The following is a 576,716-nucleotide window of genomic DNA, read 5'->3' on the forward strand; positions in this document are numbered from 1 at the left end:
CGTGCAAAGAACGCATAACAACCTATCCCAGGGACTGAAGCATTCAGTAAACCAGACCAACCAATCGAATGACTATATGTGTGAGCATGGAATATTTAGCTAAGGCAGAAAGACTATACGAAGCATCTGAAAATGTTTACACACAGTTGACTGTCACTTGTAAACAGCTTAGGTTCTTAAATGTTACGTAGTGTTATGTTGATGATGCTTATGCTCAGATGAACATAAATACGACCACATCATTACCCCACCTCCCATGTTTAAACATCCGTGAGGATGTTGTTATGGAGTGTAAGGAATTACATACTACGAGTTTAGAGTTTAGTAAATTCCTTTCAGGAGTTCTGTAGTTGTGATACTCGTGCTTTCTGTCGTCATACGTTATGGAGTTATGTTAGAGTGGATTCGGTTAAGTTAGGTTAGGTAAAGTAAGGTAAGGTTAGGTTAGCTTAGTCTACCTTAGCTTAGTCTAGCTTAGCTTAGTCTAGCTTAGCTTAGTCTAGCTTAGCTTAGTCTAGCTTAGCTTAGCGCATGCGCACTGGAATTTTATACTATTGGCGTCACCTCCAATCCACTTCACGACTTCAGACATTGACCGACAAATTAGGGGATACCCGAAATGACATCTGAAGTAGAAATAGATGGATGTGGCATACAGCACACACAGAATGAGAAATGCATACAGTCGAAAACTTGAAGGACTTCGGTGAGCTAAGCATAAATGGTGTGATAATATTAAAATGGACGTTAACGAAACAGTGTAATTTATGTGGTTTGGATTCATCTGACTCAGGGTAGAGACCAGTGGCGGGATCTTATGAACACGATAATGAAGTTCACCTTTCCATAAAGGTCGGTTTTATTGTTGAGGTTAGTGACTTCCATCTTCTCAAGATCGATATTGCTCCATTGAGTTACTTGAAGTGTCGTATCGATGCTGAATTCATGATACACGCAGTAAAATATGTTGACCTGGATCCGTCCAGTGCTGATACTGACATACATCGGACACCGCAGGATTCGAATATGGCGTCGTGCTGATAGGAAACCGTGCAGATGATCCTGATTCATGGCGACGGAGGACTCCCGGCGCTAATTCAACAGACATGTTTCGGTTAATTACTCCAGCGTCACTATCTCATCTCAATTAAATAATTCTGTGGAATAGTTTCGTAACAGAATTTCAGTTACATCTTGATATGACGTAAATAATTTGTTTATATTTAATATGCAATTGAAACTATTAGGGCCTATGGAAATGTTTAGATTATTTATATGTTTGTTGCCAGGTCGTCATGCGCCCAAAATTATAAATGTTTTAATTGATGCTATCAATCGGAAAATATATGCAATTAATTACCAATAAGTAGTAAAAGAATAATTATTCGATTAATATATTGTCCTAACGTCTCCTTCTCTTATGTATGTGATACAGGCGAATTCTCTCAAATATCCGCGTATTCTTTACGTAGTGTTTCCCACACTGTGTTCGCGAAACCATGGGCTTCCGGGAGATGACATTGGTTCTACAAGAAAAGTTTAATGACTTTTGTTTAAAAACAGAAATACATTTAAGGCCTCTTCTGCTTTCCTCTACGCCGTCAGTGCACTGAATTTTATGTGAAATTCTTGTACTGGTAATATTCTGAGTTCAATTAGTTTGGAAATATTAACATGCAAATAAAATTGAATGAATAATCGTATTAATTTCGTTGTTATTGTCATCTGAATTTTCTGGTGCATATAATGTCTTCAACCAACATTAACGATGCAGCTGTATAAGAGCGCTTTAATCCATGCGAGATAAGATCCATTCTTCATTAGTTGAACAAATCCTGGCTCATCACGCCATTCGGTAATTTCGTTATCTTGCATACATGTCGTAAACATATTTCCTGTATCTTGGTAATCCCTTTCCACATTTCCCTGACTTTGACATTGGCGGAAATTACCGTGAACAGTTTAAGTTCAGACATGCACCACAGGATTTACAAAATCCCTTCCGTTTTCAGATTGTAGTACAGAATGTGTTGGTAGCCGCATGCAGGACAGAATCAAAGTCTGTCGTTTTTAGCTGAGAAAATTCAATTATTTTATTTTACGAAATTAACACGTCATGCAATATCGTGAGTCAGTAATCAGGTATTTTGTCCTGCCAGTTTTAGAAATAATTACTTACTGAATATCTATATAGAATTATTAGTCTTGAGAGGACGATCCAATTTCCTAAACATTACGCATACCAGTGATACCTCAGATGCTGAACATTAAGAAACAAATTAGTTGTAGTTGTAATCGGATTGCTCTGCTGCATGTAACAGACGCCAAGTTTAATAAAAATTATTCGGATCCATCCCTCATTTACAAATGTTCTCGGCACCTTTCCGTCACACACAGTATTCCTCCACTACAAAGAATGAGCAAGCAACAGGCAGTTTACAGTGAAGTCCATAAATGCAAAATGCAGATTAATTCACTGAAAATGCAAGTGGTGCCTAAAGTTATCTCAAGGCTTTAAAGAGTTGAATAAAACTGAAATAAAATATAAATTTTTAGTTAGTAGACGGGAATGTGTAAGATTAATACTTAGAGAAGATGCTCACTGTTGAAACCACCACCTGCATGAATGACAATCCTCAAGTCAGTTCCGGCCGATTGTCCAACCAACCTTTGCCTGTGTAACAGGACTTGGGCTGCCTGTTCACGCAGCTTTATACGTTGTGGAGTTAGCTCCGTTCATTCAAATGCATTTGGCAGTACGCAGGAATTCAAAATTAACATTTGGATGAAAAGTGAAGAACCACACAACAAATAAGCCCTAATAACACTTTGTGCGTCTTCCTATATCACTCTATACTTTTAAGCATACTGATCGATGTGGCAGAATTTTTATGTCGATACTTCGAACTGGGGATGAAGTATTTTGTCAGTTGCTGCCTGAGTGGTCTCGCTTTTGGGATAGCCTCATGATGTCGCCATCTTTTCTATATGAGAGGGCCATGCATCACCGTCTTTATCTGGTTTCAACGCCCCATTCATCACTGCACTCACCGCTGCTGTCATTCGTCTTCATTGATCACAAGTAACTGAAAGAAGTTAGATCATCATGAATGATCGAGTCCTCTCAGGATCCATTTAAAAAAATTGTATAGGAATATATAACACAGTACCTATAAAGTGGGATGCGTAGGTGAATTTTTGTTATTGTGTTTAGAAAATCTGGCGCATTAAGGCTGTTGCAAAATGAAAAATTCGCGGAACTTCGAGATTTATGAGCCAAAAGTCGCACTGTGGTAGTAGAATGGTGAAGTTAAGGAGAGGTCACGATGGGTTCGGCATGTAGCTAGGGTGGGGGAGACTATAAGTGGATATAAGTAGAATGTTGGCGAGGACACCTCTTAGGAAACATTCACCTGAAAGACTCGTAAGAAATAACAGGTAGCCTGCCATTAAGATAGATGTTACTTAGAGAGTTCGCAATAATATCCAGATTGGGCTTTAATAATAATGGTCCTGAAATATTTGGTTCTGCTATAACATTTAGTTAAGATGCATGTTACTATTTCTTGTATTTGACTAAAAATACTGTGGCAGAATTTCAGTGCTAATCTTCTGGGCGCCCAATCGAATGCTATAGCATTTGGTTAGGTCTGATCCCATATCGGAAACACTTATTCGTCTTTTGTTAATTCTTCTTCACCCTTATGAGTTGAGCAACGTAGATCCTATGCTGGCCTCAAAGTTTGCTCCCAACTTCTCCTTCGAATTCAGCTCACTTTTCGTCCTGTAGGTTTATAATTATGCTATTGTTGGCCGCCTGTCTTCGCCCATTTCAAATACATAATTTTCTTTACGTTACTGTACCTACGTAGTAACGCTTTAAACAATATTGTCGATATTAACTTCTTCATATGTTTCATCATTATTATTTTTTGTTAAACCACGTATGTTCGGGCGTATCACAAAAAAGGTCCTTATTTCTACTGTTGCTGTCAGTTTATGTATTTTTCAAGACTCCCAACCATATTTTACCATCGATTTTGCTGCTCAAATAATATTTTATAAGCTACTTTGAGCGTAATTTTACCGGAGTATTCCATTCTAATTAAAAATATTTTGTATTAGTTCATATTTATGTCAGACCAAGAATGGAAACCCACATCGAACTGTAATAGCTCACAGGCAGAAAATACCTTATAACGATTTTCTTCTTGTGACGTGGAGTGTTAAGTCACTGTGCTTTTCAAAGTGTATTGCTAAACATTTAACTACACAGTAGTATGGGGAGTCATCATCGTGTTCTGTTTCCTCGAAAAATTTATATTTCTGTTCTGCTACTGAGTAGGCTGCTTTGATGTAAGACAATAAACACATTGACAAACGGAATATTTTTTCTGCTGTGTTTACCCATTTCATAGTATTGTATACAAAGTGTAGGCTCTTAAGATATTGCTTTCTGTTCGAAAGTTTTTCGTCGATCAACATTTCAGAGAATTGTTAATTAAGAACGCGAAGTTAAGGGACTTATATTAAATACTCAGAAAGTTGCTAACTGTTCATCTGGTTATTTAATAAATCGTTCTGACTTTGATGTGAATTATCCTATAAATACGTGGGTCGCTCATTAAATAATGCCCCACATTTTTTCTTCAGAATATATTTATTCAAGATGGCTGAAATTTAGTGACAATATAAATTAATGTTTCCTTTACACATACTATTTTTCTACATAGTCCCCATCAACTTGTACGGTTTTACGCCAGCGTGGAACAAGTGCACGTAGCCATGTCCTCACTGCTTGAATCACGCTCTCGTCATCTTCAAACCCTGTTCCGCGGATAGCATCTTTAAGTGGACCAAAGAGATGGAAATCGGAGGGTGCCAGATCTGGACTGCAGGTTCGATGGGGCAGCACCGTCCAACACAATTTGGTGATTTCTTCCCGGGTTCTCAGACTTGTGTGAGGGCGTGCTTTGTCGTGCAGGAGCAAAATTTCTGCTGGATGCTTGTGAGGACAAACTCGTCGGAAACGCTTCTTGAGGGTTTTCAGAGACCTGATGTATGCGTCTGAATTGATGGTCGCACCTCTTGGCATCACATCCACAAGAATAACCCCATCACCGTCCCAAAAGACAGTCATCATGACATTTCCGGCGGAGGGAGTTGTCTTGAATTTCTTCTTTCTCGGTGATTGAGGATGATGCCACTCCATTGACTGCCTTTTTGTCTCCGGCTCAAAGTGGTGTATCCAGGTTTCGTCACCTGTGATGATCCCTCAGCGTCAAAACGCTCCAACAATTCGGAAGAAATTGTTTTCCTTTGAAACATGTGGTCTGCTGTGAGACTTCGTGGAACCCATCTTCGCACACCTTCGAATATCCGAGAGCCCGGATAATTGCAATCACACTTCCATTGCTGACTGAAAGCTCTTGGGCCAATTGTCGAGTTGTGATGCGCCGATCCTCACGAATAATGGCATCCGCGCGGTTCAACATGTCTGGAGTGGTGGCTGTGGCAGGACGTCCAGAGCGCGGCAGATCATGGAGCACGGTTTCTTCACTTCCTGAAGCTTTAACTCTCTTAGCCCAGCGACCAACGGTGCTCCTATCGACTGCACAGCTTCCATAAACAGCATACAAACGTTTATGAACGTTCACCATAGTTTCTTTTTCCGCAAAAAAGTATTCAATTACAGCTCATTGTTTGTAACGAGAGTCATTCACAGACGCCAATTTAACAGGTCACTACAGCTCCGCCATCTGTTGGAATAATTTGAAACTCCGTACACGAACGCGGGGAACATCAAATTTCAAGCATGTAAAAGTACACTTTCCTATCTTCGTTATTGGCTGAGAAAAAACATGTTGGAAATTATTTAATGAGCGACCCTCGTACATAGAGAACTGTATGGATCTGAAGGGCATTGCACGCATCATTTAGAGGTCATGGATATGTGAAGGTCATGTATATGTCGAAATGTATACTCAGTGCCCAAATTGTTTTGGGATAGATTACGTTAGGTTAGGTTAGTTTGGTTTCGGTTAGGTTGGGTTAGGTTGAGTTATTTTGGGTTAGGTTAGGTTAGGTTAGGATACGTTGGTCTAGGTTAGATTTGGTTTGGTTAAGTAGGGCTAACTTACGTTATAATAGGGTGCTTAGTGTTAAGTTAAATTAATTTAGAATAGTTTAGTTTATGTCGAATCAGATCAGTATGTGTTGAATTAGATTTAGTATTTCCGTGTGTAACGTCATGTCAAGTTCACGACAAGATCGGCCCAATAGTTTGAGGGATACGGGTCTTTAAAATTCCCAAGGTTAGGTAGGGTTATGTTACTTTATGTTAGGGTGTTTTGGTTAAGTTAGATTAGTTTAGATTATTTTGTGTCAGATCAGATAAGTGTGTTGGATTAGAATAAGTTACGAACCAGAGTGAGTACTTTAAAATTATCAAGGTCATATATTTTGACGCTTATTTCTGCCAAACCTTTAATACCTGGTTGACTATACTCATGTCAAAATGAGGTCAGGAAATGTACAAGTTTATGTGGAAGTCACGACGAGATCTGCCCAATAGTTTGCCACGTACAGATCTTTAAAATTCTCAAGGTCATATCTCTTCTAGCTTATTTCTGCTAAATCGTAAATCCTTGGTTGAACATACTGATGCTAGAATGAGGTCACGTAAAGGTTAAGTCCATACGGAAGTGACGACAAAATCGGCCCAATAATTTCCCAGGTATTGGTCATTGAAATTCTCAAGGTCATATATTTTCACGCTTATTTCTGCAAAACGGTGAATACCCGGTTGACCATACTCATGTCAAAATGAGGTCAGGTAAGTGAGAAGGTCTTATGTTAGACACAACAGGAACGGCACAATAGTTTCCCAGATGTTGGTCTTTGAAATTTTCAAGGTCAAATATTTCACACTTATTTCTGCCAAACGGTGAAAACTTGGTTGACTGCACTTGTGTTAAAATGAGGTCAGCTAAAAGACAAAGGTGTTATGGTAGTCACTATAGGATCGGCCCAATAATTTCCCAGATATTGGTCATGGAAATTCTAAAGGTCATATTTTACCACTCTTATTTCTGCCAAACCGTAAATACCTGGTTTCCCATCCTCATGTAAAAAAGAGTCCATGTATAGGTCAAGGTCTTAAGGAAGTCACGACAAGATTGGCCCACTAGTTTCCCATATACAGGTCTTTGAAATTCTCAAGGTCATTTGTTATCGTGCTTATATCTGCCAAACGGTAAACAGCTCGTTAACCATACTCATGTCAAAATGAGGCCATGTATAGTTCAAGATAATATGGTAGATACAAGAAGATCGGCCAAAATGTTTGCGAGATACAGATCTTGAAAATTCTCAAGGTCATATATTATCATGCTTATATCTGCTGAACGACAAATTGCTGATTATCCGTACTCATGTCAAATTGATGCACATAGAAAGGTCAAGGTCATATGGTAGTCACAACGAGATCGGTCGAATAGTTTGCGAGATACAGATCTTTCTAATTCTCAAGGTTATATATTTTTACGCTTATTTCCTCCAAACCGTAAATACCCGGTTGACCATACTCATGTTAAAAAGAGGTCAGGGATGGATCAAGGACGTGGCAAGACCACGACAAGATTGCAAAAACTGTTTGAGAATAAGAGTCCTCAAACATTTTCAAGGTCATTCTTATTACAATTTTCTCACACATATACATAGAGAACTGTACGTATCTGAGCGTCATTGCAGACAACATTTAGAAGTCATGGATATGTCAAGGTCATGTATAGGTCGCAATATATAATCAGGGCCCACACTGTGTTGTGATAGATTGTTATGTTGGGTTAGGTTAGGTTAGGTTAGGTTGTTAGGTTAGGTTATGTTCGGTAGTGTCATGTTACTTTATGTTAGGGTGATTTTGGTTAAGTTGGAATGGTTTAGATTAGTTTAGTTTAGGTCATGTGTGATGTGTGTTTTGAATTAGATTAGGTTATGTGCCAGAGAGGTCTTTGAAATTCTCAAGGTCATATGTTCCACGCTAATTTACTGCCAAACGATGAATACCTGGTTAACCATACTCATGTCAGAATGTGGTCAGGTAAAGGAAAAGGACATATGTTAGTCACAACAATATCGGCCCCCTAGTTTCCCATACATTGATAATTGAAATTCTCAAGGTCATATTTTTAACACTTTTTTCTGCCAAAAGATGAATACCTGTTTGACCATACTCGGGTCAAAATGAACCCACGTATAGGTCAAGGTCATACGAAAGTCACGACAAAATCGGCCCACTAATTTCCCAGATACGGGTCTTTAAAATTCTCAAGGTCATATATTATCATGCTTATATTTGTTGAACGACAAATAGCTGATTGTCCATACTCATGTCAAAATGATGCACATATATAAGTCAAGGTCATATGACCAGGACCTTACTGCCTCCATCATCAGCGACGCACGTCCCTTGTAACATGGCTTTCAGCCTGTGTTGACGTATGCATATTTAAAACAATAATATGAGCAACTTTCCCTTGGTAGATAACGCAATTTCATATCCCATCTCTAACCAACTCTCCTCTCACAACCGCTCATTGTACAGTAGTGCCCATCCTCATTTCCTGAGAAAAATATATAGTTGGTGCAATGCTACCTTTATCCCATCAGGGTTCTGTACTCAGCTGAAGGTAACTCGTAATTCCCTAATTATCTTGATACTAATTTCAAAGATCCTGCCTTGCAGACGGTCTTGACATTTCATGTTTCATAAGTCACGTCTGTTTTCCGTCGCTTACGCCGTGCCAAAGATTCCTTCCAAGTCCGATGTCGTATATCACATTTTGTAACATTCTGCTTTTACGGCAAGAACTGGTTAGACCCCACTCAACCTCCAAGCTGGAGGATCATCCCTTGTCTGCTCTCCGCCTCTGCTTATAGAATATATTCGCAGTTACCCTCTATATTTGGAGTCCTCCATCCACAGCCTGAGAACGTGCCTTGATAAAGTGACAAGGGGCCCACCTAACATAGTCTGTAGGATAAGTGAAGTTAATGTATACAAGAGTGATTCGAAGATTATATTACACACTCTTGGCTTTTTTTGCGAGAATAATAATTGCTGTTACGGAAATGAGAGTAGGGCTTCGGAATGAATCAGCACTTCCATTCCAGTGCGATGGAGTGGTTTTAAAACAACAACGCCTCTAGAAATGTCGAAAAATTTTAGGACTTTATAGTTGAATTCAGTACTTGTTAAAAGGTCATGACGGTTACGGATCTGCATTGAATGGACGTCCAATGTACAATGCAAAACATAAAATTACCCGTCAGTTTTGGCACTGCTGGTATTTACCAGTCAATCAACTTTATGATCAAAAATAGATTGAGCTATTAATTTAATTTTTATAATAGAATGTGCGCTTTGTTCTAGAGCGTTTGAATTGCAGAACCACTTATGAGTTGGATTGAGTTGTCATGTTCTTTTAAATAAATATTTGAAACTCTCTCCTTGTTTTATGCCACGGTGTTGGATTGGAAAACGAATTTTTCCCGAATGGAATCTTCATAGACGTGAGAAAACTACATTTGCATTTAAGCCGTTAAGAGCAGATTACATTCACTTTTCAATTCTGACATTGTTTCTTCCCATTTAAACTGTAAGACTTTAAGATTTGTAATGTTTCTGTGTTAGATATAAGGTTTTCACAGCGGTGAAGGTGTCGATGTTGTTCTGGGTTGTGACAACGTCTGGTTACGTAGGTAGATAGCTAACCCTGAAGATGGAGACAGTATGTTTCTCCGAATAGTTAGTGTTTGTCTACGTGGCCGCATGGCGTCACAATGCAGAACAACAATCTCGACATATAATGTTCTAGTTGTATATGGGTGTGAAATTTGATCTGTAACCCCAAGGAACGGACGTAGGTAGAGGAGTTTGGGAAGCTGAGAATTTTTCTGTTATAGGAATAGAAAGTAACAGGGATGTAGTATTATGGAGATGAATAAAGGACGATGAGATGGGCAGGACGTGTTGCAACCGCTGGAGAGATAAAACGCACGTTTTTTAGTAGGGAAACCTGAGGGAACAAACGGTGGTGTAGATGGTGGGATATTAAATGGATGTAATGGAAATATATGAAGGATGTGGACTGAATTTGACACTCAGGATGGAGATCTGCGTCGGGTTCTTATGAGCACAGTTATGAAACACGGGACACCACAAATGGCGGAAAATTCCAGACCAGCTGAGAACCAATCACTTTGTCAAGAATGACTCTGATCCACTAAATTAGTTTCTTAATTATCATTATTTACATTTATATTTCCCTAGTATGACAGTCGTTATAGAATCAGGTTTGTATATAACAGAAATTAAAATAATGTCTCAAGCGTTTTATTTTAATCAGTACATGTCATACAATTGAATATGTCCAATACATATAGGCTATTAGTTGATTACTTACAAAGACTTCAATACAAATATTTTCCTCTTACATAGGGTGACACCTTCATAAAGCACAGAAGTAAGACTAATCTCTACTGAGGTTTTACTGACATAACCACTCATAGTACACAGTTACGCAAAACATTATTCTGAATGCGACATGAATTCTTCTAAAGGTCATTATTTAAATATAAGAAAACATTTTGTTTTCGTGCAATATATTCTTAGTAATCGACATGAAACCAACTGTTAAAAATATAACAATCCATTATTAAATATAAACGTAATACACATTTAATTAAAGGATCCTATTGGTGGAATCAGAACGATGTTTTTTGTTTAGTTTTTATAACGTCCCATACACATTTCATAGCAAACAAACTTGAAAAATACATGTGAACTTGACACCAATCAGAAATTAATCCGGGGCTCAGAAATAAGGTATTCTGATTGGCCAAGTCACATGATTAATGCTATTATATATTAGTCATGTGTACAGGCTTATGAATGTGGTACGTCTTCGTAATGTACAGTACGTTTCAAGCAATTCATATTTTTGTTATTGGATGATCACGAGTCAATGTGCCAAGTTCTTACTTCACTTTAGAAGGCAAGAGATTGTTTACATTTGTTAATTCTAGCAACACTTATACACAAAACAACACAATATCACAATTGAATTGTACCACCCGTATTTCTTTCTTCTATTTACATTTATAAAAATTCAAATGCGTCTGTGACTGCAACAGTTACATTAAATACGGATTACGAGGACGACGTTTTAATTATAGTGAACTCTATGGCATAGTTATGTTTCCAAATACAAATAACAGAGGCACTCATTTGAGCACGAAGTTGTATTACAGCAAATGGAAATTAAAACAGAAGCTTTATACCTCAGTTAATATAACCGTATCTACAAAATGTAGAAGGGACTTTATGAATCCATGTGCAGGCTGTGATTACTGTAGCTGGCACATGGCAAAAGACGAATTAAAAGGTATGTACACGACCAAGCCATGCCACTTTATCTGTTGTGTAATTCAATTACAAGTCCCGGCTCGAGCATAGAGTTTTTATCCCAATTAACGTACTTTCAGCAAGTAATAGGCCTATATATAATATATATTAGCACACATTGTATATTTCCTTCTGAGAGGAACTGTTTAAAATTACGTCTAACAGGACTATTTTTAAATTTTTGTAATATTAATACTGAGACAATATGAATGAGTAAGGTGAAGCTTTTTACGGCGCCTGGAGTTGATTAAAGACTCTCGGGTTACAAGCCGCGTCAGGTGACTGAATGCTGAATAAATCATATCTTTTGCCAACGTATCGAGAGCAGACTTGTTATGCAGCAGCCCTGAGGATGAGAACAGAAATTGGTATCGAAACGTTGGTAGAAGATATGGTTTATTCACCATTCAGCCACCTGACGCGGCTTGTAACCCGAGAGTCTTTCATCAATATGAATGAGCCCTATAATAAGTAGAAAATTTGACGTTTGCATGGCAGTTCATTGCTAATGTGGATCTTGTTTCTGTTTGAATGCACCGTGTAAATATAAGTTACATTGCCGAAATGTTGGTGATTCTTATCGTTTCGATTCCCTTGAAGATGGACACAAAATGGGTATTCGAAACGTGAGAAATGTAGCCTACATGTATATGGTATCATGATCCAGAAACATGATTTGCATGGAGAAATAATTTTCATATATGTATAAATAGCGTGGGCGTTAAATGACACTAGGTACCGTGACTAACATAATCTATCATTTTCCTTCTGTTCTCATCCGCTTCACGATAAAATACGTGTTTTTGCCACCGACAAATTGAAATCAAGCACTTCAAAAGAGATCCAAATAACTCAATAGCGCTCCTACGGCAATGCCAATACGTTACCTATACAACAAATTCCTTTGCACATTCTTCGAGTATCGTGCAGAAAAAAACCCATAAAACTCACCGTTGTGATCTGCGCTTCATATTTATTTCTGACGAAAAATTGACGAATAATTTAATTGAAATAAACTCCACGGGTTGAATCATCATCAACACTGATACTATTTGATCTTATTGCTATAATTTATAAATATGTAAATTACACACTTACGGGTCTTTATTGGTGCAGTATGTATCATTTGAGATGTGATTTGATCGAAAGTTTCACTATTTTTTTGTTTTATCTTAAGCATTATAGATGCAATATCCAACGTTCAAGGTGTCATTTGACTGAAGTTCAGTATCTCTTTTATTATTCTAATTTAAAAACAACGTTTCATACAGTTCAGTTTAACCTTTCATAACATATAGCCACCTGAGGATGATCGGAAGATGACAGATACATGGAACCTGGAGAGGTTAATTTAAGCTATAATTAAGTAAAATAAATCATCATGTAAACGGAATAACACTTATTCTAATCATATTGTGTTACAAGAAGATGAAATATTATTCACCACCTGTAATACTTTCAGGCATTATAACTCAGAAGAACACAATCTAAAATATGAAAGTAATACTTAAAATGTAGGATAGTATCGCACATAATAAACTTAAAATGTATTTTTGGATAAAATAATCAAATATGCATTTTATAATCCATATCGTTTTATAAATGCAATACGAAGTAATAGTAGCTTGTGGAAAATTAATATTTTATAAAATAAACAATATTTTATGAATGACAGCAAATCCCATATATAATGTCGAATAGATATTCATCTGTAAAACTGGCTGAACAACATTCCAGACTTTTCCCTCAGAATTAAAAGATTGGTTCACGTAACGTCTTAATTAAAGTTCTACGCTTCGCTGTACTTTAAAGCTATGACATCAATCACTATAGTACGTTAAAGCGTGGCAGGGGATATTCAGTTTTTCTATGTTCTGTGTTAGGCGCAGGAAGGGGCTAAAATTCCTTCTTAAATATATTTACTTCCATTATGAACAATGCACCACTAAACGAAATTAAACTAGCAATGAAATGTCACACACTTCAGTGAAACAAGGGTATTATTACGGAGTTCATGGATTACCAGCTTTTATTATTAACAACATGCAAGTTACTTTTTCGACAAAAGTCTTAACATTTTTAAAACACATTACTCTCACAAAATATATGCAAGTTTATTAATCTTCGTACTCTTAAACAGTTTAAGTTTTCATTCAAGCTAACTGCAGTTATATTCTTCCATAATATATTCTCATTAAAAATACTTTACATAAAATCCAATTCAGGAATAATTTTTATATTTACAGATATCTTCCGTTTATAAAATCTTTACTGTACAGACATTTATTTGATAGCTGAAGGTACATATTAATACTATCATTACACTAAACGTGGACACAAGCAACAGAGTATGCTGTAAATCGTTATAGAACGCTCAAGCGTTTGTTTGATAAAAGTGTTTTTGTTAACATAACTTAGGTAACCAGAATAATATCAGTACTTCAAGTGTCACGTCAACATTGAAACTGATGGATGAGGTTCTGTGTTTAACATAAGGACTCTTTTTCATTGTATCTGCCGTTACTTTGTTGTATAGTAATAATTGTCTACTTAATGGTGATGTCTTCCTAGCGCTACGCATTCATCAGTAAAACACGAAACATAGATACATACGTCAATGAAATTGACGCCATATTATCAGAAATCTAAAATCTTACCACCGTGAAAGTAGCTGTTTGGTAAAACAACCATTTTTAGCCACTTTCTCAATATGTCAGGATGACTAATACTGAATCACAGTAAAGTAATAGGCGGTTCTAAACTTAAAGCTGAAAAACCTATCTTTATGTTAGTTAGATATGTCAAGTGTGTGAAACAACAGCACGAGCCATACATTGGTTTTAGTGACATATGAAATCTGGTTTGTTGGTTGTAAGCCAGTATTGGTTCCTGGCATAAACTAACAATTTTAACCGAGTACTGTGCAGTTTATTGGATGATAACCAAACGTTCAAACTGTTGGTCTCTCAACCGCAACGTGTTCAGCTTTGTCACAGTAATTACATACAAATATATGCACATATCAAATAAACATTAAGTCGTGTCTTAATCTAATCTAAATTACAGTACAGTTAAGTATATATACAGGCAACAGCATGTTTTGGTGTACTGTTACGTTTTAACTAGCAAGATGATATAAGATAAAAATATCGGTTACCAAAGTATGTAGTTAAAATTACTCTTATTTACATTATGAAAATTTTTATCTTTCTCATGTGTAAGAAATTATAATACAGTTTGGTTTCGCCTTGTAATCTATTTAAAATTAACATATTTTACAGTCACATTTCTTTTTCATAACACACATCCTGGCGTCATCTTTCACAACTACTGAATTATTAATTAAATAGATCGATTTAAAAGAACACAGTGTTTTATGACAGTGTATAATGTAAAACTTAAGAAAATCACATACATCGATGTCATTGTAAGCAATTAAAAAAAACCTCCACCGCACATTTCATTACTCAGTAGCAAAACTTTGTTGTATTCATGAAAACATCTTCCTCCTTTAGACCACAAATACTTCTAGACATGGAAGTTGAATTTGTATTATTTAACTGAATATAACTTTGTTATGGCCGTACAAGCAAATGACAACGTAGTTACTGGAATAGAGACATAGCTGTGAAGAGGTCAAGCACACACTAACAGAAGGTGGTGATACGAAGAGAGTATAGGAACGGGCAAGTAAGCGTATTCCTGCATAATTCATGATGATATTGATGATCATGATCGTCGGTTCAGGTTTCCAAAAATAGACTGTTTGAAATCAAAATTAGTTTTACTGAAGTTTTGATGTGCATAAATGATATAGCCTGTGTTAAGGGTGGCCTTTGTAGCTGTGAATGTGCTGTTTAAGCAAACGCGAACAACCAGTAAGGGCTGATCATCCAGCTTAGGGGTTAGACAAGGAGGCTAACGCTTCTTAAAACATAAAGAAATATCTTACGACATTTGGCTCTCTGGAGCTGTTACGCCACGGATTTAATTTAATTCATGTTACTCAGAGCTACTGACTTCGGCGAACACCGTGCAGTAGCGGGTGACTGTCAACGCGGTAGCGAATCTTTGCATTCTTGCGGGGAAATTTGGTTACTTTAACTGGTGTCAGTTTCTCAAAACCCTGTTCCATGGAGTCAATGATATTATGAGAAAGAGGCTAAATATATACAGACGATGACATCATAATTAGTTATTAGGCCTAATGAAGAGAACCACAACTTCTGCTTGTCCAGCAACTTACAAGGAGCATAAACTTTTTAACGTTAATCATAACGAATACAGTTAACTTCAGAACAACTTTTTAATATGCCATCCTGCCGTGAAGATGAAACGAAAGCAGACTGGTGTATTCATCCTGCAGAGTCTCTGACGGGGTCGTGATGCGTCCATGTAGCTGATTCTGAAACGGAAAAAGAGTAAAATTAATGCCAACCTCAATCAAGATGCACCATAAAAGAGGCGGTTAAATTAATCTCGCACGGAAATAGGAGAAACTGATCGAATGAAGTGGCGGTGAGATTTTACACTACTGTAGATTTTCTGATATTTCGCTCGTTGGCCGAGTTCTTCGTTACGTATAAACTTGAAATAGGCCACAACACCTTTCATGTATAAAATTGAGGTTTTCACAGCGGTGAGTATGAAGATTTCTGTCTTCTGGGTTGTTGTGCCGTCATCAGGGCGATTCTTCGCCCTGATGAGGGAGGCAGCATGACCTCTGAAACGTTGGTAAACATCTACCAGACTACACAGCACAACAATCGAGAAGACAGAAATCTTCAACACCTTTCATGTTATAGGCGGTGATGCCGCCACGTAGCCCTATAGGTCGTTGTAAACGATTCAAAGGAATGCATTACCTTGTACCCAGAAGACAAAGGCAGAAATGTTGGTAACTACCAATAGGACTACACGGTGTAACAACGCAGCGGACTGGGCTGTTCACTTTTTACTGCATTTATTAAAAATTTGTTCACGTGATCAGAATTTTCGCATTCGGTTTATAGAGCGAGTCTACCTAACTGAAATATCAGCTGACGATTTTCGAAATTTTTCGGTCTTCACAGGATTTTGGATTAATATTAAAATATATGAACAAAATAAGGCCCTAATTATCTCTCTTTACTCGTCATCTGTCGTCTTGTTACCTTCTTGGGATTTTTCATGGCGAGTAGTTGTGGATCATCATTACAGGCCTGACGAAATTTGTTCTTACTATCTACGACTCTCCAGAATGTGGCAGCACCAACTCAACAGAGCGCACTCCTACTTCAGAAGCTAATAACCGTTCAACTGATGAAGCTATTTCCGGAATTTTATGAAAGACCAAGGTTCATTGCTGTATTCACAAGATCGGATACTCGGCCCTTCCCTGAGCTAGATGAATATTTCGCTTTAGGCATTATTATATATTTTACACGAGTGTCTTTCGAAAGACTGCCTTTTGAATGCTAAAGTTAGGTTACTCATTAATATAAAAAAATGTCAATACACTTACGAAGTCCACCTGAGGACAGAACTGCACGAAACGCCAGAAAAAGACGTGGAGCGCAGTTGCCTCCATATTGCCACAGGGCTTTGTAGAGTCTGCAATATTCAGTTACTGTGTGCAGCAAAGCCTAATTACATTAGGTAATTTTACTCACTAATCGCCAGCGAATTCACTTCAAGCAAGTAAAAGCACTTAGTGCAATTATACGGCAAGCAAAATCTCCAGATATTTACTGAATCTACTCTCTAGCTAGTAAAGTTAAACTGTTTAAACTTTTATCGTTATTTGTCAGTAAATGTACTCAGAGGCATTAATTTCACTGTGTTTAATTAAGCAGATGAGTGAAATATTTGTGTATTTTTTTAGTGATGGCTAAATGGAAGAGGCAGTACGTTTTAAATTTACCCTCTATTGTGGTGTGTGATAAAAGTGAGTTCTTGAACTACAATTTGAAAGCGACCAAATTTTTCCTTTCGAATTTTTCAAGTCTTGAAGATCTTCCCGAAGAACAGAAGCACAGATTAAAACGCCCTAAGTAGTCCTTGTGGCATTTTAAATTTTAAACACCAGGTTTATAAGAAAATTGCGAGACTAGTGAACTATCCCGATGTAATTAGACAAGCGCAATAATTTGCGACTCGCAGACTCCCGGGAGACGAGAGTTCGCCTGCGAGTAACATGGAAGATCACTTAACGTAATCGAGGCTTAATTTAACAGCGGAGGACAGAATATATTTCTCGTTATTTATTCAGATATCCGTTTTTTGTCAACGTAAAATTAAGCAAATTATCTAATGTTTTAGGATTTCAGACTTTCGCGGCGAGTACAATCAATAAAATCTTCTCGCCTGTGTCAGGCGACTTCCGAGGATCCAGTCACATCATAACCCTGAAGATGGGGACAGAGTTTGTTCCCGAAACGTCGGTTTACTACGGTAACCAGTTAACACGGCTGATTGCCCAAGAAGATTTTATTGATTTATTTAATTTTTTGTTGAAAGCCGGGTGTTTCTTCTTAAAATGCAGAAAACCGCGTTCAGAAGGTTAAAAATGCTGTGGTGCGCGTTGCTGACTGCTGACAAGTACGAATAGGACCAAAAAGGCATGCTTAAACTTCAAAAAGATTCTCTTCGATATCACACATCTTCCGTCTCGTTAATTGTTTTCCTTACTTTTGACCTGTCATCCTCTTGCCTCATTCTCTCACCATATTTCTGTCTCACTCTGCAATATATATTGAACCGGAAGCTTTTTCTAAACAATCGTCGACTCCCACGCGATGCGATGCATCGTAGTCAGTGAACTGTGATAAAGGTTAGTTGGAACATCATATTATAACATGAAGCCAAGTGGAAATGCGATTATGATAACAGAGTTCTGTAGTTACTGAGGTCATGTTACGTTCAGACATTAAACCAACAAAATACACTCGACATTAAGCTTTGGGAGGCATATGAGTGAGGCTGAAATTTAAAGTCTAGAATGGGACCATTAATGAGTATTTGATGCACGAAGCTTACGTTCCTATTAAGTGAGAACTAACTTTGATTCCGGGCGACAAGTTCTCTATACGGAGGCGAAATGAACTGTTAAAAATCGAAGGACCGCAACGCAAAGACGCCTGTGTGTTTTCACAGAAATGAGGTATTATTAGTTTAGTGTCTGCTGTTAACAAGTTCTATCGTGGACCGCCTTCTGGGAATTGACTTCAGCCGAACGAAGGTGCCGCGCTTCAAAGGAATTCATGTCGACTTCACCGCAAGCACAAAATGAAATATTTACTCAGAAATGGAGATTTCAGATTACGTCTGTTAGCCTGCGAGTACAGTTTTAGAACGGGCGATATCAAATAGTTACTTATCTCGGATATTTACTGGGCTTTTAGAGTTAAATATTTGCAGTCTAACTGAGTCGTAAATTAATTTACGGTGCTTTATAAAACAGAAATGAAATGACGTAGCGTCGCATGAGTTGTGAGGATAATTAGTATGGTAAATTGGGGAGAAGTGTGTTTGAATTGAGTAGTATCCTGGCAACGGTAAGAAAAGACTGAAAGAAACCACAAAATTCCTCAGTTAACGTAGTGATTACATTTCTCTTCTTGGAATCGAACGATCTTGTTTACAAGAGCCCGCTATTGGACACTGTCCTGAGCGACATGACTCCAGGAGAAACCTTTACAGTCTGTTTATTTAGAATCATTATCCTCACACGCCAGAGTCTTCTAAGCCAGTGGTATTCAACCATTTTTGTTCGTGTACTCCCATATATAATTTCTCTTCAACTTTGTACCCCCAAAGTTGTTGGTGTATAATTCAAGTTATACATAGTATATAATCTACATCTAAAATAAATTAAATAAATTACATTATTGATTATTCAGTGTTTATCATAAAATAATATATATGTGTATATTAAATTTCACGTACCCCTAAGATGTATTGGCTTATCCCAGGTTGAATACCACTGTTCTAAGCGATTAAGATTTTTGGACACATTCTCTCTAAGTAGGAATTGAGGCTTTCATGGTGGCGAATCAGAAGATGGCTGTCTTGTGGATTGTAGCGGCATACAGTCTGATAAAAGTTTACCGACGTTTCACAGGTCCTTGTTGTCCCCACCATCAGAGCGATGAGTAAAGTAAATGATAAGCTTTACTCATCGCCCTGATGATGGTGTAAGCAAGGATTTCTGAAACGTCGGTAAACTTCTACCAGAATACTTGGCGCTACAACCTAGGAGACGGCTACCTTAAAATTTTGTATACATTTCCTGTATCCCTGTGAGTGCTACATGTTCTGTCCATCTTATCCTGGACTAGATCACCTAATTGTATTTGGAGAATAACAAAAATTATTATGCTTCACGACATGTAGTTTTCTCGAGTATACTGTTAGACTTTCTTATCTTTTGAGATCAAATACTATCTATCTGCACTTTGGGAATTTCCAGACTGGTCTACGTTGAGCCGCAGACCACAGGTTGAAATAATCTGAACTCAGATAAAACGGTTAGTTCAGCTGCTAGGGTTTCCATAGCCGGACTCTCAAAGAAATGGAGAAGACACGGACAGAAAGCAGCTATCAAATAACGTGGCCTAATTACTTTTGTCCAAGCCCCCTGGCTAAGGGCAATCGTTATCCAGCACATGCAGTTCCTGTCACTCAGACGTTTCGAGCAAGTCATGCTCTCTGCTCTCCTGTACTGACTCATTAATGATTATTGCCTACCCGAAGTGACGTGACCGGTTTTACTGAACGTCATCGTAGAGTGATTAAAGCTCTTGTTTCGTACTTGGGAGGTCCTGATTTCGGATCTCGGCCCGCAGATAAATCGTCCCAACCCAGGGTCTTTCGTTGTTTTATATAATCCCTTAAAATAAACGCTGGGACAGAGGTTAAAATATGCAAGGATCGCTCCACATTCTCTAGAGTTCACCATCCACGGAATCATTCTGTGCATTTTTAAATATTCGAAGAACAAATAAATCATTTCTGAAACATTTTTCCATCTATTTTCAGAATCACCTAACTAGTAACACTGTCTGTGTTTGGTGGCAGTGGCATTTTGATTTTCTGTTTATATGTCTACTGTAATTGGAACTTAAATATAATTCAGAGAAAGGACAAATTGTCCCTGCGCTTCTGGGAAGTGAAGTACGGATTTTCTACCCGGTACCAATTGGACAGGTGTTAAGCTGGGCCCTTTAACGGTCGCTGTGGCCAGTCACCTTAAGCCTCGATTACATTTGCCGTCCTACACGTTAATATCCGGCGAATTCACTCCCACTTTAGTTGACTGGTAGTGCGTGATTTCACTTATCTAATTACATCAGACCAATTTACTAGTCTGACACTTTTCTCACAGAATTTCTGAAGTTTTTTTTTTTGAATTACTTCGTTCTAGCGTTTCATTTTTTTTTTTATTGTTCATAAAGAACTTCAACACGTGGGAAAGTCGAATGGAATAAAGTTTATTTCTATCAAGTACTCGTTTTCCTTTACACCCCACAATACGGGATAATATTAAAAATATTTAGAGCCACCGTACGTCACTTACATTTCATTATGCAATCCTTAACGCCGCGAAACAAAAAAAATAAGGCGAGGCAAATATATGAGGACTTCACTTTAGCCACCATTTATTGTTTCATATTCTTTGCAGTTTTTAAGTTGTCTGACATTCAGTTACAAGCACCATTAGTTTATATAGAAGCGTAATATATTTGCCAGTTTTGTTACCAGAATAATCGCAACACGCCTGTCCATTATACTTCGCCTACGTCAGTAGTTTCTTGTTCTTCAAACAAACCTTTTGCAACGGCATCTACTCCTTGTTCTTACGTCAGTACTGTCCGTCACACGGTTCACTTGACCCGCTTTCCTCAATTTATATCTACCTACTGCCTCCATTTCGCCTTCCTTCACACTCTCATTTTAACAGGCTGCAACTTACGCACAAAACGATGGGTCAGCCACATCAATGCATGGAAAGTCATTACAAGTTACGAATGATGTGTGCTCCGTCGTTTTCTTTCAGAGATTTCATGTAGATTAGACTCCTCAGTTTCTAATATTTAATGTATATTCGTCGCGGTAAGTGATTCCAAATACTGCGTTTCGTAAACTGGATCCGTTTCCGTCATGTGGCGGGGGAGATCCTACTCAATTCGGTCTCGTCGATAATTAGTGGGCAACATGCGAGTCCAAGTCAAAATACGATAGAGGTCACTCAGTCAGTTCATCCTATCTGATAAACCATTCCTGCCCACGAAATTCATACCTAAATTACAGGTTATGTATAGGATGTACCAAAAAAAGATGTACACATACATTCAATGAATGTAATAAACTAAACATTTACATAAGGATTGGCAGTTAATTAATTATCGAAACTAATGTAGCTGGTAAAAATGTATACCGTATGCTTTGTGGCGAAGTTTACACCGGTGAGCAACTGATTTACAAGCTAATATTTTGTATTATAATATGCATACATCTTTCTGGGACATTCTGTATTATATAGGCTCTAAAGTAACAATTAATTTACCCCAAAACCGGTAAATCATCCAGCTGTTTCCTCTTTCCAAAATAATGGAGCTAAAGTTTTATTCTCAGCCCTGTTGATATAAGCCTACAGCATTGTTTTGAATATTTATTTCTTTAAAGTGCAACGGATGCGTAAAAATCAAATGTTAGAAATATAAAATTAATTTTTCATTTTCTACCCCACTTGTCATGGACTGGTTGTCTGTTTTTTCCTATTAGGAATTGATTATAAAAGAGTCAGTTTTTTTAGAAATTTAATACAGAGCTCGTTCAGCCGGATATCGACCCATCGGAAGGGTCGAGTGAGAGAGAACCATTTGTTAGACGAAGCGGATATCTCACACGCGTGCCCCTATCGGTAATCGAACCAGTAAACGGTATATTCATGCTCTTGAAAACACCACGTGCCATTTAGACCTTGTGTCCGCTTTGCTACATAATTACGTTTTGCGTATTTTCTCTCAAAAAAATGTTCAGTAAATACCGCATTCCGTAACTAAATGTGAAGAAGTGATCTTTTAAATAGGAAAGCAAATTCCCACAAAGACAGTGACTGATATTCAGTTCAGCTGTCACAAATTAGACGTAGAGATCATGAAAGGCTGTAGTTCGAAAATTCTGGATATTTCTTTGCGAATTAACAGCTGCAGATAGCACATGCTCGTAGTCTAGCATAATCCGGCCTTAGTTCCTTACTGCAGCTGAACTTAGATGTTCACTGAAGGTTTATAATCAGTGAATGAATTTACTGTCCGGAATTTCCCCATGACGTTTATTATATTTAAGGGTCACGAAAGTTATTTAATTTAACCAAAATTATTGCAGTTCAAGGCTTCCAGGTTATGATACTGACTTTGAGAATGCTCCATTTTGTAAAGAAATAGCCTAAATAACAAATGGTCACCTTTAGAATACAATGTGTGAATGCGCATCTGCTTACATCATAAGGACTTAATTACAACTTCGTAACCGACCAATGCTCTTAAGCTGCCTTTTGGAGTGAGCCACATAGTTATTTGTGATATCACAAGCCCTGCCGATAATTGTACCTTCACTTGTTCTCCAACCTACGTTTACAATTAGAGCGGTTTTCGCCCCCCCCCCCTTAACAAACACACACACAAACAAGTGTTCGTCTATTGGCTCGCTGATGAAATCACGTCGAGTGTGTTGTAGTTTCAAGCGACGTAAAATGTGTAAAAAAAGAGGCTTCGCCTGTTGGAGCCTAACAACGGATTCGTGTTGGATATAAGAGAAACGCCATCAGTTCAAAGTTGTTAGAGGCCACAAGTGGAATCTGACGCGCCTCAAAAAATCCTGCCATTAGACATAAGTGAAAATATCAAACCACTCGAAACAAAGAATATTGTTATTTGTTTCCTTACTATAATGTGAAGTACTGAGAAGGTTCCAGAATCAGTGCACATTAAATAGATTTGGAAGATCACATCAGAAACGGTAGATGAAATATTACGTGGTTGAGTTGTGTGTTGATTTAACTCAATTCATTTCAAATCATTTATTAAAGTGTTTGCCAGCAGCGAGGAGCCAATGACAGCAAGCACTGATAATAATGATATGATAATAATTCAATTCAATTCAATTCATTTACTTAAGTGCTTGATAACAGCCAAACACTAAACCAGAGTACAGGATAAAATATAATAAATAATTAAATTCGTTTCAATAATAATAAAAGTAAAACATTACAAATACAAAAACAATCAAACAAATGAAACTAAACATATAAATGTACATATTATTATTAATAATAATAATAATTCAATTCATTTAATGAATAATATTACACAAGTATATACGATACCTAATTAATATAATTCAATTAAATAATACTAAATAAAACATTAAACAATAAACAAACAGAAAAAACTTACAAAATTAAATACCACAAAATAAGATGCAGTAATATCAGTAATAATAATGATGATAAATAAATAAATTTTAAAATAAGAAAAAAACTTATATTTTCGCATCGTATCTATTGGCGCTGTTGGAAACTTGTCCTCCGAAAGGAAAATACTGCAGATTGACTTCTAAGAAATGATTACAAATTCTACTTTGTATTTCAATATACAGGCCACCATATGCAATCTGTAACTTGAGACCCCTTCAGTTTCTAGTGCTCCAATATTCCACTTCCTGACCTGAATCTGACGTTCACTCGTCTACACTGAACTGTCTCACATGAATGAAATTTAGACGGAAATGTGAGATAGTTCAAAAACAAAGATTTTTATTATTATAATTTGAGTAGTTTAAAAAAATACGTTGAAAGGGATATAAATAAGATAGGCGAATGACAAATTATAACTTTGCATGAGCAAGGTGACCTGAGTGGAAGTCAGCAAACTCTGTGAGATTATTGATAAAGTGGTTATGAGCGAAAAATATTATATCTTTATGTTTTTATTCGTGATTGTACGGAAAAACTGTTATTCAAAATTGAGGTTTTACAAGAATAATTGTTAAACAAACGTGCAACTGCTGTAACCTCTTTCAGCGTGTGTTTAATATGCAGTGTAATGTACTATAAAGAATTATATATTTTTATTAATAGTGCAGATTCTTCACACATTTAAAATCACACTTAATTTCGCATATATTACAATGTTAAATTAAGGGCCTTCGGCTTCGATACTTTTTAAGACTTGATTTACTATCGGGTCGGTGGCTCAAATAAACTCCAAGGCTATTCCGTTGTGTTCTACATCAACTATAAACCGACAGCTTGCAGTTGACTAAAATCGTGGTGTTCCGTTTGAACATTTATTACTGACGAAAACTGAAATGGTGTGAAGGTCTTGTAATTTATCTATAATAAAAATAATTACTAGTTTAATTATTTATTGTGTACTTACCACATAAAATATTTAATGTGAAATAAATTTGTTCTGAATCCATTTTATGAAAAAGCGCAGTTTTAACGTGATCTGAACACGCTTTTAACGGAGAAACATGTCTATCTTTTTCGCGTTGAATGTTTCTAAAGTAAATCAACATAATCGAGAATGAGGTGAATGATTATATCACACTGTTGCGCCGACCCTTTCGCTCGCAGTCATAACTGTGGCCAGTATTATTCATGTGACGGGACTTCTGGTCTACCTCTCTGCCTATGTAATACAAACACGTGGCATTTGTATTAGTAACCGACAGTTGAAGCGCTTTCTAGCACACAATAGCTCATCATCACGTAATGGTGGTAAGCTTCCCCACTGTAGCTAAAGCAAATGAATAATTTTACTAAAGGGGATTTGTTTCTCTTATAGTCCCATAAACAATGGTTCAACATGTAAATAGAATTCATGGCGATTCTAATATACAATCGATTTGTCTTGTTTATTGCATAATTAAGGTAAACCTAACTTCGTATTCCCGAGGGATGCGAATAGCGAAATTCGCCAACAAGAACATGGGCTGTTATATACGCACTGTGTTAATGAGTTACGTACCAACTGTTCTGTCTACACAGCTTACACACTTTCACTGTTAACATCACACTTTTCTTTCAGAAAATACTGGGTGAGCAGAGATAAAACAGGAAGGACCGTGAACTTTGAGACAAAATTGCTAGGCGTTGGATACGGAAGACGGTAACGTACCGCTCATGGGTTAAAAGCAGAGAAGCTTCTCCAACCTCGGGAAGGTAGATCCAGGAAATCTGTCTAATAAATTCTCAGACATGTATTGTTGGGAGCTCCGTCGCGGATACGGAAGGAAGTATTCCTCTTTCCTCTGCTTTCCCCAGTCTTCCTTCATACCTAAAGCTGATACCAATTGAAACGAACGGAATACGGAGAGAAGTTTTTCAATAACCAGTTCAGAGGGTTCTGATTATAGGATGTTACAGTTAAATAATTGGGTTTCTGGGCAAGGTTTTGGAAAACTACATGCGTTTCCATCCTCAGGTAAAAAGTTTGGGAGGTATCTATTCAGCTGCGTCTCTTCCAGCAACCTTTCGCACTAGATATTATTTATTTACGACAAACGCATTTCAGCTCGTACTCCATCATCAGTGTCAGTGTTTGCATGATTCGACGCACAAAATACAACACGATTTGTAAAATTGTTCGTGACCAACATTCGTGTGTAAATAGTTTCGTAAAATCAATCATAAAATGTCTTGACAAGAAAACAATATTAAGAACACTTCAGACTAATTTATAAACCGATGGTAATTAAATTAAAATAAGATAAGAATAAAGTCTTACTCCAGAGTGTGGTTGCTGATACTTTCGTATTCACTGGAAGGCGCTCTGGTCCCTTGGAAAATGGCTGTAAGTTAAATTCACGGAATAGAATGATACAAAGTCAGTTCCAACAGCCTAACTGCAATTAATGGATTATTAGGAACCAATTTTTCTTAGGCTCAAGTAAACGAATTGATCCTTTGAGATATTTTTGCGCCGCGTAAGTGATGGACAGGGTTGGCAGTCCAGTGCAGATACCGATCTGGTCAGTTTGCGAAGTGTGTTATCGATTACCGAGAAATAGCAAGCTCGATTTACGCATCAATGTGTTTCGTCGAGTCTGCAGTATTCTTCATAAACTGACTAAAACTATCTCGACGAAGCATAGTATTGTTTGAGAAGCGAAGATTCACTCACCTAGTAAAGAAATTATCCGCAGTTTACAAAACCACTGTCATCTTATCTCAAAAACTGATAACAGGAAGGAAAATTAAAAGCTAACGTCAATTTCACTGTAAGTTTAGACAAAAAAGTACCGGTACTTAGATATAGCTTATTTTTCTACATAATCGCTGTGTCTTTCAGTGGATATAGTTCGTTTTACAGATTCTCTGTATCTATGAAAATTAAGTATTTTCATGTGAGCCATAAGTCACTTTTGCGTAGATTCGTATACTTCATCATCTCAATTTCAAATGCAATGTCATGGATACAGTTTCTTCGGTTATCTTTGATAAGCCGATCGATCGACTCTGTAACTTAAGCAGAGTCAATGATCTCGTGGACGTACATTAGCAACATCCGGGCATCCACCCTCGTTCTTCCCATCCGTGAGTAGGTACGCCATGTATCACACAGGATGTTGCGTTTAAAACGAAACTCTACCTACCACACACGATACCCTCGAACACAATCGCAATATCGAATTCATGAAGCCGTTCCCCATTATTTTGATATTATAATTGATATCAAATTAACTACAACCTTAATTAAAAAGAAATTTATTTGTAAATTACTGTGTGTTCTGTTGTTGTGTCTTATGATGTTCAATAAATATTTACACTTTAAATACCGGCATAATTTAACGAGAACCTTGCCTTAATCTGTGAAGCGCGTTTACAGAAAACAGGCAATTAATTAATCGTTACTTTTATTTGGAACGCGCTATCGTTTTGTAATATAAGTGGAACATTGCATATAATGACTAAATTAGAACAAGGAAAATCTATTTATTTATTCTAGCCGTACTTGGGTTGTATCGAATCTTCCGATGCAAAACTCAAGCTTGCCATAAATCTTCTGTCAGACTGAAGAAGAGTAGCTTGTGATTTAATATTCATAGGAAGGGCATCAGTGTGAGATGAGAAGGGCAGGCAATAGACAAAGCACACGATGCAATTACAAGCAAATGATATCAAGTCACAACCCAATTACGGTTTCCTACTCGCAACCTATGGGATGCTACAGACGAACGACAGGAAGTGACGTTGATGCAGACGACATAATTCTTTCTATACAACTTCCTCACTGAGGGGTCGTAAGGTTTCCAACGGTGCATACATCCATCCTACGTGAGTCACAGGTTTTCTTGACGTCCATAATAGCTGACATGCTGACGGGGTCGCAATTATTCCTTCCCACTCACAAGAATGTTAGAAGTCAAAAGTGTGATCGCGAAAAGGTGTGTGGAAAACCTGAAAGGACTTGCGAGACTTAGGAGCACGTGGGAGGATACTACTGAATGCATGTGGGTTTTTGGGTGAGGACTGGATTCAGCTGGTTCAGAATATTGACCAGTGGGGGCTCCTTTGGGCATGGTAATGCTACCTTCGTGCCCATACACGGCAGTAATTTTTTTTAACAAGCTGAGCGACGTTCACGTTCTTAAGGATCTGCTCCGTTACATTATTTAGACCATTTCTTAATATGACGCGGTATATAAACAAACTGCTATCTTGCAGAAAAAACCTGCGTTAATATAATTTTATTTTAAAATATTCTTCAAGTATTCATGTAGCTGTGTGAATACCCGCCGCCTCTTGAGTCGTACGTCGAATACTGAAGCGACATTCTTTTATTCCAGTTCCTGATGTAGACTCGTCTGTTTCGCGAGCATTCAGCTTAACGCACGTCCCAGTAGATCATTTATTTCCTACCAAAGATATTCCCTCATTTACATTTATGCAGAATACGACTGTGTACTCCAGCTATTGTCTTCCCATTACTAATTGCGATGCCTTTCTGTGCGGAGCAACGACTCCTATTAATAATCTAGAGGCTGGAGGGTTTGAATTTTTGTGAGAAGATTTGCATGTGGCATTCTGGCGAGCCTTCGGAACAGAAATATAATAACCAACAAATAGGCCTACCGTATCACGCAGTAACTATGTTTCAATAATTGACGACGTAGCTAAACTATTTCTATGACCCGGAGTGGCATTTTCTTTTCATGTTTTGTGACTAAAATTTTCTACTGCACTGCCATCTAATTCGCCTTAATTTTACAGACTCAATCAGATATCTTAAAAAATAAAAAGTATTAAGTTTCTCAGTACGGAACATTTTTATTCTTTAGTCGCGTCCCCTCTCCTTGGCCTGAATACCACCCTCAGGACTTCCCTTGAATAATCCTCAGTCTGTGTTTATCCTTTTAGGGACAGAGATGAAGTTCCAATTAAATATAAAATAACAGATAACATTGTAGAGAAACTTTGAAACGATGAAATATTCTGAACAGTATGTTTACAAGCATTTCCGGAATTTAACATTCTTAAATTGCTTTTGATTATAATTTTGACTTTTTTCTATCGTCCCCAATATTTTAACTTCATCACATTTTCGGGAAAAAACAACGTATTTTAAAACTTAGTACTAGTGCATTTTAAATTAATTTAATGATTGGGTTTATTGTGGTTACGAATAATGCATTGTATATATATATTTTCATTAATGTTATAATAAATTATTAAGTGTTTGTCGATACTCCTTCCGATGAGACGGTTGTCTTTAAAGGGAAAGAACATGTTAAACGAAGCTTGTGATAGACAACGTAATACTTTTATTGAGATACCTTCAGGAACAAATGGTGAGAATTATAATTTACATGATTCGATTATGTCTGACTTCACGAGTGTTCGAATGAAAGTTGTGAGTAGAAGATACGTCTGACAAGGGCAGACTCTTGGCAAATTATTTTACATATTTTTTTTTATTTCTCAATTTGTTATGGGCTGGGTCTGTTACAATGGCTGTCAGAACAAAAGCGGCTAGGAAACAACATAAGCGTGTGATGGAATTCTCAATAACACAAGCTTCCAAACTGCGTATTCTGAACCCGAGCGTAAGTGGAGATGGTTGTTTAGAGAGGCATCCTCGAACATAACATTGCAGTGAAATTGGGGATTTAATATCACGAAAATATCTCGTGTATACTGGTGAAATTTTAAAGTTAGTACAATGGAGATACAGCGGCTTGGTTTTCGTGTGATCTTCTTAGGCGTTTACCTCCATTTATTGAAGAGAGGAAGTAAGTAGAGTACGGATAAAACTGCATAATGAGGATATTCAAAATTTGTGCTTCGTATCAGCTACCAATATGGTGATTAAATCAAGGTAGCATGTAACAAGCTTGAGGAGGCAAGGAAAGTGCCTAAAATCTCAGTCGGAAAACCTGGAGGTAAGAGACCGGGTGGGAGACCTAGGCGTGGATCAGACAATGGTATCAAAATGGATCTTAGATTGCGGAGTGTTGATTTGGACTAGATTGAACTGGATCACAAAATGGTCCAGTGACGGGCTGTTGTAAACAAGCCAATGAATCTTCAAGTTACATAAAGGACATGGAATAGCTTGAACAGATGAGCTACTGCCAGCTTCTCAAAACGGATTGCTACGTTCAATTTATAGTTACCTGGTTGGTGTGTAAGCTATGTCTTTAGCAGTCGATTTTCTTTTGTTGACAACGTTCGGAACGAATATTAAAAAAGATAGAATTGTACTATTCAAGAAAGCGACGTTTTGGAACGTAACATTATGGACCAGATGTGTATTACAAAGTCCCATTTATTAAAGTACAGAAATTTTGTTGCTATATAAAGAGTTAAATGGAAGTATGCCCTACAAAAAAGAACAACTTTCAATTTCTTTGGCTAAAAATTTTCAATATATAAGTCGTTGGTAAATTAATTCTATTATTGATATAAAACAACTTCTGTAATTACTTCTTCGTCGTTTGAATGAATTTTCAATTAGCGATTTCATCTTGCTTACAGGTTTATTTTTCTGTGTTTAATTTTGTTGCCGTCAGCAAGGAAGAAAATCTCTGTATAATTGTGTAGTACAGTTCCTTTGCAGTACCGTATTTTTCATGCTAAATGTAAAGATTCGAGGGTTGAAAATACGATTTAAAATATTATTTTGTGAGTTTTGTTTTGCGAGAAATGACTTCATTGAAAGCTACATACTTTCTACTATAATTTGAGGGTTCTAGATCCTAGGACGTAGCACTGTAAGGGCGTTGGTTCTGAATGCCTATTAATGACAATACCTTTACATGAAAATCTAATCAATGCATTCTGAAATTAATTAAAGTAGAAAAAATATACAAAATAGCACGCAGTAAGATACATCTTTTAGGATATTCTGTGATCGAGAAACTTGACACTTCTAAAAATCGACCTATAAATACTCGGAGGAGTGAAAACTTTATTGCAACCTCCACATCAGTAATTATTTATAAATCGGTCCATATATTCTGGTCGCTCAAACGCATTCGTAGGCTACAAATCAATGTTCATAACATTAAATTACTGTCTTCTCCATTCCCTTGCGTCACATACTATTCAATAAGTTTCTTTAACAAAATAAGTCATTACTGGAATGTTCGAACACACTGTAATTGCTTGGTCAGACTTTCATCGTCAAGTTTAATTTCTGTTGTTGCAATTCTAATGTGTCCCTCCGCGTGTTCTTAGTTCCTGATTTAACGCTTTTTATTAAGTTGGACTCTTGCTCACAGCGACAGGTATTACCAAGTATCTATATGATTAACAAATCATGTCTTCTGATATCAGGTAATTACCTTCAGTCATACAAAGTCATACTTTATTGTAACAGACTTACGCGATCCGCACAAAACACATCTGCGGGCCCCCGGTTGAGAACCCCTTTTGTACATTGTCTACGAACGCGGTAATTAAACTTAACACACTTCTGTGCTGTTAGGAATGTTCTGATTCATGAACAGTTCATTTATATATCAAATCTAAAAGTTCTTGACGATGGTGATAAGTCATTTGAATAACAATTTTCTTGGATATTATCCATCGTCTAGTAAATAAAATATAAAAAGTAAAACGACGTTTCGGAGATGAGGCTCTATCTCCGAAACGTCGTTTTACGTTTTATATTTTATTTACTAGACGATGGATAATATCCAAGAAAATCTTTATTCAAATAATTCATTTATAAACTTGGACAAATCAAATTATGCAGAGCTACAATGAGCTCAGTGTACAGTATCTTATTCTTAACGTAGCAAGTAAGCCAAGTCAGAGGTGGCCAGCTCTATGTTGGCGGGAATCTCGGTGTCAACGAAAGGATTTTGAAGTTTCTGCGAAAATTTTAGAATATTCATAAAATTGTAAATGTTTAACTTTTTAATTGTCCGATAATACTTGCGACAAATCCACCTGAGCCAGTTGTTACAGAAGATGCAAAAACACAGTCGTAATCTAATTATTTCAGTTTCGAAATTTTGGGCAGATTCATACTGTGCTGCTACAAATTACGAACTCCTCCTAGTTGCCGGTCATCCAAGAAAAGTTTGGCGGTACCCGAGTAAAGAGACACTAATGTTTGGGAAAATAAATATTAAGTAAAATGATGTCATATAATTCTGTTACCATTCTATCTCGATTGGTTCTTTTCTCTTTAAATGTTTCATATGAGAACTGTGGAGACTGAACTGTAATAAGCCACCTGCCAAAGTAAGATGAAATTCAATATAACGCAGCTTGCTGTCATGGGGAGTAAAGTAAAATGAAATTCATCTCGACAGGGAGAAGCAGCAGTAGTGGCAGGTCTAAATCACATCTCAGAACTCCGCCGCTTTCTTCTGAATCGACCTCTACATGTTCTCTTTAATCTTCTTTTTCACTTTTACAGATAGAAAAAGACACAGACAATATACGAATCCAGAAGAGTTTTAAAAATGCACGACGATTATACGGAACATCGTCGGTGAATATGGGCATGCGATTATTTTTTGTAGCGAAAATGACAGTTTTCTGGGTCTTTGCGTCATTGTGTTGGCGGCAGCAAGCATATCTGAAACGTCGGTAACTTCTACCAGGCTACATGACGCAACAAACCAGAGGACAGCCACATTCAAACTCGTCGCCGTGATAACTTCAAATAAGTTATTTTTGTAGTGTTTTTAACATTTCATAATCTTTTTTGTTTAAATGCAGCTTAAGGCATGTACCGATTTTGGAACTATCTTGGATCTCCTGTGGCCCGGTAGAGTTCAAACTCGCTGTGCATTTTAATGATTCTCCTGAGTCCTTTTCAGTTAAATTGCGCGGCCTTTGACGGTGCAGATCTTACGACACGCATCTCCGCCTAAGGAATATAGGGCCCAACTGAATAGGACAGACAAAACTTTCAGTTTTAGAGGGCATTACCTGAAACGGGCTGTGGCGCGAATATTTTTGCAACGTTTCTTTGGAAACCGATCTTGCTATTAAAATATACTTAACCACCACCTTTATGCCCACATGAAAGCATTTGAAGAGTATGAGTAAATAATTTATTGAAAGACTTGAGGATATTCTATGCGATAATGAGAAATCGTTTCAAAAACGAAAAGCAGGAGAAGTGTTTTACTAAGGTTGTAACTACCTTAATGGATCAGAGTCTTTGTGACGTTCATAACCACTCATCTGGCGAATTAATTACCAGTCTTTCATGTACGCTAAAAGGTTAATTACCTTTCCATACCAGCCCGTCCCAGTACCATTTCTGAAACCAGATTAATTCATTGCACACCATCAAACCTTGGGTTTTCGATTAGTACTGTCCTCACATCCACACACAGCAATTTCCAGTAGTCTTTTCCATTCAGGTCATCTGATTAAAATCTTGTGTGCATTTTCTCATGCCCCCTCTTCGTGGTACGTCTTGTCACCTAATTTATTTGGCGAATATTACGAATTTAACGAAATGCTCTAACCAACGTTTTTGAAATGCTACTCGTAAAAGTAAGAAAAAAAGTCCGTCTCTTAGGCATATTTTTAGAATGTGGAAAGAATTCAGGAAACGCTGGGTTATGCAACACTTTTGTTTTTATGTAGTCAATGCGGTATATATATATATATATATATATATATATATATATATATATATATATATAAACTGGCATTCTCAGATAATCCAAACAAATGTAATATTTCTGCTCTATTCTGTCGAATATTAGTGTGATGTCATTCTCAACATTTTATAGGTTGACTGTGTAAAGCCTATGTGCACCTGTGAATTAATACAAATTACTTACAGGGAAGCGATGACATTGTTTCGTACCTCCACACGGGTTGAAGTTTACAAAACGCGTTAAAAATATGTTTAATAGTAACTTTAATCTTACAGTACAAACTTATATTATGACAGGCTAGGAAAATTAGCATTCTGCCGTTCCCCGTTGAAAAAATAAGTATATTGTCCTCTAGGTGAACAAATAACTTAAAGAAATCATTTAAATATTCCGAAGTTGTTTAATTTTAAGGTAATGAGCCTAATCATTAACTTATCCTCTTCCTGAATACGTTATACACAGGTCGCACATGTGCCATCTGGAGGCCTATTATGGTTGTTTTAGTTTCTGTTCTTATTGTGGTGTCACTTTTTATCTGTTTGCTAACATTACAGCTTTCATTCGTTTAAATAAACCTTGATGAAAAGTCTTGTGCTAAGCAATTATGGTGAGCTCAACGTATTCATTTTCTTCAAACATACTCAACCATAATCTTTTAAATAAAATTTGTAGTCCTTGTGCTATATATCTCTGATTTCTTCAAAAAAATGGACGGTATTTTATCTGAGATGATTTTTATCGGGAGATCCATAATTCTCTTTTATTCGTCTTTTACTTATTTTACAGTACGTCGAGCTAATTTAAACGGCTTTCAGCCCTTGTTCTTCTTGCCTGCGGTGCAAAACAAATCGAAAGCTAGTAATGGCGCAGAAAGTTGAGTGCCACGAACCTGAATACGAGCGATGACGTTATGTAAGGTATAATAAACCAGGTTAAAGATAACATTTACAGATTTTTTTCCCTCTCATGAAGCTTACTAAGGTTTGTCGCGTTGTCCGCCTGGAAAGTAAATTGTTTCGTAAATTATATTGAAACAAGTATCATTTTCCTTCCTTTTCAAGTGTCTATTCTATCCCATTGGCATAATTTGACGGCTACCTTACGTCTACCCATCGAGGATGACAGCAACTGTGTTAATGACTGTGACAACTTTGTGGATTAAATTATGTAAGATAATTTGTTAAGCAACAGATGCCATTTATTTAAAAGGGTTGTGTGTACGTCTAATTTCTAAACAACAACCCAGAAGACAGCCATCTTCAGACTCCGTTTATACCTCGTCTCAAAGCACGGGGCCCTCCGAAATTCAAACCAAGTGCAGTGATGAAGCTTTAAGGTAGAAATAAGTCAGTTCTTGCATGTCTCCATATTCGCCATTTTGAAGAATTCTACTATATCGTGTTCGACAATATAGAAACTTTTTATTTGACACACTGTCGTCAAAGACAAAAACCAAACAGATATTTCTGACGTGAGGATTTCATTCGCCGCACAGCGGTTGGCTGTCATAATGTGGAATGAACTCTGGAGCCTGTAAAGCTACGAGACGATGTTCTGGCTTTAGGCCTTTACGTGGGTTAAGCTGTCCCGAAACAGCATGGTTGGTGTTAATGGTCTACCCGCCACGCCCCCTTCTCACTACGAGAATTAGAATGTGGACTGTGCCAGGGACTGCAAGTCGAGCGATGCTTACAGTTGGTCACTATGTGTCACGGAGGCAGTATGACCTCTGAAACGTTGATAAATATCGACCAGACTACAAAGCGCAACAACCCAAAAGACAGAAATCTTCATACTCATCGCCCTAATGACGGAGGCAGTATGACCTCTGAAACGTTGGTTAACATCGACCAGACTACACAGCGCAACAACCCAGAAGACAGAAATCTTCATACTCACCGCCCTGATGACGGAGGCAGTATGACCTCTGAAACGTTGGTAAACATCGACCAGACTACAAAGCGCAACAAGCCAGAAGACAGAAATCTTCATACTCATCGCCCTGATGACGGAGGCAGTATGACCTCTGAAACGTTGGTAAACATCGACCAGACTACAAAGCGCAACAAGCCAGAAGACAGAAATCTTCATACTCATCGCCCTGATGACGGAGACAGTATGACCTCTGAAACGTTGGTTAACATCGACCAGACTACACAGCGCAACAACCCAGAACACAGAAATCTTCATACTCACCGCCCTGATGACGGAGGCAGTATGACCTCTGAAACGTTGGTTAACATCGACCAGACTACACAGCGCAACAACCCAGAAGACAGAAATCTTCATACTCACCGCCCTGATGACGGAGGCAGTATGACCTCTGAAACGTTGGTTAACATCGACCAGACTACACAGCGCAACAACCCAGAAGACAGAAATCTTCATACTCACCGCCCTGATGACGGAGGCAGTATGACCTCTGAAACGTTGGTTAACATCGACCAGACTACACAGCGCAACAACCCAGAAGACAGAAATCTTCATACTCACCGCCCTGATGACGGAGGCAGTATGACCTCTGAAACGTTGGTTAACATCGACCAGACTACACAGCGCAACAACCCAGAAGACAGAAATCTTCATACTCATCGCCCTGATGACGGAGACAGTATGACCTCTGAAACGTTGGTTAACATCGACCAGACTACACAGCGCAACAACCCAGAAGACAGAAATCTTCATACTCATCGCCCTGATGACGGAGACAGTATGACCTCTGAAACGTTGGTTAACATCGACCAGACTACACAGCGCAACAACCCAGAAGACAGAAATCTTCATACTCATCGCCCTGATGACGGAGACAGTATGACCTCTGAAACGTTGGTTAACATCGACCAGACTACACAGCGCAACAACCCAGAAGACAGAAATCTTCATACTCACCGCCCTGATGACGGAGACAGTATGACCTCTGAAACGTTGGTTAACATCGACCAGACTACACAGCGCAACAACCCAGAAGACAGAAATCTTCATACTCATCGCCCTGATGACGGAGACAGTATGACCTCTGAAACGTTGGTTAACATCGACCAGACTACACAGCGCAACAACCCAGAAGACAGAAATCTTCATACTCACCGCCCTGATGACGGAGACAGTATGACCTCTGAAACGTTGGTTAACATCGACCAGACTACACAGCGCAACAACCCAGAAGACAGAAATCTTCATACTCATCGCCCTGATGACGGAGACAGTATGACCTCTGAAACGTTGGTTAACATCGACCAGACTACACAGCGCAACAACCCAGAAGACAGAAATCTTCATACTCACCGCCCTGATGACGGAGGCAGTATGACCTCTGAAACGTTGGTTAACATCGACCAGACTACACAGCGCAACAACCCAGAAGACAGAAATCTTCATACTCACCGCCCTGATGACGGAGGCAGTATGACCTCTGAAACGTTGGTTAACATCGACCAGACTACACAGCGCAACAACCCAGAAGACAGAAATCTTCATACTCACCGCCCTGATGACGGAGGCAGTATGACCTCTGAAACGTTGGTTAACATCGACCACTCTACACAGCGCAACAACCCAGAAGACAGAAATCTTCATACTCACCGCCCTGATGACGGAGGCAGTATGACCTCTGAAACGTTGGTTAACATCGACCAGACTACACAGCGCAACAACCCAGAAGACAGAAATCTTCATACTCACCGCCCTGATGACGGAGGCAGTATGACCTCTGAAACGTTGGTAAACATCGACCAGACTACAAAGCGCAACAAGCCAGAAGAGAGAAATCTTCATACTCATCGCCCTGATGACGGAGGCAGTATGACCTCTGAAACGTTGGTAAACATCGACCAGACTACAAAGCGCAACAAGCCAGAAGACAGAAATCTTCATACTCATCGCCCTGATGACGGAGACAGTATGACCTCTGAAACGTTGGTTAACATCGACCAGACTACAAAGCGCAACAAGCCAGAAGACAGAAATCTTCATACCCATCGCCCTGATGACGGAGGCAGTATGACCTCTGAAACGTTGGTTAACATCGACCAGACTACAGAGCGCAACAACCCAGAAGACAGAAATCTTCAAACTAAGAATCGCCCTGATGACGGAGGCAGTATGACCTCTGAAACGTTGGTTAACATCGACCAGACTACAAAGCGCAACAAGCCAGAAGACAGAAATCTTCATATTCATCGCCCTGATGACGGAAGCAGTATGACCTCTGAAACGTTGGTTAACATCGACCAGACTACACAGCGCAACAACCCAGAAGACAGAAATCTTCATACTCACCGCCCTGATGACGGAGGCAGTATGACCTCTGAATCGTTGGTAAACATCGACCAGACTACAAAGCGCAACAACCCAGAAGACAGAAATGTTCATACTGTATTTGTTTTACTGGTATTTTTTGACACCTTGTACCGGAGTGGGAGACACGTGCCTGTACTTCCGATTCCTGTTCCAGAACGTAGTCCTCATTCATTAGTTCGTCTTGCTGCCTACTCTGTCGTATTGTTCCTACCCTCGCCGAGCTTACGGCGTTTCTTCGGAATACTTGTTTCTCCATTCAGAGATTTTCTGTCCCCAATTTATTATTTTTGTCTTTTGTTGACGTTTACAAAAACAAATTCTCAGTTTCCTTTGCAGTTCTTTATTTCCATTTGTGTCGTTAAGAGCTGTTCAATACGATTCATCACTTAACAGATATAAGCCAAATATTTGTTAATAGAAAAAGGTCTTTACGCAAGAGTCCAGAGTTTTTATCAACTCTTCACATATTCAAAAATATTTTATCATGTAAAATGTTATGCAATAAATTATACACGTGAGATCTCTCAGTTCGTTCTTTTACTCTTATATTCACGCTTAACATTCTATATCAACTTTCAGCCTTTCCCAGTCCGACTGCGTGACCCGCACATTTAGTAATAGTTATAATCTATGTAATATTACGAAAAATAAAAATAATTTCCGTAACGCTTTGAACTTAATACAGTTTAACAACGTGTTGGTATGTAAAAATGGAATATGCCTCTGAACAGAAACATCCCCACCTGTGGTGTGTAATGTTACAAAAAGGATGCTACACGATAACAGACAAGAGCCACTCTGTTCAGGGGACTGATTGTCGTCTGTGCACTGAGGTACGATAATTTAGGGACAACAGGCTCTTCACTAAGGAGTCGTGTGGAATAGCTTAGCAGCATTCCATCTGACGTCCACACAAGGGGCATTTGACTCAGGCCTGTTGCCTTCCCTAGCGTCTCCTGTGACAGAAGGCTCAGTGGAATGTTCAGTGTTACAGTGTGTTCATTTTGCATGTACGATGTTGTGGAAAGTAACTTGTAAGTTATCTTGAAAGTAGTTCCTGGGCTTCCTTAGAAGTTGTAAATTTACGGGACATTCATGTAGAAACGAAGCCTAAATATGTACATTTTCAATGTTCAATTTAATCTTAATTTTGAAAGTGATGGACTTGTAACTTGTTCCTGACCTATCTTGAGATTTTATATTTTCCATTATAACAGATGGTTTTGTACGTTTAGCAGTTTATATGCATCTGTTAGTATTCTTTTATAATTGTTTTAGAACAATTACAATTTTCCGTTCGCAGTTCGTTCACGTGTTATGTTAGTAAAGCATACGCTTTTAAGATTTATATTCAAATAATATGAGTTCATGTTTCCAGTAAGACATCCCGGATTACGAACTAGAGACTTCAGTTCTTGAGAGCTTACTACAGATGACGTTGCAAGAGAGGTCCACTCTTGAACAAGGTCGTGCGGTATAAACTTGTTTACCGAACAATTGATTAGAGTATTTTTTTGGAGAAATACGATCGTAGGCCACGTATTCAGTATGAAAATTATTCCGGATACTTCCGCCACAAATGGGAGGCAGCTGTGCCCAACGTAGGCGAAAGGGATGCAAAATACTTTAATCTGCCTCTGAAAAAAACAAACTAGGGGTGAAGGGATGGGAAACTCCTTCAGCTATGATGTAAATACGTGAAACGAATTTCTAAGTTGTGATTTCTGCACACACACACACACACACACATATATATATACACACATACAAACGTGCAATAATGTTTATTAAGAAGTAAGAAGCTGTGTTGAACGGAAAAATATTCAAGTCTCTTAGGATTTCTTATGGACAGTTGTACTGTATTAATGAGTTTGTAAGTAAAGTAAAGCTTCCCGCTACATTGCCTATGCAGGCATTTGGGAGGAGCAGAGGTATAATTCCTACTCTTTCTTGACCTCGGCACCAGATGGGGGTGAGTGGTCGGCATCACGCCATTTGTTTCTATATTTTTAATTTTCTTTTAATTTCACGTTTCAGCCGGGAATACTCTTATTACCGTCATTCGCCTATACACAGCGGCCGCCGGGGAGGGGGGGGGGGTTGAGGGTTGAGGTTAGAAGTGGTCCGTCAGGTAGCTCTGTGTGAGCGGTGGTATGAGCAGCCAATCCCCTTTTGTCCTTTTGTTTTCCCACCGACTGACTGTCCCAATGCTGTGTTTGTAACGCGCGCTTTGTCTCGTGTTTTGTGAGGTTAAGGTATAGCAGTGTGTGGTTTTCATCGTTGCATTTGTTAATAAACATCGTTTACATGAGGCGAAGATCTTAAAATTAAGTTAATTCTCTGCAATATGCATGCATGCTTGCATACGTAGTTGAGTGTGTGTTATGGTGAACGTCATGGTTCCGGAAATGTTTTGAATTGTGCGAAGTCGTATTAATGAAGATCTGAGACTCTGGTGTGTGTTGCAAAGTGTAATTAACTGTTTGACTTCATAAATCCGGATTTCTGGAGCCGTAGAGAGAGGTAAGTGATTGATTATGAGGGTATGAGAACAGTGACTTAACCCAATGTAATTTAAGCAAGGGCTGTCCAAATAGCTGCCTGAGAACCACGTTCCTTAATTTTCTATCTTTGTTGTTGGTCTTTTGGTTTGTAATTTCCTGTCAACTTGTAGGTAGAAACCATCGTTTCGGAGGAACGTGCTGCCTCCATCTGAAATGTTATTCCCCACTTATTATTCTTAAAGCAGTGGGCCAGGAATTGGCAAATAATTGGGCCTACAAGAAACGTCTTCGTTACATTTTGTTATCTTGTTAGAGTTAGATTATGGGCGCCATATACCTTAATCGTGTTTTCTTAACTGAGGTTTAGTCTAGTAACAGAGAATACACTACATAGTTTATTCTGTTTGATACTTTCCCAGTATGTCAGCATACTATTTATTGTAATAGGCTTGGCTGATGTATCTCGTGTTAACATGGGCAATGAACAATCTAAATGGCCTACTACTTGCATTTTCATTGGTAGAGCAATCCAACAGTAGTTGCGTTTTGTTGTTCACTGATAAAGTTGAACGCAACTTCCACTTCTCGCATCCCGGGGAGGGATTGCTGTAGAACACGTAAGACGATTTTATTGTTTTGTGGAGCGATACTTGATTCGTATCGGGAGAACCTTGTAGTACTTGGAGCCGAGTGAGTTCAACTTTACCAGTGAAGGCACTGTACATAGATGTAAATGTGATTCAAAATATAAATATATGATTATGTGTTAGTTTGTACGTACAGTTAATAGCGTACGTTATGCCATAAGCATATGCTTTGGTTATTCTTCATGATTTCTTTCCTAGTTTTGTCTTTCTCTGTCTAACCTCTCCATCTTTCATGTTTCTTTTTTTAATCGTAAGGCTTTAACTTTTAGACTGGGGCTTAGTCAAAACTTATTGAGGACAGAAATAAAGAAGCTTGGGGAATACTGTCTTTGAACACGAAGAGAAATTTAAACGCAAGTTTCATCAAATGAAGAAGTCTCCAGTGTTATGTTGCTAGATTTGTACATGTGATCTCGGAATGCATAGGGACTGCAGGAGCAAAGTAAAACTTAGGTTCCATAAACAACTCTCCTGTTAAACAACCAAAATGATTGAAAGCAAAACATTACATTTCAGGCGGCTTTGTTAATTCTAATACAGATTTTCATGGAATAAACGTGTTCCTCCTTAAATACTTTTTATAGTTTGGAGCTGTTAAAAATAATGAATTTCAGTTGTTCGTAACTTATTAACGATGTTAACTCTGTTCTTACTTAAATCTTCTTTTAAAAAAGTTAAATTCCTACAAGCAAAAAATCATACGAGGTTAGTTCGGAGATCTTGGCGATCAGATTACTGGACCACGACGACCGTTTTTCGTAAAGCTGATTCGTAGTTTGGTCAAAAATGTGGAGTCATCTCAAGGTTCTGGAAGGATATACCGCGCCTTGTCTCCAGAAGCACGTACTCAAAAGTGGCAACAAATTCGTCAGGAAATTTAAATAATTATCAGCAAGTAACTGTTGTTCAAACACGAGTAGTCCAAGCAGTTGATCTCGAATCAGACCGCACAAAGAATTATCTAAGAACAGATGTTGAAATGCTCTTTTAAAGATAGCGTGAAGATTGTCATCGGACCATAAGTGGAAATTTGGACGCATCCTAAAACGTCAGTAGCTCTGCAATAGTTGGAAATAAATCGTATCTCGATTTATTGTTCGCTACAAATTGCCTCCCAGATCACCCATTGGCGAATGGCAGACTAGTTGTGAAACACGCAGTGTATAATGATTGGCAGTAACAACATTATTCTCCTTTACCACCACGTCTAATCCGGCCACATAATCTGCTAACAAATGTGTACCGGGCGGCCTTTTCTCGGGAATGAAGTGACCGGAAAGCAAAACTAACCACTCTCTTCCATTTAGTGTCGAGATTAAAATTGCTTGCAGCTACACCTTCTCTCCCTCACATGTCTTTGTGGCGTGATTATTAATTAAGCACAGGAGTAAATTTACGAGTAATTAGAATCACAGGCCTGTGTGAAGTACAGCTTATTCTGCTGTAGGCTATGGACACATATTTCTATGCGTACGGAGCTGGACACTTGTAGCCAGTACAAAGGGGGGTTTAAATACAAGTTCCTCCCATTCTGTGTAACTCTGGTGATTAATTACTATTTATTAGGGGCACAGACGAAACCCTGGACTCGAGCCAGATTAACAAGAGACTGCGTTTCTCGTGAAAGATGGCCGAGCAGTTACTGGAGTCGATTAGTTCATCAATACGCATAATATCCCTGTATAATTCTACACAATGAACTAATCCCACCTTTTATAGGCATATGACTCTTCCTTATCACTGTTGTTTAATTGATGCAAAACGATTTTCGTGATGTCAGCGTGCTTATAAGCCAGTCCTGACTCCGAGAATGTGAAAGACGAGGACCTGCCCTCTTGTACTTAAAAGTGGTTAAAAACGAAATTAAATACACGGAATATTAAGAACATATTAAGGAATGCCTAGTACCATTTAGGTTGTTTATTTATTAACTATGCTGTCAGTAAGTGAGATTACGTACCCTCGAATGATAGGCTGATTAATGAATAATTTATCGGAACGGATGTCGAAGGAAGCGATATTTTCCTAATTTAAGTTCAATCCTTAACATTTTCTTTACTGAATACCAATCCTTCGCGTTCTTTTATATCTTTCACGTCCTACAATCCTTCTTGATATAGGGGAGTCATCTCTCACACGGCTGTTGGCTAGTCACCGTTTCAGAGGTCCTTGCAGCCTCCATAATCAGGGCGATGAGTGATGATGGAGGCAGTAAGGACATTGGTAAACCTCTACCAGACTATGTGACGTTACAACCCAGAAGAGAGACATCTTTGAACTCACATCCGTGAAAACGTCGCATCCTATTTAATTTTTATTCTTTATCGCTGAGGCCTGGTGAAACCGTGAAGTAATAGGGCTGTAATTGCCGGAAGACACAAATTAAAGCAGAGACTTTGAGATCATGATTACAAGATGATCATTTTTCACGAACGACTACAGGCTCTTTCTTGTACACTGTACAGTTCTACTATGAGAGTAAGATGGTAGCACTGCAATCAAGAATGTCACCACGCGTTTGAAGTTTCCAGGTTTAATTTATCGTCTACTACTGCGGAAAGAAGAAACTAAGGTAAACATTATCGACAGACATTGCACAATGCGATTTTAATAAATATTAACTGATTATAGATTTAGTTAAATCGAATTTTTAGTAACTGCAAAATTATTTATAAATGTTAATAACATCAAATAGAAATAACTAGAGGGAATTTATTTAATACCTTCTGAACGGGAGACACGTGCGAATTGCAAACGTCGGAGAAAATAGAATTCACTACGCTTTGTTCTTTTATGGAAAAACCACTTCCGCATAGGCATGTATTTTCTCCTTTGCCGCACGCTTTTACCCTTAAAACATCGTCTAAAGAGGGAAAATACCGTGATCAACGGGGTCACTGGTAGGCCTGTTATTAAGCTAATGAGGCCTCTGAGGCTGCGATAAGCTGGGTCTGTGACTAGGATGTTGGAAACAAACAATGCTGAAATATTTTGGTGTGGAAATTGCGACTTATAAGACCGAGAAAGAGATCGGATGATAAAATTAAGATTGATCATAAGAGATACATCGTGAGAATCGGATTAACATGACACTGGCCCAGTGACGGGCTTTTGTTGAACCTATGTCAGTATTAGGAGTCAAAGAGAAAGGAAAAGGAATGGTGAACAACTGTATGGCCTCTGCCACTCGCTTCCTTGTATTGGGCTACTCAATAATTGCAGCTTCTGTGCAAAGTGAAGTGCTTCGCCATTTCGCCTCTGCTGCAGTGGTCGCTTCATGAGCCTCAGACGCGTGATGCTGGGTTATCGATTTCTGCTACGCTCTGTTGCGAACGAATCCTAAAAGGGTATCATATATCGATTTAAGCATTAAATTAATGGTTTTTACGTTCAGGCATCGTAGTGGAGCGGTTTTGACTCTAATTAAATCATCGAAGTTTTATCCTCAGTTTCAGACGTTTTTTACGATCTACATTGGCAGGTCTTAGGTGCTCATTGCGACTCGAAATAAAGTAGACGCGTTTTGTATTTATTGTCATGACAGTGGCTTAGACTCATGTAATGTAGCGTGGGGAGAATTTGCTGATGGTTTGCTGGCTTATGCTGTTATTTGTTTGTGTAGACAGTTCAGTGGTAATTTTTATACTGAGTAATGAATAAACACGTGATTGACAGTGACTGTCTGAGAAGTTGTAGTGTAATGGAAACAGAAATTTCAATAGATCTAATAGCAATACCAAATTTCTCCCTTGGATTTGTCCAGACCCAGTTTTCTTGTTCTAGAGGTAACCATGATCTGTTCTTCTATATTTTTATTCGTATTGTCCTCTACAGACTTTAAAGTGTCCGTCTTCCAACAATTCCCGAATAACAGTCTTTATCTCTCTTGTTATAATCTTTAGGAAATGATGTAACTGTTTAGGCTACACTTATGTAGCAACTTTATCATGTACGTTCCTCAATTTTATGTTTAAATAGTGGTAGTTTTTGGTTTTCTCTATGTTAAGTTCCATATTGTTATCATCACACCACTGATGTACGGAATTAATATCTGCTTGAAGAGCTTTGCAGTCACCCACAGATTTAATATCACGATATATTTTCAAGTCCTCAGAAAATAAGAGAAATTTAGAATACTTAATTTTGTCACAAAGGTCGTTATTTAATATTTTTATTGGGATAGGTCCCAAGGTAGAGCCTTGTGAAACTCCAGATAACACCGAGTAAAAAGAAGAAGACTGTTCTAAACAAAGGCAGATCTGGATGATAAATGACTTTGGAACCACTTGATATAAGGAGAAGATAGTCCAAAGTATCCCGGGAATGATTAAGTAATTAAGAGACTGTTAGGTGCTTATGGATTGTTCGTCTTATCGAACATAATTCATAGGTGGGAGAATATGAAAATACAGAAATGTCACCAGTAATTAGTTCGGACTCGATATCCTGGAATGTGATGGATGCTCTCACGAATTACCCTAAATCTAATATTTGGATCAGTATAGAAGTTAGCAATGGCTGTTGTGCCTACGAACTGTGTAGAATTTTCGTAGGGTTTACTTACGTTGAATACATCTATAGAAGGAACGTTCCCATTTCTTGGAGGGAAACGTGGAATTTAGAAGAGGAGATGACGGTCCGTCATTAGCATCCTTTGCTCTTTTCACCGCGTATCTCTAATATCGACTGTCTGCTGTTAGAAGAAGCCTGGCGTTATGAAGTCCCCGTCCATATCGCCTCACACTCTGAGAGCTTACTTCTGACATCAAAACAGAAAAGTGTACTAGGGGGCGACGGTGTTCATTTACGGATTCTTTGTTTTACATTATTCAACTTATAATACTGTTATGCACACACAGTTCAGTTCTTATTAGGATAGTTTCCATTCATGAGTATTATAATGAATTGTGTGATCAGATTTCAAATTCTCATGGCGGCTGGTATGGTGATGGCCGTCTTCTAGGATCTTGCGCCGTGTATTTTAATAGTAAGAACCTCTATAACGTCGGCCAGTTTCTACTAGACTACACGGCGCAACAACCCAGAAGGCAGCCATCTTCAAATTAATGTCACTTGTACGATTTCAATTACATAATGTAATTCTGACAGTGCGAGAAAGAATAATTTCTATTGGTAGCCATACTGCTCATAGCTGATGTGCTCCAGTATAGTCCATTTATTTTATTGAGACTTTTGAGTTTACGCTGCGCCGTCAGGTAAAGTTGTGGGTGAGTGCGAATCCGCTTTTGAGCAAAGTAAGAGGATAAAACGGATTTAACGTGCATAAAACATTATTCAAACTAACAGTAAATTATGCTTTCTGTCTCCTGCGATTTAAATCTCGACACCAGAAAGATAGTACGAATATGGGTTCCGGCACAAAAAAAAAACCCAAATTGTCTGAAAGTTTCCAAATAAATCTGTTTTTTAAAACAAAACATTTATGTGATTCTATTCTTTAACAAGCATCGCGTGTATTCTAAAAAATTAAAGTAATTAATCACAACCAAAATTATGTAGGATTTGAGGTTTTAACGGCGGTGAGTCTGAAGATGGCTGTCTTCAGGGTTGTTCCGCCGACCTTGATGCCTCAATCATCAGGGTGAATCGCCCTGATGACGGAGGCAGCAAAGACCTCTGAAACGTCGGTAAACTTCTAGCAGACTACAGGCGCAAGGACTTAGAAGACAACCATCTTCAACCAAAATTACACTTACAAAATTTCGGTACGTTCACTGCTTTGTTCTATGAGAATGAATTCGACCCGCATTATGATTCACCCGACTTTCCCCTATATTTGTGATTTCATTCATGTATATAAGTATTTTTAGTCAGTCTGTAAAGGTCGACTCCCGGTAGGGGCAGAATTTTTCTGTCTCCTCATCCACGTGTTGCCCACTCAGACATTTACTGATATCTATCGGGCACTCTTTCCTCAGGGATTGTACCACCCGGTCCATGTAGCTGGCCATCTTGGTACGGGATTAATGTAAAGATGTATGGAACTTTACCTCCGCGATGTCATACGTTTAATGACGTGCTGCTGAAGTAGAGGGACAGTCACCTCCTATAGCAGTTTCGGAAGTATTAACACGTAAAATATGGACGTACTTTTTAAATATTGTCTAAAATAGAAGTAATTTAAATTAAAGAAAGTGAAACCTATATCTGAACTAGAGTATACTTTTGTTTGGTACAGCTGACTTAAAATTATTTAATTTAAAAAGTATAGAAACTATAATGTACGCGTGTATTCAGTTTAAAAGGTTTACAAGTTTTCTTTTAAACCTGTTTGTAATGTGGCGTTTGAAAGATAAGATTTAATGTTTATATATTGCCTCATAAGAAAACATTGAATTTTGATTTTCCTGAGATGTTTGTTTCAGCTGTAGACGTATATTTATGTGCGCTTCAGTGTCTTCTGGATCACTGAGCCCCTTTGGATGACAGGTTCTTGAAGAGAAAAGTAAAATAACTCGAAAACTGGGGGCGTATTTATAAGTTACGTAAAGCTGAATTGAAACTGACATTATGCATCGTAACTCTTCGCACGTGTTTATATTCCAGTTCATGGCAAAGTCCATTTATACTTTGTGCGTTTGTGTACGAGGGAGATTGTGAGTGTAGAAGTTTAAAATTCCTCATGATGTAATGTTCCCCATCGTCCAGATACTTTCTCGTTCCTAGGATCAGCTATAAATTGTGTTTTTAGACAAATTCTGTTGTGTGATTTCAGAGAAGAAGCTTATTTATTAGGCTGTGTGCATGGACTATGTATACTTAGCTACAAGTTTTGACATATTTTACGTTATCTTCATGTTACAAATAATTTTTGAATTCAATTGTTAAAATGAAAGGATTTTTATCCATTACAAATTGGATATCAAATATTAAGAACATCAGTGTAATATTTTGTAAAATACATAACGATTGATAGTCCGACACATAGAACTCCCGTTGATTATAATGGAAAAACAGAATTCCTAAACCCCAAGAACACTTTTCGTTACAGTATTGTCTACAGCATTTCGTTTAGAAGATATTCGTCAGACTTCATTCATTCCTTCTGTACGAATATATATTCATCTTTGCTAAATAACTCCTAAAGCTCTGCGTTGATTTGCCTTAATCGTGTCGCATGGCGTTTCGAAGCTGTTATTGGGTTCACTTACGTTCTATAGTCGGCTTCGCGACGTTAGGCTTTGCGACGTTCGGCATCGTTTTCTAACATCGTGTACGATTTCACCCCGATGTCCCCCTGCGCTAAATGTGGTATCTTTCGACGTCACGACGACTGACTTTGCGACGCTTCACTTCGGTTTTCAAACGTCGCGTCCGATGTCATTTCAAAGGATATTTCGGCAACATATGGCGTCCGGGCGTCGCAACGACTGGCGTTGGTTTTTCGTCGTCTTTTCCATTGGCGTCCGGAATCTTACTTGTGATAAATGTGACGTCTTCTGAAGGCATGATGATAATGATTGACGTCGCTTCTAAAATAGTGTCCAAGGTAATTCTGAGGTTCATCTGTCCCAAATATAGCATCTTTTCGCTGTCATTGGCGCCGCGGCGCTTTGCGTCAATAAGCGTAAAACGAGAAACGCTTAACATACCCGTGAATTTTTTGAGTGGTACACAATTTGTAGCCTCAGGAGTCATAATAGTGGGGCAAATCAGTGAAACTGCACGCATAACTCAGTAGGCCTGTGCGGCAGCTTTTGCCGTGGCCGTGGATGGGATATTGATGCTATTCATCAAACTGAATTAAAACTGCAGATATGGAAAGACGCGAACAGCGAAGGCGAGTATAATAAGAGTAACGTCTGTGGCATAAAAGTGTATACCCCTGACGATGGATAGACCGAACCGATTTCGAAACATTTCGATTGTAATCATTGTAATGATAATTACATAGTTGCATTTAACAACTGTGTTTACTTTACATGCTACTACCACACCTTATTTGTTTTAACCATTTGATATAAACCTCCAACCTAGATCCGTGTCCCCTAGCCAGCCTCTTTACAAAAACTCTTCACTCTTTGCTTATTTTTCATGGACGTAGACGTTTAGAAGCAAGAAACACGTGTTGCTTAACAAATACCAAGGAAGTCTGTAGGAGCACTTCTCCCGAGAAAAGGCAACATATTGAATTAATGTGGCAAGTGTAATGGATTATGGTGGCATGTTGGCTGAAGTAATTTCATCATACCGTGAATCTCTGAAGACAACGCCTTAATCCAATTCCGCCTTTCCACAAGATAAATCTGAAATTGTATTACATCTGCACAGAATTTAAATGTCCTAAGTAGATGTTTGCTTTGGGATATGAATAAATAAGCGCGAAGTTCTCACTTCTCTGTGCAGTGAAAACGCGGCAAGCTTTGCCAATAGTACTTTCTGTCACCTAGCTAAAGCATGTACACAGTCTGAGTTATAGTTGAACCAATTCAAGTAATGCAATTTAATTTTCAGTGCACGTGGCCGAGAAGTTGATAACAAAACAAAAGTTCGTTAGTTTCAGGTTATCACGACTGTGAGCAAGATGATGACTGTCTTCTGGGTTGTTGCGCCGTGTAGTCTGGTAGACGTTTACCGACGTTTCAGAGGTCCTTGCTACCTCAATTATCATCGCCCTGTTGATGGAGGCGGTAAGCACCTCTGGAACGTCAGAAAATATTTACCTGATAACACGGCCGTCTTCAAAAGTTTGTTGCAATATGTAAATAAGATACTCAGTCAACGCAACAATAAGGCCACTGAAGGCAGTTACCTGCCAAAAGCACCAACATAAAACCGGCCGTCTGTTTCCTGACCCCACCATAAGCGCCGCTGTATTTACGCTTGCATTCCCCGCTACTGGAGTCGCCAATTTCAGAACTGAATTTAAATTTTTTACCGCGTCACACGAACAGCGAACTCTTATAGACAAGCTTGTGGGACCTTGGCTGTTATATCAGGAGTAGATAATGTGTACGTGTGCTTGTACGAGAAACCCTAGATTATTGTGCTGTGAACAAGAGATCGAGTGCAATGTTTCCGTGTGAAATACCTGGAAATCCTTTGCATGATGCGTGCATCTTCATTTCGGACGCTGTTTATTTGAGTTTCCACCCGCTGAGACCTGAATCTCTTTAGTAGTAGACGAGGTCGTGACATCCATGTGGAAGGACGGCTTAGTAGCCTAGGCACGTTGAATGAGAGAAGTGAGAAGACTAAAATGAGGCTGTCCAGACGCTCCGAGTCAGTTCTGCTGCAAGTTTATATCAACCATCTGCATTGGAATGTATATGTGATGTCAGAATTTGTTAGCTGCACGTACTTAAAGGATCGGAGCAAAACCAGAGACTTTGAAGATGACTCTGGAATGTTATTCACCCCAAAGAAACGTTCAGCGTCTTCTTACATAACCTTTTCAAGCCTTATTTTATAACTCTCGTTCTCTTAGTTCGGCAACGTACTTAGACCGAAGAAGATAAAGTTAATCCCCAGTGTAAAATATTACATGATTGAGAACTTCGACATTTTTAAAAACCTTGAAGCCGAAGCTCGTCTACATAAAGCGATTTGTATGCATAAACATATTTATGACCATGTAGATATAGTTTAATGCCATATTCTAATGAGGCGAAATATTGTGGCGTGCCGTCATGTGTCTTTAACAAATTAGGGTGTGCAGGGAAACCCGGAATAAATATTTAAGGGACATTTTAAGTCCTTACAAACGGAACAGAGTTAACAGCTTCATCCTTAATATGTAGATTACTAACGTTGTTGTAAACGAATTGTTTTCAATAGATCTTATTAGTTTGTAACGTAACATACCCAGTCGTGTTTCTGGTTTGGCGAATAAGTTTTTACACTATTGGTTTACTGTTGTAAAAAAGGAACACTCGTAATTGAATATTCCCGAGAAACTTCTAATACAGTGTGAATGTTTTAGACAATCTAATGTTCACCTGCACGGAGGTGTTAAATATTCATAGCTCGGTAAGTTCTTCCTTTAATATTTCAGCGTCTTTTGGATATGAAAAGGAAGGCTTGAGAAACTCCTTTTTTGTAAAGACGCACAAAACTTTGAGTTCTGATTAAGCTTGACAGTTTCCTGTAGGTTTTCTTTGTTCGTTGCATTGAATATAACATTTTGAATGAGAATCTTTTACTTGATTCCACAGTCCAACTTCTCCTTGTCTGCGGAATCAGTCTACACTGCAGGAAGCGTGACAGCTAGAACTCTTACTACTTCGCACTCTTGACACTCAGACAGAAATTCTCGCCAATTTCTGAGGTGTGCTTGTACTAGTACAGTAGGCCTATGTAAAATGCAGCTTCCTCTGCGTCGATGTTACTACAATTTTGTGACAGTCTGTGGTTCTATGAGGGCTTTTATCTTTGTTAATTGGCACAGGAGCTTCGGGAAGGGGGGGGGGGCTAGAGACATGTAATCTTGGTCAGTTTATGGTATTATTTAGCATTCGATTTTACGAATGTATGTAGGTCTTGAAACACCAACATTTAAGTTACGGATCATATTTTCGTTCGATTTAAACCCAGAATTAAAAATAGGTGCATAGGATTTATTTTGTCAGACAGTAAACAGAGCCTGGCTACTGGATGGACGACAAAGGTTCGATTCCCGGCAGAGATATGGGGTTTATCTTGTTACTACGCTCAAATTAGGTGCAGATATTGCACAACCGGGGATTCTTCCATACAGGAGACAGCGGGCGGAGCGCGAAGCTGATGACTCAACTCTCTGTAGCGCTAAGGCAGTCTTATCTTTACCAAAAAATATTTTATATACAAAATCGTTAGATGCTGTAAGTCAGAGTGAAGTATGTCTGTAATAGTACCGATATTCATATTTAATCTTGCACAGAACACAAAATACTGTGTCACTTCCAGCAGCACGCAGCATGTGTGGTTTTTTAAAGTGCAGCATTGGGCCAACTTTAAAAATCTTCAAGTTATTCGTTATTTTCTGATGTTTTATTGACTTAACGGAATATATAGCGTCAAATGGGTGTTTGTCGAATGTGGAGGATAAGTCTATCCACGGAGTGAATGTTTAGTGCCTTAGAAATTTTTATATGCAATCCCTCACAACCCATTAGTCACTTCTGCTGGTATTCTATGGAATTATAGCAGTGCCACAATATACGTATACTGTGCATTAACCGATTAAAGGCCAGAGCTGGTTTTATAGTACAGAGCCTTTGTAAAAACATTGTAATGGAATACAGTCACGTTTAGAAATGAAGTTGAAAAATAAGGCATGGGATAAGAAATAAATAAAGAAAGAAGGAAGGAACTAAACAAAGACTGATGTTTTTTTAGTTAGAATGTATAATGGTCTTGCATAAAAAAATTTAAGGGCATTCAATGTTTGCCATTACCTCAAACTATTTCTGTATGTTTTTGTAACGCACTAAAATCGTGGAACAACAATAGCTTTGGACTCAGAGTTAAAAACCTCGACACAGAAAAGCAGGATGCTATAGCAGAACCAGAAATGTTATCATACTGGGAGTCCTATTGACAATGAGAGAAGTCGAGCATCGAGATGGATGCCGTGGGACTGGAGCTACTCCAGTTTTAATTACATAGGACGATAGCTATTGTGCGTTTCTATGCGAACAAGGCAGCCAGAAAGTAATTTTAAAATCTAGTCCGTTGTGTTTCTGGCTATGGTACGGTCAGCTACTGCTTTCAAATAAAGTTTTAAATAAAACAAAACACAGTAGTGACGCTACTCTAGAAGCAATTACGCAGTCAGTAAAATATACTGGACGTTGGAACTTGTTACTACTCAGACATTATAAAACCTTAGTTGACGTTACGGTAGTGACTCAGTTTACAGCTGACAGTGAATTTATTTTTCTGAACAATTGTTTAGTACGCGCAGTGTCTTGAAGTGGCGGAGTTGGAATGTTGTGTCAGTAAATTCTACTTGCCTCATGAAGTCTCTTTATTTAAAAATTACTCTTATTCAGCGAGACACGTGAATTGTTTAGCATAAGACAGAATCACAGAATACGGAACGGAAATGTGGGGAAGGGGGCGGCAGTGAGCACGTCCGAATACGTCGTCTGCTAGGTCGTTTTCTGTGATGGGTTTACCAAATATTCGTTCGAGCCTGCGGAGATTTTATATAACAACAGTAACCAGTAAATATGCTAAAGAGCTCCCAACCCGTGAAGAAGATTCTGAATCACAATGCAAAAAGGGCTCTTGAAAGAAAAGCGAGAAGGTCCGACTGGGAGGAACTTCTTTGTCTGATAAGCTATGAGTTAGAACTGAACAATGTCCAAACACAGATCGAGAATATGCGGACCGACTGTAAAGCCAGTCCTTTAAAGAGTTGATTCATACGATCTTAAGCTACTATTCACGTCGTCACAAATTTTAGAACGCTGACTTTACTAACGTTCCACAGGGTAATTAATAGTCGTGTCTGTGCTTTTGTATGAATTCGACTGCTGGACATTTACCAACGAAAAGTAAAGAAAAGAAGGCGATAGAAATTAGTTTCCTCAGAGCGGTTGTAGGATACAAAATGACGGATCATAAATGCACTGGAAATATTAGAGAAGCACTGGGAATAACATATATCAACATAGTAATGAAAACTATAACAGGAAATTGCTAAGACGTTTGGAAAGAATGTTTGAAAACCGAATCCTAAAGCCGCATTGTCAATATAAACTACGGGTATCTGTGAGGTGTCAGGGTCGAAATGAACGATTCAAGGGACTGTATTAAACTTTGTAGCACGAACACACCATAGAGTAGTTCGTTGTCGCTGTGGTCACAAGGAGGTGAAGTTGTATGTGTGCAGTATTTTTACTTCCAGTAGTAAACTATACATTTTTTTAACTTGTGTGTCTAAATTTACGTAGACAATTATTTAATATAAGCTACTGAAATGGACATTGCTTACTTCCGATGTTTGTTTCTGCTGTATGGCAATATTCACGAATATAGTATCTTAAAAACACAAATATGGACATTATAAGACTTTTTTGTAGGTGAGAAGTGTCTTCCTGTGATAACTTTCATCTCCTGCAAATTTCTGCAAGTGAAGGATCAAACGCTGAACTGTTGTAGCCAGAATGTTCTTATCAGTGCTGCCAAACATGGCTTCGACTTGTTGCTTGGATGAGTGGTACTGAGTCGAACTCGACTCTTCAAAATTCCTGGGGTTGAGGCTGAGGAATACGTTGACCACGACCAACCACATTGGAAACCGGCTCGATATTTCCCGTGAACCAAAGTGGTCTTAAAGCATGACCAATACCAATTGATGTAATCTGTGAGCAATACGACGTTCGCGGAGTGGGACGTGCACTGTCTTGGTGGAGAAAATTCTCGGCGTATTCTTCCGAACCAATGACGGCTGGGACCGCGGCATTAGAAAGAAGTCGCAGACAGACAGAACTAGTTTTCTGTTCGCTTCCAACGTATGGGCCTAGTAATGGTTCAATGTTCTCACACTGGAAACCTATTTAACCAGAAAAATCTCTATGCATTTATTCTCTCTTTTATATTTAAAGTTTCCTCGTGCGCCTGGCCTCTGAGACCGTGGGTTCGAGTCCCACTAAAGGCATGGATGTTTGTCAGCGTCTTTCTGTGTTTGTATAGTTAGAGGCCTTGCGTCGGGCCGATCACTCATCCAAGGAGTCCTACCATTGTCCAAATAGATCGAAATGAATAAATAAAAACCTCTATACCTACGGGTAAAAAGATGATGAACAGAAAGAAAGAAAGAAAATATTTAAAGTTAGGCTATGCGGCAAGTAATTAAAGCGTCCATGTTTAACAACATGCAATTTATTACCGAATTTCCTATATTTTGTGTTTAATGTTTGTTCTGTGGTAATCATTTTCAATCGGTTATGACGGAAATGTTATGACAATTTTCATGCTTTGATTTAGCCTGCTCTGAAAAGCGAAATGTAGCGCGGCGTGGCGTGCGAGGTCATCAAGATATGACAGCAGCAGTTAAGTATTCAGGACATGGACCACTCGGCCATTTGGTAAATGGGGAAATTATGCATTGAAGCTTCCTATTACAACTGATCCAATCAACCACTTTCACGCTTCGTGAATGCGAACTTTAAATTCTGAGGTATTTGTGAATAGAGGTACATGTATAGTTTATTAGCAATGTATTTCAACACGCTGTATCAGCATAACTGTTTAATGGCCATATACAATCAATTTTAAACAGTACTTAGTACAGTCCACGACTGCAATCTTGAGACTTGCAAGGAATGCAGGAAGTCCGTAGCGTTAAAGGCAGACGCTACCTTTCCTCCTTTCTCCTTCACCCCACCTCCTCACCCCGCAAGTCCCTAGATTACAGTCGTGGACTGTAAGAGATCGCGATACCATTTACCTGTAATGGCATGATAGCTACAACAACCCGAGATTCGAAATAGCTACATTTCGACTATTATACTATTGTTTATTATCTCTATACCAAATAAAAGTAAGATGGAGCCAAACACGATGAGTCTGAGAGAATATGTAACGTGTTGGGGAAGAATAAAACTCCTTAGTATGCTTCAGAGGGAATTGCGGAAAGAAAGAGCCGACGTGGGAAACCTATAGTAGACGGCAGGATAATATTAAAAAGGGGACTAAAATAAACAGGGTGCCGGAAGTTCGGATAGAATTCAAATCACTGAGAGCCCAAGGATTGGATCCAGTGTCTGTAACTTGTGAATGTATCTTCGGATTCCTTAAACGGCGGGGAATGTCTTCACAGCTAAGATACTATCAACTTATCAAAGACTCTCTCTATTGAGTTTCGGTTTAGAGTTTATAGGAAGAAAAACTGTACCGACTGTGGCCTCTAAATAATGTGTTCCTGTTCCGGTAGTCAGTGTGGACTCAGAACATATTAAATCACATCTTCCGGAAGAACTTCTGCTTCATGTATCTTCAAAGTAGCACAGCTGATAGCCTGTATCTGAGATGCTGCCCGGGCGACTCCTGACAAAGACTGACTCCAGTCTTCATATACAGGGACTGAAATTCGTCTGGAGCTAATACGCAAACGAGATGCCTTGATCGTTGCAGTGTGAAAAGGAGAACAGTTCCAAATGAAATACTTTTACGTAGCAGTAACAGTACAGAGGAAGTGCACTGGACTGTCCAGTTCTCTCATGCACTGTAAATGTACTTCTGGTCTTAGAATTGTACAATAAAAGTCACACAGAAATACGATTTATTTATTTTTTTCTTTGTAAGTTCTCTCTCTCGTGCATGGACGACGTGCTAGTGAAGGCTTGATGGTGATATTAATGACGCTACTTTCACCGGACATATTCTGTACGTCAGCTATACCTCAGCAACATAAAGTGGGCTTTTCTTAGTGGGAGAAACAAGGACGATGCAATGTATATTGTACATTCATATTCCACACAGTAAAACTTCCATAAAAAAGGTGATTAACTTGACATAAGTTTCGAGATAATTTATAAATTAAAGGAACTGAATATGGCTGTCTTGTAGGTTGTTGCGCCATATAGTCTAGTGGAAATTTACCGACGTTTCATCGCCCTGATGATGGAGGCAGCAAGGACATTTGAAACGTCGATAATTTCTACCATTCTACACGACGCGACGACCCATACTCGCCGCTGTGAAAACCCGAAACCTTACTTAAATTGATTGATTTTCTCATTCCATAAAACACAGATTTGTTAAAGAAAATGTTCGCACGGTACGCCATATCAACGAAGGCAACTAGGTGATGAACCACCTAAAGAAGGAACTTACATTGCCAGAAGAAATGTAGCAGCAAGTTGATGAATTATGTTCTTTTAATGCACAAGTAATTAGTCAACTTTCATCTTAGAGTTAGATGGCTGTATTCGCTCAATTTTTTCAACAAGTTACCTTGCCATTTATGGAGCACGTGAGTCTATTACCGTGTTCACAACAATCTGCTATTGAACGCTGTCTGATAACTAGGACATGAAAGTTTATTCATAATACTAAATTAGGACATGATGTCATGAATGATGTTGATGCTGCCAGAAATCTGCAGTGGGCTCCACTCCACCTATCTGAGTCCAGTGGTAGGCCAAGTAAATTACAGCAATAAATGCATTTTCTGTAATAAATTAAAATGCAGTAAAAGCCTGTGTTATTAATAATACCGAAACAACATCGCGGGCCAAAGTAAAGTTTTCCGCGGGTTATAGTTTGTCGTCCCATCCCCAGAGCATGAACCAGCTGCTTCCCTAATCAATTTCTCCAACAACGTCTAACGGGCTCCAAAGGCGTCTCAGAGTGTCTGAAGACAGCTCAGTGCAACAAAGGGCTCCTGACAAACACGCTGAAAAGAGAAGGGGGTGGAAGTGTGCTTGTCATGTCTCGGGTCTTATTCTCTTGGCTTGTAGCAATTTATCTTACCTCATCGGAGTGCACCGAGTTCGTAAATATGTTTGCGATTTGACAAAAATATAGTCGGTATACACTGATCTATTTCCAAATATGTTAAGCCAGCAGTTTTGAGTCTTATGTTGTTAATAATATTATTAATAGGCCTAAATCAGTTAAGTCTGAAGATGGCTGCTTTATAGGATGATGCACCGTATAGTCTGGTAGGTACTGACCGACGTTTCAGAGGACATTACTGCCTGATGAGGCTGAAGAATGCAGTAAGCTCCTCTGAAACGTTGTTCACTATCTGTCAGACTACACGACGCAACATTTTAGAAGACAAACATATTCTTACTCGTCGCCATAGGAACCAAAAATCTCATTTGAAGTGTTTCAAATGCCAAGAAAAATAACAACAGACACATTAAAAGGAAGAAAGGTATTAAAATACAGATAATAATCAACAATAAAGTAATAATAATAGTACCCAATTGTGTTGTGTTTCATTCAGCATTTTGTCATGAAAATGTACGGGATATTGGAGGTGAAGCTCCACGTATTCTTGACCGCCGCTCTGTATGGTGGCGAGCGACCAGCTTCACGCTCGTCTTATCCCTTGATAAAATCCTCCCAGCACTCATTTTATGAGTGGATATACGACAGCGCTGTTCTGAATACAGCTGTAGCAAGAGAGAACTTGTCTATCTGCCCGGAATCGAATCCCGGTCGACTAGTTCATCTCATGCAGGAAATGGAATGAAAATCCGTGTTACATTTGAGGAAGTAATGATTCCACCAGACCTGAATCAAGTTCTGTAGCATCTGTCAGTGTTGGTAGTGGATGTATCGGGTGTGAGGAGCTGACATCGTCACCATAGACCAGTGGTATTCAACCTTTTTTGTTCGCGTACCCCCAGATATAATTTATCTTCAACTTTGTACCCCCAAAGTTGTTGGTGTATAATTCAAGTTATATATAGTCTATAATAGCCTCCTCTGCAATGGGTACCGTGGTCCTTTCCCGGGGGTAAAGCCGGCCGGGGCTTGATGCTGACCACTCACCCCCATCTAGTGTCGAGGTCAAGGAAGAGAGGAGCTATACCTCCACTCACCCTAAACGCCTACATGGCGTATAGTGGGACAAATTTTACTTTACTATAATCTACATCTAAAATAAATTAAATAAATTACATTACTGATTATTCAGTCTTTATCATAAAATAACATATATATTTTTTAAATTTTACGTACCCCCTAAGATGTCTTAGCGTACCCCGGGTTGAATACCACTGCCATAGACAGACTTTAATCTGACATTTAAAAATTGAGATGTGAAAAAATTATGAACCAGTGTGTTGTGTTGTTTAGATACCTGGGATATTTTTTGTAAAAAGTGTGATGCCTCTTGAAAACTCAATGGAAGTATTACCATTTGTAATGAATGATATTGTTATTTACCGTGATGATACGCGAGTGACGGTAACTTTTATGGTGCATGCGCACTTGTAAGAAATAGGACGTGCCACTTGCTAGCGTTTGCGCAAGGCGAGCTTACGCGTACACTGGCCTTTATATTGACTACAAAGCAGGAAAATTCGTGCGTACTTTTCTCTACGTCAGCCATATCGCAAAAAACAGCACTGCCGTCGTCTGTGTTGAAGTTTGTGCGATGTTTTTATGGGTGGTTTTACGAGCCCAGCTGCCCTCACTCCTCGTGATTCCCCACCCCACCGCAGAACTTAAACCACTGCGCCAACATAAAACTGGGGGTGTTTCTGTCCTGTGTTTATACCTTCATGAAATGATGGGAGACCAGTTCCTTTTTCTTCTCCTGTTTCCTAACAGTTTATGTCGCCAGTAATTTGTTTCTGAAGTTACGGAAAAAGTATTGAGACCATAATTATACATGGTAATACCCAAGTTGTGGTTTTGAGATAATGCTAAGAGCTCTACTTGTTGGGAAAGTTGAGCTTAATCCTGGTTGAAAGTGCAGATGTAGTTTGCTTTTCGTAACTGCGGCTTTGGTGATGGCGGATTGCTAAGTAGCCTGTAAGTGATTCCACCAACTTCTAGCGCACAGTTTTGAAAGAAGGTCCGTCCTTTCGTAAACAGCTAACATGCACATTCATCGTAACTGTTCACACTGAGTTATATAGCAGTCTTATCATCATTTCAGTCATTTAATTATAAATTATATGTTAATCATAAATACGTCCTTCCATTAATTCTTGTTTCTTTTAATTTCTTCTACAAGTCATACAATTTTTCTATGCCTCATGTCTTCGCATTATTATTTATTTAATTAAGGTACTCAAAGAAACAGAATTCTCCTTTACATTCTACTAGTCGCCCAGCTAGCCACGAAATTCCCCGCCTTAAGGGAACCCAAGGTTCGTTACCGGTGGGTGGATTGTCCGTAATGAAAGCATATGTGTATCGTATTTCACAGTTTTTGTACATCGTATATTCCAATGCTGCAGGAAACAGTCTTTGTACACAGTCCAGGAGCTGTATTCAGAATTTTTGTTGGGGGGGGTGATAAAGCAGTAGTGGTATTCGTTTCGGGGCTGTCATTTTGTAAAATGACAAATGTCTTGAGCGTTGAGCGAGGGTAGTGTACGTCTACGAGCTGAAGTGCCGCACGTGTTAACAAGCACGTATCGCAGAATCGATAGGGCTTCGTCAGCGGTTGCTACCTCGGGGTTAGTCACTCTCGTGTCGATAACCGGGGTCATTCGTCTTACGAGGAAAATAATCAGGGGTTCTCAATTTATTAGGGGATTAAGACATCACGCCATCTTTCTACTCGCATGGAAGTTCTGTTTAAATGTAGTTTTTCGATTCTTCAGAAAAATAACAATTCAAAGGCAGATAATGAACCCGTAGAAAATGTTGCAGGTTTAAAGCAGAATTAAATTCACGAAGAAGTAAAGAGCAGACTAAATCGGAAAATGCTTGGTATTTTTTAATCCACAAACTTGCAGTCTTCTATTTAAATAATTTAACTTGTGAAATTATAATTTCCTTGTTTTGTGTGAGTTAGAATCTGTGTGTAGAGCATTGATCGAAGGTATTTCATAAATGGGGTTGCTGAGGAAAGTATTTTGGCTTTAGGGATAGGAAATAACAATAAAATCTACAAAATTGCTTAAGAGTAATTTACTTACATTTTTCGCATTTATTAAGTGAAAAAGGATCTAGAAAGCGGGGCATGTAGAGCGTATGGAACAGATGGGAAGTGTATCCATGTAATACTTTAGTCGGAAAATCTTGAAGGAAGAAGTCACTTCGGTTTTCCGAGGCGTAGGTAAGAGGGTAATTTTAAAAAAAAACTGATATTGAAAAATACAAGTTTGAAGAAACAATTCATCTTGCTCGGGATTAGAACCAATAGCGGTCTTTTATTTTGTCCATAAGACTGCTTGATTTGACGATGAAACAAGCTATTATACATAAATGTATGGTATGCAGTAGGGTAAAATATTTTGCAAAATTTTCGCTCACCTTTTCTTTTGATGAATGGAAGCTTGGTGAGGGCACAGCTATTATGTTAAATTTCTGTTCAAGCTAACATTTAGCAAATTATTCATTACCAATGTGAATTTTTGTCTCCTCAGATGCTGTGTTTGAAGAAATTTTTTTACAAATTTCCTAGATTCGTGCTGAGGTTGTCCAAGGAAATAACTGAGCAGAGAAATAATTTCATTTGTAAAATTCTTCTTAAGCTCTAGCTTAGCTTTGATTATCTTCAGAATTTGGCGGAGACGTGCAAAGTCAGTGGTTTATTTCAATCTTGTGAAGACCTGCTTTATCAGAATAACAACGTATACCGTATATAAATGATTCTGCATTAATTAAAGGAGCGAGCCATTTACATAAACAGACAAGGATGTTTATTTTACGAGGTTGGACGACGCTATTGTGAAATACTTTTCATTAGCTCAGACCCTCCATTTTCTGTCTCTGTGCGTACAGAAAACGGAAGGCTGTGTGTATCCATGAATCAACTGTTCATTTTATCCCACTGTATTTCTTCATATTTCTAATGCATGTACCTTTAAAAAGTAAACTTAAGTGATAACATTTCAAGAAAGATGAATAAACGGTAAGTTGTCTAGGTATTTGTTTCATGATAATGTCTCCAAAATTAAAATAAGTGTGTATTACATGAATTTCTGTGGGCATAACAGACAGAGTTGTTGGAGACCGGTGCTTTTGGACATCATCGGTGGTGAAGTGTGTGAAAATGGATTTGAAATGTTGCTTTATAAGTTAAGGCCTGCAGACTCTCTCGACCGATCGAGTATTTTCACTTCAAGCGACAGCTACTGTAATTTTTTCTGAAAACTCTCTCATTGTTTATTTAAACCAGACATGGCCTTACGCTAAGTTTCTACGTCGTGTCTTCTCACCACTCGAGTCTATAATGCATAGTGTTTTACACATTCTTTCCGCTGCAGACTTTTTTCAATTCCGTTCCCCCAACACTTCAGACCGACGTCGTGTTTCGGCGCCCTCCCCCCCCCCCCCCCGTCACTTAGAACAACAACAGTGTGTGTATGCGCGTGCGTGCGTGCGCACAGCCGAAGTTAAGCGGAAAGCAAACATTGCAGTCACATTTCACGAAACGGAATAGGGAAAGGGCCTTTAAGTGTTAATTAAAATATGCGAATAAATTTTTCGCAACCCCATTTCTTGTGTGATAATCAGTCTGTATAAACAGCTTCTAGGTCTGCGTAAAAATTACGGAATGAAACGCCTCTACAATTTGGTACGAAGTGTTACTTGACTTTGTACATATGAATGTTAGTTTCCATTTACAAATTTTTACACATTCAGCATAAACGTCACTGCTTCGTTTAATATATTAACATTCTTCATCACTTCCCCTGGCAATTCTAAACTTAACGCTTAATATTAATTTAATTGTTTCAGGACTAGGTTTTCAGCCATTCGGTCTATACGTACTTCTTTCGACTCCATTTCACCACAATAAGAAAATTCGTAGAGTGTCTCCATACTACTAAAACTGGAGGAATATAAAAGAAGTGCTGCATTATGTAACCAGCAGCGGCATGATAATACCTTTGCATTGCGGTTGCTGAGGGGATTTAATAATTCAGTATTTCCGCACGACCTGCCTTCTAGACCGGCATTCGCCACTGTTCATTTCGTTTATGATCCGCCATTCTGTAAATTGCGTCAGGTCAGAGGGAATACATTTATGCCGTCTGTCTTCTCAGTTTTGTATTTGTGTAATAAATATGCAAATAGAGATTCCGCCGTAAAAGTCTCTTGGAAGTCAAGGCGTAGATGAGATTATAACATTAAAATGTATTTGAAGGAAGTAGAGCGTGCAGATTTGGACTCAATTAATACGTTTTAGGGCTGGGTCCCGTGGCGAGCAGTCGTGAACACGTGAACATGGTATTGAACCTTCGGGTACATGACAGGCGAAGAGTGTCTTGAATAGTTGAGAAACTGTTATCTCAGTAACTGGTTTAGAAGTAGGATTTGAGGTTCTCACGGCGGTAAGTAGAAGATAGCTTTGTTTTGGGTTTACATCGTCAGGGTCCTGATAATGGAAGCAACAAGGCCCTCTGAAACGTCGGTAAATTTCTACCAGACTACACGGCGTTACAGTTCAGAAGACAGCCGTCTTCGAAAGTGGTTTACAAATGTCCTGCCTTTTACGGAAACTGGAGGTTCATTACCGTGTTCACTTCACCTCACCACTGGAATCTGTCTTAATACTCTACACCGGATTAAAATTAAGTAATATTTCCATTGATAATGGCTACTGATTTTTATTTGATTCTATGATTCTTCTACACCATGCAATGGATATTACAGAACAAAAATTTATAAGAAGTTTTAGGTTTTCAGGGCAGAGAGGATGTTAACGGATTTTGTCGCCTTGTAGACTCGTAGGTACATGTCAACGTTTCGGAGAAACATATTATTTTCATTTTCTGAGCTGAAGTGGAAATGTGTGTTTACTTTAATTTTCTCTTGAATCTATTACAAATGTAGAATTATGTTATATTTATTTACCTCAGTTGACTTCAGGCCAACGTTCTTATTACTGTATAGTGTTTTTGAACTCTCTTGATGTACATTTTCATTAAGAAGTAGCACTGAGCTCAATTCAAGGCGACCTGTTATACTTCAGTTTCCGATGACACCGATGTGGGCACTGAAATGTCATTTATTATTGGGATCGAGAAAGACGTATGAGACACATTGGCGTTCGCATGACGGCTAGAGGAGCGCAGGGTTACCAGCATCTCGACACGAAAACGCTCTCAGACAGGGTGTCACTCGTAAACTTGCAGGGGAGGCTACCACAGTGACAGTCCCAGGATGCCGGCTGTCGAAACACGATATTGGCTCTGTTAATTTGATACAAGCAGCACTACCAACATATGTCGAAAACAGTTTTTAAAATATTGATTGTTCTAGAAAATGTTTAAATCAATATTCTCTGAGCATATATAGTCTAAATAGGAAATTACTCTCAGAGTCAGATTAAAATTAGAAATGTTTGTCATCGCATTCACAGGTTTTCTTGATCACAGCTGCGGAGTTAAAGAAACCTCCTTCACCAAATCTGGAACCCAAGACACTTTTTCGAGTTTGTGGTCTTTCTTCCTGTAAGACTACCGCCGAAGGAAACAAGTTAGGTTGTGGCCCGTTCTTATATCATTTTTAATTTCCGTGCTAGAGGAACTCCCCTTGCTGGGGATCGAACTGAAGATATTTTTTCCGGAGTTTCGACCTTCCATTGTTCACTTCGTGGTATCAGAGAATAAACTTGCCAAGTTTAGCGAAAATCGTTTTATCCGTTTTCGAGCTCCAAGTGAACATACGTACATGCACACAAGCGCGCGCGCACAAACAATTTACGTTTTATATATGATTGTGTTTCGTTACCAACGGAAAACGTCGCTTCGATTCCGAGAGGTAATGCAGTTAGGCCAGACTCCATAATTGTTTGGCTGTCTTTTTGAGTATTCAAGGCTACAAAGTTAAAAACTCAGAAGTGACTATATATTACCAGGAATGAATTAAATACGTTTCTCTGAGTGGTTTGCTATTTGAAACAAATTACTTGAACACTGAAAGGAAGTTTTAAGTACCGTATCATTCAGATCCAGTATCTACTTCATGCTTGTTCACAAGAGATTGTTCTTCTGTTCTCATTTCTTGGCAAAGGAAGAAGACTGGAAGGACATTATTTATGTCTTTTATTGAAGATCCATTAAAACATTAGGTTGGATAACGTCGGTGGAAACTACATTTAGAACAGAAGTCTGTCTGTGATTCTAGGCTACTTTTCTGTTAACTTTCCAATGAGGGCTATGTTACATGGAGTTATATGGTAAATAATTTTAAAGGAAGCTTATAGCAAGGCAGTTTGATGGCAAAATACAAAAATATTTGTATAACTAATAAAAATATTTCCCAAGAGCTTACTTGATAAACATTTTATTCAGCACGGATGTCAGTGAATGCTTTTAATGAGACTTTAGCGTGAGTGATGTAGTATAGGTGTAATAATTTTGTATCCGAAAATTTTTATGTAATTTATTTACGAAAAGTGCAAGAGGAATGTTAATACAAGAGAAACAGTTTCTTTCACGTAACGAGACACGACAAATTAATTCCTATAAAATATTTTACTCGGTTGGTCTATGTTAGTGAGTACATATTTCAATAAAGTGTTTAAAGAATCTTGTCGCTTGATTAAAAGTAAGTAAATTATGAAACCAACGACAGCACAAACAGGTGTGTGCGTGCGAAGCTTCGGGAGTTTGCTTGTTCTAACTAAAAGCGATAATTTAATTAATTTCTTCAGCAACTGTCTCTTTCGCTGTCGCCTTCTTGAAGGGCTCCTTAATCATAATTGTGCGTGACGTGACTTTGGTGTGAGCAGTAAAGTCGAATGACAGCAATGAACGACCTTTCTGAAAATTTATGCAAGTAAAGAAAGGGAGAGTCTTTGAGAGTCCAGAGTTCATATCTTTTGTGGTACAGAGACTATTAAAACCAGTATGAAAACCTACGAATAAATAAATAGTCAGGAGATGCTATAAAATATAACGAAGAAATTCTCCTACATGGGGTAAAATGTAGACGAAAATAAATATATGAAAGTAACACTAAACCTAGGCCGGTATAAGTCGTTGTAAATGTCATAATAAGTTACGCAGTAAATCGACTTACATACGTTCAGAGTATATTCGTACTACCTTTAATAATGAAAGGGAGATTTATGATTGACTTACAAGGTGAATATATAAATGTAATATACACTTGAAATAAGTATTGTATAGTTTACGTTACGAAGCGGTCAAGATCAGGACATGCGAAATAATCTCGCCGGGTTTGTATGGATTTGAAAAGTGGTTATTTACTTTAAAGGAACAGCATTAGTTACGAATAGCTGTAAATGTGACGAATATGGGGCAGGAGAGAAATGCGTTTCCGGCAGGGAATGCCGGCAAGCAACCCGCTTGGTTTCCGTGGTGTCAAACCTTCGGGATTTGCTACCATTATGGTAGTGTACGAGAAAATAATTCGTATGACAGTTCTAAAACTTAGATAAGAACGTTTAGAATTTATGTTAAATTGCCGGCTGTGTCAGTTTTAGTACATTCTACTAAGACAATGGTTTAACAAGAAAACGAAAAAAATTGTTACTGGATAGCATATTGCTGTAAGTCTGCTGATAACATTTGCCGTCACGTATACCGTTGTTTATAGTGTAGAGGATATGATAATGCTATCGCACATCTAACGGGGCGGTTACAGATGATTAGCAGAAGAAAATGTAAGAACTCTGATAAAAGCCTAGTTCAGTGCGACGTCATTAACCACGAATGCCACTTTAGGTCACTCGTGGTTAAACCCTGGTCTCCGCAGTAAGAAGCTAGCATCTAGCTGTCTGAGCTATTGCATGGCCTACATTATAGAGCTGATCAATCTGAAGAAAGACCTAAACACAGTTGCGACGATAAAATTATATTGATTTTAAAAAGTATATGAGGATATAGACTTGATTCAACTGGCTCAGGAAAAATGCACAATAGTAAAACTTCGAGTTTTATAACCTGATCAGGTATTATCTTCTCAAGAACTCTGCTTTGTTGGTTTAGTTATTCCACGAGTTTATCCGTTCTTGTTAAGCACAGCACGTGCTTCCAGATGGCTGGAATCTGTTCAGAATTTGTCCTGACGCACAATTTGTGTCACTGACCCTTGCAGCATCTCCGTGTTTATTATGAAGTTATATTCACTGTGCACCAGTGTAAGATGATTTTCATGTTCGTCAGAGGCAGACTGTTCGTGTTAACCGTGCTAATCCGAAACAAATAAAATAAAATGACTTCTATCTTATTTCCGTGGTTCTGTGTGTTTTATCAATAATGTCTGGCTACGGATGGCTAAGGGTTGTGTTGTTCTACAGTGCATGTACTATCTCCGAAACACTGATGTAAGAAGATTTTGTATTTTTAGATTTTACAAGTGTTACTTGGACTGACAAGGCTAATATGGTTAAATGAACGATCCAAACTTGATAATCAGGTTTGCTTTAATTAAATACTACCATAAAAATGCCGGTGAAGAATAATAAATTTCATTATGTGATCTCTTATTTTCATGGAAGAGTTCTTGATTATCGGCAGAATAGCCAATTTGTTACTTATATTTGCTATGACGTTATCATTGAAGTATAAAGGTGTGACGTATTCTTGCTTCGTTTAACGGAGGTTCGTTGTCTATTTGTGATTTCAAATTCCCCTGCGTGCTTCTTCCCCCTTTTAGTGTTCGAAGTCCATTTGAGGCGACCTACTTCGGTGAACCCCACTGCTTCGATTACAAGGAACCGGAACTGAGAGACAGGAAGTGACAGAAGGATGGAAGGCGGTGAATAATAAGGTTCTTCGTAATTTCGTCCCCTTCACCAAATAACTGCTTATAACCGCGATAAAATCAACAGGGATGAGTCGGACGGCACAATTAAGCCCAGTTAGCGTAGGGAAGATGATGAATGAATGAATATATCATTCTAGACGGAAAAGCTAAAGGGACCACTTGAAGGACCTAGGCTTAGGTGGAAGGATAATATTAACATTAATGTGAAATAATTGTACGTGAGGATGTAGAATGGATTCACGTGGCTTATGATAGGATTTAGTGGCGGGACTTGTAAACATGGTTAATGAAGACGGGAGTTTTCTTGACCATCTGAACGACTACAAATTTATTTGCTAGTTATTTAATCAATTTAGTCTATCTTGAGTCAAAATATATGTACAGTGTATATAGATTTGTCCGTAAGAAGAAATAATTGTGTTTCATAACTCTATGAAGCAGCAGATTAAACAATATTTCTTTGAATAATAATAAAAACAATGATATAATATTTCTTTTTTAAATTGCAAGTTTGACTTTAATTGTCACTAACATGTGTTTAAATTCATCCACAGTCTAGAGTGGAGGGTTATATTTGCTGTTTCGTAATCTTCCTAAGATTAAATTCATGGCGTTCTAAAATGTGGGTCAAAATGAATTGGTGCCATTAGCATGTAGAAGATCTTTACTTGACCACTTAGGTCTAGTCCCTTTGGAGTACATGACGATTTTATCGGTGGCACATTCTACATCAAGTGAACAAAGCTTCACATTGTTCAGATCCCCTGTGCATTTCAAATGCAGATATAGTGGATAACTAGTCTTATGGAACCCGAGTGTTCATTATCGTGTTCCAGGACTGGAACATATTCCGTGTCTGGTGAATATTCCAAGCGTGCTACATGTCCCGCCAATATTACTGTTATTATTACCCTAATTGTTTTTTCTGAAATAGTAAGACTTCCTACAGGCCCTTCAGTAAATATGTTTCGACATGAGCCAACAGCGACTATAATTGTATTTGCTTTCCATTACTGTAGATTTTTTCGAACCGAGTACACTATTATCGTATTTCAAGATTACTTTAGAAATTTATTAAGTGTTTTAAACAAACATATTTTTATTATCCTCAGATGTATAAGTGTTACATATTAATGAAGCAATTTCCAGGAATATAACCATTAATTGCATGTTTTATTATTATGGTATCAGTGGTAAGAAAAAAAAATTCTTGATAGTATCCGACATAATTCCGGCTCGTTATTTTTTGTAGTCTGCTAGATTGCAAAACGTAGCTTTTTATAGCTTCAAAATAACTTACATTAAAAATAAACTGTTCCTTTCTAACGAAGTACGGAAAACCGTAACCAGTTTTGACATATAATCTTACGTGTAGGCCTGTATATAAATCGGCTAATTTAAAGCATTCTTTCCCTCACACACTTAATTTCGCTTGCAGCGTAAAGCATTTAAAGCATTGAAGCCTAATGTTTACACTGCAGAAACGAGGGGCTGAGGATTGTATCAATTTAGATCAGGTTACGGATAATTATGCAGGAAATCTGTCGAATGAGAGAAGCTTGATTCCAGCCCGTCGATTTCGAAATACCTGACGAGAGGACAGATGTCGGTAGCACACGAGTCACTGCACGCAACGTATTAGCCCTTAATAACTTTGATGTCCAACTATTCGAAAATAGTCACAGAAAAAATAACATACAAAAGTTCAGAAGAAAGATTTTTTGATGTCACTGCACACATTGTTTGTATTGCTACATATTCAGTGACTAAGAAGTTCTAGCTCAATAGCCTTGTAGTAGTATAATACAATTCTGAGTGAATGGACCAACAAGCAAAGGGAATCTGAAATTAAAATCAAACGCAACAGACAAAGCAATTTTACTGAAAAAAAGCCCATTCTGTTGTGAAGCACATAACGAAATGAGAGTCGATAAATTCTTATACTACGCATTGACTCTTTGATCAATTTACTGGAGAGTGCACTGCACTGAAATAGAATTTACGATCATTTCAGTATCATACATAAGATTAATTTTAAAATGTCTTAGTTCTCTGTCTCCTTAAATTGAGCCACGAAAATAATGTCATCAGTAACTAGAACCTTGTTTGTTTCTAATATATTTAACCCTTCGTCATTTTCCACATTGTTTATAAATAATTAGCCCCAGACTCACTTTTCGGCGTAATTATTTTAAAAGATTTCAAGTCGTGTAATCACAAAGCAGATCGCTACATAAAATTCTAACACATAAGTGATTCTTAAGATGGCAGTCTCCTGGGTTGTTGCGTCGTGTAGTCTGGTAGAAGTTTACCGACGTTTCAGAGGTCCTTGTTGCAGTGTGCTTTTACCAGACTACACTGCACAACAACCCAGAAGACAGCAGTCTTCAGACTCACCGCCGTGAAAACCTCAATTCCTATATAAGTGATTATTAATTTCTGTTGCACCAAAGAGGTTGTTGTAGTGGTAATACTGTGCACTTGTAAACGACAGAAGAACGATTGGAGAATATAACATTCTGGGGATTATTATCATGTCACTTGAGTCCCATAGCGGTAGTCTGCAGCTCGCAAGTATTGACCTGTTACAGGCAAGCTGACAACAAGCAGGCGGTTATTGTCAATAATGTTTCCGGGACAACACAAAGGAAACAAAAAGAAGTTGGTATATCGCGGCGGCGACAAGGAGTTCCGTTGTTCGGATGTCATGCAGTCGACTGGAGCCGTCACTCTGGATAGTCAGTGTTAAGGCGTAAGAAAACAAGGTCCTAGCGCATCGCTAACCTCCCACGCGGTATTGATTTATCAAAATATCATTAGTTACTTCATGTCATAACTACAGAAACTTGCATGACGCTCTGTTTGTGCCCAGTTAAGCGGTTAATGTATGTTTGCATTGCGCACATAAGCGTGGCCCCCCCCCTCCGAATTAATCTTAATACGTTCATGAAACATGCCATCCGATTTGTTCAATTTTTGTATTACTGTGGGATATTATTGTCACATTTTCATTTGCCGTGGCATTACACAGAGATATGTCGGTTAATCAGCCAAACGTTACAACTGTCTGTAATTTGCGAGCAGAAACATGAGAATTTGTGTCTTGTCATCGTTATCGCAATTACGAAATAGTGTTAGAAACTGCGTAAAGTCTTCTGAAGTGCTCCACTAACAAAAACACAATAACTAATAGCAATTAAAGCAATTACAAACGTGGAGTATTAGTAACTTCTTAATCACGTCTTGGTTAAATTGGCAACATGATTAAGTAATTTAGTCTGACTTTAGTTTTAAAAGGTCGTGATGATATTAAAGGTTAAAATATATTGGGGAAAAATAAATAAATTTGCAGACCCTGAGATCGTATATGTGACATGTGAATTTCTCAACCGTGATGTTGTTGTGCATTTTTGCAGTAAAGTTATCAGAGAGTCAACGATGTTTCAACTGAATTTATCATAATTCCATGAATCATAACATAATTAATTATTCTGTGCAAAATAACTTTGTGTGTCACATTTGATTTTCATCTTAGAATTCCCCTGCATTTAGCACAACATAAAACACATTCAATATTTATATTACAAATATATCAAAAGAAATTTCTGGGTATTGAGCCAGAATTCCTTAGCCATTGGGCATGTAGCAAGTGGAACTTAATGGGCAATGACGGTGCAAAACAATTCACCTTGGTACTATAAGCTTTGTATGTTCATGCTCTTTTTGTGTCTAGTAGTTGGACGTCAAGGCCACAAAGGGTTAATGCGTTCATAATAGCGAGCGACTCTTTCCTGTACCTTGCACCCTGTTTGTCGAACTCGGACTCCTTCCTCTCTTGCGCTCAGTCGATAGAATTCCTGCACAATGACCCGTGAATAACGTAATCCATATTGATACAACCTTCATCAACACGTGCCTGTCATTCTCTAAGACTCAAGTACGTTGTTTATAGCGCTATTGTCTGTTTGAATTATGCCCGAACAAGCACTGAAAAGGATTAAAATATGTAGAACATAGAGGCGAACTGCGCTGTCTCTGTAGGATTTGAGGTTTTTACGTTAGTGAATCCGAAGTCGGTTTGTCTTCTGGGTTGCAGCTGCTTCCGTCATTAGGGTGATGAGACTCATTGCCCTGATGAACGCAATAAGGACCTCTGGAACATTGAAGTATTGAATCATCCCTAAGGCAAGTTAGTGCTCCATCCAAGTTCACAGTTCCGCGAGACAGTCCACGAACAGCTGTTAGCAGGCTTGTTCCAACGCTGATGAGAGCTTCTTGGGAATTCTTTTGTTCGTAACAGGCCCACACAAGGACAGCGACCACGCAGCTGGGACACGCCGCAGGCTGCTGCATTTCAATACTTCGTAACCCCTGATTGATTGTACGTCAGACTCGTCTCTGTGAGTACGACTGATCAAAGCCTGTGTCATGGCTTTGCTTCGGGTGTGGTCCTGCGTAATAAGATCAACAACCTCTTTCAGAACCTCCTTAATCATCTGTGAATCGGCTTCAGCCATTCAGGCCAACTTCTCACTGATTTTGTATTCCATAATCTCTCTCTCTCTCTCCTCTGTCGGTTCTTTATTTTTTCTATTGTCATTTCCTTCTCAACACAGTTGCTCCGTTCAATTTATTTCTTACATTTTTTTGCAACCCATGTTATCTCGTGTTCTTATCTGTCTGTGTGAGATTTCATACAACACGGGTTAAGTCAATTACTGAGTAAAGCTAACGGATGAACTGAATATTTTAATTTGACATAGCAAAGAATGTTTTCTTAACCATCCGTTTGTTTAATCCCCTATTCTGAATTTAAATTTCATGAAAACGTATGCCTAATTAAGATATGTTCTAGTGACATGTGAGACGAAAGAATAAAACAAAAATAAACTTCTTGGGACAAAATGAGATAGTGCAGAATATTATAATGCTCGGCTGACAAACTCCAAGAAGCAAAGTTAACCTTCAGTCGTTAAGGTGGTCAGATTTTCCCAGCGTTCTGTGGAACCCGAAAGTTTGCCGTATCTACTGCATCCTGTCACCAGACCATAACCTGACCCAGTTGAATTCGGACTGTACCTTCACACGCCCTTTCATTAAAATTCATCTTAATATTATTCTCTATGTGCATTTAGATCTCGCAAGTGATGTCTTCGCTTCAGGATTTATTTTTTTAATGCTTGCTGCTTACATACAGCTACAAGTTACGTAGAAGTTAAAACTACATTCAGAGTTTAATTTGCAATAGAACAAGTACGATCATGTAGACTGATGAAGGGAGCTAAGCAACAGAAAGCTTCGTTGTCGCTGCTTCCTAGCAAACTTCTGTTGAGACTCTGAAGTTGAGTCTTTGCTGTATGTACGCCTTACTTTAACCGATATATCACATTGTGCCCTGATGCAGCCAGACAGTCACCTTGAACAACTACAGCTACTACAATACAAGATTTATTTTTCTAGACTCAAATCTCAGTCTCTTCTTATCTTTTCCCTCCACTCTCATTGTTTCGTTATTGATACGTGTCGCCTTGGGCGTATCTTCGCTTCTGTATCCTGTGATCTTCGACGGGGATTTGTTGACTCGGAAATCATTGCTCCAGGAATAACAGGAATATCCTGGGTTCAACGACCGCATAACTTGCAGGTCCAGGTAGACTTTAGAGTATCACAGTCATATAACTAACTTCTGTTCGGTATCATGAAGCCAAAACGTCGACTCGACATGTCTCCCATGTCTTAGGAGCTTTCTGTAGTCCATTAATATCAATAATAGGCTAAATATGATGATAATTACAACGGACAAATTAACAGTGAGAATATCTCCTCTTCAGATGACAGCAATCCGAATACATTTATGTAGTTCAAATATATGTGCCCTGTGCTACCTTATGTTTAATTTAAAAGTGTGTTTGCCCTTGTCGTATGCGCGCGCGTTTGTGTTTGCTGTTGTGCTGACTTCAGATCTGTATCCCCAGTTTGCCTGCCAATGATCGTTTAGGTTTCCTGCCGTACAAGCGAGCAGAAGTAGTTGCCGGCCGATTACGGCTGACTATCGTGGGGTGAAGGTAAGACGTGTAGGAGTTCAAGACGAAACAGAGATGAAGTATGCATTATGGAGTTTTGACCGTAATGACCAGTTTTAATCGCGTGATAATATAGTGCATTTTTATCGAAGTTCACTAAAATCCATTTGTCTAAACTATCTCATATTTGTCCAAGCTGGCTAAAAACAGTTAAAACCATCATTTTCGCAAGTATTTCAGATGAGTTCGAAAGAAGTATTTGTGCTCTTAAGTAAAACGGTTGTTAACTCCGATCAAGATAAAATTGCAACATTTTGGCAATGTTAAAGTGAAACACTCCAATATTAAATTCAATTAAACTCGGGCTACGTTCTCGAATTAATTCTCAGGTACGGTGAAAGATGACCACGCTCTACGTCATATCAGCGTCGAATGAACTCTCAGTACTTTTCTAACCCTGCTCACTCACTTTTTCTTAAAGACCGCCAGATAAAGTATGATGAAGTAGCCAGTTGCGTTAATCTTCCAGATCAGTAGTTAACTAATCGTTTGTTATGTGCAGTGCAGTCTTTTGGATTGTGATGATCATGAAGATGTAGGACATGTGTTCATCCACCTTCGAGAGTGCACGTTGCAACATGTCAGAAGACAAAAATCCACATTTTCACCGCAGTCAAAATATAAACACTTCAACATTTATTATGTTTTAAAATAAAAATAATTTGCAGAAAGGCGCTGTTCTGAACACTAAATGGGCCGCATTTTTTGTAAATATGAATTGTTTATGATGTGAGTTGTTCGAGTCTTGAAGGAAACAACGTCAGGACGCGATTTAAATCATGAAACGTAAGTTATAATAAAATTCTCGACAGTACAGTGTATGAGGTTTAAAGAAGTCGTTGGGGATTTCAGTGCGTTTATTTCTCATTCATAATATCAGTATGAATGCAGACATTGACAAAACACATCGTATAAAAACTTAATTCCTATACACGGAGAGTATTTTGGTGTAGACTTACAGGGCGTGGGAGTTGTTTCAAACGCAAGAGATTTGTACAAATTTCAATACAAAACAAGGCTTTCCGAGGGGAACTCAGCGCCGATTCGCCTACACTACAGGTTCCCAGTTCTGCAAAGCTATAATTACTTAACAAAAGTTTCAAATTTCCATATTTAAATTTATTTTATGCCATGGGTGATGAGCTTCATATGTCTTTCCAACTAGTAAATGAAGTTCGTATGTTCATGCACTCATAAATTAGACCCGTGTTGGTATATCTTCTGCAATTGCATCAGCTGTAACGAAGTTCTTGTACAATGTAAACAGCCACAGGACACTTTAATACCTTAATTGATACATAAAAGTGAGCGTTTTCCGGGAATACGAAAAGCTGAAAGAATTTAAGGAACACGTCCTGTAGGCCAGCCAATGTCCAGGCATGCCTGTGTTGCGTACCATAGTAACCCGTGCTTAAGTGCACATTAATCACTGTATTCTACAGCGTCAATTGAATAAAATAAAGTAACTGTAATCAAGTCACGTACAGATTCGAATAGAAAGAAAACGTTAGTCTTTCTTAAAGTCGAGGTTTCATGCACCGTATGGGTTGAGTTTTCTACTGTAACCAGCAGTAAGCGTCAAGTTCTTCACGATTACCATACTTTGCGCATTTCAACATCTTCGCATCGATACGAACAGTGAAACATTCAAAGAAGTGAACAAATATAAAAGGGTAAAGAAGAATTGGAACGACTTGCGAGATATGGAAGAAATAGCTCGCTATAAAACTTGGTTCTAAAAGGAATAATACGTATCGTGCAACTTATATTTTTGTCTGCTATTTTGAAACTTCTGAAGACAGGTTGCAGTCATGCGTATTGAGTGCCCGAGCGTTCTGAAGTTATTTAAATCCTAGTTATGGTCTGAAACTAGAACACAAAACACAAAAAGTTAACTGATTCGAGGAGTTAGGGTGTAGTCTGCTATCGTCGATTTTAATACTCAGTGGAGATAGGAACCGTACTTTGGAGGAAAATACCCCCATGTGAATCGTTAAAAAATGGTGAATTATGAAAATATAGAGTAAAGATAGGTAGACAGTCTCGGAAGGCCAGAGGACTTTTATGCAACAACAGTAGGGTTCCTTTCTAAAGACATATCTCAGTAAGAAAAAATGTAGTGTTGGCAGTAAGAAAGCACTTCTAATTGTGGTGACATATACATTTGTTTGAATATAGAAACAACTCCATTAAAATATGAAGAAAGCAAAGTACACCCAGAAACGAAGAAACAGACTTATTTAACAATGACTGATTTTTAAAGCCGAAATCTTATTCCTTAAAACTAAATGAATAATTTACTGTGACTATTAAGATTATAAATTAAATACAAATTTTTATTTTGTGAACCATGGCCTCTTGTTATGGTAAACTAAAATACAATTGTATTTTCTAGGCAAACACATCATGCACATATAAAATAAATACACACAATTACTTTCATACATATTAGGGTTCTATAAACATGCCACTAGAGGCGAGACAATTCTGGGTGAAGAAATAATCAGTCACTGAACATTTGCTGTTGAATAATGTGACGCTTCCTTCTCCAAAATGGGTCTGATTGCATTTGCTTCAATGAATTATTTCGTACTGCTGTGCCATTTCCGTGTCTGAAGTAATGATTGGTTATTAGAGGAAATATGTTTCTGGTGTTATTTTGTGTCATAAAAAGGCAAACTTCTTTAATGCTCGTTAGCTGCTTGGTCTAAATACGTAATCGCGGAGAAAGCTAAGCATTACGGTCGTGTCTTGTCACCAGAACAGAGGAACGATAAAAATAAACAACAAATCCTTCGAAAGTAGGCCAAAGTTGTAATATTCTAAACGCACTAACTATCTAACTAACTGTAAGTAACTCAATAACGCAAAATCCATCTTGACATGCAGGTAGAACCCACAAGTAGTCAAAATTCTTCGCGTTTCATAGAACCTGGGGATTCATTACCATGAACACAAGAGGACAGATCAAAATTTCATTAAAGAGGGAGTTAAGAGCAGATTAAATTCCGGGAATGCTTGCTGATATTTGGTTCAGAATCATGTGTCTTTCCGTCTTCTATCTAAAAGCTTAGGAACTAAAATATACTGTTTAGTGATGTAACAGTCTATTAAGAATCTGTTTTATAACTGTGTGAAATTTGGTCTGTCGTCCTGATGCAAGGTATTTATAAATTAATCCTCTTTTAACAAAGTAAACAAGAGCATATTAAGAGTAGAATAAGCTACTGAAATCAATCGCATGTTAAGTACTAACCAGTCAATTTTTGCTTCCGAAGAAAACAAATATTAAACATATTTACGTTGTAGGATTCGAGGTTTTCACGGCTGTGAGTCCGAAGATGGCTGTCTTCTGGGTTGTAGCGCCGTGTAGTCTGGTAGAAGTTTACCAACGTTTGAGGTCCTTGCTGTCTCCATCATCAGAATCACCCCGATAGGTAGATAGGAACGTTTGGGAGAAACATAATTGTCTCAGTATTCAGCACTTAGCACTGAAGATGGAAAGAGTGGCTCTTCCAAACGCTGGTGTCTACTCATAAGTCCATACGGCGATAAAACTCAGAAGACCGACATGAACATACTTCCCGCTGTGAGAACCTTATTCCTTAAATATTAACATTCTATGCTTTAACTTCCTTGTTTTTTTTAATAAATCAAACATAAAAGGTATATGATACAATTCTGAGGACACCATGTGCGAATAAAATGATGTAACAGGAGGACAAAACCTATATGCAACTATGAAGTTAACGTTTCGTTTTCTGCACTTAATACTGATAAAATGACAAAGTCAAAGAATTTTGATCGATCGGACACAAGGGATGTTTGGGGAAAAGAAAAGCAAATTGTTATTTGTAAACCTGTTGAAAGATGTTTTAAAAGTCAAGATTTATGATGAGAGATTCTTGCTATTTAACGACATTCTAGCAAGAACATACGTTGTGAAATGGTGAATGAGATGTGGATGTTCGTGGACTACGCGGAGGGAATTTTATTAGGGGGGGGGAACTGAGAAAAATCACGAAAATATTATCCCCGGCCAAGATTCGAGACCAGAATCACTAATCAAGGGAGAGAAGTGTGGCGTAATGCTGATGAATAGTTAATGGTACCTGTGATCGTAAGGGCGTTGTGAACTGTTTCTGCTAGCTCAGGGCAAGTCGCAATGGTCGCCACGTCGAACTGTGGAACTCTGGGCTGTATAGGAACAGAGACGGGGAAGGTTCGGACGAAAGCTGAGCGAGCCTGTAGCAGGAAGTTGGCGTTACTAAATTCTTAATTGTATAATCGAGTTGTACTAAACTGGACCCGATTAAAGTACATCATATCCTGAACACATCGCCGACACGCCCTGTTAGCTGCTCGAGGAGGCATGGACGTGAACTATAGTGGGTGCTGAGTGCTTTTAGGCTGTGTTCGAAAATCATTCTCTCTCCCCAGCTGCTTCATTTTTAATGCGGTTTCACAAACTCACTTTAGCGTTATGTTTACGTGCAGAGAAAATGCCTTTGTAGAGCACCGTGTGTGGGACGAGGTACGTCCTTAGCACTTTTTCCTGTTGCTCCATATGACTCCTTATTCTCGGTTAAACAGGGATGTCCACACTGCAGAACGCAAATATCTCTTTGCAGAAAATGAAGCTTTTCAAATTTAATTTTGTGATTCTGACACATACAAATGCTCAGAATGTATGAATAAAATAGAACAAAGAAGGATTTTCGCAAACACATTTGTAGAGAAGTGAAAAAATAATGAAACACGTCAATATTTTATTTACTTTGGGCATACAAAAGGGACATTTTAAAGCACGCAGTTCATGCTGATTATTTTCGTTACTTGTCAATTTTAAAGAAGATTTCTGTCTTCTGGGTTGTTGTGCTGTGTAGTCTGGTCGATGTTTACCAACCACCCACCCAAATGGCGTATTCATCGCCCTGATGATGGAGGCAGTATGACCTCTGAAACGTTGGTTAACATCGACCAGACTACACAGCGCAACAACCCAGAAGACAGAAATCTTCATACTCCCTCAAATCTTACATTGTCAATTTTAGTTTGTTTGCAATACATAAGCTCCCCCCTTAAATTCCACACATGGATCCCGGCATCGGTTATGCTACTCAAATGCGTGCGAGTATGTATATAGGCCTACACATCTATGAAACAGATCATTCACATGCAAGAATCTACGCCCGAAGAAGACCTGTTTAGGCCGAAAAATGTTGTAGACAGCAAAATAAACGCCCTGTAGACGGTTATGTATGTACTTATTATTATATTAAATACACAGCAGGATGCAGTATATGAATTTACGTTTCTCTGATTCGGCTTCAGCAGTAATGGACCAGCGTACTTAGACATAACCGCCTCTCGTAATGGTTTCATCAACGGCCATTACTAAATGCAACTATGTTAGTTGCGAAAGGGATTTTGCGAGACCGAGAAAAAGTATTCTTAGCGATATACTCAAAGGAAATTACACATCATTTCCTCGTAAGTATTCAGTATCTGTATCACAAAGTCGACAAAGGAGAAAATACATTTGTAACATGTAATGATTGATACGAGAGTTGTAATATATTTTCGTACTTAGTGCATTAATTGAAGTACGAACGAAAGTTTAGTCAGAAAACCTAAAACGAATGGACTGTTTACAAATGTAGCTGTAAACAGAAATCGTACTGAATTGAATCTTAAAGAAGTATGGTGTGAATATGTGTGTGCTGGCGTAAGTTACAGCCCAGTTGCAAGCTCATATTAACAGAGTAACAAAACTTTAGAGTTTGTGAAAAATGACGAAATTCGTTGAATGTCAGACCATGAAGTCAAGGTTATAAATATCTCACAGGCACATTTTCGCGCATTTAAACTTTGTTGACTTTTTATATGAGAGTTTGTAATATTGACTAAACCATGCAACTAGTATCTGCACGGTGACTGAATCACACCTCGCCTAGTTCTTACGTTCCAATATGTCGCTTAAAGACGTGGAGAGTAATCAGATTTGAACAGCCGTGCAAATGGACGGACCGTATCACACACTCACGTTTTGTGCTGCTCTGTTATGCTGGGTTCTGTAGTCAAAGTTCGGGTTCACTTGCCAACGTGACAGTTAAGTTACTTGAAGATGCGAGATATGCCATGTCCTTAAATATCTCACAGGTATGAACTCCGTGAATGATAAAAGCGATGCAAGGAACGTGCTATACTCCACTTTTAGCTTGCGTGTAACCTGGAACGTAAAACTGAACTTACCGAAGAGAAACGGCCCTTCGTTTGTTTATACTGAGACACATGTGGTGCTATGTTCACTTATTTATAGGATTAAAGCATCTTTTGTTTTGTTTTCTTTTAAACATCTGATTTCTTGAAAACGTATTTCCTTCAGTACGTGAGTTTTATACTGACTTATCCTCCATTCCAGAATTTCTCAACCTACGGTACGCGACCCAATGTTGAGTGGTACGCGAACTAAGTAAGAAAATCATAAGTTAATATTAACATAAATAAGTTTACCGTGAACGCATTTGGTTAGTGATACATTTAATGTGTTAAATTAGAACTAGTGGTACGGCAGCGAAAAAGGGTGAGAACCCCTGCTCTATTCTGTCCTCATTACCTCATTAAAGTAATGTGGGTTTCACTACTGGTAATATACTTACTTCTATCGTAAATAATACGACGTCAGTATAACTCAGAGGTTCAAAACCTATAATTCCAAAGTCCGCCATTGCACACAATCCTGAGACAGTTCTATCCGTCTCTCAGTCTATAAAAACTCCTTAATACTAACCTTAATGATATTTTTCTATCTCCTAAGTGTACGATTTATTGGAGATTTCAGCACAAAAATCCTGTATCTGTTTCTTTTCACCATCCAAGCTTCATGTCCAGTCAACCGCACCTATATAGAGCCCACTCAACTAACTCTTCTTGGTGATCAATATAATTCACGAATTTTCTCATTTTGTAGTCTACTCTACAGAACTGCTAACTTTATCCTTCGTAGGCCTGCATAATTTCCTGAGCATGATGCTTTCTGACACCTGAAATTTATGGTCAGCTCTTACAAAAGAGATTGATTGGATTCATCTGAGCGAGGATATTTGGTCCTTTGGCGGGCTCTTGTGAACATGAGAACAAACGTTGTGTTTCACAGAAGGAATATTGACAATTGTTTAGTAAATGCCGACTTCTTCTTGTTCTTCTTGTTATTATTATTCCATAAATTCACCTTTTTCAGGGTATTTACTTCTATGTACCCGAGATGCCACGGTGGTCTAGCGGTTAGAACGCTGGCCTTGTAATCCTGGGGTCTCAGGTTCGATTCCCGGCGGTTCCAGAATTTATAACTTGTGTTGGGCAAGGCCGTGGTCTAGGCAACACGGAGTTTTCCTCCGTGGCATTCCAACAATTACTCCATTCACACACAGAAGAAGGCAATGGCAAACCACTTCTGGATCATCTTCCAAGAACGTATATGAACAGGTCCCAGTCCGAGGAAAGGATGGAAGGATCCTGTTCATATGGACCTGTCGTCAGACAGAAAACTAAATAATAATAATAATAATACCCGAGACGAACCTTGCCCCTGAGGTACATAGTGCAAAGCTACTTCTAAAATACATTTTGTTTTAAATGCGTGTTACATGTATTATATACATTTATTGCGAGGTATCACAATATATACTATATATTTTACATGAGCGTCTTTCGAATGATGTATGATGTTCCTAGAATGGCGGTTTTCTGAAGTTCTTTAATGTCGTGTTCGCCCGGGATGTTGGCCAAATATTTCTTGAGTGATTGGAGACGGTTCCAGTTGCTCCTGTAATAATTGGAATTACTTTTGCCTTATTATTATTATTATTATTATTATTACTTTCGGCATTTTCAGGGCTGAAGTGGCGATGCATCAGCCTTGAAGACGGAAACTATTTTTCTGAGACGTAGGCATCTAGGCGCCTAAACCCCGAACGTAATTATTATCCTTACAGCCCCGGAAACCTCAATCTCACATCTCGAAGAGGCACCACGTTTGCTTGTGGTTAACGTCTTGTGATCTTATAGGACAACTACACTACATCGTATGTTTATATTAATAACTTAATTAGAGCAAAACCCCAACAACCGCCTGTGTTTTGACTGCATTTATATAACATAGTCCAGTTCATGAACATGTTTGTTGGTTAGCATCTGTTTGAGAATTGAAGTTCTAAGAGGATAGAGACCATCCGTGAATTACTGTCACACGCTCTTTAGCACGCTGGATTTATGTGGAGGTTAAATACAAAGCTGTTTGTGACGTAATCTGGGCTATTAGGCCTACACCCTGCGTTACGTATCCACATGTCGTCTTAATTAGCGTGTCACATTTCGGCCGAGAAACTTGTTACTTAACTAACACCGTGGTGGCACAGCTCCTAGGTTGATTACCACTGCCGCAGAAACCCGACGTTGGACACAATTCCGAGAGACATTTCTAGCCATCGCCCATCCTCGAAACCTGTACCCTAATATCCGTCTCACTCTTTATTGTAGATCTCATTCTAAAGTGCAGTCTTTTTATGAGATTCCCTTACCGAACTTCTGTAAGCACTTCTGGTCTCTCCAATTGTGTTCACAGGATCAATACGTTGGGCCCTCAAAGATTTCACTATTATAAAAATAGGCCTACCAAGGGTCCTTTATAAGTGACGACATTCTCCGTTATGTGGTATTCTAAATTGTTCATTCCCGCTGTATTTCTTGAATTGAAATGATTTTTGAACACGTTGTTTTTAAACAAATGTAATTTATGATATTTTCTTGGAAGAAACAGGTTCTCACAAAACTAGCACAACTGGCAAAATTATTGTTTCGTATAACCTCCACGTTTTTGAAATTGACGGTATGAAAAATTGTTTCTAGGTAACCTAAATAATAACGAATATTTTCGAATGTGCGTTTGGGAAATGATTATACGAAAGCAAAGGAGACTCGTCTCCTCATTTACGTTTCACATCTCTGTCTGAATGTAGGAAACGAAGCCAGACCACATAATTTTCGCTTAGTTAAGGTCTACTTGCCCACGCTCTGAGTTTAGAATTGTATTTGATTCTAGTAACGAAGTTTAACGACATAGTTCAGAGAGTAAAGCAGCACCTTCATGATAATATCAAAGCTACTGGACAGCTAGATCCAAAGGTTGTGGCTGAATTGGACTTGATTATGTGTCAAGTGACAGCATCAGCTTCCGAAGTTATCTCCTGTAATTTCTGTATGAAATGGACAGATTTTTGAATGGAAGAAAGAAACCACTAACATTACGCATAAATATGTGATGAATATGAAGTCTGAATGCAACGAGAGGACCCTGACCCTCTGTTCCCTGGAATGAAATATGCGTGCGTGATCACAGATCACAATCACTTCATGTGTTGAAACTGAAATGAGTTAGCCAAGGAAGTTTATTCTGGCGACTGTATCTTGTTTGCTTGGAAATTTATCAATGCAAGAAACATCTTTGGACAGCGAAGTATATATTGGAGAATCATATTGAAATTAAAAGTAATATTAATATGCTAAGTGATATAATTTTTGTGTTATACATGTGATTTCTTCATACTTTTTGTTAACGTTAGTGTTTTCGAGAGGAAAATATTCACGATTTTCTAAGAACATTTTATGTTATTTGCCATAATTACTGTAAGTTTTAAATTTAAATTTCAGACCACTATTTTCCTTCTTATCTCATTATTTTATTCGTGCTGTTCATCTTTGCTGATTGTCTGCCATGTTAGAACAGTAGTACAATTTTTTACTGTGATGAATATACTTCATGACCTGTTTTGATATCATTAATCTTTTTGACATCCGTTGGGTACATCCCATTAGGGAAAGCTTTTTCGGTTGGTGGGTCGAATATTCTGTTTGGACAGAAAGAACTCCGAATTTGTTTGTCATAAATCCATCAATGAAATCTGCGAGCGAACGGTGAATTATTTTTGTTGGCGGGAACAGATTTATTAAATAGCGTTTAGATCAGATTGTCCTTTGAAGGGCTAATAGGCAATCCCATCATCTCCGAGGATTGTCTGTATTCTTTAAAGGTAACAAGTGTTTAAAGCAGTGCTTAAACTTCGCAACATCCACTCTCCCGGTGTTGAATACAGGCACTACATTATTAAAAAGTGCATTCTATTGAAGGAAATCGACATTAAAATTAATGTCTTGATATTTTAAGGGTACATTTAGTCGAGCGTGGGTAGCACAATGGCATGGAATGAGGTCCTATCTAAGTAGCTGATGAACACTCATGTGGTAATGAAACTCCATATTTTTATGTAAGCCGAAAATTTATTTTCGTGCTTAAAAGGGTCCACCAATGGATGCTAACAGAGCCAGTTATATTCAGTCGACTGACTCAGACCTGTCATACGTTATTTAGTATTTTCCTCCCATCTACGATTAAGTTTGCGTCCAAGATATCCGATTGGACTACAATATGCATTTATCATCTTCCCCGTACTTACTACGTACACCACCCGGTTTATCTTCATTGATGTGATATATGTTGAAGGAAGTTCTCCATTACACTGTTTTACCCAGCTCCATCAGAAAATTCCCGATCCAAATACGGGCCGTTTGTTTTCCGTTCTAGCTGAGATTTATCACAATTTTTCTTAGTTATTCCGAAGTAATGACAAAAGAGTACCATAAAATAACCTCCTGTTGCTTATTTCCATATCCATCTTCTAGTCGTACTAGCTGAATCGACCGCTAGTAAGGAAATCTCAGAATCTGAAAATTGTTCTAATATATCCGAATGAACTATACGATATTCGATATCTCAGGATGATGTTTGCTTGTGGGATTCCACTAAAATGAAGAGAAAATAACATTTTCTAGCTGTTGCGGTCTTTGTGAAGGAGTTTTTATTTCTTTTTCTCCTTGTGTATATCTGCACAAAGCAAAGCTGCTCATTATTCGTCACTGCTGCGCCCACATAATACACGTTACGTGTAGCGCTTGAATGCGATGACACACACCTGGTTCAAAACAAGTTCATGAAAACATCGAAGGTTCTTGTCACGTTCTTTCTCATCAGATAAAACGCTGATACAGCACTAATAACCGCGAAACTGAAACAACGTAAAATCACCGTTGTTCCAGGTTACATGATACTAGTGTTATAAATTTATCAAAAATGGCTGTTAATAACATGTATTTTGAACCTAGTCTGGCATACCATGCACAAAGATATAACGTCTTCTTTTTGTGTACCTTGGCTTCCGGTATAGTTTTCCTCCATTTTTGTCGGTCTTGAGCCAATGCATGCCAATTTCTTAATCCCGTGATCTTCAAATCTTCTTCATCCTCATCTATCCATCTCTTACGTGGTCTGCCTTTTTTCCTTGTTCCTTAAATTTTAGTTGTCATTATGTTTTTAGGCATTCTTTCGTTATTCATTTTTCAATGTCTATACTATCTCAATCTGAGATTTTTTTAAAATACTACTTTTTTCTTCCCTTCTAATATAACGTCTTCTACCAGATCTAAAAGTTCAAAGGAGGTTCCAACATTAACTCGACTCTGGTTAGGAAATCCATCTCCTGGAGCGTGCGTCTTTTTTGTGTGTTATCTCCTTTCCATGCTTTCGTTGTTTGTGGGTGACCGACACACCCACAGCTTCATAAACATCGTCTCCACTTTTTACGTCTCAAAACACGTGGATTAGTAATTATAAGATATTTTAAGACAAAACTTGTAGACTTGTAACCGAAACATTTTTATTCATAAAATATTACTAGTGTTATACAAGTAATGAGGTAGTCATGGGCGGGGCATGTTGCACGCATGGGCAGACGAATAGTACGTTGATTAAAAAAAACCTAAAGGGAAGCAACCATTTGGAATATTTAGGAATAGGCGGAAGGATAATATCTGATCTAAAATATGAGAGTGACAATGCTTAACAGATATAACTTTTCAGGATAGAGTCCAGTAGCGAGATCGTGTGATTACAGCATTGAATACATGGGTTACCTGAACAGTTTGAATGACCAACCACTTACAGTGATTAACGTTGTTCAAATGTGTTATAAAAAATTATACACAGAGAACGCTATGTCAAACTCATTTGAGAGAACGAGACTGGTCTTTATTTTATTGTCCAGAACAAACTAAATGATTCTGAAGACGTATATTGTAGAGCATTGTGAGTAAAATAAATATATACAGATTTTAAGGAAATCTGCGTGTAGCACATTTGGAATCTCTCAGGAATAAGCGTTCTAAAAATGATAGCTCTTTACAATTCAGGCTGAACAGAATACAGCAAGTATAACGAATTTTCTAGTCTAACATCAGAAGTAACACACTGTAGCATGGGTGGATGCCCTGCGTTTTGCCTGGACTAAGATGGCAGCTGCTGTTTGCACTCAATCCGCATCAGAATCTGTTATCCCGAGAATTTTTCTGCCTCTCCAGTTTTCTCCGATTCCTTGTCTCCATTTTGGAAGTTAGGTGACATTAACCGGACATCTGTAGAGACGTAAGACGTACGAAGTGATCAAAGTCTACCGATGTTCCGTTTCTAAGCAGCTGGTTCACGCATAAAGCGATTACTTTTGGTAACGTAGCCGTAAATATTACAAAAGCTGAGCAACGCCAAATCTTTTGCATGTTCGAGACTTTCTTTTCATCAACATATATTTATTAAAATACTATTATAAAAAATAATTACTCTTATCGTATCAACACAATTTAATTTAAGAAGTGTCCGAATAAATAACGGCTATGTGCGCACTGAAGATGGAGGCAGTATCATTTTCCGAAACAAGAGCATCTGCCGACCAGTCCACATGGCGCCAGAATCCATAAGCACATCATCGAAGAACGGCTACATTCCCTAGTAGTCTGTAAACAATAATGTAACACTTTGGTTATTTCCCGGAAGAAAGTAAACCACAACATTCCTTCTTTGTGTCACGTCAAGCTTCGTAACCGTAGAAGAAGAAGAAGAAGTTAAATTAAAATGTAATTTGAAGTCCTTCACGTGGAATAACAAGCAGGCCGTCGGTTTCTGAGTCTGCAGCTATTTCTGTGCTAGGCCTGGAGTAGCTGAGAGTTCCAGCGTAAACAACTCAGACTGATAATTGAGTTTATTTGGCTGGTCCAGACATACATGTGGCCATGTTACCTTCCAATTAGCAGTGTAATGCCTTTGATCCATTACTATTTACGTTTAAACTAAATCAACAGCTATTAAAACGCAGGAAACCAAGGATTTTAAGTATAGAATCGCGCTATTCGCATTCTCTGAACAGAGGAATGCATTATTCAAAGAGAAGGTTTTAAAGATTTTTGTGTGGCTTTGTTATCAGTTGGCTAAATTTCAGAGACGCGAAACGCAAACTTTAGTTGTGAGACAATACGCGCGGTATAATGGGAGCCCTTATTGACCAGAATTCTTTTAACTTGATCTATTTGACAGCCCCATTTGACAGGTTAATACAATTTCTAACTACAAACATTATAAGGATATAGTCTGGTATCAGCACATATGACAAATATTGTGTTCAGTTTGAGTGTAATACTTTAAAAATTTAACCTATTTGTAGTTTGAATACCTCTGATGATATATTCCTTCAAAATTAAAAGTTCTGTCATGTCCACATCAAAGACGGAATGGTGAGTGAACCGACATATGTGTGTAATTGTGACCACATAATAACACGTAACATAAAGACAAACGGAACAATAGAGCCAAAATTCGCCATGAAGCATTATCTGTTAGGTCGAATTTCATTTGTGGTGCCCACTCTGAGCATTTATCGCAATTTAGTCAAGTAAAGCCCACGGATTTGTGGTCGTTTGTTCCTACACGCGAATCCCCCAGTTCGGTCACAAAATTTATAAACTCAAAATACTGTTTTCTAGTTGTGGGATTAAACGCAGTCGTTTGCATGCTATACGGTCAGTAAAATGTGCTCATGGTTATTTATGGGAACTTATAGGGAACAAATAAAATGTTTGTTGTTATGTATCATGAGAGTTAAATTATTTTTAATCAGTAACGAATCAAAATTACATTTACAAAGAAGATAAGAGCAAACTGGACTCAAGGTTGCTTGTTAGTGTTTTTTCATTCAATTAAACATGTTTTCTGTCCTTTTACTATACCTAAAAACCCGAAGATTAAAACATAAATTATAATTTTGCCTGTTTCTTGATATATTAATTAAATTAAAACTCTTGCCTTACGGAAAGAGCATGGATTGTTGGCGTTTGAGAATCGGATGCTGAGATCAGATGAATCTTAGAGAAAGAGAGAAAATAAGACGAGGGTGGAGAAAATCAGGTAATGAAAGGTTTTATGTAGGATTTGAGGTTTTCACGGCGGTGAGTCCTGATGATGGAGGCACAAGGACGTCTGAAACGTCTGTAAAATTCTACCAAACTACATGGCCCAACAACACAGATTATAGCCATCTTAAAAAGCTTTATGATTTATAGACATCATCAATATCATTAGAATGGTGTATTCAAGGAAGATGAGATGAGCAGGAAATGTAGTACGCATGGTTTATTCCTACATGGAGAATTCTCTTAGCTTTTATCTCGAAAATTTGAAGGAATGTAACTACTTGTAAAACCTTGACATAGAAGCAAAGATAATATTAAAGTTGATCTTAAATAGAATATAAAGTGTACTGGATTCAAATGGTCAGGATAATGTCCAGCTATAAGGAACACTCAGGTTTCATAAATGGCGGGTAGTTTGATCACTAGCCTAGTGACCATCATCTGAAGTAGTACTTGGCGCCATGGAATAAAACGTTAATATCATTTTTATTATAAAACTACTTATTTTGCCATTATGTTGAATACGTTCTGATAATCTCGAACCCTGGTTATTTTCTTACATTTTTTTCTAATTGGGATTGTAGAATGGCCAGACGCATCAAGCAGAAATGCGGTAACATTCATTAGTTCATTTGCCTCTTCCTTCACATCAATTCCACAGTCACACACTCACAATATATCTAAATACGGAAGCTGAGGCTTTTAAACGTAATCATAAATATTATTTATGGTGGAGACCGCTGAGTGTCAGCTGCACTATCCTATGCTGTCCTTATTCCACTTCGCAGAGGAGTAACAAGACGTGGTTCATTATAATTTAACACGACACAGGCCTGCTATATCACGGAATCTTACAGTTTTCCATTTAGGAGATGGCGAAATAAGTAACCAACACGATTACACGTAGCAACGTTCCATACAAGAAATGAAATCTGGGGCGGAGTGGGGAGAACACGAGAGGTAAAAAGAAATTGACGCACAAAAAATAGACCACACAACTTCAAAGAAAACAATCTCTTGGGTACATGATGGCGTGACTTGAGAAAAGGACACAGAACAGCAGGAAAAATCATAAATATTACAAAATGTCTAGTTACGTAAATTTGGTTTCAACCAGACTGATAATAAGTAAGATGAAAATAATTTAATGTATTTTTAATGTAACGCATCACATCATAATTTATTAGAAATTCCCTTAAAGTAACTTCATGAGTAATCGAAATATACAGGCGAAAAGAAACAAACAACAGGACACAAAATGTCTTTTCAGAATGACATATACAAAGACAAACAGGGGCACTAGTTCCGAAATCTGGTTATCATATTTTGACAACTGGTCGCAAGTTATAGGCAGGAGGATTAGTTGAGACTTCTGGCCAAATGCCGCAGCTCGGAAAGCTAATTAGATATCCGGCCACGAAACACTGACAGCAACACTAACTAGTTAGGTTATATGGTGACAGTATATAGGCAGCTCCAGTATCAAAATGTGATCAAGGACACAGCTGGTTTGCTTGTATAATTCCTAACAAATTATCTACTACGTCTCTAATGGAACCAGAAATGTCATTACCGTGTTTACAGCAGCCCGTTACTGTGACCGATATAAATTGAGTCTCTACTCCTACTTGTATCTATTTAAGATCCACTGTAATAATGTCATTAACTTCTACGATTATGCCTTCCGATAGGATTCTTCCATTCAGGTTTCCCTATTAAATGTTCCCCAATGCCTAATTGTAGGCTCGCATGTCATCCTCATTGGCTTCATGATCCTAATATACTTCATTAAAGATCCCAGGAATTAATTGTGATTAATCAGTATTTTTGATGGGTTTCCACAAGAGATTGTGGGGTCTCGTACGTGTCGTAAAAGTGTTCCCTACGTCTCTGAAGGTAATCACTGTTCTAGTTACTGCAGCGGATGTGGTGCTAATGGAACAGAGCCGAAGTCTAACACACAAATGCCGAAAGGCGCAAGGGACGCTGCCCATCCTGTTTATAGTCAATAGCTGTGTTATGGAAAGAAACGCTGCTGTGTGATCAAAGACTGAGTTTGTCTGTGGCAAAATTCGTTGTTTACACACACTAATTAATTCATCACACCCTCTGTGGCTTGATTACACACAGGCATATGATACATATCAATGCTCCTGTTTTACTTGTTACAAAAAAAATGAGATGTGGCTCCCTTGGTTCTTACATACGAATTTTATAAATTATGACATCATGATTATGTTTAGATTTACGTAACCATTCTTACTGGGATTCGAACCCAGGACACTTTTCATTATTTTTTTACCCCGAAAATATTTTTCATGTTTCAAGGCATGACCATGTCAGATTTTATGCAAATTCGCTGTGAATATATTCTCGAGCTACGAGCAAACATATATAGGCCTCTACACATTTTTCCACAACAATAAGAAATTTTTTATTATTATTATTATTGCCTCTACCTTCTCCTACCACTACCACTACCACCACCACAACCTCATGTTCTGTAAGGATCATGACACCATTTGTAACAGCATCCGGAGAGAAATATCAGTTTCAATCGATTACTTCATTTCGTAGAAAGCTTAAATTTGGATGACAACTTAAAGCCCCCGTTTTGTGTTTCAGAGAACTGGACGCGTGGGAGTCTGATTTTCTGATCTGCATCATTCCTTTGTTCAGAAATTCAGGTATGTGTTTGATCCGTTAAACACTGATTATTGGAACAGAAAACGACGACATAATTCCTGATCACCATTTTATGTGTTCTTCTTTGAAGCGGATTAAACTGACACATAATCGTCTTATATATTTTGTCTCTCCTTCTAGACGTTTTACCTTGGTGCATTGCCCAGCCAATTTCAACGCACATCTGCCTGATTACTTTTATGAATCTCGAATCAAATACTTTATAAGTTTTTCAAAAATACCGCTCATCGTAAAAGAATACCTACAGTCGAGTGCCTAAAAGTTTTAAGGTTTGTACATAATTAGGCACATGTAAGCGTTAACATTCTTTAAAACACCCTAGTGTTTATATTTCTTAAACATCCGGTATATACCTCCTGGAAATTTATAACTTATAAGCCAAAGATTTTTTATACAATATGTTCAGAGGAAAAAGCCGTGTTACTCAGCGTGAGACTTGTTATGTCTCTCTGCGTTAGCAATCTGTAATGGAGTCTTTCCCATAAAATTACAGTACAAAATGAAGAAGACGTAAATAAAATATATTTAATCGCATTTTTGTTACTATTAGGTTATAAAATTGTAAGATCCTTAAATTTACTTATTATAACATGTTAGTGGTATATAGATCAACTTCACGAGAACTCGTTGGCAAGAATTTTGGCTGTCATGACTTACAAAAGACAGTGAGCTTGCATGTGTCGCCTCTTCGGGATTCTGAACGGAACAGTTATGTACGTGAGGATAAAACAGCGACAATTATATTAGGATAAGGGTTAGATCAAGGCAGTAGTAACTGTTTAGAAGCTTACTGTGATTTCCTGTAACCACTTTCACATCACATTGCTGAGGAAACTGTCTTAAATAAGGCAGGCATGTCTATTGAGTGCGACTGTAACAGTATTAGCGTCACTCGCTTTGCATTCTCGTTAGTCTGTGTGATTTGAGAACTAAAGAAAGTGTTTCTCAAAGCTAAGGAAGATAAATTAATTAAACGTTATAAAATACAATCCTTTGAATAAGAAGTATAATTTAAAAGTAAATTAGAATAACGTGCTGTTGCATTTAGATTTTCGAATCATGCCAGCCTGCATAAACACGAACTATTAGTTTTGAAGATTCTGTATGCCCTACGAATTTAGAAGGGCGGCATTCAGTTCAGATTTGTTTCAATATTTTAATATCTTCATCTGATAATAGAATCTTGAAACAGAACGCAATTGGAACTCTCTCACGCTAAAACAGAATCAGTCTGAATAAGAAAATTGTTGATATTTTACGTATTTGTCAATTAGCTTGTGCGCTGTCTAATATTAAGTATGTGACTTACCCGTATTTTGGAGGAATCCTCCTTTAGGGTGTAACACATTCCTCCTCGACATTAGGCGGTCAATGCATTGTTAATTAATTTATAAACATGCCTGTTATAAGCTAACGGTAGTTAATTTTAATCAAGTAAAATGTCAGTTAATAAGCGAGTAGCGTATTTCGGAAGTGTAATCAAAAACTTGACTTTCAGAGCAGGTCTGGCATTAAAATTTAAAATATAGTTTGTAAGAAAATAATCCGATATTTCACGAACACGTGCTCAAAATGTCATAACCCCGATAACGAGCAGATTAACTTGCCGATAACACGTGACTTTCGTTCTGGACGAATCTATTTTGTTCGATTAATCAACCTTTCCCAGGAGACAGTTTTACGTGCTCGAGGCCAGTGTTAGGATTTTATATTCACGTAGGCCGAATACACGAACAACTCTTTCAAAATGTTTCCTCATTAATGTTTATAGTTACAGCATTGTATTCTGAGCTGCTATAACGTCTGTATTCGGCACAGACTTTGTAAATATTAAACAAAGTCAATAATATACAGTTCAGAATGTCGTGTTGAAGCCAGTTTCAAAAAGAACAAAACAACATGAAGCACTCACAATGTGGAGTGGGGTGTGTTTTGAATTTACAAATAAAATAGAACAGCACACTAATGACACAAACAGTTTGTTATTGACAACTAAATTAGTAATTGTAGAACATGTGAACATGTGGACACTGCAGTGTACCCCAGCGGCAGCAGAGAGTTCACATCAATTGCATAATTAAAGTTAAATGAGGTCATGACACGCAGTTCAAACGCTGAAGCATTTATCAGCGACTTACATTCACACAATTCTGCGCAGTAAGTTTCAAAGGTAATTACGACAAAAAGAGTGTAATATCGCACATGAACACCATAAAATGCTTCGTCCTTATTAATAGTACAGAACTTTGTAATGTGCACTGGTTACACTAGAGACGTTTTCTGTTTAGTTCAGAGGTTACTGAAGTGACCGACTCAAACGAAGGCATGGAAGGCAGAGAGAGAGAGGGAGGGATGTACAAATGGCTCCTGCTTCACGATTGAAGTGACTGAATACTTTATACACAAACTCTCTGACGTTTATTGGCTCACGAGAGTACGTGACATTGGATGAGCAGAAACGTCCAAAATTCTGTCGACGTCTTTCGTGTGAGTATGTTAAATTTGTGTCATGTCCCGTGCACCGTTCTACTGGCTTTATTTCAAGCTAATCGGTGAGGTAGAACTCCTATCTGATCTTCGCAAAATGTCAAAATCTTTTGCGTTGATCACAACTGTTGAGAGCCAGTAACCTCAATAAATGTACACGAACATTTGTATGCCTAATTACGATGATAATACACAATGTTAGTTTCGATTAGCGTAAGTCCATTTAGCATACTGACACCAAATTGCCTAGATTAAAAGTTTACAGGCGTTTGTATATAATTATGTGCTTATTACCCTGTTCTCAAACACCGTTATATGTATTTCCTTAAAACAAAAGAAGGATTTCCACTAGTACAAAACAAAGGGTAAATTACTATTATTTATATTTTAATATAAAAACAGTGCGAACAGAACATAAAAATATCGATGATGAAAGATGGGGCTAGTTTAAAGCTATGTGAACGTGTTTGATTATTATAATGCTATAGATCTATGAGTGAGGCTGGTTTTAATGTCCTATTTTCCGACATGCAGTAAACGTTTGACGTATTAATTCAATCACGATGGCTATTGAAACTGGACATTTCAAAACGCATTTGAGTGGCATTCGTTTCGTGGACGCTTTAGTGTACATATTTGGTCATGTTTATTGTTGAAATATATCAGAATTAATTGAAATTCATTCGTGATAGTGTTTACAACAAAGCGAAACGCAGGTTTCCACTTTGTCCCTTGTAATATTGTGGGATTGTGTGTGATACGTCGCTTTTTAATCTACGTGCAATTTCACGTGTCAGATCTCCTCTCATCAAGAGTGTACATGTACCTTAAGCTCCGAAATGTAACCAGCACTACATGAAAATCGATCTTGTGCTCAGGCCTGCTGGTAAGAGATGGGGCTTATGTTTAAAGTTTGACACTGAACGTGTACGTTGTTCGTAAGTCCGTGACCAGAAAAGAAGTCTGTTATCTGGTAAAACACGGAGGAAATGTACAGAGCGAATCGTTTCTTAAAATCATATGTTTCGAATCTCAGTTGTTGGAGATTTTAAGTTGGGCGAGCCGTTACGGCACTAGAATTTTCACATTATCAGCAGTAAAAAGTTCGGCGATGTTGCCGCGTTCACAATACAGCGAAAGGGGTCGTGAAGGCGTCACAAATGCTGCAGGAACCGGGAAAAAAGGCAATGACTAGCAAAGTTTCGTGTCAACGTGGCAACATAGCCGTTACTCTTTGTTACTGAAGACTTAAAGGCTCTAGTGCCGTAACTTTGTGGCCCAGGTAAAAAAATCCCGACACTTGGGATTAGAAATACATGATTTACAACTTTTCCCGCTGTATACAGAGTGTCCCAAGCAGATGCATACACGGTGATGACGTATGTAATGGATATGTATATATCTTTTGGGACACTGTAGTTTTTCAAGTAACAGAGGTCACCTATGGCTGTGGATTTATGGGACAAACCGTATAGTGACATATTTAATTCTCTACGTTTTTCTGCTATTAAGACCTCGTTAAAATATTTCTTGTTTCCTGTACCATTACTCAACAACACATACACTGTCAGTTTATGATATATAATACTTAATAATAATCCTAGTTATTTCGGAAAATCAACAAAATTAATAAAAATTATAAATTACCGACACTTTCGTTAAAATACGTCTTATTGCTTGGCCTCTGAATGTATTCGCACAGAAGTCGTTTACACTCATAAAACGTATTATTTTGTTCATCCCATGTTATAGACTTATCTATAAACCAAGTCAGATCTCGTCTGTGAGGATCATTATTACTCATTGTTCCTTCTGGAAAATGCATTTAGATTGCTACATTAAGATTTTCCTCGGTGTACGTATTTAGTTCCAAGAAAACTCTTTATTTTGAAGTTCCGCGATTTAGTGTTTGTCAGGGATTTAATCTACATTCTTTAGAAATAATCGTCATAAAATTCTTGTTTGCCGATAATAAAGGTTGTCACCTTAACCTCGACGTAACTGTATTTTCCTTATAAAGTAAATTAAATCTTAAAACATCTTAATGGCGATTGAAGTCAGATACCTACCAAACATACCAACAATAAACCGACCACCTGACTCCAGACTCCAAAGTCCAACTAAACGCATAATTTGCCAGAGCCCCACCATAGGCGCCACCATGGCCTCACTTGAATTTCTTGCTACAAGATTCGCCACCGCGAGAAGTTAAAATCAATTTTATGATCGACAATCAGACGTGACGGACATTGGCTATTATATTAGGATAAGATTCTCTGGAAAAGAAATTATGAGCTTCTCATAATCAGTTTTGTCCATTATATCGCGTTGTATTTGGAATATATCACAGATGTTAAGTAAATTACTGAAGTACGATAATGTGTAATTTCAGCGTACACCTTTCAAATAACACTTGGAGAGATCGTGTGCTTTAATCTGACCATGTAATCTTCAGTCTCGTTACCACACAACCCCCTACTCAAGTAATTTGTGCTGCTTTGAAGTTGCTTTCGTCAAAGGAACTTCATACGAAACGTGTTATTTCCTCGTATAAGGTTATGAATTTAGATAGTGGCATTATGTGAGTGTAGGAAGCAAACATGTCTGCAGTCTAGTTTCAAGCAAGTAGAACCACTTAACACACACATTTATGTTTTCTACGTAAGGAAATTTTAAGTAACCATAAAATATGTGAAACAATCTGAAATAAGCAATAATCAACCGAGAGAAGCTAATAATTTCTCTTTCTCAAGAAATACTCTGCCACTTACAAAAGTCTAAGGTTAATTATCATGTTAATAAGACTGCGCGACTAGACCGTATCTTGAGGCAGATGACTCTAGTCTACTGTCCAGTGCCACATTTATTTCAGATCTAATTTAATACTGAAATATCCTTCAGAGGTACATGTCATCATGCTTGATTTTCTTATAATGTCTGATGACTATAAATTTTGAAACTCTCCATTACGTAGTTGTTTCCATCTCCATAACACTACTGTCATAGATCTTCATATTTTATTCAGTACCATTTTTCAAACATTCTCAGTTTACATTCTTTCCGTACGGAGATGCTCCAAGTTCCAAACCCATACAAAAAAACATGTAACAATTAAATTATCTATATTTATTATTAAAATATTTATTAAAAACTTTTGCCGTCAATCACAAATATAATATTGTTAAAAGATTAAAACATCATTTAACGTTTCCTGTCGAGTACTCGATTACATTGGAACTCGATAGGAAACGTTAAATGATGTTTTAATCTTTTAACAATATTATATTTGTGATTGACGGCAAAAGTTTTTAATAAATATTTTAATAATATATAATCACAATATGACGCATTTACAATATCTTATCTATATTTAGTTCTTAGGTTTTTAGATATTAGACTAGAAGGCAAAATATTTTAAGCTGAATGTAATGTTTATTTATAATCGTTACTAAATCTTTTAAATTCACATGGTAAATATTAATTACACACAAATTTTTCGAAATGTCGTAAACTGGAAAATAAGCCATAATATTTGTTATATTCCATTGCAATTTGTTTTGTAATTAGGAAATGGCTGAGAATGCTTTGCACCTGGAGGAGACTTGACACAAATACTGATTCAGTCACTAAGATAATTTTACTCACAAAATGTATTTCATTCTAAGCCTGGGAGGTTTTAATTATATTCTGTAGTAGTACGACATAGACGGTAAATAAATACTACTTGTATGTACGCAAATAAAATATGTTGGTACGAGATGATATCATATTCTGCTTGAATATTTACTATATAATAGAATAAGAATTATAAGGTCACATTTAATGTGAAGATTGCGGTATATCAAAGCTAATTGCTTCAGAAAGTTGTAAAGGTGATAGATAGCGCATGATACGCACGCACCAGTGTTCTCATAAGAAGAAAATAATATCCGAAGGACTGTTATATTCGTTTTTATTTGCAAAAACGTGAACTTGTCGTTTTCCGTTATTATGAATGTTAAAAGACTTCCGTTCATATGAAACGTAAAAGTTTAAATTTGTATGTTTATCCATAAATAAATTGATTTAATGACCTGTGCAATAAATGTAAATTTTGATATTTCTCTTCATGGCAGGAGTATATTTCGGGATCTCTGATGAGCGGAAAGAATCACACTACCACGTTTAATGTACGAAGTACAAAACTATGGTATTTTATAGGCCTATAGAGAAAGTAAAATTTCCTAATAGGGCTATCGGCATGCGAAAAGCAGTGCAACTAACTTTCAACCGTAGATTTCCTCAGGAGGTTTTAACGAAGCGCTCAGAATCACATGGTCTCTAGGCTTACTGACAGCTTGAGACAACTTTATTCGGGTACACGGAAAATACGTAAATGAGAACAATGCAAATGAACTGCGCAGAAACTCTGTTCTTGCTACTGCGCTAACAGCTTCACGGTATCATAAAACAGACGAGACTTCTGGCTGAACTTTTATCATTTCGCAGATTGCGAGATCCTCTGAAAATTACTTGACTGAATCGTTTCCTCTTAATGGGCATTCCCAGTTGAAGCCGAATTTTCTTTCTAAGGAAAAAGTACGTTTAGAGAAAGAATTTACCATTACTTTGACAATCACAAGTTTAAGCATCTACCTTTTATTACGCTGTCAAGACAAGCACACACTTTTTATACTAATCAGATGCGTTTATTTCTTTAACACATAATTATCAGTGTTCCATAATAATATTCGTATTTACCCGCGGCAGTGTGGTATAGCCTAATTAATACGTCTGTTCCAGAGAGACGTCAGGTCACAAGCTAACTATAGGCATACTATACTTGCTCTTGAGAGACAGATGTGAATATTAGTATGGGATACTGCTGGGTCATGTGTTAAATATCGCATTAAGTCTGTATACAAGTTGGGTAATGCGATAACAAAGTGGTATAAAAGTAGGCCGTTAAACTTGTAACAGTCAATTGCAGCTACACGCTATGAGAAATAAGATTAACAGTCTTTTACCATTTTGCTCAGATATGAACACGGACCCCTGCTTAGTTTTCACGCTGTTGCATCCAGAATCTCGAAAATTGGCATTACGTTTTGCTATGGGCCTCCGCATCTAACACTCGCAAAAATTCTCACATTAACTTCGCCATTTATAGCTGTCCGTCTGTCAGCATGTAATGAATCAATAACGGTTGAATGAATTTGCATTGAATTTAATATTTATCAAATTTGTCGATACGCCTCAACATTGGTTAAAATTGGACGTTAATAACAAACATTTCACATGGAAACCCACACGCGTTTCTGCACTCGTGATTGGATGGGGAGTCCCCAGTCAGCTCCGCAGACAGAGTGGCGATCGGCAGCCCACGCAAGATCACTGGCCCCAGGCAACTCTGGCTGGCGCCACTCTGAAATATCAGATTAATAATTATGGCGAACGCACCAGAATTGCCATGCTGTGACCATTTCCGGTTTTTTAAACGTGCGTAGGTTTGCATCATAGTTTATTTTGAAACAAAACGCATGACTCCATATTATAACATGTTAAACGTATGTAATTTCATCACAATATTTTTGATGGTACATCTATAGATGTAGTTATTAAGTCAGTTTTGCCATAAAGACAGAATTATGTCTTAAATAATTTTCACGCAATTAGGGCCTTTGTTACGGTATTCGCTGCTGTCGTGTCCTGTCTTAGCCACATGAACCCAGTTTCTTGCAAAACTATCGCCTTATTCTCCGTCTTTCTATTATCTTCCCATGTACATCTCAATCTCACATTTGATATCTTTAGTTCGACTTTTCGGACAAAAATTTTGTATGTATTTCTCATCACTCGACCTCTAAATGTCGCACCGATTTGATGTTCCATAATTCAGTCAATCTCAAATTCCACTTACAGAAACGTATTTGTAACACATGTTGCTTGTATACGAATTAAATAGATTTATATTTTATGAGCTCTAGTAACCGAGACCATCAGTTTTATAGTTTACCAAGTGGAGCTTTATAAAACGATTTATTAATAATGGAAACGTTAATAGGATATATTTAATGTGGGAAAGCTTTATTAATTTTGAACGCCAACCGTAAAACATATCAAACAATTTAGCATTACTATTAATATTCTAGTGAATCATAATATTTCGAATGTTTGTTAGTGCCTCTACGATATATGAAATCTATACAAGCATAGAAATTTTTCACAAACAATTCTGCATGCGCCTTTTTACAGTGGTTATGTAGTTTCTATGAACTGTTTCACAACCCAGATCTCAGGACAGAGAAAAACAGAAGAACTGAGAAAATGTGAAGTGAGCGAGACTGTACAGTAAAGGCAGTAACATAATTATATCCTCTAGTCTAGGACTAGGAGTCTACCCATCCGTGCTACATATCTCACCCATATTAAGATTTGTTAAATACTATAAACTGTAGAGTCCCTCATTCCGTTCACCCACTGCTTCCTCTCTCTTAGCTCCAACCGAACATTTTCTTCAGACGACACATCAACTACTAATGGTTAACGCTAAAGATGAAAACTTCTGGGATCTTGAGCCGTACAGTCTGACGAAAATTCATCGACATTTCAAAGACGTTTACTGGGTTGCCCTGATGATGGAGGCAGTAAGCACCTCTGAAACGTGGATAAATTTCTGTCAGACTACCCGGCGCAACATCTCAGACGACAGCCATTTTCGTAATCGCCGCTGTGAGAACCTTAAATCTTTACTACTATGGTCTAATAATAATACAAGGATTAGTAATATCCAATTATATTAACGACGTACTGTTAGTAAGGCGTAAAGAGTGTGACACTGTAAAGGTGGTAGTAACTTCTGTAACATGAACAATTCCAAACAGTTGCAATGCGCCATCCTCTTGAATTCAAGGAAAGTAAGCATTGTGTGTTATAGGAGGGCAGTAATGCCGTTATAACTCCTCCGAACGAACCTTCCAGGCTTATAGCTCCCTCACTTCGTTGCTGAACAACTCAAAACCAAATGCTGGAAATAGATCTCCTGAGGAAGTTACAGACACTTAATGGCGAGGAAAATTATTCTCAGATTAAACACTATTTTATCCGATGATTGTACACCACTTGCTAGTTAAATTTCCCGTTTTAATCCGATTTTTCTTAAAATAAGCTGCACTTAATTAAATCAATTACTTGGTTATATGTGGTGTTCTTACGGCGTTGAGTATGACGTTTGATCATCAGGGCTGTGAGTCGTCGCCCTGATGATGGAGACAGCAAGCACCTTTGAAACGCCGGTAAATTTCTCTCACATTGTACGCCGCCACAACCCAGAAGTCGAGTCATCTTCCTTGGAATTAATTATTTGTAATGACAGTAATATGAATTAATAATATTCCAGCAGACCAAATTTCCCGTAATTACTGCCGTGGCGATGAATAGAAATCTGCGTTGTACATTTGTCGAGCAACGAAACGGCGAAGGTCATAGAACTCTACAGAACCGATTATAGCCAACTGGACCAGACACGGAGAAACTAAGAAAATCATGTGGGAAGATTTTATGTGAGAAAACCGTGCATACAATCAAGGCTCTTCTTGCCTGTATTAAAGGCAGCTCTCCTGTTCTCCAGCTGTCCTTCAACTCGTGTTCAGTCAGTTCTGACGTTTGTCGCGTAGATGTCTGGCGAGATATCCGTTCAAAGCTCCTCGGTTATATGAGACTTCGGAGCGCCGTCTTGTTATCTTCTTGTATTATTTTTCGTTTGTCGTCTGAATTCAGTCACACGTCTTTTACACTGAGTTTCAGGTCGTCTGTGATTACACAAAAGAGAGCGTATGGTCGTCGCCCGCTATTTCACTGGTAGTGTAACAGCTCATCAACTCCATTAAGTAGAGACCTTCGTGTGAAGCTACTAGTCGCGTAGCTTATCAAGGAATTTTTCACCATTTATGTAATCCAAATGTTTTTTACGATATTCACAACAGAGGTCACTGAGTCAGATGAATGTAGTTCTGTTTTTAAGATTAATTTCAACATTATATCATCGCCTAGGTCTCCCAAATTCTATTCCCTCAAGGTTTTACGACTAAACTGTTACGTATTTGTCATCTCTTTCACTTATATTAATTGGCTCAGTCTATATCACACGCCTTGATTTAATTACCGTAATAATTTGTCTTGAACAGATGCCTACTAATTATGAAGCTTCTCATTAGCCGGAATCTACATTTTCTGTTTTGGAAACTTCTGAAGGACAGATTCAAGTGAATCACGCGTTATATGCTGTATTGAAGCGAACTGTAGGACACTGAGGAGTTTGATCTGATAAATCCCAACATAAAGCTTGTCATGACATTTATATCACAATAAAGATCTACTTTTATGGATAACATTTTATTATCATACTTTAGGGCCTGTTAAGTGACCCTGACAGAACAGCAGAGAAGTACTTCCATCATTCTCATGTCTACAAGAGCCTTTTTACATGCCTTTCTGTGGCATTATACACACTGTCGCTTACACATTAAATTTCCACCTCGGTTCTATTGTACTAATACGTTCATAAACCAACGACTATTAATTGCATTAGTTGTTCTGTTACATGAGCATATGAGTTTCGGTTCAACAAAATGTGACATTTTGGACTAAAACACCAACAACGGTGTAATAAAGACCAAAACGCGTGTGTTCATACAACAACTAACACGATTACAAGTGATTAAAAGTGGCTGGTGTATGAAAGGATCTGGATTCAGTTGCTGCACATTATAAAATGATACAAATTGTGTTAAAATTCTGCGCAGGATACGAATACGACGAACAGATAAGCAACTGTACGCGTCCAAGTATATATGCTGGGACGTACGAGCCGGAGAAGGGGTTATCTTAACTGTCCAAGCTCACTCCACCTCTTCTTATTCCACAAACATTGTACTCTAGTCCTGTGTGTAGTGCATCGTGTCCGCGGGTAGTACTGCAAGAGTGGACTAATGATTTGTGAAAGAATATGGCGTCGCCTTTTAAATGCATTCCACTAAGAGTGGATGTCTCGTCGCGCGCACACTATAAAAATGAAAAGAGAGGATCGCGGAAAAAATATTAACAAAGTCTGCGAACGCTATCTGGATGGAGCAGAGTCCTCATTGAGAAGCTGACAGTCGATCAGAAAGAATCATTCCAAGAGGCCATCAATGGACCTCACGATTCTGACTTATATTGAATCCAGAGAAAACCCTTATATATTCTGAATATCCACTTTAGAAGGCGTTTTATCATCTCTTTTTACTAAGCTCCATTTTATGTTCATTTACTTGCATAGAGTCTTCCATGTATCGTATAGTCGCTAAGCTTGGTGTAATCTTCGGGTAGACGATATTGACACTTGTGTGTCTTGAATTTCTATCACGTGCAATTAATGCGCTCATTGCTTATGGATTATCCATTTGGGGTCTTTTCATCGAGTTTGAGAACAGAGTAATGGGAAAAATTATTAGACCTAAGAGAGGAAGTTTACCATATACTGCCGATCCCGAACTTATAAATACGACATCCTACCATCAAACACTCTAATATCATAACATTTCTTCCAAGATTAAGCAGAAGTTAAGAGCCACTTCTAATTACTTCATCACAAGATCGCAGAGACATGAATTTTATGAGATCTGTTTCATTGCCATCTTGCAATCAAATTATTGATGACTCTTGTCATTTCTCTATGATGATTCTTTAAAAAGAATGGTTTGTGTATTTCCTATTAGAGCCCTCATAATTTAATTATATAAACAGCACTAAAGCAGTAATATAAGTACTCTCGTAGAATTTTTTGTGTTCATCCTCTACATTTTACGCACATAACTGATATAAATAGCAATGCCGCTTAGAAACAGCCCTACATACCGACGAAATCAGTTAATGTTCAGCATTTATTTTTATGATATGGTTCCATTTTGGGGCTTGCGATACTTTCATTACTAACAGATAATAATAATAATAATATTGCGTTCATAAAACAATTGTAAAAGTCTTTATCTCAAACACTGCTATTCCCATTTATCCGAATACAGATACAATAGGGTATTTCTAGATTCAATGAAAACTTTGTGAGCGTAATAGCTACAAGCTGTGTTCAGCAGGTATTAGTTCCTTATTTAGTGTCGGCTGAATCCATGTTGTTTGGACACGAAATACTATCGAAAAGGAACATCATTATAGACAGGACGCGGTACGAATTTGCATTTTATTTAACCATTACAGCACTTCATTCGTTCATACTCGAAGCAGATGCATTTGATTATTTAGTTTCGTTATTTTACTAGCAATTAATGACGATAATTTAGTTCTCCTATTAATACAAGATAGTTCTGGCGTTTTATTCTCTATAAAACGATTCTACCACTATTACTGCTGCTGCTATTACTACCATCACCACCATTTCGTTTCTGTGGGCTACATATTGATAATACAAGCTGTAGGGTAAAATGTGCAGAAACAGAACGAGAACCTTTAGAATACTGTTCGTGTAGATTTAAAGACACAAAGCGATGCACTGTTACAGTGTGTGCTGAACTCGCATACATTAAGTGGAAATGTCTAATCTTTATTAGACAGTGGTATAGAAGTTATATTTCAGGGGGACAACTTTAGATAAAGGCTACTTATGCCTTTACGTATTACAATTACTTTGTCTCCTACTAATTCCACGAGATGTTCAAGAACATTTTTTTGTATCATCCGTTACCTATTCTGGAATATCCCCCTAGAAATGAAATGTTTCTTTAGTATTTCTTCGGTGTACTGATCTAATTAAATTGCTATAACATTTTTTCGAAATCCCTTTTCACTTTATATAAAAGCAGCGTAAATTATATTTGTGGTGTTTGTTATGATGATGGTACTATTAGCTGTGGCAGTTGTGATGGTGACAGAGGTGGTAGGAGTAACAATAATATAAATTAAAGGAGATCAGTTTTATAAAAAAATTAGTCAGCGGTTCGACTTTTGTAGCAAGTATGAACTAGTACATAAGCCTTACAAAAATCATAAAATCTCTGTTCAGTCCTTTCCAGCCCCACAACTTCGAGGAGCGCATCAGATTGGTAATTAAAATTGTGATTTTTCATGACTGGAGAAATTAATTAGTAAAACAAACAAATAAACAGAGCTCTGTTCTGTTTTATACGCATAGAAAAGATCCGTATAATGTTGTCAGTCATTTGATCTGTAAGTCCATAGATTATGTATTGCTCGACAATTATATTCTGAAACACGAATGCTATTGCTGGTTTATTCGGTATGAATATTCCGTTATCCTATTCGCATATCCCATGGGATCGTTATTGATCCCTCTTGTTCATATTTGTTATGCTAATGAGACAGTTGTTTTGAACGCGTTAGCCCCGTGGCGACTGCTTAGATCCTAGCTTACAAGTTACGATTAATTTTACCTTGCAACGTCAATAAGAATAGAAAGTTAGGTCTGTTTCGAGATAGTAAGAAAATAGATGCACGCCTGCAGAAATTTAATATTAACCTCCTTTTACGCGTCTGTACGCTTTGTTGAAACAGCCTAACTTACATCTTGCGCCACATAAACAACCCGAGAACTATATAAATAGTTACGAACAGAGCAGTAGCTGTTAATTATAAAATTAAGCGTTTTGAGTCTTCACTGCGACGTGTTTCTCTTCATGTTCTATCAACAAGAATGACGAATGGCATTAGGTAAAGTTGGAAACCCATTGTCAATACAGGTGCCAGATACATGTGGTGAGTGATCAGCTGTTGTCGCCAGCTGATTTATCAATCAGAGCCCGTTGGGTGGAAGGTAGAATGGACCTTAGAGACGGTCTGGACGTTGTGGAAACAGACAACCCCTTATCACTGCCAGGAATACGACCCTCATCATTTAACCCGCAGCCAGTACCAGCAATCGCTATTTCGTTAACCACACATCCAGAAAAAAAAAATATTCCCACAGGAGTTAGTTCAGTTTCACAGTTTAACTATAGAATGTAAACTACAAGGTAAGTTAAAATACCAACTTCTCTCAATTTCTGTACAGTAATAGCGTTTACCTTTACCTTTCAACGGTTTCGAATGTCGGACGTTAAGGACACAGCAGATGACAAAACCCGAGTACGCAGAAATTCATTTCCTCGGAGTTGACGCAGGAAACAGAATTATGGATCGTAAACACAATGAAAGCATTGGAAAGGAACTGGGAATGCTACATATCGGCATTAAGATAAAAGTGATGCATCGAAAGAAATGGCTAAAACATTTGTAACGAAGCCCAGAAAAGTAAATCCTCAAAGCTAGGGGAAAATTCTTAGGTGAGACTTCAGTTTGACACAGCGGCAACTACGAAGATAACTGTCTCTTGGGATTTTGCGCTGTGTGGTCAGGTAGAAGTTCACCGACGTTTCAGAGACGCTAGATCTCCCCATCATGAGGGCGATCATCACACTTCAAGCACCTCTAAAACGTCTACCAGACTACACGGCACAGCCGTGAGAACCTGAAATTTCAAATTTAATTAACTTTAGCTCCCATCAATTATTTAACAAAAGGCTATATTCTAATCCGTGGTAAACATCACTATCCGAAAACTTCAATTACTACGCAGTTACGGCTTACGTCTGCTAGTTACTACCGTCGGTGATAAAATCGCCTTACGAATCATCATTTCGCCCAGAACCCGAACCGTCCATGAAGTTTAATGAAGGGAGCTCTAAGTTTATTATGCTGCTCGTGGTGCATAACAACGGCCCCTCCCGTAGGCAGCGTCTACCATGAACTGACACGTGACTGGAATCGATCAAGCATTCAAGTGGACTGCGGAATGTCGTGGTGTCCGCGTTGCTCAAAGTTAGTATCTCAGGCGTGACAGAGGCTGTAAACGATGGCTTCCACTATTTCGAAATGGGTATTTTCGAAGGATTAAATTCTGTTTAGGATTGGCCTTAATACTGGTAACATTCCATGAACAGATAGCGGGGTTAAGGGGTTTAAACGGATGAAGGAATGTTGCGCTTGAAACAACGTTAGTACCAGGTGCGATTTCAAGACCTCACGGCGGCGACTGTGAAGATGATTGGGATGCCTTCAGAGATGTTGCGCCTTGCTGACGCTTCAGATGTCCTGATGATGGAGGCAGCAAGGACCCGTGAAACGTTGGTAAACTTCTACCAGACTACATGACGCTACAACCCAGAAGACAGCTATTTGTTAGTTACCCACTTAAGAGTCTTGGAACGATAACAATTTCACTATCATCAGACGTATTAAATTTGAAATCATTAAACATACTGACAAATTCCTTTGGTCAGTTAATGTTAATTGGTTCATGGGTACTGATTTCGTTGTTACAGATAATGCTATCTCATCGTAATAACATAATACTGTATTTCCTCGATTTTAAGACGCCATAGATCGCAAGACGCATTCTTGATTTAGTAACAGGTTCTCAGGAAAAGAAATACGTATGCTACAATACGAACTGTCAATATTCAAACATAAAAACTGTATTAATACTTTCGAAGTCTTCTTTGTTACTGTCTTTGTGTATGCTGTCTTATTACTAATGCAAAGGACATGATTTTTCTTGTGCCTTGTCATAGAGCATAATTTTTCGACATCGATTCTTAGATGCCACAAAACGTAAGACGCACGAAACCTTTAGAAAATCTGAAATGTGATAAAAGCTCGTCTTAAATTCTAGGAAATACGGTGTGTTCTTTTAAGCGACTGTCGGTCTTTCAAGAAGAACTTTGAGCTTTGGAGTTAATTAGTAACGTTCTGGTAATGAAAATATTAATGTCTCTAAGGGTAATGTAGTTTCAAATTATGTGTTAAGTGGGACAAGCAGTTTCTGTACGAATTAATGCAATCCCGTGACAGTCCCAAGCTTCCGCACACTCGACCAGACAATTTCAGCCATTGTAAATTAAACTTTACACCATTTATGCACTACAGGAATTGTTTTATAATATTTTTTTCTTCACACACACTATTTCTTCCTTGTTCGTAATTATCTCACGCATCTTGACTTCTGAATTGTGCGTCTCAGTCACATTTCTGTTTAAGAATACATTTTCTATGGATAAGTGTTTGACGGTTTCCGTCATCACAACCCCAGCTGCTTTCGTATTGCGTTTACAGACTCTTTTTTTTAACAATCCGAATGTTTGCACAATGTTTGTGTTCATTTTCCTCTGTGAAAAAGTTACAAATTTTACCTCCGACGGTTTGGAATTTTCCATTACTTTTCTCTTCGATCACAAAAGCATTTGTGTTCTCTGTAAGCTTCTTGTTAGTACACTTTAGTAGGAACTGAGCCTAACGTTCTGTTGAAAGTGATAGTAACATTTTGTATTATAAAAAATTATTATCTAGACGTAGAATATTATTCGGTACCTTGTTTGCCGTCCTCTTATAAATTCAGATGAAGAAATGCATGATGTATTTTCGCAACTAAAATAAGAAACAGACCCTGTTATGCACACAAATAGTTTGCAAGAAAAGTTTAGAGAACTCTTCTTAAAAAGGAGATAAAAGATTAAAAACAAACCTGTCTATCTAGTGGCACTGCTAATCTAAAATATCGAAACGCAATCGATATTCATTTCAAACGCGTTCAGAGTGTCTCTTTGCTTCAAGTTTCCCCATCTATAATGTAGACTAGCGCTGTTATGTTTATCATAGTTAGATAAAAGTCAGAAACTTGCTCGTCTTCCTGGGGGGGAAGTTCATTTTCCCCAAGTTCGGAGATCCAGCGACCAAACAGGAATTCAGATTCCTGGCGTCGTGGTTGTCAGATATCGCAGACTTCGGTGTGGTCTGTGTACATTTGAGTAACCGGAAGTGGAATGTAAAGAGTTCGAGTGGAACCTTGTTCAGACCAGTTTCCTCCACCACCAACAGTCGTCGCTGAGGAGACTGGAATGCAAACTCGGGCTGGTTTCCTGTCTGTACCGTATTAATTTTTCTCTCATCCTGGCGGCCTGTGGCAAGTAACGGGATGTTTGCCTGTGCCGATGACTTTGTAGGTACGTTACAAATAAACACATACGACTTTTAAAGAAACTAAGATTTCGAAAAATTAAACATGTAAGCCTAGTGGCACATATTGGCACACTTTCTTGAAAATATAAAGGTATACAAGTTCCTTAAACATAATTAAATATTCTCGTAATGCTGAATTGTTGTGTTTTATTTTTGGTACTGTCTTTCGGCGACAACGCTTTACCAACTTCTTGTCCAACGGAATTTCCTGGATCACTTGTAAGTATGACATCTTTTGTTGGCGTACGATTTCCCTCTGTGGTATAGCGTCCAGGTGTTCAACTGTGCTAAGTGTGCCTTATGTCGGCGTCGGTATTCCAGCGTCTTTTTGAGTGATATATTGAGGTTCTCCTACGTAAAGTATGTTTGGCGGCATCGTGAGTGGCAAAGTGGAACCTTCAAGAAGTCCAGTTAATAATTTTACATGATTCATATTAAAAATCGTGTCGATATAAACTGTAGCTTGGCGATTATATGTATTTACCATTTATTAATGAAGTTGTATGTGGACTCATAACAAATTACTGTTGCGACATTTACATACTAAAATCGGCTGATTTTTATATACCGAAGTTCAGGAGACAACAAGACCTAATATATTGGCAGCGCTGTATGTATATGTTTGCTGCAGGACACGCCAAAGTTTACTAATCCTAGCAGAGGGAACATCCCAACTGAGTTATGTAAAGGTATCGGCAAACAACGTGGCGTGTGGGTGACGTTAAAACTTGAGGAAATTGATTCTACTATCACTCTAAGTGCATCTGACCTCTATAATTGAATAACTAGAACAACAATTTTATGCGCTTTGTTAATAGAACGGTGATTGGAAACACAAACAGGACGTTATCCAGAACTGAAACCTGAGTCGTGCATCAAGTAGCTTGCCCGTACCTATACGTCTTTTGCTAGATTTTCCTTCCCATACAAAGCTTAATTCTAAATCTTCATGACTTAAAGTTTTGTGCTTGGTTCTTCAAGATGATATGAACTTGCACCTCGCCATAGCAGCGTTGGAAGAGATTAATAGATTTTAATTAAGAAATGGAATTCATTGTAGAGTTTCTGCAAGTTATCACGTCAGAAGTGAGTATATTTCTTCTTCTGGCGCGGAATTAATTAAGTTAGTTACGAACTTCTTTAGCATTAGGTTTAAGTACATTTGTTTATGACACAAGTGATGTGACTGTATCATATGTCTTTGCTGTAATTTCACATTTTATATGAATTATAAATCATGTACGCTGTTACACACAACTCAAAAGGAAATACATAAATTCTTGATGACTACTATAGGCCTGAAAATGATTCTGTGGAAACGAAACACATCACCACCAGTGCATTGTAAGGACAATTACGGAAAAGTGCTAACGGAGAACTCATTACATTACGTTCAGTGAGTGATACCCGCCGAAATATTACCGTTTAAGCCGTGAAGACGTGTTTGAACTTGCTTCTGCATGCAGTGTGTTTGTGTAAACAGCCCTTGGTTTCTGCCCGATCAGCGGTGCGCGACATTACACAATTATGACGAACACTGCATGTGAAGTCTGTATGCGTGCCCCGTTAGGGTTTGTGGACACGATGGTGGAGGACAGAGTCCCTATCGCAGGCCGTTTGATGACAATGTGGAGTTTACGGAACCTTAATATCTGCTGCAACGTTCCACATTGCCTCTGAATAGTACGTGACAAGTTCCTGTTGCGTACTGTAAGAATTTGCACACTTTCAAACTTAACCTCATTCCACAGTATTTAAGCGTCTTTTGATGGCAGACAGGCGCAGGCAGCACGGATGGCAGCGATGAGAAGTGCATAAAAGTTTTAAAATGAAAAACCTGACGGAAAGGGACCACTTGCGAGACCAAGGCATAGATTGAAGTAGAACAAGAATGGAAATGTATGCTGTTTAAGCACAACGACGCAGGTCGTGTTGCACTAAAGCGATCCGGGGTCACTGTTGCGGAAAAAGCGACACTGTGTCAGGGCGGCCAAGTGGCTCAGGCGCATCGCCAGGGTCTGATGATGGTGGCAGTATGCACTTCTGAAACGTCGGCCAATTTCTACTCCACTACTCGGCGCAACATCCCAGAAAGCTGTCATTTTGACTGGCTCAGTTACTATCAGCTTCTGAATGACTCTGGTCCGTGTAGTTGATTCAGACGCCCCGTTACATTCTGCTGCTGCAGCTCCACTGAATAAAGTGATCAAAGCTTCCTCAATGCCTTGCACAGTTCATTCAGTCACATCGGAATGTAGATAAGGTAAAGTAAGTTTCAAGGTAATAAATGACGTAATAAAGTTGGAATATACTGCACTGTATGGAGTTTTCCTTGCGTGTTATTCACCTCATTTGTCACAGTGTTTATTTATTGCCGACATATATTAGAATAACCGAAAGACTTCTTCATAACACTATGCATGGAATTTCGCTGATGTATGTAATGTACAGGGAATCTCTCTGAAATAAGCTGAAATCCTTTGATTCAGTTTTATTGGTATTTCGGTTGCTAAACCTGAATGAACATTACAGGTCCTCTTGATGTAAAGCACATTACATTTCAATTTCCTACAAATGAAATTAACTTCGTAGAATTTGAAGTTTTCGCAGCAGTGTGAGCAGACTGTAGAACGAAACAACACAGAAGGTCACCATCACAATAGACTTCATATATCACCGTGTTACAATTTATTTTCTAACAGTAACGTTGCTGTCGTAGTTTTCCTTCTGTGTTGTAACAATATATTTTCTATAACATAAATAAAATAAACGTAGGCCAGTTATTATGCCTGTGTTTCGTAATGTTGCGCATACAAATCTGATTTTACAAAACTATTCACAGCACGTAATCAGAAACACTTTTTCATTTTTGTGCCGCTGAGTACTGACCATATAGAAAAGATATTTCGAAAAAAAACGCCAGATATTTTCATGATATAGAGTTTGGATGTTCAATGCATTCGATCTTTTGTATGTGGTTCCTCACAACCCCTTATAGCTCTTATGCTGATGTTCTTCCAAGCTGTTGATATGGAGAGCCTTAACCGATTGAGCTGTGTGTTTCTTTAATTTGTGAAAGCACTGTGAAAGCAGTGTTCAGAATACTGAATAAAAACCTTGTGTTTCGAAGCAAGAGAGTACAAGGTTGTTGTGTGGGACTCTGTAAAGTCACAGAACATACATTCAATATATATTTGGTTGTGAATAAAATTCGCATATTTTCACTTTATATTTGGTAATGGTTGATTGTAATTGAAGCTAGTTGCTGGATGTTTCTATGTTACTGATATTGGAAGTACTGATACAGTGCATTGTAACAAGGAAATGCAGTTAATGGCGTTGTGATCGGAATGTCTTTTCGACAAAGTGTAGAACAATAATGTTAGAAGTAAGTTAAAGTCGCTGGCTGGATGCCACGCAATCAGCCGACGTCACATAATCACAGTCAACAATGGCAGTGCCTGATTTCGCACGCAAATGCAACTAGTAAAAAAAACAAATCTCTCCGAGGCAAGCAATGAAACAAAAGTCGCTTAAAGCAACTAATAAAAAGTGACGAAATCCTGAATAGGTTGTAAAAATTTTTCACTACAATGAGCAGTCTTGAGAAAATGGATAAAGATTTATGTGAGCTTCAGTTAATGTAGAATTAATAACTGACTCAGTTTGAACTAAAAGTAAAGTTACTAATCAGCTTTACATTTGATTCCTGCACTATATTTACTTAATATCCGTTGTAGGTTTCCGCGATGTCAGGCCTACATGTGGACGGATAGACAGGCTTGATGTCTCCTGCATTAATTTTATGAACTTTATAAACGAGGAATGTATGCACCCTGACAATTACTGATGTTAAATTTCAGAGGGTTTCTGTAGTCAGCTGAAAATGAAAGATGCTGTATATTTCCAGGCATAAAACACGATCAGTGAGTGCATTGAGCAGCCTGCAGAACTATCATAAAGAAAGTCAATGTACCGAACTCTTTGAGAGATATTGGGATCCATTGCGGATGAAGTTGAAATAAGAACTGCGATTTCTATATTCTTTCAAGATACACTGCATTGTACATGTTCGCGAATGACTCTTTTATGGGTCTATGGTTCATAGAGCATGTTACGTCAAGAAGTATAGCGATCTTCAAAAATTGTGGCCTCATGGGGCTAATCAGCCTAGAATAAAACATGTGAGTCCGCATGTACGCCAAATCGTTGTGCAGTTACATTATAGAATTTTCTACGTTACGCGGTTATTATAATATCATATTAGGCGTGTTTATGGTCAGCGGCACGTTAGAACCAGGGATTTTAAAATAATAGTAAAATATAGCCGGTCTAGCGTAAATTAAATTTTCGTAGTAAAATTGTCGAAATTGAATTAAATCTCCAGTAAAATAGTTTGAAACATGAGCTAATTAATTTCATACGAACTTTGCAAATTAAATGCTGAACTTTGATTGAATTTTTTAGCTATCGTAGGTTTTTGAAACAGCCCGTAAGGGGGTGTGAGCTGTGTATAAGCACATGGGCTACAGGGTTTTCTAATAACATTAGCTGAGGAACAGAGTGTCCGTCATTGACCTATACTGGTGGAAGCAATATCTCACCAGCAGAGCACTCCGGGGAAGATGGTGTACGGAACGTCTCCTGGCAACCGCAGCCTGGGAATTTTTAAACAAATTTCCTGTAGGCGTTCGAAGAATAACACTGTGTTTAGTTTCATTTTGATTTGGTTCGTTTCGTTGTCTGTGCATCTAGTGAAGTGGAACAAGACGCCATCGATAACATTTCAGACATTGAAAATTTTTTGTTCTGTTTGAATCTGACGTTAAATGACAGTCTTGTAAATCTTTGAGATCGACAAAAGACAAGGAATTTATTGACTCTCTGAGTAGGATACTGTAACATAAAGTTTGCTAAATTCGTATCTCTAATATGTTTTCATTTTATTTAGGTTTTCTTATCAGAAGTGGCTTTGCTCGAAATCAACAGGTACACTAAACTCTCTTGTCATTACATCTCGGTACTGAGTTTCAGTACCTGGTGTTACGCGTTTCATGGAAAGGATGAAATATGTGATTTCATCTAATTAAACGATAACAGTGTTTAGCTTGTTTAACTAAAATCACCGCAGTGTAACTACATTTTAAGGCCATCGATATAATTGGGATGAATATCGTTACCAACCTATTGATTAAAAAGATCTCATGTATTTTTAGGAACAAGTAATAAAAGAGAGAAAAAACAGACCAGAAGAAAGGAGCAAATAAAGAGCAGAGGAAAATATACCTGCATAATAAAATAAATAGGGAAAGGATACATAAGTTTGATGAATAATGCCAAGTTTTGGATGGAAAACCTGAAAAGAAAAGATCACTTGTAACTCCTAGGCATAGATGGTAGGACAATTTTACATGTAATTAATAAAATGGGAACTGAATTCATTTGGCTCAGTATATGAACCACTGACGCACCCTTGTGAACACCCTTCCATAAAAGCTGGACCTTTTTCAACAACTGTTAGCGTATGGAAAATGGCATGATTCTTGAAGTTACTTTAAAAATGGAAAGAAAACAAAATTAGACAAAATGAGGATCATTTCACTAGAACGAACGGTTTTAATGTATGTAAATTGTTGATCATGTTTAATTTTAAATCAGTATTTAAATGGTTTTTGATTTAGTGATACGTGTAATACTTTAAACTGTTAGTATTTTGAACTAAAAATTATATTATTTTCCAATTCTTCTTTTTGAATTTAGACTAACAAATTTCCTAAATTATAAAGACAGAATAATCATAACTGCAACTCGTTCTTGTTGATCGACACACAACCAAGGCGGAGTACAAACCTGGCAACCCATATGCTTGCAGTGCTTGATGCATGAGGGCGTTGTATAGGCTTAGTGTTGTTCCGAAACAAGTCACGTCTTCGTCACTCAATTTTAAAAACTGGTCCCTGTGTGCTATATCAGCAGCCGAGACATCAGCTGTGCAGCACGCGGCGAAAGGTTAGTTTGCTCAGCGTTTCAGTCAGCGTCGCGTGTCTGTGTTGAAAAGCTGAAGGCAAATGGAGTGGAACACCAGCCTGGAGCCATTATATGAGACGGATTCAGCAGGAAGGACACATCGATCAGACACAGGGAACTGGCATGAGACAGGCGCTAGCCTGTGCATCATCTTTAATGTTTCTTGTCCGCTCTGTCGTCTAATGGCAACAAAATTACTTCATCTGAAGGAGAGACGTTTTATCTTTATTGAGAGTACAGTCAAAACTTGTTACGAGTTTGTGGCGTGGTTTTTGAAACTTGTGCTATTTTGACACGAATTTCGTCTTTATATATGTGACGGAAATTTCCACCCAACGATCTGTTGAAAAAGAGAGCAAAATACAAGATGTTCCAGAATATATGATAGTATATTTCGTCCCCGGTTATGGTACTTGAATGTTTATCACAGTGTTCACAAAAGCTTTAATCGACACCATATTCTGACACATTTCAATGCAGTCTGTGACTGAAGGGTCTACAGAAAAATCGATTTTAACATAAACGTCATATTAACCACCAGTTCCCCAAACGATCTCTTGAGCTTTTCCGACCAAAATGTTTTATACATTTTCCATGTAAGGCCATGCCACACCCGTTCCTTCTCGATTTAATAATCCCAGTAATGTCAGGCAAATAACACAAATTGTGAAGAATCTCGCAGGGTTTTCTCTCCGTACTATGTATTAGGTTCAAATGCCCTCCTTAGCCCGTATTTAACATTGCTCGAAATGAGCTTTATTCCATGGTTCAGTGTAGTGCTGCAATGCATGAACGTCAAAGTGTATCTCTGACTTCAGTTAGGTAATAACACAAATGATGTGTGTAGTTGTAAACAGAGCTTCTCTGGGAACCCAGAATGCAGCCGATCACCCCGCCCATCAGCCTACTTGAAGCATTAGAGCAAATTCACCTTAGTAACTGATACAATAGCTTGTTTCAACTAAGCCGATAACAAACATGGACTAAGCTTCATGTAATAAGGGACTTAACTTGAGTAGTAATGGAATGTCACAAGGCCTGTGTCACCATTCCTAACCGAGGTAAAGACGTACCTACGACGGCTTAGCCACCACGAAAGTTAAGCTATGTACCTCAGGAATCTATTGTATTTTTGTTTTATATAGCGCACTTGTGCAGCCCAAACTTTTGTACGCATCTGCCGACTGGAACCCCATTATATCTACGGCTTTATTTAAAATCGAAATAGTTCAAAAAATGGTTCGACTTCATGTAATAGCGAATTATTGGGGGGCGCAAGTGGTAATAATTATGATGGAATAATAGCTAGACTGAATCTGTAAGATTTGAGGTTTTCACAGCGGTGAGTATGAAGATTTCTGTCTCCTGGGTTGTTGCGCTGTGTAGTTTGGTCGATGTTTACCAACGTTTCTGAGGTCATACTGCCTCCGTCATCAGGGCGATTCTTAGTATGAAGATTTCTGTCATCTGGGTTGTTGCACTGTGTAGTCTGGTCGATGTTTACCAACGTTTCTGGAGTCATACTGCCTCCGTCAACAGAGCGATGAGTATGAAGATTTCTGTCTTCTGGGTTGTTGAGCTGTGTAGTTTGGTCGATGTTTACCAACGTTTCTAAGGTCATACTATCTCTGTCATAGCCCTGATGACGGAGGCAGTATGACCCCTGAAACGTTGGTAAACATCGACCAGACTACACAGCGCAACAACACAGAAGACAGAAATCTTTAGACTGAATCTTTCAACATTTTTTATTCTAGTAGGCGGAATACTGACTCCTTACTCGTAATTGATGTTATTTAAAAACAAAATTGTTGCTCTCTAATTCTGTTGTTAACCTATATCTAGACTACCTAGTAGTCTAGGATAATCAGAAGCGAGTGCACTGGGCAATCTGCAGGAAATTGACATCAACAGAGATTGTTCTTCGCTTACTTACATTTTTCGCTTGTTCAGTTGTTTATTAATTAATAGGTACATTTAAAGTTTATTTGTATGGACTCTTCGATTTTATTTTGCGCATTTTTATCAGCTTTTCTTTGTTGTCTTTGTCTCTTATCTGTATTTTATGAAACTCTATTATTTGTGTTTAATTAGATCTTGTATTCTTTTCAGTGTTAGACTGTAATTGGCTTTCATACTGTTGTCAAGCACATAATAGATTCATTGAAATGAATTTTATTACAAACGAGTTTGATTGATACACACGCAATGTACCCAGTGCTTTGCAGTAATTATTTACAAATCTGCATAGACCTATATGCGGTTCACGTGCATGAAATGCACTGAACCTATTCTGTGTAAAACACAAATACCTTTATTGAAACGTGACATTGACATTTAAAACTTGTTGGATACGGAGCTGGTATCGATAATCAGTAATTTCCAAAGTTAAGTGTAGATGGTCTTTGCCAGCTCAAAGATGTATATTACTGCTTCGAAGATTATTTCGGTCAAGTCCAGTAAAATGCAGAAGCATTAGTACTACACACTGGCGCACTCGATTTTGGGGCGATATTTGTATTACGTATCCTGTTGAGTGTATATTATTATTAAATTTATTCACTATTTTACAGGGTATCTACTCCTATGTACCTGAGGAAAACCTTGCTCCTGAGGTACTTAGTGAATCACCTATTTCCGAAATAAATTTTATTTTTTACTACGTGTTACATGCATTATACAGATTTCGCGTGAGGCATTATATATTTTACATCAGCGTCTTTCGAATGACGTATGATGTTCCTAAAATGGTGAATTTCTGAAGTTCCCTAATGTCGTGATCGCCCGGGATGTTTTTTGAGTTACTTGGAGACAGTTCTAGTTGCTCCTATAATTTTTGGAATTACTTTTGCTTTCACTTTCCACATTCGTTGTATTTCAATGAGAAGGTCCCCGTATTTCAAGATCTCCGATTTCATTTTAATTAAATTTCTATGAGTTTATTATTATTATAGTGATTGTTGTTGTTATCAACTGCGACCATTAGATCACCGCCCGGTTTGTAATTTTTTTTATAAAACGGAAAAACATTAAAAATTAATGGCCTAATAAACGTTGTTTCAAAACCAATCTACGTTTAATATTTCACTTCCATTGATTATTGTCATTTTGTGTCCCTAAGGATGGCGCAGGAATATGTGAGCGCAAACTGAGCGGAGGTCTTGAGTCGATGCGTTAGGTAACTTAAGAATTAAAATTTAAAATCTGCTTGTATTTAACTCAACATATTTAAAATATATGTTAAGCAAAACTATACGCACGCGTCACAGATTCTGAGTAAAAGCACTTGAAGTTGAAGAGGCAATGTTATGTGATTTTTGACAGAGAAAAATTCCAGAGACCAAGTACACACTGTGTAAAAGTAAAGTAAAGTTTGTCCCACTATGCGCCATGTAGGCGTTTGGGGTGAGTGGAGGTATAGCTCCTCTCTTTCTTAACCTCGGCACTAGATGGGGGTGAGTGGTCAGCATCACGCCCCGGCCGGCTTTACCCCCGGGAAAGGACCCCCCCCCAGTAACCATTATAGAGGAGGCTGGCTGGGCCCCAGAGCCGGTCTGGACGCAGAGGCTAGAGGAAAAATCCTCTGCCCCCGTCGGGGATCGAACCCCGGTCGTCCAGCCCGTAGCTAGTCACTATACTGACTGAGCTATCCCGGCTCATAAGTACACACTGTGTAGTGCAGAATAACACAATGTAACACTGGATTAAGTCCTTTGATGTCCCGAAAACGCGGGATTATAAAGAGCCTAAAATGTGCCTGCTGACAATTCGTGTTCCGAGAGCAATTAGATCCGATCTTGTCTCTGTGCTGGGCATTGTTTACAGACGCGTGCAGTGATGGGCTTTAGTCAGAGCTGAGTAATTGTCTGAGCGCTGTAATCTCCTTATCGTATTGAGAGTTCAATGTTCTCGAAATCTGAATCATAGTTCATTGATTCATACAGTTTGGTTCATAGTAAAGTGAACAAATACTAAACAGTACACGCACAGCCATTGAGTTCATTTCTGTCAACACCAAAGCATAATTATAATCTTACTATCTGTAAATATTTCTATCTTAGTACACCAGTTCTAATGAATTAAAGTAACAAAACTTGACACGGAAAAGTAAATTAGCTTCGTGTGTAGCTTATTTCACTTTTGTTTGATGTAACAAATCGGCGATTTTGCATTAAATGTGGCTACGAACCTCTGTGTTTTATAAGGGCAAGTCCAGGTTTATTCGAAGTAACAGGGGTTTAAGAAATCCCTGTGCCTTGGGCTAATTTCACTCATAACTGTCAGAGATGACGGGAAGTTGACGTCAGTGTAGAACCGAAGTAACGGCCTCACGAGGCTTCAGTCCGATGTTCTTCTAAATCCTGATCTGGCAACTGCAGTTTAAAAACTCGATTCAACGCCCTATTTTCATCCACCCCTAACAGTTTCCTGCAAATTGGATATTCCGCAACTTTCTAACGCAATAAATATTTCTGCTGTCCCCGCAGAGACCCAGATTTGATGAAAGCTCGGTAGTGTGGACCACAAAGTGTAACATACATAAATTTCAAGCGATGTTTATGATCGGAATGCGATTACAAAATACAAGCAGCGTTACATTATTACTTCCTTTTGCTTTATACACAAGACTGCGTAATGCAGTTTACATATATGCGCTGGCTGTAGGACACGTCTTTTTTCTCTGTATTCTTTTGCACTGCACTGAAATAATGTAAATTCTTTTTCGTATTCTGCAGGCTGAAGTGTGAGCGAACATATTATAGACCCATGCATTTATCCTAGGAGATAGGCAACCCTCATGACCAGGTCTGTTTTGCGCCTCAGTGCGAACCCACTGTTGGAACCCATTGATACCCAACAATTGGAGCCGAGGTCATTGTTGAAACACAATGTTGCATAACAGTGATGTCGGATCACATTTCCAAGCCACTTAAAACATTGTTGGGGCATATTGTTGTGTGACAAATTACCTCGGGTAACATTAATTGAACAATGGTCTAAGGGCACTATTCAGACACTTGTTAAACTGTAATCTCGGGTGATGTTAGTGTAAGGATGACCAACGTGAAGTGTAGGTGTACTCCAAAGAGTACACCTTTCCAGTCTATTTTTTTTTATTTGCTGGACAATATAACAAGCTCGTACTTAAACTATGTACATAGCTTGGTAGACTAATTTTCTACTGATTCTTGAACAAAGTTCATAGGCGATTAAAGTAATGGCAGGAGACACTAAAGTTTGCAATGACTGTTCACTGCAAGACCAATATTATCACGTAAAATTAAATTCAAGTTTATAAAAGGAAGTGATATGAGATAATCAGTAAATGACTGGTGTTTGATCCGTACGAACATAATTTGCATTCGTTTAGCGGATTGCAGTGTAGACCTCAAGACCAAATTTATTAGAAATCCGTTTATTTAAGTTTAGTGTTTAAAAATGTGGGCGGTCAAGATTGGCGTGTAGGCGGGTCCTCCACGTTGTGCATTTGTACAAATAACTCTGAGTAGGTTAGGAATAGCCCAATCCTCTTCGAAGTTTTATGTGTCGACAGTTTTAGTAAAACTCCTCAATATAAAATTTAGGTCTAATGGAAATCCGTTTGGCAGATGTCGATGTCCAGCTGGGCAGATGGCCAGACTAACATGGCGAAGCTATTTGGCACATTTTACAACTTACTGTTGCGATCCTGCCTAAAAATGATCAGAACGAGAATCCAACTGGCACTGCGAACGAAATTTGTCAACACACAAGACTTTGTCTCCTTTCACTTGAATTATATTGTATTATAAACACATTTATTTATATTTGGATATCGTTTAGTATTTATTGTGCATAGTTTGTTCCACTTAAAGGTAAATTCGCCGGTTAATTAATATTTTTAGCTGTGCATATAATATCCCAATATAATTAACGTGCATTGCTGTCGTTTTGCAAATGGCTTATACTGTATGTTAACAATATAGAGACCTATCTGTATTACCGGTGAATTGTGGTCAATCTTTGATGGAAGGTTCCCTGTAAGTTATCACGCATGGGCTAATATACATAAATACTGTTTTAAGATAACTAATTGTAATGAATTACTTTTCTCTCATTTATTCTTATTATAAACGGATTTATTCCGGCATAGGACTGTATATTTTTTCATTTAAAATACGGAACCTTCTGTAGTTACGTAATTTTAAAGAAGTATCTTTAAATAATAATAATCTTTACATCATATTTAACTTTCCTACAGGCAAATTGTCATTCCTAGAGCTTGGAAATCAGTATTTCACAAAATTAAATTTTGTCGTGTAGAACTTATTAAAACCGCAACTGTTCAACTTTTTATATGTGATCTCTGTTCTCTTTTTCAGGGGCTGTTTAAGTGGTGAGTAGTTGACACTACTTTCATTATGATATAGGTAATTTGTTTTAGTAAGTAGCACCTCAACGTTAAGAAATATGAGAAATTATTGTTCTTTTGATCATATTTTATATTTATTTTAGATCTATTCTTCGGCAAATTGTCATGTTTCTTCCAGTTTATAAAAATCTGATGAAACGTTCCACAGCTTACTCATACTGAGAAAAAATGCGTGCCCTGCTTCTGAATTAATAATTCTTTCGCATTTTACTCATACCGTTGTACATGTGCTCGGCACAGAACTCTTATTTCCATTAAGGAAGACGTACTGCATGATTAGTACTGTTTCCGTGTACTGTAATCCGTATTAATACTAGTGTAAAAGACGATTAGTATCTTGAAAATTAATATATTTTAGAGAGAATGTTTTTAAACCAAACATTTCCAAGTGACGCTTAGTTTGGACGCTTGATTTCAAATTGTATTTTTAATATTTAGTAGTTCCAGACTAAGTACTTTCGACTTCGAGTTTTTTCCTCGTCTTTTAAGTAAAATGTATCGTGGAATAGGATTTTTAGCTTCTCTACGGCTGGGGTCATCTCGTCGAGGTGGAACATTGCCACCAGGACACAGACGCGAGAGCAGTTTATTTTTCGAACTAATATTTTATAAAAATAAAGAGGAGTTTTCCCGAAAAATGCATAAAGAACGGGAGAAAATCCGACATACTGAAAGGAACAACAATGGTTTATAGGATAAAGATTACAATCCGTAACCACGGTGAAATGAAGTAGTATATTATCGGCGAAACCATCAAACCGTCAAACCAGGAAGCTTCTTGTGTTAAAATGGACCACGGCCGCTACATCCTTCCTTGTAAGAACAAAGCAGTTGACAAAGTGTTACTGAAACAACCAACTCCTTCATTGTTTTGAAATGTCTGAGATATCTTCATGACAGAATTGTGAGAGGAACGTCACTTTTATACTTTTAGTGATACAAGTTATGGCCGTAGATATAAAAATATTTTCCAAAGACAGCTTCTTCACGTGGTCCTCACAGCACCTCGCATATCTAATGGATAAACCATTAGCTGCTGCTGCATTGTCAACCGAGTTGATGCGAGTCCGCATATCAACTCACAGACTGTCTGTTAGATGGGTACAGTCCAGAACAATATGTACTGAACCTTGCTGTGTGTTGTGTGCTACTGCTAGGGAGTGAACACGTTCTGGAAACACGGATATCTCAGGAAGCATTGAGGATTTTCAGACACCATCCAGCAGGCAATTATAAAAGCCAAATAAAGAAGTTTGTTTGCATTCTTATATCAAAATTGTTTTAGGCATTTCGTAAATTTTATGCATTAATATGGAAGAGAGTGGACTTTATACGTGATCGTATGCAGCATATAAATTATTTTTCAGACAAACTACAGGTTAAACTCGGCCCAAATTCTTCTGATTTAATAAAATTTGTTACCTCTATTCATAAAGCAATCATCAATTTACGATGTCGCCATGAACATCAGGGTCCAACGGCGTCACTCTGTATGAAACTTTAAAAAATAATTGAGTCTGTGTATGAAACGGAATGTTACTATTCCAGAAACCAATTAACTTGACTGGAATTCTTATCATGAGTCTAATGACGCGCTGCCAGGCGTTCGCTGTAATCCAGCATGAAAAATTGGATGTAATGAACCGTTCCTTCATCCTTCACTACTCAACCCCGTTATCATTTTCTTCTTCCCACTGCACATTCTGTTAGACGAATTTACCCACCAGATTAATTAAAATAATTATTTCACAAAAGGGAAACACGGATACACCCAAAACTAACGTGCATGAGAGAGAAAAGCAAGGGAGCAGACATTGCGTTCCTGTAGGATAACTAATGTAAGACTGAAATTGAAAGACGTCATGAAGTATTGAATTCATTTTCAAGCGCGCGTTGAAAGTTCACCCACAGTCGGGAAGTTAATTATAATATGCATGTGATTTCAGATGTGTTCACCGAACATATTCTGCTCATTTCTGACATCAAACAGAAAACCGATGAATGGTTAGTTATTTTGATTTAGAAGTTCTCAATGTCGATTCGGATCTTTAATTTTGAGTGTTTAATGTCGTTTTTATTCTTATTGAACTTTACTCAAAATTGTAACGATTCGGAGACATTTTATGATTGATAATAGTTATGGCTGATTGATTTATATGCTGTAGTGAATATTCAGAGTTCACGGAGTCTTCGAAAACTGCACGTTATAGCGACAGAAACATTTAATCAGTAGGGATGCAGTAATGTTTTCATTGTACGCGTATTACTTCAGAATTACCCGGAGGAAGAGACTGCAATAATGAAATGGACCTGTACCCTGCACCTGACACTACTGTAGTAATTTTCTCTACGAGGATGAGATTGCTGGGACACATAAAACGCTTGAAGGAGGTGAGAATTGTGGTAAAAAAAGATCAGAAAACCTGAAGGAAATAGTCAGTTCGGAAGATAATATTAAAATTTATCTTACAGAAGTAAGGCGTGTTGATGTAGGCTGGGTTTTTCTGCTTCAAGACAGGGTCCAGTGACATGTTATTTTGAACACAATGAACCCTAGGACCCTATAAAAGAGCGAATTTCTTTAACAGCGTTCGAATATTTTAAATTTCTACATATGAAAATTTATTTTAACTTGACTATTATTAAACCAAACGCTCAGCTACAAATATCATGTCCCATTTCCCATTGTCGGCGAAATCTGAAACATTTTTACACCATAATTTTGACAGTTCATATTCTGTAGTCAGCGAATATAATTTACTTTTCAGGCAATATAAAATCTCATTTTCATTTAACTAGTTTACTGACTTTGTTTCACTATGACACAACTTTATGTTTGATGAATTATTCTCGGGATACCAACCGTGTTAGATGGTAGAACACGTGGATAAATACTGTAACACCATTGCTGTACGGGTTTTATTAAAATATGTAAAGTTAAAATGAAGGTTCTGATAATTTGTCATTAGTTTGGTTACATATTTATCGTTATTTTACATATGATTAAAATCTTTACTTTAAAAGTAAACTCATTCTGCCTATTATTCAAAACTAACGTCATTGTTAGACAATATGTGTGGCTGGATTGCGAGACATGGAGTACAGCAGAACGGAAGCCGATTCAAACAGAAACCACATTGTTCAAATTGCAGTGTCATGTGAGTGACAGATAATTTCCCATTCTCGTGTTTCTCTGTGATAAATCGTAACAAAGCCGAGAGAGGTTTTACTAATTCCATACTAAAGGACAATTTCTACTTCTCTTGCTTAGACAGAAATTGTTAAATCAATAACTTAATAGTGTCTTAGTCAATAAAACGTGTAGCAAAATAAAGTCTTTATAACATGTTCGTCTATTTTTATAATATAATTTATTGCTCAGATTTATGTGACTAATGTGACACTAGATCCCTAGCCAACACAATGCGCCCAACTTAATATCATTGTGCTTATACGAGCTATGTTTCTTGTATTCAGAGATAAATTCATGCAGGTTGTGTTCTTGCTTTGCTGTGAGGTAAATTATGACCCAAAACATTATGGCAATAAAGTGGCCAAAGCACAGGAATGCCATCAGAGAAATAAAAAAGAAACTCATATCCCTCCAGTCCAGATAACAATGATAAATGTGTTTACATGCTATGTAAGTTATAAGTTTTGCAGGAAAGATTGGAATATATAAAACATTTATTTTCTAACCGAGTAAAAGTCTTATTTTGTCCGTTAATTTGTAGACTTCTCCCGTTTGGTTCACACGGTATCTTCTATAATAATTGTAAGATGTATTTATGAAACGTTACCAGTAAGTAGAATCAACCATAACGCACCACCTCTTACCAAACTGAAGTATTTATGCGATCCCTTGTATTCTGTTGTGTAAAATTCCTTCGTCTGTTCATTGTTCTTCGGTTAACGTGGACTTTATAACGCATAAAAGCGATCTGTGCCCATTACTCGTTTGTTGCTTGGCAACTGTTCATGCATAAAATGATTACAGCGTATTTTACGCGACGGAAAATAATTTTAAAAGAGTGTAATATCACATCCTTTCGCATTTCTATAAACGGGATTTCATTATTAAACTAATGATTTTGAATATTTTAGTAGGACTTATTCTGAGAAAATTTCCCGCTATGAAGGGAGATTTCGCTAGTAGGACATATACATATTCATTGGTCGGCATTGGTCGGCCTGCACTCTTTCGGTTGGTTGACATTAAAAACTTTGTAATTTATCTATCCCATATGATAGAAGAAGGCCATTAATACTAGGGATTAAATGTGAGACCACCGTGATTTATGTACAATACTCTCTGAACTACAATTAATCTTCACATTTAGTTTAATAATGTTTGCCGACCGATTCGACCGTTCTATAAACTAATCGGTTAAATTACGCAGAACGTATAGAAATATTTAAGTAGTACCAATATTTATATTTGGTAGTATGACACCTCAGTTCAGAAATTAAATTCCAGGTGTGTATTTTCCTCACGAAGTGTTTGGTTTTGTTATTTAGCAGAGGTGATATCTGGATAGAAGTTTTGCAATGAAACGGCAGAAATATTGATCCAACATACACACAGGCCCACAATATGCAATACCACACAACATCCAAGCTACTACCACGAAAATAAAAACGAGGTAAGGCAGTTCCTATACGCAAGTCGTGACTTAACGCCAGCATAGTCGGGAAATCTATATTGCTTCAAGACACACGGATTACCTGCACGTAAAATGACATTATTATAACTGAAGTACAAATAAGGAGTATGTAATACAGATGAACTATTCATGAATGGCGTAATTGTAAAGCGATACACGCAGGGTCAACACCAAAACAAAACCTGCCAAGTTTTACTGCTATAATATTAAAATTAATAATCTGTAACTACCGTATGAGGAGATTTTAAACAACTTTCTAATACTGCAGTATTATATGAGTAACCTTCTTATCTATGTAATGATATTTATTATTAGAAAATGTGTTAAGAAATATATTAAGATACGTGTTTAAAATTATGTACAAATATTTCCAACAAAGATTTGTTTTAAGTAAACAGAATATTCCTAGTCATTGCTTTCGAAAACTAAATTCTTGCTCTATTAAACCCTTAACTACTTCTGTTTTATTGACTACGTAATTGATTTTTGTGTTCTTTGTTCTTCTTATTCTTCAGCTGTCACATATTAAGCACATTATAATCTGTACTCTTCCGACTCCAATGTTTGTTCTCATGGTTTGAAAAAGACTACATTTAAGGCCTCATTCGCGCTCAATCAGTGATGTTATATGTTATTCGGGTATTTTTGCAACGTTTCACCGCCATATTGTGGTGTAATCTGTATGTAGCAATCTAGAGAATGCAGATTGGAAACTTTTTGTTATTTGATAATTTCCATTCATAACATTTATTTCGATGATACAAGAGACAAAACTTTTCTGGTTAGATTTTGATTTGTTTTTAATGGACTGTGTAGGCAGTCATCAATTTTTATGTCACGCTTCAATTATTATCATGCGCCTAGTGCACATTCTTCTGTCTTTCCACCTCTAATGGAAGAAACATATACGAGTATATTATTATAGCCGTGCAGAAATGAAGGTTTCCACTGCCCACACCGGAATTAAGCTACAGTCATTGTAGCGGACACGAAATTGCGTGCTTCTAGGTAAGAGCAAAATCGTACATCGTACGTCGCAACACGAACAGCGGAGTGAAGACAGCTCAGAATTCGCACTTTAGCGAATCGGGTAGTACGAAACATTCTCTTCCAAAATTTTTTATAGTACTTGGATGTACTAAGCGACTTAAAAATAAGTTATTAAATTTCATTACAACGCTTCTGTGACGTGAAGAGACGTTTCAAAGCACCTGACTGAAATAGCAATACTAAGAGCCAAAATATGTAGACCGGGTTCGCCATCTTGCCGCACCAATGAAAACTCTTGCGGGTCTGAGTGAGATAGACGGAGTTGGTCAATGCTTTCTCCTTACGGTTTCTTATAATTGGGATTGGTTTAAAAATGTGGGAAAATGCTTACGAAATATAAGCCCCGTTAATAATCCTTTTATCGTATAAAGTGGCGTTTTAAACGCTTTCTGGTGTCTGTTTTCGGTACAACTATCTTCCTTGCTTTAACTCACGAAGGTTGCCGTCTCTCGATGTTGACAATCAACATTACAAACATCACGAAACATTGAAATATTTAATTTCGGTTTTCGACCAATTTCTCCTCCCAAATTAATTTTTAGCTAATTATATAAGCTTACCTAAGCACTTAACTCAAATACTGGGAGCAGTTTTAAAATATAAGATATTTTTTTAACCGGGAAAATATGCCTGTGTGAGGTCCACTACTGGTACCGGAAGTTGCTATGAGTTTCATGTTAGTTAAGTGTCTATAGATACGAGCAAACTACAGAAGTTTGCGCATTAGCTTCGTTTACAGTTCTCTTGACTGTCTCGGCTGAAGTCTTGACCACGCCACGTTATTTTTTTTTTCTCAGGTTTAAGTTATGGAGAACAGATTAAGTCGTGTAGTTGAGTCCATTATGTGAGTTTTGTGAACGTTCTGTTTTTGTTTTAAGACTTCGTTTTATTCACATAGTATATATTACATGTTTTATTCAAGTGGTTCGCTGTTTCGGGTCACATGTGTTTTCAATGGCTAGTATAATCGTCATCAAGTTCTAGGAACTGACGTCATCCACGCATCAAACTGTTCGCTGTTATCCTTAGCTAATGAAACCTCGCTTCAAAATTGTAGTGAGCGCGGATGGGGGTGTGAGTGTGCTGGTAAGGGCTTTGTGGGTCATTCCTCCACATCATGTGTCAGGCAGGTTCAAATACGGAACACATATTGGGGCAATCCCGCATGTAGGCCGTGCTCATCTTCTGAAGCGGCTACCTGTCGAGAATATCAATTCTAATTAAGGTTCAGTAGCATATCGTTCCAGAAACCACCAGCTTTTTCTTTATCCTGTTTTCCTGTCACCGTGTAACTCAGGGGTCGTCAACCTTTTTACCTACCGCCCACTTTTGTATCTTTGTTGATGGTAAAATTTCCTTACCGACCACCGGTGCCGCACGTACTGCCCACCACCATGAAAGAGGTACAGCTCGAAGACTAAGTGATGGCCGCTGATAAGCTCCCGCCCTCGTTATGCGCACTAAACTCCTGCCTTTGGCTACGGAGCCCATTCGTTGCTCCCTCGTCCACGAGTATACTTCGAAAAGTGTTCGGTGAATTATTATATTCAAAGTTTAGAGATGGAATTCAAAAGTAAATTGCAAAAGCATATTTTAAAAAGTCAAACTCGCGAAGTTGTTGGAGGAAGAACAAAATTTGTAACAACGGACAAAAATCCCCACCGCCCACCATGAAATCTTGAATCGCCCACTAGTGAGCGGTAGGGACCAGGTTAACGACCCCTGGTGTAACTGGAAGGTCCGTTACTGCCAAGGGATATTTCACCGAGCCAGTTGGATCCAGTGTATCTTACCGTTTTAATGTTATCTATAATCTGTGTTTTAGTCGTTAAGGTTCTATGATTCCCGCACAGGTAGTAATTTGTAGCGTGTACCTCATACGAGCGAGAATGTAAAATGTTGGAATGTCTCTAGAAAGTTCTACAGAGACACGCACAGTTAATGAGTTATGTAGATGTTCGCTCTTGTATCGAAAGTATGACAAATCATCGTTTCTGAAGGTTACTGAAGAGTGTAATACAATCTGGATTGGTGGGTTTTTGGAACTTGTCCGTCGTCTGATGTTATAAAACGAGGTATAGTGAGGGCGGCGGGGTCCTTTAAAATGAGCTAATCCAAATCACTTAAAAATGACTGACATGAGACGAGGAGGGCAGATCCTGACCTCGTAACGTTGTATGTTTGTAACATCAGACGATGGATAAGTTCAAGAACCCAACAAACCAGATGATAATTTAAATAATTTTTTTTTGGATGTTATCCATCGTTTAATAAATAATAAAATTGAACGACGTTTCGGAGATGGGGCTCTATCTCCGTCTTCAGGTACCTACTCTGTTGGGCCCAATCGATAGAACAAATACCTATCTCCGGTCCGGTCTGCTCTTAGACTATCATGACTGACGTTTGTCGTAGTTTTTCTCAGTACCTCCAGGAAAATATCCTTAAATTCATCCACTTCCATAACGTGATTTACTATTACCTTACCATCCCATTCTATATATTTTCATCTACTGACAGCTTTGTTAGATAAGCCATAAACAAATTATATGATTAATAATTTATGTTAATCCTCTTTTGGGGTGCTGACACCTAGTGAGAGTGGTGTGTAATAACTTGTTTAAACTATCATGGCGCTTCATTATTAATGCTCATTAATATTAATACATCACCACCGTCAAAGACTGAAGTCTTTAATAAACTCTAAAGCTTTTTATAATCCACGATTTTTAGCGCTCTGTGCCGTGAAGGCAGACAAGTGGGACAGTGGAAGGCTCTAGAAAGAGGCGGCGATTGGACGGACAACTTCACACGTTCAGACTACATTACCTTCGGTGCGGAACGTATTGAATATAATGCTCTTTGGAGGAACTAAATTTAAGAATACTTTTAACGTCCTTCTCAATCTTAAGTTTCTTCTACAAGTGTGTTATTATTATTATTATTATTATCATTATTATTATTGTTATCGCATCTATTCACCACTTTATGGGGTGTGTACTTCCATGTACCCGAGACAGACCTCGTCCCTAAGGTACATAGGGCAGCAGCTATTTCCGGGATACATATTGTTTTTAGCAAATGCCACATGTATTATATAATTACATTTCATGAAATTATTATTATTATTATTATATTTTGTATGGACATTACTGTTTTCTGTTCGAAATTGCACCAATATGGGAATTTAAGAAAAAAGTATTTAGTTCTTTAAATTTTCATATTGGTGTACGCCCAATTTCATATAACATATTAGCAAATCAGAGCTAGAGTGGTGCAAGTTAAGAACACAGCAATGTTAAGTCGTATCGCCATTCCGTGCAATACAGTCTTTTGAGAGGAAAAATGGTTTAAGTTATAAAAAATTACTTCGACCTATACTTTTTCATCTTTTGGGACAAAGAAAGCTTAATAATACTAATGGCTGATGGTTCGTATTGTTTCATAACAAACTTTGTAATTTGTTTCGACTATTAAACAACGAAGTTAGATCTGCAAGAGCCTTTATGAAGAATTCGTTGCAGTGAAAATACAACTTAAAAGTTGAATTTCTTGGTCGTGATATTTATGGCCTATTATTTCAACAGCTATGATGAGCGCTTTTTGAGTCCAAACAAAATAAATTAAAACTAATTTCGTACCATTTCGAATTCACTTTTTTTTATAGGTGATGAAAGTCGGATAGAGAACTTCACTGAGAATGCATGTGGAATCAAAGACGCAAAAGACGTTTTCCTTCACTCTAATCTCTGATAGGATGCGCGGGGGTTTTGGAGAATAATTGCTAGGGTGTATATGCACAGAGAGTGATAAGACATTTATACCAATCATTATTAGTCGGAAAACCTGATTAGAAGAGACAACTTGAAGATATCTAGGTGTAGATGGGAAGATCACATTAAAATGTATGTTAAAGTAATGTGGTTTGACAATGCGGACTGGATTCATCTGGCTCAGAATAGGGTACAGTGATTGCTTTTTGTGAACAGAATAATGATACTTCCCGTTCCATAAAAGACCGAGAAAACCTTGTCCAGCAAAGTGAGGATTGAGGTTTCTGCTCCAGTGAGTTCACTATGGGTGCAGGTACTGTTATAAACTTGAGAGAAATGGACCTGTATCAGTGAAATGCCCTTGGGTCTGAAAGGACAGAAGATTTTTCTGACGATTGGTTCCAAAGATAAGAAAGAAGGCCTTATTGTCTGTTTTTCTGGGTCAGGGGTCCCTCATAAGGACCATACAACACCAGAAGGCGAGTATGACAAAACTTAAAGGTTGTGGCCATTGTAAGCGACCAGAGACCGTGGGGTGAAGGTCATAGAGTGGACCTGTCCGTCTACCGGAAGTGTGTCAAAAGGCCTGGTGCCAGGAAACACCTGATAAGTGAGAATTGAGGGACCAGAGAAGATACAACTTTATTGAGCGGAAGAGAGATAACTGCAGCCGAGGGCGGGAAAGACAATGAAAGAGCCACGAGCAGAAACAGAGATAAGTCGCAAAGTCACTAACTTCATTGTTCACGGGCTGTGCTGCTTCCACCACGTTCCCAGGCCAAAGTTTACTTCTTTTTTATATACTGAAAAATTCTTTCGTGCTTCTTTTTCTGTTTTCATTTGTCTGTGGTCTAGTTGCTAGGCTATCGTAGTCGGTTTATGTAGCAATTACTTTGTTATGTTACGGCGGTAATAAAAAGTTGTCAACTTTAATAAGAATGGCGTAATAAACAATTACACGGTTTCAATGTTGATCATTTTAAGAAGAGCCCTTGCGAACTTCTGGAGCGTTCATTATTTTTGCGAAAGTTAAGAAGTTATGTTCTTGTTTCCCACTAACTTGTAAAATTTACACTTTATGTCACATTTAAGAATGTTGTCAGATCAGACCTGTGAACAGAAATCTATTACATAGTAAAGAACTTCTTTCTGATTTTTTGTGCTGTTTTTGGAAAATCTGAAAGGGACATCTTACATTACTGTAATATTCCCAAGGCAGTATTCACTGTGTTGAATAAAATGAAACACTTTCCATCAGACATGTTTCTAAGACCGATGCTATAGTCATAAATCATTTATGATGAAGGGCGAAAAAATACATAATGCACGCAGAGTTTGATTCAGATACCTCGGGGGAAGATATGAGAGGATAATATTAAAACGTGTTTACATGTTTATGAACGTTGAAACTGGATTCAACTTCATGCCCTTTTCTGAACATGGTAATGAACTTTTTCAAAAAATGCGATGAATTTATTTGCCAGGGAATGACTGTCAGCTTCTCATGCAGCATCGTGCTCAGTGGAGTCATATTGGTGTGAAAAGGCGGTTGAATCATGATTTAATCAATATACACTTCTTTCTCTTGGTCTGAAGATTGAGACCGGAACTGGTCAGAAGCGGTCTGCCTCCTTGCTTGACTGCTGCATGTTGGTGATGATTCTGGTATGCCTTTTAAGATGACCTATCTTATTGCTTCACAATTCTCTCATACTATTATCTGACTGGTGCAGTTGAAATCGTGCAGAACAAATAACGCGGCATCGGTCGTGTGAAATCCAATAGAACATACCAAGCTTTGTAACCCTGAACTCCGTGGTTCAACAAGTGCTTTCAACATTCGAATTGCAGCCTCAGAGAGATCCTTTTGTGTGGACAATATTTATGAAACCCCTCTGTTTTACTTAGATTTTTCTTTCAAGATGAAATACTGAGAATACAGACTAAAGATTTAGGCATATATTATGCAGCCAGTAATTTGGTGTGCTTAGTAGCTACCATAAAGACACTCAGAATATTATAGTAAATATTCTTTAAAGATACTATTTAAATTTACTTCTTTCTCTGGACAGAATCAGTGTGTGGTACTTTTAAAATATAGTTCCATGTACCCGAGTGACGTCATGCTCAATAGTTATTAAATAATATTCTTAGTAAAAGAAACAACATTTTAAATGCGTAATATATTCGTTTCCCAAATTTGCAATAGTCTGTGCAGACAGATTTAAATCCGTGTTCAAACATTTCCATGAAACTGAGACTGTAGGTTTATTTTACGTGTTAAGCACTCTGAAGGAGCTGTTGAAAGAAAAACCTTTGTCCATTCATTTCAACCAGATGTATAACACTTATCACATGATGTGTTTGTTTCTGCTATTTTCCTCATAGTTACAAAAGGATTTGTGTGGGTGAACTGATGTCAGATTCGCAACGCAACACCCGTTTTCCCGTTGTCTTCACCTCCAGAAGTATTTCTGTGCAGCCTTCACAGAACCCCGTGGGCCAGGGCTTCAAGGCCTGAATCGCCCCGCAATCACAGTTTCGTATCGAATCGCGGAATGCACGATTGTAAACGAGATCGATTTATTCAAGCGAAATTACAATTAATTAAATATGCTACAAGTTAGGTCAACAATTGCGAACAGGTTGATATTATTAAATCACTTTCTTTAAGAATATCAGTCATAGTGAGATATTTACCACTCTTTTTGCTTTGACGTAATCCTTCGGTATCAGATTTAATTTCTGTCGTTGAAATTCTCATGTATCCATACAAGTGTAAACCAGCGAGACTCATCATAAATGGTTTTTGACTTCATGATCTTCATTTAGCTCTGTATTTACTGACAGCACTAATCTTCTGAAGCCAGAAGTTTATTTAAGTTCTCATTCAAAGAAAGCACAATATTAGGAGGACGAGCTGCTTAGTATTGTTTAAGGAAATAATCAATGTTTGTTTTGAGAATCGCGCGAAAACCGTGAACAGGCTTCACACTGTGGGAAAAATCCATAGTTAATTAATGGTAAAGCATTTGGTATATCCCTGTGCTTTAAGGGGTTGACAATATGTCTGCGTGTTTTCTGGTATCCGGCAAGGCAACTATTTTTCATAAATAGGTTTGTGCTGCAGCTGTGGGCGCGAATCTGAAGGCCATGTAGAAACTTCCATTAGTTCAAATTGTAGTCGTTCATCCCATACTAATAAATTACACAAGATGTAATTTCAGTTTTTGCAAGATTTGTACACACACTGCACATTAACAGCAGTTTTCCTAGAATTAATTTGTCGTTATTGGAGGTATGACGTGTTCTGTGTGTTGTGAGTTGACGAATTTATATGTTAAGCTTTCCTGAACACTGACAATATACCTGTTTCAAGAATGATATATAATTTCGAACATTTGCTAGTAGTTTGAATAAATGTTTATTAAAACTAGAATTAAGCTACTGCCGCTTGAATCTTATTGCTTTGCTGTAATTAAATAATTTCAAACCTGCACACTTGTAAGTCTTCTTAAAAATGTGTTATCCATACGTCTTCTGCAGCGAGTCTTGACAAATTGTGCTACCAAACTGAAGTTTATTGGAAACTCCGAAGGAAACAGTCCGTCACCGGAAATAAACTATATACAAAGCAAAAGTCTGAACAGAAGCGGAAATTGTTTTGGTCCCTTGTGTAAGAAGTCAGATATGAGACCGGAAAAAGTCAGCTGCTCATGTTTGGTTTACACATGATCCCTGACGCATGGATGGGACATGAGGAGTGCACCGGGTATTGGTTGGGAAGCCTGAGGGGAAAATACAGCTGGGGAGACCTAGACGTAGATGGGAGGATAATCTCAGGCGGGATCTATGGGAGATAGGAGTTGAAGGCGACTGGATTTTGTTGGCCCAGGACAGGGTCCGGTGGAGGGCTTTGGTTAATTCGGTGATGAACCTTCGGGTTCGGTAAGCCATCTAATTAGTTAGTTAGTTAGTTAATGACCAGAATTGCTAGAAAGAACTTAACAACTCCCATAGTCGCGTACTTTTTCGAACAAGACATTATAAAATAATTGTACACTTCATTAAACAGTTTCTCTTCTATTTTCCTCTGTATTTGAAAATGTTGAGGTGTGACCTTACAATTCCGTATGTTCGCTGTTTTTGTGCGTTAAAAAGACATGTTAAAGTTTTAGGTGTTTTTATGATTCATTTCCTCACCAAGTTCCACATACCTGCGACAGTGAATTCAGTACTTACTGCTATCAAACTGTAAGGCAAATAGGTCTATATATTCCGCGCGGTTGCCATTATGATATTTTACATTCTACAGAAAATGTCGTCTAAGCAGAAGTCGCATATATTTCCATTTTCTATTACCACATAAACATTCAGAACTCAGTATTAGCTGGAAGTACAGTTTCTGTATATTCAGAAGTCTGTATAGACGCCATTCTGGTAATGGCAGGACCTGAAAAAGTGAGAAATTTAAGAGTAGCATCTAATGAGATGATGATAATCCGTTACTTATTTTGATGGGTCTGCGTCTTAAGTAACTTACATAAATTTTAAATAATCAGACTAAAATGATTCTAAATCTTTCGATGGAAAGTTGATGGCTATGAACAATTGTTGGTTTCCCGAAGACTGCTGGCCTACTACAGTTTAAAAATTGCGTAATTAACTCTTAGCTTCAGATCCTCTCGAAGATAATTTTAGCTACAGAACCAGGCAAACACTCTGACCTATATCATATTTCGATATATATATATATATATATATATATATATATATATATATATATATAAAATAGCCAACCCTCGGTAGAGGCATTGCTACTCTTTACGTCTTTTTCAGTGTTTTATTCTATTTACCTCAGGCCTTTTACGTAACATCTTCCCAGTCGAGAAATCCAACTGCGTTGGAGGCTACTGCATTTTTAATATCATACGAAACATCGTGTTCGAGAGCTACAAAGTCAGAAGGACAAAGCTTCAAGTCTGTGACAGAGATCTTCCGCATCCATTTCATAATGCAAATGCTGCTATCCTTTCTGAGAAATCCGCTGTAAAAGGATATTAAAGTGTTAAGTTTCATATGAAGATCAAAATTTATTTCTAAGAAAAGAATGAAATTCTAAAACAAAAATAATTAATGTTTTGCTTTTTTGTTGTTACATTATGAGGCTAGTCGTTTAAGAATTATGATAAAGAGTTTACATATACTCTGTAGAAACTTTTGTAAAAATGCTTTGCTTCAGCTATTTTTAAATACATGACAAGAAATTGGTTTGCCTATTTGCTTTCCGATTTCTCGGGTTCTCTAACTGTATTTTCAGTAGCCCATATTCTCATTGGCAATCAGTAGTAGCCCCTATTTCCTGAGAGAGTCTATTCATTATTTATTTGCTTTCCATTTTGAAGTTTTCCCATAAATGTCAACTTGGTCCCTAGTGGTTCCCGTTGCTTCAGAATAACTCAATGCAGGGGAATGACTGGGAATCACATTTGTTGTTCACATGAGTAATGTTCGACCCATCGGCGAACCAATCACGTAACTTTTATCATGAATTATGGAGGAATTTTTACTCAATTTTAATAAAAGAAGAAACACGGTTTATTGGCGAGGTCGCTGTCTGTAAAATGTTTTTAGACGTCTGTATGTGTTTGAATGAACTAGTTCAGTGAACCTACAGGCCAGAAAAATTATTCAAGTCCATGAGCACTGAAAATTATTTCTACATTTTCTTGTTGCATCTAGTTGCTTTTTTATTTTAAAGTATTTTAATTGCTGGTATTGAGTGTTGCTGTTGACGCATATGATGGTAATGATGTGTGTAAAATTTCGGTAATAGTGATGGTCTTCTGAGTTGTGACGTCGTGTGGACTTGCATTTAGGTACCAGCCTTTCGGAAGAATATAATTAACTGCCTCAATCTTCAGCGCCAAGGACAAAGGCAATATGTTTCTCCAAAACGCTCGTAACCTACTAACGAGTCCACATGGCGTTACAACTCAGAAGACCGCCATCGACATCTTCCCCGTTGTGAGAACCTCAACTGTAATATAAAAGACATTTTATATTCCATTGTCAGTCGCAATGACCGCGCAGTGCAATGTCATTACGGTCTTAGAAAGTTCGAACACTAGGATCGCCGGTTCGATTTCCATTCGAAGCATTTTGTATGAAAAGGTACAATGGCTCTCTGAGGACGAAGTGCTGAGGAGGATATTTGTATCTGAGTGAGGGAAGGTGACAGGAAGTTGAGCTTCATAGGGTATACAGTTTAACAAATATTAAGATAATCGATACCATTTGGTTACTCATGTTCCCCGAACTTGATTCTCTGATTGGTTTTGAAGAGGCGAAATGGTTGCTAAAATACGCGATTGCCATCGCAAACCATGACGAGACGACGAAGACCCGTTTCTGGTATAGTCGTAACCCTATTTGACAACAACTCTGTTACTAATCCAGCATTTTCCTTTGTCATCCAAATTTATTACCGGTTACTGCATATCAATCATTTACTATTTTCCCAAGATATTCGATACAAAAAAACTGGATTTGAAAGAGGGTCTTTAAATCATTTGTGTCAGTATTTCGATCCAGACGCCTGTTCTGTCAACGCAGCGGAGTTCCCTACTTAATTTTTGTCAATGTCATGTGTGTTTGTGCCCACTGTCTAGGCGTAATTACATGATTTGTGTAAACTTCAACAGAGCTAAACTGTTACTTTTTTGTTGTATTTCATCTCCACGTTTTAAAATTCTGGGTGAATCAGCCAATTCCGTTCCACACTACTTATAATGTCAAATCGATGTCGTATTTGTTAAACTTCGCTTCGCTTTCGTCGTGTGCAGCCACTACGTATTCATACGATGCCTTATTATTTTTAGAGTTTACTAAAATTTTATTAATGATACACAGTGCGTGATGAAACAACTCACAATTCTGAGACAGTTTCACAATTCTTGTAAGCAACGGTGAATCTAAGCTAATGTTATGATACTATCTTTTATTAATCCGTATGCTACACTACCTGCAAAGTTGAGCAGCAGAAAATGAATGTTAGCAACGCTCTGTTAAGATGCATGTAACAAGTAATGCTGTGTATTTGCTGGTTGGGACTCGGTTAAATCACGTCTTCACGTCCCGATATCAGCCACATATTTTAGAGTGGAATTTTCGCTCGATCTATTATTACTGTTATTATTATTAACTCCAAAATTTATTAACTTTATTGAGCGGAGCCCTTCTTGAGAAGGTGACAGTCTCTAAACTGGCCAAGGATTTTAACACATTCTTCGGAACCTGTTTACACATTATAATGTTCATAGCAGTTCATAATTTCACACATAATATTTATATCAGTTTTAATATCATCCTCTATTCTAATCCTACACCCCCCAAATGGTCTTTTTCCTTTCTCACTTCTTACCAGAATTGTGTATGCACTCGCCCTTCGCTTCATCGCCTCTTAATGATAAATATAACCATAATTTATGACTGTAAAAAATAAAACGTAATTCGCTGTCTAGGTCGTATATTTAGAATGTAATAGGGCTTGTGTTGACGAAGGACGTAGCACCACACAGGAAAATGGCTTTAATTTTGGAAGTAAGCTTCACGGGTTATAACAGTGGGCTGTTTCGAATATGTATCTTTTCTTTTCGTAAAAGGCGGGGAATTACTTGACCAACTGAGGGACTCAATTTCGGAATAAGAATTCTGTTCCACTGAATCATACATTACGCCATTACTAATACCACATCAAACTTCAATTCATCAAAGTGTATCTGTCATAATCACCGACAGCATGTAATAAATGTGAGAACAAGTAAGTATTAAGCTTTACTTCACATTGTCGGCTATTGTGAATGATTAATTAGGTCAGAGTTCCCTGGGAAACCAGAAGATGCTTCTAATGAATTGCACACCTGGTATTGAATGGTTTTCTAATGCATTTAGTACAATTTTTCAGGACATCCAGTTTGACACACCAAACCCCTCATATAAGACAAAGGATATCGTATTGATGTAGGTTACACATAAGCCATACGCCGATTAGAATAGATTCCTCCTGTTTGTACGTATCCTACGGCAGCTTTTACTGTACATGTTCGTACGGGTGTATACAAGCTTAGATATGGGAAACAGTAGTAGCAGCAGACGTAACAGCATTTATATTGTAATGCTATAGATGCAGACATACATTATGTATGCATGTATGATGTCTATGCAACATTTGCTGTGTAGGATTTGAGGTTTTCACGGCGGTGAGTCTGAAGATGGCTGTCTTCTGGGTTGTTGCGCCGTGTAATGTAGTAAAAGTTTACAGACGTTTCAGGGGTCCTTGCTGCCTCCATCATCAGGGCGATACCTCTGAAACATCGGTAAACTTCTACCAGATTACACGGCGCATCAACCCAGAAGACAGCCATCTTCAACATTTGCTGTATGAGCTAGTTTAGAGAGACGTTCGGCCACTGGACGTTAAGTTAGCGATTTGGTTATATAACGATTAGATAGAACAGACGAGACTGTATACATCTATTTACGTACGTCTATGTGTAAACAGTTCCCTGTAAGAAGTTCAGTATAATGTAAAGAAAATTTGAAGATGTTCCTTTAGGTTGTCCGAATGGCTGAACACTTTATCGTACAAATAGTACCGTTAGTGGTTGCCTGCCTCTCCAACACATTTGCACAAACAACGAGTGCATAATAACATTAAGGCGACCTGCACATGTTTACCTTGAAGCTGTTTTTCATTTGTTCAGTTGTATAAACAACTTACTTGCCTCCTGCAGCATTGTGATAATCGGGGAAAATCGTGGCGAATGTGTGTGAAGCAGACTCGTCCGTATTCTGATGAAGTCACGATTTCTTCGTATTAATTCTAAGTAACTCCAGTGAGACAGGCAATTCCAATAGCAGTCTGTAACATACATGACAGGTTTCTGTCTCCAGAACAAGTGCTAATGCATTCTTTGCATCATAGACTGAGCGCATATGATGGAGACCGTGTATGTCTGTCCGCACGTGTGTATCAACCGATGAACAGCCAGACGGATTTTAATTAAATTTGGTATAAGAATCTCTTATACAATGTTGTAGCGCCGTTTCGATTTCCATGAGGATGGACATATAGACGCAAATTATGGTTTCTTTCTTAAGAAAAGAAATGTGGATCAGCAAAACGTTGCGTTTATTACAAAAATATTTAAAATGAAAGTTGTAATATAATTAATATAACATTTTTTGTAAAAGTTAATGGTTTAGAGAAATGTCGACAGTTATTTTCGAAAAAATAGATAAAAGTCGATTTGAGTATCTCGTAAAAGCTATTTATGCAAGAATTTTCTTATCTAAAGCTGATAATTCTGTTAAATATTACAGTACCGCTTATAAGCCTATAGTTCTTGTCCTCAGGTTCTCGCTGCTGGAGTTTAATGCAACGTCGTCTTTCGGGGATAAGTCGGGGTTATGTCTGATGGAAAGATGTCAAGAGAAATCATGGTTGACACAAGTGTAGTGCTTTCAACTGAGTGCGAAGGGCTGAAATATTGTGTCAGATTGTCATGTCGGAGTCTAACCATTTATCAGCACGAACGAGCAACATTTTAAACTCTTCCAATTGTTGAGTGTTACGGTGAAATGCACTTAAAAGCGTGTTTTATTGGTGGAAACTGCCACAGATAATTTATTGTACGTCCTTTGTCTGTTGCACCCATTATATGTAGCTCGCCTTGTCGTCGATTTGCGAATCGATTGTCGTCTGTATGTTCCAGTATGGAGGCCCAATCCCTAACTTGATTGAAGGAAGTTTTCTTTTATTCGGACTCAAAGGAACGGAAGAACCTGGAACCACTTTCTTCGTAAATAAAATTACAGCTTAATTCTCCAGCCATCTCTTGACACTGACTGGAAGCGATTAAATGGAGCGTTTGTAAGTAAGCGTGCTGTGGATTTCAAAGGTTCCCCAAAGCAACAGATGAAACTTGATCGGAAAATTCTTAGCCCGTGGACTGGGCGCCAGTTTGATGGTGATAATTAATGGGGAGATTGTGCTAGGTCTGTTAAATTTCGCTTGGAAAACACAGAAATTTTATACCTGTCTGAACAGCTTCGGCATGTTAACAATTTTGACCACTGCGGCTTTGCAAATCTTAGAGCAGACACGTATATATATTGCCTTTGTATAATTAAATGTATTCGGAATGTGTACATAGACGGATAAATGCACAGGACTATTAATTAGTTCATACTTCTTGCCAAAATGACCGTATGGGTTACAACATTTCATATTTCCATAGAATATATTAAGTTTGTGAAACTGAATGTATGTATATTTGTCTTATGTTAACACGTATGTGGGAAATACAATTAATCTGAACGAAACGTAAATATGTTCAATCTTTACACGTCTATTTAGTCAGGTTTCTGTCGTATCAAACGTAAGCGAGGTCACAGTTCTCTTTCAGTACACAAGTACTCTGTGTGAACATACTTCAGGTGCAAGGTTAGACAGGATCTTACAGGATTACGGATTGTTGTACTTTGAAGATTTTCCTATAGTGCGGATTTGTTGTGCTTTCAAAAGACGAAGAGGCTCAACACATAAGCGGGAAAGAATTCTAGACTTCGAAGGATTCCAGGGAAAGAAAATGCAAGTTCCTGGAAATATTAAGTCTACATTAGATACCACTATTGAAGTGGCTGCAACACATTGTATATTACAGTTCCAGAGCACGCCAATGGACCCTGTCCTGAAACAATTTAATCCAGTAGCCTACATGTCTTCTTACCGCATTTCTTCAAGATCAGTTTAAACATTGTTCTACCAGCTGTGCTTAGGTCTTCAGTTATACATTCCTTTCGAGTTTTCCGGCAAAAATTTTATACATCTTTCTATTATCTTCTATACATGCTACATGTCATACCCATCTCATTTCCCTTAATTTTCTCATGAGGTTTTCTACAGGTACCTACCACTTTATTCCACCTAGATCCAAATATTCTTCTCAGAATCCTTTTCTAAAAAACTCAATCCATGAAGATGACTGTCTTCTGACATCATCCCCAAACACTTTAACATTGCCACAATTGCAAAAGGTCTATTACATAAGCAGAACTTCGAAGGAGTACATCTGCAAATTGACGTACTCAATTTTGCAACTTTCGATCGATAATGCCACAGTGACCGAAACACGTGTGATACCAGGACCACAGCTGTAATCGATGTTTCATGACCGCGGTGCTGTTTCAGATATTCGAATGAGTGGGTTTCCATATGCAAAGCCTCTGCGGCTGACAAAATTGCCACAAAACGACGGGTAAAATTAATTAAGTGGCCTTGCCACTCAATAACCAACACTGTTGGTCAGTGGTAATTAGGCATCTGTATCCAGATACTAATACGTGATTTTAGTACTTGCTTGTTAATTATAAATTAATACCATGAAATGTTAATGTAGATTGCCATAAATGAAGGCTAATAACATACTGGTATTTTTCCTTCCCTAACCTTTTAGATGTAAAGTTTCTCTTCAATTTCAATATTTATAGCATTTCTACTTTAACTTTTACTTTAATACACATACGCACACACAAAGGAAACGCACATTTCTCAAAGTTTTTGAGAATGGCTTAATTCCAAAAGATTTAGTTACTTACAATCTAAGTCCATAACCCAAGTTCTGAAAATGACATCTGATGAAAAACGTTTAATTAATTGTCTCTAGCAACAATAAAAATGTAAACCTACTGACAGATTTATTGTTCTGGCTGCAACTCTGGAACTTAATCTTAAATAAAGTCGATATAATTGCCTCAGTTAAATCGGGTGAAGGGATGAATGAGGTCGCGATAAAACGGGAAATAATGTAATTAAAACAGAGCATGTTCTGTGTCCTACAAGACAGTTTTGTTGTAGAATCCAATAAAAGATGATTTCGGTAGATCCGGTCTTCAGACTAATCTCAAGTTAATTCCCGCAAGTTACATGACTTATGAAGACAGAAGTAACTAAATGCACAGCGAAGACGATAAATTAACACGAAACTTTAAAGAGGAGACTATAAGGAAAGTAATCATTTACTAGAACTAGGCTTAGATGGAATTATAATGGATTTTAAAGAATCGAAATGTGGCTATGTAGACTAAATTCATCTTATCCAGGTTATGTACTACTGGCTGGCCTTATGAACAATGTAATGTAAGTTAGTGTACCAGGAAAGGTGGAGGAGTTTCTTAGTTATGTGAGTAACTTCCAGTTTCTGAAAGAAGTATTCTGCGCCATCGTAGTAGGTGCGAGTAACTGACTGTGACAATGTGGTAGCAGAACACCAAGGTTTAAAATCGTCAGTATCGAAGTCCGGCACAAATATTCCACACTGAGCCAGTTGCATCCAACTTCTATTTTCACAGTATATGTCCCTAACATCTATCTTAATGTTATCGTCCCAACTCGTCCTCGCTATTCCACGTATCAGTTTTTCAAGGCTTCCTGGATTTCACTGTCCTAGTGCTGCTAGTCGTCCTAATTAAGTCATAAAGTTTCATGTTGTGCGACAGAGTAAATTTATGTATCAGTGTCTTAGAATTGTGACTCACACGTCAAATTGTTTGCTGATACCATTACCAACTGGCAATGATATTGTTTCGTACATTATGATTATGGAGAAAGTCGGAATGGTTAAAATTGACGAGTAATAATTTTGCAACGAAATCCATAATTTCTTTCTGAGAGTAATCGGTGTGGCGTTTTAATAAACTGTATTGGACTTCCTGCTTAATGGAATGGGGGACTAGACCATCTAAAGCAGTGGTTTTCAACCTGGGGTACGCGCACCCCCGGGGTATTATTTTATGATAAACATTGAATAATCAGGGCCAGATTTAGAATTAGCCACAGGAGAACCGGACGTAAGGACATTCGATTTGGTAGATTATATACTATATATAACTTGAATTATACACCAACAACTTTGGGGGTACAAAGTTGAAGAGAAATTATATCTGGGGGTACGCGAACAAAAAAAGTTGAATACCACTGGTCTAAAGCACCTCCGTCCCCATTCAGGACAGCAGAGAAAAGCACAAACACACATTTCCCTGGAATTGTTGTACGTTATCGTGGTAATAGTTCTTTGTGCTTAATCAAGATCCGTGACATGAAGGCGTAAAGGAATTGGAGATCAGTTCCACGCATTCTTAAACTCGCAACTGGGTAAAGAGAGTGGCTACCTTGACGTTCCGGCCGCCTAACCCCAGAAAAGGTGTCAACACTTCTGTCTGTTCAAGACCCTTGATGGGCCCAAAATGCGGTCTGGATTCGGTAGTCAAGAGACAAATATTAAGATATGTTTAGAAATATTAGGGTGAGGATGGCTGTCGCCTAGATAATTGCACAGTATAGTAAGGTAGAAGGTTGCCGACGTTTCAGAGGAACTTGCAGCCTCCATCAACTATTCTACCAGATTAAGAAGGCGATCACGCTGATGATAGAGGCAGCAAGCCCTCCAGGTTCTTTACCGCATTTGCATGTGGAATTTCTTGGCTAACTGAGCCACAGTCAGGTTCTGAATAAGGACTCTGCTGCATGGAGTTAATGTTAATGTTGAAGCTTTACGAAAAGTAGCAAAGCAAATATCGAGGTTTGTATACGCCACTTCCGTTTAAACAGAGCCAGTAGATTACAGTATTTACGAAACGGATTCTGCGTGCATATTTCAATTTGAATGCGAACTCATGTTTCAACTTGTCCAATAATGTGGTTATGTAGAAAATAATGGGGTATGTATGAAATAAATTGCAGTGACCTGTGTATGCCCGCCCGCTGTAAGGACCTCATTTCAATTTATCTGGCATCCGGGTGGCAGTGTGCGAGAGATTTACCACAACACCACACAAAATATTGAAATTTGTTCATTATCGCATATTTCCTTCATAAATGCCATCACACGTTGAAAACGTGATTGAGCATGGGCTTACATCAAGTATGTGTCTCTGCTGTAGTTCTTATTGACTCTTGGAACAGAGTTCCGCTGAGTTGTCCTGTTGTTCACTTCTTGTCCTTTTATGGAACGTCAAGATTCATTACCATCTCACAAGGGCCCGAAACTTGGCCGTTTTCTGAGCCATAGGAATCAAGAGTCCAACGCCGTCCCTAGAGGGCTGTTGGGCCCGGAGGCAAGCAGTCTATGCCCCCTCCCCTTCAAGAATTGTACAAACAAAAAAGGAACAGATAAAGCCGGTGACGTGTAACTTCACTAGAGGGAGTACACATTAAGTGTAGACCTACACCTTTACATAAAAGTTTGTTGTCTTCAATTCTTTAAAGCAGGTTAGAGAAAGAATGTTTAGTGGATCTTCTAGCTGCAACCTGAACTACGAAGGAAGAGCATATACTAAAAATATTTAAAAGATATTATTCTCACACAGGATATCCAGCATAATTAACATTCATCTCTATTCCGATTAAAGTGACGAAAATGTATGCGTGAAATTTGATTAGATTATGGGCACAAAAATTATAGAAATACGACAAAAACGTACTTTTGTCTCTATCGTAAAAGTTTGTGCGGTTAAGCAAATGAAACTCACCACGAAGCAGCACAGGGATTCGGTAAACCTCGTTTGCACTCTGAAGATAAAACTACAAAAATAGCACAAAGTTTCAATATTTTCATTACTTTTTAAAAATACCTGAGCGTTCCATAGCCGTGTTGGCAGGTATTAAAAATTGTTACAAGAAGTTGTGCTTGAAGTAGCAACAATCTACCTCTGCAGGACTATAAATTCCAAAACCGTTCACCGTTATTCTCAGCCGTCTGTCTGGAAGGCTTGTGTTTCGAACGATTGTAAAATGCAGGAAATCGGAACTTCATAACGCTAGAATCCAGAAGTTGTCTGTCTTGAATGTTCGTAAAGACGTTAGCTTCTTCTTATTGGCTGTTACCGTGACAGAGTGGTTTGAATTACCAAACTTAAATTTGTCCCCATTCAGAATTACCTTCAGAATTAAAACTGTTCATTATTTCAAATATTTAATAAGTCTGCTTGACGGAGTCCGCACTTCGCAAGTCAAAACACTGAGAAACGCGCACTTGTGTCATTCCTCGAGTGGGAATCTAACCCACGAACCCACGATCCCAGTGTTCGAGCGGCTCAAGATTCATGAACTCTGTAGGAACCGATTCATATGTTTTGTTTCGGAGAGATACTTAATGCGAATTCCATTTGGATTTATCGGATTTCACGTAGTCGATGTTAAGGATGCTACGGCTGACGGCTTGCAATTCAATTCAGCTGGGTCACGAGTGACACTGATGTCCGCTGCTCGGAACTCAGTGATCGCGCATCAACAAAGTCGCTTGATCCGAAGGAATTTCTGTGCAGGCCATAATTCTATTTAACACTGCTCTTTCAATATATGGATTGAACTGTGAGTATAATTATATAAGTAAAATTAAATAGTACTGATAAAATGCCTCTGAAGCGTAGGGCTGAGAGATTATTTGAAAAACCTGGCTGAAGATGAGGGAATAATATTAAAATATATGTTAAATATATGCCGGGAGGATGTAGCACAGACTGGATTCAAGTGGTTCAGAATAAGATTCAGTGGCGGGCTGTAGTAAACACAACAATGAATATTTAAGTTCTATAAGTTGAGTGTAATATCTTGTCCAACTGAGCGACTGTAAGCTTCTCAAGGACTTTGCACCATAATAATGATTAATTATGATGATAATAATGATGATAGTGTTGTTTGGTCGGAAGCCGTCGGGATTAAAGAGAAGTTGCAGAAAAACCTGAGTTAATAGCTCGTGGATTTTATTCCCTGTTAAATATAAGAGTTTTGTGCAAAATTAAAGAAGTATTAAATGTAACTTATAAGATAGTGCTCCTTTAATTGAAATATATGAACAGTCAAGATGTCAGTCATTTTGATTGTAACGGGTATCAGGATTAAACGCGAATGTGGATTAATTTAGGTACTCAGACTTCCTAGAAGAATTGATATTTAGAATAATTTTAACCTCGTGCCAGACAGTGTCTACATTTAATTTTAGACGTGTGTTTCATTGAAGTTAATGTACTTTGTTTATTTTTGATCTTGGCATCCAAACGCGGAGTTTCCTTGAATAAAATTTATGCAGTTAAAACCAAAACTTAGTCGCCGTCTGAAATATACACAGCGTCAAACAGGTTACCGAGGTAATAGAATTTATAATTATCCTAAGAGGATAAGCTACACATCGGTGGTCGAAGGGAAATTACTTAGTTATACAATGAAGTATTTTAATTTCTTTGCCTTTAGGATGACTATCACAAATCCTGATGACCGAATAAATTACATTTGAAATTTTAACTGCCTTATACCTGTAGGCAAACCGGGCGTTTCCACTGGCGGCTGCGTTGCTTGCTGGCATTCTTTGTCTCTTCTGTTGTTCATCAACAGCGTCATTGGCTTTCATTATCATTAGAATCACCGGTTTTAATTAAAGCTCGTGCGTGACGAGGAACTTCTCTACAATGCCCCAACTTCAGTTTAATATAATTTTGAAACTTGCCCATAAATTGTTCAGTTAGTCCAATAAATAAAACCTGCGAACCTCCACCGAGCGCGGAGCTTCAACTACTAAAATTTTAAGGACCAGATGGCTGTGTTCTAAAATGTAGAGTTGTGTAGCGAGGTAGAATTTTACCAACGTTTTAGTGGCACTTGCTGCCTCCATCATCAGGGATCGTCCTGATGAGTAAGCACCGCTGAAACGCCAGCCGAATTCTACACGACTACATGACACAGTATCCCATAATATCTTCATGCTTACTTCCGTGAGAACCTGAATTCCCACGCGGTTGTTAAAGGAGGGAAATTTATTGACCAGTTGAACGACTATTTGTTTCTCAAGGAGCACTTTGTACAATTGAATTGGTTTTTAGGCCTGTTTGTTATGTCGATACCACACGCCGCACTCTGCGATGGGAGAAAGGCCTTGATCGCAAGTTAGATTTCCGCTACATTATTTATCCTGAATTATTTATTTTAATGAAAATTACTTTGGACCGATCCCCCATACAGGAAGTCTTACTGCACATGTATAACTAGATGTGTTAAGTTAATGTACAGTAGTGGCAACCAATGCAATCGAGTAGACTTTAAAATAATTATCGGAGTCCGAATTTCGAATAGGCCTGCAGTTTGACAAAGAGGAATAAATAATGGGCATGCAGAATGAATTTTAGAAGTACGACGGAATAAACTACTATCTTATACAGACTCCCACGTTAGGCCACTGACGGTACATTAAAAAAACGTTTTCATTTGTGTAGGTATAACTGTAATTAATTTCGTATTTACTTTGGGTAAATAATAGGCTATAAACAGCCTCAAATTGACATGTCGAAACGCGTCACCGATTAACGGAAGTTTGTTCGCTGTTTGTTTAAAGACGCTTATGCAGATCAGGCAGCAATATATAGTGTCAATGTAACACCAAAAGCATAATACGACTCTTGTGTAGATGGCATTTCAACTTCAAGCCTATTGTAAATCTATAGGTCTGCACTCCAACCAACCTTTCATATTAACGTTGCGCTATGGAGAACAAGAATTTGATATGGAAGGAGAGGGAAGTTACTGAGTATCGACTTTTAGTGCAGTGACAGAAAATCAGTTGTTTGATGACCATTTCATTCGGATTGAGAGCAGTTGTCAAGGGAACTGCGTTTTCCAGCATTTGCCATACGCAACAAAAGATTCCCTGTCTTGTTTATACTCGGATCATCCTAGAATAATATTTTTCAAAATGGAATACACTATTAAGTATTGTAAACAGTTCCGAGAAAATATATTTGTATTACCATCACAAATTAATTTTCTGTTTTCTACGCATTTCTTATAAAATGAGTTCGTTAGGCTCGGATTTACATTTTGCTGAATTGTTATCCGTTACTTTAACATTTGCTGAAATGTAATTCTAAAGTAACATTAAACCAATAATAGTAGTACTTTGTGAATAATATTGATCGAAGTGACAATAATACATCAGGTAAGTCTAAGAGAATTCGGAAAAGCTAGAACTCAATGACCTAAATAAATTAATTGTTTATGCTGTGCTATTGGGGGGGATACAGGCCTAAATACAATAAAGAATAACGTATAAAATTTCCTCAGACCAGTAAATCTATTTTTTATTTGTGACTTTTTAACGATGTTTTCAATAGCAGAGACTACATAGAGTCAAACTATGGGCTAATTAATGAATAATTAATTTGATATGGAAGTAACTGGTAGCGGCCTAACACAAGGTACCAGTCCGGTAATTGTCTGGAGGGACTGAGTAAAATCACACAAAAATCTCCGGATAGTTATTCTCCTGTCCGATATTTGAACCAGGAATCTCCCGAATACGAAGCAGGAGTGCTCCCCCCCCCCCCCATTCGGTCATTACGTTGAGGTCAATAAATAAATTTGTCTGGAGGTGGGCGTGTGTGTGTGTGTGTGTGAACATAAAACTAGTAAATACGTGAGCATGCCTTAAAAATCAGCAATGACTGCGACATCATGCAGACCCATGTAAAATATCACCTGATTTCTTTTACATTTAAACTACTTGGAAACAACAGTGAAGAGTAGACTTCAGGTTCATGGTGAGTTATGGCAAAGAAAAAATACTGAAAATGCTTATTATTCAGTTCGTTAACTATTTTCATCACATCGGCTTTCTAAAATGTTGAAGATCAGTGGACTACATGCAAATAAATAAATGAAAAACTGAAAAAATTCTGCCATTTGTCTGTGTGGGTATGAAAATTAGTCTCTTCAAATACTGGAAGGACATAAATTACGAATGTTCGTACGTCTTTTGTAAATCAATTTTTTTATTATTATTTAGTTTTCTGTCTGACGACAGGTCCATATGAACAGGATCCTTCCATCCTTTTCTCGGACTGGAACCTGTTCATATACGTTCTTGGCAGATGATCCAGAAGTGGTTTGCCATTGCCTTCTTCTGTGTGTGAATGGAGTAATTGTTGGGATGCCACGGAGGAAAACTCCGTGTTGCCTAGACCACGGCCTTGCCCAACACAAGTTATAAATTCGGGCACCGCCGGGAATCGAACCCGAGACCCCAGGAAACGTGTTTGAGCAGCCTACATGCACGACAAACACTGTAACACATGGCAGAAATTGGGTTTGCGACTGTCACCCATAGTTAAAAACAGATGCCACTCGTAAATATAGAAGTAATTCCAAAGTATTTTCTTTTACTTTTAAGGCAGGTAGTTAATCATTCGAAAGAGACGTTGTATTGTTTTAAGTTTATGGTACTTGAGCTCAGACCTTGGTTTATGTTAGGTATGTACCAACTTCGATAGACAGAAATTGCGTAACTTTAATTCAGATGAGGACGGCTGAAGCAACGAATTCCAGACATGTGTTCGGTAGCAGATGAATGTTCCTTTATCTTTGACAAGTGATGAAATACCAGCGTCTGGTAATTAATACCACATGGCACGAAGAACAGATACTGCTCTCTTCCAGAACTCTTCAGGGCGATCTCAAGGATCTGCACATGCAACTGGAGAACACTACGGGCATTGTTTGATTACTTACTCCGTCTGTTTTATCTTCTTTACGAATGTTTGTCGGTATAAGAAATAAGGGCATCCCTCTACTTATAAACTGCTTTCATAACTACCTACAAGGAGCAAAATCCGTCAAGAAAAACTAATAGTTACTGAGCTAGTAAAGAAAATTTATTCTTTCATGGTACCCTAAGGTCCATTATCTATACAAGTAAGGATATTTTGTAATCATCGGTAGTGATGAATAGGATTTGTTGACAGAGTGTTCAAACAAATCTCTCCAATGTCTAAAGGCAGCCAGTAAAGAAGAGAAAAGGTTTATGTCGGAAAGACAGGAAAAAAGTAATCTCTGAGGAAATCTTTCCGGAATCTTGCAGCTCTTCACTTCCTAGCTCCTCAGGAGGAGCTCAGTGAAGAGACGTAAGGCGTCTCACCCGGATTAATTGTGTGTCCACTTCGAATCCCTCGACACTACATAGTCTGAGCTACTAAAAACGTCGTTAAACAAACCATAAACAAATAAATAAACTTCAAATACTAGCCACGTCCTGACTAATCTGATTGGCGTTTCCGTGATACAGTTTCAGCAAAATGTCGAATTGTGTCTTTAAATAGGCCACGGTAACTTTTGCCTCTCACTTTTCAATTCATTACGTACAAACACGTTTTAAGATTTTGAGATCACTTTGTTTTTAGGCCATATTTACAAGTTCACTGTGCCTATGTAATAGCTATAAGAATTCGAATTCTCAAATGGAGAACATTTCTAGAGGCGCGTAGTTTAGTCACTGAATTTAACTTGCTCATGAAACATGTTTTCAGATGTTAAACACCTCAGGTTCTCTGTTATGCGACTTATTACACAATGTCCCGGAACCACGTTCATGATATCCTTTGCACTGGACTCTATCGTGAATCCTTCAAATTTAGTCTGCATTCAGAAAACACCTATTTGATTGTATCCTTTAGGTTTTCCGACTAAATTTTTTAAGGAATTTATTATCTCCCCATGCGTACTGCATGTCCCGCCACTATAACCCTCCTTGATTTAATAATCCTTATAATATTTGCGAAGAAAATATATTACGAAGATCGTCATATTTTATATTCCTCTGACTGCTTGTTAACTTTCTCACACTTAGGTCCACGTGACTTCCCCATCACCCAGTTCTGAAACATTTTCGATTTACGTTGTTTTATTGTTTTAAGGTGAGAGACTACGTTTTACGTATCCACACAAATTATTTTTGTTCATTAAATACTTCGGATTTTGTTATGAGATGGGAAGATAAGCAATAGTGAACTGAATATTCACAAGCTTTTTCGTCTTGAGTATAGTCATAATGATGATGACGATAATGCAAATGAAAGGAGAAGATGCACAAAAGTAATAAGTAACGAAAACTCAAGTTTAAATAACAAAGAAGTTTATTTAATGTTGCTTCAAAAATTAAATTGTATGATTACAGGTACTAAAATGCAAATAAAATATTGTCATGTGGAAATGAATATCAACGTAGAGTAATTATGTTGGCTGGTGGGTGTAGAAATGTCTGAATGTCTTGTTTGACATCCTTGTCATTCGGTCACAGCGAGGAAATGTAAAATTCTTTCCTAATAAAATATTCACAGAAATTGAAAAACCTGATTGTGTTCCATCTACTTCGGTTATAACAGCGGATTTTTGTTTGTTTAATTCAGTTTTAAAGACTCTTATTATGGAATACTTTCTATTGGTTTGTAAATGTGACGAGACAGTTGTGAGTCGGGGAAAGAAGGCAAATTCATCCGCAGCTGTGACATACAGAAAAATCAGATCACCTTCCGCCTTACGCATGTGTCAATTCGAAAACGGATAATCCGATTTTAATTGAATTCAATATTGGATATTTTCATGAAAACTGTCGAACCATTTCGATCTACATTTGTATCGGACAATTTTAACGACTGCTATGTGGATTAGCAAAGTAAAGTTTTTCAGCTTATAGCAAGTATATTTGCGAAAAAGTTGCATTAACTGATGTTTTAACTTACTTCGATAAACATGAATAATAAATTGCGTAAATTGATTCTGGATTATTTGGATAAACATTCAGTACAGTATTAATTAATTAAAACTTAACGTTACGATCAAAGATGGCGTCTTTGTGCATTTCAGTTCTATTTTCATCTTCCATTTGGTGACACCTTACGTTTCCCACCATGATAACGAACAAGTGTATTAACTAATTATACAACAGTAGAACACATAATTACCTACCTTAATGCATACTTTGATGAAGGATGTTAAAAGCTTGCTGTTCGCCAGTTGATAATTCATTCTTGCCATAAATGTCACTATTTCATCATCTTCCGGAAGATTAAACGTCTGTAAACTTTGGTCTTGCATCCCGAATAAAGAGCCATAAAATTAGATGCGAATTTTATAAACAGCACAATCAATCATATTCCTCTGTGGAATACACACTTTGTCTTCTGTAAGTAGACACTAGTCGAAAATGCATATATTTCAGTGGTTGAGTAAGAAGAGAGATTTTCAAATACGCGTACACGTCGTTGATCGCTGTTTGATATCCATTAGCCGACAAACCATGTCACTAATGGATAGCTGTTGTTTAATGGAAGTTATATTATAATGAGTACTGTTCACTAACACAATCGATATATAGCCCATTTCTTCTTCTTTGGTTTCGCTGATGTTATCTACGCGTACAAAATTACTTTCTCATCAAGTACATGTCCTCTTATTGTTATTCAGATAATTACTTCAGTCAACTCTTCGTGTAATTACATGATGCCGCAAATGATACTTGAGATTTAGCAAACTCATTCAAGATCCTATGTGAATAGTTTAATTCACGTTAACAGAAATGCAAGGAAAGTTTACTTTATACTACACAGCACAAGTACGAACGCTCTTGGTGTCAATTTGTTTCTTTAACGCAAACAGATGTTTCCGGCGTAACATTGTCACAGAACACCATTAAACGAGTATGTTTGTAGGTTACATTAAGTGGGTAATGTCACAGATATATGAGCACTTTTTTGTCGCAAGTGTTTGAGCACCGTAGTTACTTAAAATGACTGAAGGTACAAAGTTCATTGGTTTCCATTATATGAGCAACGGAAGGTACCAGAATTTTGCACAGCAGTGGGTGTGCAGGTGGAGGAGAAAGGTAAGAAAAGTGTAGACGTCATTGACCTTTGTTAAAAAAGTTGATTTGTTCAATCGTGAGCACCAGGTAATTGTAAGAATGAAATCAGAGGTCACAAGTCACTGTTGGGGAATATGGGTCGAACAACAAACCAACACGAAACTGTACGTCACCGATGATTAGTTTCCATATACACTGCTGGTTTCACAAATTATCTGTGAACACCGTAGTTTCTAGTGTACGTTCATATCACCGACGTCGAAATGGTAGCGATGTTGGTTTCCCTTGTGTCTCACAAGATGTCTCTGTTGCTGCTCCCGTTCACGCGAGTCGTCTTGCTGGCGTTCAGAAGCGCGCTCTTGTTGTCATTTTCACAACACTCGTTGTTGGGTCCACGTCCGTTCGCTTGGGCCTGCTGCAAGGTGGAGGTTCGGTGATACCGGGGGCCGGTCTGAGCATTCGGCGCGCTTCCGCAGTTGATGACTTTCCTGAACGCTTTGCGGAAGTGATCCGAAAGAAAGGCGTACAGAATTGGATTAACGCAGGAATTCATGTATGCCAACACGTGACTCACGATCTGTATCATAACACTTATGTTGGTGATCTCGTACTTGTCGGCACTCTTCAGTACCAGGATCAGCTGTAAACACACAACGTCGCAAGTTTTAAATTAGGCTACGAAATCACGACCACGTAGAGCAGATTTGTCTTCAAAAGCCGACAAAAGCTCAACTGGTCAAGGGATTCCCCGACTTTTACGAAACCCGAAGTTCGTATCATATTCACAAGGTCCGTGGCTGGACTCAGTCTGAATCCTGACACACCAACGCCACTTCTGCAAGGTTCAGATTAATATTATACTATTTTCGCCGAGGTTGCAGGTTTTCCAAGAAAATTTATGTAGTTCGCGTTGCCTAGAGTCCCACATGGTAAACTGCAAATTCGTATCGTACTTTATTTGAACAGGCTTGAATAAGATGTTTACAATGTGATTATATAGCAACGTGTTCCTGAATTCTGCTTCTCTGACAGTCGATTGGAACGCTTTAGCACCATAATAACAAACTATAGCCTTTGTTTACTCTGTCGTACTGCCAGTAATATAAAAACGAGACTGTATATTGAGTGTTTTATCACGCAGCTCACAAACAGCCTCAGCATTCGGTTCTGAGAGACTGTTTGCTATGAATGCAAACAGAGTACGTTGTTCAAGCCCACCACGTTTTTAATATATTTACGGCATGTTTTGGCTGTTAGGAATCTTCATAACCAATAGCCATAGACCAATAGTGGTTTGCTAAACAAGACGTTTCATCTCGTGTAAATTATCCACCCGTTCCATAAACTCCAGCCTACTTTATTTCTTCATTGTTTGTGGAAAGTTGGGCCCAGACCAGTCGTAGTTTTAATCTGGAGTTCCACACCCTGAATTTTCCGCTGACGTTAAAAGTGTGTTGTGGTTAGTGGCACTGAAATACATTACTCCAGGAGCACACTTATTGCGTGTGAACAGAAGAGATTTGTGCGGGCAAAGTTCAATATACAAACCGTCTCGACGGTTGTTTAAAACAATTCTTCTACACGACTGTGAAATACGATCTCTTAATTTGAGGTAAAAGCATCAGTTATAAATGTCCGAAAACAAAGTGTTCAAGAAAGTATGTTAAACTACGAAGCATGAAATAAACCAGTAGTTATAATACTAGTAGAAATGACCCGTTGAAATTCACTCTTTCCTTTCGTACTTTTACATCCTTTAGAGGTACTTCTAAAAACTTCCAAATGGAAGCAGCACTAGCGCCTTTACTGAGAACTTGGGCAGTCATACACAACAAATACAGACTTATAACTATACATTTTATGTATGTGGGTGTATATTCACACCTATATATTACTTCAAAACGAGCAATCCTACTATTTATTCACGCCTAGCGTTGGAATAGTATTCTCTAGATTTCTGCCATTAGCTGGGCTTGTGGCTAGGATTGGATAGAGAAGAAATGCACATCGAATTTTGTTGGGGAAACTTCCTGATAATGACCACTTGGTAGTTCTCACGGCGACAAGTATGAAGATGACTGTCGTCTCGGATGCTGCGCCGTGTACGACGTTGCAGAGGACTTTACCGCCTCCACCGTCAGGATATGAGTGATGATTGAGGCAGCAAGGTCCTCGGAATCGTTGATCAATATCTACCAGACTACACGGCTCTACATCCGAGAAGGCACTCATTTTAATGGTACATGAAAATTACAGTTTACATGTAAGCTTCATTGTTTCTTCAGTTTGGTCGAAGAGTCAGATTAGAAAAAGCTTGTAGAGCTTAAATCACTGTGTGGAACATATTATTGCTTATTTAATTTGTGGCCGTGTATTCGTTACGTAAATGTGCAAAACGCGCAAGTCAGAGTTGCATATCAAACGCGTAAATTTCGCGGGAGCAAGTTTTGTACTGGCAGTTACGAAAACATCGTCACAATAGCCGTCCACAGACCTAATAATCCCCCTCTCCTCACTGTGAACTACTTTTTCAAACCTGCTTTTGCTGGTGTTTGTCACTGCTGACCTTCACCTTCGAAGAGATAACCTGATTCTACTCGTTCTGCCGAGTATTTGCTTTCCGAGGTCGCACCTGTATCGGGAACCAGCAGACGGCAAAAATGGCGACCACGACGACGACCATGCGGGTGACTCTCCTCTTGCCCCTGCGACTTTCTGCCGACACGTGGCCCCCTGGTGCCGCCCCGCGCCACAGTCGCACTAGCAGCCACAGGTACAAGCCACAGATGAGCGCCAGGGGTGTGGCGTACGACGTGGCGAAGAAGATGCTCTGTACTCAGGAAACACACATCTCTCGAGTTGTACTACCAATTAAAAGCTTCGTTTCCGTAGTTTAAAGGCATGCTTGCTGAGTCACTTCGGGGATGTTGCGCCATGTGGTCTGGTTGACGTTTACCGACGTTTCAGAGTTACTTACTGCCTCCATCATCGGGCGATTTCCTAACCACATTGTGCAAAATCCCAGAAGACGGTCATATTACTGAGGTCTATGGGTCAATTTTTCTCATGCATGCATTTTTTATGATGGTCTTTCTTTATAAAGTCTATTTATTTTGATCTGAGCTTCATGTAACATACCAATGAAGTAACATTGCAGTTTCCCGACAAATTGAGTAAAGATTCTATTTCCAAAGTTCAATCGAGATCCACCAAGTAATTTTCCGAGATGAAACACGCGGACCTACACACGCGATATCCCCATCATGCGCTCATTTGCATTCATATTCTACAAACAACGTATACAACACAAGAAATAAGAGTTATCTGGGTCACGTGGTGTTTGAACCCACAATACCAAGGTTCAGACGACCCAAAATCGTGCGGTCATAAATCTAAAAAAAAAAAAATTTTTTGGCTACATTAAGCCGAAATCAGAAATAGACTGGAATAAGTATAATTCTCAAGGCCATTCATTAGGCTAAATTTGAGCGTCATGACGGTTTCTTAAAAATTACATTTGCTTGTTAGAACTTCTTGAACATTATTAGTACAGACAGAGGAGGAGAACACAATTTTATATTCCTCCAACTTCGAATGTTCGCTGCTTGTCTGTGCTCAGCTGTCCCCAGGCTGCATGCACAGCGAACTCCAGGCTGCCTGTATATATTCATCTTTCTCAGAATTATTTCCCTGAAGCTAGATTAATGAGTGAAAATGTTCAGAATTTCTTGTGCTTAGCTTTCAAACTTCAGGGGAAATAAAGACACTCATGTTTTGAAGAAGAAAGTTTTATTGGATGGCAGTGTTCTCGTTTCTGAAGAGAACGTATTGTTTTCAAAGTTCGGGATTAAATTCCGTTGTACTTATTATAATAATGAGACATGATATATATATATATATATATATATATATATATATATATATATATATTAGGACTGTGGTTTCCAGTTCGTTTAACTTCCAAGGTTGTTTACGATATGTTGTAAACAAATTCAGAAATGTCTTGTGCTAATCCATTCGTCAAATTTTGGTTGGTACGGCAGAGATATTTGAATGCTCCGTCCCACGTGCAATCTTTCAATGCGACCTGCTGGCCTATAAGTTTGAGCATCTTGAGACATAGCATCTATTGAAATAATAAACTAAAATAGAATGTTATGACGTACCTGGAATAAGAGTTTGTGGTATCCGTCAGGTCTGTTGATGGGATCAGCCTCCAGGAACACACAGGCGGTGTGCTCAGCGGACGAATACGTGTATGTTACTTCACCGTGACTAAGGTACACTGGTACAGACGCAAGTAGGATCACTACCCACGTCACTACGATGGCGGTTATGGCGTTGCGTTCTGTGCGTATCTGAACAAAAATACGGGGCTTTTTAGCTTTAAATACTCGACAACGAGGCTCGATTCTAACGTCAAAATAGGAAATAGCTGTGAAGCAGCCAGTGGAAAACATTCTTCGAATTTTAGACCTAATATCTTCTGTTCAGCGCACACCTACACTTTTCAGAACAGAGTTCATTCAGTTTATATAAATATGACATTTCCATGCCAAGCGAATTTCTTTTAGTAATTATTGTGACAGCCTATGAAGACAATGATATCTTGTCTCCCCAGGTCAGTATGCGACTGACAAGAAGAAATACTTTTTAATAAAATTTATGCCCGCGGTATGCACATTGACAGACAGCAAACGTAAAACAATGGATCTTTTACTGTTACAGTTTGTGCTCCAAATAATGGCCTCAAATGGTTAATGCATTTTTATTTCTTGATAAACAATCTAACAGAACGCATTATTTCAAAAGTAGGTCTGCATTTTCTGGAACATCGTGAAGCTGAATGTGTACCTTGTGCTTGCCTAAGCACCACTCCATGCAGGCGTATGGTTCACTGGAAATAAACTACGCGCATGCCTGACCTCGTCAGTAAATGGGCTGAGTAGTTACGTTCGTGCCCTGACCGCCTTATCCCGAGAAAAAGATCTCTGTACCCAATGAGTTGGAGGCTGGGTAAACCCCAGAACCGGTCAGGACGTTATGGCAAGGAGAAGCAGCCTGCACGGCCGGGAATCGAACGCCAATATTCCAGCTCATAGCCAAGTCACTGTACTGATGGAACTGAGATCGATATAAATGGGACAACGAAATTAAGATGACCGATTGCACGGTACAACATCCGAGAAGAAAATCATCTTCATATTCACAACTCTGAGATCCTGAAATGTCACCAACTTTGGAAATGTGTGTTCTCCAAAGTACACAAAAGTTAGAGAGGCGTTCTTTGACCGTTTGCGACGGATTTAATAAAATTTTCATGTTTCCACTGACCGATGGCAACACAGGCGATAATTTCACAAGCCGTAGAGGATTCTACACCTCACAAGTTTGAACATTCATCACGATAAAATTACTGATTGTAGAAAATTAAAAAGTGCGTGTTTGGACTAGGTCCCATGACATAACCTTCGGGTTAAATTTAATAAAAATCCGTTGAGAAGGTTTCGATTTGTTATATGACACAAAATGTAGTTCTTAAAAACCACTGACGACAGCACTATTTCGACTGGAAGACGCGATAGACAGATAGAAAATGCCCATAAGGTGTTTTTCACACCAGAATGGTAGAGGACGCCTGAGACATGCGACAGAAATATCTAGAAACAGTTTTAATCTTTGTAAACAGAACACGCAAAGAGCTTAATCTGATGAAGTCCTTGATTGTGTTGAATCGTTACGTTGGAAGCAGCTGTGTAAACTTCTTAGCCTCGATATTGACACACCATAAATTCGTGAATGACACAATTTAGGACGTCACTGTCTGTTCTGAAGGGATTCAAAGCAAGTCACAGGAGATGGAGTACTCACCGACATGGAAGTGATGGGATGAACTACAGCCAAGAATCGATCAAGTGACATAAGAACGAGCGTGTAGACACTAGCGTATGCCGTAACTACGATGAGATATTGCACAATCTTGCACCATATATCTCCGAACGGCCAGAACGGTAACATGTAGTCGGTGGCGGTGAAAGGGACGCAGAAGACGATGAACAGGAGGTCAGCGACGGCCAGGTTGATGATAAGTAGGTTGGTAGTACTCCGCATCTGCTGGTTCGCCGCGACTACCAGCACCACCTGAAACGACAAAACATTAATTAGCCTACACGTATGAGATTTGAGGTTTTCACGGTGGTGATGTTGATCTGGGTTTTGGCACAGTTTTTATCTGAAACTCTGGCATCTGCCGACGAGTCAACACCGCGCCAGTGCTAGAATAACGTCATTAGCTTACTCGTGTTTGATTACAAAATGTTATGAAAACCTTGCAGTCGAACACCCCTACAGAAAACACGTGCCCCGAGATTTTCGTGTTTTTCCTCTGACGTGCACCCCATTTTTGAACCCGTCTTGGCCCCTATGTTGTTCACTCTTCTGATCCAACCATGTATGTTCGTGCCTCCCCTAATGGATATTTGCAAGAGGATACATGCAATAAACTGTGCCATCGTCTTGTTTTGTTTTATTATTTATTTAGTGTTCTGTCTGACGACCGGTCCATATGAACAGGATCCTTCCGTCCTTTTCTCGGACTGGGACCTGTTCATATACGTTCTTGGCAGATGATCCAGAAGTGGTTTGCCATTGCCTTCTTCTGTGTGTGAATGGAGTAATTGTTGGGATGCCACGGAGGAAAACTCCGTGTTGCCTAGACCACGGCCTTGCCCAACACAAGTTATAAATTCGAACCCGAGACCCCAGGATTACAAGGCCAGCGTTCTAACCGCTAGACCACCGTGGCATTTATCGTCTTGTACAATAAAACAATAAACAATATAAGTTTTTCTTTGATGTTAGGATCTCCGTATTTTGGTCACATTGGACCATCTTCAGGCTCTAAGAAATTCTGATCTGAAGCAGGATGTTTCATACAGTGTGTGTAAAGATAATTACAAACATATTAGTGCTTTGTTAAAAGTGAGTGTTTTGCAAGTTGAATCATTAAGTAAGTACCAAAGATCAAAATTGGGTGGTTGGAAATTCTAAAAATAATTACAAATTGAAGGAATGGTCGTCTTATGAATAAGTAGTAGTGTTTTTAAGTGTTGAGGAATTTACATTATGAAAATAGTAATATTGTTGCTGCTTACAGTTTATAAAGGTTAGGTAGGACTCCATATGTTCCTTTCACTTCATCTTCTGTGTTGCTTGTATGAAGCCTAACATGGTCTGTGGCAGTTATTTACTTACGTTTATTACTGTTTTAATACGGTCAAGTATGAAAATAGTACCATATTACATTACTTCGCACTTAACAACACTAATGTGTTATTAATAACAGGAAAGTTCTTTTACTTTTTAAATTTACAACCACCTAACTTTAAACTTTCGTTATTAATGATCCAGATTTTACAGCTCTTACTTACAACAAGGCATTAAAATTTTCTATCTTTATAACACTACATATAAGAAACTGGTTGAGATCACACACGCCTTGGGCCTGACGAATGTGACCGAAAGATGTAGCTCTTTAACATCAAAGATTCTAATAAACTTGTATTGTTTTGTGGTGTTCGACGGTGACGTAATTTATTACATATACCTTCATATGCCTTTCCATCTACCAAAAACCGAAGAGTTAGCATATATAAAAAGACAGAGAAAATTACATAACGAGGACCATCAATGTTTGCATTACAGAGCAGAACACTCTTATGAAGCTGACTGTCGCTAAACTTTTAATAAAAACCACGCTATTTATGTAATTCGATGGTCCATCACCATTTACTGAGCCGCTTCAATGTAGTATGAAACTTCACTCTCTATTTCGATAAGATTAATTTTGATATTATCCTCCCATTTATGCTTGTGTCTTCCAAGTGGTCTGCTTTCATCAGGTTTTCTGGCCAAAATTTTGTACTCTAAATGATAAATGGAAGTATAATGAATTCTTCTCGGGCTACCAGCCAGAGTCAGGTGGCTGAATGGAGAAAACACCAACGTTTCGAGAACCTTTCGCCCTCGTCCTCAGGATACTGAAGCTTCAGATCATACATAAATCCAAGTGCCCGAAATCCGAATAAACTTTATACACATCAGTGCCCGTTTCGGATTTTGTTATTATTGGTGTCGGACCTTCGATATTAATGTGCTGGATGGACGGTCAGTTAGTGAGTTACGGCCTGTAACGATCGATATTCTACACGTGTGCTGTTGCTTACAAAGCGAAAATGCAGCAGTGAAGTTCGTAACAAGTGTGATAACTTTCATGAGAGCTACTAACGCCGTATTTATTAAGCATAGAACTCCAGTTTCTGAAGCATGATGAGTTGCTCTAATTAGATAATCATGTGCGCAGTTTGGTTAGCCAGTATCGGGTATCAATGTGTACGAACTTCGCTTTAAGTCCATTGTTACTTCCGATGATCTGTGTGAGTAATATTTCAAGAACTTCTGAGTTCCTGCTATTCACTAGTAAAATAAATTAATAATCTAACTGTGCCTGTAGCAGACACGCCATCAAAATACACAATAGCCGATGGCGTATAGAAACTGATACAATCCGTTCTCTTCAGATAAATGCATTGCCAACAATATTACCAGAGGGAACCTTAAAATTAACTGTTCTCTCGATTGGTAAGAGGATATTTTTTTTTAGTTCAGGATATTAAAGCCAAACGTCTTAAACCCACGCTAATAAGTCCACATCACAAACATATCCTCTGCAAGAAATTGCGTCCTTTATAATGCGGGTGCAGTTTGAATCCACCAAATATAAGATTCCTGAATTCCTAATAAGGAAGTAAATCTATACGATTTCTACACACTTCATTGTTCTTTATTTATACGCCTTTATCTCGGCCATATTCAAGTATCCCTGGATGTAAATATGCGTAAAGGATCTAATTACATAAGCCTAAATATGTAAGGACCCTCGACAAGCAGAATCCTTCTTGAGAAACTGAAAATCGGTAGCTCATTACTGTGTTTAAAATAGACCGCGGTGCAGTCTATCCGAAGGCCGAGAAATCCAGTCCACAGCCTCATAAGCGGTCTCATATCTTCAGTTTTCCCGACTAAAATCTTATACAAACACTAGCTGGTTCTATGCCACGACAATTTAATTTGCAACTTTATTTTTAAAGCTGTTTTATAAAATACGGTATAAATTTATTTTTTCTGTAATGCAATATTGTTTTAGTTACCGTTCAATTTGCGCGTTCTGTTCTGAAAACAAAACGAATTGAAACTGCTTTTTAACTCATTGTGCTTTCTTTTCAAAACCGTGTTATTTCATTTCATAGATTCTTTGGCTAAACTGTCATTGTTCTATTGAATACGTTCGGTCACTTTCTCTTCTTTTCTGTTCCCCGTGCTTTATCGTTGTCTCATCTCACTCGACGCTGCATAACACCCACAGTCGATACAGCAACGTTAAAACATGAGAACCAGCCGACAAATTTCAGAGCAATCGGATTTTATATTGGCAATATTACTAGTGAAAATTCACATACTAGTACGATCCACGTTTTACATTACGTCTTACGAACTTTCTTAAGTTGAGTCGTTTCTGTGAAAGTCGACAAGTGTCATTTGCAAGATACTTTACGCAGAACGAACAAGAAACAAAAACAAATTCATTCCTCGTTGTTTTGGTTTAGATCTCTGCAATAGAACATTTAATTTCAACCCACCATTATTTTCCTAGTTACATCATGACCTATAGACCGACATAAAAATCACGTGTGTTACGAGGTCACTTTGTACGTACATAATAACGGAATAGTTTCGACATTCGACGATTCTTTTAAGCAAAACATCGTCCCCAAAGCACACAAATCAAACACCACATCGGTATTTAAATGCCTGGCATACATCCTCGCCAAACAGATTTATTTTTAAATTATTGCAGGTTTACTGATTTTGTTCTTTCTTAAACATCTTAACGACTTTGACCTCAACTCCGACAGATTATTCTGTAGTGCTGCGTAACTGCTTTGACAATGAGCGTGTAGAGACTGTGAAATTAGTGACGTAAGCAATAACATGGAAATACTGAGCAAAGCGTAACTTCAACATGATGTTTCAGGACGTGTCTTCAGGGACTGTGAAAGGAAGTTTATGCTGCGACCTGGACAACCATCCTCGGGGACATAACCAATTCTAAACTTTTAAGTACCGAATGTAGCCCCTGGGATTTGTTATGCTTCCTGATGCTGGACTCTCCTTTATTTTATGAACCGTCGCATCCAGAACAACATGTGTTATACATTTTAGTGCAAGTTAATTTATTTCACATTCATCAAGCGTACATACGCTTACTTCGAATGGCTATTCTACCAGATATTCACTTTTAGTTATGGAGGGAATATATAGTTAGTAAAGTATTCGATTCTTCTGTTACCTGTATACTTGGCTATCGATACGTTCGAACATGTACTTTCAGACAGAAGGAAAATATTTTTAGTCCATCAGCTGATCGTGTTTAGACACTTATTAGGTTATGGACCTACACTTCTGTGTATAAAAATAGCGCCTTCTCAACAGCGAACACTTTTAGTGCCGGTAGTGAAGCAGCTAATTTTATCATGAATAAAATCAGAGCATTTATCAAAGTTCAAAAATTTAACATAGATTTCATCTTATACAGCTATGCACCTTGTGCTTTTGCATTAAGTTTTTAGTACTGAACTTCATGTCTTTAGTTAAAAAAAATGAATTGGAAAACGTTTTAAAAACTTATGCTATTTATATAGTTCACTTCAGTTTCGACGGACTGTCCTTGGTGCGTTTCTTCAGAAACTGGTGATGGCTGGTCTGGTCAGGAAATTCCCCGCTTCGTGTACAGCTCGAAATTTCCTACCATGGTCCACTGGACCCAGTACATAAGAAACTGAGTCCAGTCCAAAGCCTCATGTTATTATTTCTCAAAAATCGGTGTTAATATTACAGGCACGTCTCATTCCTGCAGGCTGTGTTATATCGAAAAGTACGTGCCAACGGTGGCGTATCATTTCATTTAAGGAAGTATATTTTATATGGTCACACTTTCTAGTCTCAATCATTATTGTCGTCCCTATGTATTTATTGTTATTTTTGCAATATTAACTCTATTTTTAGTCACCTAAATGTGTACAGGACAAGCAGAGATATGATATCAGAGTTTGGTGATACAAGGAAAGTGTCTGTGGTGAAACGGTAGAAGCCCGGTAAAGTACGATTTGATTGGAAACATACTCGTACCATTAATACTTTCAAGGACTTGACAGAAAGTGAGCATAACGCCCCATTTTCCTTGATGCCCTATGTTAGAATTCTTTTATGCGTAGTGAGATTATTAACGAAAATTGTTACGATCCCCTAAAATGCGAGTACAATTATTGACGATATGATTCGTGTCTTTCATATATTTTAATTAATTTTCAGAGACTTTATAGTGGCATAAAAGAATAAAGGCCATGGTTCTGTGTTTTCGTTTCGGGGCGGAACTAGTTAAAAGAATCTCCCTTTTCTTTTCTTTTCTTTTCTTCCCCTCTGTCTATTTAGAAGTCTTTCAATTACTGAAATGAAAAAGTGTCTATCGTTTACAAGAGAATCCATGCTACTTACAAAAAGTAACTAAACTGATTTTTGTGCCATAGTGGTCTTTATAATTGAAAGCAGGCTGCCTGAAATCGAATAAGGGCATCAATATAAAAACAATCTTCTTCCCTATAGCAGACAGCAGAGTAATTTGTGTGATTTTTTTTAATCGTTTGCCTTTATTCAGGGAATTAAAGAAATGAAAATGGTTGTAGGCTGTTTTGTGGAACTGAAGTTAGGAAGTGCAATTCCCAGCCCATTTCCAAAAGCAGTTCAATCTGTTGTATCGAAGTTCTATTCTTTCAGAAAACGAACAATAAACTAGCAGGAATTCATCATGTATGGCTACCACTAATTCTGCGTATAAAAAGTTTTATTGTAACTAAAACATAATACATAATCTTGTGTTATGCACATGATAATTTTAAATTTACTAAAAATGAACAACATGTCATTAATTTTGAAGATTCTCTGTTCGAGTCTGGGCTTGTTCAGTTCCTTTAAATTCTCATAGTTCTCTCAGTTGCTCTAAGCGAGTGCCAGGAGGGCACCTTGAAGTAGGTCACGACTGAATACTTGCCATAGTAAGCATTTTACCATGCACATCTCATTCGGCTCTAAAGAGCCCCTAGTGTCGTCGAAGTTCAAAATTTTCTGACGACAGTTTTAAGTGCCCTTTTGGACATTGCCAGTCGTCTAAATTATAAAATTATAACTTTCCGAAAGCTGGATTCTGCTTTCGAAATTCAATTTTATAACGTCATATTTTAGACGATGGGAAAGTCAAAAAACAAAAACAAAAAAACAATGCAACATAATGATACAGTGTCGTTATATAATGCACTAACCAAAGAGTATTTTCTATCGCGTCAGGTTAGTTTACGCAAGTAAATGGCTAGTAATTGGCGCACTAGAAATTCAAATGCACACTCTGTTTTCTAATCACCAAAGAGCTTCTTTTGTCGTAGATTGAAGTACGTGTCCGGTCTTAACGAGATTCGTTGCAGTGCGGAGTTAAACTGGGAAACTGGAGGGGTTGTCGCATTGTTCATTTCAGATCCAGACTCTGGAATACCCTTCTCCTTAGGAGATTGACCTATAAGAGACAAGCAGATGGGTTATTATCCTCCAAGTAACGGATTTCTAGTGACGGATTCAAGGAGGAAACCATTTCAGCTTTATTATTGACTTCCTAATTAACATTTTATTGTGGTAGCAGATGTCCATACTGTCTGTGGAGTCTCCTGAGATACGTTCCACTGCTTTATTTATTTAATTCATTGATGTGTTTACCTAGAACTTTTACTTTGTGAAACTGCCCAGTGCCTTTTATTAAGTTCCAAATAGTATTTGTGAATAATACCTGTAATGCAAAAGGAGAGGCTATAGATTCCAAAGAAAATGTATATAGTTTTTAAAATATTGCGATTAATAAGCGATTTAAGTCGAACATCATTAAACGTTTTTGTCATGTAGCTGTTAGTATAGACAACGTCGTGTTGTTAGAAATCTTAATAGTTTAGTTCGTTTAGTCACTAGACTAGAATGTTACGCCAGTGTTATTTGAGTAAGTTATTGGACAAACCTCTCAAGTTACTGTTTGGGCCAAATTAATAGACGGAACTTGTTACTTTGGACTCTCAGCTTGATCTAGAAACCTCAGAGGTCGAGAAGATTGTTCAGCGAATATTCATCTGTTAAGGAACTACTGTCGTGGAGGAATGAGAGGACCGTGCCTTTCTGCAGTTTTCATTAATATTTACATAATTAAGGGTGAACGTGTTCGCAGAATTTCATATTTACTCTTTGAAAGGAAATCTCTTGTCTAATGCCGATAAACGTGGTAAATCAGCACCAAGAAACGCAGCGCCTTGACTAAGAAGGAGAGCACGTACTTAAGTGAGAAGTTGAATGTAAAGAAGACTTACTCCCTGCTTAAGGAAACCGAGTTCAATGTAACGTCTAGGAGCAAGTAGATTCTAAGAACGTTTTCTCCTACCTTCTATGTGGTATATGTGGTACTGTGAGCCCATCGTTAAGACAAAAGTGCTTTTAATGAAACCGAAAAACATCACTGGCGAAAAAATGTTGATATGCATTGTGTAAAACAAATTAAACTACCTAAGACACTGAAAAATGCAACATTTTTGTCAACAGTTCTATTTAAATGTTGGCTGGACTTAATATTGTTGGAGAAATTTATTTAACTTTTAGAAATATTCTTGTTAATAATATTTTCCTACAAGCTGTGTAAATATTGTTGGTTACACAAACTGGCACTAATAGGGAAGTTAGAACAGGGAAATCTGAAAGAGAAACTGTGATAGACACGCCAAACGTGTTAATATATGTACATGTTCACTGGAAATGTAAGATGTATGCACGTACACTTTAACTGGTAATAAAGCTGCTAAAAAGTGATGCTGATAACATTGTTTACTCAGTATCTTGTTACATGAAAATCTGTTCAGTCATTCTAGAGTTGTTAATGAGTATTCACTGATCGACGGACGGACGGAAGGCCAGGCAAAGTGATTTAACAGACGCCCCCCAGGGATGTGAACGCGTCTAAAAATTGGCCGTTCTTAGAAGGAATATGATTCTTTGCACATACTAGCAAAACATGCTTGACTCAGACACTAACCCAACGTAATTGTTTAATCTTCAGTGTTTCAGGGCAGTTTGTAGCTAAATTTTTCTCCGTACTTGTGCGATGACACCCTGTTAAGGTTGGCATATTTGCCGACGTTTCGGAGAACTTTATCGCCTCCAACTTCAGACTCGGGTTCGTCTTCTTATTTTTCTTACGAGTGTACCTATAAATTGACTAGATGAAATATTACTAACAGCTTCGTGCTGTTCACGGTGTCGATACTATTGGTAAATCCTTCCTTTCTTCATTGGGTGTTCGCGCTGTTCAGTGCTATAAATAATGACCTTTTAGCAAGGCAATTGGAATAATAACCACAGTTCGTTATCGACAGTTCAATTATGTATGTCAGTGGTTCACCATTACTGAAGAACAGTTGTATTCTGTGCCAAATGGAAAGAGTGGTTGAGATTCAATGCATATAGCAGGCTTGTACAGAACTTTTGTACCACGAGTAGACATCTTAAACTTTAAACTTCGCTTCGCTGATGGCTTAAAACTTGTTCGTCCTTCAGTCCGCATGTAAGAAGACCCAAACCACATGACCAATTTTTATTAAACTCGGTATGGTCTATCTACAAGATATATTAGCAGGTCTGAGATGAAAAATAAGTCGTCTTTTGGAGATAATCTTCATGGGAGAGCCAGATTATGAATCGTCGCAGTTCACTAGCCGAATTTTGTCTTACTGACATTTGCGACTGTGGTTGACTGTTTTTACTGCCATGGTCATTTGCTAAAGGAAATCATGCCTCACTTCGTAAGTGGTAGAATGTATGGAACATGAAAACGGTGTGCGTAAGATTGTTTTATCGCAAGTAAATAGTGTCATTATTGGCGGATATCTGTCGTCTGCTTTAGCACGTGATCATACAGCAAATTGTCTCAAATTTTACTCTAATGTATAATGGGAAAAACCAATGGAAATGTAACAAGTTGATCTACAAAAGCGAACAAAAAAATCACTGGCATTTGTCGTAATAGGTCGTCTTGTGTTTGAGTACTACGTCGCGGAGAGTAAGTGTCACTCCTGCTTCGTACTAGGGAGATGTATGGTTAAAATCTCGGTCCAGAGACCGGCTACTACGACTAAGATTTTTGTGGATTTCCTCACTTCCTCCAGGTAAATACTGGGATAACAACTTAAAGTAGCCCACGACCTCTTCCTTGCACATAATTTACAGTTCATTATCATTACTTATCGTTATAATTCGACGCTGTATCGTCTGAGCTACTTACAGCATCATTAAATAAATAATAAGTAAATATAAACTATTATATGCCACATTTTACGTTATCGCGACGAGTGTGGGATGTTACAGCATGTAGTCTAGTAGATACGGACGTTTCAGTGGTGTGTACTGCCTCCATCATGCTCGCCCTGGTGATGGTCGAAGCGATCACCTCTGAAACATCAGGTAGTTTCTACCAGACTGCACGACTGAACAAATCAGACTTCTGCCTGCGTTTTGATGAGAGAGCATATCTTAAATAATAAGATTGCACGAGATGCATTTACTTACCAGAGCATTGCCGAAGAGTCCAACGAGGACGATGAGTCCGAAGAGAATAGGAACAACAATGGAGACGACTTTCTGGATCAGCTGAAGAGAATGCGGCTCTGGAAGAGGGTGCAGACCGTAACCGTTCACGCTTTCAGTGATGTTGGAACAGAAGGCGCCGAAGTCACTCAAGTTCCCTGAACTATTTCCACACGCGTGGTATCGGAGACCACCAATTCCAACACCCAGAGGAGGCGGTGAAGTTACTGTTCCCGATATGTCCATTTCGTCGTGCTGTGACATCCGCTTGTTAACACTAGCTCATTCAAAACTCCTTCAAAATAAACTTACTACTTTCACTTACATAATTAAGAGAAAAGATATAAGAAACCAACAAATTGTTATAGGTAAAATATGTGAACTGCGCTATTTTTACATAAACCCCCACTGACACAAATGTAATGTGTCTGTTTAACGTCAGTAAACTGTATACAAAATGAGTACGCCTTCTTTAAGGTTAAGAATAAAAGTTACACACTGTAAAACAACACGAGAGTTATTCAGTTGAACAGTTCCACATCGGTGTGAATAAACTTTGCTGTGGTTTATGAGTTCTCACCCAGTGCGATACACAGTTTGGTTCCTAGGTCTTTGCAGTTATGTTTATGTCACAATTAAAAACTAACAAGTTGCATAAGTAATACGTTTATTTGTTGCAATGTTGTATATGTAAACAGAGTAGACAACTGTGAATAAAGTTAGGTTAATCCTGTAGTTATTAGGACTATAGGCTCCTAAACTATTTATTACCTATTCAGAAAGACACATCACCACCTAATATTACCAATATTATGCTGTCAGAGGGGTCATTAAGTTTAAAATAGAATATCTGGTGCCAAAAGACCCCAGTTTATTTTTGAGACGGATTACAATCGGCAGCCGTGCGAACTAACCACCTTCTAAATAGACTTTTTCCTTGATCTCAGACACACTTCGTCTTTGCTTTTAATAAGTCGAGTCTTTAGAAGGAACTCAGAAAATAATAGTAATTAAAACATCACTCGTCCTTATGTGGTATCCGAAGTCTTCTGTCTCTTGTAGGAATCGCGTGCTTTTTCACTTACTGTCTTGAATAAACTGAACATTCAAGGACAACCACACACGACTTGGAAGACGACGTTATTGTTTGTACAAACATCTGAGAACCGTCTTGATTGTTTTGACCATTTGTCACTTCTAAAATAAATACGTAGCACTTGAAGTTAATGTCCTTTGCACTTGAATGCGCTCGAGCTTTGTGCTTTAGAAGTGTTTCCGCCCAATTAAAGGGAACTTTTCCCTTGCTAATTAAAAATGCATGTTATGCAAGACGCCGTTATACTGCGAACTTAAGTATTTTGAAGAAAATTAAATTCTTTTCAGTGAAATAACTACTGGCACTGTTTGAAGAATAACAGGCTAAAGACAGGAGTCACTATTTTAAAATCTGATGAACTATTACTAAATCTTTGGAAAACTTTCGCATTTCCTAAGTTTCTGAGAAAATAACGATAACTAGTATGATGTAAATTCGTTACAGAATTGAAGATTGTGCAGCGTTCATTTTGTTTAAAATGTTCTGTCTTTAGCGTCTGAGGACTGCAGCAGCTGAACCAACTTCCTCAATCTCACAGCGCCAGTCCATGTGCAAGCGTGACTATGAACAGTGCAGTTACATGCGTTCTTAGAGAGGAACCGTGCCACAAACCACCGAGGAAAGTTCTGCTGTCTCTTTTTCTGTTTCCTTATGTAAAAAGATGAACACTGTTTGAGACGTGAGAACACTACAGGAAACAAAATACTACTCACTTCTCAATGCGTCTGTGAAACAGTCTTTAGTTCATCTCGTATTCATGATGATAACTGTTTTATACATTTTAAACTAATCACTTTTCGACTTTTACAATTTCCTGTACATTTAAATACTTTAAACACTCTTATTATAAATATTTTATACTTGTGAATCCAATCTGTTTTATCGTAACGTGAACGTTATTGTTCACATGCAATTAGCGTTTGCCCTACTATGCCTTGGTCCAGCGACGCTGCTAGAATTATCTGTGGTTTCACTGTTTCTACAAAGTAATATAAAACTAAGCCTCAAGGGACTTCGCTTTGTTCCCACCAAACCACAGTCGCCGTTTTGCAGACAGATCGATGCGGTTTTCAACACTCGGATTTTGAATACCGGCATTGAATGCAGATGGCACCACCACTGCTCCGATTACCCATCATGAAGGCTTAATATGATTCGCATTGTGCACATTTATCTGCAGTGTCCTTTATAACCGCTGACTTTCACTAGATTCCCGCTTACTCTTACGAGCTCTAACACACACCAGTTCCTAAATTTGTATAACGCAATACAAAATTAAATTTCTCTCACAGAAACACAAATTGTTTTCTTTATGAAAGTAATTTCCGGAGAGCGGTAATGTCGTTAAATATGATAATGAAGATTGCACTTTGGTAATGAAATATGGCACGCTTCCTTCTTGGCCTTATGATGCAAATGCAGAACGGGGAGATGCTAATGAGAAGTTTCTCTTCGGTTTATAACGACGTTCTTCTGTATACCAGCACTTTGACTCTGTTTGTTTTATCGTCCTTTCGTCTGAAGACGTAAGAGGCTTACGAGAAAAAACATGCCAATGTGCACTCGTCTTTCGTTCAGAACACATTCAAGCTGGAATCAGATAAGGTACACAGAATCGGTTGTATTGTGTCAGAATCAGATAATAGTCTACGAATTGTGCTCTTTACAATAGGCTACATAAAACATCCCACTGTTTTTTGAGGTCAACATCTGTCACGACTAGGAAACAAAAATTCTGTCATCCAGCAGCAAAACTTTGTATTTGACGCAAGAATGAAACTAAACGAAATTATATTTTATTTGAAGCGAGGAAACAACTTAAAAAATACGCAGGAGCCTGTATATCGTGTCTTTAAATAAATAAATAATATATTGAATATTGCTTCCGAGTTCCACAGCAACTGAAAGAACAATAATAAATAACTGAGTGACGTGTTTTTAATATTCAAACATGTTTGTTAAACGTGATGCATATTTGTTTATTGCTTTTGCAAAGCGTGTGTATGCATTCACGTGTTACAACATTGCTGTTTTGTAACCAGGCAATGTGCAATTATTACATCATATTGTTTTGGCACGGTTTGTCAGAGTGACAATGCTCAATGACCTGTTAGATTGGATTCCGAGGGCGTTTCAAATACAATGAATTTCGCATGTGCCCTTTGGTGTAACCCACAATTCGTTCACTCTCGTTACTGACACAAATATTAAATTCAATGTAAAGACAGAAATACTCTAAATCACATCAATGTGTGTTATTTGCATTATTTTAATTATTATAAAAGTGTGCAGTTTGAGGATCAATTTTGACTTATTCATCACGTGGTTGTGATGAAACAGGAAATTTCTGAAATAAACTATGATTTCTTTCCTGAAACGTATTCTAAAGCGACATGTTGAACAGTTTTGGTAAAAAAGTTTTTAATAAATTTTTAATAACATCATTTTATATATGCGGTTTATGGTGTAAAAAGATGACGATACTTTCCTTCGAAAATAAGTAGAGAATTACTTTTCTCAAATTTTCCACATTTTTTAACGTCTTGACCTCCAATATATTCTCTTCAGCCTGCATAAAATTTAATGTGCGCTTTCAGAATAAGACATTAAGCCACATTTATGATAGAGCGCGGTTAAAAAGTTTATGAAACCAGTATGACTACTACTACTGTTTAGCCCTCAACTTTCTTTGAATGCGATTCCGTAGGACTTGGATATAAAGCTGTATTCTGATAAATACAACATCTCACAACTCTCTCCACAGATCCGTTTCGCTTCACTCTATGCTGTCTTCATATTGACCCAAGAAAAGGAACCAGCTATAACATCAAGTTATAATACCAAAGATTCTACTTACGTCAGGAAATGTCATGTTCGCCTGTCACAATTTAATCGATGTTGAACAGACTCTGATGAAGTAGAACAATGATTAGACTTTCATTGTGTTATATTCGCTGCCTACAAATTATTAACGTAATTTAACTTATCACTGCGCTATTAAATATTCAGTTTTTAATAATAATTTAAAGACGAAATAATGTACCGTATTTATAAACTAAACATTACATCAATACATATTCTATAAGACATGGTGGTTTTTTGCTCTAATTCTGTAATGCTATATTTAAATTAAGCCTTTCCTTAAGATTATCGTATAGAAAATCTCCTGATGGTTTAATACTCTTTCTAGATTGTTCGTATTCTACGCTGAATATGAGGTTGGTATTAACGTCAGATTACGACAAAACTTCCGAAGCAACAATGTTCTTAATCTCAGTTTCAAAACCAGACTGAAAACATCTCACGTAAGAAATTTTCTGAGTTTGTTTCCGCGCTGATTTTCGTCACCTTCCTAACATGCTTTTAGACTGATACCGAAACCGCACTATTCCTACACAAGAGCGACAAACTTCTCGCAGTACGAACCTCGAAAACCTGCAAGCAAAAGTAAGCCGCGAGAGTTCGTCGTCCACTGACTGAGCAAACTCGATGCTCCTGCAGATTACGTCTCGCCGCTAGGACTCGCAGGGTGAAACTGACTTCTGTGTAGCGGGCAGCAGGGTAGAGCAGAGTGGCCCTGCGCGATCGGCCCTCTGTCTCTGTCCTCTGTGGGGGCGTCTCGCACACTGCACAGGTGGCAAATCATTACACACTTTGCCTAATAGATGTCAGTGTTGAAGCACAACACTGTTTGTAATTGTCAACATGCTGAATGAGTGTTAATTGAACCGTTTAACACTTGTTTGTTAGGAGAACTGTGGAACAGAGTTAAGAATGCGTGTAGCTATATCTCCACTAACAGTACGTTTAAATGGCGTTGTGATAAGTTCAGCACCAGGGACAAATTTACCTCAAAAATTAATGAGACATTTGTGTTAGATCTTGTTCTCGTATAGAAAATCTGTGGTCGCTAAAGTGATTAAATATGTGGGAAGGAGTAATAAAACTTAACAAAACCATGATCGCTTCCTTCTTCACACACATACAGTTCATAATGAGAACTTTAATATTATCTTTATTTTCGCAGGCTACTAAGAACTACGAAATGTAAGCCGACTGACAGGGAACAACCCAGTATGTGGAGTGAGTTACGGTAATACGCAAACTTAATTAAAACAACACGCAAGGCCTCACAAATAGCGTGCAGTATTTACATTAGGTGTCGAAACAATAAAACCCCACGCGCATCCAGAACATACAATTAAGGCGAATAGCGAATTGATTCCACGGGATAAAATTAGAGGTGCTGTGCAGAGAAACATAATTTAGCTCGCTGTAAGTTCTACAGGTGTGCTGAATAAAGGTACACACCCTGCAGGTGATTTTGATATTAAACAGAACTGTTCCGGAGATAGATCAGGCACAGGCTGTGACAAAACAAGTGCCGATGGCATCGCAAAAAGTATGAGCTGTTGCTTTTACATCGCAAAATGTGTGATTTGCAGCGTTCGGAATAAAAAATACCAAATCCTTATCCTCAGGTTGTCACGTCTTTCGAGAATAAGCCGTGTTGAGAATTGTCCAGTGTTTAGACAAGCATCTCAGTTGCCATCTTAAGGGTAAAATCTAATTCGCTACATACTGGCATTTAGATACGCCCAACCATTACATAAATATCCTGAAGATGGCAACTACATTGTTATCAGCATTCCTCGAGACTCATCCCCAAAGCCGAAGTTATATGTAAATGGGTAGTTTGGTAGAAGTTTATCGAAGTTTCACAGGTGTTTGCTGCCTCCATTATCATGGCGATAACACATGACCGTATTGAAAGAATCCACTTTGTAGACAGTGGAGGTTGAAAGATAATTTTAAAATGAATCATATTTAATTACATAAAGTTCACTGATGATGGGGGCAGCAAACACTTCTGAAATATCAACAAATTTCCACCAGACTGCACGGCGCAACTATCCAGAAGACAGCCATCTTCATATTCGCCGATGTGAAAAACTGAAGTCTTCCACCGATTTCCTTGTGTGTCGTGTTTTCTTCTAGATTACTGAATAATAATACCCGTCACGCAAACACGCACAGGAAAATGCTAGAAGTTTCTCAGACGAAACCTCCCCCCCCCTCCCGAGTTACGCCGACTAGGTGTCTGACGATAATATCCGTTTTAATAGCGCCAGTGGTTTGGCGTGGCCGTCTGGTGCGTTTCTGTGCCTCGTTAAAATTCAGCCTCGACGGCGGGCAATGCAGTGAGCTTTTCGTTCGACCGTAGTCAACAGGAAGGTACAGACTGACAGAATGTAATGAAATACGTACTTCATTGCGCAGATCTTGAGACTCTAACAGTCACTCAGATGTTTCATTACCGCGTTTGTAAGAGCTGGTTATTGGACTCTGTGCACTTAAATTCAGCTCGCATCATATCCTATTTCTTTAATATCGATTTTAATATTACAAAAACAAGATACGCTTTTATAATCTCATCTTCCGAGCCTGACGTCTCATCCATCTCGATATGGTCACTTCATATGTCTTAGAACCAGACATTTTTTATAATGGACACCTTGTTATTAAACACTATATATATTTAATATCATTAAAGCCCGATGCTGTAGCAAAGTTTGTAACCGTGTTAAATACGTTTAGATCTTCATTGCATTTAAAATATGAAGGTACTTAAGTCAACCAGTCAATCAAATTACATACACGTCTAGTCTCGGAAATCACCAAACACGTAGGCCTAATAGTTTTGACGAAAATCATACTTCAGTTAAGTTTTCAGGCACATTCATTACGAAGGTTGCTGTTTTTTAAGATGTTGAGCCCTGTAGTATGGTAGAAATTTACCGACACTTCAGAGGTGCGTCCTGCCTCCATCATCAGGGCGATTACCTGACCTATGGCACCTGTGGGGTCTCATCCAATTCAGATGCTTAGGTGTGTACCAACTTTTTATAACTTTCGTGACGGTCGTAAATGGTACAGGCTATCATCGGAATTACTTCCGATGACGTGACCTGTGTAACGACACTTGCTATTGAGAATGTTGAACCGTACAGCAGTACACTTATACAGTGCATTGATTGCTTGGGTCTTCATTTATAACCATGGAAATTGCGTAACTGTTTCAAAGATGAACAGAAAAATAGCCCGTACGTAGTTCTGTTAAATTTTGTTTTCGTAAACCTTTCTCTTAAGGCATCGTTCCTCGTAACTCCTTAAATAGAACTTACTTTCCTGTAGATCTGTTTCTCTGTCTCTGTTTTGTAATTGACATTACAGGGAAATGTAGATTACATCACAAGTGTAATAAGCATCATAACAATACGATACAAGATCTTTCTCTCGTGGGATTTCATATTCTCGGCGGAGAGTATGAAGCTAACTGCCTTCCCGGACGTTGCGCTATGCAGTTTTGTAAAAATTGGCCGACGTTTCAGAAATAATAATGGACTGGTTTATTTACATTATATTAAGAATTAATTCTGCTAATAATAATATTTACACTAGGAACACTTTCTTATGGAAAATTTTTGACACAAGTTCCGGTTATATTAATGCCGAATGAACCTCAAAAACATTAGTCAAAATTATAAGAATATACACACTTTGTTTGTGGAAATCTAATTGTTTTGTACGATTTATAAAGGGCGCTCAAGTTTATTAGATATTTGTGGCAAAGGTCGACAGTGGCTTCAGATATTGAAATGGAAACACTTAGGTGAAAACGTCCACGAGTTAATAATAACGTCCCACCACTCCAAAATATGAGAAGTGAAACTCATCAGCCATACAGCGGCGGATTCGAAACCAATTGGCGCGCACCAAAGTTAGGAGACGCCTAAAGATTAGGCAGCTGAGCACTGGCAGTTGCTGTCTGATTTTTCCCTTTAATTTATTTTCTTATCTAATAAATAGACCGGGAGATCATTTCTCGGCTACTTTGCTAAATAAGAGTAAACGTGTTTAATTGTATGCCTTGCGTAGAAACAGTGCTGATTTTAAACACAAGTATGTAATGCACGCAATCCGGGTTGTTAATAATTTGTTCACGACACTGCATGTCGTGATAAAGTGGTGATCTTACCTTTGGGAAATTAGATAAGGTAATCGCTGGATGCGTTCATGCGCCATCTGGCAAGGGTGATGAATTTCGTGCATTTCTGGACTCTTTTTGTCTCTAGTAAATGCAGAGAAATTATACTCTACCAGCTGGGGAGCAGTTGCTGAATTTCTCTGTAACGCTAAGTTGACTGTGGTGGTTAAGTGGCGGCCATTTTATGAATTTGGCTTTATGTAGCTTGTTCAGGAGCGTAATTCTGCTCACGGCTGTGAAAGCTGGAGAGTAGGCGAGAAAAGTTTATGTCTTTACAAAGGTCTTTGTATCTCGTCTCCAGAATACAGAGAAAATCGAAATGTAGAGACAGAAACTAGTCTTCGAAAGTTCGAATTAGGCTACGACAAGAGTTAAAATATTTCGACACAATACGGAATCGAAAAGACATTCTCGACTTAGTTACGAACACATTAATTTCGGGGTACCATTCAGCTCAGAATCTCTTAACCTCCCACCCACTATCCAAAAACCCAAAGACTAAAATGCACAATACGACAATCAACTTCGCGTGCCTCGCAACAGTCGCTGCGATGGTGAAAACTTTCATCTCTGGTCAGAGTTTTGAATAGAATATTAAGTTGTGTGGTTGAGTCCATAGTCAAATGCTTTTTGAATGACTAGTAGAATTACTAGCAGTTTCCTAGAATTGTGACATTACCACACGCCAAGTTGTTTCCCGTATCTGTAACCTCACTACGGTAGTTCTGAGTGAGTGTGAAACTTGATATCCTTCATTGCAGGAGGAAGGACTTTTTTGGGATGTTTGAAGACAGTGGTGTGATAAAACAAAAGACGTGAAGAACGGGCCATGGCCATTTTTATACTATGATTTGTACTTTGAAATATGTGTTGTATTAATTTTGTGTATTGTATATACTGATTGTACTAATAACGTCTTTTCCACATCCTATTGTCATTTGACTAACTTATGGATCCGTGGAATGTAATATGTGTGATGTATGTATGAACGAACACGCATGGGGCAGATGAGATATGCATTCAACATCTTAACTGAAGAACCTCAAGAGAATAAAGAATTTGGGAGATTTGTGTGCATGTGGGAAGGTAGGCCTACTGTTTTAACATGATATAAAGAATCGGGGTTTGAGTAAACTGACCTAGGATAAGGTTCAGCGTTTCTACGACAATTTCAAAAATAACAGCAAACTATTTAAAATTAATCACAGTTTTACCACATTGTGATGTATTAGAGCAGTGGTCCCCAACGCGGTGCCCGCGTCCGCCAAGGCTCTTTTTTTGGGTGCAGCGTTGATACGGAAAGATGTTATACTGAATAATGAAGGCCGTTCAACCATGAACATTATAAAATCAAAGCACAGATCTCGACTTACTGACGCCCATCTTGACGATTGTTTGCGAGCAGCAACATGATCCTACGATCCCAAATTTGAAAAACTGGCCGATGAAATGCAGTGCCAAACATCACACTAACTTCCCATTTGGGTAATAATAATTGTATTTTTGAAAGTACGTATTTTTGATTACGTGGTTTCTTGTGTCATTAAACGTCGCGTTGTTTTGTGTATTATTTGGTGTCCATATCTTATTTGTCCAGAGAAAAGAAAATTTGGCTTCGTTAATTCGTTGGTGCTCGCCACGATCTCGTAAACTCTCAAATGTGCCCGTAGGCACCACTGTATTAGAGTATTAACAGATATGCAAGGTCCAGTGAAATACTCAGTATACTAGATTCTTGAAAGGCGGGGATGTTGCTTGATTAGCTGCTTATCAGCTTCTCAGTTCGGCCTCTGTTCCGTGAAATTGGTTGAATTAAACTTCCAACTTCATGGTGCAGCGTAAACTATGGCTGGTGCACATCTTCGGACCAGATCTTTTAGCTACACTGAACAAGTATCAGTGCCGTTAACATTTTATATCTACACTTGTAATAGCTTATTTTCTGCGATGAATTATGTGAAATCGATAAAAGCGTTGCTGCTTGCGTGATTTTGAAGAGAACCAGTTTTTTTTACGAACATGAGATAACGGCATTAGGGGGTCGTAACAAACTTGTCATCAATTTGTAAAGTAACCATTTATTCAAAAGCTACTACAATGTTACAGAAATAAAAGTTTTGAAAACTCACTAATTGTTTTAGGCACATAAAGCTTAGCCTTAAGAATGTTTGCCTTTCTTAACTTGTGATATTCTTCAACGAATAACAGCACTAGAATAACTACGTATTTTATTATATTATTTTATGCGCATCACAAGTTTCGTATCTCGAAATCATGGGAGCAATACTGAAAAACGAAAACAAGGTTAACACTGAAATTGGGCAAAAAAAAATTGTAAAATTTTGTTACTGTTCAGTTTTAAATTTTTTATTAGATTCTTTATTACAAAGATGCTGAAAGTATGGTTGTACGAACAGAATGTCATGTATCGTCTCACATGTGTCAAAAGTGAAATCTTACTTTCGGAAAGTAAATAAAGACACTGCAGATATAATAGATATTTTAGGGTACTGCCCAAGCCTGTCAGCAAAACACGAAAAATTAAATACAACATAAAACTTCATATTTGCTTAACTATTAGACATATAAAAACTAACACAGATTGCAAGACAAAGTTTCAAAACAAATTTTGTTACTTAATATAAAGTTATTCTTACAGTGACTGAAAATATTAAATCATACATTTTAACACTAACTAATTAGATTTCGCATTTCAGAGCAGTTCACAGCCATGTTCAGACATAAAACACACCTTCACTGGTAAACAGGTGAGGGCATGGAAGACACGGCGTTCACAGGAGCGGAATCCAACATGTATGATTTGATTTCTGAGAATCAGCAGTACCAGGTAGCAACTGCTGAAGAAATGGGAGGAGAATTTGATAAAGAGCAGGAAGGAGTTGAGGAGGAAGCATAGAGAACACCAAAGTTAACATTTATTGTTGTTTTGTCTGCAGCTACAGTATGAATTATCTTCTTATCTAGTACTTATATTACTTATTACTGTTGTTTGTAACATTCCTCCTACAGGCCAAAAGAGAAATGCCACTTTCATTGGCAACTCCTCTGCCATCCAACAGCTGTTCAGACGTGTGTCTGAGAAGTTCTCAGCCATGTTCAGACGTAAAGGACATGTTCAGTGCTACTTTCATGCGGGTGTCAATAAAGATGATTTCAAAGAAGCTCATTCAGACTTAACTGATTTAATTACCGATTACCAGAGCTCTCAGGAAGCAACTGCTCAACAAGTGGAGGGGAGATATCCATGAGGAAGAAGTTGACGACGAAGCATACAGAACACCAAAGTTCACATATATTGTAGTTTTGTTTGCAGCTACAGTACGAATTATCTTCTTATCTAGTACTCATATTACTTATTACTGTTGTCTGTAACATTCCTCCTACAGGCCAAAAAAGAAATGCCACTTTCATTGGCAACTCCTCTGCCATCCAACAGCTGTTCAGACACGTTTCTGAGAAGTTCTCAGCCATGTTCAGACGTAAAGCACATGTTCAGTGCTACTTTGATGCGGGTGTCAATAAAGATGATTTCAAAGAAGCTCATTCAGACTTAACTGATTTAATTACCGATTACCAGAGCTCTCAGGAAGCAACTGCTCAACAAGTGGAGGGGAGATATCCATGAGGAAGAAGTTGACGACGAAGCATACAGAACACCAAAGTTCACATATATTGTAGTTTTGTTTGCAGCTACAGTACGAATTATCTTCTTATCTAGTACTCATATTACTTATTACTGTTGTCTGTAACATTCCTCCTACAGGCCAAAAAAGAAATGCCACTTTCATTGGCAACTCCACTGCCAACCAACAGCTGTTCAGACACGTTTCTGAGAAGTTCTCAGCCATGTTCAGACGTAAAGCACATGTTCAGTGCTACTTTGATGCGGGTGTCAATAAAGATGATTTCAAAGAAGCTCATTCAGACTTAACTGATTTAATTACCGATTACCAGAGCTCTCAGGAAGCAACTGCTCAACAAGTGGAGGGGAGATATCCATGAGGAAGAAGTTGACGACGAAGCATACAGAACACCAAAGTTCACATTTATTGTTGTTTTGTCTGCAGCTACAGTACGAATTATCTTCTCGTCTAGTACTAATATTACTTTTCAATTATTTACTCGCATTCTTCAGTGTTCACATTGTTTTAAGCACTTTCTTTTTCAAGGATAATATTTGCAATGTTTAGCTTATGTCTACATAAGTATATTAGGAACTACATGGGAATACAATAAATATAAATCTAATAAAATATATAATATAATTTAGGTCTATACACAAACTTTACTTACAGATGTTAAAATTTAAAATTTGCGCTATTCATCGTTACTACGATGTTACAATACTGCGCCTTCATTACTACATGTTTCGATGCATAGCACCATCTTCAGGTTTTTCCTTTAAAACTACTTTATATTATATAACTATAAATATAAATCTAATAGTGTAAAATTTATACAGGACAGATTTCTCACGGTATCAGAACTCACCCGAAAGAAATTTGTTGTGAGGAACATGATGGCTGTTGCGAATTGAATATCTTCCCATCCCAAACTCTGTAGTCGTTGACTTCCTTGAAATACATATGGCGTCTGGGCTGCAAAGACGGTTGTTTTGTATGTGCAACATTTGGTGCCGAAATTCGGTAAGGAAAGACGGGAAATCGCTGTGTGACGGTAGAATACGTCGCAGGTGAAGAATAATCAAACATCACGTTGGTAGCTTCACGTCGCAGCGGCAACTTCAGTGGTTCCCAAGAAAATTATCCTCACGCCACGCCACGGGAGCCACTGCGAGACGCCATCATAACGCAGAGATACGTTTCTTCGACTTATTATATTAACATCACTTCTCTCGACTGCTTATACAGCAGACACACATTCGCCTCCACCACCTCGGAGTTCGCATCGTTTTGTCAGAGCTCAGATCCGAGTTTTGGATACTCAGAGCCCGTCAGGCAATCAAACACGTCTTGCACCGTTGACTTCTCTGCAAGATGGCAAGAAATTGCTTTTCTCAACAAAGACAGGCTCCGTTACCAGCAGAAAGTGTTTCAACACTCAAAACGTTCACAGTCACAGACATCGACTTTGCTGGTCCACTGTATGTGAAACAAGGACAAACTACGAAGAAATTATACATTGTCCTATTTACATGCGCAACAACAAGAGCCCTTCATTTAGAACTCTGCTACGTTCCATGCCACGAATAGAGAGCTGAAGGAATTTTGACTAGCCCTCACAGCAAGTAAGACAGACAAGTGCCTCGCTCGGCATGGCATAACCTGGAAATTTATAGCTCCACGTGCGGCTTGGTGGGGATAGGGTAGGAAAGAATAATTGGATCCACCAAACGGTCGCAGGTGGATGAAGAAGGCCTCAACACCATCTTGGTCAGCATAGAAGCCGCACTGAACACCAGACCAATATCGCAGGACGAGGCAAATCCTGACGTACTGACGCCTGCGCAATTTCTCGTTGGGGAACGCCTCACTGCGTTACCAACAGGGCCAGACCCGGCAGCTAGGAGGGATTTAACGAAGGAATTCAGACGACAACAAAGGGCTACGGGAGACTTCTGGAGAAGATGGAAGAGGGAATACCTAAGTCAGCTGAAAAGTTTCCATGAGGTCCGCCAGCCGCAGAGTGGTTCGTCGAGCCTCAGATTAGGGGACGTCGTTCTTCTTCAGGAGGATACGCGCCCACGTCACATGTGGAAGAAGGCGCGTATAGAATAACTTCGAGAAGGAAGAGATGGCAGGATCCGAACTGTCATTCTTCGGACGCCAGAGGGGTCTACGATCTCCCGTCCAGTTCAACTGGTCATCCCTCTGGAGGTTGACCAGGGTGGAGAGGATGTTGGGAATTGAATATCTTCCCATCCCAAACTCTCTGGACTCTTAGTTATGTCTGTAGTCTTTGACTTCCTTGAAATACATATGGCGTCTGGGCTGCAAAGACGTTGTTTGTATGTGCAACAATGGCTGCCTGTGATCCCAGCCAGGAACGGCCGTTACCTCGCTGCAGATGCTGTTTTCCGAGGACCTATGACCTTGTTTGAGGTTCATGAACATATGTTGACAGTGCAGAATAAAAACAGCCGCTACTTTGTAGTTTCGTTCCAGAATAATGTCCAGACTGTTGTCTGTAACATTCCTCCTACAGGCCAAAAAAGAAATGCCACTTTCATTGGCAACTCCTCTGCCATCCAACAGCTGTTCATACGCGTGTCTGAGCAGTTCTCAGCCATGTTCAGACGTAAAGCACATGTTCAGTGCTACTTTGGGTTGGAATCGTCCATCCATGAAGCGCTCTCTTGTGAATATAATCAGGTGGTCTCCCTTGCCTGCCTGATTCTATGTCGTTCGACTACACTAGGTAGTACATCCGCTTTCGGGGACGATTTTTCGCCCCCAGGACAAGAGTGCCCTGCCCTGCCCAGCTGGCTTAGCTGCTTATCCCGGCAGCCGCTCGGTCCCCCTCCACGTCAGCCGCCTATTGACGTTGCCCGTCCTCTACCACGGGGAGGTGCAGATGGGGATTTTCCCTTCCTCGAGCCTAAGACCGTCAAATGGCATTTCTTAGCGCTCTCCAGTACTTTTAGAGGACTAGCTTATGTCTACATAAGTATTTAAGAACTACATGGGAATACAATAAATATAAATATAATTGTGTGTGTTGTGGATTAAAGTGACCTAGACTCTTATTTCCAAGGAAATGACCAGCTGCACCGGGCGACTGATCCTAGTTCCCTCTGGCTTGCGAAGGATGACTGCCCTTATCTTGGAGTCCCTTCCTTGGTGCACTTCTCAATCAGGGCTCTCTTCTACATATGCCTTGGCCGAATATCTTCTTGAAGAAGAACGATATCTTCTACTCTGAATTTAGGATGTTTACCATATGGTTGTTTCACTTCGTGGTAGTTCCGCAGCTGCAGAAGGTACTCGCTTTTCCATCTCCGCCAAAAGTCCTCGGTATTTTTTTGTTTTAACCGAAATTCTTTGTTCAGACTCTTCTTCATGGCTCTCTCTGGTCCACACGGGATTATTGTTAGTTTTTTACCATTAAGAAAATGAGATGGTGTCAAGGTCTCAATGTCGTCTCCATCTTGTGCAATTGGTCGCGAATTAAGGGCGGCTTCAATGCTGATTAAAATCGTGTTCAGCCCTTCTTCGTCGACCTGCGTACGTCCTAGCACTTTCCTCAAACAGCGCTTGGTGGAGCCAATCATTATGTCCCACCATCTTCCCCACCAAGCCGCCCTCTGCGCAATAAATTTCCATGTCATGCCGTGATGTGCGAGGTATTGGCGAGTCTTAGAATCTGCCAGGACTATTGGCAGCCTTTAGTTTGTCTATTCTATCTTGTACATTTATTAGTTGTTGACAATCCTGAGCCCAGTGGCCTCTAGTCTCATAGAAGGCACAGTATGGTTCCGGCACCTGCTTAGTCTTTCTTTTTGGTTTGTCAACCTTTGTGTTTACTTGAGCGGCTGCTGTAGGCATATATTATTCATTATTGACTGCAAATGGTTTTTACCCTGTGGCAGTGGTCCTACAATAAGACACAACAAAACAATGAGACAGAACAAAACAATAAGACACAAAAAACAATGAGACAGAAGAAAAACAATAAGACACAACAGAACAACACATCACACTCAAAATAAAACAACTCATAAGATTACAAAACCATATAACCTAAAGTACTTAACTTAAAAATTAATACCAACTAGACATAAGACAATAACAGTAATGAATTACATGAACTGATGCACTCACAACAAAACAATGAGACACAACAATACAACACACCACACTCAAAATAAAACAACTGACACACAATACAAAAACACACATCCACTAATTAATCACAATACTTAGAGTAGAATATAAAGTTCGCCCTCAGTACATGAAAATTTTATCCCAAAGAACTACAGCCCTTCATCACTTGGAGACTAAGACAATTCCCTTATCACCATCTAATCCCCACATAATAACCCCTTGCTTGTAACTACTTTTCTGACCCTCTTTCTAAAGGTGCCTAATTTACAGGGGAAAGACTCTAGCAAGCCTGGGGGTAATTGGTTCCAGCTTCTTATGGTCTTATTTACAAATGAATATTTGCCTACATCCGTTGTTTGTTTCCTAGTCCTAATTTTCCGAGTATGATCGTCCCTGCCCAGATAGCATGGCTTTAGTAATCTATCCCCTATCGTTTTCCAAGCCCGGCCCCCCGTGTATGCTTTGAAAAGGGCGCACATTCGGGCTATCAATCTACGCTGTGCCAATGTTTCCCAACCAGATTCGTTCGTGAAATTTGCAAATTTAGCCGCTCTCTTCTGCACCCGATTTAGGGCTCTTACCTGTCCTTCCCTGTAAGGGTCCCAACACACAGCTCCATATTCAAGTATCGGTCTCACTAGTGACGTATAAGCTAAACGTTTCGTATTGTTATTTCCCTTTTTGAGTATACGCATTACGAAATGGAGAGCCTTCCATGCTTTAATTAGTGTATAATTTACATGATCTGCCCAGCTCAGATCGCTGCGAATAAGTATTTCTAAGTACTTAAAGCTATTTGCCTCTGGAATTAATTGATCCCCCCAAAAAGTACCTCAGCCTATCCTTCACCCTAGCTCTATTGAAGCTGACTGCTTTACTTTTACCTGGATTTATCTTCATTTCATTTTCAACCGCCCATTCCCATAATCTATTCAAATCTGTCTGTAACTTATCAATGTCACTACTATCCATTATTTTCCTGTATATTATACAATCATCAGTGAAAAGCCGTATATTTGAATCAATGTTTTTCCAAATAACATTAACATAAGCGAGGAATAGTAAGGGACCTAATACGCTCCCTTGCGGCACTCCTGACGTTACCCTGACTTCATGAGATAGTTGTCCGTCCACCCTTACTCTTTGCGAACGTCCTAAGAGAAATTCCTCAAGTCCACACCGGTTGCAGCAATTTTTGTAATCAGCCTATCGTGTGGGACTAAATCGAATGCCTTTGAGAAATCTATTAAAACCGCATCAGTCCTGATTCCCTCGTCCAATGAATCAGCAACATCCTGACAAACCGTGACTACTTGACTTTCGCATGTGTACCCAGGTCTAAACCCATGTTGACCCTCATATAACCACTCACTCCATTCCCAGACTTGCCTTAGATAACCTGCTATAACGTGCTCCATTTGCTTGCAAACCACTGAGGTTAAACTGACCGGCCTATAGTTCCCAACTACCGATCGATCTCCCCCTTTATAAATAGGAACCACTATAGCCTTCTTCCAGTCCCCTGGGATAGAATTGTTGTTCATCGTTACCTCCAGCAGTCTCGCAAGGTATGGAATCATTGCTTCCCCACCTAACTTTAAAATTTCCCCGGGAATGCCATCTGGTCCGACGGATTTATTTCTCCCGATTGATAATATTCGTTTCCTTATGATATTGATACTAATGGTAAACGTTTTATCTGAATCTGTTGATTGGATTAGCTGATTATTTAGCGGATTATTTCGTTATAAGTATAAGTAACTGTTGGAGAAGAATCACCCCGTATCTTCAGAGTATTGAGGGCTCCTTCAACCGCTTCATTCAGGAACACAATCAGTTGCGTGATGTTACCTTCTGGAATATTTTCCCTCTTAGCATGGATGAGCCAGCGTGGGCAGATACCGTCCGGGACTGCGCGCAGGAAGTTTGGTGCTAACACTCGTCCGTAGACATCCATATTCTCCCCCAAAGATCTGAGTGCTTGAAACCTACGATGACATTCAATGTATACAGTATTAAACGCATCAGGAATATCAGATTGAGCGGGTTTTAAGTCTTCTGAATAATCTAAATGAGCTTGGATAACCCGGTTCTTGTCGCCGTAGCAAGCCTGTAGACTTTTCTTCGTCTGTTGGTATGTTTCTCCTGTTACGGCTATTCCATCGACTAATCGTCTTGGTTCTCCTTCTAGATACCCACGCAGGAAAACGTGTTTATTGATGTTTGAGACTGATGGGTTTCTGTCAATGGAAGATTCAAATTGTTCCCAAAACCTCGGTCATGTTTCTATATCTCCTGAAAAGGTGGGCAATTTCTTGAGCAACCGTGGGTTGTGTGCAACCAGTAGTAAACTAACAATAGGCGGTTTAACATCTTCACGTTTCCCCCTGATAAGATTATCAGTTTTCCGGATCGCGTGTTTTGAAATGACTATGTATTCGTCACAAGTTCGGACGTCCGTTTCATATTCATCATCGAGTAGGTCGTGAATGGAATCATTAGATTAGTTAAACATATCAAGGATTCCTGAAGGCGATCCAAATAGTGCTCGAGATCGTCAACTGCTGTGGAGTCATTCAATCCATTTATCAGATTTGTAAAACGCGTAACATTGGAGCGCTGTGTTGTACGTTTATGCTTTAACCTTTTGAGTTATTCGCTGTTCTCTGTAATACTGATCGAGTCGTTGGAAGAATATCTGAATCCTTCGTTGAATCCTCGCTAGATGGCTCCGTGTGAAGCAGGAACGAGAACAAATGGCGATTATAACACAAGCACTCTTGTAGGTTAAAGCCGATATGCGACAATGCCATCCACTTTAAATCTCTTGATATCTCTTTCACAAACATGCAATTACTTCAATATTCCTCCTTAATCTCAAAATACTGATAAATATTGCTTAGTTACTTACCTGCCGTGTTCGGAGTACTATGTGACGGCGTGAATCCGTGGCGAGTAGTGAAGATAATCAAACACCCAACTTCCAATGTTTACTTGCGTTCTTCAACTTGAAAATATTCTAAAAGCACTGCAAAATCTTCTATAGATAGTTTACGTGTCTTGAAGTGACTGAATGGCTCTACTTCATCCGCTTCTTGTCCCGGGTTTCGGCACCAAAATGTTGAGGATTAAACTGAACTAATCATTTGCAATCACACACACATGTTTATTAACACAGAATCATGGGTACAAAAAGGATGATGGATCAGATATTAGTTCAGAGATGGCGTGCGCTGTCCTTTAGCTTTCAATCCTGAACAGTGTTAGATTCAACAGTACCAAGTTCTCACGGTATCAGAACCCACCCTACAGACATTCGATGTGAGGAACATGATGGATGCCAGGGGTCTGAGGAGTGGATGTTACAACACCGTCGCTGTTGTATTACGAGGGCTCATGTCCATGAGGGAGGCTGATGAACATATGTTACAAGTGCAGAATAAAATCAGAGCTACTTTGCAGAGTGGATCCCAAACAATGTGATGAATGCTATCTGTGGCATTCTTCCTAGAGGACTAAAGATGTTGGCTATTTTCATTGGCAACTCCACTGCCGTCCAAGAGCTGTTCAGACGCGTTCCTGACAAGTTCATAACTATGTTTATACGTAAATCATACGTTCAGTGGTACTTTGATGCGGGTATGAGTGAAGACGATTTCGAAGAAGCTGATTCAGACATAAGTGATTTAATTTCTGAGTACCAGGACTGTCAGGAAGCAACTGCTCGACAAATGGGGGAAGAAATGGATGAGGAAGGAGTTGAGGAGGAAGCATAGAGAATACCAAAGTTCACATTTATTGTTGTTTTGTCTACAGCGATAGTAGGAATTATCTTCTCGTCTAGTACTAATATTACTTTTCAATTATTTACTCACATTGTTCAATGTTAACATTGTTTTAAGCACTTTCTTTTCAAGGATAATACTTGCAATGTTTAGTTTATGTCTACATAAATATATTAGGAACTACATGGGAATACAATAAATATAAATCTAATAGTGTAAAATCTATACAGTACCGAGTTCTCATGGTATCAGAAGTCACCAAACAGATATTTGATGTAAGGAACATGATGGCTGCCTGTGATCCTTAGAACAGCTGTTACCTCACTGTCACTGTTATATTCTGAGGACTTATATCCATGAAGGAGGTTGATGAACATATGCTACAAGTGCAGAATAAAAACAGCAGCTACTTTGTAGATTGGCTCCCAAATAATGTGAAGGCTGTTGTGTGTAACATTCCTCCTACAGGACAAAAAAGATCAGCCACTTTCATTGGCAACTCCACTGCCATCCAAGAGCTGTTCAGATGCGTTTCTGAGCAGTTCACAGTCATGTTCAGACATAAATCACACCTTCACTGGTAAACAGGTGAGGGCATGGAAGACATGGAGTTCACAGGAGCGGAATCCAACATGTATGATTTGATTTCTGAGAATCAGCAGTACCAGGTAGCAACTGCTGAAGAAATTGGAGGAGAATTTGATAAAGAAAAGCAAGAAGGAAGCATAGAGAACACCAAAGTTCACATTTATTGTTGTTTTGTCTGCAGCTACAGTATGAATTATCTTTTTATCTAGTACTCATATTACTTTTCAATTTTTTACTCACATTCTTCAGTGTTCATATTATTGGCTGTCGCGGGAGGTGAGAGGAGCAAAACCAGGCATGAAGAAGTGGAGACGTGGGAATGGAACCATGTTGACAGCAAGTTTACGTAAATCAACATTTAAGTGACCTGGGAATCTGAAGCAAGTAATGACTCTAGAACGTGTAGCTGATACAAGATGATTTAAATCACCGTATGTTGGTGTTGTTATTTTAAGTGTTCTGAAGCAAATGTCATACAAAGAGCTTCATTATCAAACAGAATGTTTCATCAGGATTTTCAGCAAGCTTGTGGACAGATAGTGTAGCATTGTATGGCTCAACAACAGTGTCAGAAACCTGAAATTAATTTTATTTATATTAGTAAAACTGATAATTTGAGGAACTGTACCAGTTGCCCAAAAATAATTTTTACAAATACAATGGTTTAGACAAGCTGTAGCACCAGTCTTGTTTTATAAAATTGTAGAAAATTAATCTGGATGACTCACGTGTGTCTGTTGAATGTGTCACATCTGTAATAAGAGACCTAAGAAAGTGAAATTAAAAGTGTAAATTTTATTGTATGGTAGCATTGTGTGGCTCAATTCTTGGGTTATGAATAATCGAGGGGAACAAGGCTGCTTGTCCTAAAAATGCATACATGCCTGGAACGCTTGGAGTTGTTACCAAAGAATACGAACTGGGTGTCTTTGTTCAACTCTCATGTTTTACCACCATGTGCAGAAGTTGAAAAGATACCTCTAATTCTCCTTGAGCCGGACTTAGCTCTGCTCCATACCTACAATTATCCCGCTTAAAAGAATTATTCAACGATCAACATACACAGTTGAATAATTAATTGAAATCTCATGGTGGCAGCAGTGGGATAGAGGAGAGCTACTTTACGGACTTCCAGAATTTTCGGCTGTTGAGCAGGCCGGAGGGACTTTGAGTCTGTACTGAGGTGGACCAAGCCTTTCCTGAGGGAACAATGCTCCGGAGGAATCCACAAGGCGCCGTGGTACCTGTTCACCAACTGTTGAAGCCAAGTCCGTGATTGGAGGCCATCATCAGCAGCCCTAGATTAGCCCGAGGGACATCTTTGGTGATAGCCGTTGGCAGCCTGCACCGCGAGAGGGACTTCTACCCTGAGGGGAGCTGAGAAGCCATCACTGGAAGAACGAACTGTGCATCTTCAATCACCCTACACCTACAATAGGTTAGTCCAACCATAATGGCAGATGAAAATGATGATTTGGAAAATAATCAGCAAGTGTAAAGAGGGACTCATTGTTATCGTTGCCAAGGCTGAGGACAGTCCGAAGTTTAAGCTGTGATAGGGTTAATGACAAGGAGTCATTACATATGGATTATAGGGTTAATGACATGGAGTCACAAAAGGTTAATTTAGTTGATGGGAAATCACTAAAACTTGGAAATTGAACACATTTTGGGGTCATATGAGATTTACATCATATGTCCACAGCTGAAAGGAGGCATTGGTATAGCGCTAGTAGATACAGGGGCACAAGTATCTCTAGTTCAGGAAACTTCAATAGTTAGCAACATTGCCCAAAGCGAAAGCGATATGGAAATACAAGGCATTAGTGGAAATATAGTTAAAATTAAAGGTAAAGTTACTTTAACACTGAATAATTGCACTAAACCAATAAAATCAGAATATTACGTAGTCAAGCAATTGCCTAGACATGTTGATATAATATTAGGACAAGATTGGCTTTTGGAAAATGATTATATGTTGACAAAAAATATCATAGTACCTCCGTATAGCGAGACATAGTTCAATTTCCCACGAAGGAAAAAGGAGTTAGGTATATTGAACAACAATTATTGCAACCAGGTTTGATATGTGCCGCTAGTTTAACAGAATGTGATACCACATTCCCTTGCCTTTTGGTAAATGTAATGCACGAAACTTTAGTGGTACAAACAGCACCGGCATTGAAGAAACCTCCTACCCAAATGAATAAAGTGAGGAAGCACAGGCACACTTATTTACACCACAAAGAATACAGTTGTTGCATGAAAATTTAAGATTGCAACATATAACTGAAGGAGCTAGAGACATTAGACAAATTTGTACAGAATTTGTAAATATATTTAAATTGTCAGGTGACAAGCTAACAAGCACCACAGCTGCTGAACACTCTATACCATTCCCAAAGGTAGAGCTATAACATTAAAAATTTATAGATTAGCGGAATCTCTTCAGCAGGAAATACAGAAACAAATAGAACAAATGTTAAGCGACGGGATAATAGTACCAAGTAAAAGCGAGTGGAATTTTCCATTAATTGTTGTCCCTAAGAAGTTAGATGCGACTGGAAAAAGGAAGTGGCACATTTGTATAGATTTTCGAAAATTAAATGACGTCACCATAGGGGACAGTTTTCCTCTCCCCAATATACAAGATATTTTGGACAAAATTGGAAAGGCAAGATATTTTTCAGCATTGGATTGTGCTAGTGGCTATCTCCAAGTTCCTATTGTACCTGAGGATCAATGCAAAACTACTTTTAGTACACCCAAGGGTCATTTTGAGTATACACAAATGCTGTTTGGTCTTAAATCGGCACCCGCGACATTTCAGCGTATGATGAACGCAGTATTACGTGAATCAATAGGTGAAAGATGTTTTGTGCACATGGATGACATTTTAGTAATGGGAGAGACATTAGAAGAACATCATAGACATTTGCGAGAAGTATTTGGTCAATTAAGAAAATATAACATCAAAATTGAACCTGATAAATGTGAATTTTTAAAGTTATAATTAACTTATTTAGGACATGTTGTGACAGTGCAAGGAGTCAAACCTGATCAAAAGAAAATTCAGGCAGTGACAGATTTTCCTTTGCCAAAATCACCCAAGGATATATCATTTTTAGGCTTGGCAGGTTATTATAGGAAGTTTATAGATAAATTTAATGAAATAGCCAGACCTTTAACAGAACTGTTGAAAAAGGATATAGAATGGAAATGGACAGATGCAGAACAGGTTAGTTTTGAGTTACTAAACCAGAAACTAACACAAGTTTAAGTATTACAGTATCCCGACTTCACACAACCTTTTATATTGACGACTGACGCTAGTGGGTACGCAATTGGTGCCATACTCAATCAGGGTAAGCTAGGCCAAGATAGACCAGTCGCTTCTGCGAGTAGGATCTTAAATAAAGCGGAAATTAATTATAGTACTGTAAAAAAGGAACTTTTAGCCATTGTGTGGGCTTGCAAACATTTCAGACCGTATTTGTTAGGAAGAAAATTTCAGGTTATTACAGATCATAAAGGGTTAGTTTGGGTTTTTAATGTGAAAGATCCTAGTTCTAGGTTGATGAGATGGAGATTATTGCTCGAAGAATATGAGTATGAAGTACAATACAGGGCCGGTACAAGGAACTGTAATGCCGACAGTTTAAGTAGATATCCTGTAGAATGTTTGTCAGTTGATATAGAGCAAATAGATAAGGATAGAAAATTAAAAATAATTAATGAAATGCATAACTGCCCTGTGGGAGGCCATCAAGGAGTCCAACAAACAGTGGAGAGAATAAAATTATATATTATTTGGCCGGGTTTAGAGCAAGATGTGACAGAGTACGTGAGAAGGTGTAAAATTTGTCAAGTAAGTAAAGAATCAAACCTTAAAATAAAACAGCACTTAGAAATTACAGATACACATGATAAACCTTGGATCAAAATTTATTTAGACACAGTAGGACCCTTACCGCAGACAGAAAATAATAATAAATATATTTTGACATGCCAAGACAATTTGAGTAAATACATCATAGTAATTCCAATTAAAAATCAAACAGTAGAGGAAGTAACAGACACCTTCGTGAATAAAGTTATTTTAATTTATGGCATTCCAAATTACATAGTGACAGATCAAGGCACGAATTTCATGTCCAACATGTTTAAAAGAATTTGTAAACTATTTAAAATTGAGAAAATTCATACCGCAGCATACCATCCTGAAAGTAATGGTGCCTTAGAGCGGACACATAAAACATTAGTAACCTATTTACGTTGTTTTTGTGATTCAAAATCTCCGGATTGGGATAAATGGTTACCTTTCGCAAGTTTCACGTATAACACTACACCACACACAATCACAAAATTTTCACCTTATGAGATACTGCATGGAAGAAAATGTAATATTCCGGGTATTTTACAAACTACACCTCAACCATTGTATAATTATGACGACATTGTGTAAAATGTAAAGTTCAAAATGCAGAATTGTCACCAAGTAGCAAAAGAAAGGCTGATTAAATTTAAGGAAAAACAACAGGAGAGAACAAAAGCCAATAGTGTCAATTTTAATGTAAATGACTTGGTATTGTTAAAAGTAGAAGCTAGACACAAATTAGAACCCATATGGAGAGGGCCATATGAGATTAAAGAAATGAAAGGACCAAATGCGTATTCAAGAACTAGGAAAACGTAAACATCAAGAAGTGCATACAAACAGATTAAAAGCATATTTCTCTTCCTTTGTAGGAAAAGAAGCATGAAACTACGCAGCATTTGGGCAATGGTATTACTCTTGTTGTGGTGGGAACAAATTAAAGCACAAGATGTACAGCAATTACAATCGCAAACAGGCATTTATTTTGATGAGGTAGGAATCATACTCTTCTACCCAATGCAATGGAAAGTAGTAAGTTATATAAATTTAGAGCCAACACGAGAGCTTTGGAAGCAGACTAAAGATCATTGGAAAAAAATAGCTGAATATTGTAACAAAGTAGAAAGCACAAATTGGTATCATATGACAGATTGTGGTACTTTCCAACAATACATGAGATTCAAAACTCGTTACATTGACAATAAGAAAGATTTGGTTAGTGAATATTTGACAGTCACAAAACACTAATACCTTTAGGAAAACGCAAAGAACAAAAAGAGGAGTTTTAAACTTTGTAGGAGACATAGCAAAAATATTATTTGGAACATTATCACAATCCGACGCAAAAGAATACAATAAACATATTTCAGAATTGGAGAAAGAACAGGCTGAATTTTTACATATGTTAAAAGATCAAATGACAGTAATAAAATCAATAATGAGTTCCGTAAATTTAACCATTCAAAATGAAAGACTGTTAAAAGAAAGTTTGAATAAATTGAAAAACTACACAGTTAGTAAAATTAGTGCATTGGATGAAGAAATGAGGAATGTTAATCAGGTCAATGAGCAAATTAGGATAATCCAAAGAGGTATAGATGAGTGTCAACACTCATTCAAGGTATTGTTCGACGCTTTTGTTCATGCAGAGCAAGGAACTCTGCAACCACAATTGATCACCACAGAAAAGATTACCTAACTTTTCTTTTGCTGAACTTCAGAAAATCATTATACCTCATACCTACTCCTACAAGCAATATTTGGTTTATGTTTTGAACATCCCTCTTGTCTCTTCTACAACCTGTCATCTCTATAAGATCCTTCCATTCCCTGATAAGAAAGAAACAAATACCTATGTGTTCATCAGTTCAAATAAGGAATACATTTTTAGTGACCCAATTAGGCAACATTTTGGTAAAATGTCAACAAACGAATTAACAGGATGCTTCCAACCGAATGTACTGCAATTCGTATGCAAGGAAGATATCCCTATTTATACCTACTTACCCGAAACGTATTGTGAAGCCACACTCCTTCACCCCTCCACTACCTATATGCCCAACAGTTGTGAAACAAGAGTGACCAAATTACAAAAGACATTTTGGATACCATTACATTTAAGTAATGAATGGTTATTTGTTGCACCAAAACAAGATAAACTAACAGTGTTATGTGGAGATGAATCAAAACAAGTTACAATTCAAAATGAAGGTAAACTGACACAAACAGAATTGTAAAGCATTTACAGCTTATGTAACTTTATACGCTATAACTACTATGACTAGAAATGTCACTAATGACTTCATGCCAAGCGCCCCACTCAACTTTGATTGTTGTTTTAATTTCGAAAAAACAATTGATTATGATAAATTGCAGTTGGACATGCCATTGGTCAATATAATGTCTTCGGCTGATGATTTAAGACTAGCCAGCATTAAAGTTGAAGAAGTAGATAAGTTAATTGAGGAACAAGAAAGAAAAGATTAATCACATTGGTATGTTCACGCCACGGCATGGGTATCTTTAGTTGGTATAAGTATATTCTCAATATTATTGTGTTGTAAAAAATGTAGAGATTGTACATTTTGGTTTTGGGATAGATGGACACCTAAGAATTGTTGGAAAGAAACAACTGATCGTTTGTGTGTTAACATTCATAATCATTCAGTAAGCGAGAGAGTGTCATATAGTAAAGTTTCCAGAGAAGAACAATCTTCTCCAACAAGATTAGTTCCATCTTTATCTCCCATAGTGGAACAACCTCAATTTTCACATTTCGGAGCAACTGACGATGTTGCAAATGAAAAAGAAAAGGTAACAATAGCCTTTAGAACTAGGAACAAAAGTAAAATTTTCTGTTTGATTTTCTTTCTTATTTGTGTTGTATGAAAACATCCAGTGTTGTTTCGAAACCATATTATAATAAGAAAGTGTATTTGCATTCTTATTTGGAGAAAGACCCTCATTCTCCAAATCCTTCATTTAACATAAAAATTTTGAATTTTGATTGAAGTATTTTAGCCTGCATTGAAAGATTTTCTTTTACTTCACACAGTCTACTCTGCAGAAGAATTTACCTTAGTTGCTACTTTTTAAATATACTGTTGCTGTATGTATTTATTTAAATAGCTACAATAACTATGAATTTATATTTATATTGGTACTGTATTTATACTAAATGTAGGCAGTACACAAAATTGGCATTTAATATGAAGGTACAAATGGAATGTAAATAAAGTAAATATTGTTTTATTGTAGACTATTCTGTTCTATTAAACTCCATTGTATTATATTCTGTTCAGAGATTACATACATATTTTATTACATTACATGGATCCATAGTCAGATGACAATAGGATGTGGAAAAAATAATAGTAATACAATACATGTTATACAAATACAAGTCATATAAATGTCACAAAAATACAAACAAAGGGTTCACATGAAGTAGAGATAAGTTACAAATAAATCCACCCATTATATACAATAGATAAATTACGACTTACTTGTAAACATTAGAAATTCATCGACAGAGTAAAAGGAGTGTGTATTTAAGTATCTTTTCAATGCTGGTTTAAATTGTGCCTTTTTATTTACAAGACTTGTGAGATTTGATGGTAGACTGTTGAAAATTTTGATCCCTGCATAATATGCATATATGGGTTCTGTTAAAGTTTTTATTGTTGGAGGAAGGTCATTTATGTGTATTATAAAAAGCAAGGGCACTAAAATTGACCCTTGGGGAACTCCATGTTTTATTGTTCCCCAGTTTGAGAAGAAATTTCGTTTGCTTTTAGGTGCTTTTACTTCGACCTTTTGTTTTCTATCTGGTAAATAGAATCTGAACCATTGCGCTGCTATTCCTTGAATGCCATAAAAATGAAATTTATCCAACAAAATTTCATGATTTACAGTCAAAAGCTTTTGCTAAATCACAGAAAATTCCTCCAACATGCATTTTTTGGTTAACAGATTTTAGAACATTGTCTGTTAGTTTGAAAGCTGCATCTTCACTGGATACACCTTTCCTGAAGCCAAATTGTTCCGGGACTAATATGTTGTTAGCTCGCATATGATGACTTAATCTATTGTACATAATCTTTTCAAGCACTTTAGAAAAAGTAGTTAAAAGTGAAATTGGCCTGCAATTTGTCATACTGGTTTTGTCACCTTTCTTGTACAGCGGTCATACTACTGATATTTTAAGGCGGTCCGGGAAAATGCCTGTGTATAATGAGTGATTACAAATGTGGGTTAATGGACGACTAATTAAAGCTGAACAAGCTTTCAAAATTTTACTTGTTATTTCATCATAACCTGATTTGAGGGACTGTATTACACATTTCACCTCAGTTTCAGTGGTTAGAATGATATTAAGACCAGAAAATCTTACAGGAAATGCAGGTTTAAAAAATGAAACAGCATCTTCTGTCCCTGTTTGATATAAATTTAAGCATTCAGTAAAAATTATATAATAATAAATATTCCTTGTCCAGATAAAATGTTTATGTATTAGTGTCCAGTACAATTGTATAACACTTTGGCATACCTCTTAAAATTTAACTTAAAAATGGAATCATATGCAGTTCCTGAAAACACAGTAAACTGGATACACATCTTTTGTTTTCTTCATGGTCCCATACGATTTATAAAATTGTTTTAATAATTGCAATTATTACTGGAACTTATGCAGCAAGCTTTGAAATTACTAGACATATATTTATGTATAATTTAAATGTTTAGTTTACTGAAACCCATAGCCACTCGGTCTGAGGCATCATGCTTCGGACCGGTGATACGGAATGCGCGCTGGTTCGAGTCTCGGGAGAGGAGAAATTTTCTCATGAGCTTTCGACCGGTGTCAATCCAGCATCGTGAGGAAATTGGGGAGCTACAATGAGTAGCGTAATCCGGTCAGGAAAGCTAGCAATGGCTGGGAGTTCATCGTGCTGACCACACGTCACCCTATATCTGGTTGGATGATCGTTCACCTCTGCTTAGGCATGTGAACGTGAGGCCAGCAGCCAGCTAGTCGGTTTTGGCCCTCAGAGGGCTCTTATGCCACGGATTATTATTAGTTTACTGAAACAGAGTCAGTATATTTTGCTTACTTTGGGGGAGGGAACAATGCTGAAGGTGTTGATGATCCTGTCAGGTTATATCTCTCGAATCTTGGAGAGAAGCAGAGTTCCCATTCCAGACCCTGTCCCTCCACCCACAAAGTGGGTTAACTGAAAACCCTGTAGGGAGCTACAGCGCTCTGCCTCCCTCCGTATTGCATCCATCACGGGTTCTAAGACCTTACTCCCCTCTTCACTGTAGCCCCTTGCAAAATTAGTCACTGGCCCACACTGACCACACACAAAGTTGTCTGGTCGGAAGAGCTGTCCGAATGGAGCAGAGCGGACAGAATCCATCGTCCCATGCTCCAGGTCCACCAATACAGCACGTGGAACATACCTTCCACCTATAATGACAGGTGGAAGGTATGTTCGTCGTGCCGTCTTGGTGGACCTGGAGCCTGGCACCATGGATTCTGCCCGCTCTGGCCCATTCGGACAGATCTTCCATCCAGACAACTTTGCCAAGGGTCATTATACAGAGGGGGCAGAGCTCATGAATCCTCTGAGTGGGCCAGAGCAGACAGAATCCATGGTGCCAGGCTCCAGGTCCACCAAGACGGCACGACGAACATACCTTCCACCTGTCATTATAGGTGGAAGGTATGTTCCACGTGCTGTATTGGTGGACCTGGAGCATGGGACGATGGATTCTGTCCGCTCTGCTCCATTCGGACAGCTCTTCCGACCAGACAACTTTGTGTGTGGTCAGTGTGGGCCAATGACTAATTTTGCAAGGGGCTACAGTGAAGAGGGGAGTAAGGTCTTAGAACCAGTGATGGATGCAATACGGAGGGAGGCAGAGCGCTGTAGCTCCCTACAGGGTTTCCAGTTAACCCACTTTGTGGGTGGAGGGACAGGGTCTGGAATGGGAACCCTGCTTCTCTCCAAGATTCGAGAGAGATGACCTGACAGGATCATCAACACCTTCAGCATTGTTCCCTCCCCCAAAGTAAGCAAAATATACTGACTCTGTTTCAGTAAACTAATAATAATCCGTGGCTCCAGAGAGCCAAAGCCGACTAGCTTGACTGCTGGCCTCACGCTCACATGCCTAAGCAGAGGTGAATGATCATCCAACCAGATGTAGAGTGACGTGTGGTCAGCATGACGAACCCCCAGCCATTGCTAGTTTTCATGACCGGATTACGCTACCCATTGTAGCTCCCAAATTTCCTCCCGATGCTGGGTTGGCATCCAAGACAGAATTCATGAGCTCTGCCCCCTCTGTATAATGACCTTTGGCAAAGTAGTTTCCTGCACCTCTTACCAAAAACAAAGTTGTCTGGATGGAAGATCAGTCCGAATGGGCCAGAGCGGGCAGAATCCATTGTTCCAGGCTCCAGGTCCACCAAGATGGCACGTGGAACATACCTTCCACCTGTCATTATAGTGCAAGTGATTATTAATCATGCACATAAATAAATAATATTTTGTATATACACAGTAGTTAGTAAAGATATGCATACGAAAACATGTTCTTGGTCCAATGAATGAGGTAATGTTTACCTTAGCTTGTTACAACTGGAAAAGCGTACTCAGATTTGGAATACTGATATTTTCATAATGTATTCTTTAAGCTGTTGTAACTCTGTGCGTACACTTTAATGCTTATTTGTGTAGGTAGAAATTATTGTTTGCAGCTGTAATCAGTAGCACACATTTCACACTGCATAAAAATAATTTCTTTCTGGCACTTTGTTTTGTGTATCTGCATTGTGTAGAAGACAGCCATCTTTAACACAGAAAATAACTCACTTGTGATTCGGCAGTAACAATGATTACATTCGCCACAACCTATGGCATCTGCTATTAGACAGTTTCAAAACACTGTTGCTGGTACAATATGTTTAAACAGACATACAACATTTGCATTAAATTAATCTCTACTCTCTTTTTTTTACCAGCCATTAAAGTCACTATGTCTACCACATCATACTATCACATTTTCCAAGAACTACTAAATAAGTAACAGTAAGAATAAGCAATACACCCAAGTTTATAAATAATGTATACCATTATTTTAATTCTTATCTTCGGAATATATTGTTATTCAGAACAAAAGATCGTGGCACTACATTAGCACAAGTGACTGTTTATGATTAGCTCACCTGAGCATATAACTCATTCACTACGGCCCGTTACATAGTCGAGCGGACGCTCCGTCCTCCGCTCTCCGCATAGTCAAGTTTACACAGTGCCGCAGAGATTCATCAATTTGTCGTAGAAAATGGATGGATACAGACTGAAAGTAATCGCTGTGTACCACATATATAAAATGAAAAAACAACGGGAAAATAGAAGATATTATGTACATCCTATAGTTTCTCAAAGAAGTTTTAAAGGTGCTTTCACGACATTAAACATGGATTTGCGTGAAGATAGTGATAAGTTATTTAACTATTTTCGCATGTCAATTAAATCCTTTGATGAACTCATAGGGAAGCTGGAATCCAAATTCGACCTCCATAATTAACAATTCACATTCATGTTGACTGAACAGTGCACTCTTCACAAATGAAATGATTCGTCGCACGTTGTCCGCTCGACTGTGCAAGTTACAACTTGTTCAATGGAATTAACTGACGCGGAGACGGAAGGGCCCCGCAGACGGCTCCTCCGCGCGCGGGCCGCTCCGTCGAATCGTGTAAAGTCACATAAAGAACAAGGTAACTTATCCGCATGCGGAGAGCGGAGGACGGAGCGTCCGCTCGACTATGTAATGGGCCTACATCTGTCACTCCATGGTACTGTCTTTATAAAAAGTTTTCAGTTATGCCCAAAGCGGCGTCTGATGCTGGTTGACCTTTAGCCTTGTCCTGTAGCTGAGGTTCCCAACGATAAGATCCAGTTTACTTCCGGTTCTTTCTGTTTCTGTGTAACTTAATCTTGTGACCGTAAACATAGATTCTAAACTTGGCAAGGGCGTACACCGCTCACAGACCGTACACTTCCATCGGCTTCCTTTCTTCAACAGCGGTAGTAGCGCTGCAACGAAACGTACATAATTAACAATGAAGCTTATGAAAATTGCATGTGCAAAGAAACGGGCGTTAACTGTTTTTGGTTTCTCGGAGCAGGGTAACTCTGGATAGCGGCGATCCGCTGTGGGTCATTGTCGAATTTACTTTTGTTCTCAATACTAGTATTATAGCATTCAATTGGGACATTTTCTCCCCCGCCTTATCCCACCATACCTGATTTTCCTTAGTCACTTCCCGCTGAAATTCGTCTTTATCTTATCGCATAAGACTAAAGTCACGATTAACCTCAGTTCTGTTCTCTTCAATATTATGCTTTGGTGCTTGCTTCTGACTCCTTAACCAACTCCTCCCGAACTTGCTTAGTATTTTCTGCATGTCCACCCAATCTATCATTCGCTTCCTCTGATAACTTCTGCATATCTTTTCGATATTCCTCGCGCTCCTGTCTCATTTATTCTCTCCAACAATTAATAGCTTGTGAAAATTTGACACCTTCTGCCTCAATTTTCGACGACAATTTCTCGTTTCCTTCATTAATAGCGCTAAGCACCAGTGCTAAAATTTGGGCCATGCTAGTTTCAGTGTTATCTGTTCATTCTTACTTTGTTTCCTTCTGTATCGTATCTGCATCTCTCTCTACCGGTGTCGGTAAGCTAGTTTCAAATTGTTGTTCTGAAAAACTCTATTTGTGCATTGGGAAGGTCGAGATCACTATCTTCGTAACCTGAACCACCATCTAGTTCAACTACTCGGTTTCTCAGGGCCCTGTTCGCCATGATTTTACACAGTTTGTACAAACACTTTACTGACCTGTAACCATTAACACTTATCCGTAGCTTTCATTGATGGCGACGTTGCTGATTTTGAAGCGTCCTTCTTCGAAGTCGCGAGTCTACATGAAACTTGGGCGTTGTAGTGTCTTCCTTCCGTCTACGGTTAATCACTTATCACCACAGTATTTTTTTTATTTTCACTTTGCCACGTTTCCTGCATACATCATGCCAGATGTAGGTGCGTAATTTCTGCGGCAGAACACCTCACTCATCTTCTTATCACTAGCTAGCTATTGGTCAGCAGAATCATAAGATCTTCTCATGGAATATTGGGATGCGTTCAACGTGACACATATTTAGAAAAGTTACTTCTAAAACTTAATTGAAATCTTTAGTAATACACAGCGACACTGAAATGCGACTGCTCTCGAACAAGAATTGACTGTTAGTGACGCCAACAGTTTATGGCGTGGGGTGGGGCGAATCAAAACACCTCCAACGGAAATCCCCACCAGGCTGAGCAGCCAGCCCACTGTTCTTTGAAAAATTCAAGTTTTCAAACCAACTTCCTTAAAAAATAGTCCAGCTACACTGCCATGAAAACCTCAAATCCTATTTGTGTATGTTGTAAAAAAAATTATAAAATTTAATAAGCTCTATATTATGCAACAATTTCTGTACAGTAAGCTTTTATTTTTTTTAATTTAACATTTGATCTGACTTTAATGCAAAGCAGGTTTGGTGTTGCATGAATAAGGAGTTTGTAGTTGAAACATGACCTTCACATTATATATTGATTTTATGCACCTTCTGGAAATAACGCATTAAATGGGAGTTAGACAATTTGGTACATTAGTGTGAAATGTTAATATTTCCCACGCATATAAAAGTCATTCAGAAGAAGAGCCTAATGATTTAAATATCTATTAAATGTATCTTAATATTTAGTGAATAAGGCACAAGTCATAAGTCTTGTAAGTGGAAAGTTAAAACTAATGATTGAAAAAATAAACTGATTGTCTTCATCTCAAATGAAACATAAAAACACTTAACAAATTGCACTGCTCTTCACATTTTTGAACTCGAAGAAAAAATTATTTTGTTATAGAGAAAACTCTTCTTTAGCAGTTCTAAAGGTTCATTATTCAAAACAAAAGCTATTATAACATATAAAAGCTGTAAAAAGACAGTATATTATAGGTCATTTATTAACTTCCAGTGCTAAAAAATGCTAGCTCAATAGCTGTCATCCAGGGAATCCCTACATCGTTTGTAGAACTGTATGCTCACAAACCTAATGACATGGCTAAATATGGTGAAAATATGTTCTGAGAGGATTACAGTTCCTCTTGTTTAAATACTGACCGTCTGAAATATTTTTCACGGGCTGTACCACAGTCACTAGTGAGATGTGCAATAAGTGGTGCCTTTATGCTTTCTGTCGTTTGGTAGAGAATAAAGCAAGTCCAAGTGGGTAGATGTGACTTTGGCAACGTCTAAACATCTCTTATTGCATGCAGATATACGATGTATAAGCATTGGATTTCTTGGTATCAGAGCTAAGCAACTGTCGAGCTGATTGTGTTCGAAAGATCAAGTTCAACACAATTAAAGTGAAACAGAATGCGAATTGTAAACGATGAAGTCATCACACAAAGAATGTTTGATAAGAATAAAATTAAGTTAAAGTTAAAATACCTACTTTTTTAAAGTAAGAAATGTAGCTAGAAAAGTGTACAAATTTCTACCACTTCATCTTCAAATTCAGAATTTTCTTAAGGTATAGACCATTCAATCGCTTGTGTTTTATTTAAACTAATTATAATGGCAATACAAATCATAAGAGGGTTCTGTTCCGAGCCAATTCCTCACGAGTTCCTCCTCTAAAATAACTTTTAATACCACTCTTTCATCAAAGTATTTTAATTTGTTGTTGTTTTGTTTGTTTCCTTCATAGAGTTACAAAGAAATATTTTGACAGAAATAGAAGAAAATAAGCTCACTAACGAAATGCTAAGTTTACGTATAATTTGCTTCGTTCTTGTATCAGAAACGCAGTCCTTATAAATACCAGTAAGAATGTAAATGGTGGGTGCAGAACGCTTCATGGCATGCCAGGCTGATCTCCGTACGATGTAACAAAGTAGGTACTCGTCACTCGGCACCAAGTTTCTGCTGAAATTCGTGGCCTGTTCTACTTGAAACTGTGCAAAAAATACTATGAACTTATCAATTTAATGAGTTAATATTATTATATGCTCTCCATCGTAAAAATGTTGCAGTGATAAAATGTTTATGATTTTTCTGTACATATTTAAATTTAAATTCTTTATTTATATGTTAATTATTAATATAATCTCCTTTTGCCTTTCCTAAAAAAAAGGTTTGTACTTTGTAGGAAGTTATTGAAGTTTTTCTTTCCTAGTGAATAGAATTATGATGTTATTCTATGTACATTTGCGTCTTGCTATCGATTCATACTCGTATATTTCTAAGCGGTAAGTGCTGATTGCTACTTGGTTGCGTGAATTCGCGGTTGCTATTGTTTAACTGCATAATTGGTGTGTTTATTTGGAACTGTTAATGCAAATGACAATACTGTTGACTTGCTATCCGAACGGAGCTTAACAGAATGCATCTCGTCAGCAGATTTGTAGCTGTCGGACTGGCGTAGTACCATAGGCTTTCGTGAATGCTGCGTCATGAGGAATTGTGCCGAATAGACATCAATGTAATACCTTGAGATGACGTAGGTGTAGATGGGAATGGAATATTTGCATTCGTCTAGGAGAGCTACAGCGTATAAGTGAGGACTGAATTTTTCTGACTCGGGACAGGGTCCGTGGTGTGATTTAGAGAGGAGGTTGGTGAAATTTCTGATTCCATAAAAGGCGGATATTTGACTCCCCGAATAACCATAGACTGCTCAAGAAGACTGTACCATGAAGATGTAACATTACGAGCTAATTAGATTAGATATTTGTAGCCTGTGGTTTAGAAGGAAGTGGTCATGGATTCTTGGAAGGTCTGTTCCTGATTTCACCTGGTGAGATCCGAAAATTACGGAAACTTACAGTAGATTTATCAGCCTAAATTCTAACCAGCTACATTCGTGAACTATTTTCTGTGTTGTATATCAATATTTGGGGTCTTGTGTGTTTGCAAAAGCTTGTGAGGTTTACTGCACCTTAAATTTCAATAAAGGAAGCAAAGCCTTTCAAGTACTGGCTCCTACATTAAGCTTAAATGGTTGTTTAGAGATGAGAAATGTCCTATAAACGATTAATGTATAACTCCATGTTGTAATATTTTCCGATCGAGGGCAGTAGTAGTTTGTCAGTTTGAATAGATGTGGCAGGTCGATATTAAAGATTCTTGCCAGTGGTATTGCAAGACAAACGCAACGTAAGACCGTGCTCTGAGAGGACACATTTTCCTGTTGAAGGTGCAATTGCAGGACGCGGTTAGCAGTTCAGACGTCGTTCTTTATCATTCATTCTCTTGTTTATTTGTGTATGGGTGCTGTCCTTCGGTTTTAGCGTAATGTCATCGGTATAATTTAACAAAATAAATATTTTGAGGTGAGTTCTGGAAAGAGACGAAGTTGGTCTCATACATTATTTTTATCTTCTAGAAAACTGGTAGAGTATAATTATTACTATAATTATTAATTTTTTTACATAACATTTTTCGTCCTTAACTGTGAAAATAGTGTGTAGATCCTATAATAAAATATTTGCACAGCGTAATTCTTCAGTACAGAGTAAATATGCTAGTTTTATGTTATTACTACAGTTGTGTATAGCTGTTTCAACTGTAGCCCTTAAACGAGCTGTATTCACTTTAATATTGAAAGATATTCAACACGAACGTTCTATAAAGGAGTATCAATAGTTCAGAATATTAATGGATATGTGTAATTGACTTTTAAGAAAATTGTGACGTATTTATATATTTAATTTCTTATCTGATTGTGGTTGTATATATTTAGGTCTCTTCTTTAATAACATGCGAAATCTTATAGTGTTATTGGCCTGGTTACGAATTATAACACACAAAACGCTGGTCAATAAATGTTTTTTTAATAATACGCAATTATTCTACAACTTTTCGATTGCAAGGAATTCTCTTCTGTTTAACTGCACGAAGTTTCTGTCAAATCACGCACTTAAGGTCTGATGTATTTGTCGTAATTTACGAAGTTCTCAGTTTGAATCGTGAGCACAAGTGTGTTTTGCACGTTCTGGTATTGATGTTATGGGCGTCCATTTCTGAGCATCGTGTCGTCTACGGTACCTAGGCTTGCTGATTTTACAGAATAATGTATGAGCGTTGGGACGATATGCGTCGCTCTGCCGGCGTCGTGTTTCGTTGTCTACTGATGCTCGTCTTCGTAAGATTTCGAATTCTTTTATTGGCGTCGCTGCAAGAGTTATCGCAACGCTCAGCGTTTGTTTGCCATCCTCGTCGTATGGTTTCCAAAAGTTCGCCTTCGCTGTATTCAGGATATTGTGTCGGTGTCGTGACGAATGGCTTCGGGACGCTCGACGTCGATTTGCCAGCGTCATGTCGTACGGTATCCCAGTGCTTGTTTTTACTCGACTCAACTTCTTGCGTTCGCTCCGCGCCGATAGGCGTCGCGACTGTAGTCAATGGTAGATTTAAAGATGCGCGCAGATGACCAAGGAAGCAAATAACTGCGCAATCGCAGAACCTCATTCCATATTGACCTCGGCATTATCACTACACAAGGTCATTTGTATTCTGTGAGGTAACAGAAATTGTGAACGAACGGAAGCACATTGGCAGGACACAGTGCGAATCCATGGACTAAATTATTTTTATTAAGTTGTATCCTTCATATTTAGATCAAAGGGAGGTGACTCTCTGGGATACGTTATAACTTACACGAAACTAATATTGACATTTTCATGCCCCGTTGTTTGTAACGGTCTCTTCTCCTTTAAAGCCTAATTTAGTCCATTCCTAATAAATGACAAGCCTTAGATTCACTATTTAGTATTAAATACATGCAGACAGTTACCACATAAGATATCAGTTAAGGTCGTCAATATGCACCTGCAGTGGATAACTTCTGATGACATTATCATTATACTGCCTTTTCAATTTGAGCATGCCTCACTGTGGTATTAATGAATGAAGTTGGAATATACGAAATTCCAGTACTTAACTACAGCATAACATGCACACCAAATTTAATTAATTTCTGTCTAACCATTTCAACTTATAAGATCTGTAACCCCACCTGAAAATCTTTTCATATATTATCGAATTAAATGTGTGCGGACATTTATCACAAGTGAAGCTTTGGGAAATATGTAACTTCCTAGGCTGTAATTAAGTAATTTGAAGAGGAGCCAACCAGGAAGTTAACAAATAACTAAGTTGTCGGTGATTAATAAACTTTAAAATTATGGCCGCAGGAGGGAGGTGAGGGGTACTGGAGAGAGGTTATTCTATGCAAAATAATTTACTTGGATCAAGTGTCTCATACATCCTGTCAACACAAGGAATAAAAATCAGCTTCATAGACCAATTGCCAACCTCTCATGTTTTCAGAAGAGTGCATATTATGCAGGGATCAAAATTTTCAACAGTCTACCATCAAATCTCACAAGTCTTGTAAAAAAAAGGCACAATTTAAACCAGCATTGAAAAGATACTTAATTACACACTCCTTTTACTCTGTCGATGAATTTCTAATGTTTACAAGTAAGTCGTAATTTATCTATTGTATATAATGGGTGGATTTATTTGTAACTTATCTCTACTTCATGTGAACCCTTTGTTTGTATTTTTGTGACATTTATATGACTTGTATTTGTATAACATGTATTGTATTATTATGACTTATTCTACATCCTATTGTCATCTGACTAACTTATGGATCCATGGAATGTAATAAAGATGTATGTATGTATGTATTCAGAAGAAACAGTTCAAGTATTCATCCTGAGGGATTTGGTAGTACGCTTTGGACTGGGGCTCTTGTGTTGAAGTAATTTGTAAATGTGTTTGTTACTGGCTTTTCTTTCATGAATATTTTCACATTTGCAGTCCCCAGTAATTGATCCTATTCTTGAAGATACCAATCAGATATCATGCCAGATAAACGAAAGGAGTGTGACAGGATCAGGGGCATGGAAAATACTTGCGTCCGTGTTTGTCCTGCCTCTCAGGATGACAGAACTGTGGTAATGGAGGAGAGAGTCATGACACCCCTACATAAGAGGGTGAGTGCATGTAAATTACATCTGCATGAGTCTTACGCACAATTAATCTGCTCTTGTTGGGACCATTCACAAGAGATAAAATTCTACAAATTTGGAAGTAAATTATTTTTCGAAGACTTCTGTCTTCTGGGTTGTTTTGAATATTTCTATCATTATTCAGTGTTTATTAGGTGAGACAGCAGAAATCTATTGTACTAACTTAATATTTTATATGCTGTTGACCAGATTATAATTTCAAAATCAGAGAATGACCTGCTAGAAGCTGTTCTTTGTGAATAAACTATATTTTGCAGAATGTAATTCAACAATTTCTCACAATTAACTGTATAGGCAGTAATGCCAAATAATTTTAAGTCTGAAAAAGATAAAAATAAATTTTCCAGTGGATGTGTTGTAGAAATTGAAGAATCTTAAAAGAAATAACTAGAAATGTTCAAGACATTCCACTCACGGATACACAGGAGCAAACAAGGCTTCTATAATTTGATAATACTATATCAAGTTCTTCTGTGTTGTTGCATGTAGTGCATAAGATGGACAAATCTTAGGGATGTCATAATTATCTGTCTGCATATATGGTCTTCAGAATTATTTGACATCCCTTGATCAATATTAGTGTTGATTGCAAATTACAAGTTGTATCTTCCATACTGATAAAATAAAACTTACTTCACATGAGTCTCAAACTGAAATGTATTAAATGTCTTTGGAATAACTTGTCAAATATGAGATTGGTGCTTGATATGAAATGTCAATCTAATTAAAATGTATAACTTGCAGACTTGAATAACTGTTGTTGCAGGTGCAAGAGGCAGCAAAAACAGCATGGTCTGGTGAAAGTGTTGCAGTAGTTATAAGCGACATCATGGGTCCACATGCTCGTAAAGAATGGAATCTTCCTGTGGGTTCCTACAGAAATCCTTTCTGGAGAATAACAAGAAAAGTGTCATCTCCACGTGAGATGAAGACAATGTTGTCTAAGTCTCTTGTGTTGTCCTGCTCCCTAGGATTACCACAACTTGTCAGGAATCTCTTGGATGCTGGGGCAGATCCCAATTGTGATTTGGGTCAGTGGGGTCCAGTGCATTCTGCTGCGTATGGGGGCAATGTGGAAGTAATGAGGTAGTAAATTTAGCAACTTTATTATTAACTGCATTATATTAGTCTTAATACAATTTGTAATCATCATTTCTATTGGCCAGGGATTATTTTTAAACTTTCTCTGGCTCCAAATTAATTTTAACCGTTTATTCCTTGAGTACCAATTGAATCTTCTCTAGAATGGTGTTTTCATGCTCACATACCTGTTGTTCCACCAATTTTATAAATGAGAGTCACTGATTTCTTGTTATTGAAATTGCACTTAAATTATAAATCTCTATAGCCTTCCTTATATCTAGTCATTTTATTGAAGAGAGAATAATCAGATCAGTTGGTATGGATGGAAGGAAGTAGTCTTGGCCAGTTACAGGGTACTATACTGTAATTTTCTTGGATGGACTGAGGAAAGCTATGAAACACCTTAATCAGGATAGCCAGTATCTGGGTCACTGTTCAGATTCAGGATTCCTGGAATATGAATGAAAAGTATTTACCACTACACCACTGCTTTTCAGTGTAGAGGGGTAGATTCATAAAATCTATTAGACATTTATAGTACTCAAGATGAAAGATCATCTTCTACCTACAAAGGAAACAGCAATGCAGAAAATGCTGGCACATATCTATGACTTTAGCAGAATTCAAATCTGGTACCTCAGTGTGTAAGTGGATCAACTGTGAGTGTCTTAGGCCTGTGGTCAGTAGCAATGATTCATGGTGTCTAAAAAATGAAGATCCATTTTTAGCTTTTGAACTTTGCCATATGTATGTGTTTGAATATTCCAGTTTTATTAGATTCTTGGTAATCAAATGTGAACATACTGTTTTAATTTGTACAGATTTGGATATCAAATGGGAGTACATTTAATCATGTTACAGCTTCCTGCTTTCAAAGAACATAATTATCTTTATTCTAACTACCAGTTTAGTCTCTCTTCACATTTATTCAATCATATATATCATGGTTGAGATTAAGGACACTCGAAACATTTCATTCTATGTCATTAAGGGTTCTGTTGGAAGACCCACGGACCAGTGTGGACACTGCAGAGAAGAAAGGACAGACAGCCTTGCATTTAGCTGCATTAAAAGGGAACTGTGAAATTATGAAGGTGCTTCTGGAAATGTCAAAAGTGGATGTGAATGCTGTTGATGAAGCTGGATGCACTGCACTGCATGTTGCAGGTTTGCAAAATGTCTTACATGTTGGTGTAGCATTTATTTCACATTAACCAACTATATCATAGCTGCAGAGTATGTTAGATATTCTGCAGTATTGCCCAGCTTTTCAGTGAAATAGATGCATATTAATTTGTAATGTCAATATTTGTAATCAGTTTGGAGATGAATGTTTAGAATTCACTGTTCAGCATTCAAAATATCTTTATTTACTAATCAGTTTATTAAACAGAATACTGGTCTGAGTCCTTGTCTGTGACTGAGAATCTGCTGAACAGATGGACCAGTAGAGTAGTTGAGACTGACCAGCATTAGTGAAAAAGTTTCTTAAAGTTGGTGGCAGTCATTATTTTGGCTTTACACTGTGAAAATAAATGCATAAAGTCAAGTTTTTATTAGAAACAGACAACAAATATAGAAACAGAATTCAGACTGTATTTTTAATTTGATATGTTTTCAGTCTCCAAATATGCTTGAGAAATTTAACTGCTCTGAACCCGCATTAAAATTTTATACAATGGGAACTTTGTGATTTATGCATTACCTAGTATTGCTAGAAAATGCTGGGATGAGGGAGACAAAGCAATTTATATAAAATTTGTATGGGGTAACCTGTTGGAAAATGTCTACTTCAGAGACAGAGACAGGATCTTAGGAAGGTTAGGTTGTGAAGATTGAAAGTGAATGGTACTAACTTTTGTTTCCATGTCCAGTTGTAAGCTTTGGTATTAGCATTTAGATAAAAAGTCAAATACATGTAATAATAGTTGTGTAAAATTATGCTCATTGGAGTATACAAAGCAGGCATTCCTCTTAATTTAGAATTTCTTTCATTTTCAGGGACTTCATCTCTTCTGGGAGAAGTCTCTAAGGAGAGGTTCTTAAGTTGCATTTCCTTGTTGATGGACAGATCTGATCTTGAGATAAACAGACCTGATAAGGATGGTCTTACAGCACTAAGCCGCACCATCATGTCTTCACGGAAGGACATGGCCCAGGCAATGTTGAGACACAAACGAGGATGTTTTCTAAATTTGGACACATTCCTGGCCAGCTATTATGGAAGATCAATCAGAGAAGCTATTCAATATACATTTCCAGAATTATTGCCAGACCTTCCTGCACCACTTCAAGAAAAACTAGATCCTCCTATTGCTGCCAGTCGACTTCTGGCATCACTTCAGAAGGGAGATTTCAATAGATTTCAGTCACTGCTTCAGAGCCATTCTGTGAATCTAACTCACTGGTATGATGAACCATACCACTGCACAATTATAGAAATTGCCAGCCAACTGAAGAACAGAGAAGACTTTGTGAAAGAACTGCTAAAAGTAGGCGCAAACCCAAACACTGTCAATTCACGTACATCTCAGCCTCTGCTCCATTTGACAGCAAAAAGAGGAAATACAAAATTGTTACAAATTTTGTTGCGCGAACAAGAAATAAATATCAATGTGAAGGATTCATATGGACGTACGCCTTTGCACTGTCTTGCTGGAGTTCAGTGCAGAAATAAGGCTGAATCAGATTTCCTTCAGAAGTCTATTTGTTTATTACTTGGAGAATCAGACCCAGTAAATAATACAACTCCAAAGGCTGATATTCATGCTGTCACATCAGCTGGGGAAACAGCACTACATATAGCAGCTCGCATGGGAGACGGGCAGACAGTCCTGACACTTCTGAGACATGGTGCGAATGTGATGCACAAAATGTCAGGGGTTGGCCCTCCTTTGAAGTACATTGAACCCACTGTGATGGAGCATATCCTGGATGAGTGCATAGACAGCAGTGATGAGTCTTCTGTACAGAAAGATTATATGCTTATCTTTAATTATAATTTTTTAAATCCAATAAATGGCAGTGATCAAAAGAAAATTGGAGAGAAGCAGCAATATTGTGAATCAGAGATGCCACCATTATGGTATCTTGCGAACAAGCATCAGTTTAAACATTTGCTGAAACACCCAGTAATAACAAGCTTTCTGACACTCAAGTGGAGGAAAATACGTTTTATGTTCTTTACAAATGTTGTGTTTTATTCTCTGTTTCTTTTAGTCCTAACCTGGTACAGTTTCCTCACAAGTGGAAATAACAATGAATCTAATGAAGGTAGCGAGAATGAAACTAGAACTAACAGTGAAAGCCTAAAACAAACTGGAAATAACCACCATGATGACAGCAATGAACACATGGCAGCACTTGTGCTTCTGTCCACCCTCCTAGTGATCCTTGTTTTAAGGGAGACTTTTCAATTCCTTATGTCCCCTAAAGCTTACCTAAAACACACTCAGAATTTCATACTTTGGATAATTATTGCAACAACTCTAAATGTCTGTCTAGATAATGTAATTAATATATTTCCAGAGTGCACAGCTATCTCTCTTCTACTAGCATGGACTCAGTTTGTTTCATTCTTAGGAGGTTTTCCTGTTCTTTCCATTCACCTAGAAATGTTGAAGACTGTTGCATGGACTTTCTTAACATCCATGGTATGTTACTGCCCACTCTTCTTTGCATTTGGCATAAGTTTCTACACCATGTTTCGAAATAGTGGTTCTAGTGAGGATGAATTTTTCTCCTCGAGCCTTGGAATGTCTATGCTAAAAACTTTTATAATGTTCGCTGGGGAATTTGAGGCATCTGATATTCCATTTGAAGTGGCTCCATACACAAGTCACTTGGTCTTCACTGTATTTGTATTCTTGATTTCAATTGTTCTTCTGAACCTTCTAAATGGTCTAGCTGTTAGTGATGCTCAGGCTATAAGAAATGATGCTGAGATTCTGAGTTTAAGTGCCCGAGTGAAACTAATATCGTACATTGAAAAAACAAGCTCTGGGCGTATTCAGTTCTTTTCTGTACTTAAAAATCTTTCTGATAAAAAGTTAAGAGTATTTCCAAACAGAAAGGAAGGTAGGGTGGAAGTAAATGGAATTATTGTGGAGAATACATTCCTAGACGAGGAAATAGTACAACAAGCAATTTCTCTTGTTAGTAACAGAAAGAAGACATCACAAGAAAATGCAAACAAAAGTGAAAAACAGCTGCAAAACAAATTATCAGATATAGAAAAATGTCAGCTAGACATGAACAAGGAATTGAAGGAGCTGAAACTGAAATTTGAACACTTTGTTAAAGCCAGCAAGGAAACACAAAACAAGCTAAATGAAATACATGCACTTGTGTTGCAATCACATGGCTCCTACACTAGCCAAAAATGAATGCATAGTGAGACAACAATTGAGATTCTTTATAAATTATTTTTATAGCATGAGATATATTAGCATTAGTTATTATAGATTTAGACTCAAGAATATGACACAGACTTATCAATTTAACTTCAGAAATGATATAATTACTCATTTATACCTTGATTTTTGAATTTATACTTTAATAATTGAGCTGTTGTTACATGAAAGAAATATGTTTGTTGTCAAATCAATTTTCTGTAACCTATGTAGTAGGGAAATATGGAATTTAAATCCCTGTATTGCAGGGCTGCTGGTCAGGCTATAAATCTGGTTAATGGTTTAGCAGTATGCTACTGTGATGCAAGGCCAACTGGACAATGCATGAAGTGTGATAAACAGGCATTAAAGGCTAATATTATTATGTTTTTATTTGAGTTAAGTTATAAAGGTTTTAAAAGCTCTATTTGTTTACAGTCTTTTTTCCAATCTATTTTAATACAAATCAAAGCCACTCTTTATCTGTATGCGACATTCTTTGCAGGCAAAAATGGTACAGCAAACTCCTTATGCTGGGAAAGCTGAATGTATTTTGCTTGGTCAGATAATTTGTGGGATCTGTCAGCAGAAGGTTCTGTTTCCAAGTAAATTCTGCATACTAGAAAGTTTTCCTTTGTAAGTAATAAAGTTTGGGTTTAATAGGTGCATACCCTTTTTACAAATAATTGAAAGAATTATATAACAACAATAAAGATACAAAATTATAGTATACTTTCACAAGTTCCTATTTATTTTAAAATGAATATGGACCACTGCATTTCTATGTACAACTTGTGCTTTAATTGTATTATTTATTATTCTCTATAAGGTGTAATGAATGAGAGAACAGCATCATTTATAGAACTGTATGAAAGTCACATCATCTGTATATAATTTATGAATATAATCAGTTGCATGAAAAGAAGAAACTATGTAATTACAATAGGTTTTATAGTGTAAAAAGCTATCTATGTTGACCGCTGTTTTATTGTATGTCAAATGTTTATTTCATAAATCTATTGCTCTGCAGAGCTTGGGCGCTGTTTGATACAAACCTAATCAATAGGGAAAAACAAAATTATTCACCATTGTCTTTCATGAATTTGAGGAAATGTTATATGGCAATAAACTAGTAAAAAATTTAAATATGCACTGGTCCTGAAATGTTCCTATTTTGAGTTTTAATGGATGCATCCTGTTGTGGGTTGATCGTTACTTGTAGACAGTCCATCTACACAACAATTTTTTATTATATTTTGAATATTCATTAAGATTTATTTAATGTTTTGACCTTAACTGGTCCTCTTCAGGTAGTTCTCTTTAATTGTTTGAGTACAGTCAATTTTTATTAGATTTATAGATTTATAAGAAGTTTAAAATGTCAGAATGATGTAACTCCACGAGACAGTCCTCGCTGAACAGGTCATAGCAGGCAAGAAATCTCTTGTTTATGTGGAACCTCAATATTCATTAGTGTGTTGACAAAGGCCCATCAGAGGACCCATATCTTCAGCCAGCTGAATCCAGTGAACACCACACCCTTTTTCTATCCAGTTCATTTTAAGATCCACCTATGTACAACAGATGTTTGGAGTGGTCTCTTCATACAAATGTCCTGACCAATTTTCTTATTGAATTCTTCCATGGATCCTACATGTCTCCCCAGTCTCATTCACCTTGAGGTGAAACCTAACAGACAAGAAAGTAGAACATATGAAGCACAATTTTTCTTAATCCTATCAATCCTCTCTTAGGGTCAAATATTCTTCTCAAACTCTGATAACAAAACGCTTTCAATATATGTTCCTCTGACATGAGGTGATAAATAATGCTAAAGAACATGTTACGAACAATTTTCAGTGGGCCATGCTGGAGTAGTCTAATACAGTTTACCTTTATTCTCAGGTTTTAAGGTTGAAGCTAATGCAACAGCCACGGGATCATAAAATTCTTTCAAGTATGAATAATGGATAGCATTTTAAAACAGATGGCATAAATTTTCATGAAATAAAACACACATTTTAAAACCAGTTCGTACTTCTTTCCGTATAACCTACGATTGTATTATCTAATATGCAGTGATATTCCCATAACCTGAATTTATTATTATTATTAGGCAAGTGTATTGCGTGTGCTATTGTAATTTTGTTGTTATTATTGTTATTATTTTGCGCAATGGTTTGAGTGTAGAAACGTGATGATTGTTTGTGTGCTACACTACTTCTTACTCTGAACATGATTGGTACGAATAAAATATTAACGATCAGTCATGAAATATCAACACAGTTGTAGAGAATGCAACCACCGACCAATAATTCGTACAATGTCGTAAATTGTAGCACACCAAACCCAGACCCTGTAACAGTTACTGAAATTAACAAAAAAGGTTGTGATTCTCTGTATTAAACGAACTTATTATGTTAAACATAAACAAACCATCTTTCTTGTTGACAGTCTCAGGTTTGTCAAGAATTGAATTAATAAATAATGAGATTTTGTTTTGTTTCAGAGTTTGTATGCTCTTTGTTGTTATTTGATGAATATGAACATGCTTCATTATTTCTGTGGCTCCTCCAATTTAATTCACTGTGATTAACTTTCTCTCATTAAATTAACAGTAGCCTATTTATTTGTATCTCATGTGAAATTGATAATTATTTTAAATAAGTTACTGTAAGCAAGGCACAGTACTGTGTGAATAAAATACCATAGTATCATATATGGGTAACTGATACAATACTAAGCAACTACTATATGGACCTGTTCATTACATTTTACTGACACAATGATCCCCACAAAGCCTTTGCCATGTGGCTTTATTGATACTCAGCTACCCAATATGAAGGGAATGAGCTATGCCCTTCCAATATTCAAGAATCATGGAGGAGTTGAACATGATCTGGCCAATACATAAAATACAGCTTCATGTTGTCATGAATTCATAACTTATCTCCAAAACTTGTTTACAAGGTATGTATATATCAGTTAACATGTGGATCAGTATATACATGTTCTAACCATATGTTCTGTAGAGGGAAGAGCATCACTCACTGACTTTATTATCTTTGTTATTTTTATACGTATTAATATATATTACATTGATCCAAGATAGAATGATGATAGCATGTGCATACCATATATTATCTAAAGCAGCATGAGAATTATAAAGTTAATGGTTTTTGCAACTATTATTGGAAGTTAAATATTTGAAGCCTATAATGAGCTAGAAAATTATGGAGAATCATTTGCACAGTGAAAATTTACCTTCAAAAAGAATAAAAATGTACGGATTTGACCTCGTGAAAGACAGGCAATGCCTGATATTAATGTAGTGGTGAGATTTCAGAGATCTGCAGATCAGAGGTAATGATCATATTGTTTGAACACAAAAGCATGGAATATGTGAAGCTCTATTAGACCAGTACCTGAAAACATAATGTTTTACATAATTTAACAGAATGTGTAAGTGATTATTCAAGAAGAGTGCATTTTAGATTTTTTATGTTAACATATTTATTAACATGTAATTTATACTATATGATTTGTAAAATTGAGAAATTGGAGTCACATATAATTGTGAATGCAACATTTTAAATCATGGAATAGTTCTCCATTTTATTTATTCCTTCTAGAGTTAGTTTTTATCAAAAGAGCCATCAGCCACATCTATGCTGATCATATGCAGCACTGGCCATGAGTACTCCTTGGAATTTCAGTGTTCAACAGGACTTGGAACAGCAACCGCTTAACATGGCGCTCCTCCTCTTACAACAAGAACTCGCAGTGAGTGTTGTTGAACTAGAGTTGCTGTTTTCAGCAATGACATCTCTCTCTCTCTCTGTCTGCAATCCCAGCATACTTGTTTTCCATTGTGCAAATAATTACCAAAAGCAGTATGTTTATTTTATAATCATACCTGTTTCATAGCAAAAGTCTGTGATTTTCTGTGTACTGACTGTTCTCTGTATTGTTTTCTTGAATCTGAACCCTTTTATAGCCACAATTCAGATTGCTGTATTTCATATACTTGTGTCTCTATGAAGCATTGGATGTTAACTCTATCCTCGCATAGTCCATTGCATTCAGTTGCCACAAAAGTGTTAAATGGAGAATGTAATAACTGTTCTCTATATTGTATTATTGAATCTTAACCTTTACATAGTCATATTTCAGATTGCTATCTTTGACATACTAATGTCTCTCATGTTATGACACAACTGACTGAGGATGAATCAAAATATTTCCCACACATCTTTTATAGCTTGTTTTGGAGAGATAATTACTGCAGTAAATCCTGGTATTTGTGGCTTTTTAAACTAATACGTTTAAAGTCTCTGTGAAATGACAGATATTTGAATTTTGACTGACAGATTCTCTGCCATTACCTGTTAGAACATGATGCCAAAATACAAAGTTTTAATGTGAATGTGATACTAATTATTGTAATATTTTGCTGAACTTGATGGGGGACGTTTAGCTGATATTGAGAAATCTGGTAGTGAAAGACCTAGACTGTGCATCACTGATTTTATGTGCAGGTTAATTTGAGGATTTTTGCGTTGTGTTGAACGCATGCTTTAGAAACACAGTTCCTTGCAACAGTCAATGGAGAGATTTATTTGTATTCACATCAGGCCTGATATAATTTCTTGTATTTGTCTGATGTTCTTATTATTGGTACTGGATGTTTTCTCTCTGCTTTTTGTACAATCTGCCGCATATAAAATCTTAGTTTCTGTATTTGTTTGCTCTAAGATGCTGTGTCAACGCCTGACATTGTCTAGCATTAAATGTTATACAGTAGGTGATATTGAATACTGCCAATGAACCTGACAAGCACATTTATCATGCACTTTCTTTCATTTGTTAAAATGTTTAGCCAGGAACTGTTCTTGTTAGAAGTATGTCTCACCTTGGTTGCAGGAATTAAAAGGAAGCTCACAGCTGATGAAATCTAGTTAACAAGCATCCCAAGAAATTACAGCTTATTACTATATATATTTACTGCCTGCCTACCTGTTCTAGTCATATTTTAAGAACTAAACTGTGTATAATCCATTGGCATAATGTTTTTACTACTCAGAATACCTGCCTGAAATGAAGTACAGGTTTGCTGCATCCTTGTACGGTAATTAAGCTACAGTAGACTCCCAATTATCTGAATTGGTTGAGAAATATATTTTCATGGATAATTGAAACTGTGGGTAATCTGCAAAAACTAAAGAAAAACATGCAAATACAATAAACATGTATGTTTATTTACAGACATAACACTACTCAAATTCTTAAAGATTTGCTGATAACATAAAGGATTTTACATAAAATTTATCAAGGTACATGTCAACTATTTTTTAAAATGAATTATAACGGATAGTAATAATGTTCTACTGTCATAAATTTCAGGTTTTAGAAACATTTGATTTATGTTAATGTCTTAAATGACATGACATTGTAATATTTATTCCCTTCTCTTTGTTTTTTGTTCTTTTACAACAGATTTTCTGAATAATTTTTTAATGTTTGTCTAAACCAGGTAGACCCCAGTTAATCCACCACTAGATAATCAGGAATCTACTGTGTTTAAGTGTTGATCTAGTGAAGTTATACAGTTGTCAGTGCAATACATTGAAACTAACAGTCTGAGTGGGAAGATATCTCTGTCATTAAAGAAAAGCAGCTGAAATTGACATTTTAAGATCTTTCTTGGCAGGAGCTAGGCTCTGGAGCCCCATGTGGCAGACAGATTTCAAAGGAGGAAGATCATGCTGAAAGTATTTCCCCTAAACATCTGGAACCAACAGTATACATTAAAGAGGAACCTCATTCTTTGTCAGTGGATTACTCATATCCTGCTATGCCTAATAACTTCAACATGATACCTCAAGCTTGGCCATCGTCACAGCCATTGCATCTGCAACGTGTGGAACAAACATTTCCAGACATGACTGAGAAGACTATCTTAAACTTAGTATGTATTTGATGTATGTATGTATATATGATATGATATGATATATGTAGTTCTTTAAATATTCCTTGACATGAAAATAGCTGTCTTCTGGATTTTAGTGCCCTGTAGTCTGGTAGAAGTTTACCAACTTTTCGGTCTAGTCTCAAGCACCCATAACTATGAAAGAAAAAGAAACATGTATTTGGATATATCAGTAACTGCATATTACTTCTGTATGTACATTAAGACACTGCAGATTTGAATCTGTTGATAACATTTATGAAATGATATGATTGTTTTGCACTTTATCATGATCTATGTTTGTTTCATGATTGTGCATCCTTACAGATTGTTAAAAATGTGATCATATCACATGTTTAGAGGTAATTTATCTTTGTAAACCACATTAGTAGATTTTATATCCTACCATTACTGGTTATGCTGTAGGTTGAAAGTTGCTAATATGTGTAACTATTTGTTGCATATTTGAAGATCACTGTCTTCTGGGTTGTTGCACCATGTAGTATGGTAGAAGTTTACCAGTGTTTCAGAGGTGCCTGCTGCCTCCATCATCATCAACCTGATGGTGGAGGCAGCAAGGACCTCTGAAACACTGGTAAACTTCTGCCATGCTACATGGTGCAACAACCCAGTAAACAGCCATCTTCAAACTCACAACCACGAGAACCACCTCAGATCCTACTTGCTGCAAATAATTCGTTGTTATGATATTTTATTTGGTCAGGAACAATTTATGTTAAAATGTTACATGATTTCATTCTTCTAGGATGATATTAAGGAGGAAGTTGAACCTGAAAAAGGCAATGTCTGTAGTGGAGGTTTCAATGAGACATCTGATTGTAATAAATGCAATGTGCCACAATACCCTGCAGAATCTCTCTGTAGAAATGAAATGTAAGTATTTTTCTATATTAATTGTTGTTATCTGTGAATAGGGGACTTTAAGTCCCCATACTATCAGGTTATTGGTCAGTTTTTAACAGTTAACAATGGTGCTGTGACACATGACCACCTGAACTGCCCATAAGCCATGTCACATGACCAGTATAGGTTAACTGATTCCTTTTATTTGAAATTGGTCTAATAAATGTTGTATAAAGTGAAGCTTTTGCAGCGACTGAAGTTGATGAAAGACTCTCAGGCTACAAGCCGCGTTAGGTGGCTGAATGGTGAATACACCATGGCTTCTGCCAATGTTTCGAGAGCCATCTCTGCTCTCATCCTGTGTAGGAAACTGGTCCTCTGTAGCACGCTCGCCGATGGGAACAGGGGATATGGTATATTCACCATTCAGTCACCTGACACGGCTTGTAGCCCGAGAGTCTTTCATCAACTAATAAATGTTGTTAAATTGAAAGGGTTGTATGCCAGTATTACAGCAGTAGTCAGAATTATGCTTCTGGTTTAACAAACTAACCAAATAACTACTTAACTCTGTGGAGTAGAGTCCTTTTCAAGAACCTTTTAGTTGATTAGTTAGTTAAAAAATGTTCTGCCTTTAATGGAACCTAAATGTTCTTTACTGAGTTGACAAGAATCCACCAAGTCCAAGACAATTTGAAATGTTTTATTACATGCTAGTTGTTAATCCCTTGCCCATTGGAAAACTGCATGATCACCCTTTGTTATCAGTCTGCAACTGCTTATGATTGATACTGTTGGTTCTGTTCATCTTTGATGAATAAATAATTTATTTAAACAGGAGAGCTTTTATGTATAATGATGCTAATAATTGTTTTAATGCAGTATGTTTCATGTAGATATAGCTGTAAATTTATTGTTAATATTATAAACATTTCCAGTATTATATAAACATAACATATGTAGCTCTGCATTGTTATAGATGTGTGTTAATTGCAAAATGCTTCTTTTTATTGAAGCATACTGATCCTCACAATTTTTTCTTTATAGGTATCAGAAAAGAATGTGCACAACAGAGAATTTATACCATTTCTCATCAGTTCCATTTTCTGGTCCTTCCACATGGTACAGTGTAAAGGCATTCACTGGAAAGGAGACAGTGAACAGATGGGATACTCAAGCAGAAAATGCAAGAAACTATAATAACTATTTTAGTGGCAGAAACATGCCTTCATCCCATATTGTGAATGGACATGGTTCATTGCAAGGGGAGATGGTTTATGGACCAATGGCACATGCTAATCATATCCCACTGATTTGTCAAGTATGTGGGAAAGGTTTCGGCATTAAGGAACAACTTTTGAATCATATGATGGTACATCAAAATCGGAAACCTCACATTTGTGAAATATGTGAAAAAAGTTTCAGTTCTCCTGGAAATTTAAAGACACACATTATGATACACACAGGTCAGAAGCCACACTCATGTGAGAAATGTGGCAAAAGGTTCACTACTTTGGGAAACCTAAAAACTCATTCTGTGGTCCATACTGCTGAGAAGCCACATCCATGTCAAGTGTGTGGAAAAGGATTTACAACTCTTGGAAATCTCAAGACACATTTACTAATACATTCAGGTGAAGTAGATCTGTAGAGCAGTAACTGTAGATGGTACACAAAGTATAACAGTGATACTTCAGATAGGTACTTTTAAATTACTATGCAGGATGAATCAAAGCTCTGATATAGTTTTATGGAAGTTGTTGGCGGTATCATTTGGAGCAGGTAATATAATTTTTTAATGTTTTCCACCGTTTCCAAGTTTTGGGAGATTTATGTTGATGTAATATTGTGACTGGCAGGGGGCTCAGCTCATGGAAGTACAGGTAGTTGAAGCATAATTTTGAGACTTTGAGGATACTATCAGTTACAAGAACAATGACAGTAACTAAAATGCATACATTTACTAATGTGGAGTATGCAGATATTCATTTCATGTATGATTCTTGCAATGGAAATTCTCTTGCTGCATTGTGGGAATGTCAGTGTCAACATCTGGATTTGAGAAAATGTTACAGATGTGTATTTGAAATGATGCATTGTAATCATTGAGAATCAGGCACAAATTAAACATGAATTTGGAATTTCCCCTTTGTTTATCAGTAAAATAAAAAAGAAGCTTAATGAGTGAAGCATCTCTATGAAACAAACACTAAATTTTGTAGTTGCTATTAATGTCAACATTTGTTTCATGTACTGTTCAGTTTTATTTCCTTTCCATTTGGGGCATACATTCAGTGTTGACCGTATTTGTCCCACTATTTGTGAGAGGAAGTCAGTAAATTACAAAGTACAAAAGAATCTACATGAATGAGCAAATAAATGAAAGTCTACCATGATCACCACGTTCATTGAAGCAGTGTCTTGTCACTCTACCTGGGCCTTGGTGTCCACTAGAAAGTTCTTTAGTTGCTGGTGGAACAGTTGTCAGAAATCTATTTTCATATCTCTTCTGTGTGTAGAGTATTTGCAATTAAGATAATGTTTCAGCTGGCCACACTAATGGAAATTGTTTGGTGTTGGGCTGGAGCTGAAAATCGGTTGAGGGGTCTCCTGTTTTGCATGCTGAAGTCATACTGACTGACATATTTGTGAATTAATCAGACTTAAGTCAGGTAGAACATATATTGATTCTGAGTTGCGGTCCACTCTAAAAAAGAGAGACAATAATGAATGATATAATTAATTCCAAAGATTTAATAAAACTTAATTAATTTGCATAAGGTTTATTCAGTCCCTATATGCTTTTTCCTATGAATTGCAAATGGATGTGCCGCCAGTTAACAAGTTGCTTGCACCTGCAAGCTATATTTTCTTAAATATGTACCAATATTTGGTTGTATGCATATCAATATTTTGATACTGGTGTATAGCCTGTATGATCTAATATTTTCTTTGCCAATAACAAATTAACAAGGGGCTTGTGAGACTGTCTCAGAGCCCCCTGCACCACATCACTAATCACAAATAATCTTATATTTAAACTTTCTTTATGGCTAGTTGATGTGACTGCGATCATTTAATATCATTTTATAAACAAAATTATATTCCACACAACAGGAAATAGAGGATGTGCATTTTAGCAAATAGTATTTTAGTTTGGTGACTGATGTCAAGGCCTGCTCTGTCTGTGCAGGTGAGAGACCATATGTATGTGAAGTCTGTGGGAAACGGTTCACAACACGAGGCAATGCGAAGGCCCATTCAGTGACTCATACTGCAGAGAAACCGTTTGTTTGCCATGTGTGTGGCAAGAACTTCAGTCATAAAGGCAATCTAAAGACACATATTGTGTCCAGGCATATGGCTAATAAGCCACAATATGATTGTGTTATGTGTGGAAGAAATTTTGCACAAGCAGAAACACTAGACACACATATAGCATTAGTACATGCTGCTACATCTCTACCTCTTTCCAGTTTGCAAGATGAGCTACAGTGTGAAGAGTCTCCAGCTTTCTTACCAGTGAAAGTGTAGTAAGTTTTGGAAGTAGAAACTGTATGTAGAAATGCTTGTGGAAAATTTGGTAATTGGTGATGAAGTTGTTTTTTTTGCCTCATTTTGTAAAATGCTCAGATTGAAATGTAAAAGAATAGCAATACTCATGCATTTTGTTATATATTTATACAGTATTAGAAAGTATGTCCTGTTATTTTCTTTTGTTCCCTTTGAACAAATTAACCAAAAATCCAGGTTCCGTATTCAGACATTCCAATACATGATAGAGGTTGTTTTAGACATGTTCTGTTTTTAATGTGTAATTTAGGGAGCTTCAGAAAGAGACTCCTGTATGATATAATTAAGGGAAATTGATATTTAAGAGCTAAGTGGATTACTGAATTGTTGAATGTAGAGGCAGTTAATATTTCACTTCAACTTGTTCAATTTTGGTGGTGACCAAACTGCTAAATGTTACAAATATTCAGATCACAACACATAAAATTGATAGTTTTTGTGTCACATGATCATGAACTTGTGAAGAATTTTTCAGTTGTATGCTGCTTCCATAAGGACATTAAATATATCATCTACAGACATTTAAGAGTTCTTTCGCATCACATATTCAGTGACTCATACTGCAGAGAAACCGTTTGTTTGCCATGTGTGTGGCAAGAACTTCAGTCATAAAGGCAATCTAAAGACACATATTGTGTCCAGGCATATGGCTAATAAGCCACAATATGATTGTGTTATGTGTGGAAGAAATTTTGCACAAGCAGAAACACTAGACACACATATAGCATTAGTACATGCTGCTACATCTCTACCTCTTTCCAGTTTGCAAGATGAGCTACAGTGTGAAGAGTCTCCAGCTTTCTTACCAGTGAAAGTGTAGTAAGTTTTGGAAGTAGAAACTGTATGTAGAAATGCTTGTGGAAAATTTGGTAATTGGTGATGAAGTTGTTTTTTTTGCCTCATTTTGTAAAATGCTCAGATTGAAATGTAAAAGAATAGCAATACTCATGCATTTTGTTATATATTTATACAGTATTAGAAAGTATGTCCTGTTATTTTCTTTTGTTCCCTTTGAACAAATTAACCAAAAATCCAGGTTCCGTATTCAGACATTCCAATACATGATAGAGGTTGTTTTAGACATGTTCTGTTTTTAATGTGTAATTTAGGGAGCTTCAGAAAGAGACTCCTGTATGATATAATTAAGGGAAATTGATATTTAAGAGCTAAGTGGATTACTGAATTGTTGAATGTAGAGGCAGTTAATATTTCACTTCAACTTGTTCAATTTTGGTGGTGACCAAACTGCTAAATGTTACAAATATTCAGATCACAACACATAAAATTGATAGTTTTTGTGTCACATGATCATGAACTTGTGAAGAATTTTTCAGTTGTATGCTGCTTCCATAAGGACATTAAATATATCATCTACAGACATTTAAGAGTTCTTTCGCATCACATATTGTGACTGGCTATCAACTGGATGACTGGGGTTTGATTACACATCTGTAGATTGGATGGATTTCATGTATTACTAAAAAGCTTTTTATTTGTGGGGAGTAGATAGCATGTTAAAGCAAGAAAGTGTGCCATTAGTTAGAAATGATGAAACTCTGAAAATGACAACAGTCTCTACATATTCTGCCTTGTTAAGGATTACAGCTGTCAAGGTGGGACATGAAACAGTACTTGTGTTTGTGCTCCTATTGAGGGTTATATAGCTTTCTTTGAGATTATGAAGTCATAGATTTTCTTGATATTATTTAAAAATACAAATTTAATAAATCCTTTAACCAGGAATGGAGCATAGCACATTAACTGATTGGGAATGTGAACTGAATTTAAATGGTTCTGGTTCCAGTCATATATAGTGGGTCTAAAATTTGAACTACTTATTCAAAAAGTGATAAAACGCTGAAATGACCAGAGCAGGCCATAGGTATAATCCACGAAGAAACAAGACTGCTAACGAGGAGCAGTGTAAACACTATTTATAAAGACAGATCGGTGATTTATATTTGTTTCTATTTTCGAGTTTGACAGCACTTCCTTTCCACACGTTTACTATTAACAGTAAGGCAACATCCTGAGCTTACGCAAAATCTTGGTGTACATAAAGCAGAAGAAAGGTATAAACCTATTACTGTTATGTGGTACAGGAAGCCGATTATCTCAGACAACCCAAAATACTGTGATCCTGTTCTTTAAATTGTATCGGATAACAGTATTATCCCATAATGTATCGTGTGGCCAAAAAGTGAAAACTTTATGCAGATTTAAATTTCTTATTACTATGTATATATTAAAATGAGAATCTTTTAATCTAAAAGATCGTAAAATTGTATAAGCTGAAAGGCTATGTACGTCCCACTTGATACGATTGATACATAGGCACTCGCTCATAATTATTCTTGTTGTTGGTCTGATCATGTCATACCTACGCTCTAGCTGACTGTGAAATGCATTGTATTTGTTTTTAATGGGGTAGGAAATGCATATGTGCAATTTTACTATGTTGGTGGGAGTGGTAATATACTCTTCTTGCCAGACGTAACAATTTATAATAATTTCAATTCATAAATATCAGCCTTTAGGTTAAATCATTTAAGGAACACTGTGAATGCCATATGAGTACAAATAGAAGACAATTTCATAACTTTTCAGCTCATATACGTGCCGGAATATTCGTTTCCTGAAGCGAACTTGTACCTAACGAAAATAACGTTTTATGAATGTTATATGAATTTAAGAATTTAATTTAAAATTGGTAGATAAAATGAACAGGCCAAATCATTAAGAACAGGTCCAAGTCCTGGAGAGTAGAATTATGTCCATTCCATTTTTCAATATGCCACTGAATTTTGCGAATGTATGTCGACTTTGTATGCAAGAGAAGTCTACATTACTTTCCCTCTTCATTGATACAGAGGTTAATGACCAAGTTACACCTTTACGCTGCAAAATAATGAGTTTGGCACCAGGTGTTAAGGTAGATGAATTTTTGTATTTGTTGCAAGTGTGTGTGTGTGTGTGTGTATGCTGAAATAAGAAAAAATAAGTATACTTTTATTGTAGATACATAACGGACCAGTTTCATTAAATATGTTGAAAGTACAGAGGTTGTCTACAAAAGTTTAAGTTGCTTATGATCATCTCACTTGCACCAGTAAGTGGATGCAAGTATCTACCCTTTTTGTCCTCATATTTTGATCCATCATTGTTTTTTACCTATTACATCATATTAAAATGCTTTATACTGTAGTGCTTTCAGCAGTGGGCCATAAAACGTTAAGAATCTGGGCAAAAACCATATATATTATCTGTAAGTACATTGTGAAACTTCTTTGATCAGTATTGCTCTACAGTTATCATTTTAAAGAGGAGCTGTTACTGTGGTACTATTCATTAAATGGGAAGAGAGAAAGGGCTAGTAGTGCTAACATATTAAGGTAGATACTTGTAAATATGTAATAAAGGGTTATGGTACAACACAAAAATGGAGGATATTTGTCAACATACTTTCAATTTAAGATATGATACAGATGTTACTACAGTTAGTAACTAATATCAGAAATACATATGACACATTAATGGCAGTACAGACTGAATTATATATTTGAAATAAACCACCATGCAAGAATAGAACCATAAAATTAGATCAGTAAGTATAAGAAGTAGACAGGATATCAACCTTTGTATTAATAACTAATTGAGAAGCAAGAATAAACAAGGAGATGGCTGTGTTCTAGGTTGTTGCGCCATGTAGTCTGGTAGAAGTTTACCAACATTTCAGAGGTGTGTATGTGTTTATGCACATAAATCTGTAACTTTAACATCCTCTCCTTCAGTGTATGCCCCTCTCACCTGTCTTCCACTTTTAAAACATTTTTGGCATTCCTCACCTTTCCTGGATTTTAAGATGGCTGAAGAATAATGCCATACAGCCACCTGCCTCTAGCTCTGCAGTGAGTAGTAGCATGGCATTTCATCTTCATAACCCTCAGTACAGTACCATAATTTATCTTTCCTTTTCAGGTGGATGCATATGATGGTCTTCCAACTCATGTTTGTCGACAGTGCGTAAATCAAGTTAATGTGTCCTACAATTTTAAAAGGCAGTGTGAAATCTCTGATGCAACTTTCCGGGAGTTACTGAAAAATCAGAGATTAAGTTCACAATTTTCTGAGGTAGCAACCTTAATTCACATAAATTTATCAGTCCAATAATTTAATTACTTTTATTTAACTGTTCATACTTTAATTTAATAGCATGCAACCATATTAGCATTACTCCTGTGATATACAAGTACAAGGAAAAGTATTGGATAAAAATGAAGGTTTAATGAGTTCAGGGTTTTATCAGTAGACTGTTTAATAAATAGAAGAAATTGAAATTATTGTATTAGTTAATTAAATATTAGATTAGGTCATATCTAATCCTTATTTTAAATAGCAATTTATTCTTGCATATAATGGAAGTGTAATATTCTGTATAGTGAATATAAATGCTGATTTGCCTTTCCAGGGAAAAGTAAATGTATCCCAAAATTCTTTAAATCCAGCAGAAGACACTCCAGATGTCTGGGCACTTGTAAGAGTGAAAGCCGAATTGGCAGATTGTCAGTCAGATGAAAACAATGCTGAAGGTGGAATGGAACAAGTGTAAGATTTTGGATGTAATTTATTTATTTGTAACTGTTTTTTGATGCTATGTTAATGACAAGGCAGAAAGACACTACACTTTATAATTTATTACTTATGTCCTATACTCATCCTGGATGGAAATTTATTGCAGGCTTTTGCTATAAAGACTTATGATACTGATCCTCCAGAATGTTGATAACCACCTACAATACCACACACAGCATCATAACCCAAAAGACACATACCACATAAACATGATACTCTCATTTAAGAGTGCTAATTCAGTCTTTCATAATACTGTTGTTTACAGTCTCACTGCAGTTACACTTCTGGATATTTTTTGAATACTGTTTGAATAATTAAAACCGTAGGTTTAACATTTGGCCCAGTGTATGTCTTAAAATGTTTAAGATATTTTGCAGGGCACCCTTTTTATTTTGGATTGAAAATTAGACACTTTATTTACACTATTGTTAAAATGTGAATTAAGTGATTTCATACAATACCATAGTGTTGTAATCTGAAATGAGAATTGCATACAAGTCATCTAGAACAGACTTCTTTTATTGTAGATAGATGAGTTTCATACATATTGCAAGTTTCTCTAGTGCTTTGAAATAAGTTGCTGTGGACATTCTTAAATGTATATTGATGTTTATTCATAAAGTTTGGAGGTTTCCAGAATGTATTTAAACCAAATATGTTATCTTGACAGGTTTCCAACTGCAATATGTTCATTAACAGAACAAGGTCAAGATATAAGTTCCACTGCAATGGCTGAATCACCACTTAAGGAAGGCATAGAGGATGTTTCAAAAACCCTTACAGATAATTTACATTTATTCCACAGAAGTATGTCATACAGTATGAAATATGACAGGGAGTTTTCTTCTGGTGATTATTCCCTTGGATCCAGTTATAGCACACAATTGAAATCCCACATTTTAAAAAAGAGATTTGTCTGTCTGGAATGTGGAAAGCACTTTGTACAAAAACAGCACCTTATTTCACACATGCGAACTCATACAGGGGAACGGCCCTATCATTGTAAGGAATGTGGCAAAACTTTTGCTCAGACTGTACATCTTAAAAATCATCTAATCACTCATACACACTTGAAACCCTTTAGCTGTTCTGAGTGTGGCAAATGTTTTGCGCAGAATATACATTTAAAGAACCATCTCAGCACGCATACTGGGGAGAAGCCGTATGGTTGTAATTTATGTGGTAAGACATTTGCTCAGAATGTTCATTTGAAAAATCATCTTAGCACTCATACTGGAGAAAAGCCATTTCGTTGTACAGAATGTGGAAAAACATTTTCACAAAATATACATCTTAAAAATCACCTGAGTACACATACTCATGAAAAACCATACGGCTGTAATGAATGTGGCAGAACTTTTGCACAAAATATACACTTAAAAAACCATCTTGCTACACATACAGGCGAGAAACCTTATGGGTGTACAGAATGTGGAAAGCATTTCGCTCGGAGTGGTCAGTTGAAAGAACATATGAAACTTCACTTGGGCTTGAAGCCATTTATATGTATTGAGTGTGGAAAGAAGTTTGCCCAGAACATTCATTTGAAAAATCACTTAGCAACCCATGCATCTAGAAGGAAACCAAAGGTATGAATTTTTAAATGGAGTAAAATGCTGTTAGATGACATGTTCTCTTGTTTAAAAATGCAAATTGTATTTTAAAACAATTCTATTCAAGCAATGGAAGATTTATAAAATACATTATCTAGTGTGATTTTCCTTTTATATAATTCTTATATGATAATTTGATACGCCTGTATTGAGCGTGGTGTTTCAGGAATGAATGGTATTTCCATTCATAGTTTATGTGGTTGAACATGTCTGCTATGAAGCCACATCTTCTACGATCTGGAAGTGGAAGGTAGGATTAGGCATGAAATATTTATTCAGTGAATGCAGAAGCCTTGTCATCTTTGAGTGGCAAGTAGAAGTTGGTTTGAAGAAATGCATTTGGCATGGCTTTGTATTAATACTTGCAAAATCTATTTGTCTTTTTAAAATTATTCTTTCTTATAAAGTTGTGTAACAGTAACATTTGATTTTTGAGGTTTACAATACACATTGTTACAATATAGTCAATGGAAACTTTGTTAGATTTTTAGAAGTATCTTACTACATGAGAACGACATTGTTAGAATTTTAATAACATGTAGGATTTGAGGTTTTCATGGCGGTGAGTCTGAAGATTGCTGTCTTCTGGGTTGTTGCGCCATGTAGACTGGTAGATGTCCACCAACGTTTCAGAGGTCCATGCTGCCTCCATCATCATCGCCCTTATGATCTTCATTTTAATAACATTATTTTTATGTTTACAGTTAAAAAATGAGGACATATCATGTTAAAAGGATTACAGTTATTATTATTATTTGTATCTTAACTTTCTCAAGTTCTGTTTCCTGTTTAATGACAAACATTTATTAATACCATTTAAATCATTTACATAAGCAGTATTCTTGCTTCAGAATCTGCACTATATATAAAATGATTGTATCACTGACAAGTCATTTCACATTCTGCTGATGTTACATAAAACATGAAGTATTACTGATTGATAAATATTTCATTGTTATGAAATGCGACTTAATTGTACTAATAAAAGTTTCTGGTTCTTTTCTATATGTGACAGACTTCATTAATCAGACGAGTGCTTCCAAGATTTTTGATGCCTTTGGTTATCCATTCATTGTTATCAAATACCTTTCTTTCTGGTTTGGTCAAAAATTTCTTTCATAATTAGTTAAGATGTTTGGGAATGTGTTAAATTACGAATTTGCATCATGGTTGTTTAATACTGATTTCTGCTTTTCATTACTTAGATATGTTGTAAATTCTTTAATAGTGTTATTATTCATAAGTCTAGCTTGTTTCCTGTAATGACTGCTTAAAGTTGATTTTATATTTTTTGTGACTAGAAGTTGAGCATCATGATCAGATAGCCCATTTACCAATTAATCAATGGCGGTACTGGAGTTATTTTGAATTCTTGTGGGGAAATTTGCTTCTGACGTGAGATTGAATTATGTTAGTAGAGAGGTTAGACAAAATTTATGTCATTGCTGATGACAAATTCTGATTTAGGTTAGAATTTCCCAATAAGGTGAAAATGCATTCACTGAGGGAAAGGGAATAGATTTTTTAAAGAAAAGCATGTGAGTGGCCAAATTTCTGTTGTACTTTGTGAAAAACATGGCTATAAATTAATTACAGGCTCTTGTGCCAAAATTTGTCAATAGCACATGCATTTGGAAACGTATTGTACACTCTAGTCTAAGACCACGGATGTAGTAAATACTTTTCTTTTCACTTCGTATGCATGCCCCATACAGCATTTTATTTGAAGCTGAAAATATATATCAACTACAAGACGCTGTAGTGACTCCAAAATGTATTTACCATCGTTCTATAGTTATGGGAATCAAGGAAGCTATGACTACTTGAAAATGGCGAAATGTTGTGTTTATACTTTGGGACTTGGTGAAATAAATTTATTATTTCGTAGGTAAAAGGACAATAAACTTTTTTTAACTGTGGTGGTAATGGCGTTAAATTTCAACAGCATCTGTCGTCTTTGCATGGGAAGGAAGGATGCGTTATTGCCCCTCTTCAGTGATGAGAAGGGACAGATTATTTCTCTTCCAGCAAAAATAATGAGTTTCGTACCACATGTTAAGGTATGTTTTCTAATTTTCTGGTAATGCATTATGGATTTTTATTTCAGTACTATTATTTTCTGTATACGTAGTTTCAAGGTTAACTGGTTAAATAGATGTTAATGACGAAATCGCATCAATAAACGATAATATTAAAACGAGAAGTACCCAATAAATTTCGGTGCTTTCAACAGTAAATTTTGCATGAAATCTGGAAGTCCATCTAATTTACGGCAGTAGTGACATATTACACTACCAGAAATAGGCATTTCCAAATAAATTTATATGTATAAACTGAGCCCCAACAATTGTTAAAGAAATAACATTCAGTCTCTCAAAAGTAAAATTTCAGTCTTATTGTGATGAGTTATCTAGTGAAATAATAAAAATCTGCATAGTCTTGATTAGTGAATGTGTAAGTGATATGTAATCACTCATTAGCTGTATGGAATTTTGGTTAGTGAGTACTTTGGTTTGAGAAAGTTTACCAATATTGTTATTCTGAAACACCCTCAATCTGTGTTCTATCTTTAATGTGAGGCTATACAAAACAACACGTAGATCTAGAGTTTTTATATTTTAATCTTTACATTTTTGGTTAGCAGATGGGAAGAAAATAAGTTGTAAACTGAATGATAGCATGCATTACCAGCTGGCAGCCTCATACTATGGGGGGAGTTATAAGGTATGATAGAGACCAATAATGTCCACTTGCCCACAGTTGCAAATAAGTTGGAAGCACATGTCTGGATTCATGGTATATTTTTATGTATTTACAGCTGTTCTTAGGCGATGGTTTACCAGCACAGGTATGTCGGCAATGTGTCCGGCTGGTAAATACATCATACAAATTCAAGCAGCAATGTGAAAGTTCAGATGCAGCATTGCGTCAGTATCTAAGCAGTCAGCCATATTCAGTAAGTTACAGTATCTTATTATCTTCAGAGTTTATATTGTTAGATTTCTGAACATTTTATATACGATGTTTATTTATTTGCAGTGTATTGAAACATAAGGAAAATGTTATCCTGGGGAGTGACCATCATACATAGTTTATGAATCTAAAACTATGTATAGTACTGAGGCTTACATCAGCTTTCCTTGAAATTAAATATTTGAACTTTAATGTTGTGACAGTTGTGTCGATTCTCTAACTCTTCTGACTATTGTTTCATTTAGTTGAATAACCTATTTTGACATATATTTTTTAACAGCAAATTTGTTAGATTGTCACTGTTAGAATGAATCATATTAAATGTCTTCATTATTAAAAATTACAGTTTGGTATTTATATTTATTAGGGAACTACTGATGACATACTTCACTCTGTGTTCCGAACTGACAATAATGAAGAATGCTGGAAGCTCACAACTGTGAAATATGAAGTGGTAGAGGACAGTGTTTCATTAGATGATCCTGCTGAACATGATGAAAGTGATTGTGATCAAAGGTATTCCAGTTAGATGTTAGTTCCAAGGTGTGAATACTGTAGAGAATTTATCTTGTTAAGAACTTCATCTCTCCTTGTAGCAAAAGTTGGTGTTTGCTCTCATATAACAACTTGATAATTTCTGTCAGTTAGATTTGTGTATGTGAGAGGAGGGGGGGAGAAAGAGAGAGGAAACGAGAGATGTAATTTTATTGCATGCATATGAGAAAATTGCAGAGCTAAGAAACTGTGCTCATGTCTGGAAAGATTATGCATTTAAGGAAGCCTAAATAATAAAACACAGATTTATTGCATATACAAATTTTTATTATTGTATTCTTGGTTAGAGTCATGGTGGTCTAGCGGTTAGAACGCTGGCCTTGTAATCCTGGGGTCTCGGGTTCGATTCCCGGCGGTGTCCGAATTTATAACTTGTGTTGGGCAAGGCCGTGGTCTAGGCAACACGGAGTTTTCCTCCGGGGGCTTCCCCGGTTTCTCCGTGGCATCCCAACAATTACTCCATTCACACACAGAAGAAGGCAATGGCAAACCACTTCTGGATCATCTGCCAAGAACGTATATGAACAGGTCCCAGTCCCAGAAAAGGATGGAAGGATCCTGTTCATATGGACCTGTCGTCAGACAGAACACTAAATAATAAAATTCTCGGTTATGACTCATAGATGGTTCCCAACATTTTAGAGAACTCGGTCTTCTCCATCTTTAGGTTAGATAGAACAAATATATTCTTCAGAAATACTGGTAACCAACTGTGGGAATACATAATGCTGAAGAGTACAATCCAAATTTAACCACCATGAAAACATGAAGTTAAAACATAAAACAGTGTAATTTGAAGGACATGTCAGATAATTTTTGTATTTGTTTCTTCTTTTGTGTTAATTGGGTCTCTTGTACCATAATGTGGCATGTCCTCAGGTTGTGGGTGGATAAGACATCCAGATGTGGAGGGTAGCTGCAAATATATCCAATAAGCAGTCACAGGCAGCTGATAAGGGACAGTCCTTCATCTTGAGGGTTGGGCAGAGTTTAACGACTGGCCACTGTGAAATTCCAGCATGTTACAAGATGTTACACAATGCCTTTGACTAGGACAAATTTGTTTCTTGAGTATTTATACCCGTGCTTTGAAGTATACGTAAATCAAACCAAATCTAATTTTCTCACTTTGCATGCAGACATATTCCTTTTCTGATCAATAATAGTCTTAAATTCTGTGCACATTGCAGTGTAACCATGTAAGTCTGGTACTGTAATAAACATAGTTATGAATTAATGCAAGGAATGATTTGTTTTTGTTATTTACATTATGTTTTCTGGGATGTTTTGGATATATTTTTTTCATTTATCATGATGATAATGTGTACGTTTGTGTTTAATAGGTAAATTATATAATTTATGCTCAAATATTTTTATAAATCTTGTGGATTACCACACTGTTAGTTTCTGGCTATTTTTGGTAAGAGGTAGGCTTATAAAGAGTGTCAGACCTGTTATTATTAATTACAATTTACTTGTAATTTGTACAGAATTAACATGTTAATATTTTGAGTGTAACCATATGCATACTATTCTTTGACAGATTATCTGATGAAGAAACTCTCAGTTACAAAAATGAATGGAAAAATCCACAGGCAGGACCTTCAACTGTGGAGAATAAAGACTGTCACAAGAAACTAAAAAAGGGTAATATTTCTTCAAGAAAGCATGTGAAAGAAAAGAGAAGTGGAAAGAAATTTGCATCATATGATGTTTTGAATGATCAAAGTGACATAAAAGCTGAAAATGAAAAAACAAATGAATCTGAAAACTTTGTCAGTGTTAAAAACCCAGGGAGAAATGATAGTAATGAAATATTAAGTGATGTGAAAATTGAGCCTGTTATTAAATTAGAAGTGAAAGTTCCAAAGATCAAGGAGAAGAAAAGTTTTCTGTGTCATGACTGTGGAAAGAACTTTGCCCGTAAGCAGCATTTATTATTGCATTTAAGAACTCACACTGGTGAGAAACCATTTTCATGTAAAGTTTGTGGTGAAAGTTTTGGTATGAGTAGTAACTTGAACAAACACATGAGGATACATACAGGAGAGAGGCCGTTTCTTTGTACGATGTGCGGTAAGTGCTTTGGTAGGAGCGACACACTTACTAAGCACATGAGATGTCATACTGGTGAGAAACCATTCCATTGTAACGTATGTGGTAATAACTTTGGGCGCAGTAGCACGTTAATAAACCACATGCGAACACATTTAGGAGAAAAACCATATTTATGTACGGAGTGTGGTAGGAGATTTGTTCAGAGCTATGATCTAACGAAACACATGAGATCCCATACTGGAGAGAAACCTTATCGATGCACGGTGTGTCGTATGAGTTTCGGACAGAAGAACAGCTTGAATAAACATATGAGAAGTCATACAGGTGAAATTCCGTTTGCACCTATAGATTTTCAGAGGACAGTGTCATATGTTCATTACAGACCATCTGTAGCCGATTTGACGATGGACAGGAATGCAGTGTTAATTGGAGGTGGGCCCCAGATACAGTGAACAACACACATAGATACATATAAATTCAATCTTGTTCTGTGAAATGCATTTATTAAATTTCTGTATGGTTTTATTGGCCAGCATAGTGCCTCTAAAATTTAAGAACAGTCTTATATTCATGTTACCAATATTTTATGTACAAGTATTTTTGTCCAGTATTGAACATTAATAGTGAGGCTAATTTTTTAAGCCATGATTCTTCATGCAAAATACTGAAAGGTCTGTTTCTTGATTACTTATAAATGTTGGACTATTTGACCAATAGAAGTTTGAACACTTGAAATACCAAATGTGTACAACTTAAGGTTCATTCAGTATGAAAAAAAAATGTATTATGCCAGTAAGTTATTCTTGTGCTTGGATTTTAGATTTATCCTTTGGCTCTTCTTAAGAAACGACTACTTCAGAAAGTTTTGGGTTGAATTTGAGGTCTTCATGGCAGTGAGTCTGAAGATGGCTGTCTTCTTGGCTATAGCCCGGTGTAGTTTGGTAGTAGTTTACCCTAACTTTTACCGGACTATACGCTACTACAATCCAGAAGACAGCCATATTAAGAGAGGTTTGAGGTAACAACATATATTTTCTTTTTGTCTGGAATATTTTATTCTCTTAAATATATATGGCTTACCTTATGTTTAGCAACGACAACATTCAGATTCAAGCTTACATTACTACCACCTGTAGAAATTATGTTTTCCATTTTTGTTTTCAGATACTCGGTCATAATGTAGCTACACTTCCTGTGAAAGTGATAGTAAAGGGCATTCTGTGATTCATTCAATGCTTTGATGATAATTATTGTAATAATGTGTTGGTATTGCATTTTATAGATTGTTATTGCCCTGCTCCTAAATGAGACAGCAAAATTTTTTTACAAAAGCTTTTCACACAATCAGTATAACATGCTTCAGATGATAGTTAACAGTTTTGATATTTCTCTGTGTTGCCAAAAAATGGCTAACGCTGATGGCATCGAGAACTGTAACAGTGAGAAGTACTTAGAAGCAAAGAATGACAAACTTTTTTGTAAGTGCATAACAACGTTAAAAGTGAAAATTATGAGGAGAATATGATGGAAATTGGGAGAAAGTTTTGAAGTTACAAGCTTTTTGAGACCTCTGTATGTGTAGAAGGTATAGTACCTGAAAGAAATTATATGGATAAATTAGCTGTGTCACAAGTTGATGTGAAAATTAGAGTGACTTATTTGAAAACACTTAACCTGTAACATGTAATGTACTTCTTCTTGTTCAGGCTGTATTGTCTGTCTCTACATTGTATATGAGAAACAGTCTTTTTCAATAGTCTTTTTCAGATGTTAGATTGGACATTTTTGGAAAGTGTAACACAACTCAAAAAAGAGATGTTTAATTAGAACACTATTTTGCTTAAAAGTAATTATTATGTTGGTTTTGAAATCTGTGGCCTTGAAAAGTAAATTTTATGTTATTGTTTTCAGATATTTTGAGAAAATTTCAAAATTTAATTAATTGGAAACAACATTTGAAAGAGAAATGTTTGATTGAAATATATAAGAATTGCAGGATGTACACAAAACAGGTATTTTGCCAGTTTCAATGGTTTCTTACTTGAAGTGGAGGATATAATTACAAGTACTCCTGAAAATATGAGGACCTAGTATGGCTGAAGGGATTTAACAGTAACTTAACAAGGTATTTTGTGATTTACACAGGTCACCTCTTATTAAGATATGAATGGGTTGATCATGGAAGGAGAAGATGAGAAATATGTAATTTTGGTGGGAGGAATCTTTTGGGAAAAATAGCTTTAGAATACACTGTTAGGGAGTTCCAAAAAGTGAGGAGGGGGTTGGAATTGAATGTGACACATTAGATTTGGTCTGTGCTATGATGTAACTCTATTGGTTGATAATATAAATACTATGGACATAAATTCAGGAACTCTATTAACCTCTAGAAAGGAGGTTTGTTTGGAAGTAAATGTTGCAAGAAATGTAGATATGTATTAATTTCTTGTCATCAGACAGAGCTTAAAGCATGACCAATACATAATCACTTTTGGAAACAGGCCTGCATAATCTTATCATCAGCTCAGTCTTATGTTATGAAATTGAAGTACATAACTCGCTGCACAATTTGTTGCATTGATAGCCCATCTATAGAAGCTTTCAAAATGCCTGAGTAAACAGAAATCCAAAATTATTTACATTCATTTTTTTTTTGCAGGTAAAGATGGGAACTTTGCAAATTTGTGAAGATAATGGAAGTCTTTGGCATTTTCTTTGCAATTTAAATGAATAACAAACACCTATTTAACAGAAAAGCTTAATTTCCTGTAACAGCGATAGCAATACAACAAAGAAGTGAAAATATGTGAGGGATAATGTTCCTACAGAATTCGGTTTAGCAGCATCAATTTTTGGGAAGTCGGTAACATCACAGTATGTAGCATAAGGTCCAATACAGGCAGAGTAACATATAACATGTGCAATGTAGTTCTGCTCAAACACTCCAGACAGAAGATTAGCATGTGGCCCACGTGAATACACGGGCACATCCTCACCAGCATGGGTCTCCTTTTCAGCATACCATCCAGCAAATGGGCGGTATCTTAAGTCTTGTCGTTCTTTCTCTGATACTTCACGCCAGTAGTCCTGAGAGCAGTTGGAATTATTGTGTCCTGCAAATCCTGGACCATTGGCATATGTCAGGATATCATGGCCACGAAGTTCTTCCATGATATTTGAAGAACCTGAAATAAATTATAAAAGCACTGTACCATTTTCTTGTAATGACCTCCCTTAAATGTCATCAGTGAGTGGTAGTATTTCAGTACTTAACCAGGATGACAGGTGTTTCCTGCATGCTTCATTATTTTATAGTGCAATTTGTTATGCATGCTATAGATTTAAATATTAATATATAGGAAAATGACTGTCTTCTGGAATGTTGTACTGTGTAGTCTGGTGGATACTGACTTGACATTTGAGAGGATCTAACTTTTCATCATGAAAGTGATGAGTGACAAGATTCAAGTATATTTTTGTCACTATATATTTAACCTTTTTTGTCCAAATGTGGCTTACACTTGATCTGGCTAGCTGTGCATTGCACTAGCATACTACTAAATTAAAGTTCAGCCAGCAGCTCCAAAATATGGGGGTTTAAATCTCCTATTCTGTGCAATAAAGGTTAAATACTGTCAATGTATGTCATTATCTACATATGAAGAAGCCATGAAAACAATTTCATAATATTTAATCTTAGTAAAATATAAATTAATGAGACGAGCCTTGGCACAGTTAAACCGTCAGTAGTGCTGCCTGAGATTCTTTTATACAGACCTAAAATATCTGCTCCTCGTTCAGGATAGCCAGCAATGGTAAGTGTGTGTGAGTGATCAGCTGTGACTATTATCAGAGTGTCATCTGGATTTGTGACTTCAGCAGCATATGCTACAGCATCGTCCATTTCTGATGTTTCATGCAGTGCATGCCGGGCGTAACCCTCATGGTGGGCGTTATCAATGTTGCCACCTTCTACCAAAAGTACGTAGCCTTTGGGATTCTGCGAGAGAAGCTTTAGTGCTTGTACGGTCATGTTTAAAAGGGATGGTTGTCCATCAGGACTTGTGTCACGTTCTAGAGCGTATGGTAAGTGGCCAGGGCTGAACAAACCCATTAGATATTCCACCTGAAAGAAAACATTTTAGGTGATTCTGAGGTCTCTAAGTTTATAAAGTTGGCATGTGAAATATTCATTCTCAGCTCAAGAGCCAAACACTGAGAGAGGGTGATAAAATTTGAATCGGAAGTTCGTTATAATGGAGACCATGAACCTTCTGATATTTCATTCAATAAGACTGATTATTTTTGGAAACAAAGGCATACATGATTATGCTGACTAGAAACATGATACTGAATTTAATATTAATGTAACTTACGAAATCTATAGATAAAATTCTGGCCTGTACTGAATAGTGAATTATCAATTTTAAAGAAAGCCTAAACATAGTTTTAAATGTGTTCGAGTATTCATGCTCTTTGACTTGGGTAATCGACTTCACACTCGATCTGAATTTCATGTGCAGGAATGCATGGTCAGTTCCCATTGGTAGGAACCAGGGTTAGCCTCCTGTTAGTTCAGTATATATTGTAAATGCAAGAAACCAGTTGATGTCACCAGAGACTGAACCCATCAAGTTCAGTCCACAGTCAGTTCACCCGATCCGCAGAATGCCATTAGCCAAGTTAAAACATGTACTGAGCTTTACCTTGCTGACGTCAGCTTCCATTAGATCCCGACTTGTGTTCACAAAGAGATAATTTTTCCTTCCTTGCTTCCATTTCTCCACAAGATTTTGTTTGTCATCACGAGTACAGAAAACATAATCTTCCTGTTCAACAGGCACTCCAAGTTGATTCAATCCACCTCCAAGAACTACCTTTAAATTCCTGTGTATAAAGACAGCATTTGTGTACTAAACAATCTCTTGCATCCGTTTTGGCATTGTAAGCTATGGTGTGTCTATCGCTGTCTGCCTGCGAGACAGAGACAAACATTTGAGGTTATGTCATACTGAGTAGAATGGCACAACTGTAATGATCTGACTTGGCTTCAGGAGGTAAATATTTTAAACCCCAGTTATCCTGGCTGAGGCTTTTTGTGGTTTTCCTCACATCCTTCCTTTGATCTGGAATCTAAACTATCCAACAGCTATACACAAATTCTTCCATAGGTGATTTTGATATTTTTATAAACAAGTTAGAAAGCTTTTTAAATAAACCTACAGAAGAATTTGCCATTTGTGACGTTATTAATACTAGTTATATTACTGAACTTTACCACAGACAAAACCTAAACTCCACACTAGCATCTATCATTCTCTTGTCAGTAGTTAATTTCACCACAAGAATTCAAAATTACTTTAGTACTGCCATTGACAATAGTTTTTGTAGTCAGCTCCAGGAAAGATCATTAATAGGCTATTGGATCATGATCCACAAATTCTAGTTGTAAAAAATATAGGATCAGTCTCCAATCATAATTGCTGGAAATAAACCAGACTTATAAATGCATCATAATATGTTGCAATCATAAACGAGATCTTTACCTAAATTGTCAATTAGTAACAACCAAGTAATGAAAATTCAGTACAGGAAATATTGCAAGATATGTGTCGTGCTTACTACTAACAGTCTACACAGCATGGAGGATATATGAAATGTAAATAAATTCTATTCTGACTGTTGCTTTTTTCCCCGAGAGATTTCCTGTCTACTTCTGTGTTTCTAACCCCGCTCTTTTGGCAGGACTGTGGCTGATTGTCTCTGTCCTCATCACATCATTTCTCTCTCGCCCATTTGTCCAGCCAAGTTTCCACCATGTTCGGCCTACTTCACGTATCTTTCAATGACAAGTTAGAGCTGCTAATGAAAAGAATAAGTTATGATGTGTATGTTTGCTTAATGTAATATGTTGGCTGCTACGAGACAATTACCATTTAAAATATGACAATACAAACACGAATACAAAACACCTCTGTGTAAATTATTTTATCGAAATTATAGAACTTCTTTACAGTCGGGCGTATGTTGTAGTTGCGAGAAGCTCCGTGTGTACTTGAGTAGGGTGTTCAGGAGCTTTAAGAGGGAAATTTCAATATACTTGTTTTGTTGGTAGTAGCAGTAGTAGTATTCACTTTCGTCAATCCTCTTTTCTTACTGACAAAAAAACTTGTTTTTTTGTGGTTGGTACTTAGGACCGTCAAAGGTAACCAGTTTTGCTTTAGTGGTGTGTGTCCGTTTCAAGACATGACAGAGTCAGTGAATTAACCAATTTTACAAAATAAAAATTGTTTCGTGAAGTGTTCATGGATAAAACCAAGATTAGAAGCAACTGAATGTGGTAAGCGTGCATGTCATGGATTATTTTCCCTTTTTATGAAGGTAATTTCTCAACAAGACATCACAGTGTATTTTAAAGTCTGTTTGGCTTAATTCGGTTATGTAATCTTTAATAAAGCTAAAGGAAATATCCTCTGCCCCTGTCGGGAATTGAATCCCGGTCGTGTGTCTACCCAAAGTCATTATAGCTTGAGTATTATCTGGCTCATGTTTATTCCATTACATAAGCGTTTGTCCAGATTTCGTAAACATGAAAATTCGACACGAAAGGAAATAATGATTTAAATACCTTGTAGCAAAACAACGCGTTAACAGAGTCGGAGAATATAGAATCTAAACTCGAATCCCACTATCACTCTTCATACAAAAGCAGGCTAAGCCACATGCGGGTTTGTTTACATTTATCTAATTTTTTCTTAGTGTTGCCTAAGTGTGGGTTAGCCCACTGTTTTTCTCAGGTATTCAGTTATAATCCCATTCTACACCGTAGGGAATAATAAATAATAACCCCTCCTCACCCTTATTATGGTAAAAGCATGGGGCAGTGGCTATTGGACATAATTCTAATAGCCTAGAAGTTTTAGTCTGAATACTTCACGTAAAACTTTTACGCACAAGGGTCGAATCTAGGGACCACCACCATAGCACCACTGTAGCCTCGTTTGCATTTATTGCTACCACGAATTTTCATTTTTTCCTCACTGCGCGAACTTGTACAATTAATCTTGAAAGACTTTGGTTATTGTATCAAGATTCGATTTTAATGGTATAGTTGTGAATCTTATTTCGTAATATTTTTGTTAATGATATACATGATAATCCCAACAGTCTGTTTTCTGCTGTTGTGATATTAATAGTGCCAAAGACTAAGTTTTACGGTCAGATATTAATTCTGTGCAGAATAAACGTTTTAAAATGATATGAGACTCTAGCAGCTAATTGGTAAAATTATAAATATGCCATTTGTTCGCAAAGCGATCGCTATTAAATTGAATTACAAACTTTAAAAGAGTTTTTGTTATAATTCCAGCGTATCAGAGACCTTGGACTTTTGTTGGACCAAAAACTCTATTTGCACCATGAATTTTGGTCAAAGAAAATTTGCAGCCATAAATATGAAGCTATATTAATAAAATTTAATTCTTCACCACTCCCGTTCCAGGCGACTGCGTCCTGATGCTCTCTTATTACTGATCAACGATTTTAAATGCGAAATTATTTAGCTAGTCTAATGTGGATCCTGTCAATGTCTGTTGGATCGGAAGAGCAGCCTTCACCGAATTGTATTCTAAAAGGCCACTCCCCCTCCCCGTAAGACTTATAAGTCAATAGTACAGGATAGTCAGTTTTCCTGCGTTGCGATTTCTGAGCTGTCGCCTGGGCTTTTCTGTTTATGTTGCAACGTTGTACGATTCTGCTGAACCTTGAGGCATGTAATTTGGTGACGGTTACTGTAGTAAATGTGTGCCATCAACGGTTTGTTCCTCTGCTTCTTCCGAGGTGCATTGACTTCTGTGTTGCAGTCACTGGTATTTCTTACTCTTTTGATGACTAATTACTTTACACTTATGTTAGCCTATTGCATTTTACAGACTGTCCTTTATTTTTATAAATATGAACACAGTTTCTGTGCTATCTCTAGTTCTTATTATCTTCATATTTTCCATTTTATATTTGTACTATCTTTCTATTGTCTCATTTTTAGTGTTTGCCTGTAACGACTTTTCTTGCTGTTTTAAAGCACTTTAGTATGTCAATTAAACTGAATTAATGTTCTTATTACATTGCCTAAATTCTACGAAGTAGCAGTCTCCGTTTAAAAGTCGTCACTTTATAACTGGCTGAACATCCAATTTGCACGTATTGAAGCAGTGTTGATCGTAACATTGAAGTGATTTTACCCTTCAAGAAACCTTTGCTCTGTGCTAGCCAATGAACTGTACTGACTTTATGACCGCTTAATAAGAAAGAGACAAAGTTCTGAAGTAATCGGGAGATAGTGGCATATGAAATGGGTGAATATTTATAGCCTGTATTTTCGTCATATCTGCTCTTATACACGTTGTGAATTACAGTGTAGCAAGTCTCATTCACTGCTTATTTTTTTCAAAGTGTTAGCCCGGCTGACGCGGTTAACACGAATTCCCCCTTCCTCCCCTGATCAGTGTGTAGTTTAAGAAATGAACAAACGTTACCTGCCAGGTTCGTCTTCCACGAGTTGACGAGCTACGTCTTTGACGCAGTCCTTGTATTCCTCTGGCACTTTGGAGTCGCACTCCCAGTAACGGCTGTTAGTGTGTGCGTACACTGCCGCAAGTGTTGCGTGTGTGACCCTGGTCGTTGTTACGAAACCTGTATCTTTTCCTGCCATTTGAGCCCAAGTTATTAAGTTCTCCACTTTTGCCTTCTCGTTTATGGAGCGGTCACATACTTTATACTTCGCCCTAGCATCCAGACCTGCTAGGTTAGAGTTGATTTTGATTCCAGAAAGCATGGCCGTAGCTGTACCAGCTGAATCAGGCACCTGTGAATGTAACAACATTAATGTTAATTTTGTATGTTGCTCACAACATTAATCTTCAGTAACGCGTTGGAAGAAGGGAACAATTTCACCTTTACTTATCGAGGTAAGCCTACGCGATACTTCCATACTTTTAATGAAAGCCGCCACATCGTGTAACAAGCTAAACATAACAATTTTATAGATAAAACATTAGAAAATACATTTATATTTTGTCAGAGAATCCTATATTAAGGTTTTGTTTCGTATCGAACGAAAATAAAATATATAATTCAATTCGAAATAAATCTACTGATTTGCCTTTGGTAATGAGCTTAATACACAACGAAATCTTCGATGTTTGATTACCTGAGAATCGACTTCATATGTTTTGGCGAGACCTACATAAGGAAAGTGTTCGAAGCTCAGTCCGTTTTCTTCGCCGTATCCCCCCGCTAGCTGGTTCTTGTAGATGCGGGTTGCTGTGATGGTTGACAAACCCATGCCATCCCCAATGAATAATATTACGTTCTTGGCCGCTTTTCCTGTTGATCTGGCTTCTTCTTGCTGGCGTCGTATCTCAAAATGAAGACGTTCCTGGCCATATCTTATCCAGTACCGGTAGTCGACTTTTTCATCCCTTGATGCTGGTTTCGCCTTATCGTCCAGATAAAATGCACCTGCCGTCCATATTACTAGCATTATGGTAGCATATCTTCCAATTAATAGGTGGAGCATCATGGTAATCTGTAAGACCAATTTCGAATTATTCATTTAAATATGACAAATGGGCGGGGGGGGGGGGGTTATGTTACCCGTGTTTACCGTGTTGGAAGGGTCAGTACTTTGAAATACGAAAAATAAAAAGTCTTTGATTCTGTTATTCAGTGGTACGTTTGGCAGAATCGATCAGATAAAATGCATGATTTGGCAGCTCAAGGCATCATTAATTGGTTCGTTGAGGCTTGCGTTTGCGGCGAGACAAACCTTGAGTATGTTTCCAGTTTATTCAAGTTTATTTATATTGTTTTAATAATGCTAGATTTATTAGAATCTAGTATCGGGATCTTGTGACTAAGTACATAAAAGACAGAGAATTTCGTGACTGGATAAGAAACTATTAAATTCTCGGGAAAGGCCCTGTTCCACGCAGCCATTTAAAGTATTAAATGTAACTAAATTAAAAGAAATTAAAGATGCATGCACCTGAAATTAAGTTAAATTTGTGTAGCTTTCTTCTATAGAATATCTATGACCCAGGACCAAAATTCCCTTTGAAAACTGAAATTAACTGTTATTTTGTAGTTTTCATTAACGCTTTTCGCGTTGTATAGAAGCTGTTTTCAGTCTGAAATGGATGTATGTTCATAACATGTATTTCTGTCCTTTACTTCGTACTTTAAGCTCGACACTCTCTTTCGTGACGTTTCGGATTCCCATCGCCATGAACATCTACCACACTACACGGCGCAACAACCTTGAATACAGTCATCTTTATACTCGCTGCCATGAGAGCCTGAAAACTCATAATCTGAATTATTTCTGAAGCATGTGGTGGTAAAAATATTAATGGCGACGTAAGTAGTGGTATATAGCTTAATATGTAACGGGCAAATAAGAGATCTAACACAAATAACTACTAACCTATTGGAACGGAACAGTTTTGGCTAAACTGATAATCAGTCTGTTAGTCAGAAAGTTCGACACCTGTTAAGGAAACTAAAACTACGCTTTCTGAACATTTACAGAGTATGAAAGTGCGTTAATTCTTCACTCTTACGCAAAAGATTTTCATTAATCACAATTATTTTTATTATGACTTACGATACGAAGGTTTTATCAGCTTTCTGATTTGAATAAATATTATAACTAATAGTGGGTGTGATAATTTTTGTGGTATCACGTACTTAAAAACCTGTGTTAGTAATGATGGTATCGTAGGATCAGACATTAGTACAAAAACGAACGTCCTAATTTGAAAATGCTAATTAATTTGTTGTCTACGATTGTGATTTATACTGGATCGTGTTTTCTGTAAGTAAATGGAAGTAAACTTACCGCATCGAAGATCGTGTCTGATGCACAGTGCTGCAGCACAACACACACTAGCACGCTGAATCTTTTGAACTTTATTCTCACATACGAGACTCCACTTTCTTTATCTACTACTTAATATGTTTGTAATTGCTGTAGATGTCGACTAGTTTCTAGTCGTATCGAATTAAATTATTCTCCTTCTATAAAACATAACTTCCTTTTAATAGGCTACCACAATCTGTAACAGCATTTTGTGTTATATTGGGATTTAAGACTTTGCTTTAGCTCTTTGGTATTATTTGCGTCCTTCACGCGTTCTTACTCTGTACATCATGAAGAATAACGTTTCTTAAGTAAGATTTGAGGTTTTCACAGCGGGGAGTATGAAGATTTCTGTCTTCTGGGTTGTTGCGCTGTCGATGTTTACCAGCGATTCAGAGGTCATGCGATGACCTCTGAAACCTTGGTAAACATCGACCAGACTACACAGCGCAACAACCCAGAAGACAGAAATCTTCAACATTTCTTAAATTGTGCCTCTGGTCTGCCTTAGAATTCAATCGTATATTGCATTATTAGTTGAACTGAAGGCAGGAGTTTTAATAAAAGTACAAAAATTCCATCGCCAAACATTAAGTCTCAGAGGCCTTGCCTACTTTCTTATCTTAGCTTTTGTTTGTCGTGTATTAAGACTCACATTAAAAATAAATTAAGTGAAACGAGAAGTAAATTCCATATAATTCTCTCATCTTATCCGAATCGCGTGTATTAAGAGAACAATAGGTTGCAGTGATTAGGAAACTGCAAGCACATGGGTTCAAGGTCTGGATCAGACACCGCTTAAGTATAAATATAAGGACGAAGCACGAAATAAAGCACGCAGTGGCGCAGTGTTTACGGTTTCAAAAAACAATAAGACGGCGGGCAGACGGAACCCCAAAGCCTACTTTCCTGTTGTATATAATTCCAATGCTACAAATCTTGTTATGCTAATGTCATATGTAGGTGAAGTAAATTTAAACCCAAACAGTAGAATCAAATTCTGATGATTACGTACATTTTCACCTATCTCTCCTCCTCTGCTTACCTTTGACTAACAGTATGTTATCATTCTAATTATGTAAATTCTCTGATTGTATGATTTGCATATTTCCTTCTCATCTAAGTTATTTAATCTATTTAAATGAATATAATTATATAATTGGCCTTATGGCTGTTGATATAGTACGCTAATAATAAAAATTGAATTATTATTAATAATAAGTATTGTTATTTATTTATTGGGAAGAACATATTTCTTAAGTAAGATTTTATCTGCCTTACATTTTATAGACATAATCCTGACTTAAATATTATACAATTATACGGTTCATAAAGAATCACCATCCGATTGATAGTTAAATACGGAATTCATGCAGCCGACATTTTACTCTTTTAAATTCTACAGCTACGCGGCAAACATTGTATGTATGCAGACGATTCAACTTATTTTCATATACAATTTTAGGGCTAATTCATAAATCTGTGAGCCATCCATGGTGATTATTACAGATCGTACTGGGATACCGGATACTGGGAACGACCCGTTCTTCAAGTGCCTGAGCACTGTGGGTCCCAACGTTTCGTTGGCTCGATCTACAGACATTCGGTAGGACTCCTTGGACGAGGGATCGGCCCGTCGCAAGGCCTCTACCTGTACACAGGACAGCACAACACAGAAAAACGCTGACAGACATCCATGGCTTGAGTGTGATTCGAACCCACGGTCCCAGCGACCAAGCGGCACAAGGCCCACGCCTCAGACCGTGCGGCCACTGCGGACCCCATTACAGATCGTAGGAAATTGAAATCTAGGAGCCTGGGGTGTGTTTACAGGTAGTTTTATTTCGCCGTTATGAACGGACACGTCTGAAACCTGGGCCGGTTAGGAATCACTAGCTAATCTGAAGACTGCATGTGGCTTAAGACTTTGTGATTAGTTTTCACTCAGAATTAAAATCGTAAATAGGCAATTTAAATGTGACTCGAAGTTTCCGTAAGATGAATAAAAAACTGACCGCATCGAGTAAATTAGAAAACTTCTAATCCCGCAGGTCTGCAGGGCATGCTGTTGGTAATCTTACAACTTTTTCCATTTCCAGGATCGCAGTTGCCCCCCTCTCCTCACGTACGTCTCATTGAGCCAAAATAAAACTGATAATCATAGTCGTCGTTTTAGAATTTAGGTTTTGTAGAACGTATCACATTTGGCAAGTGCCTTCTTGCATTCCAAACAGGAAATGGTCCATTTTACTTCTGCATTCAAGTGCAATGCAAACTGGGTCACTGACTTATTCTCGCAGAATACAAAAGAATTTTCAACGTCTGAGAGTCGCCATTTCTATCAAACCCGCGTTTATTCCTTCACGTAGCCGAGGACCCAACACTCGAAACCTTTTCAAATCATCCTTCCTCTGATTTTTCGGTTTGAATTTGCGGTCCAATAAAGCTGCAGAGGTCCGTATTTTTAAAACAACGTCTGGAAGTCGTTTTGAGTAATAATTTCTTGTGAAAAAGTACATATAAGAAAGAGGTAATTTATGTCAAATAGTATTTTAAAACATTTTTCTGCTGATAAGCTTACTATATGTATTACATTACAAAATTTTAAATTGGGTGTGTGTGTCTAGTTTCTATGTGTTTTACGTGTGAAACTTGCCAGAGGTGTGGTCCTCAATATGGTCATGCAGAGAAGTTTTCCGCATGAGAAGTTTTTTTCTTATCACATAAAACCAGATATCGTTATTTTTCGAATATTTTAGACTAAATTGCCTTAAGAGCTACACTGTTTGGAAATTATTTCCGTTATTTCTGTGTGTTAAACCATAAAATCGAGTTAAATGTGTTACTATCGCTGCCGAATTTTCGTTGATAATTTGGTAATTAGTGAGTGAAGTTGGCAAGGGAAGGCAAACTACGAAGTTTTTTTTATTGAATTGTTGTAAATAGGGACGAACATTAATTTGATCGTGGACTATTGACATCTTCTTCTTCTTTCTCACCTCCCATTTTTGCCTTTATAGCGTCGGGGTTGATTGCTGGGTCCACCTCCTCCATTCCTTCCTATCCCTTGCTAAGAATTTCATCTGCGTTAAACGTTTCCCCTTTGCCTGTCCTATTTCTCTAATAGTATCCAAGTAGCTCTTTCTAGGTCTTCCTCTTGTTCTGGTGCCCTCAACTCTAGCTTCCAAAAACTGTTTCGTCTTACTTTCATTTTCTCCCATCCTTTCCACCAGTCAGTCACTCCTTGTTAAGTAATTGTCATAAATAACCCAAACCAAAAAACCTAAAACTTATTGCCTTTGCCTTTGACTTCTTCAGGGAGAATTTGTAGAGCGTAGCCAACCAAAAACCTAACTAAAGATGGAATCCACTGCAATCGCAAGACATCGTCCCTTTAGGTTACACCATTCATGTGTACGAAACGCATTACTGGCCGTGGTAAACAGTGTCTTAAAACGGCAACAGGTGTTTGCTTACGCTGACGGGAATATAAGAGGCTGGGCGTTGTTGGAAGCCTTATATAGGGCAGGTAGTCGGCGGTGAGTGTGAGTAGATGGTGCTGATAGTTGAAACTATCCCATTTGATAGCAGCACACTCCTTCGTGATGAATCGTGATCGATGTAGGGTCTTCTAGGATCATTATAAATTTGTGTCAACACCACAGCTTGGGATCGAAATCCAGCGATTCAGGCTGTACGCTAATCTTTTGTGGGCCTATTGGCTAACGAGGTATTTAGTAAATTAGTCCTTGGACTGGTGGATGTGAGACATTCTGGGAAGCATTTAGAACCTTGACCAGTTGTCAAGATAGTTTTTTCAGTTCGCTTCTGACAGGAGGCTAATGCAGACATGTGATAATTTTTCAGCCCATAGTCTACTGATCTTGACTTCAGAATTGTAATAGGCTTCAGACTGATGTTTGTGAAACAGTTAATAAAAGAGATGACACCGGGAGGCGAGAATTAATTGAGAGAAGCTTCATGGATGTGGCGGGGTTCATGATGGCAAAACCTCCAGCAACCAGCGGATGCCAGGAAATTGCTGGTTTACTTTCACTCTTGGTTATAGTTCAAAGCATGGAATAGAAAGAGATGGCCTGCTTGCCATGTTGTGATATCACAGACGGAAGTTGGTTAAAGGGGAACGCAGTCGCCGACCTGGAGGGGAAGCGGAGAGAAGTTGGTGCAATCTTGCGGCGACCTTCTTCTGTAGTCAAGTGTTGAGGTTGTATGCTGTCCGCTCATTTCGCTTGCAAATGCCTCAAAGTAATCAACATTACAACAAATTTCTTTATGTATGTGTGCAGAGTAACAATTTTTCTTTCTTCGTACATTTAATCACTTTAATGCCACAACTCTTCTCTTTAAAAGACTTCATGGAGCAGTCCTCCAGAAGCTAGTCAGTAAATTACTCGTCTTTCACGGAAAGATACATGCATGTGTATTTCCACTGTTCTTCGTTTCTAGCGTAATTACTTCTTTCGAATAAGAAAGTCATATAAAAGATTGGACGATTGTGAGACCATGAATGGCACTAGCAATGACAATGCACTAGTATGATAACTGGCTACGGACTGGATGACCGGGGTTCGATCCCTAACGAGGGCAGAGGATTTTTCCCGTAGCCTCTGCGTCCAGACCGGTTCTGGGGCCCACCACTCAGTCTCCTATCCCATGGGTACCGGGTTCCCTTCCAAGGGATAAAGCGCGGCCGGGGTCGTGACGCTGACCACTCACCCCATCTGGTGCGGAGGTCAAGAATGAGTAGGAGCCATACTGGTTGTCCCCCTAAGCGCCTACATGGTGTATATTGGGACAGCTACTAGCACGACAGACAAATAAACGTAAAAGGGACCTGTGTCTTAGGTTATGCTTGTACAATATTCACAACTTGCTTATGGCAATTTTTCGTGTCATCAATGCCAGTGATTATTATCTTGGCCTGTTCTGGTTAGAGGAAGTAAAGCTCTTTCTATTAAATGAGATTTCAGGTTCTCACTCCTAAGAGTATGAAGATGGCTGTATTCTGGGATGTTGCACCGAGTTGTCTGGAAAATATTGACCGACGTTTCACAGAAGCTTATTTCCCGATGATAGGGACAGTAAGCTTCTCTGTAACGTCGGTGAATATACACCGGACTACAAGATGAAACATCCCAGAATACAGCCATCTTTATTCCGTCGATGGAGTAATCTACTTCAAGACAGATGGAAAGAACGTATTTATTATTTAGTTTTTAGGCATGCTTGTCACACTTTTTACCCACTTACTTTTTATTATTATATTAGAATCTGTTATTCCAAGTTCGCCTGTGATTCTTTTAAGGCCTGTCATTCTGAGGAATGTAGTGTCTGAGCTTCCCATCTTTTCTTTCGTTGACATGAAACAATCGATTCCGTACAAAGGCGCAGGCATTGCTAGCAGGTTTTATGAAGGTTTACAATTGGAATTTCGCTAGTACTCAAGGTTTTTGTATTTCGATAGAACTGTTGAAATCTATTTAATTTTATATTAACATTACTGTTTATTTCACAGTATGTACTGTAGCCAAAATAATAAAATTCTTCCTTACTCAAGTTTATTTTCTAACGCTATTTTTGCAGAAACAGATTCTTTTCCTCTGAATGTAATTATTTATATTTGAGGTGGAACACGAATTATCCACATACTATTGGGTCTCAGTTTGCATTCTATGGCGTTTGTCTTTAAATAGCTGTGTTGAATGGTTTTATTTATCTAATATTCTTTATTTACGTAAGAAGAGTCGTTTTATCAAGTTAGAAAGTTGAATAGCCACACTCTCTGCTTTTTGCAGGTATAATCATGGAATTAGATCCATATACATTCTCTCTGGGGAACACGAGAAAGAAAGAGAGAGAGCTTTAGAAGAGTTTCTGCTTAAAAAAGTTGTTATAATGTAAAGGACAATGAGGGAAGGCTATGTTAAAAGATTTAATTTAAGGGAACATTTTAATTCACCGACAGAAGATTTTGCTTCAGCTCCCTAAAGGACAATCTTTATAGAATTGCAAAGAAAAGGAAAGAAATGAAAAAAAGAAGTTTCATTTTTAAACAAAAGTTTTGGGTACGTTTTTTCCCTTTCTTTCGTATGCGCACAGCTGAAAGTAAAATCATGTCGGCAGTACGCCTTGCCTCCGAGGAAAGCTGCAACAGAATAATTTAACAAGGACTAGACTGGTGACTTTAAATCGAAGTAATACTATCGGTAACATGGGAAATTGTATTGACTAGATTTCTCATTTTCCGTCCACATTTGTTTTTGTTTATTTAAGTAAGCGAGATAACTCAACTTACAAGAGTTGTATGAATTCGTATTTGTCATTAATGATTAGTAATGGGATTAAAGTCACTGAATACATTAAAACTAAACTTATAGGGTCTAAAGCATGGGTTATGTAGGTTTTTATAAAGATCTGAGATCACGAAGATGGCTGATTTCCGGGACTTTGCGTCGTGTACCATTGGTTCAACGGTAAATTTGAATTTGGTCTACATTTTTATTATAACAGTTTATTATAACCGATATTGCTAAGGCAGGTAGTAATATTCCCTCTGCTACAGACGTAAAAGTTATACCAGAGAGACTGAGTCTACAGCTACTACTCACTCACTCGTGATAACGGCGCAGACGAACTGAAGACGAAGTAGGAGGAGATCTGAGGGACGCAAGTGATCGTGTATGCCTCGTGGCGTTGATCCTCTTTCGGGTCGCACAGGGTTGCCGACAAGGATCTCTTCTGAACTGAGATTGATGAAGATATTTCAACTACGATGGCACAGCTAACTCTGTGCCTCCCTTCCCAGAAAGTTACTCACTAATACTTAGATCCTTAATTTGTTTTCGAGGTCGCCTTAAGCAGACTGAAAAGCTTAGCTTCCCTTAGCAGCTCTAGCTTAATTCTGAGATGGTACATACTTAAAATTGATGCATTAATATTATATTTATCTGATTGCCATTACGTAATAATAAACCAGGCACGTTCAGTCCTCATACACGTCTTATAAAAATGTACACGTGTTTCTTATTTGTTCACAAAACAGATGAACTACCTGAAAGTAAAAGACACATTGATAAACAGGCCTAAGCGAAGGTGTAGAGGTAATGTTCATGACTCTTTGATGTAAAGGTGTGTGCTAAATTCAAGTAACCCAGAACAGTCTCTAGATGAGGGCTATTGCGGATACAATTCCAATAATCATCGTCTGGTTCCATAAAACGCAGGGAATATCTTGGTCAGCTGAGTTACTGTCAGCTCATGAAAGAAAATTCTGTTTCGTCGAGTTACATGCTACACTCTTTTGCAGCTAACTGAACCGGTATTCGTTCTGTCTGGTGTTTGAAGCCATCGAAATTAGTAGTCTTTCCAGAATGTAGATCGATTGGCCCAATTTATGAAAATACGTCAGTCATAGCTGGTTCACACTGCACTTGTTACATAACCATTCATTTATTCAAGTGCCAGATTTAATTGCTATGATGCTTTTCGAATTGGTCTCCAATCTGGTAATGTAACTCTGTCGTGCATCCTAATGATACAAAAGTTGCCGATACGGTAATGACAGTTTAATGTGTGTTGTTATGAAAATTAAACATGCAATGAGTAAATTTTCCATTCAGAAAGTTTTGAGTAATGAAGTTCTTATTACGAGCGATTGTTCAATTTCAAAATGCTATTTTGTTGCTGGTCTCAGTATTTCCACGCCCAGAGTCACGTAAGGCTAAAGAATCCTGCTCGGTGTATAGGCACGCCTTCTTGTATTGTCCTGTGGATGAAGACGTTTTACGGTGGATTTGTCTGTTATACCAGTATGACGCAGAGTTATGACTCCAATCGGGTTGGCTTGATACAGTTCCTTTACAGCACAGTTTTTTTAATGTGTGTTGGATTAGCGCACTTATTGAGCACATATCAGATGCCTTAGATCTGAATTTGTAATGTTCGCGTATCTTGCCCGCGGTGCTGAAGAGAAACTCCCAACTTAATGTCAGTATATTTTATAGAACGTTAATGTAAAATGTTTATCCTGTTGTGTGTTTAGGGTGATCCGGAGAAAGGCTATCAGGTTTCTTTGTGGTTTTCCTTAGTATTTGAGAAGGCTGACTGTCGTGTTATATTTGAAAATTAAATATGAGTGACCATTTCACAAAGTCGTACGTTATGTATTTTACTTAAGTTATTACAACTAGATTCATGGAACTCAGTATTACTTGAGAAGCTAATAAGCACTTAGCTCGTCAACAAATTCCCACCGCTCTATGGAACACGCAACTTCACTGCTTTGTCGCAAAGCCCGGCATAATTCTCTGTTTTGAGCACACGAATCCAGTCCATACCCTCACGATCTTTTTGTATGTGATGCATTTCAATATTGGTGAAAATGAATCAATAAGAATTAACATGAAAATGTCATTACCGATATCCCGAATGACTTATGATATGAAGAATTGAGTTTTGTTCAGTAGGAGAGGAATGGTGTTCCGACTTTGTGGAGTCTAAACCGCTGTCGTGGGGTGACGAGAGTTTGGAGCCCTTTCAGAGGTCTAGAAACCGCAGTTTGGCTTTGACAAGCGTTAGCCAAAGGCAACTGCCGTAAAGCCTTGCGTTCGATAACGAACACCATGTTAATAGCACCCTTTCATATCGCAATTTGTGCCTTACAGGTAACAGGTTGTGCAGAATTATGCTGTTTCATTTGTGTTCTTCACCTCCGATCACTGTCAATTTTCTACACACTTCCGACTATTTTACAAATGCTCGTTAATGTTAAACTACAATTTCCATCTTATATGGAACCCGTAGGTTCATTCCCTTGTCAATAAGATCCCACAAATTAGTTGCGTTTGATTCTAAAATGGGAGTATAATAAATTATTATATTATTCTCAAATTCATTAGTCCAAAAAATGCTTGTTTTCATAACATCCTCAAAAATATTCCTGACTGAACTATTGTGGTGTTATTTTTGCAAGGTAAAACTGTGGGCGTGGAACAGTTTTAGTTCTTCTGTTCGTGAAATGCTTTCAGCGCGAGGCTTTGGCTCTTAATGTCTTATTTTACCCAGTGCAGCAGGAACTTCCCAGCGTTCCAAAATGCAAAGCTCTCTTTTGTATTTCGGGGTTAACATGGTGTGGAAACGCATCAATTTTGTACTGCCCTGCACCGCTATAAAAGATTGGCTTGCAAAAAGTAGTCCTCCCCACAAAACTAAACTACCGAGCTATTGTCTCGAAACCCGTTCATGTCGTTGACACCTGTTTATAGTTCTCCAACAAAAACAAAAGCTTCCAATTCATTTTCTGCGGCCAGACATATTGTTAAGGAATATTCGATCGAATTAGATTTTTTACCTTTAAACTAATGACAGAAGAAACGCACTGATTAATTTAATGTCATGGATTTTAGCGTATAATAAGTTGTCATAAAATTAAAACACCTTTGTATGTGTTTCGTAAATAATGGTCGTCCCATGCTTCATGATCTTGTGATGCGAGGGAAGAAAGTGGGACAGTAGAAGAAAACAAATTACTTTCACGGATGAAAATGAAGAGGAACAAAAGTGAAAATGGAAACTGACTGTATAAAGCCAATTTTAATCGCATGAAACAGAAAATACAGAGACCACATTTCGTGAGCAATATTTTTTCTTTGCGACCTTTCTGCACAAGAGGATAGGCCTATCAGAAGAATATGACTTGTCGACTTAGATTCATTGACACGTTTGCCATAAAATGTTGCCCGATGTCTATAAAGTACAATCCTACTGCCTCCCCGATTTCCTTCCACCCTCGTTGTCTACAAGATTATGTACGAGTTAATGCATAAACGATCTTTGGTGTAAATGTTTGAATTCATGAAACAATTTAAAATCTGCTGGGCTAATTTTCCAGCATTACCTAATATCTTTGAATGAGAGATACCATGAAGGTATAGTAGGCCTGCATTTAAGTTGTAAACACTCCTGTGAAAGAAGTTAGAAATTTCAAGTTGAAATAGAAAGTGCCAGATATACTCCACAATACGTCGTTCTGAAGTAGCGATAGTTTTTTTTTGCAATTATGATCTTAATCGTAGTTTTTAAAACTGGTGAATTCCAAGTTATTGTTCACGTAATGTAGTAGATCCCAAGCTGCGCCTGAATTGAAAAGAGACTGATTGAATTTCTCTGTAGCATATCTGCAAGGTATTAGGAGATTCACTGCAAAGTATGCTCGCACGTAAAGATGCTGGATTTCGGGTGAGGTACGCCATTATCTTCTCACATATCTCGCAACTTTGCAAATATACTTGCTGGTTGGTTTGAGTCGTTTCCCATCGACATCTCATGATCACAGCTTCATTAATGAGAACACGTGTCTATGTTAGGACGAACAGAAGTGATTAGCGAGGTGTAAGGCAACGGACAATGCGATTTATTGTGTTTATGGCACAAAATTTGGGGCGAATCTCTGTGTGTAGATAACTGAATTCTTTTACACCAACAAACGGTTTAAAATTTACTTATGAACATCCTACAGGAATAGGATTGAGAGCACAAATATGATGGTTATGTCAGGGATAGGCCTTATATTCCCCTAAAGATACGGTTGCTAAGCAACTGTGTGGTAACAGAAACTAAAGTGTGTAGGTAGCATACACGTTCAACAAATTCTAAAAAAGACAACGGGGCATATCAAGTGCTTACATTTTTCCCTGGGTCGAGCATTCCAGGCAAGGAGTAGGTGGGGGGGGGGGGGGAGTACTCCCTGGGTGCATGGATAAGCAGCCTTCTGTGTTACTGAGCTATGCATATATTCACTAACGTTTAAAAGCAAGCTCAAAAGTCTGAGCAAATTATACGTCCTTGTGACTTTACTATTGCCAGCATTGAAAAGTCTGTTTGAGTTCTTTCCTCCATTAGCAAACAGGAAAACAAACAGTCACACAAAAACAGTACAAAAATACTTTTATATTTTTTTAACTCGTAAACAAAATTACTTTTGTTACACGGGGAAACGGAAGGAACACGAAGTTTCAACAAGCTACAGGAAAATTAAGAAGTTTATTTTCTTTCTTTTACTGATATTAAATATTTTACAACATTAAAATGATGAATAGTGATGTCAAGATGAACAAATTTAACTATTTTTGAAGAGGACTTTTCCAAATTCAAATCAGTTTTAAATATTTGTTAACTTCGCTCGAGATAATTTTTTTCCGATTTTTGGTCGTCCAGCAATACGTCTACTAAAATTGTCTTTATTTCTCTAAAACATACATGGGTTTTCTCCGTTTGTTTGCTTTCCTTCTGTTTCAGTGATTGCGTTATTCTTTTTTTACCGGTTAATGTTGATATTACTAATAATTTACATTGTCTTGTTTTTGTAGAGTAAAACCAATTGCGAAACAGTCCGCCCTCTGAAGTAACAAAAAACTATACAAGGAACCCTTAAAATTTCGATACAGTGATACAGACTTCATCACTCTCCTATTAAACACCTTACAAAAATATTTGTCACATCCAAAAATGTCTTTAATTGAGAACTTGATTCATCAACTGCTCGCATCACTTCTTCGAGAAAGAGTAGTTGATTAAATTCCAGCAGCAACCGCGTAAGTTTTCCTACTGAGCGCGGCAAAGTCAAATTGTTTGTGATCTTAATTTTAACAGTATAACGGACTTTGTGTTTCCTTGTTGCAAGGCAACAACAAATATTTTGCTTCCCTTTGTAGTTGTGAATACGCTTAACACGCTGTCTCTTCCTCTGCTCTAATTCTCGTGATTCGCTGATACGACCGTGAGACAGCAGCGATGATAGAAAAAGTTGTCAGTCGTCGATTGCATTACGAAATAATTAGCAAACGGGTTTCCTCATGCATTTGTTGTAGATGAAACTTTGGATTCATCAAAGTGTATTATTACATTAAACCTTAAAAGAGCTACTGTGAAGTTCTGAGGAAATCGTTTAAACGTAACAGAGATGTAGTAAGTACGTGATGAGGAGCTTCATAATGTGAACTCTGCTTAAGGAGTAGGGATTGCAGCACGCATTGAGAATTTTATAGATGTAAAGATGTGGATCGAAATATTTGGAGTAAAGAGACAACTCGGGAGACTATATTAAAATTTATGTTAATGTAAACAGGGTGCGAACGTCTGAGAGGCATTGAGCTGTCTCGGGATACCATCCAGTCACAGATTTTTGTGAAAGTGGCCAAAAAAAGATTCAAGTTCAGTAAAAGTGGGCAATTTCCTGGCCAATTGAGCAACTATTCATTTTTAAAGAAGGACAGTATTCCGTGCAGTTTGTTACGTACGAGTCCAGTATCGTTCATTCACGTTGCAGTCCGAAGAATTTATTGATAGACCCTTACTTAATGTTTCCTTACCTAATAAATTCATTTTATTACTCTAAACAAAGTTTTGTCACTTTTGCTCTTTAGAAATTCTCTTAAATATCTTTATACACGTCAATGTCACGGCGAAATGGTTAGCATGCTTGCCTCATATTTGGGAGTTTGAGAGATTAAATATCGGCACGGAAACAAGGTATCCCAATATTTTCGTGGTTTTTTACAGTCCCCTCAGCAAATGCTGGTTTAATATCTGAAATAAGGCCACGGCAGGTTTGTTCTATATCGTTTCCAATTTATTAATCATCTTGCTATTCGACGCTAAAAATGTGAGATGACAGCGTTACGAAAAACACATAAACACTTAAATATATAATGAATACGCAAAAATTAATAAAATCTCGATAGAATCTTCTGGGTTGTGGCTCCGTGTAGTCGTGTGGGTGGGTAGGAACATGTCGCTTCACCCTGACGTTGGAAGCACTGAATTACTTCCGAAATGTTGATAACCACCTACAAGAAAACACGGCATGACAAGACCAAATGCTGCCATCGACATCTTTATAGCCGTGAGAGCTTCACTTCTGAAATAGTTTCGCGTAGGCTAGAGGCTTCATTCTTAATACACTTTGTTTTAGTAGTAATTCGTTGTGTGTCTGCATTCAATTTCTAACATACATCAGCATTTTTGGAAATTACTTAATCTAATTATAAAAAGAGTTCAAATAGTTGTTAACTCAGCTCAAGTGAATTTTCACTTCTCCATCTGTCGATTGTGTCTGTCCCTCCAGAATCCGTCACTCTTTGAAGCCTTTGTGTTGAGCAACGTTTGCGGATTTTGAAGGTTGTCACACAGCAGAGCAGTAGAGACCATTTCGATTCTATGTGAAGTTTACAAGGAAAGGACACTGGCTTGCCGTAGGATGGGTTTTTTAAGACAGCCTCGCTTGACCTAACAGACTCGGTTCCCTCTGATCGGCAATCAGCGAAACTTGCCAATAGCCTGTGTGATTGGCTCCACAAATCTGTCTTGAACGAAGGGAGGTGTGTGGAGGAGAAGAAGAAGAAGAAGAAGAAGAAGGAAGAATTTATCGTACAGAAGGAACTCCCCAAGAGCTAAGCAATCCGCAGACAGACGGTCTGCTACGTGTCCCCAGAAAACATCCAGAGATTGGTTTTATCTCCCTCAGCCACTTCCTACTGAAAATTAACTTCCTTTGAAACATCTCATTTCCCTTCGTTCTGCTCCTTTGGTTAATGTTTTAACCTAAATGCAAACCCGTATTTATTTTGTCTTTAGTAAGTCCTTTACAATTAATTCACTACCGTCATAATTCTGCTCCTTCTGCATAGAGTTACGTACCAAATACACAGATTAATTAGTGTCGTAATTTTGTGGTAAATGGCGGATTTCTATGTGCAGTGGGCGGAAGGCAGTCATGAACTATTCTAGCGCACTGCCCAGGCGCGCTTCGAGATGAACTAAGATGGTTCCACGTTCTGTTGCTTTATGGTCAATTTTATTAGTATTATCCGGTTTTCTTCAGGTGTTCCGACCAAATATTTATATGAATGACTCAGGTTTTTTTATAATTACTAAATGCCCTCCGCCCCTGAAATCTGTTCCATTGCCATTTGAAATCAACCAAACCTTTATGTTTCAGTAGCGTCTATAACCTCCCTTGTTTTCCACTTTATTGAAAGAATTTTACCTTATTTGGGCAGTTGTACTATCCAGCGTTTGATTTACAACTTAAAATAATAATAATAATAATAATAATAATAATAATAATACAAACACTTTGTTGTCGATATAGAGAAGGAGATACTGGAATTATTTTCGGTACTTCAGTTTTTCTACAATTGAACGACCAATATCTGCGCGTCTTCTCTGTATTTCTCCTACAGGAGCATTTGCGAGCTGTCACCACAGAGCGTCGGCCACTTCCTTCCCTTTCATGACAATAAAACTGTCTTCTGCTGAGATAAGTCATTGTTCCATTCGGGATTTCGGATTGCTTATTTGATGTGACAGCAGCTGTTCGACCCATCAAATGGCGGCCGAGCCAGTCTCTTCACAGAAACAATACCCCATCATTTCCAGGCATTCATACTGCTGCATAGCGCCATGTAATGATATAATTGCATCTTCTTTTTATCTCAGCCTGCTGCTGGAAAAGTAGAAGCAACTGAATATCCAACACTAAATGTTTAGTAGGCCAGTCTAATAATGAATGATTCAAAGTAACCATCCAATAATCTTTTACTCTTTCATGCCATCACTGGAAGTAATGACAATAATGTAATGTCGACTTTCCAATCCGAGCGTGACAGCTTTCGTTTGATTTCTATTACTAGCGGCACTGGGTTCGTGTCTTCTGCCAGGCACCAATTGTCGGAACTGAGGCTTTTATTTCTTTTATTTGCATCAACAACTTCAATGCAATGAGCGGGATAGTAACTTCAAATACGCTACAACTGGTTATTATGCTACACTTTACATTTCACCTACGTTACAATTTTCTCATCTCATGACATTTGTATTTCATACAGCATCATTAAATAACCTTTTAACAGAAATATGCAGTGTAATGGTTATTTTTCCTGTATCGTGATGTATAGGTTCTGAGTTCGAATTTCGGGCCTGGGATTGGCTATTCTCACTGATCTTTCTCAGTCTATTCGGTAAATAGTGGAATATCATCTCACGATAGGCCACAGACGCTTTCTTTCACGTCAGCTTTTATGCATCTTGTACTTATTCCGTTGTCCGTGTCATTAGATAAGATAAGAACACGCAGTAAATAATCCTAATAAAAAATCTGTCAACTTCTAAAATAATTTTGTGGAAGCGATTCATATTGCAGGGAATATGCAAAATAATCCTATACTTTTTTGTCATGAAAAGTAGATATTTTCCAAATAAAATGTGCGCACCCTTTCGATATACATGTATACACAACATTCTTGACTTCTTGCCCACCTGTTCATACCTATTTACACTGGAATAAACCTACAACCTCGTTTATTACACATTTCCTGTTTTCTTGTAGTTAAACCCCACAATTAGGCCTACTCTAAAATGAGAAAGGCATCCGATACACATTTACCCTCTTAGAGATTCGTGTCTCGAAACTAAGAGAACGAATTTTGAGACAGCCGTTGGTCTGTGTTCTGTGTAGAAGATCTTCAGACTCGGAACGCATAATATTCTTGATAACAGCGGGCACAGTTCAGTAATTGCTGTTCAAAATTTGGAAGATCATAGTCATAACTGTAACGAGTGGTATAAATCTCTAGTCATTAAACACAATTCTCTTTGAAACACAAGTCTCACGATTTAAAAGATTTGTAATGGAGCGCCTTTAAACAATGTGTGTTTAAGTATTCGAATTGTTCCAAAATGGAACTCTTAAAAAGGCGCACACGAAGAGGAAGCTGAACTATATTTACAAGCGGGTAACTTTGTAACTGTGTTATGGAAATTTTGTAGAAAGTTGAGGAGAGTTATGTATGGAGTTGGTAATGGTAAAAGATTTAACTTTGGATTGGATTAAGGCATCCTCAAGCTTCAGCAAAGGAAGGAGATGCTAACTGCGGAATGAGGCGAAATCTGTTGCCGTTAGAGCCTTTAATAACATCACTCTTGTTTCAGTAAATATTTGTAGTTAAGCTTTTAACCATGGCAGGATCGTAGATTTTCTCGTATTCCCCTGCTGGTTGCTGAGATCACCAATTTTAGGAATAGAGAAAACCTAATATAGTAATTTTTCTAAATGTTTTATTGAATAGCGAAATATGTTCTTGTAAGATTTGAGGTTTTCACAGCGGTAAGTTTAAAGATTTCTGTCTTCTGGGTTGTTGCGCTGTATACTATGGTAGATGTTTACCAACGTTTCAGAGGTCCATGCTGCCTCCGTCATCAGGGCGATGAGTATGAAGATTTCTGTCTTCTGGGTTGTTGCGCTGTGTAGTCTGGTCGATGTTTACAAGCGTTTCAGAGGTCATACTGCCTCCGTCATCGGGGAGGCAGTATGACCTCTGAAACGTTGATAAACATCGACCACTCTACACAGCGCAACAACCCAGAAGACAGAAATCTTCAAATATGCTCTAACCTGTTTCCGCTCTCTAATGGACTAATTGTTAGACTGGATATTTTTATTAGTTTATGAGTTTAAATTTAAAGTATGTGCCATAATCAGCTTGTTTACTACGGATATACGTACGTACGTAGCTGCTGTTTTACTGCAAGTTTTATTCGAAAGATCTGGTGGATGCTGTTCTTAAGATAGAAAGCATGAGGCCTCTGAAGGGTCGTCAATAGGCTGTACGCGTAGTGCAGGCTGCACCATTTGAAATAACATCTTAAAGGAAGAAAAATATCAGAAGTAGGTCTAGCCTTATGTTAGAAGACTCTCCCATTCGAATCGAGGTGACCCTAGTAGCTAGTCCGTTGTTCAAGTCAGTTGCTTAAAATCTGTCAATGTGTGCACATGCTGTATTCACGAGCAGAATGTGTGTTTATTCTGGAACGTTACTTAGCATTGAAATTATTTGCTGTGTTCGTGAAACATTTAACAATTCGTATGTTGACGAGGACGTGCCGAATAAGAGCAATACACAGACCGGTAACAAAATTTTGGGACACTGGAAGTGTTTGTCACAAGTGATCATGGAGCCATAAAACAGTTGAAAATAGGGCTCTGCCGATTTAAATCGGCGCATTAGCGAAGGGAATAGGGTTGTAAGAATTTAATATTGCTTTTGGTTTCGTTTATATGTAGTAAGTGTTTACTTTTAAATGGAACATTATGTATTAAAGAAGACGTACTTTCGTTATCCAGAACTTCTGAAAGTATCGTAACGTCCCTTCTATATGACTCCACTAACTCTACGGAAAAAAATTCCAGCGCTGTAAGAAATTTCCAGCTTTGTATTGAACGAGGAGATTCATTACTGTAATCACAAGAACCCATCACTAGACTTCTCCTGAGTCATTTGAATCCAATACACGTCCTCACACACCATTATAAGATGAGTTTCAATGTTTCTCTTCCCATCTAAGCCTAGGGCTCTCAAGTAATCATTTCCATGAAGGTTTGCTAAGTAAAATTTTCTATACCTTCTCGTCTCTCCTATGTCCGCCCATCTCTTTTTTCTGTAATTTGATCAGGCTAATGATATTTGACGACTTTAAACATAATTTGATATTTAATGACAGGTGGGTACTTCAAATCTTCTGGTCGTGACATAGGCAAGCGCGTGTTCAGTGTTGCACCGTGAGAAAGAACATAGTGCTAATTGGCCACGGCTTAGTTAATCACGAAGAGTTTCATGGGCCTACACCGCCTTTCATTTTGATAGCCGATGTTGATAATTCTGACTGGATAAACTTTCAAAGGTAGCGATGTGGTAAAAACTTGTTTCTCAATGGTTCTGCCGGAACTCAAGGAAGATGAAAGAAAGAAAAAATTACCTGTCAGATATCATTGAGAACTTCATCAGTTGGGAGCTGATACGGGCATCATTTTCCGTCAGCCTGAGGGTACAGGTATGTGCGGATATTCTGTAGGCTCATTAGTAGTGCTCGTTCTGCCACAGCAAGGACTTTCACTGCATCGGCAATTCTTGTGCTGTAGTAAATCTGTGTGTACAGTCTGTTAGAACAAAGCATCTGTGTACGACAAGGATCAAGTATGCGCCTTACCATGATTTTTGGCTTGATTCTGTTCAATGTGTGCTTTATTTTACTTGTGTCAGGAATGGTAACCGTTATCACTCATTTGTTAAGACTATTCACTTTAACTATTTTGATCTCTCATGCAGTCTCTTAATGTTGTTTCCCAACTGAAATGTTAACATCTTTCGTATCTTCGTCGTGTGAGTTGTGTGTTCTGTTACATACTAGCGATATTAATTATGTGTCGGGTATAAACTTCGACGTACTCATAATGACGTTTTCAGTCCAATCCATTTCTTCTCAATTTAACACTCATATACCGAAATATTTGGAACTTTGTCTTCAGTGCCCTCAATATATGCTTTTCTCCGAAAGTGAGAGATTGAGTCGTTTTGACTGATGACAAATATACGGCTGCTGCGGTGAATTTTATTGGAATTTAATTTAATATTTATTTCAGTTGTTCATTTACTTAACTTACGTAACACATCGAAATTGAAACAGCTAACAATGTCAGACTTATGTATTGAGTGGGAAAAGAGATGAGTTGAGCCCTATTGTGTTTATTTGTGAAAGGGCAGATATCTCTTGTATTCTTCGCCGTTTTATTTCAATTTTAAACAGCCATTTCAATAGTCAGTGTATAAAGTCGTCGAAGATATGCACTAATAACTTTTCGTGAATTCTTTTCTGGTAAACCACATTTAGTAATGGAGCAGTATTAATGTCCCACTTAGCTGTATCAGGCAATCATGTTATCTCATGCATTCGCAGCGCATGTCTTATACCGTATCTGCTACTCAGTGGGTTTTCTGCTGGCGTCTCTGATCTCGTTAGTTGAGGACGTTAATGAAGAGAGACGCTCTAACCAGATCAACAAGCTTCAGTTTGCTTCATTAGTTCAGTTCTGCATTTCTTCATCACGGGAACATCAAAGATCATACAGGGGCTAATATGTTGGAATAGCTAAATGCAGTACAGTATTGGATTTGTTGGGTATAGGTATGATAATAAATATTTCGTATTAGACAGTGAAAACAGTTATTTAATATTGGTGGAAATGCGTTAGGCCGCCGTGATTTAAAATATTCACTGCCAAAATCAGGGCTTTCCTTTTTTCAGACACGCTTTAATACTACCAGTGCCGAAAAGCCCCGATTAATCACACCAGTCTTTGTAACTTGGTCTTTAAGCCCCAGCATTTAGTTACGGTCTGCTTTTAAATACCCGGCATTGAACGTTTTAACATTATCATAAATTTTTTAACTATTCAAAACTCTTTTCTCGTAGACATTGTAACCCATGAACCAAAATTGAGGACAAGAGACAGCCAGCCTAGACTTAAAATAAGGGTATTCAATCTGGGACTGAATACTTAAGTTTCCATTAGAGTTGCTATATTATTAGAATTCGCACTCGGAAGGATATTTTTTTTAAATTTCTTTGGGAAAATAATTAGTAATGTTTGTGGTTGCTAGAATGACCAAAGAAGTACGAATTGAACTGGTCAATGAACTTATGAAGAAACAAACCCAAGCATATATAAGTTTGTTACATTGGGAAGAAAAATGTTAGAGAATTTTCTAAAAATACGAACTCGATTTAAGTGTTCGGAATAGCTTTTCTTAATCTCACTGCGAATAAATAACGGAAACAACACGTGTTTTTAAACATGCTGAGGAAAGCAGCCGCTTGGGCTACTGAGGATATGGGACGATACTGTTATGGTAAATTTTCAAAAATGCAGAGACGTAGCTCGAGAACATGTCACCATGAATACTGCATATGCGGTGTTGAATCTTCGTATTTTTGTACTCTCAAAAAGGGCTGAGAGATTTATAGAGCACGTGCGAAGGAGGAGTTGGGCGTTTTCCGCAATACGGCGAAAAGGTAGCCAGCCTACAGCAACCAAGGCAACTTGAAAACCACTTTCCCATAGCCGCTTTGAATGGAGTGCCGTCTCAGTTTCGTCTTTCTTAGCATGGAATGTCCTGACTCCACAAAGCTCTCAGCATCAGTGAAGCACAAAATCCCCCACAGTAGATAAAGGCGACATGCAAGGTTAATCGGTTTTAGTCATGGATTCTAGGTCAAAATCGGACATTTTGCGTCACTGCAATGTTATAAACTATGTGATGAATTCGATTAAAGAAGTAACATTTTAGAAATCCGCTATATTTTAACATTTATGACGTATATGGTGAATGACTTTTAATCTTGATTCATACAACATTTTTACGAGATGAATGTTATAAGATACTGGCTAAAGTGCACATCATTGGGGTTGTTTTAAAACAAACTTCTTCTTCGTGTTGACCTACGTGCATATCGCATGTAAAAGTAAAAAGTTTGTCCCACTATACGCCATATAGGCGTTTGGGGTGAGTGAGGTATAGCTCCTCTCTTCCTTGACCTCGGCACTAGATGGGGGTGAGTGGTCAGCATCACGCCCCAACCGGCTTTACCCCCGGGAAAGGACCCCGGTACACATTGTAGAGGAGGCTGGGTGGGCCCCAGAGCCGGTCTGGACGCAGAGGCTAGAGGAAAAATCCTCTCCCCCGTCGGGGATCGAATCGTCCAGCCCGTAGCTAGTCACTATACTGACTGAGCTATCCCGGCTCGTGCATATCGCATGTATTTCTCATATATCTTGTAATTCTTAACAGTCGTAGAGCTGCACCGTGTAAAGTTAGGTTAATAATAACTAATCGTTTTATGCATTGAGATATAGGCCGTGTAGTTGCAAAGCGACAAATTGTCGTGGACATACATCGCTCGTGTTGTAGAGCGCTTACGGTTTCGTATTGACAACAGTCAGAACGACGAAAAGACGAGTGAAGGAGATTAATGGGAACATTTGGAACATGGCGTCGATGTACATTGAAATTGCTTTGTTGCTTAGTTCACGCTAATTAAAGTAGATTATAAGTATTTGGCCTAAATTACTCAGAGAAGCTCAGGTAGGCCGACTCAGAGCTCCTGGTCAAACACATAAAATACGAATACTTACAGCTTAGTCGTCAAATCATCGATTGCACTATCGAAGAAAGATGTGAAGTGAGAGATTTTTTTGTGGTAGTGCGTAACTTCTAGACGCTTCGCGTTTTTAATAGACCTATTGTATTTTACAAGATGACCATTTCTAGCAGATTCGAAAGATTTACGTTACAAGAAGCCGTGAAATCTATTATTTATTTCATACATTTGTTCAAGTGAGATTCACTGGGTTAGATAAACGTTTAATAAATGTCGTCCAGAGAATTTGCTGCTCTGAGAGGTGTCATCTTCCCTTCTTTATAGCGCATGTTCTCCTAAACGTAGGCTTCCCTGCATACACAAGCAGAAAACGCGTTGCTGAAGTTGTAGACAACAGCATACCATATTCGTGCTTGCAGCGGCTGCTGTAGACATGTATCTTTGTGTGTTCCCCGAATTTAGAATTCAGATATTTGCTAATAAATCGTTTAGTTCCGTTGTGGTATAAGGTAATGAAAGATGTATTCAATATAAGGATTTCTTACTTCAGTAGGAACTGCCATCACTTTATACAATTTTATATTTTCCTTCTTCCTTGTTCGTCGCTATTATGATTCCGTAGGTTTTCTGTTAATACAGAACAGGAGGAAAGTACACGTGGCCGCGGATAAATAGTTCCAAAAGCTATTAGTCCGAAGTATGTGGTGACGGAGTCCTTGTCCAGGGTAAAAACCTTTCGCTCAAGCTTTCAGAAGTAGAATCCCTCCCTATTGGGCAAATTTACAGATATTCTGGGCAGGAAATTATGAGATAGAAGCCCTATATACATCTTATTCCTGTCTACACAGAGGGCGTCTTCCTTTCTCACATCCTTTCAGCATTTTCTCATCCTCATATTTCCTTATACAAGTCTTAAACTATGCTAACCGACTTATCTCATTTCTTGTGTAGTAAACGGCATATCCTTCCCTAGCCCACTTTATAGTTTTATGTCACAATAAAATATTAACCTATTTTCTATCATATTTGAAAAAAAAATGTCCTGTCTTTCTGTCATTGCATATTTCTTTGATTTCTTACACGTCCGACTCACGCTACTCGTATATAGATGTTGCCAAACACATTCCAATCCTATTTGGTCTTATTTTTTTCTCGGTTATTTTACTCGCATTCCAGATTTTAACCTAGACGTGGTGCAATGTCGTCTGCCACATTTCAGTCGTTGTTTGTCACACAGAATTGTTACATTTTATTCTGAAATGAAATGGTAAAATTACCAAAACAGCGTATACTTCAGGCATTTAATGCTTTACTCAATTCAAAGTATGGAGGCCATATTTGGTCGATTTCGACAAAATCAAATACATTCGAATTTCTAAGATTAATTACTGACCGACTTTTTTGTTGTGTCGGCTTGAGGAGGAGCGTAGTTGGGGTGGGAGAGTAACTGAGGAGACAAGCGTTTTGCACTGCACTCAGTCTCTGTACGTTGATAACAGACTCAGCCATATCAACGGCGCATATATTCAATGTCGTTGACGATTGGAAAGCCATTCTGCGCGGTTTAAAATCCATGTTTGCCAGTTTTAATTTTGTTAACGTGAAATGAAAATTTCTAAACTATTACATTTTTTTCAGATGACTTGTACACGTGTAGTATTAAACCACCAGCACAAAGGCTTTTAGAACATACACATTTAAAATATTTTGCCCTAGGAATCCCCCGAAACTTACTCGTGTCGATGGCTTTTAAGTTCGTAATGGGGTTTCGTCCAAACAAAACTTTATAAACATAGGGTCTATTGAGTGATCCAGTTGCTCTGAATACTATCAGTCTGTCTCTCTCGCTCATCAACTATTGAAAATGTAATGCGAGTAAATTTCCTATTTTCATTACGCTTGCTGCGTTGCTGTGCTACAATGTCCCTTTTGTTTCAGAGTGTTTGTTTGTTTGTTTGTTCCTTCCAGGCCGGGGTTAGTTAGCGGCAGCAGCACTAGAATTGTGAGTGATGAATTGGTACGAAGTGGTCACGTGCTGCAGTACTATCAGACCGAAAATGTCGTGCTTGTTCTGATTTGACGTAAATTTTGCTGTTAATAATTTAAATCAGGGTTAGTTATAAAATAGTAAAATAACGCAAGTAAACGGACAGCGGAAGGCAACAAAGGCGTGTGAGACAAGGCCGCCTACGTCACAGGGACTACCTGAACTCTCGCGTACAGTAGGTTTCATGGGAACTGCTCTTGTGGGATCTGAGGAAAACCACGGAAGAACATTGCCACAATAAAAATAGGCAGTGGAAGTTCCCAAATCAACACAGCGGTGTTAAGAACAGCAGAGTTGTGTCAGAAATTGGTTGGTAAATGTGGCTTGATTGGTTACGATTATTTATCAACCGATGTGCCACGACCCAATGACTTACCGCGACGTGGGTCTGGGTGTTCAATAACTTTTTACATTAATATGCATCGGCATTTAATGATAATTACATGTATGGTAAGAGTACTGGGACCATTTGTGGCCCATTTTACCATATTTTCTGGCAAAAAAGTTGTTAATTCATTTTTAAACCTCCTTTGCATTTGTAACAGATTAGTAATCTTCAGAATAATTTGTTTCCTATGAGACACGCTCTGCCTTAAACAGCAGGGCATGCAGCTGTGGACTGAGTTCGACTGGATCAATATAGGGCCCAGTAGCAGTCAGTATCTTGTGAACACGAACGGTTGGCTTCTATAAGGAGCCGGAAACTTTTTGTCTACTGTGTGCCTGCCAGTTTCTCAAGAAGGACACTGCTCCTTACATCTGGCTTGGGTCGGCCCTTTTACTTACAGTGTCTTCTGCTTTTTGTTTTCGAATCCCAATGGGCCGTAGATGTTTTCCTGAGAAAGTTTGACCAACCATCTATGTTCCCATCGCCCCTCAGAAGAAGCTGATGAAACCAGCGTTCGTGTTATGACATTTAAATCGTATTAATTTAGTCAAACAGTCTATAATAAAATTACTGCAGTGTTTTTAACGAAGCACAAACAGAGGGATAAGCCTGCAGAGAGCAGAGTCCGTGGAAAAGAGACAAAGAAAAAGAGCGGGAAGAAAAGATAAATTTACATTTCTAGAAAAAGGAATAAGCGTAGGTTTGATTTTCGTCGCGAACTTCAGATATTAGCATGATATTGTTGTGTGACAATAAATAATGCAAGCCTATAACACAATGGGTGCACTTTATGTGTGTCTTCTTTAACAAGCGCGATAGAACACCTAAAAGACATTTTTGCATGAAACGACGCGTTTCATTGCCTTTGAACTTTATCTCTTTGCTACTCGCACTGTAATTTAAGTCGATAGTTTGTTCAACAGTTCCAGCATTAGGCCTACTTGTTTTCATCACGTGATTTTGCATACCAGTCTTGTGCGCCTCCTCCCATACCATCCTTGGATGAACGGAAGAACTTGAAGCAGCCTATGGACGATTACTTTATTGAAAACCTGTAATTTATCTTACTTGACTGTGAAGAGTCTGTGAACACCTTACTGTTAGGCAAATGAAGGATGAGCTATTCTTCACGTAATAATAGACTCCTGTAGAATCAAAGAGCTGTGGCGTGGGTGGTTTCCTTTTGAAATTTTGAGTTTCAGAGAAATCCTTTCCACATGGTCGGACTGGTTTCGCTCAGGTTCGCTTTGTTCGAAAGCAATCTTGAAACGGATGTGCTATCTGGAAAATTATATTGTAAAATTCGTTTTCCAACCATGAAATTAATAGACCTATAACAGCCAGGAATGTTTGTTCATAATTATTAATATAGAACTTAGAAAGTAAGTCGGTGTGAATTATTTAGGATATGAGAATCTGGTTCATTGCTAATTGCAATAAAATACGCAGGCTTAAATGAACAAAGGGACATTCAGGGAACGTAGGTATAGAGGCATGAAACGGAAGTTATTATCTGACACTTTACTACAAATGCTTGTACAGTTATGGTTTATAAAATGTGGATGAATAGCAGAATGTAGCTGCTGAGTAGATACTGCTTACTCCACTGAGTACAGTCCGTCTTAAGAAGTTGACAGTCGTTCAGCTATTCATGAATTTTCCTGTCCTTTGTGAAACCAGAAGGTTCGTTACAGATTTCTCAATAACCCGCCACTAGACGTCGTCCTGAATCAGTTGAGTCCAGTACACGTGTTTATACAATATTTTTTAAAGACATATTTTCAGTAGATTCCTCCCATCTACGTCTTGGTCTCCCGAGTGATCTGTTCCCTTCAGGCATACAGACAAAAATTTTCTCACCTTTACAGTCATGCATTTCTGTTTTATTTCTCTGGTTTAATACCCATCGCAAACTGGGGGGGTGGGGGAGATGCAGGTACGGCACACAGCGGTATTTGAGTTTATAGGGCTCAACTGGGATGTAATATTTTTTTCCGACAGTTCTAATGCACATGTCGTTTGTATTTCGCTATTGCTTCTCGTATACCTCCGTAACACCACGGCAGTTACGCCACGCAGTTCAACTTCATTTTCACCAAAACCCGCCATTAGACGTGATCCTGAACAATAAAACACGTCTAATTCTGAAGCCTTTGTAAAAAGTTTCGAATACGGAACATTTTATGAATTCCAGTCGATAAAAAATAACAAAGTCTAATTTAACGTTGTAGGAAAAGATATAATGTTGTAGTGAAATTGCAATTTATATCTTCCTCTCTTTACCAGACTTTTAGTTCCCGATGGATACTGCCCTTGTATTGAGCTTGACTAGATAGGTATGTTCCGATAAGCAATATAACCCGGTGATACTGAAGGTTTCGTAGTTACAAAAGCAAATACGTTAAAGCGATGGATTAAAAGATTATTTTAATCTAGCTCTGAGCATCTGATGCAATGACGTGTGCTTCAGTCTTCCATTCATTGCGCCCTGGAATGCAGACCTTCCGCTACGAACATCTGCTTTAGACAAGGTAGACCTCTAAAGGGTTATTCGGCTGGGAGTACTGAAAACGTGAAGCGGAAATAGCTCGATTAGGAAGTGCCTCAATCATGTCTCAGTTATCTTCCTTCTTCACTGGCAAAATTCCATCAATGTTTCTGCATTTTAAGCATTCCATTTGGTAAAGGGTTGCCAGACGAAATGAACTCTTAAGTCTTTATTCTAACGCTCAGAGTTCATAAAAATCAATGCGAGGTTTTTGAGGACCGAAAGTGATTAACAGTAACAATTAATTTTTTTCTTGAAAGAAAATGCTCCACAAAAAGTAACGTTGAACCATCTGAGGAGTGACTTCTGGTGGAAATGAATATCTCCTGCACGGTGCTTTTAATAGGAAACTGATTACTTCACTATTTGCGCAGTCGCATTGCATGAAACGGTCTGTCTTTTGGGTTGTTGCGGCGTGTAGACTGGTGGGAGTTTTCCGACGTTTCAGAGGTGCTTACTGTCGCAAATCTTGTTTATTTTTAGAATTCTTCTTCCAGGTTAAAATGTATAGCAACTAATAATTATGGTCTTGAAACTATGTTGAAATACAGCTTCAAGATATACTTCCTGCTGTTCTAATATTTCTTTGCTGGTAAAAACGGAGATCATGAGGTAATCAGTTTTATTTTTAGGTGCAGCGAACCATTTCATGCATTCCCTGGTAACATATTTGTAAGTTGCACCGAATATGTAACAAGTGTACGCGTGTGGGAGTAAATATGGACACGGTCTACTAAGCAGACTACTCATCCAAGTTAATGTTCCGTAATTACGGTTGTATTAACAGTCCACTCTTGCTGATATGACGTGCTTGCATTAGGTTCAAGTTTTCAACGTTGAGAGTGTACAACGAACAATCTGAGAGAGAATTCAAGCAAATGGCTGAAAAGGTTAAAGAGAACTTGAGGACGAAGTTCCCGTGGGGGAAAACTGCTGTGACAAAACATCGGAAGGAGAGAGACGCCGAAAAGGAGTGGTGTGAACTGTGCAAGTGCGATTTCTAAAATACCGGGGTCAGAAGTTCCGTAGCGCGACCGGGTTTAATTAGATTGGTTCTCGTGCGAAAACCATTCCATTATACTGGACAGTAGCTACTGTAGGATGTGGTTCAAATGAACTACTGCCAGCAGGTCAATTGGTTGTGTACCCATAGATTTTTGGGTTACTTGATATATTCTAAGATGATATGACGTACTTGGGTCCTTTAATATATTCTTGACCTTCAAATCATAAGCATATATATATATATATATATATATATATATATATATATAGGTCAATTCTTATTTTTCAATACGAGAAGAAGGGGGACATGTAATTTAAATACCAAACAACAGCTCAGCTTATACGTCCACGTGCTTGTAATGTAGAATGGTATATTGGAACAACTCTGATTATAGCTGTCATTTGTTAACGTTTAGTCTTACATCGGAATTTATGATACTAAGGAACGTCGTTAAACACATAACCGTGCACTTACAAGAGGTGCAATGAGCCTCAGTAAGACAGCAGTTCTGGTTTTGTGTGGGATCTTGTGACCCTGTCGGCTTCTCCTGCGACTTGCAGTGTTATCTTTCTTGCCTTTAATTTGATTTCTATTCTTTCACACTAAACCATTTTGTTACGAGTTGTTAATGTTTATGCTTTTTTAATCTATAAGCATTTATTTTCATTCTAGCCTTGAAACTTTGCGTATTCTTTTCTTTCTGTCCAGTGATTCCAGCCGATCGTCGAATTCAGTACAATTGCGATATCAATAACTATACTGATTGTGAGACAGACCCGCATGCAGACTTACCAATGGTTTCCAGCCAGCGTTTGGTACTTCGGGGTTAATGAGTTTGGTATGTTACATACACCTGAGTGTAAAGACCTGCATTTCTGATCTAGTTGGCGTTTGGTGAGATCTAATATCACGTGGTTGTGTTTGTTAAGGAGGTGGAATTTGTGTACGGTTCATGTCAAGTTTGCTGATCACATTTGTGTTTAGGTGTATCGTACAAAATGTTCTATCTGCAGCGTTTCGTTTCTGTCGCAAACGATTTTAACGCGGTTAACTTGAAAAAAACAACAACTTTTTTGCTGTCAGTTCCCCTTTCCAAGTCCGGACGATGTGATTTTAAATGCCGCCACTTTGATTTCCCTCAGTCATCGTATCTTTGGCCAGGGTGAAAACGAACCTCAGATTTACAGAAACGGCCGATTGACTGTAACTTAAATTCCTCTATCGTCAATTCCATTACACACTCCTAAGGCCACGGCCAGTCACATTGGCTACGCGAACTTCCGAATTAGCTTCCTGCAGTAGCCATCAGAAAACTGGGGGAAAAGAAACAAGAACAGAAATGGCCACTTTGTATCCGTCTCGTTCCGCCGAACACGGGCTGGAAGGAAGAGGATCACTACAATAGACACATTCCTGTAGGCGTACTGGTGCGCCGATCATCGATTTTATTGTAAACTAAATTTTAGGTTAATATTCTGTTTTGTTCTAAAATTTTGCACATTATAATTCGATCTAAGATATGAGATTTCAAGATGACGATGTTCTTGTTTTGGAGGAACATACTGTCTCAGTCTTCACCCCTGACGACGTAGGCGGCATGTTCTTCCAAAGAGTCTACACGGCTTCACCACCCAGAAGATCTTTCTAAGATGGCTGACAACAAAATCTTGTAATTTTAGTTTTTTAAAGACCTCTTAAAGACTGGGGTTAAGAAAATCCTCAGTTGGGTTTAACGCAGAAAATTCTAAAATGTAACTTCTTAAAAATGGAAATCGAAAGTAATATTATTGCTTTTATTGAAGACTTGCCGAATTGTCGCTGTTGCGATGTTGACGTGACAGGACAGCAGATGTCGCACGACAATTCAAGGACTTTAGCCCATCAGCTTGACAACAGATCCCGAAGGCTCAACACTAATAGGATACTCCCAAAGCCCGGTGCTTGACACGATCTTGAGGCACTTCCATTCATACGACATCCTCACGACCCATGTCACCAACATCGCCTTTCTGTTATTCTCCCATATTCTTTTCGGTCTCCCCAGAGGTTTTCCCACCAAATTGCTGAATGAATTCTTAGTTTTTATCTAATCCATTTTCGCAACCCATTGTAAACTTCTAAATATAAGTATCCTAACGATACAACATGGCAGCTATAAGGTATCCGTGTTCTGCAATGTTACACCGTATAGTTTGTTAGATATTGACCGCCATTTCAGAGGAGCGCACTGCCTTCATCTCCAGGGCGCGTATTTGCCAGACTACACAGTGCATCATCGGAGAACTTCAAATCTGACTTGATGCCTGTGGATCGATTCATCATTCTACTAAAACGGATTACAAATGGATCAGTATTAATAACACACAAAGTCGCCTCTACTTGGACACTTTCAATACTCTTCATATTAACACAATGTAAAAACAAAATATATGTAATATGCTTTGATCAGTACATAGCGCTTCCAGCCATAAAATAAATATGAATGTAATTTTCAAATCCACATAGAGAATTGAAACACAGACGCAACCAATGCGGGACAGTATCTCAAACATTTTGCTGTTGAGGTCTATATTTCGAACTTTCATGCCGCAAGATAATCATACGAAGACATGCAAAGTAGGTTAGATTTTTCACACATTGAAGCAACTTTGATAGTATTTCATATCACTTACTTTGCACTAAGCGATTATTTGGTTCGGGCTGCTTTTGTTTCTATTTATTATGTAAACTGTTGTTGTATTTTCAATTTTCTGTAAAAGAAGACCACGTGAACATCAAAGGATTTAATTCCTGGCTGCTGTACCCTGAAGTCTCTTACACGCAAGGTGTAATTGATGCGAATGTAAAGTGGAAACTGAGAGTCAGGTTTGCAGCTGTCTGTAACTTGATGCAAGCATCCAACCGACTTAGTTTTTTCTCGCAGTTTAATGATCAAACCAAACTTCTCTGCAGCTCTAAAAATGTCGAATGCGAGTTACATTACAGTTTGCTGTCTGCTGTGACTGTTTTAATGTAGCAACAGAGAGATTTACTGAGTTGGTTAAGAAAGTGAATAGATAACAGCGAATACAGCGTAACAGGTGACACGCTGAAACTTTTCATAGTAGCTGAGATTTTCAAAGTGATTAATATTTAGTGCGTGTTGGTTTAGCAATGAACGTAACATAATTTAAGTCACAAGCTTAGCAGAGGTACGTGAAATTTTTTTGGTTTCTTTACTGCAATTGTTATCGATTTTATTTTATTAAAATTCATTGCGTTCAAAGGACACCGGAAGTAAATTTACATTTTTTTCCTATCTGACAGAGCTGATATTCAACTGTTAGATATTCTTACAAATATGATTTGTTAGAAACACTGGTTGATCTTGGATACTGTATTACTCTTCACATATCAGTTATTGTATATTACAACACCATAAGTAGAAGAGTAAAATCGGGGAGGGGTTTTACAAAAGCCATTCTATTTCAAAGTCTAGACTGCGCATTAAATTCAGTCATTTGTCTCCCATAGTATTCCTTAAATACGTTTGAGCATGTCGTAACGCCGATAAAATTGACCCCCCCCCCCTTTGTGGATGTTGTAACGGGACAGAGAATGAGGAATTTTTAGGAATACTATGGGTAAAATTGCTGCGAAGTTTGTAATTGGAGCAATTGAAGAAAACTTGCTGTTGGCTAAATTCGGACTACCGACAGCACAAAGGATGTAAATTGCACACAGTTTAAGCTTTCCACTCGTCGCCAAAGCACTATAATGTCTTTGTCCTACGAAATTTCATTTTTCAAGGGATCCTGAATCGATGTCAGCTAATCCTGATCAGTGACGTCCATGTTGGCCTTCTGGGTAGTGCTGCCGTGTGGGCCTGTAGGTAGACATCAACGTTTCGGACGAACATAATGTCTCTATCTCCAGGGATGAAGATAAAGGTACTGTGTTCCTCCGCAGCCAGTGTATCAAATGTATTTCTAATAAATAGCCTATGGTAATTCGAATACGTATGTCTGTCACATACCGTATGAAACGTATTTGTTAGTTCAAGAAATTTCGGGATCCCACGGCGGCGGTTATGAAGATGGCTGTCTTTTAGGTTATTGCACAGTGCAGTCTTGAGATCTGATAGTCTGGTAAACGTCTACCATAATACACAGAGCAATAACCCAGAAACAGTTACCTTTGTTTATTTTAAACACGATTTGACTATTAAAGTCGATATCAACAAGAAGTTCGTTTTTTCAAAATTCAAACCGGATGTTTTTGGTTATTTTTGTGGAAGCTAATTGAGCAAATTTATCTTCGATATCGCATTCTGAATTTAGATCTAAATTCATTGTATTTGTTTTTAGAGGAGGCGACTTTAAAATCGGAAATGATTATTTTGTCCCGTACTTAGGTTACGTACCTAGCATTTCATAACATTATCTGTGAAGTTCCACAGGAAATTACGACATAACTTTATTGGGGCCATTAAAGTGACAATTGCTTTCAAAGACGTCCGTGTTCGGAGGACACTGGAGAAGGTCTAACGCTTCGGAGACCAGTATTCAGGTAAAACTGAAATAACCAATAAACCGATAACGTTAATCAAAATAATTTTCTCGTAATAGTGTGATACGTCCTAATTTCGGGTTCATTATTTTATGGCACCTCACATACAGAAATCACGGAAAATATTCTTTTGGTTTTCCCACGGAAAAACATTTTTTCAGAATTTTTAATGCATGTACCATTGCCCGTTGGGTTTAACGCGGCTTTGCAAATACTTCATGTGGGTTCTTCAAGCGCTACAGACCGTAGTTTCATTGAGACTGCGCAGTGCAGCACCAGCGGGATTTCAGCAACACCGGCTCCAGTCCTGTTATCCGTCTCTTTCTCCTGGATCTCCGTTGAGCTTTTCGGGGTTTTGGCTCAGTATCAGCTTCGCGGGCATCCATTCAGGACATTCTGTACGCCGCGCACGTGTAGTAGTGTCTTTACATTTACATTCGGCGTCATATTATGTTACCAGGATATGGACGTATTTATTTTTGATGTCTTTTGTTTAACATACAAATGCCAGACTGTACTGAGCCTGTAATTTTCGTATAACTGAATTTTATAGTGTGTTCTTCATTTAAATTCACTGTTTGTTTTCGTGTGAATTTCATCATAATAATAGCCATCGCAGTCACCGAAACATGATCATTTTTGTGACCCTGTATTTAATTTATATGTAAGTGTTAAAATTTTCTTCAGAATTTTATACTTCTTCAATGCATTGTTTACCTATATATGTAGGATAAAAATAGACTTATTTTAGTGGCAAAGATGACTTGTTGTGCCAGGCCTAGAAGCCTTAAGATGGGTTGGAAACTTGTCACAAAACCCAAAAACACTTTAGCTTTACACATTTCTTTATTAATGGTCTGAAGTTCGAAGTGCGTTTGGTTCTATTTTACAATGTTTTGTTTCTTCCAGCGTGAAGTTTTGTGTCTATGGAATGAAGATTCGTAGTTTTGTTTGGTAAATGTGTGGTTTACTACCTGTTAGGCAGGTTTTATTTAATATGTCAGGAGTTTGGCAGAACCAGTATCATATTTAGGTTGTTACAGTTAAATGCGTACTGTAACATTATATACAAGTAATATAACTTTCTGAGAAGTGTGACATTACTTTCGCTTATAAACTTTTTATTATGTGGTTTGGAGACCGTGCGGACAATTTGAGGGTTTTGATAATACGGATAAACTCTGGCAAGCTGCAGCATTGCTTAATTATATATTGATTCATATAAATTATTAATCAAACATCATAACACTATATGAAAATTGAGGTTCTCACGGCGGTGAAAAGTCGATATAGTTGTTCAGGGTTGTAACAACGTTTAGGTTTGTAGGTAGGTATCGACATTCTGCTAAATCTTCAGGGCTGAAAATTATCTTGTAGATAGATAGACTAAAAACGTTTTGGAGAAAAATACTGCTTACATCATACAGTCCTCAAGATGGAAGCAATATGTTTATTCGAAACTTGTCCAAGTATAAGTCCACACGGCATTAGTACCCTGAAAACCAGCGTCGAAACTGTGGTAATAAGCTTAGTGGTTGAAAGTGGGTGCATATACCACATTCGAAACTTGGGCTAATGCCAAGCAATTTGTATTATTACGATATATCTAAGAAGAAAAATGTAGGCACCAGAATGGAAAGTGACCTGCATTAGCATGCTCGATATTGCAGTCAGCTGACGTATTTTCTAACGACAAATCTGAATTCCAGAATTAGTGATGCCGGTGCAGATTTACACATTCCCCCCCCCCCCCCCCCCCCACATTCCAATGCCGTCTGTTCGACCAGTCTGTCTCATGTTTGTCATTAAAACTGATTAATGCAAATGAACGTGAAACACAATTGATTCAGTAAAACAAGCGCCCACGAGCAACAACATTCTAGTTCTACAATACTCGAGGCAAATTTCCATCAGTTAAAAACAATGTTTGAAAGAACCACGTTTATTATTGACTTTAGAGTTTGAATTTTACTTTCCACATCCCAACAAATTCATAATTACCATTTTACTTACATCCCTTTTATTCCTGTCTTAATTCACATCGTAAAGGACGCTGGAAGAAATATGCACATAATTGAAGATGTCTGTCTTCTGGGTTGTAGCGCCGTGTAGTCTTGTAGAAGTTATATACTTATCGCCCTGATGATGAAGGCAGCGAGGACCTCTGAAACGCCGGTAAACTTCTACCAGACTACACGGTGCACTAACCCAGAAGACTCACCGCAGTGAAAACCTCAAATCCTACGATCAAGAAATTCACTACCATACGCGGAATGCGAAAGTGCGTGACTGTGTTGAAAAGAGCCCGTCGCTTAACCCGATCGCCAACCACAATCTGTTTGCTTTACGTTGCACAACATTTACACACGCACCAAACAGGTGAAATATTTATAGTCGCAGCTAAGTCGCTGATAAGAGAATAAAAAAACAATATAGAAAAACATAAGCATACTCTACTTCAGAAATGTATTTAATCAGAAAAATATACATTAATTTTAATCCAGAACTGTAGGTTTTTTGAACTTAATTTGCTCTTGATTTCTTTGTTCGTATAATTTTTGTTACTATTACTTATAAACATCAGTACTTACCTAGATTTTCGAATGGTTTGACAGCTAACTTCATAGAGTAGCCAGTAAGCTTTGTACAACAAAGAATTCTATCAAAACTTGAGAACAAATAAATAAACTCCTGAGTAAATGGTAAATATCATATCTTTTCTAATAAAACATCACAGAGGTTGAACACGCGATTTTGATTTCTCGAAATTGTATCTGTGTTGGTTCAGAAATATTTTCATGAAAAATTGATCCCTGCTATCTTTGCTGCTAGGTATTGCCTCTTCAAATCGATGTTTTATAAGGGAATACAATAGCTTTTCCTTGATAAAGTAATTCCGAAGTGCAGTGAAACATGAAGGTTTTCTGTTTGATTTTTTCGTTCTCCTTCCAGCGATTCAGCGACCACTAGAAATGTTTAACTTGTTCGCTGTTGTACAAACATGCTGTATGTCTGTGTATGCCTGCGATATGTTTGTTATTACTACTACAACAAGCCATTGCTTTATAAACCACTTTAAAAATACATTCTTATTTATTATGCATTCTTTGCACTGTATGCTAGAAGTTAACGCATTCAGCGCTGACCACGTCTGTCCGTCCGTTCTCCTGTCTCTCTACATAATTCAATCGGATAACCGCTGGACGGATTTTAATGAAATGTGGCATGGACATTATGCCATTGGAGTTTGTCTTAAAGTTGTACTTTTTAATTTCCTATAAACTGTAGTATCGATGTGACCGGACGACACTAGCGCTACTTATTGTTGCAATGGTAGGCTTTCCAAAAATTTACAATTTTGGTACAGTAATTATTTAGTATAATATAAAACAACATGACGGTTGCATGAAACAACAAAAATGAACTGGTCCAGCTGGTGTTAGAATCATTAAGTAGTTTATGAATAAGCCACGAAAAAGTTAATTGCAGTATGTATATATGCATACACGAAGTACAGTTTAACAGATATATCATATCTTAACAACTCTGGTCAACTGTAATATGTCGGCTTTATAACCACCAAACTGTAGTAGCAAATGTGATCATTTGATAGCCAGCGGAAACCACGCAGTTCTGGCAGGTGATGTAATGGCACTGTACGTGCCAAAAATCTTCCGCATGGTTTGAATACGGCTAATTCCAAACCAAAACGTATTCTGATGTGATTTGACCTGTAATTTGGATCTATTATTAGTAATTTTAAGAGTATTTAGTTCATTAATCGTAATTGAGTAAAGGAACAACATTATAGTAAAATTAAATTTGAATTAAAGTGATTAATTAATTATAAATGCCTTAGTATTAGTAACTGCTTAAGAAAAATTCGGGAGATTTTTAGAGGATGCGCACTTATAAACTGTCATTAAACAGAAATTCAAACTTTCTATTAAAGAACAATTTAAATATAAAATAATCAAGATTTTTATAGATTCTAACTTAAGAAGCTGATAGAAAGGAAGAACACTTCGAAAGAAAAGGCATAGGATAATATTAAAATAGCCGATATTAATTTTATGGCTCCATTAACACTGTTCTGTATAGGACCCTGTGGCTGAACACAATAGTGAACGTTTGTGTGTCTTGAAACGCCGGGAACACTTTTCAACAAATCAGTGTCTGTTTCGTTTTCATGAATGATTCAGTTCACATGAAGTTGGCCATAACCGACATTCCGCAAAAACATACGTCCTGAAGTACCCTACCACACTTTTTGAGTATTGAATCCTATACTTAAGCAGCAATATGCAGTTTTAATTTAAAATCCTGCTTTGCTAAAAATTTAATTTATTCGCGTATTTGGACCAAGCTCTGTTCAATTAAGTACGTTATTTTATTATCGATATAACATAAGTCGTTTCATTAAGGCGGAGCACTGTTAAATTTGTTCTTCCGTCTGCCCTCTTCTGTTATCCTTTTCACAATTAATATCATGTTTTAATCTGACTTCTATTTTTCTCGTATATGGTAACGTATGGTAGAAAATGGATTTTATAAAATATAATTTGTGGAATAAAGATTAAAATTATTTTACTGGTGTAAATGTAAACATTGAACCATTACTTGCATAAGAACGACATAAAACTTAATCTACGAAAATGTTTTAATGTAGATGAAAGTAATTCCCACGTACCATATTAGAAAATTAATTCGTTTTCGTTATAATAATAATAATAATCCGTGGCGTAACAGCCCTCTGAGAACCAAAGCCGACTAGATGGCTGCTGGCCTCACGTTCACGTGCCTAAGCAGAGGTGAACGATCATCCTACCAGATATAGGGTGACGTGTGGTCAGCACGACGAACCCCCAGCCATTGCCAGTTTTCCTGACTGGATTACGCTACTCATTGTAGCTCCCCAATTTCCTCCCGATGCTGGGTTGGCATCGGTCCCATACACTGGTCGAAAAATCACATAAGAAATTTCTTTCCCCGAGGCTCGAACCAGCGCGCATTCAGTATCGCCGGTCCGAAGCATGATGCCTCAGACCGCGCGGGACTTCGTTATAATTATCTAATTCCTTATTTCCGAAAATGTTTAAATTTTTATAGAATGAGATAAGAAATGTTTAGTCTTTCTTAACTCAGAACATCTTTATGTGTTTCCCCTGCTGTATATGTAACGTGCTCAGCAACATCTGGCGCATGAGAGTATTCGTTAATTAATACTGCGTCTGCAGCGAACTTAGAAACAGTGGAATGTGTTTTGGAAGCTAAGGAACAGATGAGTTCCTTCCGAATAGTGGCCCGTTCTCATTCTCTGAAGCATACGAAATTAGAAAAAACGACTTCGGAGGTTGAACTTCATTGTTTTGTATCAGTATAAATGTGAATAATTTTTGATGAAATTAAACAATGAAGACATTAAATACGACAGATCTGACGTTTTTATGTGGTAAAGATGATGATCTTCAACCATGAAGATGCAGACATTATGTTTTGGCGAAACGCTGACATCTATCGACGAGACTATACGGCTAAACTACCCAGAATAACCTCATCTGCGAATAGTTTTGCCATAGAAACAGACAGAGGAATGCAAGAAATGACATGTTTGGCACCTGGACAGAACACAGGATGCACGGATCCAAAACGAGGCGCTTCATTATAAATCAGGAAGGAAGAGAGACCTCCACCAAGAAAGTAGATGGGCACATAGAAGCCGGAACAGGCCACTGGCCTAACAAGTTAGCTCGAGAATGGGGAAGATCAGTAAAAAAAGTGTTTCCGGGAATCTCATTTTACTAATAAGTTTATACCTGTACGTAATGAAAATAATTAAAATGGGTGGCTCATATTAGAACTGAGATGTTGGTTGAAAATTCTTGATCAGCTGAGCTAGTATTAACTTCTCAAGAAAGACTCCGTTCTTTGGAATTAGTGGTTATATGCTTTGTTTTGATACATACGTAGTTTCAAGCTGTCGTGAGGATATACCATAGTTAAATGCTATGATTGTGAGTAAGGTTCATGTAGATTCCTAAAAACACTTAGCGCTATTCTGCGTAATTGTTTTAGACAACTAGTAATATTTTTTTATCTGATTTATTGCACTAATTACCATGAAGGATTCTGGAATATTTTGCTACACCACGTAACAACATGCTGTCTTGTGCTGTTTGTGTTCATTGCTATATATTTAGGCTTATTGTTCTTTTAGAAGTTTTTTTAAATTGTGTGATTTACTTGAATGTAGTTTCCATAGCACGAAAGTACTTATATTTTTTGAAACACCTCAAAATCACGATTCGTTATAAAATCGGCACACATCAAGGGATTTTAAACTCTTGTGACATTCAAGAAGATAACAAAGTTTGTGGATACACAAATTTTCTAAAGCGTTCTGCATTTTGAAACTTTATAATAACTCTTGACGAACATATGAAGGCAGAACGTGTATAAAAGCGTAATTCACAAAGTTTTAATATAGCGTGTTTCATATTTATAGGAATTTTGTGTATCCCGTATTATTAAAGTTGAAACTGTGACGAACTTATTTTTATGCTATATATCCACACGCGTTTAGATTAAAACCAAGGAGATTGATATTGTAAGTGAAATATTTTCACAACCAAAGCTGTGTTTGATATTAATATAATCTAAAGTCGTACAAATAATGCAGGGAACTTTCCACATTCAGATGTCTGTATTATATTTTAAACTTTACGAAACTTCCGCCAACTTTCCCGGACGAATGGCAATCACAGCCTATTCAGTTTTATTTTCTACACGTACTTTTTTTTAAACATTTTCAAATCCTGTGTAAAAATTCATCAGTTTCTATGGGGTAAGTTCCAGTTGAAGTTAATTTGGAGTTCACTGTCTACTTCAAGTTATATTCTAAATAGCAGAATGACCGTAACACTGAACACTACAAGGCGTCCCAACCAATAAGACCACGATCGACATATTCACTTCTGTGATAAATGCAGATAAACGTTTCAAGTGGTTATAAACTTTGTTTTTTTCTGTTTGTTACCAGACATTTCGATTTATATGCTTTCTCCAATGACAAGACCTCTGAACTCAGTCTCTCTCTCACTCTCTCTTGTATTCTCGATTTTGTGAACTTTATACGAATTGCAGTTCGTTTGTTGTGATTGATTATTTCGTTGCACACTGTAGGTCAGAATCGATACAGCGCTCGAAATTACGAGTTCTAGGTGGTACTGAAGAAAAGCAGTGTGTGTGGTTAGGTTAGGTACTGGCACTCTGTCGATGTTTTGATAGATTGAATCGTTATTGTTTAAACGGCTGTAATTTGAAGTGATTGTATCGTCGATGTGGTTTACAGAAGTCTGATGTTGAAGATAATCGCGATTTTACGAAAACATGAAATCAAACAGGTACTCGGTTTGCGAGTAACTGAACATGAATTTTAAATGTACCAGTAATTAGTTCGTCTACCCGAAAGCGTTCGCTGTAACCAGCTTCTTAGAAATACGTTTGTAACCGGAGAATTTGAAATGAATTTAATGTTGCATGTTTAATGTCTTCACAGTTTCAGGTAACGAACGCACTGTTAGTGAATTATTAGTATGTGTATGCAGTCAGTCATCCTTGCATTGTCAATACATGCAGCCAGCTCGCTTTGTTTCTTTGTTGGTCAGTCCTCTTTCCTGTATTTCTGTAAACTAAGCAACCTTAATAGATTTTCACTTTATCAAATCAGTTGTTGAGACAGGAACTTGCAGAAGGTCACGATAGCAAACGTTTATTTTTCTTTCTCGCTTGTCGGTTTGTAATTTAGTAGTCCATTTCATCAATAACACAATGACCTCTATCAGCCATCTCAAACTTGCGGGCGCGTGTCGCATACGACTATCATTTGTTTTACGCGGCACAATTAAATTCTGGAATTATGCATGATGTGCGGCACGAAATGTCCCAATTTTAATACAACTAAGTTTTCAAGTGTAAATCAAACAGGTTCCTGATTTGTGTTTTATTTAAACAAATTGGAAAAGTATTTAACTGAAATTCTCATATGTGTGTTCTTGATGTGGGAACATAGACGCACTAGAAATAACGTACCTTACGCATTAGTTCGAAATTAGTCAAATGGGGGTTATTATTTTCCCAACCCATGTGATGTCCCCGTAACTCCATAGGCGGTTTGACATACTTGGACTATATTAATCAATTGGTAATGGTACAAAATTATCTTACAAATACTTGAATTATTCATTAAGTCAGTTTAAGACTAATTAAAAATTATGCATCGTTAATGTACAGAGACAAACTATTCTAGACGGCCTTATTTAAGAAGCTCCACATGAAAAACTGATAGATTAAAGACAGAGAAATATATATTTTTTACAATAGATGTTTTAAAGAAGCCTTTAATGGGACGTTGAGGCCGAATGTTTATCACTCTCGCTTCGTATATGGAAGGCCCTAAGTTAAAATCTCGGCCTTGAGACCGACTACATGGACTGGGGTTTCTCGTGGGTTTTCTCAGTCCCTCCAGACAGATACCAGAGAGTAACTCAAGTTAGGCCATGACTGTTTCCTTGTAAATAATTTCCAATTTACTATTTACTAATCACCCTACCATGCCTATATGTTTTGAGTTACTGACAGCGACGTAAAGTAAACCATAAAAATATCTCCTCTTTTTTATCTTCTTACATTATTTTACTTTATACTGAATTTTAGCGGATTCGCATTGAAAGTAGACGTGCATGTAACTTACCGGCCAAAATAAAATTGTGAGAGAACTAGTCTGATATGGTTTATCCACTGAGCCGCTCGTCGCTCGGCGCAAAATAAAAACATCACTTCTGTTGTAACAAAGTGAGTGTCACGTGACATTCGTAATGAAGAACTTGCTACCCGCATGTCATCTAAAGCCCCTTGTGCAGAGAAGCAGGTAGCATGCACAAAGGTTAATGATATTCACATTTCCAGTTTTTAATTCTAGCGGTGGACTATTATCCTATGAATGCGCATTTATAACTGTCATATATATGACGGTCTGTTGTTGTTCTTCAGAATATTTTATGACTGCTGCATAGAACCGTTCTAGAAATTGAATGACATGAAGTAAAATTTGTCTCTGTGAAGAAATGTTTTAAAAATAAAAATATTAATTGTTGAGTAAATTAATTTCAACTGCACAAGCTGTTTAGAAGGCAGTTTTTTTGTCTTGCATAAAACACGGCAATTATTTTATCCTCGTTTGTGTTCAGAGCTAGATGCAAACGAATGCTATCCTTACACAGCAGCAAGGTGGAAAACGTATATTTTCCAATGCTTTGTTTTCGATATTTCTTTCCTAAGTGTTTCGGATATTCATTTGTTTGAGATACAAATATTACCCACGCCACAACCCGCTGATAAAAAGATATATCACACTAGAGCTGTCACAATGCATAAAATAGCCTTTCATTTTCCTACACTTCTTTATACATTCCCCGTATCAAAAATATCTCATATAAATGTTGTGAATCTTGTTTGTACAATATAATAATCGTTTATATAATTTGCTGCATATATTTGAGAAAATGTTTAAATCCAACTTCATTTAACCCGATTAAGTCCGAAGCTCATCTAAACAGAACTAGAAAGTTGTGATCCCGGAAAACACAGTTTCAACATGCTTGCTTTGCGCATTTGCATACTGACTGCTCCAAGCTGACATTAGGAAGTGTACCATATCATACATAACATTCACGTGTTTCTGTGAATATCGTACGCATAAGCGTAGCAATAGATGGCAGACAATATAAAGATAAAAGCGCATGTTTTTCAACATAAAACTTATGCTTTAATTCCTATCCATTTATCTTCTTATTCACAGAAGAAACTGGAGCAAATAGCAGTCCAATTTAGTGCTATCCGCTGTCGACAATATTATTGTTATTAAAATGCATGAATAAAGTTTTAAGTAGAGTTTAGAGTTCGACTCACCAATTTCATGTTATGTCAAAGTATGTGTTTATGCATTGATAAAATTCAAAATATGCATCTGAGTGAGCGTGTAAAATTTAGGACTTTAGGTTTTCACTGCATTATCTTTATTTGTTGCTGGGAATAAAGTCGTAAAATAAATACTGGCATCGTAAATGTGAACTATGAAGGAAACCATCTTGTGAATAGAAGCACCCAACAATTGGTGACTACAGGTTAGCAGAAATATATTTTCACTACGCACAAACGTAAATGACAAATGGAGAACGCAGTTTACCTATTGAAATTTATCGACACAGATTGTCGCGACACTATGGGAATCATTGGTTTGTGGTAGACTAATTCTAGAAGACTATGCATTTCCGCAATGAAACAAATATTAATTAAATAAACTCATTGGGAGTCGGTCGAATTTAGGTCGCTCAAGATAAGGTTCAGTGGCGGGTTCTTGAGACGTAATGAATCTTGAGATTTATAAAAGGCGGATTATTTCTCGAGCAGCTGAGCGCATATCAGCTTCTAAGTAGGGGAATAGCAAACTTGGGACGCATGGACAGGAGAAAAATGTTAAAACTGGTGTTAAGAATGAGATACAGAGCTGTGGATTGGATTCATCTGAATCAGAATACGGATCATTGTTCTTGTGAACATTGCAGTGAGTCTTGGTTCTAACAAAAGGCGAGAATTTCTTGACTCTCACAATACGTACCTGTTAGCTTTTCACAAAGGAATTTATTATGGTGTTACACACTTCTCTGCTGATTCCCATACAACGTGCGCTCGAAGTTGTACATTGACGACTCAGAATCAGGGTTGTTGCTGTTTTTGACTGCAGCAATCCTTTGTTTTAATTATTTGAATAGATCTACTCATTTAGAGACGTCCTTTATTCTCTGAGACTGGATAAATTACATCCATTACACACAGAAGATTGCAGCCGCCATGAACACGGCGACACCCGTGGAGCGCCGTGAAATGAGTCAAAGTAGCCAAAGCACCGAAAGTTCATGACAGCAATCCGCTCAAGAGCCAAGTTTCGAAATCAGATCTCAGAAATAGAACGGGTTTTAACTGCACTGAGGAGACTCCGACGACTGGAAGCGCTTTGTTCAGGTCTCAGTTCTGCCACTGGCCATCATGCATCATCGTTAAATAACACAAAATGCAGGCCTGACCACGTGTGGAGAGAATGACGTCGTGAGCCAAGAGTAAAACTAGCATTGTGCAGAGTGGCTTGTTTGAGAGCATCTGTGATTTTTAAAAATATTTCAATTGTTCTGCGGATTTCTACATTGCTCTAAGTTTTTGATTATTTGTGGGTATGATATGAAAACTGGAAGAAATTGTTGATTATAAAGAAAAGAGAAAGGCACTTAACGCCCACAGGCTATCTGAATGCTACAATAATATTTAATAAAATAAAAGTGTAAACATTCGTACACATTCATAATTCGAAAATGTTGGCAATATATTTACTTAATTAAGATTTGAGTGTTGGTTCGAATATGACGGAAATGAAGATGAAAATTTTCTGAATTGACAAGTTCTTTGCAGTATTTAAAAAAAACCACTGTTCGAGTCCTCAAACTTTTTACCAACTCTATTGACAGTCGATCAGCTAGTAAATTGCTGTTCCACGCCTTACACTTAGAGCACTCAGCTCTTTTGATTATGAGACATAAATGCAATTTGATAGTACTCGTATATTGAGAATTCGAGCATTCTTCTTCTTCTACAGTAATAGGTCTTAAGGTATTTTATAATTTCATGTGCAAGATATTTAGTTTGAGAATGTTTAACCTTAATCTGAAATAATAAATAAAACGTCGGAAAATCGGATGGATTTTGGGAAATGTTAATCTTAGTGTAGAGTAACAATTCATTGACCAAGATTATTGTTTCAAATAGTCAGGCTAATTTTATTTCAAGTATTTGGAATGATGTTTGACCATAAATAACTTCTGACTCTGACATTCTTGTATATGCCTTCATCTGAATTACGAAAAAGCCGAACATTTTAATTAACAAATTTAAAAAGAAATTACATATCGTGCCATAGTGTACATGTTTGCGCTTTTAAATGTACAAAACGTTTTGCGACGCAAATGCTATTAGCATGTAAGACATTCAACTTACTGCACTCTGCGGTGCCTATCACCCCTATTAATAAGAAATTAATAATTATTGTTTACATATAATTTATTACTATTTTATGCAACAAGCTTAGTGAAATTTTCTGTAATAGAGCTACTACGTTAAGACAGCGTGATTAAAGTTGTTACATTTGCAGGATGCCGGTTTCTGTTTGACATTTTTGATCTGCCCTAAGACAAGACAAATCAACAAAGTTGTAAAACTGCTACTTTAAACTTTCGTCTAACACATCTCATATAGTTAGTATTATGGAGACATATAGCTTATAACTTGTACTGCAAAATCTCGGGTGTGCAAACTCAGTTCGCTGTCTGTTCGAATGTCCGTAGTTCTATAGACTACATTTATCGAAAATATGAGAATGATTTATCTTTCTTAATTTCACCGTTTTCTGTGTGCAATATAACCTACACTTTTTATACACCGTCTTCGAGTATGCATAGTCTCGCTCTCCTAATCGCTCTCATACGATTTTTATTACTCAGAATCGAATGCCAGCGAAATACCTCCACACAATATCAGATTATTACTCCAAGCCATCTTAAATTTTTTAACTCGTCGCCATAGAAACCCAACAACTAGCATGGCTCCTCTTAAAGAATAAATTACATTCTTTACAAATTAACTGTATTAAACTATCTGTATCGTGACATAAACATTTTATTTTCATTATTCTGACATATTTCGGTCCATTAAGAGGTCTCCATAATCTTAGCGTAACATTCAAGGTTAACACAAAATCTTTCAACACCTTTCTACCTTAAGGGATACGTCTAAAGTAAGGGCGATGAAGGGAGATGGCTGTCTTCAGGGTTGTTGCGCCGTGTAGTCTTGTAGGAGTTTACCGATCGCCCTGATAATGGAGGCAGCAAGGACCTCTGAAACGTCGATAAACTTCTTCCAGACTACATGACGCTAGAACCCAGAAGACTGCCATCTTCAAACTCACCGCCATGAAAACCTCAAATCCTACAAGAAGAGTCTTGTTTGGTGGCCAGGCATTTATCTGAATCGTCCCTCAATTTTGTCGCAGATTGAGACCGTCCGGTGCCAGCTTGTCTTCGGGTGCGTGAATATTTCCTGCTCTTTGATCTCACACAGTTTTAGATCCCCCCTTCCAACCTTCTTCACCTGTTAATCGGTGTTTGCCGAGTACAGACTTTGTTTCTATGTTGGAGTTTTATTGTCAATGTTAAAACATCGGTAGCGCTCCCTGCAGTGAAGGTCAGATAATCGCTCAGTAACAGGAACAGAAAAGATAAAACAAATATTCATATCGGGATTGGAATTTAGATACACAATTGATTAAACATCCTTTTTTCCAAAGGACTTGAACAGTTATTAGAATTAGTTTCGTTATAGCCTTGCGGCTCGCGTACGGTTACCCCGAGATCGGCTGACCAGTACACAGACCATCGCTCCAATATAAGGCGGGATTGGCTTCCTTTTCCGGTGGGCTCGGTGTCGTATATTTCAAAGGATCTGTTTGTCACCGTTGTTATTTTGCTGTCGTGAAAAGACTCCAAAGCGTCGTTTTGGTTCTTTGTGTCGATCACATCTCTCTTTAGGCCACGTTTTCGGTGCATGAAGGCAAAGTGTGTGTTGCTGGGTAGTATCGATCTTCCTCATATACTCTTCCTTTATCAATTTGTAATTTGTCAGTTGCAAAAGCTTCCGTACGTTTGTTTGCGTGGGTCTTTATGATTTATATTGTTTAAAGCTACATTAATTTGCCAATTGTGACGATTCTGGATGGAAGAAATATTTTATTTATAAACCAGAGGAACGTTTGGTCTTTTCCCACTTTTTTCTTTCTTAAAATAAACTGTGTGCCATAATGAAGTTGTTTATTTATTATGACAGCCTTATGAATATATATTTCCGCTGACCAGAGTAAATTTTTTCCCGCCGAGGCACCGCGTAAGGCCGTTGTTTTAATTAAACGGCTGGCAAGCGACGAACTAGATGTGGACTTTACATGGCTTGCTTTTGCAGTCTAAAAAATCCGTTATGATTGGCTGTAAACCAGAAAGAATAGCGGAGAGCCTGAGGAAAAAGTATTTGACACTGAACCAGAGGGATATATACACGTTAGAAGATAATTCGGCTGGATAAAACCACACCCAGTAGCGTCATTTGAAACGCGGACACTGACGTCAGAGGTCCTGTTAAGTAGCTCATATTACAAACCCGCACTGGCATGCGATTTGAAAATACCTTACGATAAATTTCTCAGCATCGAAACGCTGTCTATGCAGGCGATAGAATCATATAACGATGATTTTTATATGCTGACAGTTATTTCGTGTACCAATAAATATTTCTTTCGACATTAACCTTTTAACAGTATCAATAAATTATATGTAGTTCACATTCGTTAATATCTTGGCGTCTCTGCTTGGCGTACTCCACTCCTTATCAGCTTTCCATGATACGTAGCTCATTCAAAAGCCCATGAAATATTTGCAGTCATGAACACTATCCAATATCGGAATTCGATATGCCACAGAACGCGTAAAACGTAAATATGATGGAAGTGGGAATATTCTTGACACGTTCTGAACGCAGTAGGTTTTGAATCAACTTTTGTTAGCTGTGGTCTGAAATACCGAACTTTACTGACGATAAGCTAAATTAGTTTGTACGTTTAATACAGTGGCTTCCGGTGTATGGCAACCTAAAACAAACCTTTCTGGAGCTTTGCGCTGACATTTTAAGCACATAGTTCGTGGTACATATTAATTTTCAGCGATACCATATTAGTAATTTTAATACACAGAAGATATTTAATAAAATCTATACACAAGTTGGAAATATCACATCACACAAAATGTTCTCCATACTATGAATTGATGAAAGGAAAAATCCAATGAGCTCTTTTACGCTACTAGACTTTCCCTTGAAACACATTAGGACAGCTTGTGATGACAATTTTTAACACATATTAGAATGTTTCTAGAAGTAGATACACGCGGGGCGAATTTGCTCTTATGTGAAACATACCGATATCTAAAGTAGATTGTTATGGAAAGGTCATTTTATGTTTTATTATTGCTTTTAACGCAGGTCAATTTATAGTCTTTATTCAAATATTTTAAGAGTCAAAATTCCTTAGTCTTCAGAATGCAACATTCTCTAAATACCAGCGCTTAATTTCGTGAAATGATTCTCTTGATTCAACTTTCAGATCTGGAATACAATGTGTTATAATTAAAATATACCTGACAGTTTAACGGTAAGAAGATTCATAAGCATGTCTGACAGTTTTGGAATAAGCCGTCTCCAACTCTTGAAATGTAGCACCAATAACTTTTTAAACGTTTTGAATTGTATAAACAATAATACATCGTTCTTATTTAAAATGAGTTTGTTTATCACCTCCTTCAGTATGTAAATTTTTACTTTCTCAGAATTAGGTCGGTATCAAAATTTGATGTCCATTCTCTGAAATACTAATCGTGATGTCAATGAAGTGTATTATTGATGGGAATGGCTACCGTATTGGTTTGTGAATATTAAATTAAATATTGTATAAATTAAATAAATAATTTAATTTACACAATTGTAATATTAATTAACGTGTGTAATTAAAATAAACCTTTTGGACATAAAATTGTCTAAACATTTAATAATTAAAATTTATTTAAACTGAAGAACGCTAACTATACAGAAGGATTGAGCTAATGACAGAAATTAAATATCAATTATTTATCATTCTTTTATTTAGAGGAATCACTTGTTTTATTTTCTTGCAGACCAATACCTATAAAGTGTGATCCTATAGTATTTTAATTTTAAATCTGCAGAATCGAATTAAAACTGTATGTTATATCACACCTTACACACAGCGGCGTCTTTATGTTCCTGGTTGAGAAATGTTTTGATGTGTATGTATTTTCGTGTAACATGCATGTTCTGGTTAACAAGTTACCCTACTTTAATCAGTTTCGTAATTGACTAATTAAATTGTATAATACGATATTCTTTGACATAGTTAAAATGCAAGTGTAATTTCAATTCATCAAACACACGTCAGTAATACAGTATCTGCGCAAAGGCTTATTATCCTGTATTTAATTAGACTTGCAGAACATGTTTTATGTAGAATTCCTGTGGCTGCTTTTATCGCTCTGATTCTACATTCTAATACAACTGCGTTGCAGTAAATATAATGCACTTATTATTCATTGTGGTTTTACCAGTAACGAACTGGTCTGGTGTTCGTACAGATTTATGAAAATCTGTTTCTGTGCAAGGTCTTCACAATTAATTAGCCTGTCAAATACCAATACATCCGGATAATTAGATTATAATTACGTATCAGCAGTCATAGTGTGTCATGGAAACGTACTTCTGTTCCATGCACATGCCGTTGTATTTTAAATAGAAAGTCATGTCACTATATAGGTATGTATAAAAGAATTATTGCACCGATTTATATCGAGACTTTCAGGATTATGAAGTTATTAGTGTCGTCTGAATAGAATGGTTAATTAAATTTGTTTGATCTTAGTGACTTAACACGTGACTAACTAACTAACTAACTAGATGGCTTACCGAACCCGAAGGTTCATCACCGAATTAACCAAAGCCCTCCACCGGACCCTGTCCTGGGCCAACAAAATCCAGTTTCCTTCAACTCCTATCTCGGATAGATCCCGCCTGAGATTATCCTCCCATCTACGTCTAGGTCTCCCCAGCGGTCTCTTCCCTTCAGGTTTCCCAACCAGTACCCGGTGCACACCTCTTGTCCCATCCATGCGCGCTACATGTCCCGCCCATCTCACTCTTCTCGACTTAATCACCCTCACAATACTGGGGGAGCAGTACAGATTTTTAAGCTCGTCATTGTGCAGTTTTCTCCACGCCCCATCGTCTTCCCTCTTAGGCCCAAATATCCTCCTCAACACCCGATTCTCAAACACCTGCAATCTGTGTTCCTCCCTCTGAGTGAGAGACCATGTTTCGCACCCATACAAAACAACAGGCAAGATTATTGTTTTGTATACTTTAATTTTCAGGTTCTTAGAAATCAGACGGGAAGACAAAATATTTTGGACTGAGAAGTAGCAAGCATTTCCGGAATTTAGTCTCCTCCTAACTTCCTCACAAGTATCATTTTGATTTGTTATTGTTGTTCCCAAATATTTGAACTTTGTAACCCTTTCAAAGGATTTATTAGCTACCCTAAGATAATTTTGCCCGCCTGTCTTCTGATGACGAGATACTAACATGTACTTAGTTTTTTCTGAATTTACTTCCAGCCCCACTTGTCTACCAGCCTCTAGTAAAACTTCTGCGTTCCTCTTTATTGTATTTATATCGTCCCCCAATAAATTAACATCATCAGCATATGCCAATAGCTGATGTGTCCCGTTCAATTGCAAACCCTCCTGCCTACCTTGGACCTTCCTGATGGCGTATTCTAGCGCAAAGTTAAAGAGCAAGGGAGACAAAGCATCTCCTTGTTTTAGACCGTTCTTGATGAGGAATGTCTCAGATACATATTTACCTACTCGAATTTTGCTGCAGGTTTCATTTAAGCACATTTTTATTAGACCCACTAGCTTCTTTGGTATACCAAATTCAATAAGAATATTATATAGCACTTCTCTCTTCACAGAGTCATAGGCTTTTTTGAAATCTATAAATAACTGATGTACAGTCCCACCGAACTCCCATTTTTTCTCTAGTATCTGACGAATGCAAAAGATCTGATCAATCGTTGATCTGTTTCGTCTGAACCCACACTGATGATCCCCAATAGTTTCATTCGCATATGGGGTTAATCTTGCCAAAAGAATGTTGGATAGAATTTTGTATGAGGTTGATAGCAGCGATATTCCTCGGTAATTACCACACTCAGTCTTGTCCCCCTTCTTATAAATAGGAATAATTATGGATTCCTTCCATTGATGTGGCATCTCTTCCTTATCCCAAATTAACTGAATAAGCTTATGGATCCTCATATGCAACCCTTTGCCACCTGCTTTAATTAATTCGGCCGGAATCTGATCAATTCCTGGAGATTTATAACTTTTCAACTTCCCAATGGCTAGTTCCACTTCATCTAAGCTAGGTTCTGGCACCAACAGTTCAGCTGTATGCATTTTAATCTGTCTAATATCACCAGTATTATGAACATTTAAGAGCTCGCTAAAGAAATTTTTCCACCTATTCACAATTTTTATTGGATCTGCAAGCAAATTGCCACTATCATCCTTTACCAAATTAGTCTGGGGTTGATATCCTTTCTTAAAGTTATTAATGCCTCTGTACAGGTCTCTGATGTTTTTTTCCTTATTATTTGTCTCAAGTTCAGCAATTTTGCCCTTCAGGTATTCCCTTTTCTTAGTCCTAAAGGTTCTACTAGCCTCACGTCTCACGTTACATAGATTATCCGCATTTGTTTTGTTTGGGTTCTGCAACCATTGAAATTTTGTTTGCTTCCTTCGATCTATTAATTTTGAACATTCTTCATCAAACCACGGTTTATTTTGCTTTCTCCTGTAGTATCCTAGTTTCTCTTTTGCTGAAATTTTGATGCAGTTTCTGACATTTTCCCACTCCCTGTTGATGTCCACACTTTCATTATCCTCATTTGTCTCTAAAATTTGAAACCTATTCGAAATTTCAACTTGATATTGTTCCTTTGCCTCTCCCTCACTTAATTTTTTCAAATCAAATCTTTCTGTGTCAAAATTTTGTTTAGTTCGTCTACTTACTGAAAGCCGCTCCCTCACTTTTGCTACCACCAGATAATGATCAGTGTCGCAATCTGCTCCTCTGAATGATCTCACATCAATTACATTTGTCTGCCTTCTCTTATCTACTAAAACATGATCTATTTGATTGTGTGTTCTGCCATCTGGGGAAGTCCAAGTGTATTTATGAACATCACGGTGTGGAAATTTTGTACTTTTTACAATTAAATCTTTTGACGTAGCGAAGGTCACTGCTCTGACGCCATTATCATTACTAAGTGCATGGAGACTCTCGCTGCCTATTGTGGGTTTGAAGACATCCTCCCTCCCAATTTTTGCATTGAAATCTCCTAGCAGAATTTTCATGTGATACTTGCCAAATGTATCAAATACTGATTCCAATTCTTCATAAAAGCTATCCTTGATATCATCGCTTTTGTCTTCAGTTGGGGCATGAACATTAAGGACAATGATGTCGCACCAACGTCCTTCCAAAATTACGTAAGACAACCTGTCACTAACAAATTCTACTCTCTTAACTGCTGCCCTAATTCTGCTATGAACAAAAAAACCCGTCCCTAGCTGATGATTGTCATTCCCCTTTCCATAGAAAAATGTAAAATTGTCCACTGGGATCGTGCCCTCCCCCTCCCATCGCACTTCCTGCACTGCCACTAAGTCTAACTTATAATTCCCTAATTCCCTACACACTGATTTCAGTGCCCCAGCCCTATAGAGGCTCCTAATGTTCCAGGTACCAAATCTCATGTCCTTTTTCAATTGCCGTGGTCGTGCCAAAGAGTCCGTCCTGATCCGAGGCTTGGTTGATTTTTTCGTAACACATATTTTTTTTTAAAGGTGAAAGGTTGTTAGCCCTACACCCAACCCCCAACCTGGAGGACCAGGGTATCACTCTTAGTCTAGCGCATCTCCTTAGACCTGTCCGGCTTGGGTGACCCTACCATGAGCCGAAGCTCAGGCCGGCATAGCCCTAAGGGTCATTTGAGCACGCAAGCCTCCTCACCCGGCAGATTGCCTTCGACAAGGTGGTGATACCTTCGAGAAGGCTTAACACGTGACTACATAAGAATAAGGAAAACGGAGAAGACAATCTCAGTGGAAGAATATAAGCAATAAATATACTGAGTTTTATAGATATTTTTACCACTGTGGAATACTTAGAATCCAGTAGAATAATTAACACGTTCTGACCACTTAACCTATTCGCCATCAGGTGGAAACAAAATATCGTATTTCTGGTTGCTACAAGTCATAATAATTTTTTAAGTGTTTTCAAAGAGGATTGTTCCAGTCAGATGAATTTGCACGATATGTAAGCCATATGCAACATAGTCAAGAATGCTTGGGTTTGTTATTGTGTAAATTAGTTAATATAAAAAAACAGTTTCTAGCGTTGTCAAGTGAATAATGTTTAAATATGTACTAATTTTTTTACACGTTCTTATTTAAAACATGAAAGGATGATCATGATATTAGGAATCATTTATTTAAGAACAAGAACGTTTATCAAAGGCGGTGTCAGTCTGGTGGGAAGTGGTTTCTGTAAAATAAGAAATTCTTTCTCTAATTTTTTGGACACCAAATGAGAGAGAAAGGACCTATATCAGACTAACATTTTAAGTTTTTACGGAAATACGTGCATGATTTTCTGACGTTTTATGGTGGTTTCTGACGGCGTATTGTAATGTCAAAGTCGTAAAGCATTCGGAAACTGTAACTACTGTTGTTTAATTTTGTGGTGTATAGTTTATTTTCTGGATACAGGCAAACATATTCTTGAACACGTAGATTTAAATTTTTATATGAGAAAATCTAATATAACATTTTCTTTTTAGGTTCCTTAACTGCTGTACATCGTAGTAATTCGGAATAATTTAAGATGAAAAGGATTCTAGTGACTTCCCTGCTCCAAGGCTCTATTTTATTTTACGCAAATTAGTGCCCGGGACGTGACAATGTGTTAGTTTTGGATGTACATGTTTAACGTGTTCGAAGAAGTGAGATCGTGTCGCGTCGTGAGAGTGAAAGTGGAGACGGAGGCTGTTTAGAGATGAAATATAGATAAGATTCAAGAAAACAAAAACATAGATTGTCGTATTAAATGTGGTAGATAATAACAGGTGACGCAGTGGAACAAGTAGACCCAGGACCGAATGTTAAAACGTGAAGTAAAAATCAAGCGAATGTCTGCGGCTTGGCAAAAGTGGACAGGAAGTGATTTGTGAATTGGACGATGAGCGAGATGCAGCGCCCGACATTTGTCTTACTGGCGTCGATTCTTATCTTCGGCGTTTCTTGGGCGGCACAAGGTAAGACAGCATTTCTAATTATTATTTTAAATTGCTAGTGAACAGAAAGTAAGAATACCAACAACATAACCTACGTAATGGATCAGTTCTTATTGATAATCCTTGTTTAAAATCACTATCAGAGGCCAGGCAGTGTAAAACATAAATATATTTCTTCGACATAAGGTTTATTCATTGAATTTTTGGGACGTATTTCCTTATCAACAAAACAAACTAGCTAATTTTTATATATCGTATGTACTTTCCAAAAATTTAACAGAGTTACATTAACATACATTCTGAGCTTTGATTTCTTTCTTGTCTACTATTACAGCAGTAAATAGGTTGTTGGCAGAAGATTGTAGATTCAGAAAGACTAAATTTTGTATTGCAAGATACCAAATAATGCAATGTATGGCCTACAATATGCGTTGAAACATATATGCTGGTTAGTGATGATTTTTAAAATTAAATAAATTTACCATTCTACTGTATAAATATTCACTGTATGCTATTTTCCCACCATTAGTCACGGGTAATTTCATATTTCTCTTACAATAAACATAATAATTATCATACAAAATCTAATGTAGAATATGAATGAATTACTGTGCTCAAAATAAGCAAATCACTAAAAATTCAGAATATGAGGCTCGTAATATAGCTGTATTGTAAAAATTGGCAAAGTTGATCTAAGACCTGACACGCCGTGGAGTATCAAATGTTCAGGATATTGAAGCTCTAATTATCATACTGCATTATACTTGCTGTTTTAAATTTGAAGAATCTATATAAACATTCAAAATGTGAGCGAAAATTTTAATATCTCAATTCATTTTCCAAAATGTGAAACTAATTCTGGTCTTCGCCAGCACACAGCGGATGTAAATAGTAACAACTTCGGAAACCAACTATCTCTGTCCAATTGCTTTCGTTTAATAACAGATTAGTATTGTACACGCCAGTTCTTTCCTGAAAAAATGTAATGAGAGAAAATATCGCTGCATTCGGCTTTAATCTACTAAAAGCAAGGAACAAGATGAAAACTGTAAGTGATGGATATATAAATGTTTTGATACATCTTTTATGTCTTTTTTTAACAGAATATTCATAACTTGTTTTTGTTGCTCTATTTTCGAATGCAACACGAAAGGCTAGTGAACACTACTCATATTTATATTTAGTGCTCAGTCAGATTAATAAAAAGCAATCCAAGCGTAAATATAATTATTCTTTGTGTACCCTTAAAGGCTTAAAATATAATTTCGATTCTTTAAACAGCTACAAGCGATACCTTTATACAAAGAATACCATGCATAAAACGCTCTTCTCTGTAAAGTAATTTGGCTCGTTTATTTGCTTTATCACTACAACTTGCCAGTCAATTTTGAATGCACAGGCTATTTCACCTTAACACAGTTGCGTGTCATCCTTAATAGAAAGTAACAATATTTCTTTCCGAATGGACTAGTCTTCTTCCGTCTTAAGGTTTCGTATCATTTTCAAAGAACGTTTCTTCTAGAATTAAAATATCATTTTTAATGATCATGATATTGAGAAAGGAAATATGTAGTAAAGAACAGTACCAATTAGAGAGAAAATAAATATAGACTTTTCCTGCAGTATTTTACATAATTTTCGTCTGTATTTCTTTTCACGTCACTTCCTTGGTTCTTGTAGCAGTATGTCTGTACTTCATATTTACTTTGGAAGTCCCTGTATGAATTCCGCCGACAGAGTAATTTTTTTTAGTCAACTTTGAATTGTCCATAATATCCTGGTCTTAAAAATGTTAACGAAGAAGGAAAGATGATTTTCTTTTTGTAATTCAATTTCAGTACTTATTTCGACTGCCATATTCCTGTTATGTACCGTACATTGCTGCAAACAGTCTACCAATTAATATTTTGTTTGTTAATTTAAAACTTGTTGAATGTGTTTAGTTTTGTTTGGGGTCATTCAATTCCGGTTTGTTGCTCTGTTTAAACTTATTTTTGTACATAAATTCTTTGGAGGAACATTTTGCCTCCACCTTCACGGTTGAATTGAGGATTATAACACTGGTGGATTTTATAGGGTGGAGGATCGAGCCTGGAAGGACAGGAAGTTTGACAATGTGAGAGGAAGGGGAGATGGAACCCAGTCTGGACCAATGGGAGTTAATTTTAAGAATTTTTTGTATATTTATATACGCCCATATGTCTAAGTTTTTAACATACGTGATTAAATAAACAGGTATATTACATAGCGTTTATGTTAACCGATAATATCTTGAATGTGAAATTAATATCGATAACGTAGGCCAAAACTTCGAAATTCTTACGTTAATTAATATACTACAGTAAAAGTGGAATGAGAATTCTTAAACTTATTCAGGAATAAAGTCACTACAGGCAGGGATTCTGAGTAACGAACATACAAATGGCAGCTTAAGTGAGACAAGTTGTGACGTTATGCTGGTTTTCGCTCTCTCACCTGCAAAAATGCGGCGATTTCGTGAAAAAATGGTCCGATACTAAAAACTACAGAGTATTTCTAAGAGTCACTCTTTTGCGTAGGCAAGCGGAATGTCGAAACGCAATGGCAGATGTTATTGCTTAATCACGTACGTAAACGCCGAAATATCTGTAAGGACACGGCCAACAGCTGCCAAGTTCCTTTCTACGTGACGAGACTCGGATAAATATTTTTGATTTTCGAACAGATAATTGTGCAGCAGGATAATATTTTAAAGAATTCGTAAGTCATGGTTAGTGTGGCTAAAACAGTCTATTCGTTATTGTTGTCAATAGAACTGGTTTAAAATAAATTTGTAATAAGTTTTGCATTGAACATGAGGATGGACGTAATATGCAGGTCTTGCTTTTAGACTTAGCGTAACAGCTGTGATGTCAGCAGGAAACGAATGTGTGTCTCGCTGTCTGTTTGCAAATAATGTGGAACACCGTTGTTCTTTATGAGTATGTCATTTTCGTATGAGACTAATTTGTCTTTGCAGTGTTTAAGAAACAAAGCTATGTGAACGAACACATAAACAGCAATTTGCAGAACATTCGTCATAGGAATAAATTCAGATCCGATGGCTCACGTATCTCTAGAGAACGCTAGTGTCGCCCTGGAAGTATTTATGAGAGTGCACTACTGCTTTACCGATTGGGGTCCAATGTAATTTGTTTTGTTGCAGAAAGTCGCATACACGGTCTAGTAATTTTTTATATCCTTGTCATATTTCACAAAAAGTGTACGTTTGTCATGTATGTGTACCTCTGTATGGGACTCAATAAATTTTGGACCAATTTGGCGACTATCATGAACATTAATATACCCGTCACTCATGCTTTTTACCACTTAATGTCAAATATACCGTGGCGTAGCGCTACAATATTCAATAAGTACGTTTCGTTCACGAATTCTTCCGAACACATCAAAAGCGTAAATAATGAGATGTAATTAAGTGTTGCGACCACACGTACTGAATTTTGTACCGTGATATGGTTCACAAATTTAAAACTGAAATTTTTATTTTATAAAATGCCAAATTTCGATGCATGTTTGACTGAATTCAGGTATTGCAGATTAGAAACAGTGTGTAAAATTCTGAATGTATAGATTTTCTGTGTTGAAGTAGAATATTTAAAGGGAAATTAGCTGCTACAAATAAATCCATCCTCTCCTTTTTATGTTTCTTCATAGGCCTAGTCTTATTTTAAAGGCGACGAAAACTGCAAGCCTGTTTAAAGTGAAAAAGAAAATAATATGAATGCATTTGAATTTGAAAATACGCAATTTATGATTTAAATTGACCGTTGGGAAATCTGAATCATGTCTTATACGATCCTTAAATCTCGTTATGTAAATAGATTCTAACGCTGAGTTATCTCTTTCTTAGAAAATAATACAATTACCCATTCAGTGTTCAGTCCATGCATGATATGGGTTCAGATTCTTTTTAAAAAATCAGTACCATTCGAGGTGACTTCATTTTGAAGGACAATGATGGCTGGAGCTCGTTAGGGTCACTGTCAGAATAAAACCTGGAAACAAGGTGTGACCTAACACCCTCGTGACGGGTTGATTCCTGTTACATTACTGAAATGTAGTACCACATTAATGGTCGCCTTCTCCTCGTGCAGTAGCGAAACTGTTGGGTTTATTACGCTCCGGAAAAGGACTGTAACAAGGGTGGCTGTCTTCTGGAATGATGTGCTGTGTAGTCTGGTAGACGTGTACCGACTTTACAGAGGTGCTTGTGCCTTCATCATCAGACAGATATCCTTGATGGTGGTCAATCAATCGTTAAGTCGTGAATTGTTATAGCCACAAAGTGCTTAAATTCAGTTAGTCTCTTTAGCTCATTTTAATGCAGTCTCATTCCAGGACGTTGTATGAGTTTCTAAAACCGATATTTAAATTTGAATCTGAGCATTAAGTCTTACCTAGGATAAATTCAGAAACATGCATAAGTTATGTTTAATATTCTGTTGGTAAATCGAATGTAAAATAAGATGAATGCCCAAGTTACGTGAAACTACTGGAATTTTGTAGAGCAATAAGCAGGATTTGAGTTTCTCGCGGCAATGAGAACGAAGAAAAGCTGTCTTCTGGGTTATAGCGCCGAGCAGTTTACCAACGTTTCATTGGTGATCTCGCCCTGATTATGGCGGCTGTAAGAACTCTGCACCGTCGGTAAACTTATACCAGGTTTCACGGTGCAACATCTGATAATATAGCCATCTTCATAGTCGCCGTCGTGAGAATTTGAAACCTTACAAGGGTGTAAGTAGGTCATTGTACTAAAACCACGATTTATCTACCCAACAAAATATTCTAAGCAATTCGCCATATGCATAAAGTTAACTAATTAACTGATTTCGTATTTATAATGTTTTACTTTTATTATTATTGAAATGAATGTAATCATTGTATTCTATTTCATCCTGTAATGTTGTTCAGTGCTTGACTGTTATTGGCCTTACCTGGCTGTTGTCAAGCACTTAAATTAATTAAATTTCTAATTTTACACTAATTCATTAAATTAAGTAAAATTATTCTTCCTAAGAACATGGCTAGAAGCACAATGAAATCCATATTTATTCGTAAGGCGTAATACCAGTTTTAAAAGTGTGAATGTCTCTGAACGCCGCTGGCGAGTGGTTAGCACTGCTGCTTCATATTCAGCTGGCCCTGGTTTAAAATATCGGCCCAGTTACTGGTTGTCCATAAGAATGTACGCGTGATTGTTCATTTTTAGAGGTATTCATGCAGTCCGATTGGTATGTAATATTTATAAAAGCTGTTAGTTACCTGATTAAACTCATTAGCCGTGATTTAGTCACATTATTTCCTGTGTGAAGTAAATAAGTAAATGTTTTATCATGCCAGAGGTGCTTTTACAATCATGTGAAATTTTAAATTTACGAGATTTGCTTTTAGAAACTCGTTTTCTCTCAGGATGCAATGAGTATTGCAAGGATTTGCAGAAATGTCTTGTGGAAAATAAAAATACATTCAGCTGTATGATTGTGCCCAGTATCCAATAATATTCATAATTGTAAGCAGACAGACTGTGTGAAGTAGGTAAGAGAAAAAGTCATTACTAAGTAAAGCGAATTTTCTTTATTGTAGAAGTGATAAAACTATAGCATTTTTCGTATAGAGATGATAAGGTCACGCTTTAACATGGGTACGTCTTTGACAAGAGCACACAAAAACAAAAACAAAAACAAAAACAAAAACGACTGTCAGTGATACGATTTTTGTAGTCAGAGGATGTGAAAGTTAGTGAAATTTCCGGAAGAATGAGTTCAGTACGGCCTTAAATGTACGAACCAGAGGAAACTTTGCGAGTGGATGGAGAAATTCAAAGGAAGGCGGACGAGTGCTGATGTGCTTTCGGGCGGCCATCTGTTCTATTACGTGTTAAGGTGGAGAACGAGCGCAGTATACGAAACAACTGAAGAATCAGCTGCGTATGAAATGCTGTCATAGGAAGTCTTTAATGTACAAGGAAAAGTATGAATTGGTAAATTTGAAAGATTAATTGTTCTTCTCTTCGCTTATAAGCTTCATTATAATAAAGGTGCTATAACGTCGATGAGATGCAACAACAGAGAGAAGTGAAGGGTGGTCGGATGTACAATATTTTTTCTTTTCTTTCAATGGAATTCAATACAAAAAGCAATCTCTAAGTCGATCAACTTACTTGAGTAAATATTATTCTATCATGTATTAAATACAAAATATTCACGATAAAGGTTCTTTAGTAAAGAACGGTAAAATCTGTTTATAGGCAAACAAATGAATGTATACAGAACCTGAAATGTGTTGTTTTTAGTCGAACAAAAAGCTAAATCCAGGAGCTCAGTCAAATTGTGTGTTCTTCGAAGGATCAAATATTCAAAAGCGTAACATTTTCTGATTAGAGTTTCACAAAGCATTAAGAGGGCAGCTCTGTACAGGAAAGAGCCTTACAGGCATAATTAGCTTGCGCCAATGGCTACTTTTGAAAAATAACTTTTTGGTTTCACTACAACTTTCACGGCATCCGGACACCAACATTTCAGTTTTCTGTGCACCGTACATTTTGCATTCTTTCTAAACCTATAACCTAAATTTAAATTCGCTGCCTGATTTCTGTATTTCCTAATTTATTTAACGATGTATCTTAAACTAAAAAGCTGCACTAATTTTGATCTTATATTTGTGGGATGTTATAATACATACCGCATTATAAAGATTTTGTTCAAAAGGATAATTTCTTCAGTAGCTTGCGAATGTGAGAATTTCAAACTGAAATTTAATTTAAAGCTTTTGCTTGACAGGAACTGTGATAAATGCAGACAGAAGGGCACACTGGCGGGAATTAGAGGAGGAAATGGGAGTTTGCAAGTCTCTCAGGCTATATTTGCATATGCAAATTAGCTTCACCTTTTCAGGGATCGTGTATTAAGTTTCTTACAGTTTATGATATAATTAATTGCGAAACATTATAACCCTATGATACAGACTAGTTATACTTGAAAGATAAAATATGCCTATAACATATTAAATTTTGCATTCAAAATGTAAAACATTTAATTTATTTCTGAGCACACATGTGTATATCTGTTCGATAAAGCATAGAGCTGAACCTAAATACGATACATTTGTATCTCTGTACACACAATTACAGAACACCGTGCTACATTTGCGTTTCATAGTTGGCAGGCACCCGATTCTCTTCGAAGCCACTTGATTTTCCAGGTGAATTTACCTCAGTCCTTGAAGGGCATCGTCTTAAAAGATTATAATTTCTTTACCCACACATTTTCCTAATTCGCCAAACATTATCACGCTAACTCAATGTAGAATAGTCGTTCTAAAGAAGCTGTAGTATTTACAACCTTTCATAAAACCCCGATTATTATTACAGCATTTGGAAGGGTCTTCTGCATTCCCTCTCCTGTACAAGAAAAATACATTCTTCACCTTAACATTCTATTTTATGATACGTTCGGATGTTATTCCCTTATGTGCGCCTTGCCTTCCCAAGTTACCTCTTCTATTATGTTTTCCAATTAAAAGTCTTAATGCACTTGTAATTTATCCTATGTATACTGCATACTCTAACCATCTCATCCTTTATTTGATCACCCTAGAATTGGTTGGTGAAGAGTGCACATTAGCAATAAAGTAATTCTTCAATTACTCGGGCAGTTACAACGAACGTGCATATTTTAATGACAGCTTCAATCGAGAAATTATATTAATAACAGTTAAGGGAATATTATTGAGCTTGACGTCATTGTGTATAGTGAAACTGCATCTGCGATGCGGCAGGGGAGAATATATTAGTCTGATGAAGGCAGAAATGTGTCATGTTCTAAATTACCCTCTTGCGTCGTCCTCAGGTCCAAAATTGCCAGAATTATAGAAAAAAAGAGTAGAGAATTTGGTTATGTATTCACGGACTACCATTGACTATTAAACACTCGTAAAAATAGTTAAATTTAAAGAGAATTTAATACAAAGCCTGCCACGGTTATGTAATTTCAATCTAAGGATTCTTAGTATTTGTAATTCAGTTTGCTTCGCCAAGTTTATCGCCGTAAGTGGATTAGATGTGCAGCGAAGTTTTGACTTATAGATAAGTCGTTGTGAGTTTTTTTTTGGCTGAAGTCCAGGCATATATAGAAGCTTCTAGGAGAGAAACTCCTGGAAAATATTGGCAGAAGTTGGTCTCAGCTTTTTCTTCCCTGTGCTGTTCGTAAGTAATGGGGTTCAGGATATTCGCTCATGCAATCGGAATGGAGACCACTAACATTTCTCTCACAGTGATAAATCCAGTGTCTTGCTCAGTTTTCAGCAGTCAACACTGTGGCATGCAGGTTGCCTACAATGCCTGGCTGCACTGAATGCACCATGGTAATAAGCACGGCGGGAAAGAAAAATACACTGTATGACCTTTCAGGTCATTTAGTTTGCTTGTATAACATACCATCGGAACAGTTCTTTATTATTCTTATTCTTATTATTGTTATTATTGCATTCAGTTGTAGTCTACCTTCCAAGACGTTGACGAAAACGTACATAAACAAATTTAGGTAATTTTTTTTATGGATGTTTAACATAGTATCGTAGGTGGGGGACGATTATAACTAATGTATCTGAGTTTCTAAAAATAATATCTTCAGAAAAATATGTGGACCTGAGAGGAATGATGTAATATAATAATTCAGGAAGTACGAGGTGCGATCGGAAAGTTTCTAGACTGTGTCAATAGCGGGCGAACCGGATGTAGTACGAGCTTCTGACTTTAGGGGGTAAGGCCTACATTCATAGTGAATCAGTGTGCCAGCCGGCATCATCGAATTAGTATTTGTTTCTTAGTTACGGGCGTTTTGGTAGTGCATTACACCGACCCTCCTGCGATTTCGGAATGGCGTGTGCATCAAATTTTGCCAAAGACTCGCCAAAACGGCTACGGAAACCTATGAAATGCTAAAGCAAGCATTTGGGGAGTCCGCAATGGGTCGTGCACAAACTTTTGTGAGGCATTCACGTTTTAAAAATGGCCGAACCTCTGTCGATGATGACGAGCGTTCTGGACGACCATCTTCGAGCACAACGCCCGAAAATATTACGAAGATTCGGCAGGCCATTCACGAAGATCGACGTCGTACCATCAACGACTTGTGCGACATTGTTGGGATAGGCTATGGGACCTGTCAGCTGATTCTAAAGGAAGAACTCCACATGCGACGCATCATGACAACGCGCCAGCGCACACCGCCCTCAAAGTTCGGCAGTTTTTGGCCTCAAACACCATGGCCGTCATCCCGCACCCTCCTTATTCGTCGTGTGACTTCTTCCTCTTCCCAAAAGATGCAAATTCAGCTAAAGGGAAGGAGATTTGAGACGATAGAAGAGATTCAGGCAGAATCGCAGATGGTGCTTGACAGGCTGACAAAGAAAGATTTTCAGGGATGCTTCCAGGCTTGGCAGCGGCGCTGGGATCGTTGTGTTCACTCCCAGGGGAACTACTTCGAGGGTGATGGATGAATTTAATACCTTAGATAAGTGTACGGGTTTTTATAGGCGCAGTCTAGAAACTTTCCGATCGCACCTCGTATAACGAGTGGCTTAGTGATTTATCCAGGTCACATACTATTGTCATGATAATAATACCTACGAAAATATGAATGACTGAGTATGTGAAAATGATGTTGGAGTTAAGAAATAAATAGAGAATTTTATATCATCTATAAAAACCGTCCGGTTTCGAGACCGAGATGAAGACAGTAGGACACGATTAAGATTCATATTAGCGAAGTGGATTGCGATGGGAAGTGGATGGAATTGGATAAGGCTCGTGTCTGGCGAAGAGCTTTTCATTGCCAGTGTTCATCATTTCTGTTCTAATACTACAGTGTCCGGTGTAGTTCTACATCCGTGCATTGAATTTATGGTATATGACACTCTCTAAAATTATTAATCAGTTTTGTATTCTGAATGTGAGAGGGGTCAGTGGATGACCTGATGTGTAGGAACTTGGATGTTTCCACACTTACATCTATTTATTATTTCTCATCCTATATTTCACTTCACTGTCATGTCTCTAGCTACTTACACGTTGAGTCAGAACTCCAGAACTCGTTAATAATATTTGCCATGAAAATCAATATTTCCTGCAGGCCTAATGCTATAGATCGTTTTGTATGTAGAACTCAAGCAGTCGAATTAAAATAAATATGGGAGAATTTCTTAGTAACGTTAAATTTGGCTCTCACTAATATTTCAGGGGAAATTAAACGTTCTGGTACTCTATGTGTGAAGATAGCTGTATTTTATGTTGTTGCGCCAAGTATCCTGGTATAAATTTACCGACGTATCAGAGGTTCGGAAGCCTCCATTATCATGGAGAAGAGACATTGTCATGATGATGGACGCGGTAAGTTCCTCTATAACACTAGTCTGTTTATTACAAGTAGCAACGTCCTACATGACGTCATCATCATAATCGTCGCCGTCAGAACTTGAAATCGTACTTTAATATTTAAGAACTTACCTTTTTAGAAATTTGCAATGTAAATAGACTGCTGTGTTATCTCGTCCTACTTCATGTCTCTTATACCTGTGCAAAGAAGGCATTGTCTGTGATGAGAAGCGTGGCTGTCTTCGTTTTTTAAAGCTTAGTTTGGTACAAGATCTAATGTCTATTTATATGAATATAAACACTGCACTTTTGTTAAGATATTTATAGCCACAAAAACCAGGCCTTCGACATGGCCAGTTCCATTTGTTAAAGAACATTTAATTTGTGAAATTATATTTATGTACATAAATGATATATGAATTATTGTGTATGTTGCATTTAATGTTTTAAACACACATTTGTCAAATTAATGTGCACGTAAATGTGGAATATAATATTGTTTGTAGTTTAAAATGAAGAAAAAATATTTATAGGTGTCGATTATTTTCCGTGTGTATTTATAGAACGTTGTGTTTATTTACACCTATTTTCTAAAGCCTATTACTTTGTTTATGGAAGATATTGGCCGATAGGACTGCTGATTACAGTGACATGCGTAAATGTAATAACAGACCCTAGTAACTGCGTCGTGTTACGGATAATCACTTTTCCCTTGTGCATGGAATTATTAAAGTACTCTGACGTCAAGACGATAGACAAAGTCAAGAAGTACAATTTTACACATAATGGCAGCTGTCCTCCGCATATGAAAGTCCTCCATGAATTTGTGTATCAATTAAAGCGATCGCTGTAAGCATGTTTACTGAAATAGAACGATTGAAATAGAGAATTTTCAAAAGAGATTGACATCCCATAACTCATCTCCTTCATCCTAGTAGGACCTTGAAGCAATTTCCTGTATTCTTGGTCCGTCTTCTTTTGGTTGCCCTGAAGCACACTCAGACGTAAGTCACTTCGCTCCTCCAGTCAGTTTGTGGACTACTTGTCAGGGGCAACTCTCCAACTTAACTTTATAGGGCTGGCTCTGATTGAATATCTTCCAGTGCCAATTTCTAGAAGAGTTCGCGTGTGATCGATTTGAAGTAGTGTGAATGGATGAACGTGCTGTGCTTACAGTATAGAAGTTTTATGGTTTCGAGGCTGCATGTTGGGACATTTCACCAGACTATCGAATTCTTCGAAATAAGAGATAAATATGTGTCCCGGCTAAGTTTGTCTGAATTCTTATTTTCAAGATATTGAATTCTATCCCACTTGGAATTTATTGAATATGTTTCGGGATTGTGTATTTAGTTAATAATACAATAATAATACAGAGAACAAAGAAAACATTATATTAACGTAAATGTCATAGAGCATTTCCAGATATTTTACTCAGATATTTGTACTCCCTCGGTGTGTGAGCTTTTTGCAGAGCAAAAGATTTATTTTTATAAAAGAACACGGTTATTATTATTATCATCACTACAATAAAGTTTGGTTCGGAATAGAACAATAAAGTATAATATTCTACCTGAATTAATTAAAATGTCTAGGTGTTTGATGATTTGATACATCTGTTAGTTCATATATCCAACCCATGGGACCAAGCATGTGTTACTGCTATAACTTGTCCGATTTATATTTGGAAGGTTTCATTTTCGAATATCTTTGACGGAATCGACTGGTCTCACTGTGTACTTTCAAGATTTAGTTAGAATTTCCCGATAAATTGCGTGATAACAGCTGAAACATTCTAACACCACTTTCTCTACAATGTTCACCTCTTCATAAAATTTAATCATCCTGTCACTGGAAATTAAATATGTTCACTTTACACAACTTCTTTAAATAAGCCAGAAATCACACAAAGGTAAATATTGATCTACGTTTAATAATTTAGGCAACGTTTGCAATCACATGCTTATTACGACCTTAAATTATTAGCTGCTAATTAGACGACGTTAACTATTGAAACGTATAAGGGTTCCTTCAGCAATCCGAGCAATGTTGTGTTGCTAGTTTAGACATCAGGAACGAAAGGCCATATGGGATGTTCGTCTGCCTGTTTAATTATGTTGAAAATTAGAACTAGATTCAGAATTAGAATTAGGTTTTTCAGAATATGATGCGAACAGAATTTATCAGATTTGTATTTAATTACTGACAGTTTACATCACGAACATGCTTACATCTCTGATTCAAAACTGCATAGTACAAATGGTTGTTAGTTTGGTGTACTTATTGAAATGCCCTTGCATTTTCGTGTGAAGTGATTTAAAGAATTACGAATAGCTTCGACAAATTAATCACCTGGAGAGATTCGAACTGGGAACAAGATGGTGGACAACGACTCATTTCTTGAGACGACAATTTAATGTGCTCTGTGCCAAAGTTTCGTATCGGTCCCTCCTACAAAATGAGACCCAATCTCTGTGTGTGTTTTGAAATATTAGTAATCGTTTTCATTTCCATGTTGCTTAAACTTTGTGGGTAGGTTTGGAGTGTCTTGATTTATGAAACTGATTTTAATCTGTATTAGCAAACGAGCACAACTTATTTAAACGTTTAAGGATTATATCTTTGAGAAATAAGAGTAATATTAAATACTTGTATCTGCAGTTTAGGACAGTGCGGTGCAGGTAAATTTTGATTTGAAATGAGATTTGGTAAAAGTTATAAACACCATATCCGAAATTCATCACCTTTTTATTGGCCTTTGAGTGAAGGTACGTTGGCACATTACAAAGAATTACTCCCTAGCGTATATAAATCTGCCACCGTGTGATCGAAACTCAGCTTCTGTTACAGTTAAAAAAGACGACTTCTGTGACGTTATCGATTCCTGCACCTCGCTCTTTCGATGCTTTAGAGAGCCTTCAGACAAAAAAGCAAAACACGAAATCGCTGAGTTTGAGGTTGGGGTTTCATAAAAAGTATTGAAGGACCTCTACACTCATGTTTTACAGTAAACGTGACTCGCTAGCCTTCGACAGCGCGTTTTCACAAGTGGCGACTTTTAAAACAGCAAAGCTGATCGCACGATTTCCTTTCACAACTGAAATTATCTACATTTTACTTTATAGGCCTTTTATTTGTGACGGTAGAACCCAGCATTCATACGGTGTGCCAGAAATTATTATCATGTTAAAATGAACAAGTTAATATTTTCGGGACATTTAATAAGTGTGGAGAAGTAAAATTTTAGACAAACTGAATGGATGAAAGCTGGTGGTAAATCTAATTATAGATGAGAGGACAGTATTAAACCGGATATTAAAGTAACACTAAATTGTATCTTAACGAAATGGCATAGAAATGCCTACAAATACTTGAATATAAGACAAAGATTTTCAAAGTTAAGATGACATTCCCATTCTTCATTTTATTTTTTAAACCAAAACAGTTGAAACACTGGTACTTGCAGGAGAGAACTTATATTCAGGGAAACCTCATCAATGTATTTTCTACTATTGCAAACTATTAATATTTTAAACAGGCGAACCAAAAAAATACCTTATCCTATTTTCAGTTGGCCAAATGAAGTTCTTAGTTATATTAATTTCATTTTAAGGAGCTTGAGTAACTCAGTCAGTAGTGTGGCTGTGACTGGTCGTGGGCTTGTCGATAGGGAAGCGATTGAGAACGGGAACAGGGAGTTTTCTTTTTGCGCACGCCCAGACCGGCTCTGAATGCGACCCAGCCTGCAATTCAATTTGGACCGAGGGCTCTTCCACCATGAGTTAAGCCGCCGAACTATGACGCTCACCACTGACAATCATCTGTTTCCGAGATTTAAAATGCGCGGAGCTACACGTCAACTCTTCGAAAATTCTTTGCAGTCTGTTCCTTAAGCACAGGAACAACTTCACCTTTTCCATTTTAAAGAGGTTTAGAATTATTATTGCTGAGAAGGAAGAAAGGAAGAAAGAATGAAAGAAAGAAAGAAGGAAGGAAAGAAGGAAGGAAGGAAGGAAGTACGGATGAACGATAATAGTAGCTCGTGCTATATCTGTTGATGGTAATATCCCTGTCTCTTGCGTCATCCATCTAAATGACAAATTACACGTAGCGGTTTAACCACTGGGAACATTTTTAATTAAAACTAACTCAGCCTGGCTCAATGTAATGGCGACAGCGAACTGAATCATTATGTGTAGCCTATAAAGACTAAACTATTAGTAAAATAATATTGTTAGTCCATTAATCTTCTCTTTTGTTAATGACTTGATCGAATCTTGTGTCATTTACGTAGGCATACGTACGTACACAATGTGTTAAAAAACTATAGTACCTTTCTATTTACCCGATCGATTTAACATTATTTGAAGGAAATTCCTATAAGATTTGTAACCTTTTCTTAACGGTTTTGAAAATCCAGGTGGATTGTTTCATGAAATCAGCCATGTTTTCCAATGTAAGTTACAACTACTCGGAGCTACAAAGCGCAGTATTTCCGATTCCTGTAGGATTCTTACAGAATGTTGCAGTGAACGTTGTGGAGATTGTGTAAATAGACTGCCGCTTCACTAATTTATCTGATCTTTTTAACTTTTCCTCGATAGTGCCTATGTTTTCTGCAAACATTCAATAAAAATCGCTGTCGCTTTATTGGAATACGTGCTGCTTTACAGTTTTACGCATGAATGTGGAACTTAGGGAAAAATGTAGAATGAGGGTGTCTGAGAAAGAAGCTTAAGGATTATATTTAGATGGCCAAAGTTGCAAAGAGAAGAGCTTCGTATTTTTACGTCTCACAAAAACTCATTACGGTGATCATGTCTAGGAGGATGCTACTCGCGAGTCATGTAGTACGCATGTAGGATGTGAAAACCTACTCTAAACAGTCTACCTGTGTTCATACCGAACTAACAAAAGAATTATGAATAGTAAAGCGTTTCGGTTACAAGTATTATTTCGTGTTTTACTTAGCTCTTAATGCAGAAAGAAATGGGTTTATGGATAATTTAATTCAAAATAGTTCGCATGTTTTGTGGCTTATTCATTTTCATTAATATAAGACATATGATGGTCACTACTTCGTAGTGAAATCCAAATTCTAGCGCCCTTTTACACACACAGTCTTTCTTTCTTTGTACGGATTTGCAGGTTCCATTCTGTGGCACATGAGCGGTTTCAACATGGTTTATCCTATTCTTAAATAGATTGGTAGTCGTGTACTTTTTTATTGCAGCAGAGAAGGGACCCTCTCGTCTGCTGCAAGGTTTACGATCCTGCTTAATTGGCTGTGTCGTATTTTTATTGGGAGGTGGTGAATCTACATGGGTCTGGAGGGGGTCATGGGGCAAAATCATCCGATGTTGTTTCAGTCTGTGGAAATCACTACCATGAACGAACCGAACGGAGAAAGAGGGGACGTAACGTTGGCTCAGAGTCAACTGTAAGGCAGATCTTACTTAAATTTAATCGTATTAGGGAAGCTTGCTGATTTTTATTAATATCATTGTTTCGTGGAATCATCATATGCTGATTGAGAGTTTCTCAAATACATGAACGGCTTGAACGGAAATCTTAGAGTGATTCTACACGTGAAATAAGACGTAAATGTCTTTCTTATTTCTTATGAGTTTCACTTGAGTTATTTATCTTGTACCAGAGAGTCGAAAAGTATTTACAAATTTTTGCTTGCTTAGAAAGGATGTTAACATCATGTAAAAGGTTTTTTAACAACTTATAGTCTTAAATCTTCTGTCTTATTCTAGTAGTTTTCATCTTCTTTTGATTAGTGGCCTTTCCATTACCAGAATGCAACAGAAAAGAAATAGAAAAATATCCGGAGAAAGTAATTGTAACAATATAGTTATAACATTCATAAATGAAGTACTGAGAAGTCCCAGAAATATATCGAAGCAAATTATCATTAGTACCAGAAGTCTTTCAGTTTGTTTCTACGTAAAATGTTCTGATATAATATGACAAAATGAAATATCATTCTCCAAATCTGTCCTACCGTTCCATTTCGTAACTAATAAATAAGCGTGAAGAGCATCTGTTACTGTCATAGCACTTTTAGGTTTCGACAGGTTATATCCACATATTATAATAATAAAAATATGTTTAATATTAAGAAATTATACAACTCATTACATCGTGACAGCTTTAAATACATCCTGGCCACTATCATGTGATTTAACATTTTATTTCCAAGTTAATTTTTATTATATTGCACCCTAAACACCGTTCAGGAGACAGTAATAAAGTATTAAGTTACTTTTCATATTTGACTGCTATGAAAAAAATTGAATTGCCCAATAAATTTTAGTGTAGAACTCAAACTAAATGTCACCTAAATCTGCCAGTTCTGAAAATAAAATAGGAGGATGAACGCATAGGCTTTACGATTGTGCATTAACTTTTAACTTCTTTAAAAGCATCCAACAATAATAAAATTAACTATAATAATGACAATAACAATAATAATTATATCGGACATTGAACATGTAATAGGTCGTAATATTTTGCCTTATATTGCGTGCGGTTAGAGAAAAACGAAGCGCGAAAGAAGATAGAATTCATGTATATGAGGTCTTGGTCACTTGTGAGAGTATAATGCTCACGTATTTCTGTACTCTGTTAAGCAGTAACACACTTCTTCCTTACATCATCTACGGGATACGTTGTGTAGAAGTGTAAAATTTTCTCTGTTATTGAGGACGAAGTGGAATTAAGCACCACGCATTCTTGAGCTCCAGATGGAGGTGAGTGATAAGCTTCACGCTTCGGCTGCTTTATTCCGGAGATATATTCCCGGTACTGGTTGGACAGGTGACTGGGTGGGCTCAAGAGTGAGTTTGGACGCAGAGGGGGTGGAGAAATTCTTCTTGCCGAGCCGGAAACTAACTCCATTCTTTCAGTTCCACTTTATAGACCGAGTTATTCCAAATAAACACTAATGTACGCTTTGGTTAATAATTGTTATATGTGGTAAATACATGGAAGCCGTTTCAATCGTGTAATTCTGTGGCTTTATGCTAATACTTTCCGTGTTATTCGTAGGTAAATTGGGGCTTTATCAACAAAAGTTGTGGAAATAGTGTCTAATTTCGTGTACTAAGAGCAAACAACTAGTGCCATCTCTGTTTCAGCGATAGCGTTTAGGACCTAAGATCGTGATTACTTACTTTATTTTATATCATTCATGAAATTCGATTTATGACGGTAGTCGTGATCACATTATTTGGCATTTGACCTTTGGGCACAAAGCCATAATTTTAAATGTCAGCGCTGAAACAAATAAAACACAGTCAATTGTGAAACTAAAGATTTGATTGATGATGTTGCGGTTTACAAAAATGTTCCCTGTTCTATTGTATGAAAACCCACCCGGAAACTCCATCTATGTTAATATAACACGTGCCTGTGCGTTCTCCCTGTGAAACCACGTCGAAATATTGAACGCTGTGAACAACGCCGATGTAATCTAAACCGTTATTCCCAGACCAGTAACTTCTTGTTGTAGGCTAATATATATATATATATAGAATTATTGTATGAACACATACACCCACATTTAAAGATAAAACTGATGAAGTTTGTATTCACGAAACAGATTTTAGCAGAAGTGTCCTCTTGATTTTTCAGTGGTATTAATTTCAAAACTTCTACCGCAGGAATGGCTAGAATGCATCCAGAAAGAGACTGTGATATGGCTAGAATAAGAATAAGAATAAGAATAACCCTATCCCATCTTTCCACTTTCTGTCCAATCTTGCATTCTGCATGCTGAGAAAATGGAGTTGGTTATTCAGATTAAGTCTTTATAGCTACTAAGTTTAGATGATCGCAATAACCTGCTGAACGTAAAAATGTCTCTTTCATTCCAGCGTCAAGATGTATTTATTATTCTCTTTCCCCCACAACAGAAACTTGTTTCATTGATAATCTTAATTTAAGGAATTTCATTATGTCAACACGATATAGTTTGGTAGTTAAATTAAATCCTATAAAAGCAACGCCACACCACGAAATGAGACCCTGAACTTAGATTGGGACATTACTTTGCTTTCAAAAGTAATCTAATTGTAAGATGGTCCAACATTTGTAAGATCGCCTTTATTAGTATTTGTAGAAGCCTGCATTCGAGACCAGAACGGCTAAATGGAATTTTAAATAATTCTTATCGCTTTGAAGTGGGAAAGGAAGACATAAATGGTGCGTCATAAAGTACCTTGGTTTTAAGAAAAGTTTCCCTAACTCTTCTCCAATATTCTACCACACAAATTCAGCTGTTGATGTCGGAACTGCTTTAAGTATTGGGTTGACAGAAGACTTACAAGTCCAGGATTTCTTATTTTGTTTTTGCCTGGCATATTCCGGCGTATCTTCTGTATTGATTCATTCAAAAGCGCCTTCAGAGCGTCAGCTAAACGATTTAGGTAATTATGGTTGAGGTGGGCTATGTTTGAAGGATTTGTTTGTAAATACAACGCTTTCATGATACGACACTGACAAATTGAAATGATATTCGTTATTAAATTTGAAGAACAAGCTGTAAATTGCTTGTAACTATTATGTTCGAAAATTCTTACTATTTCACGTGTTTTCCAAAATGCTGGCGATTAGTATATAGAAGACGATAATTTTACCATTTGATTTATAGCAGTGTTAAACGCAATCTGACATAAATTGTAAGATTTTGAATGGCAAAGTTTTCAGCAAAATATTAGGAGCTCAGAAGAATCAAGTGAACAATTTAGAGACGAGGACTTTAGTGGTTCATATATAGGTCATTTATTGCTGTTAGGATAGAAACATCAAGGAAAATACTATGCTGGCCATATGCATAGGTTGTTGCAAACAAGAGTTACAGAATTATTGTAGAAATACTTATGAATGAAGTCCACTGGAAAGACCAAGATGGATGTGAGACTTAAGAATTAATGTGGGTCTACGTTCAGTGACTAGTGGTTGTAACGCTCATGGACCTCCTGAAATCACAGTAGCTTGACATTTCAGAGTAATATGGAGCAAAGCACATCTTTATAAACTGAGGGTTAGTCAAGTGAACCAGAGATTTCTAAATTCTTATTGAATTCATCACCTTGCTCACAACAGCCCAACTCTGGTCAGAGCATGAGCTAAGCCAATCCAGTCACGTTCTCACACAATATTTCTTCAAGTTCTAAAATGTTTATAATTTAATGGCGCCATCTATTCCCGTGTCTGCAGTATGGTCTCTTTCTTTTACGTTTTCCAACTAAAATTTTGCACACTTTCATCTAGCTCAGTCAGTATAGTGACTAGCTACGGGCTGGACGACCGGGGTTCGATCCCCGACGGGGGCAGAGGATTTTTCCTCTAGCCTCTGCGTCCAGACCGGCTCTGGGGCCCACCCAGCCTCCTCTACAATGGGTACCGGGGTCCTTTCCCGGGGGTAAAGCCGGCCGGGGCGTGATGCTGACCACTCACCCCCATCTAGTGCCGAGGTCAAGGAAGAGAGGAGTTATACCTCCACTCACCCCAAACGCCTACATGGCGTATAGTGGGACAAACTTTACTTACATCATATGATCACGTTTGCTACGTGCCTATATTGTGACCTTTGATTTTTCCAGTCTGATAATTTTTGGTAAGGAGATAAATGTGGAGTTCCTCACTATGTATTTTCTATTACACTTTTCCTCTTTGGTCTTGATGAGGTTAAGACGTATGAAGCCCTGGAATTAGTAATTACGTCTGTATGTTTTGTAAAATGAGCCGCATTTTCTAGAAGAAATATGGGAATAAGTAAGAGTAGAAGGAAAAATCAGAAGTAAATTCAACAACAAGAAGGGCTTTTATTAATTTTATAAATGGCTTCATAAAATGACAATGGTATATAAGTGTTGTCAGTGTAGTCACATTGCATTCTGTCGGAAAGTGGCAGTAATGGAGGACATGAAGATGCTAGAGATTGCTCGAAATAAGGACGCCGAATGAAGAATTCGAAGGGAGTTGTATTCTGTGATGTATATTCAGAGTGCGTAACGAGTTCTGGTACAATAGATGTCCGCTGTATATTCTCCTGGGATGAGGTAAATCTAGGGTACATGAGGGGGGAAGGAAGTGCCTAGAGCACTTGATCAAGAACGTGACAGCTTCTGGAGATCGTCTAGAAGTAAAGTGCCTCAACAGTGCAAACGATTGCATAAGAAAGAAAAGTTGGAGACAAAAACCACGACAGTGATAGAGTCGCTTAGTATTTGGTGGTCTTCATAGCAGTAACATAAGTGTCCAGGGAATGGGCAATACTTAGAAAATGTGCGCATGTCAACAAATTTATGTAGCAATTACGTTTTATCGTTCTTACTTCCTCCTTTTATTTGGGTGTGCAGCTAGATTTCGCAACACAAGGGAAGATGTATGATTTGAGGTTTTCACAGCGGTGAGTATGAAGACGGCAGATTGGCATAAAACGCAGGAAACAAAAAAATAACGGTAAAATATCATAATAAGTTATTGGGATGACGAAATTAAGGGTATTTCCACACTTATAGAGATGAGAACGTGTTTTTATTGGAAAATCTAAAACCGCTTGTGATACGTTGGCGTACATGGGAGAAAAATAAATATTAAAGTAAAATATAAATATACTGGGGATAATGTGAGTTTGTAGGTTGGATATATTTCGTTTAGGATAGGAATCATAGGCTGACTTTTGTGAATGATATAATTAACTTTTGTTTTCCATAAAAGGAAGAGAATTTGATTGCCGGGGTTACAATGTGCCTATCAAGAGAAGGTCTTTGTCCAGTGCAGTTCATTCACTATAACTGTAATAGTTTATGAAATACCAGTACTTAATTTGCATGATTAAATTGAATGAGTTTAGTGGTTTAGAATGTCGAATGCCAGTAAATATGCTTAAAGCTTCATAGTTAAATGTGAGGAGTAAAGTCTGAATTTTTATAAGAGTTTTATTTATAACAAAGATAAAATATACTTTTGACCAGTGGCCTGTTGGTATGATTATATATGCACCATACAAAGCGACAAATTTGTTTGTCAGTGTAGCTTTTGCATTCTAAGAAGGAACCTCGATCGAATCTCGGAGGGGCTACTGCTATTCTGACCGAGGTGTCTCTTGGTCTTCCTCAGTCTCTCCAGGTGAAATCTGGGATAGTTGACCTGTATTTGATTAGGACAAAACCCCTTAATTTGATTTTCTTAAATTCTCTTCGCTTAACTATGACCTTCCGACTCAGAATTGTGAGAGATTGGTTACAGAAGTTTCAATTTTGTGACGATAGTGGCATATCGGCACAGGTAGCATACTAAGAATCTTACAGTGACTTTATCAGAGAGTTGTTTATATGAATACAAATTGAAGTAGTCCATTAAATCAATCAGTATTCAGTTTCTGTTCCAGTTGACTCTCCGTCAGTTTAAATAGCAATTTTATAGAACAATAAGCATTAATTATACGACGCTCATATCAAATGTACTAATGTTACTAATGACATTGGGACCAAACTACAATGTTTGTAGTAACCCCGATCCATCAATATGTTACAGCGACGTGTTCGGGTTTTGCAGATGTCCATTAATTATTTACCTGCTTGTTCGACCCTATCTGCTAGTATTAAAACAACGTCTAATTAACATGAATACATTAACCGTGTACTTATCGTATGAGGGACTTTGTTGAAAGAGTCGTGTCTGTGTTTCTGTTATATTTATATAAAGTAAAATATTTTACAAACGTACATTCGGTGACATCCTGAAGTGATAAATGAATTTGGAAGACGTTTCACGAGTCTAATAAATTCTTCTCGGGTACCATCCGTGTAAGGTGGCTTAATGAAGAAAACACCAACGTTTCGAGAACCTTCTTCGTCCTCGTCCTCGAAACGTTGGTCTTTTCTTCATTAAGCCACCTTACACGACTGGTAGCCCGAGAAGAATTTATTATACTTAGTCATCGTGTAAGCTTCAGATCATACATTTAACGAGTCCTCCTTAAGAAACTAGGATTCTCACAGATAGTCAAAAATTTCTCCACTGTGGTATCTGAAGTTTAATTACTGTGCTTGCACAGGTACACCAGTGGTCTTGATCCTCAGAAAAATTATAGTTAATTTGTGTCAAAAATTTATAGGAATCTAACATTTAGAAAAAATGATGACTTAATTGGACTCTTAGATATTGGTGTAAAATATGGTGGTTAAAAACAAATTGAATATAATGAAAATACATCTTGAAACATGTGATATATCAGGGTTTCAGCCCAGTGCTAAATATGATTTGTGCAATTACATCTTTAAGATTGTTTATTGAGGTTGCTTACTACATTAAATTGAAATGTCTCATCGAGCATTTGGAGCTTATGGCCAAAATTAATTTGGTACTTATGATGGATACATTACCCCTGAACTGGGAGGACAAGTACAATTACAGCTCGATCCCACTTGAAGTCAAAAGCCTATTAGGTTTCACTAATATCGGTCGTTGTAATTAAAATATCCGGATAGATCGAAAGACACTGGTTCTCGTGTATAAAAAGTTTGTTACATTCCCTTTGCTCCGATTCATATCCACAGGCATATTTGTTTTCTTTCTTGTCAACAAAATGTCGTGTTATTTTATTGTGTATAGCCCAGTTTTCAAATATAGAAATTCTGACATAATATTATTTTACAATGGACTTTGTTGGCCCAGGACAGGCACCGGTGGAGGGCTTTGGTTAATTCGTTGATGAACCTTTGAGTTCCCTAAGCCAGATAGTTAGTAATTAATTTACTGTGGATTATTTTATAATATAAGAATATTTTTCCCCATAACTAGATGAATCTAACATAACTTCTGTGTCTTTGTTTATGATATTAATGTTAAAATCCTATAAATTAACATCGTCAGCCTAGACTAGAAACCCACGTTTTCCATTAATTTCCAGTTCCACTTCATTTACTTGGACCTTCCTAATGGCGTGTACTTAATTTTGATAAACAATGGTTTAAAGCATTTCCATATTTCAGACCATTCTGAAGAGGAAATGCATCAGAAACGAACTTTACTACAGACAGAAATGGACAAGGGTTTCGCTGTCTGTTACACACAAGAATTTTAGTTATCTCGCACAGCGGTTTGTGAAAAAAGGAATGTTTGTTCAAGCATAAGATTTCTAATGTGTATAACAGAATTCGTATTGAAATTACTAAAGAAGAAACGCGTGTTGTAGGAGAAACATTTACGGTGGGAAATGTAGTAGACTATAGGTTGCCATTTCTAGACACACTCAAAATTCACAAAAATATTAATTGGTTTCTGCCGCCCCCAAGGTATCTAGCGTACTGGGAATTTGGAGAACCATTAAAGTTAATTCAAAACATAGTCTCATCAGATACTGTAATGGAATCTAAATCTTTATCACGTAGAATGGAAATACAGTGTCATATCTATTTTTTAATTTGCCTTAATTTATTCTTGCTTCTTTTCACTGTTTTTCAATTATATTGCCTAATTTATCTTTGTAATTATTTAACGAATTTATTTATTATCAATTTATTTACCACATTTGCTTCATATTTATTAATAATTTCCGTAAAACATGACTACTATAATCTGAAATAATTAACGAAAAATCGGACATCATGTCCACTTAATTCACTTAAAGAGAGGTGAAGTGCGTTTATAAAGTTTGGGAAGAGGGAACATTGCAATCCTAACATTCGAGTTTTAACGTGGCAAATTTTATTACACGAATCCTATTATATTTGGAAATTTGTGTAAACTTTTGTGCTTGTTAATTTGAAAATATCTTCCATCCCCCATATTTTTATTGAAATCCCCTTACAACATTTTCGTGTGGTACTAAAACATTGATCGAATACAATGTTTAGTACTTAATTAAAGCTATCCTTTATGGTGTATGTCTATTGCTAATCTAACGCATATGTTTTTACATTAAGCTTATTTACGCTTAGAAATGCGTGGCCTAGTACAATCTTACATATTCCTACAGATCATATTAATACAGGATGCAGGGCAGATTAGAGTTGTTTTTGTTTCATCGTAAGAGACGGTGATACAGAAAATCGTGGGTAAACAAGTATATCTATACCAGAAGTCAAACTTAGATCCCAGTGTGTAGACGACATCGGGCCGTTCGCTTATTTTACAACATGAAATATGCAGATGTTCGTTAGTGAATGACAAAGACTTCTGTGACAGGCTCTGTAACAGGTAGAGACGATCTAGGAAATCTGCTACGGTGCAGTCCTTATGTTTCGCAGAATGATATACTTCGGTTACGGTCACATAAACACCTCTTCCACCTCGCCACTTTGCAGCAGTAGCTTACGACAGATCGACTATAAAATTTTGAGAATATCCTTGTGGGAGGATGCTAGGTTTTGCACTTCTGCAGCAGCAGTTTGGGCATTCAGGGCGCGATGTCTCATGATTTATTGCGGCTGAATGTGTGCAAGGAAGAACTGAGAACGCATGTCCTTTCTACGTTGCAATAAAAGCGACCAAAAATTCTCCAGTACATATAAAAGGCAAGATGAGATAGTCAAGGCTTGGGATGAAATCATATAAACCAGTTCATACACACGTGTTGTGTGTTCAACTCTTTCTCAGGTCTGTTTTCAGATGCCGCTCACGGCTGTGCTGCTGGAGGCAAAAATCACTTTTGTTCCTTATTCCCTGTAATATCAATTTCAATGACAGACCGATCCAACAGGACAAAAGTGACGTCATGGTCCTACACTCAGACATCAGGTCGGCGAGGTATATTTTGTGTGTTCTGTATGATAGTATCATTCTCCGATTCTTGATTATCATTACCATAACACGCGCAAAGAATATTACGAATCTCCTTACTGTAATTTCATTCATATTCCCATTACTTATTACTTGCTGTTACCGCTGTGATAACCTCAAATCCTACTATGTAATCATGTTTCATCAAGCACTCACACAGAATTACAAGTAATGTAGGCGTGTGCCGCTGGCTCTATATGGCAACAGAAACTCTCACTGTGAGCTACATGACTTACTTTACAAAATACCGCGACTGACACAAATGTTTTTCATGAAAATTTATCACAGTTTCCATTAATGTTATCTCTTCCTGTTAACCCACAATTTCCTTCCGAAGCGTGAACATGAGGCCCGAACAGCAACTTTCAGTGTTAGTCATCTGTGTCATTACGTCATGTGAATATGTAGATCGGTATCAAAATTTCGGAAGAACATACTGCCTCTATCTTTATGGTTGGATATGTTATTCAGCTGCAAGTTCACATTTCGTCACAGCTCAGAAGACAGACATCGATACCTTCACCGCGACGAGAGACTCAAATCTCGAACAACAACAAAACATTCCTTAAAAGTAAACTTTTGTAATGCAACATCACAAACACAAACAAAAGTGTTACAGTTAGATGTGCGCATAGAATAAGCAAATTCGAGCAGAGGAATAAAGTTAATAGTTCACTCAATTTATTATTAAGTAACTCATATGAGTCTCATTTATACTATTTTTGTGTTGATACATCATGTAGATAAAACACATCTAAACATAGGGATGTACTTAAAATTATTGTTCTGATTGCATGTTTTAATAACGAAATTGATTTAAAATTTTTGTTATGTTCTAATTAATATTTCCTAATGAGCATGTACTTTCACTAAATAATTTCAATTAAACAGAAAATTGAATGTTTTTTTATGTATGGGAACGAAAATTAATCTGTTTTAACATTTTAATAAAATTAACTGTAAACTAAATAACAACTGAGATAACGATTTCTATTCCGCTGAAACACCGTAAAAAATGCTATCGATTTGTTAGTCATCTTGCTAAAGAGATTTTGTGCTTAACCTTCCTTCTCGAAGATTAATTTTGGGCGGGCACCTTGCGCATGTCACGATGTCTTCCTTCATGGTCTACAATTCTCAGTGCATAATCATTCTTTTCCAGGATTCAAACATAAATTACATATGCTGTCGATACGATTATTATCTAATGGCCTGGCGACAGGTTTGTTAGAGAACGGGTTTTAAGGAAAACGCCGATTGTGGTCTTCTTCTAGGTTTTGACGCAGAGTGGTTTTGTAGGTTTATCCGTAAAGTTGGTAATCACCTACAAGACTACGTGATGTCATCTTTAAAGTCGTGAAAATCTCAGATCTCCATGAAAAATGCCTCTTGGCGCCAGTCAGCGTGTAGGTCGGAGATATTAAATCGCGTGCAAATCGTACTTCTGTCACGAAGAAAATAGTAAAAGTCCTGGATGCACTCAATCCAATGCGGTCTTCTTGCACGGTTCCTTGTTTATGCTCCACGGTTCATTCCCGGTGTCGCGCAGTTTATCTGAGGTCAGGCAGAATAATTTATGTTGGACTGTTTGACGATTCTGGAAATAAACGTAAACCCCGTTTGGTGAACACAGTCTTTTACACGGAGAACTAAGCTATAACATCGTAAACGATTTTCAAAATGTGCGTCTTTGTAGATCAACGTCGAGTGTAGTAAAATATGTTGCTACCTGAAGGTATAGCTTGGTCACAGTTACGAATTGTTACCAGTCTTTGGCCGATGAACTCTCCAGTCATTGCCACAATCAAACCTGCTCATTTCTCGCTGAAATATTTTCTTAATTTATTGTTCATTGCTGATTACATTATGCGACTTCTATTAATTCTGAATATTTTAAGATATTATTTTCTATACGAATTGTGTTCGAGGTAGACCATTTATCCTTTTATAACTAGTGTTTTATGCAGACGGTCTTAAAAAAGAATTATGCTCTCAATTCGGTTTCTTCGGTTGTTAAAATGAAGCTTGTTAGAATGAACAAACAAAGGAATGCGAGATTAACGTGACGTGTAGCACGCATTGAGGTCGTTACATATTTATACACAGTTTTAGTTAAAATATAAGTTCATTCAGTATGTCATATTCATGTTTCCCCTCCCCCATCTTCTGTTTGTCTCGTAATTTGGAAATTAATATTAAAAAAATATCTTATTTGTTCAATTGACATTTGTGTTCTTTCATTTTCAAATATGTCATTTATTGTGTTTTACTGTTGTAGCTTGTCATCTTGTAGATTATTAATGAATGGAAAAATCTCTGTAAGGTGCATGCGTGATTGCAGTCTGACGCGACTTGTTGTATAGCGTGGTGCATTATGAAGTATATTCAAACGCAATAGATACGAGGAGCTGCAGCTGAAGAGGTGAACTCTCTGGAGGCAGACTCAAGCGTACCATCATTGCATATTATTGCATATTCAAGAGTAGAATGGAGAGGAAAAAAGTTCCGCTTGGAGTACTGGTTCGTGGAGAGGTGGATTCATGTAGCCTGTGTAGAACAAAGTACGTGTTTCGCGTTCAGAATACAGCGCTGTGCATACTGCCACGTGCCCCTTCTGTGGACTTTGACTTGGAAAACCATCTGCTTCTCCATACACAAGCAGTATTTTTACAAAATTCTGTGTCGAATATAACAACAGAGCCTGCGTTTGGAACGTATAAATTAACAGATGTGAGGAATTTTTGGTTGTCATTTATTAAGGCTAAACAACTATCCGATTTAACTAGAAATGTTGTGTGTCTGCAGACTCGTTAATTTGTTTGTGTAGGGCGGGAGTAAGTAAAGCTTTAACTGTCAACAAGTTTCTTCCGCTTGTACTGTCGCAGCGTCGTGACAGGTGCTCTTACTAGTTTAAGTTACGTAACTGTTGTTGTAGACACATTAAAACTATGGAATGTCATGCGTTGTTTGTTTAAAGCCCTTTGTACTTATTAACGACGTTAAAGAAGTGGGTTGAAGTCAGATTCACAGAACATAAAGATATAAAAAGATCTAATACAATAGTAAGGACTTGATCTCGGTGCGGACTGACAGGGCTTCGTATTCGAATTGGCTGTCCTTCTTCGACTCATCCGCATCATAACATTAACTGTGAGTGTGGTGGCGATGTGTTCTTCCAAAACTTTGGTAAACACCCAAAGTCTTACAGCGGCATAACGCAGAAGACCACAGCCGACATCTTTACTGCAGTGAGAACTTTAAATCTGAATAATTGTATGAGTGCCTATAATTTTGAGAGAATAAAGCATGCTAACTTACAGTAAAAATGGGTGCCTACGAGTAGAATGGTCGGAATTAGATTCAATCAGAATAGTTTCGGAACCTTTTCTCTTAATTACATCAAATCTGCAATTCTACTGCAGTAGAAGTCCTTACCCCGATGCCCAATGTTCGCCATCCGTTCGCCACGTCCAGTTCCGATGGTGCAATGTTCAGAGAATTTCAGAATTGGCCTATTTGTAAACTGTGTCTATTGTAATCATTCTTGTTTAAGTTCGGAGTCAGTGATATAAGACAAAGGGCCGGCTTTGATGACGTTCCTGAGCCAGTTACATCCACTTGTTATCCTCACAACCAAGCTCTCTAAGAAGTATATTAACGTTATCACCCCATCTCCTTCTCAGTCTTCCAAGTAGACGTTTTGCTCCGTTCGTATAAATTATCCAGACCACAGCAACATCCTAGATTTCACTGTGCTAGCGATATTAGAATAAATCAGGAAGTTTATAGTGTGTTGTATCATGAATAACCAACTAAAATAGTTTGTTTTATTGAAAATAACTTTCAGCTCACTGACAGCATATTTTACATTTTGTAATAAAACTTTTGAACTGCCTTAAACTAATCTTGAAATAAACTTAATTGAAAAAAACGCCAGTATTATTTTTTTAAGCGATGCCCATTTTCAATAGTTATCAAATTTATTAATTAAATTAAAAGCGTTTAATAGAGGTAGTGTTTCCGGTTTTTAATTATTAGTTATAAAGTAACAAAAACAGAGTGAAATATATAAACTACCCTTAGTGAAGACCACCATTTTCCCTATTCTGTCAGGACTGAAAGGGGTGGGGTGTCAGCTGACATGACATATCCATCACCCGTGGCATTATAATACACTCACTTCTCTTCTGCGCACGCACGCACGCACAAACACTCACTCACCTAACTACTCGTTTTTATTTTACCTGCGGAGGCATGACTGATATTTCAGTCCCGCGCCCCGCATTTCTTGTTATGATAGATGGCTGTACCCTTTACCCCAGGAACCCACAACTCTCCAACATAACAAATTGGAAATCTCCCTCTACCACTGCAACCTTTCAGAAAGCCATTTTATGTAATATTCACGGCAGACTAATGATTTCTATACCAGTCAACTCGAATATATTTTCCGCACCTTCGTCGGAAAAAAAAACTTAAGGAACCAAAGTCATTGTGCCTCACTTTCGTGTCCTTCTGATTTACTGCTTAATGGAGGCCATGATAATTACACTATTAAACTTTAGGTTCTTAATAAAAATTGTATTGATTCCACTAACAAAGTTTGGAGACGTCTGAAAATAAGCGTAGTGAAATGTTTGGATTTTAAAGTAATTTTGTTGTTGTATTATGTCTTATGAAATTTAGTGTTAAAAATTTGTAAATATTTTATATTTTGATTGGGTGATATGTCTCTTAATTTATTTCAGTGAGTTAATACTTTGACAATGCCCAGGCAGGATCTTGTCTTCAGCATAGTATTGAGGTGCTATAAAATTGCCCGTCAGTAATAACGGAAAAATAATGGGAGCACAAAGCTTGATTATCTTGTTAAAAGACACTGAAAGCAGTCAGCTCTTTATTTTAATGTTACACTGCCCTTGCGTCATATTTCATTTTATATTACATTTTATTGTTGCCAATTTCAGTCAAATGTAAAGGCATTGTGGAAGACCCTGATATTCTCATGAGGGCTAAGACGCGTGTGCCTGCTGTAGATGACTACTGATTTAACAATTGTAGGTATGTGAAATGATTGTTTATATTGGAAACTACACTATATGAAGGGTTGGACTACGATATGAACACGAAGGTGACAGAGAAACATATTTGAAGACAGTTATCCGCACATTTAAAATATTATCTAACAACAAATTTATAAAACACGGTAAAATACAATCATATTCATTATCAAAGGGAACATTTTACAGTACGATGGATTCTGTGCCTTTATGCTGTAAGCAGACTCAAGTTTTCTCATTTATCTGAGAGGCTCTACCAGTTTAACAAGATATACAGCAGCCATAAATATTGATCAGCAGTTGCATGAAACAACGGTCTACAAGTCCATGCTCTGTTTCTGCTGGAAATTGCTATCAGTATTACAGTATCTCATGCCTTCATAACGAAAACAATTTTGAGGCCTATTAACCTCATTTCTTAAGTCCCTATCTCTTGATTATGCTTCTCCAATAGTTCATTAATAACTTCACTCTCCCTCGCTCGGCTTTTCACGTGTGATAAAATCTGGTCGGCTGGCGGCCCCGGGTTTAATTCCACTCCTCCAATCACTAACGGAATCGTCAGTACCAGACCCAAAAACCACATCTGCTTCCCCACCATCTCACTTTCCCAGCTCCCCGTTGAGTGCATCCTTACTCTCTTCCCTGCAAACGCGTCAATTCTGGCCCGGTAACTTTCGGCAGTATAACCCTTCCTCGAGCTGCAAAAATACGTCCGCTACTACTCAACTCCCTATTAACCTCTTATAGAATCAATCTAATAATATTATTAACACAACCTACACAATCCATACCTATTTCAAAAGTAGTTTCTTTCCTTCATATTTTATAACATACATGTTCCACCCATCCCCGAATTTACAGGAAAAAATGGGTAGACATTTTATTTTAGAGGCAGGAATATTTAATATTAGAATTAATTACGACATTCCCGCACAGGTATTATAATTCAAGATGATTTGTCACTTACAATCACCAGATTAAAATAATTCTCCTGGTGGTTATAAATGTTAAGTACCATTCTCGTTTAGCATCGCTGTAATGACAGCTGTTTCCCGTTTAATCTACAACCGTATACAATTTCAGGACCATATTAAACATTGTTAAACTTCCAACTTTGATACAGTGCAACGAGCAAAAGCTAGACCCTAGGGTGTCGAGTGCTGAATACATATTTAATCACCAGGTCCGACATACCGCTTACCACAGGCCATAATACATTCTACGCTTCTGACCTCAAACCATCAATAATTAAAGTTAACTGATTAACATCACTGACAGTGTACTTCACATCTGCGTACGGAACCCCTAAATCAAAGCACGGTATTATTGAAATAAAACGAGCTCCCAGAAACTGCATGGTGGTTGTGTACGTGCGTTGTGAGAGCCAAATAGAACATACATGTGTGATGTAAGGGTCCAATTATAGCAAGTCATAACGCTTTCAGCGTCTTAAAGAAATAGGTGTTGACTGCATGAATTCGAACTCTGAAGACAAAATTGTAATTGACAGCTTATAGAATGTAATAATGTACGAAGATATCCCTCCACGCTTCTAAACTTTGCTGAAGTTGGTCGGTATCTACCTATAAGTCCATACGACAACCCGAAACACCAACATGACATTTTCACTGCCGTATGAAAATTAAAACTACTTAAATTTTTAATGAAATAGGATTAACTTTAACGTATGTTACATTATTATTATCATTTTACCACAGCTTAGTCTTTTCTGTTTTTATGACACTTTATATATATGAAGATGAGTATCTTATGGTATGTTGAGCTTTGTAGTCTGGTAACAGTTTACCGACGTTCCAGAGGTGCTTGCTGCCTCGATCATCAGGGCGATACTTATTACCGGTGACGAAGTAAATGGATAAGTAAATATACTGCGCCCTCTCATTCAGGGAAGTTAAGTCACGCCTTCCCGTGTCAAATATTTTTTTCAGTATTCTGTTTCTAATTAAATATGTTAGAAGTGTATTAGGAAGTGTTTACAATTTCGAAATTTTAACTTGGAAAGTTGTGCCCAACTCTAGTAATGTTTATTTTTCGGGTCGGAACAGCTTCGTCATATAAACTGGTGCCACTTTACACGCAGTGTACAGAAACTTGTTAAGGGTGCGCATGTTCATACGTTTAAACCCTGGCCTGTGATTATTTCATGCAACCCACGATAATATCAGAATTTATAATGTAAAAGTTTTGCTGAGCAAATTTTTGTATGCAGTTAACTTTTTAAACTGTTATCTCCATTCTGTGTTCTCTCTCATAAGAAGCATCGAGAGCAAATAACATTAAAATAAGGCTTAATATTGTTCTGGAGCGATCTTCATGGCGAAGATTACAAAGAATTTTTGGCAAGTGGAAGAACGTCGGCTTCCATTGAAGTTTCATTTAAGTTTTCCACCCATTTCCACTCCACTGCCATATTTTCGTGATTTTCGATGTGTTTCTAATTCTGGGTACAATAATTTTATCGAGGGTCTTTGTTCTTTGGTGCTGCGTTTAACATTTAAACATGTACGAAGTTAAAATTAACTATTTGCAAATTAGGAAAGGATTATAGCCTACTTCTTATCTGTATCTGCAATCATTTTCACTATTGCCAACTTCACTTTTGTCGTAATGCAACATTTTCCTTGGTATTTTACTTTCAGTCGTAAAACCTTTCCTTATAAAACGCCAAGACGGCAGTGGTGGAAAGCACGTAGACAAGCTCAACGTTTTCTGTCAAAGGTCGGATTCTGAGCAAAGACATCATTTCAACCCTCATCTTCTTACCATTAGTGCCAAACCCGAATCCTTCAGTCAACCTCATTTCTGCCATTTTAACAGACGTCATTCTGGTAGAATCAAGTTTAAAGACTTCTGCTCTTGTCCGAGTGTTTTGTAATCTTGCAGCAATGTTCCTCTGAAGGGCCGGTAATAAAATTTCTTCATTTAGGCGAAGCGTTCTCTCTCTCACTCTCTCTCTCTCTGGGATTGGCAAGGTTATTTACGACGTCATCAACACCAACTTCGTACGTTCGCTGTTGATTAAACATGGGAATATCTCTTGACGCTAGAAATCGCGTGTCGTCGTCTTCGCGTAATTCGGGACTTTTTCACCTGGTAAAAAAGTTGTGACTGTGTGTGTGTGTGTGTACCATTACCGGAATACAGGCGAATGAAACAAAGATAAAAGTGGCAAAACCTGCTCCATTCTGCATGTATATGGAATCCATTATGTCGAAGAAAACGCATGTATTCCACACACTACCTGGACGCCCCGGTTGTATGCGTAACTAGGACAGATTATGAGTAGAATTAAGTTACGAATTGTACATTTTAACTTGACAAATTGTGAGATTACGTTGCCTAGATGCCCACGTTATGATAACATTTCGTGCATTAACTGTTATTTTACATCTGTTTGAGCTAAAAGATTTTTATGAGATTTAATTAACCCAACCTAACCTAAACTTCCGTAACCCAGTCGACTATGACTGATTACGGAAGAAAGATTGCTGACTACAAAACTTTGAAACCGATATTCGATCACGCGGCTCAATTACAGGAATAATAGTACGTGCGTATGTGCACTCCACACAAACAGGCGCACACACATACATACACGTACTACACATATTTGCGCACACAGTAATGTATGAAACATAAGAACGTCGATTTTTTATAAATATATAGCAACATATATACACACATACATACTGAGTTTACATACACACCTGTGTATAAATAAATATTTATAAAAATTCAAATTAGTGTTTTAATTTATTCCGTATGACAGCTACATAACAGGTCATAAACTGTATAAAAATATGTCTCTTTAAGTACTGTACGTTGTAGGCAGAGATAATCCGAGAAGAGAAAGTTTTCCATTTTCGCGAATCACCCGTTACGGGAAATCCTTGGAATCACAAGGCTTTATCTGGTGCTGCTTTGAAGCAAAGCCTGCGGGGATTAGTTTTCTGAAAAATAATTTTAATACTTCAGACTCTGAGCATTCACTTCTTGTAACTGTCATGCATGAAATGCTACATAATTTTAGAGAACACAGTAGCAAAATTGGTTTTTATACTCTTGTATGTTGGCATTAGGTGGTAGCCCCTGAGTTTTGAAACCGCTGATTACGGGAATATGAAAAAGAAATACGTTTATGAACTGACCCGTTCAGGTTTCCAATATAAAGTTTTGTGCACTGTGATATGCTCTTACGTTCCGAATTTTATGGTGAAAATAATTGTTTCCCACAGTCAGTCGGTTTGACGTTCTGTCTAACGTGTTCATGTAGATATCAGTCGGATTCATGTCACTGTGTAATCAGCGTGATGGAGGGATCGCAGCCAAATCAACGTGATTAGACAGCTGGACAAAGCGTCTCGGTATATGTAATTTATAGCACGACAAACATTCTGTCGCCTTCACGTGTCAAATGGCCGCGTAAACAAACAAACACAAGGAGATTGTCAGTAGGGAATGGAAGAAGATAGTGCCAGCTGTATGTTCTATAAGAATAATATAATTTTATTTCTACAAGGTCACATTTTTATGGAGCTGATTTCAGAAAGTATTCAATTGTAAGAAAATATTACAATTTCTTGAAAGTTTAATGCATTCCCAGTTGTTATTCATTCATAATTCTATGGAGTACAGTCTTTATCGTAATAGTATTCTATTTTTCAGGCAACATAAACTTATCTCCTGTCTTAAATAGATCATTACAGCGTAACACAAAATACTGAACCTGCAAAATTAAACAGAAGGAAACTGGTGCAAAATTAGCCGAAACTCTTGTAAGAAAAATAAGTTCTTAATATTAGTAAATTATTATTATTATAAAAGTGAAATGTCCTTGATATTTTGGGTCATCACTGTGGTGAAGTTGTCGATCAAGGTTTTTTGGATTGTGGAGGCGTGTCGTTAGCTGGTTAGCGCCGTCTGGAAGAAATATATCGCCCCCATTTTCAGGAACAGTATATCAGGGTCGCTTATATAGGTGGAGAATGGCCTTTGAGAGTGCAGGGAGAAAGAAGGAGGTGGTTATAGTATAGATATAAAAAGTGCATCTCCTGCATAGGCCCTAATAAGGGCTGTTTCTTTCCTCACAGTGCCTGGATGAAATGATGAAACACCCACATATCAAATCGAAATTCAGCCCAGAAAATTTAATTTCCTTCTTCCCACATGAATTTAAGAGGAATCAGTTGGTAAATTGAAACAAATAATCATTACATAAATGAAGACGGTACGGAAATGGTTCTAAAATATTTTGAACTTCATTCTTTACCAAGTAACATTCCATGCAACAAAGAAATTCTGTGAAGTGAACCCAAGCGTATCGATCACACGGTTGGACGAGATGAAGGTATGTAATAAAATGAAGTAATTGAAATGGTTCCACAAGGAGCCTGCCGTGGGAAAGACAATGATTAAAACAGTGTGATGAAATATGAATAGACGAAGACGGCGCTCAGACTGCTGTATCAGAAAATGCAAACACCGAACAGAGATTCAGTAATTAAAATCGTCCTTCTCCACCTCTATTTATTTTTTATTCTTAAAGTTATTACCTGCAGTTGAGAATATTAGCTTAGTAATATAATGCAGATCGTTGTCTGGGGAGATGTAATAAGATAAAGGAAGTTTGTTCGTTACGCCTTTTCTGAGTACGTCGTTTCGGAATCTATTCATAATTCCGCCTCACATGATAATTATTTATAATTATTTCAACATAACGTAATTTTTCAAGAGAAGCCGGTAGTCATCTACGAAGGCGTTTGTTATACAGAGTGTTTCTAAATTGTGCCATAGATTATAAGGGGCTTCTGAACATCAGAGTAAATGAAAAGGTCAAATGAACACAAGTTCGGAAATTTCTGCAAAACGTTGCAGAGGATAAAAATTTAAGAACATTTTAATGCAAGTCTGTTTCAGTGAACATGCTGGAGAGAGCTGTTAAACATGTGGGTCAGGATTTTATTGTTATTCCACGTATTTTACCACAAAAAATTATTTGTTCCCGGCAATTGTGATTTCTTTGCATGAATTTACCTCGATTTTTGGAGGAGTTCTACTGCCCACGAGGCAACGTATGTGATATTTGCACAGTCGCTGTGCGGGAGCGGTCAGGCAGACATTATCTCCGTCGTCGCCACCACGGTCAGATGGATTTACTTGTGGTGTTCCCTGAAACATGCAGTTTAGGTCAACATTCTTGAAACCAGAAAGCAACTTTGACGACGCATACAGAATGCAGCAAATGAGATCCTTACCACACTTATTATTTGCTTAATGACAAGATTTGATTTGATCAAATTTAGGAGTTAAACAATACAAAAAAAGTTTCCGTTGATTTCGGTTAGCACATTGACGAAAAGCTGTAAATATTTATGAAGTGGTACGAATTAGAAAGGACGTACTGGTGATCCAGCGTAAGGTATTATATAATTTTGTTGCTGCTGATTCCAAGGACGACCAAAATAACATCGATCCTGACAGCCATTGTTAGGAGCATAATTAAATTTTTATAAGCACTGAAATATTCAACATTTCGTTTCGTAGTGAGAGTAGATGAAACACAACATTATTTTGAAACATGTTTCGATATTACATACAACCAGAGGCGATGCAAATATGAAGGGCCGAACTGTTAAATACAAAGGATAGAAATGTTCTGGATTCCGCCCACCCGTGACTCCAGGGGCCTCGATCGACAGGCGAATGTATGATTCTCCTTTGGCAAAAGCCACTTTCCTGGTTAACGAACGAAATATTACTCCAACGAACTGAATTATTTTAAGATAATGATGGTCACTTAGTTGTTCCATAAATTTCTCAAATTTATGGAACTCGAAGGTTCATTGCTAATTGATAAAACCTATCTTGAGTCACTTGAATTCAGTTCACAGCCTTCTTCTTTAATATTTACTACACTACTGTGCTCCCACTTCGCCTATGGATCCTGACAGGTCTTATATATTCCGATTAAAATTATGTAGTTTCTGTCTCATCTGTGCATGCTACATGTCCTATCTGTCTTATGTTCATCCGTTTTATAACTCTAATGAAATTTGGTACAGAATGAATATTGTGAAGCTCCTCGTTGCGTTACTTTCTCCGATCTCACTGCTGGTTGTCAAGGTTTTCAATTAGGCCCCCCCCCCCCCCCCCGCGACTTCATTCTCAACAGCCTCACACTGCGTATATTCTTCGCTTTGAGCGAACGGCGAAATTTGACAGCTGCATACAACATAGGTGTGCTTGTACACGTTTTAATCTTTTGGTTTTTGGGTACAGACGAGTAGCAATTGTTGAAAATGTCTCCTAGAAGTGAGTGTTGGAATGAACAGCAACCGCCAAGATAATAATCAGCATTCTCGTAAGTACAGTGCTGGAAACTGGTGCATCGAGCTCTGGGGAATGTTCTTTGTAGAATGCTTCACGAGCTATGTATGCGCTGCAGTGCCTGCTCGCAAGTCCATTGACGATACTAGTCCACAATAATTGTCAAACTTGCCAGAAGACCACAACGTAAGTCCGTTCTGTTACCCCAGTGTATGTATGAATGAAGTTATCAGAAAGTATGGAGAAGACTACACAATGAGGACCGTAAGAATCTGTACTTTAAACTAAATGCCGTACCACGAAGTTTACTTAATATTACTGCGGAGGTGAAATAAAAGTGAGATTTGAGGTTCTCACGGCAGCGAGTAGGAAGATGTAGGATTTTAGGTTTTCACAGCGGTGAGTATGAAGGTTTCTGTCTTCTGGGTTGTTGCGCCGTGTAGTATGGTAGATGTCATCATCTCCCAGATGACGGAGGCAGTATGACCTCTGGAACGTTGGTTAACATCAACCAGACTACACAGCGCAACAACCCAGAAGACAGAAATCTTCATCGTCCTGATGACAGAGGCAGTATGACCTCTGAAACGTTGGTTAACATCGACCAGATTACACAGCGCAACAACCCAGAAGACAGAAATCTTTATACTCATCGCCCTGATGATGGAGGCAGTATGACCTCTGAAACGTTGGTAAACATCGACCAGACTACACAGCCCAACAACCCAGAAGACAGAAATCTTCATCGTCCTGATGACAGAGGCAGTATGACCTCTGAAACGTTGGTTAACATCGACCAGATTACACAGCGCAACAACCCAGTAGACAGAAATCTTCACACTCATCGCCCTGATGACGGAGGCAGTATGACCTCTGAAACGTTGGTTAACATCGACCAGACTACACAGCGCAACAATCCAGAATACAGTAATCTAGTACGAAGATGTCTGTCTTATGAAAATGTTTACGTGAGTTGCAATGTTGGTCAATAAAACCAGTTTTCTGTAATCGTCATTGTATTAATTTCGGACATTTTTAAATCATAGGATAATTATGAAATCACATGTGTTGACGAAATTCAAAGTTTGCAAGACATTAAATAAAACACAGTATAGCTAATTTCTTTCGAGAAAACGTAGTCTCTCATCAGCTCAAGAATTACGCACACCTTAATTTGCGTAACGGTTAGCTGTGTTCATTCCTGTCCACAAATGGTTGCAGCTAGATCTTAAAACCATAGAGTCACTTGAATCATATCCACAACGTCATATTATTTTCATAAAATCGATCTTAATACTTTCTAATATTTATTTCGAGATCTCTCGAGTGGCCTCTTCGGTTTTTATTTTAGGATAAAAGTTTCTGTGCATTCTTCATCTCCTTCATGTGTGCTACGTATCCTCCTTTATATGATCGCTGTAATAATAATAATGACAATAATGATAGGAGAAGAGTCATAACATGTAAGTAGGGTAAAAGCTTGTTGAAAATATAGTAAAATACTGGTAGACTATTCTTCTCTCGTTTATCTGCAAATGTAGATGATGGGTTTATGGAAGTAATTTTTCAACGTAATAAGTGAAAGCATAGCAATACAGCATGTCTACACATTGATATTTTTTCATGTTCATGGAATTTGTTTTATTTTTTGCAGTATTTTTGTCAATTCATCACTGGCTTTCATGTGTGTGTGTGGTCGCGTCAACTCTTATTAAAAAGCCGGAATTACACTGTGCCTTCGATATTCATGCACATTTTATGTAAGCGGTGATCCGAGCACAGATCTTGATAGTGACGATTTCATCAGCAAATGAAACAACATACTACATTAGTAATGCTCGCATGGCATTTGTCAAAGCTCTTTCCATGGTTATAACACTGCAAAGGTAAACGATATTAACCGGAGTAACTCAGTAAATTCAGTTTCATACCCATTCTGCCTTTGTTATTTGAAGTCACGCATCTTGCTTAGCATCTCAACTGTAAAACGGGTAACCTTTTCAACCAAAAAGCGATGTCGTCACGTCTGATAATTGTTAAATGTGAGCGGAAGAAATTCTGTGTTCATGAATGCGTCATAGCTAATTTTGTTTAACAGCAGTGTCAATCTTTGAAACAATTCATTTATACACTAATGAATATTTATTGTAAGGCATGTTGAATCCTTCAAAGAAAGATTATAAGTAAGTTCAGAACTGAACTAACACAATTTCTTTTGCATCCCTGAACATCATCGGCGTATATTATTCAAATAATTTAAAATTATCACAGTCGCCATATTTCTGAACTGATGCCTTATAATTTACATCCATTGCCTTTCTGATATTTTGAAATTGGTATCTTTTGGCTCTCAGATTTCAAGACTCATATTTTGCTTGAGAATATATTATTTCATTCTTTTTCGTTATGAGCCCTAATAGCTCATTTATTACAGTGACTGACTGAGGCTGGTGATTGGATTTCGATTCCCTACAAGGCAGTGATGTTTCTCTTTGCTGTCACGCCAACTTGGCTCTGTGATCGAACGAGAAGCTATTGAACGGAGACAAGGCGACTCCAGCTTGAATCTGACGACTCGTTTAAATATACAGCCCAGGTTAATCACTGAGATAGCTTTACCTTTATTTCTCCATTCACATTCATTCATGTTTTTAAATTTTTTTTGTAAATAATCTGATAGACCTGCTCAAAGTAGCCGCAATATGTGTACTGAAACGAAGAAGTTCCTTGTTTCTAAGGAGATATGCCATTACCACAGTACAGATAATATTTCGAGAACTATCTTATTGACGTCACCCTGCTTCTGAAGATGACTGTCTTCTGAGTTGTTGCACCCTGTAGTTTGGTAGTAGTTTACTGACATTTCATAGGTACTTGCTGCCTCCATCATCACAGCAGCTCATAAGCCCGTGAGAACCTGAAATTTTACATCCTCCTTTTGTTTATAGGGCAGGAAACTACAGTTGTACATGTTTAATAAATTAACACTGTCAAATTGGCCGCAGATGGTTTATGTTTAAACAATGTTTTTATAAAGTTAGGAAATTATGAGTGTAGCAATTCACTGCAATTTTTAGCAGTATACGAGAAAGGTCAACTGTGATACAATATCGAATGTTATTGGTACAAAATACTGTGACATCAGATTAGTGAATACTAATTTTTCCAGAAATGAAGAAAGTAACTTTCAACATTAGTGTGTTTCTTTTTTCGTTGTGTCCAGTGTGTGTGATTTGACAAATTGTCTACGATAAGCTGAGAAGTATTATGAAACGCGTATTCGTGCCAAATTGTGATGAAAATTTAACTTATATTCTCGTCTTTTGTTTTCATGTCTCTTGATATTTCATCAAAACTCTTGAGTGCATTCTAATGATAGTGCGAGATTTTCTTGTTTGTGTTGTGCTTTTAACTGAATTAAATATATCCGCGTTCTTTTGTTATTAGATATCACACATGTTACGCTATATAATGACATAATGTTATTAAAAAAACAATCAACAGCAAACGTATTACACCTCACATAAAACTAGGTTCATTGTGAGTGTCTTTGTATTTCGTACAATGTACATGATGTCGAAAATTACTTCAGTTAAAAAGTTATGCGCTTTCTGTGTGTTTATTTATTGCCCTTCAAGCAAAGAATGTATAAAGAGATTATATTTGTGACATAGGTTAAATTAAATACGTAATTGTAAATAGAGTTTGAATATATAGTAATCATAGGTTTTAATAAGAATATTGCAGGCATAATGCATATATAAAATTAAAAAATGTTACAAAGACTGAATTCGATCAAAGAGATTCATGTCATAAATTGAACACATGACTAATAAAGGGTAGTTTCCAGTTCATTGGAAAATAAAACTTCAAAAGGCTTCCTCCTTGCCGTACTGATGTATGAATGCGTTCGGTAATATATATTTCGTTTCCATACCACGAACCCAACCGTATGAAATGTTAGATGAAAAATCTCATTTGCTATAACTTGTACTACTACATTGACAAAGAATACTGAAATCTGGAATCTGTTGGACTTAGCTGTGTATCTTCTAAATATTTTCTTGATTAAAAGAATTATTTATGTGTATTCGTGGAAGGGAATGAATTGGCTTACGTTCCGACGTATTTATCAAAGTGTAAGGTGTACAGAATTTTTACTTTGACAGGAGTTTGGGATCTCTTTTCATATATATACTTAGGTGTATATTTACATAATTATTACTGCTTCTTAATACACATATTGAGTTAATTAGTTCCATGCATAAATTGCCACTGAAACTTATTTAAGTAATAAATAAAATAATGTTTATTTTACGGAACTTTTAGTAAACTACGTATAAGAAAGGGCGTACGAAATTTAATCGAAAACCTGAAGGAAAGAATAATAAATAGTCGTGGACAGCCAACAAGGGGTGGCCTCTCTGCCTGGAGGTTGAGCGGCGTAGCTAACAGCTTTTCACCTAAAATCCTGGCATGTTGCGCAATGTTACACAGTGCCTTACACGTGTATCGGTAGATGGCTCTTGTGAACAGGGCATTATAGCTTCGGGTTCACAAAATGCGGGAAAGTTTTTGACGAGCTGAGTGTAATTAGCTTACGAAGAGGAACTCTTCTCCAGAGAGTTACTTAATAAATACATTAGATCTCTAAATCATATGCACTTTATATTTGAATCGAATTTCGATCTTTTCCCAGTTGTGTGTCTTGTTGAGCCGTGTTTTTCTTTGAATGCACAACGGAACCAATCATGCAGCTGCCCTGTGTTAAAGATGAGAACTAGGAAAATGCATCTTGTCCGTACAAATTCAGGCGTAAGAGAGTTACTTTGGTGCAACTCCTAAATGCCTAACATGGGTCTCTTGGTTTTCGAGTGGTCTTGGCGATGCCTGAACGCCAAAATCACGGAAAGAAATTGCATTCAGAACGTTAATGTCTGTATTGGCTTTCTGTACTAACTTATATTCTTTTGTGGTGGTAGAATCCTTACGTTATACAGACCCACCTCTCCTACATAAAAAATCCTATCGTCTCTGGAAATAGGATTTAGGTACCTTCTGAAGAAGGGCAAAGACCAAATGGGATTATGGCGCCTTGAACAAAGAAACAGAAAGAAAATGCGAAATAGTGTCAGCCTTTGTCTGGCGATTTCCTTCATTCTCTTCCTTCTTTCTACATGTACAAGCAGAAGGCCCAGTTTGGTCAAGACTGCATCCAAGAAGCCTCTTATTATATGCACATAAATAATCCCCCTAAGTCCTGACAGACTTGTGGAACATGGAGGCATATAAAGTTTATCCCTCTGTGTTATTGTACAGAAATGTGTAAACAGCAAACAGTATATTGCCACTTTAAAGTAAACCAAATCTTAATTGTATTTTGTTGTTTGTATGGACGTTTGAATACAAAGTGCTAATGATAATATGTGGGCCTATGATACACTAACAGGAGGATGAAGAAAATAGCATAAATTGGGAAGTTCGTTTTACCCTTTACGAAATGTCTTTGTCTTCTTCAGATCAAGGATAAACATGTTAGCGGAACATGCAGCACGCATAGAGACACATACCACGTTGAACTCTTGTCGATAATGTGTAGGGAGTAGACCACATGAAAAGACAAAGACGTGAATGGAAATGTGATTTTAAAAGAAGTTGGAAACAGTATGTTAAACACGCGTAATTTCTTCACCAGCGGAGTGATTATCAGTTTTTTCAAAGGAGTTTTCTGTTACATGGAATTACGTTTCTGTGCTACCAATATTATTTCATAGAAAGAACGAAGCACACTTTGTACACCAATTATGGTGATAGTGCAGTTGTCTTAAATCCAAGATAATTCGCACCTTAGCCAAAATATTGTTCATTTACTTAGAGAGTTACTCTGATGAAAGTAGCGTACTCTAAAAATATTTATTACGATAATAAACATTGAGACGTCACGTTGAATGCTGTTGTACACTTAATGGAGTCAGTTTCTTTCCTACACCAATAGTAAAGAATGCTACCTCATTATTTCTTAAGACGGGGAGATGCGAGATACCGTGGTGAAGCTGGCTTTAAGGGCCTCCCGTTCATAAGAATATGCGCCATTTGTTTGTTATAACTGGTGTGCGTATGTCAAGTGACAGATTCACAGAACCACTCTGCAGTTAATACGTTTCTGATGAAGAATAGTGTTCCTTCGGGATAGAAAAGCACTGATCTGGTCCAAAAATTCCTTCCCGTACAATTTTATATTTGATTGTATATTCCTCGAAACAAAAGGTGTTCTTTGTCTTCGTTTATGTTCTCCCTTAGATCAACGGAGACCACTCCGACAAATGAAATTTATTTTTTCTTCTGCTGCGTTGTTTTTCTTCACCTATAGCTTATTTTTAGGGATGAACATTTGAAGGGCTTTTTGGTATTCTTATTGCGTTCCGTCAACATGCTTTCATTTCGTTTCTGTAGTCCTGTTCTTAAGCAACTTTATGTGTGACTCCACTGACTCTTCTTGGTTTTTCTCTCTTTGTGAGCATCCTTTTAAGAAATTTTTGTGTTTCACTTCAAAATTTCTTTTGTCTTTCACGTTAAAAGTCAAGGCTGCGCAGTTTACATTGGAAAGCAAGGGTATTTTGTGTGACTTGCATGATACCTTTATTTCCATTTCATTTTATCGTTAAATTTAATTTCATTCTGTTGTTAATATTTGCTTTGCGTAAGAATCCAGCACGTAGAGGAATATTACGCAAGGCCTCGGCTATCAAACCCTTGTAAATACGGTAATGAACTTTGTCTTCCATAAAAGGCAAATAATTTATAAACTAGCTGAGCAACTGTTAAATTTCAAAGATGAATTGTGCTCCATGAAGTCAACAGTTCAAAATATTTTCACCTTTCTTTTTAGTTTATCAGCCATTTTGAAGACGAGAAAATGAAAACGTGGAACTTGATGATAAAAACAAGGAACAGACCTTTTTCCGTGCATGATTTTATTTTTTGAATGAATGCACACAATTTTGGAGCGCAATCAACGATGACCTGTCATACAAAGACTTAGGTTCACAGTAGGTCTATTGATTGGTGATCATCTCGATGGAAAATTACAGATTTTTTTATATCTCCTCTCACAAAGTCAGATAATCCATGAAGACAGGAACAGGTGTCAGTTGCCCCAGCAGAGTAGGTTTTGCCTGAAGACAAGGACATACATCAGGCCCCGAAACGTCGTTCTGTATTAAAATTTGGACGATGGATAATGCCGGATAAGTCTGTTTTTGCATACTGCACCATCGTCAGAAACCTTTAGACTTACGTTTTCTCGTGCATGCAGTACGCCCTTATTTTATTTAACCGTTCGGACTCAGCTTATTTGTTTATCTGGGTCCGTGCAGTCGTTACGTACCTGTAGTAGAAGCTTAATCAATTTTGCTTTTCAAGACTTTTGTTTTGTGACTTGGTGGATCCTTCACAAGTGAATATTTCTATATATGACTGTGAAATTCCTCCTGTATTTTAAAGTATTCTAACAATATTGAACAACCTCTCGAAATTTATGAAGGACCTGGGTGTGACGAGGTTCTTGTCTGTTATTGAACAGAACAGGTTTCAAATTCCCTGCTCCTGCTGGCAATACGATTGCAACGCAGATTCGTATAATTAAATTATACTGTATTTTTGCTGGTTCTATATGACAGCTAGAGGCAACGAACTAAAGGGACTATGGATTTTGTTTTGTTTAAATATATGTGTAGCTTTTGTACATTATGCGTTCATGGTACAGATCACATTACTGTAACGACAACCCATGTGATCTGGCATGAGGAAATAATTTGGTATGTCAGTATACCCCAAAGATCTTTTCAATCTTGTTGGTCTATATATATATTATTTCCAATAACCTCGTATTACATAATCGCTGTAGAGAAAAAGAGTTTGATATAACAGTTCCACATACATTTTGTTTTGACAAACGTAGTATTTGAGTAACACAGTGTCTCAGACTGTAGGAACTGCGGACGTTAGAAAACTTGTGGATAACGTAAAGTAAGGGCCTGTCGTGGAGTAATCTTTTGGGATTAGCTCTCCCGCCTGATCGGTCCTGAAGGGCTAAAATGTAGTAAATGTTTTCTAGTAGTGTTATTGGCCCTAAAGTTAAAGTTCATCGCTTCGTTTATAGGCTACTAACTCCCCGGCTAAAAGTCAAACTACGTGGGTTTTAATAAAAGTAAATATAAGTTAACCGGGAGAATGATTATAGTTTATTGTTAGAGAAATGAAGCAGTGTTAGGCCTAGCGATACAGCTCCGTTCGGTGATGTGGGTCAGGCCATGTTAGTAGACCTATGTATTAAGAGAAATACGCTTTTTACGCGGAAATAAGTAATTGGTTACCGCTGAGTGTGTGTTAATACATGAACACTGGTTTCGGCTGAAGAAGGCTTGGGGCATGGACATTCTTGTTTTTGTATTGCGTTCGGAATGTGCCCTGTAATGATCTGATGCCCTGTCCATGAAATCCTTCAGCTTGTATTACCTTTTTACGAGGCTCTCTTTTCAGCACGGTAATGATTCTTCAGGTTTCATAAAAGACGCAGAATTTCTGAGAAAACAGAGCAACTATTGGCTTCTCAAGTAGGAAGTCTGATCCATGTAGTATCATGCGAAGTACGTCTGTTTATGTCTGTGGAATACAAATTGAGATTAAATTTTCTTGAGGAATTTTAGTTTGGATCTCCTTCTCAGTTCCAAATTTATTCCACGTTTTATCAGTTGCATTGGAGGTGGAATGCTTCCATTTTATACTATGTGAAGAGGACGCATAGACCTAATTACGTACACAAATGAGTTTACGGTGTCAAAAACCAAAAATAAAAGTGTAACAGACTTAACCAAGAGATGTCATAATATTAAAGTGCATAACTTACCTTTGTTTCTTTAGATTTTCCTCATATCACTGAATGATTCCTTTATCCACACACACACAAACACATACAAATGATCAGAATACACTGACTGTAATTAATTTGTATTCATCGTAGGAGATCCACTCCGACGTTTCGAAAGATGTGTCCGATTTCAGGGAATGATTTGCCGAGTCTCTAATTTTTGAGACAATTACCAAAACGTCTGATTATTACACGGTGTCGACAAGGCACGTTTACTGAAAATACATCATAGCATTTACGACATACTAGTTCTGGAAGCTGATGTTTAATAAATATGTAATCACTTCTTACTGCGTCACTTAAGGTCACTGTTCAGCTGTGAAATCCGTATGTTCATGTTGACAGACTTCGGATTACGAAGGTGTAAATGGGACGAGGACTGACCTAGATCCTACTTTATGAAACAGATGACACTCTCTGCTACGTAGGCTATGAAACATTGCGATGATGGATGAGTTCTGTTATCTTAAACATAGCCGGCGACGTAATGAACGGAAGGCTGTTACTAGATCATCTTCTGCTACGTCTCATATGCCTTACTTCCGGAAAAGAACCACCACACTTGGAAGTAAAAGGCAAAAATAAAAAGCTTATTTCACCTAGGGGGGTTTCCTTCTTTTTATTTTCATTATTATTCTCTTTCTTGATCCGCCTTAAGAAACGCAGAAAGACAGATGAGAGCAGTTGCAATAACTCTGCAAGAAAGTACTCTAAAGAAAGAAGAAAGACAGTAAAGTGTCTGCCTGCTGTTGAGTTCAGCCTTGAGGCCTGTGTAGGTTGAATTCAGCAAACAATGAATTCTTCCATCTCCCATTCGATCTAGGCCGCTGTCCATCATAAAGACACAGCCTGACCACTCTGCCCATACAATGAAACAGTTCATGATTCTCTGTCTCGCTCTTTTGAGTGTTTCTCCAGCGAACTCAAGACGTATATTCACTAATCCCAAGGGCAAAGGGAATACGAGTTTTACCTTGCCCTCACTGCCAATATAAATCCAAGGATTTTTTTCCTTAAATTTCTACAGAATTTTACCAACGTCTGTAAATTAAAGATTCCGAGTAAAACAAAATTTTATAGGTTTCCGACGAACAAAGTTTTTTTATTCTATTCAAGGTGTTGCATATAATTCAAAATTGTGTGCAGGGCAAGCTAATGCGTCCGATATGCATTAAAATTTAAGTTTATTTCAAACCAAACTTCGCTGTGCAGTTGGCAGTGCTTTCGTTTCATATCCCAGGGGTTTCAGATTCGAATCCCAAGATTCTGTTTCAACAATGACGACGTTTCTGTTGTCCCTGGTGCGCTGATTGACTTGCTTTTGTAATGATTTCGACTTGTATGAGTTTTGCCTGGAGGCCTGATCGTAGAAAGTAACATATTTTATAATTGCTGTATAATAAAACGCGACTAAAGAGGAATTTAATGTGGCTTTTGCGATTACACTTTATAAGAAACACACAGGTTTTTTAAAAAAATAAATATTTTTGTCCTCTTGTTCAAACCTTTGTATAAACTTTTAAAACTTCTGAAAACATTCAGTTTTAAGTGTTATCTTATAAAACATAACTTAAAGAGCACAAGTAATAAATATTTTTGTTGAACATACTGACTTCCCCAACAAGTAAGCTAATAACTATTAGCCTTACTATATTTCAATTACCTTCTTCACCAGTTTCGTTAAATAAGGTATGAGCATAAAAACGAATTTTCAAAACAATCAACGTGGTTTATTGACGCTGGGAATTGCTTCGTAAATAACTCTGGTTAATCAAATGTAATCGAGTTGCCTATAGGGGACGTAATAGGGGAAGTAATTCAAACAAACGAGTGCTTCTGAGTTTCTGATGCTTGATTCTTAACAAGTGACAGTTTCTAACTCTGCGGTGTGTGTGATTGAGCAGCTGTCCACAGGTGGCTCATTACCGTAAGTAATTGCAGGACCTCCAACAGTCAGTCTCACACGCAGGTCGTGTGTTGATGACGTCTGCTGCTCCCCTACATCTGATGTCTCACGTCATCAACACTAACTCATCAGCTGTTTCACTAAATCATACCCCAACAATAAGCGCATTTTAGAAAAGTCGTAGAAACCTAAGATGGCTGTCTTCTGCGTTGTAGTGCCGTGTAGCTTGGTAGACGTTTGCCATCGTTTTAGAGGTCCTTGCTACAGTTGACTCATAGCCCTGATGATGGAGGCAGCAGGGACCTCTGAAATGAGGTAAAATTCTATCACACTACAAACGCTACAACCCAGAAGACACACCATCTTTGGACTACCCGCCTTAAAACCGGAAATCCTACTGGCATTAACGTTCCCGTAAATTCACAAATTTTAACTTAAAATCGTGAAAAAATATGTTTTGAAATATGCCGTCTACATACTTCATGATTAAAATGTTGTAGATTGGAAATGAGCCTGTTATTTTGTGTCGGTGTGAAACATGGTAACACGTTCTTTAAAGAAATAGTATGTCGTCATGTGGATTGAACTCCAGTGGAGGGTTCACGTAAACACAGAATGACCATTCGATGATCATGAAACAAGGGGAGTGTCTTGATAATTTGAGCGAAAATACGTACAAGAAGGACGAAATTCCAAAGAGCTGCACTAAAAGCTGTCTTTTTTCAAGTTGCATACGTGTGCAGTTGTACCAAAATATTAACGCTTTTACCTATGTATTCAATTATATTTAAGATTATAATCTACTTACGGGATTCAGACTAGTGTGCTGTATTAGTTCACGATTCTGAATAGGTTTTCTGAAATCCCCTTTCCTCAGGATTACTAACTATTAGCCTCTATCACGCAACATTAATCTGTTGCACAACTCTGTTCCTGATAGCTGTACGTCTCTGAGGTTCAGAACAGACATTTCTTTATCCCAGCTATCATTCTTAAGTAATAGAGAAAGTAAACAAATTTGCAATGTTTCCGATTGGTTTGTCCTCACGATTGATGGGTTTCGGTATGTCACCGTACAATAAAACGAAAGAAAAATGGCAATATGTTACTTGTCAGGTCTCTTCCAGGTTCAATTACTGTAGAAACTCTATACAAAACTTCCCAGACAGACAGCTTATATTTAATTCATGTTTCTTGCAGACACTGACAGATGGCGTTACTTGATAAAACTAAAACTTCGAACAGGCGTGGCCTGTGTGTAGAAAACACAAGTAGGTTAAGTGCAGAGGGAGCAGCTCAGCAGTCGAAATGACGATACTGATTAGTCTGATTTCTGTATTCGACAGGTCGGAAATCAGTTGCGTCATATCCTGTTTCAGAGTCCATGTTAGGTTATGTCTCGGGTTACTTCACTTAAAATAAATTTAAAAATTCCACGTATTATGTGATTTTGGAGACTTTTAATTCTTGCCTACATTGACTCTGATCATAATAACTTTTGTTTTCTTCATACTTAAAGCAATACGGAAACACTCATGTAATAGATCAAATTAAACACCAGAAACTTACAACAACTCAAAACAATCTAGTTTGATCTACAAGGAGTAAAAATGCGTACAGCTAAACCCCGATGTAGCGCCCCTCTGTATGCCACTAACCAAGCTCTGCGCCAACAAATATCTCGAAAAAAAATTTGCCACGTAATTTCAAAGGAAATACCCCGATAAAACTCTATATAGTTAAGTCAGCTACAGCGTCATATTATTTTGTTTCCACCGTGTATAACTTAGAAATAATTTTCTGAATCATTTATTATTTATAAAATACTTCACATAATCAATTCTGCGTTATAATATTTATTTACCAAGAAAACTTTTATGAGCGACTTGGGAAGGGTTTGTTTATTTGGTTCAGATGTATATAAATGGCGAGATTCGAAATCCGAGTAGTTACAGTTAATGACCCTGCTAGTAGGAGGGGGACTTGATTTAAAAATGGGAACGTTACCCAAAACAAGCCCCTCTCCCTCTGTATCTTGCTGTTCGAAGCCGTAGAGGACTATTCCGTACTGAGGGTTATCAGAACACTTTGAGTAAGCATGTCATTTGCAACACACTTTAGTCTGAATACAAAAGCCAAGCTGGTCACAGCAAGGAATTTAAATGCTAGAAAGATCCATGTGCATGTTCTATAATCACAGTCAGTTCCGTTTGTGCCACGTGGGGAGAAAGGACAGTGTTAAGTGTTGGTAGGTAGAATATTCGTACTTGCCTGCGTGGAATAACATCGCGGTTCAAGCCAGTGAAATATCGTCGACTATTTCTCCCTTTCATGCGTCAAACCCACCAGTCCGGAGATATCCTGATAGACAAAAAAGAGTTTCAATTTATTGCCACCCAGCTTTGTTGCTAGAGGACAAACTGTGGCGCTTTAACGTGGTCGTACAATTACAACTGTGCAGTACATGGGAAGTTTCGTATGCAGTTCATATTCCGAAGAACAATCAACATGTGATGGGGTCGAGATAATGAGGCTATATAGTAGTCATGTCAGAGTAGAGAGTGTGGAAGTTGGACAAAGCTGTCCAGTCCACAACATTTCTGCGATTATACATAGGCATATTAGTTCCAGCATCACCAATCTGCCAATCGACCTTTCTCGTACATGTCACTCACTTCAGTTTCCACGATTTATGCTGATTTGTGATACCGAAAATTAGCTGATATTTTATCATAATCCCGAGCAAGCTGGCTTAGATTTAATGTCTGTACTCGGTTTGAGTCTGGGCTGGGGTAAAACTTTCTCTTCGAATACAGGCATCAATTAACATTTTTTAAATAATTCCAGTGATTTCAGAGTCCTAAATATCTCCTTGGACTCAAAATAGTTTCGTAGTTGATTCGTTGTTGTTAAATAGCCTGCGAACTTATGTTTTCTTCGGTATGTTGATATGTCAGTGTCTCAGTATGTACATGGAATGAATATGAAGTGTGAGGCCAAGTGTTGTTTTTGTCTATTGGTTTAAAATTTGGTCTCATGCGTTGAAGGAAGAACAGAGATTTAATTTGAGAGAAAGTGCTCAGGAGAGTATCCGAAGATAAGCCAGAAAATAATAATACCACAATAATCAGGGACATATGTCCGATAATGGAAGCCGGTAAAGTTCTACGAGACTACACGGCGCAACAACCCAGAAGACAGAAATCTTCATACTTGCCGCTGCGATAACCTGCAATCTCATGTACATAAAATGGTGTGAAATCTGCTGCCTTTATAGATTTTAGATGTAATTTTATTTGAAACTCTCAATCGCCGAGTGCGTGTATTTTATTCAACTCTGTATTCAGATTCACGAACTAGGAGGAGAAATAAGATGAGTTTGCCGAGTCCTCTACAGTTGGAATGTTTCATTTTTGTCATCCACTCGAGCATTCTGATGTTCAGATACGTTGAGCCATGGAAAAAAGATAGATAGGTAGAGAGAGAGAGAGAGAGACAGCGATACGGCGAGATGTACAGATTGATGATTTTATTTGTTATTTCGATATGTTTTCCAACAATGACCCCTGGTTATACGGGTTGCCTACCCCTTAGGATAACGTGACCAAGAGACATGAACGGGACATTAAGGTGTTCTTTACTCACTCTAGAGCGTGAAGAACACCGAAAACGGGAGTGAGCTGTCTTCTTAACTGCCGTTGAACAGGCGAAATGCGATGACGCAGCACTTGCCCGCGAAATTGTGTAACTATAGGACCCACACATCACACTGCCCGTGAAGTTGCTGGCTCAGCCCCTGTGACATATATAGGACCAAAGAAAGTCTAACCGAGGGTAAAACAAAGAAAAGTAAAATAACTCATGAGTATGGTAAAACTATTCCTAAGTACCGACTTTTATAGATATTAAAATAAAAATAAGAACATAATAAGAAGCTACTATAAAATAGAAAAGTCATTTTAACTTGGAATTTATCCTTCAGTCACCATGTCAAAAGCTCAATGAGCATTGTGTTGTATTGTTCATTCTGAAGGTTTCTTTGCGTTGTTTCTTAAGACTAAATTATTACGAACAATTAAAATATACATATTTAAGACTTCATTAAGATCTTATTTCTGAATCCGATTTTCACAGTCATTATCTTGAATTTCAACACATAGTAGAATTGTTCAACATTAGCGGTCTATTTAATAACAAATGTAATTTATATTTTTGTATAAAAATTTGTTAATTTCTTTAACATTTAAAATGTATATTTCACTTCCTAGAAATGTGGCGTGAATCAGTAACACAAGGAGTTCATTCAGTTGATTCTAGTATATACCAGCTTATTGTCTACCAGTTATATTTTAATATATTTACAGTAATTGAATATACCACAAAACAGACTATATTCTTAGATTACAATGCACCATTTGTAAACAGTTGTAGATGTCTTAGATAAATATTGTGTCTATAATCCACTTCTTCAATTTGACTTCTTAGTCACGTGATTGTTCATAATGAAGGTGGCGCGTAATTTTCACAGTAAGAACCATTTACATCTAGCTGAATTATAGCGAAGTGTGTAAAACAACAAAGAGTTTTCGTGATAAAGGCACAAAATAATGCATCCCCATGGTTTAACCGTTTAAAAATTACCATCTTTTTTGACAACTCCCAATGTCTTAATACCCAATGCACGTGTCGGGATAGACTGGCATTTGTTTAACTCTTTTCTTGTGCACGAAACAGAATTATCCTTCGCAGTATGATATTGTAGTCGGTTTAGGATCATTGTTAGAAACAAAATTTGTATTTTTTACAAGTTACGTGTATTGTGATTTCCAGAAATAAAAATTCTTCTCTACTGACGTAGGACGTGGCAGAATGGCATTGTTGGAATTATCATAACATTCTGTCAGAAATTCAGCCACGGTGATGGCTCAAGGCCGTGATGTATGGATAGAACGATTCGTGGTCCAAGCTTTAAGGATAAGCCTGCTCAATATATACACATGGGGAAATTGGATCGTCACATAACGCGACGCCAGGCTTCAAGTCTGCCGCGACTTATCCAATTCTCTCAGAAGACCTTAACATAAATTTGAAGCACAGCCGCTAGAACAATGGTGCGTGAATGCACACGCCTGTTTCACCACCAATAGCCCGGAAAATCCTCGATAAAGCTTGGAATTCTCTGCTCAGATACCCGTAAGTTAAATCGCTCTGTGAATGCAACATTACATGGAATGTAATTTATATTTTACAAGACTGGTTTTGTGTTGCAGACAATTTTCCGTTAACGCTTCTACGCCACCAATCAGATGTTATGGTTTTTATAGCATAATCCCTTCCGCTCTCTAGAATTTATTTCGTTGGAAATACGTGGTTTTGATTGTTCTTTCTTGTTTATCATTCATGTTTCACAACTAGAGTTACTAAGCGATGTCATAATTGAAAGTGTCCAGACATTCGCTTTAAATAAACATCGTTAACGTTTTGATTAATACAGCTTAACTTTTCGTATGGTAGAAAGTCCAAAAGTACAAGAATAGGAATTTAGTTAAAATGAAAAGTTATTTCAGCTGTTCCATTGATACTCTGATCCGAGTTTTCAGATCAAAGGGCGTGGAGCTAATGAAACTTACGGATGAATACACAACTCGGCAGGGCGATAACTTTATGATCCAAAGGAAAGTTTACTGGCGTATTTAAGAGAAATACTAAATGGAGAGTGGATTTATGTTGCTGATGATCCAAGTTTTAGGCGGCCACAGACTGTAACATGTGTTCTGGTCAAGGCACAGAACGACTGGCGTTTCTGCGATAAAGAATCAGCTTTGACAAAGTTCATCTGAAATAAGCATGAGTTGAGGCAAGAAGCAACGCAACCCGGAATATTTTATTCCGACAGAATCAGGAAAATTGTGGAATGCTGGGTGAAATATTTTGAAATTCTGAGCGATTAGACAGAAAATTATAATTTAATTAACAATTGTGGTAATAATTTTGCAAAAATGTAGAATAAAATTATCTTTCTTCTGCCCTACTTCATATATTGCAAAATACTCTTTTCTATTTGGTTTAAGATGCTTATATTCTCAGTATAATCTCGTAGTCTCGTTTAATGTGTTAATTTTTTTCTCTATATATTTCCTACGTGTTATTGAAACCTCAATGCTTCGGAAATTGGTTCCACTTCCGTCTTCAGGCGAAAGAAGGCCAGAAACGTAATCTGTTTGGCGTTCGGCCCCCTGTTGTACTTTAATTGTGTACCTTAGTCCTTTTGTTTTGTCTTTTGTGTTGGATGCACATATTTCAAATTTCAGAAAAAGTTCGTTCGGTTCAAAGGTTGACCCAGGTGTGAAAGAAAACTCCTTTTCACAAAATCCTGTAGTTCCTTATGGACGAAAAATCATAAAATGGAAACTTTTGGCTCTAACCCAAGAACATATGATAATATTTAGAAGCATCTGTCTAATCTACAGACATTTTAGGAGCTACTTGCCCAATGTGGCTCATCTGACCTCTTGGTGCACAATGTCTGAAATGTAATTTACGACCACGCACATGTGTTATAGGTTACAGCTATTAATAATATAAAATCTCTTTGTCATGCGAGATATTATTTTCTCTTTCAGGTTGCATAAAGTCGAGCCCATTCATCAGAAATTCCAGAAAGTAAGGGGAACAAATTTACTTTTGATCAGTGATATAATTACCAGTGGAACGAGAAAGGGGAGGGTGGAGCGAACTTAGAATAGCAGGGACAGAGAGCTCAACATAAGTAGGGTAATTAGTGGGTTGAGAGAAGAGCAGAACATTATATAGACGACTGAATCAATAGAACTCCTACACAAAGCTCGCGTCCAGATTTGTGCCAGTTTTCTGCTACGTCACTGTGTAGATGTGTCGATACATCACGGACATTATATCGGTATTAGTGTTGGTGTGAATGACACAGAGGCACTGTAAATGCGTTATGTTCTGTCGCCTGCCATGTTGTAAGGGCAGGACCATCCGCCTTCATCTATCAGGAATAAAAATATGGTAACGCTGGGACGACACTTCCGCGAGTAAATATTGGAAGTAGCCCTTTCTCCTTGGGGAAATTCTCATAAAATGGAGGACTCAATGTATCTCCCGCCGTCACATGCAGTGAAGTGCACACTACCATATTTTCAAATCCTTTCTAAAAATTTGCTGTAAAAATTACAATAGTTTTTAGTGTAAGTGTAGAGAATGTGTAATTTTTTTTGTTATTTACGTTTACTGTGTGACCGGAGCTTATGATTGTCGAATCTGAGAAATAATCGGAGCTTATTTTATCTAGGGAAGTATTTTCACGTGCTGGATTAACTGAAATTCTTAATTCCTATTAATTACAGATCTGCATATCCTTTTAATATGGCTTGTATATATTATGAATATATTTGCAAAAAATATATGAAAGAAATTGTTAAATTATTCTTAAAATATGAATGGTGGAACGTGCTATAGCTGCAAAAATTGGTGAAAACGATAAGTGGTCTTGTAAGCTTCTGGGGTTGAAGTGCTTAATACTTATAAGCCTTGAAAAGTATTAACAGGCTGCAATCAGAATATTATCACAGCAATGTTAAATAAAAGCAAAATGCTTTCCACATTGTATTATTTGTTTCATTTTACCTGATTGGTTTGTCAGATATCTGTAATGACCAGGCGACCTTCATGAACCATTCACATAAATGCAGCTATTGAAACTTCGTAACTGCTCAAGTTATAAGAACACAAATGTAATTAATAAACCAGTTTTTAAATATATGTACAGACCTTGTACTGTACTGTACCTATGAATCATAATTTACTCAAAAAATACCTAATTTCATTCAGTTAACAAATGTTTTTGTCCTGGACATTTAAAAAAAGGAAAGATTATAAAGCATTATTTGCAACGTTTCTGAAAAGCGATATAGATACGTGCTTATATATGTTTTTATGTAAGCGCGAAACATCTAAAATGTGGAAGTAGTAATGAGCTCGAACGATACAAGTCCAGCAGGCGTCATTAATAAATTCAGCTCATGTGGATACTTCTGATAATAAGAATAATTGACTTTGTTAACAATGGAACACCCCCATTCATTTGCATTGTTGTTTGAAAGGCATTATTACGTTCATATGAAATCAAACCTAAAATTCACTATGGCATATAATCATTGTAATGAAACTGACAACTAACTTTAAAGTATTATTTTATTCCTGAATAGAATCTGCAACAAAATTTCAATTATTTTATGCCATTGACGTAAACTATTTGGCGCAACCGTTTCATTGTTCTATCCTTTGTCTGTTACGAATGCCATAGGCAGTATAATATTGCTTACAGCATGCGTAGTGTAGGTGTACTCCTGGATGAATATTTCAATATGTGAACACACAAACGCTTTTGATATTCGATGACAGATTCATAAAAAGAGTTTTGAGTAACACGTCACTCGAAAGTAGCCCAACGTATTTAACAAGATACTAAACGAACCATTAACTGTTACAAAAGTTGTCGAAACTTGAAACCATATCAGGTAGCGGATTTATTACTGAGGAATGTATTACGCTTTTTAGAGCATTGTGGTTTGGATCCTCGCACACTTTTAATCATCTCACCACGCGCTGTCCTACATACACAGTGCATTGTGATTTGGGTTAGTAGCGATGGGTTTAAAGGAACGTCATTTAATGTCAACATTTGCGCCTGTGGGCTTCTTCGTACTCATGCGGCAGAGATACCAAAATCTTCATCTGGTTTAATGTCCTCTCAGTCACTCAGGTATGAGCCGGGATAGCTCAGTCAGTATAGTGACTAGCTACGGGCTGGACGACCGGGGTTCGATCCCCGACGGGGCAGAGGATTTTTCCTCTAGCCTCTGCGTCCAGACCGGCTCTGGGGCCCACCCAGCCTCCTCTACAATGGGTACCGGGGTCCTTTCCCGGGGGTAAAGCCGGCCGGGGCGTGATGCTGACCACTCACCCCCATCTAGTGCCGAGGTCAAGGAAGAGAGGAGTTATACCTCCACTCCCCCCCAAGCGCCTACATGGCGTATAGTGGGACAAACTTTACTTACTTTACTCAGTCACTCAGGTGAAATCGTAGGAAACATTTTATTAATAGTATAGACTATTCCGTCAAGAACTCTTTCATATTAATATTATCATACCATTTACACCCACCTTTCTATCATCAGGTCGATCTAAAACGTTGGTAAGCTACCAGACTATACGGCGCTACAAACCAAAGACAACCATCTTCGTTCTCAGTGCCGTTAGAACCTCAAATCTTACTAATTTTGACGTTTCGACACCTATATTACTGAGAATATGTGCTAACATGCCCTTTTGTTCCTTGTAGGAAAGTTCTGTTGTTCAGGCATTGTATTTTAACAGGCCATGAAGACGCATTGAAGTCAGTTCCTTTCTACAGGCTATGATATTCGCATCTCATTGTCAAATGTAAATTCCACTCTGTTTTACAAATCTCCAGGGCGAAGAAGATGGGGTAGTGACTCAAGGAAGTAACATCTTGAACCCACATTGCAGTTAGAGGAATGAATATATGTCAATGGTTGACCCAAGGGGCATGAAACTCCGTTAACCTTAACACTCACTCAGACGTAGCGACAAAGCTTAGCTCTATATTCACAGGGCACAAGCGTCCCTTGCAGCCCCCCCCCCCCCCCCACAAAACACACACACACAGAGTTGAAGCCCTGTCCATTTCCTGTGTCTCTGATTTATGGACTTCATGCACGCACAGACCTTTGTACAAACTAGATGTAATCCTGTACTCGGCACGCAAAGTGAACAACACGAGCCCAAACATTCAACAGAGAATGAAGATTATGCCATTATGGACGGTGCTTTTATGGCGCAGAGCCTTTTAGAGTAATGGTTTGTCACAAGGACATGAGCTATGACTAAGTGTACGTCCATGATATTTCTATATAATAGTCATTAAAGCATTAAAGGTCATGTGAATCCCTGAGTGTTTAAAGTCACATCCTCCGTGATTTGATCTTACTAATCACATCTGGTGAAGAGCACAAATTACAACGCTTTTCATTATGTAATTTTTTGCATCCTTCTACTTTCTCTTTCTTCTGTCTGTGTATTCGGCTCAACAATCTTCTTCTCAGGCATCATCAACCAACTTTCCTTTGTTAGGGGGGAGGGGAGAACAAGCTGGCATCTCTACAAAAGAAAAGTCAAAATTACAGTCCTGTAAACTCCCCTCCCCCTCCGGTATATTTCATAATAAATTTAAAAAAATCGATTTGTAGCCTCTTATTGGCATTTTATCAGCTGTTATGCTTCACCGTTCAAAATATTTTGTCTTCCCGTCTGATTTCTAAGAACCTGAAGATTAAAGTACACAAAACAATAATCTTGCCTGTTGTTTTGTATGGGTGCGAAACATGGTCTCTCACTCTTATGGAGGAACACAGATTGCAGGTGTTTGAGAATAGGGTGTTGAGGAGGATATTTGGGCCTAAGAGAGAAGGCGATGGGGCATAGAGAAAACTGCATAATGATGAGCTTAAAAATCTGTACTCCTCCCCCAATATTGTCAGGGTGATTAAGTCGAGAAGAATGAGATGGGCGGGACATGTAGCGCGCATGGATGGGACAAGAGGTGTGCACCGGGTACTGGTTGGGAAGCCTGAAGGGAAGAGACCGCTGGGGAGACCTAGACGTAGATGGAGGATAATCTCAGGCGGGATCTATGGGAGATAGGAGTTGAAGGAGACTTGATTTTGTTGGCCCAGGACAGGGTCCGGTGGAGGGTTTTGGTTAATTCGGTGATGAACCTTCGGGTTCGGTAAGCCATTTAGTTAGTCAGTTATGCTTCAACTTTCACTTCCTTCAAATTATTATTGGTTACAAGAATACTCGGCAAGGACCAAGTATCCACCCCCTTTAAAACAGGGTATAGTTAAAACCTGTAGGAAACATTCGGCCAAGTTGTCTCCATATCGTGTGAAAACTGCAGTGCCTCGTTATTTTCACTTCAGAGAAACTGTTCAAAAATTACCCTTGTTACTTTAGTAACAGCTGTTGCTAACTCTGTTGCTCCTAGCAAGTTCGAAACGAATGCGCCACTGTTGCATGTCTAGCTTAATTAGAATTCGTAGCTTTCTGCGTGCTATCTCGCGCTGTAGCCTGTATCTCTCTGTGAATTCTAAATATGGGAACAAAGTCGAGCATCATGCATTAGTCATATATCATAATCTATAGTATAAAGATAGCTTTAATATCACTTACAATGCAAAACTCTGCCGAGAATCTAGCAGTATATATAAAAAAATGAAATGTTTAGTTCTACACTAGCTCACACATTGCGCCCCCGTTCTGTGTCCAAATGATTTCGTTATAGAATACCACGTCAATATTCTGAGTGTTATCTTGTTTTCCTAGATACGAGGTGCGATCGGAAAGTTTCAAGACTGTGTCAATAGAGGGCAAACCGGATGTAGTACGAGCTTCTGCCGCTAGGGGGTGCGGCCTACATTCATAGTGAATCAGTATACCAGCCGGCATCATCGAATTAGCATTTATTTCTTAGTTACGTGCCACGGTGGTCTAGCGGTCAGAACACTAGCCTTGTAAGCCTGGGGTCCCGGGTTCAATTCCCGGTGGTGCTCAAATTTATAACTTGTGTTGGGCAAGGCCGTGGTCTAGGCATCACGGAGTTTTCCTCCGGGGGCTTCCCCGGTTTCTCCGTGGCATCCCAACAATTACTCCACTCACACACAGAAGAAGGCAATGGCAAACCACTTCTGATCATCTCTGCCAAGAATGTATATATGTATGAGCAGGTCCCTGACAACCTGAAGAGGTTGGAAGGATCCTGTTCATGATATATGGACCTGTCGTCAAACAGAACACTACAAATAAAAAAAAAATCTTAGTTACGGGCATTTTGGTAGTGCATTACACCGACCCTTCTGCGATTTCGGAATGGCGTGTGCATCAAATTTTGCCAAAGACTCGCCAAAACGGCTACGGAAACCTATGAAATGTTAAAGCAAGAATTTGGGGAGTCCGCAATGGGTCGTGCACAAACTTTTGTGTGGCATTCACGTTTTAAAAATGGCCGAACCTCTGATGATGATGACGAGCGTTCTGGACGACCATCTTCGAGCACAACGCCCGAAAATGTTACGAAGATTCGGCAGGCCATTCACGAAGATCGACGTCGTACCATCAACGACTTGTGCGACATTTTTGGGATAGGCTATGGGACCTGTCAGCTGATTCTATAGGAAGAACTCCACATGCGACGCATCGCATCCAAGTTTGTGCCAAGGCTCCTGTCTGAGGACCAGAAGCAGAATCGACTTCTCGTTTGTCAGGAGCTCAAAGATCTTGCAAGAACCGACCCCAACTTCCTTTCTAAGGTTTCCTCTTCCCAAAGATGAAAATTCAGGTAAAGGGGAGGAGATTTGAGACGATAGAAGAGATTCAGGCAGAATCGCAGATGGTGCTTGACAGGCTGACAAAGAAAGATTTCCAGGGATGCTTCCAGGCTTGGCAGCGGCGCTGGGATCGTTGTGTTCACTCCCAGGGGAACTACTTCGAGGGTGATGGATGAATTTAATACCTGAGATAAGTGTACGGGTTTTTATACGCGCAGTCTTGAAACTTTCCGATCGCACCTCGTACTAACAGCGAGGCCAACAAATCAGCACAATTTTTAGCAGAAGCTGAGAGTTCAGAGCGTCTAGTAATAAACCCTTCTTTTGGACACAGTTACATTCACTTGTCACACCTTAGACATACTTTCCTACGACAAAAGTAGTCTTATAACCATATTGACACTCTCCGGGATAATCATGTATGCATTCATTACCTCCCACATCCTATCCACATTCTCAGCCAATCACAGCATCCTAGATTTTATTACCCAAATAACAATAGATAGAAGTTTCTTGTTGGGCCTTTCTAATATCTCAAATTAAACCCACTAATTCTATCCCTTTTAAGTCCAAATAGTTTCCAAAGTATCTTATTTTCAAACACTTGTGCTTTTGATTCTTTCCCTCAGACAGACTACACTTCACTCCCATACAAATAAAGTAGCAGATCTATTGTTTGATTCTTCATGATCATTGGCGTTATAGAAAGTAGACCAAGTGATTAAAAGTTTTCCATTTTTGTACTAACAAGCATCTCTGGAATTTATACCTTCTCATTTGTCCTTTGTAATGCGCTTTCCGGAGACCTACATGTTGGAAATTCTTCTTGTTCCATACATTACCATCTTAACAACGACCACAGAAAATGCTATACCGATAACTCTCAATACTTGAGACTAGCTATTTTAGTAACAACTACCCTTCTTCACGTGTGTCCATCAGTGTAAATACAGAATCTTGACAGAAAACCAATACAAGCTGTGTTTAAATTACATTATTCTTATTATCTAAATCGGTGTGAACAGATTCTCTGTGTCAGAAAAATGGAGCTTAAGAAAATACGTCCAATTTCGTTGGTATTTTCTTACCGTTCTCATGGTATTACTCAGTTCCAGCGAGATGCTAGGCCCACATGTATTTCTTTACAATATTTTTGTAACTGCTTTCATAGTAGTTACTCCAGCGTATGTAGTTTATTTGAGTGTATAGGCTACATTAACTCGAGTAACTCCATGCATGATCGATCTTAGAAAGCAAATAGTCGCTCAACTAGTGAACAGTTTCCTCGCGGTTTGTGCAACCAGTAGGTCAATAAGAATGCTTGCAGCAAAGAGCTACCGGATTTTCCTAAACAAGTTGAATCTATTTCGCAGCCGTACACCCCATTTTTAAGACCCATTTCAATATTATTTCTGAATACTCATGCAGATTAGTCAGGCGGCCTTTTCTGCTTGAGTTTTCCGACAAGAATGTTGTAAGTATTTCTTACCTCTGCTACGTCTTGAAATAAGTGCCGTTACGTGACAGCTAGTAGATCACTTAACATATTCAGTGCACTTTTTATTATAGCGAGATCCATAAAGAAACATGTTATATCTGACTTTCATATGACACTTTAAGTAACAGTATGTCGTTTTGCTCTAGCGTCGTTCTGTTTTTAGCGTTCATCTGAGAAACAAACCAGTCACTTGCTAAACAGAGGACTCTGATAAAGGTTATGAAGAAACGTAGCTTTAAAAGGAATTTCCACAATTACAAGAATCTGGTCTAAATTGCGACAAGGCTAATAGCAAGTTATTTAAACGATGTATAAATTTACCTTCTCTGTTTATATTTTACGTTATAAATGTCACAAAGAAAAAGAGAATTTCGCGTAAAGAGAGATCTACAGTCGTTTGTCGGTAGCTCTCAATTTGTTAACGTCAGGAAAGCAAAGCCATGAACTTAACTGTATGTCGGAGTAATCAAGATATATGTTGGTTCTTTCGACTTCACCTGTTCTGATACGTTCGTATGTTGGGGATCATAAAACAAGTTTCCCGAACTGAAAATTACGAGCAATATCAGAGCGAACGAACCAACATTTTTACACTTTGATCCGCTTTTAAAATGCCATTTGAAGGTATTAGTTTCTATCATGACAGGGTTAGAACATAATTCTGTTCGCGGGATGTTATAGTACTTATGTGACTGTCCATTTTGTAATACTCTGAAATAAGCCACGGCCACAACACTTATTTATAATTGATATAGGACTTACTGGACAACGCCATTGGGCAAAGTCCATGTTGAGGTGAACAACAAATTCACCATCATTTCAAACTCAAACCTTCTTTACCGTTTTCTGAAGATCCTGGTATTAGATTCTCTCTTGGACCAGTTGAATAAAATCAAAACCCTCACACTATATTACTAATCACTTTTAATGTTTTCTTATTTAGAAATGAGCATCTTTAAGGTTTTTCGACTGGAATTGTTTATGCTGTTGTTTATGTAGGCCTATATTTATCGATAATGGTGACCATGTGTATTGTCATATGATAAATATTTGGATTATGAAAAGCGAAAGTACACAGGGAAGAAGAAAGGCATGGGGCCAATGCGGAGAATGTTGCTTGTTTCACGGTCGATTATGATGTACCATTTAATAGAGTTATTTGCATTTCTGGCTATTGTTTTACGTTTGGAATCCCGTGGATGGAAGTCGGTTCAGCCACGAGGTGTCCTTGAACACGGAGTAGCAAAAGAGTAGGGTTAGTGCAATATTGACAGCCTGTTTTCAGTGCAGCTCCTCGTAAATCACAAAACGGATTAAGAATTCGCCTATCTCTGCGATACGGCCATTAGGCCCTTCGTCAGAGTAGGCTTGCGTCTTTGATGGAGTCGTCAACCAAGGTAGTAGCTAATTAGAAACATCTCTTATCTGTACAATGAATCTGCTTCTTGCTTTCCATAATAACTACCGCCACGAATGCTGTGGTTTGCCGATTTCTAGTAAGAGTAATAAATCAGAGCTACATTGAAAACACGGTCTGTGACCAAAACATTCAAGTAAGTCAGTTACATCATTTCGACTAAGCTGCAGAATATAGCGAACAGGAATGTTAATTAAATGTTTCTCAGACATTTAATTTTAGTCATTTAATAATTATTAACTCATTTAAAATTTGAGGCCACTTTCTGCTTCCTTGTTCTGGATTTGCTTGATGTTTTGTGAATTACAAGTGTAATGCTGCTGTAGATGCATGATAACGGCTAATGAAAAGGAAGATGTGAGATTCTTCTTAATGAAACTATAAGAAAACAACTGAACCCTGTTTCCACTGGATTTAATAATACTATTTCTGTGTAATATGTCACAAGTCAAGGGTCGTTTCATTTACCTTGTCTTATTTTTAGCAGGCGAGTAGGAGGTGTTAATTAAAACTCAGGTTTCCTTTTGTGGTTGCCACCTCACCAGCACGAAGGATTCTACGACACTGAGTTTATACTGCGTAACATTTATATTCCGTCCATCCCCAGTCTTCTTATAAAATTTTAGTAGATCTTGAAAAATGTAAATAGTGTACGTCTGCAAATAAACTTACATATTTGCTATATTTGCATGTTAATTTTATGTTGCGAATTATCCGGGGTTTCGATTTTCCGAGAAAATATATGTCTCAGCCAACCCGAACAATTGGGGGTCGATTGTAGTAGCAATTGTGAAAATGAAGGGATCCATTCCTACAATCCTCACAGCAATATTTTGGGTTCTGACTCTGTGCAGGCATTAAAATGGAATTATCTGGTATTAGGTCTTGAGCGACTGCACATTGATCGCTTTGCCACTAATCATTTATCACTGTAAGCTTTCAAAAGGGATTCAGCTCTAAAGAGAAAGTCTCCTTCTATAAGACAGATTACTTGCAGTGCTAAAGGTCCGACACCCTCAGATATCACTTTCTTGCTAAATCGTGTAAAAATACGAGTTTATTCCTACATTTGAAAACTCTTTGAGTACCAGCTAACTAAGAAATTAACAAACTGACTCTCTGTTCATAGAACGAAGAGCTGAATACAATTAATATCAAAGAACACCAGTGGGCACGAAATTGATATCAACAGAATCCCGCATGTGTTTATTTCCGTTACGGGTTTTTTGTCCAGAGCATCGCAGCCACTCTAAATTACAGGTGACGTACTAACGTTCCTTAGGATTATCGATATTTTTAGGGTAAGTTAATGAAACTGAAGGAACATACCACAAAGTACAAAAATCCGTACACCATTCTACATTTCTATATACTGAATATTTCCTGTCTTTAGTCGGACAGAAGTTTACAATTGTCCAAAATATATTGTCTGCAACATCTCAGTCTTCTTCTGTCAAAATAGTTTTAATGTTGCTTTCGTACTGTATGCGGACAGTTAAGACTTCCCTCGAGAAATCCTTTCCAACACCAAAGCAAAATATGATGCCATAACACAACTTATCCTAAGGTACATTATCTGCCATACAAAATATTACATCGCTTTCTCTACAGCTTTCTTGGCCTATAAAATATTGCCCCTGTCATCCTGAAGCTCTCTGGCAAGTCTGGTACGAGCATTCGAAATGAATTTTCTACAGTCTTTTATTATACCCGCAGATACTAGAGCTATATATTACAGGCAAACAATATCCTTATATAAATTACACACATAACGTGGCGCATACGTAGGTCCAAATCCTCGTTCTTAGACTGAGTTAATAGGTCAGCCTGATTTCTGCTCGGGTTCACTTTTCTTAACCAGTGAACTTTTTCTGACTCAGTCCGTGAAGACGAACGCTTTACATTTGCCAAGGCTGTTTGTTTTCCAATCATTCAACTCTCCTCCATTTGTAAATAATTGTCTTTCCTCTGTAGGATTTTATTTCTGACAAGCCAGAGAGACTTTTCGTCACCACTGCATCTATATGTGCTCGGGGTACATCCAGAGTCCTCTGTCATTGTAAAGCGGCCGTTGAGCCAAGCCGACAATTTTTCTGCAAGTAGTACTGAGGTTTAGAATACGCAGAGCTGTACGTTCACTAGCCCGTACGTCTGTACGGCGTGGTACTGAATGAAGCAGAATTGTGACTTCTGTTTCTGTCTTACCTTAGCCATATTCTTAATACTGCAGCCCCAAACATCGTACGTGTACCGCATAAGTACCACGCGATGGAACCATGTGGATTGTGTACAACCGTCTATTTAGTGCCATAATTCAACTGTACTTCTTATCAGCTATCGAAAACAGTGCCAGCAATGGAATACTACAGCAGACTAGGTCCTATTCACATCTTTTCTATTTTTATTAACGAATCCCTCATAATTGTATCTTGCATAACTGCAAACACAATTATTAATTTACCAACTTCTGTTTTCCTGTACCTTGATTTAGGTATTGTTTATTTTAATGTTCACATTTACTCAGTTCTGTTTGTCTACAAGTTATAGGAAGTACTTAGTAGGCCTACTCAGAACAGAAAAAAAATGCGGTGTAAATTTGTATACATATATTTTTCTTTCACACAGAGCAATATAATTCACTTCGTTAACTGAGTCAGATGTTTATGTAACGTGTTTCAGCCTGAAGCGTCATCCTCAGGCTCTTCACAACGCGCAGAAAATATCTTTTTAACTAAAATTATTTTCTCTCAGGTATCTAGATAAATATATTCTAGCTCTTATTAAATGTGTTATGTTATTTCAATATATGATCTGTTATTCTCTGTCGATTTGTAGATTTGCTGTTGGAATAAACATTATATAATTCTATCCTTTTTGCTATTAAATTTTTTCTGGATAAAAGCATAGTAATACATTTGGTAATGTACGCATTTTGAGTCGTCAACAAACTTATACTTGAATAGAAAAGCGTAGAAAGACATGTTTCTCTAAAAATACGCTCAAATGGAAATACCCAATAGAATTATGAAAGAACATAACACAAGGGAAAATTAACAAAGTCCTAGATGTCCTGAGGATGACCTATCAGACCGAAAGTTGTTTCTCTCTATAAAAATCTGTGTCAATATACTGAATAATGTTGTACGACGAAAAAGTTTATTTCTGACAGCAGGAATCTCGAATTTAACAACAGCGTAAATGATCAGTGCCTTCGAATGTCTTGTGGTAAGCAGTCCCTCACAACCTATTAACGTCTGTTCCTTGTGACCTCCTTTTAAGAGCTTTGTATGGAAATACACCGCTACCGAAATGCATTCTGTGCATTAAGCGACCATTAGCAAGTTGCTGGTTTGATTGTGTACAGCTTTTGTAAGTACGCTGTAATGGCATACAATCACGTTTAGGAATGGTGTGGAAAAGGGCATAGGATGAAATGTAAGGAAGGCAGGAAAGCAAGAAAGAAAGAAACGAAAAATAACACCTGATTTAGTATGAAATAAAGAGTAAGAGTGTATAACGGTGGTGCTCGGGACAGCGCAACCAAAAATCGAAGGAATTGAACATTCACAGTATTTGTAAGCTAAGAGAAAAGTCGCTGCTTCAAGAAAACAAGTCAGAAGGTAATGAAACCTTCTGGAGGAGGCGTCTTTAAAGAGATGAACTGTACAAACCTTATAGACGATCCTCATTAAGGAATTAAATATAGTATTACTCGAAGATTTCTGTCCTCTGGGTTGTTGCGCCGTGTAATATGGTAGATGTTTACCAACGTTTCAGAGGTCATACTGCCTCCGTCATCACGACGATGAATCTACCAGACTACACAGCGCAACAACCCAGAAGACAGAAATCTTCATCTCTCCGCTGTCAAAATCTTAAATCTACGAAACAGAAGATATATCCAGGTTTTTCATCTACTGGCATTTGTCTGTACTGATCTTTGTTCGAGATGGTGTATATTTAGCGAAAATCTGCAAACAGCATGCGTTTTCGTTTACTTGAGTAGGGTTCAAAAAATACAACATAAATGAGATAAGGACTTAAGCAACCCATTCACCTTAAAATATCGCAATGTGTTACAAGTATTCTTATACTTACGACCAGTCCATGTGCTTGTGCGCGCCCTATCAACTGCTTTACTAGTTTTAACCAATCGCACTATGGCTGTAAATGTGTGTTAATCGCGGCCGATTTCAATCACAAACACAACGTACTTCTCTCAAAATAATGAAATTATCTACGGAAACGTAACCAATGTAAGATTTGTGGATTTCACAGCGGTGAGTATGAAGATTTCTGTCTTCTGGGTTGTTGCGCCGTGTAGTCTGGTCGATGTTTACAAACGTTTCTGAGGTCATACTGCCTCCGTCAACAGAGCGATGAGTATGAAGATTTCTGTCTTCTGGGTTGTTGCGCTGTATAGTCTGCTCGATGTTTACCAACGTTTCAGAGGCCATACTGCCTCCATCATCAGGGCGGTGAGTATGAAGATTTCTGTCTTCTGGGTTGTTGCGCTGTGTAGTCTGGTCGATGTTTACCAACGTTTCAGAGGTCATACTGCCTCCGTCATCAGGGCGGTGAGTATGAAGATTTCTGTCTTCTGGGTTGTTGCGCTGTATAGTCTGCTCGATGTTTACCAACGTTTCAGAGGTCATACTGCCTCCGTCATCAGGGCGATTAATTCGAGAAGTAAAGATAGGAATGTCATGAGAGAGAGATAAAAACAAAGTGACTGCTGACAAACAGATCGAAACTGCACATGAGAAGGAAAAAATAACAAATGTTATCGTGTAATACGGATGATTTAATTTGTAATATTTCCGTACAGGTAGAGCATGTATAGCAATGTAACGTAATATTGCACAAAGCCCGCGTATGACTATCTGTGCGTGCGTGCGTGTGTGTGTGGTTATTTTGATTCCATGAGGTATGCGAGTGGTGGAGAAACACAATTGCAGCGTCCACATAGTTGCATTCCTCACAGCTGTTCTCCCCCAAATAAATGAAATAACTACATTGGCTCTTGTTTCTAACCCCTGTCTTTTCTACTCAACCGCCACCATTCCCACCCCATCTCTACAGAAACTATCACGAGAATGTATTTTCCAATCGCGATCAGTAGTGGGGATACCAGCTTTAATCAGCAATGTTCTCAATTAAATTCCTCAGTATGTATCCCGTGACAAGCCGTTTGACTTGAAAAAAGGTAGCAAAAATAATAATTTCGTAATAGATGAATTTGGATCTACAGATACTTTTAAAATATAGTAGCATAAGTAAAAATGTGAAGATTTTTGTGTGACTAAAATACGAATAATTCACATCCTCTGTACTAACAGGGAAGTACAGTCTGACATAAAATCTGTTGCTCCTTGTACATTTAAACAGGCTTTTCTGCACCTTAAATCTTCTGCACAATCTGTTTCTGTATCAGGTTCTTGGGTTAGCTGGATTTTTAATCTTTGTCGACTTAAAACGTGTTATATATAGTCTGTTACCAAATGTGCCAAAAGCGTGAATGATTGTATGTAACTTCTAAGATTTTTATTAAAATATTTTTAAGTGATCCTTAATAAAATACTGCAGTAGAAATCGGGTTATTTTCTTCACTTTATCGGGCTAATTTACACTCAGTAGCATATTATTTTGCCATAAGACTGTTATTGTTATATATTGCGGTACTCCACTGTCAGTCAACGACAACAGAATTAATTAAGAAATATGGAATTATATCCGTACAGTGTTTCATACATCTTCAGTTTATGCTTTGTTATATATTTATTAAATAAACGTAACATATTTTGTAACTAGTATAAGGACTAGTGTCTTGTAGCATGTTGCAGCGTGTAGACATGACTCCTAAACTCAGAATGAAATGTACAAGAGCTCGCTGCTGTACCCGTAATCTCTGATCGACTTTAATATTATCCCACCAACACATAACTTTTTAAAATAATCTTTTACGTTCACTCAATTCTCATCACAGCCATTCGTGATTCACGCATCGTCCATTCTATCAATATCTCCTGAGGACTACGAAGTATGAAACCTCTCACTGCATTGTTTGTCCGCAATTCCTATCAGGCAAATATTCCTCTTAGCACCTTCTTCTCTCCTTTTGTTTCACATTTTGAATCCCGTACGTACCTGTTTATTCCCTGAGGGAATGTGTAGTCTCACTTTGCTTTTAATATTGTCACTCTTCATTACACAAAAAGCTTACACTCGCTACACGCTGAAGTACAGACAAAGAATTTTAGAATGCGTGGAGTCAGGTTCATACGAATTATGCTTGAGAATACTAAGTCCACGCCTGTTTCAGGAATAGGCCATTTGTTAATTCACATCACATACAAACTTCAAAGAAATTATTTAGAACAACAAAGTGACCCATTATAGGATCATGAAAATTTCATATTACTATATCAAATCCATCTTCTTTGTTTCAAATTAAATGGGGTATAGTCGAAATGAATATGATGTTAATGCATTTCAGATGTGTATATGGACTGGCTAAATGTGATGAACGCTGGACACAAAACGAATCTCTCTCATGACAAGCTTCATGCACTGGGCTTTGCTTAATTATTAGTATTGCCCTTTCAATATGAATATAGTTCGAGATCCAAAATCCGTAAAATATTTGAATGGATTACTGTCTCAATGGCTGCGTAGTCCAAGGTCATATACCGCATTGATACGGGGTCGCTGGTTCTGAACCAAATACGAGCGTGGATGATTCTCTCCGTGTATTTGTATTGTGCTGTACCGTGACTGCAGTGCGCTTGCGATGGGGTAATCTCCTTCATAGGGTTATACAGCCTGTTTATGTAGGGCGTTATTTTATGTAGGATTTATAAAACCTCTGAGCTTAACCGCCAAAAATCCTCAGAATATGTTCCCATTTCTTGCCTGTCCCAATAACTCGTCCAAGTAATCTCAGAAAGTGTCTAAACGATGTTTTACTTTAATATTAATTGTGAATCGGAAGAGACCTGTCAACTTACACAATGGAACTTCTTAGTTTCCTAACCACTTCATCAAATTCGTCACTTATTAGAATTGCTGCCAGTGAAGAAATTGTGGTAGTAAGTGAAAGCCCTCGTGGCCTATTTTAACGCCCTGTTCTTCATTTTGATTGGTTGAATCGCCCTGATGACGGAGGCAGTATGACCTCTGGAACGTTGGTGGAAATCTACCAGACTACACGGCGCAACAACCCAGAAGAAAGCTATATTCGTAATAAGATTACTTTAGGTTGAGAATAGAATCCATGACGTTTGATGATTGTCATGGTTTAGTTTAGTCCCTTCAGACGTGTTCTTCGTTTCTTTGCACATAGTTTCTGTTTCGTCATCCTTTGATCTGTTTATTTTATTTTTTATTTAGTGTTCTGTCTGACGACAGGTCCATATGAACAGGATCCTTCCATCCTTTTCTCGGACTGGGACCTCTTCATATACGTTCTTGGCAGATGATCCAGAAGTGGTTTGCCATCGCCTTCTTCTGTGTGTGTGAATGGAATAATTGTTGGGATGCCACGGAGAAACCGGAGGAAAACTCCGTGTTGCCTAGACCACGGCCTTGCCCAACACAAGTTATAAATTCGGGCACCGCTCAATAAGGCGCTTAGCTCAGACAACAGAAATGTTGAATTTGCAGCGCCTGTTACTGGGTTTGCCCACGCAGACGAACAGTTAAATTTGTGACATATACAGGAGGATCCCCCAAACTGAAATATTATGTTTGGCTTAATCCTAGCTCGAGAAGAAAATGTTTTCTACTTGTCCAAAAATTATGTTCCCTCAGAGTGGGATCTCATAATTAGCGTGGGACAGCTCCGTGTACTATTTTGCATGGCGAGCAGCCCGTTCAGACGTGTAAGCTAGTAAATGTTTGCTGCTACATTAGGAACAGTTATTAGTTTTGTTCTCTAATTGGGACCCTAATTAGTGAAGAGTATTATCGTCTAGGGACTCAATTACACAATAGTAAACTACAGAAAACTCAGAAAACCAGTTTTGAAGTCCCAGTTAATATTAGCACTAGTAGTATACTGCTACTCAAATTACTGTTACTACTGTTACGACTACTGATATTATTATTATTATTATTATAATTTTTTCTGGTTGGCCGAGTTAGAAGGGCACATACGTACTTTTATTAATTAAAGCATTTTATTTTTTCCCCAACAGGATTCTTGGATAGATATTTGATAAACCGTGCACTACAATTTGTTACGATATAATTGTTTTGATTGTAAGAAATTTGAACTTCGTAGACAACAAGAATAATTGAAGACTTCCGATTGTCGTCTGTACCTCCACTTCATACAATTTTTTGACGAACTAAGTGACTATTTCTCAAGGAATACTCCCCTTAATGGAACTACTTCAGTGAAAATACAGGTGCTCGCTTTTACAATGTTACCTTCATAATGTAACAGTTATTAGTGCACATAATTACGTTATAAAACTTCTTCTGAAGATTTCATTTTATGATTGTAATAAACTGACCATATCATACTGTGTTACTGTACGCAGTTACGTATCGCCGTATGATAAACGAATAATACTTGGTCAGGCCATTCGAAGATGTAGGATATTATTAAAAATGTTGTCATATGTTATTTCTACACCCTCGCATCCCGGAATTCGTTTTTCACCTTAATATGAAAGTGGAAATGAAGGTGAAATGCATTGCTGTAGTTTCCTACTGGCTTCTAATTTCCGCGCTACTGTTACGTTCGAATGATTGCCCGGAATTGTGTTGCATGGTAAACACATTTGCGTAGTTCAGTGCCCCTGACTTGTGCTAAACAGTCGACGTGACATAATGTGGGCGCACATTATGCTCACCGCAGCACGCTATGCGTCCACTGCCCTTGAGGGCGAATGCACTCAACGGACGCGTGACTAATATATGACAATCACATGGGACATAGAGCTGATTTTGCTGTTCACCTGGAAAACAATTTCGAAAAATCTTTTGCTTGCGTTACTAAAACCAATTTTGTTTTTCCTTCTGGTTATGAAGTTATTGTAGAGTTGTTCTGCAAACATTTAGAAATGATCAAAACTTAAAATTATGACATAATTTCTGTATATAACATTGAAACTTTGAAGCACTATACAGACTATACGTGAAACTTGGCTTTACTTTAAATAGCTCTGAATTTTGACCAAATGTGGTTTGGGTTTCATATGAATCTCAGAATAAACGGTGTTTATTTCCTTGAAGAGCATTAAGCAATTTATCTGTAATAGAGGCTTTCTTCTGATACAGAAACTGAATTTTTAATTGTTATTTACTGTAGATTAATTTGTACTTCAAGGGAATATTAAAGTAGATATGCTGACGCAAAACAACTAAACCCGTGGATCAGAGTCCTTTTGAGAAGCTGATAGCTGCACAGCTGGCAGTAAATTATGCTCTTTCATACTTGGAACTTGAAGTTTCATTACCGTTTCACTATATCCTGTAACCGGATATTAAACCAGACTAATGCAGCTCGCACAATTATTCCCAAATTATTGATTGTGGTCAGCTATGTACAGGCTGAAATTTGAACCCCCCAAGGTGTCGATTCCTTTCAAGTTTTACTCAAAAACTTTGTCAGCATTTTCTCAGTCTTCTACATGGAAAGTACATGTTCTGTCCATTTCATCCAATCTGAACTGATCACCGATTTAATATCCGGTAAACAGTAAAAATTATGAAGCTCCTTCTATACTTTAACTTTTATTGAGTTTCTCTTAAATCCAAATATTCTCATCAACACTTCGTTGTCGAACATCCTAAATGTATGTTCTTCTGGTACGGAGAGAGGCCCGTACTAATTGTATTATAATGTGGAAGCAAACAATACACTATCATTTTCAATATGATTTTGTATTTTGCCTTACATCGCAAAGTTTATTTCATAAAACGTCTTCAGAATGCGTAATGACAAATTTCTATTCTGTGATTTAAAAATGGCTTGTTAAAATTATGTTTTAATTTTTCTCGGTGGCTTGTATGAAGATGGCTCTTCTTCTGGGATGTTGCTCCGTGTAGTCTAGTTGAGACTGACTAACGTTTCAGAGGTCCTTGCTGCCTCCATCATGAGGGCGATGGAGAAATATACCACAAATGTAAGCAAGAAAATTACCTGTCTCTCCAACCACATACCAGCACTATAAAATTTTACGCTCGCTACTATAATTGCCAGCAGTTTAGAAAATCCCATTTCTTTCAAGTGATTAACCGCAATAAAAAGTTGTAAAGTGAGTTATTCATTATCAGTGGATAGAATCGAAAGAAAGAATGCTGCTTTATTAATTACATAACTATATAAATACGTTATTTACACAAAATATGTACAGTGAACTCATTCGAGTTCCGTCTCTGCCTTTCTTCACTCTGGAATGTTTCATATCCCGTGTAATTTATGATTTATTAAATTTTTCAGAACAAATTTAATCGTGGTGTTTATTGGTACGATATAACCTGTTCTTTATATCACGCTTCAAATTTATTATATTTTCTCTTAAAAACGGCCAATTTTAACACACATTAATTTAATCTGCTTATAAGTTGTAAATATTTTGAAGTTCTGTACAATTGAACAAATGTATATAAAAATTATTTATGGCCACATGCAGTGAATGCATTCTTAATTTCTACGGAGATTATTTATTAGACATGCTAGGTTATAGAATCTATTAAAATGGTTGCCTGTGCCATGCAAATAATAAATATACTCTTGCTTCTCGGAAAGTATAAACAGGTTTGATCAACAACTGGGCTGTGGGGGAGGGGGATGTTTGCGTCTTCGGTTATTGGACCGTGGGTTACGACGGATGGTAAGGTGGCTGAAAATAAATCGAACGGAAGCTGTCTAATCTCAGTCGAAATAGCCGTCCTCTGAGGAAAAAAACTTGAATGTAGATCTCCCATATACCGAAAAGATGCAATAACCGAGATTTAGCAATAAAATTTCTTTTATCCCTTCGTATAAGCGTGATTTGGGTTAATATGGGTTGTAGATGAAAATTATTTTTGTCAAAGTGAACATAAATTTGGAATTCGTGTGGTATTTAAATATGAATCTTAAAGAAATACTGAGGCGTGGACAACAGGTCCTGCGTTTTAAATTGGCTCAGATTGTGTCCAGAGCGGGCTCTTATAAACAGGGTAAGAATCTTAAGTTACAGAAAATGCGGGAATGTTTTGACTGATTGAGATGCTATAGGTTCCCTGTAACATCAATATCCTTGTAATTAGTTATAGCACATAAATAGCCTATGAAATTTTAATACGATGCTCCGAAATCAAGTGATCTGTCACTACCCACTGATCTAGAGACGTAATTAGGTTATGCGTATATTATTTGGCTGGTCATCAGGCAGTTGAGAAATGTTTCTTTTCTCAGCTTACAAGAAATTCTCTAGAGAGAAAACCAATTTATCTTTCCCTGTCAGGCACCTTGGTTGCTGGTACGTAGGTGTTCGCCGTACGTACGTCCGTCCGTCAGAAGCTTTGAAACTCACATCAACCAAACAGGCCCCACAGATTGCTGTCGTTCGCTACCATGCAAGCACAGATACCAGTTAGTTTAAAACGAAGCAAAGTGATTACAGTGAACTGAAAACTGTAAACTTCATTTTCTCATAGCAGCGAGTAGAAAATGACAAATTTACTGTCATTTTCAGAAAAGTTTCTCTGCAGAACAATGTCTTAATATACTAACCACTACTTTTAATTTAAATCACACTCTCCATATATTACCCTCCTTTTTTATATCTGTGTTGTTTATGCTGTGGAATTAAAATGTTTTAGTACATTTTTACGTCCTGTACCTCTATAATTCTTGCATTCTTTTCTGTTTTCTTATAAAGCCTATGAAAATTCATAGAAATACTTTATTTTTCTTTGTGTATATCTGAAACTCACTTCACATTCCATTGACGTAGTTTTCCTTTTATTAATTATTCGAGTCCTCAAATTTCTTTGTTTTAAATGCAAAGTCCGATCCCACGTAGGCTTATATAATGCACTCTATTAAATAAATATCTGCTATGAATTTGTCTGTGTTTTCTTTAACCTCCTGTTAGCACTTTTGCTTTTATTTTATACTCTTAATATTCTTCTTTACGCGTCTGTTGTCACTCTTAATTGCTTCTGGTTCAGTGCTTCAGAGGCAGCTCTTATATTATTTTCTTACTTTTATTTTGTTATCTCAGTATTAATTGATTTGTGTGTAGGTATGCACGTCTAAATCAATGTAAACAGCTGCTAAATTCCGAATGTCACTCATAACGGTGATAGCAGGCACTGATAGTACAAAATAGGTCGTTTGACATACCACACGACACAGTATCGTGCGCAAGGTTACATAAATTCCTCCCTCGCAAAACTGGTTGTCGTATCTAAAGTTGACTGGGGCCATGTTGCTGATCGCATCGGCTGAAAGCGCCTATAGTCTGACTTGATAGCATGTAAGGCTCTCCATAAATCGCTCCCGTGGGCAAGATAGCTGAAAGAATAGTGTTTCCTGAACACTATCAGTTTCATTGTTATAGGTTACGTTGCTTGAAGTGTCTTCATTGGAGGTCTGTACTTACGACATCCTATGAAAACACTGCGTTATCCCACACTAACTGAAGTACGTTGTTTTTCGTAAAATCTTTAGATATTTCGAGACCGAAAATACAAGGGGCATGTCCGTGCGTTACTAGCACAATGTTAAGTCTTCTGACCCATAATAATCAAAATTTGTAAATGTAATAATAATAATAGAGAGTCCAAGAATAATATTATTATAAAACAATCCTATCCTGAAGATATTTTAATATTGTTGAATTTGAAATACTCTCAACAGGGTGCAGTAACACTATTTGCGATTTAATTTGTTTTTGTAAACCAAGATCTTAGAAACTATGTTAGAAAATAAACATGTTTTGTTTTCATTTACTTTTATAGAACAGCATAATTTACCCACGAGATGTTTGAAGATATATTCTCAAGAAAAGCCATATTGAAATAAATTCGGAAATTTTATTTGCTTGTCATTTGCTATTTCATATAGCTCATTGTCCTTCTTGTTCATTTATTGCGGATATTTTATTTAAAATATATATAGCAGTATTCATGTGACTATTATGGCGGTCAAAATTGAATCGCAAATGTATATAAATATGGATTCTCAAAGGCTTTGGTACGGAGTTACAGTCAATTGAAGCTGTCTACATTTTATATATGTAATAAATAAGGGCTGCAAAATGAATTGTCTGCAATGCGGTTTGTTTACATATTGTGGATAAGACGTGTAAGCAAAATCCCGGGAACTGAGCTGAAAGCAATCTTCAGCTGGCAGTGGCAAGGATCGTCCGTCACACGCTCAGAAATACTTCGACTGTTTTGAGTTGCTTCCGTCACATTGTATGCAGCCACATACTTGTGGTTTGTCTCAATATTCATGGCTACCTCCAGACTGGAATTTGTCTGCACCCTGAGTAAATAACGTTTCAGTTATTTACACAGACGGACAATTCCAAGTTTAGCCTTCTGCGATCTTTCACATGAAAGAACCCTCCCTGGACCCATACACGAAGACTTATGCACTTTCCGACTGAGATTGATTCTCATAATAAGCTCACACCGCCGCGGTTTTCCAGCGGTTAGAACGCTGGCCTTGTAATCCTGGGGTCTCGGGTTCGATTCCCGGCGGTGCCCGAATTTATAACTTGTGTTGGGCAAGGCCATGGTCTAGGCAACACGGAGTTTTCCTCCGGGGGCTTCCCCGGTTTCTCAGTGGCATCCCAACAATTACTCCATTCACACACAGAAGAAGGCAATGGCAAACCACTTCTGGATCATCTGCCAAGAACGTATATGAACAGGTCCCAGTCCGAGAGAAGGATGGAAGGATCCTGTTCATATGGACCTGTCGTCAGACAGAACACTAAATAAAATAAATAATAAGCTCACGGAGAAGTTTACACTTTTCTGAAACTACCTGTATATGAATCAAATGCACTGACCTATTTTTTGAATCTGTGTAGTTGCCAGGCTGCTGCTTTTCATCATTTTATCTGAACAGTAGCGATCCCAGCTCCAGCAGAATGAAGCAGTTTTTATACCAACCATCTTAATGTCCAAATGTGTCAATTAAAGTATACATGCTTTGTAGCCACCAAATATTATGACAGTATATTTTGAAATATATTTCAACAGCTGTATGTTATAGCAGAACAGAATTTCAATAAAGCAATTTCACAGTGTCTAAAACAATCTTAGCGTACTTAGCGGTCGGGGTGTAGTTACGTGTTCCAGAGGAGTGTTTCAGAAACTGTGTTACGCGAAACCCTGGGATTTTCGGCGATGAATCGAGGGATTCAGCGAGAGAATTTTTATGGTTGCAGTTTCTGTAACTTGCTACTGGAAAGTATTGATACAAAATTTTGTTTTAACACTAATTGGAATAGTGTATGCCGGATTGCATAATTGGTTTATAGTATATACTTCGAGTACAACGAACAGTATTTGAATTGAGATTTTTTTAGTTTCAATATCCAGTCGTTTTACAAACGTTTCACTTTTCATGTTTATATTTACGCATCCAGCATCACTTCTAATTTTAAAATTATTTCTGAAGAACATAAACAAGAACAATTTTCTCATTAAAAAGGCAAAATAAAAATTTCAAATAACTACCTTTTATTGCGTCTTGGTGTTTTGCCTTGGAACAAATTTTTAAGAATTATATAGGAAATCAAATCTTATAAACACAATTCAGCTGATTTTAAATAAACAAAAACATTTTCTAAAATGCCGACATCTTTTGTTTCTGAATTTGCAAGAACACAAGAATTTGTATAAAGGTTCCCTTAGTTCTGCGGGAACCCAAAAGAATTCCATGGTCAAATCAGTTTGAGGAAATTGTTTTCGAGTGTGTAGGATCAATAGCAATGAAGTGGGTTGTGGCAATGATCCATAGTCGCCTTCTGTTTCTAAGAGACTTTGAACCGGAGTGTTCAGAGCACGAGCAATGAGTCGTTGACGGTGTCAGCAACATTGCTACTCGGAGCAACTGCTTGGTGGTCAACCGCTCTTTGTACTTGTCAGTGAAAGAGCAAAACAGAAGGGGCGAGCAACAAGAGAGAATGGAGGGCGTGTTTATGAAACAGACAGTGATGACGTTAATGGGCACAAAAACAACAGCACGTTCGCTCCGAGTGAATCGTCCACGTGAACTGAGTTCTGCATTAGTAAATAAAAACCCCTTCTCCTAAATATAATTCAGTTAAAATGTTAGTATTTTTTCAAAATTTCAGAATTGTTTTTGCGTGTGGCAATGTAAATTATTTTAAAGACTCGGTAAATTTTGACTTCGTTGTCCATAGGAATCACAACCAAAAAAAAAATTAACAATAAAATTTCAGTTTATATGGGATTAAATGCTGTAATGAAAAAGTGAAATGTTCGTAATTACACTTACAACATAAAACAATGTCGTTTCAGATAAATTTTAGTGTTCGTTCATCTCTTTAAACCTTCGAGGACGGCGTTGATACAAATAATCACTATTTGAAATCAGTTCCTCTCTCAAAGAAAGCACGACGATTGTCCATTACTAAAATATTCGGTTAGTTATGTTTGTTCTAAAAATCACACGGCAAACATTCAGGCACTGTGTGGCGAAATAGAGAAGACGAGGGTTTACAAAAGTATACACGGAAATAAATATGGATCTACTTACAAATCCTTGCCCTATAAGAATGCAGGCGTATTAAATGGAAACATAACACACATTGAATAAACTATCCAGGGTGAACCAGTGTGTGTGTTAGGAATTCTAATTACGAAAGTTAAGATATTGCGTTTTTCTAATTAAAACGTACGAATATACAATTTCTTATAAAAAATTTGTGGCACTCCTGAAATCTTGTGGCGGCGCATCGGTTGCGGAAGACTTATTTTAATGCTGTGAGCCGGAGGACGAGGCAGAAATATTAAGAAATGCGCTGAATCCCACTTCTAAATTAATAATTGTGCTGAAGCACCGTCCTGACATGGTTGACAGGGCAACCAAAAACGCAGAGCCAGTACCTACGTCCTTTGTTTTTCCATGGAGAAAACTCCAATCCACTCTTTGTGTGTACGTCTCCGCATTCACTGTTTATTCTCTTCTACTCGAACTCCAGCTCAAAATTAATTTTGTTGCCCTGACGCAAGGTAAGACTCCTTTGAGAGAGAGTGAGACAATCAGAAAGTCTGTCATTACACAACAAAGCAGAAGAGGGAAGAGCTTGGACGGAAATGGATTTTCAACCACCGCCCTAGTTCGGCTTGCTCTGCTCTTCATACCGAGAGGCCGGTGGATTTGGGTTCCAACAGCATCCTCGGTGCATGTTATCCTGCACATGATATTTCGCTGATGCGTGTGGGCATCGCAAGTGTGAAAGGATCAAATTCATATAAAACTGGATGTTCACAAAGAGAGCAGAATATATAAATAACTAACTAGATGGCTTACCGAACCCTAAGGTTCATTACCGAATTAACCAAAGCCCTCCACCGGACCCTGTCCTGGGCCAACAAAATCCAATCGCGTTCAACTCCTATCTCCCATAGATCCCGCCTGAGATTATCCTCCCATCTACGTCTAGGTCTCTCCAGCGGTCTATAGAACTTTTAATTTCTCATACCCGGAAGCTTCAATTTGCAATAATAATTTGACCAACTAAGTTTTTGACCTGTATCATATCATGAGTGTCCGACGTTAATGAACATATGTGTCACAATAGAGTTTTATTGTTCTGGAATCTTTATACCGGCTATTGATACATTTTAGCTTGTGTAAAAATAAAATACAAACATCTAGCATAATACATTACATAACTGTTTTTTTTGACGTAGATAGCGTAAGTGTCATACTGTTTAAATACGAGTAATTATGTAGTAATATGAACTCCATTTTGTTTCGACTCTTTCTCCCAACAGCAACATCAATCCGTCCTAATTCATTTTTATAGAATGATGTCGCTCACGCAAAGCATAAAGCTGTCTGTAAATATAAAATTCAGAATTATGAAATTTCAAAAATTAGCTACTGTGTTACAGATCATTTATTCAGACAGAAAATGTGTTTGCATTGTGTCCTTAATTACAATTACGTGTCAGAAATAAAAATATTTGAGCATGATAATTAATTAAATGAAAAACCGTTGTATCCTACCTTTAGTGCCTGATCATGACAGAAGTGTCTGAACACGTGGCTGCAATCAAGGTGTCTTCTTTTGAAGTTGTGTTGACGTTTGGTATATGTACGTACCTTCTTGCCTTAAACGTGCTTTGCATATCAGCATGCTGACTTATGATTTAGTGTGGAGTCGTTTGGTGCTTCCTTTTTTGTAAGAACACTACATACGGTCTGCAGAATATTGTAGACACGTTTAAATTTTCGTTAAAATCGGACACGCATTTAATGGGCATTTTCACCGAGACCTACACGTATAAGTAAGTTTGAGACAGCGTTTTGGAATTGAAAGACTCGCCTCCCACGCAACCCTCGTTTCAAAATCATCACCCAGACAGACACGCACCAGATACAAATACCAACAATAACTATTGACCACAGAAAATTCTGACGTTACCGGCGCAAAAGTTGTATTTTATCGGATTAGACTCCACATCTATTTACAGTGTCTGCAACAGGGTAAACATTTAAAGTCTTCAGACAATGGTAAATGAAAGGTAACAGCGTTGATATTCTATGAATATATTTTCAAACTTGTTTTTGTTACAATAATTAAGCTTCTTAAGCTATCTTTCATTGAAAATACAAAACAGAATTTTAATCTTTACAATACAAACTGAGAACCACTGAAATACAACCTTATGACTATCGCCTTGTCTGAAGTACTTATAATTGTACGAAGTGATGACTGCATTTCTGCATGAAGAATTCGGAGTGATAAATTCCAGTTCATATGCCTTCGGGTTGCGGGAGTGATTTGCAGTGCTAAATAATTTGTCATGGTAATTACATGTAGAGTGTTTGCACCTTAAGTCATAACAATAACAAAACAGTGTTTAGCAGTGCCGCAATATTTGGTCTACTATTCATCTTCTGCCTATCAACGTTTCTTCTTACGGGTGTGGGATATAATTGGAGTCACGTAAACGTGGTCTTAATCCACTGTCTTCAGTGACAAATTATGCTGGCATTGAAATAAATTATTTGTAGCACTAGCTTTCTCTTGCAGATGACGATGAGGAAGTTTATTAGGACGGCACTACAAAAAACACTGAGCTTCATTGCTTTCATATCAATTTTGATATATACTTAAGTAACTGCCAGTAATATGCAGAAGATCCAATTGAAACTGGTATAAAAGTGTTCTTCCACCCTTTAATACAAACGTATTTTAACACTGTTTTATGAACAGCTAACATATCAACCATTTGACGCTCACTTTGATGTAACTAACTTCACGGTCGCAAAACCCAAAGATTCGGTACTGAAAATACTAAAGGCCACAAGGCGAATATTAACCATCAGTATTTATTAATAATTATATTCTCACGTAGGATAAATTATATTTTTGTGTACGTATTTTAAGACCATTATATGTTCTTTTAAATAAAATAACATATTATTGAATATTGCTGTGACTTGCAAGTTGAAATGGATAATCGTTTAGGAATTAAGCCTGTTGTGTTAGCCTGAAGAAACCTGTTCCAGACAGCTGGTTTAAACTATGTAAATATATTCCTACATTTCGCTCGTCTGTTTTTTAATCTTAAAATAATTTATTCTCTTTTAAGGTGGCTTTGAAAGACAGGCATCGGCTGTTGCAAATTCCAAGTTTCGTGTTCCTATAAAACTGAAGACATCAGAAGCTTATCTCTTAGAAAGATTACAGATAGAATTTGTGAAGAAATTCTTTCAGTTAATATCTGTTGAAGTCGCATCTGTACTGCCTACAATGTGGCTGTCTCCGCTTATATTTGAATTTTGTTCCAGAGTGAATATTCTCACTAAACCAGAATGAAAGCCTTTGGCTCTGGCGTCCCACAGTACTAAAATCAGTTACGCAGTGTGCCGCTGGCTACTGCTAAATCACTAGGTAACGTTTGTGTCTGGACAGTGGAGCACATGAAAGGGAAATATGACTATCCTAACAAAGTTTGGAAATGTAAATTAGAATGCGATTATAATTAGATTAATCGTTGTTAAATATTCTTATCTGTTTCAAGGTTACTCGCTTAGCTAGAAGAAAAGTAATCTAACCGAACTTTAGATCTGCCAGTAGAACACGTTCCGTTGATTTAAAAGTCCTACATGTTAGGTATTTTGTAGCTTTTACCTTGCTTCAGGTAGTTATAATTTTAGCCGAATGTATCTATTTGATAAGGATATTACAAAGATGTTCACGTGTTTCTCTGATATAATAGATCTGAAGCTATTAATGAAAATTTATAAAACTTTGTAAGAGTATTTTTGTTTTTTTACCTTCTAATTCCCTACCAGGCAAGAGTGACAATCCATTTCAATAGTCAAATTTTGTGTTAATGAGTTTCTAAAAATAAGCAAATGTTAGTAGGTTATTGTTTTATTATGTATGGTTGACAGGCGATATGTCACTTTAAAGTCGATAAATCATGAATCACAGGAACTAGATTGTGAAATTTTGTATGGAGACGACACAAACATACCTACTGGTTCTGTAGGAAGAGAAAGTTTGTAAACAATTACAAATGTGTCATTATTTTCAAATACCTGTAAATTTTAATTTATTTTTCGAACAGAAATATCCAAAAATTTTAAACTGTTCAAGGCAACGCAATACACTTTGATATATCATGAGGAACAAATTACATTGCTGCAGACATCAATAAACAGAGGACTTTAATCACAACAACAGTTTCGGAATGTTTATGAACAACGAGAGAAATTCGCTGAATAGGCAACCATACAGCGCGACAGAGAGTTTTGATGGTGCGGTATTTTCTATGCAAGTGACATAACTTCATCCTCGGACGCCTACAGCCTCAGTTGAAATTCTGTTCATTATTCTCGTCACAGGGGCGACATTGAAAGTCTGTCAGTGTGCATTGTTTTGAAGGATAACATTACAGAGGATTTGAGGTTTTCACGGCGGTGACTTTGAAGATTGTTGTCTTCTGGGTTTTTGTTCCGTGTAGTCTGAATGCATCGCCCTGATGATGGAAGCAGTAAGGACCTCTGAAACGTGGGTATACTTCTACCAGACTATACGGCGCAACAACCCAGAACACAGCGATATTGATAACAATATGGATTGTAAAATATTATAATTTTAAGTACCGTGGAAAATATTAACCATTCAGGGCCTGGTGGTACATATCTGCCCCACCTCCTTGAAAATCTGTAATTCTGCCCTTTATTATGATTCGTTTAATTCTCGATATCATCACACATGTCGGCTTACAAACTTCGCGTTAAAAGGCATCCCGAAGTTTATCTGTGCTAAGTAAAACCCTTTTGACGATGTTTCGACGCTCGGCGATGGTTATAAAGCGTCGTCTATAATGACGTCACATGAAATTATTCAATGTGTTATTCAAAAGGGCCTTCGCATGCCACCGAATTACACGCATTTCACAGATTCGTGGTCTCTGCACCAGACAGAGAAGACAAATACAGGCAGACAGAAAATTCTTTTAGACTATTATAGACCATTTATTATCACGGGGGTGGTGACGTTAACACTTTTGCCTCTGCTATTACCTCATAGGCTTATATGTCCCTCGATGTGTTCTGTGGTCCATTTAGGCCAATAAGTATATTCGTTTCGATAATATGATCTCGTTTGTGTAAATTTTCCAAGTGAACACTTTATTTTGGTGCTCCGGATAAGATTATCATAATTAGGATCAAAGCCCCATCATCACCTTATGTGACGGGAGTGGGTGCAAATATAGCTGTTCCTACTTTATTTTAAAACAAAGAAGATTTTAGGTGCGTTAACCGTGTATGTGTTGGTAATGAGGGACTCGCTGGATTATAGTCATAAGCCTATGTTGTGCAACAAGGAGCTGCGATGGAATGGGTGACTCTGCCTTACAGACAAACAGTATTTAGACTCCGAGAGACATGAGCTCCTGTAATGCTACCCCTGGCTACAAAGGAACGCAGCCCTTGTCACAAGAGACTAGAATCAGGAAGGGCCAATGGCTGAAATCCCTGCTCACTGTTAGGAAAGCAAACTAGACGTTCATGTTTTGTTACTGGAATATAGCACAGTGGCATTATAACGATGCCTGTTTGATCTTTTAACACATGTCAGCTTAACCTTTAAAACCCAGAGGTAATTAACTACATGCAGTTACCAGTTGCTTTGCCATTCAAGACACTGAATTTTGCTCACGGAGTGTATTAATGGATTTCGTATTATATTCAAAATAAACGACATTTTCTTTAACAGCCCTGACCTATTGATCTTTCTAATGGAGATGAGTTGTTTCCTTTGAGATTAGAATTGAATATTTAAATTTTAATTAGACCAGTTTCGGGGATCAAGGATTAAATCACTTGGGAACAAAAACAAGAATATGAGATGTAAGATAATGCCATCTAGTTCAGTGGTAATCTGTTTAATCCTTTAAAGCCGAATGGCAATTATACGTACCAGCTGTTTTAACAAACGTTAATTCTACATTTTGTATTTATGGGTTTTGTGTGATTCTCAATGTAAACAGGAACGATTTCTTTAAACAGCGTTAACAGTTGATTTTTGCAGCTGTGAAATTTTGTGTTTTCTTTATGGTACGGATTAAGTTATTAAATATTATTTGGACCAACTATGGTATCATAGCGTTAATGAATAATACATCTGCAAAATAACCGCTTTGAGGTTCCATAAAATTACGTATTGACATTGTTACATTTTAAAAGACAATTACAAAGTAGTTAGTACAAATTACAAATTAATGAGCGTCGTCATTTGCTGTCATCCACAAATATTTAGAGTGTTAAAATTAAGGAGGATAAAATTGGGGTGGAATATGTACCCTGAGAATATTAGAGATGTGTACGAAATTTCAGCCAGAAAATGTGAAATTAACAGACCAGATGAAAAATTGTACGTGGACCATTTTGATTAATCTCACGATACGTTTTTGTATGTGGGGAGAGGAGGGTCTGAAACGAATCGGTTAGCTCCGGAGTCCAATCTGATCTTTTCCGTGTATTTATGTGAAATTATTTGTTATGTACCCTGTGATCTGTGTACAATTATCTTTACGCATAAACTGCATGTCATGGAAAGCGCGGCTTTTAGTGTCTAAATATAAGTCCATTTCTATTCTAGCTGCGCGACCCTGGGAGACTATAGATTGAAGAGTTAAGAATTTTCTCTCTTAGGACAAACTCTTCCTTAGCAAAGCCATTGGAGCCTCTTGTCGATACGGAGGAAGGCACCTGGGCCGTCATACCCACCTGGTCTGTAATTGATCCTTCCGCTCTAAAAAGAAAGATGGCAGGGATAAATTTCTCTTTCATGTAATCCCTGAAACACCAGCTCGTAGTTCTACGACGAAATATATCTTGAGGTGATGTCATATTGTTGCCGGATGTCCACAAGTACATCCACAGTAATTGTTTTTGTGAGCCAGATACGTAGTAATGCTTAGGATACGAACCTTACTTTATAGGTTATAAAATACGTATGCAGTGTTGGCATGCATTCTGGAATTTCATTCTGAGTTTTATTTGGAACATATTATTATTACTGCACTGTGAGATTTTAGGTTCTTACGGCGGCTTGTATCAAGATGGCTGTCTCCTTGGTTGTTGAGCAGGTTTGTCTGGTTAAGTTACTCGATGTTCCTCATATACACACCTCCGTTGGAGATTGTTTGATATCAACAGTTGTTCCATTTGTTCCTTCTTGATGAACATTGCCATTCTTTAATTTCAGTCGAATGTTCGTGTTCCTGATCGCTTTCCACTGCCAAATATTGCAAAGGTTTAAATCAATTGACTATTGGTGACCATTATAATTTAATAATCAATATTAGATGCTAAAATTCATTTGTATGCAATTCCATGTAAGTGTTAACATTTTAATAGCCTCGCATATATAATATTTTAAACATAACGAATACAAAGAATGGGACTGATTTTACAGAAGCTATTAATGGCTTAGCTAATCAATAAACTTCTTACCTTTTAAAGCATCCTAATTAGTGCTGTGATCCAACCAAAGAATATAGCTAGAAGTTATTGCCAGTTGCTAGGCACTGTCTTGGAGGCCTTTAGAAAGGAGATGGTTTGCCCTATATAAAGTATTTCGTCCCTGCTTTTGGTGAAAATTGTAAAGGCTGTCAAGTATTAAAAAATTAGGAGAATCCACTCACTTGCTGAATCGAACTTCTCCCTAGTAGACACCATTATTATCCCTGCTCAAAATTGTGTGCGAATAGAGAAAATAAACACATCTCTGGTAAATGCAGACCAGTACTCTGTTTTGTGAGGTCGCAGTCTATTGCCGATTGTGAGATAATATTGAACAGAATATGCAATTTAAATCAATATAATTTAATATTCTTATACTCTCGCGTTTGTTGGTGATCCTCGTCTTTATATTACGTATGCAGCGGAATTTAAGTCTAAGGACATTATTTCGCATCAGAGGAAAATGCAGTGGAGGGGGAACAAGTAGTGCTTCATGTCATCTGCGGCTACGAACAAAGGTACGAAGCGCTGCATGCAAATGAATCTTCGGGACGTAAAAGGGCTAAGAGAATTATAATCGCACGCGACATTTAAAATTATATCATATTTAACGTGCACTCTGGTCCAGCTCCACAAATTCCCCCTGTACCAAAATGAGCAGAAAACGGATTACAATCCCCTCTGCAGGAAATACGAACTTTGAATGTTAAAACTGCTATAATTTGAGTTCCCGTCAATAAGTAAGTTACATGCTCGAATTTATTTTAACAGAATGTTAACTTATTTACAAAGTAACGGAAATATTGTCGTCGTAAGCCAGTAACCAAGACTTATATTTCTCATTTCATACCATTTTTATCGAATATAACAACAGATGAACGTCACCGTGATATTTATTGTGTTCTGATAAATCAGTTTCAATTTGATATTTTCCTCCGAAAATATTTGTTGTGTTTAAAACGTTTAACTCAAATGAGGATAATCCAAGTTGAGGATGTGATAGTCCTATTCGTTTAGCTATTCAATGCGTTTTCAGGTATTTTAGGGAATTCGATGTATCGTAACAGCTTCCTTTACGTTGCGAATACGTACATAGCACAGAACGTGCACTTCAAGGGATCGGAATTGAATGCCGGACCACTGCAAATTTCTCACATGTTTGAGAGGATCCCGACTGATGGACCGCGACAAGGCAACAGGTTCCTGGTGCGAAATACGGGGTACACATGTTTGTCCTCAGTCTTCCTGTATGCAACAAAGTCCGATTTAACTTACATGTACATGTGCAAGAAATCCGTACAAAATCAGAACATAAAATTTGTAGTGATGAGGGGAAGGCGTAGGGAAGACGGAAAAGAGTTGAAGTTTTACTGATTTTCTTCTGCTTTAATTTCGACACTATCTGTAGCATTTTGATACAGTCACATTTACACTACACTGCACCATGTGAACCAAAGAAACTATAAAACACTAGCAGAGCACACACCTCAAGCCGCTCCACATCCTAAACGTGATCGTATCGCATCCATAAGGATCAGGCTGCCTCTCAGTACGTGCCGTAGGTTCGCGATTTTGCTCCCTACCACGTGTGTATTTGTAAGGGTCGACGAACCTCGCAGTTATTTTGCGTCTGCTGTACCTGGCCAAGTTTGATAAACGTCAATCTGATAAATTTACAGTGAATTTGATTGTTTTAAAGTTTTTCGCGTTAAAATATTGAGGGTGAAATTAATTTTTCAAAGTAATATTTTGTGATGTTGAATAGAAGTTCATATTGTACATACACACGTGCAAAAACACAAGCAGGGCTTCAGAAATGATGCCAAGGCCACTGGTTAAACAAAAAAATTATTTGCAACCAGTAAGCATTAACTATATAATTTATTTAACTTTAAAACAAAAAGGAGAAAGTTTATATTTATCATGGATTTTGGAAGGTATCACAATAACACCCGCTCAAAAAACATTAAAATTTAAGTTAGTTAACAGCAGGACTTGGTGTAATCATGGCCACCAAAGAAATATTTCACAAGTCCTACCTGCCATACAACTTACTCTGTTATTATAATGCTTAATTAAGCCTACACAAAAGGCTAAACTTGGTAAGCAAAGTAAAATTAACTCAGGTAGTAACAGGAACTTACAGATGTAAACTATTGGACGTTTACTTTGTAAAGCACAGACGTAAATGTTTTTGCTGTTTTCGCGTGAGAAAGTTTCTGAGGGCAACGTTGCTGTGTCTGCCACCAGAAGTAACCTTTTTTTTCCATTTCCTGAAAACTAAATTCCAGTGTTCAGTTGTAATTAAAACAAAAGAATCACTCTGCTCTCTTCAAATCAACAGACCGAGACTTCTGGTACGAGGAAGCCAGGGCCGCATTGCGACGCAGGCTGTCTGGTGACGGCAGTACGGGGTCCGCGCGCCCTGTGGCTCGCAATGTGATACTTTTTGTGGGAGATGGCATGGGACTAGCCACCATCACTGCTTCTCGGATTCTTCGCGGTCAACGCGATGGACGCCCGGGTGAGGAGACACGTCTTGCCTGGGAAAACTTTCCCGCTGTCGCACTTGCCAGAGTAAGTACTTTGCTCATTTTGTTTTCGAATGATGTTGTGACAGCTAGACATTACTCGCCAAAGTGCTCCAAAACAACAGTGAGAAAACAAATGGCTTGTACAGATTTCTACCTTTACTGTAATGTTTTCTTATGACCATTATTTTCAGTTTGCGGGTTAGGAATCTATATCTTTTCTGGCTTCAGAGTTCCGTCCCTTCTAGGTATTCCCGACAATGCCAATTTAATCTGCTCAATTAATTCGGAAATTTTATACCAAAATATTTTTTCTCCATTACGATTAAAACCTTAGAGTTCTTATTCTGATTATTATACAGCGTAAGCTGAACAAAACTCGACCCAGATCTACTTTTAATTTAAGAGCGATGTGAATCTTGTATAATATTCTTAACTGAGTTGTACGTAATGCAAAGTGTAAGATTAACTGTCGCATCTTTATTGGTTTTGGAACTTGTGGTTCATTCACTAGAACATCCAATAAGTAGGAAAGCCATAACCTGGTGGAATTATTTTATCAGGATTATCTTATTATTAATGCAGTCATTGCAAAATTCTATGGATTTATCCTATTGCCAGTATCTTGTCTAAACCCTCTTCTGAACCAGACTATTACAGTGTACACCCTCACAGAGTCTTCAAATGCATTTTAATATTATATATCAATGTTAATTTCCTTGTTTCCATACTAAAATAGCATACCTTTCTCATCTACCCACGCGTGCTACAATTCCTCACCGTTTAATGGTCACAGCTGTAGCTCTTTGTATTTCTTATAGGTGAAAGAGGCATGCTTTACCCTGTCAAGGAATTTCTGCTTGTAAATCCTTCTTAAAAACAAACGTGTATCACACAGATGCTCTTGTAATCCTACCGCCAACAGACATGATGCACTGCATACTGTGGAAGGTAGCACGACTTAATTAAGGAATTTTATAACTTCCGAGAAAATCCTTCACACAGGTGAACAATATAATCTGCGAGCATTACCTTGAAAGTCTGTGTTACTTTAACCTGAAACTTTAGTCAGTTGTAGTCAATTATGCAGAAAACTTTCGCTGAACTATTCTAATATATATTTTTGTTAGCTGGGAAAAACATTTCAAACTTTGTCATAAAACTTATGTAAAGCAATATGATGGGAAGCAAAAATTGTATGAAAATACTATAGAAAACTTTCATCTCTGAGCCCTGTAGGCCTCCAAAATTAATTCTGAAACGCTGTGGCATGAGTAGGGGGAAATTAGATTTTAATCGCAAAATAAACAACGAAGCAATGCGCAAGTAGGCGGGCGTCGCCAGCGCCCCTCCATGTGGCCTACGTTACTAAAGAGGATGTAATGTTTTCAGTCCTAACAGTAACCAACGTCATTCGACTATGTTTCTTTACAAACTTATAGTAAGAAGACAGAAGTCTTCATACTCACCGCTGTGAAAACCTCAAATCATATATAAACTTATAGTAGTTCAGTAGTCAAATTCGCAGCGATATACAGAAGATGATGGTTCATTATCTTTTTCACACGAGACCGTCATTGGACCATAGCCAGTCGAATCCAATCCACACATTTACGTCATCTTTCCTGATAAACTTTAATATTATCCGTTCTTATGCACCTAGGCCTCTGTGCTGTAGGTGATAAAAGGGAAATTTCTGTTATAGAGGGAAGCATAGTCCTTCAGTTGTTTCCTTGAACACATTGAATATAGAAACGTGTTTCTGGCAAGAGTTGTGGGTGTTATTAAATTCTTATATTTTACATCCTATACTATTATGTTGGTGGATTGAGTCCATTTATACGTAATGCAGGAGTTGTATTTGGACTGACACGAATCAAAATTAAATTCACTAGCGCCTGTACGTGTAGATCACAGATTCTAAATTTAATTAAACACGTTAGTTTTGGTCTTTAAACGTGAGAACTGACGTACAGTTAGAACAACAGAAAGAGCATGTTTTATTATAATAAAATATAAGAATTTAACTTAATTTTGGGTTATAACATGAAATATACACCAGAGTTCGGTAGAACTGCTTACGTACCAGTTATAGATTTGCAGCCTACTAAAACTACAAGAGTGAATTAAGTTATTTCAGTATGCTAAAGCTTACTAGGGGATTTATTTGTCTTTATCTGTTTCTTAAGTCCTTAATACTTATCTTACAAATTAGAGTAGTGAATATTTAAGAGTTTTATTTCGCGTTTCTACTGGTCTGATCTCAGAAGAAAGTGAATGTACGAAGTTTATGCCACGTTTCGCTACAGATGTGATGGTGTTTAATTATTGGCTATCAGTAGGTCTGTATTAGACTAATTTGTTAAATATAACAGTATTCTTACGACTGAAATTAATTTCGCGTTCGAAACTTACAAAAAAGTCATGCGAACCGGACAGCTTATTTGGAACGATTGAATATACGTTTTAAAGGACATGAAAATTGGTCTTTGGAATATCCTTTTAAACTACCGACAAATCTCACTACGTTGTGCTTGCAATAAAATATTCAGGTATCAAATTTCCTGTAGTTAAGTGTAGTGTGCTGTGTAGTAAATGGACTTCTTATTATAAATTTGTTATTTATGTACAGAAGTAGGCCAAAACGGAATTAGAGCAACGACCACTCGCTGCTATTAGGCAGGGTGTTGATCTTAATTAATTGATTACATCACCATTCTGAATAATTAATCCCTTGTTTAATGAAGTTCCGCTGTGAGAAGTGTGCTAATTATCAGGCTGCAGGAAAGTTTCAAAACAAGAGAAATATCGAGAACTACTTCGGCAAAGTTGAAACGCTCATCAGTCTGATAATATTATTTTACAACCTACGGGACAGAGTACTGTAATTTAACTGCTTCCGTTCTTTTCACGAAACAAATAACCGTTATTTATAAAACTTAGCAAATATGGAACAACTACGCAGATCTCCAATTTATACGCGGTTACTATTTTCGGTTATTTCATTCAGAACAACAATTTCGTATAGAATCTAAAGAGAATAAAAGAAAAAATTAAAAATATAAGAAGTTGAACGATTGGAAATCTTGCGGTTGTGGTGTAAGATTGCAGATTCAGGATCAGCAGAGACCAAAGATTATTTGGTTTGGGAAGTCAGCGTGAGGTTTACCGTAGCTTGAGTACTTAAACAAATGTCGTCGTTCCCAACTCCCGGAACCGGACTTTGCTGAATCTGGACTGAGTTCTGTTTCATGTCTACTCTACTCTATTCTACTCTAACATCAGCTCTCGGGTTTACCCAGCCTCCTTTCCAATGGATACAGAATGCCCTTCACCCTTCAGATGCCAAAACGTGAAGCTGACAATTCATTTCTGTCTTGAGCGGAGGTCAAGAAAATGTGGAACGATACATCCATTACCCCCAGACGTCTTCGTGGCTTAGTGCTTAGTAAGTGCCAGGGACAGCGTTATATATCTTTTATCTAGTTACATTCTTCCGAATATTTTAAGTATTTGACACACAGACTACATTACTGATATTCGAGTTGTTCACGACGGCTAGTATGGTGTTTTGTTTTGTTACATTGTGTGCTCTGGTAGAAGTTTACATACTTTTTATAGGTGCTTGCTACATTGCTTAAGAATAACGTTGTTGACTACCTGGTGTTTTATTTTAACACATCATATGTATGCACGATCTAAGACATAAATGATTAATTAAACTGATCTCAGTTCACATTTAAAATATTTGAATTGGTGGTGATGATGATGTGTGCAGAACCTCGAAATATAAAGCCGAAGAATGCGATACAAAAGTAAAGGCGATTTATTTATTTGTATTTTATTTAATGACGTTGCCAGCAGCTCAGGCTGTATAGCGTACGATTATGTGATGATTAATTAATAATGAATTGGAAAGTATATGAAAGAAGACTGAAGTTAATTCAAGGTAGCTTAATGTCTCAGAACTTGTTTGGAGAGAAGGAGAGAAGACCACGAAACTCCTGTCTCTGGGCCCGAATTTGAGTCCGGAATTCCTCGAATGCAAAGCAGAATAACTAAGTACTCGCTGGACTTTCGATTGAAGAAGTTGAGTCGACGGTGTTTTAACATGATTCGTTACTGTTCTTTTAATTTAATTATGCCATATTGTAATGCACACGCCGCATTTTACGTATGTGGCAGCTTCTGTGTTTGACACCGATTACAAATCGTCAGGCAGTTGGCTGAATGCTCCGTATCCATAACTACGGCCTTCTTGCAAGAGACTGTTGTTCCGTGTTTCTGCGTGTATGAATAATTCAGCGGGAGAGAGACCCACGGATTGTCGCAGTGTCTCAGACTAGCGTATTCGGAGCCAACAGAATCTTTGGCTTGAAGCGTGGGCGCAGGATACGTGCTCAATGACTGAGTTCAGTGTTTCACAAAGTATCTTCATCAGGGGTGGGGGCTCATGAAACCCCAGCAAACCGCTTTCATTCTTTTTTCAAGACACATTACCCCATTGTCTCATTTTTCTTCTAACCCCACCTCTTTACATCCAGTCTCTTTTGCTCTAAATCACGATTCGCCACCACAAATGCGACTGTCTTTTTGAGGTAGTATTCATTGTCAGTCAGTTTTATTGTTTCTTCGCGTTTTAAAGGAAAAACAAAGTGAAGGCAATTTTTAGGTGGTAACTAAGCTTATTGCATCAGAACAAATGTAACGTAGGCTACGTTCTCATGCATGCATTGAAGGAGCACTGGTATGAACCAAATTATTTTCATTTTTATCTTGTGATGAATTATAGTCGTCAAAGAATTTAATGACGTTCGAATACTCTGACCTACTTTCGCGGTCAAAGTATGGTAATGGGTTGAATCCACTCAGAAAAGTTTCATGACAAGAAAATCAATGTGCGAAAGGTCAAACATTGAAAAGGTTGCACACTGTTGATGTGATAAGGTTGATGGCGTTAGCAAAAACAAAATGAGGACTCGACATTGGCAGTGGAGGAACTTTGGTCTCATCAGAGCTATGTTATTCCATCATGAATAGCAATTGATGCTTTGAGGAGAATTCAATGAAACTATTTACAACCGATGGGAATATTGGTTCTCCCCTCAGACTGTATGATTGTGGGAATTGACTTTTATATGCAAATGGGAATTGTCGGGTTCGGTTAGGTTCCGCGAATATCCGTTGTCCAGCTACATCTGTGATAGGAACTGATGTGGAATCGTAATTCTGTTAGATGCAGCCAACAGGTGATAGATAGATAGAGGCCTATCTGATATGCTATGTACGACTTTGTGGTTTTGTATCCACACAATGCTTGCGACTAGTTGGTATTATTATTATTATTATTTAAGTTGCAATTTCTTATGTTTGCAAATCTTCATCTCTCACGTAAGTGTAAAACGCAGATTGAGGGTGTTTGAAAACGGGAAGCGCAGAGAATATTTGGACCTGAGGGGGAAAGAAGTGACGCGAGACTGGAGAAATGAGAAGCGTAATTAATTCTTACTCTTCAGCAAATATTAACAGGAGAGTGGGATGAGGGGAGATGTAGCGTTTTAATGATTACAATAGAAGATTTTATCTCTTAATACTGCTATAGTAATTTCTCTGTAGTGTTATTGCGGTTTGAAACAATTAAATTTCTTTACTTTAAATAAGAAAGACTCATAGGCTAGACCCTAGTAGCCATTTTATGACTATAGTGCTTTATGCACGTTAAACCAAGGGAGCGGCATCTTAGACATTGTTTGCGCATATTCTGATGTGCGTGACTTCAGCAGAAGTGTTAGTCAAATCACGAGGCGGTTTGGTTAGGGATTATCGAGGATCAGGCTTCCAGAAGATAGTTAACACATCGCATAATATTACAAAGTTGTTCAGAGGTAAAATACAGGAGGGAAGACTGTTGAAGACACTGACTGTTAATAAAATCTTCTCGGGTAATCAGCCGCGTTAACTGGTTACTGTAGTAAACCGACGTTTCGGGATCAAAGTCTGTCCCCATCTTCAGGGTTCTGATGTGACTGGATCCTGTTACAGGCGACCTCCGAGGATCCAGTCACATCAGAACCCTGAAGATGGAGACAGAGTTTGTTCCCGAAACGTCGGTTTACTACAGTAACCAGTTAACGCGGCTGATTGCCCGAGAAGATTTTATTGATTGTACTCGCCGCGAAAGTCTCAAATCCTATAACACTGATTGTTCTTCATATTGGCCCACATATGAAGCGAATGGCCATAATTGAGGTCCCGAAAGTCTAATGTTATGGACTAGCCCCCAGACCTAGAAGCAGTGCGTATAGCTACGAACTCTTGAAATTAAAAGGACCATTCATATTATGAAGTTGATGTAAAGCCTTCAGATTGGACTGTCTTGTTTTTACCCAAGTGACATTTACGAATAATACGAAAACTGATACTAGGAATGACAGGAAACTTTACACGTTCTTTCGTCCCATTGGGTTGAATGGGAAGGAAATATAAAAGAACGTCTCTTGCATGGCTACCATTTACGGAAAGGGATGGAAGATTGCTGTAGAAAACGACAGCGACGGTCTAGACTGCAGCGAACAGGCTCGTGGTCGTATCCATTAGCGGTGGCAAAGTTCCGGATTCTACTGTTAACAAGATCGTTAGACGGTCGGCTAATTAGCGAAATACGTGCATTTTGTCCCATCCGATTCCAGCGTTGTGTTCTGAGTTTAGCTGATATAAATTCTCTGTAGTCCACTAAACTCGTCTGGAATTTAATGGTTCCTGATAAGACAGGACATTAGACCTTAGCTTCTATAGACCGTTGTCAGATTTCGGGATTTCAAGGCGGCGAGTACGAGGTCACCTGGAACGTTGTGCGGCGAAGTCTGATGGACGTTTCAGACGTGTTCAATGCCTCGATTATAACGGCGATGATGGAGACAAAATACCTCTGAAACGTCGATTAGCTATGGGACACTTCATTATTCAATGTCTCAAAATACAGTCATGTTCTATAGACGCCTATTTACAACTTATACAGTGTTTTGTATAGGGCTATTACGTCGTTGGCCGTTCTTGCCTTCGTGAACAAGAAGACTCCGGACCTCAGCAAATGGTATCTGGGATATTTTCATGAAGATAATTCAATGTGCAATATGTTACTAATATTGAAATGATAATTAGCTGTATTTTTATATACTAGTGTCATCGTTCCCTATTTACACGAATTCACTGCAGATCACGAAATGTCTGTAAATGTTCTCGTGGTTTGGATTCGCGCTACTATTCAATACAAACGCAAGAGTGCTGAGTCTTTGTCCGCTTCTGTCCACACCTCTGAGTTAGACGGACGTCTTACGATGTTTGTTAACTTTATGTTTGTATTTTCCGCACAGTAGTACTTACCAAGAAACGCGTTTAGTGGTGTTATGATAAAAGTGGAATGGTAAAAACCATTGAAAGAGAAAAGGTTAAAACATAATTTGATATAAGGGCACACACTTTTTATCAGAGCCCATAACCTTATTTTTTGTCATCTAAGTAATTTAACCTTTGTTAATATTGTTTAAGCATGGCTGTATTAATTACTATCGATTGTTAGTGTTTTCCAAAATAATTTTCTTAAAGGAGAAATGACAATGCGTTATATGTAACAGTGTAGGTCTATCGATTTACATGTAATTATTAACAAAGAATCGAATGTCTACCGGTAATGAGATAGTTCTTCTGATGGATATCTTTCATAGATGCTCTCAATATCCAAACAGATTTCAGGGTTGTTTCTGCATGAAACGTAACAGTGACTGTCTCTTGGTTGGTAATGCGTGCCTGGTTATTATTCAGTGTTGACATTGAAAACATTGCCGCACTGTCCGTCAGCATTTATAGAGGTTCTGGATTAATGAGAGGAAGTATGTCTGTTTGCTCGTAACGACGTGCCTTATGAAAACAATGGCGCGCCCACACTGTATCAGTGTGAAGTCTACTAAATGCAAAGTGATCTCGCAAACGTTACGAACACAAATATTTGTGTTCAGTTCCACTACGTAGGCTAATATGTATTATATGGTTCCTGAGACGGCTTAATTCGCTTAAAAATTAATTGCAAAGCTTTTACAAAAAACGGCATTTTGTACTCCCATTTGTGGCAAGACTTATGAAGTGCAAGCAAGAATTATTATTAAGTTATAAATATTGCGATAAGTCGTCCTAATAATGGAGGCAGCAAGGACCTCTGAAATGTCGGTAAACTTTTACCAGACTACACGACGGAATAACCCAGAAGACAGCCATCTTTAGACTCACCGCCGTGAAAACCTCGAATCCTACTTAGAAATTGTTTTTCTTCACACGCATTTCAAAACTTCTGATTTCTAAAACACGATTAATTAACATGAAAAAACGTAGCATGATGATAAACTTATCTCATATATAGACCAGTCGAATGACACAATTCAGTACTGATACAGTTTGGTCCAGTGGCGGTTTCTTATGAACAAGACAATAGATCTTCAGACTGAAAACAAATTAATATCTTGGCTAGTTGAACGATTACAGCCGCCTCAAGAAGGACTGTGTCGTAGGCTAGTATTATGTATTTATTTATTATTCACAGCCGGGGATCTACTGATAAGCCGTTGCGAAATAGGTAGTACTGAATTCTCAGATCCTCGACATGTAACCGATACGATCAAACAAACTTTCATGCTTAATCACTTTGGAAGGCTGCCTTGTCAGGAAACTGAATGTGAATGGATTTCTGCGTCCATGGCGGCGAACAGTTTGTGGCGTATCGAAAGTGGTGGATGTTGGTAACAACAGATTTTCACAGCTATTGACAAGTTGTTACGCAGGATTTTGAAGTAAAGCTTTGTCGGTGTGATTGAACCAACCATTCCTCTAGCACTGATCTGTTCAGAGGCAGACAGACTTTCTACTGGGTTCGGAGGAGAGGGTGGAACAGAGCGGTTTGTCAATGAATGGATAAAAGCATGGATCAAGGCCTGTGAGACGCAATTTCCCAGTCCTTTCCATTCTGTGTTACTTTCATTGTACGTACGTGCCATATAAATTCAAGGCTCTGTTTTCTGTCTCAGTACGCAGGCCCAAGGCACAAGATATTTCGCCAGCGGATCACATACTACAACATATAGATTTTATTTATTTCTTAATATTTCAGCTTCGTATTCAGCGTTTGTTATTTTTCCTTTCAATAACGCAGCACTCTAATTAATTATTAATTACGCTATATTATATCATATCGAACTGAATCCATACTTTCCATCTACGCTGGCATGCACATTTCTTTCCTTTGTTCTTTAACTTTACCACTTTCTTCCTGTATCCTTTCTCTTACTGTTCTATCTTTTCTACATTTATTTATTAATTTCTTCGTTCGCTTTACGCCTTTTTCTCCTCCGTTTTCCTTCTCTTTCGTCATTGCCATCTACAATTTCCTTCTCCTTGCTATTTTTATCGCTCTCTTCTTATCCCTTCCGCCTACGTTTCTGGTAAAAGCGAGTGGTTCTGAGACCCACCGCCTTCCACCTTCCAGTTGCTTTTACACCCCAGGAGGCGCGAGTCCTTTGTAATCCCGCGATGCGACTGTGCCAACCGCTTCTTGTGCGCGTCGTTCGCATGTACCTGTTAGAGTAAAGTGGAAAGTCTTGTGGATTAGCACTTCGCCTCACGCCTCAAAGTGTTTCATCCTCTTAACACTTCTGAACGCCGTCAGGTCTGAGGTGCAAGTGCAGGAGATAAATGACGAGAAAGAATTTATTAAAGACACGCGACCTCTCTTTTTGACATTTCCTCCATTATTAATCCTCTTAACAGGGATCGTTATACATCATATAACTCAAAAATTTATGTAGCAACTTTAGAATCCCTGACAATTTAGCTTCTGAATTTGTTAAAATGTACAGTGGTCTGATGGCACAATACAAATATTTTTTTTTTAGAAATTTGGGGTTTCAAGGCATAAAATAGTCCATTATGATATCATACAGTTTTTTGGTGGTTACTAACATTCCAGGGGATCATATCACTAGCATCTTCAGGGTAGGCGCAGGAGATGAGTTATTCCGAAACGTCTATATACTCCCACACGACCATACGGTGTCATAACCCAGAAGACTAACAGCCCAAACGTGTTCTCTGCGCATTGCCATTGTCTGTTGTGCTGATCACACAGTATCGGCATATTATAATACATATCGATTAGTTGCTCTGCTAACGGGATCGATTGAGTAGACATTGGCTTCCGTACAATGTTTTGTGCTCGAATGCCGAGACAGAGCCAGTCTCTGAAGCGTTACAGATATAATATGTAGCGCAAACAATGGGACAATATCTGCAGAATATCATTACGGTGGAAGGCGTGTACGACCTGGGGGGTCGCGTGTCCCGGTGCCCTTAAGGGCTATATTATCCTCCTTTCAGGACTATAAAAGCCTTTGTTTGTTTGATTCAAAGTTTATTTAATAGCGCGTTTTTACTCCATGGGCTGTAGGCCTCTAGGACAAAATGGGATATGAATTATTAATTGGAAAGATGTTGCAACCTATTTTAAGGTATTACTCCACCCTTGCCTAAAGGAATATGACGAAAAACCTTTAAAAAAAAGGTTAATCGGTGTTCGAGTCTTAAAAGCGTCTTTGCTGGAAGAACATACCCGAGAGCGTTCACCCTATTCGATAATGTCGGGTCTCTGTCGTGTTGCACTGTGCACGAACGGCAGGAATCAGCATTCGCTGAGATATTCTGGGTTCGATTTAAGTATGGTTCCCAAATTATATAACGATTCATTTGTCTGTTAACTGTAGATGTTACTCAGAATTAACATAAGAATTGCAACATTTATGAATGGTGAACTATAAAGAATGTCGTACTCTTGTTTAATCGCGCATGTGAACACCAAAGTAACATGCTCGGTGATTTTGTTCATGTTATACAAGATTGGATATTGATACTGGCTTACTACATGGAAGAGAGTCTTCAGAAGCTGATAGTCGTTTAGCTGGATACGAAATTACTAGAGTTGGATTACTGTGCTCAAGAACCCGCCATTTGACCCCATCTTCGCTCTGTTAAATTTAGCCCTGACCCTTCTTTCCTATTACCCTGTTACTTTAAGATTCATTTTGACATTGTTATCCCATCAGTTTTAATTTAGGTTTCTTAACCCGCTACCTCATATTTATACTTTGCTGTAGTGTTTAAGCACTTGTTAGTTGTTATTGTATTATGCTTCTGCATAGAATTCTATGCACATATATCGGTGTTTGTCTTGTGTGGGTTTGTTTTTATCAACCGCTCTTCTTTTTATAATAAATTCGCTTTATTGTTACTGTTCATATATTTCCGCGTAAGAAATTAAAAGTAACATTATTTGCGTATACCAGAAGCTGCCATATTCTATTCCGGATACACCCGGATATTAGTCGCATTCGAAATGAAGAGTTGCAAAAATGCGCCAATTAACTTTTCTCTGTCTGTCTATCCGAACGTAACGTCTGGATAACCGCTTAGCGGATTTTCATGAAATTTTATAACGAAGAGTTGAACAAAAATTTGTCGAAACATTTTATTTCTTGTTAAATTTGGACATCTATAACGAGAATTTTGCATGATGACATGAATGTGTTTTTTCACGCTGAAGTGCTGTTCACACAGCGTCGAGGGAGTGCTCAGTCAGATAGGATGCTGAAACCCCTTCCAAACATTACGTGTGAAATTCCTGCGGGAATCCCCGTGATGACATTAGCAGCCAGACACTCCGCCCCCACAATTATAATTGACTCCAGACAACTCTGACGTCACTGGAGTCATTGACAAAGGTAAAATTTCGTGTTTTGATGGAACAAACAGCCTCCAATAACAACTTCATATGGCATAGGCTTTAGATAGAATTCACTAAAATCTATGGGCAGTAACATAGGAAACGCGTGAGATTTGTTATGCTTTTGGCTGCATTTTCTAACTCACATCTTTCGTGATATTTTTTAATTCGTTTAGGTAAATATCAAGATAGTAGACTTACATGAAATGAAATATTTCTACATGCCTCCTATAGTCCCTATCTCTGATTTACCACCCGTTTTATTAATCACGTCCTTGCACTAAAATATTTTATCACCTGACAATGTCGTAGTAAAATATTCATGTAAACAAGCATTTTGTATTATATCACTGCGAAGTTTCAGAATTTAACGTGAACATACGCATATTTTATGGAGATATTTTGTGATAATCAAATACACCTTGACAGTAGATTTAGGACAATGATGCGTGCTGTCGAACTGAAAGACAACTAATTGGCCAATCAGCTGACAGCTGCATGGCTATTAGCACGAGAGATCAGTGGGTCTGGCATTAATCACCGTCATACCATGGTCACTTGCATGGTCACAAAATGACTGATTGGTATCAGGTGCTGCACAAATTTGGCTATCTGGCTAAGCTGGCTCCCAAAGTATGTGTCATTATCGTCCGATTTTCTCCGTTTATCCGCCTCTGGACTGGTTAATGGGAGACCATAACCGATTTTTTATACTACAAAAGTTTTCTGTTCCAAATTCATTTTCTTGAATGCAGCCGTTTAATGTATGAACTGGTCAACGGAGCGCTTGTTTGTAATTTGGTCATAGTAAATAAAGCAATGTCATTATTTCAGTACAGTTTAGTTGAAGAAAAACGCAGGCGTAGATCGAATGCTTTGCATAGTATGCTTATAAAGGAACTGAAAAAATTATCAAGAACCCTCGTAAAGTCTTGAATTAAATTATGATTTATTTATCAAAGCAGTGAATGGTATTAATTAAAATCGTCAAGTTGTAGGGTGTGTAGTGAATAACGATTAGAGAGGATGATAAATGAATTGTTCGTGGACCGATTTAACGTGACTTACTTGTCCTGGCATTTGCTTGAAGGGACGTAGGAGCAGCCCATAAGCCTTATGCAAGTAACCGGTCTCCGGGCTGAGATTATGTTCCGAAGGAGCAGACCTAATCACTTGGTCGCATCTCGTAAGAATAACTTACTTCATGTTCCTCTAATCTCGTCCTATAGATGGAGCATAATGCAGCACGGAAGTGTTTTCGTAAAGTGTTCTGTGCACTGACAACTGAAATGGTGACGACTTTAAGTATATAGTTGTATTCGTATAACTTACTCACAAATCTGTGTCCGCATAGCATCAAAGAAACGTGAAATGTTGTAGAACTAGGCCTATATGAATTAATTTCTAATTGACAGTGGTTAAGATGTGGAAATTGAGACAGTACTTTTCTACGGAACGTCGATATTTACCAACCAGTCCACACGGCACAAAACACCCAGAATATCAACTTTCCTTAGTGAAGTTTATTTATGAAGACTTCTGTCTTCTGGGTTGTTGCGCTCTGTAGTCTGGTCGATGTTTACCAACGATTCAGAGGTCATACTGCCTCCGTCATCAGGGCGGTGAGTATGAAGATTTCTGTCTTCTGGGTTGTTGCGCTGTGTAGTTTGGTCGATGTTAACCAACGTTTCTGAGGTCATACTGCCTCCGTCATCAGGGCGGTGAGTATGAAGAATTCTGTCTTCTGGGTTGTTGCGCTGTGTAGTCTGGTCGATGTTTACCAAGGTTTCGGAGGTCATACTGCCTCCGTCATCAGAGTATGAAGATTTCTGTCTTCTGGGTTGTTGCTTTGTGTAGTCTGATTGATGTTTACCAACGTTTCAGAGGTCATACTGTCTCCGTCATCAGAGTATGAAGATTTCTGTCTTCTGGGTTGTTGCGCTGTGTAGTCTGGTCGATGTTAACCAACGTTTCAGAGGTCATACTGGCTCCGTCATCAGAGTATGAAGATTTCTGTCTTCTGGGTTCTTGCGCTGTGTAGTCTGGTCGATGTTTATCAACGTTTCAGAGGTCATACTGCCTCCGTCATCAAGGCGATCAGACTACACAGCGCAACAACCCAGGAGACAGAAATCTTCATACTCACCGCTGTGAAAAACTCAAATCTTACAGGTTTATTTATGACTGGTAATAAAGATTATCTGAATGGTCTAATATAGGGTACTTGCAGCAGTAATTGAAGTAAGGAGGGCACAGTCACTGTCAGTTTTATGCTTCTATTATGGGATAGTAGGTAAGTATATACGTATATATAAGTATAATAACAGTCTGTGATAAGTACGGCCGGAGGGATTAAAGCTGAATGTCAGGTGATGAATATTTAAGTACAGTGCGCTGATGTTTACCCAACGGAATGGAATACCGCCTCCTCACGGTGTGTACAGTTGTACTGAACATTGTGCTGGAATATCAGACAGTACATTCATCACAGCGACACCTCTGCGTGATTAATGTAGTTATCAAGTTATTAATGATCAGATTGATGGACTGTCCTGTTGCGGAACCGTCGTAATCCCCCTGACGTGGAAGGAAAAAAAACATTGTATTGGCTTAACGCTTGGATGCTCCTGCTGTATTTAGAGTTATAACGTGTACAGTTGATAATTTTGTGTGTGCACCTTAACAGTTGTGTGACAGTGTGCGTTAACTAAACTCTTTCATTCGGTATTAGTTTATTTATACGTATAATGAAATAATAAATGCACACGCAAGCGAGCGCTCTGTTCTGCAAAAACACACACACGCACACATGTATAAGAGTGTTTACAACGCTTTGTTAACCGAGCTTCAGCCACAGTCCTATCACTTACCAAATTTCATGAAAGGGAAGGGAAGAATTACGAATTACTATTGTAAATTAACATTTTCTTTCAGACACAACTGCAATTACTAATGTTGATTTTTTGGAACTGGTCTGTTGTCCTAACTAAAGAACAAACATTAAGTTATTGTATTGCAAACGAAATATTGATGATAATATTAGACTCAAAAAATCCTTTGGCAGACTATTCAGTAGGAAGCTTCTGAAAGCTGTGCTCCGTGTAGATGGCTAGTTAAGGAAGAAGAGTGGAATCAAAAATGCGTTTTGGCGAGCTTTTAAAATTGACATCCTTTCCAAAAATCCTTAAGCTGGCAAAATTAACGGCGACGAGACATGTAACACACATCACTGGAATTCCTGAAGGAAAATGACTGCTTGGGAAACTGACATTGATTGGAAGATAATATTATCGTTTATGTTGAAGAAATGGGCTGATCTTGAATTATTAGGTTTCTGGACTTAGTCTGAAGTCAGACGATGGACAAAGTCCAGAATCATCCCAGTAATTTTAAATGTAGTACTTAGAAGAGGGCTCAGTGGCGGGCTATATTGAACTCCTTAATGAACTTTCAGGTTTCTTAAAATGCGAAAAAATTCTTGACTAGCTGAATAACTGTTCTTTTGTCCAGACTATCTCTGCTACATGGAGGGCACTGATTGGTTACTTTTAAATATTTATTATCTTTGGACTTACTTACCTAATTCTTCTGAAATTAACCTGGCCGCCCGCGAAGGACAAATTCAATCGTCATAAGTGAAACATATTTCACGTGATTTCTTAAATTTTTTAAAGTAATCGATATGTCTATTACCTGTGCCATCTGAGCATTTATAATATTTTGATGTGCTTGTTCTCCCCCTAATATACGTGTTAGTTGTAGCCATCCGGAACTTCAAAACTTGACGTTCATCGTCTTCGAGGGCGTGCTTCTAGTTTCGAAGTACTCCACTGAAGAACCCTTTCTGAACTGTCTTGTTCAATGACAAAGTCTTGCTTCCAATATTCCGACGTTTTCCATAGTACTTAAAATACCCAATTAATAACCTAAAATAGGCTACGATTACGTTCTCCAATAGCACTGTTTAGATTTGTCATGCTTTTTCTGTATTATTTCCAAAGAATGTAAATACTAACTTTAAATAAGCCATGACTTCATTCTGTCATATATTGGTATAGATTAAAAAAATTAAATCCGTGGCGTAACAGCTCCAGAGAGCCAAAGCCGACTAGCTGGCTGCTGGCCTCACGTCCACATGCCTAATCAGAGGTGAACGATCATCCAACCAGATACAGAGTGACGTGTAGTCAGCACGATGAATTCCCAGCCATTGCTAGCTTTCCTGACCGGATTACCCTACTCATTGTAGCTCCTGAATTTCTTCACGATGCTGGGTTGGCACCGGTCCCATACACCGGTCGAAAATCTCATGAGAAAATTTCTACTCCCCCCAGACTCGAACCAGCGCGCATTCAGTATCGCCGGTCCGAAGCATGATGCCTCAGACCGCGCTGCTACGGCGCGGGACTTATTGGTATAGATATTTCCTGATTTTCCCCTGTTTTTGTAGTACAATACCTAAGTAACTTAAAATAGTTTATGACTAAATTCTCTCATACGCCTGCATTGATTCAGAGTTTCTCCAGAAGCTAAAAAATAAACCACCATTAAATAGTTTCATTTGGCTATGAGTTTGAGTGGTTTTCATTGTAGCTTTTTACATAACGAGGCTAGAGCATGCCAAGATCGTCAATTAATCATTGCGTTTTCGTGATTTTATTCAGAAATTCCAGAAAAATACCTAGGCAACAACATACAATAAATTTCAATTAGCCGATAAGCTCTTACACCTTTCTCCACTCACGTTTCTCAAGTACGTCACTGTCTTTCACACCTTACCTAAGTAACTATACGCAGATAATATCTGAAAGGAGCATTACAATTTACTTTATGTCTCAAGAACAGAATTTAAATTGTCTGCCCCCGTAAGCGTTGTATTCTTAACCAAATTTGCGTTTAACGTAAAGAAAACCCAAATCTTGCTCTTTGTACAGAAGCAATTATAAGTTTTCTTTACTGAGTAGTTTCCTATAATAGCTTCACAGAAGTTAACTTTGATGTCTGTAAATAAACTTCCTACGTCGGACGCAACTTATTACACCAGACATCAATATGGATGTTGAGGAACTGTAGCCCGAAGCAATAGTGTAATTGGCTTCATATTCTAATTATTGGGAGAGAAGTGTGCATGCAGATATGACGAAGCGTGTTATTGAATGAAGAGATTCTTATTGGGTCTAAAGGATGTTGCGTACAATTTTAGATAATGGGCGTTGTTATCTTATTATTTAACACCCAAGTACGTCTTTTGAAAGGATACTGGAACTGGTAACTGCAAGAGGCTATATTTTTTCGCTCTCTGCAATTCCCGTTAACAGTATCCTTACGGCCTTAATATTACATAACGAAATTATCATCATTTAATAGAGGAGAATGAAGTGTGACCCTCTAAGGGCAAAACATAATCCAAATAAGATTAACAAACGCGGTTGTTACCTCTAACGTAACAAAAACATCAGTCACAACTCTAAGCACTTTATGATGACATTTAAGAAACTAGTTGTTACTGTTTTGAAAATGAAATGAAAACGATAAACAGACTCAGCGAGCAATCTGCAGAGATATGAACTTAAAATAAGGTGGTATATATACTTACCAGTGACTAAAAAGTAATAAATCAACTAAATTAAGAAACAGGGCCGTGTAGTACAAATTATATTCTTATGGTGAGAGGTAAACTGCATATTAGACCACAGTGGTTGCTCCTTTTGAGTACCCCTTCTGAGTAGCTCTTTAGAACGGCCCTTTAAGTTATCTATTTTGAGTGCCAGTTTTGTATATTAGTCCAGTAGTACACTAATGACGAGGATCTGAAGAGAAACTCTGGAAACATCTAGTAAGCGTAGAGCAAATATGCGTATGCGTATCATATTTTTGGTACAATGAAAAAATCTTGTTCTAAACCTCTTAGTGATGTCATAGAATTTAATTGCACACATCAATGTAATTAATTAGGCTTTACTCTGTGTTTCGAATTAAAAATAACGGTATTATTTCAATTATAAGAAGCGTTTGTTGATTAAGGGGGAAAGGAAGAAACAAAGAAAAACGAAGAAGAATAGATGTTAACAGTTGTTCGTGGATTGTTACTCAATTTTCCCCTCTAACTCACCAAACAAAACACGTTCCGATATTGTACATCCCTTTGTTTCGCGGGGGGTGGGGGGTGGGGGTGGGTGGAATACCATTACGTCTCCTCCCTACGCTTCTGAACACGAGGAAATCGATCTGTTCCCGTATTGAAGATGCTAGCCCACGTTCAGACTAGTGCATTCATTTCTCACTTGCCCTTTTATTTTCTCTTTAAAACGTTGACGTTCGAAACTCCATTTTGTTTACGCAAAAGAAAAACATTTTGAAAACAAAACCTCTTTCCACTGCCTACACAATCAACCCTGATGGACCAAATTATGTTTTTCTGCACGACATTATGAAACTGGCTGTAAAGGTCTAGAGTATTGATGAGTCCGAGGTGAGTCTTCCATCGGATTTTTCCTTGGAATGTTGAAAGATAAATATTGATTTCAGTATCATGCTGTAAGGTCTATTATCGTTCACAGTCTATATGTAAATTAGCTTGGCAACCAGAAAACGTAAATTAAGAGATATCGTATATCGCATAACTGTGAAATCAGCATAAGTTTGACAAATATGTTTCGTCAACAAGAAACAGCTCGAAGATGGCTGTCTTACGGGTTGTTGGGCCGTGTAGTCTGGTAGAAGTTTACCGATGTTTCAGAAGCGTTTTTTGCCGCCATCATTAGGGCGAATGCCTTGTAACGTCGGTAAAGTTGTACTAGACTACACGGTGCAACATTGCAGAAGGAAGCCACCTTCACAGTGATCGCCGAGATAACCTGAATTCTTAAAAGATTTTGTGCGTTAAGGCTTTGATTTTATTTATGATTTTATGGGCCACCAATAGGTTCATTCTTTAAGCTAAAGTTGTAGTGACGTGAACCTGTTTTGGACTCTTTGATTTGTTTATCATATTTTTTATCTCGTATCAAGTTTCTAAAATCCATTTGGAGTATATCAATTCCCTTATGTGGTGCTGTGTTTTAGTATGACCCTCGTAAGACAACGTTTGGTTTTCGAGGAAGGATAAACACATAAACTGCTTTTAGTCGAAATTGTTACGCTCAGTTCTTTATTGAACCGTCCAAGCTAAGCGAGTCTCATTTAAACGCGTGGTAGGACATTATTTTACGCTGGAGTCGTATACATGTAGAGCCCGGATTCCGCTGTCCAACGCTCAACTGCTTTTAACGTAGATGAAATCACGACATCCGCTTAAAACACCTAATTTATACTGGTTGCATTCTGAGTAATACACAGCGAACTTATCACGAGTGTTCGTATTTTATGGCATTTTGACACACACTTATCTCATTGGCCTATGTCAAGAAACGGACCTAAGTGTACATAAATCTCCCCCACGATTGAAGCAGCGCTGACTTCACAAGTTCAATAAAGTTACGAGATTTTATCTGTTTATTCTATGCTTTATACCAACTACCTATGTGAGAATTAAGTACCAGCTTCAGTTACTATTTCTGCCATTTATTACAGGTTAGGTTGTTATGTTGGTACTGTTATGTTTCGATTTGGCGAAAGGCGTGGTTTAATAGCTTGCTTCTTGCTTCTTGCTTCATGATCGGGATACCGGGTTGGAATATCGACCAAGTGACAGCCTTTGGTGAAGTGTATTTCCTCAGTCCATCAATCGATGGAAATTGAAAATTGTATAAAAAAAGTTATATAAAAGTGGAACAGATATCAGGAGAATTAAAGTTTTTCAAACAACGTTTATGAACACAAACGTTAGCCTTCACAACGATTTTGAAACACACTCTGTCTTGATTACTCCTAATAGACATCCACAAATAAACCATTCTCTACCTGTCCCATGGGTTATGAAGGTTATCAGTTCCACACTAGATTCTAAGAAGTTAGAGCATGAATCATAGCTCCTGTTATTAACTTCTGATTTTCAGAAGTTTCAAGCGCGTTAGTTCGACGTTAATGTTCGTCATCCCTACCTGCGAACTATAACCTGATGATGTTGTTGTTGTTGTTGTTGTTGTTGTAATGAGTGGGGCTGGGGCGGATATCTCAATGCCTCGTTAACACCCCTCTTCCGTTCCTTCTACGCTGGTAGGCAGGAAATGACTGTGATTTCTGTGTCAGAATTCGACGAGCTCTTAAACAGTACGAAGGAGGAAATTAAATTGCGTTTGCCTCTCGAAGCCATGTGAAATCCTTCGGTCTCCTCCAGCTGCCACACACAAAATTGTCAAGTGTTCGGAAATATGGATTTGCGACCGGACCGTGACAGAAGTCTACTGATTAAGCTGTAAATGTACGAAGTTGTAGGAAGCTGATTTCTCGGTTGGTTTGTGTCGTGAGATCTGACAGCGCTGAAGTGATATTTCGGTTCCTGACATTGACGACGCGAATAGAAACGAAATGATTATAAATTACGTTATTGTACAGCACATAATTGTACTTCAAAGTCTTAAATATTTATTAACGATTCTAGCAACAGATATCGATGTAATGATATTCGAAACGCCGCATCCTAAATAATCATAAGTATATTTTTGTTTCAGGAATTTTTGTTTTAACTTAATTCCTTACGTGTAGACGAATATTTAATAGTTTACTTTGTCGTGTATGTTAATGACTAAAATGGAAAGCCAGAAAATTATTACACATGCATACTAGAGCATAAAATACAATGATAAAAGATATTTTCTGTAATGTCTTTGAAATTAAAAACATCGCTGGGGAAACTTGGGCATAGATTGTAGGATAATATTATAGCAGATCTTATGTAAATATGATTTAATTACGTCAATTAGATATATTGGGTTGAGGATAGGTTTCAGTCCTTAATTCTTGTCAAGAATGTATTTAAATAAACATTAAAGTTCAGCAAATTAATTTATCAGTTGGAAGTCTGTCAACTTATCAAGAACTAATTTTTAATGAGCTTTGTTAATCTGTTAGTACATAATCTATCATAGATTTATACATACTCCTGACATGTACACCATTTTTTGGGCAGAACATATTTCATAACTAGTGAGCAGAGAAATTACAGAAATTAAATTCATGGGAGCTTCTAAGTTGTGCTTGATGGTTTAGGATTACTGCTGCTATATGATGAATATTTGTATCGTTAAGCAGAGCTTTCAGATCTATGACTGCATGGAACAAGACTTCAAAGTGTTTGTGCATAAAGCACACTAGCTAATGATCTCCATATTTTCTGCAAAGGGGAAATATTTAGAATAAAGTGCTCCTGTCTAACACAAATATTTATAAACACTTAACACGATCTTAAAATATAATATGAAATTAAGAAATTTGTCAAAATGAATGCTAATAATACGTGTCGTGCCTTTACAATTGTCAATAAACTCAGATCAGTGCCTTGTACAGTCACAACTAACTAACATAGCTACATCCACAGGCTCCAGTGAGGCATTATATGACTTATACAACGAATTACTTCGTTCCATGAGGTTAATTATGCAGTTTCTGTTGCTGTAATCCAGGATGTGCAGAGTGTTGGTCTATCAAGACAAAGTTGAGAAGCGAGAACTATAAAGCGCATTGTTTGGAAATGCCAACAGCAAATCACAATAGAAATCCGTACAGTGAGAGCTCTACCTAGGTGTCTGTCTGGATCCGAATGTTGATCGTTACAGACAGTGCAAATTAAAAAAAATGTAGACGGAAGAAACGCTTTTCGTCAGAGCGGCAGAGCGTAATGGATATTATTAGAGGAAAACCGAGGAAAACAGAAGGGCATATAAGCAAAATAATTTACTGAAAATTAGGTAATATTGTCTTAAATTCGAATTCCAAAGCTGCTTCAAAAGTGTAGGACATCATGTGGTCCGATTAGTAGATAGAGGGAAGATTTAACTTGTGTAAGCTAAATAGAATTTCGTCTATTACGATGATGATGATCATAATGGACTAATCTCAGACTTAAAAACAGAACTTTTGAATGTTGCAAGGTTTATTGTTTACTTTAGGGTTTGAGTAGCGACAAGAAGCAATAACAGCCAATTAAAATTTATAGCGTCGTAGCTAATGAAGTGGATAGAGACCACAGAGTAAGTTATCTTTAAGGATTTGTTCAGTGACCTTTTCTGTTATAAAACATTTTAAGTAAGAAGAGTTTTGTGAGGGCTAAGATACTTAAAACTGAATTAAATTAATTTTGACTCCCTGCTACGAAACTCAAGATTAGCAATGACTTTCATTCCATTAATCTTTCGGCAGACATGTCACTGGTACTCCTCAGAGATAATTACGTCTAGGCCAGTGGTTCTGAACATGTGGACCGCAAAAATACCTTACGTTGTTTACGCTAGGCTATTAACGTAAACACTTATTCTTGTATTCAATTCAATTCAATTCAATTCAATTCAATTAATTTATTTTCGTGTTTGCCAACAGCAAGGAGCCAATAACAGGCAAACACAGATAATACATACAATAATAATGAAATAATAATGGATAATAGTAAACAAACGGATTAACCAAACTTATACATGTACAGTATTAAATGTAACTGCCAAGTACAGGCAAACCCAAAATAGAAACAATATTAACACAGAGCAAAAAATGAAGAAATATAAATAAGCATTCTATAGTAACGTTTTATGTGGAAAATTACTTCTGCTTGGCGTAAATGTATATAATTTTCCCTGCTACATTCCATGATATGCAATGGAAAGTTCATCGCTAAATTATGTAGAGTGTTTGTGCAATGTAGGCTTATATTATACCTGCAAATAATGATAGCCCCTCAGTATCTGTTTCAGTTGTCTGTTAAATGAATAAGTATTTAGAATAATTACCAGTGAAGGGCTTTTAATTGGTTCCGTTAATTTTAACGTTTAATGATATTAATGTGGATCTGCATATTGTCTTTGTTACAATTCATCTTTCATGGTCTCAAGCATGCTATATGCTTTCAAGGACAGCAAATTTCCTTATAAAAATAGTTATGTGCTTCTATATGGAAGGTAGTCTGGTGTGAGTGTCACAGCATTCTGTATGCTTGATGATCGAGATGATTCAATTTAGCGTCCATCTATAAATTCCAACACGCAGGTACTAAATCACCGGTTCTGAACCCCTTGTGTCTCTTTATTGCCGTCATCATAAAGTTGTGATTTACGTCTGTCATTCAGACTCTATTCATCGGAGCATAAATGTTTCTCAAAAGAACCTGGAGAAATATTGTCAGCAAATCTGAAACCCCTCGGCGTTCTATCTTCCTTGGCTTGTGCATTATCCATTTCTTAAACCTGTATAGCAGTTTTATGCAACACGTTCACTGTGTCGAAGATTGCATTTCAAATAAACGTTTTTCAATCGACTTTCTACGGCTATAAATTGTCGATTCATTCTTAGCATATTTTCATCCACAGGAATGTTAAATTTACAATTCATTTATTTATTTTAATAATTTGTTCTCTGATGTGGCCTCATGCGCCATTATCTTAATTTGATGCACCGTTACTACATAGTCAGTTTAACAAATAATATGAACACAGGAAGACATATTACCGTTTCCGTACAGATGAAGTCTGCTTGATCTTATTGCCTCAATACAGGATTCACGTTGTGCTTATATGAGTTGTGTGTAGGGAATTAATATTATTTATGGAGTTTTACTCATCAATCTAACTGTTCATTTGCGCATTACCTGTTCCCCAACACATCACTCGACGTGAAACCATCATCAGCATGAAGATTTATGTGTTCATCCATCATTTCATCACAATATGACACACATACACATAACCCCTTTCGTTAAGTTACATGAAATTAATGTAGGAAAATCATTATATTCAATTTTAATGCTAGAAACGGTATGCCCAAGGGAAAGTTTTCTAGTGTAAGATTTGAGGTTTTCACTGCGGTGAGTATGAAGATTTCTGTCTTCTGGGTTGTTGCGCAGTGTAGTCTGGTCGATGTTTACCAACGTTTCAGAGATCATACTACCTCCGTCATCAGGGCAATGAGTATGAAGATTTCTGTATTCTGGGTTGTTGCACTGTATAGTCTGGTCGATGTTTACCAACGTTTCAGAGGTCATACTGCCTCCGTCATCAGGGCGATGAGTGTGAAGATCCCTATTTTCTGGGTTGTTGCGCTGTGCAGTCTGGTCGATGTTAACCAACGTTTCTGAGGTCATACTGCCTCCATCATCAGGGCGATGAGTATGAAGATTTCTGTCTTCTGGGTTGTTGCGCTGTGTAGTCTGGTCGATGTTAACCAACGTTTCAGAGGTCATACTGCCTCTGTCATCAGGGCAATGAGTATGAAGATTTCTGTCTTCTGGGTTGTTGCGCTGTGTAGTCTGGTCGATGTTTACCAACGTTTCAGAGGTCATACTGCCTCCGTCATCAGGGCGATTAATATGAAGATTTCTGTCTTCTGGGTTGTTGCGCTGTATAGTCTGGTCGATGTTAACCAACGTTTCAGAGGTCATACTGCCTCAATCACCCTGATGACGGAGGCAATATGATTTCTGAAACGTGGGTTATCATCGACCAGACTACACAGAGCAACAACCCAGAAGACAGAGATCTTCATGTGTAATGTTTGCTGAAGTCTACATGATTCACGTCTGATTTTCGCTTCTTGGTCCCTAAAATGCCATACTGTCATCTAGGAGTCACCATACTGCATAAGACATGTAATATGCACCCAGCAGATATGGATACACTGTCGCATTCCGAGCCCATTTATCTTAGTTGTTGTTAGCTCTGCTACTCTACATTATTCACCGTCTCATTTGTTGTATCCTCCACTCCCTTGTCAGCCTTGTCTGCAGCCAACACAACATCAAATGCCATAAGAAGTCTGCAGAACCCTTGGACCGTTCTGTCCGTCGTTTGAGCCGCATGAAGCCAGATTTACGGTTAGGTTTGATGATGGAAGGAGGAAGATAATTTGTGTCCTTCACCAGATGATAGAAATAATATCTGAGATTTGAGATTCCTTTGAGGTTCATGGGGCGATAAAGAAACGGATTGTGATCTTCCTATTTGTGATCTCGTGTAGTCTTGTAGTTTTCAAATACTAAAGATGGAGGCGATCCTCCCTTCCGAAACGTTGGTTACTGCCACAAGACTGACAAAATTATAGCTTACAGCAGAAAATTCAATGTTTTACGTTCGAATTTATGTGCTAAAAAGAATATTAATGAATAAATGAATACTAAGGCCGTAAGTAATATGAATGACCTCTATGTACTTTATTTCCTGCCTCCTGAACAAAACCTTACTTTTTAGAGTTAATCTGCCGTGACAAATTGTCCCAGTACAATTCTCTGTATTTTAACAGAACACGCCCTAACAGTCTGGACACTGCTGAAACAAGGCAAAGTGATAGTTCTTCTGGAGCGGAGAGGGAATGTAAAGGCTGTGAGGTACAGAAGAGCTCATAGATTCACTGGTTATAGACTGATCTTATTGTAGATGATCTCCCACTTGGGGAAATCGGAAGAGAAGTAGAAAAAATGTCCTGTGGAGAACTTTTTTAAATTTATATTCGCCTGATATTAGTCCCCTGTGCGATTTAACCTACACATTGGGGTAGTTTATATTCTCAGTGGTGTTTGTTTGATATTCCGTTGGTGCTCAGCTTATCCCTAGGGACAGAGTGGGACCCAGGCGCCGGTACAGTCGCATAACTCATGTGTCTGACGCGAAGCTCAACCAAGGATTACGGCAGCGTGTTTGAGGCTGGCAGAAAACGGTTTATGGAATAGGATGGGATCGGCTGCTTATGCAGTAGTCCGATACCTGGCAGCAATTTCTATCATGGCGGCCGATGGGGGAGGGGATTAAAAATAAACAAATAACTTAAACTCAAGGATTTAGTGACCCCTGAAATGATAATAATTTATCAACGTTGAAAAGATGGTTCGTTTTTAAAGCCATTAAAAATGCGGCTCAAATGGTTGCTGTTGTAAACGTACGTCATTGCATATTTTGACACCAACCCAGCGCGTAATAAAACTTACTTGGTTTACTGAATGAATCCCAATCTACACGGTGTGAAAAGATATGGAATTATAGGAAAAGTAGAGTGTTCATACTAAAATGTTCAGCTTAGAAGCTAATTCAAGGCACCTGATTTTGTACTAGGGTTTTCTTCGATTCTTCGTGTGAGTACTGTGGCGCTGTCGTGCAATGCAGTACTTCAATCCTCTTTTCCCAAACGTGTATTACCGTATTCACAACAGCCTGCTATTGGACCCTGTCCTGAGCCAGCTGAATCCAGACCACGTCTTCAGAACCCATTTCCTTAAGATCCACTTTAATATCTTCACATATACGCCTTTTCTTTCCAAGCTGCCTCTTATCATTTAGGTGTTCTGATTGAATCTTGTAGGCCTACACATTTCTTGTTATTTAGAAGCGTGCTACACGTCCTGCTCATTATCCTTGATATTATCACCCTGATAATGTTTGCTGTAGAGTAAAAATTATACAGGTCCATTTTGTTCACTAATATCTACACGTCTGTCAGAGAAGGTTTATAGAGAAATGATTATGGGGTGGGGTACAGATGTCATGATATTCTCCTTTTCAAGGCCGCTGAAATTTAGGAATTAGTCGAGGGAAAAAATATGCTACTTGCACCTAGTGCCCTTAATTATTGAATTAAATTGCATGGAATACAGATTGAAATTGAAATTTTTTCAACTGAATTCGAATCAAAAGCGTTTGGACAGAATTTATACTGCTTTGTTATGTATTTTAATACTTATATGTCATCATGGAGATACCGGTCTGATTTCTGAAACATTATGGTTTCCAATTTTGGCTTGTAATTAATGTGCCATGTCCCGTGTTTTATTGTAATATCCACATCAAACTTCTTTCTATTAATTTTAACCAATGCTTATCGGTTTACATTGAATGCAAATGTAGACTTGAGTGACTTAATTTATTTCGCGTTCTGTATGAAGCATCTGACATTTATTCTTATTTCCTCTTGGAATGTTTCCATTTCTCTGCTTTATGCCGAGTATTATCCACACTGGTGATGTTGTTGTTGTTGATGATGATGACAGTAATGATTATAATAATAATAATAATACATGGTGTTTACAGTAGTCCACAATTTTCCGAAACAAAATAAATTACTTTTAGTAATATTAACATTAAATTCTATGCTGTCTGTTTTATATTGGGTTGGTATAGGCAACACTGTGAAGCGTAGTATTTAGTGTCCATGTTGTTCTGAGTTGTGACTCTTTGTGACCCCTAAATAGATACCAGCGCTTCGAAGGAACATACTGCCTCTATGTTCAGGTACAGCCCTGTAGCTAGAGACAACATTTCTCGTGAAAATGGACATAGATTTCTGGGACATTGGTTTAACTTGTAATTGCTGACTTGATGACTTTATTGAAATTAAAGTAACAAATTTAGTGTAGGCCAATCAAGGCTACGTCAAACAAACCTTGTGATATAGCTTGGGAACTGTTTGTGTCTGACTTACAGATAGACGGATATGACGTATCTGATAGGAGGTTTTAGAATTTTCCTTTTTCGAAACATAGTGTTTTTAGGTTAACCTAAATCTGGCAATGTTGTTTCCTACATGCAACATATAATGTGTACGACTGAAATTCAGTAGGCATACTGTCTTGATTCGATCACCAGAACCTCGTCTGGGATTTCCCTCAGTTGCTTATAAATGGTTGTTTATTTCTTAAAGTGATCTATGTTTATCGCAACTCTATCGATGTGCAATATTTCCTTCATACTAACTGTTGGACATTTTCCTCAATCTAACGTGTTGTATTTATCTTTATTTTGCAGACGTATAATTCCGATGCTCAGATCGGCGAGTCATCGGCTTGCGCAACAGCATTGTTGTGTGGTGTCAAGGCAAATTTCGAAACAGTGGGCCTTGACTCTGGTGGCCGTTTCGAGAACTGTTTCTCAAGCTTTTCTTCACGAGTTCCGTCGTTGTTTGACTGGGCACAACAAGCAGGTAATTATAATTACGTAAACCGGTCGATTATATTTATATACAAGTACTTAGCCTTTTACGCGAATTGTGAATGCCAGATCCTTGCCGTCAGATCCACATATCCTGAAGAACTGCCTGGCTCTTTTTGAAACACGACACATCTGTGTATTTTTTTTTTGCAGACGTGGCATTTAAAAGTAAGTACTTTATATTTCATATTTCTCACCTCTTACATTTAAGAGAAAAAATATACATTCTAAAATGTCCTTAAACATGAAACAGATAAATATGCAAATAAGCAGGCAAATAAATGGGCTTTTCTTTGACGGTTATGAAGATTATCTGTCGCACATATTTTGTAACACCTTGTTGTTAATATATATATATATGAAGTTCTGGAACATGCTTATGAAATCAATCTGTTCATATTTTTTTTTATTTATTCTCCGACTGACCAATTCATTTCTGCTTTATGTTCGAAGTCTCGGGTTCATATCCTGACCCAGAGACTTGCTATCCTGATAGAGGTGTGTCGTGGCTTTTCCATTTTCTCCAGGAAAGTACCCAAACAACAACTTTACATTGGCCAAGATGCTTCCATGTCATATTTTTTGCAATTTATTATTTATAAATCGTCCTGAGATTCGAGGATAAAGTGGGCTTCAAATTCTTCTAGGAATAATTGGTTGTCACGATAAAAATGTGGTTTGATATGCCAGACAAAGGCGTCAGATTGTGGCCTTGTATGATAACGCTGATTAATCTCCGGATTGCCTAACGAGATTTATTGATCACCTGAATAATAATAGAGGTTGTATAACAACTGTCATATACGCATTTATCATTACAGAAGTCTTCTTATTGTAAAATATGATCGAATGTTAGAAATATCTCGCTAAACTCTTTTACAAATATGGCTGAATAAAGTGACCTGATATTCATATTTATTATCATTAGAGATTTATTTCAAAATGTTTACACATATTATTGCACACATGTAATGTTATACATAGAGAGAGGTGTTAAAATTTTAAGTTACAACGCTGCCTTTAAATTTTATAGAATGAATGAATTAACTTTGTTTATCTTCTTGTGAATACATTGTTCTTGATAGTCGAGTTGTAATATCTAATGGCCTTTTAACCAAATTTTGATTACATTAACGTCAGAACATTCGTTGGTGGTGGGAATTATAAACACTGACTTTGTTCATCTAATCATGGCGTTGTAATGTAATTCAGGCGAAAATCCCCTCTAGAGGGAAATAACCATTGTTCTGAGTTTCAGCTTAGTGTTAGCGCACTTCGACATTTACACGGCTTTCAGAGTTTAATTTGATACCGTACACTGATTTTAATGACAGGGAGTGACTTTTTGTGTGCTGAAAAGTTTATTCAGTAAAATTAATTTGTCGTGTTAGTCGAATACGAAAGGAACAAACAACTTTGTCGACCTGTCTGCTTGTCTGTAGATATATAGATCTTACGAAAGTGAAGAACATAGATTTGAAGAAACCCCATAGTAATCGACATAGATAGATCATTTTAAAAGTGGTTTATACCGTAGCTGTGCAACTGAAAATTTTGGCCATATCATAATCATAAATTATTAAAGATTTCAGTTTTAAAAATGCTGCAGATGTCGATAGTTGTCTTCTGGATTGTAACACTATACAGTGTTAAAGGTAATTCCCATATTTTGGAGTGGGCTGAGTTTCCATATTCAGGGGCCCGTCTAAACTTAAAATGCAGGCGACACGTTCCTCTGAAACGTTAATTACCACTTGCATCTAATACAGACGACTACAGGTGACCTATTAAAAGGATTTTGGAAAATACAAAGTTATAAGACAAATAATTAATTACTGTGCAGTAGATTCTGCAGACGTGAGGAATAAATGTTTGACTCCTTATGAGTTGGTTTACAGGCCAGAAGAGATATCATACAACAAACTTTGCATATAACTTAATTAGTGTATAATATGTAATTTATTTGAAAATAGCATCAATGTATGCTGAAACCTGTAGTAATAATCGTGAAAAACTACTGTAACTCGGTGATTCAAGAGCTTAAGAATATGGGTCTAATAAAAGTACTAAAAATTGTATTAAAATATATTAAAATTGTCCGTCAATCACAATAAAGTAATATAAGATAATTGAATGGTTAAATTATTATCCTTTGTTCCGTATCGAGTACTCAATTTACATATGGAACATTTTCGACATGTTTCGGCTTTCATAGAGCCGTCATCAGGTGTATGTTATAAACTTTTAATGGACATATTAAAAATAGTAAAAAACAAAAGACACAGAGATACAATAGAAAAATATCACATATATCAAACTTATAAACAAATCATATGCCTTAATGATAATAACATCTTGCTTAATAACCCCATTTTTAATGCACTCCAGTACCTTGACCCCAACCCTGACAAACCGCCTTTCACCCACTAACACCGCAGTCAATAACCAACCTCGCTCCGATACGATGTACTTCTGATCTCTACTCCTACAACTTCGATATTACTTCTCTGGTAAGTTTATACGTTTACTTTTATTTATTTATTTTGTTTTCTATATTCAATTTTATTAATGGTTTTGAATCCTTTAATTCACAGACCAATATACGCAGCATAAACATCACTCCGATAATACGATTGTATCAATGATATATAACACAACAACAAATGGTGATACAATGTGAAAAACGAAGAAATGATAAGAAAATTAAAAATTAGTAATTGAATTTAGAGTTTATAACATACACCTGATGATAGCTCTATGAAAGCCGAAACATGTCGAAAATGTTCCATATGTAAATCGAGTACTCGATACGGAACAAAGGATAATAATTTAACCATTTAATTATCTTATATTACTTTATTGTGATTGACGGACAATTTTAATATATTTTAATACTATTTTTAAATAAAATCACAATATGACGCACCTACAATATCTTATAAAAGTACTAAATTAAAACAGAAGGGATATGAAATTAAAATTATAAATTTCGCCTGGACTGAAATAGAAGAATTTGAAAAACCCTTTTTGCCGATAAACCTATATTGGCCTAATAAATATATTCACACGTATTTGCCCTGATTTTAGCACAGTATAATATAGAAGGTAATTTATAGCTTCAATCAATACAGCACGCAAACCCTCCCTTTCTGAGCAAAGGCTGTATGGATATTCAAAGCTTAGCAACTCTGAAAGAGCCCACTGATATAGGCTTACTAAATTATTCAACAGGCAATGGCGAACGGGTCCTTTAAACATTTTTGACTTATTATGAACTACGCTTTTAAAGATTTTTGGCCACAGATTACGTAGCTTTAGGTTCACACGTAACACTGATGTTGAAACCAGGCGATTATAACGTTCTTAACAGACAGACTGTTGTGTCAGAGGAGGTATAAGTAAATCTGAATGATTGATCCTAGATATGTACGCGTTGAAAACTTTAACTGTGGTCCTCTGGGTTATGAAGCGCCAATCATCAGGGATGAAGAATCTTCTCCAAAAATGAAAGCTGTTTATTCCTCTGAAACGTTTTCTACCATCTACAAGACCATACGTCTTTAAAATCATCGTCAATTTCTTCAGTGATCCTAAGTAGAGTTTCTTTGCTGTTATTTATAATGTCCAGACTTGTTACCAACGTGAGGATTTAAACAGTACCTCCAGTGATTCATGTTTCTCTTTTTTTTCTCGTGATTATTGAAGAAAATTGATTGATTGTGAACAATTTTCAATGTGCAATTAGCCGGGAAACATTTTCATGCGGGTCACATTTTGATAGTAGGCCACTTGTTTATCGGCTTACTGAACCCAAAGAACAATGGATCCTGGCCTGCAGCCAGTAACACTAACGACATAAAATTGTCGCACATTTTTGTCGGTTTGCTAAAGCATATCTCATTTTATTCTGACGCCAACAGGCAAAGCGACGGGGTTAGTAACAAATACTCGTGTGACGCACGCCACCCCTGCAGCTCTGTTCGCCCATTCGCCCAGCCGGTACTGGGAGGATGATGGAAAGGTGACGCCAAGCGCCCGCAGCACATGCAAGGACATCGCCCGGCAACTGGTGGAGGACGAACCAGGACGCAATATCAATGTGAGTACAGAAACATATTAAACTGTCATGACAGCTCCGATCCTGAAGACGCTATGTTTTTCATGCACCAGCTTATGAAAATACAGGCAGAGCTCTGCAATCGAAATGCTTAATTTCACGACAGTTATGACATCAACGTTGAGGCAGTTGTTTCAGTGTGATCTGACAAGTTTTAACGAATGGACACGTGGGCATAATTTGGTTTTGTTGAAGCCTTTATTCGTGTGAGAAGATTGCCGAAAATATTAATCGTTTACAGTATATACATTTCATGTACAGCTTACAACACGAAACCTGTTTGTGGATAAATTCCTTTACAAATCATTTTTCGTTTACGTGTATTTTTGTGAATATAAATGAAAAAGTAATATTCTGTCGCTGTGTTCGACGAATTATTTATTTCAAATTGCGGAAGTAAGGAAAAGTCCTGTCAGTAATCACAAGCACCGCGAAGCCATCGTTTACCCACTGAGCAAAATGGCCCTGGTTACCAGGGTTTCCTTCCTTCGGGTAGCTATCATCACAGAATGTGCGGGTTTTTCTTCTTTCTGAGTTTATTATTCTGTCCTTTTTCTATGTGATAGATAAAATAATTAAACTCTCCTGACATTGTTTAAAATGTTATGTAAAGTACGACTCACCACTCACTCCTTCGGACAGAGTCCCAAAGGTCCATTGCCGTGCCAGTGAAGGACCACCACCGATCCGTATCCTGAACCAAATGAATTACATATACAGCCTCCAACCTAATTTTATTAGGTTCATTTTAATATTATCATTCCATCTACTCTTGGGTCTCCCAAGCGGTCTCCTCCCTTGTGACCTTCCAATCAAAACTTTTGCTAACATGCTGTTAGGTTTAGAACTATGTCTAGTTGATTAGTGAATAACATTTTTATCTACGTTCGAATAGGTTTAAATACGGTACGGTTATCTGAAATTAATTTATTAGACATGGTTGCGGGCGTATTATTATTTCTGTTGTTATTGTCGTCATCATCATTATGTTTACTCCCATAGCAGTCAGTAGTCGCTACGCGTGAGTTGTTACATGTACTGCCTGGTTCAAGTGCCAGTCCGCCATTTGTTTTGAGTATCGTGTTACAAATTTCCCATCTACTATAATTCTCTTTGTTAAGTGTCATTAGTGCCTTGTTTTAAACAAACAGAATATACAGCGCGAATTATTTAAACGAATATGTTCCGCACTCAAACAGTTGAAATGAACGCATCTGTTCCATATAACAAATATCGATTAAGTCGAATAATTCTGAAGATCACGACACGATTTCAATAATTAATATTGTTATGAATTTCAATTCTTTAAAATTAGGTAATCTATTTCAAAGTGCTGTGTTATTGATAGAAGGTAAGTGGTTTTTCTTTTTACATCATTTACGCAGGATTTGTGAGGATAAGCGACCAAGCTTATTTTAATTCCTTTATATTTCTTAGTTTAATTACACATATCAATGTTTTCTGAACTGCGCAGGTTATATAGTGTCAGGATGGAAGATGATACTGGTTAAATTGGGTAGGATCTGGAAATAAGCGGTCTAGTGTAGTTTAATATATAACTTAGGCTATTTAATGAATTGGAACAGCTCATTTTAATAACTGGCTATGGGCTGTAAAACCATGGTTCATTTCCGGAGGGATTGGGGAATTTTAAAATTGCCACTACCCCGAAACCAGATCTGGGGCACACCCATCTTGTATCTAGTCTGTGCAAGAGACTCATTCCTCAGGACAAAGCATCCGGAACTAACAACGTATCTGTGATCTGTGACGAACTTAGAAATACACTGTGCTTTATATACAATCCCGCATATTCTTAATGGTCTGATACTTAGATGTGTACAAAGAAATCTTTACCATATATATTGCACCATTTTCTAAGACACATGAAAAGCTGAGACAGGCAGCGGTTTTAGAATTGGCTAAGTAGACCTACATTTCTTAACGCTAAATACTGCCCCTAAGTGTGACCTTCTTTTTGCTGGATTCAACGAAAATCGATTACGTTACAGAGACACATTTTTCCAATCCTTATTGACTTATTAATCTTATTTATATTTTTAGTGAATGGCTCCTTGGAAAGTTGGTACCAATTCAATTGGTGAATAGATGGCTTGCTTTTATAGAACCTGAAGTTTATTTCCATGTCTTCAACAGCACGCTCTAGGAATTTGGACCGTTTACTTCAGGTTTTGCGACAAACATTTTGTATTATTTTTTATTCTCTGATATGCTCTGTATGCCTCACTTACTTCATATATTTTGTGTATAATATTTGGCCAAGAGTTCGAATTAAACCATACTTGTAATAATTGTAATTACTGATAATTTAGTGATTGCAAATTTTACAGTCTATATTTTTCACTAAATTCCAGATTTTTCATGTACTGAGTAGGGGAGTGAAATGAAGTTTTTCCCAAATCTAAGCATCACACCACGGTTTTATATATATATATATATATATATATATATATATATATATATGCGTTAATTGTGTAGGATTTTAGGTTTTCACGACCGTGAGTTTGAAGATTGTTGTCTTCTGGGTTCTTTCGACGTGTAGTCACGTAGAAGTTTGCGTTAATTGTTTGCGGGTGGATTTTTGGGAGATAAAATATGTGCTGCAAGCAACATAACATAATTGTAAATAATCATGTACAATGTGAAAAGTGTACGAGAGCAGGTTAAACTGTAAAGTTATTTTTGGGTGTGCCGGTATGTTTTTCAACAGTTTGGTGTCACATGCAAGAGGTTTGTTATGAATGCGGTCATACTGTATGTCGTCGTATGAAACGTCAGGTCATAACAAATGAAAACCCATGTGGTTCACCTCTAAAAAGTGTGGGCGTGCTGTACTTTATCGGATATAACAAATCATATTTGACCATTTACTTTGTATTGGCATTTTGCTTTTCAACTAAAATATATCATGTACTGCCCACTGCACAAATGGAACTTATATCTTTGAAAACTTATGCTATTATATGTGTTAGAAAGAATCGCGCAAGTTGAATGAAACAATCTACTCTTTCTGCGTTAAAGCCAGTTTCACTTAAGAGGCCTCTTTTGCCTTGTATAATCTGGTACTCATTTTACACAGTCCAATTCAGTGCACTATATTTTTAAACAATTTTAAACAATGGATAATTCAATTAATGTAATTGGAACTGAGTCGTAATTGCACGTTGTTTTTTAATTTCAGTCAGTTGTAAAATGAAATGAATAACGTAAGCTCCCAGACAGTTCCTACGCTGCGTGTACTTTCCTGTTCAAACTATTTGTGGTACAGTGTGTTCAATGTACAAGTGGCATCTGTAATGTCATTTTGACAAAGTGTGACACGTTCTCTGTCTACCTGGGCCTATATCTCTCTTCTCCAACAATGAGCTTGAGATCTAGGGTAACTATTCTGTGCCAGATAATTTTAAGCTAAACACACTTATGTTACTAAAATGCTTTATGTATATGCTTAGTTGTGGCCATGGTATTCTATGTAGAGGAGACAAGAAATGCATACAGAAATTTGACGGGGAGGCCTCTTAAAAAGTGTTCAATGGAAAGACCAAAAAGGAGACGTGAGACAACCATTGTGATACGTGCTAGGGATGAGATTAAGACGATCGGAGGTTGATGGATGTTGTTTATTTGCGGGCTTTTGTGTTAGCTGTCTATAAGCTTCGGGTTTTTCTGTGCAGTTCAATTGACACGTACACAGTACACACATATATATATATATATATATATATATATATATATGTGTGTGTGTGTGTGTGTGTGTGTGTGTATGCTGTTTGGAAATCTAACTGAATAGCGACCTGGTTTAAAAACGCTCATGTGTCAGTGTTCCTTGAACTTCACTGTGGAATTTTCAGGTGATGATAAAAGGAACATTAGCAACTGAAATCGGATGGGAGAAGAGTGTCGATGTAATTGGTGTGGACCCGTGCCGACAGACCACCACATGGTTCCCATTGGGACTGCGGTTTTTGTTTTAACCATAGCTAGTAGGAAGTAGGGAGTTTCTCTCAGACCACAATGCTGGAACTGCACTAACAGTGTGGACTAGACATCTGCAGCCGACATTAATTTGTGGACTTCACAAGCATTAATCATGTCTAATACAGAAGCTAAACATGTTAGTTCTTTATCGAACGCGTTTTTCTTATTTTATTGGTTGAATTTGATTACGGAGGAAGGTGGAGATAGGATTTCAGGTTCTCACGATGGCAAGTATGAAGATGGTTGTTTTATGGATTGTAAGGGAATTACTCGCGCCCATCACCCAGCTGATAGAAAGAGCAATCACCTCTGAAACGTCGGTAAACTTGACTATACAGCCCAGAAGTCAACCATCCGAAAGGAGGTAGAGGTGTTCTTCTTCCTTAGTACACCCACATGAACCATTTACCTTGTAAACCTAGACACCCTCGATTCTTATGTTATCGATATATTATAATGATGATGTATTACGTCATGTTATCCGGGCGTTGGTGAGAGGTGGCAGTGTAAAAACTGATGTTTTATTATATTGCTTGATTATCTGGTTTATTTGAAAGGGCAGCTGGAAATTTTTGCAACTCTTGCATAGTGTTAAAGGAAAAAACGTAATTAAACAAAAGTATGAGTAGACGCTTTTTGCAGTTACTACTTCATTTTAATTGGTTACTGTAATCATTAAATAAACAGAGCACATGCTGTTCTGAAAAAAATATATTTTAAATTGAAATATGAAAATGTACAGGCCTTTTTATAGGCCTACGTAGTTACCGAACGTAGCGTTGAAGTAGTTTATTTTAAGAGAAATTTACATATGAACCCAAACTGCATAATACGACTGTAATAGATGTGTGTAAACGTATAGAATGATGCACGAGGAGTCTACAAAACATCTTGGCAACATAAATTACGTGACTTTTAGTAAAAGTGCCCTAAAACGTAGGTATAATTTCAGAAGAGAGGACTTATTGTTATTTGGAAGTATGATATGACGTGTATCACAGTATCTTCAATGTTCACGTGACTGTTGGTATTCTTTTTAGTTCAATATGAAATAATAGTTCTGTCATGCCGTGCTCGCTGCTTCAATCTGCGTAATCAGAATTGCCCAATTGTTAAGCGTCTGTTGATTTCACGTGCGGCATGAAAAGGAATTGTTCCAGCGTTATCAGAGTGCTACCTATTAGATAATAACAACACCGATTTCCTCTTATTCCTTGTAAACAACAAGTGTTAATGTAATTGCAAATCAGAAAGTTTCTGCAAACTCTCTTCAGTCGCCCTTCTCATGGTTTGTCGTGCACGAAAGGGCTCCACAATCGTTCCAATTATTTCAAAGCGAACTTATTCGAAACCAATTCAAGCGGACATTCCATTTTATCTAAATACTATTCTTTGTTGCCTTCAGTATTAAAGTCACAAAATGGCAGGTACAGTTGTTCCTTATCTAAACTTTCTACATTCAATCTGTGAAGGCCTTTATGTTTGTCTGCGTTCGTACTTGTTTCGCCATTTGAATTTCTTGGCTACATCATTTAAAATAGGAGTAATTACGGAGTCAGAACCACACTTCTGTTATGGTATTTCGTTTCAAACATGCAAGTGATGTTACTTGTAACACGACTAGTATTTTCGTGTTGAACGACGCTGTATTCACGATTTCCTATTCAAGTTTAATTCTAAAGAGTGCACAAAGACCTACCGTAAGCATCTGCCCTTTTTTCTGTTTGGATTTTGTTAAATAAAACGAACATCTGAAAAAAACAGTCTCTGAAAGGAAACAAACTTCTGTGAATACAATGTTGTAGCTAAAAAAGCGAGTAAATTACATCCTGACAATGCCTGTATTCTCTTTAGTAATTTAAGTATAAGACAAATTGTGTAGTGATGTGGTTTATAATATGCGATCCTCATTACATACTGCTGGGGTGATCAAATGAAGGAAATTCAGTTGTGTGGGCATGCACCACACATGGGTGAGATGATAAATGCATGAAAGACTCCCGAGACCTAGGCATACCTGGGAATAAGTAGGGTGTGAGGGCGTAGACTCTACTGAAGTTGATGAAAGTGGGGTGCAGTGGCGGGTTTTTCTATCACGCCAATGAACTTTTGGGTTCCACAAAATGCAGGGAATTTTTTGACCAGCAGAGCAACTATCAGTTTCTCAACAGGAATCTACTCCATGGGGAAGTTAATAAGCAAAAATGTTGCTCAATTGATGTGTAATGTAGTAATGACGGCTTGGGCACTGAAAGTGTATGTTAAAATTGTATAAAGCAATTTCTGACCCAGATTGCAGTACGTAAATAATTAACGAGGGGTCGAACGAAGATGGCTATCTTCTGGGATGTTGTGCCGTCTAGGGTGATCAGGGTCCCCTGAAAATGGAGACATAAAGCACTTCTGAAACGTCGGTTAACTTTTACCAGGCTACACGACGAAACATTGTAAAACAACCCCATTTATCGTACCCATACAAAACAAATATTTTTTATATGTGTATATTACTCCTTGAAAATTAAACATGTTGATAAAGCGTCTCTGAATTGATTCATACTAAGAATTTATATAATATACTCGTCTCCTATTTCGCCATGAACACAGTTTCTGCTAGTGTTGTTCCGAGCACTTGAATATTGAATCACTCTGAAATAATTCATATATTAGAAGCGTCCTGATGATTTGTTTCATGTCATAGGCTACAAATTTTCACGTTTTTGTATCGAAATGCTATTCCAGTTCCTTTGTTCGCCTCTTTGACAGATTTATACAGTTCCTTAAAAAGTGTTGTATCGAGTAGACACTTTCCGAAAGGCCTACATTTTGTCTTTCTCTTCGTAAAACCTGAGTTTGAGACGAGATGTTCTTTACATGGAAAACTATAAATAAGAATTTCTCAGTTTTTCACGCCTTTAAGTGACAGCTCTATATACGTCATGAAAATTCAGTGCGACATCGTGGACACGTAAAAATAGGAATTTCTTAGTTTTTCACGCCTTCAAGTTCTGTCGTGTACAACTCTGCATACGCCATACAAATTCTGTGCGACATTTTGAATGTAGAAAGTTTCACGAAAGTGTGGAATAATTTTATGTTCATTGCCTGCGTTTAAACTGTTTTATTAATTTCCTATAAATACAATATTTATTTCGACATTCACGATCGGTTTCTGTTTTCAGTTCAGATGAAATAAATAAATTAATACGGCTAAGTAAAAGACAGCGTTCTGAATTGATGTACGAAACACTCCATGTCTCTCATCTCTTATCTTCAATGATTCATAAGCAAGTGTTATTTTTAGGTAATTATAATGTAACAAGTTTTGTTTTCAAGTTTAGCTCTTGTTTACGTTTTCTCATAGCACTCTAATTCATTTTTCTCTGAATATAGTTGGCATTTTACAAAACTTCATAAAATATTTGACTTTTGATTCAACAAATAACAACAGGTCTATTGTTGGAATGAAGCCTAACTTTTTAACAGAAATCTAATTCACTACAGAAATTTTGCTTTCTTTTCATAAATATATATGCTTTGATTACTGCTTCTGTGTACATTTCATTCTTCTTCGACACGATAAGAGCGCACTAATTAATTTAATTCATATTCGTGCGCAGGTATTACAGAATTACACTCATTTCTGATACGCATAGGATTACTGACGTGGAAGAAACAGGATTAGTAATGCTCTGCTGAATTGTGATTGCGAATATCATCGCTACAGAACGCCACACAAAGCTGTTTACAATATTGCTTTAAGTAATTCGTCTATCACCAGTCACATTGTGTAACATTTACTGATCTCGTATTCACTGCCCTAACTCATTCTTTTTATTTTATTTTGACAAGATAACTGTAACGGATGACTTTAACTTAAATACGAGAACGACCACTTGTAACGATCGGATGATTGTCGAGGTGGATTTCATTCAAACACAATGCCTGTCTGAGACAATTTTTATATTTTGTGACATACGACTTTTCTTACCGTCAGGTGTTAGAATCTCTCTCACCTCCTAAACTGATGCCCCACCCCTTGTCGGCTGTCTTCCCCTGCTTATACAGTATGTTTTGCAGCGGCATTCAATGTCTGGAAGTCTCCTCCTCTAATCGCAAGCTGAGAACGCAAGTAGTAATGAACCTTTCGGTGTTATAAATGGGAGACGAAATTTATTTATTTTCTATTCACTAACGCTGACATTATATAACGTCGAAAAATTGTGTAGTTAATAAATAATGAACTGGGAAGTATAAAGAGACGTGTTTAATTTCTAAGACACAGCTCTATATTTTACACGAATTCATTAAACTAAATTTCCCGAGGGATTGTTTTCCTTATCTTTGAGTAATAACACGCCTGCTTCCCGAACACGTAGTTAATCAACAATACTGCAAAATTATCCCTGAATTAGCTTTCCTGTTATGATTTTATTTGCTTTCAGACAAAATATAATAAAACGGCCTCAGTATAATCTAACCTACTGCATCTCTGATACCAGCCAAATGCTGGAACAGAGATGAAGCTTCTAACTTTGGACCGAGGATATGATAATATGTTGAAGAAACCTAAAATATGTTGCATGGTCACGGATATCACACACCTCATGGGACGGTGATAGATGAGTACAGAGATGGAATTACGATTAATAAGGTAACACGGAAGTAGCCTAGAATATAAATAAGGTTCTGTACTTATGTGAGGAATGTCAGATATTCCACAACGAGTTACTTTTGTGATTTATACTACGTAACTGCATCAAATTAAGTGTGACGTGACATAGCATGAGGAGGAAGAGGATGGAAGGGGAAATGAGTGTGTATAAATTTTATGGAAAAGCTTTGTGCTTTAGAAAACATAAATTGTGGTGGGATATTCTTGTCCAAGTGAATTGAAGTTCCTCAGGATTCAGTTATTGGTGTTGTCGTTTATTGGGACGTAGAATGGCTAACGAAGCAGTAGTGTATAGTAAGTATGAATTTATCAGGAACTATAATTTTTAATCTCTGTTAAGGAAATAGTCACAAGATCCATATTAAATTATTTGTTGACGGTTGTAATTTTAATTCGATTAGATTTATAAGTATATAAGTTGTGACAAAGCAAGAGCCCACTTAGGTGATGTCATGTTGTTCCCTGCTTGCTCCGTTCTGTTAGTTGCCTTTCCACAGTCCAAGTTGAAGGATGTCATTCTCGCAAGCGCATCGAGTGTTTATTGTCGAACACTACCCGACAACTAGTTTTTGTTAAACTTGTCAAAAAGATATCCTGTACTCGTTTCCCGATTCTCCTGTGCCAAACAGATGGACAGTATTATGATATCTCGTCTGGTGAATATTTCCTGTGGCACAGGAGAGAAACAGTTTCTGTCGACCTTTGGGGTTTGGACGATATCTGCCACCTTAGTTACGATCTTCATCTTTCCAACAGTAAAAATATTGTTTTTTTTCTTTGTAATTTATTCTTTGACAAACAGAAAATGTGGCAGGAATGGGTTGAGTGACTTTTTGTTTACTTTGTATAAGTGAATTATAGGTGGCCTACTGCAGATGCAGACATGAGTTCGAAAGACACAAAAACGGATTGCGATATTTGTCAGATGAATATTGCTACAATTTCAGAAAATCAGTTTTCAAAAAATTGGGGGTGTTTGGGTTGACGCATTGTAGACAAAAAGTGGATTATTAAGTTTGAAACTCCTGCATGTAGAAAATTTTGTAGAACAGTAAAAGTTTTTCTTTCGTCTTGTTCTCTGCGGATAATGTTGAGTGGCGCCCCAGGGATAAGACATTTAGAGTCTCGCTGTCTATTTTGAGGGAGAAGGAACTGTCCATAATGAACCACTGTTTTCTCCCTAACTCAATACCTCTACCGATAAAACTTCAGCAGAGAATTATTTTGAAACTCTGTCCCGTGGCAAATATTTTCACATCAATTTTCACACGACATTCCGGAGTCTCGCAAACTCACGTCATTAGTTCATTGAGTGATTATTATTATTATTATAATAATATATTGATATGCTTTGTATTAATATTACTAGACGGAGCTAGAAGCTACCAAAAACGTTGTGTGTGTCGACAGTAAGTTAAACCTACCTGAAGAAAGGAGTAGTTTGGAAGAAAGCTAAATTCTGAATATCGTATATCCGTTAGTATATTATAGTACAGTAGTTGCAGAGAGTATAATTTAAAATTTATAATTGTTTGTAGGGCTTCATTACGTACGAGTTATAAAAGTAACGAACGTGTAGACTAACTACTGAAGTATATTTCAATAATGACGTTTGCACGAAGCACAGTACGTGAAGAGTTTAATGCAGTCCACATCGAATTTTCTAAACTGCCTTGCCATTTTATCGGTTCGATAATCGATTTACTAAAGCCGCATTCAGATGTAATTGGTTCAATGGAGGTAACACTGGACTCGTGATAGAACTTTGTTCAGAGTGATCTCAACTGCGTAAAACTTTATTTAGGGTTAAAATTTACTTTAATGCGACTCGTTAAAATTTTTATCTATAAATTATTTATACTTGATTTGTGTTATTTACACGAATAGCATAAAATTGACGTGTGCTTGAAAACTGTTTGTCCGTCCGTTAGTATAATTGCACAGCTCATCTTCGAGACTGTTTATCGGATTTCAACAAAACAGAATAGTAACTGTCTGAAATAAATATCTGAGGCGTAATTATAATTTTTAGTTACAGATTTAAGTAAGCGTACACTGTGATGTAGAATATTATAATCCATTTGAAGATGTTGGTGTAAGAGCTCACAGATGTTTCCTGTACAAGTTTTTGTGCGTGGAAGGGGAAAAGTGGGTTAAATTTGGTGCTTGGAAGCTGAGGGGGGAATAAAGGCCAGGCTGAGTAGACAGGAAGAGGATGTTTTATACATGTCGTATTAAAACGTTTCATGACAAGAAAAGAGGGGAACAGTTTTTTTAGTAGGAAATAATTTATTATTAATAATGAAGGAGCTTATAAAAGAATGGCTAAAATGTAGATTTGGACAGAAATGAAAGAATAAAAAACTAACAATATATGAGTGGGGTTATGGAAGGGTCTCAATCAAACGTTCGCACGTTTTATATATATGTACATATTGTATAATTTACATATATTTTAATGTACTATGGTAGATATGAGTGGTACCCAACTGTCATAGGAAATACGCTCTTTCTAAAGGTGCAGGCTGTTTGAATTACATTAATAAAAAATAATTTATTGTACCGGCTGCAATGTATCCTTAATAAAGTTCCAAGTTTTGCAAAATTCTACTTTATGTGAATATTTTGTACCAAATGTTGACTGAACTATTATATACATGTTCATATGTCATAAAAATGTTATAATAAAAACTTGTTATTTATGCCAGAATTTATATTTCACAGTTTCCCAGTGCAAAAAATTTTCCCTTAAGACAAGAAAATCTATAAGCCCAGCGAGAAGCATTTTCCCACAGCAGTCTCAAAGGCCTGTGGAGGGAGAAATTCTTAAAAAGGTTTCAGATGTTCTATGATAACCATAAAAAGCAACTGTTAATATTTTGAACCAAATTTTTCTTCACAAATTATCTTGGGAAATTAAGGGCTAAATCATCTCCTGACAGCTTGTATCAGAAGACTCTTATCTGAAAAACATATTTTACATCAGGGCTATAAAGTCAGTATTGTATATGGCAGCAGACGAGATAAGAGCCACGATTTATTTGTCGAAATCTTTCGGGTTAGAGACAACGTATAGCCTTGTAGCAACCAGTGACAAATAATTCTGCGGGCCTAGTTATATGTGGTGTCGGCCGGATTTGGCCTGCGGGCCGCCAGTGTGCGACACTGGCATAATGCGTTAATTTAAGACTAAAATCAGAGTGTCCAATAATTGCTTTTATAATTTAGAAACCTTATGAACAGAAATGCAAAGGCGTGTCCCCCGAGAATTCTCCTGGGGACTTGGAGAAGGGTTTTGTTAAAATGTGCGCATATTTTCGATTCTTAAAGAGATCATAATGGAGTACGGAAGCAAGCAAACGAACTCCTCGTGCGAAGCAAGTATCGTATTGACATTTGCAACAGCGTTCCGGTCGAACTCAAACGCCTACAGCCTGCCAGTCTTCTCACATCTCCTTTACACCTGAACGATCCAGGTCACGTAATGCAGTGTTCTAAATCACGTTAAGAGTAATTAGTTTCAGCTCGATATATTTGCTTACCATCATTAATTGCTTTAATATCGTGTGCACTTTCGGTTCGCTGAACTTCTGTAACATTAAATAGATCGATACTCCGAAGTCAGATTTACAACTAAAATCTTCTTGACTAAGTTTAAAAAGCAGGAATAATGCCATAAGTGATCATTTTTTACTAACAGCAACTAAGGGACTGCGTTGATTATATCGCAGAATGGGAAAGACTACTATTCGTCAGTTATTATTAGGGTGTTCAAATCAAGTAAGAAGTAGTTGGCAGGACATGTATCATGCAAGGGAGATATGAGAAATGCATAATAAATTTTCGTCTGAAAACCGCAAGAAAAAATATCACAGCACACGTTTGCGCAGTTAGAAGTATAATGTCTGTAATCAAATATGTGAGGATATAGACTAAACAAACACTTTTTTTTCCAAGGGTCATATTAATAACTGCAATAATTATTTCAGAATATTGTATAATATGTAATATATAATGCAATAAAGCGTCCTTAGTTTGCTTATTAATTTAATTAGACATACCGTATCAACTACTGAACTAAATAACTCCATGGGATTATCCGTTTCTTAAAATTAATAGTCGATCGGCTTAGTGAATATATCCCAGCATTTTTTGGAACTCTAAATGGTATTACCGTGTTCAAAACTATCCACCACTAAACATTAATCTGGACCACTTTGACCTAGTCCGTCACTCTCAATTAACTTTAAAATTAACTTTAATTTTACTCTCAATTCTGGGCTTAGATCATACAGGATTGTTTCTTCGTTGAAATCATATAGAGTCTAATGGTGTATAGTAGGATGACTATGAATGTTGAACAGGTGGGAATATGAGAGGAAGTGACTGTATTCCTCTTCCGAGTAGTTGCGCCTCGTGGTCTGATAGAAGTTAACATTCCTGATGATAGAGGCAGCAAGGACCTCTGAAACGTTAGTATATTTCTACCAGACTACATGGCACAACAACCCAGAAGGCAGCCATCTTAATACTCGCTGCCTGAACCTGAAATCTCACTAATCTGTGTTTACGTTTTCTATTTTATAGTTAGTTTAAGCTATTTTAAAACTTCTGTCGCTTTTTCACATATCAAAGTTCGGCAGCTTCCGTGCGCGTGTGATAAAAGTAGCTTAACACAGTTTCTAAAGTATGAAAAATCCTTAAATTGCCCTCGGGAAGTGAACCGGAGATACATTTCATTATACAAATAGTGGCAACTGAGTTGGCCTCGAAGGGAAACCAGCCACTCTGACAAATTTCATTACTTAACAATCCTCCCCTCTCTCCATCTGAGAATGAGAAACTTGCTTCCATTTCCTCATTGAGTTAGCTTCAAGTGAAGAACATTGGCTGTCGCTAGAACACTGTACCTATTTCAAAATAACACTCACTCGGTCGCTTTTCCACAGATATGAACATTAGTCCATTCCTCCTGCAAGCGAAACATTGCCCAGCATTGGACTTTCCCTATCCACTCACTCTACAGCTATGAACTAGGTTATTTCCTAGTAGAATTTCCGTTGCTGTTGTCTCAGCCTTAATGCGCCATTGTGTGTGCTAACGTCCCACTTGCACAGAGCGACAGATGGAATAAGGTCCATCCTCCACGTTTGTGAGAAATTAAATTGGTCATTCGAGTTTCGTAAGTCGTAAAAATGGAGTTAAATCAAGTACTATTAAGGATTCATAGCTAGAGATATGACTTTTATAAGTAGTTTCACGCGACAAACTGACATGGCTCTTATAACAGAGATTGACTATAAAATTTACGAAGAGAGTTTTCCGTTAGTAACCTGTATTCATCGCTCCTCGTTCTGCAGCAGATCAAAGAATTACGTTAACATAAGCTGCAAGCCATTTTGTGTTTCTTTTTACTTAGAGTTTAGCTCTCCCCAAAATTGTAGGAGACAATAATTATCCTGATATAGTAGGGCGATGTTCTCTCTGGACAAGTGAATTGGTCGTAGCTCGTTAACTTTTAACCGCCTCTCTTGGACACGTTACCACAGGCGCTTGAATGGTCCGGGGGGGGGGGGGGGGAGCCAGACATCTGCCCTTCCTATCGGGGTTTTTCTAGGGCCCCCAAATACGAAGCAGGAGCAGCGCGAATTTCGGTTAAATGGTAACATATTTTTGACGCATTTTTCTTTAAATTACGTGTACAAAAGGCTACATAAATGGATAGCATCAACAAGTTATAACATTTTACTTATCTGAGAATAATGGTACTACTCTTCTCATCCTGCACACTGTGCATTGCTGTGAAGTACATGCATGTAATTTAGTCATAAATGAAAAGATAATATTAACGTGGACCTCGAAAAAACAGAGTGTGGAATGGATTTAATTGGGTCCAAATAAAGTCCAGTGTGAGGCTTTTATGAACGTAGTAAAGAACTTTGATAGTCAGTGAAGTTAACGGAAGCGATTATCGGATTCTCAAGAAGGGCGATGCTGAAATGTCAGTTGGATACTTGTTATCAGGTACTGGTGATGTTTTGTGAATACATTTACATGACTAGCAGATAATGTTTGCTTCAAGTCATTCTTGACCATGTTCAAGACAAGTCCAGACTTGCAGTCGGCCAACTTTAGAATTCGACCGGATAACTTCTCTATTCTCAGACTCATCTTTCACCTCCGAGCTCAAAATCCCCTGAAACCTTCTCTGTACTACAACACCCCAACGTACTTAACCTGAGTAACCAATCTTTATTTCCCCCATAGGTTAGCTGCAAGCTATGAGGTTATTTCCAGTTTTACATTGTTTGGGTCTGCTACTTTGTTCAAGATACAATTACGATGGATTAAAACTTATTATCAATTTTTTAGCTCTTGTTGCACTATCTCAGTTGAAAGTTTCATGTAGTTTTCATAGTTAATAGTGTAGTGTAGCGTAATATAGTGTAGTTATCTTTGTCACGTGTGGAGATTTATGAGTTTCTTTAGAGCAAAACTGTAATACTTACGGCTACTTATTGCTTCACAGGAATATCGGTCCCTTTTAAATATATTTGACAAAATTATGCTTTTGTGCACCTTACTACCTGGTGTTGGTCGGAAAGATTACTGATATCACAGAGTAGAGTGTTTCTTAAGTTGACAGTCAATAAAATAATAAAGAAATTACGAAATTTTGCAATGTCCGAAGTTTTACTATCGTATCCAAAAGACTCACAAATGGACTCTGCTTTGAACCAATTGAAATTAATCTACACCGATTTTATATTTTAATTTGTATGTTTGCATGTTTTTTACTTTCTACTGCAATTTCTTTTGATAGTGTCAATTATATTGTTGCACGATTATAATTACTTTCTCATATTTCCAATATGGTTTGCGGCAATGAATTGCAGTAATAACATTAATTTTTGCATTTGTTAAATCTTTTGTATGAAATTATTGCTGTTCATAACATGTTAAAGTCTATTTTGCACATTTGTTTGGATTTATTTATTTTGGTAGATTTATGACTTTGTAGTAATTTGTGGTGATAGTTGGTGTGCATAATTTTTAGTAACCAGTTAGTAGAGCCTGGTTTTCTGTAGATAGTACCGTATTGATTTTTTCTCTCAGGTGACACGTGAGTTTCATTCGAAAGAAGTTTTCTATTCGAAACTCTTACATTCCTTATTTGATTTGTACACGAGTTTATATTACGACGATTTAATTTATATTTGTATTCTCTCTATTTCTAGAAATATATAAATAAAACTTAAATGTAAATAACTGCATCCCTTTCTTCTATAACAGTAATTTCATTACACCAAACTTCTAGGACGTGGCATCCCAACAGAGTGCAATGAAATTAACTGCAGTTACGTGGCTCTGAAATGAACTTTCATTTTCAACTTCTCTCATGCATTTTAGACTTTTGTTGGTATCTGTAACATGTATTCTAACGTAATTATCGGCAGAAACTCCAGCTTCACTACAACGAAGCAACGTGTTATGCAGTTCAATATGCATGTGACGTCCATTTGCTTTGTTCTGTTCGTTAATCTGGTTTCACTGCGAAAATGTTTGTTTGAAATTAGAAATGCTTTAGCGGTCTCTATTGTAACCCCTAAATGAAGAGATTTCACATTTGCTCGTTCTAGGTTGCCGGAGTATAGCCAATTAAACAGACTCTCCTGTTACTACGCTCCCTTCTGATTTACAAAGTATAGAAATATCTGGAGTTTCTGAGGATATGGAATAGATGAGTCGCCTGGATGTAGCACCTTTGAAACACAGGCCAATTTCTACCTGAGTACACGGTGCAATATTCCATGGTCCGTAATATCCCGGTAAATGGTAGGCTTAGTTGCGTAAGAAACACGTACCTTAATTTTTCTGCATTTTTCACATTATATAAATATAAGCTTATTAAACTGTGATAGGTATATTAGGCCAAAATTGTAAATTTACTAGCCATAGTAAATGGTCGAACATGTACCTCGGGTAGACTGTTTGCCTCGAGTTATTTCTGTACGTTATGGATAGGCAATTTTTCGAAGCCTGGTGTGTGAAATGTTATGTATGCTTTTATTTGTACTGGTGTTGTAAGAAATCTGGTCCAAATTACGGCGTGGTATTGTTTTGTACACTTAATATCCATTTACGTCTATATTCTACGTAACTGAATTAAATTTGGTTTTTACAGAATGCTTTCAAAAATGCTGTTTTCTATATTTAGTCTCTTAATTGTAAGTCATTTATATGCTTAAAAATAACAACTATAACTATCAATTTTACAATATACTGTTCTCGTGACTTATCTTATCTGCCTCGGTTTACTACAGATAAAATTTTGTATGAATTCCAAGCAGTGCTAATGGTGAACAGGCTAATTATAATAACACCAATACTTTAAAATAAATACTTTATTACATGTTGAACTACTTTTGCCACGATTCTGCTGAAAAGTTTTTTCATACCTATCCACTTTATATTTCAACTCTGTAATTTGTGAGCAGCCACCTTTCAAGTTAAATATTTCTAGCTAGGATAATCCGGCTATACTTTAGACCCAATTACAGATTCTCGTCATCATATTTTTTACATATTTCAACAAAATGTTGCAACAGTGATCTTGAATGCCAGTGTTGCATTTTATAACATAGCTTCATTTATTATTCCTTGGTTATCCTGATTATATCATCGCCCGTGATTTTCGCGTAAAGAATGCCTTTGGAATGTTAGTTTATTCAAAACAGAGTACACAACTTTCCAGTCGTGTTTAATATTATGAAACTAATAACTCTAGTTATTTATTTCATAAGTCATATTTTAATGAAATCCGGAATTTTCTGATCTCATTAATTCTCTGAAAAATACCTTTGGTTAGCCGTGTGTAATAAATATGTAGGCGCATGATTATCTTGTACTAAGGGGACAAAGGCATTTGGGGGTCCGTTTCAATTACCAAATCCTTATCTTTCAAATCTGAAGGCGTCTTCCTTACAAAGAGCAGGAGGTTAGCCTGCGCAAATCAGGCTACTGAACGTAGCTGTGCATGCCTGCTCAAAGCATGAATGGCGTAGTGTAAGGGACTCACATGCAGCCCACAAGAATGTACTTTGTGTCGTCACCGTTCTACTTTGTGCTGCTGGTTTGTAGCAGAAATCACAGGCCTCTCAAGTCCCTCTATCGTGAGAAAATCTTCCAGACACGTTGCTTAACATGAATTCCAAAAGTGCGTTACATAACTATAAGTAATAGTGATACATATGCAAGAAAAATGTATTTTATAAAGAAAGGAAAGATTATATTAATAAACAAATAAATAATTAAACAAACACGTTTCTCAGCAACGTTTGTAACTGGTACCGGTAACAGATTCCTCGCGTTCAGCTCACTAATTGCCCTGAGGATGAAGGCAGTATGCACTTCTTAAACGTCGGTAAATATCTCTGTGACTACTGGGCGCAACGAACCATATTATAGCAATCTTTATGCTCCTCGCCGTGAATACTTGCAATCTCAAATAGCTTCGTTTGGAGAACAGTTTGCTGAAACATGAATAAAATATCCCGTCTACTCAGCGTTATAGAGCAAACTACTAAATCTGTGTAAACATTTAATTTGTTACTGTCATTATGTTAAAGATTAGAATAAAAGAAATTACGAACGTTTGAATAAAAACTTCACGTAAAAATTATGGTAGATCCTGGTAACATGACTGTGTATTTTTAGCGTTATTTGCTAACATATGTAGGGAGCACCGTGCAATTGCAGTGTTCAAAGTTTTTTTACAACGCTAATTCGAGGACTTGACATAGCCAACACTGCAGTTCTGTAATTTATACTTTATGAAAGAAATCTAAAGCGAAATTATATTCATTCAACTACAACGGACTGTCAGTAAAAGTTTCGTGATATTTTCCATTTAGGTAAAGTAACATTATTTTTACAAAGAAACTGGCTGCTATTAAAAACGCATGTCTCGTTAAATATTTACGCTTCCACAGACTAGAAAGTTCTGAATTATGGATCAACTGTCCAAAATCCTACACGGCTTCCATAAATTACTTTCATGCCATCTCCTCTTAACTATATTCGCTTATTTCTCCATCCTGCCTTTTTAAAGAAGAGCCCGTTTTAGTATACAATCGAAACATAATGTGATGTCATATTTGATACGGTTTTGAACGTAATTCACGGATATTTAATTACATACACCTTATATGCATACGCATTGAGATAATATTGATGTTCTTCTATAAAACTTCACAGAACTTATGAAGTAAACGCTTCTTAAACTTTTGAAGCACACAGCTCATTTGAGTAGTATTTAAAAACTAGAAAATTAACCGCCAAGAATGAAGGAAGAATAGGAAGCAGTGAAGATTTTTATTGTAGCATGAATACCTTGGTTCTTACACTACTTTAAAATTCTTCAACTAATATATTTAATGCCATAATCTAAATATAATGTTTCAAGATATGTCGCAAACTATAGACTACGTCGCATTCATTGATCAGTTTGATACGATGTCAACGTCCGCTGAATCTGTATTGTTCTGTCAACAATCGGTTTCCGATAAACATTTGAATTTTCTTCTGTCGTCGTCCCTATATTTTAAACTATAAATAATTAAATTTTTATTAATTGTGACGGATAGAGTTATAGAGATGTCCAAGGTATAGACGAAATTAATGTTGAATAAAATATATTTTTTTCTTCATTCGGATTTGAGCCGCATTTGCAGGGTCTGGAGGTTTTATGATTGATCTATTGTTTGGACATTGGTAGAACTCCTTACATGGGTGATCAGCCCTATCTGCAAGGCTTCTACCTATACAAACACAGAAAGACGCGGACAAACATCCATGCCTTGAGTGGACTCGAACCCACGGTCGTAGCAGTCAGGCGCACGAGGTCCATGCCTCAGACCGCGTGGCCTCTGCGCCGGCTGTGTCGAATAAAATATTATACAATATATTTCACGAGTTTACACAGATTAATGAAAAGAGTAGGAGCTGTTTTTGAAATTGTGACCTTTCTCAGAATTGGAAGATAAGAATTCATAAAGTTTATTCAGGATCAATTTTCCTGAATTTTTTACATTTCTTCGTTCAGTTTCTTGGTTATTTTAAAACAATCTCGCTGTACAGCTCACTCAATTAATTGCCTCAAGGAACTGAGATGAGAAAGTCTGCGAAGTAAATGTTAATTAAAAATGTCATTGTTCAGGATAATATCAGGGGTCAGCCGATGTCTAATTCACGTGGCATTCCACAACTACTGAAGTGTGTTCATTTGCTCTGAAATACTTTCACCTAACGACAGGTTAAAATGAACTCCTACTTATACAGATAGAGGCCTTTGACATATTCTCTTGAAACGTGATATACTATACTTGTATTACACGTGTTATGCCATGTGATTTTCATTTCATTTAAACCATTCTAGAACACTTTACTGTAGGACCTAACTCAAGTAAAGCGGTTCTTAAATTAATTAACAAAGTGTACACGTGGTGATATTCGTGTGAAATAAGTCTCGTATTTGGAATTTAGTCAACATATGTGAAATAAAGAAATATACGTGAAGTTTCAGTTTCACTTATAAGCTAAGTTGTTCTTAAAGTAAATCAAATTGAAATAAAATGAAAAGGAATCAGTATATTATACTGGAGGTCTATCATCCCGAATTTGATCGAAATTATATCAAATAGTTTCTGCATTGTAAATAAAGGACATGAGATGGATGTGATGGAACTTTTTAAACATAACCAAATCTGATGTAAAACGTAAATCTTGTCTTTGGCAGACGAGTGTGTTACTAATCGCTAAAGGACATTTTAGAACGTGTGTGTGTGTGTGTGTGTGTGAGTGTGTACAGTTCGCAAGGAACCGAACCCTTTTTCACGCTAGTAACAGGACAGATACAATCGCAATTGGAAATCCTCTACCATACACGTGTCGAAATATCTCATCGACATTTCCTTACAAGTTTCTGTCGTAAATTATAGTTATGAAAGTGCCATTTCGGCTGGCGATAAATACTGCACACTTTGACAGCAAGAGGGCAGCGAACTGGCGATTAAATTGTTAAAGCTCCGTCAATGCCATTTCAATTTCTTTTCTCCACATCATGAAATTGGTAGCATCCACAAGAAATAGCGAAATGAACACAGAAACGTTTTAAACTTCTACTCCTACGATTGAAGAGTTATTTGTAACATTAATAAAAAGTGGTATAAATTATGGCGTCAATATTAAATAACTGTAGTGCATCACAACAAATTTTGTGCTTTTTACACCATCCGTGAGTGACATCACATATATCATAAATGTATCTTCTTATGCACATATTACATTCACATTTTTGTCATAATAAGTAAGCCAGTTTATTACTATGTATGTTTGCACGAAGTTCATAGCGATAACGCATTATGAGCCGGCCATGTCTGACCGCCGGGCTCCGTCCTTTTGTCTGTCCGTCTGTCCGGTCCATTCAACTCGAGAACCACTGGTTGGATTTGGGTGAAATTTGATGTGGAGCTTGAGCTATTCTGTACGACCTCAGAAACATATTTTGAATGTCCTACGAGCGTTGATTTATTGGATATGACGGATGAGGAAAATTGTGATGAAGACATTGAAATACTGCGATCTTGTGGCCAAAATTGGAACTCTTGAACAGGACTTAATTTGATACCTCTAAAGCCACGTTGCAAACAACGCATGAGGGTTTGTGCATTTCGGTAAGCTTTCCGAGCCGGTTTAAGCAGGTACGGTCTCTTTTAAAAAATACACGAGGCAACAAATGGGAGTTTTGCTGGTTAAGATATAAGATGCTTTTTAATTTTCAGTCATGAATTGTAAGGCCATCTTAACCTCATGAAAAACAAATGTTTAAATATTGACTCTCTACAATCACGAAAGAGGGGACCTGGCAGACCAAGAATCTCCTGCCTTCAGAACCTAAAAACTTGGTTCTCGATGTCCACTGGAGGGCTGTTTCAAGTATCAGCCAGTAAAGCTCAAATTGCTATGCTGATCGCTAACATCCGGAACGGATAGGCACTTTAAGAAGAAGAAGAAGACAATCACGAATGTGTTTGTGTGTCCCACCAAGAGCGGATCAGAGTCGTTTGCAGCTCTGAGAGTTCCATCTTAGTGCTGTGGGCCGAAATGAAGAGTTCGTCCAGAAACCCTGTAATTTTCCAATTATTGTGTACGTTTTTTCGTTTGACCGTCACGTACAGTCATGTGACTTCTTGCGCGGACAAATTGTTAGATCTGTGAGCCACATCCCTTGGGAGAGTCGTAATAAGCTTCAGTCTGAGTTAAGCCCTAGCTGTAGTGTCACTCATGGCGTGATGTGCATGGTATGGGGAGGAAACGCTTCCGTACGGCCGGGCCTTTGGGATCGATGCTTCCCACATGACATGGGTTGGGACCTCCCCTCGAGCTACATACAACCGCAGCATTTTCCTCTCCTCCCCGCCCCCCTCCTGCTTCCAACACCCGAATACAAGTTCGTTCACAAGACATTCCTTGTTTTAGTACCAGTAAACTTTAGCAACACTGGGCTAACGAGGATACACACTTATTAGTGTGATTAGCATGTTTGTGCGGAACGAGATCTTGCCAATACAGCGCTCACCAGTGTCGCGAAAAGTGAAATTATTACATAGACTGTGATCATACGAGTGCGTACTTTCAAATTAACGAGACACTGATTTATTTATGATATTTGAGGGATTTCACAGCGGTAGAGTTTATAGTCTGCATTGTGGCCTTGTTCGTGATTACGTAGGTTCTAATTTACTTAGTCCTCTAGTTTAATAGTACTTTAAACCTTAACATACTGAACCACCGCACACAGATATTGAAGATGGTTGTCTTTTAAGTTCTTTCGCCGTCGACTGATGTTTCTGACGTGATTGTGCTTTTCATCATCAGTACGATTCCTGGTCGTTCTATTTTATTTTATAATATTTTATACACATTTCTCATGGTCACTGTGTGTTTTATATGTTCCAATAATTACACAAGGTTTTGCTACTAATATGGTGATGAATACAATTTATAGCACCCGTCCTAACGTAGTATTCTGTCATGTCAGCAACAGACGCAGGGGCGGTAATACGAAAACCGCGGTTAATATGGAACCAGCTCTTCTGCTACGTGCTAGAACCTGTCAGAGCTACTATATCACAAGCCGCCAAACTATTGACAGTGTCGACAGTCGCTTTTGTGTAGTGATGTTGATTTTAAAGCTGTTTATTTTTAGAAGGTATTTAAAGTTTCCATGCGTAGGTATTCCTGCTTATCACAGTGGCATACCATATTTCCGTTATTTCTCTTGTCCTTCATTAACATTGTGATGCAGGAAGTGGGCTTTGTGTGGTAATCTGAGTAGCGTCGGCAACCATCGTGTTAGAGAAATGTTCCTAGGTTATTTGCCAATGTGGCAATGCTGCTAATATGGAACCCTGCGACACCCAGGATTCCGTGTCAGACACACTTCTTAATACTGAAAATGGTTTGTTTTAATTTATTCAGATATACCTAGAATCAGATGGGGCACAGGCCTAAAGAGAAAGTATGAGTCCCGAAAACAAATATGTGTGTGAGAGAATGCGAAAGCTGTCAAAAATGTTAATGTTTTGTTGTAAACAAAAAACTGTGGTTCTCATACTCTAAATACAAATGTCTTATAATTTTCAACTATTTTATTACACTTTATTTCAAAAGGCAAAGGAAATCCTTATTAAAAGCGATTTTTTAAGAGATATTGTTGTTTACTTAGAAAATTGAAACGTTAGGAAATGTGTTTACGTATTTACATTTTAGAGCCAACGTCGGGAAACAATTACATTTCAACAAAGTTGTATAATTATTTTAGATTTAATACAACATTGACTAGACAAATAATCTAATAAGGCTCCATATTATTTCTTAGTTCACAATTACCGTCTTACAGTTTGTAATGCTTAATTACAGGTAAGGAGAGGCTTGGTAGGATTTGGCAAAGGAAGGTTTTTAATATTTTGAGTAACAATGAAGCACAGGAGGAGGTCGGTTCGAGAAGAGGCGCTGGCGATTTTGATTCAGTATGAAAACAAGTTGCAAAAAAATATATAATAGTTAAGATAAAATAAAATAAAATTTGTGAAGCATTTCTCTGAGGTCCCATATAGTATGTCCATGACTGGAGAGTGTAGCAGACGTAACAAAATAAAGCAGTTAACCTCCAGACAAGAACCGAAAGAACATGGCACTTACGTAATAAAGCCACAATATAAGCGTGTCAGCTGCCATATGATTCTCAGACTGGTAGAGCAATTTCTCTTTCTTGACGCTGTAGCAAGACTTGCACTGAAATTTTGCTTGAAAGTTTGTAATCCTGTTAAAAGGAAGAAGTAGTCTCGAGTCAGAAGGAAGTTATTCGTGCTTAAAATTTAACTCCAGAACAAAATTAGGGATTCCTTTTCCAAGCTGATTAAGATATGTCTTTAGACTGGGTAGCTGTTGCTAAAGTGGAAGTAATGAGTATTTGTTCAAGAAGCAATGATATTGGAATAGCAATAGAATGGCGACACTAGGTCGGTACATATTTCTGCATCTGGACCGACAGTGTCTGTTTGCTCTTCCGACTTCAAGAGACAGTGCTATTTCAACTAGATATAGTAGGATTACAAATAAAAGTGACGCAGGAGATATCGATATTAAACGTCTAACCGCCAAGCCAGAGAAAAACAAATGTGGATTCCGATAACTTTTCAGCATTTGGGGTAGCGAATGGTTAATTTTATTCTCGTCACCCTCACATCAGGAAAATCGTACCTTATGTCTAATCCATATGAACGGCCATGGCTTAGTTGGTGCAATGAATGGATGCGTCTTGGACAATGGGAGTTCGATTCTCGGATAAGGGAGGGCTTTTTCTCTTAACCCGCAGGTTCAGGCCGGCTTTTGGGTCCATTCAGCGGCCTTGCATCTTATGGGTACATAGAGATTATTCGCTGGGGATGAGATATTCAAGGCGTGAATATGATCATACATGAGATTGTGATCTCTTGCGTTATGACGCCTTGTGGTCCTGAAGATGGAGGCGATGTTTTCCACAGGAACATTGTTAACCTAACCTAGAAGACCACATGGCGTCACAAGCAGAATTCAACAGCTGACCACGCACCAATATATGGTACCTGATTTGTAAAGCTGTACCTACCCACAATCTTGTCCCGAAGTTTTCGCGGCTGGATTTCAGTCTGTAACTTTGACATTCAATGATGAGCAAGGTAGACTGCTGAATATGATAAAGTGTTTTAGAAAACATTGTAGTTGCCATCTTCAGAGTGACTATGTACTTGTTTAGCGATTTTGGAGGTCTCCAAAGCTAAGGTGAATGCAATAAGCGGTTATTTAAATGAAGCATTAATTTATTAGTTAATTTGAAAGGGTTTCGACGATTACGAAAAAAATTCAGTAATCTCGAGAACTAATTCGTTGTCCGCTTCGACTGTTTGACAACGCGTATAACTTTGTGGTTCAAGGAGATTACGCCCATCCAGCCAAATACTATCACTGGATATAACAAACAGTAAAATGTCATTCGCTTATCAACGCGTTTTCTCGCGGGCAATGGCACGAATTGGCTTATAATATCTAAAGGCTTAAATAGACAATTATTTAACTATCTCCACGGACCTGAGACCTTTCTGAGAAACTGGCAACTGTGATGATATTTGGCAACTTTTATGGGATCTTGGAGTTGATTAGCGTGTTCAGCTCCCAAAAGACCAGTATTCTAATTGTAAACCATTCCCATGCCTTAATATACATCTCTCCGAAGAATATCTCCTTCAATAGACGTTGCATAATTCCAGTAGTTGATACAGAGTTGTTGAATAACCGCAGAACTACACGTAATCTGTAGTATAGTAGTCTAATTCAGACTGGATATACACATTGTTTCACTTCATGCATTCTGTTCACGAAATTACCTTGTTTATTATTATTAAATTCTGAGTATCCACTGACTTTAAATAGAGAATTATTAAATGTGTTTCAATTAATAATCCATCTGATCGTGACACAAATCACATAAAGCATGGAAATTCTACTCTCAGTTTCATCATATTCATGATCCATGAAATATGAGTGTACATTTGCAAATGCAATTGAGCTGTTGACGATGCATGTCAGGAAAGTTATGAACAGATTATAGGCCGTATAAAGTGACTTATTAATATGCCATATTACATTAATCAGGTGAACGATTCGTATTAATTTTAACATGGAGTTACGCTGAAAAATGATACTGCATTTTCGTTGTCTGAGAACTATGTGTCTGGCACATATAAGTCAACTCTGTTGAAAAAAGCGATAAACAGGTAGGTTTTTACATCTTCTGTGTTCAGTTGTATTATAAATTCAAATATTTTCGATAATTTGAGAGTCACCTGAAGCGTTAAAAAAATAGGGTACCTGAATAATCTACATTAAATAATCGTTAAATATTGAGCCTCAACGTGCAATATGTAATATTGTCGTTTTATTCAGGAACTAGATACTAAATTTGAAGGTTTAAAATTTTAAAACTTATAAAATTCCGGTTTTAAAATACCGAAGCTTTAAAAATGTTCTGTTGTTAACTGGATCGTAAAATTTAGTTAAAATAAGTGGACGAGGGAACTATAATGCTGCTCCAGTCTGTCCATAATCACAGTTTCGCACGTCTGGGGAACTGAAGTACTGTCTAAAAAGTCTTTTCCATTATTTTAGAATCCCTGTCGCAGATCAGTAGGACAAGGGAAGTAAGGAGTAGAACAAGAATTGTATGTACGGGTCAGAGTTGTTTCCAAACGTGTAGCAGGCCTGCATGTTCCGGAATTAACTCTTCTGTGTGGATGTTTTATTCCTCTTCAAACGACCTCTCTTCTCATAGCACCAAAATATCCTTTACATCCATCCCACATTTGACGACTTCATTACATCCCTTTTACGCCCAGTATCAAACAGGATTAAACTGAACGATTCAAGCTAGAGGCTTTACGTTTGATAGTCTCCCCCATATTTAGTATAATTAAAGCAAGCCATTAACCCGCTCGTATGTGTCGCATTCTGTCTGAGAATGTGCTGTCCGTGTTGTATGTAAAGTATCATAACCACATAAAGTTCCAACATTTTTTACAGTTTCGATGTTATGCAACGATCTTTGTGTTCTTGAACTCGGTGGTAATTCTCGTTGTAATTCTAGATTAATTTTCTTGCCGTATCCGCTCTAATTATATAGCCTAATTAACACTGTTAACTGCTTAATAGGAGAGAGGAGGATGGACGTTATTACCAATAGTTTAAAGAACTAAAGATTTTAAATGTTTGTATGTGCGTGCAGCTTATTTCTTGCAGAGTTCTGAAGCGTCTGTCTAAAGTTAATATCAGTATTAAACTAATTGGTGAGCATTTCTAGTGTATCGGTTAAAAGTCTCATGAAAATATTTACACCAAGATTTTTCAGAGTAAAGTGCCACTGCTGCTTTTCAGGTTTATCTGCGTCCTGTATTAAATTGTGTAAACTTAAATGAATAAGAGAATTTATTTAACTTACTTTTATCATCTGTGAGTCGTACTTTCTTATAAGAGACAATTCAGTCTACAAATAGCCACGTCGTCTTCGCCCAGAATTGTTGGAAAAACACGTTAATACAAGATGGCAGCACAAATCAAAAAACGACGGGTTATCGAATATCATCGTTCACAATAATTGAATAAGAGAATGGAAGACGAAAGAAAGAAAGAAAGAAAGAAAGAAATAAAGAAAAGAAAATAAAGAAAAGAAGCTAAAAGAGAAGGAAATTAAGCAGAAGCTGAAGATGAAGAACAAGAGGAATAAAGGAACAAGATAAAGACAAACAACATTAGTTTCTTTATGTCATCTTCATGCCTGCAATGTTCACAGTGTAGTTCACAAAAGAACTCCTCCAGGTTACTGCTCCGAAAAGCGCCTTGTGTCTGTTTATCCTCTAAATGTAAAATAACATTTGTCTGCAGATAACCTATTACAGTTTCGTATTTCATTATCTACGCCAACTGCAACAGATTTATATTTCAGCGTACGCTACTTAAAAGTATTCCTCCAGTTGCTGTAATTACCAGTTAAATGTAGCCATCACTTCTGACATTTCTATTATTTTTCATTTCAGTACATTTATGAACGTTTTAATTGAACTGTTTTTCACATTGCGATAAGAGTGGCTGTATACGAAAGCGTATTTTTAACCTGTACCCCGTAACAATAATTTATCTGATTTGTATGTTATAATGATTATCGTGGTCTGCACAAGTATCGTTTCTACTAAACCATTTAAGAAAAACTCGCGTGGATCATATTTGTCGTACGCCTTTTGAATAATTAAATGTTCGCGCATTAATGAAAGTCCTTGTTGAACGTGTGATCATGCCCCCGGACTTAATGTGCTTGAGAAGGGACACCACATATCTTACTGGAACAAAGTTGTTCTCGAAAACCTAAGAGTCTGTCAGGTTGTAAAACAGTTGTGTGACTCTTCCGAAACTCGAATGTTCATTGCCATGTACACTGAACCGTATTCTGGATAATTTTGATCCCATACACACACTCATACCGACGTCCTTAGGATTCACTTAAATATGTCCTCACATTAATGTGTATATCCCCCAATTGGCTTCTTACCTTTAGTTATTTCCATTAAAATGTACTCATCTTTCCATGCGTGCTATATGTCCTCACTCAATCTTCAGTGCGTCCTTTCGATGTGGGGATCGGTAGGTCCCAGAGTCTGGTAAATATAGAAGAGAGACAAATCTCTGTCCCTACCGGGAATAAGATGACGGTTCTCTGTTTCCTACAGAGTATGGACAATAATATCGACTTTTTACAGTATGAAGATTTCTGTCTTCTGAGTTGTTACGCCGTGTAGTCTGGTCGATGTTAACCAACGTTTCAGAGGTCATACTGCCTCCGTATGAATCACCCTGATGACGGAGGCAGTATGACCTCTGAAAAGAAGTCTGTAAAAGTCTTATGAGTAAATATTTTATGATCTAGAATTCAGGATGTGAATAGTAAATGGGGATTCGCACTTTATAATTATTGTTTTAATTATCTCTACAGTAAGACATTCGAATAGTTAAGAAATTTGATGGTACGGTCTTTTGTATGTTGTTGATGCTAATGTTTTCGCCTAAGTACATCCTAAATCAAATCTAAAAGTTCGTGACAATGTTGAGTCATTTGAATAAAAATTTTCTTGGATATTTTCCATCGCCTAAGAAATAAAATAGAAAAACGACGTTTCGGAGATGGAAAGTATCCAAGAAAATTTTTATTCTATTTACGTCCTACAAATAAGAATGGAAATGGTCTTAGAAGCAAGTACAGAAATTGACACAAAATTCATATGACCGAGAATTAAGTACATAATCATGTCTAAAAAATCAGGAGAATCGTAAAGACGTTAAATAACAACTTGGATCAAAGTCATTCCTGAAGCTGACAGTCGCTCAGTAAGTCGAGAAAGTCCTGGCCTGTCATACAGTATCAACACTTTTAACCACGTAAAAAAGCCCGTTACTGAACACATTAATTTATCATTTAATCCAGTCATTATGTTCACACGTTACTTTTAAACGCAGATTTTAACATTGCCCTCCCATCTATGAATACGTCTCCTAAATAGTTTCTTCTTTCAGATTATGGACTACAATTTTGTATGCATTTTCCTGCACACTGATGTACCGCCCACTTTAACCGCCTTTATTAGATCAGCCTAATCATATTGAGCGTAGAGGACGAATTACTATTATCCTCTATACTTAATTTACTCCTTTCTCTTCTTATTTAATTTCTCTTAATCATAATTCCGCTGTTCGCTAAAACGTCCCTTCCCGAGGTCATCACTCCTCAGAAGCTGAATTTCAGTTCCATCAGCTGAAACTTAAATACCACGAACCTACCAACGTCACAATTTCACGTACTTGTCCTGCTCGGTGACTGTACTGTTATATCAAGTTACAAAAGTGGACGAGAATTAACGCCGCTAGATTTCGGAAAGTCAAAATAGGTTCTTCAGCCCCTCACCTCTTCCCATTGTTAAAATCACAGATGCCAATACAGGACAGAGTATCTTCTTGTTATGTCCGAAGCTGATGAGCCTACGTCATACCAACATCTACCTAAAGACATCTTAAATTTGCAAAGATGACATTGGTCTCTAGCTCAATGAAATTTCTGACACAATCATCAAAATGTATTAGTTAGAATTTTGAATAGGCATGGCATCTATCCTTAAATTATTTTAAGTAATAGCTGTTTCGGACGAAATATTTGTGTTGACGCATATAAATATTACAATGGCCATGTTCTGTGATGTTGCATTTTGTAGTCTGATATATATTTTTCGTTGTTTTGGTAGAGATTCCTACCTCCAATATCAAGTTATTCGCCCTGAAGATGAAGGCAATAAGCTCCTCCGAATCATCATTCAGTATGTATTATAATATACCAGAGGACGGGCAGCATTATACTCTCCGCCGCAAGTTCCTGAAATCTTTTCTATATTGTCTGTGAAGTTCTTTAGAAACAGAAACAAAACATTTTATAAAGCGAGATTAATTCAAAACTGTTATTCGCTACAGCTACCTGAAGACAGTTACGCGTCAAGGAAACCAAATTAACTTAATATATCAAAATTACACCACTTTATTACATATTTTGATAGATCTCTTGGCGTGCTGTGGACATTGTTTCATAACAGATGTATTGCAGATTGATTAAAACCTCGTCAAATTCTCTTCTGATGTTACACGAGGTGTAATCATGTTTTATAAACTGTTGTTTAAAACATACACTCGTGATCTATTGGTCCATCCTTTTTAAAGTATTTAGGATACTTTTACATACGAGGTGGTGGTGTTAACACTTGATGGATTTACAAAACCTAAATGTCCCATTCGAACTTGAAATGCGACTTATAACAGTCGATACAATTGTGTTTGTAATTTTTTATGCTTAACAGCAAGGGAAGATAGAACATCACAAACAGATATAAACACTTATGATAAAAAAATGTTTATTAAATGAAAATATTATTTTCACAACATAAGAATTACGCCGTCTTCTCATCTCGCCGTGAGATTATTTAGGGGAGTGATTAACAGCGCATAGAGCCCTCAATGGAATCTGTCGTAAATGATTACTTACTGCTTTGCGGGTTCTACTCGTTAATCACGTCCCCTGGCACATTCAGATAGCGTATTCAAGTAATATAAATTACCACTAAGTTTCTCTGCTTATAGAACGAATCGCATACTTAGAGGCTGATCAGAATAAAAGGTTGCGTGAACCAGAACAAACTTTTATAGTGTAGCGACTTTGAAGTAAAAGATTTGGCTAATTATTGAACCCTAATTATATACACACCTACTTACGTAGGAAAAGTAGGTTTAGTCGGCTAAAAATGTACTTAACACGGACTTACACAAAACAATAGTGAGTATATTAAAATTGGAATTGGAAATAGACTTATTCTGCACCACGTATAACACAAAATAAGTCAGATACCTAAATATCTGTTGTGAAAAATAATTTTGTCAACACTCAAGAAATTGCCGGATTTAAATAGCGTAGATCTTTCCCATTTGAAAATAGCTGATTTTAATTACTTTCTGCGTTGTAATAATACCATGACAAATTTATAATGTTCGTCAGAGAAGAACAACTTTCTATGATCGGTTATCTATGGTCAGATGATGTGAAAATTATTGCAGTCTGCGGATGAATTATATTTCTTTAGGGCAATAACTTTGGCAGTCTGGAAAAATTCAAAGGACAGCGGATGAATTCTTATGGTGCGCGTTTTTCGTGGCAGTCAATTGTGACAGATGATGCGGAGGGAAAGTAAAACGACCAGCATATCCGAAGAAGAATCAGCATTTGTGCAGATTTATATGAAATGAGCATGATTCATGGAAATATAATGTGCAAGACCGGCTAAAGACGCGACATTTATTTTATTCTGACACTTGTATCTTCTATAGATTGTAGGCTTCCTGCAGCTTAGGTAGGAACATTTCTAACTTTCTCAAGAATTATATTTCGCAAGACAATTTTGTTTTTGGCGTTCTTTTTTTAACCAAATGAAATTTGTTTAGGTAATGACTTTATCCATATCCTGAGCTCTTGCGCACAGAATATTCTGGTACTTTCTGTTTGGTAAGTGTAGAGACTGGCAGCAACTAGACATTTCCCCGTTTACTACAAGTACGGAGGGTGTTTTCGAACAGTCGCATGACCTACAAATGCTGGCCGCCTGCCCTCATGCAGCCAATGAGGCGCGTAGGTGCACGTGTATGCTTGGGATTATGAGATAAAATCCTGCTGAAGTATTTATCCCGTTAGCGTCAACATGTAAGAAATTATAGTAACGCGTTTCGCACGCAGGAATGGTCTAAGGGGCGATGTCTTGCGTTTACGCGGAACTTCACACTTTAGTTAGTTTTGTGTTCGTTTCTTCGTGCAACCAGTCGAAGGTCAAGTCCAAACAAGGCGTTTGCGGGTTGGAGAAAGCATTTTGCAGCATGTAAGTAGTTCGCAGTTAACTGGGCAACCATAATCAAAACTGTGACTTACCAGCAGATAGAACATTGATTAAGGAGATAATTAATTGTAACGGTGTGTTGAGTGAATCTATTTTTCATTTAAAAGAATCCACGTGTTATTATTCATCTCTAATACAACGTTATGCTAACTTTAAATAACTGAATTGATGTTCTCTTCTATACAGCCAACTATTTCAACTCCGTATTTGATTCAAAATATACGATTTTGAAAAGCGGTTTTTTAACATAAATATTCTTATCTGGCATGCTTATTTACCTACGTTTGCCAACTTTATGTGCAGGTAGTTCTTGGTGGTGGACGACGACATTGGTTACCAAAAGTAACACGTGACCCAGAAGCGCCTGGAGACGAAGGCCGACGGTTAGATGGACGTAACCTGATCGCCGATTGGCTACGCGAGAAGAAACGGAGAAGTGTAAGGGCCGAATACGTATGGAATCGTGATCAGATGGAACACGTGGATCCCCATCGCGTTGACTATTTATTGGGTAAGTAATGCGTCTGTAGAACATTAAGAAGTGTGAGTTTTCTGACGTAGGATATGTGAATATGAGACGAACTGAGAAGTTTCGGTGTTGATGTTTTGAGGTACGTCCACCTTCAAATGAAAATTAGGCTAATATCTACACATTAATCTCCTGTCTCTGTAGTTCTGTGATAATTCAAAGGGAACAAATTATTCGCGATTAGCCGAGTCGTACTACGCAAATTCAATATCCCGTCTCATTTGGCCATATTGTTATTTTTCTGGTTTTAAAATTTGTAATGCGAGATTTCAGGTTCTTGCTTCGGGGTGTATGAAGATGACCGTCTTCTGACTTATTGCGCATTTTAGTCCGATAGAAATTTACCGACGTCTTAGAAGTCCTTACTACCTTCATCATCATGGAAATAAATTATTGCCCTAATGAAACACGTTTTACGTTCTGCAGGCCTGTTCGCGTACTCTCATCTCGACTTCGAAGCGGACCGTGACACGAGTCCTAATGGAGACCCTTCACTGGCTGATATGACTCGTGTTGCCTTGTCCATCTTGGCCAAGAACCCTAAAGGATTTCTTCTGTTTGTGGAAGGCAAGTTACACAGCTCCTGTGTTTAAAGTTAAACTTGATAAACTTGGCCACTGTGAAATTTAATTGATATCTATTTACTTAAAAGCTATTTAACAAGAAATTTAAAAAAAAGTTTGAGGTATTCTCACACTCTGTAGCCTCTGACATGTCTTTTTTCTGAATTACCGAATGTATGAGATTTCACGGGTCTATGTCATCGCCGTCATATCTGCGATATGTCTCGCCCATTCCATTTTGTTTTATCACCTAGAATTTCTTCTGGAAATCTGCTGCCAAAAACCGTTTATTTTTATGTGAAAATATCGTGTTTATCATACTAATAAAACTAGCACTTAAAATTACATTCTTTGTAGAAATATAGATTATTTTTACTGCGGAAAGAAAGTTTTTGTTAACTGATTGATTATTTATTAGTTATCTAAATATCTGTGAAAATGGCTGTTTTATTATGGGAATTAGTATTCCCGTTGTCAATCAGTAACCTGGAAACGGGAATAGAGTGAACTCCCGAAACGTATAGACAATGGACAGTGTCAAATAAAATGCTCCTATAACACATGCTTGAAATTATTCAGTTTTAAATTGTCTATTCTCCTGCAAATTCTGAATCTTGATTTGCTCGCTTGCAAAATACATGACAGAGAAATACACAAGGATGTTTAATACCGCCTTTTTGACGTAAATACGTCTATATTTTAGGGTCAGTGTCATTCGGCAAAAATATGTAACGAAAAAGGGAAACGAAAAAGTGTGACTTTATTGTTATGTTACCTAGGAAACGTCATCTGTTTATCAACAAATAAACAACAATGGTTGCCTACATAGTTACCTCACCTTACCTTACATTACGTTACCTTACATTACATTCATCTATCACAGACCCAACTGAAGCCTTACTAATTCAAATTAAATAAGCAATGTCTTAATCAAACTTTACACAATTGTAAAGCGTGTATAAAGGAAATATTTAGAATAAAGAAAAATATATAAAATTCCTTTCCGTATAGACGTATTTACGTCAAATTCTCCGGAACCGTGGTTCCACTGACAACTTTTTTTTGGCTACATTGCAATACGTTAGAAGAAGTAACTGGTGGATAGGTTAGCATGTGTTGGGTTACGTTAGGTTAGGTTAGGTTAGGTTAGGTTAGGTTAGGTTGGGTTAGGTTAGGTTAGGTTAGGTGAGGTTAGATTAGTGTGTTTTCTTACTTTCGGTAATATTTTGAAAAATGTTGTGACTATTAGACACTTATGGCCACAGTTCGTCACGTCGTTACAGTACGGCACGACTAGTCACGCTTTGTCACGCATGGTCAAGCATGGTCACGCTTCGATGAAATTCGTCATTTTTTACTCTTCTGGCACCATCTCGTCACGCTTTATCACGCATGGTCACGCTTTGTTTGAATTCGTCATCTTTCGTCTTTTCTGACCAAATATCGTCATGCCTTTACAGTAAATCACGCCTAGTCACGCTTCATCACGCTTTGTCACGCTTAGTCACGTTTGTTCACGCTTTGTAAATCTTCGTTGCAATTCGTCACTTATGGTGATCCTTTGTCACGACTTGAGCGCAGGTCACGCATAAATACGCTATGTCACGCTTGAGCACGCGTGATCATCATATCACGTTTCGGCACGTCTACCTTATGTTACGTACGGCTCGATTATTTTTGGGTACATTGCAATACGTTAGAAGAAATAAGTGGTGGTTAGGTTAGCATGTGTTAGGTACGTTAGGTTAGGTTAGGTTAGGTTGGGTTAGGTTAGGTTAGGTTGGGTTAGTTTAGGTTAGGTGAGGTTAGTGTGTTTTCTTACTTTCAAATAATTTTTTGGAAATTTTTTGTGACTATTCGACACTTATGGCAACAGTTCGTCACGTCGTTACAGTACGGCACGACTAGTCACGCTTTGTCAAGCTTTGTCACGCTTCAATGAAATTCGTCATTTTTGACACTTCTTGCACCATCTTGTCACGCTTTTACAGTAAATCATGCTTCATCACGCATTGTCACGCTTTATCACGCATGGTCACGCTTTGTTTAAATTCGTCATTTTTCGTATTTTCTGACCACATTTCGTCATGCCTTTACAGTAAATCACGCCTAGTCACGCTTCATCACGCTTTGTCACGCATGGTCACGCTTTGTAAATCTTCGTCGCAATTCGGCACTTATGGTGATCCTTTGTCACGACATGAGCGCAGGTCACGCATAAACACGCCATGTCACGCTTGAGCACGCGTGTTCACCATATCACGTCGTTACAGTACGGCAACACTAGTCACGCTTTGTCACGCATGTTCACGCTTCGATGAAATTCATCATTTTTGACTCTTCTTGCACCATCTTGTCACGCGTTTACAGTAAATCACGATTCATCACACATTGTCACGCTTTGTCACGCTTTATCACGCATGGTAACTCTTTGTTTAAATTCGTCATCTTTCGTCTTTTCTGGCCACATTTCGTCATGCCTTTACAGTAAATCACGCTTAATCACGCATTGTAACGCTTTGTCACGCTTTATCACGCATGGTCACGCTTTGTTTAAATTCGTCATCTTCTGTCTTTTCTGAAACAATTTCGTCATGCCTTTACAGTAAATCACGCCTAGTAACGCTTAATCACGCTTTGTCACGCTTTGTCACGCATGGTCACGCTTTGTGAAACTTCGTCGCAAATCGTCACTTATGGTGATCCTTTTTCACAATAGCGAAGGTCACGCTTAAAGACGCTATGTTACGCTTCAGCACGCGTGTTCACCATGTCACGTTTCGGCACGTGTACCTTATGTTACGTACGGCTCGATTATTTTTGGGTACATTGCAATACGTTAGAAGAAATATATTGTGGTTAGGTTAGCATGTTTTAGGTATGTTAGGTTAGGTTAGGTTTAGGTTGGGTTAGAATAGGTTAGGTTAGGTTGCCTTACGTTAGGTTAGGTTAGGTTAGGTTAGTGTGTTTTCTTACTTTCGATAAATTTTTGGAAATTTTTGTGACTATTCGGCACTTATGACCACAGTTCGTCACGTCGTTACAGTACGGCACGACTAGTCACGCTTTGTCACGCATTGTCACGCTTCGATGAAATTCATCATTTTTGACTCTTCTTGCACCATCTCGTTACGTTTAAACAGTAAATCACGCCTCATCACGCATTGTCACGCTTTGTCACGCTTTGTCACGCTTTGTCACGCTTTATCACGCATGGTCACGCTTTGTTTAAATTCGTCATCTTTTGTATTTTCTGACCACATTTCGTCATGCCGTTACAGTAAATCACGTCTAGTCACGCTTAAACACGCATTGTCACGCTTAGTCACGTTTGTTCACGCTATATAAATCTTCGTCGCAATTCGTCACTTATGGTGATCCTTTGTCACGACATGAGCGCAGGTTACGCATAAACACGCTATGTCACGCTTGAGCACGCGTGATCATCATGTCACGTTTCGGCACGTCTACCTTATGTTACGTACGGTTCGATTATTTTTGGGTACATTGCAACAAGTTAGAAGAAATAACTGGTGGTTAGGTTAGCATGTGTTAGGTATGTTAGGTTAGGTTGGGTTAGGTTATGTTAGGTTAGGTTAGGTTAGGTTAGGTTAGGTTAGGTTAGGTGAGGTTAGTGTGTTTTCTTACTTTCGATAAAGTTTTGAAATTTTTGTGACTATTCAACACTTATGGCCACAGTTCGTCACGTTGTTACAGTACGGCACGCTTTGTCACGCTTTGTCACGCATGGTCACGCTTTGTTTAAATTCGTCATCTTTCGTCTTTTCTGACCACATTTCGTCATGCCTTTACAGTAAATCACGACTAGTCACGCTTCATCACGCTTTATTACGCTTGGTCACGTTTGTTCACGCTTTGTAAATCTTGGTCGCAATTCGTCACTTACGGTGATCCTTAGTCACGACTTGAGCGCAGGTCACGCATAAACACGCTATGTCACGCTTGAGCACGCGTGATCATCATGCCACGTTTCGGCACGTCTACCTTATGTTACGTACGGCTCGATTATTTTTGGGTACATTGCAATACGTTAGAAGAAATAAGTGGTGGTTAGGTTAGCATGTATTAGGTACGTTTGGTTAGGTTGGGTTAGGTTAGGTTAGGTTAGTGTGTTTTCTTACTTTCGGTAATGTTTTGAAAATTTTTGTGACTATTCGACACTTATGGCCACAGTTCGTCACGTCGTTACAGTACGGCACGACTAGTCACGCGTTGTCACGCTTTGTCACGCATGGTCACGCTTCGATGAAATTCATCATTTTTGACTCTTCTTGCACCATCTCGTCACGCTTTTACAGTAAATCACGCTTCATCACACATTGTCACGCTTTGTCACTTTTTATCATGCATGATCACTCTTTGTTTAAATTCTTCATCTTTCGTCTTTTCTGGCCACATTTCGTCATGCCTTTACAGTAAATCACTCCTAGTCACGCTTCATCACGCTTAATCACGTTCGTTCACGCTTTGTAAATCTTCGTCGCAATTCGTCACTTATGGTGATCTTTTGTCGCGACATGACCGCATGTCACGCATAAACACGCTATGACACGCTTGATCACCATGTCACGTTTCGGCACGTCTACCTTATGGTTCGTACGGCTCGATTATTTTTTGGTGTATTGCAATACGTTAGAAGAAATAACTGGTGGTTAGGTTAGCATGTGTTAGGTACGTTAGGTTAGGTTAGGTTGGGTTAGGTTAGGTTAGGGTAGGTTAGGTTAGGTTGGGTTAGGTTAGGTTAAGTTAGTGTGTTTTCTTACTTTCGGTAATGTTTTGAAAAAATTTGTGTCTATTCGACACTTATGGCCACAGTTAGTCACGTCGTTTCAGTACGGCACGACTAGTCACGCTTTGTCACGCATGGTCACGCTTCGATGAAATTCATCATTTTTTACTCTTCTTGCACCATCTCGTCACGTTTTTACAGTAAATCACGCTTCATCACGCATTGTCACGCTTTGTCACGCTTTATCACGCATGGTCACGCTTTGTTTAAATTCGTCATCTTTCGACTCTTCTGGCCACATTGCGTCATGCCTTTACAGTAAATCACGCCTAGTCACGCTTCATCACGCTTAGTCACGTTTGTTCACGGTTTGTAAATCTTCGTCGCAAAATCGTCACTTATGGTGATCCTTTGTCACGACATGAGCGCAGGTCACGCATAAACACGCTATGTCACGCTTGAGCACGCGTGATCATGTCACGTTATGGCACGTCTACCTTATGTTACGTACGGCTCGATTATTTTTGTGTACATTGCAATACGTTAGAAGAATTAAGTGGTGGTTAGGTTAGCATGTGTTAGGTACGTTAGGTTAGGTTAGGTTGGGTTAGGTTAGGTTTCGTTAGGTTAGGTTAGGTTAGGTTAGTGTGTTCTCTTACTTTATATAAGTTTTTGGAAATTTTTGTGACTATTCGACACTTATATCCACAGTTCGTCACGTCGTTACAGTACGGCACGCTTTGTCACTCTTTGTCACGTATGGTCACGCTTCGATGAAATTCGTCATTTTTGACTCTTCTTGCACCATCTTGTCACGCGTTTACAGTAAATTACGCTTCATCACACATTGTCACGATTTGTCATGCTTTATCACGCATGGTCACTCTTTGTTTAAATTCGTCATCTTTCGTCTTTTCTGGCCACATTTCTTCATGCCTTTACAGTAAATCACGCCTAGTCTTGCTTCATCACGCTTTGTCACGCTTAGTCACGTTTGCTCACGCTTTGTAAATCTTCGGAACAATTCGACACATATGGTGATGCCTTGCCACGGTGTGGGCGCAGGTCACGCACAGGCACACTGTGTCACGCTTGAGCACGCGTGATCACCATGTCACGTTTCGGCACGTCTACCTTATGTTACTTACGGCTCCATTATTTTTGGGTACATTGCAATACGTTAGAAGAAATAGCTGGTGGTTAGGTTAGCATGAGTTAGGTACGTTAGTTTAGGTTAGGTTAAGTTAGGTTGGGTTAGGTTAGGTTAGGTTAGGTTGGGTTAGGTAAGGTTAAGTTAGGTTAGGTTAGTGTGTTTTCTTACGTTCGGTAATGTTTTGAAAACTTTTGTGTCTATTCGACACTTTTGGCCACAATTCGTCACGCCGTTACAGTACGTCACGACTAGTCACGCTTTGTCACGCTTTGTCACGCTTTGTCACGCTTTGTCACACATGGTTCCGCTTCGATTAAATTCGTCATCTTTCGACTCTTCTTCCAGCATCTCGTCACGCTTTTACAGTAAATCAAGGTATATCACTCTTTGTCACGCTTTGACACGCTTTGACGCGCTTTGTCACGCATTGTCACGCTTTGTTTAAATTCGTCATCTTTCTACCCTTCTGGCCACATTTCGTCATGCCTTCACAGTAAATCACGCCTAGTCACGCTTCATCACGCTTTGTCACTCTTAGTCATGTTTACTCACGCTTTGTAAATCCTCGTCGCAATTCGTCACTTATGGTGATCCTTTGTCACGACATAAGCGCAGGTCACGCATAATCACGCTATGTCACGCTTGAGCACGGGTGATCACCATGTCACGTTTCGGTACGTCTACCTTATGTTACGTACGGCTCGTTTATTTTGACGTAAATACGTCTATATTTTAGGGTGAGTGTCTTTCGACAAAAATGTGTAACGAAAAATTGTTACGAAAAAGGGAAACGAAAAAGTGTAACTTCATTTTTATGTTACCTAGGAAACGTCATCTGTTTATCATCAAATAAACAACAATGGTTACCTACATAGTTACCTCACCTTACCTTACCTTACATTACTTTACAGTACCTTAGCTTACACTACCTTACATTACATTACATTGCACTAAATTCATCTACCACAGACCCATCTTAAGCGTAACTAATTCAAGTTAAATGAGCAATGTCTTAATCAAACTTTACTAAATTGTAATGCAGGTATTACGATTTCGACCCATGTGCGTATTTATTGCTTTTACAATATAACAGGTCTTCAAATTCATATTTTTTAACTTCGAAATAATCTCTTCTTGAGCTGAAATATTTGAGGATATAATAATTCTGATGCAAGGAAAAGCACTTCGTCGAAAAGTATTCGACAAATGCAGGTGAAGTGTTTAAAGTATGTGTATAGTCTTATTTTCAGAGACACAGAAAAGAATAATTTTATTAAAGGAAATTCTTGAGAAATCTTTGACATAAACTACGTCATAAAAATAGAAGTGTTAAGTAAAGAAGAAGGAAAAAATGGAGTGGATAAAGAGGGTTGAGTGAAGATCGTCGAGTAAGTAGATAGGAAGACTGAATGGGAGAATACTGATCAGTGGAGAAAAATGGGGAATCTTGTTAATAATAAAGTAGGTACATCGCATATTTTGCTTATTGCATCTGTAATTCACTATCCACAAACTACTCGAATACTCTGAATAAATAATCTCTACAGCGAGTGTTCGAAATTGTAATGGGCCTACACGATTTACTGCAAATGTGCGACATAATTTTCGGCGGAGCTTACATGTTACTAATACAGGGATTTAATATCGAAATTACCAAAATATGTAGTAGAACATAAATAAACTGTAGGTATGAAACATGCATGACGCGAAACTATTACTGGAATTGTAATACGCACTGTAGGAAACCTCTGAATTCGTATCTGTTAATTACACATTGCCCAAGTAAAGTTGCAGCCAGAACTTGGTTCTGATTTAATACGTACCTGTATTGTTGAAGTTGTAGAAGTACGAGGGAAATTTAAACAATTCAGAAAATATTCATATATGTTCGTTGTATGGTAGGTGACACTACTGAGGCCAGGTCATACTGTATCTCGTGTCAGACAGTCACATGCTGAGAGTGTGGTTCAGTTGTTTTTTATTTTTACTGACTGTGACGTAAAGATGGTTGATCCACCATAAGTTTGCACCAAGGACAAGAAACGTTAATATTTATTGCCCTACAGACCTAGATAAAGGATGAAGCGGTTTCACTACCGAAATTCTGTGTAAAATCGGGTGTCTTTTGGTACAGTAATGACGGTGGTGGCAAGAATGGTACCGATGTTACCGCAGCGGGCTTGTTGTAAATTACGATTTCAGGTTTCAGAGACATAGACCTGTGTATTCATTAAGTAATAAAGATGTTTATAGATATCATATTACTCATAGAGGCTAACATGATGTTATATTATATCTAATATCATACAAATTCGACGTTATTGATGTGTGTGATATTAATAACGATGTTGCTTTTGACGAAACAATATATTTATTTCTACTCAGGCGGCCGTATAGATCATGCCCACCACTACAACAATGCGTACCGAGCACTGGTGGAGACCCTAGCGCTGGAGGCCGCTCTGTTGGCAGCACTGCCTCTTGTGGATCTAGCAGACACACTGTTGGTGCTCACTGCCGACCACTCGCACGTCATGACCCTGGGAGGACTTGCTACGCCGCGAGGAAATCCGATCTTAGGTACGACTGTTACTTAAAAATGTATACTTCATAAAATGTCGTGATATAGAGTGAGAGAGTGTGGTCACCATGAGTATAATCGTGAGCAGATCCTTAATTTATATTTATTTATTTATGTTTTTGTCTTCCGTAGTTTCTTTCGAAATATCGGTTAACGAAGAGTCTCTAATTGAACAACGCTGAATTAATAATTAGTGTGTAATTATGAAGCAGATCGTTGTATGCGTGAACACATATATAGTTCCCAAGTGGCAAAAGAGCGATGAACATGGGACGTTTATGCATTGTACCATGCGTGGTTTCTGGGCTGATCACCACAACAACAGCATGTAACAGCGAAGTCATAATACGTATCAGTACTTAACTATGAGGTTTCTGGTTCTCCTGGTAATGAGAATGACGATGAAGAAACATCCGAGAAGACAGCAATCTTACAAATTAACTGGACTACCATAGCTAAACTAAAATTAATTAAATAGAACAAGCTGTTTGCTGTGAAGTTCATTTACATAAACGAAACCAATAAACTTAGTTAACCTCTTGAGAGAGGACATGATTATTTGGGAAAAGAGGTATTTGCAGTCAAACCATGGCTTTGATACTAATATCCACGTGATTGTTGTTTACTCCGTAGAGGACACTTTATTTCAGCTGGTGCTTACCTCAATTACTGACGCAAAAGCACTCATCCCGTAAAGCAAATATGATTATGCACATAATGGTCAATGATGGGTACAGTGATAACAAAGACAATATAAATTAAATATGTACACTGTTTTCATACTCGTATATTAATAAGCATGTTGTCTTGTGCCCAAATATTCATTAATCTCTTTCTTAATACAAATTAATAATTTGAAAGTTTTGAAAGATGACAGGTGGCAAGTTCTGTTGATCTGTTTTGAAACTGCATAATACAAATTATAATCAGCTCGACCATTCGTCAAGAAACTGGCATTTTTAAACTTAAAAAATGCTTGAGGAACTACACTGTTTAACAATGCACTCGTTTCATGAATCTCTAAAGCACCTATCAGTATTACATGTACTGTCACAGAATTGTCAGATAAATTTTACAGTTCTCGTGAATGGAGTTTCGGCTACATTTCTGAAATAAAACATAGCAGCTTTGTTTAACAACAACATGTTGTCAATTTTGGAGTATTTCCAAATGCCGTTGTGTTAATAGTCTCTATTATTTCAAAACTGTTATTTCATATTTGTGGTGCTGATTGAGGAAAACATCAGCTCTCGCCACCGTTAATGAAATTTAACATTTAATATTACTCATAGGACCGTAGATGCCATGGCGCTGTGATCTAAGGCCTTATCACATATAACTGATTTCACTGGACATTTTAAAAAATTGGACTCCATGTAATGACGAACACGCCGAGGGCGTTCTGTTGTGTGTACCTCTTAACTTGTTTTGTACGTCATTAACATTTGCCATCATTCGTACCATTTACAAAGGCCGAAATTGAAACTGTAACGAACGCGCCAGAGTTGTTAGCTAGGTTACATTTTCTAACTTTTTATTTACATTATCACCGTACTTATTATAATACCCATTACGGACTTTAATGCTGGTTCTATCTTCTCCCGTGACGGCACATCGCATTCGGTTGAAGAATTCTAACAGATGATTCCTTTGAAATAGTATTTTCATAAACGCAGGGGAATCCACTTGAATAATTCATTTTGTAATGAGTCTTGGGGCTCCCAGACTAGAAGAACGACTGTATTATGTCAGTAGATCCTCGTCTGTTTACACGTGGAAAATACGCATTAGTTTTCATTCTAATGGTAGGTTGGTAGCACCACTTTTAATTATACATTTATTTTGGTCCACAGAGTGACAACCCTGACTGAGAGTTTTTGTAACTCAACTCATTCCTCGAGGAAAATTCCGGATAATATCTCACTTTAGGCCGAAACCAATTTTTTCCATATCCTTTCAAATTCATCATTCGTCAATTATCGTATCACTCGATAATACTAGTCTAAGCCACTACCAGCGTCATTAATTTAACCATAAATAAATAGAATACGTGGTTATTTATTTTGTCTCTGCCTGTAAGAGCAAACAGCCTAACGACGTTTTCCCTTACAGCCAGTGGTGGTACAGCTGCGAGGATAATAATGAAACATTTGTTGGTGTAATCGCATTACTGTGAAATTATCTTGAATTGTGCTCCGTTAATGTTTGTTAGGTAGTCATCTCAGTAACGATTCTGGCATTTACTCTGCATAACATAGGACGTTTTGTTGTCTCTGCTGCTTTTGTCCATCATGTTTGCAGCAGTCTGTCCTTTCAGTATTTCTCCAAGTACCGAGCGCAAGGAAACTACCGCCCACTATAGGTTATAGAATGTCTCAGTAAGGAGATCGTACATATCACAGTTTAGACGCAACTAGGTATTAATAATCATTTGGATGAAAACTGATGATATAAAGTAACAAAATAATAGAATTAATTTTTAATTTTTATAAAATAAGGCAAATAAGTTTCGTGACATTGGAAATAGACAAATAAAATCCTGGGAAGAAAGGCAGTTATAAGTGAAATGTACAAGTGTTTTGAATTTTCAGTTAGTAGCAGACGTAATGATAGTCATTGGTGTTTAGGGTAAACAAATTAATTAGTGAATTTTGTCTCCCCTCATAGACGAATATCAAAGAATTTAGTAATAAAGTGAACAGGGGAGATATTATATGTGAGTGGAGGAATTAAGACGACAGAAATAATTGCATAATGAAAAGTTTCTTAGTTCGTATTTCCCACGAAATAGTAATGGATGATAACACAGAAGAGGTTGAGATGGGCGGTGTATATAGCACGAGTGTTGGCGTAGCAAATTTTCGTACTTGCTGCCGTGAGGAACAATTGATCTGTTCCTGAAAAAGCGCAAAACAATTTTATTCTGTACAGTCATACTCGTTTCTACGGTTATGTACACCGCTAGGTAGCACTTCTTCGTGTGCAAGAGACCCCAGGCTTGGAAATGGGAGAAGGTTAAGTGAGTCGCCTTGTTTCATCCAGGAAAAGGCAGAAACAATTCCTTAAAATAGTCTTTACAGTACGTACTCAAAAACCTGACCCTTTTTTTCATGTATTTGAGCACAATCCTTCTTGAAATGTTGGTTGTCGCCCGGCGGGTCAAGAATTATCAGTGTTTGTAGAACAAAAACTTTACCATGTGAATCCAGTCCACGTCTTTGAGATCTATATTGATATTACATTCTTATCTACATCCAGGACTTAGAAGCAGTCCATACATTCAGGCTCTCAAAAGAAGGACTTTATAAGAAAGACGAAGTTGTCCGACTCCGAGAAGATGAATGGGTGACTGGAGTTAAGGGCACCTGGCTTGTAGTGAATGGTCTCGACATTGTGGCGACGAGACAAGTCCTGTGCAGCCGGAAATTGGGTCCTAGCGGTCGTCATATTCATTGCGTTGTCAAGGGCCTGACGATTGTGACAATGAAGGCAATTTGTGCTGCAGGGGTGGACAGCAAGATGTCGGATGTGGATGGCCTGCCATACTCCACACTTCTCTATGGCAACGGACCTGGCTTCTCACAGCCTCGGCCGATACCAAGTAACTCCTCGTCCTCCGAGATGGCAGGACGTAACTCGGTGCATGGAGCAGCTGTTCCTCGGCAGTGGGCCACCCACGGGGGAGAAGATGTACCCATTTACGCCCAGGTAAGTAAGATTTTTACTCTCGTAGCTCTGTCTCTCTCTCTCTAAACCGATGTTTTAGCCGTGTGATATTCTGACTTCTACATTTGCTGACGATCGTCCATTGTCATTGGAACAACGTTGAATAGACGTTTGAAATGTCAGTTTCTCTGCCTCGTGAATGTATAATAACATTTTAATTTCAGATAGTACTAAGTGTATTACGAAGTTATATATTTTGTACAACTTTGTCCTGTCCAGCTGTAGATGAATCCAGTCCTCAGTCTCACAACCTGTTGCTTTAATATTTTCGTATCCGCTTCTAAGTCTCTACCCTCAGGATCTTGGTGTTCAAATTTTGCATTCCTGTATCTTCTGAGTGCTACGTGTCCACCCATCTCATAATCTTTTCATTTGATCACCCTAAAACAGTTTGGCGAGCTTTGAAATTTTAGAAGACCCTTGTTATGCAAAATCCTCTATACGTTATAATTTTAAAAAGCCGACCAAAAACGCTTTTACTGCGAAAACTTTGTCTATTTTCATGCTGTATAGTAAGGATATAATTCTGTCATTCGCATCGACATTTCTTTTCTGTTTTGTCTTTTTCCTGCTGGCTTAAAGATCGTTTGTTTCTGTCAGGGTCCCCTGGCATCCCACCTTTTCTCTGGTTCCGTTGATCAGAGCTACATTCCTCACGCCATAGCTTACGCTGCCTGTCTTGGCGAACACAACCAGCGCTGCAACGGTGGCCCTGATAACTACTCAGCCAGTGATCCGGGTCCTGCCGCTTGTTCTGCTCCAGCACCGGAATCCAACCCCGGTGTCGTCCGCGACGGCGTTGTCGTCGCTAGTAGCGTCATGGCCGACGACAGCGCCACTCCAAATGCTGCGGCTGCGAGCAGATACAGTACAAGAAACTACGCAGTATGTAAAATGGTGCTCCTTCTGACTACTGTTTTCTCGTATGGCTTTGAAGTTACTTAGTAACTGAAACACGTGAAGTGAGAAACATCTATTTGTCTTAACCGAATTATTAAAGGACTGGCAAAATGCTGCCATGGTTTAAAAGTCTGAAATGAAAAGATAACTGAGGAAAAATGTTTTTAAGAGGTGTTACTGAATGCAAATATTATGAAATATTCTATAAACACTTGCGGGGTCTGTCCATAGAAACGGAACAGCAAAATCAGACCACACACTGAATAAAAATAACATATGGCCTGTATTGGACTATAAATAATATTTAGATATATAGTTTCCGTTAATCTAAACCAGTGAGTAAAATTATTTCTTGGACAACTGTTCCTTCGATTAAAATATTAAAGCCGGCACGGAAACATTATTTATTTGTGATGTAAAAAATTAAGCAAAGTGTTAAACTTGTAGAGATACGAGTTTCCATTTTACCCTTTCGTCTATTATAGATCCTAACCAAATTTAATGGAGAGAAGTTATTGCGTTGCATGTAACTGGTAAAAAGTGGATAACAAAAATTAGGGCCAGAATTATTTCGAGATTTCACAGTGACTGCAAGCGATTTATTGCGTCTGCAATAAATAATTATCGACTTCCTCAGTTCCTAATAGTTGGTTACGAGAACAGCCTAACCTAACCGGACCTAACCTAACCTAAGGTTATCTTTAGTCATTATGTGATTGCAATATGGTTTGTGGAAGCTGGAAGTAACAGAAAAGTTTTCAAAATTAAGTGGCACATTTGCAGTTGAATATTATTCTGTAACAATTTGCAGTTCTTCGTCAGTCAGCGAGGAGTGAGCTATAACAGGACGACTTTGCAATAAATTGCAAACCATTTTATTTAAGTAGTGTTGAATCCAAATTTTCTTTGCAACCGACAATTCTAGACAAATCGAGTAATCTGAACAGCAGCTGGTTTTATGGAAGTGTTGCTGTTTCAAGCATCTACAAATAAATGGCAAGTCTGTGCGTCTAGTAACAATGTCAATGTCATTCACACATTTGTTGTGTATTCTGAGCCCACTCCTTTGGTTGTAAATGTCTAGTGATTATAGAAACTTAATGTTTTAGGGCACAGAAAAAAGAATATTTATTTTTCGCGAGAAGAAAGAAAATGTTACTTATATTTTGTGATGCGTTATAATATTAAAAACAAACTTAACTAAATGGTTTATAGTTCAGATTTTTGCTTCCTCGCTTTGGTTAACATTCGTATACGAAAAGGAGTGAGAAAGAGTTTGATACGTGAAAGCTGATACCAGAGAAGATAAAATGTTGAATTGAAATAATGTATGAAACATACTACAATAAAGGTACAAGAGATGGATGGAATATTCAAACGTAATCGTTTTAATTACAGGGAATATATTATTCGCTCAAGAGTACCCATCTGTTGTTAGTGTATAACTCTTTTGTATTTGGGACTGAAATATATGTTATGAAATTACCCGTTAGGATGCAGGATGAAATGAAACTGAAAAAGAAATAAGTGTATGTTATGTATATAAATTAAAGTAGGTGTGCAAAATCTCTTTTACGAATAATAACGAAAATCGGATGCTGAATAATATATTGTTACCCTTTTTATTCATAATTACCAGTTAATCTGTTGCCTATTCGTATGCATTATATCATTTAAGGAATTAGCAAAGCGATTTTGTTACTTCACTTTTCTTAAGTTCTTAATGTTTAAAACGGAAAACATATTCTTCTTAACAAAAACATTAAAGTAAGAATTATATAAAAGGCATGTACCCGAATTATTATTTTGTTTTCATGCAGAATTTGATTCCTAAGTGATTTAAAAAGGCTCGCCATTCTCAGACGTTTAATAGGCTGTGTAGTGAAATTTATGCTCAGAGACCAAAACTCGATTTAGTATTTTCTTTTTCCTTATATTAAGCATGGTATTTTCTTCGATCTGTTGTTATATTAGAACGTGAATTACGAATTTCAGAAAAGTTATCACATGCACTATGCCGTTTCATTGAAATACAATACACCAAGGTGATGCGCATTTGAATAGGGTGTTTGAGATACACCGCGTAGTTCAGCCTCAGTGCAATGCAATTTGCATATTGCAGCAGCCCAAGTGGACCTGCGGTACACCTCAAATGACTGGACTCATTTGCATATAATTCTCCATCCCTCCAATAGCGACGAGTCGGTTGGAAAATTTGTAAAATAACACGAATTCGCTGAAAACTTCACACGGCTTATGTAACATGGTTAAAATGAGTATCTGAGCTTTATTTATTTCAGTAGAAGAATGAAATGTGTGAGATTTCAGATTTTCTTAGCGATAAAAATTTAAAATATTGGTTTATGATTGAGAACGCCGTTTATTCTCTTAACAGTTAGTAGTATTTCAGAGGGATTTTTCGCTTCTAACCTGATGATAGAGGTAGAAGGTTCCTCAGAAACATTGGTAACCACCTACAGGACAACCCAACGTCATACTTCAAAAGCCCACAATCCAAATGAAACAATTTATCCTGAAGCGATCTGTTTTATATAAAAAAAATTGAATAAGTTCCGCGTGTCTTATATTTTACATAATAAAGTGTCCGAATAATCGTATTTGGTGCACGTTTGTGGAGTTTCTTAAAATAATGTTTAAGATCAGATGAATAATTTTGCAGGCAACCAAGATAATTTATTCTGCACAAAATACACATTCAGCAACCCTTTATTGTTTTTTATAAGTCAAGTAGAGAGTGTGATGTGTGAACTAAAATAAGGGAAGTGGTAGCAAAGAAGGGAGAGATATGAAATATGAATTACGAAGAATGTAAGAATATGAGAGTACAAGTTGAGTCAGTAAGAGATGCAGTAAGCCAGCAAACGGTAGGGGGATAACGTTATGAGTGACTACAGGAATGAAGCAGTGAATGTGTTACAGGTTCAGAGACGAAAGAACCCTGATTTCTTCCTTATATGCTAGCCAGACTACTGCCAGGCGTCTGGAATGATAGGAGCTCAGGCAGCAGATAGGCAAGAAGGCATGTGTTTAATTAAAAAAGCAAGGGACTAGTACACTGCAACATATTTTCCAATAATACCATCTAGATTGCAACATAAACACTTAAAAAATATAGGCAAACATAGGTAAGCCGGCAGTCAAGCGTCTCTCAATGCACGCCTGCGTCTGGATACTCTAGACCAGTGGTTTTCAAACTGGGGTACGCGTAACCCCGGGGGTACGTGAAATATTAAAAAAAATATATGTTATTTTATGATAAACACTGAATAATCAGTAATGTAATTTATTTAATTGATTTTAGATGTAAATTATTTACTATGTATAACTTGAATTATACACCAACAACTTTGGGGATACAAAGTTGAAGAGAAATTATATCTGGGGGTACGCGAACAAAAAAGGTTTATAAGGCTGCTCTAGACTGCTTCGAGGCATTCAGGCGAATTTGTATCAACAATGAGTTCTAGGCAGCTAGGCACTCCAGAACACGTAGGAACATCAAAGGACGTCTCGAGTGTTGCAGTAGCTTGCGTGCAGTGTGGACGTGTCGCGGGACCAGCAATGAATGTACAGTGGTCGAACGATCGTGTTATAAAATTGATTGAATGATATCGTGGAAATCAATGTCTATGGAACGGACAATATGCCGATTATAAAAATCGGAATAAAAAGACAGATGCATGGAAGAGCATCGCGGATGAAATGGGAACACCACGAAACATCATCGAAGCGAAATGCACACCATTCACTGACAGTTTATGCGCGAAAGAAAGAAGATTCAAAATTCTAAGAAGAGTGGTGCAGGAACTGATGAAGAGTATGTTCCAGCTTGGTTTGCCTACCAACATTTGTTATTTTTTAATAACGTGGACACTGGCGATTCATCAGAATGATCCAAAAGACACTGATTCAACTAATAGTAATAAATAGGCCTAAAATAACTCACATTTATATAATCAGAGAGTGCTTCATTCAAACATCGGCACACTTCTGGCACTATTTCACTGATGAGTTGCTACGAGACTTTAAATGTATACATCAGAGATGTATAGGAATCCCCACAAGCCAAAAATCTCAAGGTTATGGCTAATCTTGTCTCTAGTTTCACTGAATCTCGAAATTTTGTGTTAGTCTTCGCAATTGAACTCCCAAACATTTGCAACAGTACCTCGAAATCAGGTGTCGTCATTCTGGTGAAGTTGCAAAATAACCAGTCTGACATCTGTAGGTTTGACAGTACACAACGTGTATCCTTTTCATCTAAAGACCTTCTCAACCAACCTCTCTTTTTACAGCACCCGGGCTTTTCAGAGACTGCGCGTCAGAGGTCGTGTGAAGCAAAGACCGCATTCCTCAGAGACACAGTACATAGGAAACAGTCCGATAGAGACCGGTTCTGCAAGGCATCAGGAGTCGGGAATTTTGAAAATTTTGAAGATGAAATTTTTCGATTTTTCTTGTTTTGTGCGCTTTTTGGACAATTTCCAGCATTTTTTGATTTTTTGAAATATTTCAACAGACAACACGTGAGGCAGACACGGACCGCAGAAACCGAGGCCTATAGAGGCCGGTTGGTGCAGACATGGAGACAGGTAGCAACCAGGTGTGATAGAGACCGAGTGCGGCAGAGACAGGACGAGGCATTCACCGAGTTTGGCAGGCATCACTTGGGGAGGGTTTAAAAAAAAAAATCAAAATTTTCGAAAAATAAAAAAATGCTGGAAATTGTCTGAAAAGCGCACAAAACCGAAAATTTTTGAAAAGCTTGAAAAAAAAATTGAGGTGAAATTTTTCGATTTTTTTTATTTTGTGCGCTTTTTTGGACAATTTCCAGCATTTTTTGATTTTTTGATTTTTTTTGAAATTTTTCATAATTCCACCACCTGATGCCTTGCGGAACCGGTCTCTGTGTAGCCAAGGTGCGGCAGACAACACGTGAGGCAGACACGGAACTGCAGAGACACAGTAATGCAGAGGCCGGTTGGTGTAGACACCGAGACAGGCAGCAACCGGGTGTGATAGAAGCCGAGTGCGGCAGAGACAGGATGAGGCATTCACCGAGTTTGGCAGGGATCCCTTGGGAAGGGTTTAGAAAATATATTGAAATTTTTCAAAATTATCGAAAAGAAATGTTGGAAATTGTCTGAAAAGCGCACAAAACCAAAATTGTTGGAATTTTTTAAAAAAAATTAAGGTAACATTTTTCGATTTGTTTTGGTTTTTTGCGCTTTTCGGACAAATTCCAGCATTTTTTGATTTTTCGAAAATTTTGAATTTTTTCAAAATTCCACCACCTTGTGGAACCGGTAAATCTCGGATTGTTTCTGATATACTGTGTCTCTGACGAATGAGGTCTGTGGCTGACTCCGGCTCTGTAAGGACCGGTCTCTGTATGAAATCACTCTGACGTGCCGTCTCTAAGAAGCCCAGGTGCGAAAGACAAAACGTGAGGCAGGCACGGGCCTGCAGATACCGAGTCCAGCCTGGCCTCCCCTGACCTCGCCTTGCCTCGCCTTGCCTCACCTGGACTCGCCTTGATTCGCCGTGCTACGCCTTTCCTCGCTTTGCCTGGACATGCCTGATCTTGCCTGGTCTTGCCTCGCTTTGCAAGCCCTAGCTTGGCCTTACTTCGCATTGCCTGGACTTGCCTGGCATCGCCTTGCCTCGCCTCGCCTCGCCTTCCTTGCATAGCCTTGACTTGCCTGGCATTGCCTGGCCTTGCCTGAATTTGCCTGGCATTGCCTAGTCTTGCTGACCTTGCCTGGCATTGCCTGGACTTGAATCACTTTAACTGGAATTGCCTGACATTGCCTCGCCTCGTCTTGCCTCGCCAACTCTCTTGAATGCCGATTCTTGCCTCGCCTTGCCTCGCTTTGCCTAGCCTTGACTCGCCTTGACTCGCCTTGCAACGCCTTGCCTCGCCTTGCCTGGCCTTGCCTGGCCTTGCCTTATCTTTCCTCTTCTTGCCTGCCCTTACATCGCTCTGCCGCGCCTTGCCTAGCTTTGAGGGTCTGGACTGGCTTCGCCTCGCCTAGCCTGCCTTCGCTTGGCCTCGCCTTGCTTCAACTCGTCTTGCATTGCCCCGCCTTGCCTCTACTTGCCTCGGTTTGCCTCTACTTGCCTCGGTTTGCCTCTAATTGACTCGCCTTGCCTGGTCTAGCCTCGTTTTGCCTGGCCTCGTCTGGCCTCGCCTTGCTCTCCTTGCATCACCTTGACTCGCCATGATACGCCACGCCTTGCATTGCCTTGCCTCGCCTTGCTCTTCTTGCATCGCCTTGACTCGCCATGATACGCCTCGCCTTGCCTGGACTTGCCTCGCCAGAATTCGCCTCACCTGGAATCGCCGTGCCTTGCCTTGCCTTGCAGTGAATCGCGTTGCCTCGAATTGCCTCGTCTTGCCTCGCCCTGCATCTCCTTGTCACGCCTTACCCTCCTGGCCTCGCTTTGCCTCGCCTTGCTTCGCCATGCGACGCCTTGCCTCGCCCTGCCTCGCCTTGTTTCGCCATTCATCGCCTTGCCTCGCGTTGCCTCTCGTTGCCTCGCCTGACTTCGTCTGGCCTCGCGTTGACTAGCCTGACTTCGTCTGGCCTCGCTTTGCCTCGCCTTCAGTCTCCTTGCATCGCCTTGCCTCACCTTGATCGTCTTGCCTCGCATTGACACGCCTTGCCTCGCCTGGCATCACCTGGCCTCACCTTGCCCCGCCTTGACACGCCTTGCTCACCTGGCCTCGCCTGGCCTCGGCTTGCCTCGCCTTGCTTCGCCCTGAATCGTCTCCCCTTGCCTCGCAGTGAATTGGCCTCACCGTGCCTCGCCTTGCTTCGCCTTGCCTCGCCTTGTCCCGCCTTGCTTCCCTTGCATCGCCTTGCCTCGCCGTGCCTCGCCTTGCTTCTTCATGCCTCGCCTTGCCTCGCCTCGCCTTGCTTCGCCTGAACTCGCCTGACCTGGCCTGGCCTCGCCTGGCCCCACCTGTCCTCGCCTTGCCAAGCCTTGCCTCGCCATGCCTCGCCTGGCCTCGAACGGACTCACCTGGACTCGAATTGGCTCTCCTTGCATCGCTTTGCCTCTCCTGAATTCGCCTCACATGGCCTCGCCGTGCCTCGCCTTGCCTCGCGTAGCCTTGCTTTGCCTCGCATGGTCTCACTTGGCCGCGCCTTGCCTCGCCTTGGTTCACCTTTCCCCCGCGTTTCATCGCCTTGCCGCATCTTGACTCACCTTGCCACGCCTTGCCTTGCCTCGCCTTGTTCTCCTGGCCTCGTCTTGCCTCGCCTTGCTTCGCCTTGCCTCGCCTTGCTTCGCTTTGCCTCGCCTTGCCTCGCACGGACACGCCTGGTCTTGCCGTGCTTCGCCGTGCCTCACCTTGCTTCTGCTTGCCTCGCCTGGCCTCACCACCCTTTGCCTGTCCTTGCATCGCCTTTTATCGCCCTGCCTCGCCATGCTTCGTCATGACTCGCCTTGCCTCGCCTTGCCACGCCTTTCCTCGCCTGCCATTACCTGGCCTTGCCTTGACTCGCCTTGACTCGCCTTGACTCGCCTAGCTCTCCTGGCCTCGCGTGGCCCCGCAGTGCCTCACCTTGCTTCACCTTGTACGGCTTGCCTCTGCTTGCCACGACTTGACTCGCCGTGCATCGCCTTGCCCCGCCTGGCATCACCTGGCCTCGCCTTGCCTCGCCATGTTTCGCCTTGCACTCCTTGCCACGCTTTTCTAGCCTGATATCATTTCGCCTCGACTTGCCTACTCGCCTGACCTCACTTGGTCTCGCCTTGACTCGCCTTGCCTCGCCTTGCCACGCCTTACTTCTCCTTGCTTCCCCTTGCTTGGCCCTGTCTCACATTGCCTCGCCATTCCTCGCCTTGCTTCACCTTATCAAGCCTTTCCTCGACTCGTCGCGGCTTGCCTCGTCTTGACTCGCCTTGCTGTCCTGGCCTCGCCAAGCCTTGCGGTGCCTCGTCTTGCTTCGGCTATCTTCGCGTTCCCCCGCCTTACCTGCCCTCGCCTTGCATCGCCTGGCTTGGCTTTCCCTTTCCTTGGCTAACCTTGCCCCACCTGGCATCACCTGGCCTCTCCTTGCCTCGCCTGGCATCTCCTGGCCTTGCCTTGGCGCCTTGCTCTAATTGCAACGCCTTGCCTCGACATGACGTGGCTCGACATGCCTGGATTTGCCTTGCCTGAATTCGCCCCACCTGGCCTCGCCGTGCCTCGCCTTGCCTCGAATTGCCTCGGCTTCCATCGTCCTGCCCGCTTTGCCTCGCCTTGCTTTCCTGGCCTCTGCTTTGCTCGCCTTGCCTTGTCACGCCTACCTCGCCTGATATCACCTGGCCTCGAAGTGCCTCGCATTTCCTCGCCTTGCGTCCCTTTGCCCGGCCCTGCCTCGTCTTTCCTAGCCTTCCCTCGCGTTGCCTCACCTTGCCACGCCTTGCCTCGCCTTGGTCGCACTGCCTCCCCTTGCCTTTTATTGCCTCGCTCTGCGTCGTCTTGCCACGCCTTGGTTCACCTTGCCTCGCTTTGCCTCGCCTTGTCTCGCCTTGCCTCGCCTTGTCTCGCCTCGACTCGCCTTGTTCTCCTGGCCTCTCCTTGCCTCGCCATGCCTCGCCCTGCCTCACCGTGCATCGTCTTTTCTCGAAATGCATCGCCTTGTTCTCCTGGCCTCGTCTTGCCACGCCTTGGTTCGCCCTGCCTCGCCCTGCCTCGCTTTGCCTCGCCGTGTCTCACCTTGCCTCGTCTTGCCACGCCTTGCCTCACCTGGCCTCGCCATTGCTCATCATGACTCGCCTCGCCCTGCCTTGTCACGCATTTCTCGCCTGACATCACCTGGCCTCGTCTTGCTTCGCCTTGCCACGCCTTGCCTCGAATGGCATCACCTGGCCTTGCCTTGACTCGCCTTGCTTCGCCTTGTTTCGCCTTGGCTCGCCCTGCTAGTTTGGCCTCCCGTGGCCTCGCCTTGACTCGAATTGCCTCGCCTTGCCTCGCCTTGCTTTCCTCTGCCTGGTCCTTCCTCGCCTTCCCGCGCCTTGTCTCACCTTACCGTGCTTTGTCTCGCCTTGGTCGCACTGCCTCACCTTGCCTCCTATTGCCTCGCTCTTCCTCGCGTGCCTAACCTTCCATCGAATGGCATCACCTGGACTCGCCTTGCTCGTCTTGTCTCACCTTGCTTCTCCTTGCATCGAGTGGCCTCGCCTTGCCTCGCTTATCTTCACCTTGCCTCGCCTTGCCTTGCCTTGCCTTGCCTTGCCTTGCCTCGCCTTGCCTTGCAGTGCCTTATCTTGCCTCGCTATACCTCGCCTTGCAACGCCTTTCCTCGCCTGGCATCACCTGGCCTCGCCTTGATTCATCATGTCTCGAATTGCTTTCCTTGCATGGACTTGCAACGCCATGACTCACCTCGCCTTGCCATGACATGCCTTCCTCGCCTGACATCAACAGGACACGGCTTGAATCGCTTTGCCTCGCTTTGTCTCGCCTTCACTTAATTTTGCCTTGACTCTTCTTGCCTCGACTTTCCTCGCCTTGTATCATATTGCGTGGCCCTGGTTTGCCACGCGACTCCTTCCCACGTTTTGACTCAAATTTGAAACGCCTTACCTCGCCATGCTCGGCTTCCCTCGGCTTCAATCGCCTCGCGTGGGATCGCCATGAATACTCTTGCCTCACTTTGCCTCGCCGTGCCACAACTTGCTTCGCCTTGCTCGGCTTGCCTCTTCTTGCTTCCCGTTGCCTCGCCAAGCCTCGTCTTGCCTCGCCTTGCATCACGTGGCCTCGCCTAGAATCGCCTTGAGAAGTCGCAAGTCGTGAAAGTCATTTGTCCCAAGTCTTGAGAAGTCACTTGTCTCAAGTCTTGAGAAGTCACTTGTCTCAAGTCTTAAGAAGTCACTTGTCCCAAGTCTTGAGAAGTCACTTGTCCCAATTCTTGAGAAGTCACTTGTCCAGAGTCTTGAGAAGTGCGTGTCCCAAGTCCTGAGAGTTCACTTGTCCCAAGTCTTGAGAAGTCATTTGCACAGGTCTTGAGAAGTGACTTGATCCAAGTCTTGAGAAGTGCTTGTCAGAAGTCTTGAGTAGTGCGTGTCAAAAATCTTTAGAAAACATTTGTCCCAAGTATTGAGAAGTCAATTGTCTCAAGTTTTGAGAAGTCACTTGCCCCAGTCTTGAGAAGTCACTTGTCGCAAGTCTTGAGAAGTCACTCGTCCCAAGACTTGAGAAGTCACTCGTCCCAAGTATTGAGAAGTTCTTGTCCCAAGGCTTGAGAAGTTCTTGTCCCAAGTCTTGAGAAGTCACTTGTCCCAAGTCTTAAGTTCTTGTCCCAAGTCTTGAGAAGTCACTTCTTCCAAGTCTTGAGTTCTTATCCCAAGTCTTGAGAAGTTCGTGTCCCAAGTCTTGAGAAGTGTGTGTACCAAGCCTTGAGAAGTCACTTGTCCCAAGTCTTGAGATGTGCGTGTCCAAAGTCTTGAGAAGTCACTTGTCCCAAGTCTTGAGAAGTCACTTGTCCCAAGTCTTGAGAAGTGCGTGTCCCAAGTCTTGAGAAGTCACTTGTCCCAAATCTTGAGAAGTCACTCGTTCCAAGTCTTGAGAAGTCACTCGTCCCATGTCTTGAGAAGTTCTTGTCCCAAGTCTTGAGAAGTCACTCGTCCCAAGTCTTGAGAAGTTCTTGTCCCAAGTCTTGAGATGTTCTTGTCCCAAGACTTGAGAAGTCACTCGTCCCAAGTCTTGAGAAGTCACTCGTCCCAAGTCTTGAGAAGTACTTGTCCCAAGTCTTCTCTGCAATTTAGGGCTATGCCTCACCCGTCTTTGCTGAATTCTTAGTTTTCTTCGCGTTCACGCCATTTGCAGCCGTTTTTAATTTTTTTAAAATTTCGAAAATTTTTAAAAATTCTCATTTTTTCGAAAAATCGAAAAACGTGGCACATCGTCCAAAAAGCGCACAAAAATAAGAATTTTTGAAAATTTTCAACTTTTAATTTTTTCCGAATTTTCTGAAAATTTTTGGTTTAATGCACATTACAGAATTTTTGCAGCGTTTTTTCATTTTTCGAAAAATTTGAAATTTCTTCTTCTAAATTTGACCTGTCTCATGCCTATCAGGACTAGACTCCCAAGTCTTGAGAAGTCACTTGTCCCAAGTCTTGAGAAGTCCTTGTGCCAAGTCTTGAGAATTGATTGTTCCAAGTCTTGAGAAGTCACTTGTCCCAAATCTTGAGAAGTCACTCATTCCAAGTCTTGAGAAGTCACTCGTCCCATGTCTTGAGAAGTTCTTGTCCCAAGTCTTGAGAAGTCACTTGTCCCAAGTCTTGAGAAGTTCTTGTCCCAAGTCTTGAGAAGTTCTTGTCCCAAGTCTTGAGAAGTCACTTCTCCAAAGTCTTGAGAAGTTCTTGTCCAAAGTCTTGAGAAGGTCGTGTCCCAAGACTTGAGAAGTTACTCGTCCCAAGTCTTGAGAAGTCACTCGTCCCAAGTTTTGAGAAGTTCTTGTCCCAAGACTTGAGAAGTCACTTGTCCCAAGTCTTGAGAAGTTCTCGTCCCAAGTCTTGAGAAGTCACTCGTCCCAAGTCTTGGGAAGTCACTCGTCCCAAGTCTTGAGAAGTCACTCGTCCCAAGTCTTGAGAAGTTCTTGACCGAGGTCTTGAGAAATTATTGTCCCAAGTCTTGAGAAGTTCTTGTCCCAAGTCTTGAGAAGTCACTCGTCAAAAGTCTTGAGAATTCACTCGCCCCAAGACTTGAGAAGTCACTCGTCCCAAGTCATGAGAAGTTCTAGTCCCAAGTCTTGAGAAGTTCTTGTCCCAAGTCTTAAGAAGTTCTTGTCCCAAGATTTGAGAAGTCAATTGTAACAAGTCTTGAGAAGTCACTCGTCCCAAGTCTTGAGAAGTTCTTGTCCCAAGTCTTGAGAAGTCACTCGTCCCAAGTCTTGAGAAGTCACTCGTCCCAAGTCTTGAGAAGTCACTTGTCCCAAGTCTTGAGAAGTTCTTGTCTCAAGTCTTCTCTGCTTGTTTAGTTCTGTGCCTCACCCGTCTTTGCTGAATTCAATTTTTTTCGAAAATTCTTAGTACTCTTCGCGTTTCACGCCATTTGCAGCCGTTTTTATTTTTTTTAAAATTTCAAATTATTTAAAAATTCCGAACAATCGAAAATCGTGACAAATCGTCCAAAAAGCGCACTAAACTAAGAACTTTTGAAAATTTTCAAATTTAAGTTTTTTCCGAATTTTCTGAAAATTTTTGGTTTTGTGCGCATTTCAGAAGGTTTGCAGCGTTTTTTGATTTTTCGAAAAATTTGAAATTTTTTTCTTCTAAATTTGACCTGTCCCATCCATATCAGGACTATTCTCCCAAGACTTGAGAAGTCACTTGTACCAAGTCTTGAGAAGTCCTTGTCCCAAGTCTTGAGAAGTTCTTGTCCAAGTCTTGAGAAGTCACTTGTCCCAAGTCTTGAGAAGTCAATCGTCCCAAGCCTTGAGAAGTTCTTGTCCCAAGTCTTGAGAAGTCACTTGTCCCAAGTCTTGAGAAGATCTTGTCCGAAGTCTTCAGAAGTCACTCGTCCCAAAACTTGAGAATTCACTCGTCCCAAATCTTGAGAAGTCACTCGTCCCAAGACTTGAGAAGTTCTTGTCCCAAGTCTTGAGAAGTAACTTGTCCCAAGTCTTGAGTTCTTGTCCCAAGTCTTGAGAAGTCACTTCTCAAAAGTCTTGAGAAGTTCTTGTCCCAAATCTTGAGAAGTTCTCGTCCCAAGTCTTGAGAAGTCACTCGTCCCAAGTCTTGAGAAGTCACTCGTCCCAAGTCTTGAGAAGTTTTTGTCCCAAGTCTTCTCTGCTTCTTTAGGGCTGTTCCTCACCCGTGTTTGCTGAATTGAAATTTTTTTCGAAAATTTCGAAAATTCTTAGCTTACTTCGAGTTTCACGCCATTTGCAGCCGTTTTTAATTTTTTTAAAATTTCGAAAATTTTTAAAAATTCTCAAAAGGTTACCCCTTTGAGAAATTTCAATTATTTCGAAAAATTTTGAAAAATCGAAAAACGTGGGAATTCGTCCAAAAAACGCAGAAAACAAAGAATTTTTGAAAATTTTCAACTTTTAATTTTTTTCCGAATTTTCCGAAATTTTTTAGTTTTGTGCGCATTTCAGAAGGTTTGCAGCGTTTTTTGATTTTTCGAAAAATTTGGAATTTTTTTTTTCTAAATTTGATCAGTCCCATCCCTATCAGGACTAGACTCCCAAGTCTTGAGAAGCCATTTGTCCCAAGTCTTGAGAAGTCCTTGTCCCAAGTCTTGAGAAGTTCTTGTCCCAAGTCTTGAGAAGTCACTTGTAACAGGTCTTGAGAAGTCACTCGTCCCAAGTCTTGAGAAGTGCGTGCCCCAAGACTTGAGAAGTCACTTGTCCCAAGTCTTGAGAAGTGAATATCCCAATTCTTGAGAAGTCACTTGTCCCAACTCTTGAGAAGTCACTTTTCCCAAGTCTTGAGAAGTCACTTGTCCCAAGTCTTGAGAAGTCATTTGTCCCAAGTCTAGAGAAGTGCGTGTCCCAAGTCTTGAGAAGTCACTTGTCCCAAGTCTTGAAAAGTGCGTGTCCCAAGTCTTGAGAAGTCACTCGTCCCATGTCTTAAGAAGTCAATCGTCCCAAGTCTTGAGAAGTCACTTCTCCCAAGTCTTGAGAAGTTCTTGTCCCAAGTCTTGAGAAGTCACTCGTCCGAAGTCTTGAGAAGTCACTCGTCCCAATTCTTGAGAAGTCACTCGTCCCAAGTCTTGAAAAGTTACTTGTCCCAAGTCTTGAGAAGTGCGTGTCCCAAGTCTTGATAAGTCACTTGTCCCAAGACCTGAGAATTCACTTGTCCCAAGTCTTGAGAAGTCACTTGTCCCAAGTCTTGAGAAGTCACTTGTCCCCTGTCTTGAAAAGTCACTTGACCCAAGTCTTGAGAAGTCGCTTGTCCCAAGTCTTGAGAAGTTCTTGTCTCAAGTCTTGAGAAGTTCTTGTTCCAAGTCTTGAGAAGTCACTCGTTCCAAGTCTTGAGAAGTTCTTGTCCCAAGTCTTGAGAAGTCACTTGTCCCAAGTCTTGAGAAGTTCTTGTCCCAAGTTTACTCTGCTTGATTAGGGCTGTGCCTCACCCGTCTTTGCTGAATTCAAGTTTTTTTCGAAAATTTCGAAAATTCTTAGTTTTCTTCGTGTTTCACGCCATTTGCAGCCGTTTTTAATTTTTTTAAAATTTCGAAAATTTTTAAAAATTCTCAAAAGGTTACCCCTTTGAGAAATTTCAATTATTTCGAAAAATTTTGAAAAATCGAAAAACGTGGGAATTCGTCCAAAAAACGCAGAAAACAAAGAATTTTTGAAAATTTTCAACTTTTAATTTTTTTCCGAATTTTCCGAAATTTTTTAGTTTTGTGCGCATTTCAGAAGGTTTGCAGCGTTTTTTGATTTTTCGAAAAATTTGGAATTTTTTTTTTCTAAATTTGATCAGTCCCATCCCTATCAGGACTAGACTCCCAAGTCTTGAGAAGCCATTTGTCCCAAGTCTTGAGAAGTCCTTGTCCCAAGTCTTGAGAAGTTCTTGTCCCAAGTCTTGAGAAGTCACTTGTAACAGGTCTTGAGAAGTCACTCGTCCCAAGTCTTGAGAAGTGCGTGCCCCAAGACTTGAGAAGTCACTTGTCCCAAGTCTTGAGAAGTGAATATCCCAATTCTTGAGAAGTCACTTGTCCCAACTCTTGAGAAGTCACTTTTCCCAAGTCTTGAGAAGTCACTTGTCCCAAGTCTTGAGAAGTCATTTGTCCCAAGTCTAGAGAAGTGCGTGTCCCAAGTCTTGAGAAGTCACTTGTCCCAAGTCTTGAAAAGTGCGTGTCCCAAGTCTTGAGAAGTCACTCGTCCCATGTCTTAAGAAGTCAATCGTCCCAAGTCTTGAGAAGTCACTTCTCCCAAGTCTTGAGAAGTTCTTGTCCCAAGTCTTGAGAAGTCACTCGTCCGAAGTCTTGAGAAGTCACTCGTCCCAATTCTTGAGAAGTCACTCGTCCCAAGTCTTGAAAAGTTACTTGTCCCAAGTCTTGAGAAGTGCGTGTCCCAAGTCTTGATAAGTCACTTGTCCCAAGACCTGAGAATTCACTTGTCCCAAGTCTTGAGAAGTCACTTGTCCCAAGTCTTGAGAAGTCACTTGTCCCCTGTCTTGAAAAGTCACTTGACCCAAGTCTTGAGAAGTCGCTTGTCCCAAGTCTTGAGAAGTTCTTGTCTCAAGTCTTGAGAAGTTCTTGTTCCAAGTCTTGAGAAGTCACTCGTTCCAAGTCTTGAGAAGTTCTTGTCCCAAGTCTTGAGAAGTCACTTGTCCCAAGTCTTGAGAAGTTCTTGTCCCAAGTTTACTCTGCTTGATTAGGGCTGTGCCTCACCCGTCTTTGCTGAATTCAAGTTTTTTTCGAAAATTTCGAAAATTCTTAGTTTTCTTCGTGTTTCACGCCATTTGCAGCCGTTTTTAATTTTTTTAAAATTTCGACAAATTTTGAAAATTCTCAATTTTTTCGAAAAATTTCGAAAAATCGAAAAACGTGGCAAATCGTCCAAAAAGCGCACAAAACTAAGAATTTTTGAAAATTTTCAACTTTTAATTTTTTCCGAATTTTCTGAAAATTTTGGTTTTCTGCGCATTTCAGAAGGTTTGCAGCGTTTTTTGATTTTTCGAAATATTTGAAATTTTTTCTTCTAAATTTGGCCTGTCCCATCCCTATCAGGACTAGACTCCGCCGCACTGTCTACTTCACAGTCTCAGCCGTACTCAGAATGTGAGGCAGCCGGTATCTGCTGTACACGGTGTGTGATTCACCAGGTGTGTGCTTGACTCCGTCTCTGGTTGACAAGGTCTCTGCGTCACACGTCATGCGCATCTCCGGTCTCTGCTTGATGCGGTGTGTGCATCAGCCTGTACATGCTTGACTCGGTGTCTGCCTCACCCGATCTCTGCTTCCCAATTTCTGTGACTCATCACGTCTACGCCTCACTCTCTCTGCCTCACACTTCTCTGCTTGTTTAGGGCTGTGACTCACCGTCTTTGCTGAATTCAAAATTTTTGTCGAAAATTTCGAAAATTCTTAGTTTTCTTCGCGTTTAACGCCATTTGCAGCCGTTTTTAATTTTTTATAAATTTCGAAGTCACTAGTCCCAAGTCTTGAAAAGTCACTTATCCCAAGTCTTGAGAAGTGCGTGTTCCAAGTCTTGAGAAGTCACTTGTCCCAAGTCTTGAGAAGTCACAAGTCCCAAGTCTTGAGAAGTCACTTGTCCCAAGTCTTGAGTAGTGCGTGTCCCAAGCCTTGAGAAGTCACTCGTCCCAAGTCTTGAGAAGTGCGTGCCCCAAGACTTGAGAAGTCACTTGTCCCAAGTCTTGAGAAGTGAATATCCCAATTCTTGAGAAGTCACTTGTCCCAACTCTTGAGAAGTCACTTTTCCCAAGTCTTGAGAAGTCACTTGTCCCAAGTCTTGAGAAGTCATTTGTCCCAAGTCTAGAGAAGTGCGTGTCCCAAGTCTTGAGAAGTCACTTGTCCCAAGTCTTGAAAAGTGCGTGTCCCAAGACTTGAGAAGTCACATGTCCCAAGTCTTGAGAAGTCACTTCTCCCAAGTCTTGAGAAGTTCTTGTCCCAAGTCTTGAGAAGTTCATGTCCCAAGTCTTGAGAAGTCACTCGTCCCATGTCTTAAGAAGTCAATCGTCCCAAGTCTTGAGAAGTCACTTCTCCCAAGTCTTGAGAAGTTCTTGTCCCAAGTCTTGAGAAGTCACTCGTCCGAAGTCTTGAGAAGTCACTCGTCCCAATTCTTGAGAAGTCACTCGTCCCAAGTCTTGAAAAGTTACTTGTCCCAAGTCTTGAGAAGTGCGTGTCCCAAGTCTTGATAAGTCACTTGTCCCAAGACCTGAGAATTCACTTGTCCCAAGTCTTGAGAAGTCACTTGTCCCAAGTCTTGAGAAGTCACTTGTCCCCTGTCTTGAAAAGTCACTTGACCCAAGTCTTGAGAAGTCGCTTGTCCCAAGTCTTGAGAAGTTCTTGTCTCAAGTCTTGAGAAGTTCTTGTTCCAAGTCTTGAGAAGTCACTCGTTCCAAGTCTTGAGAAGTTCTTGTCCCAAGTCTTGAGAAGTCACTTGTCCCAAGTCTTGAGAAGTTCTTGTCCCAAGTTTACTCTGCTTGATTAGGGCTGTGCCTCACCCGTCTTTGCTGAATTCAAGTTTTTTTCGAAAATTTCGAAAATTCTTAGTTTTCTTCGTGTTTCACGCCATTTGCAGCCGTTTTTAATTTTTTTAAAATTTCGACAAATTTTGAAAATTCTCAATTTTTTCGAAAAATTTCGAAAAATCGAAAAACGTGGCAAATCGTCCAAAAAGCGCACAAAACTAAGAATTTTTGAAAATTTTCAACTTTTAATTTTTTCCGAATTTTCTGAAAATTTTGGTTTTCTGCGCATTTCAGAAGGTTTGCAGCGTTTTTTGATTTTTCGAAATATTTGAAATTTTTTCTTCTAAATTTGGCCTGTCCCATCCCTATCAGGACTAGACTCCGCCGCACTGTCTACTTCACAGTCTCAGCCGTACTCAGAATGTGAGGCAGCCGGTATCTGCTGTACACGGTGTGTGATTCACCAGGTGTGTGCTTGACTCCGTCTCTGGTTGACAAGGTCTCTGCGTCACACGTCATGCGCATCTCCGGTCTCTGCTTGATGCGGTGTGTGCATCAGCCTGTACATGCTTGACTCGGTGTCTGCCTCACCCGATCTCTGCTTCCCAATTTCTGTGACTCATCACGTCTACGCCTCACTCTCTCTGCCTCACACTTCTCTGCTTGTTTAGGGCTGTGACTCACCGTCTTTGCTGAATTCAAAATTTTTGTCGAAAATTTCGAAAATTCTTAGTTTTCTTCGCGTTTAACGCCATTTGCAGCCGTTTTTAATTTTTTATAAATTTCGAAGTCACTAGTCCCAAGTCTTGAAAAGTCACTTATCCCAAGTCTTGAGAAGTGCGTGTTCCAAGTCTTGAGAAGTCACTTGTCCCAAGTCTTGAGAAGTCACAAGTCCCAAGTCTTGAGAAGTCACTTGTCCCAAGTCTTGAGTAGTGCGTGTCCCAAGCCTTGAGAAGTCACTTGTCCGAAGTCTTGAGAAGTGCGTGTCCCAAGTCTTGAGAAGTCACTAGTCCCAAGTCTTGAGAATTCACTTATCCCCAGTCTTGAGAAGTTCGTGTCCCAAGTCTTGAGAAGTCACTTGTTCCAAGACTTCCGAATCTCTTGTCCCAAGACTTGAGAAGTGCGTGTCCCAAATCTTGAAAAGTCGCTTGTCCCAAGTCTTGAAAAGTCACTTGTCCCAAGTCTTGAGAAGTCATTTGTCCCAAGTCTTGAGAAGTCACATGTCCCAAGTCTTGAGAAGTCACTTGTCCCAAGTCTTGAGAAGTGCTTGTCCCAAGTCTTGAGAAGTCACTTGTCCCAAGTTTTGAGAAGTCACTTGTCACAAGTCTTAAGAAATGAGAGTCCCAAGTCTTGAGAAGTCACTTGTCCCAAGTCTTTAGAAGTCACATGTCCCAAGTCTTGAGAAGTGCGTGTCCCAAGTCTTGAGAAGTCAATTTCCCAGGTCTTGAGAAGTCACTTGTCCCAGTCTTGAGAAGTGAGTGTCCCAAATCTTGAGAAGTAACTTGTCCCAAGCCTTGAGAAGTCACTTGTCCCAAGTCTTGAGAAGTGCGTTTCCCAAATCTTGAAAAGTCATTTTTCCCATGTCTTGAGAATTCACTCGTCCCAAGTCTTGAGAAGTCACTCGTCCCAAGTGTTGAGAAGTCATTTGTCCCAACTCTTGAGAATTCACTTGTCCCAAGACTTGAGAAGTGCGTGTCTCAAATCTTGAGAAGTCACTTGTCCCAAGACTTGAGAAGTCACTTGTCCCAAGTCTTGAGAAGTGCGTTTCCCAAATCTTGAGAATTGCGTGACCCAAGTCTTGAGAAGTCACTTGTCCCAAGTCTTGAGAAGTCAGTTGTCCCAAGTCTTGAGAAGTCACTCGTCAAAAGTCTTGAGAAGTGCGTGTCCCAAGTCTTGAGAAGTGCGTGTCCCAAGTCTTGAAAAGTCATTTGTCCCAAGACTTGAGAATCTCTTGTCCCAAGACTTAAGAAGTGCGTGTCCCAAATCTTGAAAAGTCGCTTCTCCCAAGTCTTGATAAGTCACTTGTCCCAAGTCTTAAGAAGTCATTTGTCCCAAGTCTTGAGAAGTCACATGTCCCAAGTCTTAAGAAGTCACTTGTCCCAAGTCTTGAGAAGTGCGTGACCCAAGTCTTGAGAAGTCACTTGTCCCAAGTCTTGAGAAGTCAGTTGTCCCAAGTCTTGAGAAGTCACTCGTCCCAAGTCTTGAGAAGTGCGTGTCCCAAGTCTTGAGAAGTGCGTGTCCCAAGTCTTGAGAAGTCACTTGCCCGAGCCTTGAGAAGTCACATGTCCCAAGTCTTCAGAGGTGCGTGACCCAAGTCTTGAAAAGTCGCTTGTCCCAAGTCTTATAAGTCGCTTGTCCCAAGTCTTGAGAAGTCATTTGTCCCAAGTCTTGAGAAGTCACTTGTCCCAAGTCTTGAGAAGTCACTTGTACCAAGTCTTGAGAAGTGCGTGTCCCAAGCCTTGAGAAGTCACTTGTCCCAAGTCTTGAGAAGTCACTTCTCACAAGTCTTGAGAAGTGAGAGTCCCAAGTCTTGAGAAGTCACTTGTCCTAAGTCAGTAGAAGTCACATGTCCCAAGTCTTGAGAAGTGCGTGTCCCAAGACTTGAGAAGTCACTTGTCCCAGGTCTTGAGAAGTCACTTGTCCCAGTCTTGAGAAGTGAGTGTCCCAAATCTTGAGAAGTCACTTGTCCCAAGCCTTGAGAAGTCACTTGTCCCAAGTCTTGAGAAGTGCGTTTCCCAAATCTTGAAAAGTTACTTTTCCCATGTCTTGAGAATTCACTCGTCCCAAGTCTTGAGAAGTCACTCGTCCCAAGTGTTGAGAAGTCATTTGTCCGAACTCTTGAGAATTCACTTGTCCCAAGTCTTGAGAATTGCGTGACCCAAGTCTTGAGAAGTCACTTGTCCCAAGCATTGAGAAGTCACTTGTCCGAAGTCTTGAGAAGTGCGTGTCCCAAGTCTTGAGAAGTCACTTGTCCCAATTCTTGAGAAGCCACTTGTCCCAAGTCTTGAGAAATCACTTATCCCCAGTCTTGAGAAGTTCGTGTCTCAAGTCTTCAGAAGTCACTTGTCCAAAGACTTGAGAATCTCTTGTCCCAAGACTTGAGAAGTGCGTGTCCCAAATCTTGAAAAGCCGCTTGTCCCAAGTCTTGATAAGTCACTTGTCCCAAGTCTTGAAAAGTCATTTGTCCCAAGTCTTGAGAAGTCACATGTCCCAAGACTTGAGAAGTCACTTGTCCCAAGTATTGAGAAGTGCGTGTCCCAAGTCTTGAGAAGTCACTTGTCACAAGTCTTGAGAAGTGAGAGTCCCAAGTCTTGAGAAGTCACATGTCATAAGACTTTAGAAGTCACATGTCCCAAGTCTTGAGAAGTGCGTGTCCCAAGTCTTGAGAAGTCACTTGTCCCAGGTCTTGAGAAGTCACTTGTCCCAGTCTTGAGAAGTGAGTGTCCCAAATCTTGAGAAGTCACTTGTCCCAAGTCTTGAGAAGTCACTTGTCCCAAGTCTTGAGAAGTGCGTTTCCCAAATCTTGAAAAGTCACTTTTCCCAAGTCTTGAGAATTCACTCGTCCCAAGTCTTGAGAAGTCACTCGTCCCAAGTCTTGAGAAGTCATTTGTCCCAAGTCTTGAGAAGTCACTCGTCCCATGTCTTGAGAAGTCAATCGTCCCAAGTCTTCAGAAGTCACTTCTCCCAAGTCTTGAGAAGTTCTTGTCCCAAGTCTTGAGAAGTCACTCGTCGAAGTCTTGAGAAGTCACTTCTCCCAAGTCTTGAAAATTGCGTGACCCAAGTCTTGAGAAGTCACTTGTCCCAAGTCTTGAGAAATTAGTTGTCCCAAGCCTTGAGAAGTCACTCGTCCCAAGTCTTGAGAAGTGCGTGTCCCAAGTCTTGAGAAGTGCGTGTCCCAAGTCTTGAGAAGTCACTAGCCCCACGTCTTGAGAAATCACTTGTCCCAAGTCTTGAGAAGTGCGTGTCCCAAGTCTTGAGAAGTGTGTATCCCAATTCTTGAGAAGTCACTTGTCCCAAGTCTTGAGAAGTGCGTGTCCCAAGTCTTGAGAAGTCACTAGCCCCACGTCTTGAGAAATCACTTGTCCCAAGTCTTGAGAAGGGCGTGTCCCATGTCTTGAGAAGTCACATGTCCCAAGGTTTGAGAAGTCACTTGTCCCAAGACTTGAAAAGTGCGTATCCCAAGTCTTGAGAAGTCACTTGTCCCAAGTCTTCAGAAGTCACTTGTCCCAAGTATTGAGAAGTCACTTGTCCCAAGTCTTGAGAAGTGCGTGTCCCAAGTCTTGAGAAGTCACTTTTCCTAAGTCTCTAGAAATCACATATCCCAAGTCTTTAGAAGTCATATGTCCCAAGATTTGAGAAGTCACTTGTCCCAAGTCTTGAGAAGTGAGTGTCCCAAATCTTGAGAAGTCACTTGACCGAAGTCTTGAGAAGTCACTTGTCCCAAGTCTTGAGAATTCACTTGTCAAAAGGCGTGAGAAGTGCGTGTCCCAAGTCTTGAGAAGTTACTTGTCCCAAGTCTTGAGAAGTCACTTGACCCAAGTTTTGAGAAGACACTTGAAAAAGTCTTGAGAAGTTACTTGTCCCAAGTCTTGAGAAGTCCGTGTCCCAAGTGTTGAGAAGTCACTTGTCCCAAGTCTTGAGACGTCACTTGTCCCAAGTCTTGAGAAGTCACTTGTCCCAAGTCTTGAGTAGTCACTTGTCCCAAGTCTTGAGAAGTCACTTGTCCGAGGTCTTGAGAAGTCACTTGTCCCAAGTATTGATAAGTAACTTGTCCCAAGTCTTGAGAAGTGCGTGTCTCAAGTCTTGAGAAGTGCGTGTTCCAAATCTTGAGAAGTGCGGGAAGTGACTTCTCAAGCATTAGGACGACTGACATCTCAAAACTTGGGACACGCACTTCTCCAGACTTGGAAAACCCACTTCTCTAGACTTGGGACAAGTGACTTCTCAAGACTTGGGACAAGTGACTTCTCAAGACTTGGGAGAAATGACTTCTCAAGACTTGGGACAAGTGACTTCCTAAAGACTTGGGACAAGTGACTTCTCATGACTTGGGACACACACTTCTCAAGACTTGGGACAAGTGTCTTTTCAAGTCTTGGGGCACGAACTTCTCAAGACTTGGGACAAGAGAATTCTCAAGACTTGGGACAAATGACTTCTCAAGACTTGGGACAAGTGACTTCTCAAGATTTGGGAAAGGCACTTCTCAAGTCTTGGGACAAGTAACTTCTCAAGACTTGGGACAAGTGACTTCTAAAGACTTGGGACAAGTGACTTCTCAAGAATTGGGAAGCGCACTTCTCAAGACATGGGACGAGTGACTTCTCAAGACTTGGTACAAGTGACTTCTCAAGACTTGGGTCCAGAACTTTTCAAGACTTGGGACAAGGACTTCTCAAGACTTGAGGCAAGTGACTTCTCAAGACTTGGGACAAGTTACTTCTCAAGACTTGCGACATGCACTTCTGAAGACTTGGGACAAGTCACTTCTCAAGACTTGGGACACGCACTTCTCAAGTCTTGGGACATACACTTCTCAAGTCTTGGGACAAGTGAATGCTCAAGACTTGGAACAAATGACTTCTCAAGACTTGGGACAAGTGACTTTTCAAGACTTGGGACACTCACATCTCAAGACTTGGGACAAGAGACTTCTCAATGCTTGGGACACTCAATTCTCAAGACTGGTTACAAGTGACTACTCAAGACTTCGGAAAAATGACTTCTCAAGAATTGGGACACGCACTTCTCAAGACTTGGGACAAGTGACTTCTCAAGACTTGGGACAAGTGACTTCTCAAGACTTGGGCCACGCACTTCTCAAGACTTGGTACAAGTGACTTCTAAAGACTTGAGACACGCACTTCTCAAGACTTGGAACAAGTGAATTCTCAAGACATGGGACAAGTTATTTCTCAAGAATTGGGACAAGAGCATCTCAAGACTTGGGACGAGTGACTTCTCAAGACTTGGAACGAGTGACTTCTCAAGCCTCGGGACAAGAACTTCTCAAGACTTGGAACAAGAACTTCTCAAGTCTTGGCACAAGTGACTTCTAAGACATGGGACAAGAACTTCTCAAGACTTGGTAAGAGTGACTTCTCAAGACTTGGGACAAGAAACTTCTCAAGACTTGGGACAAGAACTTCTGAAGACTTGGGACGAGTAAATTCTCAAGACTTGGGACGAGAGACTTCTCAAGAATTGGAACTAGAACTTCTCAAGTCTTGGGACGAGTGTTTCTCTAGACTTGGGACGAGTGACTTCTCAATACTTGGGACGAGTGACTTCTCAAGACTTGGGACAAGAACTTCTCGAGACTTGGGACAACAAATTCTCAAGATTTGGGACAATAAATTCTCAAGACTTGGGACGAGTAACTTCTCAAGACTTGGGACGAGTGACTTCTCAAAACTTGGGACGAGTGACTTCCCAAGACTTGGGACGAGTGACTTCTCAAGACTTGGGACAAGAACTTCTCAAGACTTGGGACAAGTGACTTCTCAAGTCTTGGCTCAAGAACAACTCAAGACATGGGACGAGTGACTTCTCAACACTTGGGACGAGTGACTTCTCAAGACTTGGGACAAGTGACTTCTCAAGACTTGGGACAAGAACTTCTCAAAACTTGGGACGAGTGACTTCTCAAGACTTGGGACACGAACTTCTCAAGGCTTGGGACAAGTGACATCTCAAGGCTTGGGACACGCACTTCTCATGATATGGGACAAGTGACTTCTCAAGACTTGGGATAAGTGACTTCTCAACACTTGGGACACGTGATTTCTCAAGACTTGGGACACCCACTTCTCAAGACTTTGGACAAGTGACTTCTCAAGACTACCGACACGCACTTCTCAAAACTTGGGACGAGTGACTTCTCAAGACTTGGGACAAGTGACTTCTCAAGACTTGGGACAAGAACTTCTCAAGACTTGGGACAAGGACTTCTCAAAACTTGGGACAAGTGACTTCTCAAGACTTGGGATAAGTGACTTCAAAAGACTTGGGACAAGTGACATCTCAAGTCTTGGGACAAGTGACGTCTCAAGACTTGGGACAAGTGACTTCTCAAAACTTGGGACAAATGACTTCTCAAGATTTGGGACACGAACTTCTCAAGGCTTGGGAAACGAACTTCTCAAGGCTTGGGACAAGTGACTTCTCAAGGCTTGGGACACGCACTTCTCAAGACTTGAGACAAGTGACTTCTCTAGACTTTAGATAAGTGACTTCTCAAGACTTGGGACAAGTGACTTTTCAAGACTTGGGATACGCACTTCCCAAGACTTGGGACAAGTGACTTCTCAAGATTTTGGACATGCACTTCTCAAGACTTGGGACAAGTGACTTCTCAAGTCTTGGGACAAGTGACTTCTCAAGACTTGGGACAAGTGACTTCTCAAGACTTGGGACACGCACTTCTCAAGACTTGGGACAAGTGACTTCTCAAGACTTGGGGCAAGTGACTTCTCAAGACTTGGGACACGCACTTCTTAAGACTTTTACAAGTGACTTCTCAAGACTTGGGACAAGTGACTTCTCAAGACTTGGGACAAGAACTTCTCAAGACTTGGGACGAGTGACTTCTCAAGACTTGGGACGAGTGACTTCTCAAGACTTGGGACGAGTGACTTCTCAAGACTTGGGACACGCACTTCTCAAGACTTGGGACACGTGACTTCTCAAGACTTGGGACACGCACTTCTCAAGACTTTGTACAAGTGACTTCTCAAGACTTGGGACACGTACTTCTCAAGACTTGGGACAAGTGAATTCTCAAGACTTGGGAGAAATGACTTCTCAAGACTTGGGACACGAACTTCTCAAGGCTTGAAAAGAGTGACTTCTCAAGGCTTGGGACACGCACTTCTCATGACATGGGACAAGTGAATTCTCAAGACTTGGGATAAGTGACTTCTCAACACATGGGACAAGTGACTTCTCAAGAATTGTGACACGCACTTCTAAAGACTTGGGACAAGAGACTTCTCAAGACTTGGGACATGTGACTTCTCAAGACTTGGGACAAGAACCTCTCAAGATTTGGGACAAGAACTTCTCAAGACTTGGGACAAGAACTTCTGAAGACTTGGGACGAGTGACTTCTCAGGACTTGGGACAAGTGACTTCTCATGACTTGGGACAAGGACTTCTCAAGACTTTGGACAAGTGACTTCTTAAGACTTGGGACAAGAAGTTCTCAAGATTTGGGACGAGTGACTTCTGAAGACTTGGGACGAGTGACTTCTCAAGACTTGGGACGAGTGACTTCTCAAGACTTGGGACAAGTGACTTCTCAAGACTTGGGACAAGGACTTGTCAAGACTTGGGACACGCAATTCTCAAGGCTTGGGACAAGTGACTTCTAAGGCTTGGGACACGCACTTCTCAAGACTTGGGACACGCACTTCTCAATTCATGGGACAAGTGACTTCTTATTACTTGGGACAAGTGACTTCTCAAGACTTGGGACACGCACTTCTCCAGAATTGGGACACGCACTTCTCAAGACTTGGGATAATTGACTTCTCAAGACTTGGGACAAGGACTTCTCAAGACTTGGGACAAGTGACTTCTCAAGACTTGGGAGTCTAGTCGTGATAGGGATGGGACAGGTCAAATTTAGAAGAAAAAAATTTCAAATGTTTCGAAAAATCAAAAAACTCTGCAAATCTTCTGAAATGCACACAAAACCAAAAACTTTCGGAAAATTCGAAAAAAAATTAAAAGTTGAAAATTTTCAAAAATTCTTAGTTTTGTGCGCATTCTGGACGATTTGCCACGTTTTTCGATTTTTCGAAATTTTTAAAAAATTTGATATTTCTCAATTTTTAAAATTTTTCGAAATTTTAAAGAAATTAAAAACGGCTGCAAATGGCGTGAAACGCGAAGATAACTAAGAATTTACGAAATTTTCGAAAAAAATTGAATTCAGCAAAGACGGGTCAGGCACAGCCCTAAACAAGCAGAGAAGACTTGGGACAAGAACTTCTCAAGACTTGGGAGTGGTGACTTCTCAAGACTTGGGACAATAACTTCTCAAGGCTTGGGAACAGTGACTTCTCAAGACTTGCGACAAGAACTTCTCAAGACTTGGGACAAGAACTTCTCAAGACTTGGGACGAGTGACTTCTCAAGGCTTGGGACGAGTGGATTCTCAAGACTTGGGACAAGTGACTTCTCAAGACTTGGGACAAGGAATTGTCAAGACTTGGGACAAGTGACTTCTCAAGACTTGGGACAAGAACTTCTCAAGACTTGGGACGAGTGACTTCTCAAGACTTGGGACGAGTGACTTCTCAAGACTTGGGACAAGTGACTTCTCAAGACTTGGGACAAGGTCTTCTCAAGACTTGGGACAAGTGACTTATTAAGACTTGGGACAAGAACTTCTCAAGACTTGGGACGAGTGATTTCTCAAGACTTGGGACGAGTGACTCATCAAGTCTTGGGACATGGACTTCTCAAGACTTGGGACAAGTGGCTTCTCAAGACTTGGGAGTCTAGAACTGATAGTGATAGGACAGGTCAAATTTAGAAGGAAAAATTTCAAATTTTTCGAAAAATCAAAAAATGCTGCTAACCTACTGAAATGCGTACAAAACCAAAAATTTTTCGGATAATTCGGGAAAAAATTAAAAGTTGAAAATTTTCAAAAATTCTTAGTTTTGTGCGCGTTTTGGACGATATGCCATGTTTTTCGATTTTTCGAAAAAATTAAAATTTCTCAAAGGGGAACCCCTTTGAGAATTTTTAAAAATTTTCGAAATTTTAAAAAAATTAAAAACGGCTGCAAATGGCGTGAAAAGCGAAGAAAACTAAGAATTTACGAACTTTTCGAAAAAAATTGAATTCAGAAAAGGCAAGTGACGCACAGCCCTAAACAAGCAGAGAAGACTTGGGACAAGAACTTCTCAAGACTTGGGACGAGTGACTTCTCAAAACTTGGGAAGAGTAACTTCTCAAAACTTGTGACAAGAACTTCTCAAGACTTGGGACAAGAACTTCTCAAGACTTGGGAGAAGTGACTTCTCAAGACTTGGGAGAAGTGACTTCTCAAGACTTGGGACAAGGACTTCTCAAAACATGGGACAAGTGACTTCTCAAGACTTGGGACAAGTGACGTCTCAAGACTTGGGACACGCACTTGTCAATACTTGGGACAAGTGACTTCTCAAGACTTGGGTCAAGTGACTTCTCAAGACTTGGGACACGCACTTCTCAAGACTTGGGACAATTGACTTCTGAAGTCTTGGGACAATTGACTTCTCAAGACTTGGGACAAGAACTTCTCAAGACTTGGGACAAGAACTTCTCAAGACTTGGGACGAGTGACTTCTCAAGGCTTGGGACGAGTGAATTCTAAGACTTGGGACAAGTGACATCTCAAGACTTGGGACAAGGACTTGTCAAGACTAGGGACAAGTGATTTCTCAAGACTTGGGAGAAGAACTTCTCAAGACTTGGGACGAGTGACTTCTCAAGACTTGGGACGAGTGACTTCTCAAGACTTGGGACAAGTGACTTCTCAAGACTTGGGACAAGTGACTTCTCAAGACTTGGGACAAGGACTTCTCAAGACTTGGGACAAGTGACTTCTCAAGACTTGGGAGTCTAGTCCTGATAGGGATGGGACAGGTCAAATTTAGAAGAAAAAAATTTTAAATTTTTCGGAAAATCAAAAAAACGCTGCAAAACTTCTAAAATGCGCACAAAACCAAAAATTTTCGGAAAATTCGGAAAAAAATTAATAGTTGAAAATTTTCAAAAATTCTGAGTTTTGTGCGCATATTGGACGATTTGCAACGTTTTTCGATTTTTCGAAATTTTTCGAAAAAATTGAAATTTCTCAAAGGGAAACCCCTTTGAGAATTTTTAAAAATTTTCGAAATTTTAAAAAAATTAAAAACGGCTGCAAATGGCGTGAAACGCGAAGAACACTAAGAATTTACGAAATTTTCGAAAAAAAATTGATTTCAGAAAAGACGGGTGAGGCACAGCCCTAATCAAGCAGAGAAGACTTGGGACAAGAACTTCTCAAGACTTGGGACGAGTGACTTCTCAAGACTTGGGACGAGTGACTTCTCAAACTTGGGACAAGAACTTCTCAAGACTTGGGACAAGAACTTATCAAGACTTGGGAGAAGTGACTTCTCAAGACTTGGGGCAAGAACTTCTCAAGGCTTGGGACAAGTGACTTCTCAAGACTTGGGACAAGAACTTCTCAAGACTTGGGACAAGAACGTCTCAAGTCTTGGGACGAGTGATTTCTCAAGACTTGGGACGAGTGACTTCTCAAGACTTGGGTCAAGTGACTTCTCAAGACTTGGGACAAGTGACTTCTCAAGACTTGGGACAAGATCTTCTCAAGACTTGGGACGAGTGACTTCTCAAGACTTGGGATAAGTGACTTCTCAACACTTGGGACAAGCGACTTCTCAAGACTTGGGACAAGGACTTGTCCAGTCTTGGGACAAGTGACTTCTCAATACTTGGGACGAGTGGCTTCTCAAGACTTGGGACGAGTGACTTCTCAAGACTTGGGAAAAGTGACTTCTCAAGACTTGGGACACGCACTTGTCAATACTTGGGACAAGTGACTTCTCAAGACTTGGGTCAAGTGACTTCTCAAGACTTGGGACACGCACTTCTCAAGACTTGGGACAATTGACTTCTGAAGTCTTGGGACAATTGACTTCTCAAGACTTGGGACAAGAACTTCTCAAGACTTGGGACAAGAACTTCTCAAGACTTGGGACGAGTGACTTCTCAAGGCTTGGGACGAGTGAATTCTAAAGACTTGGGACAAGTGACATCTCAAGACTTGGGACAAGGACTTGTCAAGACTTGGGACAAGTGATTTCTCAAGACTTGGGACAAGAACTTCTCAAGACTTGGGACGAGTGACTTCTCAAGACTTGGGACGAGTGACTTCTCAAGACTTGGGACAAGTGACTTCTCAAGACTTGGGACAAGTGACTTCTCAAGACTTGGGACAAGGACTTCTCAAGACTTGGGACAAGTGACTTCTCAAGACTTGGGAGTCTAGTCCTGATAGGGATGGGACAGGTCAAATTTAGAAGAACAAAATTTTAAATTTTTCGGAAAATCAAAAAGACGCTGCAAACCTTCTAAAATGCGCACAAAACCAAAAATTTTCGGAAAATTCGAAAAAAAATTAATACTTGAAAATTTTGAAAAATTCTGAGTTTTGTGCGCATTTTGGACGATTTGCAACGTTTTTCGATTTTTCGAAATTTTTCGAAAAAATTGAAATTTCTCAAAGGGAAACCCCTTTGAGAATTTTTAAAATTTTTCGAAATTTTAAAAAAATTGAAAACGGCTGCAAATGGCGTGAAACGCGAAGAACACTAAGAATTTACGAAATTTTCGAAAAAAAATTGAATTCAGAAAGACGGGTGAGGCACAGCCCTAAACAAGCAGAGAAGACTTGGGACAAGAACTTCTCAAGACTTGGGACGAGTGATTTCTCAAGACTTGGGACGAGTGACTTCTCAAAACTTGGGACAAGAACTTCTCAAGACTTGGGACAAGAACTTCTCAAGACTTGGGAGAAGTGACTTCTCAAGACTTGGGACAAGAACTTCTCAAGGCTTGGGACAAGTGACTTCTCAAGACTTGGGACAAGAACTTCTCAAGACTTGGGACAAGAACGTCTCAAGTCTTGGGACGAGTGACTTCTCAAGACTTGGGACGAGTGACTTCTCAAGACTTGGGACAAGTGACTTCTCAAGACTTGGGACAAGTGACTTCTCAAGACTTGGGACAAGAACTTCTCAAGACTTGGGACGAGTGACTTCTCAAGACTTGGGACGAGTGACTTCTCAAGACTTGGGACAAGCGACTTCTCAAGACTTGGGACAAGGACTTGTCCAGTCTTGGGACAAGTGACTTCTCAAGACTTGGGACGAGTGACTTCTCAAGACTTGGGACGAGTGACTTCTCAAGACTTGGGAAAAGTGACTTCTCAAGACTTGGGACAAGGACTTCTGAAGACTTGGGACAAGTGACTTCTCAAGGCTTGGGACACGCACTTCTCATGACATGGGACAAGTGATTTCTCAAGACTTGGGATAAGTGACTTCTCACCCCTTGGGTCAAGTGACTTCTCAAGACTTGGGACACGCACTTCTCAAGACTTGTTACAAGAGACTTCTCAAAACTTGATACACGCACTTCTCAAAACTTGGGACGAGTGACTTCTCAAGACTTGGGACAAGTGACTTCTCAAGACTTGGGACAAGAACTTCTCAAGACTTGGGACAAGGACTTCTCAAGACTTGGGACAAGTGGCTTCTCAAGACTTGGGAGTCTAGTCCTGATAGGGATGTTACAGGTCAAATTTAGAAGAAAAAAATTTCAAATTTTTCGAAAAATCAAAAAACGCTGCGAACCTTCTGAAATATGCACAAAACCAAAAATTTTCCAAAAATTCTTAAAAAAATTAAAATTTGACAATTTTCAAAAATTCTTAGTTTTGTGCGCTTTTTGACGATTTGCGACGTTTTTCGATTTTTCGAAATTTTTCGAAAAAATTGAAATTTCTCAAAGAATTTTTAAAAATTTTCGAAATTTTAAAAAAATTAAAAACGGCTATAAATGGCGTGAAACGCGAAGAAAACTAAGAATTTTCGAAATTTTCGAAAAGAATTTGAATTCAGCAAAGACGGGTGAGGCACAGCCCTAAACAAGCAGAGAAGACTTGGGACAAGAACTTCTCAAGACTTGGGACAAGGACTTCTCAAGACTTGGGAAAAGTGACTTTTCAAGACTTGGGACACGCACTTCTCAAGACATGGGACAAGAAACTTCTCAAGACTTGGGACGAGTGACTTCTCAAGACTTGGGACGAGTGAATTCTCAAGACTTGGGACAAGAACTTCTCAAGATTTGGGACAAGTGACTTCTCAAGACTTGGGACAAGGACTTGTCCAGTCTTGGGACAAGTGACTTCTCAAGACTTGGGACGAGTGACTTCTCAAGACTTGGGACGAGTGACTTCTCAAGACTTGGGAAAAGTGACTTCTCAAGACTTGGGACAAGAACTTCTCAAGACTTGGGACGAGTGACTTCTCAAGACTTGGGACGAGTGACTTCTCAAGACTTGGGACAAGTGACTTCTCAAGACTTGGGACAAGAAATTCTCAAGAATTGGGACAAGAACTTCTCAAAACTTTGGACGAGTGACTTCTCAAGACTTGGGATAAGTGACTTCTCAACACTTGGGTCAAGTGACTTCTCAAGACTTGGGACACGCACTTCTCAAGACTTGGGACAAGAGACTTCTCAAAACTTGATACACGCACTTCTCAAAACTTGGGACGAGTGACTTCTCAAGACTTGGGACAAGTGACTTCTCAAGACTTGGGACAAGAACTTCTCAAGACTTGGGACAAGGACTTCTCAAGACTTGGGACAAGTGGCTTCTCAAGACTTGGGTGTCTAGTCCTGTTAGGGATGGGACTGGTCAAATTTAGAAGAAAAAAATTTCAAATTTTTCGAAAAATCAAAAAACGCTGCGAACCTTCTGAAATACGCACAAAACCAAAAATTTTCCGAAAATTCTTAAAAAAATTAAAATTTGACAATTTTCAAAAATTCTTAGTTTTGTGCGCTTTTTGGACGATTTGCGACGTTTTTCGATTTTTCGAAATTTTTCGAAAAAATTGAAATTTCTCAAAGGGGTACCCCTTTGAGAATTTTTAAAATTTTTCGAAATTTTAAAAAAATTAAAAACGGCTATAAAAGGCGTGAAACGCGAAGAAAACTAAGAATTTTCGAAATTTTCGAAAAGAATTTGGATTCAGCAAAGACGGGTGAGGCACAGCCCTAAACAAGCAGAGAAGACTTGGGACAAGAACATCTCAAGACTTGGGACTAGTGACTTCTCAAGACTTGCAGCGAGTGACTTCTCAAGACTTGGGATAAGAACTTCTCAAGACTTGGGACAAGAACTTCTGAAGACTTGGGATAAGTGACTTCTCAAGACTTGGGACAAGAACTCAAGACTTTGGACAAGTGACTTGTAAATACTTGGGACAAGAACTTCTAAAGACTTGGGACGAGTGACTTCTCAAGACTTGGGACGAGTGACTTCTCAAGACTTGGGACAAGAACTTCTCAAGTTTTGGGACAAGTGACTTCTCAAGACTTGGGACAAGAACTTCTCAAGACTTGGGACGAGTGACTTCTCAAGACTTGGGACGAGTGACTTCTCAAGACTTGGTACAAGTGACTTCTCAAGACTTGGGACAAGAAATTCTCAAGATTTGGGACAAGAACTTCTCAAGACTTGGGACAAGTGACTTCTCAGGAATTGGGAGTCTAGTCCTGATAGGGATGGGACTGGTCAAATTTAGAAGAAAAAATTTCAAATTTTTCGAAAAATCAAAAAACGCTGCTAACCTTCTGAAATGCGCACAAAACCAAAAATGTTCGGAAAATTCGTAAAAATATTAAAAGTTAAAATTTTTCAAAAATTCTTAGTTTTGTGCGCTTTTTGGACGATTTGCCACGTTTTTAGATTTTTCAAAATTTTTCAAAAAAATTAAAATTTTCAAAATTTTTCGAAATTTTAAAAAAATTAAAAACGGCTGCAAATGGCGCGAAACGCGTAGAAAACTAAGAATTTTCGAAATTTTCGAAAACAATTTGAATTCTGCAAAGAAGGGTCAGGCACACCCCTAAACAAGCAGAGAAGACTTGGGACAAGAACTTCTCAAGACTTGGGACACGCACTTCTCATGACTTGGGACAAGAACTTCTCAAGACTTGGGAAAAGTGACTTCTCAAGACTTGGGATAAGAACTTCTCAAGACTTGGGATAAGAACTTCTCAAGACTTTGGACGAGTGACTTCTCAAGACTTGGGACGAGTGACTTCTCAAGACTTGGGACGAGTGACTTCTCAAGACTTGGGATAAGTGACTTCTCAAGACTTGGGACACTCACTTCTCAAGGCTTGGGACAAGTGACTACTCAAGGCTTGGGACACTCATTTCTCAAGACTTGTTACACGCATTTCTGAAGAATTGGGACAAGTGACTTCTCAAGTCTTGGGACAAGTGACTTCTCAAGACTTGGGACAAGTGACTTCTGAATGCTTGGGACACGCACTTTTCAATACTTGGGACAAGTGACTTCTGAAGTCTTCGGACACGCACTTCTCAAGACTTGGGACAAGTGAATTCTCAAGACTTGGGACAAGTCACTTCTCAAGACTTGGGACAAGTGACATTTGAAGACTTGGGACACGCACTTCTCAAGACTTGGGACACGCACTTCTCAAGACTTGAGACAAGTGACTTCTCAAGACTTGGGACAAGTGACTTCTCAAGACTTGGGACAAGTGGGGCACGCACTTCTTAAGACCTGGGCAAGTGACTACTCAAGACTTGGAACACGCACTTCTCAAGTCTTGGGAGAGGTGACTTCTCAATACTTGGAACACGCACTTCTCATGGCTTGGAAGAAGTGACTTCTCAAGACTTGGGGCAAGTGACTTCTGAAAGACTTGGTACACGAACTTCTCAAGACTGGAGACCACAGACTTCTCAATACTTGGGACAAGTTACTTCTCAAGACTTGGGACACGCACTTGTCAAGACTTGCACAAGTGACTTCACAAGGCTTGGGACAAATGACTTCTCAAAACTTGGGACACAATCTTTCAATACTTGGGAAAAGTGACTTCTAAAGACTTGGGAAACGCACCTCTCAAGACTTGGGACAAGTGACTTCTCAAGACTTGGGACAAGTGACATCTCAAAACTTGGGACATGTGACTTCTGAAGCCTTGGGACAAGGGACTTCTCAAGACTTGGGTCAAGTGACTTCTCAAGACTTGGACGCACTTCTCATTACTTGGGACAAGTCACTTCTCAAGACTTGGGACACTCACTTCTCAAGGCTTGGGACAAGTGACTTCTCAAGGCTTGGGACACTCATTTCTCAAGTCTTGTTATACGCATTTCTCAAGAATTGGGACAAGTGACTTCTCAAGTCTTGGGACAAGTGACTTCTCAAGACTTGGGACAAGTGACTTCTCAAGGCTTGGGACACGCACTTTTCAATACTTGGGACAAGTGACTTCTGAAGTCTTCGGACACGCACTTCTCAAGACTTGGGACACCTGACTTCTCAAGACTTGGGAGAAGTGACTTCTGAAGACTTGGGACACGCACTTCTCAAGACTTGGGACACGCACTTCTCATGACTTATGACAAGTGACTTCACAATTCTTGGGACAAGTGACTTCTCAAGACTTGGAACACGCAATTCTCTATACGTGGGACTTGTGATTTCTGAAGACTTGGGGCACGCACTTTTCAAGACTTGGAACAAGTGACTTCTCAAGACTTGTTACACGGACTTCTCAAAATCTGGGACAAGTGACTTCTCAAGTCTTCGGACAAGCACTTCTCAAGACTTGGACAAGTCATTTCTCAAGACTTGGGACTAATGACTTCTGAAAACGTGGGTCAGGTGACTGCTCAAGACTTGGGACACGCATTTCTCAAGATTTGGGACAAGTGACTTCTCAAGACTTGGGACAAGTGACTTCTCAAGAATTGGGACAATTGACTTCTCAAGACTTGGGACAAGTGTCTTCTCAAGACTTGTGATACTCACTTCTTAAGACTTGGGACATGTTACTTCTCAAGTCTTGGAAAAAGCACTTCTAAATTAATTCGGACAAGGGACTTCTCAAGACTTGGGACAAGTGACTTCTGAAGACTTGTGTATAGTGAGTTGTCAAGAATTGGTTAACGCACTTCTCAAGACCTGGGACACGCACTTCTCAAGACTTAGGACAAGTTACTTCTCAAGGCTTGGGAAAAGCACTTCTCAAGAATATGGACAAGTGACTTCTCAAGACTTGGGACAAGTGACTTCTCAAGACTTGGGAATAGTGACTTCTCAAGAATTGGTAAACGCACTTCTCAAGACTTGGGACAAGTTACTTCTCAAGACTTGGGACAAGTGATTTCTCAAAACTTGGGACAATTGACTTCTGAAGACTTGGGACAAGTGACTTCTCAAGACTTGGGACGTGTGACTTCTCAAGACTTGGAACATGCGTCTTCTCAAGTGAGGCCTTGTGATGCTTGGCGAGGAAAGGCGAGGCATTCCGAGTCAAGAGGAAGCTAGCCGATCAAGACGAAGCAAGGTGAGTCACGGCGAGGCAATGTGCGGCAAAGCGAGGCAATTCGATTCAAGGCGAGGCCACGCGAAGCCAGGAGAGCAAGGCGAGGGAAGGCGTGGCAAGGTGAGACAAAGCGAGGGAAGTCGTGGCGAGGCGATCTAGGGCCACGCAATATAAGGCAAGGCGAGGAAAAACGAGGCATGACGAGTCAAGTCAAGGTTAATTGATGCCAGGTGAAGCAAGTCGAATCAAGGCGATTCTCGACGAGTCCAGGTGATGTCAGGCGATGATGGCATGGCAAGGCTAGGCGAGGTGTTCATGGCGTGGCAAGGCCATGCAATTAGAGCAATGCGAGTCTTGATGAGCAATGGCAAGGCCAGGTGATACCAGGCGAGGCAAGGCGTGGAAAGGCGAGGCAAGATGAGATACGGCAAGGCAAAGCGAGTCAGGGCGAGGCAGGGCGTACCAAGGCGAGGCACGACGAGGCCAGGAAAACAGGGTGATACATTGCGATGGAAGACGAGGCAAGGCGAGGCATGGCGAGGCATGGCGAGGCAAGGAGAGGCAATGCGATGCCAGGAGAACAAAGCGAGGCAAGGCGAGACAAGGCGAGTCAAAGCAATTCAGGGCGGACTAAGGCGAGGCAATGCGAGGCCAGGAGATCAAAGCGAGACATTGCGAGGCTTGGTGAGGAAATGAGAGGCGAGGCGAGTCAAGCGAGCAAGTCGAGGCAACGCGAGGGAAGGCGAGGAAAGGCGAGGTAGGGCCGTCAAACGGAGGCAAAGCGAAGAAATGCGAGGCAAGTCGAAGCCAGGTTATATCAGGCGAGGTAGGCGTGGCAAGGCAAAGCGAGCAAAGCAGAGGTTAGGAGAGCAAGGCGAGGCAAGGCGATGCAGGACGATGGAAGCCGTCGCAAATCGAGTCAAGGCGAGGCACGGCGAGGCCAGGTGAGGCGAATTCAGGCAAGGCAAGTCCAGGCAAGTCGAGCCACGTCATGTCGAGGCAAGGCGTTGCAAGGAGAGCAAGGCGCCAAGGCAAGGCCAGGAGATGCCAGGCGAGGCAAGGCGAGTGAAGGCGAGGCAAGGAGAGGCCAGGTGATGCCGGGTGGGACAAGGTTAGTCAAGCAAAGGGAAAGCCAAGCCAGGCGATGCAAGGCGAGGCATGGCGAGGCAAGTCGAGTCAAGGCGATGCCAATTGTGGTCAGGCGAGACAAAGCGATGTAAGGGTAGGAAAGTCGAGGCCAGTTGATATCAGGCGAGAAAGGCGTTGCAAGGAGAGCAAGGTGAAACATGGCGAGTCAAGGCGAGGCCAGGTGATGCCAGGCGGGGCAAAGCGATGCATGGCGAGTCAAGTCGTGGCAAGCAGAGGCAAGCCGTACAAGATGAAGCAAGGTGAAACAAGGTGAAGCAAGGTGAGGCACTGCGGGGCCACGCGAGGCCGGGAGAGCAAGGCGAGGAAAGGCGTGGCAAGGCGAGTCATGGCGAAGCATGGCGAGGCAGGGATGATAAAAGGCGATGCAAGGACAGGCAAGGGGAGGCATGGTGAGGTCAGGCGAGGCAAGCAGAAGCAAGGTGAGGCACGGCGAAGCAAGCCGAGGCCAGGCGTGTCCCGGGCGAGGTAAGGCGAGGCAAGTGGAAGCAAAGCGAAGCAAGGCGAGGCAAGGCGAAGCAAGGCTAGGCAAGGCGAAGCAAGTTGAGGCAAGATGAGGCCAGGCGAGGCCAGGAGAACAAGGCGAGGCAAGGCGAGGCAAGGGGTAGCATGGCGAAGCAATTCGAGGCAGGGCGATGCAAGTGCAGGCAAGGCGAGTCAAGGTGAGGCCAGGCGAGGCGAGGTGAGGCAAGGCGAGGCGAGGCTTAGCGAGGAAAGGCGAGGCCAGGTGATGTCAGGCGAGGAAGGCGTAATAAGGCGAGGCAAGGCGTGACAAGGAGAAGCAAGGCGAAGCACGACGAGACAATGCAATGCAAGGAGAGGCAAGGCGATGCAAGGAGAGCAAGGCGAGACATGTGGAGGCAAAGTGAGGCCAGATGATGCCAGGCGCGCGAAGACGTGGCAAGGCTAGGCTTGGCGAAGCAATGCGATGCAAGGAGAGCAAGGCGAGTGAAGGCGAGACTAGGTGATGCCAGGCGAGCCAAGTCGTGGCAACGCGAGGCAAGGGGTAGCATGGCGAAGTAATTCGAGGCAGGGCGATGCAAGTGCAGGCAAGGCGAGTCAAGGTGAGGCCTGCAGAGGCGAGATGAGGCAAGGCGAGGCAGTGTGATGCAAGACGAGATCAGGTGATGCCATGGTGAGGCAAGGCGAGGCATGGCGAGGCATGGAGAGGCATGGAGAGGCTTGGCTAGGCAAGGCGAGGCCACGACAGTAAGGCGAGTCAAGCTGAACGAGGCGAGCCATGGCGAGGGAAGGCGAGGCCAAGTGAGGCCAAGCGAAGGCAGGCGAAGCCAGATAAGGCCAGGTAAGGAGAGACAAGGCGAGGCCAGGTGTGGCCGGGCGACACCAGGCGAGAAAGAACAACTAGGCGAGTGAAGGCGAGGCAATGCGAGGCCAGGTGATGCCAGGCGAGTCAAGGCGAAAGAAGGAGAGGCAAGGCGAGACAAAGCGATGCAAGACGAGTTCAGGTGAGGCCAGGAGAGCAAGGCGAGGCAAGGTGAGGCAAGTGGAGGCAAGGATAGGCAAGACGAGGTCAGGCGAGGCCAGGAGAGCAAGGAGAGGCAAGGCGTGGCAAGGTGAGGCAAGTGGTGGCAAGGCGAGGCAAGGCGAGGCCAGGCGAGGCCAGGAGAGCAAGGCGAGGCAAGGCGAGGGAAGGCTAGGGAAGGCGAGTCAAGGCGAGGCCAAGTGAGCCCAGGCGAGGCAAGTCGATACCAGGTGATGTCAGGCGAGGAAGGCGTGGCAAGGCAAAGAGAGGCAAAGAGAGGCAAGTCGAGGCAAAGCGAGGCCAGGCGAAGTCAGGCGAGGCAATGCGTGGCAACGCGAATCAAGGCGAAGCAAGGCAATGCAAGGAGAGGCAAGGCAATACAAAACGAGGCACGGTGATGCTAGGTGAGACCAATTCAGGCGAGGTAATTCCAGGCAATGAAAGGCGAGTCATGGCGGGTCAAGGCAATGCAAGGAGAGCAAGGCGAGTCAAGGTGAGGCAAGGCGAGGAGAGGAGGAGCCAGTCAAGGAAGTCGTGGCTTGGCGAGGCAAGGCGAGGCCTATCCAGGCTAGGCAAGACAGTCATAGCGTGGCAAGGCGAGGCAAGGCGAGGCAAAGACAGGCAAGTCGAAGCCAGGCGAGTCAAGTCGAGGCCAGGCGAGACCAGGCGAGACCAGGCGTGGCCAGTTGATGCAAGGCCAGGCAAGAAGAGGCATGGCGAAGCATGGCGAGGCAAGGTGAGACAAGGCGTGGCCAGAATAGGCGAGGCGAGGCAAAGGGAGGCAAGACCAGGCAAAGCGAAGAAAGCGATGCAAGTTGAGGTAAGGCGAGGTCAGGAGAGGCCAGGAGACCACGGCGAGGGATGGCGAGAGAAAGCGAGGCTAGGCGAGGCAGAGCGAGACAATTCGAGGCAAGGCGACGCACGGCGATGCCAGGTGAGGACAATTCAGGCGAGTCAAGCCCAGGCAAGGCGAGGCGAGTCATGGCGAGGCAAGGCGATGTAAGGGGAGCAAGCCGAGACAAGTTGAGTCAAGGCGTGGCAAGGGGAGGCAAGCCGAGGCAAGGAAAATTCAGGCGAGGCAAGGGGCGGCCAGGCGAGGTCGGGAGAGCAAGGCGTGTCAAGGCGAGGCAACACGAAGCAAGGCGAAGCAAGGCGAGGCATGGCGAAGCAAGGCGAAGCTAGGCGTGGCGAGGCGAGGAAGGCGATGCAAGGTGAGGTAAGGCGAAGCAAGGCGACGCACGACGAGGTAAGGCGATGTAAGGAGAGGCAAGACGAGGCCAGGCGAGGCCGGGCGATGCCAGGTGAGGCAAGGAGTCGCAATTCGAGGCATGGCGAGGCCAGGAGAGTAAGGCGATTCAAGGCGAGTCAGGGCGAGGCAAGACGAGCCAATATGAGGCAAGGCGATTCACTGCGAGGCAAGGCGATGCCAGGTGAGGCGAATTCAGACGAGGCAAGGCTTCGCAAGGCGAGGCGAGTCATGGCGAGGCAAGGAGATGCAAGGAGAGCAAGGCGAGACAAGGCGAAGCTAGGCGAGGCAAGGCGAGGCCAGGTGATACCAGGCGAGGCAAGGCGTGGCAGGACGATTATAGCCGGGGCAAGCCATGCAAGGCGAATCAATATGAGGCACGGCGAGATCAAGCGAGGCCAATTCAATCGGGGTAAGGCGAGGCGAGTCAAGGCGAGGCAAGGCTAGGCAAGGCGATTCTATGCGAGGCATGGCAAGGCACGGCGAGGCCAGGTGAGGACTTTTCAGGCGAAGCAAGTCCAGGCAAGGCGAGGCGAGTCATGGCGAGGCAATGCGATGAAATTATAGCAGGGCGAGACAAGGCGAGGCAAGGAGAGTCCAGGTGATGCCAGGCGAGATAATTTGTGGCAAGGCAAGCCGAGCAAGGCGAAGCTAGGTGAGGCACGGCGAGGCCAGGCGAGTCAAGGCGAGGCCAGGAGAGCAAGGCGAGTCAAGACGAGGCAACGCGAAACAAGGCAAGGCATGGTTAAACAAGGAGAGGCAGGGCGAGGCAAGGCGATGCAAGGTGAGGCAAGACGAGACACGTCGAGGGAAGGTGAGGCAAGGCGGTTCAAGCGAGGCAGGGCGATGCAGGGCGAGGCATATCCAGGCAAGGCGAGGCAAGGCGAGGCCAGGCGAGGCCAGATGAAGCCAGTCGAGGCAAGGCGAGGGAAAGCCATTCAAGGCAAGACAAGGTAAGGCAAATCCAGACAAAGCGAGGCAAGGCGAACAAGGCGAGTTAAGGCGACTGAAGGCGAAGCCAGGCGACTGAAGGCGAAGCCAGGCGAGCCCTGGCGAGACCAGTCGAGGTCCAGTTGATGCAAGGCGTGGCAAGGCGAGGCAAAGCGAGGCCATGTCAAGCAATGCAAGGCCAGGTGAGGCAGGGAGAGGAAAGGCATGGCAATTCCAATCTAGGAAAGTCCAGGCAAACCGACACGAGGCAGTGCTAGGCAAGACCAGGCAAAGCTAGGCAAGGCGAGGCAAAGCTGGGATATTTTAGGCCTATTCGAAGCCAGGCGAGGCCATTCCAGACTACGCAAGTCCAGGCATTTCGAGACGAGGCAAACGCGAGGCAAGGCGAGGCTTGGCAGGGCTTGGCGAGGCCAGGTGAATCCAGGCGAGGACCGGCGATTCATGACGAGTCCAGGCGAGAAAAGGCGAGGCCAGTAGAGCATGGCGAGTCAAGGCGAGGCAAGGCGAGGCCAATCCAGGTGAGTCAGGGCCAGGCAATACGAGACATGGCGAGTCATGGCGGGGTAAGTTTAGGCAATTCGAAGCCACTCGAGGCAAATTGAGGCCAGGCGTGGCAGGGCGAGGCAAGGCGAGGCAAGGAAAGGCGAGTCATGGCGAGGCAAGCCGATGCATGGAGAGGCAAGGCGAGGCCATGCGAAGTCAGGCGAGGCAAGGCGAGGCATGGCTAGGCAAGGCGAGGCCACGCGAGGCCAGGCGAGGAAAGACGATGCACAGCGAGGCAAGGCGTGGCCACGAAAGGCGAGGCGAGGCAAGGCGAGGCAAGGTGAAGCATGGCGATGCACGGCGAGGCGAAACGAAGCAAGGCGAGGCTACGCGAGGCCAGGCAAGGCGCGGCAAAGCAAAGCGAGGCAAGGCGAAGCAAGGTGAGGCAGGGCGAGGCAAGGTGATGCAAGGTGAAGCAAGGCGATACAAGGAGAGCAAGACGAGACAAGGCGAGGCCAGGTGATGTCAGGCGAAGCAAGGCATGGCAAGGCGAGGCCAATTCAGGTGAGGCGATCGAGGCAAGTCCAGGCAAGGCGATTCTCTGCGAGGAAAGGCGAAGCGCGGCGAGGCCAGGTTAGGCCAATACAGGCGAGGCAAGGCCAGGCAATTCGAGGCAAGCCGATGCAAGGAGAGCAAGGCGAAACAAGGCGAGCAAGGCGAGGCAAGGTGAGGCACGGCGAGGCAAGGCGATGCAAGGGCAGGCAAGGCGAGGCAAGGCTAGGGCAGGCGAGGGGATGCGATGCAAGGCGAGGCAAGGCGAAGCAATGTGAGACAGGTGAGACAGAGTGAAGCAAGGTCATTCAAGGCGAGGTAAAGCGAAGCCAGGCGTGGAAAAGCGAGGCAAGTTAAAGCAAGGCGATGCCAGACTAGGCGAGGCGAGTCAAGGCAAGGCAAGGCAAGGCGAGGCAAGGCGAAGCAAGGCGAAGCAAGGCGACGCACGGCGAAGTAAGGCGATGCAAGAAGAGGCAAGTTGAGGCCAGGCGTGGCAATGCCAAGCAATACGAGGCATTCGAGGTAAGGCGAGGCAAGGCGAGGCAAAGGGAGGCAAGGCGAGGCAAGTCGAGACCAGGAGAGCAAGGCGAGGTCAGGTGATTCCATGCGGGGCCAGTCCAGGTCAGGCGAGCAAGGAGTGGCACGGTGAGGCAAGGCGAGGCGAGTAGATGCCAAGCAAGGCAAGTCCATGCAAGGCGAGGCAGGGCTTCTCAATACGGGACCATTTCACGCCAGGCGAGTCCAGGTGATGCCAGGCGAGACATGGCGATGGAAGGCGAGGCAAGGCGAGTAAGTCGAAGCAAGGCGAGGCTATTCGAAGTGAAGCAAGGTCAGGCAAGGAGAAGCAAGGCGATGCAAGGCGAAGCAAGGCCAGGAAAGACGAGGCAAAGCCAGGCAAGGCCTGACAATGCGAGGCAAGGCGAGGTGAAACATGGCGAGGTAACGCGATGCAAGGTGAGGGAATGCGAGGCCAGGTGAGGCCGGACGAGGCCAGACCAGGCCTGGCCATTCGAGGCAAGGCGAAGCAAGGCGAGGCAAGGCGAGGCAGGGCGAGGAAAGTCAAGACAAAGCGAGGCAAGGCGGGGCCATTCCATTCTAAGCAAGGCCATGCAACGCGAGACGAGGCAAAGCGAGGCAAGGCTAGTAGAAGGCGAGGCCAGGCGATGCAAGGCTATCCAAGACAAGGAAGGGCCAGGTAAGGCGAGGCAAGTCCAGGCAATGCGAGGCAAGGCGATCAAGGCGAGTCAAGGTGAGACAAGTTAAGGCCAATCCAGGCGAGGCAAGGCCAGGCAAGGCGAGACAATTCGAGGCCAGTGGATGCCAGGCTAGGCAAGGCGAGGCGATGCAGGGCGAGGTATATTCAGGCAAAGCCAGGCAAGGCGAGGACGTCGAGGCCAGGCGGGCCAGACGAGGCAAGACGATTGAGGGCGAGGCAAGGCGAAGCAGGGCGAGGCAAGGCGAAGCCAGGTCGAAGCAAGGCAAGCAAACGAGGCAAGTCGAGGGAAATCGAGGAACGGTGAGCAAGGCCAGGCACAGCGAGGTCAGGTGAGGCCAATTCAGGTGAGGCAAAGCCAGGTGATTCATGGCGAAGCAAGGCGATGCAAGGCGAGGCAATGCGAGGCGAGGTTAGGCCGGGCGAGGCCAGGCGATGTCAGGCTAGGCAAAGATAGGCCATTCCAGGCTTGGCAAGGCCAGGCAACGCGAGACGAGGCAATGCGAGTCAAAGCGAATCAAATTTTAATGCGAGGCCATTCGTTGCAAGACCATCCATGACGAGGAAAGGCCAGGAAAGGCGAGGCAAGGCTGGGAAATGCGAGGCAAGGCGAGTCAAGGCGAGGCAAGGTGAGTCCAATCCATTCGAGGCAAGGCCAGGCAAGGCGAAGCAAGGCGAGGCCAGGGATGCCAGGCGAGACAAAACGAGGCAAGTCGAGGCAAGGCGAGTCAAGGCGTGTCACGGCGATGCCAGGCAAGTTCAATTAAGGTGAGGCAAAGCCAAGCAAGGAGAGTCGAGGCAAGATGAGGCAAGGCGAGGCAAGGCGAAGCAGGGCGAAAGCAGGCGAGTCCATCTCGCCTTGCCTAACTTTGCCTTGCCTTGCCTGTTCTTGCCTGGTCTTTTCTGGACATGTCTGTCGTTGCCTCGCATTGCCTTGCCTTGCCTATTCCTGCCCCGTTTTGCTTCACCTTGTGTCGCCTTGCCTGGCCTTGCCTTCCTTTGCCTCGCCTCGCCTTGCCTCTCCTTAACTCGCCTTGCTTCGCATTGCCTCGCATGCCTCTCCCTGCCTCGCATTGCTTCGCATTGTATCGCCTTGCCTGGCCTTGCCTCAACTTGCCTCGCCTTCCCTGGCCTTCCTGTCCTTGTGTGATTTGCCTGGACTTGTTTGTCCTTGCCTCGACTTGCCTCGCCTTCTGTCGAATTGTCTGGTCTTGCCTGGCCTTCCTTCGTCTTCCCACGCCTTGTCTGGCCTTGTCTGGCCATGCCTGACCTAGGTTAACATGCCTGGCCTTGCCTAGGCTTACCCCGCCTTTCGTCGCCTTGCCTCGCGTTCACTGGCCTGGTCTGGCCTTGCACGACTTTCCTGGCCTTGCCTGGACTTCCTGGACTTGCCTGGCCTTCCCTGCACTTACCTGCCTTGCCTCGCTTTCTCTGGCCTCGCCTGGCCTTGCATCGCCTTATCTCGCCTTGCCTGGCCTTTCTGGCCTTCTTGGACTTGCCTCGCCTTTTCTGGCCTTGCCTCGCTTTTGTCGCCTTGCCTTCCCTTTCGTGCCCTTGCCTAGCTTTGCCCGGCCTTGCCTGGTATTGCCACGCTTTGCCTGGCCTTGCCTGTCCTTACCGCGACTTGCCTCGATTATCCTGGTTTTGCCTGGCCTTCGCTTGCCTGTCTCGCCTTTCCTCCCCTCGACTCGACATGCCTTGCCTCGCCTGGTATAGCTTAGCGTCGCCTGTCTTCTCCTTGTCTGGTCTTTCATGGCCTTGCTTCGCCTTACCTCGCCTGGCCTTGCCTAGCCTTACCCCGCCTTGCCTCGCCTTGCCTCTCGTTGACTGGCCTGGTCTGGACAATACTCGCTTTGCGTTGCCTTTCCTGGCATTGTCTGGCCTTCGTGGCCTTGCCTACCATTGCCTGGAATTCATTGGCCATGCCTAGACTTGCCTCGCCTTGCTTCGACTTGCCTCGCCTTGCCTCGCCTTGCCTCGCCTTGCCTGGCCTGGCCTTGATTGCCATGCCTGGCCTTACCTGGCCTTTCCTGGCATTGCGTGGAATTGCGTTGCCTTGCCTCGCCTTGCCTCAACTTGCCTTGCATGTACTTCCTAGCTTTTCCTGGCCTTTTCACGCTTTGCCTGGCCTTGATTGCCATGTCTGGGTTTACCTCGCCTTGCCTCTCATTTCCTTTCCTTCCCTCTCCTTGCCTCGCCTTACCTGTCCTTGCCTCGACTTGCCTGGCTTTGCCTCGAATTGCCTGGACTTGCCTGGCCTTTATTGACCATTCCTGGCCTGCCTTGCCTGACCTTGCCTCGCCTTGCTTCGCCTTGCATGGCCTTCCCTATCCATGACTGTACTTGCCTGGCCTTACCTCGCCTTGCCTGGCCTTGATTGCCATGCCTTGCCTTACCTCAGCTTGCCTCGCCTGGCCTCTCCTAGCCTCTCCTGGCCTCGCCTTTCCTCGCCTTTCCTCGCCTTGCCTCACCTTGCCCCGCCTTGCCTCGCCTTGCTTCGCTTTGCCTAGCCTTGCCGAACCTTGCTTCGCCTGGCCTCGCTTGTCCTCGCCTTGCGTCGTTTGTCTCGCCTTGCCTTGCCTCGCCTTGCACTGCTTTGCCTTACTTTGCCTGGCCTGGCTGGCTTTGCCTTGCCTTACCTCGCTTTGTCTGGCCTTGCCTCGCCTTGCCTAGCCTTGCTTCGCCTGGCCTCGCCTTGCTTGTCCTTGCCTTCGGAGCCAGGGTAGGCCAGATGAGGCTAGGCCAGGCAAGGCGACGCAAGGCTAGGCCAGGCGAAACCAGTTGAGGCCAGGTAAGGCCAGGTAAAGAAAGACAAGGCGAACCCTATCCTCGCATTGCCTCGAATTACTTCGCCTTGTGTCGCCATTTCTTTCTTTACCTGGACTTGCCTGGCCTTGTCTGGCCTCGCCTCGCTTTGCCTCGCCTGGCCTCGCCTAGTTTCGCCTTGCCTGGCCTTGCCTGGACTCGCCTCTGTGGCTCTGAAGTGCCGCCTCTGAGTAGCCAGGTACGGCAGACGACACGTGATGTAGACACGGGCCTCAGACCGAAGCCTGTTGAGGCCGGTTGGTGCAGACATCGAGACAGGCATCAAACGGGTGAGAAAGGGGCCGAGTGCGGCAGAGACAGGATGAGGCATTCACCGTTTTTGGCAGACATCTCTTGGGGAGGGTTTAGAAAAAATTTCAAATTTTTCAAAATTTTGGAATAATCAAAAATTCTGGAATTTGTCTGAAAAGCGCAGAGAACAAAAAAATTTTGAAAATATTTTAAAAAATTTTGAAAATATTTTAAAAAATTTTGGAGGTAAAATTTTTCAAAAATTCCATCACCTGATGACTTGCGGAACCTGTTGGACTGTTTCTGATGCGGTCTGTGGCTGCATCGGGTTCTGCACGGACCAGTCTCTGTATGACATGACTGACGTGCCATCTCTAAGAAGCCCTGGTGCGAGAGGCATCAACCGGGTGAGAAAGGGGCCGAGTGCGGCAGAGACAGGATGAGGCATTCACCGAGTTTGGCAGGCATCTCTTGGGGAGGGTTTAGAAAAAAATTTCAAATTTTTCAAAATGTTGGAAAAATCAAAAATGCTGGAAAGTGTCTGAAAAGCGCAGAGAACAAAAAAAATTGAAAATATTTTAAAAAATTTTGAAGGTAAAATGTTTCGAAAATTTTTGAAAATTCCATCACTTGATGCCTTGCGGAACCGGACTGTTTCTGATATAATGTGTCTCTGACGAATTCGGTCTGTTGCTGACTCGGGCTCTACACTGACCGTTCTCTGTATGTAATGGCTCTCACGTGCCGTCTCTGTGTAGCCCAGGTACGGCAGACGACACGTGAGGCAGACACGGGCCGCAGAAACCGAAGCCTGTAGAGGTAGGTTGGTGCAGACATCGAGACAGGCATCAACTGGGTGAGAAAGGGGCCGAGTGCGGCAGAGACAAGATGAGGCATTTACCGAGTTTGGACGGCATCTCTTGGGGAGGGTTTAGAAAATTTTTTCAAATTTGTCAAAATTTCTCAAATTTTTAAAAATTTTGGAAATATCAAATAATGCTTGAAATTGTCCAAAAAGCGCACTAAACATTTTTTGTAAAAATTCCACATTCAAATACTTTTAAATTTTTGTTATTTTTAGGGTCTTTGTCATTCGGCAAAATGTGAAACGAAAAAGTGTAACTGCATTGTTATGTTACCTTGGAAACGTCAATTGTTTACTCGGCATTATTGTTACCAAGGAAACGTCATCTGTTTACTTAGCATTGTTGTTACCAATAAAACATTTCGTTACATTACCTTACATTACATTACCTTACCTTACCTTACCTCACCTTACCTTACCTTACCTTACCTTACTTTACCATACCTTACCTTACATTACGTTACATTACTTTACATTACATTCAGCTACCATAGACCCATCTTAAGCGTAACTAATTCAAGTTAAATAAGCAAAGTCTTCATCTAACTTTACTCAATTGTAAAGCATGTATAAAGGAAATATTTAGAATAATGGAAAATATATAAACTTCCTTTCCGTATAAACGTATTTACGTCTAATTCTCCGGAACCGTGGTTCCACTATCACTTTTTGGTTTTTTGCGTTTCTCAGACAATTTCCTGCATTTATTTGATTTTTCAAAAATTTTGAACATTTTCAACTTTTTTCAAACTATCCCCAAATGATGCTTGCCAGCCTCGGTGAATGCCACCCCCTGTCTCTGCCGGACGCGGCCTCTATCTCACCCGGTTGCTAACCGTGACTTTCAAAGATTGGGTCTGGCAGAGACCGAATGTTGCTAAGACAGTTTCAGTTAAGGATGTGGTAGGGAACATTTTGAAAAATTCCGAAATTTTAAAGACTTTCTAAATATCAAATAATGCTGCAAATTGTCCAAACAGCGCACAAAACAAAATTTTTATGAAAATTTTTAAAATATTTTGTAGACGAAATTTTTCAATTTTTTTGTGCGCTTTTTGAACAATTACCAGCAATTTTTTTAAATTCTATAAACTTGATTTTTTTTTCAAAATTCTCCCGAACCGACTCCTGCCGAATGCAGTCTGTGGCGGACCCGGTCTCTGTCGTACCTTGTCTCTGAAGAACACTGTCTCTGCACGATCCTGTCTCTATTTCACCCGGACTCTGACGTCCGTCTTTGCATAGACCGGGTGAGGCTGAGAATGTATGAGGCAGAGACGAAGTCGAGCAGAGACCGGGTGAGGCACAGATAGTCCAGCAGGAAACAAGTGACAGTGACCTTTTTTTTTTTTAAAAATATTGAAATTTGTTTTTAAATTTCGCCGCACCCGGTCTCTGTCGGACGCGTTGTCTACCGGATCCAGTCATTACTGACCCGTTCTCTACAGAATCAACTCTCTGCCGGACGCAGTCTGTGCCGGACACGGACTGAGCTGGACCCGGTCTGAGCTTATAGTTAAGAAAATTTACGATCATATTTTATAAGGAATGCTTGCTGACATTCGGTTAAAAAAAATTATAATTTTTTGTCTCAGAATGTAGAGATTAAATCGTACAGAACCATAATTTTGCCTATTGTTTTTGCGGAAATGACATTTTTCTGACAATTATGTAATTATCTCGTCTCCTGCTTTTTCACTTTTCTTCGTCCGTGTAGTCTTTTCAGAGCACAGTTCCCTAATACCTTTCAGTCTTTTTCAAACCCATACAAAGTAAATGGGAAAATCACTGCAATAAACACTGTAATTTAATGCAAAACTCTAGTAATAAGATCAGAACTTCGCACAGTAATACCGAAATTTCTGCACAGTAATGCAGTTGTTTCAAAACCAAGTCACACTGTTTACTATTAAGAGGCCTGTGGTATATGTAAAGTGAATTCGAATGCCTACGGAATTGGGAGAATGTCGTGTATGCTGTGGCAATATGTGGGGACAGAACTCCTATCACAGCATCAGTCTCGTTCAAGAAGACTAATGTTCTGTCCACCTGTACGGATTACTGTGTCCAAAACTGGCGTTAGGGAGAACACAGTACAATAACAAGCTGTGGATCCTCTGTTTAATTGTAGTCAATGGTGAACTGATATTACAGCAGCAGCAGGAGGCCATATTGATTTCCATGATTATGGCTCCTTGTTGTTCGTACTGACAAAGGGGTAGCACGGCTGAAGTTTCATATAAATGCATTCCACTTGACAATGTTAATTAATTATCACACCCTACTTGCCCTGGAAAACACAAATCTCAAACTAAATTTGAAATGTGAGTGGTGAAAATGTAGCAAAATGTACAAAAGTTAAAAGAAAGATAGAAATTTGTTAACAGGTATTATGGTCCCAATGCATTCATTCAGTTTAGGATTATCTTTCAGATACGGTCAAACCCTCACCAGAAGGAACTCTGATGTTACATTGTTCTTATTATTCTCCTATTATTTAATGTTCTCTTTCAATTTTTCACAATATTTTGCACAGTGATTCCATCCCACCTTCAGCCACCTGTCATCACCCATTCCGCCTAACCTACTGCGTATTTCCATCTCTTCTGTAGACCGTGTTTTACATGAACCTTATATTTTTTCTTCAATTCTAAAGAGTTCTTTTAACTCAATAATAAAATTAGTATTACTGAACTCCAAAATGTTGTCGGCATTGTTTTGAAAACTAATTTTCTTCCGAAACCTTGCGTTCTTTTAATAAAGACTCGCTAACTCCAGAAACTCAGTCTTGTAACTTAAGTTTCTCTTCTTTTCTGCCGATTTCTTGTGCCCAACTATGAAAATCCAATGAGACTCTGAGGGCCTGAAAATTTATCTCATTGTTACCACTGGGAGTATTGAGAGTTGTCGCGATTTTATCTGTGTCTATATGGGCATTACGTTTCGAAAATGTTACAGTATTTTCCTAATATTTTACAGTTCTTTCCTCCTTAGACTTCCAAATGCAGTCACTCAGAATGTTTCCCCTCCAGAAATCGACATACTATTCCTCGTCTCTCCTACCCTATCTACATGCAAAACACGGACAGACTCCTGTATTTCGCTATCCAAACACTAGGTGGCCCATAATAAATCATGAATCTCGTGATGACATAAATAGTAATACGGACTTCAGTTTCCGTCCGACTCACTAATCGATCTAATATGCTGTCCTACATCGTGAAATTCAAGTTACGATAATACATGAAACTGTGCTTAATGCTTGTATTAATTTAATTTAAGTAGGGCATACTTTAACCTCTTCTGGATACTGCGCGTATCCATTGTTAATTAAGAGAAGAGCTTTCTACATTTGGTTCAGTTAAAAGCTCAAGTAAGTCTGAGTTCCTTTAAAATGAAAGTCATTTGCATGGAGAGATTCTATTTACTAACCTCAGTTAAAACAGCACAGCAGTCAACTAGCCCTTACGATTTGTGGTACTGAATAACACTGTAAAGTGCTGCGGTTGTTCAATTTCCATTCCATCTGACGATACTCTCCCTTCCTTTATGTTTTAACACAATTATTCTCATCCTCAATAGTAGATCGAGTCGTCGTGGCATTCTAAGATACCGGGGTGGAATCTGGCAGGAATAACGGCTATCCTCATCACAGGTTTTATGTTTTTCATTAACCATTTCAATAATTTTGAGGAAGGATATTGAAATACAATACGTCTGCTCCCGCCAGAAGTATTTATATTTTATTATATCTTAACCTGTATAAAATAATCTCTGTGCTTCATATGCCATTGTTAAAGACCATCCAACCTACCACACGACTCTATCACTTTATGGTTATAATGGCATATTTATGCTTCTTACGAACAAACATAGTGCATTTAAACAGCCAAGGATGAGTTCTCTGCGTCCAAGATAAATCTTATTTGTGAAAACATGTGATGGTCCACTTGCAGCATCCCTACCTACATAAGAATCTTCTCTTTCCCCGTTTCCTTCAATCATATTTGTAATTACTAGAAATGTATATAACAAATGAAGAGATTTTTACTCACTACTACTTTGTTACATCAAGTAAAGATCAGGTTTAATGCATAAAGCCATCTATTTTGTATTTACAAGCGCCTACAAAAAATCAGTTAGAAGTTAGTACATAGTATGAATGGGTGTCACGTCATATTAAGTTTAGTAAAACTTGAATTAATAAATTGGAATGGTTTAGTATTTCTTTATTGCAGTGTAATAATTTTTATACAATAGCTGAGAGAATAAAGTATACTATTGTTATTTATATTAGGGAAGATGCAAGTAGAAGATTGGTTTTTTGAACTTCATTCAGAGGAATCCTCAATGACTCTGCTTTGTGGACCTAGTCAGTCATAAACATGAAGAAGAGTTTATTGGATGACTGATTTTTTATTCACTTAACGACGCTTTTCAGCTCTTTATGCGGCGTCGTATGATAATATAATTTGTATATGAAGAATTGGAAGGAAGCGGTTGTAACCTGTGGCCCGATGCAGGACTGTCAGTGCTATGTGGGATGCTTCCAAAGCATAAGTCTTTTTTGATAGTCAGTTTCCTATTACTCTAACCGTTTCCACTCGCGCGGCTTACTCATCGCCCTGATGATGGAGGCAGCAAGGACCTCTGAAACGTCGGTAAAGTTCTACCAGACTACACGGCGCAACAACCTAGAATACAGCCATCTTCAACTTACGATATTGTTTACAAATGATGCGAGAACCTGGCGTGGGAATATATCCAAATATTTGTTTGTTCAAGTTATTTACTTTTCACAGCCGCTTCGCGCATGACCTGTTTTGTTTTCACCATGCAACACAAGGTAAGGACTCGCCACCGTGTAGGTGGGTACCGGTGTCTCAACCTTGGTACAAGACTACAGCGTCACAACCCGAAAGACTATAATCGATATCTTCTCAGCTGTGAGGACCTATATTCTCACCGCATGTGTGCTTATGGTTCTGCTGAAGAGACAAAACGGAACAGGGAATTCGAGTAAGGCAGGAAGTGAAGAACAGTGTCGCCATTTGAACACACTTATACCTAGCAGTCATCAGACATTACACATTTTCAATTTTGTTATATTCAGTAATATTTGAAGTAAATAAACGTAAACTGTATAAATGTAGGATTTGAGGTAACCACGACCGTGTGGCTAATCTCCTGATGACTGAGGCAATAAGTTTTTTTTTTCTAAAACGTGGGTTTGTATCTGCAACAATCCAGAAGACTGTCATCTTCTAATTGTATACATATTCTGGATACGTATGATGAAAATGAGCTAGAATTTGTCTTCAGAGAATTCCGTATGAATGTGAAGCCAAAGTCATTCAATGCCGTAACGTTTGAACATGTGATCTATGCAGAAAGCCTATTTACAGTCTAATCATCTTGTCAAACGTAGCCTATCCTAGAAGATTAAAATTCTAAGAATGTCAAAACACATCATGTTCAAGTATATACTAGTAATTCCGATACTGTTTTCGCCAGATTAAATCCAGATTGTGTTATATTATTATATGCAAGTCTTAATAATTCAGAAAGATTTCAGTCACAGATATTATTATTATTCCATGTATTCACCACTTTATAGGAAATTTACTTCTATGTACCCGAGACATACCTTTCCCCTGAGGTACATAGTGCAGCAGCTATTTCCGAAATAAATTTTGTTTTTAATATGTGTTACATGTGTTATATTGTTTTATCGTGAGGGATGACTATATATTTTACAACAGCGTAACAACAGTGATGTATGAAGATACTAAAATAGCAGTTTTCTTAAATTCCCTGATGTGTTCGCCAGGGATTTTGGCTAAATATTTTCTGAGTGACTTGGAGACAGTTCCAGTTGCTCCTATAATTATTTGGATTACATTTGCTTACACTTTCCACATTCCTTGTATTTCAATGAGAAGGTCCTCGTATTTCAAGATCTCCGCTTTCATCTTAATTAAATTTCTATCGGATTATTATTATTATTAAACAGGATGAAGGTTTGGTGCCTTCAGATTTTTATTTTGTGGGGCGCTGTTCAGCAACAGTTGTATAAACGTACTTGAAAATAGATTCCAGCATATGCTATACTACTTTGTAGTGCAGCATGTGCTCGAATCCGTGACAATTCTATACAGTCTTTACACAACGAAATCAACAACTGTCTCTTAGACTGTTCATGCACAGCATACATTAGGCCATATTCAAGTAATAACTAATCTACAAAATACGATGTTTAAATAATTTATCACGGTGCTGTGAAACAACGGAATTATAATTAGCAATGGAAATAAAATGATCCGCGAAATGGCTGCATGTGAGAGTGGGTATCTGATGTTTCCAGTATTCATTTTTATCCATGAAAAAATATATATATTCGCTTTATTCCTAATCATGGTTACACCTGTCTACGTAAGTCTACTGTTAGCGATGTTCGCTGTAAAAATATATTTAACGCTAGTAATGAGATACAAAAAGTACAAAACAGATTTTAAAAATGTTCAGTAACTATAAACAAAGTTCTTTATACCAAAATCACACGGTTATTTCTTGCTACTATTTAACTCGAAAATGTAAAGCAAAAAAAACCGTATAAAGTCTTAGCTATTTCTTTTAACGGGGACGTGTTCCTAATCCTGTAGGCTCTGATGTATTGTATATACAATATCAAAATAAAAGGAAAACTCTCACACTATCTCTAAAAGAGATAAAGGAAGGGCCGGCAGTGAAATTGGTTCTCGACATTATAACATTAGTCTGTTACGTCCCGACTCAATTTCAAACTCACGACATGTAATATGCAAGAGGCATGAGAAGATTCCAAATTCCCAACCTATTCTCACTGCAATGCCGTATCTTATAACAGTATCCATTTTAAGGGGTATCTGTGAATGAAGAGTTTAGTAGATATCATTTTCAGTTTCATTTTAAATTTAAGAAATTGAATAAGCGTTGAAATCATCATTCAAATGCCCCGTATCTAAAAATTATGGCTCATACGACCTCCCACGCCAGGACAGCGAGTTCACATTCTTCTTGGATCATAATTGTATTTCCGCTCTCATGTGTGTTTCCTTTATTATGTCCTGTGAAGGAGGAGATTTTGCGATGGGCAGATTACCAGTGTTAGGAGTCCTGTCAGATGTAAAGACGAAAGTCATACTTTCAGAATTAATTACGAATCTAACAAACCACTGAACCCAATCAGTAACAGCCAAAGACGACGTTTTATTTAACACAAATTAATCACAATTTGAATTAATGTTACATAAGTCTTGGAACATGACAAGAACACTGATTGCTTATTAATGAGTTGTGATGTTTGATACGGAAACTAGTATAAACAAGCAAACAGAAAATAAATTTCAATTCAATTTCAGCTACAAATTGACGGAAAATGAATTATATAATTTGAAGTCGTACTAACAGAAAGGCGGACAGAGTGCTTTGACCCTTCCAGTGACTCCGATAAGCGGCACGGACTTGAAGCTACGTGCGTTAGGGAAGTGAAAGTCGTAGGCCGTCTCCCCACGTAATTGTCCTGTCCGTCAAGTTCTTTTGCTCCCTGTCGCTATCCGGAAGCACAAAGGTAGCACGCTCCCAAACCTGTCACCCGGGCTGGAATTGAATTCTGAGACATCTCTGAAGAGAATTCAAATTCCAGTAAGAAAGAACGAAAAATGTAATGTTTCTGTTCTGTTATTTAATAACAGTGCATTCGTTGCAGCTTCTTTCTAGAAACCTGAAGATTATAAGATAGCACAGCGTTACCTTACCTTACCGCTTGTTCTGTATGGAAGTGAAACTAGGTATCTCACTGTAAGCTACAAGCAAACACTGAGAATATCTAAAAACAGGATGTTGACTCTAGAGAAAACGGTATAATCAGGAGCGTCATATTTCTATCGAACGCTTCACATATGTTGGCTGCAAATTCATATCAAAGAGAGTGAAATAAGTTGAATTTGTGGCGATGAGAAGTGCTTAAAACATTTTAGGCTGAGCGCATGAAGATAAGAGGTCGTATCAGATCAGACTGCAGGCGGAAGAATAATACGAGGTGTGATCGGAAAGTTTCAAGACTGTGTCAATAGAGGGCGAACCGGATGTAGTACGAGCTTCTGCCGCTAGGGGGTGCGGCCTACATTCATAGTGAATCAGTGTGCCAGCCGGCATCATCGAATTAGCATTTGTTTCTTAGTTACGGGCGTTTTGGTAGTGCATTACACCGACCCTCCTGCGATTTCGGAATGGCGGATTTTCATGAACAAAGAGTGTGCAGTCTGGAAACTTTCCGATCGCACCTCGTATTAAAATGGACAATAAATCTTCAGTTTACTATTCATTTATCACATCACCATCTGACACTATATAGTTTGCGCAGCTCATAAAGGATTTAAACAAACCACAAATAAATAAATAACCACACCTTTCTAAGTTATGAATGTCAGAGACAACGGATTTAAAGGAAACATGTACCGAGTATCACGTTCTTTTAATTGTTTAGACAAGTTTTAATTTGTATCATAATGCTGGAAATACAATAATTTTAATTTATGGAACTGATGACTAGTGAAATGGAAAGTAAGTAATTTGGAAGAATGCAACAACCGTACTACAGTATTATTTTTTGCTTTTATTATTTGACCAAAATTTCTCATCCGATTCAGAAAGCTGAAACACTCAGCTGACGGTTTCCTATTTTCCTTTAGAGAAGTAACTGGAAGTGACGTCATTTCTTCTATCAACTGATATAAATGAAGGTGGGAAATTTGAACTGACAGCTCCGATCTCTGGAAAGGAGAAAGGAAAAGATCCATCAATATTACAATATCGAATTCTTGGAGAATCGGTTTGAAAAATTGATGGAAGTGAATGCAGTAGTGAGAAGTTTGAGATGGGGAAGGCAAACTTCCTGTAAAGATGAATGATATGAAAAATGTGGAGTAAAAGTATCCAGCAGTACTGAGAATCCAACCAACAAAGACAAACTGTTATTTCGGTTGTGAAAGATGAGAGTAGGAATGATGTTTCAGAAACATCAAAACGAGATGGAAAACCAAATTCTTTTATATTTACTTCTACACCCTTGAGTTATAAAATATACACCTAAAACATTTTTTGACATAGGACGCTACAGCAGGAACAGTCTTCTTCGCATTGAACTGTTCTATCACGTAACAGAACAATATGTAAAGTTGATTTACAGTTTTCCGAGTTAATACGAGGACTACTAACACAGACTACAACCAGTAATACTTCGCTAAAAATTACAAATTAGTGGTCCTATATAAAATTTTATAACAGTTATTCATAGAACATATTTTAAACCTATCTTGTATAAGAAGATACACGAATTTACCTAATAAATGTTTATTCCAGGTTAATTTAATTACCAGTATCAATATGAATTTATAGATACTTTAATGATATTCGGTATGAAGATATAATTACATTTCAACAGCAGTATGAGCATCTGTCTTAACTAAAATGCATTTCACATCCATTAAAGTGACTGATTTGTACTGAAATCTGATTGACGTTGATGGAATGAGAAAATATACATTCACAAGATAATAATTTGGAACTCAACTGAGAAGCTGGCTTACAGAGACATAACAATTACACGTCCAAACAGTATGACGTAGTGGAACTTGGACTCAGTTTCAGGGCCTTGTTATTTTGCAGTTACAGTGAACTGTAACAAGGATAATGGCGGATGTGACTGAGCCGGAAGGGCAAACATTGGCCAACAAGTGGAAGACTGTTTCACCCCACGAGAAGTGAAGTTCACAGGACGAATGTGGTAGAGACTGAAGGCCGAAAGGGAAGTGCAAATACTAAACGTACGTGTTCAGCAAATCTCATCAGATAACTTTAATTGAATTCGCATGGTCAGTAACTGTTAACCTGCAATATAAAGGCATTAAGTACCTCTGAAACACAGGTCACTTTCTTCAAGCCTACACAACGAAAAATCCGAAAATACAGTTATCTTCAAACTCGCCATCGTTAGAACCTGAAATCTCCATGAATATGTTCCAACTTCTTCTTTTCAGTATTTAAATGGAAGGTAATGTGCAGTCATACCCAATACCAGAAGACATAAAGGCCTAAATTTTATGGAGTGAAGCTCCACATATTCGGCTTCCCCTTCTTTCGCGATGATTTTGTATCCTAGAGACCATTTGGTGGTAGTGACGATGCCAATGTTTATCCCTGCTTCAGCTAAAAATCAAACAAATCGTTGTCCATTCCTTAACGAATTAATCTATGATAAGGCATACTGCATTAGATATACAAAGCATTTATAAAAGTGGCATTTATCGTAAGAAAACCTGTTCTTATTATGCAGTATCTTTAATTAACTAAGTAACTGATTGAGTACCTAACAAACTCAGTGTCTCACAGGCTTCTTTGAGTAGCTGATTACTTAATTTGGTTCAGATTAGCTGCTTTTATTGAACCCAAATGTTTACTGTGTTTTTAACAAAATTCGAAAATTTAGTTCCATTGTTAAGATCCTTGAAATCTGACAAACAATCTGTCAAAGAGTGAATACATTCTAACGAACTGGGTTTGTTTTATTGAGGTGCTGTTAACTGCACGCCCAATAGTTTTCATAGGAGACCAAAAACTAGATCTAATCCTGAGTCAGATTCAGTTCAGACCTTCGAAGACTATTGCTGTAGGACTAAGTTTAATATTATATTTCCGTCTAGGCCTAAGTCTCCCAAGTTATTTCTTCTCTTCAGGTTTTCGAACCAAAATACAATTACAGTTACAATTTAGTCTTCAAACTGTAAATCGAATTCGGGAGGAAATATGGTTTTGAACGGAATGATAGCAATCATTCCAGGAATTTAGTCTGGTCTTAACTTAGAAAATAAATGTTGGTTCGTTATAGTTATTCCATATTATAATTATTTATCTAGATTTAATGATGCTGCAGCCCACCATAACCCAGCAATTTGAATGAGTCGCAGTAGACGTTTCGTAACACAGTGTAGAAATTCCAGAAATATAAAAGCACACTTTTCCACGTTAAATACACCCCCAATTGCTATCTGTGCTTTGCATAAAATTGCAATAAACACTTTATCTTAATTTACGTTTATAAGATAGCAACTATTAATTAAATAATTTGTATTAATGTTTGAAATTACGAACTGTGGAAATGTACTAAATGATCATCATAGCAGTATAAAATAATATAATGGATCAAATCCATCGAAATACAAATGTATTGACGTCAAACGATTAGAAAATTCAATCCATCAGGCAACATGCAGCGACTGAAACAGACTGAATGACAAGTCAAAACAAGATTATATAATAATTACCGCTGTATAATTAGAACATAAATTCGAGATCCAATCAAAGCACAAATTACACAAACTTGTCACATTTTGCATTTAAAAATTCCTTCAGAGATTTTTAAAGAAGTGAAATTTCATTTTGCATACCGGTAACAGCTCATAAATTTCAAATGTTAAAATTTATTTTTTAGCATTGATCTATTAGGTTTAGGTCACATGGGTACCCATTAAACTGATTACATTTTGCGTTTCAGTTAAATAATGTCAAATGAGACGGAAATGGTTTTGAAATGGAACTTTTCGTTCTGATATTCATTGTATCAGATCGGGCTCTAGTGATAACGTAATTACTGCAGAACAGGCACGAAAACAAATCCAGGAATCACCTCTTAATTAGAACAAACGCTTGCTGTAGTATCGTCGATATAAACTAATGCAGTCTGTCATAGAACAGGATCCCTAGTGTTACCTGGAAAAGGAGACAAGACCGTACAAGAGTAGACTGTTATGGGAAGTGGTTTGCATCTACTTACAAGGTGTAACTTTGTAATGACGAGGAAATATTTTGTAAAATATATTCAACGTAATGCTATAATTATGAAAGTTACAAAATAAAAAATTGCATGATTTAACGTGTCGTTTCATACGTAAATGCCTTGTTGGAATTCCTTACAATTAAGATGGTTGTCTTCTGGGCTGTTGCACCGTCATCGCCCTTTTGATGGAGGCAGCAATAACCTCTAAAACGTTGGTAAACTTCTACCAGACTACACCGCGCAACAGCCCAGAAGACAGCCATCTTCTAAATCACCGCCACGAGAACCTCAAATATAACATTCCTTAAAATGCATGTCAATATTATAAAATGCAAACCATGTGGCTTACAATAATAGGCAAAAATGAGGTCAGGTGTTCAACAAGTTTAAGGGAGTAGAACCAAATGCTCCGAGGGACATCGCAGTTACAAAAATTAAATCTTTGCGTTCAGATTTCAAAAATAATTTTAAAAAGTGAGATAATCGAAACTATCGGCAGCTTTAACACAAGTTATAATTAAATTCGGAATGAAATGCCCGTAGGGATACGCAGCATATGTGGGGAGACCATAAATTCATACAAAATTTTAGTAAAGAACCTAAAGAGAACAGTAGATGAATGCATTGGTGATTAGTAAAATTAAAATTGCGAGACGTTGAGTGCTCAGAAATTACCTTCCAAGGTGTTAATAGTTCCGTACAGTATAGATTATTATATGTATCAAATTAAACATCTTTTAAAAAAAAAATTATCAAGTTCTTATTTTACTCATGCAAGATGGGATAATCAACCTACAGATTTGACAGTCATATACGTACTTTCTTACTACATACATGAATTTTAAATTTAATTACGTTGACGCATATCAGAACACATGAAGAGGCGCCTCCTTCATGAAATTTGGACAGCTAGCAGGCACATGTGGAATTAGTTTCCAAACCACGCACATTTTGTAACTACTATCTAGTTAATTTTTAAATCTACATCACCTGTTTTAATATCTCATAAATAAGGTAAATCGGAAACAATTTTCCGGTTAGTAAATTATATGATAATTAAATTCCTTCCCATTAACAGATCGATAGCTCTTTCGGCAAAATTAATATTAATGCAAGTAGGCATAAGTTAATTCAACTGGAAAAAACAACAAATTGGAAATTCTGATTGCGTTAGTGCTCCACATTTCTGTTTACTAACACTGGAAAAGTAACAGGCGTAGCAGGAACGGTACTGGTGTGTCCCGTGGTTAAAATCTGTCCTATTTCACTGCGATCTGAAACCGCTAGTTAGATCGGGTTTCACCGTGTAAACAGTAAATCAGCGCATCCAGTAATTTTGTTCCTCATTACCATTCTCATCCTAAACAGCCATAAAATGCTACAACGGTTTGCCCCGGTTGGTAACGGGAGACAGTCATGCTGGGTGATGACAAATTGCTGGCAACGACGGAAACAGTGACGTAGGGACACAAAAACGGATCTTGTGTTTTTTTTAATAAAAGCTCCAACAGAGGCTAAATCATGGAACACAATTATTGTGATTAAATTGTTGCGTAATGCAGAAACACCGGAGTGTCTGTGCGTTCCTAAATTAAGACGACTGTCCACTGCATCTGAAATTCAATGTTCAAGGTTTATACAATAGCTGTGTTCTAGTTTCAATGGGTCTGACAAAAATTAAGTATCTGAAATACGTAGGATTTCATGATTAAAATTGATTGTAAGTGAAAAGAATATGGGGTTGTGGACTGAATTCGGCTGGCTCATGATAGGGTCCAGTGGATGGACTTCCTAAACATGGAAATTACCCTTTGGTTTTCAAAAAGTTCTGGTAATGTCTTTACTAACTGAAAGATTTTAGAGTTGTTTTCTTCTGTGTTGAGTGGCCATGTAGACTTGTCAGTGGTGACCGACGTTTCTGAAGGGTCTATTACATTCATCTTCTCGGTAGCGGATGGGATAGTTAAATTCCGTCTCAACATTGGTAAGCACGTACAAGATTATACGGCATCACAATCCATAAGAAAATAACTCAAATTTTCACCCCCGGGAAAACGTTAAAATATCATGAGCGACTATCTTTTTTATGAAATTCTCTTCTACACAGTATACTTTTGCCTCCTATTAGGTTTCATTAGCACAGAGCCATAAATTATAACGCAATCGATTACTATGCGCGTTCATAATTTTCAGTGATATTCATTTATAAAGTAGGACAGTGCCTGTGAGTTAAGCAGTAAATAACATAAATAAATAACTGATTTCATTTCATGCATCGTAAATTAATTATAACTTCATGTGAGCCTTGATGGTATTGTTACATGATGACTATATATATGACTTGTGAATCCCTTTCATCCGATCTTTTGAGGTATTATGTACCATATCGCAATTTTAATCAAAGTTACGAACCGTTAAACAGAGTTTCCGGTGCACCATTTAATTAATGATCTGTAAATTTCGTCACGTAACAGATATGTAATTAATATAGCACAAACACAAAAATTATGAGATGGCAGTATTTCTGAATATTCTTCAGAATGGACCAACTTAACCAATGTTATGGATCGGAATGAAGATTACTGTTCTCAGATTTAGATGTACGTCAGTTGAGGAAGAGAGCGTCCAGCGGGAATTTGTAAGTAAAAACGTTACTGATAGGGTCCAGTGGTTGGCTATTGTGAAGAAGGAAATAATATTCGCTCTTCATATCAGAAGTGACTTTCGTGACCAGCTGAGGGACTATCAGTTTTTCGAGAATAGCTCTGTTTCATTAGTTTGTTAGTCGTCAAACTGTAGAAATGTCATACACAGTTCTATTCATGTAGTAACTGCTGACAATTAAAGTAATTTTGGTAAAATTTTAACTCTCACCACTATAAAACGTGATCCCCTCCTCTTCTTAAGCAAAGCTGACGTTCTGTAACATCAAAATTCGTAAAACCACATCCTGTTGTAGTTGCATGTTCTTGAACACTTTATGAACAAGCTTCTGTCGTTCATTTGTGGTTTTTTAAAGTAACTGATGGGTGTTCAAAGTTTATCGCTTATGATTTCCATAATTGGTACTCTTCACCTGATAGACCTGTTGTAGGGTAATTAATTCAAATACGACGAGGTCAGGGGCTATCTAACAAAAATAAGTTTATACATATATCTGAAGGACTGTAGTCGAAATCCGTAAAGGGATGAGACTTTGAAAATCTAAGCAAAGAAAAGAGGAAAATTTGAAAGTTAAATTTAAAGAAACAAGATGTGAGACTATGAGCTAGATTTATCTGTTTGAAGATAGGGCCTAGTAGGGTTTGTCGGTTTTTAAAAACCGGTTTTTTGGATAAATTTGTAAAATTCGAAAACAGTTTTTTAAAATATAAAAACCGGTTTTAGATACAAGAATTAATATGGAAAAACTAGTTAATTAATCAATTAATTACAAACGTTAATATTTTGACTTGAAATCGCATCGGGCACAAGCATATTGTAGTAAAACTAATTTTCATGAGTTAGGCGAATGTTTAACATGCAAATCCACAAATGCATTCTAATTTTAATTTCGTGAAAAAGAGCAGTTTAGAATAACTTAAAACAAAACATGCTTAAAATAAGTATAAATATATTTTAATGTTTTAAATACATTTTGTTTTTGTTTTTTTGTAAAAATTCGAAAACCGGTTTAACCGGTTTTTTCAAAAGACGGTATTTGTATAAACCATAGTCACGACATGACCGCAGGTCACGCTTAGTAACGCTAGGTCACACTTGAGCAAACGTGATCACTCAGTCATGTTTCGGCACACTTACGTCATGTTAGGTACAGTACGGTTAATTTTAGCTAAATTCCAATACGTTAGATAAATAACAACAATTTTGGTTAGGATGGGTAGGGTGACGTTAGTTTAGGTCAAGTTCGGCTAACTTACGTTAGGTCGGATTAACTTAGGTTATTTTAAGTTATGTTAGCTTTAGGTGATGCCACAATACGTAACGCCGTTATAGCACGTCACGACTAGCTACGTTTTGTCACGCTTTGTCACGCATGGTCACGCTTTGTTTAAATTTTTCAAATTTGCACTATTCTGGCCACATCACGTCACGCCTTTACAATAAATCACGCCAAGTAACGCTTCATCACGCTTTGTCACGCTTAGTCACGTTTGCTCACCCTTTGTAAATCCTTGTCACAATTCGAAATTTAGAGTGTTCCTTTACCACGGCGTGAGCGCAGGTCAAACAGTCACGCTATGTCACGCTTGACCACGCTTGAGCACGCGTGATCACCATGTCACGTTTCGGCACGTCTACCTTATGTTACGTACGGCTCGATTATTTTTGTGTATGTTGCAATACGTTGGAAGAAATAACTGGTGGTTAGGTTAGCATGTTTTGGGTACGTTAGATTAGGTTAGGTTAGGTTAGGTTGGGTTAGGTTAGGTTAGGTTAGGTTAAGTTGGGTTGGGTTGGGTTAGGTTAGCTTAGGTTATGTTAGTTTAGTGTGTTTTCTTACTTTCGGTAATGTTTTGAAAACGTTTGTGACTATTCGACACCTATGGCCACAGTTCGTCATGTCGTTACAGTGCGGCACTACTAGTCATGCTTTGTCACGCTTTGTCACGCTTTGTCACACGTGGTCACGATACGATGAAATTCATCATTTTTGATTATTCTGGCACCATCTCGTCATGCTTTTACAGTAAATCACGCTTCATCACGCATTGTCACGCATGGTCACGCTTTGTTTAAATTCGTCATCCTTCGACTTTTCTGACCACATTTCGTCATACCTTTACAGTAAATCACGCCTAGTTACGCTTCATCACGCTTTATCACTCTTAGTCACGTTTGCTCACGCTTTGTAGATCTTCTTCGCAATTTGTCACTTATGGTGATCCTTTGTCACGACATGAGCGCAGATCACGCATAAACACGCTATGTCACGCTTGAGCACGCGCGATCATCATGTCACGTTTCGGAACGTCTACCTTATGTTACGTACGCCTCGTTTATTTTTGTATACATTGCAATACGTTGGAACAAATAACTGGTGGTTAGGTTAGCATGTGTTGGGTACGATAGGTTAGGTTATGTTAGGTTGGGTTAGGTTAGGTTGGGTTTGGTTAGGTTGGGTTTGGTTGGGTTAGGTTAGGTTAGGTTAGGTTAGTTTAGTGTGTTTTCTTACTTTCGGTAATGTTTTGAAGAATTTTGTGACTATTCGACACCTATGGCCACAGTTCGTCATGACGTTACAGTGCGGCACTACTAGTCACGCTTTGTCACGCTTTGTCACGTTTTGTCACACGTGATCACGATACGATGAAATTCATCATTTTTGACTCTACTGGCAAAATCTCGTCATGCTTTCACAGTACATCACACTTCATCACGCATTGTCACGCTTGTCACGCTGTCACGCTTTGTCATGCTTTATTTATATTCGTCATCCTTCGACTCTTCTGGCCACATTGCGTCTTGTCTTTACAGTAAATCACTCCTAGTCACGCTTCATCACGCTTTGTCACTCTTAGTCACGTTTGCTCACGCTTTGGAAATCTTCGTCGCAATTTGTCACTTATGGTGATCCTTTGTCGCGACATGAGCGCAGGTCACGCATAAACACGCTATGTCACGCTTGAGCACGCGTGATCACCATGTCACGTTTCGGCACGTCTACCTCATGTTACGAACATCTCAATTATTATTGGGTACATTGCAATACGTTAGGAGAAATAACTGGTGGTTAGGTTAGCATGTGTTGGGTACGTTAGGTAGGTTAGGTTAGGTTAGGTTAGGTTAGGTTAGGTTAGGTTAGGTTAGGTTAAGTTAGGTTGTGTTGGGTTGGGTTAGGTTAGCTTAGGTTATGTTAGTTTAGTGTGTTTCTTACTTTCGGTAATGTTTTGAAAACGTTTGTGAGTATTCGACACCTATGGCCACAGTTCATCATGTCATTACAGTGCGGCACTACTAGTAACGCTTCATCACGCATTGTCACGCTTTGTCAGGCATGGTAACGCTCTGTTTAAATTCGTCATCCTTCGACTCTTCTGGCCACATTTCGTCATAACTTAACAGTAAATCACGCCTAGTCACGCTTCATCACGCTTTGTCACGCTTAGTCACGTTTGCTCACGCTTTGTAGATCTTCGTCGCAATTTGTCACTTATGGTAATCCTTTGTCACGACATGAGCGCAGGTCACGCATAAACACGCTATGTCACGCTTGAGCACGCGTGATCAACATATCACGTTTCGGCACGTCTACCTTATGTTACGAACAGCTCAATTATTTTTGGGTACATTGCAATACGTTGGAAGAAATAACTGGTGGTTAGGTTAGCGTGTGTTGGGTAGGTTAGGTTAGGATAAGTTAGGTTAGGTTAGGTTAGGTTAGGTTAGGTTAGGTTAGGTTAGGTTAGGTTAGTTTAGGTTAGGTTAGGTTAGGTTAGGTTAGATTAGGTTAGGTTAGGTAAGGTTAGGTTAGGTTAGGTTAGGTTAGGTTAGGTTAGGTTAGGTTAGATTAGGTTGGGTTGGGTTGGGTTGGGTTAGGTTAGGTTAGGTTATGTTATTTTAGTGTGTTTACTTACTTTCGGTAATGTTTTGAAAACTTTGCGACTATTTGACACCTATGGCCACAGTTCGTCATGTCGTTACAATGCGGCAATACTAGTCACGCTTTGTCACGCGTGGTCACCCTTCGATGAAATTCATCATTTTTGACTCTTCTGGCACCATCTCGTCATGCTTTTACAGTTCATCACGCTTAATCACGCATTGTCACGCTTTGTCACGCTTTGTCACGCATTGTCACGCTTTGATCAAATTCGTCATCCTTCGATTCTTCTGGCCACATTGCGTCATAACTTAACAGTAAATCACGCCTAGTCACGCTTCATCACGCTTTGTCACGCTTAGTCACGTTTGCTCACGCTTAGTAGATCTTCGTCGCAATTTGTCACTTATGGTGATCCTTTGTCACGACATGAGCGCAGGTCACGCATAAACACGCTATGTCACGCTTGAGCTCGCGTGATCACCATGTCACGTTTCGGCACGTCTACCTTATGTTACGAACGGCTCAAATATTTTTGGGTACATTGCAATACGTTGGAAGAAAAAACTGGTGGTTAGGTTAGGTTAGGTTGGGTTAGGTTAGGATAGGTTGGTTTAGGTTAGGTTAGGTTAGGTTAGGTTAGGTTAGGTTAGGTTAAGTTAGTTAGGTTAGGTTAGATTAGGTTTGGTTAGGTTAGGTTGGATTGGGTTGGGTTGGGTTGGGTTAGGTTAGGTTAGGTTAAGTTATGTTAGTTTAGTATGTTTTCTTACTTTCGGTAATGTTTTGAAAACTTTGTGACTATTTGACACCTATGGCCACAGTTCGTCATGTCGTTACAGTGCGGCACTACTAATCACGCTTTGTAACGCTTTGTCACGCTTTGTCACGCTTTGTCACGCGTGGTCACGCTTCGATGATTTTAATCATTTTTGACTCTTCTGGCACCATCTCGTCATGCTTTTACAGTACATCACGCTTAATCACGCATTGTCACGCTTTGTCACGCATTGTCACGCTTTGTTTAAATTCGTCATCCTTCGACTCTTCTGGCCACATTGCGTCTTGTCTTTACAGTAAATCACTCCTAGGTACGCTTCATCACGCTTTGTCACGCTTAGTCACGTTTGCTCACGCTTTGGAAATATTCGTCGCAATTTGTCACTTATGGTGATCCTTTGTCGCGACATGAGCGCAGGTCACGCATAAACACGCTATGTCACGCTTGAGCACGCGTGATCACCATGTCACGTTTCGGCACGTCTACCTCATGTTACCAACAGCTCAACTATTATTGGGTACATTGCAATACGTTAGGAGAAATAACTGGTGGTTAGGTTAGCATGTGTTGGGTACGTTAGGTAGGTTAGGTTAGGTTAGGTTAGGTTAGGTTAGGTTAAGTTAGGTTGGGTTGGGTTGGGTTGGGTTAGGTTAGGTTAGGTTATGTTAGTTTAGTGTGTTTTTTTACTTTCGGTAATGTTTTGAAAACCTTTGTGACTATTCGACACCTATGGCCACAGTTCGTCATGTCGTTACAGTGCGGCACGACTAGTCACGCTTTGTCACGCTTTGTCACGCGTGGTCACCCTTCGATGAAATTCATCATTTTTGACTCTTCTGGCAACATCTCGTCATGCTTTTACAGTTCATCACGCTTAATCACGCATTATCACGATTTGTCACGCTTTGTCACGCATTGTCACGCTTTGATTAAATTCGTCATCCTTCGACTCTTCTGGCCACATTGCGTCATAACTTAACAGTAAATCACGCCTAGTCACGCTTCATCACGCTTTGTCACGCTTAGTCACGTTTGCTCACGCTTTGTAGATCTTCGTCGCAATTTGTCACTTATGGTGATCCTTTGTCACGACATGAGAGCAGGTCACGCATAAACACGCTATGTCACGCTTGAGCACGCGTGATCACCATGTCACGTTTCGGCATTCTACCTTATGTAACTAATGGCTGAATTATTTTTGGGTACATTGCAATACGTTGGAAGAAATAACTGGTGGTTAGGTTAGGTTAGGTTGGGTTAGGTTAGGATAGATTGGTTTAGGTTAGGTTAGGTTAGGTTAGGTTAGATTAGGTTAGGTTAGGTTAGGTTAGGTTAGGTTAGGTTAGGTTAGGTTAGGTTAGGTTAGGTTAGGTTAGGTTAGGTTAGGTTGGGTTGGGTTGGGTTAGGTTAGGTTAGGTTAGGTTATGTTAGTTTAGTGTGCTTTCTTACTTTCGGTATTGTTTTGAAAACTTTGTGACTATTTGACACCTATTGCCACAGTTCGTCATGTCGTTACAGTGCGGCACTACTAGTCACGCTTTGTTACGCTTTGTCACGCGTGTTCACGCTTCGATGATATTAATCATTTTTGATTCTTCTGGCACCATCTCGTCATGCTTTTACAGTACATCACGCTTAATCACGCATTGTCACGCTTTGTCACGCTTTGTCACGCTTTGTCGCGCAATGTCACGCTTTGTTTAAATTCGTCATCCTTCGACTCTTCTGGCCACATTGCGTCTTGTCTTTACAGTAAATCACTCCTAGGTACGCTTCATCACGCTTTGTCACGCTTAGTCACGTTTGCTCACGCTTTGTAGATCTTCGTCGCAATTTGTCACTTATGGTGATCCTTTGTCACGACATGAGCGCAGGTCACCCATAAACACGCTATGTCACGCTTGAGCACGCGTGATCACCATGTCACTTTTCGGGACGTCTACCTTATGCTACGTACGGCTCGGTTATTTTTGGCTACATTGCAATACGTCAGAAGTTACTAGTGGTTAGGTTTGCATGTGTTGGATTACGTTAGCTTATGTTAGGTTGGGTTAGGTTAGGTTAGGTTTGTGTATTTTGTTACGTTCGGTAATGTTTTGAAAATTTTTGTGACGATTCAACTCTTATGGCCACAATTCGGTACGCCGTTACAGTGCGTCACGCCTTGTCACGCTTTCTCACGCTTGGTCACGCATGGACACGCTTCGTATATGTTTGTCATATTTCGACTCTTCTGGCGGCATCTCTTCAACTCTTTACAGTGATCACGCCTAGTCACGCTTCATCACGCTGTCACGCTTAGTCACGCTTACCCACGCTTTGTAGTTCTTCATCACAGTTCGACACTTAGGTTGATCCATTGTCACGACTTGGGTTTGTCGGTTTTTAAAAACCGGTTTTAAAACCGTTTTTTTTGATAAATTTGTAAAATTCTAAAACCGGTTTTTAAAATTTAAAAGACCTGTTTTATATACTAGAATTAATATGGAAAAATTAGTTAATTAATAATTAAAAACGTTAATATTTTGACGTAAAATCTCCTTGGGCACAAGCATATTGTTGTAAAACTAATTTTAATGAGTCAAGCGAATGTTTGACATGCAAATCCACAAATTCATTCTATTTTTAATTTCGTGAAAAAGAGCAGTTAAGACGAAATTATAGCAAAACTTGCTGCAATGGATGGATTGTCCATAAATAGCATTTCAACAATCTCGTTCATACAAGTGTCTTTGCAACAACTGGGATATTCATTACTAAAAAACAACTCTCGAGTAATGGATCTCATTCATACGTTTTATGACAATGCCAAACGTCAAATTATAAATGAATTGGATTGTATTAAGAGGAATGGGAAAAAATTTTATATAACTTTAGATGAGTGGTCTAGCAAAAGAAATCACAGATATTTCAATATCAACGTACACCATTTTGCGGAAGATTTTAATTTGGGCTTAGTTCCTGCGATGCTAAGAAAACATTAGAATTAGTTTCTGAGAGGCTACAAATTTTTAACTTAAATCTAGCAACCGACATAGTTTATAATTCATATTTTGTACGGATTTTAGTTACTTTAGTTTTTTCATTTGGTTTTGTATAGAGTATATATTATTTTGTTATATTTTTGTAGTTCCATAAATATTATACTACTGAAAAAATTTAAAATAAGTATAAATATTTTTTAATGTTTTAACTATATTTTTTTTGTAAAAATTCGGAAACCGGTTTAACCTGTTTTTTTGGAAATAGTGGAATTCGAAAACCGGTTTTTTAAAATGTCGGTTTTTGTATAAACCCTAGTGCCTAATGTCGGTTTTTGTATAAACCCTAGTGCCTAATGACGAGATCTGTGTGCATAGTAAATAATCTTCGATTTCCATATACGTATGACTGGGAAATTGTTCTATAGTTTAACGACTGCTAACTTCTCTTTTCTCCACGGATTTAGCCAGGATTAGTATGAAGAAAAAATATTGTTCCTGAAAACGAGAACAAATGTTCTGTATCTGAAATTTAGGAGTCCCGGTGGTCACTAGAATGATACGCTAGTTATAACACATGGAGTATTCGTGAAATTTTCCTGATAACTGGCATTCTCAGTGCAGAATTCATGGAATAAATGTTTAGAATGTGGTCAGAACTCTCTGTTTTTATTTCTAAGGATTATTTTAATAAGAAAGCCTTTACGGGCCAACTAAAATGAAACACAATTATTTCTTTTTCATTCTTGTATTCAGGTAAGTACAAAATAAAAACATAAATCCGTCTTACACAGCAGAACAAAAAGTTCTATAAAAGGGATACGTGCTTATATACAAGAAAATCCAACAAATTTCTCACTATATTACAAATATAACCGAATTTACTTTGTGCCCCTGGTCAGACACGGAAATTAATAATCACAACATAATTCCTAGGTGTTAATTAAAATATGTAATATGGCACTTCCTTTTGTGAAACAGACAGCTTCTAGCAAATTCTAAATTCCGAAATGCTATTTTATCATTTATTAAAAGTCTGTAAATTATGAGTAAAAATGTCTCTGGTGGGTTTTAAAAAGCATTTCTCTGTGATATACAGTATACTATACACCGTTCCATATCTGAATATTTTTCGGTTAGAATTTAAACCTAAGATACAAGCATCGCTTTCTAGCTTATCTAATGCAGTTTTTCCCAAAGAACCAAAGGCAAGCACAACTTTTTGTCTTTGTGAGATTATTTGTGGTTGCTAGTTCCAATGACACCCAAAAGAAGATGATTAAAAATAAGGGTGAGATGCTCTCTTTACGAAGAGACAAACTTCAAGTATGAATTAATTTCGTCATTCCACGGAAGTTACATGTCACCTAAGAAATATGAGATGTTACCAAGTGTAGACGCGTGTTCAAAAAATCTTCCTTTGAAACCAAATATCCTCCAAAGTATTTCTTTAGTAGCGGGTACCTGCAAAATTAGTTTCATAAAATGCAGAGTTACATAAAGTTTTAAGAGACAGTCCCAAAGGACAAGGAAAAGCTATCCTGTAAAACAAAGTGCAGTTGCCATAATGTGATTAATATTCTGCTTGAGTGAAAGTGAAAAGGTAATGTATACGCTTACATTAAATTAAGAGAGATGGAAAATGAAAATTGCTCTGAACACATCTTATGCAGCTAGAGTAGTGTATTAATGGTATCACACCTCAGTAGTCACCGGTGAGATTAAATAACTAATACTATAATTATTCTTTCAATAAATACGGGTATGCTTCGCTACAAATAGTCATTCTGCAGGCCTATAATCCCATATAGAACAATGAAGACGGAGGTAAGATTGAAAAATTCAAAAGGAAAATAAAAAATAACTTACTTAATCCGTAAGTGGCTTTCTTCAATTTATTTAGTAAAAGCATGTATAGAAATAATCATAAGATTTTAATTAATTTCTCAAATTTCGAAACGATTTTTGTACATACACTTTTAATCTATGCATTAAACTTTAATCGTGTGTTTTCCACATACATGAGATCTGTGTCTGCCAGAATAAGTCAGTGTATGGCACAGCTCATGTTTGACCCGACAAACACAAATGCCTGTTAAAATCCAGCAGGAAAGTTTTCAGCATTTCTTCCTTTCATTTATGAATTTCGTACAAACCGTTACAGAAGAAAAATAATGAAATACTCAGCTGTGTTGCGTGTTAATATTTAAACGTTTCCCGAGAGATTCGCTCCCATTTAAATAGAATTCAAGCAAGCATGGAAGTGAACGTTACATGCGTATATAAAATCGTGAACAACTGTGTTCACTCTGTGTAACGGAAATAATTAATGTTGCCTCAAAAGGAAACTAGTTATCGGCTGATGGGACGAAATTCAATGAGCTCGCTGGACGCCTAACGAAAAGCTTTAACCATTTATTAAATTCAATAACAGCTTCCTACGGTAAAGTTTGATTGTTGCGGTGATGAAATGATGAGACGCATAACAATAGGGTGGTTATTACAGTGCGAAATGAGGCTTAAACGCACAAGTCTATTGCTGTTCTGAAGACTCGGTTCTTGATGGGAAGAAATTGAACACGCTTCTAGGACCTGTGATAGTGTGTCCAATATTCCGATATATGTCTATGACCCGAGACAAAGAGAAAAGGGTCAACTCTTACATATGATTTTCATAAAGCAATGTCCACGTTCGAATTTTGGAAATCTGGAGTGTAATTACATGGAACAATAGAGAGAATTTTGATTTAACAATTTACAAAAATAGCGTTTTATTTATTTCCTACGCATTATTTAATAATAGCTCTTCCTGTAGCTGGGCATTTGTACAACCTGATATTCAACTGTTGTTATGGACGATTGGACACTTTCGATAAAACTTTAGCTGCCGCCACCAAAATTTCTTTTTTTGGCTATGTAGTGACGTCACGTTTGAGGGAGATTTATTTCGACAGTTGCAGATGTAATAAAAAGATTCGTGAAACTTGTAATCTGTAGTTGCAGATATTTTCAAATATGCTTCATATCGTTTCTTCGATGTCTCCATTGCGTTTCATGTTTCGATGGGAAGTTGAGAATGTGCTGTACTAATATCTGTCGCCTTGCAAGAATGAAAAAGATCCCTCTTTATACTTCCTGTATTGTATGCAATTATTCACGTAGAGTAATAACAGAAGAATATGCAATATCTTTCAGAGTTGAAAATATGATTCATTGAAGTGAACGCGAGAGAGAAAATTAAAAAACAAGTTCCAGTAAGTATCAACGAAACATGAAGTTTGTGCGTTCTTTCCGAACGTTCTGCTTACAATCTGTTATCGTTCATATTCATCCTACCTGTTGCCTCTTCATTGTTTTCTGATGTTCTCTAATTCTGTCTGCATGTTTGTCATGTCGTTATATTGTCTTGTGTGTGCCCTACCAAATTACGAGAGCACATTATTTTTATTTTGTCTGTGTCTTTACCATGAAGCTGTTCAGGTAACATTTTTTATTTTACTCAGTTACAATCACAAATAATAGAAGAAGAATTATACGGAAGTGTGTTCTATATATATATTTCTTGTAATGGAGATAATACAACAGAAGTGTGTACGATTTCTGGACTTTTAAATTTACTAATTCCACCTACTTTGGAATAGTTCCCTACTACGTGATCATCTCTAATTGCATCATACTGTACTGAGTCTACACATATAAATATCCAAAATTATTATATTTTAAACAGATACTTTATTTTCTATAAAATTCGCAAAATTGTTATTATACTTTAACTACGTTTTCAACAACTTTAAAGAACTTCTCAGTAATTTATTTTCAAACTCAACTTCGATTCGATTTTCGAGAAGAGTAAACCATTGTTTACTTTATAAATTCCTATGCTAAAAACACTGCTCCACTGTTAAGCAAAGAACTTCCTTCCTATAAAAACAATTTGTGTTCTTGTTACCTTTTTTATTCTCATCTGCTATTTCTGAGCGTAAAATTAATACACGTCGCATGCAACTTGTTCAGCACAACGTAAACAGACAAATTCTTGGAAACAAACATGATTCTGGAATTGTTTGTGAAATATTCCTCACTTCTTCGCATAAACTGAACGCAGTATGAAGTACGTAATCATGGCAACTGACTCCGCCTACCACACTGGAGAACGAATATAATGGAAATCATCATATATCGAAGCAGGTAGCTGGACGAGCCTTCGGTATCTGGCTTTAAGACACTACCAGGCTAAATTATAAAACAGTGCAAATATCTGAGATATGTTTCAGAATTTACACGTTGTCAATTGTATTAAACAGTTGATAGTCTGAAAGGCATATTTCTGTTCTCAGTGCTTTTAGTAAAATTTAAGGCGGTCCTCCAAATTTACATTTACAGATTGTCTTGCTTTATTACGTCCATAAAAACAATCTTTGATAATCTGACAGTTAATCAGCTGCCCGTTAGATTCTCAGACTTTTGTAAAATCCGAATATTCATTACAAGGACAATGGCTATTTTCTGGGATGACGCACCGTGCAGTCTGGTGTAGTCTGGTAGATAACGACCAGCGTTTTAGAGGACCTCACTTCCTCCGTCGTCAGCCCCCACGCAGTCTACAGTTGCGCGTATCTGATCCTGATATCTTTCATGGCCCTAGTAACTGGGTGTGTTATTGGTTATGATAAAACAAATAGGTTTGTGTTCCACCTTGATTCAAATATAAGCAACAGAGAAAGTCCTATAAATCCCTTTTTAAATACACTGAACTTTTGAGTTTATTTTGATAAAAGGTTAAATACGAACTTACTTTGAAAATCAAATATGTTGTCAGAATTCGATTATTAAGAGTGCAGTATCTTGTAACAATGCATAAATTACATCTTTAAATTTATAATTTTTGTTACATGGTACAGAAGGGGCTAAAGTAATTGATCGCGCTTTGTTTTCAACCATTCAAACTACCAACATAGCGACCGTAAAAACCTCTAAGGTTGAAAAGACACAAGCGCTACTTCATAAACAGTGACAAGATGTTTTAGTAGCATTCAAGAAAAACGCAACTTTTAAAATATATTTTTATTCAACGTAACACAATACCACCCCTTCAGCGAGAAATTACATTTAGTTTTCAGTTTCACAGCGATAACATGTAACAATAATACATTTGAGTTAGGCAAGTTAAAATTTATCACGAACCTCATTTGTATGCATTAGTATCGTTCCAAGCAAATTTTAAAATTTATCATACGATTCATTTTATGTAATTAGAGTACATTTTTATTATTTTGTTCCTGAATTTGATTTCGTATCACATTAATATATTGCACTTATTCTGTGTTGTGCTCTTTTATCTGTACAAATACCAACGAGGTCCATGCGAGTCTGAATTTCAGTGCTGCAGGTTGCGTTCGTCTGATGGATATATTTGACAGGTAATTTTGGAGAAACTCCAGCACACTGGCCGCTTGTGGTGCTCGTTCTGCTAATTGAATCATCGTCTGCTCGAAAACCAGCAGCAGCGATCCGAGTTGATAGACTTTCCGTCACTTTTATGACTTGCTCCTTGACCCCGGGCGCTAGCGTCAAGGAAAATGGCCCTACTAGTTACGTTATCTGGCAACGGATCGCCCTTCTGCAAGGCTGGAACACCATTCGGTGTTGCGTCCGAAGTAGTCTGCTACAAATGAGAGAATTACTACAATTTCGTCATTAGTGACATTACATTTGTAATTTTGATTAGAAAGAAAGAAAGGAGTAATTCCAAATTTGTAAATGGTAATAAATTGAAGTGGGAGTACGATCATGTACCACTGTATTAAGTTTCATTTAAGTTTAGTAATTAACAAAATAACAATTGAATAAAAAATTTCTTGGATATTATCCATCGTCTAGTAAATATAAAACGTAAAACGACGTTTCGGAGATGGGACTCTATCGCCGTCTTCAGGTTCCTACACAGTTGGGTCCACTAGATAGAGCTAATCCCTATCTCCGGATAGAGTCCCATCTCCGAAACGTCGTTTTACGTTTTATATTTACTAGACGATGGATAATATCCAAGAAAATTTTTATTCAATTGACTCTTCACCATCGTCAAGAAGTTTTAGATTTGATAAACAAAATAACAAACGAACCTAGGGAAAAGGTTTCTTTTTAATAAGCTAATAGAAGCTGAGTTGGTTAAGAAATTCTCTGCATTTTAAGGAACTTCAATGTGCATTACTCTATTCGTAACTGCCTGCCTGATTCGAAGATGCTACGTTGAAATGCCACGTGTATCCACGTCGCAATGTTGAACCTTATTATTATCCCATCTAATTACCACTTTATAGGGTATGTACTTCCTTGTACCCGAGACAGACGTTGTCCCTAAGATACATAGTGCAGCAACTATTTCCGAAATACATTTTGTTTTTAATACGTGTTACATGTATTATAAAATTTTATTGTTAGAGATGACTACATATTTTACGACAGCGTCTTTCGAATGGACTGATGAACTGCTTTTGTCACAACTACTTACGGCGTAGAGTTCCTTTCCTAACCGAATGTCGTGTTGGCTTCCAAAATAATTTCCAGGATAAATATGGAAAATCATCCGACATGTTTCTACATCGAGGAAACGTCATTCGGACCGGAACCTTTGCGACACAAAGTTTTAACGAGTTTTCTGTCCAACGCGACGGGCTGATAAAATGTGAGGCAGCGCTAGACTTCCTAATACTTTCTACCTTCTTTTCTACAGCTTTCTCTATTAAGGGGCATTAACATGTTCCTTTAGCCCTCTGGAAAATTAACAGCTTCATTGATCTGTCTTTTTACAGCTTCAGTCAACAGCCAGTCAAATGCATAGACGCAATATTATTCTGCAAATTCTATATGACACCATGTGAAGAATGTCGTAAGACGTACAAGTTAATCAAAATATCTCAGAACTGCACGAACTTAAAATATGTCTGTTATCTATATTATGTTAATGGTGCGTATGTTTTTAGATTCTGTCCCGATTTACATGGTCACTAAAATTCCCGTTATCTCCTCTCCTCACCATGAGTCTCTCACAAAAATTTTATCCTGTTCTCTTGAGACAAGTGTGTATCTCTTATTGCATAATAGCCGGTTTTTCCTCTCCACCAATCAGCACCATCAAATCCAAATCTCCATCTACTGCCTGATCTATATGAGGTCGCGTAAAACGCCCAACAATTACATACCTACCCTGAAGATGGCAACTGCAATGCTGAAACAAATATTTAAACATTCAACGAAGCTCTCCCCGAAAGTCGAAAATGTACTTTGTTCTAGAAGGTTTATTTTTAGTAGATTTATGTTGCCTTTTCAGCCATGCACGACAAGATCCACGGTTGCTAGACAGAAAACCCACAGGACGTCGTGAAGTTGTTGCAAGCCCGTACAATCAGTGAGCCAGCAGAATATTAAAAAGCCCGGACGACGTGGTTAACATAGACAACAGGTGGAGGGAAGACCTTGCTTGTGGAGAAACTGAACAGTCCTGGCATTTGGTCTAGCTTTTGGAACACCGCAGGATAAATGACTCGAATAAACTAGTGAACAAACACAATCATAGCCAATCTGTCTCTACATGTTTGAGTATCCAGAGCATCTACACTGGTCCGATTTCAAAGACTACTTTCTTTCGTCTCTTACTCGAGGGCCTTGAAGGATTTTTCAGTATGTTGTTCTGGGTTGTAGACTCGTAGGTAGATAAAAGTTTGTCACAGAATAATACTGTCTCCGTCTTCAGGGCTGCAGTTGATATCTGTATTTTGCCGAAATACTAACAGGGGTTAAGTGATATAAAGTGATCAGTGAGCCGAAGTGTCAAGCCGAAAAGACGGATGAGATAGACGCAGAACCCCACGCATTCTAAGCCACATCAATAGTCACATGTGCGTCGTCAACTTCATATTCCGAGCACTTCGTGATCAAGTTAAGAGCCCTCGTTTCCCATAGACCATGAAGAGATGGGCGTGTCCCACTTTGTCCAACACCGAACCAAATTAAGTACAGCAGGAATTAAGAAACAAATTATTGGCACTTGTTTGCACTAAGGACACGGTGTGTTACAAATTGTTTTATTTTATGCAGGATATCAACATTATTTTGAATATTCATTTAGTCATTGTCTTTAAAATCTCGGTCTGGAGGCCGTTCATTATAACCGTAAATTTCTTCAGTCCTCTGGACAAATTCCTGTACAGTACCTTAAGTCAGTCCAAGATCACTTCATTTCACATCTTTTACAGTTCATTATTTGTTAATCATCCTATACTGGACGTTATACAGTCTGAGCTACTGAAAACGACATTTAGTAAACAAATACCATGCTTAAAGTATTTTATTAAACTGCTTACCATTTACATTCTCTGTTGAATTCGGCCAGGTCGCAGGATGTTCCTGGACGAACTGAGTGAGATGAATATCACGTGGTACTCTGGTTGTTTTGCAAGCGAAGAGATGCGTCATTAGTATAAACTTCGGGCTGAAATGAAAATAAACAATACATGTACTGATAACTCCCTCAAGCAATCCATCGAAAAATATAATTTTGCCTACTTACAATCTTTGGAAAATTAGACAGGCAATGGAATGATAATTGTTTCTGAATGGTAGAAAGCAAAATTTTCCCTCTGTGTGAGAGGGAGATTATTTTAGTTTAAGTACTGTACAGAGCGTAAAATGCCTAAATTTTGTAGTTTTCCGACATTATCACACTTGTTAAGTACCATGAAGCTCACAAGAGATAAGCCTGGGTGCCGAATATATAACTAGTTTTGGATTCCGAATGTTTGTGACTATCAATTCACTGCTTTTTACCTCAGCAACACAAAACATTATTTGCCATCATCCTCAACAGTTTGTGAAAGTCAGTGTAAGATTGAACAGAAAAGACATTTTCAATAATATCGTGATTTGTGCAGGTCACCAAGTGTTACTAGAAAAATGAAAAGTAAGAGGTTGCCGGCAGGTAGTTTGTGAGGATGGTAGATGGATAAAAGTGACTCATGATCGTATCCAGTGAAGGTATTTGGTATTAGCGGGGTTAAAATTTTGAGCTCTGTTACAGCATACTAAAATATGTACAGTCTTTAGTTACCGTGTATTTTATTTGGCGGTCCTGTCGTATAGTAACATATTTTTACACGTAATTGAAATTTGGATGTTGCATTTTAACAATTAATCTACGATACATCACAATCAGTATCAAGTACTGTACGTGTCGCGTATGCATCCTCAGTAAATTTCTGTTGTGTTGTGTTGTATGCATACGATACGACGCCGGCTTGTATTAATGAAACTGGGAACACTTCCATTTATACTCAGAGGAAGCAACTTGATTAAAAACCTTATCTCCTATTTTGCTTGCTTCGAAAGAACATTCTGAATATTCGAATTTACTTAACGAAATGTTTTAAATCATTTAATTACTGCTTCTATTCATAATCTCTACTATTTAATGTGCAGCTCTGGGTTTCAAACGGGACTCTATATTTAATCTATGTAAAATACTTCATTAAAAAACAATGCGCGCAACATTCGAGGAAAGAACGGGATAATAATTGTCAAGCTCAGAGTTTAAAAAAAAGGTTTTATTAGAAGATTTGCTTAATAACTTCAAATTTTGTTTATAGTATCAGCTACTCTCACACTCGCCTTAAAAATATCTGTGATTAACGCTTTATAGCCTAATGGTACCTTATTGAAAATCTGTAAGTTTACCCTTCTTATGATCCGTACGGCATAATTCTCAGTGTAAACAGCGATCCTGTTTCACAAATGCATTATTTGTATTTACTTTTCGAAATATGGAATGATTTCTCAACATATTTTAATATAGCTCCCAACTATTTTTAGTTGTCAAACAGGCCTGTTGATGAAAGTTCTCTTATTTTATTACAGGGAAAGGTTCTTTGCATCAATGACAGTAAATGGATAAAATATACAATTAGAGCAGATTCAGGCACGAGATTACAAAGAATTGGATTCACGGTCCCACAGCTTTTAAGAGAATGTCAGCATTATGATTTCCAAACACATACAAACAACAAATAAATGAAACTCATTTGCAAATAATGTATGAGTAATATTTCATAGAGTCTGTTCCGGATATTACTCTATTTTCATCTATTGCAATATTACATTTAGTACAATTTTTAAAATGTTTTAATTTTTCGTATTTCAGTAAAGCTATAAATACCATATACATATACTATATCAGTTTACTTTCATACGCAGTCCTGTAATAACAAGTAATTAAATCACGTCCATTGACAAAAATTCCGACGTTATTTCCGGTTTACAGAAATAACGTTGTCTGTCTCCTGGTATGTTGAGCTGTGTAGTCTCGTAGAAAATGGAGGATATTTCAGAGGTAAGTTATGCCTCCGTCATCAGATCGCCGCCTTGCAGACGAAAGCAGTATGCACCTCTGAAACGTCGGCAAACTTCTACGAGACTTCTCGGCGCAACATTCCATAAGACAGTCAACCTCAAGTGAAATTATACTAATTTCGCACATTTTCATCTACCTAATCACTGTATGGCGTGTCAATAAATACCAAAATAACGCCTTTCGTAATTCGTTCAACGTTAGGTCATATCCCAGCCTAGTTTAATCCAGTTCTCATTATGATAATATTTTCTTACAATCCACACAAATATTGTCCTTTCGTATCTTAGCGGGTCTCCCCAATGGAAATTTGTTGTGGTTTTCGTAATAATAATAAAATTATATTGCTTTCTCTTGTACGTCAGATAATAGAGAGTTTTAGAAGGTCGCAGCTCTAGGGCATGATTTTACTCTCCTGATATAGGTCAACTGGGCATAATTTACAAGCCTGTTTTAAAAATATTCCATGGAGGATTTATAAACCACCGTTCAATGATAAACACTAAAACGCCAGCAACATCTGTAACAGTTCAAATACATAAATTTAAAATATTAGGATTACTTAAGTAACTTCAAACATACGCCATTGTCCCAAATAATGTTACAAATTTTCATGAATTTTGTGGCCGGTGTTTTCCGTTCTGAACACTGATACGAACTCAGCAGTTCCTTCACTTAGTGGATGATGTGTGGGTAGAGGCTGCGTTGTTTCCATATCTAACAATAGTGGTCATTTGCTTGCAACGGAGGTGGACATTCTAGTAACATGTCACTCTGTCTTATTATCGTATTTCTGCACCAGTAGTTTCAGGCAGTTTGATTTAACTAATTTCAGACTTGAAACGTTCAGTACATGCTAACGACCTTGAAGCTCCATAGCTGCATTACAGGTCAAAATGTTGACAGAGTCCGCTCTATTTGATCACGTGACAACGAGATTACTACACAGCGTTGAAATGGATGGGCAGGTAAATATCGTTGGAACTGATCTTAATTAATATGTATGAGGAAATTCAATTATCACTGTATCCTGTATATTAGAATTTTATTTTTTACAAAGTCGAGAGGGGGCTTAGTTTAAAGAACACCGAAAATATTTAATATCACTGACTTCTATGCTGGAAGGTCCAGTATTGTGTTCATAAAAGCCAATTACTGTATCGTATTCCGCGTCAGATAAATTCTGTCGACTTTCTTATGACCTGTCTGTTCACAAACCCCTTTAATGTTACTCTTACACCTTCGCCCTATTCTTGTACTTAGTATTTTCCCTTCATTGTTTCATTTAGAATTTTCATGAATTTATTAATTTACATTCGTTCTACATTCCCGTAGGTCCGGTCCGTATGAAGAGTTGGCTAAAGGAAACTCAAGTATGTATTCCTTCGTGGAAAGATTGGGACTAGCCTCTTCAATCTGACCCAAGAACTGAAGATGGGAACAGAGCAGAGACAGCTCTCGATAGATAGTGGCGTGGTCTCTCTTAGTTCCCTGAAGGGTGGATAAAGTCCACAGAAAGCGCAATACTGAAATATTCAGCCTGCTTTCTTCCGTAGCTGAATCAGGTAGTAGAGAGCACCCGTAGAATTATGAAGGACAAAACCTGAAGTGAATTTATGTTTCGTATAATCTACAAATACAAGAACATGCGTTCGTCTATGTATCAGACTGTACTCAATTTGCGATCCCCTGCAGAGAGTAATCTGTACTTGTAGCATGTGCTGATCTCGGCGGGAAATTGAATCTGCCTTGCAGATAGAGTGTGATTATATCTAAAACATAGTCCGAAATTTCACATGGACAATTTTGCAGCGCTCTATCGAAATGTTATTGGGTTAGTTTCATAGCTGCGTCTTGGAGCTTGAATTTAATTTACTCTGAATGTCATCCTTTTGCAGCCGTTCGTATTTCCTTTCAGGAGTAAGGAGAACACATTAAAATTTCAAAACGTAGTATTATGTTTACAGGCAGGTCGCTTATCAAAATTCTTTCTTGAAACCGACTAATCTTCATGTTTGATGATAATATAACAAAGGTAAGTCACATGGTTACTCCAAATGTAAATATTATAACAGAACAATAACTAAGATATTATTGTATACGTTTATGTTCAGAACGGTGGCAAGAGAGAACGAAGATGTGAGGAGTAATTTTTAAAATGTAACATTAAGTTGGACACAATCCCTCCATAAAACGTTAGTGACATAAGGTTTGTGAAAATATTGCATTAAACTTATTACCTGGATTCTCAACCTCTTAATTTCATTCTATTCATTCCTTCTCTCCGGTGTTTACGTCCGTACAAGGCTTCAAATTAATACTTAGATACTGTTATTTCATTAGCAATGAGTACCTAGTATCAAAAGCGCATTTTATCTTGAGTTTGGCGATAATGAAACACGCTTGCTAAGCTAATAAACTAATTCTAGTCTTCAGAAGTTGATAGTCGATTAGATAGTCAACATATTCTACGTCTTTTCTAGAACCTGAAGATTCGTCAACCTCATACGCTATTTCATTGAAGTCCAATTTAATATTATCTATCCATCTGTGTCAAGTTCTCATCAAGTAGTTCCCTTCCTTCAGCATCTTTAACTATAATCTGTAAATGTAACATTTTCTCGATGCGTTCTATAGATCCTGCTCATAATATTCTGTTTTATATCACCTGTTCCGTGAAGGGGGTAAACTGTGAAGCTCTTCATCCTGTATTTTTCTTTATCTTCCACTTACACCTCTCTCTGACGTCATAAAGTTTTCGTCAGCTCCCTGTTATCAAATAATCTCAATAAATGACCTCCCTTCTGAGATGAAAGACCAAGTTTCATATCCACATAAATCAGCAGTTAAAGTTATAAATTTTACAATTTATTCTTATGTTTTGGTTTAAAATATAAAAACATATAAGCGATTCTGAATTAATAAACGTATTTGTTTCCAATGTGAATTATTTTATGGTTTTAACTTTTACTTGATTTATAGTGTAATAATTTTTGTGGCTTGAGAACACCCATGTGTTTGTGGCATCATATCGCTTCATAAAATTAGAAATATACAATACAAAGTTTAACTTTAAAAAAGGATAAAACGAAGATAAATTTTATTACGTGTTCTCGTCTACTTCACAAAGTAAACTTACAATTTACTCTTTTCACAGATACAATGAAAGAATTCCCCCAACAACACATAATTGTGGTTTTGTCCCATGAAACAATATGGATACCTGTAGAAAATGTTACATATAATATCTGAACTCTACAACTGAGAGAAAAGGAGTCTAATTTAAAGTTTAGAAGTAGAATAATAAATAACGGGTAGAATTGTGTGTTTTAATGTCTTTACTGCCAAGTGTTGGCCTACACAATTCCCTGTACCACCTGCTACCATCCTCTCGGGTCCATTTCGTTAGTTTCCGGAAATTTCTAGACTAAGGTTCCCATAATTTTACAAATATAAGATGGCTATAACGCCTTTCAACATTGTTGCATATATGTAGACACATCCCTAAAATTAGATGGAAAGTCTTAATTCAAGGTAAGCAGCACTGAAACGAATAGCAGATATAAACTAGAAGTTTCTCCAGTTATTATCTATTAGGTTATCATCGCATTGTGCCAGGTTATAGCACCGAATAACATTCAATACTGCTACTCTCTGAATAGGCTTAACCAAAGAGGGTGCGAGACTTAGTGAATGTTACGGAAGAATAGAACTTCAGCGTAGAGACAACAGTATGGATCATAAAAAAGTATACGAAAAAAATGTTAACTTTCGAAAGAGAGCAGACAAGATATGAAAAATTTCACAACCTGTGCTTATCAGAAGGCAGGAATGAAATGAATGAAAAATTAGTTTTTTCATCATGTATACTCGTCAACATCGCATTTGTGGCCAGATACCTTGAGAAACAGAACGTTTTCAGAATAATATGAAAGGTCATTTATTATACCAGCCCACTATACACTTCGTGGTTGAATCTGAACACGGATTTTTTTCTCCGGAAATGACTTGTGCTACAGCTATTGTATTGAACAATTCCAACCAGAGATCATTTATCTTAGGCTCTTGCAGGACGTGTGCTCAAGGAAAACAAAACACTGCCGTCTACCAGCACCTAACAATGGCCAGCTCCCAAGGCACACTCCCCTACACATGTCCTTGCGGTGTTACAGAATGTCAGATTGTATCTGCAGGCTTGTCAACGCCTCGTAATTATTCCTTCCCCCAACGTACACTTTCTTTCAGTTAATAAGTGCCTTACAAAACCAAATGACTTTGCGATGCTTCATAACTGTATGGTACATTGTTCGAAAACTTTATAGGAGATGAATGCCCGGCTGAAAATATTGCGGTGTATTCAGATGAAAAAAACAAGGAATTGATATGCGTGTCCTGGGTTAGTTAATAACTCTTGTCAAATAGGGCACTTGCGTATAAAGAATTTAATGAAAACGGTAATGACATTTTGAAACATAAATTCCATAAATGTTTTAATTAAAGAGACTTCCAGTAAATAGACGAGTTACACAAAAGTGTAATACACTAAGCTTTAATCTCAACAAGACTGGTAATGTAAAAAAATAATTTATAGTATCAGGTTAAAGTCAGAAAGACGTTTCCAAAAGTATCTGACAGAACATCAAAATGTTAATTACAGATATTCTGGGATGTTATCACTTTAAGAACAATGATTTAGCAATGAATTAATGGAGATGTCTCTGATTTAAAAGGTCATTTCGGAAGAATGTAGAATATGTTAATTCTTGATGATGAGGCTACACCATTTATCCAACGACACTCTCCCCAGTACCTCTATCCATGATAGCTTACATGTGTAATTAAATCAGTAGAAAATACAGAAGTAGTCGAATTCCTATAAACAAAAGCAAGAAACTTTCGCAGACAACATTACGTAGATGAAAAATAATCGTAAGAAAAAATATCTTCATTTATTAAAGATGTAAACAAACACTAGAAAGACTGCAGGGTTTACTTTTAAGCTGGCAAGATGCGAGTTTGATTATGTACTTGTGTATTCATACTATATGCATGTAGTTATAACAATAACGAAATAAATTGGTTAGATGTCAGGTTCTCACGGTGGGGAATAAAATATGATAAGATAAATAAAAAGCATTGGGAATTTTGGTTAAAATTCTTTGTGAATTACGTCACTTTGGAGACCTGTGCGTCTATAGAAAAATAATACTAAAATTGATCCTTGTTGAGATAATGAAAATGGATTCAGTTGACTTATGACGTCAAATATAGTGCCTTTATGGACAGGTCAATACACTTTTAGGTTCTGCTGGAACAAAAATTTGCTGGACTAAGTAAACAACCATTAAGAGGTTAAGTAAGAAGCTGTAGTATAAACTGTCAGTGAGTTAGTATCCAAAACACCGCAGAGAATTTTGTAACAGACACGAACGAGTTTTCTGCGTGTTGTTTCTGGATTAATAAGTCCTTGGACGTGACGGTTCATAACACACACTGTTCGCAGTTGCCACCAAACACTGATCTCCTGTGGACAGAATAGTGGTTACGGCATTGTGGTCGTGCAGAGAGTAGAACAGGGATCGAATCTCCGACCTATTGCATGGGTCAGGTTTACCGTTCATTTTCGGAATTAAACTCCGATATGTATGTTCCTATTCTACGCAAACCACCATTGTATTAATAATGCATAGCTGAATCACTAAACAGTTGATGGATTTCGGTTAGAATCCTAACCATATTGCTGGTATTGTCACTGTTTCTATTATTACTCTATCCCTGAGGTTCATTACGAATTTGATCTCTCCTTCTGAGGAAGATAAATTGACCAATGTAAGGTTTGAGGTTTTGACAGCGATGAGTATGAAGATTTCCGTCTTCTGGGTTGTTGCGCTGTGTAGTCTGGTCGATGTTTACCAACGTTTCGGAGGTCATACTGCCTCCATCATCAGGGCGATGAGTATGAAGATTTCTGTCTTCTGGGTTGTTGCGCTGTGTAGTCTGGTAGATGTTTGCTAACGTTTCACGGGTCATACTGCCTCCGTCATCAGGGCGGTGAGTATGAAGATTTCTGTCTTCTGGGTTGTTGCGCTGTGTAGTATGGTCGATGTTTACCAACGTTTCAGAGGTCATACTGCCTCCATCATCAGGGCGGTGAGTATGAAGATTTCTGTCTTCTGCGTTGTTGCGCTGTGTAGTCTGGTAGATGTTTGCTAACGTTTCACGGGTCATACTGCCTCCGTCATCAGGGCGGTGAGTATGAAGATTTCTGTCTTCTGGGTTGTTGCGCTGTGTAGTATGGTCGATGTTTACCAACGTTTCTGAGGTCATACTGCCTCCATCATCAGGGCGATGAGTATGAAGATTTCTGTCTTCTGGGTTGTTGCGCTGTGTAGTATGGTTGATGTTTACCAACGTTTCAGAGGTCATACTGCCTCCATCATCAGGGCGATGAGTATGAAGATTTCTGTTTTCTGGGTTGTTGCGCTGTGTAGTATGGTCGATGTTTACCAACGTTTCTGAGGTCATACTGCCTCCATCATCAGGGCGGTGAGTATGAAGATTTCTGTTTTCTGGGTTGTTGCGCTGTGTAGTATGGTCGATGTTTACCAACGTTTCAGAGGTCATACTGCCTCCATCATCAGGGCGGTGAGTATGAAGATTTCTGTCTTCTGCGTTGTTGCGCTGTGTAGTCTGGTAGATGTTTGCTAACGTTTCACGGGTCATACTGCCTCCGTCATCAGGGCGGTGAGCATGAAGATTTCTGTCTTCTGGGTTGTTGCGCTGTGTAGTATGGTCGATGTTTACCAACGTTTCTGAGGTCATACTGCCTCCATCATCAGGGCGATGAGTATGAAGATTTCTGTCTTCTGGGTTGTTGCGCTGTGTAGTATGGTCGATGTTTATCAACGTTTCAGAGGTCATACTGCCTCCATCATCAGGGCGATGAGTATGAAGTTTTCTGTCTTCTGGGTTGTTGCGCTGTGTAGTCTGGTCGATGTTTATCAACGTTTCAGAGGTCATACTGCCTCCATCATCAGGGCGATGAGTATGAAAATTTCTGTCTTCTGGGTTGTTGCGCTGTGTAGTCTGGTCGATGTTTACCAACGTTTCAGAGGTCATACTGCCTCGATCATCAGGGCGATGAGTATGAAGTTTTCTGTCTTCTGGGTTGTTGCGCTGTGTAGTATGGTCGATGTTTACCAACGTTTCTGAGTTCATACTGACTCCATCATCAGGGCGATGAGTATAAAGATTTCTGTCTTCTGGGTTGTTGCGCTGTGTAGTCTGGTCGATGTTTACCAACGTTTCAGAGGTCATACTGCCTCAATCATCAGGGCGATGAGTATGAAGATTTCTGTCTTCTGGGTTGTTGCGCTGTGTAGTCTGGTCAATGTTTACCAACGTTTCAGAGGTCATACTGCCTCCATCATCAGGGCGATGAGTATGAAGATTTCTGTCTTCTGGGTTGTTGCGCTGTGTAGTCTGGTCGATGTTTACCAACGTTTCAGAGGTCATACTGCCTCCATCATCAGGGCGATGAGAATGAAGATTTCTGTCTTCTGGGTTGTTGCGCTGTGTAGTCTGGTCGATGTTTACCAACGTTTCAGAGATCAAACTGCCTCCGTCATCAGGGCGATGAATCTCCCTGATGACGTAGGCAGACTAGACAGAGCAACAATCCAGAATACAGAAATCTTCAAAATGACAAATATTTCCAAACACATCTATGTCAAGAGGAATGAATTCCTGACGAAATATATCTGTATATATTTTACTTTCTTGGCATAGGTCTAATTGTATTAAATCGACTTTACTTTTCAAACAGGCAGTTTGTTGCAACCGTGACCAAGCGGCAACTTTTCCTACACACGTAAACTACGTTTGCTCACAATATGTGATCCTAGGGTTCAGTCAGCTTTCGAATGAGCTTATGATTTATGTGCCACTTAAACGATCAATCCGTTCTTTAACCGTAGCAAGCACAATAAACACAGGCTCTGGTGTGGAATATAAAGATCAATTTAAGGTACATTGGTTGAATTATTCTGAAATTACGCTTTTTTGTAGAAATTCATTACGTATAAGGACTACATTATCTGTCATTTACTAACGTCGTAAAGTTTCATATGTGAAAGAACTACGAAATATGTGACGTAAGGCGTAAAATAAAAGTAAAAACAAAATGTTAAATATGTTGACGAAATTGGTTTTATAATTGGCCCACTATGCCAATCACATTTGCCTATGGCAATTATAGAGACCGGACATATATTTTTTTAATAAGCACAAACCACTTGGAATGTTTAGACTCTTTCTTCCTTGTTCAGTAGCTCCATCAGGATTGTTGCTCCCCTACGTTCTCAGTTTACGTCGATCAACATTTCCCGATATATGAAATGTGTCTACTTTTGTGTGTGGCGTGTTTAACTGTGGGGCAGCACATCTGGTTGTGTTTCTTGGACTGTAAATAAACTGTACCCACCTTAGCTTTAGTAATTGGCCATCTCCTTCCAGGTTTTCTCCTTTACAAATACAGCCAATCTGATCGGGCAATATAGACCATTTGCAAACCGACACTATAGCACAGAATCAAAAACCCACTGCATGCATCAAGCATTTCGTACTGAAGACACCATTTTAACAACTGTGACTGTAGCGCTTCAGGTGAAGAGATTTGTAAACTCAAATGGCACGAATCACAAACTTAATCAAATAACATAAAATTGATTTAGTTTTCATTTCTCCGCTTTTCGGTGCACAAATACTGTTACAGTTCAATGACACGCATTGTATGGGTACACTGTATGTGAACGTGAAAGATTATGTGATTGAATTGAAATTTAATCACATAATATTTCAATTACAGAAATTCAATGGCTTCAAATGTTTTTGACAGTAAAATTACTAAAATAAAGACAGGGAAGTGATACAGGTAATGAAACTCAAGAGCGGTAGTGGGAGAAATGTGGGTTCAAAAAAATATCATAAAAACTTTTAGTCCCCCCCCCCCAAAAAAAACACTACTGACTATGAGCAGAATATTTGTTTGTAGAAATGTGTCTTGAAATATCTGGAAGTTTCACATGGGAACAAATAATTTTTTGATGTCAAATATCATCGACCTGCTCGTCTGTCAATCAATCAACAAGCAATTCGCTGTATGGCCGATGTAACAACGTTTCATGTCCACGAGTTTCATTAAGAAATTAATACGGTTTTATTCAAACGAAAACAAATATTTTTTTCACAAAAAACATTAAAAGCACCCATAGAAGATATCACGAACCTAATCTGTATTTGTTTATATTTATAGTTATTAAACCTGAAATGTTCTAAGTTATTTCTTATACTATTGTATTATAATTATTTGAGACTCTGATTTTGCATTGTGTTCTTACATCCTACATACATATATGAATGCATATATATATATGCACGAATATATGTATGTATAATTATGTAGGCTACTCTATGGCTGTACATAAGTAGAATATAGTCTTAAGATCTTTAGCGGACACGATTTTAAACAGAGCTGAAAGTTTTGACGTATGTCTATACTTCGTGTTCAAATAATTACGTAAACGTTTACCTACAGATTCATAATAAAACACGAGTACTCGACGATAAACAACAGAAGTTCAGTTTCCATAAAACTAGGAGAAATATTTTCTTGAGACACTCTTGATACTCCCAGAATTTTATATATCTTACTTTTTACCTTTTGCTTTTATTTTTAATGTTACAATTTTATTTTTATTACAATGTTTTTAAGTTAGTCGGAGATTTAAATTTGTTGTAGATTGATGGACCCCAGTTTCTAAGTTAAGACATTATCCTAGAGAGCGTCAGGTGTCCTGTAAACCCGATGGACGGTTCATGTGTTAGCGAGACGAACACCAACTGAGACTCTAATGATGACTTATGCAGGCCGCGTTGTTGTGTGCAGTTCACAAGAACAAAATGTGTAGTTTCTTACGGAAATCTGTAAAACTTTGTTATTACTGACATAAATTGAGGAACAACTTAAAGCTGGCCTATTAAAGCTGTCTTTTCTACAAATGTTGATTGAGTTGTCAGTAACAAAAGCGAATCACCGTGTCTTATTTCCATATTAAATTCGCCATTTACAATTACAAGTTTTACACTGGCGGGAGGTCGTTCTGTTAAGACTCTTGATATCCAATATTAATAATAAATCTTGCAAGAAAGGAGCTGTTGCCTTCACTGATTAGATTGAAATTTTCTTTGCGAAGTTAAAACAAAAGTGAAGACAACAGAAGCTGATTGCTTCTCAGGAAGCGATATTTTCGAAAGGAAATCTGAAGTTTTATCTTACACTATTTTTCTACTTTTTAATAAACAAAAATCTTACGGTAAGAACACAAACTGAGGATGTTTCAGATGAATACATTATTATATTAAGACTTTATGTAACTACGGTTTCAGTACTTAGATCACATAAGAGTCGTATAAGAGGATGAAAGTGTGTAATGAATTAGAAATTAGTTGGAAGGAAGTGGTCATGGCCTAATTTAATGTATTATTCCGTCATTTGCCTGGAGAGACTGAAGGAAGAAACGCGGAAACCTCTCTCAACGTAGTTATTTTCCGAGCCGATATTTGAACCGGGACCCCCTGAATAGAAAAGCTAACCAGTCAAATACGACTTTCGATGAGAAGTAAGTGCTGAAGAAAATAAGCGAATGTATAACACAGACAGTAAGAGGAGACTAAGGTTAATTACACAGTAATGAGATTCATAATTTGTACTTTTCGTTAAGTTTTACTGAAGTGACCATATCAAGAAACGAAAAGAGCGTTGCAGGTAGGCACAGGCAACCATTCGGGCGGAAGTAATAATAAGATTGACGCTTTATAAAGGACGTTTGGGCGGCCTTTGTCGTAGTAACGCAACTTAATGTAGACGTTTGTTTAATTTACGTTTCCTTAAAGTCTTTTAGTTTTTGAACCGCTACACTCGCTTACGGTTTGCCAGCATCGTGTCGTGAGGCTTCCAGAAATTCGTCTTCGCTTTATTCACATAAGCGTTACGACGCTTGGCGTCGGTTTGTCTATCTTGTGTCGTATGTCATCTCGAGGCTTGTTTCGCTTAATTGGGATTCGTGTGTCGACTTCCCAGCGATATGTTAAGACGTGAACTGAACTCGCAGTGATGTATTTTGCTCCTTTCGGCTTTAACGTGCTGTTATTTTTTATCTACATAACCAAGTTCGCCTAAGTGTCATGCATCCATGTAGCACGCACAGGGATAAGATAAGTCCGTAAGAAAGCTTTTTGTAAAGTTTAAGTAGCATATTTATTGAAGTGCATGTCAAATTAGGTGTATATATGTAAAATGGGTCCAACTCGACGAGGATATGTTCTGGTGAGCACGTGTAGAACAAGGTTATTAACGTTGGGTTACTTAAAATACGCGAGTTACTTGAGCAGCTAAGCATTTATCAGCGCCTAAAATAATAAATTAATACGTAGAATTTGTTAAATATACGAAGTTGATCATTCTCTGCAAACAATTGACTGAATCGTAAATCGTTTCATGTGAATGAGCTGTAATTCGTACATTAACAGTTAAAGATAAAAATCAGGTATAAGATGGATCTTGGCGTAATAAGTTGAATTATATGAAATGTCGTGCGTTTATAGAATCCAATCGGAAACCTGTAAAAATAAAGTGAAAGATTATATTAAAACGAACGATAATTCAGCGCCATTATTCACACAGTGTTGGTCGGCGAGTGGCATTGTTGTTGTTATTGTTTTTGTTGAATCAACAAGTTCATTATTATATAAATTCAGATAATATACTTTTAAAATGAACGTCTCTTCAATGTGTCAAATGACCGCTCTCGAAGTGATTTCCTTCCCAAATGTATGTACATATATCTTGTTCCTATTTCACAGGCGTATAATTTACGTACTCTAACAGCAGCTTACATGGTAAGCTTTATGAATACAGAGGTATATAAATGTTTTAATAATCAGTCATACAAAATTTAATGCTAATCATCCACAAATTGTTGAAGAGTCACTCATACCACCTGTTTTTAACCTCCGACATGAATTAATTTCAAATGTAGGGTACAGAGTTATGAAAAATATTTGATGGTCCTTCATAGAATATTCATTACATTTAGGCAGTGGAATGTATGAGAGTGTTATGAGAGTGTCAATTCCCTTTATCCCTTGCAATACGAAAAGTGGATTTAATATATTTCGAAGGATGCATTGATGCTGAATTCACAAAGTGGCCGCTTTCATATTAGAGGTTACAGGGGCTATGACGTCTCACAGAAATCATGAAACAGCAGCATTTCTCCCGGTAAGCCCAATTCGTACGATGTGTGCGAATACGTTTCGGAGTGTCGTCATTATCGCAGCGAAACGTCGCCAGTGAGATTTAATGAGATATAACGTACACTATAGCCTGACTATATATTGCTGTATTTGTCCATCACGCGGAATTCCTTGAAAACAATTACAAGTCTAAAAATGAGAATAACTTAAAATTTATGAAATGGTTTATACAGATGCTTTTCTATCTTTGACCCCGATTACCAGTTTACTGACGTTTTATACATGGTCAACCATTGATCATGTTTGAAAATAGAGCAACGAAATGAAAACAATAAAACACATGCACTTCAAAGCATTGTATTACATTTACAATCATTTAATAGACACTTTAACATACCGAAAACGGAAATCACTATTATCTTTAATTTTTCTATGTGTCCTTGCCTGAAGTTACGTTTACTTTATCGGTAACTTCAAAATATCCACCCTTAAACCGCAAACCTTTCGAGAGATCTCCTGTTCGAATACTAGAGTCCTCTTCATGGCTTCTCTCAGTTTCCGGATGCAAATGCCGAGATAATATCTGGAAACAGGTCACGACTTAGCCTTCACGATCCTTTGAAGTTCGGCGAACGTGGTCGTCGTCTCGTATTACTATGCTAAATGATCCCTACAGTTGAACCAGCTCCTTTAATTAACACCTCTCTTTCTATACCACTACTGAGGCCTACGCGTTTTTCTATTTGTATACCTTGTTTATATCCATATAATTATTTGTGCAAATGTCTCTTTATATTTATATTCTTCCGTACATCCGTAGACTACATCAGTCACTCCATCCATCTTAAATTACAACTACAAATAGCTCTGGAGCAATGGATCACAAATGCGGTCACCACATAATTTTAAGTGTAGCTATCAGAATATTTCCGGTCTGCATTTACATATTTAGCATTTTATTTTGTTTCATTACTTTTCGGACCGCAATCCTGGCCATGATAAAATATCGGCTAAGATTAATTACCTTAGAACGAAGTTTCCTTTCCTTCACAGCTGGAAAGGCAGTACTTATTCTAAAAATGCGAAGATGGCTGGAAGATTTGCCCTATTTCACTGCTCTATAAGAGGTTTTACTTAAATAGTTATGGATTAATAAGAATTTAATATTCTGTCTTAATTCGATGTTCGGTTTGAATAATCAGAAGAAACCAGGGGAAAATTACATAAATACCCTGATTTGTAGCAACAGTCGCCCACTAAAATAATAACATAGAAATTATGATTATAATTGACTTTATTCTCTCAAATTTAGTACATCAATTTATATTCAGTTTCGAAATTTACAAAAATATGGGTTTACATAAATGTCAATGCAACCCAGACAAATCTGGCCATTTTTCGTTTTCTGAATATAAAATAAATGTGAGGAAGATAAAGTGCATTATTGATCCGCCACTGACAGCTTCACACATGTCACACGTATCTCCGAACGATGATGCCGCGAGACTTGATCATTTCCTGTGATGGATACAACGCGTGACAGATGATATGCATGAATTTGCTCGCAAGGTACAGATTATACCAGCCAGTACAACCGGTATACAAAAATTGTATTGGCCTACATCTTCCATATTGACTGATTCTGTAATCATATTTATGACCCCTTTTCTTGTTTCTGAAGTGCAGAATTATGCTCTAAAATTTCTTTTTATAAATAGAACCGGTTCAGTCTACCACATTTTTCAATTCGTGAGTGAAAGATAAGTAACCCAATTATCCGTAACTATATCGAGCGAGTTTAAAAATTCTATGGTTAATTCCGTCTAATATTGTAATGTCCATTCTGTAAAATACATGCACTTCCTATATAATATTTTGAGTGAAAAATATATTTATATTAACTTATAAAATTAAAATAAATCTAAGAACTTTGTGCAAACTGAAAGTATACCGAACTTTAGATCTCCCTGATGATGGAGGCAGCAAAGACCTCTGAAAAATTGGTAAACTTCTACCAGACTACGCGGTGCTACAATCCATGAGACAGCCATCTTCGTACTCACCGCCGAAGGAACCTCAAATCTTGCTTATTGAGAGTGTTTGTTGCCTGGACAAAGAGAGAAGTTACTGCAATCAAAATGTGTTCACTCATTTATATCAAACGTCACTAACGAGTATTTGGCACTTCGTGTCAGAAGCTCTGAGGTTCAAATCTCAGGCAGACAGGTTTTAGTGGATTTCCTCAATCCCTCCAGTCTAGTTCTGGGATCGTACATCAGATCGGGCTACAGCCGCTTTCTTTAACATCCTCCTCAGGTAATTAAGAATTCAAAACTGCATAGTCTGAGGTACTGGCAACGTAATAAATAAACCTCAAATAACAAAAATATAAATTCACATATTCTGATTATCTATACTAACTCTATTCGTGCCTTGAGGTTCAATCAAATATTTTTATTTATTTATTTATTTAATTTATGGCTGTAACTTCACGTAATTATTATTTCGTCCCTCATTTTAACTTTCATTAATTATTGGCTACTCAAGAGTACACAGTGAACCTCAGTTTATTGCTTGCTCAAACTAAAACATTTTCACGATTGTCAGAACATTCTGTATTTCGGTCGTTGTTCCATTTTATCCGGTAAGTGTCTGACTATATGAATTATTCATTCCTTCGTCCCAAGTGTTCCTTAATCTCTAGACAAACTCTCCAGGTGGCACAGCTTCACTACGACTCCTGTAGAGAAAAAATAATATTCCAGAATCTCCTTTTCTGAAACCAGTTTCTTAAGAAAGTAGCTGCAGCATATTTTTTTAGAAAACTCTACTTTACGAGGCGTTATTAAACAATTACACGACTTCTCTGAACATCTCCATGAATTACTCCTAAGTTATATCTCTGCGGACAATTCTGCTGGATCCGGCAATGAAAGCATTTCATCCATCAGACGTCTTGAGCTATGCGAAAACTTTAAAATCACATTTTATATTCGTTCATTATTTATTAATAAATAATAAATTATACTTTATAAAATATATATTTATTGAGAGATTTAAAGAAATTTCAGATATATCATAAAATGAAACATTAAATAATTATTCAGTGACGTTAAATATAACTAATGAAAGTCGATATTAAAGCTGATAAAACTAAGTATATTTCGAGGAAGAGGAAATAATTGCTTGCAAACAAAAGGTAAAATATACGTACGGTACTGAGCGTTGACATTCATGTCTATTATGAAGTGAGTGACAAATGTGGGGGAGGGCAACATAAATTATTTTGATCTGGAAGGTAACCGCAGTGTTGGCTGTGGCATTGTTTCACACAGGAAATAAAAATATATATCATTATACAGGCTCGTTTCATGTCGTACACTCTGCGTTTCTGATGCAAATTTTGACATCTATGCAAATGTCAGGACCTATAACCGTCAAAAATACATAAACATGCTAACAGCTTTTTAATATACATGAATGTAAACATGATGAGAGTGTAAAGGGAGGAATTAAATGGTTACATTGCACGAAGGGCGGTTGGGTGTGCTTAGTTTACAGATGCTGGTCACAATAAATGTCGATATATTCAGTTACACTGACGCCGAAAATTCGCCCCAAAACGGCAGAGATTTTCTATGTCTGGTATTAATTTGATTATGTTTTAAGTGTACAGCAATATTACGTCTGAAGATTTCTATCTTCTGGGTTGTTGCGCGGTGTAGTCTGGTCGATGTTTACCAACGTTTCAGAGGTCATACCGCCTCCGTCATCAGGGCGATTCTTAGTATGAAGATTTCTGTCTTCTGGGTTGTTGCGCTCTGTAGTCTGGTCGATGTTAACCAACGTTTCAGAGGTCATACTGCCTCCATCATCAGGGCGATGAGTATGAAGATTTCTGTCTTCTGGGTTGTTGCGCTGTGTACTCTGGTCGATGTTAACCAACGTTTCAGAGGTCATACTGCCTCCGTCATCAGGGCGATTCACAAGGCCCACGCCTCAGACCGCGCGGCCACTGCGGACCCCGATTCAAGTTTCTATTTCAGTAAACATTTTAGGCACGAAACTTTAGAGTTCGGTAGTTTTGTGCAGTGAGAGACGCTTCTAGCAGAACTTTCACTTCCATCCTTTAAATGACAGCAATTTGCAGTTTCCTTTCTCGAGCTAAAACTGCTAACATGTAAAGTGAGTTAAAGGCAAATAATACTACGTTGAGTCAGCATTAACGGTCTGTGTAAAACAATTCCAGGTGTGAGGGACAATATGACCACCAGTAAAAGGGAAACATAAATGCAAGAGTACGTAAAGAGAGAGCTGGAAAAAATCTGGTAAACTACAAGTAATTAAAGCGAGTACTGATAAAAGTGAAAAAATAAACCTGCGACGTCATAAGATAAATACAGAGATAAGCAGATAGACAAGTGTGAATGTAGGAAAACTTACAAAGAGAAAAGCCCCAACCAAGGTATTATAACATGGACACGCACCGCATTCACGGCTGGTTTCAGATATTGAAATACAGATGAAAGGGAGGCTATGTAGATCAAGTTGCCTTACGAACGTAACTGAATAAAACGTCGAGGATATAACGCGTGTATCTCGGCAAAGAGACGGACAGAAGTCGTCTGCATTAAAGTACTTTACTGTTATGTGAAGTTGGCTTTTAATATTTTGATGAAATGTTTCGTGTAAATGAAAACGCAATCGTGTATTTAAAATTAACTCAAAAAAAAAATAGTCCTATGTAACCGAAAAAAATATTACACGCTTCACTGAAACTCAATTTCACTTCATTTCATTTAGACATAAAACAATGGAACGCAAATAGCAATTTCATATTTCAAACTTAGTATTCATTAAAATGGGATAGCTGAGGTCGCACATCGTGTATAATAGAACAACTAAGTCGAGCCGCGAGCCTGACATTCATGGTGTAGTGGTAATTCGATTGGCTCAGAGTAGGGCTCCAGTGGCTGGATCGTGAACACAGTAATTAATCCATGCTTGCCTCAAATTCGGCGTATTTCTTTATCAGCTGAATCACCGTGAGTTCATAAAGCAGGGTTCTCTTCTCAGCGGTATTCTGATTTTTGGCATATGTTTGAAAACATGCATTCCTGCCAAATGCACTATCATAAAACCGGCCGCCTGACTCTAGACTTCGCCAAATGCAAACTCGGCCAGACACCACCATAGGCATCATTAGAACGTCGTTTGCACTTGTGCCTTCCCAAGTTGCTACGACCAGAAACTTTTACAGTAAAGCGTAACGAACACTAGCTATTATATTAATGGTAGATAGATAAAACGTACTTTATTAATCTTTAATTTATGATGTGTAATATGGCAACAAATGCAAACTAAATAAATACACAAAATACATAACAATTCCAGATTTTCGAAGACGTGCAGAGTTTTAATACACTGTAACTATATATGAGTGTAAAAAGACGAATGTAAGCTTCTTTTATCGAGTGAAAGAGGCCCACTAAGTTCGTAACTTTTAATGAAGTTTCTGCGAGAACTTATGAAACTTGGATAAATCATTCTTCAAACAAATACATGAATTTCGAAAAAAATGTTTTCATCTGTTCTGTCATTGATGGCGTTAATTTAGTATATGTTTACTTTACATGTTGCAGTATGTTTAGGGGTAGTCTACTATGTACGTAGTGCTCTGCTAATTCGATTTACGCTACTTAATTTGATCCTGCCACGTCTAGTAATTCGATTCAGATTGGGAAAGTTGGTGTAACTTGGTATTAAATCAAGGCGTGAAGATGACATAACTTTGAAAACAGTAGCATTTTATACGATAATACCGAAGTAGGATATGAGGACGTAGATTCAGCTGCTTCAGAAGAAATGCGAGCACAAGACACTTTTACATAAGTCATTGTAAAAATGTGGAGAATGTTTTGACCAGCTATGCAGTTTTGAGCTCGTAAAGAAACACTCTACGACACAGAGTTAATTTTGATTTTTAAAAGCAAATGCATAAAAATTTAATCAAATTATTAACTGATTCTTGTAGAAGATAAATACAGTGTTTTGTAAGACTTGAGGTTCTCACAGCGGTGAGTATGAAGATTTCCGTCTTCTGGGTTATTGCGCTGTGTAGTCTGGTCGACGTTAACCAACGTTTCAGAGGTCATACTGCCTCCGTCATCAGGGCGATGAGTATGAAGGTTTCTGTCTTCTGGGTTGTTGCGCTGTGTAGTCTGGTCGATGTTTACCAACGTTTCAGAGGTCATACTGCCTCCGTCATCAGGGCGATGAATGTGTTTTAGTTTATTAGACTTAATATTCGCAAGTGCATTATTGTTTATATGCAAAGTTTTGAATTGTTTTCCATGACCTAGAACCAAATTACACATTGGAAGGAACGTGTATTTCCTCGCTTTTATCGGGTTTCTCATGTTTCGTAAATTTTAATGAAGGCTTTGAATGATGATACAATAGAAGTGAATGGGGAAAAAGGACAAACTTACAGGCCGCAAGAGAGTTCCTTTTGATGAAATCAAACCCACGACTCTTTTGTCCGGTATACGGTGGTTGTTTTAAAAACTAATTGGTAGTGTACGAGAATGGTTCTGGCTTACTGCGTTCCTTTCACGACAAAGTATTAAACTGATGATACATTTTAATTAACCAGAATTTAGCCGCACAGAATTGAGACAAAAGCTTCCTTCACAGTAGAAATTTTAAATATGAATCTTGGATTTATATTACGTTGTTGTGTACTCTTAAAGCAGCTAGAAATACCAACATCAAATTAGTTTTCTTTCCTGGGGAAAGGATTTATGGAAGCTATATCTGTGTCAAACCACAAAGAGAGCGGGGAACTAGTCGCTAATTTTAGAAAAATTGGTTACAATAGAAAATCTATTCCTCGAATTCATATTCCTACGAACCTGACAGAGGTGAAAATTTTACGACTTAGCTTTCTTTTTCATAAATGAAATATTAATTGTATAATTTAGTGAAAACGACAAAAGAAGTCAACAATTTGTTGTGTTCGTTTGGATTCTCCTACCTTGTTTTGGGCAGGCCTCGTGTTTTTGCCCGGGTTACAGTTATCATTTTAGCTTTCCGTCTTTTTCCTTCAGCTTTCTAGACTTATTCCATGACAGAAGTATGGTACAAAAAGATACGTTGTTCTTTCGACATTAATATTTATGGGCCCCTGTTTTATTACATTTTATAACGCTACATTTATTTTGAGTAAAGAAGAGAAATGAGTAACAAATTTTGATTGGAATATCTGAAAGGAAAAAAACAGATGGAAAACTTTGTCAGAGGCTATTGAAACGAGTATTAATGACATTCGAGTATGGAAAAATGGAATGGATTCGTCTGATTCAGTATAAGTCCAAAGGCTGGCTTTCCTAATTATAAAATGGACTATTGGTTTCCAAAAAAGCATGTGGACTTTCTTAACCAGTTTGGTGACTATGAGCTTCTCAAGAAATAATTTCCTCGATTGGAATTACTAAAAATGCTATGCAAATTGGTTAATGGAGAAGTTTCTACATCCCCAATCTACCCTATCCATCTGTGCAAACTGGGTTTTGGGAGTTACAAAACATTACGACTCTAACAACGGTAGTTGCATGAAGCAGTCTGGCTGGAAACAAATATAATTTTGTCTTGACGTTCTCATGTAGCAGAATCATGTGTCTAGATGGGTTTGGTGGTCCGTGGGACGCCCATCCTCTCGTCCAGTGCTGCCAACATTGATCCAGCGGAGAGAACGTAAATTCTCCTGTTTCGTCAACCTCGGATTTTAACCCAATAACACAGTCGCTGACCACGAGTAATGCAATGAGCAGCGGATTTTGTCACGAAATGCAAGCTACTCATCGTTAAACTAAGTAATTATATATTCGTTTAACAAATAGGTCTTCTTAACAATAAGAACACAAGCTTTTGCAGTTAGACAACACCTAAGCACGCCTTCACACACTTTTGACATAAGAATAGAAGATTCATTCTTTACTTTAAAGCCAGACATTATGTCCATTGCATCTTATGTTTTATGCCGACAGTTAGGATCACTTTACATTTTATGCGTATCTATTTTAGAATTATGTATTCTTTCTATGAACTAGAACTCTAAGCAACAGTAATGTTACAGTCCCTGACAATGAAATAAATAAGATGAACTGGAACACACGTAAACAATTAATTCCACAAAATAAAATGTCAGATAAAACTGAGACATTTTTACAACGTGTGAACACTGTGCTGCCATACTATATAAAGCTACAGAGGATTAACTGCTCACTGTTTATATAATTTTATTTGTTTTTCTCTGAATATCTAACAAAAAGGAAAGAAAGAAAGAAAAAATAATTAACTAAAGGAAAGCAAAGTTTGGAACGGGAAAGGAGGGAAGACTGGAAGGCGTCCAGTGGGTTGATCAGCGAAGTGAGAAGGGGCAGAGCCCTTAGCTATCGATAAAATTAGAGTTTGAGTGTCCTACCCTTGGTTGATTCTTTGTTCGATTTTATTTCGCATTTCTGTTCTTTCTATTTGTATTTATATATCCATATTTAAACTTTAAGAAGCCTTTCTTTCCAGATCTTCCACATTTAATTTCGATAAATCCCATCAAAGATATTCGTCCAATCAACAAAACCTGTTGATGTCGGTTTTCTAAGTTCTCTGTGTTCTTTTAGCCAGCTGTCATTGCAGAAATATAAGCTATTTTATGACAGTCTTTTTCAACTGCACTGCTGACTTGAATACATCAATCAGTTTACCAATCACGTATTCTGCGCAGTCCTTATTAAATTCAGATACTAGTTCAGTAACAAGAACTCTCTTAGAAAAATTTATACTAACTTAACTTGCGCTTATCTTAGTGCAAACGTTTCACGCACATCACTAAACGTTGACTAAGGAAAGTGCAATACGTCACACTGGAATGTAGATAGCTACGACAGAACCAGAATCTATGCGCCATTGAGCTAACAAAGGATATTTGATACAAGTTTCAGAAGTTCAAATGACCATTTTCACTATGCAATCTTCCTGAGCGCTGATGTATAAAGCTTGATGGTCAAGCTCCGTCTAATAACTCATGCTTTATAGTTGAGACATCGGTGATTAGGAAGTTTGAGAAGGGATGTGAATAATGCAGAAGATAAACGTAAATTGAAGTCGCTTGTTCAGAACAGCAGAAGGTTTTGAATGAACAGTGAGCTCAAGATAGGATCAACTGCGGCATTATATACTGCATGTAAAAAGTAAGTAATTAACTGCCCATGATTGAATAAAGCTTTGCCAACAGAAACAGTTATCTGTTATTGAGTGACATTAAAATGTGTCTGTTTTATATTTATTAAGCTGGATAAATCGATTTAGATACATATATCAAAGGAAACAAATATTCATATTCATTCTGAAATAGTTATTACACTGTAAACTAATTAAACAACTTCTTGAAGCACAACAAGCAGTGAGAACCTAAAAGTAACTAAGAAAGTTTAAATATTTTATCTTACATGGTTTATTATTTTTGTTTATAATATTTCGCAGCTTGATCCTTCCTTACTCAGTTTAATCCAATTCATATCTTTAAACTTTTAATACCTTTAATAACATCCTCGCAAGTGATTCAATCCCGTCAGGCTTTGTATGCATATTTTATCTCCATCATTCGTGCTGCAGCTCCACCCTTTTATATCATAATCCTAATAACATGAAGTTTAAGATAAAACCTGTGAACTCCTCATTACAAAATGTCACAGAAACTTCAGCCTATGAAGATTATTTTTCGCGTAACAAGGAAATCTAGCACTAATTCATTTCTAGCAGAAAGACTCTTTTTCCTTTGGAGTCTCAGTCGCGGATTCTTATGATTAATTAACGTTCCCTTCTTTTTACAACAAGTTAAAAAATAAAACTCCTAGCCAACTTCCTCTTACAAGTAATATAATTTTTAATAAGAAATCCTTGTGGGATGTGTTAAGGAATAAGTTGTAAGATTTAAGAAGACAGTGGACTAGCTCTTATTGGATTAAGAGCGGAACAAGATGGAAGAACATTCCCTACTTCATTAGATTACATAACGGAATACACGAGAAGGTTTATATTTGGTTAGTTCGTACAAATCTCTGCGATTTATACTTTTGTATGAAAGAGAACAAAACATCTAGGAAAACTCTACAAGGCGATATTAAAAGTAATTTTGTCCTTAATACTATATGAAATTGAGCTGGGTTACCTTTTATTACAGTACCCAGTAGCATTCTAGTGACATCATCTCTTTAATAATATTACCGGATATAATATTCCAGCGCTTAGCGAGATCCTTACGTAAGCTTGCACCCTTCGATAATGAAATCGTTTTTATTCGATATAATTCTTCTGCCATATCATGAATGCAGATGGGAAAGCATCGGCAAGAAAATAAATCGACAAATAACTTTCCGTCATTATTATTTCTTCCGTAAATCTGCAGATGTCTCTTCTACTTGTACAAGGAAATAGACCAATTTCGTAACATGTAAAAAGCCGCGCATTATTTTTAAGTGGTTTCGAATGTTTGCTTCTCTTGTTTTCTGTCTTCTGAAGTTCATTTTAAAATTCTCTACGCAGACATTATCTGAATTCGTTTAGATATAATTACTCGTAGGTTTCCATTTTTATAGTAATTCTGATAATGGTTTATTTTATAGATATAATAAACTATCCGTCAAGAATGACAGGAAACTCTAAAGTAATATACACACAGCCACAAATAGGATCTCATAAGGCCCAAAATCCCTTAACAGCAAATAATCATCAATTAACCTAAAAATCAAAATTGCTTATTACATACAAATCAATGTAAACATGTTATATTTACTGTTATGACCGCGTTGAAAATTAGGGACCTTCAATCATAAAGATTGAGGCGGCGTGTACCTCGGAAACGTTAGTAAAGACGTATGAAACAACATAGCGCAACAATTCAGAAGACCACAATTAACATTCTGCCGTTTATTTTGCATCAGAAGGTTAAAATCGGTTACCGTCCGTGTCTATAATATATTACTAACTATTTTCACTGAAGCCCTGAAATAGCAGCATCATTGTGAGTTATTATGCCGAAGTAGACATCATAAACAGAATATACAGAGATTAATTCCTATTAACTTGATTAAGCTATATGAGTTTGCTACGTAGTACCGGGATGGAGTCATGAAATTAAGCTAACGATGTGATATGATTCAACAGTAATTACTAGTAATTTCATTACAAGGCACAACTTCTCGGGTTTAAAACGTCGTAAACCTATGACTCAATGGCGGAGGCCTATAAATTTTAATGGGCTTAGAAATAGGGAAGCTTCTACAAGGTGCAACCCACAGAGCAAAGCATTGCGTTTATGCAGGAAAGACTGTTTGCTTTTAAGCTTTTCCTAATGGAAACTGAAAGAATATTTTAAAAACATATATATTAACGGAAGTTAAAACGTGAATAAATGCTCTAAATTGGGTCAAAAATAATGTCAGCTTCGTTGAAATAAACGACCGTTATAAATATAACATAAATCTTCCCTCATTTGCACGTAATCAAGTTTTAAGCATTTATTACAGTTATATGCTTCACGTAGCTGCTCGACAGACAGAACATTTCAAGGCTCAACGAATTGTGATCCGAGTTTTATAGTCAGATGAACGACAGAAGAATGATAGTTGAAAATAGCGATAGGAAGACTTGGGTGGAAACATGAAGAGGAGGGCGGATGAGCAGGCTTGCAGATGAAATGAATCGATAAACATATCAGGGACCACCAAATGCATTAATGAAGTTGCATCGAAAATGAGAATCCGTCTTCGTTTGGTGTAAGAATGGTATTAGACCCAAGCGAAAAATATTCTTTGCTGATGGAATGAGGAAATGTGTGAATCACTACTTGAAATGTACCGAAAAGCAAGGTAACTGCATAGGAAAATGAAAGATGTCTGACCACGGTGTGTGTGTTTTTTTTAAAAAAAACTTCAAAAACGTTTTAATAATTTTACTTATACTCATTTACACATACTCGTATCACTTAATTTTAATGAGTGGTGGTTTAAAACAATTCTTGAAATAAAATCCCACAACTTCACTCATAATGCGGTTACAAGATTTATTTATAATCATATTGATTTTGTCTCTGAGACTACAATGATTATTAAAATAACGAGTTCAGCTACTGGCATTTTCCTGATAGAGAGAAATCAGTCATCACCTTGTTGATGGAGGCAGCACTAACCTCTAAAACGTCTTTAAAATTCTACCAGACTACACGGCGCTAAAACCCAGAAGACAGCTATTTGGTTACCAATATTTTTGTTTTGACAAATAAAAACTTAATATAATTGCTTTAAGACTGAATTAATACGCTGGAAAAATATTCTTACAAAATGCTGAATTTCTATAAAATATATTTCCTTTTGGGTATAAACAGAAAATTTGCAATCAAGAAAAAACGTACTTCATGGAAGACATGCAGACATGAAAACAATGTGTCAATAACGATCTCCTTAGTTTTAGTGTGTGGCGAGTTATGCCACCTTTCTACGAAATTTCTTGGTTGAAGCTCTGAAACGTTTTTATAGCCACAAGACCTGGACGACGAATGGCAAATATATATATAGCAACAGCGCCGTCCGTCGTATAAAAAGGAGAGATCACAGGCCGCGTTTCCGACGACTCCGCTGGCATCGGTTGTGGGCGATCTGGGAAATTCTGCGGACGTGATAGCAGAGGCAGAATGCGAATGTGTGCCTATTTGGGCGCTTTGGAAAACATCGCAGTCGTAACGCGTGCAGAATTTGTAGCGACAAAAGGGAGTGCTTGGCCCTCCTACTTATTTCCCACATCTATTGGAAATGGTTGGTTCCCTTCCCAGCTACCAATCACCTCCAGCCTCTTGAAAATATTTCATCACGACACTTTAACTTGAACACACAGGAGAACAGAAAATAACTGAGATTCTACTATCATTCAGAGAAAAGCAAGTCAGTACGTAAACCTTAAACATTTTATTTAAAACAAGTTAACACTACAATTTTTAGCCATGTTTTTTAAAATAAACTGTAAATATATAAATACATTTCTTATATAACGCAACGTTAATCAATTTTTACTTCATTCTGATAATCTGTATAAACAGGAAAATTTAATTCATCCGTTATTAAACGAGGAAAGAGGCCTGGATCTGATATATACTTACATAATTAATATTGAAAATGTCAGAAGTTGTTTCGTCATTGAGTTACGCCGAGAAGCCTGTCAGCTAGTCAGTCACGGAAAAAGGACTGACATGGATAAAACATACACTGAATTTAAGCTTTCAAACATTATTCAGACCCTTGGTCGAAATATTAAACTTTATGTCAATAAAAACAGATACAAATTATCAGAACAAAGATTAGTTTTCTGCTGATGTCAACAAGTATATTTCCCGCCAATTTTGTATAAATAACACAGAATTCGCTTCTGTAGTTGACAAACCTCGAATATAATACTGTGAGGGCATAATACATAATAAAAATGAAGATTTATAGACAGTTAAAGCAGGTGGGGCATATATTACCACATTGTTTTAAACGGTTATTTTTACGTTATAAAAATATAAGGATACACAATAAGACAAGCAAGTGTTCTGGACCAATGTAAGGGGAACTAATTCTTTCCCGAACGTTTTTGGCGAGGGCTTGTATTAATGCTTTCTTGGACTCTATATGTTATTTGTTTTTGGATTTTGTTTCGTTTTCAGGTAAAAAGAGGGAACCTAACGATTATTAACTGCCAGCTGTGTGACGTGATACACTTCACTAATGGTCGGTGAAAACGAGAGCAGGTTCACGGGATTTAATTTAATTGAAGGAGGGTTTCCTTTTCTGACCAGATGACCTCGCAGTCAGAAATTCGGATACAGCAAGAGACTTGTTTCATGTCTCTGTATAGGATTTCATCAATTTTGTAATTGAATTTCACCCACAGTATTGGCTAAACTTTATAAAATATACATTGGCAAGCTAAGTAAATCATGGCGTATCTGATATGTACTTATTCAGAACACACAGCATCACAAATAATTTGTTTACAAAAGCAACTTGTTAGTGCAAATTTTTACAATTACATTCTTGCAGGAAATAGACTTATAGTGATGAATACAGACTGCCGAGGAACATGTCAGAATCCGCGCGGAAGTAACAAGATTATGGAGAAAATTACGCAGTGAGGAGCTTCATAATGTATGCTGTTTACAAAATAGTACTATGGGGGCAAACCAAGGAGGATGACGTAAATTTGCGATGTGGCACGCATAAAATACTCACACGACACCCCGCAAATTAATTTAATAGAATAATTAATTAAAAATGAACAATCCGCAATTTTACAATTCAAAATAAAGTAACAAATTAATCACGACGCTGTGAACCCACATAATTAAATTAACAATTTTAGATCAAGTATAATATAAAAGTGTTATGTCAGACCCCTTTACATTGCAAGAAAACTTGATGTCCATTACAGTAACCATATTCTCGTGTACCAACACAAAGTATCAATGAAAGTTGTATCTTCCTTCATCTCTCCTGTTTTCTATACCAGCCCATTAATGTGTCTCTTCATTCATACACCACAGTCATAACAATTCAATTTATTTTCTCCGCTACACTTCTTCAATATTGTGAAATGTCTGTCTTCTTATTTAGACTGCATGTTTCAGCTACCGTATAGCCATCATGAGGTTTATACTTAAGTCAATGTACATATTTCTTGCAATATAAATGTTATTCTTTTAAAATTTAAACATTTTAAAATTTTACTTCTACGCACACATACACATTATTACAAAAGAAGATTGATTCCATCTTCTTCTGTTCTTTTTATGGAGTCTTACTGCGTACCGGATTCGGTTGTATTGATCTTTCGGCATCTTGTTATGGTCTGTAACGTCTTCTTCCTTCATGGATAAGGACATCGCCTGTTCCGGCCTCTTTTGTTTTGCTCCCTCGTTTCCAGAGGCGCCTTCTAGAGCGGCGTCCCTTTGGTCCGTATTCTAGGATTTGTTTTCGTATTCTTTCATCCGGAATTCTTTCTGTCTGTGCTTTCAGTTTTTCTCTTAATTCTATTATTTTTCTGTGTCAATGGCTCTTTTGCCAATTTGTTTCTAAGGTCTTCATTTTTGAATCATTTGACTGATCTTAGAAAACGCATTTCTGCTGCTTGAAATTTGCTTACGACTTTGCTCTGTAATTGCACGTAACTTCCTGTCATACATTAACACAGGGATAAAGGAATAAAATCTTAGCTGTGTATCTTGTCTCCTTCCTCCATTCACTGGTCTTCGAACTGTGCCACAAATGTCCTCAAATGTTTGAACCTTCTGATTTATGTCTTGGTCCTTTTCATAAATCACATCACAGCCAAAATATTCGAAATGCGATATTTGTTCAATCACAATATCGTCTATCATGATTTTCGTTCTGGTTGGAAATTTTCGAGTAATACCATTACTTTTATCTTCATTGTCGATGCTTTCATATTATATCCTTTGCTAATTTTAATTAGCTCGAACATTGTTGTCTATAGTCTCTATTCTATATCAAATATTAAACCCGCATCACCCGCAAATAACAGTGTGTTCAATAATTTTCTTTCCACATTTATTGTCCCTTCTCTATTTTGCATTCTTGTAGAAAGTAGTCTAAATATATATTACATAAATTTGGGGAGTGGATACATGTCTGTTGATCTGTAGAAACGCGTGTAATATAACTAATTATATTTTTGGTATAGCAAATATTTTTACATAGGCAGCCTCTGGATGTCGACTGACTGAGAAGAGTCCAATCCACATACTCTCCAATTTAATATGAACCTCCTATTTATGCCTTGGTCTCTGAGTCGTCTCTCTCCTTAACTTTTTCTCACTACAGTTTTTCACGCATTTCCTACTAATCCCAGTCGTTCTATATGAAACCTGACACACGCAGTAGCATAATAATACAAAGGCGTTAAAATTTAGGTTTTTATACGACTACCTTCATTACTCGCTCGAAGGGCAGAGTAGAAAGTTGCAGGGTAATCGATATTGAGAAGGGACGACGTAGGTGCCATCTATAATTCTGAAGAATGTTTAATTTCTATGTTTGGGCTACTAGTCAGTAGAAAGCGACATTGTGGTTCAGGTGTAGGGTAAATTTTCGAAACATTCCTATTCAGTTTTATCGTACAGTCGGAGGATCGATTTCTGCTTTGCATCCTCATGAATATTCTAGGGAGGATCGATTTCCATCCACGCGAAAGCGAATTCTTCCAACGCATTTAGCTCTGTCTCAAAAAACAACCAAACCCGGAAACTAACAGCAACGCAGCGGGCTCTGGACGGATGAGGATGCAGCAGTGACGAGCATTGTGACCCTCGTAGAAACGAGAAATACTCTAAGACAGAAATACAGTAGCTGTGATGAGAGACATGTGCAAAAAATTGTAGCAACTAATTTATATTCCAAAACTGCACACCTACAACGAACTTACTTCGTGGATGAGAATCCTTCTTTATAAGCTGACATTCGTATAGGCGGTCAATACTTTTATGGAGCCCGAAGGTTAATTACGGTGTTTACAAGGGCCTATCATTAGATGCCTTCCAGTTTCATATGAATGCAGTCCACAACCTCGAATCACATTATTTTACAGCAGTTTGGTGTATTTTAAACTTTACGGATTTAAAAAGGGGACTGAAATATGGACAATTAAAGACAGCATTCAACTCTGGGTTCCATGACTCTTTGGACACTATATAATATTAAGTATAACGCAAGTTTAGTAGGACTGAACTATGTACGTTAGGTGTGAAGGCTATATAAATTCTGTCAGAATCACATTGTTATTTACTAAATTATTTTATGACATTACCGCTTTGTGAACATGAGATACATTATCGGTGGATACTAAATTACAGGTAAATTAAAAAATAGAACATTGCAAACTGAGTTTCTGTGTATACCTGCCTTATAAATTGAGCAAGTTAAGTTCAAGTAGCCAATATGTGCTACAGCCGTTACGACTTAATTAGATCCTGAAAGATTTATTTCTGTATCGGCTAACGTGTGAACAGTTTTATTTTTGTTACGGTTTGTCGAAGAAAGAACTGGGAAACGAAACGTGAATCATGGGCTTAACGACTGATGTCCTGGGAAAGGATGCAGATGTAACTTCTTCTCGGCTTGGCACGACGGAAATAATCGCCTCTAAGCAAAGGCTATATTTCCTTCTCACCTACTCCGGGACGAAGAACACAAAAATAAAACAGAAGCAGCATCGTTGAAATTTCAATCAGGAGAATATTCTTCTGCGCCATTATACAATATCATAAAGATTTTCTAATCGATATGTCTTATAAATTTCGTATATATAAACTATAACTGAATCTAACATATCATCTGTTAATAAGATCATAGTGAAACATTCTCCAAATCTGTAACTTTCTTTCTGAATGCCTAGTAAAACAATATTAAAACGGGCTCCTTCAAAATAGCATAATAATTTTTCTCTTCGCCAAATATTATTGGACTGGGCAAAGAAAAATTCATAAGATGAGCGGGGCATTTAGCACGAATTTAAGAACAAGTAAATACATAAATCTTGTAAGTTGCAATGCCTGAAGTGAAGATACCAAGTGCGAGAATTTGAACTAAGTTGTAGGATACTAACAAAATGGTATTGAAAGAAATAGACTGTGATGATGTGAACTGGATTAATCTGGCGATGACAGATAACATCTATGGCTCTTGTGGTCACGGGACCTTCGGATTTAATAAACGGCGGAGAAATTCTGGACTATTTGAGACTAGTTCAACATCTGTTAGTTTCTTAACGATTGTGCTAGATGAAGTTAACTACCTAATTTGATCGTCTGATAAGAGAGAATTGTTATCATGAGTGAAATATTCTGTGGTTTTCTTCGGATCCTCCAAGCAAATTCTAGAATAGAATATTTAAAATCGTCCGAGACAGCTTCCTTTCATATACTTTCCAATTCATTATTCCCACAATCGCCCGACCATCCGACGCTACATAATATACACAACTGAATAAAAGGAACTTTAAATAACCCACTAACAAACCAAGCAATACAATTTTAGAATCAGTTACTTCCACTCATGCATGAATTCATTTATTATGATTCTTTGTAAGATTACATAACGATGCTGTTTCAACTACATATGTTAAATGCCGATGAATGATAACGAAATATGATCATGAATAGTATTCAGGTAAAGACCTGGGCCTATTTGAATTTATTTTCGGTCGTGATTAAACTGTGATAA

General features: G+C 38.3%; 7 protein-coding genes, 3 long non-coding RNA genes and 1 pseudogene across 18 annotated transcripts; 6 read left to right on the plus strand and 5 right to left on the minus strand.

Moving 5' to 3' along the window:
* Positions 1-10,380: 10,380 nt before the first annotated feature.
* Positions 10,381-174,604, minus strand: LOC110836901 (allatostatin-A receptor). Of its 7 annotated transcripts, none has more exons than XR_015535175.1 (6): positions 168,471-174,602; positions 158,583-158,852; positions 156,878-157,069; positions 155,344-155,541; positions 151,817-153,351; positions 10,381-15,872 (listed from the first exon to the last, which is right to left on the minus strand). XR_015535175.1 is itself a non-coding variant. In XM_087348906.1 (6 exons), the coding sequence occupies exons 2-6, from the start codon at positions 168,732-168,734 to the stop codon at positions 153,004-153,006; spliced, it is 1,272 nt and encodes a 423-aa protein (XP_087205032.1). In that variant the 5' UTR covers positions 168,735-168,743; positions 173,011-174,604; the 3' UTR covers positions 150,967-153,003. The 7 variants fall into 7 exon arrangements, 6 of the variants coding, with proteins under 6 accessions (XP_087205032.1, XP_087205031.1, XP_087205030.1 ...); XM_087348906.1 differs by lacking the exon at positions 10,381-15,872 and having other exon boundaries at positions 150,967-153,351; positions 168,471-168,743; positions 173,011-174,604; XM_087348905.1 differs by lacking the exon at positions 10,381-15,872 and having other exon boundaries at positions 150,967-153,351; positions 168,471-169,092; positions 173,011-174,602.
* On the plus strand, positions 40,010-93,139 carry LOC110836902 (uncharacterized). Its single transcript, XR_002545503.2, has 3 exons — positions 40,010-40,414; positions 90,434-90,495; positions 92,803-93,139. It is a non-coding gene; the product is annotated as an uncharacterized LOC110836902 (long non-coding RNA).
* A 13,033-nt stretch (positions 174,605-187,637) lies between the features above and the next one.
* Positions 187,638-188,575, plus strand: LOC147873907 (tubulin beta chain-like). Its single transcript, XM_087348773.1, is given in 3 exon segments — positions 187,638-187,652; positions 187,705-187,876; positions 187,879-188,575. Coding segments are annotated over 3 exon segments (522 nt in total). The 3' UTR covers positions 188,214-188,575.
* Positions 188,576-188,802: 227 nt separating this feature from the next.
* Positions 188,803-223,859, plus strand: LOC110830628 (uncharacterized). The gene is made up of 10 exons (XM_087348774.1): positions 188,803-190,248; positions 207,643-207,818; positions 208,621-208,940; positions 209,929-210,104; positions 210,939-213,319; positions 217,007-217,111; positions 219,039-219,296; positions 220,063-220,190; positions 221,208-221,794; positions 223,354-223,859. Exons 2-10 carry the CDS (start codon positions 207,687-207,689, stop codon positions 223,692-223,694), a joined length of 4,428 nt encoding a protein of 1,475 aa, XP_087204900.1. The 5' UTR covers positions 188,803-190,248; positions 207,643-207,686; the 3' UTR covers positions 223,695-223,859.
* On the minus strand, positions 195,915-198,338 carry LOC110830608 (tubulin beta-4B chain). Its single transcript, XM_087348911.1, has one exon. The coding sequence runs from the start codon at positions 198,216-198,218 to the stop codon at positions 197,844-197,846; it is 375 nt and encodes a 124-aa protein (XP_087205037.1). The 5' UTR covers positions 198,219-198,338; the 3' UTR covers positions 195,915-197,843.
* Positions 198,217-199,503, plus strand: LOC147873908 (tubulin beta-8 chain pseudogene; annotated as a pseudogene).
* Positions 213,695-216,019, minus strand: LOC147873909 (uncharacterized). The gene is made up of 2 exons (XR_015535178.1): positions 215,222-216,019; positions 213,695-215,017 (listed from the first exon to the last, which is right to left on the minus strand). It is a non-coding gene; the product is annotated as an uncharacterized LOC147873909 (long non-coding RNA).
* Positions 223,860-226,082: 2,223 nt separating the features above from the next.
* On the plus strand, positions 226,083-236,797 carry LOC110830614 (uncharacterized). Its single transcript, XM_087348775.1, has 8 exons — positions 226,083-226,665; positions 227,712-227,864; positions 228,202-228,338; positions 229,036-229,954; positions 231,874-232,038; positions 232,797-232,934; positions 233,319-233,467; positions 235,050-236,797. Exons 1-8 carry the CDS (start codon positions 226,504-226,506, stop codon positions 236,014-236,016), a joined length of 2,790 nt encoding a protein of 929 aa, XP_087204901.1. The 5' UTR covers positions 226,083-226,503; the 3' UTR covers positions 236,017-236,797.
* On the minus strand, positions 236,048-246,837 carry LOC110830658 (alkaline phosphatase, tissue-nonspecific isozyme). The gene is made up of 6 exons (XM_022065821.2): positions 246,462-246,837; positions 244,773-245,150; positions 244,099-244,427; positions 240,271-240,451; positions 239,342-239,690; positions 236,048-238,749 (listed from the first exon to the last, which is right to left on the minus strand). Exons 2-6 carry the CDS (start codon positions 245,142-245,144, stop codon positions 238,310-238,312), a joined length of 1,671 nt encoding a protein of 556 aa, XP_021921513.2. The 5' UTR covers positions 245,145-245,150; positions 246,462-246,837; the 3' UTR covers positions 236,048-238,309.
* LOC110830645 (alkaline phosphatase) lies at positions 241,749-468,576 on the plus strand. Of its 3 annotated transcripts, XM_022065806.2 has the most exons (11): positions 241,752-241,904; positions 277,273-277,412; positions 298,715-299,188; positions 388,525-388,757; positions 416,402-416,576; positions 420,505-420,683; positions 453,300-453,507; positions 453,952-454,092; positions 462,377-462,571; positions 466,078-466,280; positions 466,899-468,576. In XM_022065806.2, exons 3-11 carry the CDS (start codon positions 299,113-299,115, stop codon positions 467,241-467,243), a joined length of 1,755 nt encoding a protein of 584 aa, XP_021921498.1. In that variant the 5' UTR covers positions 241,752-241,904; positions 277,273-277,412; positions 298,715-299,112; the 3' UTR covers positions 467,244-468,576. The 3 variants fall into 3 exon arrangements, with proteins under 3 accessions (XP_021921484.1, XP_021921498.1, XP_021921489.1); XM_022065792.2 differs by lacking the exon at positions 277,273-277,412 and having other exon boundaries at positions 241,749-241,904; XM_022065797.2 differs by lacking the exons at positions 241,752-241,904; positions 277,273-277,412 and adding an exon at positions 278,382-278,695.
* Positions 468,577-522,053: 53,477 nt separating this feature from the next.
* Positions 522,054-560,488, minus strand: LOC110840353 (uncharacterized). Its single transcript, XR_015535147.1, has 3 exons — positions 560,451-560,488; positions 544,037-544,164; positions 522,054-522,308 (listed from the first exon to the last, which is right to left on the minus strand). It is a non-coding gene; the product is annotated as an uncharacterized LOC110840353 (long non-coding RNA).
* Between the last annotated feature and the right edge of the window lie 16,228 nt (positions 560,489-576,716).

This window comes from Zootermopsis nevadensis, unplaced genomic scaffold (assembly GCF_977971745.1).
Source record: "Zootermopsis nevadensis isolate Lab colony 2312 unplaced genomic scaffold, Znev_1.0 Znev_ptg000013l, whole genome shotgun sequence".
Taxonomy (NCBI): Eukaryota; Metazoa; Arthropoda; class Insecta; order Blattodea; family Termopsidae; genus Zootermopsis; species Zootermopsis nevadensis.

What these genes read in the sequence shown, in the direction of transcription:
- LOC110830645 (XM_022065792.2), top strand. Translation starts at nt 299,113, where the DNA reads ATGAGCGAGATGCAGCGCCCGACATTTGTCTTACTGGCGTCGATTCTT. An exon ending in TCGCGTTGACTATTTATTGG is followed by an intron (nt 453,508 to 453,951) that starts GTAAGTAATGCG and finishes TACGTTCTGCAG; the next exon opens with GCCTGTTCGCGTACTCTCAT. An exon ending in GCGAGGAAATCCGATCTTAG is followed by an intron (nt 462,572 to 466,077) that starts GTACGACTGTTA and finishes TTTGTGCTGCAG; the next exon opens with GGGTGGACAGCAAGATGTCG.
- LOC110830608 (XM_087348911.1), bottom strand. Translation starts at nt 198,218, where the DNA reads ATGGTGCCAGGCTCCAGGTCCACCAAGACGGCACGACGAACATACCTT.
- LOC110836901 (XM_087348905.1), bottom strand. Translation starts at nt 168,752, where the DNA reads ATGTCACAGCACGACGAAATGGACATATCGGGAACAGTAACTTCACCG. An exon ending in GACTCTTCGGCAATGCTCTG is followed by an intron (nt 158,853 to 168,470) that starts GTAAGTAAATGC and finishes TTGTCGTTTCAG; the next exon opens with GTGGTGCTGGTAGTCGCGGC. An exon ending in TCTGCTGGTTCCCGATACAG is followed by an intron (nt 153,352 to 155,343) that starts GTGCGACCTCGG and finishes GTGTGTTTACAG; the next exon opens with CTGATCCTGGTACTGAAGAG.
- LOC110830658 (XM_022065821.2), bottom strand. Translation starts at nt 245,144, where the DNA reads ATGATGCTCCACCTATTAATTGGAAGATATGCTACCATAATGCTAGTA. An exon ending in CATATGAAGTCGATTCTCAG is followed by an intron (nt 244,428 to 244,772) that starts GTAATCAAACAT and finishes TTACATTCACAG; the next exon opens with GTGCCTGATTCAGCTGGTAC. An exon ending in GTGGAAGACGAACCTGGCAG is followed by an intron (nt 240,452 to 244,098) that starts GTAACGTTTGTT and finishes CTTTATACACAG; the next exon opens with GAATTTAAAGGTAGTTCTTG.
- LOC110830614 (XM_087348775.1), top strand. Translation starts at nt 226,504, where the DNA reads ATGTCCATTCCATTTTTCAATATGCCACTGAATTTTGCGAATGTATGT. An exon ending in CATCTAGAAGGAAACCAAAG is followed by an intron (nt 229,955 to 231,873) that starts GTATGAATTTTT and finishes CGTAGGTAAAAG; the next exon opens with GACAATAAACTTTTTTTAAC. An exon ending in GTTTCGTACCACATGTTAAG is followed by an intron (nt 232,039 to 232,796) that starts GTATGTTTTCTA and finishes ATGTATTTACAG; the next exon opens with CTGTTCTTAGGCGATGGTTT.
- LOC110830628 (XM_087348774.1), top strand. Translation starts at nt 207,687, where the DNA reads ATGCCAGATAAACGAAAGGAGTGTGACAGGATCAGGGGCATGGAAAAT. An exon ending in TGACACCCCTACATAAGAGG is followed by an intron (nt 207,819 to 208,620) that starts GTGAGTGCATGT and finishes CTGTTGTTGCAG; the next exon opens with GTGCAAGAGGCAGCAAAAAC. An exon ending in TCTTACAACAAGAACTCGCA is followed by an intron (nt 217,112 to 219,038) that starts GTGAGTGTTGTT and finishes CTTTCTTGGCAG; the next exon opens with GAGCTAGGCTCTGGAGCCCC.